The sequence below is a fragment of the Homo sapiens genome, chromosome 3 (assembly GCF_000001405.40).
Source record: "Homo sapiens chromosome 3, GRCh38.p14 Primary Assembly".
Taxonomy (NCBI): domain Eukaryota; kingdom Metazoa; phylum Chordata; class Mammalia; order Primates; family Hominidae; genus Homo; species Homo sapiens.
Genome location: NC_000003.12, coordinates 93,821,085 through 94,397,800, shown reverse-complemented (window position 1 = coordinate 94,397,800; position 576,716 = coordinate 93,821,085). Strand labels below are relative to the sequence as shown.

General features: G+C 37.6%; 5 protein-coding genes and 5 pseudogenes across 23 annotated transcripts, besides 8 other annotated features; 6 read left to right on the top strand and 4 right to left on the bottom strand.

Annotated features, from left to right (window-relative positions):
- Positions 62,816-65,627: an enhancer, noted in NCBI's record as "VISTA enhancer hs1462". NCBI's record gives its function as "enhancer in: limb[5/9]" and the evidence as "EXISTENCE:transgenic organism evidence [ECO:0001131][PMID:17130149]".
- Positions 265,969-334,740, bottom strand: NSUN3 (NOP2/Sun RNA methyltransferase 3). 2 transcript variants are annotated; one of them, NM_022072.5, is made up of 6 exons: positions 334,663-334,740; positions 333,255-333,364; positions 313,351-313,694; positions 303,507-303,661; positions 302,647-302,768; positions 265,969-271,590 (listed from the first exon to the last, which is right to left on the bottom strand). In NM_022072.5, the coding sequence occupies exons 1-6, from the start codon at positions 334,672-334,674 to the stop codon at positions 271,311-271,313; spliced, it is 1,023 nt and encodes a 340-aa protein (NP_071355.1). In that variant the 5' UTR covers positions 334,675-334,740; the 3' UTR covers positions 265,969-271,310. The 2 variants fall into 2 exon arrangements, with proteins under 2 accessions (NP_071355.1, XP_047304640.1); XM_047448684.1 differs by lacking the exon at positions 265,969-271,590 and adding an exon at positions 285,704-285,856.
- Positions 266,943-267,032: an enhancer, noted in NCBI's record as "active region_20125". NCBI's record gives its function as "activates an Ori minimal core promoter by ATAC-STARR-seq in GM12878 lymphoblastoid cells {active_cell/tissue: GM12878}" and the evidence as "EXISTENCE:reporter gene assay evidence [ECO:0000049][PMID:35858748]".
- RBBP4P2 (RBBP4 pseudogene 2) lies at positions 320,564-322,090 on the top strand (annotated as a pseudogene).
- Positions 334,481-339,879, top strand: DHFR2 (dihydrofolate reductase 2). 3 transcript variants are annotated; one of them, XM_011512537.4, is made up of 2 exons: positions 334,481-334,564; positions 336,195-339,879. In XM_011512537.4, the coding sequence occupies exon 2, from the start codon at positions 336,290-336,292 to the stop codon at positions 336,851-336,853; it is 564 nt and encodes a 187-aa protein (XP_011510839.1). In that variant the 5' UTR covers positions 334,481-334,564; positions 336,195-336,289; the 3' UTR covers positions 336,854-339,879. The 3 variants fall into 3 exon arrangements, with proteins under 3 accessions (XP_011510839.1, NP_001182572.1, NP_789785.1); NM_001195643.2 differs by lacking the exon at positions 334,481-334,564 and adding an exon at positions 334,885-334,932; NM_176815.5 differs by lacking the exon at positions 334,481-334,564 and adding an exon at positions 334,885-335,055.
- Positions 334,607-334,846: an enhancer, noted in NCBI's record as "active region_20124". NCBI's record gives its function as "activates an Ori minimal core promoter by ATAC-STARR-seq in GM12878 lymphoblastoid cells {active_cell/tissue: GM12878}" and the evidence as "EXISTENCE:reporter gene assay evidence [ECO:0000049][PMID:35858748]".
- Positions 342,123-417,646, bottom strand: ARL13B (ARF like GTPase 13B). Of its 14 annotated transcripts, XM_011512533.3 has the most exons (12): positions 417,319-417,646; positions 409,090-409,129; positions 401,857-401,927; positions 400,500-400,554; positions 393,893-394,142; positions 362,365-362,470; positions 361,047-361,249; positions 357,813-357,921; positions 354,561-354,786; positions 348,279-348,395; positions 346,909-346,977; positions 342,123-344,614 (listed from the first exon to the last, which is right to left on the bottom strand). In XM_011512533.3, exons 3-12 carry the CDS (start codon positions 401,893-401,895, stop codon positions 344,538-344,540), a joined length of 1,251 nt encoding a protein of 416 aa, XP_011510835.1. In that variant the 5' UTR covers positions 401,896-401,927; positions 409,090-409,129; positions 417,319-417,646; the 3' UTR covers positions 342,123-344,537. The 14 variants fall into 14 exon arrangements, 12 of the variants coding, with proteins under 12 accessions (XP_011510835.1, XP_011510837.1, XP_006713595.1 ...); XM_011512535.3 differs by lacking the exon at positions 400,500-400,554; XM_006713532.4 differs by lacking the exons at positions 400,500-400,554; positions 409,090-409,129 and adding an exon at positions 401,117-401,253.
- Positions 369,204-383,436, top strand: STX19 (syntaxin 19). Of its 2 annotated transcripts, XM_011512842.3 has the most exons (3): positions 369,204-369,434; positions 379,303-379,362; positions 382,519-383,436. In XM_011512842.3, exon 3 carries the CDS (start codon positions 382,532-382,534, stop codon positions 383,414-383,416), a length of 885 nt encoding a protein of 294 aa, XP_011511144.1. In that variant the 5' UTR covers positions 369,204-369,434; positions 379,303-379,362; positions 382,519-382,531; the 3' UTR covers positions 383,417-383,436. The 2 variants fall into 2 exon arrangements, with proteins under 2 accessions (XP_011511144.1, NP_001001850.1); NM_001001850.3 differs by lacking the exon at positions 379,303-379,362.
- On the top strand, positions 408,739-409,855 carry HMGN1P7 (high mobility group nucleosome binding domain 1 pseudogene 7; annotated as a pseudogene).
- Positions 417,479-417,608: an enhancer, noted in NCBI's record as "active region_20123". NCBI's record gives its function as "activates an Ori minimal core promoter by ATAC-STARR-seq in GM12878 lymphoblastoid cells {active_cell/tissue: GM12878}" and the evidence as "EXISTENCE:reporter gene assay evidence [ECO:0000049][PMID:35858748]".
- Positions 417,879-418,038: an enhancer, noted in NCBI's record as "active region_20122". NCBI's record gives its function as "activates an Ori minimal core promoter by ATAC-STARR-seq in GM12878 lymphoblastoid cells {active_cell/tissue: GM12878}" and the evidence as "EXISTENCE:reporter gene assay evidence [ECO:0000049][PMID:35858748]".
- RNU6-511P (RNA, U6 small nuclear 511, pseudogene) lies at positions 420,671-420,772 on the bottom strand (annotated as a pseudogene).
- Positions 423,905-524,750, top strand: PROS1 (protein S). Of its 2 annotated transcripts, NM_001314077.2 has the most exons (16): positions 423,905-424,127; positions 469,004-469,099; positions 470,394-470,551; positions 473,537-473,561; positions 487,096-487,182; positions 491,658-491,780; positions 491,886-492,017; positions 496,872-496,997; positions 499,232-499,353; positions 501,110-501,225; positions 504,679-504,868; positions 511,298-511,465; positions 512,905-513,073; positions 518,487-518,638; positions 520,610-520,835; positions 523,396-524,750. In NM_001314077.2, the coding sequence occupies exons 1-16, from the start codon at positions 424,052-424,054 to the stop codon at positions 523,554-523,556; spliced, it is 2,127 nt and encodes a 708-aa protein (NP_001301006.1). In that variant the 5' UTR covers positions 423,905-424,051; the 3' UTR covers positions 523,557-524,750. The 2 variants fall into 2 exon arrangements, with proteins under 2 accessions (NP_001301006.1, NP_000304.2); NM_000313.4 differs by lacking the exon at positions 469,004-469,099.
- Positions 425,962-426,256: a silencer, noted in NCBI's record as "tiled region #12381; K562 Repressive DNase matched - State 5:Enh". NCBI's record gives its function as "represses a minimal TATA promoter and a strong SV40 promoter by Sharpr-MPRA in K562 cells {active_cell/tissue: K562}" and the evidence as "EXISTENCE:reporter gene assay evidence [ECO:0000049][PMID:27701403]".
- On the top strand, positions 465,956-466,441 carry HSPE1P17 (heat shock protein family E (Hsp10) member 1 pseudogene 17; annotated as a pseudogene).
- Positions 490,646-491,146: an enhancer, noted in NCBI's record as "H3K4me1 hESC enhancer chr3:93625499-93625999 (GRCh37/hg19 assembly coordinates)". NCBI's record gives its function as "activates a minimal SCP1, AML or CMV promoter by ChIP-STARR-seq in primed H9 embryonic stem cells {active_cell/tissue: H9 hESC(primed)}" and the evidence as "EXISTENCE:reporter gene assay evidence [ECO:0000049][PMID:30033119]".
- Positions 491,147-491,647: an enhancer, noted in NCBI's record as "H3K4me1 hESC enhancer chr3:93624998-93625498 (GRCh37/hg19 assembly coordinates)". NCBI's record gives its function as "activates a minimal SCP1, AML or CMV promoter by ChIP-STARR-seq in primed H9 embryonic stem cells {active_cell/tissue: H9 hESC(primed)}" and the evidence as "EXISTENCE:reporter gene assay evidence [ECO:0000049][PMID:30033119]".
- RNU6-488P (RNA, U6 small nuclear 488, pseudogene) lies at positions 553,939-554,037 on the bottom strand (annotated as a pseudogene).

Below are 576,716 nucleotides of genomic sequence, written 5' to 3'. Positions count from 1 at the left end.
TTTGATTTCCCATGAATATTTTTATATTAAAGAGACAACAGTTTAATTTTTTAAAAGCTTTAAGCATATAGTTGTTTTCAAAAAATGTTTGTTGATTTATCACGCTGTGACTTTGTTTTAAAAAGTAATTGTATCAGTTAGCTCTGTCTGACATAACAAAATACCACAGACTGGGTGGCTGGCTGAAACCATAGATACTTATTTTTTATAGTTCTGGAAGCTGGAGTTCAAGATCGAAGTCTGGCAGGGTTGGTTTCTTGTGGTGATCTTCACATGGTGAAGACAGAAGGTGAATTCTCTGGTATCTCTTCTTTTAAAAATATATATATATAAATATAAATATATATACTTATATAAATATATAAATAATATATATATTTGTATAAATGTATGTGGTACAAGCATAATTTTGTTACATGCACAGACTGCACAGTGGGGAAGTCAGGGCTTTAAGAATATCAATCACCCAGATAATGGACATTGTACCTGTTAAATAATTTCTAATCATCCATCCCTCTCCTACTCCCTCATCCTTCTGGGTCTTCATTGTCCATTATCCCACACTCTACATCCACGTGTACACATTATTGAACTACCACACATAGGTGAGAAGATGAAGTGTTTTTTTTTTTTTTTATCTATGTCTGAGTTGTTTCACTTAAGATCATGGCCTCCAGTTCCATCCATATTGCTGCAAAAAACATAATTTTACTCCTTTTTATGACTAAATAGTATTCTCTTCTTGTAAGGATGCTAATTCTGTTTTATCAGGGCCCACCCTTATGAACTCATTTAACATTAATTACCTTCATAATTGTCTTCAAATACAGTCATATTGAGAGTTGAGCTTTCAGTATATGAATTTGGGGGTATGCAAACATTCAGTCCATAACAACAATGTTCCACCCAGCAGAGCCAAAGAGTCTCTGCCTTAGTGGGTTTAATATGACTTAGCTGACAGCCGGGAAGTTATCTCATAGACAATGGTCTAAACAGAAAGCTCTTGTACTTTCCTGGTAAGTCAAAAGAAGCACACACTACTTGCTAATAGTTAAGATTATAGGAACTTTTCTGCTCTGATTTGCAGTGCTAGTAAAACCATGCAGCACAGCCTCAAGAAAAATCCTTGTGTAGAAAAACCTATAAACAAATGATGCATGTTGAACATTTCAGTATATTAATTTTTTTCAGGCTATTCATGTTCCAGACTGGATTATCTTAGATATAGGTTCACAAAAATTATCTACAAAAGAAGCAAATCAAATAACGAATATTTTCTGAGCCTCTATTATGTGAAACTATTACCAGCCATTTAAAGAGGGCTCTTCTACAAGATCTATATGGCTATTTCCAATAGTTCGTAGCATCAATAAACACCATCCATCCAAAGCGTTGTGTAATGACCCTATTGTTGCACATGAGGCTTTCCCACAGAGCCCTTTATTGCTAATATAAAATGAAAGGGATGTTGCTGCAAGTAAAGAAATGGATCAAGCAGCAATATACACTACATACAAAAGAAATATAACTTCTCTTTCTAAAAATTTGCTTAAAACTTAAATAATTCATATTCTCTGCTTCTTTTTGCCAAAGTGAAAAGGAGCAAAAGCTAAGAAGCAATGATTTTTACTACATGATATTACCCACAGCTAGCTTCATGAGAAAAAAACATGGTTGTACTTTATCTGGGCTCAGGAGAAGTTTCTCTGGAGTACAAAAAGAACACCTGTTTCTTCAGTCCCAGTTCTACTATTAGCTAACAATATGACCTTGGGTTAGTCACTTGGCAGTTCCCTCTCTGAAGAACTTTGAGGAAGAAAAATGTCACCCACTTCTTTCAGATGTGGAATGCTACAATATGGTTTTCTAAATGTGTTTTTAGCCCACATAAGGTGCAATGACATTAGCTTATACAATTTACTACCCTGCAATATGGCCAAAAACATTGCAACAATTAGTCAAAAATTTTAATATAGGCTTGTAACTGTTGACTTGTTTCTCTTAAGAGAGAAAATAGAAAGAGTGTACAATAAGAGATGAAATTATTTTTCTCTCTGGCTTTATGTGAATAAGATCGAAGTTATTCAGTATGCCAGGTTCTCGATGTGCTGACTATCTCAAGAGACTGCCTGGACATTTTAATTGCCTTGGGTACACAAAGCCTGCTCAGCATGTGTTGTCAGAAAGTGCTACCCAAATGTTTTGGAGGCCCCAGGGTTTTCCTATACAAGCACAGTAGAAGTGCAAGCTCTAAGATTGAGTTTGTGTCAAAGATCCTATTTTCTCTCCTGTATATACCCAGCTCTAAGAATAAGCCTTTTGTAAATGTTTATTTGTCCCTTTTTGAAAAACCTAAAAACTGGAAAGTTGGTAATGTATTAAAATAGTATTCCATGAAACAAAATGTTTTTCCCCTAAGCCCCCAGATTTCTCACACGACACATTTTTCAAACTTATGATTCTCAGTGTTTGCTTTTCACTTTCTGAATGTTTCCTCTGGTAAGATATGGCATTTTGTCCTTGAGAAGTGAGTGCAAGTTACTATATTTTCCTTCTTGGCCATCTCATGAGACAGGCAGTGAAATGCCAAGAATAATGTAAACTGTACAGGAAAATACCATGACGTACTACACCTAGAAATATCTCAGCTTAATAGGTGTTGTGCCATTAACGGTGAATTTTATGGAGGTAAGGAGATGTAAATCTGTCATGTAGACAAAGATTTACAATAATATCCACTTCAGTAGATGATTTTCATCACAGTTAGGACCGTCAGGCAACTTGCGTGTTTTCTTGAGTCTCGTAAGTTATGAAGGCCTCCTCCTGTTAATCCAAGGTTGGGCTCTTGACCTTCCTGGGGGTTGATGCTGAAGATGTAGTTTGCAACTCTTCCCTTCCATTACCACTGATGTGATTTCAGTCAGTGAGGTGGAGTTTTAGCTAAGTAGCATTTATTGAAAACAATATTTGGAACAATTTGATTTAATAATAGTTTTCTACAAATAATGCATTTTTATGGTTGTAGTGTTATATATTTACAAGCAGTTCTAGACAGAGCCTTCATTTTCCAAAGATACACACAGTACATTACTGTGAGAAATAATTTAACTTGTATTTTTATACCTTTATTTCACAGTTGTGAGGGAAAATTGAATGACAATTTTGTTAGCTATTAATGTGAAGTCACTGGGAGGCAAACCATCTTTACAAGGAGCTATTCATAGACTTGGGAAATACCACTGTATTAGGAAAATAACAACTAAAAACAGGTATTCTCTTTTTATTTGTAATAAAGCAAAAAAAATTAACAGAAAAGGTACATATAGCCTTTTGTTTTAGCTCTTTTGGTTATACATTGTTAACTGAACATGCTAGATAAGAAAGAAAATAATTTTTAATATCATACTCCATTCCTTTCTACGTATTTGGATACTAGAAAATGTATGAGAAAAATAATTTGAGATATGATTATAACATATAATATGTATTAAATATGTATGCTAAAATAGTTTTAAGTGGGACTTCCAGCCCATTGTCTACATTGGAGTCCTAACTTTGTGCCTTTACAAAGGCTATTCATTAGACAATTTAATTTTAAAATTTAAGGTAAAACTACAGGATGTATTTGACACGCATGTGTGTATTCTAGATTATATATGAGGATGAATGAAATGGCAAACTGACAGTTACAGTCAGAGCTGCTGGACCTGGGATTAGGTGCTGTCTGGAGGACTTAAGCCTTACCAGTATCAGAGTTCTGAAGATTACTAGTTAACTGGTATTCTTCCAAAGGTAAAAACATTACTGACTTTCTTCCTAGCAAAAATCCATAGACAGAATCATAGAGTAAACTGAAATAAGCCAAAAAAGTGATTTTGCAGAGATAAATATCCCTGGATTATTTTCATTTTCTCTTCATTAAAGCTACAATACCAACCATGTTTGTAATTCATAGTTTTCTAGTAAATAAGGAAGGCAAGCAAACTGCAGTAGTGTGCTAAATAACACCCATGAATCCCAAAAGAGTATCATTTATGAAGACCAAAGGAGACTTGATGGAGCTTTGAGCAAGGAGACAGTTACAGAAGGCTGCAAACAGAAAGACAACCTTCCTCTTCAGCCCAGACACAGAGACATGGAGGCGGAAAGTGTCAGTCCTCTTTACCAGTCACTACTCAAGTGCTGTATTTTTGCTTTTAAAATTTATTATTTACAAGATGTAATATTATGGCCATAAAACATACTCATCTGTGCAAGATTCTAGATAAACACTCTCAGTGGTGGAAAGTTGGTTGAAGTGTTCCAAACACTAATACACACAGTACCATATACTAAACCAATTAAGATATTCAAAAGGCCACCACTAGATGACTGCAAATGCCAGCATAAAGGTCACAGTTTTTTCAAATATTTTTGCAATGTGTACTAAAATATTTAATCTCATTTAATTTTAATTGCTGAGTTTTATTAAACTTTATAATTCTTTCACAAATAATAAATTACACATTATTACTGAAGAAGATACAGTATTAAAAGGGATAATTAGCATCTCAAACTTCAGTTTTCACTATCCAGTCCAACCCATGAAGGAAAACGTGTTGTTCACATTTACCTGTAGGTTTTAATTCCAAATTTTGGAATTTGGCACTGAGCATTTTGGTCCCAGTATCTGTCACATATAAATTTGTTTCAGGACTTTTATGATGAACAGCAAAGAGCAGGTACAGGATGACAACATTTGCTTAGTACAGTAACCATTCTGATAATTTAGATTTATAATAAAAGTTAACTTATTCTGCTTTTACTCTGTGTATATAGTTTCTATTTTAACCACTAATTATTTAAATTACTATACATTCAATGATGAGAAAAAAATAAATGTTTATGGCATACATATGTATTAAATTCATTTCACACTTAAATAGAAATAAAAGTAGTACAAGGAGACACAGATATGTTCCAAATGTATAGTCCAACAAGAAGCACCAAGAGAAAAAGATGTGATGTTTAAATTACTAGAAAATGCAGTTTGCTATACAGTCTTTTAGAAATATAATAATATATTTGCATTTTAGACTTTTTGAAAAATTATGCTGTCAGGAAACCTATTTCACTCAGTCTAACCAAATAAATTGCCAATTCACTTAACCATAAAACTTCATCCCTTTTAAAAATCTATCATCAAGACATTTTGTGTTTTTTTTAAGCTTCCTCAGGTGTCTCCTCTCTGATCACCCTTCTAACAAAAGTGATCTTTGTTTCATAGCACTCTGTACTCGCCCTAATTATTAAACTCTATTGTTACTACTCATGTAATTACTTAGACCAGGGATCAGCAAACTACAACCATCAGGCCAATCCAATCCACTGCCAGTTTGTGTAAATAAAGTTTTATTGGAACACAATCATGTTTATTTATTTACATATTGTCTATCACTGCTTCCACACTACAATGGCAGAGTTAAATATTTGCAACAGAGAACTCATGGCCAGCAAAGCCTAAAATATTTACTCTCTAGCCATTTAAGGAAAACTTTGCTGACTCCTGACAATAGTTATAGAAACTTTCTTGACTGTCCATACCTCCTAGTAAAATATATTTTGTTCTTCCAACTTTTATTTTAGCTTAAGAAGGTACTTGTGCAGATTTCTTACATGAGTAAATTACGTGTCACTGAGGTTTGGTGTACAATTTCATCATCCAGGTATTGAGCATAGACCCAACAGGTGGTTTTTTAATCATCACCTTCCTCCCACCCACCATCCTCAAGTAAGTCCTGGTTTCTACTCTTCCCTTCTTTGTGTTCATGTGTACTCAATATTTTGCTCCCATTTATAAGCAAGAACACATAGTATTTGGTTTTGTGTTCCTGCATTAATTCACTTAGGATAACGGCCTCCAGTTGCATCCATCTTGCTGTAAAGCACATGATTTCATTCTTTTTTGTGGCTACATAGTATTCCGTGGTGTATACATACCAAATATTCTTTATCCAGTCCACCATTGGTTAGCATCTGGGTTGATTCCATGTCTTTGCTATTGTAAAAAAAGTACTACAATGAACATAAGTGCACATGTATCTTTCTAGTGGAATGATTCATATTTCTTTTGGTATGTACCCAAAAATGAGATTGCTGGGTTGAATGGTAGCTCTGTTTAAAGTTATTTGAGTAATCTCCAGACTGCTTTTTACACTGGCTGAACTAATTTACAGTCCCATAAGCAGTGTATAAGTGTTCCCTTTTCTCCACAGCCTTGCCAGGCACCTGTTGTTTTCTCACTTTTTAATAATGAACATTCTGACTGATCTGAGATGGTATGTCATTGTGGTTTTGATTTGCATTTCTCTAATGATTAGTGATGTTGGACATTTTTAATATGCTTGTTGCCTGTATGTATATCTTCTTTTGAGAATTGTCTGTTCATATCCTTTGCCCATTTTCCAATGGGGTTGTTTGGCTTTTGCTTGTTATTTAAATTCTGTATAGATTCTGCATACTAGACCTTTAGTGGATGCATAGTTTTCAAATATTTTCTCCCATTCTGTAGGCTGTTTTCTCCACTGCTAGTTTCTTTTGCTGCACAGAAGCTCTTTTGTCTAATCAGGTTCCACTTGTCAATTTTTGTTTTCATTGCAATTGCTTTTGGAGTCTTCATGAAATCTTTGCCAAAGCCTATGCCCAGAATGGTATTTCCTAGGTTTTCCTATAGGATTTTTATAGTTTTAGGTTTTATATTTAAGTCTTTAATCTGTCTTAAGTTGATTTTTGTATATGGTGAAAGGAAGGGGTCTAGTTTCAATCTTCTGCATATGCTAGCCAGTTATCCCAGCACCATTTGTCGAATAGAAAGCCTTGTTATTGTCAACTTTGTTGAAGAACAGATGGCTGTAGGTGTGTAGCTTAATTCCTGGGTTCTCTAACCCATTCCATTGGTCTATGTATCTATTTTTGTACTAGTACCAGGCTGGTTTTGTTACTGTAGCCTTCTAGTATAGTTTGAAGTCAGGTACTGTGATGGTTCTGGCTTTGTTCTTTTTGCTAAGGATTGCTTTGGCTATTCGGGCTCTTTTTTGGTTCCATATGAATTTTAGAATACCTTTTTCTAATCCTGTGAAAAATGACATTAGTATTTTGACAGGAATAACATTGATTCTGTAAATTTCTTTGGGCAGTATGACCATTTTAACAATCTTAATTCTTCCTGTCTATGAGCATGAAATGTTTTTCCATTTGTTTTGTCTCTGATTTCTTTCAGCAGTGTTTTCTAATCCTCATTGTAGAGATCTTTCACCTCCCTGGTTAGCTGTATTCCTAGGTATGTTACTCTTTTTCTCTTTTTGTGGCCATTATGAATGGGATAGCATTCTTGATTTGGCTCTCAGCTTGAATATTCTTTTTTTTTTTTTTTTTTTTTTTTTTTTGAGACGGAGTTTCGCTCTTTTGCCCAGGCTGGAGTGAAGTGGCATGATCTCAGCTCACTGCAACCTCTGCCCTCCAAGTTCAAGCAATTCTCCTGCCTCAGCCTTCCAAGTAGCTGGGATTATAGGTGCCCGCCACTACGCCTGGCTAATTTTTGTATTTTTAGTAGAGACGGGGTTTTACCATCTTGGCTATGCTGGTCTCGAACTCCTGACCTCAGGTGATCCACCTGCATCAGCCTCCCAAAGTGCTAGGATTACAGGCGTGAGCCACCGCTCCAGACCTGGACGTTCTTAGTGTATAGAAATGCTACTAATTTTTGTACATCGATTTTGTATCCTGAAACTTTATGGAAGCTGTTTATCGTTCTAGGAGGCTTTGGGCAGAGACTACGGTGTTTTCTAGGTATAGAATTATACCATCTGTGAAGAGAGATAATTTCACTTTTTCTTTTCCTGTTTAAATGCCTTTTATTTCTTTCTCTTGCCTGATTCCTCTGACTGGGACTTCCAGTACTATGTTGAACAGGAGTAGTGAAAGTGGGCATCCTTTTCTTGTTCTGGTTCTCAAGAAGAATGTTTCCAAAATTTGCTCACTGGGTGTGATGTTGGCTGTGGATTTTGTTATAGATGACTTATTATTTTGAGGTTCTTTTGATTCCTAGTTTTTTGAGGATTTTTAGCTGAAGGAATCTTGAATTTAGTCAAAAGCCTCTAACTGCATCGATTGAAATGTTCATGTGGCTTGTGTTTTTAGTTCCAAATCACATTTACTGATTTTGTATGTTGAACAAACCTTGCATCACAGGAATTACAGGAATAAAGCCTACTTGATCATGGTACATTAGCTTTTTGATGTGCTGCTGGATTTGATTTTCTAGTATTTTGTTGAGTATTGTTTTGCCTATATTTATCAGAGATACTGGCCTGATGTTTTTTGTTGTTGTTGTTGTGTCGCTGCCAAGTTTGGTGTTAGAATAATGCTGGTCTTACAGGATGAGTTGGAGAGGAGTTTTTTTGAAATGCATTCCATAGGATTGGTAGCAACTTTTATTTATTTATTTATCCTAGAATTTGTCTGTGAATGCGTGTGGCTCAGCGCTTTTACTGGTTGGTAGATATTTTTATTACTGCTTCAATTTCGGAACTCATTGTTAGTATGTTTGGGAATTTAATTTCTTTCTGCTTCAGTCTTGGGAGGTTGTATGTTTCTAGGAATTTATCTATTGTAGGTTTTCTAGCTTGTGTGCATAGAAGTGTTTGTAATAGTTTCAGTGAGTTTCTTGTATTTTTGTAGGACTGGAATAATTTTTTTGTAATTTTTCATTGTGTTTATTCAAATATTTTCCTTTTTTTCTTTTTCTTTTCTTTTTTTTGAGACAGAGTTTCACTCCCATCACCCATGCTGGAGTGCAATGGCATGATCTTGGCTCACTGCAACCTCCACCTCTTGGGTTCAAGCAATTCTTCTGCCTCAGCCTCCCAAGTAGCTGGGACACAAGCACATACCACCACATTCAGCTAACTTTTGTACTTTTTGTAGAGACAGGGTTTCACCATGTTGCTCAGTCTGGTCTAGAACTCCTGAGCTCAAGTGATCCACCCACCTCGCCTCCCAAAGTGCTGGGGTTACAGGTGTGAGCCACTGTACCCAACGTTTTTTTTCTTTATTAGTCTACCAATCTTATTTATTCTTTCAAAAAACAAATTTCTGATATTGTTAATATTTTGTATGGTTTTTTGTGTCTCAATTTTCATCAGTTCACCTCTGATTTTGGTTTGGTTTTGTCTTATGCTAGCTTTGGGGTTAGTTTGTCCTTATTTTTTTAGTTCCTTTAGGTGTGATGTTAAATTGTTAATTTGAGATCTTGCTTTTTGATGTGAGTTTTTAGCTTTATAAACTTTCCTCTTGACACTGCTTTAGCTCTGTCCCAGAGACTCTGGCATGTTGTATCTCTGTTTTCCTTCATTTCAAAGAATTTCTTGATTTCTGCCTTAATTTCATTATTTACCCAGAAGTCATTAAAGAGCAAGTTATTTAATTTCCACGTAATTGTATAGTTTTTAGAAATCTTCTTGGTATTGATTTCTATTTCCATTGCACTGTAGTCCAAGAGTGTGGTTGGTATGATTTGAGTTTTTTTTTAGTTTGTTGTGAATTGCTTTATTGCTAAGTATGTGTTTGATCTTAGAGTATATGCATGTGCAGATGAGGAAAATATATATTTTGTTGTTGGGTGGTGTTCTGTAGATGTCTGTTAGGTCCACTTTGTCAAGTGTTGAGTTTAGATTCTGAATATCTTTGTGAGTTTTCCGCCTTAATGATCTCTCTAATACTCTCCATATGGTGTTGAAGTCTACTGTGTGTGGTTATCTATTATTAGTGGTAGTAATATTGTGTGGCTATCTAAGTTTCTTCATAGGTCTCTAAGAACTTGTTTTATGAATTAAGTGCTTCAGTGTTGAGTGCATATGTATTTAACATAGGTAAGTCTTCTTGTTGGATTGAACCCTTTATTATTGTGTAAGGCCCTTCTTTGTCCTTTTTAATTATTGTTGGTTTAGTTTGTTTTGTCTGAAATTAGAATAGCAACCCTGGCTCTTTTTTCTCTGTTTGCTTAATAGACCTTTTTTATTCCTTAACTTTGAGCCTATGGGTCTCCTGAAGACAGCCTACAGGTGGATCTTGCTTCTTTATCCAACTTGCCACTCTGTGGCTTTTAATTGGGGCATTATCTGATTTACATTCAAGGTTAATATTGATATGTGAGGATTTTATCATGACATTGTGTTGTTGGCAGGTTGTAATGAAGACTTGATTGTATAGTTTCTTTATTATGTGAGTGGGCTATGAACTTAAGTATGTTTTTGTGGTGTCAGGTAATGTTTTTTTGTTTTCATGTTTAGCACTCCCTTAAGGACCTCTTGTAAGGCAGGGCTGCTGGTAATAATTTGCATTATCATTTTCTTATCTGAAAAAGATCTTTATTTCTCCTTTGCTTATGAAACTTAATTTGGCTGAATATGGAATTCTTGGTTAGAATTTCTTTTCTTTAAGGATGCTGAACATAGGTCCCCAATAACTTCTGGTCTGTAAGGTTTCTGCTGAAAAGTCCACTGTTAGTCTGATGGGGTTCCTTTTGTACATGACCTGCCCCTTCTCTCAAGCTGTCTTTAATATTTTTCCTTTCATGTTGACCTGGAAGAATCTGATGACTGTGTGTCTTGGATATGTTCATCTTTTATGTTATCTTAATGGGGTTCTCTGAATTTCCTGAACTTTCATGTCAACCACTCTAGCAAGTTTAGTGAAATTTTCATGGACAATATACTCAAATACATTTTTCAAGTTGCTTACTCTCTCTCTCTCTTTCTGGGACGCAAATGCATTATAGGTTTAGTCTCTTTACATAATACCATATTTCTTGGAGGTTTCCATCCTTTTTTAATTCTTTTCTCTTTATTTTTATCTGAGTTGATTAAATGAGCCAGTCTTCAAGTCCTGAAATTCTTTCCTCAGCTTGACCTATTCTACTGTTGATGCTTCTGATTGTATTAAGAAATTATTATTATTATTTTAGCAAGTTAGGATTTTCATTTCTTTTTATTATTATTATACTTTAAGTTCTAGGGTACATGTGCAGAACGTGCAGGTTTGCTACATAGGTATACACGTGACATGGTGGCTTGCTACACCCATCAACCCATCATATACATTAGGTATTTTTCCTAATGCTATCCCTCCCCTAGGCCCCACCCCCCGGCCAGAACCAGTGTGTGATGTTCCCTGCCCTGTGTCCATGTGTTCTCATGGATCAACATTGATCAACTCCCACTTATGAGTGAGAACATGCAGTGTTTGGTTTTCTGTTCCTGTGTTAGTTTGCTGAGAATGATGGTTTCCAGCTGCATACATGTCCCTGCAAAGGACATGAACTCTTCCATCTTTATGGCTGCATAGTATTCCATGGTGTATATGTGCCACATCTTCTTTATCCAGTCTATCATTGATGGACATTTGAGTTGGTTCCAAGTCTTTGCTACTGTGAACAGTGCCACAATAAACATACATGTGCATGTGTCTTTATAGTAGAATGATTTATAATTCTTTGGGTATATACCCAGTAATGGGATTGCTGGGTCAAATGGTATTTCTGGTTCTAGATCCTTGTGGAATCATGACACTGTCTTCCACTATGGTTGAACTAATTTACACTACCACCAACAGTGTAAAAGTGTTCCTATTTCTCCACAGCCTCTCCAACATCGGCTGTTTAGTGACTTTTTAATGATTGCCATTCTAACTGGTGTGAGATGGTATCTCATTGTGGTTTGGATTTGCATTGCTCTAATGACCAGTGATAATAAACATTTTGTCATGTGTTTGTTGGCTGCATAAATGGCTTATTTTGAGAAGTGTCTGTTCATATCCTTTGCCTACTTTTTGATGGGGTTATTTGTTTTTTTCTTGTAAATTTGTTTAAGTTCTTTGTAGATTCTGGATATTAGCCCTTTGTCAGATGGATAGATTGCAAAAATTTTCTCCCGTTCTATATGTTGCCTGTTCACTCTGATGGTAGTTTCTTTTGCTGTGCAGAAGCTCTTTAGTTTAATCAGACCCCATTTGTCAATTTTGGCTTTTGTTGCTATTGCTTTTGGTGTTTTAGTTATGAAGTCTTTGCCCATGCCTATGTCCTGAGTGCTTTGCCTAGGTTTCATCTAGAGATTTTATGATTTTAGGTCTTATGTTTAAGCCTTTAATCCATCTTCAGTTAATTTTTGTATAAGGTGTAAGGAAGGGATCCAGTTTCAGCTTTCTGCATATGGCTATCCAGTTTTCCCAACACCATTTATTAAATAAGGAATCCTTTCCCCATTGCTTGTTTCTGTCAGGTTTGTCAAAGATCAGATGGTTGTAGATGTGTGGTGTTATTTCTGAGGCCTCTGTTCTGTTCCATTGGTCTACATATCTGTTTTGGTACCAGTACCATGCTGTTTTGGTTACTGTAGCCTTGTAGTATAGATTGAAGTCAAGTAGCGTAATGTCTTCAGGTTTGTTCTTTTTGCTTAGGATTGTCTTGGCAATGCAGGCTCTTTTTTAGTTCCATATGAAATTTAAAGTATTTTTTTCCAATTCTGTGAAGAAAGTCAATGGTTGCTTGATGGGGATAGCATTGAATCTACAAATTACTTTGGGCAGTGTGACCATTTTCATGATATTGATTCTTCCTATCCATGAGCATGGAATGTTTTTCCATTTGTTTGTGTTGTCTCTTATTTCCTTGAGCAGTGGTTTGTAGTTTTCCTTGAAGAGGTCCTTCACATCCCTCGTGAGTTGTATTCCTAGATATTTTATTCTCTTATTAGCAATTGTGAATGAGAGTTCACTCATGATTTGGCTCTCTGTTTGTCTGTTATTGGTATATAGGAATGCTTGTGATTTTTGCACATTGATTTTGTATCCTGAGACTTAGCTGAAGTTGCCTATCAGCTTAAGGAGATTTGGGGCTGAAATGATAGGGTTTTCTAAATATACAATCATGTCATCTGCAAACAGAGACAATTTGACTTCCTCTTTTCCTAACTGAATACCCTTTATTTCTTTCTCCTACCTGATTGCCCTGGCCAGAACTTCCAACACTATGTTGAATAGGACTGGTAAGAGAGGACATCCTTGTCTTGTGCCAGTTTTCAAAGGGAATGCTTCCAGTTTTTGCCCATTCAGTATGATATTGGCTATGGGTTTGTCATAAATAGCTCTTACTATTTTTAGATACGTTTCACCAGTGTTTTGAGCTTATTGAGAGTGTTTAGCATGAAAGTCTGTTGAATTTTGTCAAAGGCCTTTTCCACATCTATTGAGATAATCATGTGGTTTTTTTCATTGGTTCTATTTATGTGATGGATTACATTTATTGATTTGCATATGTTGAACCAGCCTTGCATCCCAGGGATGAAGCTGACTTGATCATGGCGGATTATGAAATTCTTGCAGTGAGTTTTTCAGTTTCAGAAGATCAGTTTGGCACTTTCTTAAAAGGATTATTTTTGTCTTTCAGTTCTTGTATAATTTTACTGGATTTCTTAGATTCCTTGGATTGGGTTGCAACTTTCTCCTGAATCTTGATTATCTTTGTTGCCATCCAGATTCTGAATTCTATTTCTGTCATTTCAGCCATTTCAGTCTGGTTAGGAACAATTCTTGGGGAGCTATTGCAGTCATTTGGAGGTAAGAAGACACTCTAGCTTTTAGAGTTGAAGAGTTATTGTGCTGGTTCTTTCTTGTCTGTGTGAACTGATGTTCCTTTGGTGTTTCAAATTGCTGTCCTTTGGATAGGGCTTTTTGATTTTATATTATTTGGTGCTCTTGAGGATTTTACTATGTTATAAGGTTGAGTTTAGTTGATTGGCTTTATTTCTGGATAATTTCAGATCTCAACTCTGAAGGCTCAGCTCAATACTCCTGTGCTGTTGAGCTGAGCACTCTAACTCTGGGGACTAGGACTAGGCTCACAGTTTTTTTGTTTGTTTTTGGTTTGTTTTTTGTTTTTTTGTTTTTGTTTTTGTTTTGCCCCATAAGGTTAAGCATCTGCCATGCTGGAGGGGACAAGGTGTTCCCAGTCTGCTGGCAACAATACTGTGATGGGGGGCTGCTGGCAAACGCACTTCAGTGGGTGGCAGCAGAGCAGTTGGGGTCCCCATGCACACATGTGCAGCAGCAGTGGGACAGTGGTGGAGTTAGTGTGTGCATGTGTCAGCAAAGCAGCAGGAGGAGGCTGTGGGCAAGCATGCATCAATAAAGCAGTAGGGGGAAGCTGTGAGTGAGCACATGCCACAGAGAAGTTGGGGAAGGGCTGTGGGCAGGTGCATGAGGGAGGTAGCCTGCAAAAGCTCTCTGATAGGCAGGGTCTGCCAGCAAAAAGGCTATGGCAGTGGCTGCTGGCAAGTGACTCAACTGAGCAGCCAAGGCCATGCTGCAAGTTCTTGTGGCCCGGCAGACTCTGGGATAAGCCAGAAGACAGAGGGTTACTCAGATCAGATTGGCCTGTCCCACATGAAAAATACCTCTGTTTTGTCCAATTATGGTAGCCAAAAAAAAGGCTAAAGCCAACAAGAGAAGTATAGTGAGTCTTGGGGCTTGGGCACTTACGGCTATGATCTACTGCAGCCATTCCCTGTGCCAAACCCTCTGGGCTCCATGCAGGCTGGAGTTCTGTCTCTGCCAACTCTCTGTGCATTTCTCCCTGTCAACTCAAATGTCTATGGGGGTCATGGGGTCTCCTGCAGCTAGGATTCCAGAGGTCCATGATGAGAGTGGGCTACTCCACACCTCTTTCACTCATTCCTTCCCCAGAAACTGGCCAGGAGTGAGTCCTGATGCTCAGCAACTTTGTGGAGGGTTTCTAGCTTCCTCTCTTTTCAATGTGGGGTCTGTGTCCCCTCTCTACTCACTCTCAATGCCTTCTTTCCAAAGATCTGTTTGTATTGCACCAGTCTTCTTGATGGTCCGGTCCTTCCATGGGAGAAGCTCTTCCTTTCCATGTCTAGTCATTCATCTTGTCTCCAAATCTATATCATCAAGACATTTTGAAATGTTCATCTAATTAATGGCACTTAAAATATTTATATTGACAGGGACCTCAAGAAAACGTTTAACAGAGAAAATGCTTATAGATTATTCAAACATATAATACACAGTCCTAAATATTTTATTGGACTTATTTTGAGTCCATTGAAATACTTCTCTTTTGACTTAAGATGCTTGTATAAAACCATACTTCACCTATACATAATCCCAAGTACCCAGTGTTAAAAAGAAACAATTCACAGAGACATCAATAGAGGAAAAATGGATAAAAGAACCACATTGCATAAACTTTTCCTTGATCACTATTCTTTCAAACCATCAATTTATCTAGAGCAGGAAATACCACATAATTAGCAAGGCAACCAAAGCATATTTTGCTTATTGCCAGTAATGCCACTTCCAGTTATTAGTGGAAAACATCTAATCACCATTTATATTTCTCCCATCCCAACATATCCACAAAATCCCATTTATACCTTAAGGAACTAGTATAGTCTTCTATGCAACAATACTCATAAATTACAATTCTTGTACTGAATTTTAATTTTGAAATTTATTTTAACCAAAATAGCTCACTTGAACTTTAAATTGTCTAATAATTAAGTTCTCAAAACATGACTCTAAACAGTTCAGATATTATCTTCAGAAAACCTATACATCTTCTGTGATTTTATGCAATTGTATATATATGACATATGAATATTTTTTGTAAGAGGGTTTATCATTTTAATAGTATCAGAGTTTAAGAAGACCTAACAAATTACACTAGTATTCCATGTGTGCATATGTTCAGCAGTAACAGAGAGATACACAAGAGAGTCAGGTAAATTGACACTCCCAAATTATTACCGATAAAGTTGTCTGGAGAATGAGAAAGTTAGCAGTCACATGAGAATCAGAAGTCTAGGCTTTGAGACTGTGCAAAATGGTTCTCTGGAACTTGATTTCACTTATTGAAGGAGTAGATGGAAAAATTTCATCTAACAGTAAGGAGTAGAGGTAAGTAACACACTTTCCAGGGCTCTAGATGGAAAAGATTTATGATGAAGATGATAACAGTAAAAATATTAATGAAAAATCTCCTCTGGGTTTTTGCCATTATAAACCTACTCTCTCTAGGGTTTACCAACACCACAGTTGGTAAAAACTCAAAGTGACAAAAATAAAATGGTCTCAGATTCTTTACACGCCCTGGTGCCCAGCAGAAGAAAATGCAAATTCTCATTGAAAATATATTAACATAATATATTAATATAATGTAATTAATATAATACCTTCAATCTAGACCCCAAATGACTACATATTAAGTAGAGCTCACAATCAAAACTTACCAAGTACATAAGAGGCTACCATGTATAAAAGTCAGAAGAAACCATGAAAAACAGCTTTAGATTCCTCCAGTGACATCAGAAATTTTAAATATAAGATACAGAATGTAAAATAACCACCTATGGAATCTTTAAAGAATATTAATCTCCTCTGATTCTTCCACTCCTTTATGCCCCTCTTTTATCTAATAAAATTCATCACAGTATCTATAATGAGGTTCAGAGGCTGGCAAACTACAGCCTCATAAACTAAATCTGGCTGTGCCCATTTATCTACATATTGTCTATGACTTCATTAAAGTGACAGATATATATATACACACACATATATTTTTTTTAAATTTTGTTGTTGTTTTTTAGGCAGAGTCTCTCTCTGTCACCCAGGCTGAAATGCAGTGGCGCGACTTTGGCTCACTGCAACCTCCACCTCCTGGGCTCAAGCAATTCTCATGCCTCAGCTTCCCAAGTAGCTGGGATTACAGACATGCACTACCATGCCTAGCTAATTTTTGTATTTTTAGTAGAGATAGGGTTTCGCCCTTTTGCTCAGGCTGGTCTCAAACTCCTGGCCTTAAGTGATCCCCCCGCCTCGGCCTCCCAAAATGCTGGGATTACAGGCATGGGCCACTGCGCCCAGCCTGAAATGACAGATATGAGTAGATGTGACAAAGAATGCATTGTCCTCAAATCCTAAAATACTATTATCTGGCCCATTACAGGAAAAACAAAAGGCAAACTCTGGATTAAACAAATACTTAAAGAGAAGTAATAAAAATACCAAGAACAGAGAGATCCCCACATTTGATTATAAACCCCTCTATTATACCATACACCTCCAGAGAAATAATTCAAAGTGTAAAGTATCAAAGAAATCAAAACCTCCTAAAACCTTATAGAATGTGTTTTGTTAGACATGGGTATAGCAAGTTTTTACATTGACTCTGCAGTTGCCTTCAATTATTGCTAATTCTATTATTTTATTAAAAAGTAGATTATCTTTTCAAGAATTGTTTTAAAGTAAAAAATATGTTTCATACATTTACCTACATATTTACAATTACTGGCACTCTTCATTCCTTTGTATAAATCTGAGTTATCCATCTGGCATCATTTTCTTTTTCCCTGAGGAATCTCCTTTAACATTTCTTGTTGTGCCGGTCTTCAGGTAATAAAGTAGATAACATTTTGCTTGACTTAAAACGTTTTTATTTTGCTTTCATTTATTAAGGATATTTTCACTGGATATAGATTTTTAAATTGACAGTGTTTTGTTGGTCCCCTACCTGCACTGCCCAGTACTTTTTAAATGTTATTCTATTGCTTTCTGACTTGCATTGATTCTGATGAAAAGTTGATAATTCATTCTTGGTTTCAATGTCTTTTTCTTTTTTTTTTTTTAGATGAAGTCTCACTCTGCTGCCCAGGCTGGAGTGTAGTGGTGCCATCTCAACTCACTGCAACCTCCACCTCCCAGATTCAAGCGATTCTCCTTCCTGCCTCAGCCTCCCGAGTAGCTGAGTGAGACTACAGGCACCCACCACCATGCCCGGCCAATTTTTGTATCTTTAGTAGAGACGGGGTTTCACCATATTGGCCAGGCTGGTCTCGAACTCCTGACCTTGTGATCCACCCACCTCGGCCTCCCAAAGTTCTGGGATTACAGGCATGAGCCACGACGCCCAGCCTCGATGTCTTTAAGTGTTGAACTTTGTAGGTAGGCACTCAAATAACTTGTGGTTCAGCTTTATCATTCTGAGGCTTGTTTCTAACCTTTATTGGGACAAGTTTAGTATATCCTTTTACTCCAGATTTTATCACTATGAGTTAGGTTGACTCTTCAAGGATCTTTATTGAACACCCCATATGTTCATTTATGTGTTTCCAATCTGGCTGGTCAGAACTGGAACATCTCTCAGTCCTGTGTAAATCTGGGGAATATTCAAGTGGCAACTCCCAAGTAGTTTTTGCTTGGCCTCATACCATTTTACTTAGGCATTTCCAGATTAGTACAGATTAGCATTTTGCAATAGCATCAAGGAGAATCTTCTCCACATAGCTCCTTCCTCTCCAGCACTCTGCCCTGCAAATTCTCGTCGACTCAGTCATCTGAACTCCATCTCTATCTTCTCAACTCAGTAAATGCACTATATTCTGCTTGGCTCTCACAACCTCCACCCCCAACCACACACACACACACACACACACACACACACACACACACAGTACTTTCCAGAAAGTGCCTTCAGACGGAAAGATGGGGAAATCATAGAATTTGTCTTATTTTTCTTTTTTTTGGGTAACAGTAGTGTGCTGCTGTCTGTCCAATGTCTGAAACACCTGTTTTACATATTTTGTCTGGTTTTCTAGTTGTTTTTGGTGGAAAGTCAGTATGGTACAATTATTCAAACTCAGCCAGAAATAGAAGTTAGCAGGTTGTTTTAATTATAAAGATGGGCTTCCATACTCCATCCTTTCCTAGTTATGGAATGCTCCTAAAATCCTTCAGAACTCCTGGCACATCAGCCAGTGCTGATTAAGCTATCACACATGTTGTTGATATTAGGTATTTTAATTTTCAAATATTTGGGGGTTTCTTGTGTATTTTAATTTTCAAATATTTGGAGGATTCCTGGGTATTTTAATTTCCACATATTTGGAGGATTCCTAGTTATTTTATTTTTAATTATTTCCAATTTAATTCCACTGTCAACAAAGAAATTAATCTGTATTATTTTCTTCATTTAAAATACATTTAGACTTGGATAGTTTCTCCCTTTACAATTCATTGTAGTATTACTACAATGAATTAAAGTTAGTTAGTTACCCATTAACTTTGAGTATATTTCTAAAAGTACTTTGGGGGTGGATTATAACTTTATGCCATAAAAGCAAATTAGGGTTACATGTGAATGTAACCAAGGTAAACTGTAAAGATAATCATCTGTGATCCTTCACCTTAAAAATTCTATGATCTCTTCCTGGAAATAGAATGAAGGAATAATGTTGGCAAACCTGCTGTTACCATTTGCTTTATGGGTAGGCACAATATGCAAGCCAAAGAATTATTCGAGGGCAGGAGATGACTGAAAACAGCTATTAAATGTAGATACTACAAGCAGACCTAGAACATCTATTGTTTGAACAAATCTTATTCATCTTCACCTTCTTCAGTATAACGGTGGTTAACTGAAAATTCAGGATATATAGATCAGTTCTCCCAACCTTGATTGCATTTTAAAAATTCTGATGGCCGAGGCACACTTAGACCGATTAAATCATAATTTCTAAAGTGGGATTCAAGTGTCAGAATGAGTAACTGGGAAACTGCCTCATAGAAGGGTGTGACAGCTAACCAAGTGGTTTCAGAGAATCTGAACAGATTTGAAAGTGAAAGACCGGGAAAATAAACATAAGATTAAAAATGCATATTTAACTGCATGGACTGGAAGCCAGATCCCTCAGACTTCAGCCCTACAATTTACTATCTGCATTGTCTTGAACAAATTACTTAACTTCTCTGTGCCTCAACTTATGCAGCTATAAAATACAAACAATAACAGCATATCTGCCATGTAGGATTATTATAAAGATTAAATGACTCAATATATATAGAATGCTTAGAATAAGACCTGACACATAGTAGGCACTCGATAAATACTGGCTATATTTATGGTAATCATAGGCAGGAGGTGTTCTATCAGAATAACATCTTACCCAGTCCTAGGCTCTATCTAATATAGTCCCACCATGCCCATTCCATATATCTCATCTTCACTGTACCTTCCCTGAGAACATTTGTTTTCAAAGTGTGTTATCTGAACCAGCAGCATCAGCTTCAACTGAAACTTATTACAAATTTAAATCTTGGGACTCATCCCAGACCTACTGATTACAAACTCTGGGGCTGGGACCAACCAAACTGTTTTAACCAGCCCTCCACATAATGCTGATGCATAGTCAAGTTTTAAAACCACTGCCTTAGATTCCTAATTCAATAAATCTCTGCACTATGTGAGCAAGCAGTAGCCCTGACTATAGGAATTTTATCACCTTGAAAAATATGCATTTTTAATCTTATGTTTATTTTCCCGGTCTTTCACTTTCAAATCTGTTCAGATTCTCTGAAACCACTTGGTTAGCTGTCACACCCTTCTATGAGGCAGTTTCCCAGTTACTCATTCTGACACTTGAATCCCACTTTAGAAATTATGATTTAATCGGTCTAAGTGTGCCTCGGCCATCAGAATTTTTAAAATGCAATCAAGGTTGGGAGAACTGATCTATATATCCTTGTTCAGGCACAAGTGATTCTAAATTTCCTTTTTCCAGATCTTAACACAAGAACAGTATTTTCTAGCCTCCCTTGATGATTTAAATTATTTAGGTCCTTGGAAAAAATACAAATTCCAAGGCCTCATTTCAATCCCAGTAAATCAGAATTTTCAGAGAAAGCCCCAGGAAGCGGTATTTTTAACAAGTACCTCAGGTGATTCTTTTCATTATGGAAATGTAGAGAAGAGTGATACATAAAAAATAAATAAGTATGTGTGATTCTTGCCATGTTTTATTAAGGGACAAGAATACTGTCTAGATTAGTGCACTGAACCCAGAATTACACCTCTTAGTTTTCCATTATTTTTATCTTTTTCCATTAATTGTAATGTCCTAAACCAAAAAATTATTATAGTTAGAGTCTCAAGGGACCAAAGTATGTGACATGGTCTTATGTTTTAAAATGACAGTACAACTTTAGGGCAATTTTCAGAAAGAACAATACCTAAATTCCTTGCTGATCTTGAAAGACGATTACTTGCTTGCTCAGAGAGTAAACCAAGTTTACTATCTCATGTGAAAAACTGTCACTGATACTAATCTGAAAAAAATTTACATTAAAATGAGGTTTTATTTTAAATGAAATGAAACTTCATATAGAGATTATAATATCATTGGTTATATGATAATTAAATACCAATTAATTATTACAAAGCTAGCATTTGTGAAGTTAAATAATTATTTGGCAAGAAAGATTATGAAATCCAAATTAAAAACACTAAGAAACTTAATTTGTCAAAATTACCATAAAACTTGCACAATGTCTCTTTGGAATTAATGAGACAGAACTCTGTGTGGTAGTCACATTGCAGGGTAACTTTACGTATTTCTAATGTAATAAATGTGCTTTTATCAATTAAATACACAGCTTTTAGTATTTAGCTGGTAACAGCTATCTTGCTAAGTGACAAGAAATATATTCATTAGGTTATGTGATTTAATTTATTTATAAAATTTATTCTGCATGGTAGATGTTCAAAATAGCTGAACTCATTTCACCACATTTAGTACTCATTCAGAGAATGCAGCTCCTATGTTTCGCTTGAAACTTTAATCTTAATTGAGATCTTTTGGTTCAAGGAAAATGCATCTGTAGCCAGGCTTAAAGATCGTGGCTACCTGAGGAATATCAGAGATTTTCCCCTTGAATTATTCAGTAACTATGACTGTGTCAATCTGTACACAGTTTCAAAACAGGGAGGGTTTAAAACTGTCTATCTGTTCTAGCAGTCAAATACTAAAGCACAATGAATAGACCATAACAGCAATTTGTCAAAACTGCTTCATGCGGAATCCAAAGTATAAATGAATTACATATATGTAATATTGTTATGTGCTTTAAGTTTATTGATATATAATAGTTTCAATATTTGGGAGATACATGAAATATTTAATAAACGTCTATGTACAATATGTAATGGTCAAATCAGGGTAATTAAGATATCTATCACCTCAAACATTTACCTTTTTTATGTTCGAAATATTCCAATTATCCTTTTCTAGCTATTTTGAAATATGCAATAAATTATTATTAACTATATTTTCTCTACTGTACTTCAAATACTAGGACTTTAAATAGAATATTTTTGTTTGTTGTTGTTGTTGTTGTTGTTGTTGTTGTTGTTGTTGTTTGAGACAGGGTTTCTCTTCTGTTGCCCAAGGTTGTGCAATGGCATGATCTCAGCTCACTGCAACCTCCACCTTCCGGGCTCAAGTGATTCTCCTGCCTCAGCCTCCTGAGTAGCTGGGACCACAGGTGTATGGCAGTATGTCCAGCTAATTTTTTTTGTATTTTTTATAGAAACAGGGATTTGCTATGTTACCCAGGCTGGTCTTGAACTCCTGAGCTCAAGTGATCCACCTGCTTTGGCCTCCCAAAGTGCTGGAATTATTGATGTGAGCCACACCTGGCCTAAATAAAATTTTTTCAAACTAAAGATAAGAAATACAGGATAGCACTTTTTAACACGGGGCTGAAGGGCCCCTGGAATCATTGTGAAATCTGCCTCTCAAGGCTTAATTGCCAGTTCTGTTCCCATATTGTTTCCACCAAACTGCCTCAAGCCTTCCACCACCATCTTCCAAACTAATGCTCACCTTTCCATCCAAACTTACTGTTCTACCTCCTACTCTCCCTTCTCTAGTCAATGTAACAGCTAATCTAATTAACTACACAGCAGGAACTAAATCCTATGTGTTTACTGAAGTGGTGCTGCTCACATTCTAATGTGTATAGGAATTACCTGTGGATCTTGTCAAAATGCAAATTCTGATTCTATAGATGGTGTGAATCTGTGATTTTGCAGTTCTGTCATGCTCCTGGGAGACTCTAGAATTCTGCTTGTCCACAGTTTATACTGGAAATAGACAGAGGCTGCTATAGTTTGGTTTGTTTGACCCCTCAAATCTCATGTTGAAATTTGATTCCCAATGTTGGAGGTGGTGCAAAGGGGAGGTGTTTGGGTCTTGAAGGTGGGTCCCTCATGAATGGCTTGGTGCTGTTCTCATGGTAATTAGTAAGTGAATTCTCTCTGTAGCTCTATTAGTTCCTCAGTCCCTGTGAGATCTGGCTGTTAAAAAGTGCCTGATGTTTCCTCCAACCCCAGTTCTTTCTTGCTTCCTCTCTTGCCGTGTGATCTCTGCACACACCAACTCCCCTTCACCTTTTGCTGTGAGTGGAAACACACTAAATCCCAGAATGGAAGCAGATGCTGGTGCTATGCTTCTTGTACAACCTACAGAACCATGAGACAAATAAACCTCTTTTCTTATAAGTTTCTCTGTCTCAAGTATTCCTTTATAACAACACCAATGGACTAAGGCAGAGGCTAAAAGGTAGCTTTTTTCAAGTTAGAGTGATATCTTTCCCATCTGGTCCAAGGTCTCAGTGCTTCAGAAAAATGAAGATTGCTCCGCTTAATTCCAAACCTACTGAATTTGAATCTCTGAAGGCTGAGTCCAGGAATTTGTAATTTTAAAAGTCTCTATAGGTGATTCCTGTATACCCTAAAGCTAAATTACAGCTTCATCTTCAACCCCATTCCTAGGTCTTTATCTCATAGCTATGTTTTGAGAGTTACCTTCTATAGACAATATTCTCATCCAAAGGAGCAAACCAAATAGTGGAGGTAGTAAAATAAAATGACAAGTTAGGTAAGAAATAGTTTTGGAAGAGTAGGGCATTCAGTCAATGATATTATGTCTTTATTCTAAACAACAACAACAAAAAAAAAGTAACCCTTTTATTTTCTCTGATGTAGGGCACTTTAAATATTACATAAGCATTTCTTGCAAATAAAGTTCTCTTGTGCTGCCAGCAATGGTGAGAGTGTTTGCCAGAGTAGGTGAGTCTCTGAGTTATCTCAGTATTTCCAACTTGCCAATCTTCTCTTTCTGACATTGCTTCCATTTACCATTACTTGGCACCACATGGCAGATGCTAAGTCATTGCTGGTAATTACATGCTTCAGTAGAAACTTAGATCCAGCATGCTCAGGAGAGTGTAAAAGCTGTCATGAAAATTTAAAAATAGAATCTCAAGCATGTGGCCTCTCAAAAGATCTATATGCAGCTTTCAACATCAACATTTCAAAAGAAGTGAACATGCTCCAAACTGAGCAGGTTTCTTCTGAAAATGTAAAAATTAAATGTATCTAGGTTATTTTGTGCAAAATCACCAAAAAAGCCATAAATGAAATGACTTTTGAAAGAACCGCTGCTGAAAATACCCCCAAACATATATAGACTTCATTCAGCCTTTACTCTGCATTTACACTGCCACCCTTCTTCCCACAGGGAAGTCACTGACTAATATCAATTTTATTCACTTCCACAGCTTAGAAGTTTGCTGTTTTATAGATAGGTATGTTGAGTATACTGAGATATTTCTGAGGAAGTGATATGCTGAGTAGTATTTTTTGACATTACTTTGTGTTCTCCAGATGAACTCAATTTTAAGCATGGTATGTTTTGTTGCTCAAAGCAGAATCCAAGAGAAACTCAAGATTTCATAAATTCTATACAGAGTTATGCAATTTAAAACTTTGACATTTGTAGAAATGTGTAAGGATTCAAGTCAAATTTGGTTTATTCTAAATCACTCTGCCTAACCCTAGGGAAAAATCAAATAGAGAAAAAATTCTTTGATATCAGGGAAGAGAAATAGTCACTCTGTGTCTATATGAATACATATATAGTAAAAATGAAAGAACATAAGGGAGAGAAGGGTTAAAAGAGAAAAATAATTTAACTAAAATAGAACTCTGGTACATTGAAAACTAGAACAGCAAATTTTCTTAATATATTTGATCATAACTAAATACCTCTTTCACTCCTACTTATTTCAACTATATGCTTCATTTTATAAATGAAATGCTTTTTTTATTATCTGTCAAAAATAAAAATTCAATTTAGTTCTCACATACATGTGAAAAACTAGTAAATAGCATTGTAAGATGCAAAAGTAGGCAATGTGGAGAATGAAATTATAAATAAGAAACTTTACTCTTAAGATGATAGTCACAGTGTCGGGAGAGTACAAGGTCGTTAATAAGATAACCTTACAAATATGCATATTAATAATCAGGATATAAGTGATATAGAGGGGTAGAGAGTGCTAACAGGGCTCAGAGGAGTGACTTCATCAGGAAGGGGAGATCAAGGATTGCTTCCTGAATTAAATGCTTTGTGAATGGGACCCTGATCCTTGATGAATGGGACTCTGATGCTTGATTAATAGGACCCTGATATTTGTGTAAGATTTTGAAAGAATGAATTTGAAAATGAAGATCTAGCAGAAACTACAACAAAAAAGACAAAGGCTGAAAAAGAAAGAATGTGTTTGGCTGTATTGTGGATTTGAGTTCCTTTTGGGTTCATGGAAAGAAGAAGTTGAGATGTTGCTAATCACATGGTAGGAAGCCACATTGCAGAAGCACCTTAGTAAGCAGAGGACCCTTTTCATAAATCAACAATGGAAAATATTTTAATGCTTTGAAGTAAAATGCACAATTAATCTTTATATGTGGGGCATTTAATTGAAGAGAAGACTTGTTAAGATATTCCTATGAAGGGCTGTCTTGGAGAAAAAGACAAAGACAAAGCAAAGAAAGAATTAGATGTATAGATATTGAGGAGATAGAAATTACAGAGCTTGGTAATAGGTTACATGGAAAGTATACTAGAGAGATAAGCATGGGCTATCGTACAGGCAGCTCAAAACTGACTCTAGGGTTTACAATTTAAATGACTAAAAAAATAATATTTTTCCAAAAATGACACAAAATTGAAAAGTTATATACATAACTGTTTTTCATTTCAATTCAAATATAAAATGTTTTGTCTCAGATGATCACTTCCTCTGCTTTGCTCATCTAAATAATTGTTTTAATTATCTACTTTCTTTAGCTAACATATATGTAGTCTTTTTAAGTTAATATGGATGAATCAACTGTGAAGCACATACATAAACTGAACATAAAGATAACTCCTGTGCTGGCAGATCATGCCTGACTGGTGGAGAGGTCCAGTGAGGTAGCCCCTACTGGTGCGCACCAGACCACCCGCCCCCTCCCAGCACATGTCACTTTGCTGGTGATTGTCTGCACAGGTGGGTTTTGCTTACCTAGCCCAACAGTGCACACAAGTGAAGTCCACCCACACCTCCACTTCCGTGACCACCATTGCAGACTGAGCCTTGCTGGGCACAAAGCCAGCAAATTCTGACTTTTCCTAGTGACCTGCCCTTGCACTAACACTACATAGAGAATTGCAGATCCTCCCCCTCTTTCAGCAATCACTCCTGCTTGCAGGGAACAGAGAAGGCATCCAGACCTGAGCCAGCCAGCACCCAGCCCCTGAGCCAACACCATCTGTAGCATGACCATGTACAGTCTCCAGAAGGGGCTCCCTGCTCACCCCTCCACAGCTTCCTCACCTCTGCCACTGTGGTGAATGCTCACAGGAAGGCAGGCACCCCAGCACTCACTAGCACTCTGCCACAGCTGCAGTAACTTGGATATCCAGCACAGGGGATTCCAAACCTCAAGGAACCAGAGAACAAAGTTGGGGCCCAATACAAGTGCCCCAGAGTTAGAGCACACAGTCTAAGACTTTGTAGCTGAATGTTGGCCCCCTAAAATCTCCAAGAAATAAAGCCAGTGAGCTAAACCCACCTTATAGCAAAATCAAACCCTCAAGGTCATCAAATAGGATACAAGAAAAAAAAAAAAAACTTCCAAAGGTCAACAATCTCAAAGATTGAAAGTACATAAGCCCACAAAGATGAGAAAGAATCAGTGTAAGAACAATAAAAACTCAAAAAGCAGAGTTGCATCTTTCCTTCAAATGACTGCATCACCTCTCCAGCAAAGGTTATGAACCAAGCTAAGATGGCTGAAATGACAGAAATAGAATTCATAATATGCATAGGAACAAAAATTATTGAGCTACAGGAGTATGTTGAAGCCCAATGCAAGGAAGCTAAAAATCATGATAAAGCAATTCATGAGTTAACAGACAAAATAGTCAGTATAGAAAAGAATGTAACCAACCTGACAGAGCTGAAAAACACACGCAAGAATTTCATGATGCAATCACAAGTACTAAAAGCAGAATAGACCAAGAGAGGAAAAATCTCAGACCTTAAAGACTGGCTTTCTGAAATAAGACAGGCAGTCAAGAATAGAGAAAAAAGAAAAGGAATGAAAAAAATCTCCAGGAAACATGGGATTATGTAAAAAGACCAAATCTATGATTCACTGATGTCCCTGAAAGAGATGGGAAGAATGGAACCGACTTGGAAAACATATTTCAGGATATTATCCATGAGAACTTCCCCAAACTAGCTAGAGAGGCCAATATTCAAATTCGGGAAATGAAGTTAACCCCAGTAAGATACTTAACAAGAAGATTATCCCCAAGACACATAACCATTAGATTCTCCAATGTTAAAATGAAAGAAAAAATATTAAAGGCAGCTAGACAAAAAGGGCAGGTCACCTACAAAGGGAAGCCCATCAGACTAATAGCTGAAACCTTACAAACCAGAAGAGATTTGGGGCCAATATTCAACATTCTTAAAGAAAATAAATTCCAACCCAGAATTTCATATTCTTCCAAACCAAGCTCCACAAGCAAAGAAGAAATAAGATCCTTTTCAGACAAGCAAATGCTGAAGGAATTCATTATGACTAGACCTGCCTTACAAGGTCTGAAAGAAGCACTAAATATGGAAAGAACAACCATTACCAGCCATTACAAAAACACACTGAAGTACAAAGACCAGTGACACTAGAAAGCAACCACATAAACAAGTTTGCAAAATAACCAGCTAGCATCATGATGACAGGATCAAATTCACATGTATTAATACTAACCTTAAATGTAAATGAGCTAAATGCCCCAATTAAAAAATACAAAATGGCAAGCTGGATAAAGAACAAAGACCCAATTGCTAAGCTGTTTTCAATAGACCCATCTCACATGCAATGATACACATAGGCTCAAAATAAAGGGATAGAGGAAAATCACTAAGCATATGGAAAACAGAAAAATCAAGGCTTACAATCCTAGTTTCAGACAAAACAGACTTTAAACCGACAAAGATCAAAAAAGACAAAAAAGGGCATTACAGAATGGTAAATGGTTCAATTCAACAAGGAGATCTAACTATCCTAAATATGTATACACCCAACACAGAAGCACCAGATTTATAAAACAAGTTCTTAGAGACCTTCAAAGAGACTTAGACTCCCACACAATAATATTGGGAGACTTTAACACCCACTGACAATATTGGACAGATCATTGAGACAGGAAATTAATGAAGATATTCAGAATCTTAACTCAGAACTGGACCAAATGGACCTCATAGTTATCTACAGAACTTTCCACCCAATAAGAACAGAATACACATTCTTATCATCATCACATGGCACATACTCTAAAATTGATCACATAATAGAAAGTAAAACAAACATTCCTCAGAAAATGCAAAATAACTAAAATCATAACAATCTCTTGGAGCACAGCACAATCAAATTAGAAATCAAGACCAAGAAATTCACTCAAAACCCTGCAATCACATGAAAATTGAATAATCTGCTCCTGAATGACTTCTGGGTAAATAATGAAATTCAGGCAGAAATCAAGAAGTTCTTCAAAACGAATAAGGACAATGATACAACATACAAGAATCTCTGGGACACATCAAAGGCAGTAATAAGAACAAAATTTATAGCACTAAATGCCCACATCAAAAAGTTAGAAAGACTTCAAGTTAACAACCTAACCACGCAACTAAAAGAACTAGAGAAATAAGAGTAAACAGAACTAAAGAAAAAAACCACCTGATTCCTCAACAGATACAGATAAAAGTGTTCAATAAGAAACAAATCCCCACCCTAGCAGAAGACAAGAAATAACCAAACTCAGAGCTAAACTGAAGGAAATCAAGACACAAAAAACCATTCAAAAGATCAATGTATTCAGGAACTAATTTTTTTTGAAAAAATTAATAAAATAGATAGACTACTAGCTAGACTAATAAAAAGGAAGAGAGAGAAGATGCAAATAAACACAATCAGAAATGACAAGAAGAATGTTACCAGTGACCCCATATGAATACAAACAACCATCAGAGACTATTATGAACACCTCTATGCACATAAACTAGAAAATCTAGAAAAAATGGACAAATTTCTGGACATATGCACCCTCCCAAGACTAAACCAGGAAGAAACTGAATTCCTGAACAGACCAATAACAAGCTTTGAAATTGAGTCAGTAATAAATAGCCTACCAACCAAAAAAAGCCCAGGACCAGATGGGTTCACAGCTGAATTTTACCAGATGTACAAATAAGAATTGGTACCATTCCTGCTTAAACTATTTCAACAAATTGAGGAGGAGGTACTCTAGCTCATTCTATGAGTCCAGCGTCATCCTAATGCCAAAACCTGGCAGAGATACAACAGAACAAGAAAATTTTAGGCCAATATCCTTTATACACTTCAATGCAAAAATCCCTAACAAAATACCGGCAAACTGAATTCAGGAGCACATCAAAAAGCTTATCTACCTCAATCAAGTAGACTTTATTTCTGAGATGTAAGGTTGGTCCAACATATGCAAATTGATAAATGTGATTCAGTGCATAAACAGAACTAAAGACAAAATCACCTGATTACTCAATAGATGCAGATCAAAGCTTTCAATAATATTTAACATCCTTTCATATTAAAAACTCTCAATGAACTAGTTATTGAAGAAACATATCTCCAAATAATGAGAGCCATCTATGATAAACCCACAGCCAACATCATACTAAATGAACAAAAGCTGGACATTCCCCTTGAAAACTGGTGCAGGAGAAGGATACGCTATCTTAACCTTCCTATTTAACATAGCATTGAAAGTCCTGGCCCGTGCAATCAGGCAAGAAAAAAAAATAAAGGGCACCCAAATAGAAAGATAGGAAGTCAAACTATCCCTATTTGCAGATGATATGAACTTATATCTAGAAAACCCCATAGTCTCAGCCCAAAAGCTTCTTAAGCTGATAAGCAACTTCAGCAAAGTCTCAGGATAGAAAATCAGTGCAAAAATCACAGGCATTCCTATACATCAACAATAGACAAGCACAGAGCCAAATAATAAATAAACTGTCATTCACAATTACCACAAAGAGAATAAAATACCTAGGAATACAGCAAACAAGGGAAGTGAAGAACCTCTTCAAGGAGAACTGCAAACCATTGCTCGAGGAAATCAGAGAGGACACAAACAGAGAAAAATTTCATGCTCATGGATAGGAAGAATCAATATTGTGAAAATGGCCATATTGCCCAAAGTAATTTATAGATCCATTGCTATTCCTATTAAATTACCATTGAAATTCTTCACAGAATTAGAAAAAACTACTTTAAAATTCTTATGGAACCAAAAAACAAGCCCTAATAGCCACGGCAATCCTAAGCAAAAAGAGCAAAACTGGAGGCATCACACTACCAGACATGAAATCATACACAAGGCTACAGTAACAAAAACCACATGGTTCTGGTACAAAACAGACACATAGACCAATGGAAGAAAGTAAATAACCCAGAAATAAGGCCACACACCTTCAAATCTTCAACAGTCTTGATAAAAACAAGCAATGGGGAAAATATTCCCTATTTAAGAAATGGTGCTGGAAAAACTGGCTAGCCATATGCAGAAAATTGAAACTCGACGTCTTTCTTACACCTTATACAAAAATTAACTCAAGATGGATTAAAGACAAATATAAAACCCCAAACTATAAAAACCCTAGAAGAAAATATAGGCAATACCATTCAGGACATAGGCATGGGCAGACATTTCATGACGCAATTGCCAAAAACAATCACAACAAAAGCAAAAACTGACAAATGGGATCTAATTAAAATAAAGAGCTTCTGCACAGCAGAAGAAACCATCATCAGAGTGAACGGACAACCTACAGAATGAGAGAGAATTTTTTCAATCTATCCATCTAACACAAGTGTAATATCCAGAATCTACAAGGAATTTAAATAAATTTACAGGAATAAAACAAACAACTCCATTAAAAAGTGGGCAAATGATATTAACAGATACTTTTCAATAAAAGACATTTATGTAGCAAACAACATATTTTTAAAAAAGCTCAACATCACTGATGATTAGAGAAATGCAAATCAAAACTACAATAGGATACCATCTCATGTCAATCAGAATGATGATTATTAAAAAGTCAAGAAACAACAGATGCTGGCAGGACTATGGAGAAATGGGAACACTTTTACACTGTTGGTGGGAATGTAAATTAGATCAACCATTGTGGAAGACAGTGTGGCTATTCCTGAAAGACTTAGAACCAGTAATACCATTTGACCCAGCAATCTCATTACTGTGTATATACATACCCAAAGGAATATGAATCATTCCATTATAAAGAAACATATACGTGTATGTTTACTGCAGCACTATTCACAATAGCAAAGACATGGGATCAACCCAAATGTCCATCAACGATAGACTAGATAAAGAAAATGTGGTACATATATACCATGGAATACTATGCAGCCATAAAAAGGAACAAGATCAGGTCCTTTGCTGGGACATGGATGGAGCTGGAAGCCATTATCCTCAGCAAACTAATGCAGAAACAAAAGCAAACACCACATGTTCTCACTTATAAGTGGGACCTGAAAAATGAGAACTCATGGACACAGGGAAGGGAAAAACACACACCAAGGCCTTTCAGCATTGGGCGTTGGGGGAGGCAGAGCATCAGGATAAATAGCTAATCCATTCAGGGCTTAATACCTAGGTGAGGGGTTGATACGTGCAGCAAACCACCATGGCACACATTTACTTATGTAACAAGCCTGCATGTCCTGCACATGTATCCCAGAACTTCAAAATAAAATAAAATATGTTTATATTTGGAAAAAAAAAAACCCTTTGTACATGGCTATCTTTTCTTCCTGTGTTCTTAAAGGATATCTGTAATAAAGATTCTGATTCCATTTAAAATAAATAAATAAATGTTAAAATTAAATTTTAAAGACACCCCTAAGTGAAATAATTGGCTTTAAGAAATACAAGTAATGTTTTCCTTTATGGGAGGAAAAAAAATGAGGGATTCAAATTTTTTTCTTAGCCAAGAGTATTAGTTTTCCATTGCTATATAACAAATCATTACAAACATAGAGGTTCAGAATCATGCAAATGTATTATCTCACAGATTTGATGAATCTGGACACTGGTTAATTGCATCATCATCTCAGGGTCTAACCAAGTGAAATCAAAGTGTTGGCTGGGACTATGTTCTTATCTGAGACTCAGGGTCCTCTTTCAAGCTCACTGGTTATTGTCAAAATTCATTTCCTTGCAGCTATAAAACTGAGATTGCTGCTTTATTGCCGGCCGTCAGCCATGTATTGTTCTAGCCTCTAAAAGCCACCTACTGTTCCTTCCATAGCGCCCTCTCCACACAATGACAATTTGCTTCTTTAAGGCCAAGAAGAGAACATCACTGTTGCTTCAAATCCATCCAACATCAGGAAGACCTCAGTCTCTTCTAATGGCTTGACTGATTAGATCAAGCCTACCCAGGATAATTTTCATGTGATTATCTCAAAATCACCTTATTTGCAGGCTTAATTCTACCAGCAAAATTTCCTCACCTTTCTCATCTAATGGAACATAATCACAGGAGTGACATTCTTTCTATTATCACTCAAGAGGAGTGAATAATACAGGACGTGTACTCTAGGGTATGGGGGAATTTTGAGGGTCATATCAGAATTCTGCCTACCACATCAATAGAGAGAGTGTCCTGAATTTAAATGTTTTTCTTTTCATTCCTAAAGGGAGATTTGTTTACTATTCACTCAATATGTGGGTTCCATCTCTCAAAGAATAACAGAAAAAAGACAATTATTTAAACTCTCTTAGTCCATTTTGTGTTGCTATAACAAAATACCAGACACCAGGTAATTTATAAAAAAAGAAACTTAGTTGACTCATGGTCCTGGAGGCTAGGAGGTCGAAGATCAAGTGGCCATGTCTGATGAAGATCTTCTTGCTGCATCATCCCATGAAAGAAGGTAGAAGGGCACGTGAGAGGGAGAGAGCAAGAGATTACACTCGCAGTCTCAAACCCTTTTATAATTAGCATTAATCCATTCATGAGAGTGGAGACCTCATGGCCTAAACACCTCCCATTAGTCCACCTCCCAACACTGTTGCATTGAGGATTAAGTTTCCAACACATGGTTTTGGAGGGACACATTTAAACCATAGCACTGTCTATGACAACTCTCCCCACCTTCCTTGAAGAAATAGTCTTTGGGAACTTTTGCTTCAGATTGACACCAACTGCTGTCCCACTTTTGGGCAGTGCAGGCCTAGTGCTTGAGGCAGTACTTTTACCTTTCCCTAATGGTATGGTTTGTATAAGCTCACTTGCTTCTGAACGTTCTCAGAGCGTTCAGCACTATCACAGAAAAGAAACAACAAAGTGCTAGGGACTCTTTGCCCTTTAAATTCTGGATCTCTTCCTGAAACTAGCAGAGATCAATCAGGTGAAAGTTAACCTAGTCAGGCTAGAGTTATGAATCTATTTATAATATAAACTGCTTCTACTCAGTATCAGCTCTCAAAAGAAAATTCATTTTGCTTTTGGTAGCAGACACCTGTAATCCCAGCTACTAGGAAGGTTGAGGCAAGAGGATCATTTGAGGCCAGGAGTTCTAGACTAACCTGGGGAAATATATATTTTTTTCAATATTATGGCACAAATTAATTTCTACTGCTTTCATTTTTCCAGTATTGTACAAAATTAAACTATAATATGATTCAAATGCCCAAATGGAGAAATAATTCAATGAATGTGTCTTTTCTTGTATGCAATGTATACTGGAAATTATAATACTTACAAAAAAAGAAAAAATATAGTATCTTCCTCAGCAAATTTATAAGATAATCAGATTCAAAGACTATCTAAACACGGTAGAATACAGCACTACAATCAATTAACTGTGTCTTCCATGGGCATAGAAAAAAAATGGCCATAGAGGTGCAAACAAGATTAAGAAATATTTGCCATACATTTCCAAGAAAAAAAAAAATGTAGGATAAACTGGATTAGGGAGAAGAGTAGCAACTATCAGCTATTGAATTCCCACTTCATTATAGCCATTACAGTGGATATTCTATATAGATTATCACAGATCTTCACACCTACCTTGCAAGGTATCTATATCACCTTTTAGAAATCGTACAATAGGGAGAGACAGAAAGGTTAGTAAACTTACCCAGGGACACTGAAGGGAGTGAATGAGCTGCAATTTGTCCCCAAATTTAGCTGAGCCGAAAGCCAGATCATTTTCTCATATATCATATTGTCTCTGGTAGAAAGCAGTGTCAGTGAGAAGTCTGATGTCATATGTCTCCACAGCACTGGAGTAGCACTTGCTCAAGCAATGTTAGACTCTTCTGGTTGCTCAGTGACAAGTTTTTTTTTAAAAAAAGAGTCACAAAAACATAAATAATAATGTCCACTACCCTGCATGTTATGAGATTATGTCCTTTAAACTGGTTTATTTTCATAACAATTTTTAGTAACAGATTTTTTTGTATCTTATCCATAAAAAAATTTTCAGCACAAATCTCATGGCTGATTAAATTCTTGGATTTGGTCATTTCTTTTCTTCTAGTTACAAACAAACAAAAAACCCAGCTAATAATGCTCTACATACAGAGCAGAGTTCCTTAATTTCTCAGGCTGCTTCCTGTGTTTCAGCTTGCACAAATCTAAACCAGTCTTCCTGAAAAAATAAATCATTGTTTGAGTGGGAAAGAGTCATACTACTTCGGTAACATACATATGAGTATGGGGAACAATTCTGTAGCTTTTGTATTATTATATATTGATCTAATTGCTGTTTCCTCTAGTGTTTCTCTCCTTCCCCATTGAGAAGCCAAAGTGAGAGACTTGTGCTTGCATGTCCAGAGCTAGAAACATATTACGATAGCAGCCCTGCAAGGCAGTGCTGGGAACCAAACTGTGAAATTGTGTTTCCTCCAGCGGAGTGTGAACAGCACTATGTTCTTCTAGTTTCAAATGGATTAAACCACACAATCACAGCAAATAATCAGAAAATCCTGAACATTGATTTTGTGTGTGTGCGTTTATTTTAGCAGTGTTCAAGAGAAAACTAATCAGAGAGGAAAATTTATTAAAATAAACGTTTCCTTGGCTAAGCAATGTTTGAGCTAACATTTGCTTTTCATTGGTGTTTGACATGTATTTTGACTAGTCCTTTAATTTTTTATTTCCTGAAGAATGCATTTTGACAGAGAATATGAGGGAAGAAAGATCAGTGGAATGATAATAATAATGATTTTATAATAACTAGAAAACAGATTTAGACACATATCTACAGCAAATTTTACATTCCAAAGACCATATCTATATTGCATAGAAATCTTGTACAAATTGGTATTTAAAATAATACTAACATTTGAAGAAAGTATATGAGTAATTGGAATTAAAGTTGGTAAGATAATATTTAATATATATGTATAAATGTTCAACTCTGCCAGTTATCAAAAGAACACATTGAAATAAGAGTAATGTGGCTTTTTAAATGCGTAAAATAAGAATATTTGGTAATCAAGCAGACAGTGTCATATCTAACTAATAAAAGTGATGAAAAATAAACAATCACTAATGAAACAAAATGACAAAATTGGAAGATTCTTTTTGGAAAAATATTTTTTTCTTGTGTTTCAAGACATGCAAAATTATCATAGCCTTTGATCCAATTACCCTACTTTTGGTAGACACATAGATAAAGAAAATTATCCTACACAAGGAAAAGTTAATATACATGAAAATGTTTATTGCAGCATCTCTAAAGCCCTTAAAATTATGAGGATTATATAACAACCTAGAATACTACTTATAACACAAACTGAAAAAGAAACAATTATATCTGACTGCTAATTGTAACAATATAAAAATCATGCCTAGATAAGAATTTTATGGTGGAAAACTATGAAAGCAGTTTAATCTGTTACGTGTTAGACTGCAGATCATTTTAATATATTTTATTTTAATTTCAGTAAATGTTACACTTTTATTTGTCTAGCAAAAATAATTTCTTTAAAGCAAAAGTCTTTAGCAAGGAAACTAACAAGAGCACTGGTAGTCCTCCAATATCCATTCCCTCATTCTTCCATTTCAGCTGGGCACATGGCCACCAGAATAAAGATGACAATATCCAATCTCCTGCATAGCCAGGTGTGGGCATGTGACTAAACCCTGGCCAAATGGGCTATAAGTCAGAGTGCAATGTGGCAGCTTTCTAGATACCTCCCTTAAGAGGCAGCTGTCACATGATCATCTCCCTACTTCTATGTTCCTTCCTCCTGCTATGTAGGCTGTAGAAGCCAACTTGGACAAGGGCCACTTCCTAGAGTTGGCAAAGCAGTGTAACTGAAAGTAGTCTGGGATCCTTCCAGACAGCACTGAACAGAGGAGTCATACTCCCAGAGTGAGCAACAAACTTGTGGAAACCACTGTTTTTACTTTTCTCTTACTTGCAGAAGTAACTCAGCCTACTAAATGCAGAGGTATAACCCCAAATGCCAGTTAGTTGCAATCTTTAAGCCATAATCAGATTTTAAAAAATAGCTGAAATCAAGGAAGGGAAAACAATGTGAGGCCACTCTGGCACAAAAAGTTTGCCAAAATTGACCCTAGGGAAATGAAGTTACTTGACAAGATCTAGGCATGCTAGTACTACAATGTCAGGCATTCTCAGTGGGGGTCATATTGCCACAAACAGATAAAAATTGTTTGTTAGAGGATGAAAAAGCTGTAGATATTACAGAGGTTTGTAGCTCTTCAACAGACCACCATACATATAGGGACATTCAATATATCTGTGGTATTGACATTTTATTGGGAGCAAGTGCTAGTGTTTAGAACAAGGCTCTGAAAAATTTCCTTAGGTGAGTAATAATGAAAGAGAAAGAACGAAAGAAAGAAAAAGAAAGAAAAAGAAAGAAAGAAAGAAAGAAAGAAAGATACTTCTCTCAGAAACACTGCTCAATTTGAAATGTCCTCACCCGCCTGTTCTACCAAACATATCCTATGTATTCTTTTAGACTCTGTAGTTTCCCTAATTAACCACTACTTGTCACATTGTTTTATTAGTGATTATTTATTTTTATATCTTTCCCACTAGATTTTTTAGCTGATTATAAGAAAAAGATTATGGCTTTCAGTTCTGAATCCATAACACATTGCTTGGCATGTATTAACAGCACAAGAAATCTGAATGGCTGAATGAGAACCCCAGGGGCATTTTTTCTTTTAAGTCTTCATCTCTGGCAATTTCCACTTCTTAACAATGGACACAATTCTCCCTCTGCTTGAGTGGTGACACACTGAGACAACATGTGGCGATCTCACTTCATTGAGAACACATGGCCTTTCTCAAACAATACGTGGAATAAATTGTTAAAAGAACCCAGTTCACTGCAGTAACATCCTCCTCCTCCTTATTTTTATCAGTTTAGGTTTTCCTGTAAAAAAAATAATAACAAGTAAAAATATTTAACCTTCTTTATATTCATTAACACTTAGCATTTTCCTGTTTAGTTTCAAACACTAAGTTGACTTGACGTCTGAAATAGTTTCACAGTAGTGCAGAGTTTGATATTTGGAATTTACACAAACATTTCTGAAAAGACCACTGCTAAGAGAATCTTAGCTTTTCCAGTTTACAGGAAATATCACAAACATTAATTATGAACTGAAATCTGTTTACTAGTGGTTTGTTTTATCAGTGTGGCTCAACTGTGTAGAATAATTTAAACAATAGTTATTAAGCACCCACCTACTGCATGTGAAGTGTTGTGCAAGATCTATGGGAGATACAGAGGGAAAAGAAGTATAGTTCTTGTCTTCAAAATTTTTATATTCTATTTGAGAAACTATCATGCCAGGTAATATAGTTAAGTGTCATAAAGAATATACTATAGATGGCCAGGCGTGGTGATTCACGCCTGTAATCCCAGCACTTTGGGAGGCTGAGGTGGGTGGATCACAAGGTCAGGAGTTCAAGACCAGCCTGGTCCAAATGGTGAAACCCCCGTCTCTACTAAATATACAAAAATTAGCCAGGTGTGGTGGCAGGCGCCTGTAATCCCAGCCACTCGGGAGGCTGAGGCAGGAGAATCGCTTAAACCCAGGAGGTGGAGATTGCAGTGAGCCGATATCGTGCCACTGCACTCCAGCCTGGGTGACAGACTGAGACTCCATCTCAAAAAAAAAAAAAAGAATATACCTATAAATGTTTGGGAATTTGGAAAATAAAATTCATGCAAATGAGATTTGATGGATAGGTTGACTGTGAGATGTGTTCTGGTTTATAATAAAGGGAGATGTAACAGCAAGGTATTGCAAACAGTGAACAGCACAGAACCAAAAAAGCAAATAAAACTTTCCAAGGACAGTGAATGACCTACATTTGATTTGTATGCACCTTAAATCTGAGAAGCACTTATGTAGAGTATTTGTTGAAAAGTGAAAGAAAAAACAATGGCAATGTAGTTTGAAGCCATTTCCCACAAAATCTAGTACGTTTTGATGAAAACCTTTATAAGTCAGTAGGGACCATTGGAAGCCTTTGAGCATGTGATCTGAGGCTATGTTTTAAGCAGATTAACATCACATATGTTTACAGGGTAATTTGCTAAGACTTTCAAAAGCAGGGAAACCAACAGGTAACTCTTTCGGAAGTCTGTAAAGAGTTAATGAAGACATAAATGAAGATTTAAGAGAGCAATACAAGACTGAGGATAAATGAGAGAACATTTCAGTAGTAAAATCTGCCAAGATGAAAATTGTCTTAGTCCGTGCAGTCTGTTACGATAACATACCTTTGAGTAAGTAATTTGTAAACAACAGAAATCTATTGCTCACAGTTCTGGAGGCTGGGAAGTCCAGGATCAAGGTGTTGGCAGGTTTCATGTCTGGTGAGGGCCTGTTTCTCATAGATGGCACCTTCTATGTATCCTCACATGGTGGAAACCAGCTCCTCAGTTGTTTTTTTTTTTTTTCATAAGGGCACTAATCCCATTCGTAAGGAATCTACCCTCATGAAATAATCACCTCCCAAAGGCACCACCTCTTAATACCATCACCTTGGAGATTAGGTTTCAATATAGGAATTTTGGGGGAAATAAACATTCAGAACATAGAAACAATTCTTTGAAGATCAGGGATAAGGAATTGATATAGGAAAAAATTATTCTTGGTGTTGAGCCTGGAAAGAGAAGTAGCTGAGAGAAATGTGACATTACACAGAAAGAGAAGAATAAGGAGGGCAAGTGAATTGTAGGATGTTGAGCAGATAATGAGTCCCCATATGGCCATATTGAACTTGCTATACCAGCAAACATCAAAGTGAAGATATTTAACAGGCAGTATCAGTAGTTGGAAAAATGTTGAAGCTGAAAGTATAGTACTTGAAATCACGTAAACAGAGATGACTGTTGAAGTTGTGAAAATATTGGACAAAACAGAGTATGGGGATAGCAATTAAAAGAAACAAGGGAAAACACTTGGAGTTTGCTAAATTTAAGAGATAAAAGCAAAATAGGAGGGAACAAAGCGGACAGAACAAAAGTCCCACAGGATATTTGGGGAAAAACCATAGCAGCATATGCCATCAAGACAAGAAAAGTCAGCCGGACGCAGTGGCTCACGTCTGTAATCCCAGCACTTTGGGAGGCCGAGGCAGAAAGATCACCTGAGGTCAGGAGTTCAAGACCAGCCTGACCAACATGGAGAAACCCCGTCTCTACTAAAAATACAGAATTAGCCAGGTGTGGTTGCACATGCCTGTAATCCCAGCTACTCAGGAGGCTGAGGCAGGAGAATAGCTTGAACCTGGGAGGCAGAGGTTGTGGTGAGCTGAGATCACACCATTGTACTCCAGCCTGGGCAACAAGAGCGAAACTCAGTCTCAAAAAAGAAAAGAAAAGAAAAGTCCACTTTTCCAAGAAAGAATCTGTGAGCACAGCAAGGGTGCCAAGAGATCAGGAAGAAGGATGATATTTTCTTATGATTAAAATCAATTTTGGTAATCGAGTGCTCATTACTATTTTAATTAAAGCTCTCTCTAAACTCTGTTTTTCAAGGATTTCTAAGTACATACAATATGAGTAGTGCAAAGCAAACATGAGTGTATTATAGAATAAATATCAATGCAACAATATTGAAATATGTTTCCATTTATTTAGCATTATATCCATGCTTCTAGAAAACCAATTATGCAAACAGCAATATGTATTTTCTGCATACAACTTTAGAGGATTTGTATTGCTAACTTAGTCTTTTTGAAGCCATTAATAAACTAAGGAATTATTTTCATTGTTGTCACAAGAATCACAGTGTAAACTAATCCACAACCTGAGTAGAGTTACAAAAAATATCAGCTGTGAACTTGCTTTGGAACCTTGAAAAGTCCTAACTTCACTGATCTCCATTCTCTCTTCCTTCATATAAACTGTAGGTGCTGAATAAATCTCCAATGCACCTTCCTCACTTTCTACATTTTCTAATATATTCCTGAAATGCCTTTTAACTAATTAGCTTGTTTAATATATAATGCTGGATCTGATGAAAGGAATGAAAACAGGAAGATAAAAGAGAAGAATATGAAGAATATGAAGGCCTTCCATACACAGAAAGAAAGTTGTATTAGGTTCAAAATACTACATTGAAGAGAAGCTTCAGTTATATGATAAGAGACAGGAAATGTAATCTTGGATGCTCAGCCATGCTCTTTTGCTCCAGGGAGTGACAGATTAAAATAGCAAGGACTGTTGTTTTAAGAAAAATATTAGGCAAAAACTGAGCTCTTCTACCAGAGAATACCCCAAAGATTAAAAAGAGACTATCGGATCTCAGCCTCTGCTAAAAATTGGTATTTAATCCTTTTTAAAAAAATAAATACACACAGTTAGGTCCTTCAATATCCCCTTGCTCCTAAGAGGCTGGGGTAAATTCAACACTCAGGTACTTAGGAGTCACTTAAATGAATCTCTGCGAGGAAGAGGAATTGTCATCCAATCCCAGTGGCACCACGGCCATAATAAGAGACCTTGATATCAGGGGCTGCATTTTAGAAATCTCCCATCCCACAGCAGGTTACAAAATCCACTTTAAGTATATATCAAGGGGGCAATCTGCTGTTTATTCCCAAATGTGTTCAGTAATTTTCAGAAAAATATTAAACCAAAGCTGGATTTTTTTTTCTTAACTTCTACCTCTTAATAGCACAAGCAGATAAAGAGGCTAATTGGACCAGTTCATCAGAATAAATGTATAGCTGGTTAATCTTAGAGATTTTTTTAAATGCAGTATCTGTCCCATTCATAGGAAAATTTGAAAAAAGCTGATTTTCCTTAGTGACTGATAAATTATTTTTAGCAAATAAATGAGGCTAGATAAGATGATGTATTTTATTTAATTCCATATTCATTTTTTAAGTTTTTATTTTACCAGCTTTTGCACTATTTAAAATAGTGGAAAGTTTCATTAAGGTTTCATTAAAGGCATACAAACACAAACACTAAAGACTTAAAGAGAAATAATAAACGTGTGATATTCTGATATAATAAGAAACATATATATTGATCTCTCCCCCGCCCCAGGTCCTCAGATAAGAGCTCCTAAACCCTCGTGGATAAGGGCACTAGGAGGATCTTTTTGTTCTAATATTTAATCTTTAACTCAGTTCTTGAATGTGTGTGTGTCTGTGTGTGTGTGTGTGTGTGTGTGTGCATATGTGTGTAATATTTTCAATATGTGGTTAATTGAACCCAATTTGGAACCCACAAATACAGAGGGCCACCTGTCCTTAAAAAAACAGCAGGCATATGGAGGACTGCACTCTACTGATGGACATGTAGGCTAATAACTTTTCTGAAGGACAATTTGACAATTTGTGTCCAAATTGGTAAAAATATGTTTAACTAATAATTATACTTGACTAAAAAAAAACTATGGTTACAAAAAAAATTTTACTGCAAAAGGAGCTGTGGAAGCCATATACATAATAGAAAACAAATACATAAGACAACAAAGTAAATTTTGAATGAAAATAGCATGTTATTTAAATTATGAAACTGATATACTCATACACTAGACTATTATATAGTCATTGTAAATGTTGTAATGTCTGCTAAATGGATGCTAAAAGAGGGAAAATGTTCATGATACACTAATTTTTTTAAAAGATAAGAAGACAGTATGAGAGTCTTATTCCAGCATGTATGTATTTCATACATGCAGACTGACAGAGAAGAAAGTCCTGTTTGGTAAGCTATGAGAGAAGCTACCAGTTCACTTCACATTCTGGGTAAAAATCATTCATGCTGGAGCATATTTTATGGTATAAAATGCTGATATTCTAATTTTATATTTTTTAATTAGCTGAAATAACGTTCTACACAGATACTTCTCTTATCTACCATTTGGTCACCCAAGAGTACAGTTTATACAAGAAGGCAACATAAAGGCCTATTCTTTCTCGTTGCATACTATTTTTCAAGATATGTATTAATCCCTTTACATTTTCAAAAGTTGACTAATTAATTTTTACATCATTTTAAACTCATGAATTTAAACATACCGTATGGGTTTCACAACATTGTATCTCTTATTCTATTGACTTTCAAATTGTCCTACATTTGGTCAGCTGGAGATACTTCAAGATAGCACATAATTCTTTTTGACATTGTCCTAAGGAGTCTCTGTTAGCTGTCTTGTTACCCAGTGTAACAAGATTTTCCAAATTTATCCTGTACATTTCTACCCCTATACGTAGAATCAGCCATTTCTCCATGAAGCCCCTGGCATTTCAAGGCAATTTGGTCACCAGAAACATGCACTGTTCCTGGGTTAGTCATTGTTTCCAGCCACTTTCAGTGAGTATACTCAGTATATACATATAAATAATTAGCTTTAATTTTATATATAAATATATAATGTATAAATATATGCATATATTTATAACCACATTGATATTATGTAACCTCTTCTATATTATATTTGTATCTTTTCTCTTCCACACTATGAATCTTGGTTTTCAAATATAGAAAAGATACCCTTGCTTTATCTCACATTATACACAGAATGATCCTAGAATATTAATACTAACAAAGCTACCACCAGTAATAATTATTAGAGACAATTTTTTAAAATTTTACATAAGCTAATCCCTTCTTCCTTCTTCATTTCTAAGCTTTTACTCCAGATATATTTTCTCCTTTTTAACTTTTCTTTATTTCTAGTTTTATAAGTACATATTCTCATGACCATTCCACATGTAATGTCATGGTAGTCATCTGAAGTTTGCTCTCCAGCAGATTGCTCTGAGAAGGACTCACAAGAGCAATTTTCTCTGAATTCCTGTATATTTAAGAGTTTGTAACTGTTTTACTGATAATTTTGCTGCATATAAGTTTCTCATTTTATGATTTCTCTCCTTGATGTATTAAACATATCTCTTCATTCTTTTTCTGGCATGAAGCATTACTGCTGAAAATTATGAAGATAATATAGTTTTTCCCTATAAGTGATAACTTGTTTTACCCACTCAAAAGTTTATGTTTTTTTCTCTCAAGCTCAGGAGTTTCTCTAATATATCTTAACATTAGTCTTCCTGGGTTGATATTCTTGAGCATGTGAGTATATGATGTGTTCTTTCAATAAGTTTCAAATCTTTGTTTAACCCCATAAACTTTCTAGAATTACGGTTTTGAGTATTTCTTCTTTTTTCTGGCTTTAGTTTTCTTCTTCAGATAATTCTATTATTTGTGTTAAATATTTTTTGGTTTATCTTCAATGTTCCATTTTTTTCCTTCGGCTTTAATTTTTAACCTTTCTTTTTTCTTAAGACATTATTAACTATGTTTATTTTCTCTTTTTAATATGATTTTTTCTTATATCTAATTCTTTCTTGAGTTCTGTCACTTAATTTCTGATTTTTCCTAATTCTCATGTGTGTTATTCATTTATACTTTGTATCACATTTGAATGACGTTGAAGTTGCTTTGAAATAGCAGTTTATAATTTAGATCTGTTTTACAGGCATATCGTTATGGCATACTTTCATTGTCAGTACAGATGTTATTCTGCTCCTTATTCTCTTTGTATACTGGTAAGTTTTAATGGGATTTAACTTCAACACTTTTTTGTTGTTTATGTGAAACTGTATTCTTGAATTTTTAGAAGGGATCTTGGTTCAAATGACATTTTTTAACTGCACAGAGCTCCTTCTTCTAGTATTTCTGTGTAGCATTAAAATATATGCTTCTTACTGAGGTTTTCTGGTTGTTTCTTTCTCACTTTTACTGGGACACCATGTTTCCTTCCTTGCTATTGTCTCCGGCCTGATCAATTTTGATTTTATTCTTGGCAGTTTGGTACTCTATCTTGGAAGGTTGATCAGTTTCAAGAGTTTATAAAGTCTAGACAGCTCCAGCTCCTTACACCTTAGTGTAAGCCTTACATTCACTCATCATATAAATAGGTAAGAACTCTCCTCCTTTGTAGCTGTTGTTCTCTGACAGTTTCATGTTGGCTAATTTGGAAGTTTGTATTCTCAAGTCCTTTAGTCATTCGTTGCTTCCTTCTTGTTTTTTCTAATGAAGATATTGGTATAATGCAGAGTTTGTGGCTATTGGTGACATATTTCTATCTGCTTATATTTTGAGGCTTAAAAAAATACTTTGCTACCTAGTTTCATTATAAATATTAACTTCATGGATTTTTGATTTTTGTTTTCCAGCTGTCACTATATTCCTAGAATTTCCTAGGACATACTACTTTTCAATACAGATATAAGTACAGCTATAGCTACAGATGTAGCTACAGATGCAAAATAGAATTTCAGGTGTAGATAAAAATATGGATACAGCTACAGACATAGAAACAGACAGAAATGAACATGCATGGACAAAATGACTAGTAGAATAAGCATTGAAATATATATTATTGGGTAGAATTTTGAGTGATTTTTTTTGTTGTTGTTTTGATAATAGTGGTTTTTTTAAGGCACATAATAAAAACAAAAACCAAAGCTAGTACTTACAGATCTATGAGAATAACTTTCAACTGCTCAGGGACATGTGGCAATGGCCACTTTCAGGATTCCATCAGCATCTAAATCCCAGTCACATCAAATTCAATTATTTCCCTCAGTTCAACTAGTTGTACTTTTATTTTCCTTAGGGTAAAGAAAATAGTTCACTGTTTATTTCCTCCCAACCCTTTGGTTCTTGGTATAAATTCTATTTTGAGTGAGCATATTCAAGACCAACCTCTGCCATTCCATTACAAGCCTCTTATGTCTCAATAGTGTCTAGCTTTTACTATTTAAACATTCTCAGCTTTCAGACTAATATCTCAAATAGAATATTATAAAAGCCTACTTAGGAGCTATAAAGTCAAGAATTTGACTCTCTTTGGAGTTCTTTTTTGTTTTCTTTTTCATTTTGTTCCCCCCACTCCAGGGCAATAGATCTCACATTCATTTCCTAGTTTAATCATGAAGGCTGCAGAGTTAAAAGACAATTATCAAGAAGGAAGACCAAAGTAGATAGTATTTCAAAATGTTATCCATTTTTATTTCTATATATAAGTCATTTTCTCTGGATGATAGCATTATCCTTGTCTACAATGTTGACTATAACTCTCTTGTGAAAATTAGTTAATTAATTAGTTATTTATTAATGGTTAAAAAATGAACATTTGGTTATTATCAGACCTCTTCATAGTAAGAATCCCCATTACAGTATCTTTATACTTGTTGTCAATTAAATTTGGCTGTTTTTGCTCTGAAAGAGCAACTAAGAGAAGTAACAGTTACTGCTAAAATAAAGCTTGCATTTTAAGGTTCTCTCTTTTCTACTGATGTTTTGAAAGGAATTATACAGCATAAAATCCCCTGGAAAAAAAGTCCCTTTTTCCTCTTTGAGTTCTCCTGACAGCACCACGCTTGCCCCAATTTTCCTATAGGTTTAACCATGTAAGATTACTGATATGCATGATTAGATGGGTAATGGTAAGTGGATATTCTGTAATTCTCAGCTGAAGAGATAGCAAGTGCAATGACACTTTTTTTTCGGCAGTACTTCCCATCATGCCTCAAGGGCCACGTTACCCCAAGTTTTTCAGAAACTGAAATAGATGAGAAAAACTCCATCCTAATCTTGCTCTGAAATTAAGTTTCTATGAATGAGTTCTCTTCTTCATGGCCATCCTTTAGCAAGTTTAGTTTTTGATTGATTTAGCTAATGACTGATAATAAAAACCACAGTACATCAAATGCTACTCCTACCCAGCGGCGTGGTCTTTGAAGAAAGCTATCATGATAAAGTTGCTTTTTAAATGATCTGAATAGTTTATAGATAAAATGTATTTCCATATCATGGGAGAGAATAACAAGGTTAATAAAAAGATACTAGGCCCAAAATGGAGACACTCATGCTAAAGTTCCATATTACCTATCCAAGAACTAAATTGTTTATTTGTATGAATTTGACCTTCTGAGAAATTAGGAGAAAGATGAGAACCAAATCCCCAAACAGCGTAGTTTTCAAAGAAAAAATAATAGAAGATTTATAGCAACCAAAAAAATGGGATCAGTAAATCTGAGCAGGCAAAATAAGGAAGTCCTCTCGGCTTTAACCCATACAAGGAAAGTACCTGAGGGCAACCAATCCACTTTCCACCCTTTTCTGTTTGTTTGTTTGTTTGTTTGTTTGTTTTCTACTAAATCTGCCTTACAAAAGCCAATCCTTCTGCCACTCCTGGCAGAGCTGCTTCTACTTTGTGGACTGAAAAATACTGCCTGGTTCATGAATTGCTAATAAAAGCCAATTAGAGCTTTAAAACTCAATTTATTGAAATTTTGTTCTTTGACAATAATAATGCTTGTATTTGTATAGTAATCCACAATACTTTTACATACTTATTTCATTTGATTTTTAATTCTATATTTTACTAAATAAGTATTTACTGAATATCTATCACATGTCTGGCACTAAGTTGGTCATAATGGGTACACTCAAGTATAAGAAAAAATCCCCAACAGCCCAGTGGAGATGGAGGCAGTATCATTGCTGTTTAAAGAAGGGAGAAATAGTCTCAGAAAGATTAAGCAATTTTCCAAGGTCACTGATAAGTAAACTGATAGCTGAATCTAGCATTCTGTCAGTGAGAATATGATTTTGTATCACCCACTAATAACCTCCATTGGATCATTTACACTAATAAACTGTATGTGTATATTTATATTTTCCTTAGTCACCATAAAATAAAAAGTAACACTTCTGGCTACAGAAAAAAAAATCAGCTTTATTTTAACCAAATTTTCCTGCAGATTTGTGTCTCTAGCATAAAACATTTTACACCACAATCAAATGAACACAAAATCCAAATTCTAAACTGTCAACCTTTTTCTTTGTAGAGTTCAGATATTCTGGGATGCAAGATAGTTGAGGGAAGAGAGAATTTTATCCCTGAACTAGATTTGTTAAGCCAAAACACTTCTAGGGCTTATTACCTATTCAATGACTCACTAGCCTATCAGTCTACTGTAGAAATAAAAGCTGCATTTACTTTTCTTTCTTTAATCTCAACGTTCTTAATTGCCATATTGACAAAAAAGAAACAGTTGTTTACCTTCCAAATTCTCTGGAGCACCAGCCAAATTAATCCTTTTAAGCAGTGTTGCTTCAGCTCCAGAAACAAGTAGAATGCAAAGTAGCAAGAGGCTCCCTTAACAGGCAACAAACACAAGATGCCTAGACATTAACCTTCACTGGCAGACCCCTGAAGGCATTTACTTCTTACTTTGGAAACAGTCCTGAGGTTGGGGAGGGGCTGTATGCACAACTAGAGCTGGATGAAGGAGTAGGCCAGCTAGGCAACTCCCTATGGTGTCAATCTGCAAGGGAAAGCCTGGTAAATACTGTTGATTGCCTCCCCTTACGCCGTTTTCCCTTCTTTCTTGATAACAGGATCCCAGCTATGTTCTCAACTATAATTTGTTTGGTCCGAGTGATGAATCATGATCTGTTTGAACTGATGTTGCTATCTCATTTCCTTTGAAAGCTGCTTTTATTCCTAGCCTCCCTTGCCTCTACAGGTGGCTATTTGACGCCAATTCTGAAAAACACTGTGAAAGAAATAATATGTTAGAATAGTGCTGGCTGACACCACTCCTTCTTCCTTCTTGTTTCGGACACTGCTGTGATGCTGTGCCCACAACCCAGAGGTGGGAAGAAAGGCTCACTTCCAGAGGAAGTGAGACCTAAATATGGAGAAATGATCAGGTTAAAGAGGATGGTAAATAGGGCTCCAAGAAGAAAAAGTACGCTACATAAAAACCCAGGCAAGAAACAGCATGGAAACTTATAAAACATTTAATAAGACCATTATAAAGTATGAGGCTAGGAGTGGTAAGAAACAAATTAGAGAGATAATGATTATGTGTCCGGAATTTATTCCTTCTGGTAGGTTCTTGGTCTCTCTGACTTCAAGAATGAAGCCGCGGACCCTCGAGGTGACTCTTACAGCTCTTAAAGATGGTGTGTCCGGAGTTTGTTCTTTCAGATGTTCAGATATGTCCAGAGTTTCTTCCTTCTGGTGGGTTCCTGGTCTGGCTGACTTCAGGAGTGAAGCTGCAGACCTTTGTAGTGAGCGTTACAGCTCATAAAGGTGGAGCGTCAGGAGCTGTTTGTTCCTCCCTGTGGGTTGGTGGTCTCACTGACTTCAGGAATGAAGCTGCAGACCCTCGCAGTGAGTGTTGCAGCTCATAAAGGTAGTGCGGACCCAAAGAGTGAGCAGCAGCAAGATTTATTACAAAGAGCGAAAGAACAAAGCTTCCATAGTGCGGAAGGGGACCCAAGCGGGTTGCCGCTGCTGGCTCTGGTGGCCAGCTTTTAGTCCCCTATTTGGCCCCACCCACGTCCTGCTGATTGGTCCATTTTACAGAGAGCTGATTGGTCCATTTTACAGAGTGCTGATTGGTCCATTTTACAGAGGGTTGATTGGTGCGTTTACAATCCTTTAGCTAGACACAGAGCGCTGATTGGTTTATTTTTACAGAGTGCTGATTGGTGTATTTACAATCCTTTAGCTAGACACAGAGCACTGATTGGTGCATTTTTACAGAGTGCTGATTGGTGTGTTTACAATCCTTTAGCTAGACGCAAAAGTTCTCCAAGTCCCCACCCGATCCAGAAGCTCAGCTGGCTTCACCTCTCAGTTATGCAGGACACTCTGAGCCACAGTAAGGGATTTATATTTTAAACTAAAAGCAAACGAGAGCTATTGAAAGCTTATAATTAAGGTGACAGAATTAAATTAGCACCTTAGAAGAAGAATGCATGGTATAACCAAAAGGCAGTTTCAGTCACTCACCACTTGTTAACTCCATTAACAAGAGTGGCGTCTGGTATAAATTACTTTATTCCAAAGCTTAGCTTAGGGGAAGCAGTACAGGCTCCTGCCTTTAAGGGTACCACTTCATTTTGGGGGCAGAATGCAGCAGCTTTTAAAGGGGAACTTGGCATGAATGGCATGCAGGGGAGGAAGCAAGCAGATGCGGGGCCTATATGACTCACTTCAGTGCCTTATCTACCAGGTGGTCCAGCTGGCATCATCACAGGTAGTGCTAGGTTTTAAAGTGGCCATAATCTGAGATACTCTCCAGGTGGGATGGAGTACTGTCATGGGCATCCTTGAGGATGTAAATTGACTGCCATCAGCTGAGGCAATCTCCTGGGCAGAGAGAGTTTCAGTTCTGGAGCTTCTAAGTAAGCCCATAGTTAGGTAAGCTTGCCATGTAGCCAGTGTCTGGTGAAGGGAAAGTAAAGGTTATAATTGCATTTCTAAAGAGCTAAGTGGGAAGTGGAAAACAGGAGAGAACAAGGAAAGAGAGAAGAAATTAATTTAAAAAATAATTCACTCTCTTCCTCTTAGAAAAATGGGGGTACTCAGTTACAATGGGACTTTAATAGAGACAGGGGAAACATGAAAATTACAGTTATAATAATTTCAATGAGAGATGATGTGGGCCAGACTAAGGCTAGTGACAGTGGTACTATTGAGAATTGAGTGGAATGTGGATATTTAGAAGGCAGAATAAACAGGAGCTCATTAGTGAATGAATACAGTGGGAAAGAACAGAAATTGGGGTTACCTCCCAGTTTCTGGTTCTGGCAGCTGTCAGGTGCAATGCCAGTCACGGAAAGAGGAAAATCAGGAGGAAGAGTAGGCTCAAGGGGCTTTGAGGTATTTGTGAGTCCTCCAAGGGGAGATAAAAGTCTGAGAGTCAGGAATGAGATTGGAACTGACTCAAAATATAGAGACCAGAAGAAGTTCAATGCCCTTTTCAACAGCAGGGATAAATTTGGTGTGTCTGAAACAGATGTATGCAGGAACCCTGAAGTAGCTCATCATTTCAGGTAACAAGTCTCAAACTTTACTGTGCATAAGGCTCACTCAGAGAAAATTTGCTGCAAGGAATATTCTTGGGTTCCTCACTAAGAGACTTCACTTTAAGAGGCCTGCCCTCAGTCTGACAAAAAAATTGTGTTTATTTAAATAGGAATCCTGTTATGATTGTTATGCATGCAGAAGGCAAAGACAAAGACAGAGAAGAGCTCAAAGAGACAGGAAAAGAATGGAGAACACTGTCTAAGGAAGGAGTTTTTTTACTCTACTTACTTTTCCGAGAGTAGAGAAGACCAGCTGTGCCAAAATTAGGAGGAGCTATGCTAAATTTTACTTTAGTTCTTTAAGCAAGATTGGGAATATCATCAATTCAAAGAAGTCACCAAATAGAAGAGATACATGTTTCCTTGTTTGTTTTTCTGACATTTAGTTGCAATTCACTAGTTACTATTAAATATTTAAGCCCACTTTCTCAAATGTCCTATATATAGGATTTTTTTCTTGTAAATTGTTTTTAAGTTTTGTTGATAATACTTCAAAGTTATTTTTCTTTAATTATAAAAAATAACAATTATAAATATCAAAATGAAAGAAAAGTTGTGATTAATGTTACAGATAAGAAGCAACAAATTACATAATCCATTGTTGAGCAAAGGATATGTAATTGACCAAAGGACATGCAAAGTGGTTATTAAATAAGTTTTTTGTTTGTTTTTAGAATCCCATAATTGAGAATGTTAGGACAAATGGATCATACATTTTTATTTTAATAGGTATTGTCAGATTACTTTCCAAAAATGTTGTGGCGAGCCTTTCTGTTCTCACTAACAGGACATGAATTTCTCCATATACTTGGCACTCTTCAATCTTATCAGTTTTCTAATTTTTGCCAATATGATAGCCTAGAAAGTATTTCTTAATTGGTGCTTTAATTTTCATTTCCCTAATGATCAGAAAGATTTCTATATTTTTATTGGCAATATGTATTTTCTTTCAATAGATTTCCTCCTTATAATCATGGTTTTTTTAAATTTTATTTTATTTTAGGTTCTGGAATACATGTGCAGAATGTGCAGGTTTGTTACATAGGTAAACGTGTGCCATGGTGGTTTGCTGCACCTATCAACCCATCACCTAGGTATTAAGCCCCGCATGCATTAGCTATTTGTCCTGATGCTCTGCCTCCTCCCACCTGCCCAACAGGCCCTGATGTGTGTTGTTCCCCTTCTGTGCCTAAGTCCATGTGTTTTTATTGCTCAGTTCCCACTTATGAGTGAGAACATGCAGGGCTTGGTTTTATGTTCCTATGTTAGTTTGTTGAGGATGCTAGCTTCCAACTTCATCTATGTCCCTGCAAAGTGAGAGACAGGACTAGCTGGATTTCCTAGGCGACTGAGAATTCCTAAGCCTAGCTGGGGAAGGTGACCACACCCACCTTTAAACACAGGGCTTGTAACTCAGCTCACACCCGGCCAATCAGATAGTAAAGAGGGCTCATTAAAATAACAATTAGGCTAAAGGCATGAGGTAAAGAAATAGTCAATCATATATCGCCTGAGAGCACAGGGTAAGGGACAGTGATTGCGATATAAACCCCAGGCATTCAAGCCAGGGGTGGGCAACCCCATCCGGGTCCCCTCCCATTGTATGGGAGCTCTGTTCTCACTCTTAAATCTTGCAACTGCGCACTCTTCTGGTCCGTGTTTTTCTGGCTGGAGTTGAGCTTTCACTTACCGTCCACCACTGCTGTTCACTGCCATCACAGACCTGCTGCTGACTTCCACCGCTCCGGATCCGACAGGGTGTCTGCTGTGCTTCTGATCCAGTGAGGCACCCATCACAGTTCCTGATCACACTGAAGGCTCGCCATTGTTCCTGCAGGGCTAAGTGCCCAGGTTCGTCCTCATCGAGCTGAACTCTAGTCGCTGGGTTCCACAGTTCTCTTCCATGACCCACGGCTTCCAATAGAGCTATAACACTCACCGCATGGCCCAAGGTTCCATTCCTTGGAATCTGTGAGGCCAAGAACCCCAGGTGAGAGAACAAAAGGCTTGCTGCCGTCTTGGGAGCAGCCGCCACCACCTTGGGAGCTCTAAGAACAAAGATCCACCCGTAACAAAAGGACATGATCTCATTTCTTTTTATGGCTTCATAGTATTCCATGGTGTATATGTACCCGTTTTCTTTTTTCAGTCTATCCTTGTTGGGCATTTGGGTTGGTTCCAAGTCTTTGCTATTGTGAACAGCACTGCAGTAAATATCCGTGTGCGTGTATCTTTATAATAGAATGGTTTATAATTCTTTGGGTATATTCCCAGTAATGGGAATGCTGGGTCAAATGGTACTTCTGGTTCTAGATCCTTTAGGAATTTCTACACTGTCTTCCACAGTGGTTGAACTAATGTACGTTCCCACCAACAGTGTAAAAGCATTTCTACCTCTCCACAGTCTCACTAGCATATGTTGTTTTTCGGCTTTTTGATAATCGCTATTCTGACTGCTATGAGATGTTATCTCATTGTGGTTTGGATTTGCATTTTTCTAATGATCAGTGATGTTGAGCTTTTTTGTCGTGTTTGTTGGCCACATAAATACCTCGTTTTGAGAAGTGTTTGTTCATGTCCTTTGCCCACTTTTTTATGAGGTTGTTTTTTTTTCTTGTAAATTTGTTGAAGTTCCTTGTAAATTATTGATATTAGACCTTTGTCAGATGGGTAGATTGCAAAAATTTTCTCCCATTCTGTAGGTTGCCTGTTCACTCTGATGATAGTTTCTTTTGCTGTGCAGAAGCTCTTTAGTTTGATTAGATCCTGTTTATCAATTTTAGCTTTTGTTGCAATTGCTTTTGGTGATTTCATCATAAAGTCTTGCCCATGCATATTTCCCAAATGGTATTGCCTAGATTTGCTCTTAGGGTTTTTATGGTTTTGGGTTTTACATTTAAGTTTTATGGTTTTGGGTTTTACATTTAAGTTTTATGGTTTTGGGTTTTACATTTAAGTTTTATGGTTTTGGGTTTTAACATTTAAGTTGACTTAATTTTTATATAAGGTGTAAGTAAGGGGTCCACTTTCAGTTTTCTGAATATGGCTAGCTAGTTTTCCCAGCACCATTTAGGTTATTTAATGACTTTTGATAGAGAAAAAGATATACTTTAAATGTGTCTTTTGGTTATAAAACAAAAACATTATTCTTGTTATAAGGGAAAAATATCCAAGGCCATATAAGGATCACAAAATCAAAATCTATTCTCAATATACTCCCTATTCATGAGGTGAAATCCATGAACTAGAGCATTAACATTATATCATATGTCAAATGGGAAAAAAAGAAGAGTTATGAGGAAGATTATGAGACTTTCTACTTCAAAATAATTGAGAAAATGCATAGAATGTCATTGAGCAAATTTTTAAGAAACAAAACTTTCTGGTCTCTCTCTTGTGGCTTATGGAATGAAAAATTATGGGCAACAATGCATTAAAAATGTCAGAAAGGAGTTGTGGGAATATAGTCTATTTCTTTTGGAGATTAAATACATCAAGTATATATAAGTGCTAAATATAAATGACTGAAATCTGAAAGATAAAAGTAAAATCATAGAGCCCTCTTTGTGCAATTAAGCCAAATAATTTTAGCCTCTATGATTTTCATGCTGTAGCAAAGGAAGGAAGGGTGGGAGCAAGGCAGGAAGGGAGGGAAGGAAGGAGGGAGAGAGTGAAGGCATATTATTCTGCTAGATTGTCATATAGTCTAGAAGCTGTGCAATTGCTTTTTTTCCACTACAGAAAATCTAACTTATGAACCCAATTGTCTTTGAAAAAGACATTTTGCCAATTTTTCTTTCTATTTCATAGAGTAGCCAAGCCAATTTGTTGGCCACACTGTTCTGATTATTTTACCATGCTGTATAACTCTAGTAAGAAACAGATCTTAATGTCATTCAGTTTGATAATCAAATTGAGTACATTGTTCTTACATTCTACTTCCAGTTAGTGTTGCCATCATTTCTGAACGTCTCCAATAACAAATACCCCTTGGGCAGCTTTATTTTTAATGCCACCCCATGAGAAACTTCCATTATTTGGGTGAGAAACAGTAGTAGGTTATCATGACTTGACATCCACTGTATCATGACTCCAACAAAACAGGGTCATTCAGATCAGAATGACATTACAACAGCAATTGTACGGGTCTCTCCCTTGTTACAGTCATTATCTTTGGTCATTCAATTTAAATGCATCATTTAGTTTGACAGCAAATTGTATGACAGAATAAAAGAGACCTTAGGGGTGAAAAAAACATCCCTAAGTAAAACTGATTTAACATCAAATAACTTCAAGGTTAACTCTGCACAATCAGTTGCTACCTTGCCATGTCTCCTTTACCAAGAATAATGCTGTCATAGCGAAACTGGGCCATTTAACCTTGAGAGTTAGAGAAACAAAGGAATAGGCTACAAATGTCTTTAAAGATACATATATAGAAAACTCAGCAATTATAAAACAAAACAAAACCTAAATGGTTTGCAAAAAATGTACTTCAAACACAGAAAGTAGGGTCAAGTACTGGTTAAGATTTTAAACTTTTTCTTAAGAGCACAGGCTTTAAAGTTATACAAGCTTGTGCTTCAATCCTGGTTTTGTTGTTTACAAGTGATATAATTTTGAGGTGGGCGAATGATTAAATTCACTAGTACTACTACCCTCGCCTGTAATATTGAGATTGTAATATCTATTCACGGAGTTATTTGAGGGGATAGAGTAAAATAAAAAGCTCTACTTAACACTGAAAATAACAAATGAGGGAGGGTAGTTTTTATGTATGGTACAGTTGTTATTTAACTAATAAGAGAAATGACTGCCTCTAAATAATTTTAAAGTTTAAGTTGAAGATTAAATTTAAAGAATAGGTGATTACTTCCATATTCCTTCCCAGTTGTCTTATAAATCCAGATGTGTCTTCAATTAACATAAAAACATGGTTTTTTTATGTCATAGGTCAAGGTTAAATGGCCCAGTTTAGCTATGACATAAAAACATAACAACATATTTTTTTGTATTTCCACTTCCTCTCCTTTAAAATTGGAGTATGTAATGCAAATTCAAAAAATAAAGCAAAATAGCACATATATACATGTGCTTCCTTACAAATTGACCTATTGTGTTTGCATGAATCTACAGCTTAAATTCTGAAAGCATATAACTAAATATTATAGCTCCAGTTCTTCCATTAGGAATGTATCTCTTGCATTAATAAACCATTGTTTTCAAAATGTGAGACACAACACATCCATAACCATCAAACACTCATATTTCAATGTAAACAAATGAGGCATTTCCACTGTCTTGTGGAGAACAAGGGAGGACAGCCCAGAGTGACACAAGACATCGATAAAACAGTAAAACAGCCTGAGTGAGGTTGGTAGTTTAGCAAGCATGGAAATAGGGTTGCCAACAGATATGTAAGTAGAAAGAAAGTACATATATATATATATATATATATATATGTGTACTTTCTTTATATATATATACTTTATATATATATTCTTTATATATATTATTTATATATATAAAGAATATATATAAAGAATATATATAAAAGAATATATATAAAAAGAATATATCTATAAAGAATATATATATATAAAGAATATATATATATATTCTTTCTTATATTCTGTGTATGCTATATTACAGTTTTGCCTAGAGGTTTCATAAGCTTGGGCTGTAGTAAAATCTTTATGTGCTGAAACTTGATGTAAAATATTTTATTCACATAAGGTGTGAGTAAATCTGTGCTGTGTCTATTGAGGGCCAAGAGACGCCCACCACCTGAGATACCACGTAACTGAGGATGTCCCATTGAGCCATTTAGGAACATATGGCAGAATTGGCATCATCTGCAATTCCTTGCTAATCCTAATTTTTGTCTAATCTAGTTAAATTTAGTGGATTCAATAATTCAAGGGTCTCTTTGTGGTTAACTCACTCATTTTCAGGTTATAGCTCCGTTCTTCAGCTCTGTTTCTCCCTAGGCTCTGTTATAGCTCTGTTTCTCCCTAGGCTACTTTCTAACATGTTGTATTACAAGAGTGGGCAAACTTTTTCTATAAATACTCAGATACTATATTTTAGTCTTAATTGGCCATATAGTCTCTATTGCAACTATTCAATTCTGCCGTTGAAGCAGGAAAACAATCATAGGTAAGATGTAAAGATGTAAATGAATGGGTGTAGCTATGATTTAATGAAACTTTATTTATGGATACCTCATATATAGTTTGATTTTCACACAACATTCAAGTGTTACAAAATATTTTTATTGTTTTTCAATCATTTAAAAATGTAAAAAAAAAAAAAACCCACACATTTTAGCTTCCAAGACACACAAAAAGAGGCAGCAGGCACTATTCAGCTTGTGGACTGCAATTTGCTGACCCTTGGGTATATTGTGTTCTTGGTGTGGATATTTGAATGATCTCGGGACCTGCAAGAGGGAGACTCTGTAGCTTCAAGCTAATCTTTGGGTGTGTTAGCTGGTGATCATTCAGCCATTGTTAGCCGATTTATTGTGTGGTCATACCCTGTGATCCAAAATTTCTTAGCTTGGTCCATCCCCTTACCCTTCCAAGCCAATGCATCTTCCTCTCCGCTCCCTGCTTCTGCAGACCCTGAGTCTATGCCACACCTTCCATCTCATCTTTATTCTCAGGTTGTTCCCACCATACCAATGTCCTTAAACTAATGTCCATGTCCAATGTCCATGTACTCTGGAATTGAAAGAAACATGCAGTTGTAAATGAGATCTGCTCTCCATCAGACCAAACCAGTTGCTCTCTTAATTGTGCTGGTCTGCTGCTGCAGGTTGGCCAGACAAGCTCTGAACATCACTTTCCTACTGGAGAACCAAATGCTGAGCAAGGCTGCAGGCCCTCTGCCTTAGTTTTATATCTACATGTGCAAGGAACTTCCTCCTCACTCTGGGGCTTTGAAACATTAGAAGGTAGATTACAAATTCTATTACAGTATTCACCAACATCATATTCTCCTCTCTTCAGGAAGAACATTGTCATTTTCCCTTTCTTGATGCCAAAATTGTGGAAAGCTAACTGATAAGCAAATACTTTAGTAAGTATTAAAATTACTACACCCTTAATATATAGGGTGTAGTAACTTTCGGAGCTATAACCTGAAAATGACTGAGCTAATATATTGGGTTTTCATGGGCAGAAATAAGAAGGTTAAAAATTCTGGCGAAAAAGAACATTATAACCAAAGAAGAAAGTAAACATAAGATTGTCTACAGACACATTGCTTTCACTCAAAAGCATAATGCTTATTCTGTAATTTGGTTCAGAAACCATTCTAAGATTAAGAAACCATTTACAGTGAGGCAAAATAAACTTTATGCTAATTACTAACAGGACTTTTCACAGATAGCATTGTGTTTAGAAAGTGTATTTACTAGGAGAAAAGTACTTTATCTTGTACTCTGGGTTGAAAAATATTTTATACTTTTATTGTATGCAAACTTGTATTACAGAAGCAATTTAATAATGGATTTTTTTTCCATCTGCAGGATGATGGATGAGAAATACTAGATTTGGTACTGAAAAAGAATAGAATACATTCTAAACTTTTTGTTAATGAATAGTTTTATTTCATATGACCATAAATTATTAAATAAAACTAGAAAATAATCTGCTGATAGTTTAGTAAATACTCATTTACTTGCTCAATGACCATTCAACAAATATTTGTCGAGGACTTACCATATGTCAACCACTATTGTAGGACCAGATATAATACAGTGAACAAGACACTATCAAGCACCATACAGACAATAAGCAAAATAAATAAGTAAAATATATAACATGTAAATAAGTGACGTGTGCTAAAAAAAAAAAAAAAGAGAAATTATTAAACAGGAAAGAGCTCTGTGAAATGTGAACTTAGGTATTGAAATTTTAGATAGAATGGACAGAAAAGTCCTTACAAAAATATAACTTTGGGCTGGGTGTGGTGGCTCACACCTGTAATCCCAGCACTTTGGGAGGCTGAGGTGGGAGGATCACTTGAGCCAAGGAGTTTGAGACCAGCCTCGGCAACATAGTGACTCTGCCTCTACAAAAAAGAAAAAATTAGTCGGGCACACCTATAGCCCCACCTACTCAGAAGCTGAGGTTGGAGGATTGCTTGAGCTCAGCAGATCAAGGCTGCAGTGAACCTTGATCAAGCCACTGCACTTCAGCCTGGGTGACAGAGTGAGACCCTGTCACAAACAAACAAAACGAATAAACAAACAAACAAAAAAAAACCCATGAAACTTTGGAATAAAAATCAGAAGAAAGTGAGGGAAGTAAATATTAATAACCATGACAATATGATAGAGAAGAACATTCTATTGAATGTTCTTTGAGAGCAGCAAGTACAGAGCCCTTGTTTTGAGAGTATGTTGGATAGGCTGGGGAAACAGTAAGTAGACAGAGTTGCTGAGGTCCTCAGAGGAAGAAATGAGGATTGAGAGGTAACAGCAGGCCAGATCACATGCAGAGAGGTTATAGTGTGGATCTTGACTTTTACTCTGAGTTTTAAAGCTATGGAAATAGTTGTCCAGAGGAGAGACCTGATCTGATTACAATTTAAAAGGCTCACTCTGGCCACTGTGTTAATAACAGCCTTGTCTTAATCTCTCAGGCTGCTATAACAAAATATTTTTTACTATTCTGGTTGCTGGGAAGTTCAAGATCAAGTACACACCAGAAGATTCAGCTTCTAGTGAGGGCCCACTTTCTGGTTCATAGATGATCCCTCACATGGTGAAAGGGGCAAACAAGCTTTCTTGGATCTCTTTTATAAAGGCATTAATAAAAAGCAGATTCAGTCTTATGACCTAATCATCTACCAGAGGCCTCACTTACTAATACCATCACCTATGGGTAAGAATTTCAACATGCGAATGTTGGGGGAACATAAACATTGAGTCCATTGCAAGGCTATAGAAGCGCAATGGTAAAAACAGAGGTCAGATAGGAGGCAAGAGATGATGGCTTAGACCTGGGTGACAGCAGTAGATGTATTGAGAATGGTCAGATCCTGGATATAGTTAAAGGTTCAGCTGCTAGGTTTCCCTGAGGACTTGGATGTGAGGTCCAGGAGAAAATTAGTAGTCCAGGATGACAACAGGGATTTTGGCCTAAGATACTGGAAATAGAAAATTGTCATTTACTAATATGGGAAAAAAACTGATAAAGGCATTGGCTTTGGGGAGAATATAGAGCTCAAGTTTAAACATGTTAAGTTTTAAAAGCCTGTTAGACACCTAGATACAGTGGTCAAGTAGGCAGCTGGAGCTAAAGAGAGAAGTGTGGAGCAGATAGATGTGTATATAAATGTGTGAGTCTTTAGTGTACAGAAGAATTTTATAGCCTAATGATTGAATAAGACCAAGGAAGGAGATGTCAGCAAAGAGATTGAGTAGGATTAGACAAATAGAAGGAAAACTAGATGAATAGAGTGTTTTAGAAACCAAGTGAAGATAGTACTTCAAGAAGTAGTGACAACAGTTGTTGAAACTGGTTCTCTATGTGCTCAAGTCATGATGGCCTTATGGTTTGCTTCTCTATTATGCCTTCTTTGTATTAGCTGATGTTCATTGTAGTTGGTTATATCAGATGACTCATTGAATGAGTAAAAGTACTTGAGCACCAGGGCTAATAATAATATATGAATAAGGTGGTTACCAAGACAATTTACTAGTGGGAATGTTTTGGATTAAGCTATTCAATACAATTGAACAAATATATATTAAGTTCCTACTATTTTTAAGATGCCTGGAAATCAGAAAAAGAGAGGCAACCAATGTCCTATAGAAATTCACCATCTAAAAGGATTTATTAAAGCTGGCACACAAATAACTTAAATACAAATTGATAGGGTTTAAATGGCTCCTCCAAAACCAACACTGAACTTTAATTGCCATTGTGATGGTATTAATAGGTAAAACTTTTAGGGAGTGATTAGATCATGAAACCTCTGCCCTCATAAATGGATTAATGCCATTATCTCAGAAGTTTGCCCTCCTTTTCCTCTATCTGTCTCAAGTACTTTTGCCTCTCTAGCCCTTTCTCACCATGTGATATCTTTCATCATGTTATGAAACAGCAAGGAGGCCCTCACCAGATGCAGCCCCTTGATCTTGGACTTCCCAGTCCCAAAAACCATAAGCCAAATAAGTCTCTTTTATTTATAAATTACTGAGTGTGTGGTATTCTGTTATAGCAGCAGAAAATGGACTAAGACATAAACTGTAATGGGTATGAATGTCATTCCACAAAACTCAGGTGGGCAAAAAGTGTTAATTTGTTTGTTTTCCTATATCTTAAGTTAATTTTGTATTTTTGGTTCCCATTTGATCAAAATGAAATCTTAAGTCAAGATAATCACCTTTGTTCCAGGGGTTTTGTCATAAATCGAGGGTTCTTAGGTGATGCCTCAATATAAGGGAATGAGGAGATGGTATTTTTCCTTATTCAAGAGCTCCTCCTGCTGCATCCTCTGAGATAAACATGTTAGGACCTAACAGTTACTGACCTATGTAAGTTGGCTTCAAGTTTTCCCAAGAGTTCCTGTAGGAACTCTCCAGGTGTGGTGCACTCTCTGTCTCGGTTTCTCTCTCTCTCTCTCTCTCTCTCTCTGTCTCTGATGTTTTCAACATCTCAGAAGGAGAGAAAACAACCAGCTGCTTTCCATTGCTGCTGTAAGTTGTGAGAAATTCTGTGAGGCTGCTCTACGCTCTCTCATTTCAGACATGACACTGAAGCCTTCCTTTTGCTCTCACATGATACTGGGCACCAGGGGGAGGTCTGGTCTTGGGATTTTCTTGGTTATTCACTGGGAAGAAGAGAATGGATCTTGCTTTCAAATCTGGGATTTGTCTGTGCCTTTCCAGTTTTCAAGCAAGTATGGAGGGGCAGAGCATAGCAGCTCTACCATACATAAACGCTCTTACTTATCTTCTGATTACTTCTTTCTTCTCAGTCCAAGCAAATTTTATTGAGTCACTAGGGTTGGGAAATACTAATTCTCTCTGATCATGAGTTTTTCCAACTTGATTGTTTATTTTAACTTTAAGCTTTAGAAATTCCAAAGTCTTTCACCCAACTAGGAGTTTTAAAAGTCTTTTCAAATGGCCTTTCAAAAGTTGGGTTTTTTTTTTTCTCTCTCTCTCTGTTTCTGATTCTGGTCATATTTATTCCATGAAACATAAATGTGGAATATTTTAGCTACCTTCTCTAGAAGAAAGATTATAAAGAACTACAGTCCATATCTCAAAGTATTATCCTACTACATTTCTCCCACTGGCAAATACTTGCATTCTTTAACAAAAACCCTTATTCCAAAGCTCCCTCCATGCTAAAAAGGTGAAGATTTACTTGAATTTGTTTCTACAGAATCTTAACTCCTTCATGCAAACAGCCATGGGTACTGTCTTAGTCGGTCATGTGCTGTTATAACAAAATATCACAGACTGGTTAATTTACAATAAACAGAAATTTATTTCTCATAGTTCTGGAGCCTGAGAAGTCTAAGATCAAAGTACCAGCATCTGGTGAGGGACTTCTTGCTGTGTCATAACATAAGAGAAGGACAAAAGGAGGGTGAGAGATAGAAAAGGGGGACAAAATTATAGTTTTATAAAGAATCTACTTGCATAATAATGAGCCCACTTCCATAACAGCATGAATCCATTCTTTACGGTAGAGCCTTCATAGCCTAATCACCTTTTAAGAGTCCCATCATTTAATACTGTTACAATGGCAATTAAATTTCAACATGAGTTTGGAAGGAGACAAACATTCAAACCATAGCATCTATGGTTTTCGCCACACCCTACAAGGTTGTGTTATAAGCTTAGAAGTTAGGAGAAGTTTTCACCTCACTGTATTGCGTCTTCACTCACTGTCTCAGGTGTCTCTCCATTCTCAGAAACAACTTTATTTCCTTCCATCTACAGGAGCTGAGCCATGGGTATAGGTAGAGCTTCTCTATCCTCCTATCACCATAGTTACCTGAATCTAGCCCCTAAGAAACCTCGCACATTCCATTCTGGTACAATGATGGTTCTCAATTGTTTTTGTCTAAAGTCGTCAGTGATATAAACTGACTCCCTACTCAATCTCTACCCATGCCTTCTTTCTACCAGAGTTGCATCTAGCAACTGAACATCAGCTATCTGGCTCAAGAAAGAAAATAAATTATGTCTATTTCCTTAAAGAACCATAGTGTTTCCGTAACTTTTCGACTCTGGTTTCCTCCTGCAACTCCTCAAGACCACCTTAGTTTCCACCTAACCAGTGGTGAACAGGTTACAGATACAGTCCACCTGCAGATTGGTTTTCTTATAGGAAGGCAAAAAGAAGAAAATCGATGTGTGTGAAGCTTTTAAATACTCTCCTTAAAATGTCTCTCCTGAGTTCTACTCTTCCACAATTATTGAAGATTAAAGAGTTTCTATAATTCACTTGCAAAATTATTTGACATGTTGAAATAATTCAGTTAAAACTTTATTTCTATAGTTGGTATGCTAAGTTTTCAATTTCTTAGCTATTTTCTCTTTTACTAAAAAAAAAGAGCATGGTAGCAGAAAGTTAAACTGGAGTAAAATAGCTAAAATAATGTACTTTAAAATCTATTTTGTTTATGCTGAAAATGTCTTCTGAAAGGCCGTATTAATATTTACTTTATTTTATACGTCTAAATTTTTTTTAATTCTGGGGTTATGGAATTTGAAAATTGTTTGATTCTAATTAATCAGAATTTTCTTTTATTTAGTTCTGGAAACCCATAAAAAGTTATTAGCTGTCAGCAGCTTTAATGCCAGTTTATTAGAGGCCCTGATTCAGTGCCTGCTGATAGTTATTGTGAAGGCTGAAAGGTTAACAAGAATGGGCTGCTACCAACCGCCTTGCCAGGTGTTTTTCCCTGCAGTTAATGGACTTGAGCCAATTGAAATTATTACTCTAGAACAAGTTGCAGACACTCTTAATCTTCCCATAGAAACATTGCTAGGGGAAAAAAAATCTGGGATTTGTATTGTTGCTTTTCACCATTGTAAAATTTGGAACAATTAAAATAAACTATAGCTAATCTTCTATTTGTAAATGAAGGCTTGACAACTCTAAAAAGAAAGAAAGAAATCTTTAAAAATAATGTGCATGTGTAGCATGTTTCATTAAACTAATAACAGTCCCTTCAATGAAACAATGTGTTGTAAAACCTTTCCCAATTTTTCTTTTGAGGCATGGTGGTTAAGGGCTACATAAGTATTAACATGTCTAAGTTCTTTTAATTGCTGGGTTTATAAATCTGAACAGCTGTAATGAAATAATCAGAAACAACCAGATGGAATTGGAGCCAGTCACCATGGGTATTTGAGAAGTGCATACTGTTTGGGGAGACTGAATATGTACTGATCCAATCTAAAATGGAGCAGATGGCAAAGCAAACAGGTAAGCATTTGCTTTATCTTCCAGATATTGTGATTCACTGATTACCTCTATTTATTTTGGGAACTTTAGAACATCTGTAAAAATCAGATGAAAGACAAACAGAGGTGACTGCAAAATACTTGAATAACGTGTGGAATTTTAGAGCTTTCTCATTGTCAGATGAAGACAGAGGGATTCTCACCACTTGCCAATCTTTAGGAATCACATAGAATTTTAGGTAGAAACACATGAAATTAACTGCTTAACCACAGAAAATGCAAAGGAAGTAAATGCTTTAATTGCATAAAATCCAAAATTAGATAAGTGGGAACAAGAGAAAGAGGAATGGAAATGGACCAGATACAGTAGAAGTGGAAATTGGTCATGCCCAACCTAACATTGATGTGCTCATCTGGTGCCAACATCTTAGTTTCTAAATACCATTCTCCCCATAAAGGAACTTCAGTTCCTTGGAAAAATGGCTGAGGGCAAGAAAAATCGCTGATGATTTTAAATGTTCTTATAATGTCAGAAAACAAGAAGGTCCTCAATGATTAATGGGGACATAACAAAAAGGCATAAGGACAAGTTTGAAAGATCCAGCTGACCAAATTTGAGACTATTTGAGCATTAAAGAAAAAAAATCATAACATATTGCATTTTAAGTCAACTAAATATAGAGGGGGTAGCAGGAAAAAAAAAAAAAAAAACCTCAAAAAAAGTATGCCAGCTACTATAAGTGGAAGAAATGATACAATTAGAAAATAACTATTTTGCAAACAATCTCAGAATTGATTTAGGCAACAATCATCAAATATTACTTAAAAACATAGAGTAAAATGACCTCCACATTGTCAGCATTTCACCCAACAGATTATTATGAATTATGAAGGAAAAAAAGGGAAATTTTGCAATAGTGAGAACATCTTAGCCCAGGGATCAAAGTAAGCATCACCAATAATGGGACAAATTACCATTATGTACCTCCTGATATGATACAATGGGAAGCCACAATATCACCTTGCTGTCATGTTCCTGAACAAAATATTTAACCTGATGTGTTCCAAATTGTGGAACATTTTCCAGAACAGTTTACCTGAATTTGTCAAAACTGTCAAGATACGAAAGGCCAAACAAATTAACAAACAAAACAAAAGAGATGATTATAGATTAAAGGAAGCTAAGAACACATGATAACCAAAGGCAAATTGTGATCCCTGGTTAGATTCTAAAAAGTAAAAATATTAAAAACCACATTCACACAACTTATAGGGGAAACACATAAAACAATTGGAGAACTTTGAATAGAACTGTATGTTGAATAATATTATTAATGTTCAGTTTCTCAGATATGAAAACTAATGTTCCTGTGGAAGCATGATGCTGTTCTTATAAGGCATGTGCTGAAGCATTTAGGATAAAATAGCATGATGTCTGCAACTTACTTTCAAATGTTTTAGAAAACAAAAAGGCAGTGGGGCGGGGTGGGGGGAACATAACAGTAAGTCTGAAGGCCCTGTGGAGGCAGTTTGCATGGAATGTACCAGAACCTGCAAAATGACATGGCTGGTTGAAGTGGAATGAGGAAGAGAATTATGGAACCAGGGCTAGCTTTGGTGTATGTGGTGCCTTTGTTATATTTTTTAAAGGTTTGCCACAGGTGAGCATGGAATTGTGCAAAGAAGAAGGTATCTCTTCTCCAAGGGGCATTTGTGTGTTTGCCCTGTTGCCCTCAGTTTGGCACCTTCTACAGACATAAACTGCACATTCATATGCAATGATCCCCAGTAGAATGCCAAGGAAAAAAATAGGAAGAAAAAGTCAATTCAAACATATAACAGAGATGAGTCTCATCTGAGTGTTCACTGTCCAATGCTCTAGTAGGGAGAATAACATAAAGGTATGCACAGTAAACTGATCACTTGCAGTTAGTCTCTACTCAAACATTTTTCCCCATTGGACATTATCTACTACAGCTCTTTAGTTCAACGTGTTTGCCTACCAGTCTCTCAATGAGTATTAGCCTAAAATGCAAACATAATACTAAGTACTTTAAAAAGATATTACATTTCTAGTAAAATATTTAAAATATTATGAAATTAATGAGAATGATATTGGAGATTACTTGAATCACAAGAACAATCACTAACAAATTAGGAAATGGCCAAGTCTAGACATTTAATAGTTGAAGATGAGATGTCTTCAAGAGTAATAATGCTATTTGCAATTTTAAAAGGAATAATCTGAATATTGAGAGATTTAGAGAATGTTTAGGAAAATCGATGAATAGTTTTGCAAAGTTAAGAGGAAAATTATTTGAACTTTTTTTGTTCATTCTAATAGAGTATAGTCAAATATAAATTATATTAAATGTAAGAAAAAATAAACTTACTTTCACATCCAAAGACAACCAAATTTTTAATAGCATTTACTTATGAAATTTTGATCTTCTTTTAAATTGAATTAACTTTAATTAGCCTTTCTAAAATACCAATTATTATCCTATTGAACCCTCTATTCTCTTATTCTTGTTCATCAGACCTAATTCCACAATTCCAAACCAGATCAATTTAAGACTCCCCAGCATAGTCTCCTTCCAAAAGGATATGCTATTTCTCTTGCCCTCAAGGAACTTACAAATGGCAAATATATAAAGATTTACAGTAAAAATAGAACTTGGTTTATCTTGAACTTAGTATTATAAGAGAAGCACAAAGTATTAAGGGATTCAGAAGAAGAACAGATCATCTTTATTTGGAGTCATCAATCAGTACTTCATAAAGGAAGTTGCATCTTAGAAGAATAAGTAGGATTTCTACAAGCAGAGTTGAAGAACTGAAAATATAGCAAATATCCAGGAATCAATGTATAATCCATTTTGGTCTTGCATAACATACATATAGAAGAAGGTGGACTTAAGACTAAGAATAATATTGGGGCTAGAGCTTGGAAGCCTTGCATACCAAACCAAGGTGTTTGGAATTTAGACAATGAGAAACAGGTATGGTAATCAGTCTTGTATTCATTTTCTTCAAAGAATGTGATACTATATGCTAAAGTTTTGTAAATTCATTTTCTCCAAATCTCAAAGAGAAAGCAGTTTAATTTTTTACAGCTGTTATTTTCATTGATTACCCTAAAGGAAAAATATATATTCTCATTATTTGTAAAACCTGGGAGCACTGGTCCTAAATCCTTGTAAAAGACTCACTGTTGAATTGGGACCACGACCTGATTTCCTAAGGAAAAATTGCCATGACAGCAGGTTCTAAAGTTGTTCTTCCAGACAGCAAGCAGAGAAGACGACTGCCTCTTGGAGGAGTTATCCTGCTGCCCAGGTGAATGTTTGTTTCTGCTCAGTCAGCTCAGGGCTTTGATTCCATGCCCTTTAACTAGTTTATCTGTCAAGAGGACGTGAATGAAACCAAAGGTGGCACAAACACGTTTTTAATAGAAAAAAATAACATGGAACATGGATGATCCATGTACTAATAGGCAACAATGCAAATCATTAAAATTAGACTCCGTAGATAAGCAAATATCCGCATGGCAATGCTTTAATATAGTTGAAGACAATAAGGAAATACAATTATTCTAAATGACTCAAGCACGAGCACTTCCTCTGTATTTTATTATTGGTTCATTTCTTCATTCATCAAACATTTACTCGAGCACCAGCTAAGTAAAAGGCATTGCAATGAATTGAGAAGCAATGGCCATAATCACTCCCACTTTCTCATCAGAAAATTATTATAATTAAATGTCATTTGATAATTTTAAAATTAAAATTCTAAATTCTAGGTTAGCTGCACAATCTCTAGCATCATTATTATATATTGAGCCTCCGGACTCAGGTGAGTTTTCCACTTATAAGCTGTGCAATCCTGGACAAGTTATTTATCTCTCTGGGAATCATTTGTTCATCTATGAAATAAAAATAACAAGAGCACATATTCTATGAGGTTGCTGAGAGGATTAAGTAAAGTTAGGCTAATACTTTTTTTTTTTTTTTTTTTGAGATTGAGTCTTGCTCTGTCACCCAGGCTGGATTGCAGTGGCACGATCTCAGCTCACTGCAACCTCTGCTCCCCGGGTTCAAGCAATTCTCCTGCCTCAGCCTCCCAAGCAGCTGGGATTACAGATGCCTGCCACTGCGCCTGGCTAATTTTTGTAATTTTTTTTTTAGAAGAGATGGGGTTTCACCATCTTGGTCAGGCTGGTCTTGAACTCCTGACCTCGTGATCCACCTGCCTCAGCCTCCGAAGAAGGCTAATAAAATATTTAGAGTCTAGTACTTAACAATAATTCAATAAATGTTAATTATGACTACTATTTGTAATTATTATCATTAGACTAAAGAGTCCACACCATTATTGAAAATACTATTGTTAGAATCTCAGAATGGAGTTCTATATATTTGAATTATTCTGAAAAACACAAAGATTCAATATCTATGTGTTTGTCTTATAGTAACAAGGGAAAAAACTGTTAACATTGCAATGTAATGTCATGCATTTATAGCTTCAAGCTACAGAAAGGAATGGTTGTTAAATGAAGGGAACCAGAAGGACTCAAAATGCCTAATCACTTCCTCTTTGGGATTAGTGTTGCGTCAAGTGACTTTTCCTGATCATTAGAGGGGACAGTTCACCCATAAGGACTGACCAAATCAATAACAATCAGATCAATGGACAGACACCTTGAGATACAAGGTTATTCAGATGTTTAGGCTGGATACCTATGGCAGAGAATATATTTTGTAAACTCATCATAGTTGTGCTGGCAATAAAATCTCATTCTTTTTTTTGTTTTATTATTTTTTCCTTTGGAAGTTGTGGTCAGCTATTGTATGTGCTCTGTTTTCCTGTGTATTTGATGCCCTCAAGGCAAATGTTTTTAGTCTACACAGTGGAAGATGTTGAAACATTTCTTTGGGAAACCCTTTACAACTGCCCCTAAAGGAGTTTAGGACTTCAAAGAACCATTAAATAAAGTCAGTTTACAGGCTGGGCATAGTGGCTAATGCCTATAATCCTGGCACTTTGGGAGGCCAGGCAGGAGGATCCCTTGAGCCCAGGAGTACATGACCCAGCCTGGGCAACACAGGGAGACCCCATCTCTCCAAAAAAAAAAAAAATTATCCGGGTATGGTGGCATGTGCCTGTGGCCCTAGCTACTCAGGAGGCTGAGGTGGGAGGATGGCTTGAACCTGGGAGGTTGAGACTGCAGTGAGTTGTGATTGTGCCACTGACCTCCAGGCTAGGTGACAGAGTGAGAGCTTATCTCAAAATAAATAAATAAATAAATAAAGTCAATTTATACAGAAAAAAAAAACATCATTTTTATCCTTTCACCTCCAAAGAGTGACCAGTCTAAACATCCTGATAAGCACATACAACTATTACCACATCGTCAGCAAAGGCAATGTCTCACACTTGGCTTTTCTCATTTCTATATAGCCGCTAGTACTGGAATGTTCTAACACACCAAAGAGAATGATAAGTTTGACCTTTTGAGAAACATTGATGTTAAGGTGCTGGGGGTTTTTTGTGTGTTTTTATTCCTACTGTCTTATTTGTATTTAAAAAGCTCTAAATGAAAACTGTCATCAGAGTGAACAGGCAACTTACAGAATGGGAGAAAATTTTTGCAATCTATCCATCTGACAAAGGGCTAATATCCAGAATTTACAAAAAAATTTAAACAAATTTACAAGAAAAAAACAACCCCATCAAAAAGTGGGCAAAGGATATTAACAGACACTTCTCAAAAGAAGACATTTATATGGCCAACAAACATGAAAAAAAAGCTCATCAACACTGGTCATTAGAGAAATGCAAATCCAAACCACAATGAGATACCATCTCACACCAGTTAGAATGGGGATCATTAAAAAGCCAGGAAACAACAGATGCTGGAGAGGATGCAGAGAAATAGGAACTCTTTTACACTGTTGGTGGGAGTGTAAATTAGTTCAACCATAGTGGAAGACAGTGTGGCGATCCCTCAAGGATCTAGAACCAGAAATAACATTTGGCCCAGCAATCCCATTACTGGGTATATACCCAAAGAATTATAATCATTCTACTATAAAGACACATGGACACATATGTTTATTGCAGCACTCTTCACAATACCAAAGACTTGGAACCAACTCAAATGCCCATCAACGATAGACTGGATAAAGAAATTGTGGCACATATACACCATGGAATACTATGCAGCCATAAAAAAGGATGAGTTCATGTCTTTTGTAGGGACATGGATGAAGCTGGAAACCATCATTCTAAGCAAACTATCACAAGGACAGAAAACCAAACACGGCAAGTTCTCACTAGGTGGGAGTTGAACAATGAGAACACATGGACATAGGGTGGGGAACATCACACACCGAGGCCTGTCTTGGGGTGGGGGCAGGGGGGAGGGATAGCATTAGGAGAAATACCTAATGTAGATGACGGATTGATGGGTGCAGCAAACCACCATGGCACGTGTATACCTACGTAACAAACCTGCACGTTCTGCACATGTACCCCAGAACTTAAAGTATAATAAAAAAAAAAAAAATTAAATGAAGACTATATGACACTGTTTATAGGAGTAGAACAGGTTGTTTCATCACAACTTCCTCTGTTTAACTGTCTTTTTTAACCTCAAGGCTATTCCAGATCATCAGTAAGATAGAGTACCTATGCCAGACTTCCCTGGAATTAGGAACATCCATTTTTCTTCTCCTGAGACCATTTGCTTGGGACTTTATCCTGACATGTGTAGCAGTTAAGTGGGGAAACATCCAACTGGACATTTCCAACACCTACATGGTTATATTTTGTATACCTTTAGAATCATCATGTTAAGATGGCAGGTTAGACAAGACTCTCCTAAGTATAGATGAAAATGGAAAATTGTTTTCATTGTTGGGAACAAATTGCTTGGATTTAGACAAAACCTGGATACTAACTCCAGCCTTAAAGTTTTAGCTGAGTTACCTTGGACAATTTAGCCAACTTCTTTAGACTCCATTTATCCATCTATAAAATGGGGATATGAATACCTCACAGGATTGTTGTTGTAAGGATAAATGTGGCAATTTAATTCTAAATGTGTTAGCTTTGGTGATGCTTGATGTTTAGTAAGCATTCACTAACTGGTGGCTGTTATTCTACAGCTTTCTTCATTGTTTTATGTTTCAATTTAAACACAGACTTTCAAGTTGGTCAGACCTCTGTTCAAAGAATATTACGTATAAAATCTTTGTAAGAGGCTTCATCTTCCTGAATCTCATTTTATTTATTTTCTCAAAGGGTATTTTGGGGAATAAATAAAATAATGACCATAAAGTGCCTAACATACAGTGTTGAAGTTCATCGTTACTCTGCAAGTGGCAGTTTCTTTACCCATTTCCAGTAATATATACCCTAGCTTCTGTATAAATGTGGCCTAAATATAAGCATCAAACAAAATAATACTGTTGACTAGCCAAAATCCACTTACAACTCGCTCTCCATTTCCTGTCTACCCTAGAAAGCCACTTGGACAACATGGTGACCCTGGATCCAGCAAATGCTATATTCACATGTGTGTGCTGAGGTTTTCTAGAAATGCTTTTGCTTTTCCTGATAAAGGGACAGAAGAGGTTAACACCATTCCCTTCCTCCTTCTTCCTGCCTTGACTGAGGTCATAATTTCTGGACCTCCAATAACCATCTTGAGACCACGAGAGAAAGGGCAATAAAATTTCAGAGACAGCAACCTTGGCATGATTAAATAGATAAACCAATGCCAACAACTGCTTATTAAGTATTTTTTCTTAACCAAGGTAATAACTGTTTAGTTTGGAGAGTCAAATGTTGATACGATTTTCTGTTACTTTTTAAGTGGTGTACTCTGATAGATAGTAAACCTCCTGTCTATAAATTAGTCCCAAGAAACCAAAAGAAAATATAACCCATACTCGTGCTGATGATTTGAATTTGATTTTTGATTTTGCTCTATATGCTTCTGGCCAGATGCTTCCTTATTCTCTATTCTAATATCCCTAAGAATTAGAAAATAAAGTGACATGTGTAAGTAATCTTTTATTTAGTCATTCCACCTAACTCTTATACTTAATGAATTCTTTTGTTCCTATATACAAACATTCGAATGGGTGAAGCTAGATACATGTATTATAGATGACATTGAATCCTGGAATGACCCTTTGAGGTAGGTTCTATTACCATCTCCATTTTGCAGGTGAGAAAACAGAAGAATCAAGAGGACCAAATTTTCATAGTTTGTAAGAGGTGAACCCAGGCAATCTGGGTTCTACATCATATTCTTTGGGCCTCATGTTCTTTATCAGTAAAAGGAGATGGTTTAACTAGATGGCTTCTAAATTTTCTTTCACCTCGAATTTTATACTTCTTTCAGAATATTAACCCCCAAATTTCTGCTAGTTCTGCTGTCCCCACCCAGTACCATAATTACAATTCCCTTGAAGCACCATAAGTGGGAAACAGTTTAACATAGACTGGATTTGAAGAACATTGCCTTGGTTTCAATCCTGTCTTAGTCATTTTTACTACCTGTGTGACCATGGGAAAATTACTTAACTTCTGTAAGCCAAGTTCCCTCATTTGTGAAGTTGTGTACCATACCACATAGACAGTAATTTGATCTAAGGATTTCAAAAGATTATCCGTATAAAGCACTTAATGCACAGGGCTTAGTGTATAATTCTCAGCAAATGTTAGTTATCTTTTTGTTGTTATTGCTGTTATGTTTACCTCTGAAAACTTGATTTCCAGCAAGATGGTGAAGATTTTCCTGTGACCTTAAGTCTATTGTCCTGAGAAAACCTTCACTCACAAGTTTGGTAAATTTTATTAATCTGTATTTATGATATCACAGTATTAAGTCTTTTTCTTAATATGCATGTTCTTTCTTCCCAGAAATAAAAAAATTATAAATTTAACATCCACTTTTATTTTACTAGGCTTTTAGCGAAAGAAAAAATAGGATACTTTAGAAAGCAACTTTCTTTTGTCAACACCTACCAATGATCAGATCTTGATAACACGTATCTTACGGTAGTTAAGGAATTGATTAAAGTAATTACTGAGCCACTAAATATTATTTGTGGTTGCTGGAGGACACAGTCCCTCTGATAGTAGTAACTCATCACCTTTCTTTCTGAATGATTAAGGGCAATTCTAAAAGTAATAAGCTAATCATTTTGACCAGTGGATTTCCAATCATGTGTCTTAATTTTTTCCTCATGCTTATTCACATTCCTCTTTTAACTTTCATCAAATTATACATAAACACCCACCCACACACACACACACACACACACACACACACACACACGTGTTGAGTATCCCTAATCCAAAAATTTGATATCTGAAATGCTCCAAAATCCTGAACCTTTTGAGAGCTGACATGACATCACAAGTGGAAAATTCCATGCCTGATCTCATGTGAAGAGTTGCAGTCAAAATGCAGACACACAACAAAGTTTGTTCAGCGTCCCTAAGGGAGAAAAGACCATCCCAGCCCTCTTCATCTGTGATACATCTTTTTTGTGCATGCACAGATTCCCCTACACAAGCACACCCACAAAGGGTGATAAAATGGCACATGTGCAGGTGGGATGTGCCAACAGCAGCTTCCCCAGGGTACCCCAGATGAGGCCATAACCTACAGCAATACTCACAAAATAGAACACAAAATACTATGTTTCTTTGCTTGTTCGCTGTTCTGTGGTGTAAAAGTATTACTGAAAATTTCAAAAAGACCTGTAGATACCCCTATGGGTAACAGTGATAAGAAAAAGAGGAAGCACAGAAAGTCAAGCTGTTGGAGAAACTAGACACTGGTGTAAGTGTGAAACATATTACAGAAGAGCATAATGTCGGAATGACCAACCTAAATCACCTGAAGAAACAGAAGGATAAATTGCTGAAGTTCTGTGCTGAAGTTGATGAACAAAAGTTAATAAAAAGTAGAAAAACATCACATGAAGCTAAAAATGGAGATCCTGATTGTGTATTGAAAGAGTTGATCTATCAGCTTTGCAATGAACACAAGCCACTTAATGGTATGCTGACTATGAAACAGCAAACATCATGATGAACTGAAAATTGAAAGAAGCTGCGACTATTCAACAGTCTGGTTGTGGAAATTTTAAAAAGGACACGACATTAAATTTTTTAAGATTTGTGGTAATAATGCATCTGCTGATCATAGGGAAATTCAATTAAGAAATTCATTAATGGCCAGGCACGTTGGCTCATGCCTGTAATCCCAGCACTTTGGGAGGCCAAGGGTGGGTGGATCACGAGGTCAGGAGATCGTGACAGTGAGCCGAGATCGAGCCACTGCACTCCAGCCTGGGTGACAGAGCAAGACTCCCGTCTCAAATGAACAAACAAAAAGAAATTCATTAACGAGTTTGCCAAGGTCATCACTGACAAAAAGTTGATTCCAAAACCAGTCTACAATTCTGATTTAAAAAAATCAGTGCTTGGGCATTATTGCCCAAGAAAGACACTGATTAAAGCTAGAGGTATCCCTACAGGAATTAAGGATCCCGAGGACAGAATAACTGTACTGACGTGTGCTAATGCAGCAAGTACACATAAGTGTAAACTTGTAATAGGGAAACGCTGTGTCCTCACTGTTTCCAAGGAGTGAATTTCTTACAAGCCCATTACTATGCTAACAAAACAGCATGGATCACCAGAGACATCTTTTCTGATTGTTTTACAAATATTTTGTACCAGTGACTCCTGCTTCCTGCAGAGAAGCTGGACTGGGTGATGACTGCAAGATTTTGTTATTTCTTAACTCATCCCCCTTCTGAGATGCTCATCAAAAATAATGTTTATTCCATATACCTTCTCCTAAAAGTAACTTCATTAATTCAGCTATGTGACCAATGAAGAGTAAATACAAAAAGAGCATGCTAGCAGCAGTGAACAGAGGCAAAGGCGTGGGAGGTTTTCAAAAGGAGTTTTGAATGAAGAATGCGATATATGCTGCTGCCAGCACTTGGAATACAATCACTAAAGACACAGTTGTGCATGCCCAGCACAACCTCTGGCCTGCAACTATATTCATTGATGATGCTGAACAAGATGGTGACTTTGAAGGATTCTATAGGTTAAGTTAAAAAGCATAATGTGGTCTCTACTAAAAAATACAAAAAAATTAGCCGGGTGTGGTGGTGGGCGCCTGTAGTCCCAGCTACTCGGGAGGCTGAGGCAGGAGAATGGCGTGAACCCGGAAGGCAGAGCTTGCGGTGAGTCGAGATAGCGCCACTGCACTCTAGCCTTGGCGACAGAACGAGACTCCGTCTCAAAAAAAAAAACAAAAAAAAAACAAAAAAAAACCATAATGTGTGACCTCCTTACATACACACACAAAAAAGTCTACTTTCAGAGTCCATCAGTAAGCTGGAAGAAGTGAATCTTGAAGAAATTTTTAACATAGATATTGAGGCTCCCGTTGTTCATTCATTGACTAATGGTGAAATAGCCAAAATGGTTCCAAATCAAAGTGACCATAATAATAGTGATGATGAAGATAACATTGTTAACACTGCAAAAAATGTGCCTACAGACAACATGTTGAAAACGTATGATGGGCTTATTGAAAGACAAGAGCAATGTATATTCATAATACAACAAGAAATTATGTCCGTTTATAAAATCAAAGAGAGACTTCTAAGAAAAAACATTGTTAATGAGGTGAATGACTCTGAAGGAAACACTTACAAAGCCATCCAGCAGAATGCCTCCTTATGCCTAGAGGACCCCTTTCCTGGTCTCTTAACTTTTCTGATGTTTCTTCTCACTTAAAAAAATAAAATACAGTGTCTAGTAACCGTTTAATCAAATTGCAGCATCATACATGGAGACAGAAAGCCTGTTGTTGTTTGTTGTTGCTGTTGTTTCACAGCTGATACAAGTATTCTGGAGATGCTACTGTGTTGCTTAGTTGCCTTGAACATATTATTTTTTCATTGTATTAATGGTATGTCATATTTTTACCCTTATGTACTTATGTGTAAGTGTAAGGAAAGGATTGCTTAGCAGTCATATATAAATTCAGAGTCAGGAATGAGGGCGATTCCAAACAACCAGGTTGTTCACACAAGTGCCTTAGTACACCTTTGTTTTCTGATGGTTAGATGTAGGCAAACTTTGTTTTATGCACAAAATTATTTAAAATATTTTATATAATTACCTTCACACTATTTGTATAAGGTTTATATAAAACATAAATAAATTTTGTGTTTTGACTTGGGTCCCATCCACAAGATATCTCATTACGTACATAAAAATATTCCAAAATCTGAAAAAAACTCAAAATCTGAAACACTTCTGGTCCCAAGCATTTCAGATAAGGAATATTCAATCTTTCTGTGTATGTGTGTGTATGAAAAGATTGAGTATCCCTTTATATATATGAATATTGCAAAGTGTATACACACACACATATATACACTATATACATATATCTACTTTGCAATTTACATATATACACGGAGACTACTCACTCTTGTGTGTGTGGGCATACGCTTTGTTTTTAAGAAACGTTTTAAAAGCTCAAAGGCAAAAACAAACAATCTTGAATTATTATCACTGAAAACACACAAGAAGAAAATCACCAAATTGTTTAAAATCAATAAAATTATTTTTTATTTTCAAGGCTTTTGACTCACAACCTTCAGTCAAATGAGAGTGAGTACTACAAGGATGTTGCGTATTGGAAGTGGGATTTTAATCTCTGCTCTTTAAATCTCCCATTCAGAGTATTAATGGTTAGCTAATATTGAAATCCACAGAGTACAAAGTTGGGATTTATCTGGTTAACAAGAATGAGCTAATGGGCATTCACACCATGATCTCCAGCCTACAGAGGGTACCTACCACAGAGCTGTTCAAGGACACTAATGACCCTTTACCAAGGCATTTTTAAACGCCTAATTAAGAGAGTTTCTCTCTCCTTCTGGAAAGGTATGGTTAGAGAAGTATCTGAACAGTTTGCAATATTACATGAATTCAACACGGCTATCTCCCTGGACCTTTTAACTCCTTCTACATTATGCCATGGAAGTTGCAGTATTTCTACCTTATTGATGGTAGGCCACCAATGACTCACCTATAATTAGACAACCTAATTGATTAAATAGTTTGTAGGTGCATAAGCCAGCACATTAAATTCTGTGATCTTTTTGGGCGTATCAATCATTTTATCCAACATTGTCCAATCAAGCAATGTTTTTCATCCTCCTTGGTCTAACACCCATAGAATCCAATCTTATACATTATCCTGATTCCTGCTAACACAAACTGGGGTGGTCCTACAAACCTTTGGGCATACAACCTGTATTTTTCCAGAGTAGACCTTGAATGTCTCCATCTGTGCCATGTTGAGATCCAACTTCCATTATAGACATGAGAGCCATGAAGGATAGTGAAGGTGGGTAACAAAGAGAATTGGCATTTCTTTGTGAGACAATTCACACCAATAGCAGTCATTAAGTTTCATCTTGAATGAATTCTTATTCACTCAGCTGAGGTTGGGAGGTAAGATTCTTCTATGCCCCGGAGATTAAGCTTTGAATTGATACTGTAACTCTGCAACCCTTACAGTCAGATCCTAGGCGTGGTTTTCAGCCATATCTGTCATGTGACTACAGGAAATGAGAGGCTTCCTCAAAGATGCCCTTGAACATTTCTGATTTCCTCTTTGTGTTCTGGATTGTGTTTTCATTATCTAAAACTTGTCCCTTTTACCATGTATGATCTCTAGAGCCTATGGAAATAGCCAGGTGATCCACAATCATTATAATCAATATTGTTACTATAGAACCAAATGCCACAGCACTGGATTTTCCAGTCCCTCACCTTCTAACTGCTCTTTAGCCTGTGCCACACAAGTGAAAATTTGAGGAATTATAAAAACTCTCTAAGTTATGGGTTACTAGTGTCCTATCCCTACTTCTAAGAAGACTATCTATGTGCTCCTCAAATGTGTGGAGCTATTCAATTCAAGAAACAATTTCTTAGGTCACTCCTACCACCAGATACTTTATTAGTCAATTTCCTTGCAGAAAAGAGATTGCACATGCAATCTGGCTAATTTGTGAAAAGTTTAATAAAAGACTACTTAAGGAGAAGTGGACATGAAGTGCAAAGAAAAAATAAATGAAGATTTGGTAACTCCAGAGCTAGCAACAGCTGGAAACTATTATTGTTCCTGGGCCTAAAGGAGAGTGAGCAGTTTGAGAATGTGAAGTTACTAGTTGTCCACCCAAAAGAAGCTAGGGCAACCAACTGTAGAAAGAGAATTGAGTGGGTAATGCCCTGAAATCGCTCTACTCCTAGATTTCTGGATCAGCAGACACAAATCAAAATTGTTCATCATACATAGTCTTAGTAGGGAAAACATTTCCACTGAGGCCTTGTAGCCAAAAATTACAAGTTTAGACGTTATTCTAAATGTCATGCAAAACCACTTAAAGTTTTTAAGCTGGGAAATAACATTGGATTCAATTGATGATTTAAACATAATTCTCTGGCTGTTCTGCAGAAAATAGATTGGAAAGAGTCAAGAGAGAAAATGAGATGAATTTGGAGGTTACTACAATGGTTCAGATAAGAGATGATGTTGGCTTGCATTAGAAAGGTGGCAGCAGAGATGGATATAAAAGGTATGGATTGACGTACATTTTGGAAGTAAATTAGGAGGACTTAGTGGCAAATACAATATGGAAAATGTGGTGAAAAAAATATGTCAAATATGAATCCCAGTTTTCTGAACTCACTAACAAGCTACCACGTGGTATAATTTACTGAGATTTGTTCAGTATTAGGTAGCTGAGAATTAAGTTTGAGAAAAATCCCTGAAGGGAGAAGGAAAAGAAAAAATGTAGTGCATAAAGAGTCACACAAGCTGCACTGTTTTCTAGGAACAGAACACATTTTCTTATAGTCTCTTTCAGTATTTTGGACTCTAACTACAAATAGAAAAGTCAGCTTTATGGCTGTCTTCTGTCACTGGTAAATGGGAGCTTTCAGCAATATCTGCTCACCTCTTTGAGATAAATGGGATTAGTAACTGAAGGCAATAAAGTTATTTGTGACAAATGAATTGAATATTGATTTTATTCTATTTTCTTCTGGTAACTTTTTAAGAAATATTCATAAGAAGTGAGGTTTCAAGTCTAATCAATTAAAAATAACAACAGAATCAATGTATTGTTAAGTAACCCATTCCCAATATTTCCAGCTTCTGCATTTATTTGGCTTTAGTTTATATATCCTCCATTAGTCAAAATTTTATTAACTCTTTCCAGAATTGTGCACTCCACAGACACTCTAAGGGATGAAACGGAATCTAGTTTCAGTGTCTGCTTTATCCTCGTCCCAAACTATCTGAATAACTTATTAGCTTTCCTAATAGGGAGCTAGTCATACCTGCAATGAGAGAATCTTGAAAGAATTCTTGGGGGAGCTTTTTTCCTTTTTCATGCTAATAAAAGTAATTCATCCTGTCAGACTGGGCAGCATGGCAAAACCCTGTCTCTACAAAAAATACAAAAATAAGCCAAGCATAGTAGAGTGTTCCTATAGTCCCAGCTACTCAGGAGGCTGAGATGGGAGGATTGCTTGAACCCAGGAGGTCAGTGAGCTGTGACTGCACCACTGCACTCCATCCTAGGTGACAGAGGAAAACCCTGTTTCAAAAAAAAAAATTACATATCTCAAAAAAAAATCACACTGGGATATCAGAGGAGATTGGTGACCCTCAAGCCTCACAATCCAGCTACTTCCTATAGGGATTCCTTCCAGAACCCACAAGTAGGTAATTTTGTAGGGACTTTTGCAGGGCCTTTAGCGGAGAATCTGGGTGATTGTAATGCAACCTGGGGTGGGTCTTAGTTCAGGTTTACAATGGTTTCTCTCAGTGATACCCAGAAACAATGTGTAGAGTCTATTGTAGGCAGCTACGATAAGTTGCTACTGCCTAGAACTTCTTGGCAAAAAATGTTCATAAATTGGTATGTCCAGAAAAATACAAAACATAATAACTTTTTTGCTTCCTTGGAGGTTAGAAGGATATAGGACAGTTTAATTCTCTCTATTTAAAGTTTCAGTACTGAATAGTCCATGATGCTTTGACAGCTAACCCCACCAGAAGCCACCATCTGAGAATGGAGCTAAGGGCTTGTCCTTTAGAGGTGATGGTCAGGATTTTCTCATGTGATCTGAAATACTGGCAACCACTGAATAGACCAGGAATGGATGCCAGCCCCTAGAGACTGACCAATAAAGGCACTCTTTGTGGGATTTTTACTACTACATCAAATCAGAGCCTCTTTCAGAGTTTGTGAGACACAAACAGTAATTCAGACAATAAAGTAGACAAGTCACTGAGTCAGCTGTTGTTGGTAACAGCATAGAGATAGACAGAATCACAATAGATACGACAGAAAGCAATTAGTACAAAGCAGGACAGTCTTCTAGAGCTGCCTTTGGGACATTATAACTATTATTGTGGGTTGAAAAAGAATCTATTTATCCAGAATACTAGTTCTAAAACTGTAGAGCCTGGTTCCTGTTCTTTCTTACTTTCCAGTACATCTTTCCTATGATTTATTACTCAAAGTTTTCCAAGCACATCTGGATTTCTGACACGTAACTCCTTGACATAAATCCTCATTTTGAGAATTATTTTTGAAAACTTACCAACAAACGATCGCTTTTAATGTAGTAAATGGGCGCATTACCTTTGAAATAGAATGTCTTTAATTCAAATTACGACTTTTCTATTAACATGTGTGACTTTCACGAAGTTATTTAACCTCTCTGATCTTCAGGTTTCTTATCTGTAAACTGGAGATGAAGCCAGTGTCATAGTTGTAAAGTTTAAACAAAATGTTGCATTTATAGTATTTAACAAAAGATTGTCCATTAATTGTCCATTGTAGAATATAATATTGTAGAAAATTATATTTTCTAAAGATGCATAGGCTATATATACCTTCTAAAAATGACTAGAAAATGTATACTATAAAGTTTCATACCACATTGTCTTCTTATAGTTCTTATAGTTGGTATTCCTCTATCAAACAGCTGATTCTACTTCCCCTTGAAACTGAGTAAATTTTCGTAACTGCTTCAACCCAATGAATGTAATAGTGACACTACTTGACTTCTGTCAAGATCATAAAGACTAAAATGGAAGGGGCTTAATATAAAATAAAATAATAAAGATCATAAAAGACAATATGGCTTCTGCCAGCTTTTTACTTTCTTAAAACTCTCACGCTTTGAACCCAGCCACCATGTTGTGGGAAAGCTTAGGACACTTGGAGAGCCCACGTGTAGGTGTTGGCTGTGATCTAAATGTTTATGTTCCTCAAAAATATTTGTGATGAAATCTAATCTTCAGTGTGTTGGTATTAAGAGGTGGGGCATTTGGGACATGCCTAGGTTATGAGGGCAGAACCCATAATACAAAATGGGATTTGTTCCCTTATACAAGATGCCTGAAGGAGCTTTTTTACCCCTTCTGCCATGTTAGGACACAGCAACAGGTGCTGTCTATAAGGTGCTGCTTTTGACTAGTCACTTTCTGTCATATCCATTGTGATTCTGTCTACCTCTATGCTGTTACCAACCCACATCAGACTTTCCAGCCTCCAAAACTGTGAGCAATACATTTCCTTTTTTTTTTTTTTTTTCTGAGACGGAGTCTTGCTCTGTTGCCCAGGCTGGAGTGCAATGGCACCATCTCGACTGACTGCAACCTCCGCCTCCCAGGTTCAAGCGAGTCTCCCACCTCAGCCTCCCAAGTAGCTGGGATTACAGGCATGCACCACCACACCCGGCTAATTTTTGTGTTTTTAATAGAGTTGGGTTTTTGCCATGTTGGCCAGGCTGAACTCAAACTCCTGACCTCAGGTGATGTCTGAATAGTCAAAAATAGTGTTCCAGCTGAAAGTGCTAAGGCCTTAGTTACAGCCATCATTAACCACCAGTTTTGTGAGTGAATGAGACTTCAGATCATACCACCTCTCAGTCTTGGAGTCTTCCAGTTGAGACCCCAGACATTACAAAACAGAGAAAAGTCATCTATACTGTGCCCTTTCCAAATTCCTGATCCAGAGAATCCATAAACATAATAAATGGTTGTTTTATACCATTAAATACTGGAGTTATATATTGCACAGCATTGTAACCAGAATTTTTGATAAATGATAGGTCTTGTAATGTCAGAACTCCTCAGATATAATGGAATAATATTATAATTACCAACAACTTCATTATTAACATTATCATCATACTCATCACCATTATTAAAATGACAGTATTTCATAAGTGTCCTAAATATTTTCTCTTGGAAAATACAAAGTCAAGGGAAAAGCATTACTCAATTTATTCAAAGATTCTCTAAACTTAACTTTCCTGTAGTACATATTTCTTGAAATGAAGAATGCCTATAATGTTTATAATGTGTTCTTGCCACTGAAGGCCTGAGTCAGGGGAAACTTCCAGAAGTGTTTGACAAGCTGTATGTGTTTGTTTATTTTAATTATGCTGAACAATCAAGAGAATTGAAATAGAGTACTGTGAAGACAAGCATTTTTTTGCAAGTTCCCAAACAATGCATGTTTAATGTGCCCAACTTCTTATACTAGCTATAGGGAAAAAAATTACCTAAACAAGCCCTTTCAATAGGCACTTGATGCTTTTTTGATGGTAATTGGCAGCAAGATAATTTGCTCTTGTTTATTTCTAGTGAGTTTATACAATTGTTTTTAAAAAGTAAACTTTTCACTCTTAGTAGAACCTGTACACAATACTATGTCATATGTCACCAGGGAGTGACAGATGCTGGTAATGTGGTTGGCTGCCTGGCTGGTTCTCAGCAATTCCTTGGGTTAATGAGACTTTTATGGTTATGTTTTATTCTTCCATCTTCTACCCTCACTTATCTCTAATTTCCACCTTCCTTCTTGCTGAAACTTATAAAGGCAAAATACCTTTTGAAATATGTGAAATAGCCCTATGTCTTTGACGGCAAAGTGCCAGTGTCAAAAACGAAGGATAAAAAACAGCAGTAAAACTAGAAACTATGGGAGTTTCTTTATACCTTAAATTACCCAATATATGCAGTTCTTAGAAGTTAAATATAACTTGGACTTTGGTAAATTATATTTTAGATATACTATTAGGTTTTAAACTGAAAAAAATCTTGTTAAATCTCTATTTATTTTGTAAATGTAAATGTTCAAATATTATTAAGATAAATAGTGCCTAGACTTGAAAATATCATATACAAATTGAATTAGAGATGAATAAAAAGTCTTAATGCAAAAGATAAAATAAAAACCACAAAAGTATTATACTTCAATATAAAAATTATCAATCTGATTTTGATTTTTTAATCTAAAAAAATCAGAATTTTTTAAACTCTGCAACTGTGAAGAGATCTTTAAAAATGAATTTATAAATTTAGGTTCATAAGTATTTGAAACTTAGATCTCTAAAATATAATTTGAATTAATTTAAAAGACAAATGAAAAGTATAAAAATAACTGCAATATGTACCATAAATAATTTCATATATGCATACATGTAAATATACATATATTTGTAGAGAGAGACATAGAGCTCCTACAAATCAAACACAGTAATGAAAAAATGTGTCAAGATGTAAAAAGGCAATTCAATTAAATCAATAGCATAATTAAATTATGTAAAAATATATATATATCGCAAAATACACAAATAACAAATCAAAACAATGAGCTTTTAAAAATCTAACCAATTGTCAGTCACTGAAATGGGGAAACCAAAATACTCATACACAATATCATACATTGTTTTTAAAAGTGTAAGTGGGTACCACCATTTTGAAGGGCAATTTTGCAATATCTACCAAAAAATGGATGATGGTTCATATCATTTGACTCATCAGCTTCACTTAGGGAGTTCTATAAAACTGAGATATTCCCACAAGTGAGTGCAGGTGTATGCATAAGATATTCATTAGAAAAATGTAATAGAGAGAAATTAAAGAAATATCAACAACAGAAGATCAGTTAAACAGAGGTATACATATATATATGATATATATATATGTATATGTAGCCATTAGAAAATTAAAGTTGACCTGTACAAACAACTATGCTTAAATAGGATATAAGTAAAAATGCAAGTTACAAATTAGTATTTATACCATGATTTAATTTTTTACAAAGTAATATTAAAAAATTATAGAAAAGCTGAAAACTGCACTGTTTAAAAATGGTTTTCTCTAGGGATGAGACTATAGGAACTTTCTTTAATACTTATTTCTATAGTGATCAGACTTTTATATAATGAACATGTACTATTTCCTAATTAAAAATTTGAAAATGCAGCCCGGGCACGGTGGCTCACGCCTGTAATCCCAGAACTTTGGGAGGCCAAGGTGGGTGGATGACTTGAGGTCAGGAGTTCGAGACCAGCCTGGTCAACATGGTGAAATCCTGTCTCTACTAAAAACACAAAAACTAGCTGGGCGTGGTGGTGGGTGCCTGTAATCCCAGCTACTCGGGAGGCTGAGGCAGGAGAATCACTTTAACCTAGGAGGCAGAAGTTGCAGTGAGCCGAGATCACACCACTGTACCACTGTACTCCAGTGTGGGCGACAGAGCAAGACTCCATCTAAAAAAAAAAAAAAAAAAAATTGAAAGTGCAATAAATTGCAATAAGAAAGAAGTAAAACTTAACAGAAGACTCAATTTTATCTGTTTTTGTCCAACCTACAGAACAAATCCATTTAAAACTCCAAAGGCTCAACTAGCATTAAGGCTCACATGTAATAACCTTGTCACTGATAAGAACTTGTTATGTTAAGATTTAATCCATGTGTAATGTAAATATATGATCTTCAGCAGAACTCTGTCATGTACTTCATAACTATGAATATATAAGTGAAAGAAAAAACTAAAATAAAGATACATTTTGAAAGTGTGTTAAAAACAGTCTTTAATACAGATTCCATAGGCTCAGATTCTTGGCACTTAGAACAAATCTTTTCCTTGACAGCTCTAAAAATAAAAGGATTGACTAATCAAATTCACAACTTTTAAAAATTTAAATTACTTCAGAGGGAAGCTTTCTGAGCATATTTAAATAATTCATTTACAGATAAAGTAAATTTTAATGAAACAAGAACTTCAAAATTTTGTAAATGTACTCTGCATACATTCAGTACTTAAAACTTGCCTCTAGTTTGTCTGGCCTCCTTATCCAAAGTCAACTCTTGTTTGTTTGTGTTTTTTAAGAGCACTGGTCATTCAAACACTGCATCCAAAGGCAGATCCCGGTTTTATGTGGTTTATACAATTTAAAGAGCCCTCTCTAAGAATAAGAATAAAAAGGCACATGTCTATGAAAATGCATTCCTAGTGCCCCTCCCTGGAGCATCATTATCTTCATGGGACACCTGCTTCTCTCTGTCCCTTATTTTATAATCAAGGAAAACTAGTTTTCCTCTGCCTTGATTGTAGTTGTACCCTCTTTGAAGAATTAAGAATGCTTTCCTTTTCCAACAGAATTTAGTTTACTTTCCAGACTTTTCTTTTTCCCCAACAGAGGTTTCTTGGCCTTCTTTCAGCAGCCTACTGAACTCCTTTCCACTTTGTACTTTCAAGAACAAAGACAACAATTCACTTTTCCTCATAAAGATTTGTTCTTATGACTGCAGAGATTCCCTTCGTATCGCATCATCATTTTCTCCCAGTTTTATAAAATGAAGATCATAAGGGAAGAATAAATCAAATGTTTCTATTCATTCTTTCCCAAGGAGAAAAAAGTTCAGCTTTTTCTGAGATGATTACAAGGCGAGCAAATAGCCTTTCACTGTGTTAACATGTCAGGATCAAGAACTTTACTACCTTGTTAAAATACTGTTAGTAATCAGGATACAAAAATGGAACAGATTTATATTTCTTCTTGAATGGCTATAAATGGCAGTAGGCTATGCACAATAATTACTCAAATAATCTGAAACACAAAGGAGGGTATAAAATCAAGAGAATATAAAAACAAGTGCAACCAGATTACTGCTTGCAACTTGCCTTCAGACTCTAGCTGCAATATCATAAAAAAGGGAGATATAAACAACAAAGAATGGAAAGAAGTAAGAAAGGATTAGAAAAATACTGGCAAATATTGTTGATAATTCCTTTCATTTAAATACAAATTATGATTACATTTAAGCAAGAGAACCACATACAATACATTTTGAATACTCAAATCCATTAAAAATGAATATAAACTCTCTTTCTTTACCAAGCATTTTTTTTGTAAGACAGCTTTCATGGGAAGTCTGGCTACATATTTCCAATTACTTAGCATCTCACCTAGCAATAAGGAGATATACTCATTAATTTTAAATCGTTTATTCCAGACTAACAATGAGCTGGCATACTGTTTGTGCTGGAAAGGTTGACATGGAAAGAGCTTTATTCAATATTTGTTTTTATTATTATCTTCATACCGTCTTACTAAATAGATTACTTATGAATATGGTAATGAATAATTTGGACTCATAGTTTGCTTTGTTAAACAAAGCATCAGCATCTGCCTCAGGGGAATCTCTTACTTGAGTCTTAGCTTAAAACATTCCTGCCACTTGGTGTTAGACACTAAGTTACCTCCAAGCCCCTGAAATGAAACCTCATCCAAAGCTTTGTCATTTTCTTGAGAGACAAAGACGCAGCCTTCTGAGAAATCAACTGTAAACAGTTGATCAAATTATTGCTACCTTGTAATACTACATCATGATTCATGATCTTAGGGCTTATGTTTTGAAGATAACATCTGAACTGATGTGTCAGCCCAAATTCATAAAATCCAGAAGAAAAAACATAATGTGTACCATCTACTTCCTAGGAAAAAATAAATAACTAAAAATAGAAATAAGTACAGCCTCTGTCACTCTAAAAATGCACATGAAAGCCCAAATGCAGATCCCACAGCATATGCATGGGAGCCATTTGGGACCATATGATGCAAAGAGACAGCGACCTCTCCCTGGAGTAACCCAATAGGAATAATAAACTAATTACTTATTTCAAACCAGAGGCCACTGAACATTCCTTCTTATTTCTTTTCCTCTCATTCCTTCTCCCCCAAAGAGAAAACAATTTTTAACACAGACTTTGTGCATGCAATGTGCTAGCCGTTAGAATAGTGTAACAAAAGAATTGAAAGACAGTATCTCAAGTCTCCTAATTGGGTGGGAGGGGCAGTAAGGAGGAAAGAAACAGGTAAATAAGTAAACGAATAACTACCAGTTTTCTGCATCACTTTTCCTTTAATGTACAAATTATAATAGTGCAAGTCATTATCCAATCTGTGTCTATTCAATTTTGTTGTTTATGATGTTGAGGAATCCCAGTAAGTTCTGATGCACTTCACAGTTTATTTCTGACTGCCACCGTTTGTCTTTTAGAGTGACAACCTGCCCTGGCTTCTATCCTGTGAGGAACTCATGGGATTCTCTCTGAAACACTTAACTTTCTACAGCCTGTTCCCTAATTTTCTTCACCCCCAAGCATGGATAGAGGTAAAACTAAAGGGTCTAAGAAGGCGTGGATCATATCTGGGGGATTGAAACTTATTATAACCTCAGAACCTAACACAGTGCCTGGCATACAGGAGAGGCATTATAAATACCTGTCGAATGGATGAATGAACATTTGAAAGAATTCATAAGCAAACACATGAAATATAAGATTTTTTTCTTCTCTTCTCCCCCAAGTCCTAGGCCCCTTCCTCCATATATGGACAGTCAATATGACTTTTTAAAATTTCTACAATGATACCTTCAATGATAGAATGAAAAAAAAAACTTTATATTTTGTTTCAGAAAACTCTCAAACCATTTTTTCTATGTGTTCACACCACGACAACTACAATCAACACAGAAGAAGACTTCTGTGACCAAATGTGTGGGAGGTTTTCCCCACACACTAAGCAATGGACACCAGCTGGGTGGCCTCCAATTTAAGTCCATCACTGTCTACCGGGAGATAGGCCAGATACCACAGGTTGAGGTATTAGTCCCCATGGCCACCTGCCTACACACACACCAGTCACAAGTCCAGGCCTCCAGAACTTCTGACTAACCAGTTTCAAGTTGGAGTTCTCATAACCCCATCTTTGGGGTTTGATTTGCTGAAATGGCTCACATAACTCAGGGAAACACATCTATTGGTTTATTATAAAAGATATTGCAAAGGCTACAGATGAAGAGATGTGTAGGGCAAGGTATGGAGGGAGGGGGGCAGAACTTCCATACCCTCCCTGGGCACACCACCTTCCAGGAACCTCCTTGTGGTCAGCTATCTGGAAGCTTCCTGAACCCAGTCGTCACTGGTTTTTATGGAAGCTTCATGACATCAGCATTCCTTCCACCAGGGTATAGGGCAGGACCCTCTCTGGGTCTTAAAACCTTCAATCAGAAAGGTGGGGAAGATTTGATTCCTGCCTTGAGGCAGGTGAAAGGAGGATAGGAGAAGGTCAGAGAAATTCTATTTCCTGAGGCCTTCCCCTGAAACCTAACACACCCAACTTTATAACAAAAGACTGTAACAAGGGTTATGAGAGTTATGAACCAGGAACTGTGCATGAAAATCAGTATATATAACACCACATTTTCTTACATTATTCTAATATTAAACATCTCAGTGGCCTCATATCTGTACAATTCAAAAGGCTCTCCAAAGCAGTCCTTCTCAAAATTAAGAGAGCACTCTCCTCCCCTCCTTTTTCTGCCCAGGTAAGACATGAAAATTCCATACCTTTTACTTTTATATGTAATACTTTTCCTCATATCCCTCTCTTTTGCTCATTGTTTATACTCTTATTTATTTTTGAACCTATCTCTATAATCTCCATACTCTGTAACACAGTAAATTGCAAGATGAGGTCTAGGCAAAATTATCCTCTGGGCTTTGGGAGATAAGAATTGCACCAGGTCTACACTTATAAAATAAAGCAACAAAATTTGAGAATTGTTTGCTGTAAAAAAAAAAAAAAATCCACAGAAATATTATATACATCTGTATTTAGATATATCTTGGGGTAAAATGCAAAAATGACATAATCCTTCACTCCACTCTGAATCCACATGCCTTGTCATTGAATTTGCACCTTCTTCCATCAAGAATGGGACCAGCCAGATGTGGTGGCTCACGCCTGTAATCCCAGCAATTTGGGAGACCGAGGTGGGTGGATCATTTGAGGTCAGCAGTTTGAGACCAGCCTGGCCAACATGGTGAAACCCAGTCTCTACTAAAAATACAAAACAGTTAGCCTGTAATCCCAGCTACTCGGGAGGCTGAGTCAGGAGAGTCACTTGAACCCAGGAGATGGAGGTTGCAGTGAGCTGAGATCGCCTGGGCAACAGAGCAAGACAACAGAGCAAGACCTCAAAAAAAAAAAAAAAAAAAAAAAAGAATGGAACCAGTTTCTCCTCTTCTTGTATTTGTACCAGACTATGGATCTGCTTTGGCTAATAGCATGCAGCAGAAGTAATGATGTGTCAATTCCAAGCCTAGGCCTCAAGAAGTCTTGCATACTTCCTCAATTTCTCTTGGAATCCTAACCAGACACCATGGGAAAAAAAAAAAAAAAAAAAAAAACACTGGTAAGCTCATTGTAGAATGAGAAACCACCTGGAGCAGAAATGAGCCATAGCAGCAGAAGTTATCCTAGATGAGTCAGTCCCCAGATAAACCAGCAACTGATCACATACACATGCATGCACTCAGCTAAGACTAGAAGAACCTCCCTGCTGAGCCAACCCAAGTTGTTGACCTGCAAAAAAACCATAAGTAAATACTTTTTGTTTAAGACATTAATTTCAGGCTGGCTTGTTATGTAGCAAAAGCTAACAGACTCATGGAAGCTACCAATTGTCCACTTTCTTTAAGCAGTCTTGGATCTATTTCCTGTGAACTAAGGAAATGTATCTTTGTCAGCACTGGTCTCTTCCCTCAAGTCTGAATTGTCAGGAGGCCAAAAACTACAAGGCAGTGGCTAATAGACCTAGGTTGAGAGGACAAAATTTACAGTTTTCTTCTACTATCCTGAAACCTCAAATGTTACAAAGAAAACTATTAATAATGTCTTTGTAACATTGACAACTAATAATAATGAGTTCTGCCTGTACTAGAAGATTCTGGTTCTCCTTTCATTTGGGTTTTCATGGCCTGGAATTTCTTATTTTTTTTCTGTCAAGTCTCAACTGCTGTGGACCAAAACCCCACTGGGCAAAGCCAAGAGGGGTCTTGGAAGAAGCAGGAGGCTCTTTCCCAAGGGAAACGATGACAAATCTGGTTTCAACAGGGGCTTTGTGAAACATGGGTCAACTTGCTGACCGTGTCCCCAGCACCAAAGAAGTTTGGTTCAAAATAAGGAGAAAAAGACATTCTCCCGACTTTGGATAGGACAGACCAATGAGTAAGTCAAGGCCAATGCCTGGAAGCAGTGACAGAACAGGAGGCTGACACTGATGTCCCACTAAGGAGGCAAAGGCTCTGCAGAAAAGGTGGGCACCGTGGTGTTCAGCTGTGATAGAGTCTGTTAGTGAGCATGTGTAACGAACTTCCTGAGAACACCAAGAAATAACCAAAGGCAACAGTTGCAGAAGTTCAAAGACCTGGGGGTTTTGAGCAGTAAACCCTGAATAGAACAATTAAAATGCATAGGCTGGAGGTATGTTGTGAAATTTGCATGACTGTAAATATTATGACATGTTTCATTTGGTGAATTTCTCTCAAAATAATTTTAAATATTAACATAGTCTGGAAAATAGGCTGTGATGAGGTTTCTCATTTTCAAGATCAACAACCTGCCAGCAACAGTGAGAAAAAGAGTAATTTGTTGCCTCTTGAGGAAACATGAACTCTGTCTCCATTTCCTCTCAGCCACTGCAACCCCTCCCGGCTGCCCCTGTCAGTCTCACTAATAACACCACAGTCGGTAAAGTAAGCTGGTGTCCCCCACGGTGAATGCTTTCTTCAGTTTTTAATTGGACCACTGGCTAGCTCGTCAGTGCTCCTTTCGCGCTAAAGCAATGGCTGAGCAGTCCAAGACTCCCTCTTTTCACATTGCATGACGACTTGACACCCAACAGCAAGAAAGCAACCCTCACAGATGCCTAACAAATGCTCTCAACCTGAAAGAGACACGAGTGTTTTCAGTGGCCTCTGCAATCCGCTTGTCAAGTTAGAGGACGAGAAGCAGAAGAAAAGGAGAAAGCCTGCCAGAGCACAGTCCTCCCTACCCCCTTGTCAAAAGAATTATAACCACTCTGTTTGTTTACTAACAAAGATGTCAAAGTCCTTTTCAAGCCTAGGGTTTTACATACTGATCATATCAAAGAAAAAAGCAAAAGAAAAAAGACTGGGACTTTTTTCCACCTCCCCCCCGCCCCCCCGCCACCCCGCCCCAGCTTCTTTGTCAAACAGAATATCATCAAAGAACTCCCGGACTCTGGAAGATGAAGGCATTGCCGCCATGGCCTGAGGAGATTTTACTCTTTGTCAATAATCACACCTAAGAGATGTTCAGGGTCCGGTTGGGTGTGACATATGCCACTTTCAAAACAAATGCTCTTTTAAAAATACACAAATGTTGGCAGCTGAAAAGATTGGGGGTTTCTCTGCTTTTGCAATACACAATATTTTTCAACATTCTTTAACACTGGACTCCAGAGTGATTTAAAACACACTATGTTCACGGATTCCTTTGGCCAGTACTGAAACGCACAAATAAGACAGACATGCATGTATAGAAAGATTATTACAGTTTCCAATCAAGAAGTAGGATAGGTAAATTTAAATGTTGTCACAGTCAATGTGGTTGCAAATGCACAGAGGATTCCTGGATTGGTTTAAGATTCAGTTGACCTACACCTTTCAAAATTACCGAGTTCAAGGAGGGACAGGATAAAATGCGGATTCTCAGGCCCAGTGTAAATTAACATTCCCATGGATGGGTTATAGTTATCACTATTTTAAGCAAGTCCCCCAGAAGTGTCTTACTTAATAAGCCAGATGCAGTCTGCTGTATCTGCAACTGGGACTAGTGCCTAAGGATTCTTCAGATGCCAAGATGTTGTAATTAAGAGTTTCTTTCTGTTTGTTTGTTTTGCATTTTTAAAAATAAATTGCCTACATTTGCACGACCTACGTTAGCTGCAGAAAACAGCATCCTCGCCTTCTAGAAGCTTTATAGTAGACACCTCTAATGTACATGAAGACAAAGTAAAGCGCATTTGCCCACATGCAATAGTGAAACTCCCAGACACTGTAACTGAAAAGAATTGGCAGTTGGTAGTGGAAAAAAATGAACTGTGATTTTACTTTCCCTAGTGAGGGACTAATTCCCCCAAGAGTACTTAAGTGTCCTTTCCAAGGTAATGTGGAAATGTGCTTGACAGGCTTAGCCATTAAAAGGCCTGCAAGATATGATGGACAGAAGGACAGCAGGCTCACAGAAAGAGTCTCAAAAGGTGGACAAAGGGCGATAATCTCCAGAGAATACAGCAGTTCTTCCCTGTATGGGACATGAAGTGCTGCAGGGAAACATCCCACAGTGGAGCGAGATCTCAGGAAGGGTCAGAAGACTGAGATCCTGTGGCAATTCCCAGGGCAGCCTGAGGGAGTATTAGTGCCTCTACCCAATTTCTACCACCCTGTTAAGCTGCCCAAAGTGTTTTTAATAATAACAACATCCTTTAATATGAACAATTAGTATTTCTCTTTCTTTCAGAGTAATGAATTATCTTAAGAAAACTTTGCTATTTATATGGGTCTGTAACATAAAGGTAATTTTGAAAATATTTTTGCTGGGCACACAAACAAAGCTTCTTCATTCACCTGCCCACTGGCTAAATCCTCCCTAAGTAGGAATAATGGAGCAACTACTGCTTTTGTTCTGGTCCTGGCTTGGAAAAATTACTCATTCTTTTTGGAACTTTTTTTGCAATATTCAGGATTGGCCTATGTGATTTCTATGTTCATGTAGCTAAAATACTATATTTGTTACTATTCTCCAGCTATAAAATATTAGAAATATTAGAACACTGTTTTCATCATACCAAAACCCCAAATCATCTTGTGCTTTTCCTTAATTTGGCATGAGGCTCTGCTTGTTCTGATTTGATCTCTTGATACTTGCTAATCTTCTGATGGAGGAAAAAATTAATTCCATAAATGTCCCTCTGGTGATCAGGGGATCTTAGATGCTAAGCTTTATTTGTAGCAACTTCATTCTTAGCATGAGTCCTTTTCTCCCTTTGCACATACCACAGATTCCATCTCTGCGTCTGTGCCAGCTCCTGGCAAGCACTCACACCGCCCTCGCTCACTATGATCAAGTTAGAGTGTGTATCAAAATAAGCCCTAAACATTGTAAAGCCTAATAGAAAATTTAATCCATCTCTATTTTTATGAGTTCTGCTAATACTATAAATTTTGTTTTTAACTGATGGATGCCATCCTGTGGGGAAATTTGGTAATACTGAGCCATTGCTAACTTGCCTCTGGTCAGCTCTGATGCAATTAGCAGCAGGTAAATGTGCATTTTGCACTTCACAAGCCCTGAGATTGAGCTAAAATAAGCCCAAGATGGTCCCTACCAAAACCTCCAGCTCCCGTTAGTGATAGCTGCCTAAATCATTTATTGAAAGGCTGCTAGCAAACTCAATAAGGGAGCCAGTTTTGTTCCACGGATGATTATGTCTCCTGCTACACATATAAAACCTCGTTGTGTCTTCACAGCGTCCTCCTGAAAAGTCTGCGTGACTATTTCTTTCCTTCAAAAAGCAGAAAGAAAAAAAATGTGTGGTGTTATATCTCAGTGAGGTAAGAACTCAATTCTGCTTTATAACTGAGCTTACTGCCCACCTCACCAAATGAATCAACCTGATTAGCTGTCGAGTACAAACTGCTCTCGCCCACCACAGAGCAGTCACCTTTACACTTAACAGCACAGGAAAATTACAATTTCAAAAAAAAAAAAAAACATTTAGTCACTTACTTTAAAATAGCAAATCCAGTCATTGTCATGAATGTTGCTTAACACAATTTCATGCCCTCTCAGCCTTGCTGAGCAGCGTTTTTCTCCTCGCTGTCTTTGCACAGGGGAAGGTGAATGATTAAAGCTGGCAGCCTCACCACAGGCAGGTGACTGTAAGCTTCTAAAAGCACTGAAGAAGTCTGTGGTCCTAGAGATGCCACCAGAGGAAAATGGCAAGCTGGGAGTGGCCCTCGAGATTGGCCATATTTGTCCAGCAGTGTTCATTCACCCCAGGAGTAGGTGACATTAGGGCAAGAGAATTCTCTCCTCTATAGAGGTTCAATATTTGAGAAATAAACTGACAGCAGTTAGATTAACAGGAGAAAAGGCATATCAATACATTACATGCATGGGAGCAACTCAGGAGAGTAAGGACCCAATAACACAATGAGACTTCGAAGCTTATATGCCTTCTTCATAGGGGAAAGAGAAGTGGGAAATATAGGCGATTGTAGAGGAAGAATAAATGATTTTTAGGGGAGATGAATGGGCCCAAAGAACCAACCACAGCATGGGACAAAGTCTATGTGGGCTCTGGTGTGGCGTCAACTCTGCTTTTTCTTCCTGTGATATATGTCATCTTCCCTCCTGGTCGATGAGCTCTCTGGGAAAGGGATTCACAATTGAACTTCTGGAGGACCCAGCCTTTGACGTAGATAGAGCAACTTCACAGAGAGAGCCCTTTCCTACATGTGATGCTGCCCAGACGCTCTCAGTTTGAAGTACAAAGCAGCACATTTGGGGTTATTTTTCTGGGCCCCAACAGTAACTTATTATACATGAGAGGTACTCCCTTGTACTAAAGTAATTTGAATGTTTTTCCAATTTCCACTACTAGATTGTGAGCTCCTGCAAAGCAGGAAAAATCTTACACAGTGTTGAATCTTTAAAACATAATAATAATAAAAAATAACTGAACAGCGCCTTGTAAACATTAATTACAGTACTTAGAAACTTTAAAAGTAGTGGGGGAGCAGCTAAATAAAACCTGCTCCCACTTACTTAGGTAATAGTCCTTTTAAATTACCTAACTGCACCACAGAAAAATTATTATGCCAATTTTCAATCTTATCTGTTTCTCCCAATAACACAGAAAAATGAAAACCTTAGCTAGAATAATTGTAAACACCCAGCTTACCCAGCACACATGAGAGAGAAAATAGAAGACTGAGACAGAGTGTAACACATGATTGCAGCTAGACCACCAGTGTTTTACTACCTTATTTAAGCTTGGTATTATTAACATGTAGGGCTAGAAAATTCATTGTTATGGGTTATCCTGTGTATTGTATTATGTTGGTGCAACAGTAATTGTGGTTTTTGCCATTGAATGTAACGGTAAAAACCCCAATAACTTTTGCACCAACCTAATAGGTTACTTAGTAGCATCTCGGCCTCTACCCACTAAATGCCGGAAGCATCTTCCCCTACTTGTGACAACCAAAAAGGAGCTTCCTCCAGATACTGCCAAGTGTCCCCCCTAGGGCACAGTTGGCCATGTGTGAATCATTGATTGAAGTTAACTTCAGTACTTAGGATGAACTTCCCAAAAGAAACAAAACGTGCAATAGATTTTACCTAGCATATTTTTATGTCTGGGTCATATATTATTCAGCCAATCACTTAGAAACAGTAGTTAGAAACCTATCCTTAATGATTGGCTCTACAGTTGACTCTACAGCTAAAGCCATTGGGACCCAACACATTTCCCTAGAACAGTCATTCCCTAGATCTTTTTGAGTTTCACCCTGATTTTTGTGATGAAATTAAGAATGTAAAGCAGAGGACTGGTCTGACCCAAGATATTGGATCCTCAATATCACAACCTCTTAAGCCCATTAAACCATTCCTAAGAACTGGGGACAACCCTACTGAGCTCAGACCTCTGACTCACCAGGAAACTTGGATGGGATCGAGCTGCAGTGGGTGGCAATCATTAGATTGAATCAGGGCACTCAAAAACTGAGAGGCCTCTTCCCTTCAAGATTTTGAGGACCTCTGGATATTAAAAAAGTAAAAAATTACATATCAGGATAATAGAAAAAACATTAAGGCTGTTTATGTGATAAATAATAGAAAATTTAATTCAAACCTGATTTCAAAAGAGGGGAGAATTTTTTGTCATAAACATGAAAGTTCCTCAGCTACATCAGACCTCAGAATTGGCAGATCTATAATGATATTGTTGGAGTCAAAATAAAAATGTAGAGATGACTCTCTAAATTTTACATTTTATTTGGGAAGAAATAGTTGCAATTTGGACATACAGGCAGACCAGGTGGTCTTCAGTATGTCTGAAGTACAAAGAGAAGGTTGGGGAGTTTATACAAAAGAAGAATGTTATGTGTGGTGCTAAGAGAAGGTTCTTTTGCATTATTAAAGTTTTGGGGAGCTGGCAAGATCTGCTGGGTGGGTGATGGCAGCGGGCAAAACTAGTTCTAGAGTTGCAGCAAGTTATCTCAGCAGCTATTAGATCAAACTGGTCTAAGGTTACAACAGGTAGTTTCAGCAGCCAGACTTGCATAGCACTTGAGGAGAATTATATTTCTAGAGCAATGTTATGTACCTGAGTGCTATTTCTCCTGTTCCTTCCGATTGGGGTCAAACTTTCACATTTCTCTTCCCCTTTTTTTTTTTTTTCAGACAGTGTCTGGCTCTTTCACCCAGGCTGAAGTGCAGTGATACCATCACAGCTCACTGCAGCCTTGACCTCCTGAGCTCAAGTGGTCCTCCTGCCTCAGCCTCTTGAATACCTAGGACTACAGGTACATGCCTCCATGCCAGACTAATTTTTTATTTTTATTTTTTATAGAGACAGGGTCTTACTGTGTTCCCAGGCAGATCTCAGACTCCTAACCTCAAGAGATCTTCCTGCCTCAACCTCCCAAAATTCTGGGATTACAGGTGTGGGCCACTGTATTTGGCCCATTTCTCCCTTTTGTTCAAGATATTTCTTTGCAGATATCACTAATCAATTATTTTGCAATTAAGCTTAACTGTCCCTCCATGCCTAGATGGACCTGTCCCAGTTTTCTCTGTCCCACACCAGTGAAAAAGAATAGGGATCTATGTCAGAGACACAGGCCACGTTGAGTAACAAAAAAGCCAGACTGAAATATGTCCTCAGGAAAGGTCTTTTTGGAGTCTGGTATCAAGCTCTATCTTATCAGTCCCATAGGCATCAGCAATCATCTTCAGATATTGAGCTAACATTATCCTGTTAGAAGAGTTGGCTTTACAAAGATTAGACAGACAATAAGGACAAAGCTTTAAAAATCATAATACAAAAAAAATCAGCAACAGTATAATAAATCTGGTTTGAATAATAGTTCTAAACCATTATCTAACTTTGAAAGTAACCAACTAAATAGATCAAAAAGTCCAGAAGTATCTGGTGAAAATTGTTGAAGCCATTTTTTTTATCTTGTGTAATTGTGTTTCTACTTCATTAAGTTAGCTATTGCACAAACACTAGCTTAGCTAGTAAGTAATCTAGACCAATTCTGTTAGCTAATACTACTTTAGCAAGAAAATCTGGGGAAATTTGTTGGGTCACAATGACCTTAGCTCTAGAGTCAGCTCCAATTGTTAAGCATAGGTTTCCAACCATTGTTACTAAGTGACTGATACAAGGCAGAAAAGCTCTGGCAACTGAGACCCATCTGGCTGGATGTATGCCTTCTAGGAGGGTATCTCTGTTAATATTAAAGCATAAGGTAATAGGCGTCAACAGTGTTCAAAGTTTGTTAACTTAATTTGAATCCAGAAACATCCTAAACCGCATTGGCCTTTTCCTTTCCATTTATTGAGGTGTGATGTTGCCTATACATATGATTGATTACCATATCCCCCATAAATAAAAATGTATCCTATTGGGGCACAACAGGTAATCCCATGTAGAGTACCTTATGTACCAATAGTTATTCATAGGGAAGTGTCAGCAATATTTATTCAAGGTCTTACTATCATGTTATTACATTGTTGGAAACCATCAACAATTAAAGAATTTGTATCATAAATATTTTTACAAGTTTTTAAGTTCTGATTTTTATAATTTTTAAATCTATTTTCAAAGTATTTTCTACACATTGTCAGCTCTGTTAGGGTGAAACAGGGAATCTGAACATGTGAGTCTGAAAGTTTGACTTTATAAAAAGGGCCAGATGCACAACTTGAACAAACAGTTACATTAGTAACATGAGTGAAATCTGTTATGTGGCAAACTGAAAGATCGCTTGCATCATGAACAGATCAGAGTTTTGAGTGACAGATCCAACAGTTATGTTTCCACCTTTGGCATTAGACTAGAAAATGTGCACTAGGGCATTATCTTTCCAGGAAAATGTAGGCATGTAAGAAGAGACTGAAATTTTTTTTTAAATGGTATACTGACCTAGTCCACAGTCCACTACAGATATTATCTGCTTTATCTCATCGATGAAGGGAATTTAGTTTTAAATTCCCTGTTTGGGTGCTGGTTCAGTGAGAAGTAGAAATCTTTTAAAATGAGAGATGTGGATCCAGGAGTCAATGCCCTTTAGTTTGGCAGCACAGGGATTGGTGAGAAGGACTGGTTATGGGCCTTTCGGTGAGGCTGGAGAGAATTCTTATGTAGGTGTCTTTTCCAGTAAACCAAGTTGCCAGGCTGCAGATCATGATGTTTTAGGTCTTTGTTTCCTGAGACTGTGCTGTGGAAAGATGTTCTACCAAAGTATGATTGCCATTCATTACTTTAGTAATGCCTTTACAATATTGAAGTATATCTCCTTTCATTGAGTGTCAAAAGCAGAAGGAGCCAAGTGCATAAGATGGCCTGTGACAGTTGAAAAAGGTGAAAGTTTATGAGCCCCCCAAAAAAGTGGCCTTTAGATTTAATAATACCAAAGAAAGAACTTTAGGCCAAGTGAGGTGTAGAGTTTCCATAAATCTTTCCAACTGGGTTTGTAGAGTTCCATTTGTTCGTCCTACTAGGCCAGAACACTGAGGATAGTAGGCACAATGGAAATACTATGAAGTTGTCCAAACTGAACATACTTGTTTTATTACATGGCCAGGAAAATGGGATTCTCAATCACTTTTTATTTCAAGAGGAGTTCCCTGGGTGGGATAATTTGTTCTGGAGGAATTTTGGCCATACCTGAAGCACTGGGTTATCTACAGGAAAAAGCCTCTTCCCAATGGGAGAACATGCAAGCCATTACTAGCGCATATAAATATATACCCATGGGAAGAGGTAGTTGGGTGAAATCCATTTGCCAAACCTTGAAAGGCCCATTAGGTCAACTAAAATGTCCAGGATTGGTACATATGGGTTTTTCTAGATTAAACTTAGGGCAGGTGGTACAAGCCAAATAGGCATGTTTTGCAGCTTTTTAAATGTCACCCCACCAATATTGTTTTTTAAAAGAAATTAATTTGTTAATTGCCCAGTGAGTCAAATTATGTTCTTTGGTTAACAATGAATATTTTACTAAATTTGGGAAAACTAATTTGCTATCAAGTTCAAACCATAGTTCTTTTTTGTTATCAAACCAGCAACTATGATCTTTCCTTTTCAGCTTCTGGTGCCCATTTTGTGAGTCTTTGGTAATTATTTTTCAGTCATCTTTTGAGGGCTCTTTTAGTGGGGCCACAGTAGAGATTTGATTAAGCGAACCTTTAATAGCATCATTCTTTGCAGCATTATTAGCAAGGTTGTTTCTTCTAGCTTCCATAGAGTCTACCCTGGAATGTCTGGAGTTCTGGTAACAACCCAGGCAGCTGGTAGCTAGATGGTATTCAGGAAGTCCTGTACATAGAATCCTCCATTTTTAATTTGATCTCTTGTGGAAGTGAGGAAACCCCTTTGTTTCCAGAGCATTCCACAATCCTGAGCAACACCAAAGGCCTATCTGCTGTCTGTATATATATATATATACACACACACACACACACACACACACACATATATATACGTATATATACACATATATACGTATATATGGGGCAGCATATTAACAGCCTTGTACAATAAACCAAAAATCCCTTCTCTCGATAACACTCTCAGGAGAGTCAACAAGAACAATGTGGATCTGGGAGATATAATGATGAACCTTCATTATTTTATTTAACATTCCCAGAAAAAAAGCATCAGGCACTATTCTGCTTTCTCTGTGGGTTAGCTAAGTACCAAGACATTCAGAAACAATATCTCACTGTGCTTCCAATCAGAAGTGAAAGGAAGTAGATGACTCAATTAAATGTGTATGTGTAAAATATATATGTGTGTGTGTGTGTGTATATATATATACACACATTTATATACACATACACACACATGCATATGCACATTTTCTTTTAGCAAGGAGGCAAAGCTGAGCAAGAGCAAAAAGTTTGGTCTGTTGGGCAGAAGTAGCCATAGGTAAGGGGGCATCGTCAATGACTTCAAAGGAAGTAGTAACTACATAACCTGAGCAGTATTTACCACTGTTCTTTTTTAAATATCGTTCATCTGTAAACCATAATAGTTCAGAATTATCTAGTGGAGTTTCTTCTAAATCTTTCTGAGGAGTCAGAGAGTTTCCAATAGTCGTGTGGTAGGGGTTGGGGGTTCTCACCAAAAGAAGGGGGCAAAAGGGTAGCCGGGTTGAGATTATTACATTGAAAAAGAGTGGTGTGAGGAGAAGCTTGTAAAAGGAGTTCATAAGAGGGAAGGTGACTGGTAGAGAAATGCTAGGTGTGATGTGAATTTAGAAGAGATTCCTCAGTGTGGGGAACAAAAATGCTTAAGGGAGATTCCATGATAATTTCTTCAGTGGAAGTTAATTAATAGGGTGGTAGCTGGAATTGCTTACAAACAAGAGGGTAATTCTCAAGCTACTATTGGCTCTAGTAGCTGGCTGTAATCTCCAATGGGGTGGTGCTGAAATCTATGTTTCTGGGTTAGGATGTCCAAGGCATTTCCTTTCTATTCATAAACAAAAAGAGGAAAAGAAGCTGATAATTAGGGTGTCTAGGGCAAGAGTATTTAAAAGTCCTTCATTTAAGTTTAAAAAACCAGTAACTACATATTTTTTTCCATATAATGGTATCAGGTTTAGAGGTTTTTAAGTAGGACATGCAGGGATCAGACAGTCAAAGAGAAGTTTGGTATCCAGTTAATGGCAGTATCCCATCCAGTGAATCCAAAAAGCCCTCAAAGTTGTCATTTTATTTTGAGCTTACAGAATTGTAGAACACCTTGTAGTTGTTCAGGATCCAAATGCAGCTCTGCTTCTGAAATCAGATGACCCAGATATTTAACTTGGGACTTAACTAGTTGTAGTTTTTCTTTAGAAACCATATGACCTTTGGTGGCTAGGAGTTTTAATAAATGTACACTGTCTTCCTTGCAGTCTTGCCTATGAGGAAGAACAAACTAATGTAATAAAGACAAGTTTTAAGAAAAAGCCACATCTCCTAAATCAGCATTCAGAATTTGGGAGACGTAAAAAGGATTTTCAGTATATCCCTAAGGCATAACCACCCAGGTATATTACAGTTTTACCCAGGTGAAGGCAGATACGTATTGATGGCCTTAATCAACAAGAAGCTAAAGGAGGAACTGCAGAGTTTAATTACAGTGAAAAATTTACTATCAGTTGGTATTCATGTCAGCAAAGTGTGAAAATTTGGAACTATGGGATGATGGGGTATGATGATATTATTTATCTTGAACACATCTTCATCCTTGGCTGTTAGGTTTTCTTATTGGGAGAATGGGAGTATTACAGAGACTAGTACAAAGAATTATTAAACCTCGAGGCTTCTATTTTTCAGTTGTGGGTTTTATGCGTTGTCAGGCAAATTGACTGAAGAGATACTCTTCGATATTAGGCAAGGGGGTCAATTTGGATTTTTATTAGGAGTGTACTCTGCTGATGATATGGCCCATAAAGACACAGGTGTCTGTTCCAATAAGGAATTTTGGAAGGCAACAGAGATGTCTTTGGCACATGAGACAGCATAACAAATAACTGAGACATCATTGGTAGAGTCCTGTCAACTAGAGGCTAAAATAAGAGTCAATATAAACTTAATTTTATTTTGAGCCAAATTTGAGGATTGCAATCCAGAAATGCAGAATTAGCACAAACCAAGAATATGTCCTAGAGTGGGCTACATGAGCTCAAAATTTATACATTTTGTTATCTAAAAAATGAAAGAAGGGAGACAGTGAAGCAAAGGTGACATTCTTACAATTCTGATTAGTGCTCAGTGACCTTATATATAAGACAAAGCAAATAGGTGGTTAACATATACAGAGTAAAATGTTAACTAGTATATAGTTGTCTTAAGGTCTGGAGAGAGATACCTGATTTTATCCTGTCTTTGTGCTTTATCTGATAGGAAAGGTTGTAATTAGTACATGTCAGTTAAATATTTGACAGACCTCATCCTTGTGAGTGAGAGATTAACTTTAGTTTATAGGCCTAGTTTTTATTACTCATATGTCCAAACTGAAGCAATCTTGAGTCACTTTAAAAACATATTTTTTTTTAGGTTTTCCTTTTTTTGACAGTTCAGTGAACTATTGGGGTCATCAAATTCTAGAATTATTTCCCTCTTTTGGGAGAAGGAGATGCCGGCATGGTTTTTCTCTTTAAAAAATCTTATCCCAGTAAATGAGCTGGAGCAGACTCCACCAGCAAGAAAAGATGAGTATCCTGTAAAAATCCCAAGCAGAAAGTAATAGATTGGGACAGAAATGCTATCAATGGCTTATTAGAGACTGCCACCCTTTGGATGTTTTATTACTCTGAGGTAGGGGCAGATGGGGTTGAACTGATAGGGTTGTTCCTGTGTCTCTGAGAACAGTTAGAATCTTATTGCCAATCTGAAGAGTAATCTCCTCACAGTGATTAAGAGGGAGGATTGAAGAAAACACTGAGTCCTCACATCCCCTACATTGTGGGGGAGATAATGGAAGTTCTTTTGAAGGATGTCTAATTCATTTAAGCTTAGGATAGTTCTTATTCCAGTGGTTTGGCTATTTACAATAGTGACAGTTACCAGGAAATAGCCCTTGTGGATTCAAGTTGTACCATTTAGGGTCTCAATTATGGAGTTTTTGTTCGTCTGTTTTTTGTTTGTTTGTTTTGTTTTTGAGAAAGGGTCTCACTCTGTTACTCAGGTTGGAGGGCAGTGGTGCCATCATGGTTCACTGCAGCCTTGACCTCCCAGGCTCAGGTGATCCTCCAACCTCAGCTTCCCAGGTAGCTGGGCTACAGGCATGCACCACCACACCCTGTTGATTTTTGTATTTTTTTTGGTGGAGATGGGATTTTGCCATGTTCCCCAGACTGGTCTCAACCTGTTGGGCTCAAGTGATCCAACTGCCTTGGCCTCCCAAATTGCTGGGATTACAGACATGAGTCACTGCACTCAGCCCTCAATTGTTTTTTCTGGAAGCATTCATCTGTGTAGTTGGACATTTAAAATTTTAGTGGCTTTCTTTTTATTGGTATTGTCTAAGGTTTCAGGCCATTAATTTGCCAAATTAACAAGATTAGTAGTTGATATGGTCTCCTATTTTAGGCAGGCTCTTTTTATTAGTTGAGGAAGCTCTTATGAGAGACCATTAGCAAACACAGAATTAAAGGTGACTCTAGTGGAGTCAACATCCATGGGAAAACTAGGATTTTCTCTAAGTATAGCTTGGAACCTGATATAATAGTTGTGAACCTATTCTTTTGGCTATTGAGTACAAGCTTGAATTTTATTGCAGTCTGTGGCTTTGGGAAATGCTTTGACAATGGCCCCATGTAAATTTCTTGCAAGTTGCTGAGTCTGTTCCCAGTATTGCAGACCATATGCTGAGGAAGTAGGAACAGGTCTCACTAAATCCTTTTGGAGATGTTTACAATCTGCTTTTGCATTTGGTGATGGACCTGGCTTTCTACAAGCATACAAAGAAGTCAGTAAAGGCCAGAGAAGCCAAGCTCTTTTAAGCCTGAACTGTAATGTAAAATTCATGGAAAAATAATGGGAGTCTTCAGTAACTAGGAAATTCCTTGGCTATAGCATGAGGTTCAAATTTAGTCCAAGGGTCATAAGAAATCTAGGGAACCTCAGGATTGTTAGAGAGCCTGATCTTAAAGGAGCAAGTTTTCTAGGTTGAGACTGAAAAGCAGGAGATGGGGTGTTAGCACAGGAAGATGTATTAAAAAGGAAGAAAGTTTGGAAAGTGAAAGATTGAGAGGAGAGGCAGTAGATGGCACCTGAGAGACAGAAGGATTTTGAACTTTTAAAGTCTTTTTTTCTTCTTTTAATTTATTATTTGTCTTTGTTAATTAATATTTTGGAGCAAGAAAAATTTTGATTCCCAATTGCATTTAGATGCCTCAGTGTACCAATTAAGGTACACATTTCATTCAGATTGCTTAGTTTTAGAGCCTTTGCTTTCTAGTTTATTCCTGAGACAAACTAAATTAGAGAAGTCAAAATCCCCTCATCTGAACCTGGAGGTCGAAACCTCACAGCTGAGGTCAACACGAGGAAATAACCCTCCTCAACAAAAGATATCCCAGACAAGAGAGAGAAAGACGTCTCTTCAAACAGGGAGGAGAAAGACCTCTCTCAACCAAATCCCAAATAAAATGGAACTCAAACCAAATTCAGGAGCTCTGTCCAAGAAAGACTCATCAGGGGGAAAAGGGGCACTCAAAGATCTCCATTATAGGTAACTCACACCATAATCCCAAGGGCCAGTGATTCTCCTCAAGGTCAATCAGCTTTAGAGCCCACTTCTGACACCATGTATTTCAAAGTCAAAATTAAAATGTAGAGTTGAATCTCTAAACTTAACGTTTTATTTGGGAAGCAAGAATTGTAATTCAGGGCATGTATGTAGATTAGATGGTCTTTAGTATATCCTAAGAACAAAGAGAAAGTTGGGGGTTTTATAAAAAAGAAGAATGTTATGTGTGGTCTTGAGAAAAAATTCATTGGCATTAGTAAAGCTTTGGGGAGCTGGCAAGCTTCAATAGTGGGTGATATCAGTGGGCAGCATTAGTCCTAGAGTTGCAGCAAGTTATCTCAGCAGGAGCTATAGATAAAACTAGTCTCAGGTTACAATTGTGTATTTGGTCTCAGGTTTATTGTGGCTACAAAAATGAAATGTATTGACTATCAAGAAAACCAGAACCATTCTGTATTGAAGGTAGAGTGAATACATGAGAGATGAATAGAGCAAAAATAAAATCTGAGTAATATTTGCTGAACTCTGCAAGTTCAGCAGGTGGACCTGAAGAGAATTATATTTCTAGAGCAATGTTATGTATCTCAAGTGCTTTTTTCCCCTGGCTCCTTGACTCTGATTTAGCTGGGTATGACAAGAATGACCTAATTAGTATGATCAACTTTCACAGTATAATGGAGGGACCCAATTCTTCCTCTCTATCGTCATAAGGTTCATTCTTCTTATAGTATAAAGTCCACATTTCTTTGTTCAAATCTATTGAGAGAAGAAATATAACAGCTCTCCAAGAAAGAGTCCTGGAACTCAACCAAGTTAGACCACAGAAGTCACATCTATCCCTGAACCAGTGGTTGTGGCTACAAGAATGAAACATGCTGACTGTCAAGAAAACCAGAACCATTGTGTATTGAAGGCAGAGTGAACAGATGAGAGATGAATAGAGCCGAAAGAAAATCTGGGTAATATTTGGAAGTGGGAAGGCAGGAAATGAATTCCAGAAATGCTACTGAAACTATCTACAACTGTGGTTAGATTTTCAATATTTACCTTTAAAAATTACATATTTTAAGCAAAAATTATAATGCTACTATTTTGCTATTTGCCAGATACATATAGAATAGATATTTTAAAATACATATCAATAAATTAATAAACTAATTAAAAGACATATCAATAAACTGATATCTGTATCAATTCATAGTGTGTTATGTTGATGTGGTTTGGGAACAGCAAGTTTGAAATGTACAATGATCATCTTTCAATACACTATGTATGTATCTGCATGTTATTTTCGTATTTTAAGATTATAGGAAGTCTAAATTTGAGACCTTTTCTGAATGTAAAGCTCTGGCCAAATAACCTTACTAGGCAGCTCTCACCACCACAACCACCACCACTGTGACTATAGGCACAGTTTCCACTTCTTTGGGTCTTCTAGTTTTATTAGTAAGCTTTCAAAGATAGTCACTAAATTAGAAATAGGGTTCACATTCAAATGCTCAAATGAAATATAAATATTTCTGCCTAGAGTGTATTCAGGAAAGTAAACTCCCTGTTAGGGAGAATTACTTAACAATTTCCATGAAGGTGAGTACACACTGCAGTAAAGAGCTTTAGAGATTGGGAAAAGGCTAAAGTTAAGCGGAGCTCCCTGGAGGACTGTTAAAGCAGTTTATTTTAAATATGCTAAAATGTTAGGGTATTATCTTTCTAATGAGATGAGATCAAAGAAGCATCAACAAACAAAACTAAGAAAATAGATGCTGTTTCAGAGTTCAGAAGTTCAATAGCATATGCCTTTAGGATTCCTGCTGACTTTTGCTGGGGTTGTTAGAATGTTCATGATTTTCAGGAGAGCTTGGAGAGAAACCAATAAAGATTTCTAAGCATAAAGATACCCTCTAACTTCCACATGGACATGTTCCAAGAGTTCAGGTTGCAAGTTTATTAAAACTCAATTTGCATTTTTCTGAGACACAACCAGATAGCTAAAGTGGCAGAAACAAAGTTCTGTCCTGAGAATTTTGTGAACAATAAATGCCATGTTACAATACTCCTGTGAGAAAATGCATTCAGCATGTCAACTTGGAATGGCAGGGGCATATTTCCCATCAGAGTAGGAATACTTCGGTTTCAAGTCCCTGGGCCAGGAGCCTGAGCTCCAAAACAGAAGAAGATAAGATATGAGAATTAAAGGAAATTTAAAGTGAAAACTTATAAAACTCAGGGACGCCAACCAGGGAGTAGGAAGTATCCTCTCCTCACACCCCCATAACATCCTTTACCTCCATAGGCCTAGGCCAGTCCCAAACTGGAATTTGAGAAGTTTGCTTTCTACCTGACATTTTGTAATGTAATGCTTAACTCATTTTCATTCATTTTCTTTCATCATAAAATAAGCTCATCACCATTTTGAGATTTTATAAAGGGTTATATTTTAGGCAAAAGTTGAGAGTCTTTTGACTTTTTTAACCTTTTTAAAAATTTTGACCCATGTGTAGATCAATAAAACTACCATAAATTTAAACATACCAACTTTTTACAACATTTAAGGTAATAATTGACTGTAAGAAGCATCTTATAGCCTTATAGACAAGAGATGACTAATGAGTCTTCCAAAGGTGTTCAGCCCTTGAGAAGTAGTTTAAATCATAGGAGAATATAGATTAAGAATATATTACCTATTCTTGTTACTGGGTTTTAAGTAGTTAAAATTCTTTTGGTGTTACATAATTCAGAGCTGAAATAAAATTTCAAAATTGGGTATTTTGAAAGAAAATACATTGTTCTACCAAAAAGACACCTGTACTTGTATGTTTATTATAGCACTATTCACAATAGCAAAGACATGGATTCTACCTAGGTGCCCATCAGCAGTGGATTGGATAAAGAAAATATGAGATATATATCTCCTATAGAATACTATGCAGCCATAACAAAAGAACAAAATCATGTCCTCTGCAGCAACGTGAATGCAGCTGGAGGCCATTATGCTAAGCAAATTAATGCAGGAACAGAAAACCAAATACCATATATATTCTCACTTATAAGTAGGAGTTACAAACTGTATACTCAAGGACATAAAGATAGCAACAATAGACAGTGGGGACTACTAAAGCAGGGAGGATGGGGGGGTGTAAGAGTTGATAAACTAATAGGTACTATGCTCACTACCTGGATGATGGAATCATTTGTATTCCAAACCTCAGCAGCATGAAATATACCCATGTAACAAACCTGTACATGTACCCCCTGGATCAAAAATAAAAATTGAAATTATTAAAATAAATAAATGAATTAATTAATTAAATACGATTGGCCATTGGATGCAACTGCAAATTGAAACAAGCCCAGAACTGATTATGCTAGAGCAAGAGAGAAAATTTGCCAGTGGGGTGGAAGAAATCGCCAAATGAGACAAGAAATGACCATCAGGTAGAGAAGAAAAGCCAAAAACAAGGACAATCATGTTGTATAGAGAAAGAGGGGAAAAAAAGATGACTAAGAAAAACAGTTGTTTTACACAAATAAAGAAAAGGTGAGTACAAGAGAAGGTAATAATTCCTGTCTTTCCTTTTCTAAAATCAGAATGATATTTGGCAAGCAGTGTATGGATTTCAGGATTGTCAGGATGTAAGAACTCACTAACTTGGCTGTCACTCCTGGAATTAAGGGCAAAGGTGACTAGAATTATAGGAACATTAAGGATCATGCCAACATCATCATATATCCAATCCACTGTGAGCAGTGTTTTGGCTGGCCAATCTCAAAAATCTAGGCTTTGATGTCTTAGGGAAAGCAGTGATTACATACCAATCACTGAATTACTGTTATCAGTTGTTTCACATTAATAAGCATCAATGTTTTTTGAGAAAAGTGTTAATCTGCTGGTCTTATATTAAGGAAATTCTCCTCTAGAAAAAGGACACACACCAGGATTGACAGTCCCTGACACTAATCTCCTGGGAAAATCATGTAAGAGAAGACACTAATGCATGCATATGATACTCATCTAGTAAAGACCCCCTTTCTACTCTAAAAGTGCTCCCCAGATAAAGTGCATACTGATTATTTCAAGACAAAAAAAAAAGCTTGGCAAATTTTTTTACTCTGAAACAGCCAATTACCTTGAAATTTTTTGTAACATACAGAACTTTTTAATTAAGAACAACTGATTAAGCTGGCTTCCCATAGTCAACAAGAAAAGAGGTTAAATTGGGATGAGAAAGGGTATACAAGCATACCTTGGAGACATTGTGGGTTGGTTTCCAAACCCTGCAGTAAAGCAAATATCACAATAAAGCAAGTCACACAAACTTCTTGGTTTCTCAGTGCATATAAAATTATGCTTACATTATACTGTCCTCTATTAAGTATGCAATAGCATTATGTCTAAGAAGCAATGCACGTTCCTTAATTAAAAATACTTTATTGCTCAAAATTAGTAACAATCTTCTGAGTCTTCAGCAAGTCATAAGTCTTTTTGCTGGCCAAGTAGTCTTGCCTCAATGTTAATGGCTGAATGACAGATCAGTGGGGTGGTTGCCGAAGGTTGGGATGGCTGTGGCAATTTCTTAAAATAAGAGAACAATGAAGTTTGCCACATTCATTGACTCCCCCTTTCATGAAAAATTTCTCTGTAGCGTGTGATGCAGTTTGATAGCATTTTACTTACAGTAGAAGTTCTTTTAAGACTGGAGTTGATCCCCTCGAATGCTGCCACTGCTTTCTCGGTTACGTTTAAGTAATATTCTAAATCTTTTGTTGTTATTTCACCAATGTTCGAGGCATCTTCACCAGGAGTACATGCCATCTCAAGAAACCATTTTCTTTGCTTACTCATAAGAAATAATTTCTCATCCATTCAAGTTTTATTATGAGATTATAGCAATTCAGTCTCACCTTCAGGCTCTACTTTAATTCTCACACTTTCCACCACAGCTTCAGTTACTTCCTCATCTGAAGTCTTGAATCCCTCAAAGTCATCCATGAAGGTTGGAATCAACTTCTTCCAAACTCCTTTTAACGTTGATATTTTGACCTCCTTCCATGAATCACAAATGTTCTTATTGGAATCTAGAATGGTGAATCTTTTTCAGAAGCCTTTCAATGTACTTTTCCCAGATCCATCAGAGGAATCACTGTCTATGGCAGCTATAGCCTTAAACATTTATTTCTTAAATAATAATACTTAACAGTCAAAATTCCTCTTTAATCCATGACTGCAGAATGGATATTGAATTATACAGACATGAAAATAACATTAATCTTGTACATCTTTATCAGAGCTCTTGGGTGACAAGGTGTATTGTCAATGAACAGCAATATTTTGAAAGCAATCTTTTTTTCTAAGCAGTAGGTCTCAACCATGGGTTTCAAATACTCAGTTAACCATACTATAAACAGAAGTGCTGTCATCCAAGCTTTGTTTTTCCATTTGTACAGCACAAGCCAAGTAGATTTAGCATAATTCTTGAGGACCCTAGGATTTTCAGAATGGTAAATAAGCATTGGCTTCAACTTAAAGCCACCAGATGCATTAGCCCCCTGACAAGAGAATCAGCCTGCCCTTTGAAGCTTTAAAGCTAGGCATTGACTTTTTTTTCTAGTTATGATGGTCTAAGATGGGATCTTCTTCTAATGTAAGGCTATTTTGTCTACATTAAAAATCTGTTGTGTAGTGTAGACATCTTTATCAATTATCTAAGCTAGATTTCCGGAATAACTTGCTGCAGCTTCTACATCAGGATTTGCTGCATCATCTTGTACTTTTATATTATGGAGAAGGCTTCTTTCCTTCAACCTCATGCACCAACCTCTGCCAGCTTCAGACTTTTCTTCTGCAGCTTCCTCGCTTCTCTTAGTCTTCACAGAACCTCATAGAACATAAAGAGAGCTAAGGCTTTGCTCTGGATTAGGCTTTAGCTAAAGGGAATGTTATGGCTGGTGTGATCTTCCATCCAGACCACTCAAATGTCTCCATATAAATGATAAAGATGTTTTGCTTTCTTATTATTCATTTGTTCACTGGAGTAGCACTTTTAATTTCCTTCAAGAACTTTTCCTTTGCATTCACAGCCTGGCTAAATGTTTGTGGTACAAAAGGCCTGGCTCTTGGCCTATCTCAACTTTCAACATGCCTTCCTCACTAACCTTAATCATTTCTAGCTTTTGATTTCAAGGGAGATACCTGCAATTCTTCCTTTCACTTAAACACTGAGAGGCCATTGTAGCGTTATTAACTAGACTAATTTCAATATTGTGTGTCTCAGGAAATGGGAAGGCCTGAGGAGAGGTAGCGAGATGAGGGAACGACTGGCTGGTGAAGGAGTCAGGACACGCAGGCTATTTATCAATTAGGTTTGCAGTCTTCTTTGGGCACAATCTGTGGCACTTCAAAACAATTACAATAGTAACATCAAAGGTTGTTAATCACAGATCACCCTAATACACAAGATAATAATTTAAAAGTTTCAAATATTGCAAGAATTACCAAAATGTGACACTTACACAAAGTGAGCACATGCTGTTGCTTGATGCAGGGTTGCCACAAACCTTCCATTTGTAAGAAACACATTATCTGTGAAGCACAATAAAATGAGGTTTGCCTGTATATTTATCTTATTATCAGATAGAAACCACCAGATGGCACTGTGTTAGGTGTATCCTGGTAATTTTCATTATGCATTAGTGTGCTTGTGGTTGGACCTTAGGGAAAAGCAAGATGGCACTTTGTGTATCTCATAGGAAGTAATTAAACATGCCAGTAAAGCTTGCTCTATTGCTGAATTTGTGGCTATGATCACTTCTTTACTCTCTGCTACCCACTGTGTAGAAATACACCAACCACAACAGTCTGTGCTACTAACTACTTAACTAGAGAAGGAAAGAACCACTTTGGGTGAAAGGGAGTGTTTTGTGGTTGTTGGACTTCTGCACTGTGGGCTAATAGCAAGAAATGATCTCAGCCACAAATATAACAGCGACTTGGGTGTCTTGCAGTTTACTCAATAATGCTTAGTGTTTCATATTGTGTACCTTACAGACAATATTTCATTGATCCTGAAAAACATCTCAGTGAAATAAACAAGTGGAGATATTGCAATTATCTGTTACAGAGAAATTTTTACCACACAATAATTTCATAAGAACTCAAGTATTGACTAAACATAAATTCAGAAATATATCTCTAATATTTAACTATCTAGATTATGGCTTGTTAATTATTTGGGATGTAGGGCCTCTATGTGGAATTAAAAATCTATGCAGCACTATGATGTGTAGAGAATTACAGTGATTCAACATAGTACCTAAAGGCCTAACTAATTAGCTTTGTGACCTTGGGAAGGTCATATAATGTCTGAACCTAAACTACTTCATCATAAAATTAGTGGAGTTGAACTATATCTCCATCATATCTGCAGTGTAGTGAAGTGTTTGCATGTGTAGAGTTTACAGTCAGAAAGATTCCAGTTTGAATTCCTGCTCTGTCACTTAGCTGTATGAACTTGAATAACTTATTTAACTTCTTGAGCCTTAGTTTCAATATCTTTAAAATGAGGATCATAATGATACCTATTTTTTTACTTGCTTGATAAAATCGTGTGTGATTATAAACATAGAGTGCTCAGTATAGTGCCTGGTGCACACTAAGCATTCAATAAATATTAAGTATTATTACTTACAGATACAGACTTAACCTTGTACTTCTTTATTGGGCTTTATTTACCAGGTTGAACATGCTCTAGGATCTACAGCTGACTCAGGCTGTGCCAGCTCATCATTTGGTGCTACTTAGTTTTTAGTAAATGTAGTAAGTAATAGCTTGCTTTTTCAGCTCTATCTCTTCCGCTCTGTAGTGGGGATGAGCAGGTCTGGCCATAAAGTTAAGGCAAATATTTAAGAATGCAGGAAGGGTGATTTAATCAAAATCACAGCTGGTATGAATGTCAGAGCTTTATCGACTGTTCCAAAAAGTTTTTGGCTTGCAGTAATGTCCTTAGTCCAGGCTGCATCTTGCCAACCCAAGTAATATTTCAAAGGTTGATTTAGATTTGGCTGTTCAAAGCATAGATCACTACTCCAATCTTCCTAACATTTCCAGCCCACGGCCAAGATTCTACCATCCTTAAAAGTTATTGCCACAAACACAGCAATGATACACTGCGAAATTAAATGGGGAAGAAATTATCCACAAGGAAGTATATTTTAATTATTTCACCAAGTTTAGGTCAATCTAAGTGGATTTGGTAGTATTTCCTGATAGGATCTGTGTTTCGGCATTAGGAAAAGGATTCAAAAGTGGCCCACCATGGTCTAAATCATCTCTAAGAGTATAATATCCAGCATCTCTAATGTTCCCACTAAAATACATAAGAAGATTCCGTGAGAACAAATAATAAGAAACATAAAAACTTACAGCCGTTCCTTGAATCAGAAGCTAAGAATTTTTACTCTGCATCAGAGTAGGGGATAAAAATGAAAATAACTAGCCCTTAAAAATTCAGAGTGACAGACACACGTTCTAAAGATGGTCATTCCAACATATCCCATCCCCTGTGATCTTACAAAACTGACACTCCTTCATGAACATGGGCCTCCTTAGTTATGTACTATTAACAATATACAGAGGAAATCACTGTTGGACTTCCATGGCTAGGTTAGAAAAGTCAGTACTACTTCCACCTCTCTGTCTCTCTCTCTCTGTACCTTGCCCTTGGTACTCAGACACTGTATACAGGGAAACCCAAGCCACACAGTAAGTCCACTGTTAGGTTTTCTAGCCAACAATCCCAGCTAAGGTCTAAACCAGCAGCCAGGACTGCTGGCAATGTAACAGTAACTACTAGATGTGTAAATGAGGAGGACTTCTGATGATTCCAGCTCTCAGACTTTGAGATGCCCCAGCTGGTGCTGAGTGGAGCAGAAATGAGCTACCCAAATGCAACTTATCCAAATTGCAGATTTGTAAGGAAAATAAATGTTGTTGTTTTAAGCCACTAAATTTTGGGGTGTTTTGTTACACACCAATAGATAACCAAAAGACCCTGATACACATTTTTTCACATAAATGAAAGTGATCCTTTTGTTGTTAAATTGGAATTGGAAATATTGTGTTCTTCTCTCTCTGCTTGTCCCGCCATTCAGAAAAACAGTTCAACTGCAAAATTGGACTGTTCTTCCTTTATATGCACTTTTACTATCATTAGAGTTTAGCAGGATATTACCACTAAAAACAATATCATTCACTAATATTTACTGAGTGATTATGATTAAGCATGGTGTTAAGTATTTTGCCTATAATTTCTCATTTATTACCTTCAATAATTATGTAAAATATATAAGAGAAATTCCAAAAAGTTAAGAAATATTCAAAATTTCTCAGCTATAAGCAGAACACTATTTAAAACCAATATGTTGAACCACATGGAAATATACAACCATTCTCACAAACTCTTACATCAATGAGAAAATAAAAATTTCACTGGGAGCCCTTTGGAAAATAATAACAAAGACACCATAATAAGATAAAATAGTATGTCAAAATTTATGGGATGTGGCCACAGCTATACTCAGAGAACCAGAGTAAAATATATTCAGAATAAAACTAATAGGTTTACATGTTTTCACTATAAACAAACAAACAGAATAAAAACAAATGAACCAAGAATTCAATTCAGTAATTTATGAAATCAATATAAGGAAGCCAGAATGGATTACCAATACAAAGTGAAGCTTCAATCAAATAGAAAAGGTAGAGGTATCAAAACAAAACAAAACAAAATAAACCCAAGAGCACTGTCTTCATGAAAAAATAAAACTTGCAAATATTGAATGTAGTAGTCAGGGTAGGCTAACTGTTGCAGAAAAAAATAAATAAATTTTCAGTCACATAATAAAAACTGATTGGTTGCTTATGCCATAATCTAACAATATGGCGATGGGGTCAGGAGGGCTCTGCTTCATAAACTTGGCTTTTTCCATTTTATGTGGCCATCATCTTAAACATAGAAACTCCAAGGATGCCCTGAAAGAGGAAGGGAATAAATTAACGTTAATGGGTGATGTTCACCGACTAGACCTAGAAGCTGTGTAGAACACTTCTGCCCACGTTCCATTCACAAGAATCCAGTCACAACCTTATCTATCTCAAGTTGGCTAGGAAGTTTAGTCCACCAATATTCCTCAAAGGAAAAAGAAGTGGATTTGAAAGACACATATCATTGTCTCTGCCACATTACTCTTTTGTGGAGGAAATGTTCATTTCATTTTTCATCCCACATATGGAACACACTTATCCATACCCCAAGGAAAACTCTAAGTCACAAGCATTCACTGCAATCGGTTGAAAGGTCAAAAACTCCTGATGATATAAAGTCCTTTTTAACTTGCCTCATGTTGCTTCTCACGGTCTGGTGACTAATGAACCAGAAAGAGAAATTATCTGCCTCCCTCTAACACTGACTACATAATGGTGGAGCAGGAACAGTAAAACTGCAATAACCATACCCATTCAAAAAGGGGAAGAATGGAAAACACGAAATAGTTATTGGTACATAGCAATTCTAAAATCCTGTGGGACAGATATTACAAACCTGATTCTGTGCTTCAGAAAGGACATCATATATTCATCACTCCTTTGGTCCCTGGCCTTCTCAGTTGAGAGAGTTTGTTCTTCCATGCCAAAATTCTCCATTGGCACAATTAAAATAAATTTTTGGAAATTATGCCCTCTCTGGGGGCAGAAAAGCTTTGGGAACCCACTTTCTGCTCAATGAAGGCTGAAGTTCCAATAATTGTTTTAGGGTTTAGCAGGAGAGTTTTAGTCCCGGTTTACTACTTTTTTTAGGCTTCTAAATTATTTGTTTCCAATTAGTTTGATGTATAGCAAGCATACCCAAAGTCCTTTCATGGCCATAGTTCCCAAATCTAATTTATTTATTTTATTTTTTGTCAACAGATCATTCCAAAATTAATGGCTGTTTTCTTGAGGAGTCAGAATTCCTTGAGGAAACAGGCTTAACTAGAAAGGTTTTTAAAAATATATCTAAAATATTATTACAATTGTTATTATACATAATAATATGTTTGATAATGTTAAAATATTATTAAGCATTAACTTCTTCTGCTCACAAGCTTTCTCAGTCATATTTGGTATCAAATCTTATTTCTAGTTGTTTCAGAGCTAGAAACAATCAACTTTTCCAGCTCTTCAAAGACCAGTTCTCTAGATTCATCTATTCATATGCATCTTGCTTTCAAGTTGGTCAATTCCTTCCCAAAGCTAACTTTATCTTTAACAATCCCAATTAATATTAGCCAACATGTGTTAATAGTTTTATTCTTTCAGTTGACTCCCTTAGGCCTGTCAGATGAGCAGGCATATGGTCTGCCTCCCAGTATGGCAGGTTATAGCCTTACCAATTGTGTTGTCAGTGCATTATACAGACTGCTGTATTTCCAGCCTCCAGTATCTGTTTCCTTGAACTCTGACACCCAAATGCTAACTCACTCCCATGCATTTTAGATTTTTATTATAGCCACAGCCCACTTGTGAATACATTAAGGAAGACTAGCTGCTTTTGGGGAAAAAAAAAAAAACCTTTTCAGAGTCTCAGAGGCTTAGCATATCATAATCCAATGCAGATTGACAACAGGGTTTCTACTGCATGCAGTCGTTATGGAATGAAAAGAACCTTGTTACCATACGCAGTGGTTCATGCCTGTAATCCCAGCACTCTGGGAGGCCGAGGCAGGCGGATCATGAGATCAAGAGTTCGAGACCAGCCTGGACAACATGGTGAAACCCCATCTCTAATAAGAATACAAAAATTAGCCGGGCATGGTGGTGTGTGCCTGTAATCCCAGCTACTCAGGAGGCTGAGGCAGGAGAATCGCTTGAACCAGGGAGGCGGAGGTTGCAATAAGCCAAGATCACGTCACTCCACTCCAGCCTGGGCCACAGAGCAAGACTGCATCTTGGGGGAAAAAAAAGGAAAATAACTTTGTTTTAGTTTCACTCTCTTCAACGTATGTTTTCACAACCCATATAGCATCATTCAGCCTGGGTGGAGAGAGAGAGAAAGAGAGCATCTAGAGAATGCACATCCTGCTCTTAATTGCCTCAAAATGAATACGGCACCTAACTTTTCTTAAATTTTATCAGCTGGAACTAGACTTATGTACCAGTGGCTGCGTCACTGTTCTAGATGTGAAGACCTGGGAAGCATAGTTTAGTTGTGCACCCAGGTAGAGGAAATGGCTCTGGCCGATATTTCCCAGTTCAGTAGAGCCTTTGCGTCTGTTGTAGGCAAACTCTTAGAAAGAGTTTACAGCCTAGACAGGAAAGAAAAGATAAAGCAAGGAAATCCCTCTGCTCAAAATAGGATAGGGATTAATACCAGCAAAGAGATGCAAACATATACTTAATACTATGATCTGGCCTCCTGAGACAACTGGATTCAAGGCCTTGATACCTAGTGATAGAAACAGAAGATAAGGCAGGGTGTGGTGGCTCAAGCCTGTAATACCAGCACTTTGGAGGCCGAGGTGGGAGAATCATCTGAGGTCAGGAGTTTGAGACCAGCCTGACAAACACGGAGAAACCCTGTCTCTAGCAAAAATACAAAAATTAGCCAGGTGTGGTGGCGCATGCCTGTAAATCCAGCTACTTGGGAGGCTAGGAAGGAGAATCGCTTGAACCTGGGAGGCGCACATTGCAGTGAGCTGAGATTGTGCCATTGCACTCTAGCCTGGGCAACAAGAGTGAAAATGCGTCTCAAAAAAAAGAAAGAAACAGAAGATAAAATTGCTGCCTCCAGAAGAATGGAAATTAGGAAGAAGTTTCAAGTTCCAGAAAACTAGGTCACCACAGAGAAGACCGCAGTAATGTTTCACCTAGAGGCATGTAGACCTTTAAGTAGAGTCCTTTATTACCACTTTTCCATTCCACTTTTTTATCACTCCTAAAATCAAGACTGGCTCTAAAGTGTGAGGAGCAGTTGAACCTATATGTGAGGGTTAACCTGCCAAGTCTGGATGATGTAGAGACAGAAACCAAAGCACCACACTACTAAGCCTAAAGTAAAAAAATCAAAGTTAGAGGAAAGAAAATCCATGGAAGATGGAACGGGTACTAAAATTTCTCCAATTTATATTTTTGAGAATGTACTGATGCTGAAGACGCAAAGACGTGTAAGGAACATGATGTGATCCTCAAAGGACAACTTATACTCAAGAGCAAGGCAAAGACTAATTGAGGAGGCATTAGTCAACCCAGTAGAATTAGCCCACTTCATTTCCCCTTTGGATGTTCTCCTGAAAATAATTCATTAAAACCAAAGTCTCAGAAGTTTTGACAAGAACAGTCAAAGAGCATTAGATTGCCACATTTTAAAGGATACTAGCTTTTATCTGGGAGGAGAGGTAATATAATTTTTAATGCTTCGAATCCCCAGTTTCACTCTCTGTAGAATGGATATTTTTTTCTCATCTGAGCATCCAGGCTTTTTGCCATTATCACTTGTTCTACTAATTAGAAAAGAACATACATAAAAATAACAACTTCAAGTAAATGTATCTATTTTATTTAGTACTATATGAATGATATTAAATTCTCATATGCTGTGACTTGCAATAATCATGTAATTCATTCTGCATCAATAGTGATTTATTCTTTGAAGCTTTAATACGACTCATTTTGCCAGTAGTGTACTTACCTATTACTTAATGCTTTGCTGCTGCTGACCTCAGTAGGTTTTTTGGTAAAACTTCATACAGCCTTCATATAGGTCACAAAAATGCCAACGATGTTCATTATGGTCATTTTCCAAACCACCCAACAGAAAAATGTTTTCCCTCAACTCATTTGTATGTATGTTCCTTAATTAATGCTCCACCTTATGCCAGATTATAGTGAAATTCTTGTCACTTTACATGCAGCATGACATTTACACAGATACCTGCTGAATTTATCATGAGCAATGCACACAGAATTTGTATCATGTGCCTTGAAAGCAGACAAACCAGAAACCTAGACCCACATACCTGCAGAATGAAAAGCATTAGGGAAATTAGAAAAGTGAGAGTCCTTGTAAAAGTTGAAAATGTGCCTTCTTCATCATCCTCAAAGGCATCATGACTACAAATTGCTGTTAACAAATAGATCTTCCAAAACCATTGTACAATTTATGTTTTTAGGAGGAGATTGTATATATAAGAAATATTCCTTATCTGAAAGACAGATGAGTTTTTTAAAAAAGTCAAAAAAGGTATTTGAAAGACTCTTAAAGGCTTAAAAAATGGAGCCAAACATCCATCCATTATGGAGAAAGTCCTGCCTGGAGATGACGGGGATTGAAATGGTGCCATTTGACTGTTCGAGGCATAAACATGTCATTGGGAACATAAAAGAGTTCAGTGAACAGAATTCAAAATTTTTAGATCCAAACTAGTTTCTGGTATGGGAACAGTGAAGAACTTTCTGTTGTAAGGTTGACTTACATGAGGTGTACCTAATATAAGAATGTTCCAATAGCCCCATTTTATTTGATGTCTTAAGCACAGCAAGCACAATACTAACAGTGTTTAACGTAGCCTCTGAAGCTAGGCCATTTGGGCTTCCATCTCTGCTCTGCCCCTAAGTCACTGTGACACCTTAGGTAAATGTTCTAACCTTTATGTTACTTAAGTTTCCTCATTTAGGAAATTTAAATGAAGGGAGGGCTTACGATAATAATGACTTCATGGGTTTTTATGAAGATTAAATGAGTTAATACAGGTAAAGCAATTTAGAATAGTGCCTGGCTCATAATAACCATTCATTAAAAGTTGCTATTCCTAGTATTCCTAACTTACAAGGGAGATTACATTCCAAGTGACTCCCAAGGTGGCACAGATGCTTAACGACCACTATTGTCCCCTTAATTCCATTTCCTGTCTCTCTGTCAGTCCTCTCCCAAAACTTCCCACACAAACTTAATAAAAAAAATCTAGGTTTCAGCAACATCGTAATTTTTAATTCTATTTGTATTCAAACCGCCACTCGCTAGTCCTGTCCTGCAAGTAAATTGCAGTAATCTCCCAACTCACACATTTTTTTTCCAGCTTTCTTCTTCCTTTAGGGTCCTTCAAGCCCTAAAATGTTTGAAAACTTTTTTTAATTGAAATACAATCAATCAGGACTTGGACAGGGCTCCCAATCACATTTTTCCTGGATTTCCTCTAAGTAAGGGTCAGCACTTACTCAGAGAGGGGCTAAGCCTTTCAGGCTATAGCTGCATGAGCTATTTTTGTGGTCCAATCTTAATCACCAGATGACATTTTAGGGATTTAAACGCCAAACTCGACCGCTTTGCATTGCACGCAAACAAAACCAGGACAAGATGTTAATAGACCATTTGCCCTGAAAATATCTGACTCCAAAATGTCTGACTCTACAGATACCATACAGCTACAGACACAGTACATGTCATGCAAAAATGACTCTAAGACCTGGCTTTTGTCTTAGCTCTACCTCCAATCAGCTTCTTGTCAAATAAAAAAGTAGGAATAAGTGGTACATAAGTCTTTAAAGGTTAAGATTCTAGTACAATAGTTTTTTTTATTTTTTTAAATTATGTGTCTAATTTAAGACTCTCTATTGCCAGTTGGTGATCTCACTTACCTTTCTCAAATATTTTAAACATAATGATTTTCTCTAAGAAAGATATATATATATATATATATATATATATATATCTCCAAACAGGAATGAAATCGAAAATAATCGTCTAATAAAACATACTATTATGTACAATACTCATTAGCTGAGATTTTCACACAGAAATCTTTTTTTTTTTTTGATACAGAGTCTTGCTGTGTCGCCCAGGCTGGAGTGCAGTGGTGCAATCTCGGTTCACTACAACTTTCCACCTCCTGGGTTCAAGTGATCCCAGGAATCTTTAAAACACCAACCTAGATAAAAGAAAAAAATTAATTTTGCTGACAAAATTAGATCAATTCATCAGTTAGCTATGCAATGGATATATTTCATGCATGAGGGGATATCAGCTAAATGATCTTAAAGGTTTTCTCTGAAACAGGAGGCCTTGATAGATTTTTTAGAGAGAAAAAAGGCAAAGCAATTGTAAGGTGTTTAAAATTTGTTGTGTCTTTGTAACATGGATGAACTATTTGCTATTTATCACAATTATTAAGATGAAGTTATCAACCTTATGACAGTTTAACAACTATTCTCTTTACCTTTTAAAAAATGGCAGGCTCCTTTCACAAACTAGAGTTCCCTTTTGTGGGCAGTGTGTGCTGTATGTTACAACAACCAAACAACTGTATTTAAAATAACTTTTTAAGAAGCCCCTAGAATGGTATATGTTGCTAACTCTGTGCATATCCTTTTCTGCAATGATACAATATTGCTAGGATAAGTCCATTAAAACCACATTCAAAAGGAACTGAAAATAAGAAGATAATAAAAAGGAAGAATTTTCATAGTCTACATATATAGGAATGTCCTGCTGCAGTTTATATGCTGATGGCAAGAATGAGCAAAGGTACAGTAACATATGCCTTCTGACTCACTCCAGGAGGAAGAGAAAAATACAAATTACGGAGAACAAAACATGAGATAGCTAAATTCCCCATTAATATGTGTTAATATAGATTAAAGGAGAGATGATTAAACCTGGTAGAACTTGAGAACTAGATGAGATTAAAATATTCCAAATAAGTAATTCTTCTTTGCAAGCCCAGATATTTATAACGTACTTCTAAATATTTACAACCTTTGTGCTAGCAGAAAATAAAGATTTGTACTATCAAGTCCCAAGATCTATTTGAGTGCTATTTTTTTCTAAACCTGGTATAGACTAGGAAGTTAAGCATCCTTGCTAGGAATTGCTCTAATATCTTACCAAGGAAACAAAAAGGATTTACCCATGCTTGTAATGTTTGATATATTCTTAAATATTTTTTGAAAGAATTCTGAAATGATTATAGATTCAGTGATACAGCATTTGTGATGGGTGAAAAACAGGGTTCACAGAGAAATATCAAGACTTTTGTCATCCTTTCCTTGTAGGTAACAAAGCAGGGAATAAGTATGATGAATGCTGAGCAGTCACTTCTCAACATTATATTTAGTTATTTTCTGAATCAAATTTCAGAATTTTGGCTGGACGTGGTGGCTCAAGCCTGTAATCCCAGCACTTTGGGAGGTTGAGGCAGGTGGATCACCTAAGATCAGGAATTTGAGACCAGCCAAGCCAACACGGCAAAACCCTGTCTCTACTAAATACAAAAAATTAGCTGGGCGTGGTGGCGGGCGCCTATAATCCCAGATACAGGGGAGGCTGAGGCAGGAGAGTCACTTGAACCTGGGAAGCAGCAGTCGCAGTGAGCCGAGATTGCGCCACTGCACTCCGGCCCGGTGAGAGAGCAAGACTCTGTCTCAAAAAAAAAAAAAGTTTTAAATACCACATATTTTAATAGTCATACACACATACACTCACACTTTCTAAGCAATAGCACCTTAGAATACATTTCTACCTGGTCCCTCAAGCCTAGCCAAAAACCAAAAATCAAAAAAATGAAGAACAAAAGGAAGGAAGAAAGAAAACAGACTTGATAACATTTAAAAGAGAACCATGTGAAAACTTCTGTCAGATACTCCATGATTTCTACTTGAAAGTGGATGTCAGACTGCTGCAAAACCAATTCCTAAAAAGCTCACACCACAGAGTTGACATTTCATTCTTAATTGAGCTTTCAAGAAACAGAACATTTTCAGTCTGACTTCTATTTTATGCACTTATTTTTCCTCTGCATTTTTTAACACATCAAGATACACTGAAGTTAATGAGGTCAACGATATCAACGACTGTGATAAAACTACTAACCAGTTAGTGTTTAAACTAGAGAACGAATGTTTAAACTACATTTTCCATGTTCTCTTGACTACTAGAAATTGTCGGCCCGTGAGGATATTTCTTCTATGACTAGATTTTATGCCAGCTACTAAGTTATCTATAAAGATTCTGCCAGGTTTTCAAGTTTATATGATTAACCCTGCAATGCTGGGTAATGATTAGCAATATAGATCTTGAATTTATTTTTAATAAATTACAGGTTAGTGAGAGAAGTAAAGATTACATCCAGCCTTGTAGAATACTTGATTTCATTGATTAGATTATTGCCATAAAATGAGCCAGATTCTCTCACTGCATAAATCCATATATTTTTCTATAGCAACCAAGGGTACTGAGAATAATTTAATTGATAATTCTTTCCAAATATAATCTTTGTAGTACAGTCATGTGTCACATAATGACTTTTTGGTCAACAATGGACCACATGTATGACAGTGATCCCATATGATTATAATGGAACTGAAAAATTCGTATCACCTACTGATGTTGTAGCCATGCTAACATCACAGCACAATGCATTACTTATGTGTTTCTGGTGATACTGGTTTAAACAAATCTGGTGAACTGCCAGTCACATAAAAGTATAGCACATACAATTATGTACAGTACATTATACTTGAAATGATAATAAATGACTACATTACTGGTTTATATATTTACTATACTACACTTTTTATCTTTAAAAATAGGAAAAGACTTTTAGAGTAAGAGTATAGAGAAAGAAACCTATTTTGTACAGCTGTACAATGCATTCGTGTTTTAAGCTAAGTGTTATTACAAAAGAGCCAAAAGGTTAAAAACACTAAAAAATTTGTAAGGTAAGGCCAGACACGGTCACTCATGCCTGTAATCCCAGCACTTTAGGAGGCAGAGGCGGGAAGATTACGAGATCAGGAGATCAAGACCATTCTGGCCAACATGGTGAAACCTCGTCTCTACTAAAATAATACAAAAATTAGCTGAGTGTGGTGGCACACGCTTGTAGTCCCAGCTACTCAGGAGGCTGAGGCAGGAGAATTGCTTGAACCTGGGAGGCAGAGGTTGCAGTGAGTCAAGATTGCGCCACTGCACTCCAGCCTGGTGACAGAGCAAGACTCCATCTCAAAACAAAAAAAAAAAGTGTAAGGTAAAAAAGTTCCAGTAAGCAAAGGCTAATTTATTATTAAAGAAAAAAATCTAAATAAATTTAGTGTAGCCTAAATGTGCAGGGTTTATAAAGTCCACAGTAGTGTACAGGAATGTCCTCAGCCTTCATATTCACCCACTGACCCACCAAGAGCAACTTCCAATCCTACAAGCTCCATTTACGGTAAGTGCCCTATACAGGTGCACCATTCTTTATCTTGTATACTCTACTTTTGCTATACATTTCCTATGTTTAGATACCCAAATATTTGCCATTGTGTTATAATTTCCTAGAGAATTCAGTACAGTAACATACTGTACAGGTTCATAGCCTAGGAGCAATAGGCTATACCATATAGCCTAGGTGTGTAGTATGTTATACCATCTAAGTTTGTGTAAATACACTCTATGATGTTCATCGAATGACCAAATCACCTAATTGTGCATTTCTCAGAAGTATCTCCATCATTAGTGAAACAAGACTGTAGTTTAATAATTTTGATACTTGAAGTCATCACTAAACTCTTTCTTGTAAACCTCTTGTTCACTTTTTTTTTTTCTGATATCCCCCCTCCTTTCCTCACTCAATTTCCTTCTGTTTGAATGGTCTTCATAGGGTAAGGAAGACTCAAAATTGTGGTCTACAGGATGGAGAAAGCATGATGCTATGCATAGTTAAAGGCATCTGAAGGCTTCAGGATCAATGTTTCTCAGCCTCAGTCAGAGGCTTCAGAATTTCTATATGGAAACAGAGTAAGCAAGATGGTGGGAAAAGGGCAGTTGAAGACGGACTAGAGGATTTGCCTTAATGCTGTATTTATATAGCCATTAAATATGTATTTGGGCAGTCTTGAGGTTGATGTTTTAATTGACTCAACTGATAACTGATGGAGATTTCAGGACTCTCCATTGGTCAAAACCACTACTATTGACACCTCTACCACCCAACTCTGAGAATCATTTGTCACTGAAAATCTGTGACAGACATTGCCAAATGACAGAGTAAATGCATAGTAAAGTTAAGTGGCTGTTTTAGCAACAAATGAACAAAGCAGGACAGTGAATCAATGAAGTGGGACAATGATAATTACAACCGTAATTGGTGCTTCCATAGAAAAGTCCAGGATATAGTGAATATATAACAAGAAGGCTTAAGATAGACTAGGGAGTTAGGGAAGGACTTTGTAAGGAAATTAACACTTAAGCAGCTTTATTTGTGTATTCCACACATATGAACCAAATGCAAATAAATTTATTTGTTGATTGAACAAAAATTTCCCTAACTTCTAACATGTGGCAGGAACTCATCCGAGTGCTAGAGGTACAACAGTAAATGAAATAGACAAAATCCCTGCCTCCATGTAATTTAAATTCTGTACTAAAAGACAAAAAACTCACCAGTATGGTGTGGGGTTTGGTGCTCATCACTAAGGAAGCAAATAACTGAGATGAGTCAGATGCATTCTATGAATACTCTGCAGCAGTTAGAAGCAATAAACATGTTTTATTTAAACATGGATAGATTTCTTAAAACATGGTATTGAATAAAAAGAGTAAGATATAAACTAGGCTTTAAAACATAATACCATCAAAGAAAATTAAAAATAACTCCCACATAAAACAACACTATCTATATTACAAGGATTTAAACATATCCATCTCAAACAGATTAGAGTTGATTACTATGTGTCTTAGTCCATTTTATGCTACTATAATAGAATATCTGAGACTAATTTATAAAGGACAGATTTATTTCTTACATTTCTTACAGTTTTAGAGGCTTGAGAAGTTCAAGGTCAAAGGATCCACATCTGACAAAGGCCTTCTTGCAGAAAGTGAAGGGCAAGAGAGCAAGATAATGGCATTAACCCATTTGTAAAGACAGAGTTCTCATGACTTAATCACCTCTTAAAGGTCCCACCTCCCAACACTCTTGCACTGGGGATTAGGTTTCTATCACTAACTTTGGGGAACACATTCAATCCATAACACTTTGAGAGGAGGAGAATGAGAAAGAGAATCAAAGATGAGCCTGGGTGCAGCGGCTCATGCCCGTAATCCCACCAGTTTGGAGGTGAAGCTAGGCAAATCCCTTGAGCCCAGGAGTTCAAGACCAGCCTGGACAACATGGTGCAGCCCCATTTCTACAAAAAAATACAAAAATTAGCCAGGCTTAATGGTAAGTACCTGTAGTCCCAGCTGTTCGGGAGGCTGAGGTGGGAGGATCACTTGAGCCTGGGAGGCAGAGGTTGTTGCAGTGTGCCAAGACTGTGCCACTGCACTCCAGCCAGGGCAACAAAGCGAGAGCCTGTCTCAAAAAAAGAGAGACAGAATCAAAGATGAAGAGGGAAACAACAATAAAACCAAACAAAAGGTAGACTTTACAAAACCTGATAATAGGATGTCAAGGACTTAGGAATCTGATTACCTTTTTTGAATTCCGGGTCCCAAGAACAAAAGGAAAGGAAAGGCATCTTTTCCTATTTCACATCACATTTTCACTTTTGTTACTTAAAAATAAATATACATTTCAAATATTCAATAACATAATCACGTATTTTCAATTTTCCCTTTTTTTAAAAAAAGTGAGAAATTGGCCAAAAATTAAATTCAAAGCTACCATTGCATAGAGCAGGCCTTCCATGTTCCATGCAGATAGAATAGAGGGTTAAAAAATGAGTCCACTTCTTAGAGGTGGGCATTAACTATTTCCACAATTATGGTGCAAATTTATTGTGCAGACACCTCTTTCCGAAGTGACCTAAATAAATTATTGCCCTCTCATCTATGAAAGGTCCCAGTTACCAGTTACTCCCAAGGAGAAGAGAGACCTATTATCTAAATTGTTCAAAAACTATAGGCTGAGAGTCTTAATTACCTTTCTAATTCATAAAATTCAATTGTGTGGGTCTTTCCAAATAGAGATAAGTCTGTGTGTACGTATTATTGGAATGATTGCTCAGTATTTGTTGATCTTTTTATTGTGAACAGGAGTATAATTCAGGATATAGAGTTTTTAGCAGTGACATCTTAAAGTTGGGTCATTTTGAATTACTTTTCCTGGCTATCACTATTTTTTCTGGAGTTCATAGACTCAACTACAGGGATCTCCACAGCTTTGTAGAATTTGCACAACTCTTAACAAGAGATAGGGGAATCATTCTGCCCTTGATTGGTTGGAAGATTGGGATTCTTGTAACCTTCCTATAAATTAGAAGTAAATATATATTGCCTGTTAGCTAGTTCCTCATCCTCTTCTGTAGCATAAACTAATTAAAGATGCAGAAGATTAATGTTGTAAAAGGCTGATTCTGCCATGGAAAAATCCATTTCCTCTCATTTGATTTTATATTTAAAAGTCTTTAAATGATATAAAATAGTCTAACAAGATGTTCCCTTCCTTTTCCAGTGAGATCTAATCCTATGAGTTCTGAAATAAAGAAAGGGAAGCTAGCAGAAATGAAAACAAAAAGTCCCCAGGAAACTCATCTTAGAGCTATTCCAACCAGTTTTAGAAGCAGCTGTCCAAAATTAACAGTTCTCAATTTTTTTGGTTCCAGAGTCACTTCACATTCTTAATTATTGAAAACTAAAAGAGATTTTATTTATGTGGGGTATATCTCTTCAAAATTAAAAGTGAGAAGTTATTAAAATACCTGAATGCACAAACACACATTCCATTAGCTGTCTGAGTAATGATATCATCGCATACCATGTAGCCTCTGGAAATCTCTACTGTGGCCTGGTGTGAGAATGAGGGTGAAAAAGGCAACTAATGCTCTAATGTTGTTAGAATGATAATTTTGGTCTTGCGAACTCCCTGAAAGTGTTTTAAGGACCCCTAGGAGTCTACAGACCACTTTAAGATCCACTTTTCTGAATGAATGAATGCTAAAATATATTTCTATAAGATTATATAGCTTTCATATAAGAATGTGCTGAACCTCATTTTTCCCCGAAGTGATGGAGTCAGGCCAGAGAAAAGCCAGTGGTGAAATCTCAGGACACCCTGCTAGTGATGGTATTCAGTCCTTCCATGAAGACACGGAGCCCATTCCATTCTTCCACCATTAACCGCCTGCCAGAAGAGCCACCCGCTCTGATCTCCTCCCTTTCCGTTTCCCTTTCCCGTTTCGCCTTTTAAACCTACCTTTCATTTGGCCTATTCCCTCCCAGACTCCTTCCCAACTGAATACATATAATAAACTAATTGCCTTTAAATGTTCATGGATATATGAGAATAGTGTGTATTTACATTTTAAACTGAAAGCTATTAAAATGACCTTAAGGAATCAACCTCTAGTGATAAAAATTTCTGAGGCAAGAAATTGGTGGAAAATTTCACCTGGCAAGAAATTTCAGTTGTCAACAAATCACACCAATAGCAACCACCTATAGATAAAAGAACAACTCTAATTTGAAAGATGCTTTTACACTTTTAAATATCTACAAATCCAGCTCAATGCTTGACACATTGCAAGTCCTCATTAATGTCAAAGTGAGTTCCACTGAATTTACCATTAGTCTCTGCATAAAAACAGAAACATCTGAAAGCAGATGGAATTTCCTCAAGTTATTAAAATGCAATCTACTGTGTTTTCTATGCACAAAAATGCACTTCCAGTACATTTGCAAAGTTAAGGCAATTTCCAAAGGTCCTGAATTTTAGGACTTAGAGAAACAAATATATCTTCTTACTCAATTCTTCCTTTCTAAATTCCTTCTTTTTTTTCTTCCTTTTTTTTTCAACTAATAGTTACAGGGCACATACTGTTGTGCCAGTCACTATTCTCAATGGTTTGGACTTATGATTGAATAAATATCAATCAATATCCAGGCAGATTTCTCACCTGGGAGGTGCCTATTTTCTATAACACAATATCTGACAACATATTAAATAAGTAAACTATATGATATTCAAGTTGCTTTTTCCCTGTATGATGTTGATTAGAGATGGTCCAAAGCAGAATTTGTCGGAGACATGGAAGGTGGGGTGAAGCAGCAGTCATTAACTCTCTGAGGGTCGTCTTGGTTGGATGAGGTGAGACGCAGAAATGCAAGTGCTGATGGTTCCAGCTTGCTCTCCCTGCTCATATCGAGTTCACTTTCCCATCAGGTGGACCTGCTGGCCAGCAGCAAATCTGGGCCCACTAGAAGACACAGAGGCAGGTGCTTTTCATAGATTCTTATTTATTTAGGAGATGGAGTCTTGCTCTGTCGCTCAAGCTGTAGTGCGGTTGTGCTATCTCAGCTCATTGCAACCTGTGCCTCCCGGGTTCAAGCGATTCTCCTGCCTCAGCCTCCTGAGTAGCTGGGATTACAGGCACCTGTCTCCATGCCTGGCTAATTTTTTATATTTTTGGTAGAGACGGGGTTTCACCATGTTGGCCAAGCTGGTCTCGGACCCCTGACCTCAGGTGATCCACCCATCTCGGCCTCCCAAATTGCTGGGATTACAGGCGTGAGCCAACTCACCTGGCCACCTTTCATAGACTTCTATACATATCCCCTTTGTATACCCCACGGGATGTGCTGGCTCCCCAGGTTTCACAGCGAGTTTCAACATTTTCTGCACTAGATGGCATATGAAATCAAAAAAATAAAACATAAAACTAATGTTTTCCTGTTGTTGCAAATGCTTTTCCTGTTCTAAAGCCTGATGTAGGGAGAGAAGTGTGACATATTGTAATAAGCACATTTGAGGACCACACAATCTGCGTTCTAGTCCTGTTACTACCATGTAATAGTGCTACCCTACTGTAAGGGTTTTCACCTTTGGCAATGTTGACATTTTGGTCTGGGTAATTTATTGTTGTGGGGGCCGTGTGTGTTTAGCAGCATCCCTGACCTCTACCCACCAAATGCAAGTAGCACCCCCTTCTCCAGCTATGACAACCAGACATGTGTCCAAACACTGCAAATGTCTCCTGGAGGACAAAATCACCTACGGTTGAGAACCACTGTGTTCGCGAGACAGTCACTGTGTTCATGAGATGGTTCTGCTTTTCCTCTTTTGTAAAATGAAGAGATCATATCTCTGTCAAAATGTTGTTAATTAAATGAGATATTTATTGTTAATAAATATCTTCTACAGATATTTATTAATATTGACCAATTCATTTTTAACTAATGGGTTTTGCCTTTATGTAACCACTTGCTTGGGGTTTTTCTAACTCACCTAATCATAGGCACTAATTAAGCATTTTATCAAATACAGATAGTTACCATTTAATCTTTTTTTTTTTTCAACAAAGTAAGGTAAATATTCTTGGTCTGTGCCTATTTACCAGGAACAGAGGCACATTTCCCATTCAACTCAACAGTTATCTCTCTGATTGCAACACAATATTTGATTCAAAAATTCATATTCAGTTTTAGAAACACTCACAGGGTAGACAACTGCCACTACATTTGACAGTGCCTTTTACATTTCAGCAGCTTTCCCCCCCAATCTGCATTACAATTCAGTAGAGGATGATCTACTATAGCAAGAAATGGTCTGGACAAGCTTCTGATTAGCAGGAGGTTCCAAACAGCGGTGTCTCTGCCAGACAGATGTCAGCAGAATCCAACCTCCCAACCTTGTTGCAACTGTGCACAGGAGCTGCCTAACCATGGTGCTGTGACATGCCCATCATTGGTTAAGATTTCATACAAAGATGTTCAATAACAAATCCATTTTTTCAGAGGTCAATATGTATTGGCCCTTCCAAAACCACCCTGGCATCAATCCCAGGACATAATTTATTGCCTAATAAGCAAGCAAGCTTTTCAATGATTTGCTCTCCCCCAAATCCCATTCTTTATGATTTGGCTGTCCTGATGCCAACTCCCAGAAACCTGAGGCTAGGTGGGAAGGGGAGGGGGGTCCTTAAAGAGACCGTCAATGCTACATAAAAATTTGGAAAAAATGGAAGCACCTTTACCTGATTTGGTAGTTGTCACTGATTGATTCACACTGCATTCTTCTAACTCCTCTTTCCAGAAGTCTGAGTCTATGTTAGTATTATAGTTTCCTATCAACAGCTGTCCTTTCATTTTTCCTCCCCACTTTCATTTTGCCCAGAAATCCTCTATTTAATTCCACCCACATGCTCCAGTCTAGCCACCCTGGAGAAGTTTCTGAGTTAATCAGTAAGCTTTAGCTTTTCCTGGCTAAAGCAAAGGGGCAGCTCAGAATAAAAGTCATCTTTGGCCCTTTGCATTGGGGCTTCCACCTAATTGCCTTGCCCTGCCTTCTCTCTTTGCACATCTCTTACACACTTGCAAGAGGTGGAGTTCTTTCTCCAGCAGCTGTGTCTAGCTTATGGACTGCTCATTCCTCTTCCTGACACCCGCTTCTCACCAATACTTCAAGTTATCTTCCCTGGCAATGGTCCTTCACCCGACGTCATTGACAGTCTGGTGTTAGAACACTTGAGGTGTCAGGTAATGCTGAAGTAGACTACATTTGACAAGATAACGTAGCTTCAGAAATTTTGGGCAATTATGGGCCAAAATCATTGCGTACAAGGGAAAAATAACTCCTACATCAATGCAATTCATCCTTTTAAAAGTAAGCTGTTTTACTAGTATTTTCCTTCTAGCATTTTGTTAAGTTTAATAGCTTACTGAAGACCACAAGAGGAAGAAAGCTGGAGAATGTGGAAGAATTTCTAGCCTAATACATTGTTATTCACATTTTTTCTAAATAATCTAGTTCTGGAAAAGAGGATTTGTAAAAGGTAATGAGGGATTAGTATTGGTTCAACACTCTTTTCCCTCTTCCACCCGATCCCATGCTCTGCTTGAAATCACTGAATGGGGTATAATATCAACCTGTCAATACAATCAAGTTCAACCTATTACATTTAGGTTAAACCTGAATTTTCTTACAAGAGTACCAAGTCTAGAAGCTTTAGAAGATGAAACCAATGTCCTCATATGAGATTGAGAGAGTGCTGCGTGACACTAGTAAGATCATCTATGTCAATATATCTAGCAAAGTGTTTCTACAGCTATATCTGTACACAATTTTTGGATATTTGGCTTACTATAGAAGTTTGATAGAAAAAGAAGTATAAGGGTAAATGATGGAAGAACTGTTTTGATAATTAGCAGAGCAGAATGGAAAGGTAGAGACAGAAAAACTGTTATTTTCACTTTCTGCTTCTGGACACCAGAAAGAAAAAGAAAAATCACTGCCCATGGTAACCTCTGAGATGGCAATTTGAGACATTCCAAGTATTGAAATTCTAAAAGAAAGAGAGTATTACCAGGCCAATGCTAGAAGAATGATGAGAGATTGCTTGGGCAATGCCAAGGGGATGAAGTAGGCTGTGGGATAAGAGAGCACACAGACAGGGTGTCACTCATTAGCTTTGTAGGATAAACTTCTCTCCAGGCTCTGGCCCTCAGCCACGTCCCTTATTTTGTCAGGACATCAAGAGTAAATCCATCTTTCAGGGCTAAATTCTTATTAGCAAGTTTATAAAAGGAATTTGTAAATCCAGAATTGGATAACACGTTGGATAGCAATGTGTTTTTTATGCAAAGGATTTGAACCATAGCAATTTAGCTAACTTAGAACTACATTTCCCATAATTAACTTCCCAGTGGTCCAGGAGAGCCCTTTTGCATAAGTTTTGCAAGTTAGACTGAAGCAGTGGCCATATTGTTTTCATCCTCAGGCTGGTACAGGGGCACCAGGCACTCTACCAACCCATGCTCATTGACACCTCAGCTGACACTGGATTAACATGGGGCAACACCTAGCCCTGCAGCTGCTCCAACCTACCCTCAGTTGTCCTTCAGGTTCTCTGTCTTCTTGGCCCATGTGTGTGTTAAGCTCTATGACAAAGGGCATCAATTTCTCCTGCAGGCCACCAGCACCATTGAAGTTGGAGGCAGAGTGAGACCAGGGTTTCAATCCATCCTCTTGGACTGCAGCTTGAGCCAATGGGTTACAGTTTTCCTTTCTCTCCCCACTCCAAATCTGTCTTCTTTTCTTGAAAGTCCTGCAGACTTTAAGCTCCAGAAAAGATGCAAAGGCAACAGCCTTGCAGAGGCTGATTAACCATCTCCCATGATTGCATAAGGTACAATCTGTATAAAAAAATCTTAGTGGTTCTGCTTCTCTGATCCTACCCTGACTGTTAAAAGAAAAAAAAAAAAAAGCTAGTTAAAAGATAGCTAGTATGGGTCTCAAATTCTTCAAGCCCATGTGACAAGCATACTTCTCTGTAGACAGAACTAACTGAGAATGAAATAATAACCAGAAGTTTGCTTAAAAAACTTAGAAACAGAACCGAACATTAATTAAGTGAATGAAACATGTAATGTAAAATAGATGTCTTCATATAGCATCTTCTTGCCAGTTTACTGTAATCTAAGACTCTCTTCTCTGAACTATGTTAAGATAGACTTTTCCAAAGTGTGCCTCTATACCCTTTTCAATATGGCCAAGAGTGAATGACCAATGTCTGATTGATACTTTTTTCCTTTGATGCATTAATCATTCAATCATAGTTCAATCTACATTGTTTTTTGTTTTGTTTTGTTTTTGTTTTGGTCAGCATGAGATGACTTTGTGTATCTCTTTTCTCATGTCTTATAACCCAAATACTGACCAAAAAATACAGGAGATCACATTTCTTCCCCACAGTTGAGAAGCTTTACTTCATTTCTTAGGTTCTGCAAGTTAGAGATAAACTTAACTTCTCAAGCAATCTTTTTTATGAGGCAAATACCCTGTGGAGGCTAGCAGACTTTTTCATCTTAGTATGAATTAACTCCATCTGCTTGCTTTCTTCTTGCTGTGGTCAGCTGTGCTAAAAGAATCGGTTTTTTTAGCAGAGTGTTAGGAAGGCAGAAAAATTGTTTTAGAATGCAGGGATCTTTGAGGGAAGAGGAACCCAGTTGAATCATCACAGGAGAAAGTGGGCAGACTCATGCAGTCTAATGGTTCAGGGCTTCTGAGAAGCAGGAGAGGGAACATGCTCAGGATATGTTTTCTGACTCTAAATTCTGAAGTCATAAGTACTTCAGTAGATGATCTAGATTCTTCCATAGATTCTTTCAAGTCTCAGACCTTGATTGAGAAAATTAGATGGTGAGTTGTAGTTCAAAGGCTAAGTACATGAACAGCTCTCTCCCCAGTCAGACATCAATACCATCTTCATCTATGGTTCTCATTAGATGTCCTTTGAAAGGCTTTGACACATATGTGTGGCATCCGATATCTTGATAATTGCAAAATAATCAAGCTGCGAGCAGTAATTATTGACAATATAGAAGAATCATTGTATTTTTGCTGTTGTTGTTGTTAACTTGAATACAACCTCCAAATTAAGTGCCAAATGCAAGCCAAATGTGAAGTTCTTCTCTCTATCAGAACTCCAAATATTGGTGTTTATTTGATTCTTAAAAATAGTATTTTCAGCCTTAAAAAGAAAGCTTGGAATTATTGGAATAAAAATGAAGGAGTGTATATAACCGTATTTTATAAAATTTCACTTTCAAGCAAACTTTATGAGGCATTTTATTTTGTATAGAAACTTTGAAATAGCCTAAAGGCTTTCTTTGACCAGCTGCATATTCTATCTCTTAAATGTCTTCGGAGTGAAAAGATTCCCTCAGCAGAGGCACCTGCAGGATGTGCAACGATTCATTTTTACTCTGAATATCAGTTCTGTGGAAGCATCAGCTCTACTGGCTCATCATTTACATTCACAATGGACATCTGGAGCCAGAAAAATGAAACATTAGACTTGTTTGTGTTGTCAAATTAAAAGGGAAAAAGAGAATGGTTTAAAGTTCTGAGAGTCTCTGTAACATTTAATTATGCTTTCGACTGCAGTCCAATCAAAAATATGCTTTTGCAGGAAAATGGGCACCAAGAAAAAACATGCTTTGCTATTCAGATTGTTGCTAGGTCAACCTCTCAAATCACAAGCTTGGAGAAAAGCAGCCACCACAATGAGTATAGAGTCTTTCCTCTGAAGAAGCCGAACAGCTCCACCAATATCCTCAATAGGACTCTTTCCTTACATTCCCAGGGGATGACATTATTCATTTTTTTCCTGACTGAAGCACTGTGAAGCCAACGGCATTTAAGAAGTTAACTAGATCTGGAAGATTGTGTTGCCAATATATGTACCATCCAGCTCCCATAAGATAAATTCAAATCCAAAATATATGACTGGATACCTAGTTGATAGAGGAATGGTATACAGTGCAAAGAATAATATTTTGATGATATTCTTATGGAAATTTTTGTTTTAGAAATTTTTTACATAAGAATTTTAGTAATTTTCAAAATCACTGCTCAGAAAGAAAAGGGCTTTGCTGTTTTTAAAAAAAAAAAAAAGTGTGGTCAGGCCAAGTGTGGTGGCTCACACATATAATCACAGCACTTTGGGAGGCCAAGGTGGGAGGATCACATATGGCCAGGATTTTGAGCTCAGCCTGGGCAACATCGTGAGTCCCTGTCATTATCGTAAAAGAAAAAAAAAATGGGGGCATTATTAACAACTGCTGCTTTCTAATGACTCTTATACTGATTATTCCTGGTGAAATTGTTTCAGATATTGGGCTATTTCTAGCCTAATTCAATCTGATTCAAATTAATTTAATCATTTGCTGAAGGTCTGACAAGAAAAACTTCAATAGGCAGATGATGGCATTGGCGAAAAAAAAACTGTTTTTCTTTTCTATCTTATCCAGCCATTACATCAACATTTATTGAGCCTTTACTGTGTTTACTGCACCACATTAAATAACAGGGAAAATTCAAAATGGAGTTTACAACCTCACTAGAAAGAAGGAACACAATAAATGGAAACAAGAAGACAATGATTTCTAAAACTCATATTTCACAGGGAAGTTTTGTGCAAATTAGTGATATCCCTTTGTTAAACTTTCCTTCTCTACACACACACTGATCCAATGGGACAATTTAAAACATTGTACCTCTGAAAGAAAATCGTACTTGAAGAATAAAACAAACCCCTTAAAACTCAGATTTTCTAAAAAAATTGAAACAAATTAATAACTATGAAGTTGGATACCAAATTCCTAAGATGAGTATACTGTAAGAGAACATATGAACAGTATGCAAAACTTGTCATATTATGGTTACCACATGTTGTTTATATTCAAAGTATTCTTTAAAATACTAGTACTTTTGAATAAATTTGTTATTGTTCTGAGAGACTTTACTTATGAATTGACACTTACTTCTAAGTCATTTTAATATTACACTAGACCTCATTTTTTAAGAGTTTAGGATTGTTTGGTTTTGGTTTTCACATTTCTACAAACGTTATAATTCACGTCACCTGGTAATACCTCTGAGACGAACCATGTATTTTTATTTAGCAAACGACATGGGGTTGGCACAGTGTTCAGGCTTGAAAATCTGTTCCTCACTTATTCATATTTTTTAACATACTAACAGCAGCTAGTCCTTATTTTTTCTAATTCACAAAAGTATTTAGATTCTATTCTTAAAATTGCCTTTACTTAAGTTTTGTTCCCTGTACAAGATGGAGATATTAAAATAGCAGGCTGTCTTTACCTCACTAGGATATTGCTTGTGGTTAACCTGTTCATGCCTAAATGTCCAACATCAGTTTAAGGAACCCATCAAGTAATGGTCGTAGCAGGTATGGGAGGCTTCTCCTCTACTTTGAGCTCCCAGTTTCAGTACAGTTGCACATCCTGCCAAGCTAAGTGGTGATCAGACCACCCCAGCTTGATTTTCAGGCCACCCAGAAAATCCAAGCAGATGTTCTGTTAGAGAAACATGTTTGAGAGCCAAAATATATCATGAAAAACTATTGCTTTAATTCTTCCTGTAACCCTCAAGTGATTATATCATGAAGTGTAGATTGCATTTCTCTATATTTTTCATATAGCTTATCACTAGCAGGACAGCAGAAGCACCTATAAAACTGGAGCTTTCTCTTCTCTAGCTCAGAGTTTGGTTCTCAAACTTTTCCTACACAGCAGAAGAACTTGGAGGGCTTGCAGGGCTCCACCCCCGGAGTTTCTGATATGGGAGGTCTGGGTGGCACCTGAGAATTTGCATTTCTAATGTGTTTCCAGGTATTGCTGCTGCTGCTACCCCAGAAATCAGGCTTTGAGAACCACTGCTGGCCTCACGGCTTTTCTACTTATTCTAAGATTATACACATATACACAAAACACATTCTCCATACAAATATTAAAGGTATCCAGGCCAAACCATTAATCTCAGTTCAATATAAGAGCTCTCCAGTGTTCTCTCATTAAAGTCTGGTGCTGTGGTGGGCTGTCTGCCTTCTGAGAAGTGGGTGTTGCCAGGCTCTGCTCTTTCCTTCCACTCATGTCCTGCCCCACTTGCAAACTGTTCATGCATAGGCTACTAGCTGGAAATAAGATTAGAAAGTTCTTAATTGGCTGTTACCTGTCACTGACTTAAGCTGGCTTTGCGCACTCTAAGCCTGGCAAATGTGGAAAGCCAACTCTTTGTCCTGGGTAATTTTTTGGCTCCTTTTGGTGTCTCCCTCCACCCCAGCATCCCAACACTCTGAACCTGCCTGACCAAAGCCCCAGTGATCAGGGCAGTGTCCCTTCTTTGCCTGGTGGCTGTTCTCTAAGTCTCTGCTTCTCTGGAAGTCTACTCGCTCACAATTTCTCACCGTGGGAATGTGCTTACCCTCCCTGTGAGGCAGGATTGTCTTCTTGGTCACTTTGCAAGCCAGGGACCTCCAGCTGGTGATGCCCCACCTGGGCCTCACACGGCCACACTACCTATTGCAGAAGGTGACCCATCCAGGCCGAATCGGCTCATGCACTGCTTCCCAAGTTCTTGTCCTGCACCCAAGAAGAATGAGGATGCACTGACAATCAAAGAGTGAGCAAGGCAGGGAGTTTTATTGAGTGATTAAACAGCTTTCAGCAGAGAGGGGACTCAGGTATGGTCCTCCTACCCAAAGGCAGGAAAGTCCCCCTAATATGGCTGAGTCCAGGGCTTTTATAGGCTCAGAATGGGGAAGGGTCAGGTATTGGAAAAGGCAACATTTGATTGGTTAAAAGGCAGTATTCAGAAAGAATCAGTCAGGAAAGGGCAGTCAAACAGGAACAGAAGTTCTCACTCTGGGTCACGGAATTTCAGGAATCAGCAGTCTGGTCTTTCAGCCTTCAGGCTATTTTTGCCTCAAAGGTAGGATTTCACCAGGGACCCACTCCTGTTTGCCTAGGCATTTGGCTGCCTCCTGTTGTTATCACCTCAGGGTTCTCTAGGGCAGCCTTTGAAACAAACAGTTCCAGGCCAAGTCTCTCCTTCCAGACCTTGGCCCTGGAAAATGTTCATACATTTCTTGCCCCAGTGTCATTGGGATGTTTTTACTTCCCAAATCCAGCTGTCAGTGAGCACAAGCTCACTCTCTGCTCTGCTACAGACCACACTGACTACCCAGGCACCAGTGCAAACTATATCCCACCTGTAAAGTGTGGAGTCCTGATGATAAGTTAGCAACAATGAGGGAGGGGCCCCAGGTGGGGGAGAACAATTGTTCTGAGAGACAGTTAACCACAAACAATCTGCTTGCACAACACCCTGTTCCCAAATACCTCACTCTGCAGGTAGCCCCTCCAACATGATCCTACAAAACTTCCCTCCAGCCCCTGCCTCCTGGAGGACACCTCCTTCTCTGCTGTGCTGCCCATTTGCCCCCTTGCAATGTATTTTCTCTCCAATAAACTTGCTTTAACTCACTGCTGTTTCAGGAAATTCCTTTACCAACCATGACACCAGCCCCAATCAGTCACAACCACAACATAAAGAATGCATGTCAGGTTCTGGCTGGTTTGTGGTGCCGCCTCCTCACCAGGCCTTAAGCTGAGGGAACCACTACCATCTCTAGTCCTCCTTAGGAGTAATAAGATAGGAGAGGGCTCACAGCACAACTTTGTCCTAAAAGATCCTCTCCACAGAAGGAATCTTCCACATCCTTGTCCTCTTTCTTTGTTCCACTTCTTCCTTTCACTTGCTTCTCATGAGCTTAGAGCCTTCCTACATGCAATCATGCCTTTTGAATGTCTGCATTTTCTCTGGCATCTCACTAGGAATTTTCTATGTTTTTTCTCTCTGGGCGCCACAGCCAAAAATTTCAATATAAACATCCTATAACAATTAGAATCTTGCATCCTCTTGAACCAAACTAATTGCAATACCCAGCATCAAGGCTTTGTGTTCTCTAGACCACTCACTTATGCAAATGCCTTGTGAACAGTGTAGATTTTAGTGCATCTGTCGCCTGCACCTATGCATCACATGATGATAACCTCTTTCAGCCATTTCCCTTTTCCTACGTCTCTGTCAGCTTAGAAGGCCCCATCTCTTACCATTCTCCAACCACTGGGTTCAACATCTCTTTCCTCTCCCTCAATCCTCTGGATCCAAATCCCTCTCTCCATTATCATGAAGAGTAATTTTCTTCAGGCAACCTGAACTTGCTAGAAGACATCAAGTTCCTGGAGGTTCAGCTTCTTTCTAATAATTGTCTCTCAATAAAATTGAATAGAAGCCCGTACATGCTAATTAATTCTGCTCTTTATTGTTGTAATTACAATATCTCATATAGCCTTCAGGAAAAACACTGTGAATGGATTATTAGAAAAGATAATGTTATAGATGATGAAATTGGGGTGCAAGATCTTAAGCTACTTGGCCAACATCACAAAGTAGAGGAGTGGCTACATTTACTTTTTATGTTGTCGAGGTGAATTTTATTATAAAACAATAAAACTAATGTGATAGCCTGACCCGCAGCCTTTCTTCCAACTTCACCCAGGTGTGTCCTGACAGGCTAGTGTCAGAAAAAGAAATGGGCACAAGCAAATCAGCCTGGCCCAGGAACAGTGAAGACTTACTGTCAATCGATCAGAATTAACACTCCAAGGAGAAATGGCATTGCTTTTTAGCCAGTAGCTGCTGTCACCAAGAACTGTGCTGGCCACCATTTTAAAGGATTAGTTTCAAATTGCTTGTATTCCAAATTCCCACCAATTAACTCAGACTGACACAGGTTTGTGACATATTGAAACAAGAGGGGGCAGTCGTCCTCTCCTGTGGAGAAACAAGGAATTTACTTCTGAAGCTGCTATTAGCATTAACGGGAGTTGTGAATTTACCTTGTCTCATTTCAGTGGGAGGAGAGAGTTGGCTGATGAATGTAGATAAGATTGTTCTATTCAAAGGATTGTTTGCAATTTCTATTAGTAGCCATGGTTTATCTCCTTGTATGTCTCTATGAACCAAATTTTGCTCAAAAGTCTTCATGCTTTAGATTATCAGCCATATCAGGTAATGTCACCAATGATAAGTGCCTGCTGTTAAAATAAATGCTGTGTTCTGTTTTGCATCTCAACTTGTTTTTAATGCAGACTCCTAGGGACTGGGGCAACAGTGGGAATCCATTTATCGGCACAAAACAGCCTTTTGTTTACATAAGATCACTTGGTAATCATGCCGCCTGTGCACCAGAAGTCAAGAAAAATAATAAGTGTGGCTCAATCTGCAATGCTAAAACAAGGGGGCTGTCTTTTGACAATCAAGCACTATTTATGAGGATTAATGTGGCTTTTGATAAGCTGCCAAATGACCAGAGAGGCCACATTTAGAACAAGGCCCACTGAAGACCTTCTGGCCTCTTCATTTTCATAAAGACTCTTCACAGGGCATGTTGAGCAATTTCTCAGTAATTGGAAATAAAATGTACTAAAAGAAAGCATAGCTAAGTATTCTCCCTGAAAGCTCAAATAATCCCATTTATCGTATTCTTCATAGTGAAGAAATTATGTTCTGCAATCATAAAAGGTAAAGATATTGTCTCCTTTTTCCCCATAAACCCCACTGCCCCCACACTTTTTCTGAGATTTTAATATATGCACCTGGTATAAGAAGGCAATTTTTCATGTGACGTGGCTTCAGAAATGCTACAAAGCCCTGCAAACTCCAAAATTTTCTTTTCACCTGCTTGCCTGGATGAAATTGAATTAAAATAATATTTTCAAGCTAAGTGTTGAGAGACAGTCTTTCATGTATCTCTTATGCCTGTATACATCCTGCTGGGTGGGCCAGGAATGAAAGACCATGACTGCTCCTTACACTCGGCCTTTTATGAGGGCTGTGTTTCACTGAGCAACCTTGAGAAATGAGGTAACACCTCTCTCCAGACAAAAGGCAGGCTTGCTTACTACTTGCTATAAAAGTATTGAATTGCCCAAGTTATTGTTCCTCCGATGAGATGCGAACCCACTGCATGTGAGGCATCCATCTGTCCCCTAGCACATGGGACTTGAAGCAAGGAGAACTGATGCAAACATACTGATAGTCATGCTGCTTGCTGTGTCATAAGTATTAAAGTCTTTTGTCTCTGACAAAGGAGTCTCATGTCTTCTGCCAACATCCATGAAATACTAACAGGATAACTTATTAGCTTGTAAGAGAGTCAAATCAAATTCCAACCCTGGCACTAAGATGTATTATCTGTTCATGTTATAGATACCCAGAAAACCATTGGCAAAATAAGGAAAGAAAAATCTATTAGCATATTAGCACACGTTTCTTTATTGGATTTTCTCTCTTTTTCTTTCTTTTCTTCCTTCCTGTCTATTTCCTTCCTTCCTTTCTTATTTCCTTCCTTTCCATTTCTTTCTTTTCCTTTCTCTCTTCCACTCTCAATTCATGTGGTTCAGGTGGGTCAAACCTCTTTTCTTCTTAACTCTATAACTAGAAACATGGTCTAGTCTAGCTATTTGGAGCATTCCATCCTCCTGTGAACAGCAGTTGGTTCAAGCTCAAGCTAAGTAAATGAGACTCAATTTATTGAACACCAACCACAAATAGGGACTGTTCTAGCAGCTGCAAATATATTTGGAAGCAAAACAAACAAAAAAAAAGATTCTTTTTTGGAAGAGTTTATATACAAGTGGAATTTTTCTGTACTATCAGGAAAGAACTGCTGTCCTTGAGCTGTAGTTGATAAACTTGTTTGATATAAGACTAAAGTGGCAGTGGCCATCCTTGTCTCCTCACTGAAAAGTTCTATTTGATAATAAACTCACTCCAGAGGAAAGATGACAACATTGATCCCCTAATGACCCATTTGCATTTATTTTTTAAACTGACAAATAAAAATGTTATATATTTATGATGCATAACAGTTTTAAAATATGTATACATTGTGTTATGGCTAAATCGAGCTGATTAAAATATGTGTTACTTCACATGCTTAATCATATTTTGTGGTGAGAACACTTAAAATGTACTCTCTTGGTGATTTAGAAGTATATAATACATTATTATTAACTATAGTTACCATGTTGTACAATAGATCAATTGAACTTATTTCTCCTGTCCAGCTGAAATTTTGTCTTGATGCCCCATTTGAGCACTTCTATGTAACTATGCATGCCTGAAGCCAGGCTACCCCTGGATATTTCAGTCATGTAAGTAGGTGAATTTCATTTTTAAGTCAAGTCATTTCGAGCTGTGTTTTTGTCACTTAAAGCCAAGAGTCCTATTAATACTTGGGTTAGGTAAATTTGGATAATAGTGCATACTATACCAGAGAAGACTTGTGTCGATTAGGCTATTAGAGCCACAAGAAGCCCTGCTGGAAAAAAAAAAGAGAGAGAGAGAGAGACAAAGAGAGAAAAGTTTAATTTTAAGTTGGCATTTGTCATACTATTTCTTATTTGCTTTTTTCTTCCTTTTTTTTTTTTTTTTTTTGAGACGGAGTCTCACTCTGTCACCCAAGCTGGAGTGCAGTGGCATGATCTCTGCTCACTGCAACCTCCACCTCCCAGGTTCAAGTGATTCTCCTGCCTCAGCCTCCCGAGCAGCTGGGATTACAGGTGCACAACACCATGCCCAGCTAATTTTTGTATTTTTAGTAGAGACGGGGTTTCACCATGTTGGCCAGACTGGTCTCAAACTTCTGACCTCAAGAGATCCACCCACCTCAGCCTCCCAAAGTGCTGGGATTACAGGCGTGAGCCCCCGCACCTGGCCTATTTCTTTTTTCCCATGAACCTTTTCACCCTGTTTGTTTGTTTTAGTAACTCCTATAATTTCTTATAAAATCAATGTTCCACAAATCTTGCTAAAAAATGTTTGTATATTCTTTTCCCTACATGTTCATGTCAAACTCATGAATCAGAGAACCAAGCAGAATAAACAGAAAATGAGTGCACACATGAAAGCTTTCATCTACATAGCCTTTTACTTATTCCACAAGGATTTAATGGGAACTTACTATGTGTCAGACAGAGTAGAAGGCACTGAATACATAAACTCAGAAAGAAAATTCAAGCAGAGAGTATTACACAAAACCAGTGCCCTCCCCCTGACCATAGAAACACTCTATGTCGAAAAGTAATTCAGTGTTTCATTTCCATAAGGAAAGTTGATATTAAACTCTATCATACTAAGACCATATTAGAACATGGAAAAGTCCATTCATTTTCCTGATTTTTATTAAGAATTACAAAGTAAATTTCTCAGATTATATACAGTAGCAATCTCTCAGAAGACAGCTAGAATTGTTGAAATATCTAATATATATAAGACATGAGAATAATGTAATTTTTGGAATAGGAAACTTAATAATATCAGATTTACAACCCAATTTATAGTCCAAAGGGTTTCAATTTGATCAGGAAATAAAACCAAAGTCAGTAAACTGCTGTGTTAAATATTCCGAACAATGAATGAAAACTGCTTTGTAATGTGATAAGATGGAGGAACATATAAAAGAAGATATCTGTGGAGAATAATGTAATCTTGAAAGTCGGACTCACCGGGAAAGGAGTGATGTGAATCTATTCAACAAGTTTTGGGGGTGGCAGAGATTTGTAGTTTTTTTTTTGTTGTTGTTAGTTTGCTTGTTTCTAGCATTTGTGTAGTTCTATGCTAGATACTCTGGGAGACAGTTTTAAAAACAACAAATAATAATGCAGCATTCTACAATCATATTATTCAGTTTGCATAATCAGCCCGGAAGTTAGATATCATTTTTGACTTGCCCTCCAACTGCCCATGAAAAATCAGAAAACAGAAATAGATATGCAAGCTCTAAACATAAGAAATTGAAGAAGAGAAAGATAAATTAGAACAGAAGAGCTGTGGAAAACTTCTAAGAGAATCTCAAGACAAGAAATTCATCTAAACAAAGCTATGGGGGTCATTTTTGTTTTTATTTGCTTGTTTTTAAACTTCAGAGTGTTCATTGTGTCACCAATTTGGCTGAGGCAGAGGAGTAACATTGAGAAGTAGCTAAAGTGTGAGCAGAAAGGACAGGCTTAATGGTGACAGATGATGGAAAGAAAAGGGAAATATCTTTCTCATTTATTTCAGTAGGCATTTCTTGAATAACTACTATAGGCAAAACATTGTGGTAGCCTTTGTAAGTATATAAAGATTACTAATCTCTCAGATTTTTCACCAAGAAGTATCAATAAATCAGATACAGAACACAGTGCAGTGAAGGAAACATGTAGCAAGGATCATCTGACTGATACAATTAAGGGCTACTGGAGGCTCAACGTGGGGTGGATCCCCTTTGGTGGGAAGTTAGAAAAAGTAGGATATACTCTGAGTCTTGAGGAATGAAAAAACTTTGACAGGTAGAAAAGCACATGAGGAAAAAGAGATAAAATCTGATAATTCATTGCATAGAAAGAATGTAGAAGTTTGTCTCAAATGAGATAATGTATCTAAAATTGTTACCAAGAAGTGCGAGAATCTTCAGTTCTTAGTCTTACTTGCAGAATCCTGCCAAGTGACTGATGAAGCTAAATTAAAAAAGAGAATTTATTGAAAGAAAATAGGTAGTAGATTGTTTATAGAGAGAAAGAGTACACTCTGAAAGATGAGGAAGAGCAGGCTGAAAGGGAGTGAGCCAGCAGCAGCCTGAGAATTCTGCATTGGGTTTTTATGATGTCAGATTTTTCTTGAAGTTCTTGCCTTTGTCTTAAGTCTCCACTTTTTTCCTTTGTTTAGCTTTCCCAATCTTGCCTTAAGTCCTATCCTTTTGCCCTTCCTGGTTCCCTCCCAAGGCCTGTGGGACCCTCTCTTACTATTAGTTGGTGCACATGTGTGGGCCCAGTGTTGGATAGGAATTGCCCCTGGCATCTCTTAGGAATTTTCCCTTTACTCTCTTCTCCTTATCAGCAGGCAGCTCATTACATTCTAACAGGTTAAGTGCAGAGTGCATGACTTCAGGGCATCTTTACAGGTATTCCTTTCTGCTTAGATATTTCCCTTTCTCTCTGCTCATATCTAGTATGTAAGTTCGGGTGGTCTTTGGCATTTTGGTTTTTCCAGATCTCCCTTTTCTAAGGGGCTCTCCCTTTTTGTTTCTGTCTAGCTATCTGTCTACTGTAACTAAATCATTTTGAAAATGGCTAAACACAATACCACTGTAAAGGAGCATACGGAGGCCTGGATCAATGTACTTAATGCTTCTGAGCCTTGGTTCTTCGACTCTAAAACGGGAATAGTCATGCTTTCTCTGCCCTTTCCACATTACTTTTGTAGCAGTTCTGTAAGAAAACGTAACAACTTATTTTTTTAGCCATACATATCTTTAACAGCTTTATTGAGGTATAACTGATATGTAAAAAGCGGCATATATGTAATGTATACAATTCTATGAGTATAGACCCATGAAACTGTCGCCACAATGAAGGTAATAAGCATATGTATCACCTCCAAAAGTTTCCTCATGCTTCTTTGCTTTTGTTTTTATCTCATGGCAAGAACATTTAACGTGATATCTACCCTCTTAACAAGTTTTTTAAGTGCACAATACAGTTCATTTATCTGTAGAACTTATTCATCTTGCATAAATGAGACTTACACTCATTCAACCACAGCTTCCCTTTTCTCTTCTCCCCAGCCCCTTTCAACCACCCTTTCTGCTCTCTGCTTCTATGAACTTGATTAGTTTAGAGACCTCATATAACTGAAATCATGAAGTATTTTTTAGGCCAACTTATTTTTTAATTATTAATCTCTTTAAAATTGAAGTTTATCTATGACTCCCAAACCAAAACCAAACAAAAACTCCCATACCAAAACCAAAGTTGAGGTACGCCACTCAACTTAAACAAAGCTAAAATAAAAATAAAAGTATCGCATCCCAGAAAAATCAACAAAGCCAAATGTTGGATCTCAGAAAACAATACCCCAAAGTATCCTGCTGTGCTATGTTGAGCACTTTGAATTAAAAGAAATGGGAAGACCTCAGAAGCTGCCTCAGAACCAAGGACTTGTTAACCTTCTCTTCTTTCTCCCCTTCAAGCGCAGGAAGGGGTATTCTCTGGAATTTATTTATCTGAATAAGGAAACTTCTTTTCAAAAGAAATGCAATTATCTTAATCCCCTGCATAGAACTGTCGCTAAATAAACAGGAAGAATTAATCAGAAAAGAAGAGATTAAAAATCTCTACCACACCCAGGTAGACATTTTATCTCTTCTTCTGAGGGCAGCCCTGAGATATAACCTAAAAGACTTTATTTGTATAAGATAACCTTTGTTGATGACACAGTTCAGCCTCTCACCTTCCTGTAACTGGCTAGTCCCATTCAGTTTCCTAAAAGAATCATTTACAAACGACTGTCTGCTCTTTGAGCCTATTCATTTCCCCTGAAAATCGTTTACTATTCCTCACAATTCCCTGCATCCCCCATTTCCCTCTCCCCTATGAAGAGGGGTATCTAAGCCTCAACCATCTGGCCCTTCTTTGTGTCTCATATTTTGTATGACTCTCATGTTTATGAGTGTTAATACATGTGGATGCCTTTTCTCCTATTAATTTGTCTATTGTCAGTTCTTTTCAACAGACTCAAACCTTCAGAGGGGAGAAGTAAAATTTCTTTGCCCCTATACGAAAATCTTGTGACTAATGATGCAAATAAGAAAACCCAAAAAAGTAGACTTAAATCAGAAAAAAACAGAATCAAATCTGTGTATCCCACAGTCTGATCGCAATGCAGGTTTCTGCCATAGCCTCAGAGAAATCCTAATGTGTTTTGACATATTTATCTGTGGGACTCTGCCATTGCATTAGCATTCTTCAAATTATTTCTACATTTAAATTGATTTCAATTACATAGACATTTTCAAACATTAATATTCATTTGAGATATTTCTGATATCTTCTTGGTGTGCTAAACTTTTTTAGGCACTAGTTCATAATTAACCCACTCCACATGTAACTGCTGGAGAACAACCCTATGAAATTCTGATTAGTATAAGAGCCTTTTTGCATATGCTCAAATTTCCTAAATTATAAACATTTCATTGACAAAGAGCTCACCAAGACTGCACTTTCAAATTTCTCTCTTCCCCATTGTTTGAGAATAAGTAACTCGGGTGAGGAAGAAGCTAAAACAACTAAGAGATTCATTGGCTTGTTATGAGTTAGAAGGGGAGGAATTTGGTTCTGCGGAAGAGGTTAAAAGCAGAATAAAGAGCTCAGAGGGACATAAAAAGATAACTTGATCCCTTCTTGTGAATTTCCTGAAGGACTTAGTATGAATGGAATGGATTTCCCATGGAAACTTATTTTAAAAACTAATTGATTTGTGCAAACAGAGGCATGATGTACAATTTCAGGAGCCATGGGCAGAAGAAACCATGAACATTAAACTCAGAGAAATGAACAGCACTTGCAGGGAAGAGTCATGGAAGCAATGTCATCTAAATCTCAATGTGTAGAAAAACCCACAAACGTTATCTGAGACACATTAAAATTAAATGAAATTATAGACAAAATACTTGTCCCCTAGAAAGCATCTAAGAAACAACAGTTGCAGCTATTATATTATCTCATTTAGGCTTCACAGCTTATCTAAACTTGAATGCAACGAAAGGTTTGGGGCTCCATTCCCCATGTTAGGCTGGAATGCGAGGTAAGGCAACACTGCCCCCTGGTGGTCTGCTCTGTGTAAAGTCTTATTGGCGGAATTTGAAATAGTTACTCAGCTCCATTCCTGCTCTTGGTTGGGATCCAGGGATTGATGGGAGTGAATTTGAACTTGTGTTGCAATTGAAGTACTATCTTGTCTGAGGCCTGAAACTTCCCCAAAGTTGTATTAGAATAGAGAGAACGCCTGGAATCCAGAGAAAAACCTACTGTAAGTGAAGAGTGGTACAGATGGAGCAGCAGAGTGGGGAATTGCAGAGGAACTAGCAGTTCCAGGTGAAGATCCTGCTAGGGTTGATCATCCCTTAACTTTAACCTTCTAAAAGTTCTGTCCTCTGGAAAAGAGAAGGTGCAATATTAAGAGGTAGTCAGTATCACTAGCGATGTAACAGCTTTACAATTAAAATGTCAGCTGAAGATTTCCTGGCCAGTGGCTAGTTGAAGAGATTAGTAAGAGTCAATGGGGTATGGGAGGTTGACAGCAGCATGGCAGAGGTCTACGGGTGGCCTGGAGGTCAGCACAACAGAAGAGCTCAGCACCAGCACAGGCAGAGGCTGGGCAACTGGTCCTGCTAGTCCAACAAAAATAGGAGTAGAGAGATTGCTGCTCTGCAGGCAGAACTTTTCAGAATCACCCTCGTTTCTATCCAGCCACAGATCCCAGAGGGAATAGCGAAGGAGGTCTCAGGGAGAAATCTTCTGTTAAGGACTTGTCAGGGAACATATTCACTGGCCAAACTATTTACAGTTTATAACCATTTAATAGATGTGAAAACTGAGATTCAGAAGCTTGGTCAAGTTCACACAAGTAGCTTTTTTTCTAGCAGAAAGATTAGAACATAGATCTATGTGATACTGATTTCTCTTTTACTTATACTGACCTAGCTCCCTTTTATAAACAAACAAACAAAAAACAAACACACAAAAAAACGCTTGGGTCTTCAGAGACATCTATGCCTCTGCTCCTTCCAATTTTAAAGTTTTATTATTTCACTTTACACTTAATTACATAAGCTTCTTCTAATCTTTTTTCTAGAGTAGGTGGAAGATAAATACTACATAAAATAAATTATACTTCTATGGAAAAATATTGTACAAGTTCCAAACAACTGGCCTTTGCATGAGCCTTTATAAAATAACCTTTTAATGATTTGAGGTCAGAATCTATGTGGGCCAATCAGAGGATTGTTTCACAATCTACCAACAGGCTCCATTAAAATAATAAGAAATAAATCATACTTTAAACAGCTTTGAAAAGAATATTCTGAAAGGTTAAATTATCTGACCTTGATGGATATCTTTCAATATATAGTAATTTACAAATTTATGCATATGTCAAAGAGACTTGATGTGACAAAGTTATGTTCTTAGAATTATGCATTTTCTTCTTTCATAGACTTTTAGTCTAAACTTCCAGTGAGATGGAAATAAGCAGAATTGAAAATAATGGCTGAGTCACTAAGAAATTTGTTAGCATACTTAATGTTAAAGAGAGTTGTTTTTCATAACGGGTAGAGAAATTTAATCACCAAGCTTCCTTGGAGGGAAGGAGGCCAAAAACTGTTTTCTAGTGTTTTCATAGGATGAAAGTGTGGACAATAATAATTTAAAATTAGATAGACTGGGATACACTGAACCTCAGTTCTGGTTGCTATACTATTTAAATAGTGCCTACCACTACAACTCTGATTTCCAGATAAAATATCAAATGTTTTCTTTTTTCATTTATTTACAGAATTTGATTTTTTAAACCATATTTCATGGTCCTTTTGGAGAAGAAAAATTGTCCTCAAATAATTTACATTTGACTTTTGGATTTCCCCCACACTTCTTTGTGGAGGAGGACGCTTGATTCAGTGGAGCTCAACTTCCAGCCCACAACCATACCCCGAAAAGGAGCTTCCATTTGAAAGTTACCATGATCTCAGTGTAAGCAAACAGGCACTCAAAGCTTTGAGAGGAATGTATAACAATATATTTTTATGACTTGGTAAAGATGTCCCTCAAATACCCTTCTAGCAGATGAGCTTATTTATTAGTAGAAGATAAGTGCATTAGCAATTAGTATTTGATCACTCTAGTATTTCAAGCGGAAGGAGAATTAATACAAACAGTATTAATTCTTGCTTATCAAACTATCAGACATGCTGGAGGAATAGAGGTCCGGAAATACAGACTCTTGCTATCAGTGATGGCCATTACCTCTCAAACATTCAGAAATTTGCAGTAACCACAGGAAGACACTGACAACAATCAGAGCTGCCTCTAGCACTGAGGTGGATCATTCCCAGGGCCATATCTGGAAGCCCCTGCAAAATCCGACATCACTTGAAGCCCACATTTCTGATCACTACTGCCAAGAGGAGCAATAATGGATTTCCGCGTTTCTTTCACTTTCCAAATCTCATATCTTCTATGTGAAGCAAATTTCTGCCTTCCCCTCTATGTCAGAAACTAGAAGTTTTCAGGCAGCATCAAGTCTTCCAATCACTAAAGATTTTTGGCAGAAAAAGATTCTAGGATCCTCTAAGAAGCACTTATGGTTAAGGACCAGGGAATCTGAATTGATGACCCAGACTTGACTACAACTATCTAAGAGGTTATATGGTGAGGCTTAGTTCTCACACAACATGTAGCTGAAGTTGGATGCTCTTTCAAGCCAACTGGGTCACACTCTGGAAAGAACAGCTGAGCATATGAGCATGAACTAAAAAGATGCAATTCTAAGGGAAAACTTGGACCATCCTTCACTGAAGGAGTGAGATTAACCTCCACCTGTGCAAAGGAACCTGTACAAAGATCTGGACCAGCAAATTCGTAAATACTGCAGTGAACTCTGCCAAACAGATGTACAAAAGTGACACTGGGCAGCAGCTACAGAAACCATGGCAGTGGAAAAATAAGTCCCACTAGTGAATCAGTCAATTCTCTTTTTCTCTCCCGGTGAGGTCATCGTAAGCAAGATTTGCACCTTATACTATGTTATCCCCTGGAGCAGTTAAATAATTGGAAGAGAGAAAAGATTTAGAAGATACTGGATATCCTGCTATTTTTGAAAGTATAAAATTGAGTTGATTTTAGTTTTAAAATTGTTAAAGTTTCCAGATAAAAAATGGTAAATTGAAAGTATTTAAAGGGTTGTTGCTGTCTTCTGAAAGCCCAATAAACTGTATTTTTTTAATAAAGGCATAAACTCACATAGACAAACAGTGTTGGAAAAGAGACAAAAGCGACACAGCTTTGGAAGCTAGGAAGCAGCTGGATGAGTGGTAAATTACTTGGCAAATGTGAGAAAGCTGGATTCTCAGCCAGCGGTAGGAAAAGCTGAGCAGTTCCCTGATACATGTGACAGAAGCCCCCAGAGACTCATGATTTAGTAGACCGGGCACCTCTAGAAAAACTGGGGTGGGGAAATGATGACTAAAACAGCAGGATTCTTTGGAAGTCATTTTAAAAGAAAAAATTAGACCTTCTGGCTTCTCACCAACTTTATGAAGCCAGACAACTACTGTTGTCTCGTTCTGGCAGAAGACTAACTGCTTACTTAAAGAGAGTAAAACAGGTTTTTACCCACCGAAGGAGAGCCAGGCACAGTGGCAGGCAGAGGTGCCATAACACAACCAGGAGAAGTAATTCATATGCAAGTTGAGAGCCCCCAGGTTTCTTCCCCCACCTGACTCCCAGAATATCGGTTCTGAGGTCTACCCCCTCCAACCAGGACACAAAAACACCTCTCTTGGGCAAATCTGCAAATCCAAGAGAAAAGTTTTAAAAATGCTCTCTTAAAGGATTTTTCCAAGGAAACACACCAGTCAAATTACTCCGAAGCCCACTGTTCACAGACATCCCACATATGCACAAAGCTTCCAAAGATAATTTTTTTGTTGTACTCTTCTCAAATATGAATGGCTAGTAAAGACACTTGAGGCCAACCTCTAAACGATAGACAGTTGCCAGAGTAAATATCTAGAACAGAAACCTGAAGGAAAATAAATCTATACTGGAAGAAGAAAAGAAAATTTAAAGATAGAATTAATATTCTCAGAGGAAAAATGATATTGCATCAACAAATCAAGTAGTGATATTTGTATTAATTAAGGTAGTACTAATTGTTAGAAACAACTGGGCATTTCAGTGGCTTAACAACAGACGTATTTATTTCTCACCTGTGTAAAGTTCAGTTAGGACTGAAATGGGGTGGGTGCTCTGTTCCACATAGTTGTTCAGGGTCCCAGGTTTCCTCCATTGTATGACTTCTCCATCTCTTTTGTCCTTATAGTTCAATCTGTTCATCTGACAAACAATGAAAGGAATGGTAAAGGAGGCATACCTAGATCCTAATGCTTTGGTCTAGAAAAATATGTACACATTATTCCTGTTCAATTTCCACTTACAAGGCAAGGGGAGCTTGAAAATGTGCCCCCAAACTGAGTAGTCACTTTTCATCAGCAACTCTATTTTAACAACAACAACCAAAAAAAACCTATATATGTGCCACACTGTTGTAAAAAAGCATGTGCTGCACTTTTAAAAAAAGAAAGAAGAAAAAGACCATCCAGAGGAAAAAACAGCTCTTGGAAAATTTTAAAATATAATAGCAGTTATTAAATAATCAGTGTAAGAGCTGGAAGATAAAATTAATAAAACTTGGCAGAAAGTATAGCAAAAAGACAAAGGGATAGAAAATAGGACAGAGATAGAATAAAATTACAAGTACATCCATAGAGTTCAACATTCAGATAATAAGAGTTCCAGAAAGAAAAATACAAGGGGGAAAAAAAAAGAGAGAAAAATCAAATAAATAATTCAGAGCAAATTCAGAGAACTGAAAAATATGAGTTGCCAGATTAAAAGATTTCACCCAAGGTCTGACATAGTAGATAAAATAGACTTATACAAAGATACATTACATGATGTTTAAGATCACCGGGAACAACAAAACTTTAAAAGCTTTAAGGGCAAAAGATCCTATTTCATACAATGATCAAGAATTAGAATGACATTGGATTTCTCAACACTAAAAAGGAAGTCAGAAGAGAGGGGAGCATTGTGATCAGAATTACCAAGAGGCATTGTTACCAGCTTCAAATTCTAGACACAGCCAAACTAACAATTAAAAATGATGGTATAATTAAGAGTTTCAAACATGCAAAGCCTTGAAAAGTTTACCTCCCTGCAACCTTTTCGGGTTGCCGCTATAACTTGTGTTCCACCAAAATGAGGAATAAACTGAAAAAAAGGAAGCTAAAGGAGAAAATAGGATCCAGTCTGAAAGAGAAACAAAGAGAATCCTCAGGATAATGGAGAACAGAGATCTCAAGACAGGGATTGTGCATCAGGCCTAGAGATTGACCTATCTACATGGAAGCAGGGAGATGTTTCTTTCAAAAGGTGAAATTGATAGCACACCGCAAAACTGACATTATGTTGGGAAGCTATTCAAATAGTTGTGGGGAAAGTTGGAGATAAAATAGTAGTAGTAAGAGTAGCAGCAGCAGCACAGGTGGTGGTATTACAAAAGATATTGATTTGACATAACCCTGGCTAAAAAAAAAAAAAAGACTATGAAGGAAAAGAATAACATTAAAGAACATAAGAACATGTATGAAATATTAGCAATAGATTATTGAGTAGTCAGGTAAAATTTCAGATTTTGTAAAATATCTAGTTCTCTCATTAAATGAATAAATGGATTGTTTTAAATTTTCACATTGCATTTTGTCACACATTTAAGGAACACAGCCTCTTAGGAAAGCAGAAGACAGTTGGGTGTGGTGGCTCACACTTGTAATCCCAGCACTTTGGGAGGCTGAGGCAGGAGGATCACAAGGTCAGGAGTTTGAGACCAGCATGGCCAACATAGTGAAACCCCATCTCTACTAAAAATACAAGAAATTAGCTGGGTGTGGTGGTGTTCACCTGTAATCCCAGCTACTCGGGAGCCTGAGGCAGGAGAATAGTGTAAACCCAGGAGGCAGAGGTTGCAGTGAGCCAAGATCACCATGCCATTGCACTCCAGCCCTGGCGACAGTACAAGATGCCATCTCAAAAAAAAGAAAGAAAAAAAAAGAAAAAAAAAAGGAAAGTAGAAGACAGCCTATGTTGCTACTTTGCAGATCGACTCATATTTTCTTTCTAGGTGTGGCCTGTTTTACTTCCTCTTAATTGCTACCTTTCATATGCAGCATTGAATTAAAATCATTAAGTGGCTTCTGTAAAAATATTGGCAACGTTTTCAAATTTTTATTAAAATTTCGATCTTTTAAAGTTTTAAATTATGTCCTCCGAGGAAAGGTATTGGCAATCCTCTGTGAGTTTTCTGCAAAGTAAAATTAATCTTTAATAATTAAGAATAGGAAAGGCAACTTGGAACTCTGCAAAAGTAGGAGACTTACCTATCCATCTGGTGCAATTTGTGCCAGTTATACCAATTAGTACAAATTTAACACTTATGAGAAAATTTCTATAATAAGTAGAAAACGAAGCTATATTATCCTAACCTAGCTTGCTAAATTTCAGGAATCATCTCTGGTATTTGTACCATGCAGGGATTAGGAGAGAGGAAACTGTAACCCCTGTCTTCTTTAAGCCAGGGGTAGTTTTTGTTTTGTTTTGTTTTGTTTTCTTTTTTCTATCTTCTATACACTTCTTTCAATCTCTGTTAAAAGACACCAAAATATTCTTTCCTCTCCTTCCTGCACATTGCAAGTCTGGGTCAGATAAAGCAACAAAAGGCACTGGTTAAGGGGAAAGGTTTCACAGGGTTTCTCAAAGGCCAACCTGTGAATCATATGCCTAATAATTGCCCAGAATATTTGTTAAAAATGCAATTCCTGGGCCCTGCCACAGAACTACTGATTCAGAATCCCCATGATAGGTCTAAAAATACGATTTTAAAAAAATTCACAAGCATCCCATATGGTTCTTATGCAGCTGAAATTTGAAGACTCACTGACTTACGATGTGGGATTTGAAGATCAGAGCATTACAGGCATCTTAGTGCCACAAGTTCAAGCAAGGCAAGGGACTCTTGTTCTCAGAGGCAGACAATGGGAAGGATGTAAACCTTGAAGGTACAAGTTTGCTGGGGCTGATCATCAAGGAGATCAGACATCTCAAGACAAACAAGGTTCTTCTCATTTTCTGCTGAGGTAAAGGCTATGCATAGACATTCTTGGACCTGTAATGGTATTTTATTAGTTTTATGACTAATTTTATAAATTTTCATTTTACATGAAGCACACAGAAATATAGCAATATGAGAGGGTATGTTTTGTTGTCTTTAATGGTTCCTATAGGGCTGTCTATGCAAGAGAAATAACTCTGGCTTAAGCAAGATGGAAGTGTTATTTTCCTCTCACATAAGAGCTGATAAAGCAGCTATACTTCTTCCAGGACCTATGCCTCTTCCAGGTCTCTGCTGTACCATCTTGATAGTCTGGCTATGAACTTCAGCTTACATCATGGTTTCTGAAGCTCCAGTCATCATACTTTGTTACAGGAAACAGATAACAGCCAATGGCACAGATGTGCATATCAGCCAAGTCAGTCCCCTTTTGAAGGCCCCTTCCCAGGATCCGTATGTGATAATCTTTAGCTACATTTTAGCAGCCAGATAGTTTCTACTAGCTATGCAAAGAAATCGGTGAAATGTAGTTTTGGCTGAATGCATGGCAGTCTCCAACAAAGTTGGGGTTCCATTGACCCGAGAGAAAAAGAAAGTAGATATTAAATATGACTTAGAAGTTCAGATTCTGTCTTATACTTAATATTTGGCTGTGGAAAATTTATTCATCTTCCACAGGTCTCCATTTTCTCATATGTAAAATAGGAACTGACACTTTTCATGATTATTGTAATGTTTAAGAGATAGCATATGAAAAAGACTTGGTACACAGTAGAGACTTAGTAAATGAAACAATTTGCCAAAAAATACCTGTAACTTCTAAAATATATTTTTGCACTTATTGAATGCTGTTATAGGAAAGGTTAATTATCTAGTCACATGTAATACCATCAAATACTGGAACTACATCACACTGCCTTGCCAGTATAGCTAACTACTTCATTCCATTACTTCTATCTTACCCTCTGGGGAAGTACTGATTAAGAATTAACAGACTCTTACAAAGTTCATCAACTGCTAAAGAAAAATAAGTATCTAGGAATAATAGAAAAGGCAAATAATGAAGGGATCTACTCAGTATATGTAATAGATAATGCAAATCTATATAACTCTTTACTCTCCACAAAAACAATGCCCTCATTAGCCTAATAGACATTTTGTCTTAAACACATTCTACTTTGCTTCTTTAAAGCTTGCAAGAATCTTGGGAGGGAGCAAGGGAGGGAGGGAGGGAGGGAGACTGCAGAATCTAGGCAGGGCTCCTTACAAGAGCTCCTGAAGGAAGCACTAAACATGGAAAGGAACAACCAGTACCAGCCACTGCAAAAATATGCCAAATTGTAAAGACCATCAATGCTATGAAGAAACTGCATCAATTAACGGGCAAAATAACCAGCTAACATCATAATGACAGGATCAAATTCACACATAACAATATTAACCTTAAATGTAAATGGGCTAAATGCCCCAATTAAAAGGCACAGACTGGCAAATTGGATAAAGCATCAAGACCCATCAATGTGCTGTATTCAGGAGACCCATCTCATGTGCAGAGACACACATAGGCTCAAAATAAAGGGATGGAGGAAGATCTACCAAGCAAATGGAAAACAAAAAAAAAGCAGGGGTTGCAGTCTTAGTCTCTGATAAAATAGACTTTAAACCAACAAAGATCAAAAGAGACAAAGAAGGCCATTACATAATGGTAAAGGGATCAATTCAACAAGAAGAACTAATTATTCTTAAATATATATGCACCCAATACAGGAGCACCCAGATTCACAAAGCAAGTCCTTAGAGACCTAAAGAGAGACTTAGACTCCCACACAATAATAATGGGAGAATTTAACACCCCACTGTCAACATTAGACAGATCAACGAGACAGAAGGTTAACAAGGATATCCAGGACTTGAACTCAGCTCTGCACCAAGTGGACCCAATAGATATCTACAGAACTCTCCACCCCAAATCAACAGAATATACATTCCTCTCAGCACCACATCCACTTATTCTAAAATTGACCACATAATTGGAAGTAAAGCATTCCTCAGCAAATGTAGAAGAACAGAAATCACAACAAACTGTCTCTCAGACCACAGTGCAATCAAATTGGAACTCATGATTGCCAAATCATGAGTGAACTCCCATTCACAATTGCTTCAAAGAGAATAAAATACCTAGGAATCCAACTTACAAGGGATGTGAAGGACCTCTTCAAGGAGAACTACAAACCACTGCTCAAGGAAATAAAAGAGGATACAAACAAATGGAAGAACATTCCATGCTCATGGGTAGGAAGAATCAATATCGTGAAAATGGCCATACTGCCCAAGGTAATTTACAGATTCAATGCCATCCCCATCAAGCTACCAATGACTTTCTTCACAGAATTGGAAAAAACTACTTTAAAGTTCATATGGAACCAAAAAAGAGCCCGCATCACCAAGTCAATCCTAAGCCAAAAGAACAAAGCTGGAGGCATCACACTACCTGACTTCAAACTATACTACAAGGCTACAGTAACCAAAATAGCATGGTACTGGTACCAAAACAGAGATATAGATCAATGGAACAGAACAGAGCCCTCAGAAATAACGCCGCATATCTACAACTATCTGATCTTTGACAAACCTGAGAAAAACAAGAAATGGGGAAAGGATTCCCTATTTAATAAATGGTGCTGGGAAAACTGGCTAGCCATATGTAGAAAGCTGAAACTGGATCCCTTCCTTACACCATATACAAAAATCAATTCAAGATGGATTAAAGATTTAAACGTTAGACCTAAAACCATAAAAACCCTAGAAGAAAGCCTAGGCATTACCATTCAGGACATAGGCATGGGCAAGGACTTCATGTCCAAAACACCAAAAGCAATGGCAACCAAAGACAAAATTGACAAATGGGATCTAATTAAACTAAAGAGCTTCTGCACAGCAAAAGAAACTACCAGCAGAGTGAACAGGCAACCTACAAAATGGGAGAAAATTTTCGCAACCTACTCATCTCACAAAGGGCTAATATCCAGAATCTACAATGAACTCAAACAAATTTACAAGAAAAAAACAAAGAACCCCATCAAAAAGTGGGCGAAGGACATGAACAGACACTTCTCAAAAGAAGACATTTATGCAGCCAAAAAACACATGAAAAAATGCTCATCATCACTGGCCATCAGAGAAATGCAAATCAAAACCACAATGAGATACCATCTCACACCAGTTACAATGGCAATCATTAAAAAGTCAGGAAACAACAGGTGCTGGAGAGGATGTGGAGAAATAGGAACACTTTTACACTGTTGGTGGGACTGTAAACTAGTTCAACCATTGTGGAAGTCAGGGTGGCGATTCCTCAGGGATCTAGAACTAGAAATACCATTTGACCCAGCCATCCCATTACTGGGTATATACCCAAATGACTATAAATCATGCTGCTATAAAGACACATGCACACGTATGTTTATTGCGGCATTATTCACAATAGCAAAGACTTGGAACCAACCCAAATGTCCAACAATGATAGACTGGATTAAGAAAATGTGGCACATATACACCATGGAATACTATGCAGCCATAAAAAATGATGAGTTCATGTCCTTTGTAGGGACATGGATGAAATTGGAAATCATCATTCTCAGTAAACTATCGCAAGAACAAAAAACCAAACACCGCATATTCTCACTCATAGGTGGGAACGGAACAATGAGATCACATGGACACAGGAAGGGGAATATCAAACTCTGGGGACTGTGGTGGGGTGGGGGGAGGGGGGAGGGATAGCATTGGGAGATATATCTAATGCTAGATGACGAGTTAGTGGGTGCAGCGCACCAGCATGGCACATGTATACATATGTAACTAACCTGCACAATGTGCACATGTACCCTAAAACTTAAAGTATAATAAAAAAAAAAAAAAGAACTCATGAGTAAGAAACTCACTCAAAACTGCACAACTATCTGGAAACTGAACAACCTACTCCTGAATGACTACTGGGTAAATAAAGAAATGAAGGCAGAAATAAAGATGTTCTTTGAAACCAATAAGAACAAAGACACAATGCACCAGAATCTCTGGGACACATTTAAAGCAGTGTGTAGAGGGAAATTTATAGCACAAAATGCCCACAAGAGAAAGCAGAAAAGATCTAAAATTGATACCCTAACATCACAATTAAAAGAACTAGAGAAGCAAGAGCAAACAAATTCAAAAGCTAGCAGAAGGCAAGAATAACTAATATCAGAGCAGACCTGAAGGAGATAGAGAAACAAAAAAAAACCTTAAAAAAATCAATGAATCCAGGAGTGGGTTTTTTTGAAAAGATCAACAAAATTGATAGACAACTAGCAAGACTAATAAAGAAGAAAAGGGAGAAGAATCAAATAGATGCAATAAAAAATGATAAAGGGGATATCACCACCGAACCCACAGAAATACAAACTGCCATAAAAGAATACTATAAACACCTCTACGCAAATAAACTAGAAAATCTAGAAGAAATGGATAGATTCCTGGACACATACACCCTCCCAAGACTAAACCAGGAAGAAGTTGAATCTCTGAGTAGACCACAACAGGCTCTGAAATTCAGGAAATAATTAATAGCTTAACAACAAAAAAAGTTCAGGACCAGATGGATTCACAGCCAAATTCTACCAGAGGTACAAAGAGGAGGTGGTACCATTCTTTCTGAAACTATTCCAATCAATAGAAAAAGAGAGAATCCTCCCTAACTCTTTTTATGAGGCCAGCATCATCCTGATACCAGAGCCTGGCAGAGACACAACAAAAAATGAGAATTCAAGACCAATATCCCTGATGAACATTGATGCGAAAATCCTCAATAAAATACGGGCAAACTGAACCCAGCAGCACATCAAAAAGCTTATCCAGGCCAGGCACCTTGGGAGGCCAAGGCGGGCGGATCAAGAGGTCAAGAGATCGAGACCATCCTGGCTAACACGGTGAAACCCCATCTCTCGTAAAAATTAAAAAAATTAGCCAGGCGTGGTGGTGGGCACCTGTAGTCCCAGCTACTCGGGGAGGCTGAGGCAGGAGAATGGCATGAACCTGGGAGGCAGAGCTTGCAATGACCCGAGATCACACCACTGCTCTCCAGCCTGGGCAACAGAGCGAGACTCCGTCTCAAAAAATACACAAATAAATAAATAAATATAAAAATAAAATAAAAAGCTTATCCACCATAATCAAGTAAGCCTTATCCCTGGGATGCAAGTCTGGTTCAACATTTGCAAATCAATAAACGTAATCCATCATATAAACAGAACCAACGACAAAAACCACATGATTATCTCAATAGATGGAGAAAAGGCCTTCGACAAAGTTCAACAGCCCTTCATGCTAAAAACTCTCAATAAACTAGGTATTGAAGGAATGTATCTCAAAATAGTAAGAGCTATTTATGACAAGCCCACAGCCAATAACATACTGAATGGGCAAAAACTAGAAGCATACCCTTTGAGCCAGCACAAGACAAGGATGCCCTCTCACCACTCCTATTCAACATAGTGTTGGAAGTTCTGGCCACGGCAATCAAGCAAGAGAAAGAAATAAAGGGTATTCAATTAGGAAAAGAGGTAGTCAAATTGTCCCTGTTTGTAGATGACATGATTGTATATTTAGAAAACCCCATCGTCTCATCCCAAAATCTCCTTAAGCTGATAAGCAACTTCAGCAAAGTCTCAGGATACAAAATCAATGTGCAAAAATCACAAGCATTCCTATATACCAGTAACAGACAAATTGAGAGCCAAATCATGAGTGAACTCCCATTCACAATTGCTACAAAGAGAATAAAATACCTAGGAATAAAACTTACAAGAGATGTGAAGAACTTCTTCAAGGAGAACTATAAATCACTGCTCAACAAAATAAAAGAGGACACAAACAAATGGAAGAATATTCCATGCTCATGGATAGGAAGAATCAATATTGTGAAAATGGCCATACTGCCCAAGGTAATTTATAGATTCAATGCCATCCCCATCAAGCTGCCAATGACTTTCTTCACAGAATTGGAAAAAACTACTTTAAAGTTCATATGGAACCAAAAAAGAGCCCGCATAGCCGAGACAATCCTAAGCAAAATGAACAAAGCTGGAAGCATCACACCACCTGACTTCAAACTATACTACAAGGCTACAGTAACCAAAACAGCATGATACTGGTACCAAAACAGATATATAAACCAGTAGAACAGAACAGAAGCCTAAGAAATAACACCACACATCTACAACCATCTGATCTTAGACAAACCTGACAAAAACAAGAAGTGGGGAAAGGATTCCCTATTTAATAAATGGTGTTGGGAAAACTGGCTAGTCATATGCAGAAAGCTGAAACTGGATCCCTTCTTTACACCTTATACAAAAATTAATTCAAGATGGCTTAAAGACTTAAACTAAAGAGCTTCTGCACAGCAAAAGAAACTACCAACAGAGTGAACAGGCAACCTACAGAATGGGAGAAAATTTTCGCAATCTACCCATCTGACAAAGGGCTAATATCCAGAATCTACAAAGAACCTAAACAAATTTACAAGAAAAAAAAAGCCATCAAAAAGTGGGCAAATGATATGAACAGACACTTCTCAAAAGAAGACATTTATCCAGGCAGCAGACATATGAAAAATGCTCATTATCACTGGTCATCAGAGAAATGCATATCAAAACCACAATGAGATACCATCTCACGCCAGTTAGAATGGTGATCATTAAAAAGTCAGGAAACAACAGGTGCTGGAGAGGATGTGGAGAAATAGGAACGCTTTTACATTGTTGGTGGGAGTGTAAATTAGTTCTACCACTGTGGAAGACAGTGTGGCGATTCCTCAAGGATCTAGATCTGGAAATATCATTTGACCCAGCGATCCCATTACTGGGTATATACCCAAAGGATTATAAATCATGCTACTATAAAGACATATGCACACATACGTTTATTGCGGCACTATTCACAACAGCAAAGACTTGGAAACAACCCAAAAGTCCATAAAAGATAGACTGCATTTAGAAAATGTGGCACATATACACCATGGAATACTATGCAGCCATAAAAAAGGAGGAGTTCATGTCCTTTGTAGGGACATGGATGAAGCTGGAAACAATCATTCTCACCAAACTATCACAAGGACAGAAAACCAAACACCGTATGTTCTCACTCATAGGTAGGAATTGAACAATGAGAACACTTGGACACAGGGCAGGGAACATCACAACCCAGGGCCTCTCGAGGTGGGGGCGGGGGGCTGGGGGCTGGATAGCATTAGGAGAAATACCTAATGTAAATGTTGAGTTGATGGGTGCAGCAAATCAGCATGGCACCTGTATACCTATGTAACAAACCTGCACGTTGTGCACATGTACCCTAGAACTCAAAATAAAAAAAAAAAAAGAATCTAGGCAGGGCTATTCCACTATTGTTCACTTCTCTACTTGTTTTTTATCAGTTGAAATATATGACCACATGGTCCTCCCATCATAGTGTGTGTGCCCTTTTGCAATGTGATGGATCACTTTTCCCATCCAAAGTTGAAGTCTGTTTCCCTATCTGTTGAATCTGGGCCAGGCTTGGACTTGTTTTGACCGATAGAAGGTGACAGAAGTGACATAATGTAACTTACAAAACTAAGAAGGTCGCAATAGGCCTTACATACAACTCTGACTTCCTCTACTTGGAGCACTGCTTGGAGACAGCCAAGTTCTGGAGGCAAGCGTAGGCGCTCCAGAGAACAGCTAGCACCAACCGCCAGATGTGTAAGTTAGGCCATCTCAGACCTTCTAGCCCAGGAGACCCTCCAGCTGAATGTTGCTACATGAGTGAATGAATCCAGATGAAATCAGAAGAGAAGCCACCTAGACAACCTACCAAATGGTAAGAAATAATAACTCATTGTTATTGTAAGCCATTGAGCTTTGAAGAGATTTGTTGTATAGCAATATAAACTGATATAGTATTGTTTTGTGAAGAAGTACATTGAAGCTTTTATTTGCCTTACAGTAATCTCTGACCCTGTGAAAAGAAACACAATACAGTCCTATCACATAGCGGGCACTCAATAATGACCTTGTGAAATAATTAAATGAACGAGTCCTGAGTGAATTTCCTTTAACTCAATAAAGATCTATGGTTTACACTCTGCGGCATTAAACCTCCATCAGCATCAAGATCAGGGCGCCATCTATTGGACACTCAGATAATTTGCAGAGGCAAAGTAGAGATGACTTCAAGATCCCTTCTTTAATGTGAAACTTAACTCAGTAACAGTTCTGAATGAGCCATATGCTTGCCTTAAAGAAGAAACTCATTATATAGATAACCCTATTTTTTTCTCTTCTCTATTTTTTATAATAGAGCAGCTTCAACACACAATGGTTTCCACTCTGTTATTAGCTTTGTTTTGTTTTGTTTTTAGAGATGGAATCTCGCTCAGTCGCCCAGGCTGGGGTGCAGTGGCACCGTCTTGGCTCACTGCAACCTCCTCCTCCCGGGTTCAAGCAATTCTCTGCCTCAGCCTCCCAAGTAGCGGGGATTACAGGCACCCGCCACCATGCCTGGCTAATTTTTGTATTTTTAGTAGAGACGGGGTTTCACCATCTTGGCCAGGCTGGTCTTGAACTCCTGACCTCATGATCCACCCGCCTTGGTCTCCCAAAGTGCTGGGATTACAGGCATGAGCAACCACACCTGAACGTCATTAGCTTTTTAAATAGCTACCCCAAAACACAATTCACTTTTTGTGGATACAGACTCTCCAATATCTAATGGGATTATTTCTAAGCCTTCATATTTAAAAAATAAAATTTAGTCCTCTGGTACACATTCTGTATCTAGTTAATATCAGAAGTCTCCAGGCATTTATACAGCTCAAAAGTAGATGTTTAAGAAATACCTTATTGAGAATTATTTTAATTGCCCCAACGGAAGATCTATTAACTATCCTTTGAAATCTTTCCAGGCTGAAATCACACCTGTGTTCTGTGATGTATAACTTTTGTGCATCAATTGCCCGTGTGAGTGTTGGAATATGACCAAATTGTCTTCCTAGGAAAACCTTGGCCTTGTGCACAGAATCTCATCAGGCACACATCCGTGAGAGATCACATGACCTTCGCGTCAGATGTGTGTGCTGTGTGGAAAAGAAGATTCTCCTTTTCTTGCTAACTTGTATGTTGCAAATAGAGATCAGAGGCCCATGCAACATCACCTCCACAAGCCATTTGGTACCTTTTAATTGCCATTTTATACACCTGTTCCCGGCCTGAGCAAGCAGTCAGGAACCCCTTTAGGAAAACTGACTTTATCTGTGATTAGGGATCTCCTCTTCTAAGAACAGTTTGGGGTATTTTTTCTTTTTCCATGGTCATAGGCTTCTTGTGACAGAAGAATCTGTGTGGCAGGAGTTCCTCCTAAAACAGGAAAGGCTGTGGTTAGGGTACTTCGTAACACAGCAGTGCTCTGAACAGGTGATGTAGAATGGGCCGTGGTGATGTGGTCTTCATTAATGTTAAATGTCAGAAGAGATATCAATCAATTGTTGAAGCACATACAGAATTTGTGCACTTAAAGCTGTTACCAAAAAGGGTAAACCAAAATCTCTTCTGTATAATCCTTATCAAAAGCATATATGAGAGACAGATGGACTAATGCTTCTGAAGTATTGCCTAAAGGTTATGCCATGCATCAGTTCCACTAAATATTCTAAAATGTATCCCCAGATCAAGGTAGATCATGAGGGAAGGACACATATATTTCATCATTTTAACCATCCCAGAATTTCTTTCTTTCTGTTTTTTTTGTTTGTTTGTTTTGAGAGTCTTACTCTGTCGCCCATGAATGCAGTGGCACAATCATGACGCACTGCAGCCTTGACTTCCTAGGCTAAAGCAATCCTCCAGCCTCAGCCTCCCATGTAGCTGGGACTACAGGTGCACGCCACCGTGCCTGGCTATTTTTTTCTTTTGTTTTTTGTAGAGATGAGGTTTCACCATGTTGCCCAGGCTGGTCTCAAACTCCTGGGCTTTATCCTCCCACCTCAGCCTCCCAAAGTGTGATTACAGGCATGAGCCACCACACTCAGCCCAAAATTTCTTTTTGTTTATTCAGCTATCTTCCTGTCAGGACTTTCTGCCATGTCCTCCTAAATGGTCTCCCATATACATTTTCATACCCCTCTAATGCATTCTCCACACACTAATCAGTCTGCTTCTTGAAAAATGTACATCTTATCACACATCTCCCTGAAAGCCTTCCATGACTTCCTAATGGATTTATATTAAAGTTGAAATCCTTAACATTGTCCATAGGGTTATGCATGATCTCATCCCCATCTGCCTCTCCAGTTCCTTCCAAGGCCATTTGACCTCCTTCAGTAACCTGATGGAGTTATAAGGGAGCAGGTCCAGAAAATAATATTTCTCTTCCCTACACGTTCTGCCTGTTTAGGCAAAAGAGCAAGGTAAATGAGACAAAAAAAAAAAAAAAACTCTATCACATCTAAAGATTATACTACAGAATATAGCTTTTAAATAAAGGGAGTTTTTGAACTCCAGAATTAGATTTATCCACCTAGGTTCAGGCAGCACTGAACAACTCTCCTCCTGACCGTGGACATAGCCTCAGCTGCTAAGTTTAACTCATTGCATTCTGTCAGCAGTCAGCTGCAGTACCACAGGATCTCAACATTTCAGTGCCTTGACACACAAAGGTTTACTCTTTACTCGTATAATGTGTCCGTCACGAGTCAACTGGGATTCTGCTCCACATCCCCTTCTCTCTAGGAACCAGTCTGAAGGAGCAACAACCATCTCAAACCTGGCTCGGTGCTATTACAGAAAGATAAACGGGGTTTTGGAAAGTCTCTCTTTTTGGCAATCACGTGCTCTGCTCCAGAAGTGAATCACATCACTTTCAATCTCAATCCAGTGGCCAGAACTAATAAAATTGTCCCACCAGTAAATTAAACCTTTCATGTGCCCAGAGAATGGGATGTTGGAGAGCAAAAGTAATGACTATCTCCATGGCCTAGAGTAACTGTGAGGAGGTGCTCTTGGCAGGTATGTCATCATCCTAAAAGACATGTGAGTAGAAGGTAGACTACATATACCAAAATTTGCCACTAAGAGTTTCGTGGAGTAGAATAGGGCTTCTTTAAATGAAATCCTTTTTCATAGAAGTCAGATGAATAGGGAAAGGGTATTCCCCTTTGACAAGACCCATTGTGAAAATTTGATGTTTGGTTCAATTGAAATTAAACATTAAGCATAATTTGAGTTAGGTATTCATCTGAAATCATGGGCAGCCTCATGTGGAGAAATACACTGTATAGAGCTTGCCAAATATGTAGAAGACTTCCAATAGATAACTTAAGTGGGTTCTAGAAATTACAATGTGGTATTGGCAATCCTCAAAGAATAAAGAAAGAAAGTGGTTTTGCAAGCTAATTTTTACATAGCTTTTCCCATTGGGAAAGTTGGGATGACTAACAGTATGATATGCTTGTGTATCATGGTATTCATTTTCTTTGATAAGCTTTTTAAAAAATATATTAGGTACATACAGAAAAGCGTACAAACCGGGATTGAATAGCCTGATATACTTTCACAAAATGAACATATCTGGATAATCAGCACTCAGGTCAAAAATCAGAACATCGCTGTCACCTCAGAGGGCCCCTTGTGTTTTCTTTCAGTCACTACCACCAACACCAACCTACACACTATAGATGGTGATTATACTTTTGAGGAGGGGAGTGGGAATGGAAGCAGGGGGAAAGAAGAAATATCATGTTTTGCCATGTATTGTTGTAATTGTACACAAAAAGAAATGACTATATATTACCTTTGAAATAAAACAATGTTTTAAAGGTTGCAGCCATTTTAGACCCTCCTGTCTTGATCCAGCGATTTTCCCCTGGTAATCTTGTGTTATATCAGGTTGCACTCAGATTCAGTAATTAAGAGCATGGCTTCTGGAGTAATACAGAAAAGACTTGAAGTCACGTCTTACAAATCACAAGCAAGCCTGGGCCTTGGTCAAATTACTCAAACTCTTAAAGCCTAAGTTCTATCATCTATAAAATCATTATCATAATGATTAATTAATTAAGGATTAAATGAGATCGTCTTTGTAGAGTACTCAATATAGCACCTGAAACACACTAATGGCTCCATAAATTGTACCTGTTATTATTATGTAGGAGAAAAATGTCAGGTAACTGACTTTTGGATATCGAAGAATATATTCTATTTCAATCATTAAATTAAAATACAGTTATTTCAGCCGGGCATGGTGGCTCACACCTGTAATCCCAGCACTTTGGAAGGCCGAGGTGGCAGATCATCTGAGGTCAGGAGTTCAAGACCAGCTTGGCCAACATGGTGAAACCCTGTCTTTACTAAAAATACAAAAATTAGCCGGGCCTGGTGGTGGGTGCCTGTAATCCCAGCTAGTTGGGAGGCTGAGGCAGGAGAATCACTTGAACCTGGGAGGCAGAGGTTACAGTTAGCCAAGATCACGCCATTGCACTCCAGCATGGGTGAGAGAGCAACACTCCGCCTTTTCACTCTGAAGAGTTGAAGATAATAAGTGGTACTCACCATTCACAGAGTCTGAGAAACACAGAGCTAGCTAAAAGCATCTCAGAAATCATCAGATTCATTTGTTTATTACGCAAATGAATAAACTGAAACTAAGACAATCAATGATTTATTTATGCTCATGCCAAGAACCAGATTTCAATTTCTCTGACTTCCAGTCCAGCACTTTCTCCCACTATACCATGATCCATTCACTCAGCCATATCCTAACAGAGCTAACAGTTATCGAGTGTCTTATAAGTACATGCCAGTAAAATTCAGACCAAAATGCCTATCCCAGGAAAAGGTGAAAAAACACTTTCTATTAGATCAGACTGACTTATTTCCATTTATTCCATCAGCTTACTGGAAAGGATTGCAAAGAGATTACCTAAGTATTAGAAGATTGCTAATATGTGGTATTAAAAATTAATTCCATTTTTGAATATATTGAAAAACATGAGATCTTATCAGCCATCTGCTGCTGAGTCCTCTGTTGTCCTGGTTACTTATATTTATGCTAATGAAAAATCATTTCTCAGGCCTCCAAAACTCTTATTCTTCTCTATTCCTTGTACACACCCTATCCAGAGAAAGGGACTAAGACTGAAATTAGAGAGTTGCAAATTCAACTTTAGTGGACAAGTGTAAGAAGACAGATTTGTGACCTGAGGAAAAAAAGGTGCAGGTGTTCTAGAAAAATATCCTCAAGTATTGATGGCATTGGCTTGGAAGGGGAAACTTATGATTGCATTGAGAAAAGAAGTTTGGCCTTGTATTTGAATCCTGGTTTCTCTGAGTCAAATCCAACTGTTAATTCTGTAGCCTTGTGTCAGGCCCTTCCTTTGACTCGCCATTCATTGCCTTGTCCCTAGAGAGCCTTCCATAACTGATCTGTGACTCTGTCATATAATTTTCACAAACTACCAAAAGAGAGGATTTCGAATTGTTAAAAACATAAGGAAAGCTGTATTGTTTCACCATTCGACATACAGCACAGCTAAATCAGCTTCATAATTATAACTTTCATTGTTTTCTTTAAAGTCTTATTGACAAATCAGGGAAAACTTTTTCCTTTAAAAAATTTTAAGATTGAGAAGAGTACATTTCCTGTATTTTCTTTTAATAAATAGAAAGGAATGCTGAGATCAGCAAAGAGGGTGCATTAGAGATGCATACATTAGCAGATCAAAGAAATATAAATATTTAATACATAGGGATGAACACAAGGGAGTAGAAAACCAAATTTTTTTTCTTGACCACTACATGCATTTAATCAAATGGCCATATATTTTGTGTTCTTTCAACAGCATAACACATGGAGATAGCATCAATAATTCCAGTACCTAGTTTATTAATGGATCCTTTTTTCCTCAAACAGTATGTAAACAAAGAGCAGTTATGTGATAATCTTGTTGGTGTATTCTTGAGAATAGGTAATATCACCCTATCACCTTCTATAAAGCACTTCAAAGAGATGTATTCCCCGTGTATGCATTAATACACTGACTCTTAAAAGTGAAACATTATTGAAAACACACAAGAATCAATGTCAAAACAAACTTTGCTTTCCACTTTAGTAGTCTGGCTTGTTTGAAAGAATGACATTTTTTAAGTAATCTCATTCAACAAAGCATTAAAAACCTGGTGGTTAATGATTCTAAAGAATTCATTAACCTTGAACATAAAGTTCCCGTTTTTCTCTGTTTACATTCTTCACAGTGAACAGATACATTGAGTTATAAAATCCAAAGAAAAGTAGATTGAGAAATTCTGTCCAAAGTAATTTTAATAACTCATTATGAAATGCCGCATTCAGAAAACGTACATGAAACACAAATGAAGAGTTCGGTGTTTTATATTTATAAAGCAAATGGCTATATATCTACTACCCAGGTCAAGACACAGAACACTGCTGGCCCTGTAGATGTCCACATGAGTCTCTTCTTGAACATACCTTTCTCTATCAACAAGAAATAACCAGCACCATAACTTTTATTATAATATCTCTTTTTTCATACTATCATCACTTATATGATCCTCCCTAAAAATATAGTTTAGTTTTGTCCATTTTGATTAGAGTACATTATTTTGTGCCTTGCTTCTTTTTCAACATTATACTTTCATGTTTTATCCATGTAGCTGCATAGAGTTGTAATTTGCTCACTTGTTTACACACTGTGTGCAATTTCGTGATATAAATGTATAAAATGTATTTATTACTCTAACGTTGACAGATACATGGTTTTTTCCCAGTTTTTGGATATCAGAATCAATTCTGCTCAGAATATTCTTGCAATGTATCCTGGTACATATGTGCATAACTTTGCTTGAGCACTTATGGAATTCAGTAAGTGCTACAAATTGCATTGTGTTTTGTTGGTGCTGTTTTCCCAAGAGCCATTTTTAAAACATTTATCAGCTGCATTAAATATATCTTCTAATTCTGATATTTTGACATCTTGGGGCCTTGCTGACACTAGAAGAGATGACTTTTTCCAGGGTTCACTAATTCCTAGGGATAGAATGACTCACCTGGGACGATGTGTTTCATATAGAAACCAATCAATCCAAAGCACATACCTCACAACTTCCCCCTTTATCTAGCTCTTACACTATGGGCTATTACCTACCTACCCCAGGGCCAGGTACCAGACAATGGGACAACCCCTATTTCCCAGAACCTAACAAAAAGTATTCAAACTAGCCAATTCTAAATCTGCTTACCCCGCCACCCCATTACCTCCCACAAAAAGCACATAACAGGCTTTTGCACACGTTTTCTCTCATTCCCTTTGTCCCCTGATTGACCCTGCTGTTTCCGCATATGGCTCTGCATGGTGTGCTGTACCTCCTGTTTCTAGGGATCTGTGAGTATAACAATTTCTTCTTTCATGACAGTTATGTCATACATGTCTTACAACACCTGATTAACACACAGCCCAGGTACATTTTTAAACACTAACACATCTTTTTTTTTTCTTAATTTTTCTAACATATCTTTTATAGCCAGTAACTCTAACTATACCTTACCCACACAAATGTATTCTTATAGTCATCAAAAGGTCTCTCTGTGGCCAGGCACAGTGGCTCACGCCTGTAATCCTAGCACTTTGGGAGGGTGAGACGGGTAGGTCACCTGAGGTTAGGAGTTTCAGACCAGCCTGGCAACATGGTGAAATCCTGTCTCTACTAAAATACAAAAATTAGCCAGGCATGATAGTGGGTGCATGTAATCTCAGCTACTCAGGAGGTTGAGATGGGAGAACTGCTTGAACCCAGAAGACGGTGGCTGCAATGAGCCAAGATGGCACCCCTGCACTCTGGCCTGAGCAGCTAAGAGAGACTCCATCTCAAAAAATAAAAAATAAAAAAGTCTCTCTGTTCCTGCTTATTTGTCCTGTTGTTTAGAAATGATGAAGGTAGAGACTACATACACTTTTGACTATGCTTGAAATACAAGAAATAAGGTAACAAAGGGTAAAATCAGCATGAACCTCCACCAGACAAACTCACTGCCAGACTGTCCCCCGAGGAAGAATTCTCTGAGTTTAATTACCCAGCACAGACTCCGAAAAAGTCTACAAGAGAGTTTCTAATTTTGTTGCTGAGGACAAAAAAATCAATTATCCATGCACCCCTGTCTACCCACCTCTGTATGTCTCATTGTATGTGTCTCTGTGACATACAGAAATGGAGGGTCATATGATTAATCTCCCAGGGACTCAGGAAGTGGTTGTCTAGGGAAGAATTATTCAAGAGTGAGTAAAGCAGCAACTGCGAAGTTTGCTGTAAGCTTTGTAAGGGTGACACAGGTTTCACACATAAGGAAATCTATCCCAACATCTAGCTGCTATGAACTAGGATTGGAAAGCCTCACTCGGAACAAAAGAACCTGCTATATCTGGCATATAGGGGAAATCTCTATCATGAAGAATCTTGAGAGTGTGTTAAACGTGAATAAACTTATCTCTTAGGATAAAAGTTTTGAAGATATTGACTCAGTTTTATTATCCAGACAAATTCAGTATTGGAAACGGGAGAAAATCCAACCTGAGGCTGATAAGCAGTTATTATCCAAGAGAAAGATGAAAGAGAGGAAAGCAGAAACATAGAAAAGAGTGTGGCCGGGTTACTGGAGGAATTCAATTCACCAGAAAAGAAAGCGAAATGCTTGTAAATGAGGGGAAGGAGGACAAATTATTGCTGTATTCTTCTTCCAGTCTCTCACAGTGCTAATAAGAAAGACAACTCACTGATCTGAAAAAAAGCTGCAGGCAGCCAAGGAGGTCAAGGAGGAAAAAAGAAGGAGGTCTCTGAATAAGCAAATCATTTGGGAAGTTTCTAGACAAGAAAGCAACCCTTTCTTGATTGGGACATGTGCTTCTATTTTGGCTCCAAGACAGGAACACTGTAATAAAAGCCTGTCACTGTAAATTAGATTAGGACATTTGTTTACCCAATAATGTGCCAGAAACAGAAAAAACTGCATAGGCTGGGTAGAGAAGCACTTACTGCATTTAACCAAGTCTGAGCATGAACTTGGGACAGTTGTCAAAGAGGCAAAACAAGACAAATGCGAGGACATCAGAAGGGTAGTTAGGCACCCGCTGAATCACACGGGAAAATGACTAAAAACATTGTGGAGACAATGACTGTCTCTCTGGTGTGAGATCACAGACCCCAAGGTAATGAATTGAGTTTGCAAAAAAAGGGACAAGAACAGGTTCAAAAATAACATTCTCAAGCCTGCAGTGCAGTCTCCCAGCTGAAAGCTCCAGTGCTTCCTGTTGTTGCCAGGCACCATGGAGAAAGATCAAGGAGCAGGGAGAGGAAAATGGATGCTATGAGTAGCTGGGTGCCTCCGGGTGTAACAAAATAAAAATGTGAACACTGCATTTAATTTGGCTTTCCTTGTCAGCAAGGCAGCTGTTCTGGATAAACTAAGTCATGACCTTGAAGTTCTATGCTTTGTACCAATGATATTGAGAGTTGATGAGATTAAAACTCAATATTCAGAGATTTCAGAGCCTCCAAAATGATCATCTCCAATATATCATGTTATTTTCTGCCTCAGTACATTTACTTACTGTTTTTTCCTCCTTACTATACCTCTCATCTGCCCCTATTCAAAACCAACCTTCAAGATTCCACTCCCACTTCTTCCTTAAAGTTGTACCAATTTTCAACCTTTGCTGATATTTCCTAACTTTTAAATTCTTTCAGTTAGTATCATAGAAATTATCATCTAATTGTTTTCTATTTGTCCCATGTGTATTCATTGCCATTTGTCCTATTTTATAGGACTTTGAAGAAAGATGGAGAATCTTTCTCTCCTCTCCCTTTTAATTCCCAGACTATCTGGAATAGCATTAGGCACAAAGTAAGCCCTCACTAAAGAGTCATTTTTACAAGCTCCTAAATGATGTCTTAATCAACAACAATTTTTCTTTTTAAAATAAAATGGTAGAGTGGCCTGAAAATAAAACTTCACTCATTAAAACAAGTGTTAAGAGACTGGCTGGAAAAATTCAAAGTCTAATTATTAGTTTTCCTGACGTGGCACAGGCAAACATTAAAAATGTAACACAGTCCTAACATTAGAGTGCTGCTTGTATGTGGAATTAAGGTGTAAAGTCATTAAGGTGACTTTTATAGAATCAGAATGGTTTGGAGTCACTCCATGGTGCCATTGAGTATAGACATGTAACTGTGCCAGAGCCAATTTCTTCATTTGTAAAATGACTGCATTAATGGTAACCACCTCAGAAAGTTCATATTAGGATTAAATGAGAAAATATATTTTAAAAGTTAGTGTTTGGCACATAGTAAACACCCAATACATGTTAGCTAGTTGGAACTTTTACTCATATCTTGGCATTCCAATTATATCTATGGACACTCACAGATTCTAATCAACATCAAAGATATTGTGTTAAAATTCTAAGATTATTAACTCTCACATCTGACCTTAGAGTAGAAGAATCAATTCAATTAGGTTTATATTTGGAGTAAAATGTAAATTAAAACCAAAGAGCCTTAGTATGTCTCTTCATTGACATATAAAACAACTTCGTATTATTTACCACCCACCACAAGCATACAGAGATGATTCAAATAAAAAGTTTTGGGTGCATAGGATCAGTGAGACATTACACTAGGCAGCAGATGCATAGAAAGAGAGAAAGTATTGACATCATTTCTGAATTTTCAAATAATCTTGAAAGCCAGAAAATCAAAAGAGTTGTATACTGAATGCCTCAGTTTTCATTCAGTAAGCATTTTTCTCCAGATTGAGAAGGATAACAAGAAAATACAGGACTTGGCCAGTGAACTTCAGAAGACAATCAGGTTGTAAAGTCAAACAGTGAGTTAGACAATGTTTTTAAAAATATTTATTTTAGTACACAAAGAAGTACACAAATGCATGATATAAAAAGTAAGTTTGTGGCCAGGCGCGGTGGCTCACACCTGTAATCCCAGCACTTTGGGAGGCCGAGGTGGGCGGATCATGAGGTCAGAAGATCGAGACCATCCTGGCTAACACAGTGAAACCCCGTCTTTACTAAAAACTACAAAAAAAAGTTAGCCAGGCATGATGGCAGGTGCCTGTAGTCCCAGCTACTTGGGAGGCTGAGGCAGGAGAATGGCATCAACCTGGGAGGCGGAGCTTGCAGTGAGCCAAGATTGCACCACTGCACTCTCCAGCCTGGGCGACAGAGCGAGACTCCGTCTCAAAAAAAAAAAAGTAAGTTTGTGTGAACTGTCAAAGAAGATTGAGGCAATAGCAGTGGTGTGCTCATTTAAAAACTGGTTCTGGTCAGGGAGGAAGGACTGATTTTTTTATTGTTTGCCAATTGCTATTGTGCAAATATTCCCACCATGGCTGATTTCAAGGTACTAATGAGATGTCACTGAATACAGAGTTGGGGAAAGATGTGGATACTCGATTCAGGATCCAGCACACCAATGTCAGAATTTAAGGAGAAACTTGAAGGACTGACTGAATTGGAGATAACATTAGAGAGCTGAGAAAATTCCAGATGGAGACAATAGCTGGAATAAAGCCTCTGAGTAAAGATTAAGTACAGAATATAATGGAGATTGTGTGAAGTCAATCTGATTAGAGTACAGTACACATGTTAAGAAATGGTAAATTTGAAAAAGTAGCTTCAGACAAGATTTTAGCAATTTCAAGCAAAGTAGACTAAAGGGTCATTTGGTAGCAACTGAGGATTCATTAAAGATTTCTAAGGAGAAGCTGAACTCATGAAATTAATTCTTTAAGGGGAGTGATTGATCTGTTGTATGTTGTCTGTATCAGAAGTAGGAAAAAAACAGAGCCCTGGAGACCTGTTGCAAGATGAGGAGCACCAGGTCATAGTGGTGGCATTGAGGATGAAAATGTCACTGCTTTTTATTCCCATAGTTTGGTGAGTGAAAGGGAGTGGTGTCCAGCAGCTTTTCTACTCCTGTAGTTCAGCAAGTGGGAAAGGGTGTTACAAGCCCTTTTGTTCATCAGCCAGAAAGGAGCAGCACCCAGTGGCTTTTTTCACTCCTGTAATTCAGTGAGAGAGAATGTTATAGCTCTTTTCACTCCCACCATTTGGCAGGTTTTGGGTTTTGGTCCTGCAACCAAGAGGAATGAGGTTTGCAGACACTTTAGAGTAAGCAAGGCAGAGTAGAATTTTATTGATCAACAGAAAAGCTCTTGACAATGAGAGGGGACCTGAAGTGGGTAGCCATCTCTGAAGCTGAGTCTGGGGTTTTTATGGGCTTTGAATGGAGGATTATGTGCTGATTGGTCCATGGGTGGCCTTGGAAAAAGCACCATTTGATGGTTAAAAGACATCATCCAGAAGGAACCAACTGAGAGAGAGTGGGTAAGATGGGGATAGTTCTCACTCCAGTTTTAGACTCTATCTGGAATTGGCAGTTCAGTCCACAGGTTGAAGGTCAAGCCTTACTGGGGAATCACCTTTGTCTGCCTGGAATTTGTCTGTCTACTTTCACTATCTAAAAGGCAAGAGAGTTGGAAGCAACATTGTGTGAAAAAAGGTTGATAAAATTGGAAGACTTGTTAGATGTGAAGGAAGAAGAAAAGAGAATAACTAAAACTTTCACATCTGGCCTTAAGAGTAGAAGAATCATCTCATTGAATGACAGGAGAAGCAACTGAGCAGAAGCTATTTTATGGGGCAGCCAATAGCTTCAACTTTAGAGATGTTCACTTTAAAAAAAAAAAAAGATGTTCACTTTAAATACCAGTACTGTTTCTCTGCTCCCTTCAGAATTCCACAGGCCACACAGATACCTGGTTGCCTCTCTATCTGTTATTCCCTGTCATTCTCAAAGCCCAAACCCAATATCAGAGTTCTCTCCAATTAAACAACAGAGCAGAGATTTTAAACTCTTTTTCTTCTTGGAATCATCATATCCCTCCTATTTCTCCCTCCACCCCATCTACTTACTCTCTTTCTATCCAGTTCTGAGGATTTTTCTTTTACAGTAAATGCTCTTACTTTTAAATAATTTCTTCTCCCATAGTACATTCCTATACATTTTAGTACTATGTAGTATAGAGTAAATTTAGTATATTCTTATGCTAAAATAATTTGTATTTTAAATACTTCACTTTAGATAAACTGGTATTTTTATTATTCCATCCATTCTCTTAAAATATCCCATGAGATAAGTGAGGGTAGCTATAATTAACCTCATTCTGTAAGTGGAGAAGTCATAAGAGATAATTCATATAATCAAGTAACTGATTCAGAGGCAATCACTGATTTAGGATTTCCTTCTCAATATCCTACCCAATAAACAAAATACTGCTTTTTACCTCTAAATTTCTTTAAAAGAAAGATGCCACACAAATTCATTTTTGTTGTCTATGGTAATTCTAATTGCATTTCAAAGCAATACAAGGTAAAAGCTAAACTAGAATAAAGAATAAATGCCTCATAATCAAAATTCCATTGCCTTTTCCAAACTTGGCTTGTTTTCTAGGATTATCTATAACAACTAGAAAGTGAAGACCACTAAACAAAATTCTGAAGAAGATAGTCCTAAATGCTTTTTTATTTTCTGTGCCATAATTTACTACTCAAATAACAAAAATTAGAAACCAAGTACTTAGATTTCATTACCGTCTTTAGCCTGGACATCAAAACCTTATAACTTTCAGTATATCTTTGTAAACAATAGGATGTATTTAAATACAAACAATTAGAAGTAAAGAGGGAAACAATGCAAGGCAGTTTCAGATCCAAAAGGTGCTTACTCTGTAAGAGTCTCAAACTGTAGTCTCCTCACGTCTCAGATCCTTAGCAAAAGACATGCAATCAAGCCTCTATTCTGAGCTGAATGCTTCTAACTTATTAATTCTAACAGACAAGATAAGGGGAAAGAAAACCTCTCAAGCATGTAAATTTCATTGTTTCAATGTATAAGTAGTTTTAACCCTGAAGGGTAGCTCGCCAACCACTGAGGAACTCTTGAATGCTGAATGATGTTCTTCAATTCCTCCTTTTGAATTCAACATAATTATTTTGTATATGAACGATTCCTGAAAACACTGGCTTTGAAACTTAGACCAGTTTTTTCTAATATTGGGAAACAGGCCTCTAAGAAGCAGTAGGGTTACAAGGTCTGAAGCAATAGGGATATAAACATGTTGAATGTAGACTGAGTGAATAATAGTCTCGTATTTATAGAATGAGGTTGATTAGAGCCTACCCTCACTTATCTGATAGTATTTTTTAGGATAATGGGTGAAATTATAAATATTCCTGCATAATTCATATGTCAATTTTCTAATTATGTATTTTCCAATCAATGGACTTAAAAATGTAATTATTACCTCTTTGGCATTTTCAAAATATTTTGCTACTATGCAAGGGTTTCTTACTTAAAAAAAAGGTAAGGTCCATTACTTAAATTTTAGGGTGGGAAATATATTGCACTCCTGGTGGGATTATTATTTAATGTTTTGTGATATTTTCATTTTATATTTGAGAAAATATTTTTAGTCAGTAAGCAAACATGGGAACCACGTATAATAAAACATGTAAAATGTAGAAGGGGAAAGGTTATTATAAAGTTTCCTCAATTTTGGCTGTTACTGTGAACTATCTTTAGAAAATGTTCCATCTGAAAAATGTGAACATAGCTACTTTATACTCTCCTTATTCATGGAAGTATTTTCAACATTTTTAATTTTCATAATAATAGTGAGGTAATATCTGTAAAATGCTTTGAACTCCTTGGAGAAAGGGACTATGTAAATGCAAAACATCATGATTATTACTCTGCAATAAATTCCAGCTAACATAGTAGGTAATTAAGGGACAGAGCTGAGGAGTAATTAAAAGTAATTGATATCTCACCATCCTTGCAAGGTGCTGTTTTGGCTGTTCATCAATGCCTTCAAAGTAGTGTCAAGTACAAAAAATAAATAAGTAATTGTTAGATGAAAGCAGAAACCTGTCAAATCCCTTTTTTCCAACCAGCACATTCTGATATACAGTCTCTAAAAGGATTCTCAGTAATTCACAAATTCTGTTATTAATAGAGAACAAATAAGAGGTTACAGAGTCCATAATAGCATCTAAGGTCTTTATACTTTTCACATGAGGGAGGATTCATGGAAAATAATCTCAATACTTACTGCTTGTTTTAGGGGATGCAAATATAAAGTAAGTTGTTTAGCATTCAAAAACACATATTGCTTAATTGCATGAAGAATATGAGGCTGAAAAATTTGTTAGCACTGAAATATCATAGAGATTCCTTTTGCCTCCTTCATTTCCAGCTGAAGTCTCACTGTCTGCTCCTTAAACCTTGAGCAGGTCATAGTCATCCCCACTGGCCTGAGTTTGTTCATTTCTCTACTCAGAATGCCCTGCCCATTTTTCTCTCCTCACTCAAATCTTGTCCATCACTCAAGGCCTGCTTTCCTATGACTTCACTTTTCAAAGAGAATTCAGAAGTGTCGTCCTAGGACCATATTTAGAATTTCTTACTCCAAAACTATAGTAATTCCTAAGCACCCCAGCCACACAATAACAGACCATCCACATATTTAGAAAATATTTTCTGATCAAGGTTATAGCATGTTTTCTGGAATAAGAAACCAACAGGAAATTTGGAAATCTTTTGGTTTTCTTTCAGACTTTTATGATGTTAGGTCATTAGTAGTCCATATGCAGTCATGTTGGGGTAAGGCAGCAGATGGGCAAAATTGACCAGGGTCAATAATTTTGCATGCAGGAAGAGTCTCCTAGATTGCTTTAACCTAGTGGTAAAACCAGGTCTATAATAAATAGCACAAAACAATATTTTGTCTGCCCTGATGCTACATCTCCAGAGTGGAGTCAGAATTTTCTCCAACTACTTTTAGCCTATAGATAATGCCTGCCCATTTCTAACAACACAGGTTTTTTTTTAATACTAACCCTTTCACTTTCTCCCTTCCTTGTGATAACTCCCTGTGAGAGCTACTTCTGAAATTTATCATATCACTGAAGCCACCACTTCCACTGAGACAGCCTCCTGCCTAAGGTACCACTGCCACCGGTTATGATGCCTAGCAGAGGCTGCCTAAGTCTTCAAATATGTCTAGACAAGTCAGAATCTTAGGAATTTAGTTAATGTCCAAGTTGAGATTCCCACATGATGGTCAGCAAATGTAGATATAAAGAAATAAGTAACGTCCATTTACAGGACTTGCTATGCCAGGTTTAATGACAATACATCCTTATTTCAGGTGGTCCTTAACAATAATCTGGTGGAGGATATGAAGACATGCAAAAATTAAGTAATTTTTCCAAGTTCACATTATTTCAAAACCAGAAGTACCATTCAGGTCTGTGTCATTTCAAAGCGCTTTTTCCTTGCACACAATTATATGGTCTGGCATTCAAAAGGCATCAAGTCCACTAAGAGTGCTAAAAATGTGAGCACTGGGTGAGATCTGGCTATTTGCTCTCTGAACTGTTTTACTATCAGTTGAGTATGAGAATTTTGTACTTACCCACAGTGATTATAATCAAGAAGCTTCTAGAAACTATAGGTGAATGAATCTGACCTTCAGAGAACCTGGGACAGAAAAGACAGAATTTTCTCCCAAATGTGAATAGAAAGGATAACATAAAAGAAAGTCAGCATGGTGCTCCAGTCTTCTGGAGGACACTTACAGGTCAGTAATTTTATTTCAATGGCTACTGTAGGTAGATATAGGTCTCTCTGCTACTGAGAAACAGTTGCCTTTCTCACTTAACAGCATCCCTCAAGTTGAAGCGCCGTGAGTAACACAACAAATGCATGTCGTCAATCAGACATTGGCTTGCTATTTTCCATGAACTTGACATATCCCTGCTTTCCCATATGCCTTGCCTCCTCCTGCTACACGTTGCCTTCCCACTCTCCTTCCTCCTCTTCATTTGTCACCTTCTGTTCCCTCCCCTGCTTCTTCTGTTTTCAATTTAGTGATGTTGAATGTTTTAAGTGTGAAATAATATGCATTAAACTGAGGCTCTTCAGGAGGACAATGGAAATATATGCACCAACCCTCTGTGTGTGTGTCTATGCATGATTATAACATATTGATCCATAGAAATAATATTCGCAATAATATAGTATGGGACCTGAAATAAATGTGAGATGGGTGAGTTAAGGTGTTAATAAAAACATAAAGTATGTCTCAGGGCACTCTGTCCTTCTTTGGACCTTGATATCCACTGCTATCTATGTATCACTATGAAAGCACTGGCAGATACAAGAAGCTCTGATACCTATTTTGCAGAGTAGTGTAAAGGTCTGCATGACTCTGAATGTTCTGAATATATCAACATGACAACATAGCATCTACTTGGCTATCAGTAAGGGTGATGATAAATTAGAGCATTACACATTTCTCCTATGTTAAAGAACCTCAGAACACTATATAGCTGGCAACCAAATTTACAGAGATCTCAAACACAACAATAAATAATGTCCTTTGTACATTTAATCCTTAAAGACTAGTGATCTCTGAGACAGAGTTCATAGTACAGTGATAATTGGACTAACTCAAGTCTCCCCAAAACAAAGGTATAGATGTGGGCATGGTTGGGATTTCTGTTGCCATCCTTAGCACAAGGTGAGAGGTATCGAATGAGGAAGATAAGATAGTGATGACATTTTTCCAGGCAGATCAGTTCTGGGCCCGCATGACACAAAGGCACATGTTGAGGCATTGCAAAAGGCCTCAGCCACCTGGGAATTTTGGGGTAGGGGTGAAGCTGGATGTGATCTCTCTTTTTTAAAAAAATTTTACTCTTGATTCTCCCAAACATTTAATGGAATACTAGTACATAGTAGCTCTTACATAAAATTTTCATTACTTAAAATTCTCTTGCACTCAGAAACTCACAGGAGCCTCTCAATTTCTTTGCCATCACTTCATACATACCCTCCTGGGCCCACCTTTGTGATACCTTTGGTTTTGTGTCCTCTGCTCTCCACAGTGCCATACTATACATTCTGAAGGGCCCGCCATGTGGCCTCCAGGAGAGTGAAATTCTTTTTTCACCTTTTAATGTTTTTCTTAGGCTCTAGTGGGTTTACATATGTTCCATTTTCTTCTCAAAGAGTTGGGGTGGTTGTGGGTAGAGTATTCTCTGTAATGGTGAGCTAGGTTTTTCAGATCAATGTCCCCAGAGAAAACAAACAAAAAATTTTCATTTGTTTCTCATCTCTCGGGGATCACAGTCCTTAGTTGCTTAGTGTCATTGTCTTGAATGTCATTTCTTCTTGTATTTGGTCCAGTTTTATAGTTGTTTAATGTGGGAGGGTGTTATGTTTTGAGTGTGTCCCCTCCAAAATCCAAGTTTTGCCAATATGATAGAGGCAGAGCCTTTCAGAGGTGATTAGACTATGAGGGCTGCTCTCTCATTAATGGAATTGGGCTCTTTTTAAAGAGACTTCATGTAGTATTCGGCAAGGTTGCTAAATTGCTCTTCTGCACTTCTGCCATGTGAGGATGCAGCAAGAAGGCCCTCATCAGACACCAGATGTCAGTGACTTCCAAGCCTTCAAAACCGTAAGAAATAAATTCTTGTTCTTTGTAAATTACCCAGTCTAAGATATTTTGTTGTAGCAGCACAAACAGACTAAGACAGGGGTAAATCAGGTCTCTGTTACTTCATCTTGACTGGAAGCAGAAGTTGTCTTCATGATGCAAGAAACCCAGAGCAATCAACTTGACCATAGCAGACTAGCTTTCATAGCCTTCTCAACTTGCTGTCAACTTTAAGTGGAGAAACTTTCCTTACTAGTGTATTGTAAAGATACAACTCAGGAACAGCCCGATGGAAGAGATACATAGGACAAGTTATGGGGGATGCTGGGGGAACTGAATTTCCATGTGCTCTCTGGGTATGCCACCCTCTGAATAGATCAATATGTTCACTAACCAGGAAGTTACTGCTGGATTTGATCTTGTTTGGCTTCCAAGGGAAGCTGGGACATCCAAACACTCAAGATAAAGAATGCATAGGCAGAAAATAAGAAAAGCACAAGGAAAAACATTTCTTCCTGAAAGAATAAGAGGAAGATAGCAACATTTTGAAGGATTCCCCAAGCCTTTTCATGTTACTTAATAGCAGGAATAGTAGTGGAGACAGGCTTAGCAAGAAATAACTGCAAGTCAGTGTGATCAATGCTATAATAGAGATATGTAAGAAAACTGCCATGGTGGAAGGAGAGAGAGTCCCTTCTTTGACTTTGAGATGTAAAGATTTTAAAGAAGGTATCAGAGGAGAAGTTATGTGAGGGAAAATGTTAAATCATGAGTTGGAATTGGATAGAACGATGGGGCAGAAACTTCAAATGGTAAAAAAAAAAAAAAAAAAAGCATACATAGACAAAGAGGGCGTTTAGGAAATATGAAAGCCAGCCACAAGTAGAAAAGGGCATGCCATGGGGAGTGCTCAGAATAGAGTTTTGAAATGTACAACAGAGTTACATCCTGAAGTGTTTTGTAAGCAAATCCATACAGTTTAAATCTGGAACAATGTTAAGCAGAAGTGTGACATAATCAGATTTTTATTTTTAAAAGATAAGTCAGAAAACAGTATAAATCATGAATCAAAGGTGGTACTGAGATTTCTGGATAACAAATGAAGCTACCAAATAGCTACTGAGGAGTCAAGGCAAGAGATCATAATAATCTTATTAATCATCGTAATCTATACTGCGTGTATAGATGGAAAGAAAAGATAGATTGAAGAGAAATTGAGGAGATGGAGATCTCAGGTAGTCATATTGGATATAGAGGGTTAGAGAGAGAGAAGAGACAACAGGAAATTAATATTTTTCTGCTTAAGGGACACAGTAGATGGTGATGCTATCAATCAAGGCAGAAAATATGTCCCAAATGTCTATTGTTTCCATAGTCTTCCATGTGATAGGAGCAGATCCTCATCTTCTACCTCAAAGCTTTTGTTTTTTAAAATGTACCCACAAACTAGTAAGTCAGCTAGAGTCATTATGTTGTGCCTATCATGTACCTTCTCTCTGGCTTAGGCTCCCTTTCAACTACATCTGCTTCCCACAGTGCAACTTGGAAAAACTGCCTCATCTACCATGAGAACATGCTTTGTCAATGACCATATCAAAGATGCTATACCTGAATGATCCTAAGGCTTCCGTATTTACAAGCTTCATAATGCCACTGAGTTTTACGCCAATGCAGAGGACAGATGGGCATGTACACTATAATTTCTCCCCCATCAGAATTTATGCTATGTAAATGCAGAAATTTTTATCTATTTCACTTACTGTAATTTTTTTTTTATATCCATGCAAAGATTCTTTGTTTGACCAAACTTTAGTCGGGCTACTGAATCTTCTCCTAGGCCCATCTTTGTACTTCCTTGTGAAATGTAGTTTTAACAAGACTTCTACTAAGTCACTTTAGTAAGAATCCCCCATCCTTGATACCTAATTACTCTCAATATCCGATCACAATTTCTCACTCCCTACTCTTGATAGCTCAACAACCTGGCCTGCATTCAGCAGGAATCCTGTTAGGCCATTTCAACCAGAATTGCCTAAGACAATATCTCCTTTTAGTAATTTTTCATCCACAAACCACCGTGTTCCTTGGCTATAATTCCCACTTGTCCCACTTGTATTCACAATGAAACCCAGTTCAATACTGAGGTCTCTTTTCCCCTACTGCAATAGTCCTGAATAAAATTAGTCTTGCTTTCACAACTGTTGTTGCATTGCCCTCTCTTGCCATTCCAACTTCTGTGACAAGATGTCGCAGCATAAAGGCCCTCACCAGATATCAATGCCATGCTCTTCCACTTCCCAGCCTCCAGAACCATGAGCCAAATACATTTCTATTCTTATAATTTATGCAATCTATTATAATCTGTGATAGCAGCATCTTTTCTTTTGGATATATACTCAGTAATGAGATTGCTGGGTTGAATGTTAGTTCCCTTTTGAGTTCTTTGAGTAATCTCCAAACTGCTTTCCACAGTGACTGAACTAATTTACATTCCCATCAACAGTGTATAAGTGTTCCCTCTTCTCCATAGCCTCACTAGCAACTGGTTTTGTTTTTTGGTTTGTTTTTTTTTTTGACTTTTTAATAATAGCCATTCTGATTGGTATGAGATGGCATCACACTGTGGTTCTGATATGCATTTCTCTGATGATTAGTGATGGTAAGCATTTTTTCATGTTTGTTGGCCACTCGCATATCTTCTTTTGATAAGTGTTTGTTCATATCTTCTGCCCACTTCTTAATGGAGTTATTTGTGGGGATTTTTTTGTTTAAACGTTTGAGTTTCTTAAAGATTGTGAATATTAGACCTTTGTTGTATGCATAGTTAATGAATATTTTCCCCTGTTCTGTAGGTTGCCTGTTGACTCTGTTAATTATTTTGTTGTACAGAAGCTCTTTAGCTTAATTAGATCACACTTGGCAATTTTGTTTTTGTTGCAGTTGCTTTTAAAGACTTAGTCATAAATTCTTTCTCAAGGCCGATGACTAGAATGATGTTTCCTAAGTTTTCTTCTAGAATTTTTACACTTTGAAGTCTTACATTTAAATATTTAGTTCTTCATGAGTTAATTTTGTATATGGTTAAGGGTAGGTGTTCAGTTTCATTTGCCCAGTAATGTTTATTGAATAGGGAGTCTTTCCCCATTTCTTATTTTTGTCAATTTTGTCAAAGATCAGATGGCTGTAGGTGTGTGACTTTACTTCTGTGTTCTCTATTTTGTTCCATTGGTCTATGTGTCTGTTTTTGTACCAGTACCATGCTGCTTTGGTTACTGTAGGCTTACAGTATAGTTTAAAGCCAGGTAATGTGATACCTTCAGCTTTGTTCTTTTTTCTAAGGATTGCTTTGGCTATTCAGGATCTTTATGGCTCCATATGAAATTGAGAATACCTTTTTCTAATTCTGTGAAAAATGACATTGATAGCTTGATAGGAATAGCACTGAATCTGTAGATTGCTTTGGGCAGTATGGCCATATTAACAATATTGGTTCTTCCAATGCATGAGCATGGAATGTTTTTCCATGTGTTTATATCATCTATGATTTATTTCAGCAGTGTTCTATAGTTCTTCTTGTAGAGATCTTTCACCTTCTTGGTTAGATGTATTCCTAGGTATTTTATTTTTCATGGCTATCATAAACAAGATTGCACTCTTGATTTGGCTCTCAGCTTGAACATTATTGGCATATAGAAATGCTACTAATTTTTGTACACTGATTTTGTCTTCTGAAACCTTATTAAAATTATTTATCAGTTCCAGGAGCCTTCTGGTGGAGTTTTTAGGTTTTTAGATTTCTAGGTATAGAATCATATTGACCGCTAAGAGAGATAGTGTGACTTATTTCTTTTTCTTTCCTGATTTTTCTAGCTAGGACTTCCAGTACTATATTGAATAGGAGCAGTGAGAGTGGGCATCCATGTCCTATTCCACTTCTCAAGGGGTTTGTCATAGATAGCTCTTATTATTTTGAAATATGTTCCTCCAGTGCCTACTTTGTTGAAGATTTTTATTATGAAGGGATGTTAGATTTTACTGAAAGTTTTTTTCCACATCTATTGAGATGATCATATGGTTTTTGTTTTAAATTCTTTTTATGTGATGAATCACACTTATTGATTTGTGTATGTTGAACTAACCTTGGATCCCAGGAATTAAGCCTACTTGATCATGGTGAATTAACTTTTTGACATGCAGCTGGATTCTATTTGCTAGGATTTTGTGGAGGATTTTTACATCTGTGTTAATCAGGGATATTGGTCGGTAGTTTTCTTTTTTCGTTGTGTTTTTGCCAAGTTTTAGTATCAGGGTGATGCTGGTTTCATAGAATGAATTAGGGAGGAGTCCCTCCACATCAGTTTTTTGGAATAGTTTCAGTAGAATTGGTACCAGCTTTTCTTCATATGTCTGGTAGAATTTGGCTGCAAATCCATCCACTCTGGGGATTTTTTTGGTTAGTATGTATAATAGTCTGTTCTTACATTGCTATAAATAAATACCTGAGACTGGATAATTTACACAGAAAGAAGGTTTAACTAGCTAATGGTTCTGCAGGCTGTATTGGAAGCATGATGTTGGCATCTGCTCGGCTACTGGAGAGGCCTCAGAAAACTTACAATCATGGTGGAAAGTGAAGAGGGAATAGGCTTATCACATGGCCAGAGCAGGAGCAAGAGAGAGAGAGGGAAGAAGTGTTAAACACTTTTAAAGGAAAATATCTCATGAGAACTCACTCACAATCATAAGGACAGTACCAAGGGGGATGGTGCTTAACCATTCCTGAGAAATCCACCCCCTTGATCCAATCAATTTCCACCCAGACCCATCTCAATATTTGTGATTACATTTCAATATGAGATTGGGGTGGGAACAGGCATCCACACTATATCATTCCACTCCCGTCCCTTCCCAATCTCATGTCCTTCTCACATTTCAAATTACAATCATGCCTTCCCAATAATCTTCCAAAGTTTTAAGTAATTCCAGCATTAATACTAAAGTCCAACGTTCAAAGTCTCATCTGAAACAAAGGCAAGTCCGTTCTACCTATAAGCCTGTAAAGCCAAAAACAAGCTAGTTACTTCCAAGATACAAAGGGGGTACAAGCATTGGGTAAAATGTCCCATTCCAAAAGGGAGAAATTGAGCAAAAGAAAGAGACTACAGACCCCACACAAGTCCCAAATTCAGTAGGGCAGTCATTAAATCTTAAAGCTCCAAACTAATTTCCTTTGACTCCATCTCCCACATCCTGGGCACACTGATGAAAGGAAAAATAATTCTAATCAGTGCAGCTAAATTAGTTCTTGGCCTTAAATCAAAATATTAACAAATCATTTTATTTAAAACATATTTATTTAGGTTTTCTATGGTCTGAATGTTTGTCCCCTCCAAACCTCAGTTGAAATTTGATCACCCAAAGTTGAAGATGGAGCCTAAAGAGCAGCATGTGAGTCATAGAGACAAATCCTTCATGAATGGATTAATGCTCTCCCTCAGGAGTGATTTCTTACTCTGTTATTAATAGTTCTCATGAGAGCTGGTTGTTAAAAATTGCTTGGATTCCTATGTTCTTCGCAGAACTATTCACCATAGCAAAGACATGGAATCAACCTAGGAGCCTATCAATAGTGGATTGGATAAAGAAAATATGGTACATATACACCATGGAATACAACTCGGCATAAGAAAAGAATAAAATCATGTTATTTGCAACTAGAGGTCTTTATCCTAAGTAAATTAATGCAGAAACAGAAAACCAAATATCACATGTTCTCACTTACAAGTGGGGGCTAATCATTGGGTACGCATGGACATAAAGATAGCAACAATAGACATTGGGGGCTACTAGAGTTGGGAGGAAAAGAGGGGGCCATGTTTTGAAAAACTGTTGGGCACTCTGCTGGCTACCTGGGTGACAGGATCATTCATATCCCGAACCTCAGCTCCATGCAATATACCTATGTAGCAAACTTGTACATTTACCCCGTGAATCTAAAATAAAAGTTGAAAATTGTTTAAGTGCCTGGAAGTTCCTCTATCCCCTTGCTGCTTCTCTCTCACCACGTGATCTTTGCACACACTGGCTCTCCTTCATCTTCCACCATGAGTGGAAGAAGCCTGAGGCCCTCACCAGATGCAGGTGCCCAATTTTAACTTTCCAGCTGTTATAATCATGAGCCAAATAAAACCTTTTTCTTTATAAATTATTTAGCCTCAGGTATTCCTTTATAGCAACACCAAAGGGACTAAGGTAGGTTAAACCAAAATTATAAGATAAATATACTTATTTTAAGATTGTCATTCCATATATTATAAAACTTTTTGACTAAGTAACTACTGGTCCCAACAATCTTGGATAAAATGTCTTATACCCTAGGACCATCACTCTGGTTTCATCTTTCACTCTCAAAACGGGATTCAAAATCAGTTCAAAGGAACTGATGAGAGACAAATGTCCTTTTCTCCTTCCTGTTTTACTTTTTTTTCCTTTTCAGCCTTTCCCCTCATCCCAAATTTAATTCTCTTCTTCCAATTACAAAGAAAAATTGTTGAATATGATTTTAAATATTTACGTGAGATGTTCAGGGGGAGGAGAAATAAAGGTCAACATTTTTAAGCAACAGTGAGCCACAAATGCTTTTTTTTTTTTTTTTTTTTTTTTCAGAAAAAAGTAAATAATGGAGAAGTGAAAAGCTAAGGAGGAACTGGTAATCTGAAAGTTGGTTTGAGATTAAAGATGTTACATTGCAAGACTTGCCCTCTTCATATCTATCCTTCATAGAGAAACCTGGTCATGTGACTCCTCAGCTTAACTTCTCTCTACCTAAAGACATATGGCCTATTGACATCCTGCATTCTCTCATTCCTATTATTTCTTCAGTCTTTTCATCTGCTGTTCCCTGCCATCTGCTTTACTCTCTAGGAATACCAGCTGACATTTTTTTTACACACACACTACACTGTGTCTTCCTGCAAAACCTCTGCTCATGCTGTTTCTTCTGCCCTGATTACCTCTTCTAACCCAACTTTATCCCCTCGCTTCCTCTAGCTAATGCCTAATTCTTACTCATTTCTTAAGCCCAGTGCAAACATGACTTTTTCCACAAAGCTGTCCTGGGATTCTCCCCCACTGTCTAATGAGTTAGATATACTTGAGCCTATTAATAATCAGTATTGCTTTTCTCCAACCACAGAAACCCAATTCAAATGAGCTTAGAAGAACAAAGTAAATCTGTTACTCAAAAACAAATGGGAAGAGCGCCCACTGAAGTCCATTTTACTGTGAAATCTGCATTATTACACTTAATGCATTATCTGTTTATATTTCTAGCTATTGTAATCTATATTCCTGAAATTATTCACCTTGAGATTTTCCAATGCCAATCACAATTCCCAGTGCAGTAGAAATACATTGTTGTTGAATACAGAAAATTATTAAATGTTGGTTGGAAGTTCAGGAAAGTGATATCTAGTGGGAGTATATTATACATAGGATATCTTGTTTATAAGTATATACAAGGAACTTAGAGAACAGAATTTCAGAACAAAAAAATGATAAAATCTTTGAAGAAAAATTATAACTCTAGCTTTCTATTTCAAACTTGGAGAAAAAGTGGGATACCTTTCCACTGAGCTGAAAGGGCAGGAGGTAAGGTCAATGACAATAAATGTGGGATCAGAGGTGAGGAGATGAATTGAAAGAACTCATGCCTTCTGGTATTTCTTTTCTCACTAAGATAGCAGACAATGTCATCCGCTTCACAGAGAGAAGACAGTTGTATTTACAACTGAGATAGGAGGACTGAGAAAAGTTGTAACTTGAAAAAATTCTGGGAAAAATGGAAAGAGTTTCTTCTGAGGGACAAAAAAAAGGAAGTAGTGGGATAATTTAATTATCACTTTGCCACAGGCCTAATGCCTCACAATATAGCCAATAAAACATGGGCCAGAACATTCTGTGAATTCACCTAGTAAGTTAGCTGTTTTTAAAAAGCAGTCCCTTCCATTCATGTCTATACTCATATCTGTATTTTTATCTGCTTTAACTTTCTTTTACTCCTTCTATGAATATGCTTAAATCTTACTCATCCCCAAAATGATTTTTCCTTTCCCCATGACTTAGTCCACTTTCTGTTGCTCATAACAAAATACCTGAAACAGAGTAATTTATAAAGAAAAGGAATTTATTTCTTGCAGTTATGGAGGCTGAGAAGTCCAAGGTTGAGGGGTTGCATTTGGTGAGGGCCTTCTTGCTGTTGGTGACTTTGCAGTCCTGAGGCAGCACAGGACACCTCATGGCAAGGGGGCTGAGTATGCTAGTTCAAGTCTCTCTTCCTCCAAAGTAACTAATGCCACTCTCATGATAACCTGTTAAACCACTGACCCACTAATTTATTAATCCATGAGTGGATTAATCATGAGAGTTCTGGTTTCATGACCCAATCATTTCTTAAAGTCCCCACTTTTCAATATTGCCACTTTGGGGATGAAGTTTCAACACGAGTTTTAAGGAGAACAAACATTCAAACCATAGCACCATATAACTATAGTATTTTCTCCCTCTTTTCATCCCCAGAATTTTTAAGAGTATCAACTACTCACTCTTTTATTTTCCTTACTTTCCATTCACTGCCTCATTCACCATTTCTGAATTTGGCTCTAATGCTACTTTGGCAAAGGGCACTCTATTACCTAGTTACAAAGAACCAGAGCCTTTTTTTCACAATCTTCCTTCTTTCTGGCATTTCTAAAAGCTTTTGGGCCCATTGGCAATCCCCTCTTTTTGAAACATTCTCATTCTCTGGCTTTGGACATAGCAATCAGAATCATCATACAAAATGAGACACTATAGTGGTACAATGCAAAGACTCTGACTTGATCCCCAGCCAGGCAGCTTCCTCACTGACTGGTGTTGGAGAAGTCATCTGACACCCACAGCTCAGTTTATGTAGCTGTAAAACAGATATAATAGACATAATACTCACTTGGCAGTATTGCCTTCAGAGCTCAATCTTTTAATATTTAAGAAATATTGAACACCTTCTCTGTACCAGGCACTCTCTTGGGTGCTTGAGATACCTTAGTGGGGAAAAAGAAAAGATAAAAATGTATGCGTCATTGCACTGGAAAAGGGAGAAAGATAATAAATATATAAATGGTATAGAATATTAGAGGAAGACAATGATAAAGAAAAGTATAAACCAAGGAGAGGGGATTAGAAGTGTCCCAGTGATGGAACAGATTGCAATTTTAAATAGAATGGCCAGGGTAAGCCTCATTAAGAAAATGACACTTGAGCAAAAATTTTTAGAAATGGAGGGAGTTAATCATTTGGAAATTTGAGAAAAGTATATTTCTGGCAGAAGAAATGAACTGAAAGACCAGTGTGTCTACAGTCACATATAGGATGAAGACAGCAGTAATAGATGAGTCAGAGTTGTAAAAAAGAGAGGAGTGTGCTCTTATAGGCCATTGTGAGGATTTCCCCTTTTAGTTTAAGTGAAATCAAAAGCCTTTAAAAGGTGTTGAGCAAAAAAATAACATAATCGCCAATGTTAATTAACAGGACCACTCTGGCTGATTTGTAGAGAATAGACTACACGGGATAAGGCATAAGCTAGAGACTAGGGTGCTGTGGCAACAGTCCTTGTGAAGGATGCTGGTGGTACGTATCAGAGAGATGGTGGCAAATTGTGGTGAGATTGGTGAGAAGTAGTTGGATTGCAGAGAGATTTTGGAGGTAGAAATGGAAGTATTTTCCTATTGAGTTGACTGTGAGAGCAAGAGAATAGAATGGATCATCGCAAGGTTTTGGCCAATGCCACAGGAAAGACAAAGTTGCCATTTTCTATAATGGTGATGACTGAGAGAGGTAATGAATATCATATCATAAAATCTGTATAGTAAAATATTCTGCTGTTTTGTGAATTTGCCTCTTTCATTCTAAGATTTGAGGTAATCTTTCCCTTTCTTATCATATAGTATTGCAGCATTCTTGAGGTAATTTCATATAATTCCATTTGTTTTTATTTTTATAGCCATTTTGTTTAGATAGGCCAACAAGATTTTATTATTCCCCATGTAACAGATGAGCTGACTAAGGCTTAGAAAAGCTATGAGATTAACCTAAGCCTCCAGTGTGAATACAATGGATTGTACACTGGAACACAGTATTTTGCCTCTTTGCTTGACATATTTTAAACCATATAATGCTTTCCAAGAATCAGGACAGTGCAGGATAATTTCAAGACAATGTAGTCCAAAACCTTATCATTATGCCTGAAGCAACTAACAGAGAATCTAAATAACCTTCTCTGGATCAGTCTGTTTTGTTTTTCAAATCTAGAAAAAGACTTCATATTGACCCTCTATTTTGGCACAGTAAATGACTTCTGTACTGTATTTTTTAATCAGAAAATTGCCCACTGAGGTAGAAAGAAAACCAGGAGAAAGCAATGTTCCAGAAGCTAGATGATGAAAGTCTATGAGAAAGGAACAACCTACTGCACCAAGAAGGAGGAGGCTGAGAAGTGGCCATTGCTTTTAGCGACATGACCATCACTGAGGACCTGGACAAGAACAGTTTAAGAGGAGAGGTAGGGGCAAAACCCTGACTGGGGAGCTTTAAAGATGAAGAGTGGAGAAAACTTGGAGGCAGCACGGAGTTTCTAGTAAACTGGAGCAGAAAAATGGAGCGAAGAGAAAGAGTAGGGTTTTTTTTCTTTTTTTTTTAAGATGGGGTGGGGAAGAAGAAGGTTTGTGTATAAATGGGAACAGACCAGTAAAGAGGAAATACATGGTGATGTGAGAGACGAAAGTAAGTATCATGGCAGTAATGCCCTTGAGTGAGCAAGAGGGATAAAATTTAGTGCCCAAGGGGAGGGACTGACATTGGAATAGAAATGTGTGTAGTTATTCTTCACAGGTGATAAAATTAAGCATGCAGGTCTAAAGCCTGGTCAGCAGGTAAGGGAGAAGTCTGGAAGTTATCTCTGGAGTGTTCTGAGTGTTCTGTGGAGTAGCAAACAGGTCATATGCAGAAAGTGAGGACGAAGGAGGATAAGATGGAAGAGAGGGAGAGAAAAAAGGTGTAACCCAGTCATGGAAAAGATTGAAAGAGTGAAATCCAGGGAAGAACAGCGCCATTTCCAGGTAAATGTATTTATTTACTTATTTTTAAATTTAATCAAAATGTATTTATTTACTTTTTAAATTGATAAATAAAAGTTGAATATATTTATTCTGTACAACATTTTGTTTTGAAATAGGTATACATTGTGGAATGGCTCAAGCGAGCTAATTAACATGCACATTACCACATTTAGTTATTTCTTTGTGTGGTGAGAACACATAAAATCCACTCTCAGCAATTTTCAAGAACAGAATACATTGTTATTAACTATGATTATCATGTTGTACAATAGATCTATTGAACTTATTCTTCCTATCTAACTAAAATTTTGTTATCATTTGACCAACATATCTCCAACCTCCTTCCCCCAGCCTGTGGTAACCATAAGTTTATTCTCTATTTACATGAGTTCAACTTTTTCTACACTCCACATGTGAATGAGATCCCTTGGTATCTGTCTCTCTATCTGACGCATGTCACTTAACATAATGTCCTCCAGGTTCATCTGTGTTGTTGCAAATGATAACATTTTCTTCCTTTTTAAGTAAATAGTGCTCTATTGTGTCTACATATCACATTTTCTTTATCAATTTATCTATTAATGGACCTTTAGGTTGATTCCTTATCTTGGCTATTGTGAATAATGCTGCAATGAATATGGGAGTGCAAGTATCGCTTTAACATAGTGATTTCATATTCTTTGGACATAGTGGGATTGCTGGGTCATAAGGCAGTTCTATTGTTAATTTTTTGAAGAGATTCCTTACTGTTTTCCATAATGGCTGCACTAATTTATATTCCCACTAACAATGTACAAGGGTTCCCTCTTCTCCATATTGTCTGCAACACTTTCTTTTGTCATTTTGATAATAGGTATTTTCACAGGTGCAAGGTGATAGATATCTCATTATGGTTTTAATTTGCAGTTTCTGATGATTGGCAATTTTGAGCGTTTTTTCAAATATCTGATGGCCAAAGCTCTAGGAGTCAAAATAGCATAGCACTGGCATAAAAATTGACCCATAGAGAAATGAAGCTGACTAGAGAGCACACAAATAAATCCATGCATTTTTGGTCAATTGATTTTGACAAAGGTGCCAAGAACACAAAAGGGAAAAGATGGTTTCTTCAATAAATGGTGTTGGGACAACTGGATATTCACAAGTAGAAGACTGAAATTAGACCCTTATCTCACACCATATGCAAAAATGAACTCAAAATGGATTGAAGGGCCTGCTGCTGCAGGCTCCATGAGACAGCTGAAAAGTTGTGAGTGTTCAAAGTGTGAAAGATAGAACATCTGCCCCCAAACGCACATCCTCACTGGGAAACCTGAAGGATCTAATTATGGGAGAGGATTTGACCTTACTGGGAGTGGAGATGAATTTAGAGAGCTGGGAAAAATATAGGGGTAGAGGAAGCAGCAGGAAGAGCCCTGTGGGCACTCTTGTTCCCCAGTGAAGCTATTTCTGACTTTGTCTCACAAGGGTCCTTGGGGAGGGCTCCTAGTGGAATTAGGGAAAGACCACAGGGAGAAAGAAACTTCCAGCTGAACTTTGTAACAATTTCAACCAAAGCAAAGTTTCCTGGACCAAATCTCGGGGAGGAGGTGATCTGGGATTGCAGATAGGAACACAAAAGCCATAGCAGGCAGACAGGAACAAAACCTGAAAGTCCTGCTTGTTTTTTTAGCAAGAAGGCTTGTAGCCTGGGCCAAGATCTTAGCCTTCTCACCAGCTGCCTGGAGATAAACTTGGTGCTACTGGGGGGATATGGTGGGAGTGAGACTGACCTTGCTGACTGCATGGGAATTGGTGAGGCCTGTCCCTGCTGATTTTCTCCAACTACCCTGGCAACCTGTATGATGCAGCAGAGGCAACTCTAATCCCCCCTGGGAATGTAACTCCATCAGCCTGAGAACCACACCTCCCATCCCCCAAAGAGGCCACAACAAGTCCCCTTACGGCCAGCTTGTATCCAGCTTGTATCCTCCCTAGACCACTGTAACTGATGCTCTCTTGAAAGTGCCACCTCCTGCCTGGAAGCCAACCAACACTAGGCCAGTGCACTAAACAAAACCACAACCAAAGACCTTCTCAGAGTCCACTTCACTCCCCTGCTACCTCTACCGGAGCAAGTGCTGATACCCACAGCTGAGAGTCCTAAAGACGAAACACATCACAGGACCCTTTGCAGACATTCCCTAGTACCAGCCCAGAGGCTGGTAGCTCAGCTGGGTGGCTAGACAAAGAAAAGAAATAACAATCACTGCAGTTTTTCTCTCAGAAAGCCCCATCCTTAAGGGAAGCGGGGAGAACAGCATATCAAGGGAGCACCGCATGAGACAAAAGAATCTGAACAACAGCCCTTGAGCCCTAAATCTTCCCTCTGACATAGTCTACTCAAATGAGAAGAAACTAAAAAAAAAAAAAAAAAAAAAAAAATCCCAAATCTGATAATATAACAAAACAAGTTTCTTTAATATCCCCCAAAGATCACACTAGCTAACCAGCAATGGATCCAAACCAAGAAGAAATATCTTAATTGCCAGAAAAAGAATTCAGAAAGTCAATTATTAAGCTAATCAAGGAGGCACCACAGAAAGGTGAATGTCAACTTAAAGAAATCAAAAATATGTTATAGGATATGGATGGAAAAAACTCCAGAGAAATAATAGCATAAATAAAAAACAATCACAACTTCTGGAAATGAAGGACACACTTAGAGAAATGCAAAATACACTGCAAAGTCTCAACAATAGAGTTTAACAAGCAGAAGAAATAACTTGAGAGCTTGAAGACAAGGCTTTCAAATTAACCCAGTCTGACAGAGACAAAGAAAAAAGAATTTTAAGAAAATGAACAAAGCCTCCTAGAAGTTTTGGATTATGTTAAATGACCAAACCCAAGAATAATTGGTGTTCTCAAGGAAGAAGAGAAATCTAAAAGTTTGAAAAACTTATTTGAGGGAAAAATTGAGGAAAATCTGGCCTTGTTAGAGATCTAGACATCCAAATACAAGAAGCTCAAAGAACACTCAGAAAATTCATTGCAAAAACATTACCACCTAGTCACATAGTCATCAGGTTATCCAAAGTCAAGATGAAGGAAAGAATCTTAAGAGTTATAAGGCAAAAACATTAGGTAACTTATAAAGGAAAACCTGTCAGATTAACAGCAGATTTCTCAGTAGAAACCCTCCAAGACAGAAGGAGTAAGGGACCTATATTTAGCCTCCTCAACAAAACAATTATCAGCCAAGAATTTTGTATCCAGTGAAACTAGGCTGCCTAAATGAAGGAAAGATACAGGCTTTTTCAGACAAACAAAAGCTGAGAGAATTTGCCACCATCAAGCCAGTACTACAAGATCTGCTAAAAGGACCTCTAAATCTTGAAACAAGCCCTCAAAATACACCAAAATAGAACATCCTTAAAGCATAAATCTCACAGGACCTATAAAACAGTAACACAGTGAAAAATAAAACAAAGTATTCAGGCAACAACCAACACAATGGATAGAATAATACCTCGCATCAATACTAAAGTTGAATGTAAATGGCCTAAATGCTCCACTTAGAAGATACAAAATGGCAGAGTAGATAACAATTCACCAACCAAGTATCTGCTGTCTTCAAGAGATTCACCTGACAAATAAGGTCTCACATACAATTAACATAAAGGGTTGATATTTCATGAAAATGGACACCAAAAAGAAGCAGGAGTAGCTACTCTTATATATTAGACAGAACAGACTTTAAAGTAACAAGAGTTAAAAAAGGCAAAGAGGGACATTATATAATGATAAAAGGACTAATCCAACAGGAAAATATCACAATTCTAAATATATATGCACCTAACACTGGAGCTCCCAAATTTATAAACCAATTACTACTAGACCTAAGAAATGAGATAGACAGCAACTCAATAATAGTGGGGGATTTCAATAACCCACTGACAGCACTAGAGAGGTCATAAAGAGAGAAAAATCAACAAAAAACAATGGATTTCAACTATACCCTAGAACAAATGCACTTAACAGATATTTACAGAACATTTTACCCAACAACTGCAGAATATACATTCTGTTCATCAGCACATGGAACATTCTCCAAGATAGACCATATCATAGGCCACAAAACAAATCTCAATACATTTAAGAAAATTAAAATTATATCAAGTACTCTCTCAGATCACAGTGGAATAAAACTGGAAATCAACTGAAAAGGAACCCCCAAAACCATGCAAATACATGGAAATTAAATAATCTTCTCCTGAGTAATCCTTGGGTCAACAATGAAATCAACTTAAAAATTAAATAATTATCTGAACTGAACAATAATAGTGACAAAACCGATCAAAACCTCTCAGGTACAGCAAAAGCAGTGCTAAGAGGAAAGTTAATAGCATTACATGCCTGCATCAAAAAGTCTGAAAGAGCACAAATGACAATCTAACGTTACACCTCAAGGAACTAGAGAAACAAGACAAACCAAACCCAAATGCAGCAGAAGAAAAGCAATAACAAAGATCAGAGCAGAACTAAATAAAAGCAAAACAAAAAAATACAAAAGATAAGTGAAACAAAAAGCTAGTTCTTTGAAAAGTTAAACAAAACTGATAGACAATTAGTGAGAATAACCAAAAAAGAAGACAGAACATCCAAATAAGCTCAGTTAGAAATGTAATGGGAGATATTACAACCAATACCACAGAAATACAAAAGATCATTCAAGGCTACTATGAACACCTTTATGCACACAAACTAGAAAACCTAGAGGAGATGGATACATTCCTGAAATATACAACCCTCCTAGATAAAATCAGAAAGAAATAGAAACTCTGAAAATACCAGTATCAAGCAGCAAGATTAAAATGGTAATTTTAAAATTGCCAAGAAAAAAAAAAGTCCAGAGCCATATGGATTCACAGCTGAATTCTATCAGACATTCAAAGAAAAATTGGTACTAATCCTGTTGACACTATTTCAAGAGGCAGAGAAAGAGGGAATCCTCCCTAAATCATTCTATGAAGCCAGTTTCACCCTAATACCAAAACCAGGATAGAACATAACAAAAAAAAGAAAACTACAGGCCAATATCCCTGATGAACACAGATGCAAAACTCCTCAACAAAATGCTAGCTAACCAAATCCAATAGCTTACCAAAAAAATTATCCACCATGATCAAGTGGGTTTCATACCAGGAATGCACAGATGTCATACCAGGAATGCAGAGATGTTTTAACATATGCAAGTGAATAAATGTGATACACCACATAAACAGAATTAATAACAAAAATCACATGGTCATCTCAATAGATGCAGAAAAAGCATTTGACAAAATACGGCATCCCTTTATGATTAAAACCCTTGGCAAATCAGCATAGGAGGGACATACCTTAAGGTAATAAAAGACATCTATGTCAATCCCACAGCCAACATTATATTGAACAGGGAAGAGTTGAAAGCATTCCCCCCGAGAACTGGAACAAGACAAGAATGTCCACTTTCACCACTTTTATTCAACATAGTACTGGAGGTCCTAGCCAGAGCAATCAGACAAGAGAAGGAAATAAAGGACATTTAAATTGGTAAAGAGGAAGTCAAACTGTCGCTGTTCCAATGATATAATCATATACCTAGAAAAACCTAAAGACTCATCCAAAAAGCTCCTGTAACTGATAAATGAATTCAATAAAGTTTCAAGATACAAAATTAACATATACAAATCAATATCTCTCCTATGTATCAACAGCAACCAAGCTGAGAATCAAATCAAGAACTCAACCTCTTTTACAATAGCTGCAAAAAAAAACCAAAATACTTATGAATATACCTAACCAAGGAGGTGAAAGACAAGCAAAACTACAAAACACAGCTGAAAGAAATCATAGATGACACACACAAATGAAAACACATTCCATGCTCTTGGTTGGGTAGAATCAATATTGTGAAAATGACCATATTGACCAAAAGCCATCTACACATTCAGTGCAATTCCCATCAAAGCACCATAATCACTCTTCAAAGAACTAGCAAAAACCATCCTAAAATTCAGATGGAACCAAAAAAGAACCCACATAGCCAAAGCACAAGACTAAACAAAAAGAACAAATCTGGAGGCATCACATTACCTGACTTCAAACTATACTATAAGGCCATAGTCACCAAAACAGCATGGTACTGATATAAAAATAGGCACATAGACCAATGGGACAGAATAGAGAACCCCGAAGTAAACCCAAATACTCACAGCCAACTGATCTTCAACAAAGCAAACAAAAACATGAAGTGGGAAAAGGACATTCTATTTAACAAATGGTGCTGGGATAATTTGTAAGCCACATGTAGAAGAATAAACTGGATCCTCATCTTTCACCTTATACAAAAACCAACTCAAGATGGGTCTAGGACTTAAATATAAGACCTGAAACTATAAAAATCCTGGAAGATAACATCAGAAAGACCCTTCTAGACATTGGCTTAAGCAAAGACTTCATGATCAAAAACCCAAAAACAAATGAAACAAAAACAAAGATAAATAGATGATGGGACTTAATTTAACTAAAAAGCTTCTGCACAGCAAAAGAAACAATCAGAAGAGTAAACAGACAAGCCACAGAGTGGGAGAAAATCTTCACAATCTGTACATCTATATATCTGAAAAAGGACTAATATCCAGAACCTAAAAGAAACTCAAACAATTCAGCAAGAAAAAATAAATCTCATCAAAAAGTGGGCTAAGGACATGAATAGACAATTCTCAATAGAAGATCTACAAATGGCCAACAAATGTATGAAAAAATGCTCAACATCACTAATGATCAGGGAAATGCAAATCAAAATCATGGTGCAATACCACCTTACTCCTGAAAGAATGGCCATAATAAAAAAAAATTTTTAAATAACAGATGGTGTGGATGTGGTGAAGGGGAACACTTTCACACTGCTGGTGGGAATGTAAAATAGTACAACCACTATTGAAAACAGTATGAAAATTCCTTAAAGAACTAAAAGTAGATCTACCATTGATGCAGCAATCCCACTACTGGGTATCTATCCAGAAGAAAAGCAGTGATTATATGAAAAAGACACTTGCACATGCATGTTTACAGCAGCACAATTCACAACTGTAAAAATATGGAATTAGCCCAAATGTTCATCAATCAATAAGTGGATAAAGAAAATGTGGTTCATATATACTATGGAATACTACGCAGCCATAAAAAGGAATGAGATAATGGCATCCACAGCAACTTGGATGGAGTTGGAGACTATTATTCTAAGTGAAGTAACTCAGGAATGGAAAACCAAACATCATATGTTCTCGCTCATAAGTGGGAGCTAAGCTATGAGGCTGCAAAGGCATAAGAATAATACAGTGGACTTTGGGGACTCAGAGGAAAGGGTGGAAGGTGGATGAGGGATAAAAGACTACACATTGGGTCAAGTGTACACTGCTCAGGTGATGGATGCATCAAAGCCTCAGACATCACCACTAAAGAACTTATCCATGTAACCAAACACCACCTGTTCCTGTAAAACTATTGAAATATAATAAAATGAAATAAAAAAAAGGATCAAAGACTTACAACTTGAAACTGTACTGTATAATTACTAAAAAAAAAAACATAAGGGAAAACCTCCATGATATTGGTCTGGGCAATGATTTCTTGAATATGAACCCCAAAGTACAGGCAACAAAAGCAAAAATAGTAAAATAGAATGGCATCAAACTAAAAAGCTTCACAGCCAAGGAACCAATCAACAAAGTGAAGAGACAACCTACACTATGCAAGAATGTATTTACAAACCATATGTCTGGTAAGGAATTAATATTCAAAATGTAAAAGAAACTCAAATAATAGTAAGAAAACAACCCAATTAAAAAAGAGACAAAGGATCTGAATACACATTTTTCAAAAGAAGACATACAAAAAAACAGGGTAAACTTAGAATTGCCTGGTCCATGGCCATGGGAGCATCCACAGCCCTATGTGAGTACCCCAGTGTGGTCTGCTGAGGCAGGGTTCTCTGCATGCTCAACAACTGGTAGCTATTATTATTGTATTATTCAAAAGCCCTCTCTCCCTTACTAGAGGTATTACAGAATGCTGAATTATTACCTGAAAATTGCTCAACATATTTTTAGGCAAAAATTTAAGAATTTCCTCTTTAAAGTAATTATTTGGCATTTCTACAATCATTTATATTTGCAAATTGCTCCACAGTCATGCTCATTATGTATGTTTCACCACATCTTTGACTCACAAATAGAATAAAATCAAGTTAAGTAAGTCAGAGAAGGCTCAATGCCTTCTTCAGTAAGTAACCTGGCAGCAGGGAACAGATAGGAATTATCCATTCCGGATTCAACAGTTTACAGCAGTATTTCCTCAAAGTATATTCTGTGGACCACTAATCCCAATAAATACTTCATGGGTCAAGAGTTCTATAGTCAAATAAGTGTAGGAACTTTACATAGCATATCCCACTCTTAAAGTTTTGCAATATGCATTGGCATCTTTGAGAAGCCTCGTGTTAAAGACACTTGTTTAACTTTATTTACTCTTGCATTTCTAAGCCTTATTTGACCACAAAAAATTCTTTTTCAAATGGAGCTTACCTTTATGGGCATGTAGCAGTCATAGATAGAGTCAGTTCTCATAGCCATTTATCCCTTCTTCATTTTTACAATAAATCCCATTTTAGCTGGGTACATTGCCATTCAGCCAAAAAGTTTTCTTGCCCAGATCCCCTTGCTGCTACATCTGGTCAAGTAACTAAGTTCTGACCAATGAGATGTAAGTGGACATAATGTGTGTGGCAACTTAGAAATACCCTTAAAGGCAAGGAGCATTCCTATCTTTCAGTTGCCCCCTTCCTCCTTTCAGCTGATCAGAATGCAGTGTTGGCTACAGCCTCAGAAGTTGAACCAGGAGGAGGGGCTCACTAAAGACAAGAAAGTTGCAAGACAGCAGGACCCAGACTCCTTATTGTGGGCCACCACACCAGTCAAATAGGGCCAAGCTCTAGACTTCTTTATGTGAGAGAGAAATAATCTTCAATCTTGTGTATGTAATTGTGATTTTTTTTTTCTGTTACTCAAGGCTGAGTCAAACCTCAATTAACAAGGTTTGAGTCAAACCTCAATTAACAAACCTACCATTATCTCATAGAGCTAATGTTTTTCAGAGGACTCTTTGAGAAGTGCTGGTCTAAATTCAGCTACTAAAACACTATGCCTCTTTTCCCACAACAAGTGCAGTTTTGTCTGAATCCAAACATATGTAATCTCCACTTATGTCGGATTTACATTTAATTCCAAATATTCTCAAACAAAAGGCAGCAAGTAACTTGGAAGAACACTGGCTTATGTCGAAAAATGAACATTCAAGTCCTTACTCTGCCTCTTGAACTTAGAGAAGTGTTCTAAAATCTCTGTGCCTCAGTTTACCTAAACACAGAGTAAGAATAGTATATTCACTAATTCACATAGTTGATACGATGGCTACATAAAATATAGGCCCCCAAAATCCTAAAAATTATGTAGTATACTATACAAAATATTTTACTGTTATTATTATTTTGCTGTTGTGGCTCAGAACGTGGTATCCCAAAATACGACATCTTAGCATGAATAGAAACATCACTCTCTGACCTTCCCCTGCATTTATTCTCTGAGGCCATGTAGCTAGGTCATTCTTGCATTGCTATACAGACATCCACAGCCCTGTGTGAGTACCCCAGTGTGCTCTGCTGAAGGCAGAGACTGGGTAATTTATAAAGAACAGAGGTTTAATTGGCCCATGGTTTTGCAGGCTTTACAGGAAGCATGGTGCTGGCATCTGCTTGGCTTTTGATGAGGCCTCAGGAAGCTTTCAATCATGGCAGAAGACAAAGGGGAATTTAGCAGCAACTCACACGGTGAAAACAGAAGCAAGAGAGAGAGTGGGGGAGAGGGGTACCACACACTTTTAAACAACCAGGTCTTGTGAGAACTCACTATAGTGAGGACAGGACCAAACCATGAGAGATCCACCCCCATACCCAGATACCTCCCACCAGGACCCACCTTCAACACTGGGAATTACAACTTAACAGGAGATTTGGCAGGGACACTAGACCACAAAAAGAATGCTTCGCTTCTTCCCTAAAGATCCTCACATGACAGGCATTGTGCCCCATACCAAGAGGAAAGGTATAAAGACAGAGGCACAGAAATGAATCTTAACAAACAGGCCTTGCTAAGTTCCCCCAGTTTATTACCATTAGATCATACCCTTTTTGTCCAATCTTACTTCTACATGACTGGCTATTCTTAACTGAACCTCAGCAGCAAAATACAGTTTTCCCTGGGTCTTTGGCTCTTCATTTTTGAAGGCTCCCATGTCACATAAAACTTTGGGTAAATAGATGTGCTATGCTTTTCTCTTGTTAATCTGTCTTTTGTTTTGGCCATAAACTTTGTCATGGTGAAGGAAAAGATACTGTTTTATCTTCCCTACACCAGCATATCAGCAAGAGCTCTTGTCCCAAACCTACCAACATGTAGATGTGTGTTCTTGAGCTTTCTCACATCATTTCTATAGGTGTCACTTCTCTATGGACAGGTAGGAGCAGCGAGACTTCTTGATCCCATTCCAATGTAAATTCTAAGTGCAAATGGCATTCTTAGAATCTTGTCCCAGCTTCTCAGGAGGCTGAGGTGGGAGGATTGCTTGAGCTTAGGAGGTCAAGGCTGCAGTGAGCTGTGTTCACATGACTGCCCTCCAGCCTGGGTGACAGAGTAAGAGCAAGACTGTCTCAGAAAAAAACAACAACCAAAAACAAACAAGACTAGAATGCAGCCTTTTGGGAGCTCATTAAGTCTATGTCTCTACATTAAGGCATTAAGGTGAGATCACACCTCACCCATCCTAAAATTCTAAATGTATTAATTTATAAATTCATTAGTTCATAAAGACCTTGAGAGAAAAAAATTCTAAAACCTCATCTTCAAGAGCATAGCTCAGGGTTTAACAGTCTTCACTATAAAAACATTGCTGCTTAGAATTAAATTTAAAAGGCCGGGCGCGGTGGCTGACGCCTGTAATCCCAGCACTTTGGGAGGCCGAGGCGGGCGGATCACGAGGTCAGGAGATCGAGACCATTCCGGCTAAAACGGTGAAACCCCGTCTCTACTAAAAATACAAAAAATTAGCCGGGCGTAGTGGTGGGCGCCTGTAGTCCCAGCTACTTGGGAGGCTGAGGCAGGAGAATGGCGTGAACCCGGGAGGCGGAGCTTGCAGTGAGCCGAGATCCCGCCACTGCACTCCAGCCTGGGCGACAGAGCGAGACTCCGTCTCAAAAAAAAAAAAAAAAAAAAAAAAAAAAGAATTAAATTTAAAAATTTTACCCTAATTTAAGTCTCATGCTCTCTTGTGCATACTTTGATAGCAAAAATTTGGTACCCTTTGCTCAATATTCACCCTTTATGTGTGTGTAGATATTTCCTAAAACAACCTTCTGAATATTGTGTCTGTAACTCACATTTGCCATGGCAATTGTTATTTCTATATTTTTAAAAAATCATATGAGATATCCACCTCACTAATGAGGACTTTCATGAATATAATAAAAGTACTTAACTGCTAAATTTATGGATGTTAAGAAATCTGTTTATAAGGAAAAGAGATTGAGTAACAAATTTACAAATCAAAACATGCTTTAAAGCTAAAATTGTCATTTCTAAACTAAGTAGCTAGAAAAATAAGACTATTAGTTAAAATAGGTGCATACATTATTCAAATGATACAGCTAACATTTTAAGCTTAATATAAATGAAAAGCAAATGCCTAATTGACAGTAATTTATTCTGGTCATTATACAACTAGAATAGGGCAAGCTAGTTTTGTATGTCATCATTCGAAGACAGAGTGTTCCAACATCCTTTACAAAATTAAAATAATGCATAATATTAATTTTGTTTGTTTTCAGTTTCTAGGACATGTCTGACATATACTACTGGATATGTTCAGTCTCAATTTGCTATTTTTATTGTAAATCCTGATGAAGGGTGCTAGCATTGCATTCAACAAGATTCATCAAGTGATTAATTTTCTGGAAGCAATATGAAATTAACCTAGTAAAATGGAGTTACTTAAAAACACTAATTAGATGTCTGTGTTTGCTTTTCAACCATGATCCCTATGCACTATTTAACTGCATAATCTACAGAGCTGGTAATCTCCATTTGTCTCTATTGACAAACTTACCTTTATGAAGTCTGAACTGCAAGGAAAGTAGTTGAAGTTAAAAGTAAGAACAAAATGGGCCATATAAAAACAGTGCCACTTTGGTAACCATTAAAGGTCAATTTTCATATGAAAATATATTGTGGAGAATAAGAATGAGTTTTCTTACTGTTAGAGAAAGGAATTACAAAAAAAGAATGAAAGAAAGTTAGAATAAAACCTGTGGTGGTGAACCGGAATCTGAGGTAACTATATCAGTTTTTAATATAAATATCAGTGGATATAAAAATAAATACAGACGGCCGGGCGCAGTGGCTCACACCTATAATCCAGCACTTTGGGAGGCTGAGGCGGGTGGATCATGAGGTCAGGAGATCGAGACCATCCTGGCTAACATGGTGAAACCCCGTCTCTACTAAAAATACAAAAAATTAGCTGGGCGTGATGGCTGGTGCCTGTAGTCCCAGCTACTCAGGAGGCTGAGGCAAGGGAATGGCCTGAACCCTGGAGGCGGAGCTTGCAGTGAGCCGAGATCACGCCACTACACTCCAGCCTCCGCAACAGAGTGAGACTCCGTCTCAAAAAACAAAATAAAATAAAATAAAATAAAATAAAAATAAATACAGATATGTATATATGCATAGGTTAGTTTACATACACATATTTCCTACCTCTGTCCACTGAGAGAGCCTAGGAGCAAAGCTTTTTCAGCAGTAATGAGAATACCCAGGCCTTCATTTCTTAATATCATCCTTCAGTAAAAGGAACCAGAGTTCTTGAAGGAATGCTGGATTCCAGGTCTGAGGCAGAGAAGGTGTAAGACCATCCTGGAATATCTTGTGGTGTTAGAAATAAAGAAAATGCTAAAAATTGATGGGAGCACATTGAAGAACAACTTAAAGAAACTCAATGACCAAATCAAGGTCAATTTGAGAACCAAAATAAACAAAGACACATTAGATTAAAACCCATAGTCCATAGTGATATAAATGATTGAATAAATTTAAAAATGAGTGACAAGGATAAGATTTTGCTAGCATCAAATTCTAATTAATAAATGTAGAAAGAATGGTGAAAGTAGAAAATCACCATTAGGGCAAAAATAGTACCTATTACAGGTAAGAGTCACAGATGAATGCTAAAATTAGTATTAAGGTAGGAGAAGAAGCAGAGTATTTGCCTGGCTTTAAACTATCTCCTCACCAGATACTTACTAATAACAAAAGAAAAAATAATAACTTTACAGTGGAGAAACCTAGCAGACACCACCTTAACCAAGGTATAAACGTTAAAATTTTGTAATAAGACATAATGTACTAACACATATCAACATCCTGTATGCTCTGACGTGATGCTCTGAGAAGGTCCCAATATTACTACCATGGAATTCTTGCCAAAAATGCATAGCTTGAATTTAATCATGGGAAAACGTCAGACAAATTCAAATTCAGTGACATTCTACAGAATAACTGGTCTATGCTCTTCAAAATGTCAAAATCATAAAAGACAAACAAAAACAGAGGAATTGTAATAGATTGGAGAAGACAAACTATAACACTTAAGGCAAGATAGGGTTATGGATTGAATCTTGGATTAGAAAATGGGTATTGGTGGTACAACTGGCAAAATTCAAATAAAGTCTCTAGATCAGTTAATAGTATTATTGTGTCCAGGGTCATTTCTTGATGTCATTAATTTTACTGTGGTTATGCAAGATGTTAATATTAGGAGAAGTTAGGTGAATGGTATATAAGAGTTTTCTGTGTTATATTTTAAAACTTTTGGTAAGTGTAAGATGATTTCAAATTTAAAATATTTCATCTTCACCCCCATTTTCATGAATTTCAATTGAAAACACTTAATCTTTGTGTTGAGGTTGTCTATTGCTATGAAATATACCACTTCAGAGATAGTGGCTTAAAGCAACAGTCTATTATTATTATGTCTCATGTTTCTAGGGATTGAATTTGAAATCATAGGAACAGCACAAATTGCTTTTTTTTTTTTTTTGAGATGGAGTATTGCTCTGTCACCCAGGCTGGAGTGTAGTGGCATGATCTTGGCTCACTGCAAACTCTGCCTCCTGGATTCAAGTGATTCTCCTGCCTCAGCCTCCCGTGTAGCTGGGATTAAAGCCACCTACTACCACACCCGGCTAATCTGTGTATTTTTAGTAGAGACGGGGTTTCATCATGTTGGCCAGGCTGGTCTTAAACACCTGGCCTCAAGTGACCCACCCACCTTGGCATCTCAAAGTGCTGGAATTACAGGCAAATTGCACAAATTTGATAACAGATGAAATGAAACAATTTCTTGCAGACACAACATGCCAAAACTCACACAAGAGGAAATGGACAATGTGAGTAGGCTTATATCTATAAAGGAAATTGAACCAATAGTTAATAATCTTCCAACACAGATAGCACCTGGCCCAGATGTGTTCACTGTTGAATTCTACCAACATTTAAGAAAGAAATGATACCAATTCTCTATCATCTTTCAGAAAATAGAAACAAAGGAAATAATTAATTCCATGGGGCCAGCATCATCATAACACCAAAACCAGACAAGATTTTACAAGAAAATAAAACTACAGAACAATATATCTCATAAACATAGATGCAGAGATAATAAATAAAATATTATAAAATCAAACCAACAAGGTATAAAAGGAATTATATATCACAACCAAGTGAGATTTATCCAAGATTTGAAAGGCTGGTTTAACATTTGAAATAAATCTATGTAATCCATCACATCATCAGGCTAAAGAGGAAAACTCACATGATATATCAATAGACACAGACACCAATTCATAAAAAAACAATCTCTCAGCAAGCTAGGAATAGAGTTGAACTTCCTCAACTTGATCAAAAAACATCAACAAAAAAACCCATTGCTAACACATCTTATAGTAAGAAACTTGAGGCTCTCTCACTAAGAACAGGAACAAGGCAAGGATATCCCTTGTCATTACTGCTTTTCAGCATCATACTGGAAGTCCTAGTAAATGCAATAAGGTAAGAAAGAGAAATAAAAAGTATACAGATGAGGAAGGAAGAAAAACAACTATCTGTTCACAGATGACATGACCATCTATGCAGAAAATCTGAAAGAATCAACAAAAAATTCCTGGAACTAACAAGCAATTATAACAAGGTTGCAGGATACAAGGTTAATGTACAAAAGTCAATCACTTTCCTAATACCAACAATGAACAAGTGGAATTTGAAATTAAAAGGACATTTACATTACATTACATTAGCATTCATTTACATTAGCACCCCCAAGAATGAAATACTTAGGTATAAATCTAACAAAATATGTTCAAGAACTATATGAGGAAAATACAAAAGTAATGAAAGCTATCAAAAAAGAACTAAATAAATGGGGAGATATTCCATGTTTATGGATAGAAAGACTCAATGTTGTCAGGATGTCAGTTCTTCCCAACTTGGTCTATAGATTCAACACAATCCCAGTCAAAATTCCAGCAAGTTATTTTGTGAGGGGCAAAAGCTGATTCTAAAGTTTATAAGGGAGGTAAAAGGCTCAAAATAGCCAGCTCATTATTAAAGGAGAGAAAAAAAGTCTGAGTACTGATGCCACCTGACTTCAAGACTTACTATAAAGCTATAATAATCAAGACACTGTGAACTGTCCAAAAAATAGAAAAATAACTCTATGAAATAGAACAGAGACCCTGGAAATAGACACACATAAATATAATTAACTGATCTTTGACAAACAGAGCAAAGATGGTCTTTTCAACAAATGGTGCTCATACCGCTGGACAACAATCATGCAATAAATAAGGATAAATCCAGACACAAACCTCACACCCTTCATGTAAATTAACTCAAAATGGATCATAGACCTAAATGTAAAACACAAAGCTATAAAACTCTTAGAAGATAACATATAAAAAAAAACTTGATGGCCTTGGCTATGGCAATGACTTTTTAGAGACAATACCAAATGCATAGTTCGCGAAAGGAGTTGATAAACCGGACTTCACTAAAATTGAAAATTTATACTCCGCATGACATGGTATCAAAAAAAATGAGAAGACAAGCCATAGCCTGGGAGAAAATATTTGCAAAAGATACATCTGATAAAAGATTATTATCTAAAATATACAAAGAACTCTTAAAACTCAACAATAAGAAAATGAACAACTTTATTTAAAAAATGAGCAAAAGACCTGAACAGACACCTTCCCAAAGAAGACATACAGATGGTGAGCAAGCATATGAAAAGATGTTCGACATCATATATCTTCAGAAAACTGAAAATTAAAACAACAGCAAATGGCCAAAATTCAAAACATTGAAAACACCAAATGCTGGTGAAGATGTGAAGCAGTAGATATGCTCATTCATTGCTGGTGAGAATGTGAAATGGTACAGCTACTTTGTAAGACTGTTTGGCAATTTCTCACAAAAGTAAATATTCCCTAACCATATAACCCAGCAATCACACTCCTTGATATCCCTGTTATTTACCCAAATGAATGGAAAACTTACATCCTCACAAAAACCTGCACATAGATGTTTACAGAAACTTTAGTCATAATTGCTAAAACTTGAAAGCAACCAAGCTTCCCTTCAGTAGATGAATGGATACATTCATCTGTATCCATTCATCTGTAACTGTGGTACATCCAGACAATGGAATATTATTCAGTGCTTAGAAGAAATGAATTATCAAGTCACGAAAAGACATGAAGGAATAGAAGAAACTTAAATGCACATTACTAAGTGAAAGAAGCCAACCTGGATAGGCTGCATACTGTCTGATTTCAACTATCGTAGGTTATGGAAAATACAGAACTATGGAGACAGTAAAAAGATCAGTGGCTTCCAGAGCTGAGGGAAAGGAGGGATGAAAAAGGATTTTCAAGGCAGTGAAATTATTCTATATAATACTACAAAGGTGGCTACATGTCACTATGCATTTGTCAAAACCCATAGAATGTACAACACCAAGAGTGAACCCTAATGTACACTTTGAACTTCGAATAATAATGAAGAGTCAAGCAGGTTCGTCAGCTGTAGTACATGTAGCACCATGGTACAGGATGTCAACATTAGGGGAAGTTGTGAGTTTGTGGAAATTGATATATATGGGAACTTTGTACTTTCTGCTCCATTCTGCTGTGAACCTAAAACTGCTCTAAAAAGATTAAGTTTGTTAATTTTTAAAAAACTTTTTTTATATTAAAATGATCAGTTTGGCATTTGCTGGAAATACTTATCAAGCAAAACACAGGAAGTGCCAATCACAAAAGAAAAGATTGACAATTCCTAATGCATTAAAATTAGAAACTTCTGTCAATAAGAGATACCATAAACAATTTTTTTAAAAGCTACAGTCTGGGAAAAGATATTTATAACTCATAAATGTACAGAACAACTCTAAAAAAAACCAAGCAAGCCAATAGAAAAGTAGTAAAGGAAATGAAGAGGCAATTCACAAAGGGGACCCTAAGTGACCCATAGAAATTAAAGAAATGCATAACCTCAGTAGCAATCAGGAGAATGTAAATTTAAACCTAAGATATTATTTCACATCCATCAAGTCAGCAGACATTTTTAGAAGCCTGAAATTACTAATATTTGGTGTGGATGTGAAGAAATACAGAATTTCTATACAGTGATAGGAGGATAAATTACTCTCTACCACTTTAGAGAGTAATTTAGCAATATCTTGTGAAGATAAAAATATTCAGTCCTAGAAAAACTTTATCCCACATGAACAAAAAGGTATATATATATAAAATGTTTGCTACAACATTATTTGTAACCTAAATGTCCATCAGCAGGAAATGATTAACTATGTTTTGATATATTTGTTCAATGAAACACAATACAACAATTAAAATAAGTGAACTAAAATTACATGTATTATCATGGACCAATTTCAAAACCATAGAGTGGTGTGAAAATAGTGAATAATGGGATGGTATGTGTAGTGCAATAGTATTTATGTAAAGCTAGAAAAGATGCAGATCAGTTCTACATGTTTTTTATAGATACACACAGTTTTAGAGTGTAAAAACTTGCAAGGGAGTGATAAAAACGAATTTGGGCCTCTCTCAGTTATTGTATCAGAGGAAGGTACACAGAGTAGCTTCAACTTTTTGTAAAATGTTATTCTATTTTAAAAATTGTAAAGCAAGTAGAACAAAATGGTTATATTTTATATAATATTCTCCTAAATTTTCTGTGCTTTGGAAATATTTCTTAGTTATGGATAAATATGATAAATTCAAACAATTTAAAAGTTCACTGTCTTATTAGTACTTATTCCTAGCATTGGCAGGACAATCTTCCTGAATTTCATTGCTGTAATAGGAGAAATTCTTTAATAACCTAATAACTTTGACCACAAGAAATGAAAATAGAACTAAAATCAGGACATGAATTTGTAAGAAAAATCCATAGCCGTGAATCCCCTAAATCATGAAAATGAAAGAACACCTCAAGGCATCATCTTTCACTGCTCAGTAAGAGATGAAAACTGACAGAAATTGAGTACTCTGAACATGATATTTTGTTTGGCTCTCTTACTCCAACTAGTTATTAGACAAAATTTCACTCAGGAAACAAAAAGCCAAATCATGCAGAGATGCCATCTGAAAGTGTATGAGTCACTATAGCAAATGGAAGGCTAGTCTTTCATCCTGAATTGGGAAGTTAAAAAATCAAACCTAGGTGAGGGCCTAAGTGAACATGCAATAATTTTTCATCTTGTGTTTGATTTTAGAAGTTCTCTGCAGACGTGGCAATGATAGGTCAAACAATTTTGTCTCTAGACCATCCTTGCTTTGAAATGCCATCAAGGAAAAATCAGGTATATTCCAGAGAAATGCATTTTTAAAAGATTGTCAAACCCTTTGATTAGCTTCTCTATTGCTTCTATACCTATACTGTTTTCTTCTCATAGATTGGTTTTTAGATATGCCAATGCTGAACAAGCTTCATGCATCTTTATGCTGGAATGAAAAGGTGCGAAGGCAACAATGTCCTCAAATGCTGTCTTCTCAACATGCACAGCCCCACTCCCTAGAGAGTAAAGCCTAAGGAAGGACAAGGTTTTTTGCATTCCCCAAATTTTGCAAAATTTTATCCAAATAATATTTGTCTTTACATTTCACCAAAGCACTAAAAAGTCAGCATCATTATCAACTTTAAATACTAGGCATAAAAGAAAAAAAAAATCTAAACTACTAACCTCTTTACTCCTTTAAAATTTGGCCCTTACTTATGGAGGCCTTCCATTGCTGTGTAATGGCTCTCAGGTAGAATCTAGTGAAATCCCAGGCATCCAGATAAAAATGTAGAGTTTCATGAAAATCTAACAATTGCATTTTTCAATCATGGAAAATGTTATGTATTAGGGATGACTTCTAGATAAGTAATTTATTTTTAGTTTCTATATCTGATGTTCTTTGACCTTTACCTACATCACAGATACCTTTTTGCAACGGGAAAATGAATAACATGGCAGAGAGCAAGTTATTAACTACTCAGGAGATTATGAGCAGTTAATTTTCCCAATGACTCATTTCTTGAGAATTCTATTATGATCTGAAAGTATGACAACATTCATGGGAAAAAAATGAGAAGCCCTTATATTTGAAACAATGGAGCATCTATGGGGTATTATCTTATATTGTTGGCTATTTTATGGATTTCATCAGAAGATGGGGTGAAAAGCCTGTGCATTGCTGATGCTTTGAGTACTTGAGTCCTTTCCCATTCTCTTGAGCCTCTCACAGCAACCCTCAATGATGGACTAAGGAAATGCAATTCTTCTCCCCATACCCTCTACTTAATGCTGCCTTCTGTCTCAGTCACATTCCTTAAGGACAAATAACTTCTCATTGCATTCATCTTCTTTTCTTATGCTTAGCAGACTGTCTGGTATACAGTGGGGCTCAATAAATATGAAAGAAATAAATTCTCCACATTTCACAGACGTGGAAGCTGAGGCTGAGAGAGGTAGAGAGACTTGTCCAAGGTGGAAAGGCAAATCCCGAGCCTCGTGACTTTGGCAGTCCACTTGGCCTTGCCCATGTTGAGATGGAGGGCCACTAACTCCAGACTCTCCTGTTAGGCAGCTTGCAATGAAAACTACAAATTTCTCATGTTCTTCAAAAGGAAGATGGCCCAAAGAGAGTGAAACCTAATTAAGAGGATATAATGTGATAAAATATTCATTTACTGATAGTGATAACATCCTGCTCAAGACAACTAGTGATGACATTTCTGACTGCTACCTTACTTCTCAAAGCTGCTAAAAAGGGTAATTTTCTGCTCCTACATGATTTAAATCCCTTGAGATCCATTCACAGTTAATGTAATCTAAGAATGAAAAATGAACGTTCTTTCCCACCATGTGTACCTTGAAGCATTTGCTCCTCAGCAGGATTATATAACAGACACCTTTCAAGTGATTCCGTGTTAATTAAGAGAAAGCAACTTTAGTTGTGATTATGGATATTTAAACCAGGTATGATTTCCTGGCTCTGTTTAGTCAAATCTCCCCAGGTCCCGTTCCATATAACAGCTCTGTTTGGTCTGGTCTAGGTAGATTGGGTGTACATTCCTCTTTATTGTGTCACAGCAAGCTTCCAATAGAATGTTGTTAGGGTAATTTCACACAACGGCTGGGCAGGTGTGTTCTGCATAGGAGAAACGGTTTTTCATCTTTGCGAATGCAATGAGTTTTTCATTCTGAATTCATGTAAAGCCTCAAATGAGGTTACGATGGTAAACATCACAGGAGAAAAAGTTAACAATGACGTCACGGTTCTCAAAATATATTGGCTTTTTTCACCAAATTATTTATGGAGGAAACTTGTTCTGTGCTTTACTTCTGTGGCTTGCTGTCAGGAGAGGGAGTTAGAGTAGAAGAGTGTGATTATTTTTACTAATGATCTTTTTTAATCATTATTTTTTACTGTTTATCAATGAAATGCATGGAGGAAGTAGAATAAAGTCTCATTTCATATTTAATATATTTAATATTGTTTGAATTTTCAGTGTGTGCTACCTTAGTAATTTTACATATTAATGAAATTTTTAAATGATGGACATCTTCCCAAATATGCTTATTTTTACACAATGCTCATTTTTTAAAACTCTGACAATAACAAAATGTAGCAAATAGCAAGAAATATATATATATATAAAGCAACCACATTACCCAGTGAGAGACGTCAACTGAGAACATTCATATACATATATTTATTCAAATTAAATTTGAAAAATATGTTTAACATGGATAATATAGTTTTGTTATATATTTCCTTCTCTTAATAATATATAACAATTATTTTTCCACATAAATGTATGAGTGTCTACAGCATTATTTTTAATGTCTTCAAAATATTCAAATAATGAGCATGTTTTAAATATTTGTTAACCAATCCCTAAATAACATATATTTAGTTTGCCTCCAAATATTATAATATTTCTCAATATTATAGATAATGCTACATAAGAATTTATATGCTTCTCCGATTAATTAGTTAGGATAAGGATGTTGAAGATACACAGATTTTAGGGCTCTTATTACATATCAGACTACCTTGCAAAAATTTTAACTAATAGTTATTCCTACCCACTGTATAGTAAAGATATCACCAATTTATTATTTACAATGGGTATCTTATCTATCATAAAAACAAAATAAAAAATTATTTTTAAAATTTTCATTAATGAAAACAAGCTAGAGAAGCAAGAACATTAATACCAACAGCATCCTTGTTCAAATTCCTTTCCTTGGGAGAAAGGAAGGAAGGAGCTACAATTTGTTAGGTACCTATCCTTGGCCTAAAAGGAAGAAGCTAAAGCTAAATTAATGCAAGCAGAGTTTATTTGGGCCAAGCTTGAGAACTGCAACTGGAAAGCAGAGATTTAAGTTGCCCTGAATATACACTCTGATTAGCAGCAGTTACAAATGGATTCTTAAAAGTAAAATAAGGGAAACAGGGAGTAGGCTGACACAAAGTTGTATATCAGAAATTCCGACAGGTTTACAGAAATAACATTGATCAGTGATTGGCTATACGTTGTTAAGCTATAGGTGTGGGTTATAGTGTCTGGTGTGGCATTATTAGGGTAATGTATAACTACTTGTGACAATAGCAAGCAATTTTAAGAGATGAATACATAGCTCAAAGGGGGAAGTAGAAAATAATTGCTGTCTCATTCGACTGTCTCTCTGGGCTTGATCATTAAAGAGACGGGCATTCTTCGGATAAAATTCTTTTATTTTCTCACTGTAATGGACCAGTCACCAAGAAAAGTGCTTGATATGAGGCATTTCATTCAGTCTTCGATAACAACCCTGGGGAAATAGACACATATTATTATTCCTATGTTACAGATAAGGCAGTCAAGATTCACAAAGGTTGAGTATCTTGAGCAAGGTTACCTAGATAACCTTGAGATGTGAAGGCAGATTTGTCTGACACTATATTTAGGTTTGATATTCACCAAATTTCCAACTATTTACAATGTTAGCAACACATGATCTTGCTGAGTTCAATATAATTCAAGGCACTCCTGGTCTTAGATCTGGAAGAAATATCTGGTTCAATATTTACATCTTTTATAGGGAAACACGTAAAGCAAATAGGGAGGAAATGAGAATATTAGTTTGAAATATTTTCACAAAACTTTCAACTCAGGGATTATTTATATTCTGTACAACTCAACGTTTCAACAATAGAACTTTTAAAATGGGCTTAAGGAAAAGATATTTTCAGCTACACACTTTTGCCTTAAATTAAAATTTAAAAAAAAAGACAAGTTTAACTTACTAATGAGTATGTACCCTGAGAAATAAATGGCAGATAAAAAATAAAAAGGCAAAATGAGAACTAAGAAGGCAACGACGTACATCAGGGAATACGCACTTAAGAACAATAGTGACAACTTCTAATGCATAACTCACATCCCACACGCCCATATGAAAGGCACAATCTTGAGTAATAAACGTAGCTGTAATATCTGTTCTCATACTTGGTGTTAATGAAAGTGGAGCTGCAGGAGAGAAATGCACATGTTTTCTGTTAGCAATACACGGGTAACTTCACCTGTTCCAACTTTTTACATTCCTTTTGTTGACTACATGTTTATAGAGTTTTTCATATTGGAATTTAATCATAAAGTCATCATTTTAAAAAGACAATTACACCCTATTTTACTCAGTGTCGTATCATGTTAAACTGTATAGCTTTAGTTAAGTTTCCTGTATAAATGATTACTCCTTAATATGGCATTTTAAAGAAGTGGAGCAACACAAAGATTCTGAACATTTTTTCTAGCCTTTTCCCCCATAGTAAGGCAGCACAAGCTAAAATTCCCAAATTTTAACTCAGCTGATTATGAAATCTCGTATTTCTCTTTATTTTAATGTTATATTTCGCACTTTTCTTCCAACAACGCAACCTGCTTTTGAAATATGTGCAGTGCCCCATATACACCATGGAATATTATGCAGCCATAAAAAACGGATGAGTTCCTGTCCTTTGCAGGGACATGGATGAAGCTAGAAACCATCATTCTAAGCAAACTATCACAAGTACAAAAAACCAAACACCGCAAGTTCTCATTAGGTGGGAGTTGAGCAGTGAGAACACATGGACACAGGGTGGGGAACATCACACACTGAGGCCTGTCTTGGGGTGGGAGGAGGGGGGAAGGATAGCATTAGGAGAAATACCTAATGTAAATGACGAGTTAATGGGTGCAGCAAACCAACATGGCACATGTATACCTATGTAACAAACCTGCACGTTGTGCACGTGTACCCTAGAACTTAAAAGTATATATACATATATATATATACACATATATATACACACACACACACACACATATATATATACATGTATATATATGTGTGTGTGTGTGTATATATATATATATCTCAAAAGAGGGCTGGGCGTGGTGGCTCATGCCTGTAATCCCAGCACTTTGGGAGGCTGAGGCAGGGAGATCATTAGGTCAGGAGATCGACACCATCCTGGCTAACACAGTAAAACCCCGTCTCTACTAAAAATATAAAAAATTAGCCGGGAGTGGTGGCGGGCGCCTATAGTCCCAGCTACTCGGGAGGCTGAGGCAGGAGAATGGCATGAAGCCGGGAGGCGGAGCTTGCAGTGAGCCCAGATGGCGCCACAGCACTCCAGCCTGGGCGGACAGAGCAAGACTCGGTCTAAAAAAAGAAAAAAAAAAACAAAAAACAAAAAAAAAAACCAGAATGTAATATGTTCAGTGCCCTAGTACCTGTAGGAAACTGGATGCTAATCTTGTTTTTTATTTCACAACTTAAATTTACAAAATCACAAAACTAAAATCAGAAGACAGGGAAACTAGGAAAATCCTAGCTGGCTTAAGCTTGGGAGAGAGAAAACTTTTTTCTTTTTCTGTTTGCAAATATACACCCAAAGAGAAAAATTTAGGAGTGGGAGTGATGCTGGCATTCCCGTCTAATCTGATAGATATTTGAAAAACTAACCTTTAGTCTAATTTATCTATGCTGTGGGAAATCAGTTTTAACCATGTGTTGACAAAAGGCATCTCCCAGAATCCCGATATTGATGCACGTAGGGTGATTATCTTTAATCTGAGACTGAGTTAAAAAAGTCTTCCTTCCCCCACCTCAAACACACACACACTCAAAAGGGTACTGACTTCCTAATAGAAAAATCTCCAGAATGCCCCCAAGGCATTCATCCTGTGTTAAGGCAGCGCTAATCTCAATTGAAGCACTTCTGATATAAAATCAAGTGTTTCAATCCCTTAAATCTCCCTAAATAAACAAATACATGAATAGTATGGTATTGTTTTTACCGAAGAGTTTGAGGAGTTTTAGATTTGGCAATATTCCGACTTCCCTGCAGATATAAGACACTGGCATTCATCATGCACACTATTAAGAGAAAAAAAAGTTTTATTATACTATATCTGATTAATCTCAATTAAAAAGCCACAGATAAGTTTTGTTTCACGTTATTAGTATTGGCCAGAAAGCATCCTTCAATTCTCTTGGACATATTGGGAACATAGCCTCACTCAGCTCCCTTGCCCTGGCCTCTGCAGAAGCAATGTTTCAAAGAATAAGAATTCTGTCATTAGAAGAGCAACATGTGAGAGACAAAAGACGCCCAAGCTCTCATGGGCAGACAGCGTTCATTAGACTCTGAGAGCTGAGGTCTCTCACCAACTCAATTTAGGCAACTTTTATTTACTTAACACTTAGAAAAACTATAAAGAAAGAATAGATAGCCTTCAGGCTATTCCTAAATTACCTCAGGAGTAACACAACTCTTCTTTCCTGCTGGGTAGGGTATCCACTTACTTCTCCACAGAGGGGTTCCATTTTCTACTTCACTTTTTTGACAGCAGCATGGCTCTCCTCCTACTGAGAGTCAGGCCTGGGGGGCATTTTCAATTAGAGCAGAAGGAAGCTTCTTAACAGTCTTTTCATATCTTGATCCAAATGCCCTAATGCCCTGAGTGGGATAACACATAGATTGTAAACTGATGTTCCTACAAAATCCATATATGCATCCTTGCTGCATAACTAAAATATAGGACTGCTACATTGAAAATCACAGAGAAGGGACATTTAAAATCATTTAGTTGACCTCCAGACCATAAAACCTCTACCTGTGAGCCAGACCTGACATTAACCTTCAAAACTCAGGTTAACTCTTTGTTGTTGTTGTTGTTGTTGTTGTTGAGATGGAGTTTTACTCTTGTGGCCCAGACTGGAGTGCAATGGTGTGATCTTGGCTCACCACAACCTCCATCTCCCGGGTTCAAGCGATTCTCCTGCCTCAGCCTCCCGAGTAGCTGGGATGACAGGCAAGCGCCACCACACCCGGCTAATTTTGTATTTTTTTAGTAGAGACGGGGTTTCTCCAAGTTGGTCAGGCTGGTCTCAAACTCCTGACCTCAGGTGACCTGCCTGACTCAGCCTCCCCAAAGTGCTGGGACTACAGGTGTGAGTCATCACGCCCGGCCTTATTAAGTCTTAAAAAGGGAAAGGAACAGAGGGGAAGACTCACGGGCTTGCAGACTGGGGAAGGGAAGGAGACCCAAAGTTTACATCTCTGTGAATAGTTGTAACCTCTTGTTAGTAAGAAGTATTTGAAGTACTTTAAAGTTTACATTTAATGTTTTACATGTTTTAGAAAAGATCATTTCAAAGTGTCTCCAGTTTATGTATATTAATGAACAAATATGAAGAGCAAACACACAATGCTTACATAGTACTAGACACTCTAAATGCTTTATATATATTAAACTTCCTTAATCCCCACGACAACCCTATAAAGAGGTACTATTGCTATCATCATTATTTACAGGTTAGGGAACTGAGAGGTTCGTTAACTTTCCCAAGGTCACACAGCTAGTAAGTATTACGGCTGGGTTCATTTCCAGGAATTCTGGCTCCAGAATTCATGCTGTCAACTCCCATACGATACAACCTCTTTGAGTTTTGGAAGATAATTAAATTTTATTTTTCTTTTAAACGTCATACAAAGGCATCAACTGGATTTATTCTCAGGCAATATACCTAATCCCTTCCTCCTCCTCCAAGTTCCGTGAGTAGGTTTATTTTAAAGGTGTGCACATTTAAGTTTTTATATTCTCAGAGATTATTTTGTAAATAGCATAAAATTCTTTGGAATTCCCAGATACATGCAAATAAAATTTGCAACTGATATTTGATGCTTTAGCAAGCTGTGCCACAGTCATTTTTAATACTACAAAAGATAAGTTTCAATAGCGAAATGATTGGTTTATTTATTTATTCAATTATTCACAATATGTAGAGCATGAGATCTTTTGGGTTAATTTTACAGATGAAAAATTTCATAGAAAGTGGAGAAATGAACAGATGGCATAATTCCAGGAAAAGCCAGGAAACTTAGTAGTTTTCTGCATAGTAATTTAAAGTAAAATTCACATCAAAACCAAAGCATATGACTAGTTGAAGCAGGCAATCTGTTGTCTGGGTTAGAGTTTACAGAAAAAAGCATAAATATCACCAATAAATGTATCATCTCTGACTCCAGAGATGTTCCTACACCCTCTAATTGGTGCCATTCTGTACTAATCAATACATTACAAGCACCTAATAGGCACTTCTGCAAATCCTGGAGAAACAACTCACACCACCAAAAGCACGGTAGCCCTGAATATTCATACCGAAGTGCAAATGTTAATTCATGCATTGCTTGCGTTAAACTGGTCTAATTATCTACTGAAGGAATCTATTAAAGGCATGCTGTCAATCCTACAGATTGGGTTCAGCAAAGTGAAACTGAATTGCGTGCCTTTTCAGCTAATTGCAAAATTCTGCCTGACATGCTTTAAGAATGATCAAAAAAAGTACACACAGCCAGCACACAGCTCCCAATGAACATTGCTGCTTCTCCTCTTGTCAATCAAGGGAATACAGGACACAATGATAGGAAGAGAAGCACAGCCTAGGAGACGGGTGTCCTTTCATTACATCTCATATGGTCTCATGAGGAATGTGGCATGCTGCAAACCATCTGTTTTTTTTTTTTTAATCTCAAGCTGCATATACCTGGGTTTTCATTGCATAGTTTGAAACAAGAACCAATAACTTTTAAACCTTAACGATATTTCTCAATGGCTATGTTTAGTATTCCTATCCATTTAGGGGGATAAAAAAGTCTGTTTATAGAATTCTTTTTCCCATTTGTCTCTAACATTACAATAAAAAATAAAAGTAAGATCCTTCCCCTACGGCCACCCTCACTTTCTCTAGCTTCGTTGCATCACAGGTTTCAACTAGCTTCTCCCACATTCAGATAATGCTGAGTAAACCTTGTTAGGAGGACAGAGGAACTGCTTTACAACAGACCCTCTCTATTATTTTCCAACATATTTTGTGGGGTGTGGCTGCTGTGCGGTCAAATCAGATCATCTTTTCTTCTGCCTGGAAAATGTTCAGTATCATATTGCCTTGGACAGTCAGATTTCTCACACACTTTTAATATATTCACACCTATATTCAAAACAGATACAAAAACTCAAGTTCAAAATAGTAACCCTGAGCCATCAAATAGCTGATTTAGCATTTGCATGCTATTTTAGAAGGCAGGCAGAATTTTATCAGATTTTATAAAGATTATTCTCAATAATGAATAAGGGATTGATGATTAAGTTATTTGGGAAATTCACCATATAACGATCCACATCCTATTTCTCTTTGTCTCACATTATGTGTCCAAAATATCACCCAGTCTGAGTAAGTTTACCTTCGAAATCTATCCAGATTCTATTCACTTGCTACCACCTCAACTGCTACAGCCTAGTTCAAGGTATCATCATCTCTTGCCTATAGCATTGCAATAACATAAACATTTGGATCTCTGCTTTCACCTTCGCCCTCCACACGGTATAAGAGGGGGTAGTCTTATACCCCCTCCACACACAGAAGCTATAGCGTAAAGATAACATAATGAAGTAAAAAAAAATCAAAGTGAAATAAGGCAGTCTTGAAAAGACAGATACCATATAATTCTACTCATATGAGGTATCTAAAATTGTCAAACTCATAGAAACAGAAAGTAGAATGATGGTTGCCAGGGGTGAGGGTAGGAGTGGGGAGAAGCGGGGAGTGGTCCCATGAGTCTACAGTTTCAGTTTTGCAAGATGAAAAGTGCTAGAGAGCTGTAGCACAGCAATGTGCATATAGTTGACACTACTGAATTGTACACTTACAAATGATTATGATGGTAAAAAAGGTCTTTTTAATGTCAGATCTTATCTTTTTTTCTGCTCAAAACCCTCTAATGACTTCACATATTACTCAGTAACATTCTGAACCTTTTCCTTGGCCCACAGGGCTAAGCAAGAATGCCCCCCAGTCTCCTCCATAGGGTCTGCACCAACCCCCACACCTACCTATGGAAACTCATCTCCTCTGTACTCGCTCTTCATTCATCTCTCTAGCCAAACTGGTTTTCCCTCCTCTTCCTGAAAACATCAAGCACATACCTTTCAAAGTACACTCCTCCAGAGTTCCAGCTCTCTAAAATTACACCGGATTTACTGCTCATTCTAGCATTCATCAGCACCTGATCAATAGTCTATTTATTTCTTTTCTGTCTCCCCCAATTAAAAATATAAACTCCAACAGATCAAAAAATTTGTTTTGTTCACTGCCCTGTCCCCAATGCTTGGGATAGTGCCTGGGGACATTGTAGATGCTCAATATTTATTAACTGAATGAATGAACAAATGGCATGAATGAACGTGAGTATGGATAGCTGAACTATAAAAGAAAATACATTGTATTACTTAGTCTTATTTTATTTTACTTATTTTTTTATTTTATGTTATGCTTTTTTTTTCCTTTTTTTGAGACAGAGTCTCACTCTGTCTTTCAGGCTGGACTGCATTGGTGCAATCTTGGCTCACTGCAACCTCTACCTCCTGGGATCAAGCGATTCTCCCCACCTCAGCCTCCTGAGTAGCTGAGATTACAGGTGCCCATCACCACGCCCAGCTAATTTTTGTATTTTTAGTAGAGACAGGGTTTCACCATGTTGACCAGGCTGGTCTCAAACTCCTAAACTCAAGTGATCCGCCTGCCTCGGCCTCCCAAAATACTGAGATTACAGACATGAGCCACTGTGCCTCATTACTTATTTTAGATCTTTACTCCAATTCTGGACACAATTTCCTAAGGATGTTCAGCTTAACTCAAATTTATCTCACTGAAGTGGAAATATTATTTATAGGGTCTAGGAAATATATTAATGTATGAAGTATAAAAAGCAATTTTGTCAGCTGGGCGTGGTGGCTCACGCCTGTAATCACAGCACTTTGAGAAGCCGAAGAGAGCAGATCAAGAGGTCAAGAGATCGAGACCATCCTGGCCAAAATGGTGAAACCCCATCTCTACTAAAAATACAAAAATTAGCCGGCCGTGGTGGCGGGCGCCTGTAGTCCCAGCTACTCAGGAGGCTGAGGCAGGAGAATTGCTTGAACTCAGGAGGCGGAGGTTGCAGTGAGCCAAGGTCATGCCACTGCACTCCAGCCTAGCGATAGAGAGAGACTCCGTCTCAAAAAAAGAAAAAAGTAATTTTGTCTAGTTTTTGATATTGTATATTTTTTCATTTTTCTGAGGTCACAGTGTACACAAAGGATCTCATGTGATATGAGCAGCACTGCTTAACAAAGCTGTCCTGTAGCAGAAATATTTAGTGGTTTCATTTCTGCCAGTGGATGACACACTGTGAGGTAGTCATAAATTATAGGCTGATTAAAAAAACACACACACATTTAAATTTGTGTGTTGTCTAAAGTTAAGCTTATTAACTTCAGCCTGCATTCCTGACTGCTGATATGAATTGGTGCCAAGAGGCCTGTAAGGATGGAGAGAAAAAACAGTAAGAGAGTAAATGAAGAGAGAAACATAGTTAAGAAAACTGGAACAAAAGGTAGAAACAAAAGAACACAAAATCTGTAGCTGGGAGGTAAATCAAAGCATTTATAATTATAATGAAAAAATGCAGAAATGCAATATCAGAAGTTAAATAAGGTCATTCATAAGAGAATATCCATAGCATATTTCCAACCTACTGTGGAGTAAAATTCATGAATAATATTAAAGGTATTTACATGATCCACTTTTCTCCTGAATAGTGTTTGCCTAAGGTAATAAGATCTGGATTGCTTAAGCAAAATAAAAATTTGGGGTTATAAGACCGAAACCTGACTGCCCATGTTATATTAAAAAGAAGAATAACTTTTATGAATACAATAGTTTACATCAATATTATCATTTTATTCCACTAATGTTATAGATTATTGTGATTGAATTCATACCCTGTAATAATTATGTTATCCATGATAAAGATACTACTCTCCTTTTTCAGTATACATTGGTGTTGGTTTCATTTAAAACAAAGTCTTAAAATTCAAATTTAATTTAAATACTTTTAGTTTTCCTTTGTAACTAGCATATGAGAAAATACAGTATCTCCAAAAGAAATTAGAATATTCTTTAATGAGCTAAAATCTAACTAAAAATTATTCCTCTCTCCAATTTTTCTGAAGTCACTTTTTTAAAACATACATCTATCTCATTCCCTTCCAACTCTTAAAAGTTGACAGAAATACATTTGCAAATGTAAAAAGCAAATACCCTTAGCTAAGAAGCTTTCCTCTTTCTTTTCCTTTTGTAAAAATATCATTCTCTCTGTGCATATATTTATATAAAACATCCTTGGCGAAAAATGAGAAAAAGCTCCTTTAATAGTATCAGAGTTTCCTAGCAGTTAAGTGTCTCACAAATTATATGAGTGAGGACAGGTTGTCTTTATAATTCAGTTATTTTACAAGGAACTTATCTCCAGATAGTTAGGCACTTCTGGAAGTAATTTACATGCTTTTGTGTAAAGGCTTATTTAACCCTTTATTCACATCATTATCTTGGCTCAACTAAGGAAAATGTTTGATGAGTGATAGGTTTTGTGTTTCTGTAGCGTAGGACAGATCTCTGGCTCCTCTGCTTCTGTTCATGATTGGTTTGCATTGTTTTGTTTTTGTTGCTTGTGGCCAGCATTTTAACTATCTGAAGAAATCAATCCTTATCTCTTTCCACAAGGCACCAGATGACTGTTAGCAGGTCACATAAATTTAATGTGTTTCAGATCTTTACCCCATCAAATAGGGAAGTATATTAGCAACCTAAATAATATTGGGAAAGTATGTTGAAAGCGTGTTTTCATGTTCTTGTTAAGGCAAACAGATGGGAAGGGACATTTAAACATGACACTCCATGTGCTTTTAATTGCAGGTTCATATCATTGATTCTATCAATATTTTGAGAGATTACTTGGTGCAATGCACTCTGTGCCATGGCAGATAAAGAAATGAATGAGATATGTACTTTTTCTTCAAGGAGCTTACAAAAATCTAAGGGTTTGCATTGTAGTTTTATGTATCACAGTAAGTTATAAAACACAAACAGAAGTCAGATAATTGTGTAAAATGACTGGCAAGCAAAATCTCTGTAGCAGCATTCTATCAGTAATTGAGGCTATGAAGAAGGAACTTGTGGTAGATCGATTGCCAAAATGTCCCCAATTCCTCACTTTCTATTCATGTCCCTTGCAATGTGACCAGCTCCTCCCTTACCACTGGTAGAATCCATTATTTCCCCCTTAAATCCAGACTAGCCTGGTAACTTGCTTTGGTCAACAGAAAGCACCAGAGGAGTTAATTTGCCAGTTCTGAGCTCAGGTCTCAAGAGGCTTTGATCTCTTCTGTTCTTTCCCTTGGAATCCACCACCAGTATGTGAACAAGCCCAGGCAGATGGTGAGATATGTCTGGTCCAATTATCTCTATCACCCCAACTAGCAACCAGCACACAGCAAGAAATGAGTAAACTTATTCTAGGCCAGGCAGCTTCTAGTTGATATGTCAGATTTCTACAGATGCATGAGTGAGCCCAGCTGAGATGAGCTGAGCATGGTCTGGATTAGTAGAACTGTCCAGCAGATTCATAGGCTCATATAAATAATATAAGCTTATTCATTTGAGCCACAGAGCTTTAGATGGTTTTATACAGTATAACCATCCATTTGTAATAGATAACTGACCTAGGAAAGTGGACATAGCACTTGCAAACGTATGACTTTGTCTACTAGCCATATATGATCGCATCTATACAATTTGAGCTACTGTATATACATTTCAATGTAAAAAATAAATTCCGTGAACAGAAATGTAATAAAAAAATCATTTGCAACAACATGGATAAATGGAGGATGTTATATTAAGTAAAATAAGCCAGACACAAAAAGACAAATACTGTATGATCTCATTTACATGTGGAATCTAAAAAAGTCAAACTCATAGACACATAGAGGAGAATGGTGGTTGACAAGGGGGTGGTAGTAGGGAAATAGGGACATTTTGATCAAAGCATACAAATGTTCAGTTATAAGATGAACAAGCTCTGGGGATCTAACATACAGCATGGGGGGAATGTAAGTTTCATAAGAACATGGATGTTTTTTTCTATATTGTTTGCTGGTATGGTCCAAGCACCAAGAAAAACGGCTGGCACAGAGTGGGTGCTCCAAAAAATGTGTTGAAAAAACAAGTGCATTTAACTAAAAATTTTTTTTAATTTCTGAATGTTGAGTTAAAGCCTCAGAAAATGCATGTGAGTGGACACTAAGGAAGTTTGTGGATACCAAGAGGAAATTAGAAGGCTATAGTGATACTTGATGTATACTGTGATGAGATCTTAAACTGGGGCTGAGATAGCAAGAGAAGAAGAAGGACAGGCCATTTTTGACCACATTCAGTGGGCTAAGCTTTCCCCCAAAATGTGTATAATAACCCATTATCTAGAATTCCCTCATCTTTCCCTTTCAAAATATTAACAAAAATGTAATAGAGTTTCTAATTTCAAGCATTCACAGTCTAGTGATGGAAACATACCAGCAAATTCCTCTTTGTAGTAGCAGCCAATGTGGCAGTGCTATGATGAGGGTTAAATACAGAAAGGAAAAAGAAATGAAGCAGAGAAGTTTTTCTGGAAAAAGATGATCCAGCACTGAAACCAAAAGAAATACTCAGATAAAGGATCAGGAGAAAGATGTGTCAAGGAGGAGAAGCAGTAACACAAAGACCCTGAGACAAGAGAGAGCATGGAAAGTTCTAGGAAATGCAAATAATTCAGTATGGCTAGAGCAAAGCTTCTGAGGAGACATGAGGCAAGAGGAAAAAGCAGGAATTCACCCATAAAGGAAATTGTATACCTTGATAAAAGGTTAGGTTCATTGTTAAGCTATGAAGAACCACTGAGGGGTTTTAAGCAAGGCAGTGATATAATGAGGTTTAGAGTTTAGAAAGATTCTCCCAAATGTACCATGATCGCTGAATGGAGAGAAGAAAGAATGATGTCAAGGAGAACATTATTTAACCACTACCATGGTCCTAGTGAGAAATGTGGATGCTTGAACTAATGTAGTAGCGCTGGGGATGTATATAAATAGACGTGATATTTTGGAAAGAAAGTAAGAGAAAGTGAGAAATGGATAGGTAAAATTGTGACTTTGGCAACTAGTAGTTAGAGGTGCCACACGTAAACTAAAGGATGCAGCAGGGGTGGCAGGCTGGAGAAAAGATATATTCACTCTTTGACATGCTGTGTTTGAGATCATTTGAACACTGAGGTTAAGATGTGCAAAGATAAGACTTCAACTGATGTAGCATTTTATCTAGTCCAGCATCCAACATGGTACCTGACCAAGAGTAAGTATTCAATAATTCATTTGTGAATGAATGAACAAAAGAAGTTCAGAAAAGAGGATCTGAACGTCAATCTAGAAAAAGGGAGAATCTACCTGGGAGAATTCATGCTGTAGGAGTGAATGAGATCAGTTCTGCTCAAAGTATGGCCTGTAGGCAATGCTGGTCCTCAAACTGTCACCTGTCCTCAATGAGATAAGTGCAGGTATTCAAAGTAAGCATTTGAAAACTTTCATAACAATTTACAGGGTAACTTTATGTCTGTTTTATCTGATATAAGGAAATCAGACTTATATTTTGTAAGCTCTTGATTTCTTTTTTTATGTCATAATTCAGTAACTCCTTTTTGTTTTTCACTTTTACAAAGTTTGGGTCTGCAATAGATTAGATATATTAAAAGCAAACAATAACAACAGTGAAAATCCTGGTCCATGACCACAGGTTGTTTAAGCACTGAGTTAGGCCATATTAGGAAAATGTTTATGGCAACTCCTCTTTGAGCCAGCCTCACCTCCTACTCTTCCTTCTTGTCTGTTTTTCCAAATTCAATGTTATTCTCTCCCTAGGGTCCCAAGAGTAAACTAAAGCACCTTTTGTGCATGTTTGTGTTTATTTAATTTAGCTCCAAAATCATTCCTATAGCATGAGTAAAAGGCACTTCTTTCCCTTGCCTGAGTCCTCTACAAAGAACAATGTGGCTGGCAAAATTCTAAGATACCCTTGGTGATATGCCTGTATATCTCTTGAGAGTGGGCAGGACCTATGACTTGCCTCCAGCCAGTGGAATATGGTAAGCGTGATTGAATGTCACTTTCTTGATTCATATAGATAATAGATTAATAGATAGAGAGATAGATATAGATCTCCTAGAAGATTCACTCTCACACTAGCCTTTAAGAAGGAAGCCACTATTAGTTCTAAAGCTAAAAAGCAATAAAAAAATTCTATGAACAACCTGTGGGAGCTGAGAAGTGGATCCTTTCCCAGTGGAGCATTCAGATGAGACCTCACACACAGCCAACATCTTCAGTGCAGCCTTATGCAACCTCAAGCAGAGGATTCAGTTAAGCCATGCCTGGACACCTGGCCCAGAAAAAAAAATGAGATAATAGTTTTTTTTAAGCTGCTAAATTTGTGGTAATTTGTTATGCAACATAGAACACTAATATAATTGTCAAATTATATTATTGAATTGATTGAATTTAGATGAAGAGGAGCTTAGTGAAATGGAGCATTGGTAGTGCTATTTCTATAATACAAGACATGAGGAAAAGAGAAAACTTATGAGGACAATGAAATTTTCTCGGGATACAGTGTATTTGAGGCATTGAAACTAATAGAACATTTTAATAACTTACAATTAAAATTTAGAAAAAAGACACAACTTTGTTGTCAAATATTTGAGTCACTTATTATAAATGAAATATCAAATAACAGAAGAACATAGAGATGTTGAAAAGAAAACCCACAAAAGAGCAGAGGAGTCATGAAAATGTCTTGGGAATGAGGGAAAAATTATGAAAAAGGAAAGTAACAAACAAGTCAAATGCTTAAGAGACGTCAAAAAGAGCAAGAACTATAAAAGATCATTATATTTCATAAGAAAATGAAAAATGGTCCCTGAGGCCTTTTGAGAGAGTAGCTTCAATAGAGTATGAAGCATCAAAATCAATACTGTAAGAAGTTAAAGAAAGAATGGATGGTGAAAATTTGTAGATATTGAATATGGACAAATACAACAATTTTTGGAAGATAAAGGAGAAATGTCTAATGTAAGCTGGGGGAGGCAGAGTGCGGAGTCAAAGAATGTATAGTTCAACATTGTGGAAGTGAAGGGTACAATAGAGAGAAAAGAGACTAATGATGCTGGGAAGAGAGAGGTGATTAAGGTATGACATCTGGGGCTCAAGTGGAAGCATTAGCCCTAGAGAAAGATGCTTTTTATTCATCGATTGTTAAAAAAAAAAAAAAAAAAGACAAAAGGACATGTAGAGGAGAGTAGGTTAAGAAAAATAGCTTATAGTCTCCAACTTCATGATAAAGAAGGGAAACTATCCACCTCATAATGAGAGGGAAGGATGGGACCAGGACTTGGAAGTGAATGAAGGTTTTGAACAGCTCTTGTGCAGACTGTGTTAGAGGATCAACGAGAGATTAATGAAAGGATTAAGAAGCAATTAAAGTCAGGCAGCGTGAATTGGTGGTAGGCCAAGTCTGCCGAGTTTTGCTTGAAATCTACTACTGATGCTGGGCAGCAGCTAGAAGAGAGGCTGGATTGATGGCGATCAGCGGCTCATAGAAAGCATAACATGCATCACTGATGATGAGACTTGCACATACTACTTGATTCAAAACGGACAGCCAGAAGATGGAGATTTTAAAAAGCAGATGGCAAAAGTACTTTTAGGCAGCTATGACATTGGTAAATGTTAAAATTTAACCACTAGAAAACAGAAAATACCCTAAAGTGTTTTAATCACGACTTCTTTTAACATTGTTCTTAATAGTCCAGCAAACTGCCTTTTTATTCCCCAGTTCCTCATATTTGATTTTAAAACACTTATAAGGAATTGTCATTTTCTTAAGACAGTTTAAGCAGAAGCAGTATGATCTGCTAGGAAGCTGTATGTAGAGCTTAACATCCTGGTTCTGTAATTTACTAGTTGTATTTAGAAAGTTATTTTATCTCTCTTTGCCTTAGGTTCCTCATTCTAAGTGTGATAATAATCTCTAACTCCCAGTGTAGATGTGATAATTAAATAATTTATGTGACAATGCTTGGTATCAATGGCAACTATACTGGATATTTACATAATGTTATTTATTTTTTTTTCAGAGAAACAATGTAATTCCATATATTATTACGTTGTTGCCTAGAACAAGCCTGTAAAAAATACTAAGAAAAATTGGAAAACATAGAAAAGTAGAAAAGGAAAAAATAAAGTGATCAAGAATCTATCATTCATTAAAAACCTATAATATATTGTTATATTATACAATTATGTAGCTAGAGAGAGGATTTTCAGGCCATAAATTCAATCCCTGCATTTTACAAATGAGAAAACTGAGACCCAGAGAATACTGCTGGCTTTGCTAAGAGCACCTAGCCTATTAGCTGTAGAAATCAGGGCTGAAATGAGGTCTTCTATCTTCAATACTTTTTTCCCACTGTGATGAGAGAGGTAAAAACACTGCACTGCCAACACCAGCATTTATTAGATCCATATACATACAGGGCACTCACTACTCTGGTTGCATAATCGTTGTTATAATTTCACACCTATTAAGAAACCAGTCAAAAGTATACACGTAGAACAGCAAAAAGACAACCTTTCTAAATAAAATGGGAAAAAATACCTTACAGGTATGCCTGTGGCATAAACTGTACAAAATTCATTTCTTCCAGTATCATCTTTTGCAAAAGTACATTTTTGCAAGAGAAAAACATCAGTTTTTTAACTATCCTTGGTATCAAGGAAAGTATGATTGCTGTAAGTCATCTGCTTAGTAAGCTCTAAAACTCAGTCCCTAGGGCTCTTGTGCTTTATCAACAGGTCTAAAGAATGTACATCCATCCTTTGAAAATTCAAGAAAATATATTTTTGCAGATTGTTAAAGCTCTCAAGACTAGTCTGCCAACTCTACACTTAGTCTGCAGTGTGGGAAGTCTCTGACTAGCTTTTCGATGTGAACGAGAAGAAAGAAACAAGGAGATATAGAGCGACCTCAAAATGATATTCCATGGAGGTCAATTTTGAGTTCAATTTTTATATGGTAATTTAGCAAAGAAATAACTGCTGCATATTCTTTTGGAATGACTTAGACACTAGCCCCCCAGATTCTATCTGCACAATTAACAAAAAGAATTTGTAAAAAGAATACCTTTGCCTGATTCTTTTAAAACAAGAAGTTGAAGATCAATTGGACAGTGCAACAAGTATTGTCTAGGTCACCAACCTGGGGGTATCCCTCCAGGTCAAAGTATATTTATGAAGCGTGTTAAACATTCACAGTGAAGACAGAGAAAACTCTGGTCAGTGTAAGATAATTTTCATTTGGTTTAATAAACCCTTATTATCTCCCTAATGTGTGCCAGTTACTTTAAGTACTTCAGGATTCAAAACTAAACAAGTCCTGGGCCCTGCCATTGAGAATTCTTTAGTCATCTGAGAGAAGAAAATACAGAAACAGATAATTTCAATATGTTAAATTAGAAAGATAATGAGGGTTCCAGTTTTAGCACACAAGAAAGGGAGGGTGGGCAGCACTTAGCCTCATCTCCCGTTCGCGAATCCTGAAGAAGACAACTGATATCCTGGATACTGGAGAGGGTGACTAAAGTGCTAGCGAGGTAGTGAAGATGAGAAAGGCATGCAGGCATCAACGAAGACTAAGGTATTAACCCATATGGTGTGTTCTGAGAACCACAAGCTGTTGGGTACTGCTAAATAATAACATTCAAAGCGGTGTAGGAAGAGATAAGGGTTAAGAAGTACTTAAGGCCAGTTATTGGAGAGACTCATGTACTATGCAGAAAAGCTAATGAACTTGAGCTTGATTCTGTGGGTCATGAACTACTCATCAAAGTAAGAGTGTGTGGTAGAAAGTTCACTCTAGGCAGGGTGTGGGGTGGGCTTAAAAGGTACGAGGCTAGAAGGAAGGGACCAGCTGGAAGGGTCCAGATGAGCTATGGTGAGGATCTGACACAGGGCAGTGACTGTGAGCATGAAGGAGTTAATACATGAGAGAATGGCTGAAGAGATAAGCTTAGAGGGAATCGTCTTATGTTAGAGGAGGAGAGAAAAGAGTCAAGTCCAGGATGATGCCATGGTTTCTGGCATACATGTCTTCATGTCACTACCTATGGATAGGAAGATAAGAAAGAGCAGGAAAAGGGGAAAGAAAATGAGTTCAGTTTGGAACATATTGAATGTAAGGTGTGTGCAAAATACCCAAGCTAAATGGTCTGGCAGATAGAGGTCATATGCGACTGAGGTTCTGGAGTTTCTCCTGATCACCATCTGCTTTCTGCTCTGGTAGCATGTGGCAACACCTCTTGGCTGGCCGCCTGCCCCAGGAAGAACTAACCCAGCAAATGCAGGCAGAAGCATATTCCCTTTGCACTTGGGATATGTTATCTCGTGGGAAGTTTCTTCCATCTTGGGCAGAAAGCTCAGCTCTAGATAGGGACCAAGAGAATCCAACAGGTCTGTGTTGCAGATATAAAAACTGTGGTACCTCACAGAAGCACCACTCAGCCAGGTATTTTTCTGTCTCCCTCTTCTTACTGATCATGTGGGACAATCTCAGGTATCAAGTCACTGATGCAGCTGATGATACCCCCATGCCCTCAATCCAAGAACATCTTTCAGCCTCTGCCATTTTTCTGTCTCCCTTCTCATAGCAGAGCCCCTTCCAGTGAATCTGAATTACTCAAAACCACATTCGTATTCAATGTGCATCTCCCCAAAACCCATCTTTCTTTCCCTTTGCTTCATGCCAGACACTTCCCCTTCCCACCTTTATGGCACTCACTGCGCCAGATCAGTCTGCTGGTTTGGTCTCTTGTTTCACATACAGCATAAAGGATTCTAGAAATAGGTTTTATTTAGAACAGGTTTTATTGTTCTCCTCCTGTCTTCCTGACTTTGCAGCCCACTTTCTATACTCAAAGATGTTTTATTTGTGGTAGTGTGACAGAGTGAACCTAGATTCTAATTCCAGTCCTGTCACTTAAATGGGCAAGCCATATAAACTGAGACAGTTTTTGTTTTTGTTTTTGTTTTTTGAGACGGAGTCTGGCACTCTCGCCCAGGCTGGAGTGCAGTGGCACGATCTCGGCTCACTGCAAGCTCCGCCTCCCGGGTTCATGCCATTCTCCTGCCTCAGCCTCCCGAATAGCTGGGACTACAGGCGCCCACCACCATGCCTGGCTAATTTTTTGTGTTTGTAGTAGAGACGGGGTTTCACCATGTTAGCCAGGAATGTCTCGATCTCCTGACCTCGTGATCCGCCCACCTCGGCCTCCCAAAGTGCTGGGTTTACAGGCGTGAGCCACCATGCCCGGCCCTAACTGAGACTTAGTTTCTTAATCTATAAAACAGAGATAAAAATATTTTCTTTTCAGGATTGTCGTGAAAAGTAAATAAGGAAGCATGCTAAAGTGCCTGGCCGGGGATAGGCAGCCAATAAATATTATTTCCCTTCTTGCCCACTCTTCCGAATTCTCTCTCTCATGTCTTTCCACTAGTTTATTTCGTTCTTGTTTTTCTGCTTTCCTATTTTCTAGACTTTTACTTCCCATATCCAGTTTTCTAGCTTCCTTTCCCTCCCCTTAGTAACTCCTCTTTGATTTCATAATCCTACTCAGAGATGGGATAGAACCATGGAGAGAAACGCAGATTGTAAAACGTGCACTTAATAATACCACGGTTTTCTTCTCATATCTCAAATTCTTTTTAAAAATAAAGTCTCTGGAGCAGGGCACATCTTTTCTTGATTTATTTCTATAGCGAAGTAGCCATTGAGTAGGTACTTCGTAAGCTGTTCTAAATCATTGCTGATGTGTATCTCAGTCAGTTAAATTAAGTGAGGCTTCCTTTTCTCAATTTTCTGTGTTGCTCCTCTTTTTCTCATACTATTGAAACAGAGGTCTTCTGCTTATTAGTACCTGTGTCTCTCACCCTGGTGTCCAAAGATGGCTTCTGTGTAACAAAAGGTTTCAGGTTCCTTTTTGCATTCATTAATATCAAGCCTGTGGCTGTGCAGCTCACCCCAGAAATTAAATTACGTGGATTCATAAGATCTCTGGTCTCATAAGTTGTTTGTTGTTTCTTTAACCATGCTTGAAATGAAAGGAGATATATTTTATGCCATTTAATTAAAGTGTTAAGGAAGTGGCAGTCTCCCCCACAGGCAAAACTCTTTCTGCAAACTCAGAGTACTGTGTTGCATCACCAGTTAAGACACTTTCAGCTTCAATTAACAGAAACTTGACTAAAAATGGCTTAAAACTTTTATTTCACATTATATAAAATCCAGAGGGAGCACTCATCTGTGGTTAATTCAGCAGGTCAGCCATGTCATTAAGGACCCAGGTGCTAATGTACCATCTCCAGCATGTCAGCAATCTATTCCTCATGGTTGCAAATGTTTTCACAGGGCTAGGCATCATTTGCAAACAGGACTGTGCTTAGCTAAAAACAGGAACTTCCCTCCTGTGTATTCCCTTGGATTAGTGAGGACACCTTTCCCAGGAGCACACTAGCAGAATTCCTCTAGCAGCCACTAATCAGGATTGGATCACATGACCATGGGAACCAATCGTTGGCAAGGAGGTGAGGCACCATGCTTGACTTAGACTTATTCTGACTCAGAACAATCATGACTCACCCCGCTAGGGCAAGACAGGAACTCATTAGTGAACACGTAGCTCTGTGGAGGCACCTGAACAAAACCTGGGCTGTATCAGTAAGATAAAAAGGAGAGAAATGGCTGTTGGGATGGCAACCAACAATGTCTTGCTAGAGTCCTAGCAAATATTGATAAATACAATGCCCTGCCTAGTGCTGGGACCAGCACCAAGATTATGGCAGCTGGGGCACAAAGCTTTACCTTCTCTTTGCTATGCATTTTTCCATAGTCAAATGCCTCTAAAGAGGGAATTTACTATACTATCATGTTCCTTCCTCATAACAGAAGAGATACATTTTAGAATTAAACCACTAGGTTATTTGGACACAATATCTGTGTAAGGTTTGGGATGCTTGAGGCAACTTTTCTGGGATCTCAGTGAGAGAATTTAAGTCATACTGAGAGATGCTGGGCAAAGTTTGGGAAGGAATTTTGTATTTAAGGAAACTGCCTTCAGAGCACAACGATATCTTCATAAACTTGGAGGCAATATCACTGGAAAGACATGGATCAGGAGAATAAAGAGAGTGATATTGTAAGCAGTTAGTCTTTGCTGCAGAACAAACCATCGCACAACATAAAGGCTTAAAACAACAGACATTTACTATTACTCTGGAGCTTGAGCAACAGTTGGGAGGTTCTACTGATTTGATGCAGGTTCAGCTGATGTCTATTGGGCTCACTCTTTGTGTGGCTTGGCCAGGAGCTGCATGGTTTAGGATGCTCTCACAGTAACAGGCTATATGCCCCCTATCACCCAGATGGCAAACCCTGACTTGCCCATGTAAGGTTTCCCAGGTTTCAAGAAGAACAGGGAAGCAAGAACCAAAATGCAAGGGTTTTTTAAGGCCCTGCTTGTGTCATGTTTGTTCATGTCCCACTGGCCAAAGCAAATCACATAGCCAATAAAGAATCAATGTGTATGAGCAGGGGTGGAAGGGGTGGGCACTAATAATGCAGAAAAAGAAGGTGTGTGTGTGCATGTGTGTGCATACATATTTATGGTCACTTTTGCCATGTAACACAGGAAGGGGGCTCTTGTTTGGGAGCAACTGCAAGGTACCTACAGAAGGATTCCAGAAACTGTTGGGAGGCTTACTATAGACGGGGATGAACCAAAGGGAAATTGTTATGGAAAGAAAAAATTGTGTCACTCAGAGTAGTTGTTTCCAAAAAGGAATAAAATAAAAGCTATCATAGTAGCAAATACTGGCAGTGTCCATCCAAATACTGCCTAGTGAAGAGGACAACCGGAAAATCTAAGCAGATCTTGTGTCTAGGTATCTCCACCTATGGAGATAAAGGAATTCATTTATTTGAAGCATGTAAGCAACCACCTTTGCTTACTTTCTTTCTTGTAAAGAACTCCCCATGCTCTAGCTTCATATGAATTTGATCTGCAGAATGAACCATGAAGTAAAGATAATATGAAGACGACTTGTGTTTGATATTTATATGTCTCATTGAGAATTAATACATTAGGATTCTGGTTTATATACTTCACTATTGTATGAGAATTTAACAATACCTGAGACTTTCTTTACAAAACAAATCACAAATATTGTCATATCACATTGTGACATAATATATTATTTACAAAATATTTATATTTATCACTATTTCCCTAGATCCTGTTACTTACAGGGTTAATAAAGAAGCATATATTACCATAGCACACATTGTTTATAACTTTATAACTGTATTTTAACTTCATAAACAATCACTGGCAAGTGCATTTTATGCCTTTAAAAAATTATCCTGAGAAGAGATGTTCAGACTTCATAAGACTATGAAGGGGAAAATGGCTTCAAAAAGGTTACAACTTTGAGTAACAATGAATCAGCCTCACCTAACAAAAGCAATGGTAAGCATTAATGGATTTGCAAGGTTAAGAAACAGATCCTAAACAAAGCAAAATCACCAAAGATATGCCGTTCTTTGTACTGTACTATCACATACATGCTCTACCATAGATAGTGAACTAGAAGTGCTGGTGATGATTATTAAAGTAAGGATGTTGGACTGGGAAATCTCTAAAGGCCATTTCAACCTAGCATTCTACAATTTTATAAATCTCCATCGTAACCTCAAGCCCTGGACATAGTTATCCCATAACTAAATGGAGAAATATATATTCAGCTTTCTAAAGCAAGATCTCAAACTACTACCCATAGGTCCACTGACTGTTTTTGTCCTGCTCATGAGCTAAGAATGTTTTTTCTACTTTTATTTATTTATTTTTTTTTGAGATGGAGTCTCACTGTCACCCAGGCTGGAGTGCAGCAGTGGCACGATCTCAGCTCACTGCAACTTCCACCTACCAGGTTCAAGTGATTCTTGTGCCTCAGCCCCCTGAGTAGCTGGGATTATAGATGTGTGCCAGCATGCTTGGCTACCTTTTGTATTTTTAGTAGAGATGGTTTTTCACCATGTTGGCGAGGCTGGTCTCGAACTCCTGACTTTAGGTGACCCACCCCCGCCTCGGCCTCCCAAAGTGCTGGGATTACAGGCATGAGCCATCACACCCGGCCTGTTTTCTACATTTTTAAGTAGTGGAAAAAGTCAGAAGACAAGGTTTTGTGACACATCAACATTACATGAAACTCAATATAAATGCCCATAAATTGCATTCTATTGCAGCATAGCCACACCCATTCAGTTACCTGTGACTATAGCTGCTTTACTGTCAGAACTGAGTAGAGGCAACAGAGACCATGCATCATGCAAAGCCTAAAATATTAACTATTTGGTACTTTACAGAAAAATGTTGCCAGCACTGTTCTGTAGGAAGAAAATTGAGTATCTGATCCACTGCTTCTCCATTCCTTTTAATGTCTGATTCTCTTACTAAATGTTCCTTCCCAGATTAACGAGAACTAAAATAACTTACTCTCTTCCCCACCTCTACTGGAGAGATTTTACTGTGTGTTCCACTTCACAAGTTGCATGTCAGGCAAATCATGCATATAATTCACACTTTAAATGAGTTAATTATTTAAGTGTTCAATCTTTTAGTCGGTCTATCAGCCTGCATTACAAGGAAGAAATGAATAAACATGAGGGCATTTCATACTCCACCCCCCATCATTCATTAGAAACGTTTCAGAGCCTCATTAGTCAGGAGCTTAAGCAGCCTTTATAGTAGGCTGATAAGATGCCAGACGTTACTTTCCAAACTACATGAGTCTCACCTAAATGGAGGGAGTGAAATTTCTATCAACTCAGTAGAAATTAACTGTGACTCAGCCTCTCATTGCCTTTCTCTAGCTCTTCAGGAAAATCTAATTCCATCTCTGTGATTTATTTAAATTGCTGGAAAAAAAACAGTTAAGCAAATAAAGCACTTGGATGCATAAAATGACGTGTCAGTTGCATGCCACGGAGTGCTTTCTATTCTATCACCAGGAAATAAAAGAATAAGGAAAAATGGGCAGTCTTTAAAAGGATTTTGCATCAGACACTGCACACTCCACCCCTCTCCTGGCTCCTAAAAGCCTGGGGTGTTGTACTTTTTTTTCTTTTTATGGCATTAAGATAGCAAACATATTCTCCTGCTTTGAATCCACTTTCCAAAACATGCTGTTGCTGTTGCACCAGCCGCACCTCTTGAATGACTCATATTGCAAGGCACACGATGTCCACAAGTCTTATCTGCCTATGGGTCTCCCTCCATTCTCACAGTGCATGTGTTGTAAGCGTGCGGTGGGCAGTGACTTTGAGAAAAGTCCCCTGGGTCCTGAAGCTTTGGGTGGCATTTATCATAATGCATTTTTATGGTGCCTCTTGTAGTTTTTCTGGTCACATCTGGTTGTTGTGTTCATTTGGGACTTACTGAAAAGAGCATTGTACTCGGAAAAAGGAAAAATCACTTGAGAAGGGTAATGAGAAAGGGTTTTGTGCTTCCATTTTTTTCATAAAATGCCAAGATCTGTCAGTTAAATAAAATGAGTGTCTTTTGAATGCTTGTAGTTTTTGCACTTACTCTTAATGTTATAAATCCCATGAGTTTGGCTGAAGTGCCCAGCGCCAGCGTGGCATCTGTTAGTGGAGGCCGAACAGGTTAATTTGTAGGCTCCCGATAGCTGCTTTGAGTTCCAAGGGTTGAGAGTGTATGCCTATTGGGGAGAAATGTTTATTTTGGCAGCAGGGGGAAAGGACAGAGAATTTGGGCCAATATGAACAGAAAAACATAGTGGAGGCTTGTGCTGCTGCTGAAATTAAAGCCTGTCCACCTCCTATGAAATGGTAGCTCTTGGCAATGAAGTACTGCCAATGGAAAATAATGAGCTCTCTCATTAAAAAGTAATAGTTTGTAAAGTAAAATTTCAAAGCATAATTAAGGACCTTGTAAAAAGTGCTGGGAAAATGGTAGCCTAAATGTCAGTTTTGGGAGTTATACGAGTTTATATATGGCTAGGAATATTTGCTGGCAAGGTTTGAAGGCTCACTAAAACTTCAAACTATTTTTTCTTTATAATTGTGTTTTCCTACTTTCTTTATCACCTATTGTTGATCACGTTCCTCTTGAATTTATGCACTAGTACATTTTAATTAAAACTTTAAGAAATACATAGATTAAGTCATGTAAAAACTATCAAAATATGCTTTTGTGAAAGCCAATCACTGCAAGCCTTAGGATGGAGTGATTTCGTTTCCAATACAAAATTTTGATCACATGGTCACTCAGTGGGATAGCGTATTTGAAATCAGGATTGCTCCAGAAAATCTAGGGTGGTTGGCTACTATAATGAGAAGTTAGATATAATATTGTAAATGCCTTTATTCTCAGATAGTACAGTAAGCCATGGTAGCTACTGTTTGTATGCCTAATATGCAAGCATCCTTTTCTCCTTTTCTGCTGACAAATACTGCCTAATCCCCTATCCTCTGCCAAAAGAATGACCAAGGTTTGGTCATGGGAGCAGACCATCCCATTTTGGCTTCTATGCTTGGTTCACTGGTAGTTAAGTGATCAACCAGGGCCCAACAGAGCACTTTCCTTGGATTGCAATATGAACACTGAAAGGAAAGGGCTAGCTCCCTTTTCTTTGGAGATGCTAAGCTAGTATCCTACAGGATGGGGTGGACACCAGCTATCTTGCCTGCTGGTAGAAGAAAGCTTGAAAGCAATAGGGGGGATTGAGGTTAACACAAAATGAGAGGAAGAGCTGATGGGCAGTGGAGAGAAAGCAATCTGAAGATACCATTTGTGTCCTGGATCTGGTCATATCTGGTGCCATTTGCTCTTCTTCTCTACAAGGCAGTGGATCAATAGAGGCTAGTGTTTTTCTTAGGCTAGTTCGAGTCAAGTTTCTGTCTCATATAACTTAAAAAGATCTGACAGTCTGTCAATAGGCAAGACAGTTTCTCATAAAAAGTGCAAGGTATAACTATAATGAGAAAGTTATTGAAACTGTATTTAATCAATTCTATAGCAACTATATACCAAGAGATAATATAATTTTCTTTTTCCTAGTTAAAATAAAGAGGATATTGAGCAGGAAGAAAGGTATGATTAATGATATCTATCTTCAGAATAGAAATACCATAGAATAATGTTAGGGGTAGACCACCCCAGAGAGTCTACAGAATTCATATAAAATGAGGAGTTTAGAACTATAAGCCAGACAATAGCTAGCATATTTAGTTGGGTTTTTGGAATTTAGGGCTTTTGTAATTTCCCAATATTTAGTATTTCAGCACCCCACAGATATTTCTTCTCATTGATTTTTTAAAATCCTTTAACATTTTCCAGTCAACATCATGTATACAAAAACCAAGGATACATACATAAAAGCAAAGCAGTATCTAGGGCTGGGTAACTAAAATTCAGAGAAAGAAAACTTTCTAAATAATGATTTTAAGGTTGTTGTTCAATCTTAAAACTTGGTGTATATATACATGCTGACAGCACAGGCACTTCCTCAGCAGCATAGACCATAACTGAGCCTAGTTAGCAAGACAAATTAGTCAAAAAAAGGAAGCTGCCAGATGGTGTACATTGTCAATAATGCCCATCTGTGAATTATGAAGTTGATTTGCGGGTGCATTTGGTGCTTCTTTTCTTGGACAGCAAAGTAGCTGGTAACATCTTTGTAGAGGTGCCTGGGTATGCTAGTGACTTCATAGGTAACTTTAATTTCTTCCCAGCCTGAGATTTTGAAGAAAAGTTACTTCTGGCCCAAAAAGATCTTGTACTGCACTAAAGGAGCAAAATGTGACATCAGTTCTTGGGCGTTATAGAGAATTGCTCTCCTCTTTCAAAAATCAGAAAAATCATAAAATAAGAAGGACTTTAGAGCATTAAACGGCAACCTGGACAAGGAGATTGATATGCAGAGTCACCCAAAGGGGCCAATCTTCTAGAGAAAAAAGAAATTTGGGTCCAGCCAGGAAGCAAAGAGAAAGGAGAGGCATAGGGCTCTCAGCTTTGGCAGAACCCAACTTTGGCAGTGAGCAAAAAAGAGGGAGACTTCCACACTTAACAGGTTTCAAGCATTCTTAGTTCCACCGGTAAGGTTACGCCTAAGGTGGAAATGGCATATGGAAGTTCTAGGCAACAGATTTTGAATCTCCAGGTAGTTATGTAGATGTTTCAGGCTACCTTATTCTGACACCTTTAGGTAGCTTGATTGTGCCTCTTATTCTGATTCAATACTCAACAAGCATACTTTTGACTCCAAAGCTGGTCAATCCATACTGTAGAATTTTCTAATTATTTGAATGTCATGTATTTTTACACACATGATAGTAATTTCAAAATTAACCAATAAAGTATACATGGATTATTATTGTCTTTTCATGTATTAAGTTAAACCTTATGAATTGATAATATTTGACGATTTTTTGATCTACAAAACAGTACATTCATTGCTTGGCTGCCTTAAGAAAATGAATAACACAGGCTTCAAGGATTTTTGTCCATATGTCACTTAGTTTTTGTTGCAAGCTAATAAACTGGTATTCCAATGTCTACCTCAGAATCACTTGCCTTTTAGTTAGAGTAATACAATAAAACTTCCACAGAATCAGGGAAAGTCAGAGACAGAAGAAGCCAGATAACAAATAGTCCAATTCTATAATTTTACAAAAGAGTAAACTGAAGGCTAGGCTAGTTAAGCAGCTCATTGAAAGATTCAGAGTTTGTTGAACTCAGAAGGAGGACTGGGGAACTTTGCTTCCGGAAGAGTGCTCTTGCCACTGTATTGATCGAATAAACTATGTATCCAGAAATGGCTAAGAGGAGGGGTGGGAGGCGGGGAACAAAAAAAAGACTGTAAGGGAAACTAAGTCCTGTTCCAGCTCTCCCTTAAACTTTTAACAGTTTATACTTTTGTTATTATAAGCACTAGACAAGGCACTATACAATTTTTTTTTTTTTTTTTTTTTTTGAGAGGGAGTCTTGCTCTGTCGCCCAGGCGGGAGTGCAGTGGTGCGATCTCGGCTCTCTGCAAGCTCCGCCTTCCGGGTTCACGCCATTCTCCTGCCTCAGCCTCCCGAGTAGCTGGGACTACAGGCGCCTGCCGCTACGCCCGGCTAATTTTTTGTATTTTCAGTAGAGACGGGGTTTCACCGTGTTAGCCAGGAAGGTCTCGATCTCCTGACCTCATGATCCGCCTGCCTCGGCCTCCCAAAGTGCTGGGATTACAGGCTTGAGCCACTGCGCCCGGCCTATACTATTAAAAATATATATGATAGTAGTTATAATGTTAAATATATTTATTGTTAAAAATTTGCAAAATGTGGCTGGGCGCGGTGGCTCACGCCTGTAATCCCAGCACTTTGGGAGGCTGAAGTGGGTGGATCACTTGAGGTCAGGAGTTCAAGACCAGCCTGGCAACATGGTGAAACCCCGTCTCTACTAAAAAACATACAAAAATCAGCCAGGCGTGGTGGTGGGCGCCTGTAATCCCAGCTACTCGGGAGGCTGAAGCAGGAGAATCGCTTGAACCCAGGAGGCAGAGGTTGCAGTGAGCCGAGATCAGGCCACTGCACTCCAGCCTGGGCGACAGAGGGAGACTCCGTCTCAAAAAAAAAAATTGCAAAATGCACAAATGTATGCAAAACAGTGAATATTACCTATAATTCATACAAAAAAATCAATACTGATATTTGACAAATTTCTTTTCAGATTTTTTTTTTTTTTTGAGACAGAGTCTCGCTCTGTCACCAGGCTGGAGTCCAGCAGGGCGATCTCGGCTTACTGCAACCTCCGGCTCACTGCAACCTCCGGCTCACTGCAACCTCCGCCTCCCAGGTCCAAGCCATTCTGCTGCCTCAGCCTCCCGAGTAGCTGGGATTACAGGTGTGCACCACCACGCCCAGCTAATTTTTGTATTTTTAGTAGAGACGGGGTTTCACCATGTTGGCCAGGATGGTCTCCATCTCTTAACCTTGTGATCCGCCCACCTCGGCCTCCCTAAATGCTGGGATTACAGGCATAAGCCACCGTTTCTAAGCGTACATTTGTGTTTTATTCTCTCCCCAGTAGCTTAACAGTACTCTTCGAAGAGAAGACAGAATCCAGAGGGATGAAGAACACAGAAGAAAGCCATTCTCTGCTTTTACTAATCATGTGATCTTGGATAATTAATTCACATCTCTTCCACTCATGAGGTCAAAATAGATCCTCCTTCTTCTCAAAGTTAGTGAGGATTTAATGACATTACTATTTAGAAATGCTTAGAATAGTACCTGGAATATAAGTGCTATATAAATGTTTATAAAATAAACAAATAGGTGCTTAATAAATATTTATATAATAAATGAATATATATGTATATACATAATTATAAGCTATAATACTGAATATAGACTTTATACTTTGCTTGGTTCATTGAGTATTACATTGCTAGCATTTTCCTATGTTAATCAAATAAATCAGGCCAGGCACAGCAGCTCACACCTGTAATCCCAGCACTTTGGGAGGCTGAGATGGGAGGATTGCTTGAGGCCTAGAGTTTGAGACCAGCCTGGTCAACATAGCAAAACCCTGTCTCTACCAAAAAATTAAAAAATAGCTGGATATGGTGGTGCATACCTGTAGTCCTAGCTACTCCGAAGGCTGAAGTTGGAGAATCACCTGAGCCCAGGAATTTCAGGCTATCGTGAGCTATGACCATGCTACTGTACTCCAGTCTCGGGGACAGAATGAGATCCTGTCTCAAAAAAAAAAAAAAAAAGGAGAAGAAGAAGAAGAAAAACTCCTATTTCATCAATTGTTCATTTTCTACTGAATCATTCTTATCAATGTCCATACTGCTATTTCCTTCCAGATATCTGTATAGCTAATGTCCTCACCAAGTCTTTGATCGTGTGACCTCCTCAAAGAGCCCTACCCTGGCCACTCTGCAGCTGACAACCCCAACCCTCATTACTTTGCTCTGCTTTTTTATTTTCCTCCATAGCACTTATCACCTTCTAACATACTGCATTGTATCATTATTTGTGATATTTATATTTACATTCATCCTTCCTACTGGACTGTAACCTCTGTAACAGCAAGAAAATTATTTTTTTTCTTTGATGTACCCCAACCTCCTAGAAGATTACCTGTTACAGAGTAGATACTCAGAAAATATTTGCTAAAGGGAAAAGCTTTCCTCCTCTTATTTTTCACTATTATAAATAATTTTGTGATGACTATTTCTGTAAGTAAAGTTCTCTTACAAACACCTATTTATTTCTTTTATACCTCTTGAAGTGAAATTGTTGGGTCAAATGATGTGAACATCTTTAAATTTCCTACTATTTATTGTCAAATAGTTTTCCAGTTCTCCCCTATCCAATCCAATTCACAAATTGTGGGGAGGAGAGACGATATAGCAACCAGCCTTCTCTGTGCTTCTGCTGCCCTGGCCATCATTGAGACAAACCCTTCCCCCAGGAATAAGAACTTGCCAGTTTGATTGACCCAAGTCCTGGACATTGATAGGGCAAAACATATTAGTGAATGAGGTGAATGTGCATTAAAAGATAATGCATCCGTGTGCATTCCCTCTCAAGTAGTTTTCTGTATTTGAACACCACCCATACCTGCAAACGCACACCTCTTGAAGCAGCTAATTATCTCCTTATTTTTTCCTTTGATTCAGCCTATTTTTTTCCTATGCATAGGTTCTAGGTCTATATTCTGAAAATGTGATTAAAAATGTGAACCTGAATACACAGAGCTCATTAAATATTTGAATATGCTTCTCATGTGACATAGATTTCAAATACTCTGCTATCTTAAATTCTGTTATCTGAACATAGCTTCATTTGTTTCTATTCCTTTAAAATTTTGCTATTTAGAATATAATGCAATATTCTAGCAAATGTCTGAGCAGAGTATGGCTATCACCCTCCTCTAGATAGCATTCTTGTGTTAATGCCCATTAGCTTTATTGGCTGCCACAACACCCTGTTGGTGTATTAAATTTCCTGTTGAATACATCTCCCATTTGGCTATTTGCGCTGACACCTAATCTTCGGTTCTCTATACTGGTGTCCTTCTTTTTCGAATTTAGGTTCAAGGTCTTATATAGTGCTAGTGACCATGGAAAATAGTCTATTATATACCCTATAACAACCATTTGTTCATCTCTAGATAGTTTTCCTACCTCCATTGTAATTTCATGATTATAAGAAGAATTATTCAGAAAGAAAATGAGATATGGTATATTTTATGTGAGGTACATGCCATACACAATCAGCAAGGGATTTTTCAGCATTTTCTGTAGCAAAATTCTAAGCCAATTTTAAAGGATGCTGACTGTGGAAAACTGACACAGGAAATAAGTCAGCAAAAGAATTTAAAACACAAAGGACAATGGGAGTATTGAGCACAAAAATGGCAAATAAGGTGGCTTATAAATTTGGGGAAATTAAGCTGTTATCTTTAAGCATGCATCGGTTAGATTTTAATTTTGCACCTGTTTTGCAGACAGAAGTTTTGTGTCTAATTCTCATGTAAACATTTTAAGCAATCAGAACATATATCTACATTGCTTTCATGGAGTACTGCTGGAAGAATTACTTTAATTACATTTAATCCTATTTAGGACTGATTGAGAGGCATTCTAACACAATAGGAGAGTGGAAGTGGATAAAGTTCAGGTCAGGGATTTACCAAGTTTTTATGGATTTCTTCTGTTCTGTCCTCCTTTATGGGATATAGCCATTTTGTAGATAAAATATAAAGTAGCAAACCCAGGAAAATAGGGGAAAGACACTATTGGTCACCTACTTTTGAAGAAATGTGCCCTCTTTGAAGGCTAGACTTGGTGAAGAATTTGTGAAATGACAAAGATTTTTTTTTTTAACCTTTTTTTTTTTTTTTTTAGAGAGAAAGGATCTCTCTCTCTCTGTTGCCCAGGCTGGAGTACAGTGGCACTAATATGGCTCACTGCAGTCTTAACCTCCGGGGCTCAAGTGATCCTGGCACACCAGCCTCCCAAGCAGCTGGGACTACAAGTGCATGCCACATACCCAACTAATTTTTTTATTTTTTGTAGAGATGGGATTTTGCTATGTTGCTTAGGCTGGTCTCAAACTTCTAGGCTCAAGTGAACCTCCCATCTCAGCCTCCCAAAGCCCTGAGATTACAGGTGTGAGCCACTGTGCCTAGCGGTCTCTCTCTTTTCTTGCAATGCCATCACATCAGGAACTAGCTACCTTACTAGCTAGTTAATTAAAAACTTAGCATGAGCCATGGATTTTTATTAAAGAAAACCTGTGCATTTATCTTATGGGACTTGGAGAAGCTTTCGATAATTCCTGAAAATCAAAGTACCTATGTGCTCGCATGTTGTACCTGAAAAGGGACATTATTGAAAGTGATTTGTGGTTGCCAGGTTTCTCAGGTACCATGCTGACATTCTGCCAGAAGCAGCCTTATACTCCAAAGATTATACTCTACTCAAAATAGCATAGTCATTAAAAATGAATTCTGTGATCAAATTCTCTCTCTTCCACTCCCTGGAAGTGTAAACTAACACCTTTGACCCTCCACTTTCTCATCTGTATAATGAGGATATAACTACTGCTGTAGTTTGAATGTGCCCGCTAAAGCCATGTGTCCTGACTTAATCCTCAATGCCATAGTATCGAGAAGTGAACTTTTAGGAGGTGATTAGTTCATAAGGGCTCTGCCATAATAAATGGACTAATGCCATTATAATGGGAGTGGGTTAGTTATCTTGGGAGTGGGCTCGTGATAAAAGGATAAGTTTGGCCCCTTTCCTCTCTGTCCTGCATGCTCACTTGCTCTTTCACCTTCTGCTATGGAATGATGCAGCACAAAGACCCTTTCCAGACGCCAGCACCAAGTTTTTGGACTTCCCAGTCTTCAGAAACATAAGCCAAATGAATTTGTGTTCATTATAAATTATGAAGTTTCAGCTATTCTATTATGGCAGCACAAAATGGGCTAAGACAATTCAGATGTTTGCTTTAAGAATGAAATCATATACTTGTTTGTACATGAAGGCACTCAAGAAGTGCAGTGATGATTACATTAGTTATCTACTGCTATGTAACAGTTACATCAAAACTTAATAGCTTAAAACAACAATGATCTTTTATTAGCTCACAATTCCTATGTGTCAGGACTTTGGGAGCAGTTTAGCTGGATGTTTCTGGCTCAGTTTCTCACGAGACTACAGACAAAATGTTGGCTAGGGTTTCAGTCATCTAAGTCTTGACAAGGGCTAGAAAATCCACTTCCAAAATGGCTCATTCATAGGAACTTTGGCAGAAGGCCTTAGTTCCTTGCTCCTTGGACCTCTCCAGAGGACTGTTTTATTGTCCTCAGGGCATGAAACCTGGTTTCCCTAAAGGAAATAATCTAAGAGAGAAAGGCTGAAGCTGTAATATTTTTTATGACCTAGCCTTAGAAATTACACATAATCATCTCTTATTGGTTACACACATCATCCCTATTCAATACGGGAGAGGACTACACGCTTGTGTAAAGACCATTGGCAAAGACCATTGGAAACCATCTAGCAGACTAGTTAACATGATGATGATAACTGTGATGATGATAATAAGGAGGAGGAGGATGAAGGCACAGACCACAGGAGATCAAGAGCTTACCGGAGTTCAGAGAAAATATGTGATGTTACCTTTGCTTTAGTGTACAGAAGAAAGAAGCTGGATACTCAATGTGAAACTTTAATAATTCTAAAGAACACCAAGAAAGTTTCTGAATGAACTGTTCTCTGGAAGAGCAATATAACTTACCAGTTCCCATGTTCCTAAAACATAATATATTCTAAACTCATTCAACAAATGTTTGATATGTCCTGTGAATTATTGTGTTTGCTTGGGATGCATCAGTGAATAAAATGAAGATCTCTGTCCCAATGGAGCTTGCGTTATAGTGGAGCAAGAGGCAATAAAAAAGAATAAGTTGCATGATATGCTAATGATACATTAAAAAAATAGAAGATGTACAGTGTAAAGGGGATCTAGAAATGTTGGTATGGCATATGGGGTTGGTTAAAGGACTAAATATTTGTTGAATGGATGAATGAACAAGTCATAGGCCTGCCTCTGGAGTCTCTGGGAAACAGAACTTCAAAAGTTGTATGTTCACCAATGAGAAAAAAAAATAGCTTAAAACATGAATTGAAAGCAGTAGCTTAGAAAACCTAGAACACATTGGCTCTAAGAGGTTCTGGGCCTCAGAACACCAGTGAGAGTAGCTGTTAGACTAGACACATTAGGAACCGCACACAAATACACAGTACTGGACACTGCATGTGACCAGGATTATCCAGGACAACAGGTTTACTATGAATAATGCTCAGCCAAGGGAAAGTGTGGTAGACTCAGATTCAGAAGAGTCTACCTACCTGAACGCCAGTGATTTCTAGACCATACAGTAACCCTTCATGACAGTATCACCATCTCCATTCCACAAAAGAGTAAACAAGTATTCAGAAGCCAAATGATTTACTAAGCATTTGAATCGTTTCAAAGACATTGTTCTTTCCGTATGGCATATCTCTTCTTCCAAGATCTTCTTGAACATGTGATGGGAGAAAAATAGCATTGGTAAAATATCTAAATGCACAAAAGCATGATTTGTGATTTTTACATGTGGGACTCAAGAAGGGACCACAAACTTAAATTTTGTAAGTATTGTATGGTATGTAGTGTTTGTGCAGATCTCCTCTTCACAACTTGAAACAAGATTTCTTATGCTTCACGAGTTGCAATGTGAAATATGACTCAGAACCGTTGTTCTCTCCTGAGGGGTCTGTATATATAACGAAAATGACAAGAAGAAACAGAACACAGAGATTACGCTGTAGATGTGGAACTTCAATATTTTCCTTCCTGGATTGGTGGGAAGGTGGGGATTATACTCTTCAAGACACCCCGCACTCAACATGGCAGCAGTAGCTACGAATTTGGATCAAATGATTCTCACTTAATCAGCTCTCTTGAGAAGTAAGCAGAATAAAACCTATCCTGAATTCCTTATTGCAAAATTTTATGTGAGATTGTACTCATGACTATTACTTAGTAAAGGTAGACTAGAAAATGTACCATACTTATTTTTGACACACAAATAGCTTGACTGCTAAAATAACATGCCAGTGAGAAAGAGACAGGAAGAAAGCAAATATACATTTCCAAAGAAAGCTAGTGGTAGTTAGACCAATTTTTCTACTTGCAAAAGTTATAGACCTCTCTTTGTAACAATAGAAAAGAGAGAGAAACAGAGAAAACAGCTAAAGAAATCTTGCTCAAAATGAATGGCTTAGAATACCTATCACAACACAAAGAGACAGCTCTCATCTCCTAGAATAGTTTGGAGACTTCCTGTGTGATCCAGTAGAGGAGTGCCTAGCCTAGTTTTGAACATGAACACATATGTCCTTGCTACCCAATATTAAGTAAGTGCATATGACATATTAAATGTATGCCAATGGCTTAAAAGTAAAAGAGGCTGGGCACAGGGGCTCACGCCTATAATCCCAGCACTTTGGGAGGCCGAGGCGGGCGGATCATGAGGTCAGGAGATCAAGACCATCCTGGCTAACAACGTGAAACCCCATCTCTACTAAACAAAATACAAGAAATTAGCCGGGGGTGGTGGCGGGCACCTGTAGTCCCAGCTACTCGGGAGGCTGAGGCAGGAGAATGGCGTGAACTCAGGAAGTGGAGCTTGCAGTGAGCCAAGGTAGTGCCACTGCACTCCAGCCTGGGTGACAGAGCAAGACTCCATCTCAAAAAAAAAAAAAAAAAAAGTCAAAGAAGCCAGTTTGGCTTGCCAAATAAATACAATTTCAACCTCATCTTGCTCTTTGTCAAAAAATGATGTATTCCTATACATAAATCATAAGCCCACTAAGCACAGCCTCATAATTTGACACCAATCTTTTCTCTTGATAGTCATTACTCAGGTTATCATCTTTGAAAGAGAATGGTGACATTTTTGCTTAAAAAAGAACTCATTTTAATTTTAATTTCTACCCACCGTGCATTTTAAATGAGGCAATGCAAGCTGTGGAATGCTTGCATCTGCCCCTATCAAGCCCAGGAAGCCAGTCCAGGGAAAGGAAGGCGGAAAAAGGGAAACACCTGTCAAGGACCTGAGAGCCCAGGGGTGCACAAGGTAGGCAGAGAGGCCTCCGCTGATCAACACTTTTTGACAGATGTCACATCACTGTTGCCATCTCTCTTTTGCCAACTTTTAGCTCTTATCATATTCAAGAATTTAATTCTCAACTTTGAGAGGAAAAAAAGAACAGAGACAATGTTTATTCCCCATACTCTTAGCTCTGGTTTGCCAAGCTGATTTCTGAATATGTAAATACTTTTCTCATGGAGACGCAAAAGACTGTCTTCTTGGTCTTGTTAAAGAGAGAAATTAAGCCAGAATGTTCTCAGGGTAGGCTGGCAGGGAAGCCAGGGAGGTATATTTCCACTCGTGTCGCTGTTTAAGTTAATTTAGCCAGAAATCCTGATAAAATCACTAGGTGTACTTTGTGATTGCTGCTCTAGAAATACGGCTATACCTAGTTGGGGGAGAGGAGTGAATAAAGGGCTTTAAGGAAAAACTGACTGTTCCACTGTTGACAACACTTTTGTCTCAAGGTAACTCACCAGTGAGGCAGCCTGCCAGCATAATACATGACTCCTGAGCAGCATGGGAATTGCTTAGCTGTACCGAGCTGACGGTGAGCCACTTAGGAGTCATTAGGCCTTTGAGGCATTCTAATCTGGCAGTGCTGGAAATTTGTGACATTAGATGCTAAATAGTTGACAGCACATCACACTCAGGAAAGAGAAAAATATATTATTATAATACAGGGTGAAATATATGATTACCGCTTTGCAAATTTCCTGAAATAAGGCATACTTGTGTAGTACATGTGGAAAAGTGCTAAGTATTGATAAGCCACTTTCTACAGGGCCCTTCCAAATAAGGCTGGAATTTCTGGTACATCTTTTTGCCCTCTAGGATGCATTTCAAACAAAATAAAAAGCCCCAAAAGCAACTGACTGAGCAGCAAGAAACATATAATCAGAATATTAGAGGGCCAGGGTCAACACATTCCCCTACCACCTCCGTGACCTCTTTTCCAAGTCTCAAGTCTTTAGTAAGGGTCACTGGCATCCAAATAAGTAAAACTTGTTAGCAATAATTCTGAGAGATAATCCAAGTGTTTTCCCTTTGATTGAGGGTAATCCAAGTGTTTTCCCTTTGATTGAGGTTACTGTTGTGTTTGCAAATATGCTGAGGGCTATTTCTGTTAGACATGAGTCGGAAAAGCAAGCACAAGCTAACTATGTCAGGAGATTGAGCCAAATACCTTATCTTCCCACTGTTTCTCAAGGAGGCTTACTGAACGTTCCACTAATTCATTCATTTATTCACCTATTTGTTCATTCAACAAGCATTTATTGAACATATACTATGTTGTTGACATCATTTTAGGGTTCCAGACATACAAAGATAAGATAAAATTCCTGCCTCTAAGGAGTTTACTATCCTGTAGAGATCTGCTTGAGCTGTTAAGATTCTGCAAGTTATAAAGATTAGGACTAAGAGAGGCAGGGCACGGTGGCTCATGCCTGTAATCCCAGCACTTTGGGAGGCTGAGGCAGGTGGATCACCTGAGGTCTGGAGTTCGAGACCAGCCTGACCAACATGGAGAAACCCCGTCTCTACTAAAAATACAAAATTAGCCAGGTGTGGAGGCACATGCCTGTAATCCCAGCTACTCAGGAGGCCGAGGCAGGAGAATTGCTTGAACCCGGGAGGCAGAAGTTGTGGTGAGCCGAGATAGCGCCATTGCACTCCAGCCTGGGAAACAAGAGCAAAACTCCATCTCAAAAAAAAAAAAAAAAAAGACTAAGAGAAATTAAACTACTGAAAGAGTTTCTGGACAGAATCATGGATATTGATACAAAGGAACATTTTATTGGGTTCACTGAAAGTTATAATATATGGATGTGTAAAGTTTTCAATTCCTCATAAAATCCCAATGGTGTGAGAGGCATACTAGTATAAAGAAAAGGCTTTTTAATAAGACTTTTTATTCTTAAACTGGTGGAGGAGTATTTTGTTTCTGTACTAAGGGGGGCTGCAGTAATACCTAAAGGTGTCATTCAAACAGAACCCTTAGATGAGCGCACTGCTTTGATGCCTAGTACAGAGAAGAAAAAGCACGTAATTGGGAATGTCAATATTCATGTTCTAGTCTTAACTCTGCCATGAACTCATTATGTGACTGTTACCAGAATCTTAACCACTTTGGAGGCATCAGCCTTCTTAACTACAAACAAGAGGGATAGAATATATGATTAGATTTAGCTATAAGTTTTGTGATTCTTTGACTCTTGTGTTCTTGAATCAACCAGGAACGAGTATACTCAAGAAGTAATGAAATCCAGTTAGACTGCTATGGTTCCCCGCTTAAGTCCTCTGTTCTTACCTCTCTGATACCATCTCATTACCATTGAGCATCCAAAATTAACAAATCCAATCTGTTTGCTGCTATGATTGTTCTCCTTTTCTCTGACCTCTCTGTAGCACTTGATTCTAGTAATCGACTGCTCCTTCTTAAAGTTAGTTCTTTCCTTGGCAAGTATGGCACTCTCCTGCTTCTTTTCCATCTCAACCTATTCTTACAGACTCAGCTTCAACCCTACTAAACACCGGCTTTTTGATAGCTTAGCCAGAGCTTTTTGTTACATGCGGTGCATACATACACCTTGTTTCAATAATCCCCTTACAGCTTTCTTCCCATTGCCTTCCCCTTGTCTTTCTAGGAGACTTCATTCCTACTCATGACTTGAAATTTCACTTCTATGTGTATCCTGCTTATTTGCTTGAAAATCCAATCAGGTATCACCAATCACCTAGAAAATAGTTTCACTTCTGTGCTCTCATTACCTCAAACTCAACATATCTCTCATCAACTATTTGTCTCCTCAAAGTAGTTGTCTCTATTTTCCTTTTTCAATCAACAGTAATACGATCCATCACCTTTTATCCAAAACTCTCAAGCTGGATGTAATTTGAAATTAGATGTTTTCAAATATCAGAAGAGTAACATGTTATATATACCATATGTTTTTAACACTCCCAAGAGAATCTCAGTCAGCATCCAAATTTGTCCCTTTGATTGAGCTACTGTCATACCGACAAATATGCCAAGGAATTGAGACAGATAAATAGGCAAATATAGGTCAGGAGGTTAAACCAAATATCTTTTCATAAATATGCTAATATTTGGAGAGCAAAACATATGGTTATTTAGACAGTAAACAAAGGTTCTCAGTCAGTTTGGGTAAGATTTTACTACCAAAAGACTCCAGGTCAGATCACTGCATGTGTTATCAAAAAACAAAACAAAACAAAACAACACAGCAAAAAAACCCAACCAAACAAAGAAGCAAAAGACTTTCAGAATTGTTTGGATCTCAGGATTGTGAATTAATATTAATGATGAAAATAACAATATTAAAATAACAATTATTTATTGGAAATTAAACATTCAAGTACCATGTTAGACATTTTATGTACATAACAATAATAATAGAGACATGCTTACTATAAAATACTCTTATTTTCCTCATTTTGCATACGGGAAAACTGTAAATTGCAACCATCATTTATAAATTATCCAGGCTGGAAATGCAGAGTCATTTTTGGTTCCTCTCTCTTCCTTTCCTCCATATCTAATTAGTCTTCAAATCCTGTTAATTCTTCCTTTCTATCAATCTCTCCTTTTGGAGTCCCACTGCTATCATGTGACCTAACTCAGATCCTATGAACCGCTCTCAGACTCTTGATACTCTACAGCCAAAACCAATAGTCTTCCTCCTCCTATTCAAACTTTCCCAAACTATTACTCTTCTTAAAACAGTATATTTACTATGTATTCATTCATCTTTTCACAATTACTTACTCAATATCTACTCTATGTGGAATTCCTCTTTTGAAAAAGCTTCAATGGGTTATTACTGCCTTTTGGATTAAGCCCACACTCCTTGGATTCATATTTGAGGCTCCAAATAATATCTGCACTTTCAACTTTATCTCTTCCTATTCACTTAGTTGAACTCTGGACTCCAGCCACTGCACCATTAATACGTTACATTGTGTGTGCTTCCATGTTTCTGCTCAAGCCACTCCACCCTCCTATTATATCCTCTTCCTTTCTCTTTATCTGGTGATACCTTGCCCATTTCTGTAGACTTAGCTGTGCTCTCCTACTTCCTTTAGCCATCCTTGACCTCTCCTCTCCGATTTATAATTATGACTCCATCCACTATTCATTTGTCTTATAATTATATACTGCCTTCTAGTGCTATTTAACTTTTCACATTTGTGTGAAATGTGAAAATATGTCTTACGTTTGCAACCAAATTGAAGATTCATTGAAGACAGAGATAATTTCATATTTCTCTGTACTCCTTTCATAGTTGAATATAACTCATAAAACTGAAAGTTGTAACATATTTTATGTTTCAACCACTTGTGACAGGAGGAATGAGAGAACCAATGTCTTCCTAACTCTGTAACTATTCAAACATTTTTCTCTCCTTATCAGTTATCTCAAAGTCTCCTAGATCATGATAATAATAAGAAAAACAATATAGTAGAGTTATCTGTAGAAACAATATAGAGGGCAAATAGTGCATTGATATAGTTTGGATGTTTGTCCCCTCCAAATCTCATGTAGAAATGTGACTCTCAGTGTTGGAGGGGGGCCTAGTGGGTGGCATTTCGGTCATGAGAACACATCCCTCATGAATAATTTGGTGCCCTCCCCACAGTAATGGGTAAACTCTTGCTCTATAGTTACAAATCCAATGGTCAAAAAGAGCCCGGCACCTCCTCTCCCTCTTACTTCCTTTCTCACCATGTGATGCCTGCTCCTGTTTGCCTTCCCTCATGACTGAAATCTTCCTGAGGCCTCACCAGAAGCTGGTGCCATACTTCTTGTACAGCCTGCAGAATCATAAGCCAAATAAACCTCTTTTCTTTGTAAATTATCCAGCCTCAGGTATTCCTTTATAGCAATATGAAATAGACTAACACACGTATAATCAAAATTACCTTTGAAAACCTCTTAGGAAAGTGCTATAGTAGAGACCATTGGCTGTCAATAAGTCCAACACACCTAGTTTCTCTTCTAATCTTAGAAAAAAAATGTTTTTCCAACTTAGCACCTGATTATATAGTTAAGAGCTATGCTATATAAATAATATGTGTATGTAAATAATAGAATCATAGAGTGGCAAGATGCTTACAGTAACGAAGACGTACAGGGAGGGAACATCAGCTAAAAATCTCTCATCTGTTATTCAAAGAAAGATTGTTCTTGGCATACCTGATTCAGGTGAGCACTTAAAAGGACTGGGGGTCTTTCCTGAAGGAAGAAATTAAGAGATTCCTAGAGTGAGAGGCTTATGCATGGGGCCATGTGACAAGGACTTGCGAGTGGTCTCTAGTTGTCGAGAGTGGTTCCTAGTATGAACGCTGAACCTCAGTCATGTACCTGCAAAGAAATTAATTTTGCCAAAAATTTGAGGGAGCTTGGAAAGAGATCTTTTTCCAGGAAAGCTTCTAGATAGGGGCATACCCAATTTACATCTTGATTTTAGCCTTCTGGGATCCTCAGCAGAGAACCCAACTAAAATATTCTGAACTGTTGACTCATGGGAACTGTAAGATAATACATTTGTATTCTTTTTAATTGATAAGTTTTGTAATTTGTGATGCAGCAATAGAAAATCTAATACATCATCTGCTTTCTATATATCAGGTGCTATACTAAACACTTTACATTTATGATCTTTTTTAAATTTTTTAAATTGACATATAATAATTATATGTAATTATGGGGTACATAGTAATGTTTCAACACATACAATGTGTAGTGATCAGATCAGAATGATTAGCATGGCCATCATTTCAAACATTTATCATTTCTTTATTTTGGGAACATTCAATATTCTGTCTTCTAGATATTTAAAAATATATATTATTGTTAACTATAGTCATCCTATGGTGCTATAAAACACTAGAACTTGGGCCTTCAGGATCTTTTAGTTAACTTTATTGTAGAGCTTAGGGACATGAGCTTTTAAGACATTACATGATTTGCCCACGTTTGCATAACTAGGAAGTAACAGAGACAAAAGTGTATACCCAGACTTACTAATAAAGTCCATTTTCTTAACCACGTCTGATGGGGCAGTTGACCATTCTACTCTAGCCTTACTGCCTCAGTTAATGTTCTGAATATCAAACTCTCTCTGTGCTTTCATCAATCTCTGTTTGAATTTTTACTCCTTTCTACTGAGAACTTTCTTCCTTTTTTGATATTCAAAGGAACCTGTTAAATTAATGTATTTCATTAAACATTTATGAAACACGCAGTATAAGAAAGCAGGGAATGAAGAGCTAGGGGAACTCAAAGATTCATAAAACAGCTCCTGACCCTCAAAGTTCTTATATACTAGTGGGAAAACAAACTCATACACAAATATCACAAATAAGTAAGCCTAGCCTAAGGATTCCAAAAGAAAACACTCTGTGAATTCATCTGACAAAGGGGCTTCTGCAGAGAAGATGCAAAGACAAATTTGTACGACTATTTTCTATGAAACCGTATTAATGGGAGTTTCTGAGTTCCACAAGATTAAAAGCTAACAAAACCCTCAGTAAAAAAATAATAACAATAGAAAGAAAAAAAGGGAGAAAAAGAAACCCTCAACTAATTGTAATGTCTACTTCTAAAATTTATGAGAATAGCAATAGCTTTATTTATTGTCTGCTTACTATGGGCTAAGCAATGTGCTAGTACCTAAAGGTATTACCTCATTTAGATCTCACAAAATGACTATGATATAGGTATTATGATTGTTCTTTTCATTGTTGTTATTCTAATTTTACTGATGAGGAAACTAAGATATAAAGAGGTTAAGTAACTTGCCTAACATCACACAGCTAGAGAGTGGCATAGAATTCAAACTCAGGCAGACTGACTCTGGTACATACACCCTTAGCCGGTATATCTTCTACAACATAATCATTTTTTAAAGAGGGAGGATAATGAAAGAATAAAAGCCATGTGGAGAATGGGGTAGGTGAAGGGAGATAAACAGAGATAAGTGCTGTATGTGGTCATAGAATTTAGCTGTGTTTGTCAGCACACAAAGGAAAATGGAAAATAATATAATTAATATAGGCCAAGTAATCTGAAAACATTCACTGAAATCTAGGAGAAATTAATAATTACAGGCCTACACGGGGTAGGGCTGGAGGGGAAGGCAGCAGGGAGGCTTTGAATGACATGGCATATAACACCTTATATAGGATTTTTTTTTAATGTGCTAAAATCAACACTTACTTAAACCAAGAATAAATTAGTAAAATGAATTTTTGTAAAGACACATGGAAATGAATTTACATTGTCTATTTATGTACCTTTTTACTTAACTGGATGCAAAAGGGAATGGCTAGTTATAAGTGGTTTTCAAATTGCAGATTCCAAATCATTAATGGGTCATGAAATCAATTAAGTGGGGGTCAAGGTCAATTAAGTGGGATAATATATATGTCCATGTATATATGTATGCGTGTAATACATAACAAGTTTAAGGATAAATACTGTGTAATAAAACTTTCTGTGTGTCTATGGGCTTACCTTTGTATGTCATCTTATAAACATTATTCAAATTCCCTAAAAAGTCTGAAAGCCACTGCCTTAGCTTTGACTATTCATCTTGCCTATCAGTTATCTCAGCTGGGCTCTTGCCAAAAGCTCCATTAAGTATAATATCAGACTGAAGTCATTAGACAGTGCTTGTAATGTATTTTGATTTGTTGATTAAAAGGAGACCTTCATGCTTTAGATTTCAGGCAGAGTAGAAAGGAAGTCGTTTTGTAATTAAGAAGGTTTTTATTTGCACTGAAAGGGGGAGTATCTCATTTTTGCAGAAGGGAACTGCAAGAAAGTGTGCAGGATGAAAAAAAAGCAAAAAAGAAAAAAAAAGCATTTCATCTCTCTCTCTCTCTCTCTCTCTCTCTCTCTCTCTCTCTCTCTCTTTTTTTTCCCTTGAGACTGGGTCTCATGCTATGTTGCCTACCAGGCTAGTCTGAAAACTCCGGAGCTCAAGCAATCCTCCTGTCTCAATCCAAGTAGCTGGGATTAAAGGCATGAGACTCCTGCCTGGCTTCAAAAGCATTTATCACGAAGCATGAGATCTATTTGATCTCTTCAAATGCATGAGTGCCTCCCTCACTCTTCTCTTAGGGTGACCATGTGGGCTGGACTGTCCTGGTCACTTAGTTGTCCTGGTGTAATTATTAATAGCTTGCTTTTCTACTCTCAAAAATGTCTTAGTTGGATGATAAATTACATGGTCCCCTTTTCATGGCAAGGAACAAATGTCCCTGCCCTGGAAAGATATATTTGTAGGGAAGGGCTGTACCAAAAATATTCTGTCCTTTTATTTAAATTATGACTTCCCTGTGCTTCTCTTTCTCCTGGCAAATCTTCTAAGACATACTTATCAGAGGAGATTCCATGTTTTCCAACTTAGCAGGATCAATAAAGACCACAGCACCGTTTCTCAAATTGAAGCTCAAGGACTTGGGGATTCTCAGATGACTCTCTGCTAACTGAGCTCCCAGGGAGAATGTGGGTAATTTTATATTTCATATTGAAGCTATTCCGAATTTTTAAAGATATAATGTAAGTATACTCTGTATCATCTGGATGGTCACTATGAGATTCTAGTGCTTAAGAAGGTGTTTATGGGCCGGGCGCGGTGGCTTATGCCTGTAATCCCAGGACTTTGGGAGGCCGAGACGGGCGGATCACGAGGTCAGGAGATCGAGACCATCCTGGTTAACACGCTGAAACCCCGTCTCTACTAAAAATACAAAAAATTAGCCGGGGGTGGTGGTGGGCACCTATGGTCCCAGCTACTCGGGAGGCTGAGGCAGGAGAATGGCGTGAACCTGGGAGGCGGAGCTTGCAGTGAGCCGAGATCGCGCCACTGCGCTCCAGCTTGGGGGACAGAGCAAGACTCAGTCTCAAAAAAAAAAAAAAAAAAAAAAAAGGTGTTTCTGTTATTATCAAGTTAACCCCAAGCAGTACTATTTTAATATTTGTGAAATAACTTGAAAACACCAAAGCTGTTTTTAAATATAAATTCTGTATTTAAGGAAGGTTGGAGAGAAAACAGCATCATAAGGCACTACAAAAAATCAAAGTTTTTTGGTAATTCAAACAGAGAAAATTGGTGGAAGAATTGAAAAATCATGTGATGTACAATAGCTAGGACACACTGAACACTAAAATCCTACACCTTAATGGTAAGTATCATGCTTTGATTTCATGAGGCAATATAGTTTTAACAGAACAGCATCATCTGAGGTATTAAATTAATGCTATTTATTTTCATTTTATTTTCCAATTGTTAACAACGTTTTAGAGCTTCGTGGATTTTAAAGTTGTATAAAACTATATGTATACAGAATTTTTTACACTGTGATGTTTGTTCATTTTAAAATAAATATTTTAATAAAGCACTGGGGCCCTAGAGAATATTTTTGCTCTTTTATTATACGTGGTACTTACATTACCAAAGTTTGAGATGCATAAGAGTGAAAAACATCAAGCTTGGAAACAGACTGGTCTGCTGTGAAAGAGAAACAGAAACAACCGCGCTTTCTGGAATGTTGGCTTAATAGAAATGCCAGTTTAGCAAAATGAACGTATTGCCAAGAATGTGAACATAGCTGGTTGTACTCTTCAACGAGGCTCTTTCACCTGTTTCTCCTTTGTAATTCCCATCGCCTCCTCATGCTTTATTTACTCCTGTATTTATCACTCCTCTTAGACCTATTTTGGTTCTCCACTATTTTTTTTCTTTCTCCCTTGACTTTTGTGTACAGTATTAATCCTTTGCCTCAGCTGCAGTTACAGGTCAGAAGACTTTTAGAAAGAGAAGAGACACGATCAAATAAAACACCAGTCATGTAAGTGCCTGGAATATAGTAATGGCTCAAAGTATATTCACTTTTCTTAGAGATAACCTATTTTTACTTAAAAAATCAGGCAGCCAAAGTTTAGAAAGTTTTAGGCCTATTTAATGTCACAAATTCAGTTAAAGGCAGAAGTAGTTCCAGATCACACTAATTTTTCACATTAAAAAAAACACTCTGGGCTAACTGATAAGATTATGAAGATTAAGATTTTTCTATAGTTTCTGTGCTACCTCAATAATCTATTTTTTGACTGTCCTTGATGTGAAGTACAACTTCTTTTTCTATTTTAAGATATTTTCATTTGCTGTTCTGTCCTTGGATATTCCTTGTAGGTTTGAAGCTTCCTCCAGAAGACAATTATGGATTTATCCATTGACATTCCAACCTTATTACTGAGCCTATTTCATTTTGAAATTTTCCCACACTGTATGTATGCTTCAGCATGCCCGTAATGTAGTGGATTCTCTATTTAATTTACATCTCTCAGTTCAATGCCCAAGGTTTTGAAAGTGGTTTGACTATTTCTTCAATTCACTGTGGAAAAAATAAGTATTGCAGCCAAAAATACAGATATATTGTTAACAGATAGAAGTATGAAAACAAAAAGACTGTATTTTCAAATATCTCGTTCACTGCAAAAATATCATCAGGTGCCGTAGCACAATTAGCAAATTACTTAAAGGGTATCCTAACCAACGAGCTGGAGTTGAGACACTTTAACCATTGTGATAATTAGGTTTCCTCAATAGGATTACTCAAATTTCTATGAAAAAAGTAAAAGAGAATGTAACTTGTGTGTGTGTAAAAGAGAGAGAGAGAGGAAAAAAAGAGAGAGAGAGAGAGAGATCCAGCTTTCAAAGCAAGATGGCCTAGTAGATAATATGCTAAGGGCTCAGACTTCATCGTGTAAAGTGGGAGTCACTGACAAATTTTAATCACAATAATGACATGACAGAATTTTGTTGTATGAAGAGCACTTTGGCAGCAATAGACAGTGTAGATTGTGAGGTATGAGGCAGCAGGTAAGAAGATGAGTTTGGAAGAAAATTCAATAGCTCAGTGATCTTAACTAAGGAAATGTCAATGGTATTAAGAGAAAATAATAAAAAAGACAGGTCTTGGTTATTATCTAGAGGTGAGAGTGAGGAAGAGGAAAGAGAAAAATGGAACATTACTTCCAAGTTTCTAACTTAGAATGCCGGCTGGCTAGTGGTGTTTCTAAATAAACTGAGGAGAAGAGGAGTATGAGTCAAGAAAGTTAGAGTCAAGGACATTCACTCTGATAGCCACAATTTTCTCAAGCAACAAGGAGGCAGGGGCATCATCTAAAGAAAATAGGAGAGGGTTTATGTGGGAGAGACGTAGAGAATAGTCAAAGTTTCGAAAAGTCACTAATGAAAACGGAAAAGAAAGCCGGCCAAGGAATAGTCAAAGTTTTTGAGCAGTGTAAAAATCTTAGGTGAGGCCGGGTGCGGTGGCTCACGCCTGTAATCCGGCACTTTGGGAGGCCGACGCGGGTGGATCACGAGGTCAGGAGATCGAGACCATCCTGGCTAACACGGTGAAACCCCGTCTCTACTAAAAATACAACAAATTAGCCAGGCATGGTGGCAGTCGCCTGTAGTCCCAGCTACTCGGGAGGCTGAGGCAGGAGAATGACGTGAACTCGGGAGGCGGAGCTTGCAGTGAGCCGAGATGGCGCCACTGCACTCCAGCCTGGGCGAAAGAGCGAGACACTGCCTCAAACAAACAAACAAAAAACAAACAAAACAAACAAAAAAACTTAGGTGAGCATGAATTTGTGGTAAAATAAATCTGCACAGTTGTGTGAATTTGTAGTGACGTCAATCTGCACTGTCCACTGTATGATTTTCTTCTTTTTCAAACAATGCTCAGCGATGTAGGATCTATCAGTAGAGGCATGGTCTATGGACTGATACAGAATTGCAAGTTTCAGTATCAAGTGCGATGGGAATGTAAGACAATGACGGAGATGAGAGTTCTGTGTTGTAAGTTGTAAGGCATTAACCTTAGGGTCCAGGATGAATAAAGAAAGGAAACCAGAAGGGAAAAGGATAGTCTTTAACAGAATTAAGGTTTAAAAACTACAGGTATCAAGAAAACTGGATTGCAGTTTAATAAAAATGAGAGAATAATAAAGCTGGAAGAACAAGAGGTACTGAGATTAAATATTAGTAGGTGGAGAAATTCTAGATCTGTGTTGTTCAATATGGTAGCCAAGAGCTACATGTGACTATTTACATTTACATTAATTAAAATGTAAATTCTTCTTCAGGGCTAGGCACTGTGGCTCATGCCTGTAATCCCAGCACTTGGGGATACCAAGGTGCGTGGATCACTTGAGGTCAGGAGTTCCAGACCAGCCTGGCCAACATGGTGAAACTCGGTCTCTACTAAAAATACAAAAATTAGCTGGGTATGGTGGCAGGCACCTGTACTCTCAGCTTCTCGGGAGGCTGAGGCAGAAGAACCTCTTGAACCTGGGAGGCAGAGGTCGCAGTGAGCTGAGATCTCACCACCGCACTCCAGACAGGGCAACAGAGCGAGACCCCGTCTCAAACAAGTAAACAAAAAAATTGTTCTTCAGTCACGCTGGACTGCAGTGGCACATTTTCGGCTCACTGCAACCTCTGCCTCTCAGGTTCAGGCAATCCTCCCAGCTCAGCCTCCCAAGTAGCTGGGACTAGAGGCACGTGCCACCACTCCTAGCTAATTTTCACTATATATACACACACACACGTATTATTATTATTTTTTTTTTGAGAGATGGGGTTTTGCCATGTTGCCCAGGCTGATCCTGAACTCCTGGGCTCAAACGATCTGCCCACCTCAGCCTCCCAAAGTGTTGGGATTACAGGTGTGAACCATTTCACCCAGCCACACTAGCCACATTTTAAGTGATCAGTAGACACATATGGCTGGTACTGTCCGTGTCTAATAGAGCAGATAAAACAATGCAGAAAGATCCATTGGAGAGTGTGACTCTAGACAATGCCAGGTTCTAGGAAATGCTCAGGAGTGTGAGTTACTGAATGAAGAACATGGAGACAAAAGCTGTTGGAGAAGAGGCAATCAAGGAGCCAGGAGGGTAGGATATTGGATAGGTTTTCCACAGACATGATGAATTCAGCCAGGATGGTGGCAAAAGTTCTGATGGGGAAGACATGAACTAGACACCCTAGTCCTCAGTGGATGTATTAATAGAAGGTGTGATCAGATAGACGAACACCTACGCTTTGTTTGGAGTAGTAATGTGCTTCCTGGTGATGCATCCTGAACCCTTCATGCCTTACCAGTGTCCCTTGCTCTTGAAACATGCCTGCCTGACTCAATCTAGGCTCTGTCACAGATACCACTTAAACTTCTTCTGGTTCAAAAATCACCTCTTCTAAAATTATATCAAATTGCTTCTGCCAACTCAATACTGTTGGATGGAAGAAGAATCTATTGAATTAATTTTATATGGCCAAGTTGACTAGGTAGCTGAAAATAATGCATCAATGGGCAGAGGTACAGCTCCATATAGAAGATTTACAGAGATTATCTTTACTATCACAAAGCAGTCTTTTAAGGAAGAAAGAACATAGGTAGTTTGATTTGTGTATGTCTGCTGTTTATAAACACATTTGCTATAATATAGGACTTACCCTGAAATTTTTATAATCAATTTAAGAGGAATGAATATCATGTGAAAATGTGGTATAACTAGTTATGTTGGCTATTAATGGCTAAAAATATCACACAAAACAATTTCCAGTGGCATCAGAGCTAGTTGTCACCATCATAACCTCCCTTCCTTTTGAGTTGGCAGCCATAAGCTATGAGCCCACAGTAATCCTTCCCTAGTAACATTAATTCACAAGTCAACAGAAGTTCTCCCGAGTTCTCTATCCCCTGCCCCTCACCCTAGCAATTACTGTTAATACCTTAATGAAGAAAGGTTTACCATTTTGAAAACGTTGTTAACACTTTGTTTGGATAATATGTAACTTAATAATTGTAAGCTGATATAAGCTCTGTCCCTCTCCTTTCCTTTTTGCCATTGCCAATCTCTCTGAACTTTGTCCATTCATGTTAATATCTGCAATTCTATTTCCACTGGCTTTTAAGAACTAAGAAGGAGCTGGATGCTATGCTTCTGTGTTTTATTTTTCAATGAACTATACATTTTTAGTTCTGCTAGGCTGTATAGTTATTTGTGTGTAATAGACTATTCCATAGCAATATGCAGTGGAAAATTCCTTTTGACAAGCCATAGCAAGCTTAATTGAGTCATGACATATACCATTAAACAGCTTCCAGTGGGGCAAACATCCTCTTCCTAAGGTAGCATATGCTTTCCCTGGGTTTCAACATGACAATATGTCCTCACACGACTAAGGAAATGACTCTTTTCATTTGTGAAAAGTTTCAGAAAGGTATGGAGTTAATCTTTGAGTTAACAAATTAAACTTTAAAGAGACATAAGCTCTACCACACTTTCTTCCTCCTTAGATTTAGTATAACCCATTTTTTAAAAAGCTTCGCACTGAATTACAGATCAATTTTAAAATGTCTTCTTTATTGTTTAGTCATTCCCTAATGAGAATCCCACATCTATTATTTTAAAATTTTTATTTTATTTTTATTATCACACAATAACATTAATAGAAACTATTCTGTCAAGATAGTATTTCTGGTTCTCTCCCATTGACTTTGCCTGAAGCCACTCCAAATTCTGACATTACTCTTAATGTTTTCAGGACAGATGGTATTAGAGCTTTCAGCAAAAGTAGTAGATTATCAGCATATATTAGTTAACTTGTGAATCTCCATCTGAATATTCTTCAGATACCCATGGGATCTGTGTGATTTTCTAGCTTCAATGTCAGCCTGAAGAGTAACATCAGAAATGGGCATCATCCTTACTTCCCTCCCCAGTGCAGCAATAAGGCAGGGAAAGGGAGATTGTAAACCATTGATTTAAACCATATAAATGGATTGAAAATAAATTGTGCTATCTGCTTTATTTGTCCCCAAAGCCAAATTTACCTAACACATAATACAAGTAGTCTCATTCAATTGCATCAAAGGACTTTTTGGCATCTAATAAAATTATTGCTATTGGTTCTAATTTTCTCTTTGTATTCCAGATGAGTTGCATTCATCTATGCAGATTATCTGATGCTTATCTCCCAGGCATAAAGGCTTCTTGGATAAGGGTCTATTAGATTTGTGATTATTTGGTCACATAGCCAGGTGTGCAGGTAGCTATTATTTTCTACCTACCCACATTGTATGAAAGAATATTTTTCACAATACTGCTAAGGAAGTAATATGAAATCTTGAGTATAAGGTTATAGGAATATACATAATAAGATAAAGAACTGCAGGACACCTTGATTTCCAACCACAGATAATATCTGATGCTTAAAAAAATTCAGTACAAACCATTTAAATGCATTACATTTATTCAGTCTATTTCTGAAAGTAGTGGCTGTTCAGCGTGTGGACGGCAGGGAGAAGTTAATGTGTTGGTAAGCAACCTAAATTTTTATAAAGCTATTTTGAAAGTAACTCAGTGTCACAGAAAGTAATATCAATTACTCTTTGCTTTACAATTGACACTGCAAGTCTGCTCCAAATTTCCATTCTTCAGCTCAGCATCTGCAAAGAAAAGGAAGGCAGAGAATACCCTCCACTGGAGATTTCTGGGTATCAAAATCACAAGACACACTTCTTTACAATATGGCCTGAAACAGTTCAAAGGTTGTTGTTTTTTTCCCAAGTATTGATTAATCCTTTCATCCCCTGGGAATAGGGTATGACACAAAAGGAGGAAACTGAACAATGGAAAATAGGGGTAAAGTCAGTTAATAATCTTGAGGGTTCAAACAACCTACACTCTGTGAGACAGCATAGTGTTGGGAAAAGGGCCTGGACCTCGGAGCCAGTTTTGATCGCGGCTCTACCCTTTAACTATGAAATATTAAGTAAAATGATTTATAATTAGCCAAAGAGAAGGTGAGGGAAAACATGCATCCTTTTTTACAACTAATAATATATGAGGCCGAGCACAATGGCTCACACCTGTAATCCCAATACTTTGGGAGGCTGAAGTGGGAGGATCACTTGAGGCCAGGGGTTTGAAACCAGCCTGGTGAGGTCACATCTCTACAATAATAATAATAATAATAATTTAAAAATTAGCCAGGCATGGTATTGTGGGCCTGTAGTCCAGGCTACTTAGGAGGCTGAGGCGAAAAGATAACTTGAACCCAGGAAGTCGAGGCTGCAGTGAGCCATGATGACACCACTGCACTCTAGCTGGGTTGGGGACAGTGGGAGGAACTAAATTCCATTTGATTCAAAGTGAAAAAAAAAGGGTTGAATGAAAATGAAACTTTGCTGGCTTTGCAGGACTGGCCTGGCACCTGACCAGGAAAGGTTAAAAAAGGTCAAACAAGGCTCCCACTGTGTGGCTAGGAAGAGGTTTCTGGAGAAATGGATTTGGAGGATTTATCTGGTAATTCTCAATCATTCAGCTGTGGCCAAACTGAAAGCCTGTGAGCTGTACCCCTGACACCCAGAGTGTGGAAGCCCCAGAGGCCGAAGTCCCTTGGAACATTCACGTTCTCCCCTGGGATGGGGATGAGGAGGCCATGCAGAAAGACATGTTCTGAGAAACCAGTGATCTAAGAAAATAACATGTTACAAGACCATGTTTTTTCTAGTTTTAGAACATTTTATATAACTCATAAGTGTTTGTATAAAAATTCACGCAAAGTTGCTAGAGAGCATACAATTTCCAAAAATGTCCTGGGTTTTTGTTATTTTCAGTTTTCTAAGGATGCACTCCAATCAATGGAAAAATGCAGACATTATGCAAGATTTCATTATCTTTGGTAAAAGTATTCTCATTATTTTGTCTCTTCACAGTATTAACTCTGATATCCACTTTGTGCAGGGTCTGCTATTACTAGGATGTCATAAAAATGTTAAAGCTGGATCTACAAGAGGCAAGTATTTCCAAACAGCAGTAATAGCTCCTTGGCCCCCACCCCCACTTCATATATCTATACAGTCTGTCTATACATTGGCTGAACCCTTTACTTACCAGTGTAGCCTTGGCAAACTATAAACAGAACTGAGCTTTGGTTTTCTCATTCACAAAAGGGGGTTATAATACTTATTCCTGAGTTTGTTTTAAGCATCAATAAAGACAACATACACAGTGGGTGTGGTGGCTCACGCCTGTAATCCCAGCACTTTGGGAGGCTGAGGCAGGTGGATGACAAGGTCAGGAGTTCAAGATCAACCTGGCCAAGATGGTGGAACCCCATCTTTACTAAAAATACAAAAAAAATTAGCCAAGCATGGTGGCGGGTGCCTGTGATCTCAGTTACTTGGGAGGCTGAGGCAGAAAACTGCTTGAACCCGGGAGGCAGAGGTTGCAGTGAGCTGAGATCATGCCACTGCACGCCATCCAGCCTGGGCGACAGAGCAAGACTCTGTCTCAAAAAAAAAAAAAAAAAAAAAAAAAGACAACATATATAAACAATTTATAGAATATTCAATGCTCAATATTACCTATTTCATTATAATTATGGTTTATCTTCTCATTAAAAAATAATTTCAGCTTTTTAGATTCAGGGGATACATGAACAGGTGTGTTACATGGGTATACTGGATGATGCTGAGGTTTGGGGTACAGACGATCCCGTCACCCAGGTAGTGAGTGCAGTACCCAATAGGTAGTTTTTCAGCCTACATCCCCCTCCTCCCCTCCCCACTCTAGTAGTCACCAGTGTCTATTGTTCCTTTATGTCCATGTGTACTCGATATTTAGCTCCCATTTGTAAGTGAGAATATGTATTTAGTTTTCTGTTCCTGAATTTGCTTAGGATAAAAGCATCCAGCTGCATCCATGTTGTTGCAAAAGACATTATTTCATTCTTTTTTATCACTGTGTAATATTACACGAGGTATATGTACCACATTTCCTTTATTCAATCAACTGCTGATGGGCGGTTAGGTTGATTCCGTATCTTTACTATTGTAAATATTACTGTGATGAACACACAAGCGTTTATGTCTTTTTTTGTAGGACAATTTATTTTCCTGTGGGTATATACCCACTAATGGGATTGCTAGCTCAAATGGCAATTCTGTTATAAAGTTCTTTGAGAAATCTCCAAACTGCTTTCCATAGAGGCTGAAGTAATTTACATTTCCACCAACAGTTCATAAGCAGTTCCTTTTCTCCACAGCCTCATCAGCGTCTGTTATTTTTTATTTTATTGACTTTTTAATAATAGCCATTCTGACTGGTGTAAAATATTATCTCAGTGTGGTTTTGATTTGCATTTCTCTGATGATTAGTGATGAAGAGCACTTTTTCATATGTTTGTTGGCCATGTGAATGTCTTCTTTTGAGAAATGTCTGTTCATGTCCTTTGCTCAGTTTTTAATAGGGTTATTTGTTTTTTGCTTGCTGATTTAAGTTCCTTATAGATTCTGGATATTAGACCTTTGGCAGATGCATAATTTGCAAATATTTCTCCCATCCTGTAAGTTGTCTGCTACTCTGTTGATAGTTTAGTTTGCTGTGCAGAAGCTCTTCAGTTTAATTAGGTCCCGCTTGTCAATTTCTGCTTTTGGGGCAATTGCTTTTAATAAAATTATATATATATATATATATACACACACACACACACACACACACACACACGTGCATCCATTTTTCAGTAATCATAGGAAAGTAAATTCAATAGCATACCAAGTATTCAGATTAAGCTTCATCGCATTATACTGGGAAAATACCGACATTTAACAAAGTACAGTGTGCAGATTTACTCTGTGATTAACCTACATAAAAGAAACCTATTTTTAAAACCTATAGTGTCTGAAGATAAAAAAAACAAACTAATAATGATAACTTAAAAAAGAAAACATCTTTTCCACCATCATTATTCTTCTGTATTTACCCATATACTTGATTTGGTCCAACAGTTCTAGCGTTACTTTATTTTTATTTAATTACTATTATTATTATTTTTTTGCTACGGGGTTTCACTCTTGTCGCCCAGGCTGGAGTGCAATGGCGAGATCTTGGCTAACTGCAACCTCTGCCTCCTGGGTTCAAGTGATTCTCCTGCCTCAGCCTCCTAAGTAGCTGGGATTGCTGGTGCCAGCCACCATGCCTGTCTAATTTTTTTGCATTTTTAGTAGAGTCGGGGTTTTACCATGTTGGGCAGGCTAGTCTCGAACTTCTGACCTCAGGAGATGCCCCCTGCCTCGGCCTGACAAAGTGCTGGGATTACAGGCATAAGCCACCGTGCCTGGACTTTAGCTTTACTTTAAACATATCAATTGGACATAAAGGAAAACAAATGATTAACAGACTGAAGGTACAGAAAAAAAAATTCTTCCTAAGACTTCCTGATGATATAAACCGGGTTACATATGCTTGCAAAACAAAAAATATTAATAAGCAAATAGTCTCTAGTTTAAAGGCACAGAACATAATGAACAATTCAAAAGTATTCAGCTTTAGCAGAATTTTGTATTTCTATAATCAGATAAAGTTGTTTTTTTTTAAAGGCTATTTTCCAAAGAGATGCTATTTTTTGAGATGTGCTGCATAATTTTTCTTAATAGTTGGAAAAATATGTTTGTACTCTAAGTGAAGTAATTTCTGGAGAAAAAGTGTGATGCTGACTGAAGCTAAAACCCTAAGTACATAAGAAGAAATGTATACAGTATTCCCAGGATTTATGTAAACATGGAGAGCCACTTAGTAAATGGCACTGGGTTCTGGTAATCACACAGTCCACTCTCATTAGGCATCTCCCTCTTGTGCATTAATATGTGGCATCATATTCTCAGAGAACATTTTATAACAAAGTGAAATAAAAAGCCCCTCCAGATTGTGAATGTAAGATAATCAGATTCTGTAGTGCTCATTATGACTGCAATTATGTAACAAAACTCTCCAAATATAGTTCAGTGATTGCAGTTATTAATCATTCCGGTTTTGTCTCAAGTACTTGCTTTATAGCCTGCTGGATAGACTCCATAATTCTATAAGCTGAATGTCGAAAGTCAAACATGTGCATGTGAATCTGCTGTTCTAAAGGCCTTTCAATATAATTTACCCTTTCAATTTGTATTTGTGAATGCAAAAAAAGTGGGGGAAATAAAGCTGGTGTCAGTAGAGTCACTGACCTTTGCAGTAAACATAATATAGTCTTTAACAGAAAACAACATTGCAAATAAAAAAACTATTTTGCCAGAACTAGAAATAGTGCTGCTTAAAAAGTTAGTCTCAGAATACCAATCAGTTCTGAGACAATCAGTTACAAAAGTTGGGGGGAAAAAAAAACCTTGAACAAATTTGTACATTTGATAAGCGGGAAAATGGTCGGAGCGCTGGAAAATGTGAATTTTTGAAGGTTCAAAGCACTATCATAGAAAGAATACAGAACTAAACACGTTATGCATAAAACCACATATTCTAATTAATTTAACTATAAAATGCCAAGCAAAGACAGCAGATTTATAATATAGAACAAACACCATCTGCACCACCTTAAATCATTGTTACAGATATATTTCTAGGAAAAAAATACACCTGAACAATTCTCAAGCCTAGATTCTAAGATGCTAAAGTATTAACTAAATAGGATTCCAAACAGACCCAGAGAAAGTTACTGCATAATTATTTAAATATTAACATGTACTGAGTTCAGAAATATAAATATAATAACACATAAACACAGTTTACAAATTCATGTCACCATTTTCCTGTGCTCCATGATTTCTTCAATTTGGCTACATACATTGGGCCCCAGGCTTTGCCCTTATCTGGAATCACTAAGAGCCCACATTCCTGGCCAGTGGGAGCAAATGTGAAGTCGTGGGAGCAAGTCCTTGCTATTCCTTTAATGTCCATAGGCATGATGTTACCGTGGGAGTTTAAAATTTCACTGATCACATCTTGATTTTCTGCCTTGGAAAGCGTGCATGTAGAGTATACAAGTATCCCTCCAGGACGTAAGGCCTTAATTGCAGACCTGTGTGCAATCAGAAAAATGCAAAAGATTAGTTAAGTATATTAAAAAGAAACCAGGGGGTCTGACAGCAAAGATTACGTACTTAAAACTAACCTTACTCTGACTTAGACTGCAATTACTTTGGATGTTTTCTAGTCTTTTTTTTTTTTTTGAGACAGAGTCTAACTTTGTCACCCAGGCTGGAGTGCAGTGATGCCATCTCGGCTCACTGCGATGACTGCCTCCCAGGTTCAAGTAATTCTCCTGCCTCAGCCTCCCAAGTAGCTGGGATTACAGGCGGCCTCCACCATGCCCAGCTAATTTTTGTATTTTTAGTAGAGACGGGGTTTCACCAAGTTGGTCAGGCTGGTCTTGAACTCCTGATCTCAAGTGATCGCCTGCTTTAGCCTCCCAAAGTGTTGGGATTACAGGCGTGAGCCACTGTGCCCAATCTCTGATCTTACACCTATTTCTTTCTAACTTATCCTTGAAGACTTGGAAAATGATAATCAGACCAATCAACATGGAAAAGATAGAGTAAGTTAGACTGGTTGATTGCTATTCAAAAAGTAGGAAAATAGGGGTAGAGAACAGAATAATGAGTTTGTCTTTAAATCGATGGGAGTAAAAATAAAAACAAAGCATACATATGAAAGCATACATAAGAAGTCATTGATTCCATACTTCCAATATTGCAATTTGGGCAACCAGGTAAAAAGTTGGAAGGTTTTTATCTAAGAAAATTGAATAAACTATTTGTGAAGACTTCTAAGGCAGCCACTATGGGTTTTAGACCCCAAATCAAAGATCTCTGCATTCTACCATGAAGAGAGCCTCCAGAGTAACAGTCAGCTCTTCAGAAAGTTGTATCACCAGATAAAAGGTCTCGTCCTTAAAATACACCTCTAGTACTTTTATTGTCTCATTATTAAATAAAAATGTATAACCAAGGATTGCTAGATAATTAAAGATCAGAAATGCTTAAGCAATATGTAAGAGAAAGAACAAAATAAACAATAATGACACAGGAAGAAACAGAAAATTCAGGGAACAAAAGAGAAATATGATCTATTAAATGCAGACAGATCAGCAAAGATACAATATCCATAACAGAATGCCATGAAAAAGGATCAAGAAGAGAGTTCTTAGAAACTAAATATATGGTTACCAAAATAAAGAATATTCTGTAGAAGTATTTGGAAGTTAAGGTTGAAGAAATCTCTCCACAAAAAGTACAACAGTAACAGACTGACTGAAAATGAGACAAGGTGGATCAATTACATAGGTTCAAAATCCAATTAATAGGAGTACTAGAAAGATAAGACACTCATTATTATTTATTGAGCCTCTATTATATGCTGAGCATTGTTCTAGGTGGTAAGTATATCTCAACAGACAGAACAACAACAAAAAAATCTTTCACCTCATGAAGCTTACATTCTAGCTGGGGGACATAGAATATAACAAATTAAATATGTTTTGAATTAAACTGTGTCCCTGCAAAATTCCTTTGTTGAAGTCCTAACCCATAGTGCCTTAGAAGGTGACTGTATTTACAGACAGGGTCCATAAAGAAGTAATTAAGTTAAAAGTAGTTCATTAAAGTGGGCCCTAATGGAATATGACTGGGATCCTTCAAGAAGAGGACATTTGGTCACAGAATTACAGGGGAGGACCATATAAAGAAGACGCAGGGAGAAGACAGCTATCTACCAGCCATGAAGAAGGACCTCAGACAAAACAAATCTTGCTGATGCCTTCATCTCAAACTTCTGGCATCCAAAACTGTGATTAAATAAACTTCTAGGCAGGTGCGGTGGCTCACGCCTGTAATCCTAGCACTTTGGGAGACCGAGGCAGATGGATCACCTGAGGTCAGGAGTTCGAGACCAGCATGGACCACATGGGGAAACCAGCCAGGTGCGGTGGTGGATGCCTGTAATCCCAGCTACTTGGGACGATGAGGTAGGAGAATCACTTGAACCCAGGAGGCAGAGGTTACAGTGAGCCAAGATCACACCACTTCACTCCAGCCTGGGTGAAAGAGTGAGACTCCATCTCAAAAAAAAAAAAAAAAAAAAAAGAAATAAAATAATAAAATAGAAAATAAACTTCTATTGTTTAAGCCACACAGTCTTGTTATTTTGTTATGGCAACTCTAGCAAACTAATATAAATATATACACACATACATAAACATACACATATACAAAGATAAACATATATACATATACACATATACATACATACATATATGTACAGGTTTGCACATTTTTTTATTTAGTATGCAATTTAGTGATAGATAACTATGAAGAAAATAAAAGCAGGATAAAAGGATTAGGAGTGCTTGGATGAGAGGGATTATAATTTTAAATGGGACAGTTAGAACAGTTTGCCATTTCAGAAAGTGACATTTGAACAAAGTTCTGAGGAGGTAAGGGAGTGAGCCAAGCAGATATCTGAGAGAAGAGCATTCCATACCAAAGGAATAGCCAGTGACAAGACCTTGAGGCATGTTCAAGGAAAGCGGAGGTCAGTGTGGCTGGAGCAAGGTGAGCCAGGGGTGGTAATCTGAGACGAGGTGACAGAGTTAAGAGGAGGGGGTGGAGAGGGTCTTGATGAAAACTGTCAAAACTTCACCCTTATAATGAATAAAAAACACCCACACTTAGATCCATCATTGTTAAATTTTTGAACTTCAAGAACAAAGAGGTGTTTAATGCCTCCAAAGAGAAAAACAGGTCACCTATTACGAGCCCAGGAATCAGACTGGTATCAGTGGAGAAATACATTCCAAATCCTAGGAAAAAGCAATTTAAAGTGAATTCTATTTGCAGCCAACTCATAAAATAAATATGTAGCAAGAATCCAGAAACTTGCAGATATCTCATGACTCCGAAATTTTAATTCTAGTAAAATGAGGAAATAAAGCAAGAAAGAGGAAAAATGTAATTCAGAAAAGAGTGCATGCAACATAGAAGAGCAGTGAAAGGAGTGAAGCCTCAGAGTGAGAGCTGCGTGGGAGGCCTGGAAGGCAACTACTGCAGTCTGGAAAAAGAGGGAGCTCTCCAGAAGGAAGGGAGAAGGGAGAGAAGTAAAAGAGATGAAATGACTGAAAACTGAGAAAAACTTGAAGATTTGGTATACATAATTGGGAGGGAAAGGGAGAGATCAACTTGTCTCATCTATCTGATTCTAGAAAAAATGTTTCAGTGGTATTCTGCTCATGAGATTGAACCAAGAGACAAGGAATTTTAATTCTAACATATTATTCCATTATGCAGTGGACAATATTTATAGAATTAAACAATATACACCACTTATGGGTCTTCAATGTTCAGAATTACTCCAAAGACCAAACTTACTATTGTTACAGAACAGATTTTAAGGTCTCAGAAAGAATATGATCAACCTTGACAACATGAAAGTACAGCTGTAAGATACTGGGAAGTAGAAGGGAGAGAGAAATGGAAGGCAGGGTGGGCGTGTAAGTGTTCTTATTTTATAAAAATAAAAGGCAAAAGACATTTGCCTCTAATTATTTTTTTAAAAGAATAAAGATAAATGAAGAAAAAAAGACAAAAAAGGTGTGATGTGTATTTAAGAGAACTTTCCCCCACTAATAGAATAAGAAATGTAGGTCTAAGTGTATGGTACTAAGTTTCAGAGCCGACAGAGAGAAACTGAGTACAGTGTGAGATTGCAGGGTGCAGGGTAGTGTGATGAGGGAAGGGTGGTGTAAGTGACATAAATCCTTGGGATAGGGCAGTAGTTAATGTCTAATTTTTTGACAATTTTAGAAAATGAATAAACGTATTATTTAGAGATTTGGGGGTGACCTGAAGAATGAATTAGGAACCAAAATCATTAGAAGCAATTGCCTCTGAGGACTAAGACTGGAGGAAGAGAGGAAGAGTTGCAGGGGAGCAATCCTTTTCACTAGGAGCTCATTTGTAGTTTAATTTTTTACCCATCTGATTTATTTCTGTAATACAAATTAAAGGGGAGATTTGACAAAAGAATAAATATCAGAGCTTTTGCCATGGAGGTCACTTAAATTGTTTTTTTTTTTTTTTTTTTTAGGTGGGGGGATGAGTCTTGCTCTTGTTGCCAAGACTGGAGTGCAGTGGTGCAATCCTGGCTCACTGCAACCTCCACCTCTCCAGTTCAAGCAATTCTCCTGCCTCAGCCTCCTGAGTAGCTGGGATTACAGGCACCTGCCACCACGCCTGGCTAATTTTTGTACTTTTAGTAGAGACGGGGTTTCACCATGTTGGCCAGGCTGGTCTCAAACTCCTGACCTCAGGTGATCCGCCCGCCTTGGCCTCCCAAAGTGCTGGGACTACAGGCATGAGCCACCACGCCTGGCCAGTTATATGTATTTTTAAAAATTTTGACTGTTAAGGGATAACCTCTCTAGAAAAGGTATTCCCTGAGGTTCCAGATAACTAAAATTTTATGGTATCCAGGATTTCTATACATCTCATGTATTCATTTATTGATTAAAGAGATATTTTGGGGGTTCCTACCACTGAGGGTCTTCTCATACTTCGGTGTTTGTTGTTAGTCTCTAAAAAAACTTTTTCTATGTTTCCTCTCCTCACTATTCACTGCCCTCTAAATATTCCCCATGGAAACAAAAAAGGCTCCTATCTAGATGCTGGAGATGTGAACTGCTAAAGGGATAATAAATATCCTGCGGTAGGAAGAATGAAAACCCCTCAAAGATGTCCACATCCTAATCCCCAGAACCTGTAAGCAAGCCATTTTACATGGGAAAAGGCTATGTGCAGATGTGACTAAATTAAGGATCCTGCAATGGGGAGATTATCCTGGATTATCCGAGTGGGCCTGATGTAATCACAAAGGTCCTTTATCATTGAAAGAGGGAGGCAGAGAGTTGGTGAAGATGTGATGATGGAAGCCTGGGTTGAACTGACAGGATTGCTGGCCTAGGGCAAAGAGCTCAGGTATGTGAGCTGCTTCTGAAGGCTGGAAAAGGTAAGCAAACAGATTTTCCCTTAGCACCTCCAGGAGGAACACATCTCTGCCAGCATCTTGATATTAGTCCCACAGGGCTCATTTTGGACTTCTGACCTCCAGAAGCGCAAAGGTAACAAATCTGTGCTATTTAAAGCCACTAAATTTGTGGCAAATTGTTAACAGCAGCAATAGGAAACAACTAATACACATCTAATGATGGCGTTTTTTGTTTTCTCTTTTTTTGTTTTTACAGCAACACACTAAGGTAAAGGCCAATTTGCTAAGTAAAGTTGTAACTACATTCATTTTGGATCATTTTCTACTAACTATAGCAATAGGTATAAGACTTTCTTTAAAAATGTTAGATTATTAAAATGGTATAGCCACTATGGAAAACAATATGACGGCTCCTCAGAAACTTAAAAATCAAGTTATTATGTGCTCCAGCAATTCCACTTCTGGTCATATTCCCCAAACAATTGAAAGCAGGGTCTTAAAGAGATATTTGTACCCATGTTCATAGTAGCATTATTCACAATGGCCAAAAGATAGAAGCAACCCAAGTGTCCATCAGTGGATGAACTGCCAAGCAAAATGTGTAGACAGATACATAGATATGATGAAATATTATTCAGCATCAAGAAGGAAGAAAACTCTGACAGATGCTATAACATGGATTAACCCTGAGAACATTATGCTAAGTGAAATAAGCCAGTCACAAAAAAGAAATATCACATGATTCCACTTATATGAGGCATCTAGAATAGTCAAATTCATAGAGACAGAAAGTAGAATGGTGGTTGCCAGGGGCTAAGAAGTGAAGGGAATGAAGAGTTAGTGCTTAATGGATATCGACTTTCAGTTTTGAAAGATGAAAAGAGTTCTGGAGATTGGTAGTACAACAATGTGAATGTACTTAACACTATTGAACTGTACACTTAAAAATGGTTAAGATAGCAAATTTTATGTTATGTATTTTTAAACAATTAAAAATAGAGAAATACACAATAAAAATGTTAGATTATTGTGGATATAGGCAATATTTGAATTCAGATACTTCCAACCTCCCATGAAAATGACTATTTTGGTCTTAGTTCCACAATTAGCAAAGCCAATGCTTAATCAAGTAAGTATGATTCTTTTTCATTAAAGCTGTACAAAAGTACATAGAAGCCTCATAATTTACAAACAATATGTTCCTGGCTTAATGCAAATTTAAATTAATTTCTATAATGTTGCCAATGTTGGCTGATTCTTCTGCTTACCTTTCATTTCGACATTCATAATTTATCTTTCTAAAATTAGGCAGGTATAACTTAACTGCCCACATTAATTTCTAAATGAGAAAATTGTATGTGGTAACACAAAGCCTTTTTAAAACAAATTGGGTTAATCTCAAAACCATAAGGCAAATGTTAGGGATTCCTGTCAAATGGTCTTGCTGTTTTGCTACTGCTGCATGTTGTTTAAATATCATTTTAATCCTTTTGCTTTCAGTAGTTATGTATTTTAAAACTATCAGAAATTTGTATTCAAAGATAAAGGAAGGCAGGCAATTTGTAAAAACTCACTCCTAGGGTTTATAGCTAAGATTTTTCTACTCTGAGAATTATCTTATGCTATAGATCAGAGGACCCCAATCCCTGGGCCTACAGACCAGTACCAGTCTGTGACCTATTAGGAACCCAGCTGCACAGCAGGAGTTGAGTGGTGGGTGAGCAGGCATTACCACCTGAGCTCCGGAATCTAACTAATGCCTGATGATCTGAGGTGGAACAGTTTAATCCTGAAACCATCTCCCTGTCCCCCTCCCCCAGAGCCATAAATGCCATTTTTCTTACGAACTGAACCAGACCATGTTGTGGCCTCCCACTGCTTTTGCAGAAAGTATAAAACTATCTCTATAATTACAATTTATCATTACACACTATAGTTTCTGTTAAGGCAAGAACATACAACAACTCTATAATCAGACAAGTTCAATGATTTAAAAACCAGTATTTCTGGTCTTTGTTTTCCAATCAAAATTAAAAGATGTATTTTACAATATACTAAGCAAAAATTAGCACACTACTAAAATCTAAGTACCTAAATATACAGGGCCCTGTCCATTACAATAATGTCTGGGATAAATCATCTGCTTCCATAACAATTTATACACATTTTGAAGTAGTGTACAAGAAACAAGAAATTATTATCACAGGTTTCATCCAAATCACAAACAGAGGACTGTATATGTATTTTTACAACAGTTAGATGGCAGGATGTGAGAAGGGTTGTTTGGGGGAGCAAAATGATTCACTCAAAACAAAAGAAAGATATTGCTTAATAGGTCTTAACAAGCCCACTAAGAAATTTTAAATTCTGGAGGTGGCAAAACATTTAGAGATTAGAAAGACTTGAATAATACTAATAAACTTTGGCAAAGCTGTGGTACTGACCACATAAAAAGACAAGTCAGGATTAGAGAACGAAGAAGAAAAAAAAAGACAGGTTGGGTTCTCTATGCTTGTGTAAATGTCTGTGCCATTTAGTTATTTATTATTTTTTTTTTTAAATAAGAGGAAGGAAAACTAAACAGCCAGCCAAGCAACATCCATTTCTGCATAATAGTATAGTATCCTCTATTAACCTGTCCAAATGAGCTATGGCCCCTTGGCTCCTGAATGATCCTGTGTCATGGTTTAACAAGATCCTGAGTAATGTCGTATTTGTGCTAACCACTAACTATAATGCATGAAATTATCACTAACCAAGCTGTATTAAGACTGGTATTATTCATCATTGAATTCTAATGATAACAGTAAACTTTCTAATCATACTTAAAAGTAGAAGTCAGAAAAATGTCATGACTAACAACAGTAGAAGCAAAAGTATTATTTGATCAGATTAAGTACAATGCTAACCTAATACTCTAAAATGGAAACTAGTAAACATTATCTTGGGTTTTACATATTCTTTAATATAAAATGCCCAATTATAATGCAAAGCTAGGGAAGTACTTTTTAAAAAATTGATATATCATAATTGTAGATAATCTGAAGGTATATGTTTTATTTTGATACATGTTTACAATGTAGAATGATCAAATCGGGTAATTAGGAAATCCATCACCACAAACAATTATCTTTTCTTTATCTTGGGAGCATTACAATTCTTCTCTTCTAGCTACTTTGAAATATACAATAAATTATTGTTAACTACAATTTCCTTCCTGTACCATCAAATCCTAGAATTTATACCTTCTATCTAACTGTATTTTTGTACCCATTAAACAACTTCTCTTCATTGGAGGAAGTACTTCTAAAGGAAGCAGAATTGCGACATAATATAATCCCTCTATCATTTCTCCGAAACACACATATTCCCTTCAGAAGCCTCCTATAAAAGTGCTGATCAGGTTTAAACCCTACTTGAAATATGAGGTAAGATTCTCTCTCACAACACTGCTGTAGGAAACAAAGTTGATCTTGATTAATTTTATAGCATATAATACAATGGCCTACTGCATAATGAAGGTAAGAAAAAAAGAAAAAATATATAGTAGAAAATGATTTTACCCCAAGTACTCCTAAAAGAGAAAGAAAGATGCCCTTCTTGCCATGGAATGTATACCAGATAACCTGTTACTATATGGCAGATATCAGGTATACAACTTTCCCCAAATCTTTGCTTGTCTTTCAGTGTATCATGGAACAGGCTGAAATGCATTTTGTGTTTGAACCACCTAGTTAATGAAGCTGCTAAAAACAAAACAATACACAGTTTTTAAAAAGAAACCATTAAATAGAATATAATGTTAAATTTCCCTCATTTGCAAACAGAAAATCCTCAATAGATTTTTGACAGTTCACAGAATACAACCAAGTGGTACTTCAGGTCTATCTCATACTCTGTCGTGAAATCCAAAAAGCTCTGTAACCTACAGGTTTTTAAAAATTAAGTTGTGAGGCCGGGCGTGGTGACTCACGTCTGTAATCCCAGCACTTTGGGAGGCCAAAGGGGACAGATCACTTGTGGTCAGGAGTTCAAGACCAGCCTGGCCAACATGGTGAAAACTCGTCTCTACCAAAAATATGAGAAATTAGCCGAGTGTGGTGGCGTGCGCCTATAACCCCAGCCACTGGGGAGGCTAAGACAGGAGAATCACTTGAACCCAGGAGGTGGAGGTTGCAGTGAGCCGAGATCATACCACTGCACTCCAGCATAGATGATAGAGCGAGATTCTGTCTCCCAAAAAAAAAAAAAAAAAAAAAAAAAAAAAGTTGTGGCAGATTCACTTGGCTTAAAAATCTGACCTAAACTCATGTAAGGCTATTTATGGCCAAGACTTATCTCATGTGGTATAACTATTCATATGTCTTGCTGAAAAAATGTTTATATGTTTGATTATGGAGTATTGTTCCAGACCCTCCTGTAGAAAGGAGGTTAGACCATGTATTAAGTATGTACTATATTAACTCTTTAACAAATCCAAACAAATTCTGAATTCTGAAACACATCTGCCATTAAATAAGATTTTCTCCTTGTATTTTAGATCCAAATGAATTATACTGTAAAACTATATACAATATCTTCTGTAAATATCTGCATGTATGATAAAACTAGTTAGTATGATAAAACTAGTTAACCACATAGTTAGTTATCCAATAAAAGCTTAATTTAATTATTGTTGCAAGTAAATCATTTAAATGTTAACTTTTAAAAGCATCAGATAGGCAAATCTACTGATAAGCAGTCTATATGCAGGATTCCACAAGAGTTTTCTAAGGAAAACTGGATTGTTTTGTGGTTTCAATACACCAAGGATTCCTTCTCTCACTCCCTCAAAAAATGTTTTGATCTGCGTGTCTGTATTTTAAAGAAATTCTGTAAAATCAATAATAAACGTATTTTTTAAAGGCATTCATTTTGTCTTTCCCAAAGTTTAATGCTTTGCCTTCAAGGATGAAGTTCTCCATCCTTGAAAGGTCTGCTTAGAGGGAAATAGAATCATGCCTCAAAAGCCTTTTAAGAAACTGGCTTAAAACAAGGTGAGAATGTGTTGCTTCTCTAGCACAAGACAGACCACCTTAACATTCCCAGACTAATCTACACAGGCTTCCAACTAAAGGATAGTAAGAAAGGAAAATAAAAGAAAAATTATTACTTGACTTAAATACCTTAAAGAAAAACATGTATTATCTTAATTATAGCATAAGTTCAATGATCTTGAAAAACTAAAATAAAACAAAACAAAACCTAAAATGTCTTAAAACACTGACAGTTATAAAAGTTCCAAAGGAAGGTGTTTCAAAACATAACCAAAATTTAAACCACGATGCAGGATGTCCTATTTTTCCCTTGGCAAATATCTGCGTTTCAAACACAGAATGTTATTTTTATAAATAGCTATTAAAACATCCTAACACTTTTTTAAAAATATAAATTCTCTTTCTCGGATCTATTCTTTTGGTGCTTGATTAGAAAATTTGGCATTCTGATGGGAGGGTCAGTGTTAATTAGATCACTGTATTCAACTGTTTTCTGCATTTAAAAAGGGCTGAGCAGAAAAGAATAATCAGCACAGCAACAGTGCCATCTTTTGACCGAAACGAGAGTGATTTTCCCTCTTTCATTAATTCCTCATGACTTATCACCAGAAGATAAACAAATTCTTTTTATGTCATCGCTAAAACAAGTTTGAAGTCACAATCGCTGTCTCGCCTACAATTTCTGGTACAGAAGTAAAAGAATCATACATGTCTGTGCTCTTGAAAAATTAAGATTACAGCCCCAATATACTATGATTAATATATTTATTCCTCATCTTTATTCATGTCCCTTCCTTCGCCATTAGAGTATCAAGGCAATAGTACCCTTCCGTTGGAAGCAAATATAAGTAAAGGATGCCACAATATTAGCAAGTTTTTCCTTCTCAGAAACTCTAGCATTATACATTTTTTAAAACCAAGTAAGACTGTAGAAATTTAAAAAATTTAAAATAAGCATAGGAACATCGATCCTGCAGTTGGTCCATTGTAACCATTTAATACTCAATTAATATTTCAGAAAGCCTATATGAGACTACCTTATAAAGCTATCTGCAACTTATGTAGAAAAGAAAAACAGTTATATAATTAATAATGTGAAAAATGTATGAAAACTACAGTCTTTTTATCTCACTGCCCAAATGACAGCTTAAGTCCAAAACCAAAAAGGTAAGTTGCTTCCAGAGAACACTGGACACATGTACATATTCCTCCATGAGGAAATTCTTACACTTTCTTTAAACTAGAATAGAGCAGCAAGAAAAAAAAAAGAAAGAAACCATGTCCTTTGCAGCAACATGGATGCAGCTGGAAACCATTATCCTAAGTGAATTAATGTAGGGACAGAAAACCAAGTATCACATGTTCTCAATTATAAATGGGAGCTAAACATTGTGTACTCACGGACATAAAGATGGCAGTAATAGACACTGGGAACTACTAGAAGGGAGAGGGCAGAAGGGGGGTAAGGGTGGAAAAACTATTTGGTGCTATGCTTACTACCCGGATGATGGGATCAATCGTATCCCAAACCTCGGCATCACGCAACACATCCGTGTAACAAACCTGCACATGTACCCCCGAATCTAAAATACAATAAATTATTTAAAAAAATAAGTAAACAAAATAGAAAGAATCTTCCTGAATAAAAGAGAACAGAATGTGGATTTGGTCCAGAAATCAAACAAGATGCTCACTCCTATGTTAACTGAGTGTAGGACATGTGATCAGCTTAATTAATACTACCTTATGTTTACTTGGTGCTCTAGTTAAAGAGCACTTCACAGACAGAGTCTTAATAAAACCTTATGAGGTGAGATGTACAAGGTAAATAGTCTGACAAGATTTATCAAATCGAAGGTCACAAAAAGACTCTGATTTGCCTGAAGTGACACAGCTAATTAAAGCAGCACGAAGACTGCCACTCAAATCTAGTACCGGAAAGAGGACCTCAAGCTTTTACCTCAAGCTATGTGCCCTGAAGCAAATACTATGACTGCTAAAATAAGTTTGGAATTTGAGGCAATGAGACACAGGACACCACATGCATTCATTCTAACATCCCAATTGTCTCAAATACCCATTGAAGGTAAAAAATAACTATATACCTCCAGGCACTTTTAACATAAAGAAAGTAGAATTAATAGGTCTTAAGCAATGACCTGAGAATCTTACCTAGCAGTCCTTTTATAGAGCATACAACCTCCACCTATTAAAGTGCTGCTGTACAGCATTATGATGAGGTGAATGAAAGCACATACTTCACACTGAGACATAATTTGAAACTTTTCATCACAGATTGGCATTTAAATGATAGTTGTGTACAATTTTAACATATTAGACTCAATGTAGAAACTCAAAAGTAGTTAGTCCTTCATTAAAATTCCAAATAATTTGGAATAACTTGGTAGTTATTCCAAGTAACTTGGTAATTCATTTAACAATACTTTGTTTGTATAACTCTAAAAGGTAGATAAAAATACTGTTTTCCTCAGAAGCTTGACTCAGCAAGAAAATAAGTAGACAAACAGCCTGTATTAAAAAGCCTATTTTCAGCCTTCATTTACCTGATTCTGCCATTAATCCTCAACTTCATGAAACTTTCTTCTGATGTGGCTTCCTGGAAGCTATTTTTTCTTTGTTCATCTTCTATTTCTCTGAAGTCCCCCTTTAGCCTCCGCCTCCCCATCTGCCTTTCCTCTTTTTCATATCCCTTAAATATCAGTCTGCCCTAGAACTTTATCCTTCATTTCCTTTTTTACCTGACGTTAAGTGTGTTATATGTTACCTCATTCAATCTTTCAATTAAGTTCTGAGGCATGAATTATTATTCTTACTTTGCAGATGAGAAAACTAAGGCAAGACAGTTATTTGTACAAAATTTCTCTGGAAATGTCCAAACCAGGATTAAAATCCAGGCAATATAGTTCTATAGCTCATACTTTTAATGGCAGTTATCCCCTGCCATTCATTACGTAAGGGCTATGTCAACTACTTCTTGATTATTGTAAAATCTTTCAAACTGGCTTTCTTGCTTAAGAGTTTGGTTATTCTTGGGCCGGGTGCGGTGGCTCACACCTGTAATCCCAGCACTTTGGGAGGCTGAGGTGGGCGGATCATGAGGTCAGGAGATTGAGACCATCCTGGCTAACACAGTGAAACCCTGTCTCTACTAAAAATACAAAAAATTAGCCGGGCATGGTGGCGGGTCCCTGTAGTCCCAGCTACTTGGGAGGCTGAGGCAGGAGAATGGCATGAACCCGGGAGGCAGAACTTGCAGTGAGCCGAGATTGTGCCACTGCACTCCAGCCCGGGCCACAGAGCAAGACTCCGTCTCAAAAAAAAAAGAGTTTTGTTATTCTCTTCACATCTTCCAGCATTACCTGATCAAGGAATTTCCAACTTGTAGCAGACACCTCTAGTTACTCTTCAGTATCTGTTCTCATTTCCTTCCATAGTAATGGGATTTTTAATTGGGCACAGCCAAGGCTAATTTCCTAAACTGCCTTGTAATAACCATAACCATATGACTACGTCTGATCCATGAGATGTGAGTGGAAGTAATGTTGAATTATGCTTTGACTCCTTCCTACTAGTTGCAATGCAGATTAAACAGCAAGAACTGGGATAGCCACCCTGGATTGTGAGGTTGAAGATTAGGCCTGGATCCCTGATGATTCTGGAGTCTGGCCATCTACTGATTACCTAGACAACTCTGGGAAGCCTACTCAGATTCTTATTTAAGTCCCTATTATTTTGAGTCTCTTTCTCTCTCCGTTATATTAGAAGAAAAACTGTCTTAACTAATACTGAATTTGGTACCACGTGGAGTTGTTGTAGCAGAATCTAAGTGAAGAACTGCCTTAATAAACAAGTAACAGAGGGCAAGGTCACAAACACTACAGGTTAGAAAGCCAGTATGATGGCTAGATAATTTATGTTCAACTTGGCTGAACCATGATATTCAGATATTTGGTCAAGTATTATTCTGGGTGTGTCTGTGAGGGTGTTTTTAGATGACAGTAACATCTGAATTGTTAGACTGAGTAAAGCAGATGGCCCTCCATAATGTGGGTGGGCTTCAGTCAGTTGAAGAACTGAATAGAACAAAAGACTGACCTCCCTGGAACAAGATGGAATTCTCCAGCAGATGGCCTTTGCACTTGACCTGCGATGTTGACTCTTCCCTGGGTCTCCAGGCTCTAGCACATCCAGCAAATTTGGGACTTAGCCTTCATAGCTGTATAAGCCAGTTCCTTAAATCTCTCTCTCTCTCTCGATAGAAAGACAGGCAGACAGTGGTCCCATGAGATTATAATGCAGCTGAAAAATTCCTATCATCTAGTATTTACTATACTTTTTATCATTATTTAAGCAGGTCCTCCTTCTTAAAAAAAAAAAAGGTAACTGTAAAACAGCTTCAGACAGATCCTACAGGAGGTTACCAGAAGAAGGTACTGTTATCATAGATGACAGTTCCACACATGCCACTTCCCCTGAAGACCTTCCAGTGGGATAAGACATGGAGGTGGAAGACAGTGATATTGATGATCTTGACCCTGTGCAGGCCTAGGCTAAAGTATGTGTTTGCATCTTAGTTTTTAACAAAAAAGTTTAACAACAACAACAACAAAAAATTAAATTTAAAAATAGAAAAAAACTTATAGAATAAGGATATAAAGAAAGAAAATATTTTTGTACAGCTGTACAATGTTTGTTTTAAGCTTAGTATTAGAAATGTCAAAAAGTTATTAAAAACTTTAAAACTTTATAAAGTAAAAAAGTTACAGTAAGCTAAGGTTAATTTATTACAGAAGAAAGAAAAATATTATTTTATAAATTTAGTGTAGCCTAAGTGTACAGAGTTTATAAACGCTACAGTAGTGTACAGGAATATCCTAGGCCTTCACATTCACTCACCACTCACTCACTGACTCACCCAGAGCAACTTCCAGTCCTGCAAGCTCCCTTCATGGCAAGCTCCTTATACAGGTGTACAATTTTTTTATCTTTTATAGCATATTTTTACTGTACCTTTTCCATTTTGGTATGTTTAGATACACAAATACCACTGTGTTACAACTGCCTACAGTATTCAGTACAGTAACTTGTTGTACAGGTTTATAGCCTAGGAGCAACAGGCTATACCATATAGCCTAGGTGTGTAGTAGTAGGCTGTATCATCTAGGTTTATGTAATCATCTATGTTTGTACTATGATGGCTTCCCAAGGTTGTCCAGGTAATTAGTAGATGGCCAGACTCCAGAATCATCAGGGATCCAGGCCCAATCTTCAACCTCACAATCCAGGGTGGTTATCCCAGTTCTTGCTGTTTAATCTGCATTGCAACTAGTAGGAAGGAGTCAAAGCAGATATACACACACACACACACACACACACACATATATGTATATATGTGCATACATATATATGTGTGTGTATATATATATGCGTGTGTGTGTGTGTGTGTGTGTGTGTGTGTGTATACATGTATATCTCCACTCTTTTTCTCTGGAGAACTCTAATATAGTCAGTGATTCTTACTGTGCCATGCCAAAACATTTAATAAAATCATTGTTTATGATATCGTGGAAGAGAGACTATATACTAACAACATTTACATAACTCTAGGATAACTAGAAGAAAATTGTAACATGTTAGTGTATGTTAATGAGAGAAAGCTCAGGAAAGATCTGAGGGATTTGGATGCTGAGATGGAAGAACACAGCTCTGCTCAGGAATGCTCTCTGTGTGTTGAAATCCAAGCCTACTGAGAATTCAGCAATTTGGGCCTCACAGGGTTGAAAAGATTTTGTAACCCAAAGTTATCACTGATAACTTCCTATCACTGAAAGTTATCACTGATAACTTCCTATCACTGAAAGTTATCACTGATAACTTCCTATCAATGAAAGTTATCACTGATAACTTCCTATCACTGAAAGTTATCACTGATAACTTCCTATCACTGAAAGTTATCACTGATAACTTTCTATCACTGAAAGTTATCTCTAAGGAGGCAGCTCTTCCAGGAATAATACAGTGGCCTCAAGCCTTATTCATGCACTTCTAAGTAAATGTTCTTGTCCAGACAATGGGAGTTAAGCCAAAAGCAAAAATACCACTTTTACACCTGACCCAATAAAAAGGAGCAAACTTTTGAGACACACACTATGAATAAACTTCAAAAATACTATGCTGAGAGAAAAATTCCAGATAAAAGAGTACATGCTATTTCATTACCTTTTTAAGTTTGAGAACAGGCAAAACTAATCTATGGTAAAAAGAAATCAGAAAAATAACTGCTTTTGATGAAGGGAACAATGAATTCTGAAGGCGTACTCAGAATCTTTCTGGGGTAATAAAATGTCATATATCTTGGTAACTTTGCTATGTAATCGTCAAAAACTCCTTGAGCTTAGTGTACACATATATTGTTACACATCCAGTGGCTCAACATGTAGGTAAGGGCAGCAACTGTGCCCACAGCTCCTCCAGGAATCACAGGACCTTCCTTCAGCTCTTCCAAATTCTGGACCAGGTTCCTGTGCAGGTCCATGGTGGAATCCACCAACTTTTCTGCAGATCGCTCACATCATCAAACCGGATGTGCAGAGAAGAGACGTGTTTCATCTTTTGTCTTCGTGGATTCTAGTGTGTCTTTTACTCCCCGCTAACCTCACGTGCTAACTGCCAGCCCTGCTCACTTAAAGCCTACCACCAGAAGCAGTGACGCAATAAAACAGACTACTTAAACAGCTCCCTTAATTAAATAATATCTAATTCCAATAATAAATCTCTTATATCATTTGTGGAGATTTTACTCTGACCAAACTCCGATACATAGCTAGCAATACTTCTGCCCCTTCAAAGCAAGATAGACACTCTTGTGTAATTAACTACCAAATCAAGGAATTAAAATTATTTGCCTCTTCTTTCTAGATGCTCAGAAAGTTCTAATGCTTACACAAATTGCCACAAAAATCATAAAATTTCCTTTTAACTAGGTGAATGAGCTTGTAGTCACTTAGAAAAAAAGTGAATAAAAATGGTCTCTTCACCTAGACCCACTTCAGAGCTCAGTCTTTGAAACTTTCATTGATTCTCCATGGAATTTCTCCCTATTCTGTTTTTCCCAAGGAATAAATTTTTAGCTGCTTGAAAACAGGGTTTGTGTTGCATTCATTTTGTATTTTTTACATACAGCACAACCGGAAACTATATTTTTATAACATATTTATTAAATAAATGAATGGGCTGGGTGCAGTGGCTCACGCCAGTAATCCCAGCACTTTGGGAGGCCGAGTTGGGTGAATCACCTGAGGTCAGGAGTTCGAGACCAGCCTGACCAACATGGTGAAACCCCGTCTCTACTAAATACAAAAAATTAGCCAGGTGTTGTGGTGGGTGCCTATAATCTCAGCTACTTGGGAGGCTGAGGCAGGAGAATTGATGGAACCCGGGAGGCCTCCGCCTTAGTGAGCAGCAAGCTGAGATTGTGCCATTGCACTCCAGCCTGGGCAACAGAGCAAGACTGTGTCTCAAAAAAATAAAATAAAAAGGCCAGGCGCGGTGGCTCACACCTGTAATCCCAGCACTTTGGGAAGCTGAGGTGGGTGGATCACAAGGTCAAGAGATCAAGACCATCCTGGCCCAAATGGTGAAACCCCCATCTCTACTAAAAGTACAAAAACAGCTGGGCATGGTGGCGTGCGCCTGTAGTCCCAGCTACTCGGGAGGCTGAGGCAGGAGAATCACTTGAACCTGAAAGGCGGAGGTTGCAGTGAGCCAAGATCGTGCCACTGCACTCCAGCCTGGCAACAGAGCAAGACTCCGTCTCAAAATAAAATAAAACAAACAAACAAAAAACAAATAAATGCTACCTTTATTAAGAGGCAGGTCAGGAAGAGAATTTTCAGTGTAAAACAAAGAAAATATATTTAATTGAAACTAACAAAAATTCTGAATAGAGTTCTGCACATGTATCACAGAACTTAAAGTATAATAATAAAAAAAAGTAAACGTGGTGAAATGTAAAACAGTTGATGAATCTCTATAAAGAGCACACAGGAGCTCCTTGTACTATTCTTACATTTTTTTCTAAGTTTAAAATTATATCAAAATAAAAATTTTATCAAAAAAAATTCTGAGTAGAGAATAGTTGAAGCAACCTCTAACTTTTATGTTATAGAACAAATGGAAATGATAGAGGCCAGAGGCTTTATCTGAAAAAAAAAAAAAAAAAGGAAAAAAAAAAGCTTTTGCTAACAAGTAATTTATAAAAATGAGAATGGTTTTTCTTCCTGCCAACTGGGTCGTAAATAATAAATTCCTACAGAAAGTAAAATAGCCTGTTAATGAGGGCAGCTACTTAGCAATTGTGGTCTCATTTCTGATTGAGTAGAACAGTTTGGTAACCTTTTTAAAGTAAACTTGACTTTACGGAACATGGCCACTGTTTTAAAATTGAGATATGGTGTCCCCAAAATACCATTAAGACATTTAAAAATGTCAGTTGTCCCTTACACTGCCTTTCTAGTAACAAAAGGGAAACCTAACAGAGTTTGGGAGAGTGGGGCAGGAGACAGTAGACTGTCTGATTTAAAGAAAATTAATCTAGTAAAAAAAAAATTAGCCGGGCATGGTGGCTCACACCTATAATCCCAGCACTTTCAGAGGCCAAGGCAAGAGGATTACTTGAGTACAGGAGTTTGAGACCAGCCTGGGTAACATAGAGAGACCCCTGTTTCTACAAAAAATAAAAAATTAGCCAGGTGTGGTGGCACATGCTGTGGTCCCAGCTACTCAGAAAGCTGAGACAAGAGGATCACTTGGGCCCAGGAGGTCAAGGCGGCATGATCACACCACTGCACTCCTGGACGACAGAGTGAGACTCCACCTCAAAACAAACAACAACAACAAAAACAAAACAACAACAACAAAACATATATATGCCTAATTTGATACAGCAATAGAAATATTTTAATTAGGCCAGGCACAGTGATTCATGCCCGTAATCCCAGAACTTTGGGAGGCCAAGGCAGGCGGATCGCTTGAGCCCAGGAGTTTGAGACCAGCCTGAGCAACATGGCAAAACCTCATTTCTACAAAAAATACAATTAGCTGGTGTATACCTATTGTTCAAACTACTTGGGAGGCTGAGGTGGGAGGACTGCTTGAGCGTGGGAGGTGGCGGTTGCAGTGAGCTGAGATTGTGCCAGTGCACCTGTCTCAAGAAAAAAAAAAAAGTTTTAATTGCTACAATATAATTTAACAAATGGTAAAACCACATCTTTAACCATTTCTTTTCTTCCCTGAAGCATTTTGGGAATTTTTTCTTCATTTACTTTTCCTTTCCATTTCATTTTTTTTAATACTACATTGTTGACTTCTAGTATTCCTTTCCAGTATTTCTGTTTTTGTTCCTTTTCAGCAGTTCCCATTTCTTTCATTTTTCCACTGCCTGTTTCTCATCATTTCACCCTGTTTCTATCAGTTTACTATTTCTGCTGGCAAACAGCAGTCTGGGCAAGAAAGCAAATACAAAAAAAACCCCGACCACTATTATACACTACGACCAAAGAAAACATTAAGGTGAAAAGTTGAAGCTCATGTACAATCTATCAAATAGATGCAGATTTAAAATTAAGTTTCAGGGTACTATAAGAATCTAAAACACAGACATTTCTAGGTTGATAGTTACCTAATGCCGTCATCAGTTTTAAAAGTATTATTTTACAAGCCTGAGGGTAGCCTTCACTGTGCTCACAGTTAAGTAATCAAATTTCTAGATATCACACTGTTTATTATCAAAAGACTTCTGTAAATTCAAGATAAAGAAACATGACCAAGCTTGCCGTTTTCAGAGATACCATACCCAGCGGCTATTCTTTTGTCAGAAACAAAAACAAATGCTGATAATTATCTTCTTTCCACTGACAGTAAGTTTTTACCTTGAAGAAGCAATATTTCTTATAAAGAATATTTCTTTATATTTATATTCAATATTTCTTATAAAGTACTAGTACAACAGAGTAATGACATTAGATTTTTGAAATAGATTATAAATGACAAATTTTAACATATTTATTATTGGTTTCCATTTGGAGACTTCACATTTACTACCTCTTCTTAACAGTTCATTGCCTCATTAATATGAGTATGGAACAGTAGGGATTAAAACTGCTCCACTAAAATTGAACATAAGGATCTCATTTTGTGTTGCTTAGGTGAGCAAAGAGTGACAACAAACCCACATTAGGCCTGCCTAACTTCAAGGTAGGGTCTTTGACCTATCAACCATTGCCTCTTAACTCATACAAATGAAAAAAAAAAAAGAAAAGCCTTCAAGAAAACCACCAGAATTGACCTGATTTTGTCCCATGGCAAATGTGCTTATGAATGGAGATTGCTTATAGTTGATTTTAATGATTTAAAAGGGTTTATTCAAACCGTGTGTGTGTGTGTGTGTATGTGTGTGTGTTAAGAAGAAACTTTCTTCAAGTGAAATTCTACATGCTTAACCGGAAAAAAGATACCCTGCCTCTAGCTAGATTTGGTGTGCCAGACTAAGGGGGTCTCCGGTTCATCCCTATCTATTCCTTCAAGACAGCTCCTCAAGCGATTCCACAGAAACCCTACATCTTTACAGAGCAGAGTTTGAACGCCAATGTCCTAAATAAATCTTTGGAGGAAAAAAAATGACCATCTTTTCCTAAAGAAGTCATTTGACTCCTGCAGTAGCCAGACTAAAAAAGAAATAAAAGCCTACAAAATTTACTAAAGGCATTTTAGTGACTCCATTTAGGTCGATGGCATGGTAAGTTCAAATTCCTGTAGTGAGTGGCAGAATGAGGCCAAATGCCAGGAAAATCTTGCTGACAGAAGAAGAAAGAGTCACAGGGACTCTTAACGGATAGGCTGGATCGTGGTTTTTCAGCCCAAGGTTCAATCCTTTGGATCATAAAAGTCGTTGTTCCCACAGAAAGAAGATTCGGGGGAGGCAAAAAGAACACAGAGCACCAAGAGATAACTAAGAATGCTCAAGTGACAAAGACGCACCTTTTCCCAAAATAGCCAGGTCATCCTCTGCTGCACGCAATGGTCACTCTTTAGAAATCTTGAAAAGTCAGTTCAAATTTTTTAAACTAGAAGAATTTATGTGCTCCCATGTTTCAAATACTTAAATATACTTATTATACTTATTGGCTCAGTTTTGTTTTGTAAAATATCCATTAAAAGCTTTTCAAATTATTAAGAAAAAAAGATGTTAAACTCTTGTTAACATCCGTGGTATTTTACAAATTGAATAAACTATGGTGAGTTAATGAAACGCTTAAAGTATCATCTTATTTTGAAGACTGCTTTCTTCTAACATTAATCCATTGATAATCATTGCTCATCTGGAAAAATTCCATAACTTCCTAATTATTTATTCTCAATTGCTTTCTTCTATGTTTGCTCTCTTGTGTCTACCCTCTATGTGTAATAATCTTTCTAAAATAAATGTAATTATTTGATTTCATTATTAGAAATACTTCAGTAGCTCTCCACTGTATATATAACTGTTGTGCTAAATTATGGAATAAGCTATCCCCTCATCCTCTTAATCATGTTTCCATGCCAAGCATGTAAGGGGCAAGGCTTTTATTTTCTGTCTAATAGCTGGTTGGAAGAGTTGATTGAATCCCAAGATTTAGACGTGGGACTGGAATAAAAAGCTTGCAACTGGGACTCAGGTCCAAATCATGCCCCTCAATTCAGCCTCATCACAGAGGCCTGGTTGGGGTTCAGGAGTGAGCTAACATAAAAGATCAAATTGTCAAATCAGATTCACACAGACCAGAGACCTTATCCACTATCAAGCTTTACTATTTAATAATAATTTTAAGTATACAGGCAATCAAGTGGCACAAGAGAAGCAGAGAAAGGTCTGGGACAGCTGATGTAGCTCCCCAGGTCTTGCTACCAGTATTGGGTATGGGCTTTCTAACTCAGAATAGATGAATTCTCTAAATCATGTTCACAGGTCGCCTCACACAATGGGGAGCATTTAGGTTATGTCACAACATACCTTATGAAGTTGATACGTGGTATCTCTAGGAAGCCATGCCCCATAAATCTATATAGATGCTAGTTTGTATTTACCATAGGCAATCCTAACCAGGAACATTCTGCTTAAAGCATGCCATAAATAAGAACTATCCTCTTAGCAAAACTCATTAGTCTATTTACCAAGGAGGCCAATTATCTACATGTTTATGAGAAGATTTAATTGGGTCACCTGCCTTCTTTCTTTCCTTAGGAGTATCCCCCTGGAAATCAAAACAGAAATGGATCACAGGCCAGCTGCTATAACTCCTTCCCAAAGAGTTACCAGGCTCTTGCCTGGAACTTTAAAAAGTTGATCTTTTAATCTCCTTTAGGATACATTTTTGTACTATTTCTTGCATTAATCAGATCGTGTAAGGAAAGGAGAGTTTTAGATATTCCTAACTACCTGAATAAATGAAGGAATGGCATGTTTTCAAAGACTATTGAATAATTGAAATGTTCATGATAAACTAAGTGGAAAAAGATATCAATTGTATATCATTATGATTCCTATTACTCTACATACTATAGCAGCCAAGGGTAATAAATAAATAAATTACTCTACATAGTATATATATATAAATTACTCTACATACTATAGCAGCCAAGGGTAATAAATAAATCAATAAATATATGTATCTTAGCTCCAGTATATTATACTCTATTGTATATTATTATACTATTGTATAATAATATTGTGTATTAAACAAATCTCTTTAGTTTAAATATTTACCTGTTGCTTATTTTGTACTCCATTGTTAACAAGAATAAAGTTAGGCATCCTTCCCTCTATTCCCCCAGCACCCTAACTGTTCTCTCTATTATAGGTCTTACCACATTTTACGATAACTGGCCTGAGGACCTTGAGAACAAGAATCATTTCCATATTTTAAAATCTGCAATGCTTAGCTAAGTTCCCAGTACAAAGTAGGTAATGTTAGGCCAGGCATGGTGGCTCATGCCTGCAATCCCAGCACTTTGGGAGGCCAAGGAAGGTGGGTTACCTGAGGTTGGGAGTTTGAAACCAGCCAGGCCAACATGGTAAAACCCCATCTCTGCTAAAAATACAAAAAGTAGCCAGGTATGGTGGCAGACACCTGTAATCCCAGCTACTCGAGAGGCTGAGGCATGAGAATTGCTTGAATCCAGGAGGCGGAGGTTGCAGTGAGCTGAGATCATGCCACTGCACTCCAGCCTGGGCAACAGAGTGAGACTCTCTCTCAAAATAAATAAATAAATAAATAAATAAATTTTAAAAAGTAGATAATGTAAATAAATTAATAAATGCTGATAACATCTTATTTTCAAGATTGTATTCATATTGTCAATATATATTTGACACATTTTTTATGAAAGAAAATATAATAGTTACAAATTATAGCTTTGGATGGCTCCTCAATCTTTTATCATTTCATTGAATGTGTAATACTTTGATCAGTAAACTCTTGTTAAAAAGAAGTGTGTACTTTCTGCAAACAAATTGCACATTTTAAATTTCATAACCTCTGACTACTGCCACCTAAACTTAAAGAAAAAAGAAACAAGATGAAGAATACAGAGGAGAAAGAACAGAAAGAGGAAGAAAATAATTATTAGTAGTAATTGTAGTAGTTAATAGTAGTTTGCTTTTGTTTTCTGGATTCCAAACATATGACTAAGCATACGATGACAGTATGCGACATGAACTGAATTATTAAAACTTTAAAAAGAAAACATATACATAGCTGAAGCAGTGGTGGAAATCTTCCATTCTGATAGCCCCATATATTCAAATATTATTTTTCCAATATAAACACATCAATTTTTTGGTCACTGTGTTGATGAATGATGAAGGCCATGCTGCACAGTCAACTAGGTATTCCTTATCTTAGCTCCAGTGCATCAGAGAATAGATGTTAGTGTTTTTTTTTTTTTTTTTTTTTTTAACGTTTCTTTCAAAACACAATTCTTGCTGTCAGAGTGCCACTTTTTAAGGATTGTTATCTGGATGATTTATACAAATTTTCAAAACGTTACCGAATAATCTAAGCTTCCTTTTTCAATGAGCTCACAAATTGGATTTTACTTGTCAAGTAGTGAGAAAAGAAAACCAGAAGGGGTCAGTATTTTAAATGTGATTCATTTTCTCCTAGGAAACGAATGACATGATACATTACTGCAATAAGTTACCTTTATTTTTGTTATAAATCATATTCTTCAGTTAGTGCTTTCCCACCTAAAAATCATGTAAACTTCTCTTATACAAATATCATAGTCACTTTCTAAAGACTACATGTATTTCATTTTCAGTATATTTTCCCACTTTATTTTTCGTAATACATTTAAATACAAATGAGGCAAAAGAATTTGATTATATAGTATGAACAACATAGCATGTAACAGGAATGACTGGCTCAAAAATTATTTTGAGAAATGATAATAAAGGCATACTTTTAAGTGGCATTCCATTCATAGAACTGCTTTATGTTCAATTATTCCTTTTATCCTTGCCCCTCATTCTCATCTCCTGAAAATAGCTTTGGGACAGATGTGTGAGAAAATTTTATGTAACTTTTATCTTTGTGTTCTGTAAATTCAATAGAAAATTCTAATTCTTCTACCTCTATATGGATAAATCAAAGAGTCTTTAAGTATACAAAGAACTCATATTGTTTTGAGATCTTTCTCCTGTCATCATTGTGCCTTCCAATAAGTTTTTCATGTTAAAAAAAACCAGAAAACTAGTTACATTACTATTTTTATCATTATATATACTGTTATATGTACATTAATTTTAAAAAATTTTAAGGAGTATTACATATCTACTAACAGTTTAAAAAAAAAATTTAACATCAGTGCTGGGCACAGTGGCTCGTGCTTATGGTCTCAGCACTTGGGAGGCCAAAGAGTCAGGATCACTTGGAGCCAGGAGTTCGAGACCAGCCTGGGGAATACAGTGAGACACTGTCTCTAGAAAAGAATTTAAAAATTAGGCAAGTGTGGTAGCATGCATCTGTAGTATCAGCTGTTCAGGAGGCTTAGGTGAGAGGATCACTTGAGCCCAGGAGATTGAGGCTGCAGTGAGTTATGATCGCACCACTGCTGCGCTTTAGCCTGGGAGACAGAGCAAGACCCTCTCTCTAAAATATTTTTTTAAATAAAAATAAAAAAAAAATTAACATAAAAAAACTTTTATCAAATAAGACATTAATTTTCATAAAAATGTGCCAGATTAGTATCGAGTTATAGAGTATATGGTTATAGGACACTGTCTTTCCAAAAGTTGAAATTCTGAACACTGTGTAGACTGCTTATGTAACATAAATATTTCTCATAAAGTGACTGCATGCCTTCACGCAGTCATAAAGGGCATAAATACCTTTTTAAAAACTGAAAAATAATAATTGTAAATATTTATGGAGTATAATGTGATATCTTGGTCTATGTATACATTGTAGAAAGAGTCAATCTAGTTAATTAGCATATCTATCACCCCACCAACTTATCATTCTTTTGTGGTAAGAATACTACAAATCTATTCTTTTAGCAATTTTGAAATATACATAATTAACTGTGGTCACCACATAGTGCGACAGATCATTATAACTTATTCCTTCAGTCTAACCGAGAGTTAGACTTTGATCGATGTCTTACCTTTCCCCATCCTTCCCTTCACCCTCAGCCTCCAGTAACCACCTTTATATGCTATTTCTATGAGATCAACTCTTAGATTCCACACGGAAGTGAGATCATATGGTATCTATCTTTCTGTTTCTGGCTTATTTCACTTAACATAATGCCCTACTGTCCCACCTATGTTGTAGTAAATAACAGAATGTCCTTGCTTTTAAAGGCTGTGTAAGTTCTCACGTGTATAAAGTATCTTTGAGCACCATATCTGTCAACAGACAATGTACATACAAGTCTAGCCTTTGGAAAATAGTACAATCAGAAAGTTTCCCTTATTTACCTCTTCACTATCTTTTCCACTCCTTTTCTCACTTCTGAGTGCCATCTTCTGCTCAAAATATGGGGCCAGACAATATTTGTTTATCTGCATTCCAATTGCTCTTTGTAAATGAAAATAAGGATCTGCAATCAATCCTTCATATGAATGAAACTCATACACATTAATGTTTTTACTCTCTTGCATGCCTGCATTTTAAAACCTTTTATTTCATATTGTGAAATAAAAGGATTGCCTTTTGTTAACGAAAGGTAATGCAATAACTAGCTAGCTGAGGAAAGATTGGAAGACAGGCAAGAGGAAATTCTAGGTAGTGAGATAGTGATAAAATAGAGCTATTCCTGATGATAAAAGTGCTATAGTCTTTTTTTTTTTTCATTTTTTGAAGTCAAGGGCAGGAGATAAGAGAGAGATTGTGTCTGGTATCATCATTTTTTTTCCCCTTATCTTTTTAACCCCAAGACTTGTAGATGTCAGGACTCCGATCATTTTCTCTGCCTATAGCTTGGATATCTTAATCTCTCCCCTTTGTCATCATAATCATATAGCCAAGGGACTAGGAATTTTGGCTGCTTCAAGTCATTCCAAAACCTCTCAGGCAGGCCAGGAAGCAGAGGCAGGGAATGTAGAGCAGCTGCTGAAGGAAAAGAATGGGAGATGGCTGGTGCAACAGCCTTTCCCAATCTCATATGATTACATGAAAACCTACATTCAATGTGATGTCAGTTTTGTGCCCTGCCAATTTGCTACTGAAGTGATGTGCTACTAAAACCATTCCTTTAGGGAAGTAAGATGATGGAAGAGAGGAGTGGCCACTACAGAAGAGCCTTAGTTGCTGGGACATAAGAAGGTGCCTATCTGGGGTTTATGCATGTGAATGATTTTTGCAATGATGATTGAAATGCTATACGATATTAAGAAAAGCTTATTAAATGATTTAAAAAAAACTAAACTCTATAGCCATGTTTTGGCTATGTAAAAGCAATACTAATAAAAATAAATTATGGGAATTGCTTTACATTTATGCCTAATCACCATGCAGCATAATCATTACATCATTATTTTTGTCAGATTAACTGTGCTATCAATTTAATTACAGCTATAAATTCTAAATACTCAACCCGTGTAATATACTGTTTTTAAACAATTACTTAGTCTTTTCTACATGCCAGACACCAAATTATATGGTAGGAATAAAAATAATAAAACAATCCCTGCTCCCATGGGGCTTACAGTCTTGTCAAAAAGAGAGGCACGTACTAGATAATTGAGTAGCAGAGGAACTGACAATAAATGTATCTTTAAGTGAAGGTAAGGACATGAGGACAATATCCACCCCACTCCTAGGAAGTCAGGCAAGGCTTCAGTAAGGAGACGTCAGAGCTGATTCCCGAAGAATCAGTAGAGTTTGCCAGGAGAAAGGGAAGTGTAAATTAGAATAACTCTCAAGGAAAAGGAACAGGAAATGCACTGGCCTCAGAAATGAGACACTGTGTGGACTGTTGAGAAACTGCATGGTTGCAACAAAATGAGTAGGAGTCCTGAGACAATGAGGTTGCTGAAGTAAGAAGGGGCCAGGTCAAAAGAGGACTTGAGTATTACACTAACAGTATGAAGTATTGCAGCTCTTTTAGAATTCGTCTAGCAAATCCTGGTTTTCACTGGAAAATCCCCAAATTAAAAAAACAAACAAACAAACAAAAAGAGTGTGAAATTTTGCTGGTAATGGGGAACCACTGTAGGATTTCCAGAAGGATAATTGACACGAGATTTTCATTTCGGATGTGTCACTCTGGCTTCACTGTGGAGAATCAAGCAGTATGGCTCACAACTGGAGATATGTAGGACAGTTAGAGGCCAGTTAAAATCATTTAGGTGACAATACTGGTGGCTTAGGTTAGGCTATTCAGGATGGAGAGAGTTGGGTGAACTTGAGACACATGTAATAGGTACAACTGAGACGTCTTAGTGATTGATTGAATATATGAGAAAAAGGAAAGTTGAAGATGGGTGTCTGACTTAGGCAAATATATGGTGGCGTGGCATTTACTAAAATCGAGAAGAGAGGGGGAAGAGGCAGGTTGGTGGAATTTCTAGTCTGATTTTTTGTTTTGTCGATTTGGTGAAGATTCTCCTAAGAGAATTAGAAATTATGATTTTTATCTTAATTATTTGAGTTTTAAGTTTCTGGAGATCTCGGATCGGTAATTGAATATGTAGGTCTGAGGCTAAGGAGAAAGATCTAAGCTTAGATTCATATTTGAGAGATAGTCTAAGCTCATGTATTGGGAGATATCAGTTGAAGCCATCAGATAGAGAAAAGGATCAATATCAGTAGGCTAAAGAAACCCAAAATTTGTGGGATGAGCTGATGAGGAGCGAGTTAAATAATATATGAAGAAGGCATAACTGAGAAGTAGGGAGAACCAGGAAAGCCTCTGATCACAAATGTCAAGGGAAGAGAATATTTTAAGAGGGAGCAAGCAGTAAACAAAGTCCAGTGCAGCAGGGAGTATAAACTGGTATAGCCTTTTTGGAGAACAATTCAACACAGCTATTAAAGTATTTGATCCTCAGTTCTACTTCTCAATATTTATTTAATCAAGAAAAATGCTAGCAGACCTGTCGGATGAGACAAATTAAAGAATGGTTTATAAAAGTAAACAAACAAACAAACAATGTAAATATCCAGAAATAGAGGATTAAAGGATTAAAAAGGAATACAATAGATCCTCTTGAATGTTTCACGTAAGTTAAAGAGAACAAAGTAGATCTACATGGAAAAGACTTAAGAAATATTTGGTTAAAAAAAAAAAAGACCATGTAACAGAAGAATATACATATCATGATAAAAGTTATTTTAAAATGTATTTCACTACATGCAGATACTAATCCAACAGTTAACTCTGAGAAGAAAGCTGATATTTGGTTGGGCATGTGGCCAACAGGGCCTTTTGCTTCATTTGTATTATTTGATTTATTTTTTTACAATGAAAATGGTTTCATGTGTTACCTGTATAATTAAAAATGTTTTAAAAATTCTAAAAATTTTAAAAATTAATAGTTCTTTAATAAGAATAGGTTTGGAAGAATAAAGGAAACAGACGATAAAATATAATTAATTGAGACAAAATGGGAGGAAAAACAGTAGACAGAATATATCACAGAAAACCTGGTAATAGAAAGAAAAGGAAGTCAGAGGCAGATCTGTCAGGAGACAGAGAAGAAAAATAATATTCTCAGAAAGCCTGTTTGCTTACTTATGGTTTTAAAAAATGTAGATTACAATGTTAATAAGCCATCACAAGATTTGGTATCTGTTACAGGTGTAAGGAATAACAATGGCAAGGCTGGTGTAGCAGGAATAATTAAGAAACTGAGGCTGGGGGATGCTGCCTCATGCCTGTAATACCAGCAGTTTGGGAGGCCAAGGCGGGCAGATCACTTGAGGTCAGGAGTTCGAGACCAGCCTGGTCAACATGGTGAAACCCCCGTCTCTACTAAAAATACAAAAATTAGCCAGGCATGGTTGTGGGCACCTATAATCCCAGCCACTTGGGGGGCTGAGGCATGAGAATCGCTTGAACCCAGGAGGTAGATGTTGGAGTGAGCGGGGATCACACCACTGCACTACAGTCTGGGTGACAGAGTAAGACTCTATCTCAAAAAACAAACAAACAAACACACAAAAAAACAAAGAAGCCAAATCAAAACAGCTTAGGTGAGAAAAATGATTTAGAGAAGGGTCTAGGTCATCTCAAAGCTAATAACCCAAAGGCTAAAAGGGAACGGTGGTATAAAGTTTTCAAAATATCTTAGTGTTACATGAAAGGTGGACATCAGAAGTATACAAACAAATAGTCTAACTGCTGAAATGTTCAGAAAAGCCTTCTGATAAGTACTACCAAGAATCACCATAATCAGCTGAGACGTAATCTGATACAAGGCTATGTATTAGTATTGGTTATAATATTTAGGTAATGGTATATGTTTATTGTTGTGTATCAGTCAGAAGTTGGAAATGCATACTGTCATTCACTGTCTTTCTACGTGCAAGAGGTAATGAGTGATTAAGGCACCATTTAATTGTATTTTAAATATTATAGATAATTTTGCTTTAGTGGCCAGGCGTGGTGGCTCACGCCTGTAATCCCAGCACTTTGTGAGGCCAAGGTGGGCAGATTACGAGGTCAGGAGTTCAAGACCAGCCTGACCAACACAGTGAAATCCTATCTCTACTAAAAATACAAAAAAAAAAAAAAAAAAATTAGCTAGGCTTGGTGGCGCACACCTGTAATCCTAACTACTCAGGAGGCTGAGGCAGGAGAATAGCTTGAACTTGGGAGGTGGACGTTGCAGTGAGCCGAGATTGCACCACTGCACTCCAGCCTGGGCGACAGAGTGAGACTCTGTCTCAAAAACAAACAAACAAACAAACAAAAAAATTTGGTTTAGCATTAAACAAGAGAATTACATGGGAGTAGGGCATATGTCAAAATCGCTGTTGGAACCCGAACAATAATGTTTCAAAATGGCTGTGTTCTTAATGAAACCAAATGTTCAGTGGCCAGGTCCTTCTGGAAAATTCTCAGAGGGGAGATAAGCGCTAACAACCAGCTACAACTTGCTAGGGGCTGATTCATCCAGAACAATAACAAAACATGCATCCTGATTCAAAGCTATTCCTAAGGGGCTGCTCAGATTCTGGTAAAAGAAACAGGGCTATGAACCCCCAGGGTTGGGTCCCAGTGAGCAAACAACTTTGAACTACAGTAAAATTGCCTATGCCCTTTAAAAGACAATGCACAGCAATACTACACATCACTGGGGGTGGAGGGAGGGGCGGTGAGCATTACAGTATGAGCGATAAAGGGGAAGAAGTTGGGAATTTTTTGAGTGTAGCCTTTGGAGGAATAATCATTGACACCTACACAGCAAGCCCTCCACTGGGGGCCTGACATGTTCTATTATGCCTGTGTAAATTACATCAGACACCAAAATACACTTTTGTATTAACAGTCCTTACCTTAACAGCTCTATCTGTAGAAGAGGCAAATTCCTCCTTTGACTTATCCTACAGGATGCCTTCTGAGAGTCAGAAGAAAACAACCAGCTTCGATCATTTGAACACGGAGCATCCACTAACACCTAGAGAAAAAAAAGACAAGTGATGCAAATATGCACTGACAATCTATTCTCAGGCACGAAGTAGATAGAGAAGTTCTCTAAAACATGGTAAACAAATAGGAAATAAGTAAAAACATTTCTTTTTTAACTGAAAATACACCACAGTAGGTTTTTCCTTATGACATTTCCTCACTAACACTTTTCAGAAAAACTTACCATGTACTTTCAGTGTTTGTTTTTGGGGGCTTAGGATGGGAGAATTAAAGTTTACTAGGTCTACTAATGCTATTTGATATCCTTGACAACCACAGCAAAAATTTTTACAAAAGTTACTCATTGTAATCAGACATTAATAATATTTCTGAATTCTCAGCACTTATTTCTAAGAACTAATATTTCAACTTCAGCTTACTGAAATAACCTCTTTTTCTTCAACTGTCATACTCTGATATGAAATGTTACTGAATTAAAGCAATACAGTACTGACCCAAATAATATCCGATCTTTTCCTGAGTATCTTTGAGTTACCTGCCAATATAAAACATTCTATAATCCTCAATCCCAATGTTACTGCTTCCTTTGAACCATGCTGACCATCAAATGAAAACTGCTTCCATGTTCACTTTATCAAAATTTTCCAGGGTACTGAGAAACTGTATCAGGCTATGTCTGAGAACAGATGGAAAATAACAACCACAAAGCAACATAATAGTGGTATTACTGGGCGTCCATCAGTTTGTCACAATGTAATAAAAGTACCTTGTCAAACATTTCAGGCTGGGCATCTCCCATTTTTCTGCCATCCAATTCAGACACTTTAATTACATTTATCAAAGGCTGTGGGATGAAAGATTCCAACGTCTGCCTTAGCCACCTCAATCTCAGACTATCATATTCATTACAATGAAGATAACCTAAATAAAAAGGATTAAAAAGTTTCAAATGAAGGCAATGGAACTGTTAAATTTCTACTTTTCAGCAAATAAATTTCAGAAAGAAATTAACTCATCATAATTATGCAGAAATAGGGCTCAGAGGTAAACATTATTATTTTCTTATGCTTTAAAAACAGAAATAAGGTATATGTGTATGTATATATAGATGCACATACCTACTACATAAAACATTTACAACAGTCATGCCTACACAGTCTCTCAGAAGCTCTCAGCATTTGCTCCACCAAGTTTAATTTTATTAGAGGTAAAACCTATAAAAAATTATAAATTCCTAAAGATATGTTATACAACCAATACCTCAGACATGGCTCTCACTCTAAAGAACTAACGCTTAAGAGTAAACACAGGTGGTAATTCAGGTGCAAGAAGATGAAACTCACATTGCGGCAGACGCAGGAACTGTCCTGGCTTAAAAGCTTCCTGTCCCACAGGAACCATTATTCCTTTTAAAAACTCCACAGGCTTTCAGTGTCTCCACAGGGACATGCCCAGTTATAAGAATCACTGCACTCAGAAGACCCAAAGCATGGCACCTCTATCAGGTCTCTAGGGGTTATTTATTCTTTCTCCCAGCCCACATGCAGTTTACCAATCAGGGTCATCTTTATCATAAGCAATCTTGCCTAGATCATAGTGACAATCTCTGTCAGGTTACCAAGGCAACAATACTAGAGAACTAACTGAACATTACAGTTTAACGTAGAAGGGAAAAAACATTGTAAAGCCTTTGCTCAAATACATACATACATACATATACACATACATATATGTATATGTATGTGTATATGTATTTTAACAACTCCACAGGCTTTCAGTGTCTCCACAGGGACATGCCCAGTTACATATTTTTTTTTTTCTGATTGTCATTCCACTGTTAAAAAGTAAAAAAAAAAACTTTTAGTGACTTCCCATCATCCACTGAGTAAAGTTCAAATGCAGAGTCCTTAAATCAAGGTCCATAATAGCCAGACCTCAGGACAATGTTTCCATTTTAATCTCCCACTATTTCCCCAGTATACTCTGTGCTCTACCAAACTTGATGGACTACTCCATTTCCCAAACATACTCAGTACTTCTCTTATTTATCTCACATGAGAGGTGTTTCTGTGTATGGCTTACCTTCTCTACTACGAGGGCTCCATATTTCTTTTCTTTTTTTTTTTTTTTTTTTTTTTTTTGAGATGCAGTCTCGCTCTGTTGCCCAGGCTGAAGTTCAGTGGCATGATCTCGGCTCACTGCAACCTCTGACTCCCAGGTTCAAGCGATTCTCCTGCCTCAGCCTCCCAAGTAGGTGGGATTACAGGTGTGCGTCACCACGTCTGGCTAATTTTTGTATTTTTAAATTTTTGTATTTTTAGTAGAGACGGGGTTTCGCCATGTTGGCCAGGCTGGTCTGGAACTCCTGACCTCAGGTGACCTACCTACCTCGGTCTCCCATCGTGCTGGGATTACAGACATGAGCCACCGTGCCAGGCCCAGGGCTCCATATTTCTATAGGGAAGACACTCAGGAGATGGCATCAATTTTGTTGAGAAGAGGAGTAGAAAATCATCTTAAAGCACATCTGTACAGCTAGTTTTCATGTTTATTTTGGGTGTCTTTTGGAGGACTCACTAATGGAACTTAAATAGGTGTCTAAAAGCCCTCGTCTTAGCTTGAGATCACTAGAAAACAATGTAAGACAGAAGTTCATGGTATGGACAGGGTGCAATTCTAAGGAAGCAAAAGTGAGAGAAAAAAGGAAGTAAATCATGGAAGTAGCATGATAGATACAGGAGGATTTGTAATCAAGCTGCCTAGAGCTTTGGTCAGTCTCTCAGGGCAACTCTACAGTTTGAAATTACAGAGCCTTCTCAGGAACTGGAGGTTAGTGGAGGAAGGAGGAAGAACAATCTGCTGGCTGCTTTTTGTCTCTTTCTCTCATTGGTTAAAGTCCACAACAAGAGCTGGTAACTTCTACCAACTTTGGGGTTGTGTACCTGACCCCTTCAGGCAACTGCTAAAAAAAACCAGACAGTACCCAAGGCCAGGTATTGCAAGCATACAGGTGAGGTGATCTCTGCTTGTCACCTGGCACTCATTGGGAGGCTCTTCAATTTGTGGCAGTGGTAGCATTAGCAGAAGATAACTGCATGAATGGCATGAGCCTTTGCTAGGGTTTCTCCAGTCTCTGGAAACAATTCAAGTGGCTCCAGCCACGAGGTGAGGGATGGGAGTAAAGATGAAGCCAAACATATCTGTAGTGATGCATAAGCTGGGTCCACAAGATAACCCCCAAAGTCACCCCTGCCATTGTTCACCACTGCCTATCAAATACTAAGGGCCTCAGAGAAAAGAGGTCTTACTCACCTTTCATTCAACTTTCCTCTTTTTCTAGTTTAAATGTTTTACATTCTATTTTGACTTTTCTAGTGGTAACCCAAAAGACTTTTAACATGCACGTGTTAAGAAAAATCTAAGCTAAGTCAATTTTCACCAACTTTCCTAAAAGATACAAGAATCTCGTAACACTCTTGCTTTAGATGCTACTGTTATTGTATATCTGGGTTTTCTTTTGACTTACATTTTTGGACACCACAAAACATTATCATGGTCTTATATAGCCAATGATGGTTAGGCACTCCCCACATAATATCCCACCTTTGCTATTCATTTTTTTTCTAACTCCTATCTTCCATCTTGGATGGCTTTCTTTTTTCCTGAAGCATATCCTTCAGAATTGTTGGTGAAAAACTCTTAATCTCTCTCTCTCTTTCTCTATTTTGCTTTTGCTCTTCAGGAGCATTATTGACTGAATATATTTCTGGATTGATAGTCATCTTTTATATTCCTTTGAACTCTCGTTCTCAAGAGTCAACCCTCTGTCCATCGTTCCTTTGAAAGTAAGCTCTCCATTCTTTCTGGTTGCTATTAAGGTCTTCTCTTTATTTTCAGTGTTCTGCAACTTCACTGTAATGATTTCGAAGCATACTTTCTGAGGAGGCAAGAATTGAAGTTGCTGCAGACCCATATGGATTTACCTCCCACTAACACTTTTAGTACACAGGACAGTATCATTATTCCAATTATAATATTGAGAGGAACACGGCATCAAAGTTGAAGACAGGCAGTTTTCCTTGCAGTTATTTGGAGAGGACAATTTCTTCCTGGTTTACCTTATATGGTGGGTATAGCACTTTGAATCCCAGCTTGATGTAAGTGAATCTTCTATTAGATGCTCTACTTGGGTAGGCTCTGGCTTTGTTTTTTATTCCTTCACTCTCATGAAGCAATAAAAAACATGTAAGTTTTTCATGTTAAGAAAATGTTCTTAGGTCAAAAGCCAGCTTCAGTACGTAATTTACCTTCAAGGTTCCCACTGTCTCTTAGGTTTTGGCCACTAAGTATTTAAAGATAATTGATGCATTTAAAAATTTTTGTTTAATATTATATCCTACATTTTTAGTTATTTTCTTAAGGGGGGTTGGTTAGGGTACCCAGTCTGTCACACCGCAGGAAACAGAAGTCTTCATCATTTCTATATCCCTTACCTCTATACACATACCATCCAATACCTTGCATTTAGTATGTGCATATTAAATGTAGATGACTTGATTGAAGCATGGCATTATAATAATGAATATTTAAATTATTACGACTGAAGATCAGGGCAGCTTTTCATTAAATTATATATAGTCTGAGTCAAGATTCTCAAGTCAGCATTTTAAAATAGCTTCCAGCAGAATTATTGCTTACACGTAGACTTTATTTGAAATGGTCTTAGGTTGGTTAAACTTTTTAAAAATATGAAATATAAAGTGTCACAATGCAAGTTTCATATATATACTAACACTTACTACATTGAGACAATTTTGTGCTTAAATTGTCAAAAACAACCAAATCTTAATTTTTTTTTTCATCTTAACAGGAAAAGGGGCATATTTAACAAATTCCTGAGGATTTAGCATTTGTACATGGCAATCTTTGGTCCAAAGAAAGAAACTGAAATTGGTAGTTTCATTCATTCATTTATTTTAGTAGACCTAACTTAAAAACAATAATCTTGCCTTCTTTCCAGTTTTTCCAATTATTTGGAGCCATAAGCTATAATTTATGATCATTTTCTATGTTCCTCTCAATATTATAATTGGAATAATGATACTGTCCTATGTACTAAAAGTGTTAGTGGGAGGTAAATCCATATGGGTCTGCAGCAACTTCAATTCTTGCCTCCTCAGAAGAAAGAATTAGACTGAGGGGCATAAGGCAGAAAAAGAGACCAAGCCAAGTTTAAGACCAAGAGTGGAAGTTTATTCAAAAGCTTTAGAGCAAGAAAGAAAGGACAGTTCACTTGGAAGAGACCCAAGCGAGTACTCTGGAGGTCAAGTGCCCCATTTAACCTTAATCCTATGACTTTATACACTGGCCCACTTCCGGTGTCTTGCACCCCTCTTCCTTCATTCTTCCTTAAGGGTGAGCTCCCCACATGCACAGTGCCCTCCTTACACTTGGAAGGTGAGCACGCACAGTGTGTTTAGAAACTTGTATGCATGCTCACCTGAGGCTTTCTTCCCTTTTCAGTGGAATGCCCCCAGAAGGTCACACTCTGCCATTTTGTCTCTTTATGCACATGCTTGAGCTCACTTGCCTAATTCCTGAGATTTTATTGGAAGCTGATTACCAATTTCAAATGTTTTTATCTGTTTGGGAAATTGCCTCTCCCTGGTGCCTGTGATGAATTATCACTTTAGTGTGACAACTGTGGAGCATCAGGAAATTGCCTCTCCCTGGCACTGGCTGCCAATTATCATTTTTAGAGAGGCAGTGTGATAACAGCTAAGTCATCGCCTGATGATTGCCTGACATTCCTGGTAGGTGGGGGTTAGCCCTCTCCTGCCCCACTCATGCCTGATTACCTGTAAAAAAAAGTGCTGCAAAGGATAATGGTAAGTTTCTTTAAACTTACCTGGAAGCAATGTTACAAATTCACAAAAGAACAAAATGGCAATGATTAATTTGTTAAAATGTTGTTGACATTAGATTAAAATTCACTTGAGAGTACAACCACTTTCAGATTCTGGTTTATTAAGGACTTGTTATGGACTAGGCCAGTGCTATTTGCTGCAGACACAAAGATAAATAATAATCTGGGCCAGGCGTGGGGGCTCATGCCTGTAATCCCAGCACTTTGGGAGGCCGAGGCCGGTGGATCGCCTGAGGTCAGGAGCTCGAGACCAGCCTGGCCAACGTGGTGAAACCCCATTTCTACTAAAGATACAAAAATTAGGTATGGTGGCATGTGCCTATAATCCCAGCTACTCGGGAGGTTGAGGCATGAGAATTGCTTGAACCAAGGAGGCAGAGACTGCAGTGACCCAAGATCACACCACTGCACCCCAGCCTAGGCGACAGAGAGAGACTCTATGTCTAAAAAAAAAAAAAAAAAAAGGATCTGTCCCTATGCTCCAGGACACTAACGGAGGATGCTACAGAAGTCAGCATTTGTGTATTACTGAGAGACCCTAGAATAGTCAATAGCACAACTACAACAATGAAAACTTGAGTTCAGATCCCAGCTCTGCCAGTTACCTTAGGCAATTTGGTACTTCTCCTTGTCTCAGATAACTCTTTAAAATGGGAATAATAATACCCAACTCACAGAGCTGGAGAGTTAAATAATGGTCATCAGTGATAGTCACAGTTCCTCAGAGCCCTAGGATTTTAGAAAGATTTATATATGAGGATATAACAAAAGTTGTTGGGAGAAAGTGAGAGAAAGAAAAAATAAATAAAAAACAAGATGTTGGAAGCAGAGACTACTAAAAAAAGTTTGAAAAGCAGAGGTTTAAGCAATGTGATTAACACAATCCTTAGCACATACAAAGTGTTACAAAATGGTTATTATTTTCATTCCCACAAAGAAGATGAACCTAATGCAGGGAGTTCAGAGAAGGCATTCCAGGAAAATTAAATCCTGAAGTATAATCTGAAGGATGAAAAGGAGCAGGGGAAGAGAAAGGAAAAAGAGACACCTGTAGAATGTGCAAAAAGGACTAGAGATGAAGAAGCAGGAAGGAGAGCAAAAGCAATTAAACCAAGAAAGGAGTCTTTTCAGTCTTCTCTACTAACCAGATATCAAAAAGTTATCACTATTGGGCTCAGTGGCTCACATCTGTAATCCCAGCATTTTGGGAGGTCAAGGCAGGCAGACTGCTTGAGCCCAGGAGTTCGAGGCCAGCCTGGGCAACATAGTGAAACCCCATCTCTACAAAAAATACAAAAATTAGCCAGGTTTGGTGGCATGTGCCCAGTCCCAGCTACCTGGGAGACCGAGGAGGGAGGATGACTTGAACCCAGGAAGTCAAGGCTGCAGTGAGCCAAGATCGCACCACTGCACTCCAGCCTGAGCAACAGAGCAAGACCTTGTCTCAAAAAACCAAAAAAGTTATCACTGACATCAAAGAGATTTTCATGCCTAGAGGGACATAGCCTTCAGCCAGAAAGTTGACTAAGACAATCTACCAAGCTGGGTCATCCTTAGTTAATATGCTAATGTTTTCCCATTTAGAATCCATATTGTTTGCTCTTTTTCTGCCAAGACCAGGACATTAAAAAGGCTATGTTGACAACAACCATGGTGAGTCCATCAATGTGGTAACAGGTGAGAGCAGCTGAACCAACAGAAAGTAGACTCTTTTTTTTAAATCATCCTAAAACATAAGCTTTGTAATCATTCAAAGCCATGAGCCTCTTGGCCCAGAATAAAGGTCAGTACTGATCTAAAGAAATTTGGTGTACAAATGCACATTTAGTGCAGCCATCATTTTACATTTTGCTTATAAAAGCTTTGATTAGTATTGCTTCTACATTCCAAATTCAAGCACTGTAGCTAACCTAACTTGGGCTTTAAGCATCAGCATGAAGACATCTGTACTTCTTAGTAAATCATTATCATTAGTCCTACTTAGATGAAAAGCTACTTTACTTGGAACACTGCCTGTAGTTCATTGCCCTTGATATAAGAACAGGAAGATTCTTCTCAACTTCAAACTGCTAGAATATATCAGTTTGCCTTTGGGTTCCTAATCAAATCAACTTTGCTACTATAAATGTGTAAAATATTTATAGCCTACTAATGAGGATAATTTAGAATTAAAATGCCCTCTCTTCAAAATGGTAACCAAATTTGACATTTCCCTTTCATCCTTTATAATACTAAAATTCCATATCCTGAATTAATTAGTATAAGCCTTTTAACTTATAAAAACAATGTCAAAGGACATAGAGTAGAAGTAAAAATAAGTGCTCCTTATAACATACAATTCCACAAAACTTCAGCTCAAATTATAAAAATAACGAGGTAAACTTGTAAAATAACATTTTTGCTGTGATTTCTTATTTTAAAATACAGCAAGCTTCAATAGCTGAGTTTTAACCAGAACTCTAAAACATTGGGCATATTTCCTCCTAAATATACAGTTAACTGATATATTTGTACCAATGCCTAGTACAACTGGATTCACGTTTCTCATAAAAGAATTTTAAATCTATTTCAACAGGGAATGCTCTCATATAAAAGTATAAAAGCAGTCTTCAAACTGGAACATACATGCCTTGGGGATACACACCAATGTTCTAAGGGACAGGAAGGCTTGGACAGTTTCAAAAGAATCCATTTTCAGATCATCAACTTCCTAAAGGAGGAGAACACTTCCAGTGGGGCATCTCCTTTCACAAGGTCCTTCACCAACTTTACAAATGACAAGCAAGCTTCCCACACATCTAGAATCTTATTATGGTAGAATGTGCCAGGGTATCGAAACCTCCAGAACATCAAACAAGGGCAGTTCAACACATCAGTGTTTTGGCTGAGGAAGTGAATAAGTCAGCCAGGCACAGTGGCTCACAGCACTTAGGGAGGCCCAGGTGGGCAGATCACTTGAGGTCAAGAGTTTGAGACCAGCCTGGCCAACATGGTGAAACCCCATCTCTATTAAAAATATAAAAATTAGCCAGGTATGGTGGTGGGCACCTGTAATCCCAGCTACTCGGGAGGCTGAGGCGGGAGAATCACTCGAACCTGGGAGGCAGAGGTTGGAGTGAGCTGATATCACGCCACTGCACTGCAGCCTGGGAGACACAGCGAGACTCCATCTCAAAAAAAAAAAAAAAGGCAACACTGCCTTTTGTAATTGAGATGGTGTCACGTCATTTGCTTTCAACAAAATTAAAAATGGACTTAAAGAGTGCTTACCTAATAGATCTTTAAAATAATGCTTGATGAAAGATCTGTATGTGATCTGAGGCTACAAATCAGGAGTGTGAAGAAACAGTAAAACAACTGTAACACAATTTTCTCTGGGACAGGATCTCACTCTGTTTCCCAGGCTGAAGTGGAGTGGTGCAATCTCAGCTCACTGTAATCTCTGCCTCCCAGGCTCAAGCAATCCTCCTACCTTAGCCTCCCGAGTAGCTGGGACTACAGACATGCACCACCATACCCAGGTAATTTTTTGAATCTTTTTGTACAGACAGGGTTTTCCCATGTTGCCCAGACTGGTCTAGAACTCCTGAGCTCAAGCGATCCGCCTGCCTTGGCTTCCCAAAGTGCTGGGATTACAGGCACGAGCCACCGCGCCCAGCCAACATTTCCATCTTCTTATCTGTGTGAACAGCACTGGCATCTATAAAAACAGAACCATCACACAAAAAACAGACAGAATTGATGCTGAACTCTGCCTCTTCTAGTAGTAGGTAATATTTATTCGGGGAAGCCTGTATCAGTTTTTTAAAAAAAGAATTAGCTTTAAAAGAAAAATTATTAAGAAAAAAATTGTAAATTTTGTAAATATTGTAAAAATTGTAAATGTTGACTTGTTACTTTTAACAAATATTTGTAAACCTGTGTATCACTTTGGTTCTAATAATAATATTAATGAAAAAGTCACTTGAAAAGACTTTTTGGATTGTCCAATACTATACCCTCTTCTCACATGTGGCTATGAACACCTGAAATGTGGCTAGTCTCAACTGAAATGTGATGTAACTGTAACGTAACCAATTTTAAAGACCTGTAAAAAAAAGAGAGAATGTAAAATATCTCATTATTTCTATTTTGATTACATATTGAAACAATATTTTGAATGTATTGGTTCAATGTATTATTCAAATTAATTTCACCTGCTTCTACTTTTTAAAATGGAACTACTTAAATATTTAAGGGTATATATATACTTCACATTATATTTCTACTGGAAAGAATTGCCTTGGAACCTTATAGTCTATTGACATCAAAAATTATTTTAAATGTATATGTTTTTGTTGCAGAAAAGTATGACAGGGATATCTACATAAGACTCTCAAGTATAAAGGTAAACAATAAAAAATACCTATCAGGCTTATCAGCATTCATATTATCTGACAGATTTGTATTTGCGAAATGTTGAAGTTTTGTTCCCAATCACCTGCTAGAATTAAATTGCTGAAAAAAATGTTATTTATACTGACTTCCTCAGCAAAAATTTCCATTCTTCTCCATAGCATCTCAGTTTTCAGGCTTCCTGAGTTTGCAAACTCAGTCTTACGTTTCTCCCCATATATACTTTCAGAATTCTCTATAACATACAGATATTAAAAAGTTGTCAAATACTGAAAGGAAAGCACACTACCTGGACAAGCACACTGCAGCAGAGCTATTGATTTCCCTCCAGGAGCAGCACAGAGATCCAGAACCTTCTCCCCATCCCTTAATTCCAGAGCCAACACTGGGAGAAGAGAAGCAGCATTTAGGAGATAATATTTTTTCAGGTTTCCAATTTGGTGTCTTTCTGAAGGGATTCGGCCCGGAGTTCTGCTAAGGTAACACTTCACTGATTTAGGATAGTTGGGTAAAGATCCCTGAGAGAGTGTGTGATAGCCCTTCAAATGTAAATCCTTTTCCAGTTCAAAAGGATAATTGAATCGGTTAAGCAGGACAGCATATTGCCAGCATGATGGAGATGTTAGTATCTCCCTAGAAATAGAAAAAGAGAAAATAAGAGAATATTAATATGATACATACCAATACAATTTTATATTACGAATCAGGTGAATGTGGTCCTAGTTTTACACTTCACTTACCTGTGATTTTAAGAGACAGGATCAGTATTCCTGACTCTTCCTTTTGCCTCATGAGCCTCTGACAGGACTGAATCCAGCATTGTTATGATCCTGTCTTTATTTTAAAAACTGGTATTTCGTTCACTGTGGCTTTTCAAAAACTAATTGTGATCACTGAAATATTACATTATTGAGGCAAGAGAATAGAGTCTGAAGACAAGGAACCTAAGGCCATTTCATACTGACTTCCGAGAACTAAATTGAAAGGAAAACCCTAACTTTCCATCATGCCTAAGTAACAAAAGAACCAGGCGCTACTCCCTTTGCAAACCCCCACATTTTCTGCATGGCAAATGGGAAATTGAAAGTACCTCTAATTTGTTGCTTTTTGCAACCAATCACACGCTTGCATAGAAGTGGAACTTTGTAACTTCACTTTAGTCTCTGGTTGCTGTCCATAACCAATCAGATATTTGCACAAGAGTGTAACCTTTGTAACTTCACTTCAGCCTCCGTTTGGTTGCTTTCCCCAACCAATCAGACTGATTGCGGGCCACCACATCATTTACATGAGGTAAGCACCAAGTGGCCAATGGAAAACCTCTAATGGGTGTTCGGACCCAAGAATATTCTGTATCTGGGGCCCTTGTGGCCATTCTCACACTGTGGAGTGTACTTTCAGTTTCAATAAATCTCTTCTGTTGTGGCATTCTTTCCTTGCTTTGCTGTGTGTTTTATCAGATTCTTTGTTCAAAACTCCAAGAACCTGGACAACTTGCAGTCAAGACCCTCTACTGTTAACATTATGATTACTGAGGTTTTTGAGGCTTAAATTCTGCACCAGAGAGGTATGCCTCAGCTTACACTCAGCTTAGTCCCTCCCTGCAGTACATCTTGGAAAAAAAAAAAAAAAAAGGCAGCCTGCCTTTAAATACCTCTAAGTCTGTCAAAATGAACCCATCACTCTTTGCACAAGGAAGTGTTTTTCTTAGAGACAATATTCAATTTCCTAGAGACTATTAATATTAGAGGGAAAAGTATTATCATAAAAGGGTGTTAGAGGGAATGAGTGTTTTCTTCTGATGAAGATAAAAGGTATGGAAAACTAACTACAGTGAACTCTACAGTAATGGAGTTAATGAGGCGATGAGTGGCTCAGATGATAAAAAACCAAGGATGATTTAAAAACCACTTATGGATTGATGGTGCAGGCTTTCCCCCAGCAGCTTTACCCTGTTAAATTTGCATTCGGTCCAAGAGTTCCATCTCTTAACAATCACAAACTCATATCAACTGACAGGTGATCCAGCAGGAAATATTTAATTTATTTACTAGCCGACCTTTCTAGCTGAGTTATTTGGGAGCCTCATTAACTATGGTCAATTAAATAAATTCCAGCTGCTACACACCCTGGAGTTGCCTATGTGAGGAATGGGTGGATTGAAATGTAACACCTGCGACTGGAAGCGTGCCATGTGAATTTCAATTTAGGGCTAATACGTGAAACTGCTTTCTCCTTTCACTGCCTCTTACTATGGATGGTGAGTCACAGGAGCCTGGCGTATCTGTTTCAGCTATTTTGGAGGATGACAACCTCTTTCCTTAAGAAAGAGGTTCGCAAACTTAAGTGTGCATCAAGGGTCTGTAAAACAGACTGCAGGGACCTAGCCAGAGTTTCTGATTCAGTAGGTCTGAAAGAGAGCCTGAAATTCGTAGCTCTAGCAAGTTTTCAGGTGATGCTGATGCTGCTGATCCCCAGGACCACACTTTGGGGGAGACTGCTTTAAAACTGATCCCAAAGGGAAATCTGCAAACGCCACTATTATAAGTCTTACGGCAGTTCATCCTAATCTTACCTCCAAACAGGCTGAAAAATCTATCCAGTGTTGAGTCATGTGTAATAAAAAAATGATCGGAAACACAGTTATACAGAAGGAGCGGCTTGGCTTGCATCATGTGCCTACCCATCAGCTAAAAAGGAGTAGAACACTTTCAATTAGTTAACATCAGACAGGACAAATCTCTATTCGTTCTTCTTTTTTTCTTCAGAATTTTCAAAGCTATCTTGAATGTTTATTCTTTCAGATGAACTTTGGAATAAAAGTTCAGTTAAACATAATTTATACAATATTTGTGTATGTAGACAGGTAGAGATATAGTAACCTTGCCTAGGATTATATTAAATGCTTTAAACTTGGAGATATTTCACATCTTTATTGCAGTCAATTTTTCCAATCCTGATCACAATATGTTTCTCCATTTATTCACATTTTCTTTCCTATCTCTTAGAAAGGTTAAATCCTGCATGTTTCCTTTTAAGCTTATTGTTTAAGAGGATTATTAATTCAGGAACAACATTAGCTTTTGTATATTATCCAATATGTTAAATCTTGAAGGATGAGAAGAAATTATCTGTAGGAAGAAATGAGAAAGGAAGTTTCAGGACAAAGCCAATACCACATGTACAAGCACACAGGAATGAGAAAGAACAGTGCATTTTAAAAATTAGTAGTCTGATGTGGATCATGGCAGAAGATTACCAAGTATAATATGATAAGGTTTTTGAATTTTAACTTCTAAGTGATGAGAAGCCATTAAAAAACTTTAGGGGGAGAGAGCCCCAATCAGATTTAAAGACATGTACTGAGGATTTTTGGCAAGATGGCCCAATAGGAACAGCTCCGGTCTGCAGCTCCCAGCAAGATCAACGCAGAAGGTGGGTGATTTCTGCATTTCCAACTGAGGGACCCGGTTCATCTCATTGGGACTGGTTGGACAGTAGGTGCAGCCCACAGAGGGCGAGCTGAAGCAGGGTGGGGCATCGCCTCATCAGGGAAGTGCAAGGGGTTGGGGAATTTTCTCCCCTACCCAAGGGAAGCCATGAGGGACTGAGCCTAAGGAACCATGCACTCCAGCCCAGATACCACGCTTTCCCCATGGTCTATGCAACCTGCAGGCCAGGAGATTCCCTTCGGTGCCTACCCCACCAGGGCCCTGGGTTTCAAGCACAAAATTGGGTGGCTCTTTAGGCAGACACCGAACTAGCTGCAGGAGTTTTCTTTTCCATACCCCAGTGGCGCCTGAAGCACCAGCGAGACAGAACAGTTCACTCCCCTGGAAAGGGGTGCTGAAGCCAGGAAGCCAAGTGGTCTTGCTCAGCAGGTCCCACCCCCATGGAGCCCAGCAAACTAAGATCCACTGGCTTGAAATTCTCACTGCCAGCACAGCAGCAGTCTCAGATCAACCTGGGATGCTGGAGCTTGGTGGAGGGAGGGGCGTCCGCCATTACTGAGGCTTGAGTAGGTGGTTTTACCCTCACAGTGTAAACAAAGCCATCAGGAAGTTTGAACTGGGCGGAGCCCACTGCAGCTCACCAAGGCTGCTGTGGCCAGACTGTCAGATTTTTCCTCTCTGGGCAGGGCATCTCTGAAAAAAAGGCAGCAGCTTCAGTAAGGGACTTATAGATAAAACCCCCTCTCCCTGGGACAGAGCACCTGGGGAAAGGGGCGGCTGTGGGCACAGCTTCAGCCGACTTAAACGTCCCTGCCTGATGGCTCTGAAGAGAGCAGCGGACCTCCCAGCACAGTGTCTGAGCTCTGCTAAGGGTCAGACTGCCTCCTCAAGTGGGTATCTGACCGCTGTGTATCCTGACTGGGACACACCTCCCAGTAGGGGCTGACAGACACCTCATACAGGAGAGCTCTGGCTGACATCTGGCAAGTGCCCCTCTGGGACAAAACAGGACAGAACACGCAACAATCTTTGCTGTTCTGCAGCCTCCGCTGGTGATACCCAGGCAAACAAGGTCTGGAGTGGACCTCCAGCAAACTCCAGCAGACCTGCAGCAGAGGGGCCCAACTGTTAGAAGGAAAACTAACAAACAGAAAGGAATAGCACATCCACTCAAAGACCCCACCAGCCAAAGGTCACCAACATCAAAGACCAAAGGGGATATATCCACAAAGATGGGGAGAAACCAGTGCAAAAAGGCTGAAAATTCCAAAAACCAGAATGCCTCTTCTCCTCCAAAGGATCACAACTCCTCGCCGGCAAGGGAACAAAACTGGATGGAGAATGAGTTTGACAAACTGACAGAAGTAGGCTTCAGAAGGTGGGTTATAACAAACTCTTCCAAGCTAAAGGAGCATATTCTAACCCAATGCAAGGAAGCTAAGAACCTTGAAAAAAGTTTAGACAAATTGCTAACTAGAATAACCAGTTTAGAGAAGAACATAAATGACCTGATGGAGCTGAAAAACACAGCACGAGAACTTCGTGAAGCATACACAAGTATCAATAGCTGAATCGATCAAGCAGAAGAAAAGATATGAGAGACTGAAGATCAATTTAATGAAATAAAGTGAGAAGACAAGTTTAGAGAAAAAAGAGTAAAAAGGAATGAACGAAGCCTCCAAGAAATATGGGACTATGTGAAAAGACCAAATCTACATTTGATTGGTGTACCTGAAAGTGACAGGGAGAATGAAACAAGTTGGAAAACAGTCTTCAAGCTATCATCCAGGAGAACTTCCCCAACCTAGCAAGGCAGGCCAAAATTCAAATTGAGGAAATACAGAGACCACCACAAAGATACTCCTCGAGAAGAGCAAACCCAAGGCACATAATTGTCAGATTACCAAGGTTGAAATGAAGGAAAAAATGTTAAGGGCAGCCAGAGAGAAAGGTTGGGTCACCCACAAAGGGAAGCGCATCAGACTAACAGTGGATCTCTCGGCAGAAATTGTACAAGCCAGAAGAGAGTGGGGGCCAATATTCAACATTCTTAAAGAAAAGAATTCTCAACCCAGAGCTTCATATCCAGCCAAAGTAAGCTTCATAAGCGAAGGAGAAATAAAATCCTTTACAGGCAAGTAAATGCTGAGAGATTTTGTTACCACCAGGCCTGCCTTACAAGAGCTCCTGAAGGAAGCACTAAACATGGAGAGGAACAACCAGTACCAGCCACTGCAAAAACATACCAAATTGTAAAGACCATCGACACTATGAAGAAACTGCATCAACTAACGGACAAAATAAACAGCTAGCATCATAGTGACAGGATCAAATTCACACATAACGATATTACCTTTAAACAGGCTAAATGCACCAATTAAAAGACACAGACTGGCAAATTGGATAAAGAGTCAAGACCCAGCAGTGTGCTGTATTCAGGAGACCCATCTCGCATGCAGAGACACACATAGGTTCAAAATAAAGGGATGGAGGAATATTTGCCAAGCAAATGGAAAGCAAAAATAAGCAGGAGTTCCAATCCTAATCTCTGATAAAACAGACTTTAAACCAACAAAGATCAAAATAGACAAGGGCACTACATAATGGTAAAGGGATCAATGCAACAAGAAGAGCTAACTATCCTAAATATATATGCACCCAACACAGGAGCATCCAGATTCATGAAGCAAGTTCTTAGAGACCTACAAAGAGACTTAGACTCCCACACAATAATAGTGGGAGACTTTAACACCCCGCTGTCAATATTAGACAGATCAATGAGACAGAAAATTAACAAGGATATTCAGGACTTGAACTCAGCTCTGGACCAAGCAGACCTAATAGACATCTACAGAACTCTCCACCCAAAATCAACAGAATATACATTATTCTCAGCATCTCATCACACTTATTCTAAAACTGACCACATAATTGGAAGTAAACTCCTCAGCAAATGTAAAAGAATGGAAATCATAACAAACAGTCTCTCAGAACACAGTGAAATCAAATTAGAACTCAGGATTAAGAAACTCACTCAAAACCGCACAACTACACAGAAACTGAACAACCTGCTCCTGAATGACTACTGGGTAAATAATGAAATGCAGGCAGAAATAAAGATGTTCTTTGAAACCAATGAGAACAAAGACACAACATACCAGAATCTCTGGGACCCATTTAAAGCAGTGTGTAAAGGGAGATTTACAGCACTAAATGCTCACAAGAGAAAGCAGGAAAGATCTAAAATTGACAACCTAACATCAAAATTAAAAGAACTAGAGAAGCAACAGCAAACAAATTCAAAAGCTAGCAGAAGACAAGAAATAACTAAGATCAGAGCAGAACTGAAGGTGATAGAGACATGAAAATCCCTTCAAAAAAATCAATGAATCCAGGAGCTGGTTTTTTGAAAAGATCAACAAAATAGATAGACTGCTAGCCAGACTAATAAAGAAGAAAAGAGAGAAGAATCAAATAGACGCAATAAAAAATAATATAGGGGATATCACCAGTGATCCCACAGAAATACAAACTACCATCAGAGAATACTATAAACACCTCTATGCAAATGAAATAGAAAATCTAGAAGAAATGAATAAATTCCTGGACACATACAACCTCCCAAGTCTAAACCAGGAAGAAGTCGAATCCCTGAATAGACCAATAACAAGTTCTGAAATTGAGGCAGTAATTAATAGCCTACCAACCAAAAAAAGTCCAGGACCAGATGAATTCACAGCCGAATTCTACCAAACGTACAAAGAGGAGCTAGTGCCATTCCTTCTGAAACTATTCCAAACAATAGAAAAAGAGGGAATCCTCCCTAACTCATTTTATGAGGCCAGCATAATCTTGACACAAAAACCTGGCAGAGACACAACAAAAAAAATTAAATTTCAGGCCAATATCCCTGATGAACATCAATGCAAAAATCCTCAAAAAAATACTGGCAAACCAAATCCAGTAGCACATCAATAAGCTTATCCACCACGATGTCAACTTCATACCTGGGATGCAAGACTGGTTCAACATATGCAAATCAATCCGGCCTGCAGCCTCCCTGCCCCTCCTGCAACACCCGACTCCAGTATTCCCCTGGCTCGCCTGGCCTCCATGACTGACAAGGAAGCAGCCTTTGATGACGCAGTGGAAGAATGAGTGATCCATAAGGAGTACAAAATATGGAAAAAGAACACCCCTTTTCTTTATGATTTGGTGATGACGCAGGCTCTGGAGTGGCCCAGCCTAACTGCCCAGTGGCTTCCAGGTGTAACCAGACCAGAAGGGAAAGATTTCAGCATTCATCGACTTGTCCTGGGTACACACACACATTGGATGAACAAAAACATCTTGTTATAGCCAGTGTGCAACTCCCTAATGATGATGCTCATTTTGATGCATCACACTACGACAGTGAGAAAGGAGAATTTGGAGGTTTTGGTTCAGTTAGTGGAAAAATTGAAATAGAAATCAAGATCAACCATGAAGGAGAAGTAAACAGGGCCCGTTATATGCCCCAGAATCCTTGTATTATCACAACAAAGACTCCTTCCAGTGATGTTCTTATCTTGGACTATACAAAACATCCTAAACCAGATCTTTCTGGAGACTGCAACTCAGACTTGCGTCTCCATGGACATCAGAAAAAAGGCTATGGGCTTTCTTGGCCAAATCTCAGTGGGCACTTACTTAGTGCTTCAGATGATCACACCATCTACCCGTGGGACATCAGTGCTGTTCCAAAGGAGGGAAATGTGGTGGATGCAAAGACCATCTTTACAGGGCATACAGTAGTAGTAGAAGATGTTTCCTGGCATCTGTTCCATAAGTCTCTGTTTGGGTCAGTTGCTGATCATCAGAAACTTATGATTTGGGATACTTGTTCAAACAATACTTCCAAACCAAGCCACTCAGTTGACGCTCACACTGCTGAAGTGAACTGCCTTTCAATCCTTATAGTGAGTTCATTCTTGCCACAGGATCAGCTGACAAGACTGTTGCCTTGTGGGATCTGAGAAATCTGAAACTTATGTTGCATTCCTCTGAGTCACATGGATGAAATATTCCAGGTTCAGTAGTCACCTCACAGTGAGACTATTTTGGCTTCCAGTGGTACTGATCGCAGACTGAATGTCTAGGATTTAAGTAAAATTGGAGAGGAACAATCCCCAGAAGATGCAGAAGACGGGTCACCAGAGTTGTTGTTTATTCATGGTGGTCACACTGCCAAGATATCTGATTTCTCCTGGAATCCCAATGAACCTTGGGTGATTTGTTCTGTATCAGAAGACAATATCATGCAAGTGTGGCAAATGGCAGAGAACATTTATAATGATGAAGACCCTGAAGGAATATGGATCCAGAAGGACAAGGGTCCTAGATACGTCTTTACTTCTTGTGATTTTAGACTCCCCTTTTTTTCTTCTCAACCCTGAGAGTGATTTAACACTGGTTATGAGACAGACTTTGTTCAGGTATCCCTCTATATAATAGGTACCACCAATAATGCTATTAGCCCAAACAGTGGGTGTTTTCTAAATATTATTGGGGGGGGGGGCTTGATTCAGCAAAGCCACAGACTTACGTTGAAATTTTCTTCAGGAATTTTCTAGTAACAAACCCTGGTCTAAAGTAGCTACAGAAATGAAAATATCATGTGTGATTATTTTTCTTCTTATGCTATATCGCCAAGTTTTTCAGACTCATTTAAGTAAAGGCTAGAGTGAGTAAGGAATAGAGCCAAATGAGGTAGGTGTCTGAGCCATGAAGTATAAATACAGAAAGATGTCACTTTTATTCAGGAAATAGGGAAGATTCAAGTCATATAGATTCCTACCTGAAAATCCTGACACCTGACTTTCCAGGATGCACATTTACATAAGTAGACCAGTTTCTTCTTGGTTTGTTCAGTTAAGTCAAAACTACATGTTCCTCTTTCCCCATATATTTTTGCTCATTAGTGTATTTCTTGAGCTGTTTTCATGTTGTTTCTTTCCTGTCTGTGAAATGGTGTGGCTTTTTTTTGTTTGTTTGTTTGTTTGCTTTTAACTTGAGACCACCAAGTTGTAAAGATGTATGTTTTTACCTGACAGTTATACCACAGGTAGACTGTCAAATTGAGAAGACTGAATCAATAACTTGTATTTGTTTTAAAAATTAAATTAATCCTTGAAAAAAAATAAAAGTAATCCATCACATAAACAGACCCAATGACAAAAACCACATGATTATCTCAATAGATGCAGAAAAGACCTTGACAAATTTCAACACCCCTTTATGCTAAAAACTCTCAATAAACTAGGTATCGATGGATCATATCTCAAAATAATAAGAGCTATTTATGACAAACTCACAGCCAATAGCATACTGAATGGGCAAAAACTGGAAGCATTCCTTCTGAAAACCAGCACAAGACAAGAATGCCCTCTCTCACTACTCCTATTCAACACAGTATTGGAATTTCTAGCCAGGGCAATCAGGCACGAGAAGGAAATAAAGGGTATTCAAATAGGAAGAGAGGAAGTCAAATTGTCTCTGTTTGCAGATGACATGATTGTATATTTAGAAAGCCCCATCGTCTCAGCCCAAAATCTCCTTAAGCTAATAAGCAACTTCAGCAAAATCTCAAGGAACAAAATCAATGTGCAAAAATCACAAGCATTCCTATATACCAATAACAGACAAACAGACAGCCAAATCATGAGTGAACTCCCATCCACAATTGCTACTAAGAGAATAAAATACCTGGGAATACAACTTACAAGGGATGTGAAGGACCTCTTCAAGGAGAACTACAAACCACTGCTCGAGGAAATAAGAGAGGACACAAACAAATGGAAAATACTTCCATGCTCATGGATAAGAAGAATCAATACAGTGAAAATGGCCATACTGCCCAGAGTAACTTATAGATTCAATGCTATCCCCATCCAGCTACCATTGACTTTCTTCACAGAATTGGAAAAACAAAATACTTTAAACTTCATATGGAATCAAAAAAGAACCCACATAGCCAAGACAATCCTAAGGAAAAAGAACAAAGCTGGAGGCATCATGCTACCTGACTTCAAACTATACTACAAGGCTACAGTAACCAAAACGGCATGGAACTGGTACCAAAACAGATATATACAACCAATGGAACAGAACAGAGCCCTCAGAAATAATACCACACATCTACAACTATCTGATCTTTGGCAAACCTGACAAAAACAAGAAATGGGGAAAGGATTCCCTATTTAATAAATGGTGCTGGGAAAACTGGCTAGCCATATGCAGAAAACTGAAACTGGACCCCTTCCTTACACCTTATATGAAAATTAGCTGAAGATGGATTAAAGACTTAAACATAAGACCTAAAACCATAAAAATCCTAGAAGAAAACCTAGGCAATACCATTCAGGACATAGGCATGGGCAAAGACTTCATGTCTAAAACACCAAAAGCAACGGCAGCAAAAGCCAAAATTGACAAATGGGATCTAATTAAACGAAAGAGCTTCTGCACAGTAAAAGAAACTACCATCAGAGTGAACAGGCAACCTACAGAATGGGAGAAAATTTTTGCAATCTATCCAACTGACAAAGGGCTAATATCCAGAATCTACAAAGAATTTAAACAAATTTACGAGAAAAAAACAACCTCATCAAAAAGTGAGCAAAGGATATGAACAGACACTTCTCAAAAGAAGACATTTATGCAGCCAACAAACATATGAAAAAATGCTCATCATCACTGGTCATTAGAGAAATACAAATCAAAACCACAATGAAATACCATCTCACACCAGTTAGAATCATGATCATTAAAAAGTCAGGAAACAACAGATGCTGGAGAGGATGTGGAGAAACAGGAACACTTTTACACTGTTGGTGGGAGTGTAAATTAGTTCAACCATTGTGGAAGACAGTGTGGCGATTGGTCAAGGATCTAGAACTAGAAATACCATTTGACCCAGCAATCCCATTACTGGGTATATACCCAAAGGATTATAAATCCTTCTACTATAAGGACACATGCACACATATGTTTATTGCAGCACTATTCACAAGAGCAAAGACTTGTTACAAACCCAAATGTCCATCAATGATAGACTGGATAAAGAAAATGTGTCACATATACCCCATGAAATACTATGCAGCCATATAAAAGGATGAGTTCACGTCCTTCGCGGGGACATGGATGAAGCTGGAAACCATCATTCTCAGCAAACTATCACAGAACAGAAAATTAAACACTGCATGTTCTCACTCATCAGTGGGAGGTGAACAATGAGAACACATGGACACAGGGAGGGGAACATCACACATCAGGGCCTGTCGGGTGGTGAGGGGCTGGGGGACAGATAGCATTAGGAGAAATACCTAATGTAGGTGATGGGTTGATGGGTGCAGCAAACCACCATGGCATGGGTATACCTATGTAAGAAAACTGCACATTCTGCACATGTACCTCAGAACTTAAAGTATAATAATAAAAAAAAAAGAGAAGAACTTATTGCAGACTGAGGCAGAACTCTTCAGAAATTACTCTATCTCATTCTTTAGTGACTAGACAAAATAAGGCCTAAATAGAACAAACGAAATTTTTGATCTTTCATGATCTACACCCAACCCTACTGAACTATACAGATTTCTTCTAACAAGTTTCTTTAAAATTTACTGATCTCCACATGCCCGGCCCCCAACCTCCCTGAATAACCTTTCCTCTCTCACCTATCTGTTCTCAACTTAGGGAGTTTTCTCTCTCCAACGAAGTCTTTCCACTTACCACCCGGTTCACATCCTCCACCATACTCTGATATCATTATTAATAAATGTTACTGACTGGATGTGTACAATGTTCATTTTGCATGTTTATATCATAGAACCATCACAACAACCTTGAGAGAGGCAGCTCTTACTCCTATTTTAGAGGTTAACTGAGGCTTTTAGAGATTTTGGCAACTTACCTGAGGTCACATTGCTAGTACGCAGAAGTATCTGATTCAAAATCAGACTGACTTTAAAGTCTAACAGAAGTGATTCCCAACGTGTGAGACCCTGGTACTACAGCACAGAGCTACAAAAGGGGGCAAGAAAGAGAATTTTACCCCAACCCTCACTTAGTGCAAGTGGCCATGACCTCCCTGAAACCCTCTTCTGTCTAACAATGAAATCAGCTTGCCACATCCTGCCTATAGAAGCAGCTGCAACAGACCAACTCTTGAAGGGACTGCTAAGGCTGCTCAGGCTGGTGCTTCCTAGCCCTGAGAAAGCAAAGCTGTGTATTAATATGATTCTTACAGTTCCCCTTGCACACACCTGCCACTGACCTCCATTCTCCTCCCCACAACACACACACATACAACCCCTCCTGTGCCTGCACTGGGTGGGTTGCTAACCTGGGGCTGGAGGGAAAGTGGCTTCCGAATCCAAAGCTTTTATGGATGGGCAAGTAGCTTAGCAGGCAGTAGAGGGAATGTATGTTAGATGACTCTAGAAAACAGCGGCCAGGTGCCACACTCCAGGCCTTTTCCCAAGATTCACAGTTAGTCTGAAGCGGCTCCATTTACTGGTCTTCCAGGTGAGAAGAAGTGCAAGTACCTCAGTAGCCAGCAGAACTGGAGACATACAAGGTCAGTGACCTGCAAATTTGCTAGTGCACCACTGATATCATTTTGAAAAAAAACACATTTTAAGTTGACATTAAAATCTCACCATATGTTTAAAGGATGCAATTTCCAGCATACTGTAAAAATTGACATTTTAAAATACAAATTATACTGCCTTTAGTATGTGCCCAGTGGAAACTAAATATCATAATGATTTTGATACCCATCATCATCCATTTAAAAATTCATAGACTGACTCATCTTTAACAGGTGGAAATTTTATGCTGCTCGTTTTCCTCTTTTATTTACATTCTACTTCATATAACTTCATCTTAATATATTTTCATGCTTGAAATCTTTTTATCACCCTATCATGCTTCTCTAGCCCCCACATATACACATGTGTATGTACTAAATTTGTTTTTCCTGTGGTCTTAAATCTCTAAGTGTTAAAATGGTAACTTCTGGATTCAGGGATCAATAATATTATTAGTACAAAACCGATCAAAACAACTTATAAAAGTAAAAATTGGTAAGAAATGGATACTTAATGAAATGAGCTTTTGTTTCCATATATCCATAAATGAATATTACTTCTTACTATAATAAAATCAGTCAGGATTCAACATCATTTTTATGCCTATTTTGTGTTTTTTATAAAAGCTGAGAAAAACCTTCAGTTAAATAAGTGGATGAGAATTAAATATATTTTGTTATAGCAATGTTTCTTACTTTGAATTCTTTTGGAGTTATATCCCCAAATCACTTAGCAACCTATCATCAAAAATGTCTTAAATGAATTGATAGCTGACATCTCAATCAAGGCTCCTTTACTTTTGTTGAAAGCAAAACTTGGAAACCACCTGACTTGTCAGAGAATCTGTTAGTCATTTGCTTTCTCACACTGACACTCCAATAGTTTCTGGCATATGGAGGTTTTGAATACCTGGAGGAACATAGCATAGAAGCCAGAATGGTGCAAGTGTGCCTTTCTTTTTGTGAAAAGGGTGAAGGGAAATTGGAGAAAGGCAGGTTGGGAAAGGAGAATATGTGCCCCCTTATGTACAGAGGGGCAGAGTAATTTTCTGAAAGAGAATACATGAAAGTTGAGGATGTGAAAACTGACTGCGGTCACTTGCCTGAGCCTACATACCCCCTTGAAAAGTCTTTCTATTTCTCACTCATTGTTGCTCCTCCCTCCAACATGCTAAGTCTGTTTTGTCTTCTTTTTTTTAGAGACAAGGTCTCACTCTGTCACCCAGGCTGGCGTACAGCTGTGCGATCATGGCTCAGTGAAGCCTCGACCTCCTGGACTCAAGCGATCCTCCTACCTCAGTCTCCCAAGTAGTTGCGCCTACAGGCACGCACCACCACACCCAGCTAATTGCTTATTTTTTCTAGAGATGAGGTCTTGCTATATTGCCCATGCTGGTCTTGAACTCTTGTCCTCAAGCAATCTTCCCGCCCTCAAGCAAATCTCCTGCCTTGGCCTCCCAAAGTGCTGGAATTACAGGTGTGAGCCATCGTATATTATCTTCTTGTCAACATTCATTCATTCTCTAAAAATACACCGTCTGTCAACTATAGGCTAGGCACATCTATTTACTGATAATGATATAAAATAAGCTTAAATTCCTAAGAAACAAAAGAAAAATAAATTCCTAAGAAACAAAAGAAAAATTCCTAAGAAACAAAAGAAAAATATTAAAACTGACCAAAAAAAAATTAAGTAAAACTAGACAGATGGTACACAAGAATAACTGAATTTTGAGAAACAGTTAATGAAGCTAAACTAATATATCACACTGTGTGTCACCCTGCCTGCTTACCCATTTCCCTAACTCATTTATATGGGAGCCTTGACTTATTTTTCTCCTTGGCTAAGTGCCTGGGGCCTAAATCCTGGAGTAAATGAATAAAATTGGAGTTCTGATTCAAGGCTCTCTGAACTACTTACTATTTTAACAAAATTAAAGCATTAAAAAATTAAAAGCTAGTTAAGTTAAAATTTTGCAAAACTGTATAATGTATCATTTCGATAATGTTTATTATTTGATAGTATAATTTTCATTCAACTTTTCTGTGACTTTATTCTTTTTTCCTACTACTCTACTCTCCACCCTACCTTCCGTCCTAGTGACGAAGATGAAAAATATCATTTAATCTAGAAATTGTTAAACACAATTAATATAACCCTGTAGATTACAGAACCTATTTAAATTTCCATAGCTAAAAAAGAGAAATTCCTTGATTTAGTGCTATTATTATCCACTAGAGGGTGCTCATTCAACTCTTTTAAAAGTTAGAAATGAAAAACAAATCAATTTATGGAAATGCACCAAAGTATGTTTTTGAGTCATTTTATTTTTACTCCTCAGAGATGCTAACGAAGAGCTGATGGCTTCCTATTCTATTTTGGCAATGGATCTTCCTTGTATCTCACAGAAGGGCAATTTATGTCCAGATTTGTTATTCACTGTACCTCAGATAGGAAATCCTTTGCGTTTCTGGTGGAACATCAAAAGGCTAAAAATCCTGAACATAAGAGTCCTTCATACTACGGGATCTGAGCATACATTTGGAAGGATGCAACTCTGGACCCTTCACAGCAGCACAGATGGTATAGGAAAAGGCGTGGACTTTTAAGTCACAGGACTGAATTTGCCACAACTACAAGATACCTATCAATTGTTCTAACCTCTGACTTTAAAGTGTCTAAAAGTTACTTCTTCACAGAGATTTGCACAGATTAAGGCTGAAAATGTGTGTAAAGCCAACATATAGGACAATATAGAAATCTAGATACTGGTTCATTTCTCTCTTTCTTAACCACCTCAGTCTACATCCTTCACAGATTATGGTAATATTATCAGGTTGTGTGTGTGTATGTGTGTGTGTGTGTGTGTGTGTATTTTTTTTTCCTCTCTGTATGTGAACTCTCGGTCAGTGAGGAGAGTGTCCAAAAAAAAAAAGATGTTGCAGACAGTTCAGACTTATATGGTCTGTTTGTTTTGCTTTCTATAAAGTACATGTAAAATTTCCACAGTTAATAAATATTTCTAATTAATGCTTATATTAATCATACATTTATTAAGTATCCATTAATTATCCAATTAATCATACATGTATTTGAGGGCAGGATATATACAGTCCATTTTTGTATTCTCAGTGCTTAGCACAATGCCTAGTACACAAACACTGACAAAACTGGGAATAAGCAGAAGACTTGCCCAAGTCTCAAGGTATTGGTTCTTCAAAACCCTCCCTTGTCAGGAAAAAGATAAGCAAGTTAGTAAATTATGACGATAAAACCTTGAAAGAATCACAATAGCTCTATCAACAAAATGCAATGGATACACGAAGGGCAAAACTAATTTTGCCAAGGGACATACAGAAGGCTTGATGAAGTGGTTAATCATAGTAACAAAAATAATGCTAATGCATATGAAGTCCTTACTATACGTCAAACAACATTCCATTCACATTGTATATACACAAATTCATTTTATCTTCCCAAATGATTATATGAAATAGATACTATTTTTTCCCCATTTTACAGACGAGGACAATGGAGCACAGAGATATTAACTCACCTAGGTCATATGCTACAAGATGCAGAGGTGGGATTTGAACCCACACTACTGCACAGAGGGAGAAGGGAAAAAGGCATTCCTAGCAGAAGAACAGCATAGCCAGTCCCAAAGGCATGAAGGAGCCTGCCCAGAAAGATAAGATTTTTAGTCCAAACATAATACTGCAGACTTCTGGGGAGCAAAGGTTTGTACTCAAGGTGTGACACAATGGAATTTGGTAGCACCGAGAAACAGCATGACAGAGTGGGTACAACAAACTCTCAAGGCTCTTCAAAGTGTTAGATGTGTATACTTGGGCAAGTTAAAGTGTGAGATGTGTATACTTGGGCAAGTTACTTAACCTCTGTGTGCCTCAGCTTTCCTATATATAAATGGAAATAACTATTTCAGAGGGTTGTACATAGGATTGTTATTATTCATAAAGTGATTACAACATTGACTGGTACATAGTGCCATAAAAGTGGTTGCTAAAATAAGCAAACAGGTAAGTACTAAACATGGCTGTTGCAATATGCCAGATAAGAGATTGGGAAGGTCTAAGTGAATGGCAGCAGTAGAGAATTTTTTTAAAAAGATCCAAATTAAAAGGGGGCAGGGTAGTTGAGTCTCAAAGACAACTCTCACTTCTGACACCAATTACAAGTTCAGGGATTCCAAGGATGACTCTCAGGTTTGATTATTCACTGGGACACAACCGAACTCACTGAAAGCTGTTATAATCACAGTTATAGTCACAGTTTATTATAATGAAAGCATACAGATTAAAAACAATCACAGGAAGAGACTCATAGTGCAGAATTCACAACAATTCAAAGCATGAAGCTTCCAGCTGTCCTCTCCAACGGAATCATCAACGAGGTCAACTTTTGCTGGCAGTAATGTATGACAGTATGCACAAGAGTATTGCCAACCAGGGACACTCACCAAAGCCTTGGTATCCACTTTTTATTGGGGCTTGGTCACGTATATATGATTGACTGTCCATACAGCTTTTAGTCACAAGCCCTTCTGGATGTTGAGTTGACACCTGTGGTCCCCAGGCCTCAACATAAATCACATCGTTAGATTATCAGGTGTGACCTCAACACCCAGGTAAACAAAGACACACTTATCAGGAAGCACATTCCAAGGGCTTAGAGATCGCCTCCCAGGAGCTGAGGGCAGTTGCCAGACCTATTTTTATATAAGGTTCATTTTTTACTACAAAGGTAGTGAAGGTATAGAGAAGAAAGGAGGAAACCAGACTGATGGTGATACACTTAATTGAGATAAAATATGCAGGTAGCAAAGGCAACATAAGTTTGAAAGGGAAAAATAATAATACACTTTTGAGTTTGCCAAGTAACTGAAGTTGCTAAAAAACAGAAGTATGGGACTAAATCTTAGGAAGAACCTCACAGCTTGAGATGACAGCATACTGATAAAAGTCATGCCATGAATGGGCTTACCTGAGGAGAACATGGAGGCAACAAATAGAGCAAGAATTGAACCAGGGTAAACTCCAATTTTAAAGGGCTGCTCAGAGGATGACTAGACAAGAAAGGTTACTAAAAAAGAGCAAAACTAAATACTAAATCTTCCTCACTACTACAGGAAACTAAAAATATTGAATAAATTACTTTCTAAATAGGCCAAAAAAAGAGCACTTGACTTTCCCTGGAAGTAGACTCTACAAGTACATTATGTCTTGCAAACAAGCAGTTAAAACACAAAATATTTCATTCTGTTCTTATTTCCCCATACCATCTTCCATGCTCAGACTACTTCCTAAGCTGAGAAACCTTTATTTTGCCTATGGCAAATTTAGTGTGTGTTTATGCAAAACTTAAATTACCACAAAAACCCCACAATAGGGTAAATGAAGCAGAAGGCACAGCTAATTAAATGGATTTGAGGTTCATTGCTCATTTTGCTCAGGGTCAAATAATAGTATATGACTTTCTGAGTACACTAAGTAGAAAAATAAGTCATTATAGGATATGAGTAGCCAGACTGCTACAAAGTCTACAGAAAAAAAAAAAGCCTCTTGAAATCTTTTTTTTTTTTAAATCACATCCCAGATATGAGACAGTACAGAACAAGGATGAGCTGTGGGAGTTATTGAGTCAGACAACCCAGGCACAAGCCTCAGCTCTGCCACTTATTAGCTGAGTGAACTTGGGCAAATTACTTAAACTCTTAACGGGTTTGTTCTGAGGATCATGTAAGTCAGTATTGTCTGGCATATAGTAAACATGCAATAAGTGTTTGGTTATTTGGATACTCTATTTGAGTACCTTTGTATACTGAAAACCTCATAAATTTATTACATACTTTATTATTCAGTTCTTCATCTCTGTGACAGAAAATACCCATTTGAAAATCTACTTTTGAAATAAAACCCACGAGTATAAACGGTTTGCATATTACAGCATTTACCAATTTCTATAACAGCTTAATTGTCCTAAAATTATCTCAGAATCACCTCAGACTTTGTGATCTTTATTAGCCAAAACTTAATTTGTTTTAGAAAATGCTCAGAACTGCCCTTTGTAAAGGAGAAATGCTTAAGAGTTGATCCAAGAAAAAAATGGACAAGCCAACCATCTGAAAAATTAGTCTGGACCAAGTTCCAGATAATATCTGTAGCCATGCAACTTTTTTTCCTCATGCAACATGTAGTGGGCTTTTGCCCTAACTTCATGAACAGTGCACCTTCTTCCCTCAACCTAGGAGGCCTAGTTCTTTTTGTCAAAGTAACTCCTCTAAGTCACCAAGACCCAGCTTCCCTTCAGGCCTTTGCTGGCACCCTCAGGCTTTGTTAGATACTTGGATCACAGTATTTACAAATTAGTTTATATAGTTGTAACCACACCCATCTCCTCACTTCTCCCATTAACACTAACTAGACGGCATGTAAACTGGACATGCAGACTGTCTTGCTCTGTATTCCAGAGAGGGTTATATAGTGTATCAGGCACTCAATGTCAAGAACCCATACAGTAATCCATACATTAACATCATCTTACCAAACAGACAAATCACATTTCTCCCACTTCCATGCATTAAACATTCCTTATTTTTATATTTAAATAATTTTGTGTGTATATGCACGTGTTCAAAATATACCCAGCCATCGACATAGGAAAGAAATATGATTACCAAATAAAGTGTACCTTTGGCTGAGATAAAGCAGTGCTGGCTTTAAAGATTTGTTGTATTATCTTCTAAATTTCAGAAATCAGTCAAATATTCCAAATTTTATGTTTTTTTCTTTTACAGTATAATTAATTTTGTCAAACTAGTGGGCATTCCTATTTCAAGGATCAAAGTAATTGCTCAAAGCAAAGGCGTAACAATTTGTGCTTACCATCCCGACAAAGTTTTATTTCCCCTTTCCAACATGCTATGATTCATTCTATTTCTTCTTAGTTGTTCCTTTCTATAGCTTCAGTAGGAAAAGGCAACCAGATTTAGATTCCTTTGCCTTTTAACCTCACAGCATCCCTCCCACAAAAAGGAGGACTACATATTGTACTTTGTTCCATCATAAAGCATCGAGATGAATTATACTAACCTTACTGTATTCCAGGCATCTCCGAGTTCTTTGGAATACTGTTTTTCAAAATGATCCAACACAACTTTGCAAATCTGTTTTGCAAGCTTCCCCTCTGATTTTGCTTTCAGCTATGACGATAAGAAAAAGTTGCTGACACACAGTGATATTACAAATTTACTGAACGTCAACATTAGCAAGGTCTTTTTTTAAGACAAGAACACTTTTTTTGGATAATTACTAGTTCTTGAAATGGAAGCAATACCTTACATGTACCAAAACTGTACATTATCTAATTATGAAAAAGCAAGGTTTTTCCAAATAATTATTTTCCAAATGTGAAGCAAAGGTTAAAACAGAATCTACTGGGGCTGAAGAAACTGTCAAAAGGAACAAAATTAATTTTAAAAAGTCACTGTAGGGGCTAGGCAGGTGGCTCACACCTGTAATCCCAGCACTGTGGGAGGCAGAGGCGGGAGGATCACATGAGGTCTGGAGTTCAAGACCAGGTTGGCCAACACGGGAAACCCGTCTCTACTAAAAATACAAAAATTAGCCGAGAGTAGTGGTGGGCGCCTGTAACCCCACCTACTCAGGGGGCTGAGGTGGGAGAATCGCTTGAACTCAGGAGGTGGAGGTTGCAGTGAGCCGAGATCGCGCCACTGTACTCCAGCTGGCTCATGCTTTGCAGGGACGAGGCGAGAGGATCATTTCCCAGTTCAAGACCAGACTGGAAAACATATCAAGGACGTGTCTCTACAAAAAGTAAAAAAAAAAAAAAAATTAGCCAGGCGTAGTGGCCTGCTCCTGTAGTCCTAGCTACTAGGGAGGCTGAGGCTGGAGGATCGCTTGAACCCAGGAGTTCAAGGTTACAGTGAGCTATGATGGAGCAGCTGCATTCCAGATTGGGTGACAGAGCAAGAACTTGTATCTAAACAAAACTAAAAAGTCACCGGGGATGCTGACATCAAGAAAAATTGGTGAAAGGTATTTGAGAACTCTGTACTATCTTTGCAACGTTATTTTAAAGTGAAAAGTTAATTTAGGGAGAAAAGTCACTCCAATTTCATCGTGAACTTCCTTGCAATTGTTTCATTTATTCATCCAAGAAACGTGTATTCAATGCCTACTATGTAACAGACACTGTTCTAAGCTCCCGGGATACCGCTGTGACACAGAAAACAAATCTCAGCCCTCCAAGAGCTGGAGGGAGTGGGTACTAGAAGTCTGCGAGCTGGACGGAAGGGACTCAGCATTACAGCACTCAGCATTATTTCAGGGCTTGACAGTAAAGCCAAAGAAACGCTGATCTCGCGAGGGGACGAACAAAGGTGATGTTCCCCCATCCCAGCACCCTCCCTCGCCACCTCGGCCGCGTCCAGAAGCGTCTCATTCAGATAGAGGTACCCAGCCGGGCCCCAGGTCTCACCTGGGTCAGCATTGTCCCGCTGAGAGCTTTCAAACAACAGGTGTACGCGAATCAGTATCAAAAAGCCTCCAGGGAACTGAAAAAAACAGTCTGACTTCCGGGATTCGCGGGCATCCACTTTCATTCTCACGTTTCCTCTTCAATTTCTCGCGAGATACTGATTTGCTCGCGCTATAGAATTCTTGTCGAAGAGGCTTAGCTCCCGCGGGAGATTTCGTGCGCAGTTACTTCCGGTAGCTGGTAAAGGCTGATACTTCCCAGGACGCGGAGGTAACGGGCCAGGGCCAAAGCGACTTTCGCTACTTGGATTGGTCGGCGTAGCTTTGGGCGGCCGGACCTTAGAAAGTCACACATCTGCGCGCCTGTGCGGCCCCTGCTTCTGCGGATGCTGAGGTGGGAGGATCGCTTGGGCAGAAGTTTGAGGTTGCAGTGACCCGTGATCGCGCCACTGCACTGCAGCGTGGGCGACAGAGCGAGGCTTTGTCTCAAAAATAAATAAAAAGTCGCATATTGTGCTGAACAGTGTGTATATGCATGGGGCTCAATAAAGGAATGAGTTTTGGGGTTATGTTGTATGATGACTGATTTAAAATATTCTCAAAGCGAAGCTAGTTACTGACTTAATCTACCAAATCTAGTGACCCCTGTTAACCTAGACATTCAGTACCCAAGGATAAAAGGGTGGAATATAATGAAAAAGAAATTAAGTCATGCTTTTCCCCAGACCTGGCCCATGGGGATAATCTCTCCTTTTAATGGAGAGTGTTAAACTGAAGTAGGCATGTAAAGCGGTTACAACAGTGATTAGGAAACAGTAAATGCCCAAATGTTAGCTGCTATTATTTTCACTATTGTGATCATTGTGATTTTTGTCGCGTTGATACCAAATGCGTGAAGACCAAAAGGACCCTCCACTCTAGCCTCCCCAATTCACCTTTACAAGGGAGCAATGTTTAATGGTTCTCCAAGGAAGATGTTTATTACACCTATTTTGACACGAATAGAAGTTTATTTGCTCTTTTGGTGTCATGCTTCAGTAACTATCATTTGTAGCAGCAATCAGCAATTAGAAAAAACCGGTTTGATATGGTCCCTGATAGTTAATAATCATCATTTTGAGTTGTTCCTTGATGCTCATATCAATATACGTACATGCTATAGGTACAAGTCTTATATTCATGTAAAAACATGTCTTTCCTTCTAATCTGATTTGAAGCTTAATATATTTATTTATTTAAACAAGTTTCCAAGTCACCTAAAAAATGCATCTTATTAGAATTTAGATTTGGTACAAAAGACTATGATAATCAGGAATGAAATGATGCCATCTCTTGGATGCCGTCTGTTTAATGTTTGTGGAAAAGTCGGTCTAACCTTTCAGCCTCTGTATTTTTTATAATTTTATAAATTTATATTTTATAAATATTTTATAAATTTATACTTTATAAATATATTTTATATAATTTATTTTTCTATGTTCATTCCAGAATGTTGCAATTAATTAATACAGTGGTATTGTATTTGCAATGTAGGCACGTAAAAAAATTTGAAGAAGGGAATTTCGCGGCATTCTTGGCCTGGCTTCCTGGCGTAGCCAGCAAGTTCGGAGGTGTTAACCGCTGCTGTCATGTTTCTTTTGCTAAACTGCATCGTCGCTGTGTCCCAAAACATGGGCATCGGCAAGAACGGGGACCTGCCCAGGCCGCCGCTCAGGAATGAATTCAGGTATTTCCAGAGAATGACCACAACTTCTTCAGTAGAGGGTAAACAGAATCTGGTGATTATGGGTAGGAAGACCTGGTTCTCCATTCCTGAGAAGAATCGACCTTTAAAGGATAGAATTAATTTAGTTCTCAGCAGAGAACTCAAGGAACCTCCACAAGGAGCTCATTTTCTTGCCAGAAGTTTGGATGATGCCTTAAAACTTACTGAACGACCAGAATTAGCAAATAAAGTAGACATGATTTGGATAGTTGGTGGCAGTTCTGTTTATAAGGAAGCCATGAATCACCTAGGCCATCTTAAACTATTTGTGACAAGGATCATGCAGGACTTTGAAAGTGACACGTTTTTTTCAGAAATTGACTTGGAGAAATATAAACTTCTGCCTGAATACCCAGGTGTTCTCTCTGATGTCCAGGAGGGGAAACACATCAAGTACAAATTTGAAGTATGTGAGAAGGATGATTAATATGAAGGTGTTTTCTGGTTTAAGTTGTTCCCCCTCCCTCTGAGAAAAGTATGCATTTTTACATTAGAAAAGGGACTTTTGTTGACTTCAGATCTATGGATAATTATTTCTAAGCAACGTGTTTTTATTCCTCACTAATCTTGGCTATATCAGATACCATTTATGAAACATTCTTGCTATAACTGTCTCTCCAAGACCCCGACTGAGTCCCCAGCACCTGCTACAGTGAGCTGCCATTCCACACCCATCACATGTGGCACTCTTGCCACTCCTTGACATTGTCAGGCTTTTCTAATGTTGGTAGTATTTATTAAAGATGAAGATGCACATACCCTTCAGCTGAGCAGTTTCACTAGTAGGAAATACCAAAAGCTTCGTACATGTATATCCAGAGGTTTGTAGACAAATGTTGCAGCCTTTTTTGTAACAGTGAAAAACTGAAAACAACCTGGAAGTCCAGTGATGGGAAAATGAATATATTTCTGTCTTAGATTGGGGAACCCAAAGCAGATTCCAAGACTGAAATTTAAGTGAAAGCAGTTTATTTGCTAGGTCATACCAGAAGTCATCAATCGAAGTATGGAGAAATGGAACTGAGAAGGTAAAAACCAGTTCAAAATCAGTGAGGAGGTTCTCAATGGTAACGAGCTCCATACTGCTGAGATACAGGGAAACGGAGGGGAGAAAGCTAGAGTATTTAACCCCCACTCCTTGGTTGTCAGCTCCCTGTCCTGTGTGTGGGCAGAACGTACTCCACCTACTCAATAGCAAGTTCCAGGTGTTTGCTGAAAGAAGCTGCTGTAATGTACGGGAACGGTGAATGCCAAACACTTAAAGCAATTCCATGTTTAAGTATGTAAACTCTTCATACTTTTTTTTTTTTTTCTTTTTAAGACAGAATTTCACTCTTGTTGCCCAGGCGGAGTGCAATGGAACAACCTTGGCTCACGGCAACTTCAGCCTTCCCAGGTTCAAGCAATTCTCCTGCCTCAGGCTCCTGGGTGGCTGGGACTACAGGCGCGTGCCACCACGCCAGGCTAATTTTGTATTTTTGGTGGGGACATTCCATGTTGGTCAGGCTAGTCTCGAACTCCTGACCTCAGGTGATCCTCCTGCCTCGGCCTTCAGGGGTGCTGGGATTACAGGCATCAGCCACTGCACTTGGCAGATCTTCATTCTTTTAGTAAAAAGTATAAAGCCACACATGGTTTATTTGAAATATTTTATAATTTAAAAAAGTACAGAAGCAGGAAAACCAATTCTAGGTTCAAGTGAGGGATGATGGTAGTTTGAACCAAAGGATTGCATGTGGTAAGAAATTGTGATTTAAGATATATTTTAAAGTTGGAAGTAGCAGGATATTCTGATGGAGTTTGACTTTGGTTTTGGGCCCACTGAGTTTGAGATGCCTTTGAGAAATGAAAGAAGTAGAGAGAGAATTAAAAACTGGCCAGGAGTGGTGGCTCACGCCTGTGGTCCCAGCACTTTGGGGGGCTGAGGTGGGTGGATCACCTGAGACCAGCTTGGGCAACATGGTGGAGCCCTGTCTCTACAGAAGATACAAAAATTGGCTGGGCATTGTGGCACACACCTGTAGTCTCGTCTACTCACGGGGCTGAGATGGAGGATTCAATTGAGCCCATGAGTTCAAGGCTGCAGTGAGTCGTGATTTTGCCACTGCACTCCTGCCTGGGTGACAGAAGAGACCCTGTCTCAAAAAAGAATCTGAAAACAACGGAACCATGCCTTCAGAATTCTATAAAGTTATTTTCAACTGATAAATCTATATTCAGGCAAAGAATCAAGGGTGAAGGTAAAATAATACATTTTTAGACAAGCAAAGACTCAGGGGTTACATGTACCCTTTCTTGGGAAGCTATCGGAGAAAATACTCCAGCAAAATGAAGGCGTACACAAACCAGAGAATGACGTGGATCCAGCAAATAGTATCCAACACAGGCAATATTCCAGCTATGGAGCTAGCTTTAAAAAGAAACAGTAAAAATACTAATAGATTAGCTGGGTGGGATGGCCCATGCTTGTAGTCCCAGCTACTCAGGAGGCTAAGCAAAAGGATGGCTTGAGCCCAAGAGTTCAGAGCAGCCTGGCCACCATAGTGAGATCCCTTCTCTTAAAAATAATAGGTTATTGCCAGATTTGGGGCATTTGGAAAGAAGTGCATTGAAGATAAAGCAAAAGTAAAAAAAAAAAAAAACAAAAAAAAACAAGGGGGAAGGGTTGGTTAGGCAATAATTAATTCTAGGGCAGGAAGAAGTACAGGATAGGAAGTAAGAGCATCATACGCTGTTTTTCTCAACAATGGGCAATATGTACATAGTCATAATGATGTGGTGACTGACTGCTTAGCCCCTAAATCTGGTAACTACTTTGGGACAATATGGGGGGAAAAGTGAAGATAGTGATGGTGTAAGAGCTAAATCCTCATCTGTCATATCAAGAAATCACTATATAATGTATAACATAATCAAGAAATGACTAAGTAGTTATGTGAAGAAAAGAATGGAACATTGCTAGAAGAGTTAGAAGTCATTGCTCCAGAGAATTAGGAGGGATGGGGCAGGGGACTGTTAGGATGCATTATAAACTGAAGAGGCTTTTAAAGATTACATGTATTAATATATGTATTCACTTGAAAAACTAAAAAAATAGTAATTTTTTAAAACCCATGGAGGTAACTACCAGAAGGAAAAACTAAGAGAATGAAAAGTGCTTTCCTCTGGAAAGAACAAGTCGCAGGACTGTTTTCATTGTAAGACTTTTGGAGCCATTTGATTTTACTTAACCATTTTCATATATTTCTTTAATAAAAATAATTCTATCTTAATAAAAAGTTACACTCATTCATTAAAAAAAGAATTTTAAGACTGTAATAAGAATCATAGTTTATTTCTGTTAGAGAAAGGCAATGTGTTATACTTGGAAAGAGGTCATATTAATTTTATCACATTTTTGGGACTCAGCATCTTTATATTTTCTGATTTTAAATAAACAACTTTGCTTATGAATTTTGTCTGAATCTCTAATAATCTCCTTATAATGCCTAGTTAATTATGCCCTTAGTTTGGGTAGGTTTTCAAATCTTATTAGTTATTTCTTTTTTAGATTACCGCTCATGTCCACTTATCTATAGGTGTCTTAGTATCATTTTATTTATATTTGAGATAACCATGTCAGATGTTAAAACACTTTCTCAATTTTTCTTATAACCATTTGACTTTAAGTGTGAAGGTATTTTAAAATTTTTTTTGTGCATTGTAAATTGAGTTTATTGATTCCACTGCTTTCAGGCTTATACATTTTTTCCCCGAGTGAAGCCACTTCTGTTTCTCCCCTTACCTTTTCATAGTTTGATCTTTTATGTTTAACCTCTTAATCTATCTAGAATCAATATATGTGTATCATGAGAATGTTAATGGATTTTACTCCCCATCCGCACCCCAAATAGCTACCAAAGAACAAACAATTCTACATTGAGTTTTAGGAATAAAAACTGTTAGCAGCAAACTTGAATTAAACCACTGCAGACATAAGACATTGAGCTGACACAAATAACATAAATCACATTAGTTTGTTTTTTGTGCTTTTTTTAATGTTAGCGTTAAAGAACCAAGCAGCTTAATAAGGACGTACCTCTAGGCAGGAAACAAATTTTTACATATCTAAGCAATTTTATTATAAGGTCAGTTGGTCTTAAGAAGTATTTCAGAGTAATTTATGGAATAACTCCTAAACTATGTTTTATGAATTTTCATATTTATATAAAATGTGTCAAAACCCTTCATGTTCATATAGAGGTTTATGTTGTCAAAAAGGTAAGGAGACGCTTTGTAGTAAAACAATATGACATCAAGAGAGCCCTGAGCTCCTTAAAATATATGGCAGAAAAACAACAGGAAAACACAACAGGAAACCTGTGATCAATGCTACAGAACACAGCATAGTTATAGGCAATCTTAGGCTTAAACGTCAGGTGAGATTCTCATTTTACTAAATTTCAGGGCTCCAATGTGGTCTGTACAAACTCCAGCAGACAATCCACTGTGTCTAGGAAGTAAATATAATGACTTTTATTTTTATTAAGCTTTATGTAGTCTTTTAAAATTTCTTTTTTTAGGGAAGTGTATTTAAAATGTACATAGTGCAGTAGAACAAGTATGTTAACTGTTATGGGCTGAAATTTGTCCCCCCAAAATTCACGTTGATGCCTTAACCCCCAGTACCTCAGAATGTGACTATATTTGGAGATGGGCCTTTACAAAGTTAAGTTATAAGAAGTCATAAAAAGAGGAAAATCGAACACACAGAGACAGTGGGGGTGGGTGGAGAAAAAAGGCCACGTGGGGACACAAGACAGTGTCTATCTATCAGGCAAGGAGGGGCCTCAGGAGAAAGCAAACCCACCAACTTGCTCTCAGACTACCAGTCCCCAGAACTGAGAAAATAAATTTCTGTTGTTTAAGCAACTTGTCTGTGATACTTTGTTATGGCCACCCTAGCAAACTAATACAATAACATAAACATCAATGTATATTAAAAATGTTTTCTGATAGAAGATATTATAATAAAAACTTGGAAACCACTGATCCACTTACCTAGGTTGTAAATGATTTCCTCATCCGCACACAGAAGGAACTTACAAGTTAAGCCCTCAACAAGCAAATGAACTTTTTTCCTATTTTCCATTTAATTATAAGCTGATCTCTTTCATTAAAGGAAGTTAATTTCTGGCTTTCTTTTTTTCCCCCCTCAAAAAACAGGTATCTATTATTCTGTTTCTGTAAAGATAAAGGATTATTGCTATTTTGATAACCTATGCCATGCTTAATTGAAAATTTTAAAATATTTGAATTTGTTCTTTGGATCAGTTGGAATATACTTCCTGATAAATTAATAAACCATTATTAGCAGAATCTCAGTTGCAAAGCATATTCCACTTAGCAAAAAAATTTACTAAGTAAAGCCAAGGATGATAAAGTTTATAAGCTACAGCTTTATATGTATAAACAATTTAGCTTGTGAATAGCTTTTGCTACCTAGAAGCATTTGATTTCTTTAGTTGTATTCTGCAGGTGAACTGCTCCACGATGTTCACAGGTTTTACATATTAAGGGAATTGTAGTCTTAATCTGGCATTTATAAAAGCACTTAATTTTAAACTTGCAGAAAACATGGTACTTAAATAATTTATACAATATTATAAATTTGCCTCCCTCACTACAAAAGTAAGCCAAACTACATTTCTTTCTAGTGTTGTTTCTATGCATAGTTTTATATTTGAAGTCAGTTACATACAATATCATGTATACTACGTAATATGCATTTTACACATAAAGGCACACAAGAGCCTCTTTTAAATACATAAAAACATATCTGTTGACCAACAGCTTTAACGCAAGACAGACATCAAATCCTCTAACATCATATGGTGAAATGCTATTTGTAGCTGCATTTAAAATCACAAATTCTTTCCCACATACATAAAAACTTGCAGAGAGAAAAAAGTTTTGTGTGTAAAGTATCAAAAAAATGCATTATTTTAATCTACTGATTTAAACTGTTTTTCAATAATCATATTTTAAAATCTTTACCTATTTTATTACCCAAAGGAAATCATTTAAATCTACCAATTGAAAAGAGAAACAGAATATTGATATAAATTATTTTTATTGTGTGAAAATGTCAAAATTCAGAATTAAGAATAAAAGTATAACATATAACAAAATAGGCATTTAATTGTTAAAATACACCTGGATTTACAAAACATTTTTTAAAATGTTTTTAAAATGCTTAAGGAATAAAAATTAATTTTTGAGAGAGCTATATAAAATGTGAATTCTATATTATATTTAATTTCAAAATCATTTATTTTTATTAAATGAAGCCAGTAGCTACACTATAGTAAACAGATAGAAAACACAAATTTTAAAAACACGTATACTCCCAAACGAGATAAATATTAAAAAGATAGCAAAAGTATGAGTTTAGTTTTAAAATTAAGTAAATGTTACAAAAAGCTATGCAATTTTCCCTCTAAAATCCTTTTCAAAGTTTACATTGTCTTTTCGTATTGCTTTTCATCACATTTCAGCCACCTCTCAAATTTAGGTTGTTACGAATTTTAGATCTGAAATCAAATGCTTTTACCTCACTCAGTGTGGTTGCTAAGTCCCATGTACAAACTCCAAGAATATATACAGTGCTGACTAGAGTACAGGTGACCTGATTATTAAAGTTCAGTGAGTTAAAAAATGTGAATAAAATCTGATGTTCTGAAGTACAATTTTTAAAGTAAATAATTATATTAAACGACATAAAATGTACTTAATGTTATCAGATACTAGCACATGTCTGTTGTGTCAGTACAAGTTACCAAAAGCACCAATCTTAACAAGGTGGTATAAAAATCATTCTGTTTATACTATTTTCATTGGATATAAAGGTTTGTTTTCAATTAAATGTAACATTATGAATCTATTATTAAAAATATACATCTAGAAGTTAGTCTAAATGCCAAATACAGAATCTTATGGATGCCATTCTTAAGTGCAAGAGAAGTGCTATCATTTTAAATTAAGAAATTATTTTGGAATTATTTATTTATAAAAGTAATTTTGGGCCAACATTTTTATTCTCATTACTTTAGTACACAAGCTGTTTCCCAGTTGTAAAACAGAAGTCTCTGGACCTGCAGTAGGTTTTCCAGTTTTTCTGCCTTTAATTTCATAGTTTAATTTCAAGGCATGAAAGAATTAGAATCACCTAAAAGAGTCACTGCAGCTTCTGATGGAACAAGGGAGTATAGGGAGCACCTTGATCTCTGAAAGTGTCTAACCTTTAAAATAGGACTTTACTGAGACTTTTAATAGTATCTCACAGAATGTATTTTGATTAATTTAAAAAACATTTAGGTACAAAAGGTATTTCCAGTCTCATTGAGTACTGTTTTCAAATCATGTAATTGTTAGAATAAAGATCTGAGAATCTACTACTTCGAAAATATATTATTTTTAAATTAGGTCAAATTACGATGTACACTTAAAGAACAACGCTATTACAAAACATACCTCAAGCCATATAAATATATCCTGTTTGTATAGTTCATGTCTGAAAGTAAATCAACTCTATTTTCCAGATATAATTTAAACAAATCATCTATAAAAAAGGTGTATAATCAATATCACAGTAATTAAAATTTTTAAAGATTTAAAAAAATATAAAAATAGTTTTAAAATTTTGGTTATAAATTCCTAGAAGTCCCCCTTCTATGTGCATATATCTTACAAAAAATATTTAATATCTAGAAATATAGGCTATTGAACAAATAGTAAAGAAAGTGCTGAGTCCATTGGCTCTTTTTGTAAAGTTTTCCTTCAGAAGTATGCTCATGAGTGGGGATGTATAAACCAGAGTCAACAGTAAATCTTGCTAATTTGGTCCAAATGCTGATTTCATGTACTGGTCATTGTGCTTCTTTTATTTTTTTAACCATGAAAAACACAAATAAGTAATTATCAAGTCAGGTCCTTGAGTATTAATCTTCTCACTAAAATTATTATGGTTATCTTGCCCCAGTCATCAATTTACAAGATGTTTCTTCTTCTGAGAAAGAAGAATGTCCCAGTTCACCTTGCTGATATTAAGAGAACTCCTCCATACGTCTTGTTTATGAGATCACATCATGAGCATCACTGTTAGGTCGCTGTGGCACAGCCAGGGGAGGCAGTGGCTTCCTATAGAAATCTAAGAAAAGAAAGAAAACCAAATGCACAAAACAGTTATGGTACATCAAGATTTTTGACACAGTTCATTATTTTTTAGACTTTAGACATTTTAGACATTTCCAAAGAGATAAACTTACAGAATCTTGACATGCCTCTCTAAAAGATTTCCTTCTCTCTCGTGCATTTTAAATCTTAAGAGATGGCACCAACATTCCATCCTGTTGAGCCAAATTATACTCTATTCCTTTTGCCTTCAATCCACACATGCATTAATCACATATTACTTATTATAATGGTTAAAATATTCCTTCCTTATGTTATACTCTCCAATCCAATTTCCATTCCTTACTTCTTACTTTGACTACTGCAATAGCCCCCAAATTTGGATTCTTACCCCAAATATAGCCACTATCAAGTTTGTACTTTACATTGCAACAAAAAATGTTTTTCTAAGCACCAAATATAATAGCATTTTCCCTTTTAAAAATAAAAGCATTTCTTTAAAAGTTATAGCAAGTTAAGACATCTTACCACATATATGAAGCCTTCACAATCTGGCCCTAAGCCATAACTCCACTTTCAACACTCTCTGTAATTTTATATTTTCTCTTTCTTACCCACTCAATGCACATAAACCTAATCTCCTGTCACTGGCAACTTCATGTTATTCTCCAACTAAACAATATTCTTTCCTAACTCTCTATCTTGAAATAGTCTGTTTCTTCTGCTTACTGACTCTTCTCATTCTTTGAAGACCTCGTTCTAATGCCACTTTCCCTAACTGCCCATGTACACAGTACTCCTACTGTGCACAGTACTCCAACTGTACACCATAGAACTCATTGTCATATATTCTACAGTAAGCTGAAGAATTGTCCTCTCTGTATAGTAGAATCCTCACAAAGGCAGAATGTACATCTTATTCATCTTGTTATTACCAATGTTTTAACAAACAAAATACTTGTATGTTAAATGAGTTCAACAGAAAAAATATGTCATATGAAAAATTGGTATTTTTTCTTCATATGTATGTGTGTACATATAAATATACACAGTAACATTAGTTTTCTAACAACATAGTGAATATTTATATTGACAATGTATTCTAACGTACACAAGTTCACTAAGAGTTGTGTAATAAAGAAATAAATCTACTGTAGTCAATATAAACATCACGATGTCAAGTCAGTAAACTAAACAGAGAGATGAGATTTCACTGAAAATACCACTTCAGTAATTCTGATGGAGTCTAAGGACAAACTTTTCTGTCTTTAAAAAAAAAAAAATTCATGAATTTTCACTAACGATTATCAAGAAATATTTCAATACTGACCTAAATAGAATTCTGGGGGAAAAAAGCAAATAGCACATTTATATTTAAGTACCTTTTAAACAAAAATATTTAAACTGGTTTGATATAATTTCAAATTATATGGTAATGCTTTTCTAAAGAGTAAACTTCTGAGTTTTTTCCTAGTAAGTGAAACCAAGTTCTAGACTAGGTAAACACAGAGCTGTCCAAAAAGGAATTGGATGTTCTTAACAAACAAGTTTATTGAACTACATTTATCTATAATTCTTTTGCATTCTAGAAATATTTTACTGAAGGGACCTAGACTGATGGTCTGTAATCAGAACTTCTCCTTGTTTTATAAGGCAGTTCTCTACTTCTCCTAAATATCCTTCCTCTAGTTTTTGCATCCTAGAATTCTAATGCCATAAACTATCTAGACTATAGCGTATGTTATATTCAAAGAAAACTGTTCTCTTAATTCAATAAAAATGTTAGTAACTTTCTACTTAGTCGAACTTTATTAGGTTTACTGATTTGATCTCTGATTTTATAAACTGTGTTGATCTTTACTTCACTTTAATGTTCAGCAGCTGGTTGTCTTATTAGGAGTAGAGAGAAAAAATTATGTGCCATTATCATTGAGTATATTGAGCATATACAGGAAACTACAGCTTTTAACACTTAAGTTATAAATTCTAATGTCTCATAGTTAAATTATTTTAAAACATTTCCTTTTTATTATAACTCCTTGTATAAATATATCATGGATAATAAACACAAGCTATGATTCTTTTTACCTCTGTATTCTAAGGTAAACACCAAATTAAATGATATAGATGTAAAGCATACTTAAGAATAAAAAATTAAATAAAATGAAAAAAGACGTATAATGAAAAAGGATAGCTGTGGATTTGACAAGCTTCTAAAACTAAAACATAAGTTTGTTGAAATTATAAGGCTAAAGAAAAGTGAATGTGACATGTACAGATGATATCTGAAAACCAATCCTTTTGCATTACCATTATGATGTGTTTCACCAAGAGGCTCAAGTTTTGGAAGTCTAGTGACTTTAGGGGTTCCCCAGCCAACTAAAGAAAAAGAAAAACATTTAAAAAACACTGTTAAACAAGGTTTCTTTAGGTCTGTTGAGAGGATCCCTCCCTGGAAAGGAAGCATATGTAACATTCAATGTCAATTCAAATATATTGAATGACAGTATGGAAAGCCAGAAACCCATTTTAAATGGCTTCTATATTTTAAAATGTAATTATAGGCTGCTAACATCTGCTTTAACTTTTCAGTAGCTTTTAATAAAAACTATAAGCACCTTCACCACTATCAAAAACAAACTCATGCTATCATTCTAACTCTAGGCAGAAACTAAATATTTTCTTAATAAATGGAATACTGGAAATGAGTCTATAAGAGATTCTTAAAATGTTACCAAATAATTTCTAAAGCCTTGTAGCAGGGCTATAAGGGCACTATACACATATTTATCTAGTCATTACATATTTACTGACCACCTATAGTAGGTGAGGTGCTAAGCTTAGTGCTGAAAAGTTACTCAAAATTATTGTGCAAGTTAAGTCCCAGTGTTTTATATGCATTACTCCATTTAATCCTCGTAACAACTTAGGACATGGGTATGTATATTGAAAATGTATTAGAAAAAATTAATACATCTTGGTTTCAAACATTAACTTTCAGGATGAAAGGTCCAATTTTTTTTTTTTTTTTTTTTTCCCGAGATGGAGTCTCACCCTGTCACCCAGGCTGGAGTGCAATGGAGTGATCTTGGCTCACTGCAACTTCTCCATCCCAGGTTCAAGCGATTCTCCTGCCCCAGCCTCCTGAGTAGCTGGGATTACAGGCATGTGCTACTACGCCCAGCTAATTTTTTTTTTTTTTTTTTGTATCTTTAGTAGAGACGGGGTTTCACCAAGTTGGCCAGGTTGATCTCGAACTCTTCACCTGGTTATCTGCCCGCCTCGGCCTCACAAAGTGCTGGGATTACAGGTGTCAGCCACCATGCCGAGCCGGTTCAATGTTTTAAAAACTCATGTTAGCCATCCATCGTGAAACTTAAATTAACATGTGGGTACTGATATTTCAAATAGAACTTGAACATATTCTAGGAAATACTGGGTAAAATTTTCTTAATAGTTTTTACTTATTTTTTTCTTTATAAAACATTTTTTTATTCAAAAAAGCAATGGACATTTGTGTTAGCAAATTTTGTCCAAATCAGAGTAAAAGATTCTTCTTCACAAGTATACAAGATAATGAATATACAGAATAAAAATGACAAGATTCCTTTTTTCTTTTTTTTTTTCTCTGTTGTTTAAAGCAATATTTCTAAATTCAGTATCAGTATCAATTTACTCACCAGGAGGAGGGGGTGGGGGTGGCGTTGGACTCTCAGGAGCACAGTCATCTATATTAAGTGGTTCTACCCGGTGGTTCCTTTTCATTCTTAGTTTCTTAGTTTTCTTTTTACCATTAGCTACAAGAATATAAACATGAAACTTCATGTCTTTATGAAAAAGTGCACTTTTATAATAGAAAACAAAGAATACAACAAGAATACTGATATTATTAACAAAAAACATCTTGACTATTTAACTTTGGAAATTGTTACAATAACCAAATGTGTACTTGCATTTACTAAGAATATATTTTTTAAGTGATGGCTTATTGAATGAATGAATGAGCAATGAATATGATAAAAAGAGCCAAAATTCTATATTTTAATTTCTGAGAGGTTTTTCAGAATACAAAAAAATGTCATATGACACAAATATAATTGTCTAATTGCAAGAGTTTCCATGAACTTCATAATAATCTGGGAAAAGAAGCTATTCATTATTGTGTCACTCAGTATATTTGATTTTTCTCAGTGGGATATGTAGAATGATTCCAGGTATAAATAGCCCAAATATAATCCTTTGAAATGTGACATAAAAGGCCCTAAACAAATCTAAACATGTTACTTATTTAAAATAACCCCTACAAGGCTATGCATGGCAGCTCACACCTGTAATCTCAGCACTCTGGGAGGCTGAAGTAGGAGGAATGCATGAGCCCAGGAGTTAAGAGAATGGTCTGGGCAACATAAGGAGACCTCATCTCTATGGGGGAAAAAAAAAACCCCAGCATGGCTTTGTTTTCATGTGCCTGTAGTCCCAACTATTCAGGAGGCTGAGGCAGAAGGATCACTTGAGCCCTGGAGTTCAAGGCTGCAGTGAGTGTGATTGTGACACTGCCATCCAGCTTTGGTGACAGAGTGAGAATCTATCTCAGAAAAAAAAAAATCAAATAAATAAGTAAATAAACAAATAAAATAACTCCTAAAGAAGGTAGGCCCAATACAATACAAACACGTAACCAAAATCGCATTAGAACTAGCAGAATTGAATGTGTTCTTTCTTTTAAAAATTATTTACATATTTTAACTTAAACACATATAAACACTTTAAGGAAATCTATGTTAATGTATAAATTTTAGTAAGGTAAATTAGGATGACATAGTAGTTAACTAAATTTAGAACATCAATGTTACTGCAATTTTTTTTCCTCACTCTCTGCCCAGGCTGGAGTGCAGTGGTGCGATCTTGGCTCACTGCAATCTCCACCTCCCAGGTTCAAGTGATTCTTGTGTCTCAGGCTCCAGAGTAGCTGGGATTGCAGGCATGTGCCACTATATGCTGCTAATTTTTGTATTTTTTTGTAGAGATGGGCTTTTGCCATGTTGCACAGACTGGTTTTGAACTCCTGACCAAGTGATCTGCACTCCTTGGCTTCCCAAAGTGCTGGGATTACAGATGTGAGCCACCCTGCCCAGCCAATGTAACTGCAATATTTCAAAATTGCCGTGTGTGTGTGTGTGTGTGTGTGTGTGTGTGTGTGTGTCTATGCAATGTACTTTCTAAATGGGAATTATCTGTAACATAAAATATATACAATATCTGTGAAGCCTAAAAAGCAATAAAAAATACAATCACACTTAGAAACAAATTATTATTCTAAATAAATTAGTGTTGTTTGAAACATTTCACTTCATATAAAAACAAATAGGTCTTTGTACAATTAAAGTGGTAAGCCTAACAACTGGAAGAATAGATCCACAAGATGTGGAAGAATACAACCACCAAATGGTACTTTAGGGTAGGCATTAGTTCAGGGTCACGTTAAAGCACAGGATGTGGATCAGATGATCTGGACTGGGGTCTCAGCTTACACAGACAGATATATGATCTTAAGTTACTCAACCTCTTCAAGTCCCTGGTTTCTTCATTTATATAATGGAATACTATACCCTGGGATTGCTATGTTAAATAACAAAATATTATGTTGAATAATATAGTGCATACAAAGGCATCTTTTAAAGTATAAAATATAATGTTAGTTATTATTATAGTTACATGATTTACTACCTGAGATCTCCCTGTGCTATATTTTCAAATCATTTGCCAAAATCATTTTGTTCTTTAACAAGCAGTAGAGAACTATTCAAAAACTTAGCGACCACTGTAATAGGTCTACTTCCTTTTTAACTCTGCTGACAGTTACATGGGTAATATATGACTGCCCTAACTTCCCAACTGACAAAAAGTATAACTTTCAAATTAATATTTTCATCCAGCAAAATATCCATGTTAGCTAATCTGTATCTCAGGAATTGAAATCTTATTTTCATAAGCCCTGTGATACTATAAAAATTTCTTATAAATAACAAAGCCATATTCATAACTAAAAATGTCAAGGAAGCAACAATTATAGGGCGCATCTCATGTGGCTGACACTACTAGGAGTAGAGTTATTTTCTAAGTAACCCTAAAAATCTTGTGAATAAAGACAATATTTATTTGCATTTTAGAGATGAAGAAACTAAGACTAAAGAATGTTACATAACTTAACGTATATCTAGTAGATAAGAGAGTCAAGATTCTATCCCAAGTTGTGTGATTCCAAATGCAGGCTATATCCCTACGATACCAAAAATCATGAACATTCTGTTATATAACATAGCCAGTTAGAAAAAGAAAAGCAATTATAAGTTGAAGATTTTTTATGATATTAAAATAAGAGAAAAATGGCTATTTGACAAGACATTTTAAAAATGTTGTACCAATAAAGTTTGCAACCTACAGCAATAGCCAGTCAATAAAGGAAATGATGCTGATGTAGCATTTATGAGCCTTAAAAAACAAACAAAAAACCTTAAGATGTTAAATTTATTCCAAGGATTCTTTTTTTTTGTTGTACATGAATGTTCATATCAGGTTTATTTGTAATAGCCAAAACAGTATACACCTGAATGCCCACCAACAAGTGACTAGATAAGCAAAGTACGGTACATGGATATGATGGACTACCTCAGAGCAATAAAAAAGAATGGACTATTGATACATGCTACAACATGGATGATTCTCAAAGGAATGACGTTGAGTTCAGAAAGCAAGACAAAAAAGTACATTCTATATGATTCCATTAATATAAAGGAATATATTATATTCAAGGAATAGTATATAAATATAAAGGAATATTTTATATTCAAGGAATATAAATGAATATAAATGATATAAAGCAGATCAGTGATTGCCAGGAGATGAGGTGGAGAAGTAGAGAGGGGAGGAAAGAAGGGATTACTAAAGGACATGAAGAAACTTTTGGGGATAATGTTTATGTTCACTATTTTGATTGGGCTGATGGTTTTACATATGTATACATATATCAAAATGTATCAATCTTTATACTATAAATATGTGCAGTTTGTTGTAAGTCAATTATACCTCAATGAAACTCATTAAAATTACCATATTTTGGGGATCTATTTCTAGAATCTCTATTGTGTTTTATTGATCTCTGTGTCTATCCTCTAGTCAATACTATACTGTTATGATCACTGTGGTTTTATTTTATAGTATGTCTTTTTTTTTTCTTTTTTTTTTTTTTTTTGTGATGGAGTCTTGCTCTGTTGCCCAGGCTGGAGTGCAGTGGCACCATCTCGGCTCACTGCAAGCTCTGCCTCCCAGGTTCACGCCATTTTCCTGCCTCAGCCTCCTGAGTAGCTGGGACCACAGGCGCCCACCACCACGCCTGGCTAATTTTTTGGATTTTTAGTAGAGACGGGGTCTCTACTGTGGTCTCGATCTCCTGTCCTCGTGATCCTCCCGCCTCAGCCTCCCAAAGTGTCGGGATTACAGGTATGAGCCACTGTGCCCGGCCACTACTTTATAGTATGTCTTAAATTGGGTAGTATGAGTCTTTAACCTTGATCTTTCTTCAAAATTGTTTTGGGTATTCCAGTCCTTTACTTTTACATATATTTTATAATGAACTTGCCTATATCTACAAAGACTCATGCTGGGATTTGTTTGGAATTGCCTTAAATCTACAGATCAGTTGGGGGCTCTGGCATTTTAACTCTTTTTTTTCTTTCTTTCTTTTTTTTTTTTTTTAGTATTTATTGATCATTCTTGGGTGTTTCTCGGAGAGGGGGATGTGGCACGGTCATAGGATAATAGTGGAGAGAAGGTCAGCAGATAAACACGTGAACAAAGGTCTCTGGTTTTCCTAGGCAGAGCTCCCTGCAGCCTTCCGCAGTGTTTGTGTCCCTGGGTACTTCAGACTAGGGAGTGGTGACGACTCTTAATGAGCATGCTGCCTTCAAGCATCTGTTTAACAAAGCACATCTTGCACCGCCCTTAATCCATTTAACCCTGAGTTGACACAGCACGTTTCAGAGAGCACAGGGTTGGGGGTAAGGTTATAGATTAACAGCATCCCAAGGCAGAAGAATTTTTCTTAGTACAGAACAAAATGGAGTCTTCTATGTCTACTTCTTTCTACACAGACACAGTAACCATCTGATCTCTCTTTCTTTTCCCCACATTTCCCCCTTTTCTTTTCGACAAAACCGCCATCGTCATCATGGCCCGTTCTTGATGGTCACTGTCTCTTCGGAGCTGTTGGGTACACCTCCCAGATGCGGCGGCGGGCAGAGGCGCTCCTCACCTCCCCGACGAGGGGCGGGCAGGCAGAGACGCTCCTCACTTCCCAGACGGGGCGGCCGGGCAGAGGCGCTCCCCACTTCCCAGACGGCGCGGCCGGGCAGAGGCGCTCCTCACTTCCCATTCGGGGCGGCCGGGCAGAGGCGCTCCTCACCTCCCAGACGATGGGTGGCCGGGCAGAGGCGCTCCTCACTTCCCAGACGATGGGCAGCCGGGCAGAGGCACTCCTCACCTACCCGATGGGGCAGCCGGGCAGAGGCGCTCCCCACTTCCCAGACAGGGTGGCGGCCGGGCAGAGACGCTCCTCACCTCCCAGATGCGGTGGCGGCCAGGCAGAGGCGCTCCTCACCTCCCAGATGGAGCGGCCAGGCAGAAGCGCTCCTCACTTCCCAGACGGGGCAGCCAGGCAGAGGCGCTCCCCACTTCCCAGACGGGGTGGCCGGGCAGAGGCGCTCCTCACTTCCCATTCAGGGCAGCCGGGCAGAGGCACTCCCCACTTCCTAGATGGGGTGGCGGCTGGGCAGAGACGCTCCTCACATCCCAGACGGGGTGGCGGCCGGGCAGAGGCGCTCCTCACCTCCCAGACGGGGCGGCCGGGCAGAGGCGCTCCTCACTTCCCAGACAGGGCGGCCGGCCAGGGGCGCTCCTCACATCCCAGATGATGGGCGGCCAGGCAGAGACACTCCTCACTTCCTAGACAGGGTGGCAGCCAGGCAGAGGCGCTCCACACTTCCCAGATGGGGCAGCCGGGCAGAGGGGCTCCTCACATCCCAGACGATGGGCGGCCAGGCAGAGACGCTGCTCACTTCCTAGACGGGGTGGCGGGCAGGCAGAGGCTGTAATCTTAGCACTTTGGGAGGCCAAGGCAGGCGGCTGGGAGGTGGAGGTTGTAGCGAGCCGAGATCACGCCACTGCACTCCAGCCTGAGCAACATTGAGCGTTGAGTGAGCGAGACTCCGTCTGCAATCCCAGCACCTCGGGAGGCCGAGGTGGGCGGATCACCCAAGGCCAGGAGCTGGAGACCAGATCGGTCAACATGGCGAAACCCCATCTCCACCAAAAATACAAAAACCAGTCAGGAGTGGCGGCGCGTGCCTGGAATCCCAGGCACTCGGCAGGCTAAGGCAGGAGAATCACAGGAGCCCGAGGCAGGGAGGTTGCAGTGAGCCGAGATCATGGCAGTACAGTCCAGGCTCGGCAAGAGAGGGAGACTGTAGAAAGAAAGAAAGAAAGAAAGGGGAGGGGGGAGGGAAGGAGAGGGAGGGGGAGGGGAGGAGGGGGAGGGGGAGAGGGGGAGGGGGAGGGAGAGAGGGGAAGAGGGAGAGGGGAAGAGGGAGGGGGGAGGGGGAGGAGGGGGAGGGCTATTCCAAGGATTCTTGAGAGCTATGCTGTATCCCAAATTTATGAAAATAAAAATGGAATTTTCTGCTGAAATCCTTATAAGTTACAAAGGACCACATTTTAAGTCATGGAAAAACAGGTTAGGAACAAACTGAATAATAAAAGACCTTGAGAAAATCATGGTAAATATGGCATTTGAAGACAGAAAAATATTGAAGTACTCGTTTGTAAAAACAAACATAAAAAATGAGATGAAGTATAAGTTTTATTTATATATACATAAGATAATTACTTTAAATAACTAGATTTATTACCTGATTCCAATGATGGCCGGTCTGTCTCATCTTCATTCTTTAACTGCTGTGTTAATGCCTCCTTATAATTTTCTACTAGTCCAAATTCATTATTTTTTTGGCCATTGTGATTAACCTGGCCTTGTGTCTCTATTTGCTCATGCTCCATTTTATGTTTCAGGTGGCAGCCATCACTGTCTTTCTCCATTTTTTGGTTTTTTTTCTCTCTTTCAAGTTTTCCTTCATTCTAACAAAAAATAAAATACATTATCTTTACTATGATGGTTTTATCTAAGATAGTTTTAAGGGAGAGGAAATCAAATACCTTAACAGGATTCTGTAACTTCAAGGACACTGTGAGACTTCTATTTTAAAAATGATTTCATGAATACATCATTAAAAGATGCTAAATGTCAAACATTCAGTAAAACAGAAAGTATAACAAAAGCAAACAAATATTACCAGTAATTCCACAATCTAGAGATGACTACTATTCATCTGTATTATTCCGTATATAATCTGTTCAGTATATAATCACTAAGAGATGATTTTCTCTGCCAACCCCCACACATACATACCTATATCATGTACAGACATACATCACCCAGAAACATACATAAATATATGTATCTATATATACTTATGTATTTGTTGTTTAAACAAAAAAGAATTGAAGTTTTTATTGAAGAATATACATTTCTTTCCATGCCAATGAATATATAAAGTGCTCAGAACAGTGCCTTACACATAGTAAATGCTACATAAATGTTAGATACAATTATTTTCATCAATTATTATTTTGAATGTTTATAGCATACCAATTCTGTATCAATGAACAAAGTATTTCCAATTTTTCACTATTTTAAAAAACAGAATCATCCTAATAGCTTTTTTTTAATTTTTTTAGATTAAATTGCTAACAGTAGAACTGTTGAGTCAGTGGGTAGGCAAATTTAAAAATGTCACATATAGTCACAAACTTCCCTTCAGAAAAAATGAATCAATGAACCTCAGGCAAAGGGTTGGGAGAGTGATTTTTTTCTACATCATATTCAATACCACATATCATGATTGACCTTTTACATCTCTGCCGTATTAATACATATTTTTATTTAACTTAGTGTTATTTTCATTTGAGTTTAAGTTAAAATTTTTATTGCCAGCAAAAATGAACTATTATTGAATTATTTTATTTTATTTTTTTTGAGATGGAGTCTCGCTCTGTCGCCCAGGCTGGAGTGCAGTGGCACGATCTCGGCTCACTGCAACCTCCACCCCTCCAGGTTTAAGCAATTCTCTGCCTCAGCCTCCGGAGTAGCTGGGATTATAGGTTCGTGCCACGCCTGGCTAATTTTTTGTATTTTTAGCAGAGACAGGGTTTCACCGTCTTGGCCAGGCTGGTCTTGAACTCCAACCACCTCGGCCTCCCAAAGTGCTGGGATTACAGGCGTGAGCCACCGTGCCTGGCCACTTATTGACATTTTTAATTTTTTTTTAGGAAACTGCCTTTGGTAACCCAATGCCCACTTTTCTATTAGATTCTCATTATTTTCATAGTAATTTGTAAGAGTTCTTTTGTGCATACGTGTCACTAGGACTAGTCACAGAGTCACATAAGACTATGTGTTCTATTTCTCACTAGAGTTTACTTCTTTTCATTTTTGCTTTTTAACTTTGTAGAATAGCTCTTTAAAAATTGGGTAGTATAAGATCTATCCACCTTTTTCCTTTATGATTTGTGGCTTGCTTGTCCTGCTTTGAAATTTTTTCCTCCTCCAAGCACATATAAAGACTTATCTATATTATCTACTAGTAACTTGAAGACTTTCACTTTTTAAAACGTATTTAAGTTTTTGATACTTTTGGAATTTAACTGGGTATACAATATTCAATAATTTTCCTTTTTCTAAATGGTTATTAAGTTGTTCTATTATTTTTTTCTCTCAGATTTGAAATGTTATCTTTATCTTGTACTAAAATGCTCATACATAAATAGGTTTATTAATATTCGTTCCATTGATCTGTCTGTCTCTTCTGGAACCAATACCTTCCAATATCTCACCATTTTAATTATCTGCAGTAATAATAAAAAAAAATGTTAGGTGCTTCTGTACCAAGAAACATGCTAAAAAAGTTTTGTGGGGAAAAAAAGAGAAAATCTGTATGGTTAAAAAAAAAAAACTATAGCTAATTTGCTTTTATTTCTTTACTGGCCATCTTCTTGAAATTGTAGTTTCAAAGCGTTAAGTGTACTTTCCCCATGCCACTTATTAATTTGGGAACTTTCTATATGTGATATATACTATGTCGTACACCACTATTATTCACTTCTATACATTGTGGGAAATACGGTGCTGGGAGAAGCACTAGAGCCTTCTACACAATTTATACCCATGGTACTATAAAATAATTAGCCATTATTTATAAAGCAAGCCTTATTATACACAGAGAATAATTGTTGTTTCAAAGTAAAAAGTACAACTTGACCTCTTCTCTCTCAATATTTTTAAAAGAACATAAAACAAAACTTGACAAATATAATATCTGATAGAATGGAGACAAAAAAAAAAAAAAACCTTCCAGGTAGGACCAGGAAGTCAGCCTAAGGTTTAGGAAGCAATGCCTCAGAAGAGGCATCGCTGCTGCCAGCCATAAAAGCAGAGCCAATGCAAACTCTGGACATGAGCAGAAAATGAAAACAAAAACACAGACGCGCACACACACAACCCCTTAACGTCTTCATAATTAAAATCTACAAATTAATGTTGGTAAAATTTCTGATTTAAAATGGAAATAAATGATATTCAGATATAGGAGAATTTATTGCAGTTTCAAACATCCTTAAGTATCCTGGAAAAATAGAAAATTGTTTATGTACCCTAATGCATTCTAAGTAAATATTGCAGATGGACAGTAACAGCAATACAGAAACACAGAAAATGTAAATAAGAGTAAATATGTTATTACTATATGAAATAAATGACAGAATAGATTTGTCAACACAGCAACTATAATAATTGCTACAGTCAAATTTATTTATTGTCATTTAATTCTGAAGTCATATTCCCCCTTTCACACTAGATTCAAAGGTAATTTAAGAGTAAGAAAAAGCAGTAAACCTTTAATCAGTCTCTCATGTTTAATTTCTTATAGAAATAATCTCTCAGAAGAAACACATCTGTTTCCCTGCCTCCTTTCCCAACTTTCCACCTTCTTTTCCAAGTTCCAACTTATAACTTAAGATACAAAAATTACATTTGCCATCATTCATACCTCAATGATTACAGATGCTATTGGCTGGAAAGGATTCGTTGGTTCTGGGTCCAACTCAGCCAGACCACTGGTTCCATCGAGTTCAGCCTGCTCCTGTTCATTTTGTTTTCTATCGTTTGAGGAAAAATAATTGAAATTTCCTTTGAGAAAGTGCTGAACCATGTTAAAGAAAACTGCAATAGGTATAAGGCTATTACATGTAGTAATTTAAACATCTGGACATGGTTTTGAATTACTGAGAGCATTTCAAAAATCCTTATGCAGGTAAGAGGCTGCTTCCTCCCATGTAAAGACTAATCATTTCAATTAAAAAAATGCTGATAAAAATGACATTTCCTATGAGTGACTTCTTAATATCAACAGTGCAATTATTCTTCCATGTGCCAAGGGTATTACTGATCAACTTATTAATTACCCTCCAAAATCAATGCTGTCCTCTTTACTGGTGTTAACAAATAGTAATTATTCTTTTTTTTTTTTTTTTTTTTTGAGTCGGAGTCTTGCATTCTCGCCCAGGCTGGAGTGCATTGGCACCATCTCGGCTCACTGCAAGCTCCACCTCCCGGGTTCACGCCATTCTCCTGCCTCAGCCTCCTGAGTAGCTGGGACTACAGGCGCCCGCCACCAGGCCTGGCTAATTTTTTGTATTTTTAGTAGAGACGGGGTTTCACCCTATTAGCCAGGATGGTCTCGATCTCCTGACCCTGTGATCTGCCTGCCTCTGCCTCCCAAAGTGCTGGGATTACAGGTGTGAGCCACCGCGCCCAGCCAAATAGTAATTATTCTTATTAATTCTTTTCTTAAGGGCTAAGTCTTCTCTTACAAAACTAGGAAAACATTCCTTCAACTCAACCTATGTTTTTATTTCTGCATAAACATGTTTCTTGTTTAGTATAAAAGAATAAAAGACTAGAATATCTACAGATTGATTCTATAGAAGTATATGACAGAGTAGTAATATAAAATATTTTATCAAGTTGTGTATCATATTTGAACTAGATAATAACTTCCATAATAGTGTTCAGTGGCTATAAAAATAAGTTACCATATGTATCATTCAGATTAAATAAGTATTTCCATATTAGTTACCACTGAACATTTACTATCTCTGTGATTTATAGTAATGTTGTTCCATACATGATGAGTAATGTTATTAAGATGAGCAGCCGGCCGGGTGCGGTGGCTCACGCCTGTAATCCCAGCATTTTGGGAGGCCGAGGCGGGTGGATCACGAGGTCAGGAGTTTGAGACCAGCCTAATCAACATGGTGAAACCCTGTCTCTACTGAAAATACAAAATTAGCCGGGTGTGGTGGTGCATGCCTGTTATCCCCATTACTCGGGAGGCTGAGGCAGGAGAATCGCTTGAACCTGGGAGACGGAGGTTGCAGTGCGCCGAGACTGCGCCATTGCACTCCAGCCTGGGCAACAAGAGCAAAATTCCACCTCAAAAAAAAAAAAAAAAAAAAAAAAAGAGCAGCCAGAGACCAAAAAAAAAAAAAAGAAAGAAACACAAGTATTGTGGATCTTTAACTGGACTGTAAGTATGGTATAGCAATGTAAATGTTCATTACCATAATATTTACTAGCTGTGTTCTAGATGGAAATACATATCCTTTTATTATGAACCTAGGAAGCCAAGATTTGGAGATTTGCAATTTACTACTTCTGTGACTTTGGACCTGGATCTTTTGAGCCTTAGCTTTCCCACAAATGTGAATAAAAATAACCACTTCATAGAGCTGTATCAAGGGTCAGATAAAGTAATATATGTGAGAACACTCTGTGAATTAACTTTCTCATAGGATAGTCATTGTTATTAATTTTATTTATTAGTAAGCAACTTCAGGAATACAGTATTAATATATTATTTTTACTTGGCATGTTTTACTGTTTTTCAAAAACACTAGAAATGACTATCTGAACCAATTAGATTGGATTTAGTGAAGTAAAAAGCTTGTTTTTAATCACCCGTCTCCGAATGTCAATTTGCTTTTAATTATGGAGTATTGGCTCAACAGAAGAGGTCTCCTCAAGAGGAGAGGTCTCAGACCACAACTGGCATGGATAAAGAGAAAGAAAGAAAGGGTAAGGAGTATTGGAAAAGCCTGCCATAACATGATCTAGAATATCATTATGGAAAAGGCAAAAACATTTAAAAAGTTACTAACATTAGATTTCTTTTATCCAACTCAATTTTTTTGTTGCTTCTGTTTTTATTTTCTTAGTGGAGGAAAAGGAGTTTTCACATAATTATGGCCATATATTTAATTTTTATAAATATTATATATAAAAGGTATACTTAACATGCATGATTGGTTGTACTGAGCTTTATATGATAAAAATACATACTAAGAAAAAAACAAATATTCTCACAGGAACTAAAACCTTGTATCAACAGCTGCCAAAATCATTCACTCTAATCTGTCTTTTATATAAAGAGATCCCTAGATGAAAGGCACGCTCATATTATTGAGCACTTGGGGATAGAGAGTCATTTCTATAAATATTTCTTTAAGTCCTATTGATGAATTAAATGAAAAATACCAGTTATCAGAGGATTTCCTTCACGGTATAAGGAAGTACCTCATAATGGGTCACCAAGGGTAGTGAGTTCTTGCTCACTGGGCTACAACTATGTTAAACTACATAAAAGGCCAGATGGAAGGCAACTATGGATCAGATTTTGCTTGAGTTGAATGATTCTCTAGCAGCTCACCTTCTATCCTTGCTGAAACTAAAAAGGTTCCTCAGTCTCAACGTTATTGACATATTAAGCCTGATAATTCTTTGTTGTGGGAGACTGTCCTGTGTGTCATAGGATGTTTAGCTGCATCCCTGGCCTCTACCCAATAGATTCCAAGTAGTACTCCACTCCTTCCCCTAGTGGTGAAAACTAAAAATGTCTCCAGACACTGCCAAATGTTAAAAACTACCCTGTGCATTGAGAACCACTGCACTAAGGTACCCACAAGCAATCAGAGACAAAAATTTAAAACTCTGGAAGACAATGGCTACGTAAGGAGTAAATTTAACTATTATACAACCACCAGAAAAATTAGGAATCTACCACCCAAACTTGTACAGAAAAAGATCCACAGAAATACAAAATTTACCTAGTGTCTTCCTTCACACAGAAAGAAGAAACTGAACAGATAAAACTAACAACTGATTCATAAAATTGTTATGTTTTTGATCCTTCAAATGCACTGTGGTACAAAATTAATCTACTTACCTTTCTTCTCGTAATTTTCGCACTCGTTCAGCTCTTTCTTGTTTCTCTTGTTCCTCAAGAGCACGCTGCTCTGTTGTCTCTTTTTGGATGCGTTCATTTAAGGCATCAAAGTCTCTTGCAATAACATGTAGCAGCCAATAAAGGCCTTTTTTAATGGACTTGTCAATTTTCTTTCCATACCCCGAGATTGCTGAACATGGTTCCTAAAACAGAAATTTATTTGACTAAAAGATTAAAAGGTCTCCACACAAATCTATTCATAAACCATTAAGTATAATTAATGGCAAATCAAAATTAAGCCATTTAAGTTAATAATATGAAGCATCTGCTTATTTAACTTCCAAAACATAGCACTGCAATGATTAACATCAGTATATAGAACTTAAAATATTTTACAGATAACATCTGTACACTATGTAAGATATTATAAAGAAGAGGGTGACAGTGCCACTTATAATATTAGAAGAAAAAATTTAACTACCATAAAAAGACATCTCTATTGATTAAAAATGCCAGGAAGTTTTAATTCCTTATACTACAATATACAGCAGTAAACATCCATAAGATTGACAGCCTAATGTTTTTTGAAACCAAAATAAATTATTAAATCCACTGTTCATCTTCCTTAAGACTGTATGACATCTCTCCTGATATGATTTATCTTTTCTTTTTTTGTTTTTTAGAGGCAGTGTCTCATTCTGTTGGCCAGGCTGGAGTGCAGTGGCTGAATTAGAACTCACTGCAGCCTCAGCCTCCCAGGGTCCAGTGGTCTTCCCACCTCAGCCCCCTCAAGCAGCTGGGACTACAGGAACACACTACCACACCCAGCTAGTTTTTGTATTTTTTGTAGAGCTAGGGTCTCACTATGTTGCCCAGGTTGGTCTCAAACTCCTGGGCTCAAGCAATCTGCCCCCTTCAACCTCCCAAAGTGCTGGGATTACAGGCATGAGCTACCATGCCCAGCAAAATAATTTTTCAAAATTCATTATGAATCTCTCATATGTTTAAATTTTGTATTTACACTTTTCTTTCCCATTTTACAAATTTCATGCCATGATGTGTTGGCTATGTTAAAACGCAAATGTGAAGCTCCTTGAAATCATGGAAAGATAGTTCATGGAAATAACAATGAAATAGACAACAAATATTATGGTATTAAGTTATATCAACAGAAAAATGGGAATGTGATTTCATAGGTTACAAAAAATTCTTTGAAAACATTGCCTTTTAATTGCTATCACTTTTATAAAAACCAAGTTATACTGAACCTATTTGAAAGGACAAAAAATTAAAATTAAAAAAAAAAAAAAAACCTTACTATCTGACACAGGCACTTGTGCTCATTGACCAATTTTTCCAGAGATAGACATTCAATGACATCAGCTTCTCCTAAAGCTCCTTCTTTATCTTGTTTATTTGCCAACCTGAAAGATAATTAAAGTACTTTTATACAGCATATATATAATTGGATGGAAACTTAAAGATATTTTGACCACATTCTTTTTTTTTTTTTTTTTTGAGACTGAGTCTTGCTCTGTTTCCCAGGCTGGAGTACAGTGGTGCAATCTCAGCTCACTGCAACCTCCGCCTCCCAGGTTCAAGTGATTCTCCTGCCTCAGCCTCCAGAGTAGCTGGGACTACAGTTGTGTGCCACCACGCGAGGCTAATTTTTTGTATTTTCAGTAGAGACTGGGTTTCGCCATGTTGGCCAGGCTGGTCTTGAACTCCTGACCTCAAGTGATCTGTCAGTCTCAGCCTCTCAAAGTGCTGGGATTACAGATATCATCCACCATGCCTGGCCTGACCACATTCTTTGATTCCCAAGTTTTAAATGTACTGATTACAGAACACACTAGTATCTTAAAATGTTGTAGCATCAATTTTGTCATTTTTCCCTTATTATTGCTAAAATAGTTTTTAAGTACTGGCCTATAAAAGGAAAATCAAATAAAGTGTCAAGAAAACATAAACAAGAGATCAATATGCCAACAAAACAGAAAAAGCTACAAAACAGAAAAATAAGAGGACTAATTTCCACAGGTCACATCCATAAATTATATTCTTATCTTCTTAAAATACAAACTGTAATGTTTTAAATGCCCAAATATTCATTCTGAACTTTTAATATTTGAGCTCATCTACAATTCTAATGTGTGAATGTGTCCACATAAATGTGCAATTTACTGAAGACCCAAGGCCACTTCTAATATACTTGGCAAAGCACTGGGAATTAAAAAAAAAAAAAAAATTGTACTCAATTAGAGACAAACTGGACACCAACAAAATGGAAAACCAATATATTCTACAGAAAAACAGGATTTACCACAATTTACCACTATTTAATTATATAACATAGATTTAAAAGTTTAATAAAATACTGCCTTGCTCAAAGTTTGACAGACTCTTTAGGTTAAAAAAAAAATTAAGTACATAGACTAAGAAATCTAACGAACCCTTCCCACCTATCTTTAAAAATTATCAAAACTGTGTCATTCTTGCTTATCTATATACCTTCTTTTTTTTTGTATTTCCCAAGTTACCATTAAAATCTACATACCTTCTATTTTGCTGCCTGAATCACATTACTTCACCCAGATATTAAAAAATCATTACCATGATACCACTATCACACCTAACAAAATTAACAGTAAGTCTTCAATATTACTCAATTTACTCAATATTCTCCAATATCATTTTACAAGTGTTATGTTTAAATTCAGGTCCAATATACGTTACTTATCACTTAACTCTTTTTGAATCTATATTATACCTGCCCTCCCCACTACCACCCCCATGACTCTTTTCCTCCCATGACATTTGTAATTTTTCTTTAGAATTCCCATGTTTGGGATTTGGCTAATATCTTCCTTATAAACTTATTTAACATACCTATCCTATATTTCCCGTATCTGGTGGTAAGAAGCTGGATGAGTTTCAGATGAAATCTTTTTGGCAAGCATACTTCGTAGGTGGTGCTTGTATTTAGGGAGGCATATAATATCACTTTTATATAATGTCCTATTTTGGTGGTATAAAATTAACTAATGGATTTACATTTAGCCTGATCCATCCAAAATAAAGTTCCTCATTAATCTTTCACTTAATGATTTTAGCAGCCATTGATGACCTTTACTTAATTCTATTATTTTACCAAAGTTTATGAAACAGTAACTTTATAGTTCCATATTCCTTCTGCATTTACTAGCAGGATTCTTGCTAAAAATAAGCTTTCACCAACTACTTGGTGCCTCTTAAAATTCACAAAGTCAAGATAAATGTTTGATCCTTTGCCTTTATTTCCTGATTTTCAAAATAATGAATTAATGGCGTAGCAACCTCCGAAGGTGATCAGGTTGATTTAAAAAAAAAAAATCCTATAAATTTAAGGATTATGAGTGCAGTTTTGTGATGTAAATGTATTGCATAGTGGTGATATATTGCATAGTGGTGAGGTCTGGGCTTTCAGTGTAACCATAAGCTTAATAATGTGCATTGTAGGTATTAATTTCTCATCTCTAACTCCCCTTCCACCCTCCCACCTGTCCAAGTCTCCAATGTCTATTAATCCACACTCCATGTCAATGTGTACACATTATTTAACTTCCACTTGTGAGAACACGCTAGATTTGACTGTTTCTGAATTATTTCACTTTAAAAAATGACCTCCAGCTCCATCCACGTTGCTGGAAAAAACATGCTTTTTTAAATAGTTGAATAGCATTCCATTTTATGTATGTATATACAAAACACACACACAAACATTTTCTTTCATCATCCATTGAAGGACATTTAGGTTGACTCCCTACCTTTGCTACTGTGAATAATGCTGTGATAAACATCTTGAGTTCAGATATCTTTTCTTGTATAATGATTTCTTTTCCTTTGGATAGGTACCCAGTAGTGAGGTTGCTAGACTGAATGGTAGTTCTTTTTTTAGGTCTTTAAGAAATCTCCATACTGGCCGGGCACGGTGGCTTACGCCTGTAATCCCAGCACTTTGGGAGGCCGAGGCGGGCGGATCACAAGGTCAGGAGATCGAGACCATCCTGGCTAACACGGTGAAACCCCATCTCTACTAAAAATACAAAAAACTAGCCGGGCGTGGTGGCAGGCGCCTGTAGTCCCAGCTACTCGGGAGGCTGAGGCAGGAGAAGGGCATGAACCCGGGAGGCAGAGCTTGCAGTGAGCCGAGATCGCGCCACTACACTTCAGCCTGGGCAACACAGCGAGACTCCGTCTCAAAAGAAAAAAAAAAAAGAAATCTCCATACTGTTTTCCATAGTGATTGTACTAATTTACATTCCAAGAGTGTATAAACATTCCTTTTGCTACACAATCTCGCAGACATCTGCTATGTTTTAACTTTTCAGTAACAGCTAAAAATTCTGACTGGTGTGAGATGGTATTTCATTGTGGTTTTAATCTGCATTTCTCTGATTAGGCATATTGAGCATTTTTTTCATATGCTTGTTGGCCATCTGTATGTCTTCTTTTGAAAAATGACTATTCATGTCTTTTGCACATTTTTAATGGGGTTGTTTTTTGTTGTTGATTTCCTTGTAAGTTTTGGTTATTAGTCTCCTATAGGATAAAGAGGTCGCAAATATTTTCCCTCATTCTGCAGGCTGTTTGCTCCATTGATTACTTCTTTTGCTGTGCAGAAGTTTTTACTTAATAATTAAGTCCCATTTGTCTATTTCTGGTTTTGTTGCTTTTGCTTTTGAGGTCTTAGTCATGAATTATTTGCCTAGACCAATGTCCAGAAGAGTTTCATCAGTTTTCTTCCAGTATTTTTCAGGTCTTACATTAAGTCTTTAATGCACCCTGAGTTAATTTTTGTATATGGTGAGAGACAGGGTTCCAGTTTCATTCTTCTGCATATGGCAATTGAATTTTCCTAGCATCGCTGTACCCATCATCTGGGTTCTCTATTCTTTTCCATTGATCTATTCATCTATTTCTATACCAGTACCATGCTACTTTGGTTACAATAACCTTGTAGTATAATTTAAGGTCAGATAATATGATGCCTCCAGCTTTGTTCTTTTTGCTTAGGACTGCTTTGGCTATTCAGGCTTTTTGGTACTTTTTCTTATTTTGAGAGGCATCATTATGAACTTATGGATTTAAAAATGTATTTGATGTGTTTCAATTTGTTGCAGTTATTGCTCTTTTTAAGGCTCAAAGGTACCCATTTTGAGGCAGCAGGAGTCCCCTTCAGGTTGGCTCTTGGACCCTTTTGGTACAACTCCAACAGTCTTTGATAGCTTCTTTATGTTCTACTATGAAACAAGGTTCCAGACTTGCAATCATCCATTTCCCCAAGAAGCCTTGATCTTTTCAGTGGAAAATGGCATTTTAAAGACTAAAACCTAGGAGTTATAGATAAACATTTGCTATTGACTTACTACTGCTTCTAGGCCCTTTCAGTGCACAAAGCTAGGAAATAGTTTTATTCTAGAAAAAAAAAAAATCTAACCATGTATTCGTGTTGATTTTTTCATTTCAAATCAACTACCAAGTTTTACTTAGCTTCTTAAATCTTGTTTTTGTTTATTTCTTTGAGACAGGGTCTCACTCTGTTGCCCAGGCTTAAGTGCAGAGGTGTGACAACAGCTCACTACAGCCTCTACCTCCCAGGCTTGAGCCATCCTCCCACCTCAGCCTCTCAAGTAGCTGGGACTACAGGCGCATACCACTATGCCCAGCTAGTGTTCGAACGTTCTTTTTTTAAAAAATTATTTTAGCAGAGATGGGGTTTCACTATGTTCCCCAGGCTGGTCTCAAACTCCTAGGCTCAATCCTCCTGCCTCAGCCTCCTAAAGTACTGGATTACAGGCATGAGCCACTGTGCCCAGCCTTAGATCTTATTTGTATCTCTTTTTACTTATGCTGAAAACTACAGTTTCTAATGACATTATTTGTTTTATCCAACTATATATAGGAATTTTAACATAATAATATCAATATGATTACTAAATATTAAGACTACTAAGTGCAGGTTAACATATCTTTGTGGTTACGTATCTTTGTCTCTACGCTATATCCCACTAGAGATGCAGAGTCAATAATACTGTTTTAAAATTACTTAAAATAGTACTTCTCTGTGTGGTTTTGCCATCACCTAGATATATACCTAGGTTCATTTCTTTCTAGGTGCTTTTGCATTTTAGAGATCGTTTGTGTATTTGTTTTAAGATTTAATTTCTAAAATATTTATATCGGCTGGACGTGGTGGCTCACACCTGTAATCTCAGCACTCTGGGAGGCCAATGTGGGTGGATCATTTGTCAGGGGTTCAAGACCAGCTTTGCCAACATGGTGAAACCCTGTCTTTACTAAAAAAAAAAAAAAAAAAAAATGAGCCAGGCGTGGTGGCGTGCACCTGTAATACCAGCTACTCGGGAGGCTGAGGCATGAGAATCGCTTGAACCCAGGAGGCAGAGGTTGCAGTGAGCCGAGATCGCGCCACTGCACTCCAGGCTGGGTGACAGAGTGAGACCCTGTCTCAAAAAATAAAAATAAAAAAATATTTATATGGTTCTAAATTCAGAACTATAAAAACAAGGTACAATCAGAAAGGAACTATTTGCTATCTCTCTGCCTTTTCCTTCCCTTCCCTTATAGGTAACCATTTTCATTCGTGTTTAGTTCATCCTCCCATTATTTCTTTTTGAAAATATAAACAAGCGTATGGAGAAAATGGTATTTCAAGGACCATAATTTGGGCACTGTGAATATTCAATGCTATTGACTGGTTTATGTATTTGTGTATATATACAATATTTATATCTACCCTTCCTTTCTTCCTAAAACTTAGCATATTATATATATTCTTCTGCAGCATGCTTGTTTTAACTGAACAGTAAATTTTGAAGTACCCTGAAGCAGTATAATAAAATCTTCACTATTTTCTATAATTGCAAAATGCTCCCCTTTGAATGTTCCATCATTTATTCAGCCAGTTCTACGCTGAAGGACTTTTGTGTTTCCAGTGTTTTGTTTTTACAAAGAGTGCTATAAAAAGTAGGTGTGTAAAGGAGTCATTTCTTATTTTGAGTACAGATTCCAGGAAGTAGAACTGTTAAAACAAAGAATAAATATAAATGTGATTGGCCGGGCATGGTGGTTCACATCTGTAATCCCAGAACTTTGGGAGGCTGAGGCAGGTGGATCACCTGAGGTCAGGAGTTCGAGACCAGCCTGGCAAACATGGTGAAACCCCATTTCTACAAAAAAATTAGCTGGGCGTGGTGGCAGGCAACTGTAATCCCAGCTACTTATGGGGCTCAGGCAGCAGAATTGCTTGAACCCGGGAGACGGAGGTTGCAGTGAGCCAAGATCGTGCCACTGCACTCCAGCCTGGGCTACAAGAGCAAGACTCCTTCTCAAAAAAAAAAAAAAATAAAAAAAAAATAAATATATATATATATATATATATATATATATATATGATTTTGATAGATACAGCAATTTCCTTCTTCTTGCCCTCAAATAGTAACAAGTCAGGTAGAAAAAATGGGTCTGAAATTTGGTAGTACAAGAGAAATTTTCATTTTTAATTCTTCCTATAAACATTTCCCTCTGGTATAAATTAATTTTGAGTTGTTATATTGACAAAATAAATGATTTAACATATATTGCTGGATAACTTTAGTTCTATATAAAATTTATTTTAAAATAAAAACAGCAGGCATAATAAAAAGTAAAAAAAATTAAAAGTAACGTGGGATGAATGGTTTACAGACATGAGCTCTTTCCTGGATGTTCTCCTTCTGAAATTCTATGATTTTGTGAGCTAAGCTCTTTTGGGATTTCCTAAAATAGGACAGATTTCAACCATTTTAAAGTAAATGGAACAAAAAAAGCTTTTACACCAAGCTTCTTTTCATTCCTATTTAATTCCATATTTTTAGTAAGTTTTGATATCTATAGAAAAGAAAGTAACCTTTGTTTAAATACAAACCCATTTTCTTGGAATAATATATTACATATACAATGTAGGACTAAATTTGCAGATCCAGTGCCAAATACTCTACGTAGGCAGTTTAACGAGGACTTCCTGTTACCGACTAGCTCCAATGAAAATGATCTTCCTTTAATCTAAAGAATAGGCGTCTAACAGGCAGAACCAGATTCTCCAGGTGTGAAGTAAGCAATCTATTTTCACTTGCTATTAACAGCAAACGTACAACTTTATCTCTTATTTGACTTCATTATTTGGCTTTCAAATTAACAACATGAAAACTATACAGAAATTAGTCTGTGCCCTATAAGACAGAGATTTAGATAATTTGTTCAAAACATGAGATGATATTCAGATATTCTCTCAAAGGCAGGACTCCAACACCGCAGGTGGAAAACCAACAAAAGGAAGAAAACAGAAAGGTAAATAATGACTCTTTTCTGTACTTTTTAATATGAGGTATCCATAGACTGACATCTGGTTACACTGTTACATTTAAAAATCACTCAACAAATAATGAGGGTTACTTGTTTTGCTCAGATTTGGACCGGGGTACCAGTAGCTGATTTGTTCACATATATTACTGACATGCTGACTGGGATCTGGGTATAAAGCTCTTGAAAATAGACTACGATAATAAAAATCAACTTTAGAGGAAAGAAAAAATTTTTAAGTCTTTTAAAAAGTAAGCTCTCATTTAAAAAATACTAGAAAGTCAGATGTAAAAACAGATCTAAAATTATTTCTTTTATAGACAGACTATGAATGTGCTTACTTTAGAGAACATTTTTATATTTCACTCTGAAAAGCAGCTTATACCCAAATTTGACACATACGTATAACCTTAAAAATCTGAAATAATTTGCTATAATGGTCTTAATTGCTTCATTGTTGTTTACTAGAATCTTCTAAAATTGAAAAAATGAGAAAATAATCTTGTGAAAGGGCTACCAGAAAATATCGAAGTACTCACTAACCTTTATAATATTTCAACTAGTACATTAAAAATACTTGTTATACCATTTAACGTAAGTGTTAGCATTTAATTGATAGTTTGAAAAATTTAAATCAGCATCATTTAAATACAACATATGTAGATAGGTTAGATACTTTCAAAGTTATAATTGTTACTATGTTAGAATTTAATAAATATTCCATTTCAAATCAAAATAATAATGACTTTTATATGTATTTTAAAGGTGGACTTGAGAATTGGCCACGTAATACCTCGAACACATTATCTTCACAGCTATGCAGTTTTAAATGTAATATAAAAATCATTTTATGTATGTACAGCTTACTTGAATCAGATAAAAGTTCAAAAATTATACATCATATTTAAACAAAAATGATCTTAATGTTGTTATACAAGTTAATTCAATAAGTTATTTAGACTAAATAAAATGTAGAAAAAAGCATTGAAAGTTTACATTGCAAAAAAAGTCAGATACTTCAAAATTAGACAATATATGCAATTTGCAATTTTTTTTTAGTTTTTAGAAACTACTATTTGGCCCTCACTTTAGTAGCCAAAGAGGTTAATATATTACAATAAGATCCTCTGCTTTCACTTGCACTAGAAAAATGTGGCAAGTTGACTTCATATACAAAAGCAACAGAATATTCTGTTTTCTCTTGGGTAAAAACTGGTCATATTTCTTGAAATGTTTTATTTAATCATTACAGTAACTATGAAAAGAAATGGCCTACTTTAAAAAAATCTATAAATACACTAAGTATCTATCCCAGGGCATATTTCTAAAAGTACAAGGTAATTTTTACTCATGTTTCTGTTTCTAGGGATTTTCAGTGTCTGTAATAGGGCAGAGAACCTTTTATTTGAGTCGCACCAGTTTACTTTTCTATTTCCCAGAACAAGTTGTCCAAGTTGATTATCATACATACGAGTTAGTGTTCTTTCTTTTTTAAATATCATGTTTAAGCTCACAGATACAGTTCTTGCTAGTAAAATTCAAAACTGTATAGCAATGCTGCAAGTTAAACATAATAAAAGATGATTCATATTTGTATATAACTCTTCCAACATAATAAATTTAAGGTACATAACAGACTGCATAAAATAGTAATTTCATCAATTTCACCTAGTCTAAGCAATTAAATGATTTCACAACTATGAGCTTCATATTTTATGCTTATATGAATCCTGTCCTTGCATGTTTTAAATTCTAACATGCTTATTTGTCTCATTTTGCCTAACATTCTAATTCATGAAGATATAAGATCAATAAATTGGATAGTTATACATATAGTTATGAGTATGCAACTACTAGAAAATGTAATTTATATACAGCATATAAACATATTTGAGTACCTATCAAGTCAATTTCTACACAGATGAACAAGGATTTAGGGAAACATTCTCAATTATGTTAATTCTATAAAGATAAGCAACTGTGACTTTCAGTCAAAATGCACAGATACAGAAGTTACTCCCTCTTTCTCTAAACATACAGAATTTGATGTAATCGTAAGTTTAAAAAAGACAAATTTTAAAACAACATCACTAAATTTTAGAGTAAAAAAGCGAAGTTTTCTCCTGGCTCACACGGTGAAACCCCATCTCTACTAAAAATATAAAAAGTTAGTCGGGTGTGGTGGCGGGCGCCTGTAGTCCCAGCTACTCTGGAGGCTGAGGCAGGAGAATGGCGTGAACCCGGAAGGCGGAGCTTGCAGTGAGCCGAGATGGTGCCACTGCACTCCAGCCTGGGCGACAGAGAGAGACTCCGTCTCAAAAAAAAAAAAAAAAGAGAAGTTTTCAGGTGCCAGAAATGATGAGGAAACATACTTAAAGCCAAAGTGAAGAGTAGTAATTAAAGCTAATTACACTGGGCAAATACTTTACCTTAAAGCTGAGGTTTAGAGTTTGTTGCATTATAGGGAACTAAAACTGAGTTTCCTAGATGAAACAGTTAACTAGGAATAATACAACATAATCTGTATACAAAGACAGGAATAACTCTGTTGACTTGCCCAGGATTATAGCAGGAAGTGAGATATCCACTTAGGCTATAAAAATCACTAGAGAAAAATTAGGCCTACATAATACTACCTGGGCTACAAGGGGCAAACTCCATGGGGCGTTGGTAGTGACAATCAAAAAAATAGCCTCAATGTATCCATAATTGATCAGGACACTCAGAGCATTCTTGTATAACTCCCCAATGAAGCTAGGCTACTGACGAATTTCACTAAATACACTTGCCCACATTTAACAGAGTGGTCACCAGTCCGTGGCCACAGCAAACATAGGAATTTACTCCTAAGAAACTAGAAATAACCTAATAATGTAAAGGATCTTTCACATAAATATTCTCTAAATGTTCAAAAGAAATACAGGCATAGGATCCATAAACCAAGACAAACACAGTATAACCTTTATAGCTCACTTTAAACATCGTTTACATAATACGCATTGCCATGATGTATAACACTGAAAGGAAACCTGATTCTATTTCCATGTTTTGCCTTTAATATCAATAATGTATACAGATATTAAAAAAAGGATATTTTGTTTTTTGCTTGTAAATTCATTAAGATTAATAAAAAGGACATATTAATATATTTTAAAGGGCTCCTTAAAGTACCTTTTATTCAAATATAAAAGTGTGGTGCATGTTCAGGGAATGATATTACATGGATAAAAATCCAGGAAAAAAACAACCTTTATAGAGGTCAGACTCAAATATCCTGCTTTCCAAAATCAGTGGCAGTAAAATGCACCTTCTCAAAGGCACTTCACAGGAAAATTCACCTTCCCAGAGGCCTGTGTACACTGTGCTCCAATAGCAATTTGAAATAGTCTATTTCTTAAAAATTTTTAAACTATGATGCTTTAGAAAAAGGCTTTTGATTACTTTATTTCTAATTTTTTTAAAAAAGAGGCTGGGTGCACTAGCTCATGCCTATAATCCCAGCACTTTGGGAGGCGGAGGTGGGAAGATTGCTTGAGCCCAGGAGTTAGAGATCAGCCTGAGCAACACAGCAAGACCTCATCTTTACAAAAAATTTTAAAAAATCAGCCAAGCACAGTGGCATGCAACTGTAGTCCCAGCTACTCGGGAGGCTGAGGGAGAAGGATCACTTGAGCCTGGGAGGTAGAGGCTGCAGTGAGCCGCAATTGAGCCACTATACTCTAGCCTGGGTGATAGAGTGAGATCCTATCTCAAAAATAAAACAAAACAACACGCCCAAAAAAGGACAAAGATCTTTCCAGTCATAAAAACATTAGAGGGAGTTGTTTCAGGATTTGTTCCAAACCATGCAACCAAAGAGAAAGTTCAAGATGTTGTAGTTCTTGAGGAATGTGAAAATTAAAGATTGTTAAAAGCTACTGAACCATTGTATAAATATAGGACTTAATTTTTATGGATAGAAAATCAAAATCTGTTTTGTTTGATGCCACTTTCTCTTTCTCTCGCCTCTGAGCTTCTAACATTGTTACTCTTTCTTTTTCCCTATATTTACACGGGTGCAACCCAGTTTAAAAAATAATAATGTGGCAACTAGCACTTCAGCTATATATGCTGTATTTTTAAGAATTCATAGTCAAGGTGGAAGGATCCCTTGAGGCTAGGAGTTCAAGACCAGCCTGGACAAAAGAGCGAGATCCTTTCTCTATTAATTGATTAATTAATTAATTTTTAAAAAACAATTCATAGTGACAAGCTAGTACAAGAGAAGGAAACAGAAATTTGGTTAGATGACTATGAGTTGAAGCAGAAGAAAATATAAGAATATCAATCTCCATATAGTACCAAATATAAAATGCAATATTTCTTAGACTTTCTGTAAACATCAGTCTGTGAGATCCAAATTATTTTTCTTCTTTTATAGTGTAAAGTGATCAATTTGGTCTGATTATATTAAAGATCCTAATAAAGCTTCAAACAACAACATTATTTTAGATCCTATATGCTATATTATCTCCTGCTAAATTTTTTCTTTTAAATAGATATAGTATGTATATTAGTAACATAATACAGTATTTGATATAGATAAACATTATTTGTGTATATTTCACTAGGATAACCAATTTCTACTCAATAGACAATAGGGGAAAAAGAACAGATTTGCAATCAAGTAGATATGTCTAAACGTAGGATCTGCCACCTTTTAGTTGTGTGGCCTTAGGCAAGTCACTTTAAAATTCCCCTTATTTGGACGTTGCTTTTCTTGGACTGGACTGTTTCTTTAATTTTCTTAATGTCTGAAAGGCCATGAAAATAATACAAAGAAAATGGAGAAAATAAAGTTCTTAAAGAAATTATTTAAAAAAAAAGCAAGACCGTAAATACATGAGTTTCTAGGTTGAAAAGACCAACTATATGTTTACCAAATAAATGCATCAAGACCTACCCCAGATCACATTGTTGTGAAATTTCAGAACACCAGGAATATGAAAAAAAGGTCAAGAATTTCATGAAAGGAAATATAAAAACAGATCTACAAAATATCAGAAAACACAGGGCAGAATATTCAGAGGTAACAAAACTAGAAGATGTAGTAACAAAACTTTCAAAATTTTGAGGGAATATAATTTCCAACTGAAACTTATATCCACAGAAAATATAGTATTCAAGTATAGGACAGAATAAAAATATTTTCAGTAATGAAAATTATCATTGCATTTATGTTTTGAAAAGGAGCTATGGTACACTCCCAAATCAAGGAGATAAACCAAGAAAGGTGAGGAATTGGAAATCAAAAATAGAGAATATAAAAGAGGAAGAAAATTCTAACACAATCAGGTTACATTAGAGTTTCCAGGAAAGGAGCCTCAAAAGATGAATAAAATGAAATAAAAATATATATATTCTATATTTAAATATGTCAAGAGGATATGTTCAATTCACTTCAGTTTTAGAATGAATTAGTGATGTATGTACAAAATTAAGCAGGTGAAAAACTTTGGTAATTAATATTTTCTTAAAATTAAATGTTATATGTTTCTTGATCTATGTGGTAGTTACATGGATGTATTTACTTTGTGAAAAATCACCATAATATACATTTATGTTCTGGGGGACTTTCTGTATATATAAATATGTCAATAAGAAGTTTTCTTAAATATATTCATTTTCTATCTCTATCCATTGAAAAAACTTAGAAATAATTTAAAAAATTATTTGAGAAAGGAAATACAGCTACAGTACCTTAGGTGACTCACATATAAATAATATTTGGGTAGTCACAATAATGTAAACACAAAATATTGATTAACCAAAATTTGTGATATAACTGTATTAAAAGGGGGAAGGTGAGGGAAGAATGGGGGTGTGAGAGAAGATTAAATCCACATCTTCCATAGAAGAAATTCAATAAAATAACTAAAACCAAAAAAGCAGCCGGGTGCGGTGGCTCACACCTGTAATCCCAGCACTTTGGGAGGCTGAGGCGGGTGGATCACTTGAGGTTAGGAGTTCAAGACCAGCCTGGCCAACATGGTAAAACCCCATCTCTATTAAAAATACAAAAATTAGCTGTGCGTGGTGGCAGGCGCCTGTAATTCCAGCTACTCAGGAGGCTGAGGCAAGGAGAAATCACTTGAACCAGGGAGGAGGAGGTTGCAGTGAACTGAGATCACACCATTGCACTCCAGCCTGGGTGACAACAGCGAAACTCTGTCTCAAAAAAAATAAAATAAAATAAAACTGAAGAAGCAAAAATACCTACACATGCAAATTACCTAGAAACAGGAGTTTAGATGCAACATATAGCTAAGGAGCTGAAAATGACTGCCTTTATGACTGTCTTTAAGGAATGGAGAATTGGAAAGGGGATGTGGTACGGCAGGTAAGGGTCAGATATATATCTTTAGAAGCCTTGACATGACTTGACTTGTTAACCTGTGTACATGCATTATTAATTTGAGGGAAAAAATAACATTTTTAAAAAGCTTATTTAAAAAGCTTATGGCTATATTAAATGCGACATGGTATCTTCAACACTTTGGGGAATAATTTATTTTCAGCATCAATATAGTAATACTAGAAAGAGCTTATAGATTAGGGAGTCATAAATACCACTAAACCACAAAATGAACACTAGGAAGCTATACAAGATAAATTACTAAGCCAACCTACTTTAACATCAAATTTTCTCTATACTGAAAAGAAGACTAGTTCTTATCAGATGTATATAATAAAACATGGGTGATAATTCTGCTTTCACAAAGTTGCCACATGGTAAAAAGTTTCCACATTACTTCCCAATAGTTTTACATGTCTTTAAGTATCTATACCTGGATAAGCATCAAATATTTTATACAATATTTGGCCAGGCATGGTGGTTTGTACCTGTAATCCCAGCACTTTGGGAGGCTGAGGCGGGCAGATCACTTGAGGTCAGGAGTTCAAGATGAGCCTGGCCAACATGGTGAAACCTTGTCTCTACCAGAAATACAAAAATTATCTGGGCATGGTGATGGGCACCTGTAGTCTCAGGAACTCGGGAGGCTGACGCAGGAGAATCGCTTCGAACCCAGGAGGTGGAGATTGCAGTGAGCTGAGATCATGACACTGCACTCCAGCCTGGGTAACAGAGCGAGACCCTGTCTCAAAAAAAAAATTATATATATATATATATAATAATATTAAACACGAAAGACAAAAACAACTTTTTAACACCTAAAACTGGCAATTCTTTCTATAGTATCGTCTAATATTCCTCCTGACTAATCTTCCTTTCATAATTGTTCCAGGTTTAGTATCATTCATAGCTCATTTTTTTCCTTGGATCTTATAGAAACACTAGCTTTGGTTAGCTCTACTCTGAAGGTAGAGAAACTGTTCCTTGCCAGTAAAGTAGAATATAGACAATAAAAATATGCAGAGGAAGAGGCGTATGGAATCTCCTTCCAGCTTAGAAGTCCCCTATTTACATAAATTGTACTGACTGAACTTTTTTACCTTTACTATAGCAAATCAGTGGCAAAAACAAAAGATTACCGGCTATTTGAATTAAGTATTTAAAATAGGTGAAATAAATAGTAGAATGCTTTAAGTGCATTTCAGCAACAAAAACTTGCTCTTAAATGTTTCCCACCGGTACTTAAAATGCTCAGCAATATAGTCATGTGGCAATAAAGTAATACAGCAAATGTTTCCGAATAAACTTTTAATATCTATAAAACACCTTTTCCTGACACAAACAGATTTCAAGGTCTTATCCCTTGTGATCTGGCTCTTTTCCCAACCACTTAACTGACCTAATTGCCTCTTTTCAGAACTCACCCTAAATGATCTAACACCACTGAAAAACCTTCATAGCATAGTAAAGCTATGCTATGTCATAGTGAAGTTACTATGCTCTAGTATGCTATACTGTCGTATAAAGAGTTGAGTCCTTCAAACTATACTGCCAGAATCTGAATCTCAACTCTACCACTAGCTGACAACATGGTTCAATTACTAAAGCTGAGATCGTAATTTCATTATCTATAGAATAGAGATCATGACAATACTTGTTCTTATAAGAACATAAAACACACTTAGTGCCTGGCACATATTAAGAGCTCAAGTAAATCTAAGATATCAAGATCTCAACATAAGAACTCAAGTAAATATAAGACTCATCAAGGTGCTGGGAAAGAATAAAGACCCTCTACTTTCTCCTCTAAGTATTAACTCTATGAGGTACCAGAATGAATAAAAACCCTTGATCTCATGGAGTTAATACTGGGAGGAGAAAGTAGACAATTAAGTTAATATAAATAAGTAAAATACATGGTATGTTAAATAGTGAAAAATGCTAAGAAAAATAAAGCTGGGAAGGGTCAGAGAGTTGAAAGAAGGTATAGTTCAAAATAGGGTGACAAAGAACATCCTAACTCAGGAGTGACATTTCAGTAAGGACTGGGTTGGGGAAAAACGTCACATACTACATGGGAAAGAACACTTCAAATAGAAGAGAAGGCAAGTGCCAAGGCCCTAAAGCCAGATGGTGCCAGATTTGTGTGAGAACAGCAAGGACAGTGAGACTGAAGCAGAGAAAGGGAGAGTTGTAGGAGGTGAGGTCGGAGGGGTAACAGAAGGGGTGAAGTCATTGTGGAGCTTTGTAGGCTCTAGTTTTTCCTCTAAGAGATAATGCCAAAGGAGGATTTTAGGCACAGGAATGACATGGTCTGACCTACATTTTAACTCTGAATTCTGTGTTAAGAAAAGACCAGAGGTTTTGTGGTGGGGGCAGGATGGGGGGTAGTTGGTGCAAAAAGGAAACAAGGAGAACACTTAGGAGACTATCGTTAACAATCAAGATGAAAAATAACAGGGACTTGACCAGTTGCGGTGGCTCATGCCTGTAATCCCAGCACTTTGGGAAGCCAAGATGGGCGGATCATGAGGTCAAGAGTTCAAGACCAACCTGACCAATATGGTGAAACCCTATCTCTACTGAAAATACAAAAATTAGCCAGGCATGGTGGCATGTGCCTGTAGTCCCAGCTACTCGGGAGGCTGAGGCAGAAGAATCGATTGAACCTGGGAGATGGAGGGTGCAGTGAGCCAAGATTGTGCCACTGCACTCCAGCCTAGGCAACAGAGGGAGACTCTGTCTCAAAAATAAAAAATTAACAAAAATAACAGGGACTTGAACCAGGGAGATGGTAAGAGGTGGCTAGATCCAAATACATTTTGAAAGAGATGTTGACAAGATTTGCTGTGCTTGCATATGAAATGTAGAAAAAAAAAGTCAAGAATGACTTCCAGCCAGGCGCGGTGGCTCACAGCTGTAATCCCAGCACTTTGGGAGGCCGAAGAGGGCGGATCGCCTGAGATCAGGAGTTTGCGACCAGCCTGGCCAACATGGTGAAACCCTGTCGTTAATAAAAATACAAAAATTAGCTGGGCGTGGTGGCACATGCCTGTAGTCCCAGCCACTCGGGAGGCTGAGGCAGGAGAATTGCTTGAACCCGGACGGCGGAGGTTGCAGTGAGCCGAGACCACACCACTGCACTCCGGCCTAGGGGACAGAGTGAGACTCGGTCTCAAAAAACAAACAAAAAAAGACTTCTGAGTCTCTGGTCTGAGCAACTGGAAAAATAGAGTTGCCAGAAGAGAGATGGGGCAGTTTACGGGTTCACAGGAAGATTATGAGCTCATTTTGGATAGAGGCATTCAAATGCAGCTGTCAGGTAGGCAGTTTTTTAAGAGCAACCTAAACTGGAGATACAAATTTGGGTCATCAGCTTACAAACAGCATTTAATGCCATGAGACTAAAAAATGATGATGGATAAAAATGAGACTCAGTCTAAAATCTTCCAATATTTACAGGTGGGGGAGATAAGGAGTAGCCAGGAAAAAGAAAATAGTGATAAAGGAAGAGCCAAAAAGGTAAGAGAAAAAAAACAGGAGAAATACTTTTCTTCAAAGTGTCTCAAGAAATGATTGTGTTAAGTGCTGATGGGTTAAAATCATCAAGTCCTATTGCTTCTAGTTTCAAAAATATATCCTGATGGTTCCCATTTACTCCATCTCTATCATTAAAGTCTCTTCTGTGAACTACTCCCACCCCCTCCCCAGGAAACTATTCTCTATATAGAAAGCAACAACATCTTTTAAAAATATAAATCAGGGCCAGGCATGGTGGCTTATGCCTGTAATCTTAGCACTCTGGGAGGACAAGGCGAACAGATGGCTTGAGCCCAGGAGTTCAAGACCGGCCTGGACAACATAGGGACACCCCTGTATCAGTTTAAAATTTTTTTAAATTACATATCAAAATGAAAAAATATATACAAATCATGTCAATATCCTATTTATCTTTTAACTGTCTTCTACTGCACCTAGAATAAAATCTAAACTCCTTCCTTTGGCCCACAAGTCCTTTATGATGTGGTCCATGCCTACCTTTCTACTTCATTCTTCCCATGTTACTCCTCTCATTCCTTTCTATCTACATTCACTTTGTTCTTATGCAATAACTCTGTTCCTAAAACATATCAGTCTCATTCACTGCCTTGGCAACCCAACTCCTAGACCTACAATACACTCCCTCGGCTCTTCATCTGCCTGGCTTCTCAACATTCAGTCTCACATCTCAAATATCTGCTTAGAGACCCTGCCTGATTATTGTATCAAAACCTAAAATTATCCCGTTTATCTTTTAAATTGTATATTGTCCTTCTCACCCTAAATTATAAATTCCTCAAGGACAGAAAATGTTAAATATATATTACAGCATTTAAAACTTATATACATATAAGACTTCAATGACTATTTCACAAAATACCAGTCCTTTAAAACCAAAGGAATATTACCAGGACATTGGTTTAACCTTTTACCCAAAACAGGCATCATTTCTGTAACATGCCTGCCTGGAGTCATCATTCCAGAACATCTTGAAAATGTCCAGTGATGGCAAACTCAGCACCTCATGAAGCAGCTCATTTCATCTTGGGAAAGCAATATTTGTTTGAAAAGTCTTCTTTATATTGAATCAAACCTCTTTCCATGTAATTTCCACCCACTGCCCTTTGGAGTTATGCCAAGTAAGTCTAATCTCACTTGCATACACAGACCTTTGTTTAGAAGACAGCTGTATACACACCCTACATCTTCTCTTTTACAGGACAAATATTACCATTTATTTCAATGAGTCTCCATTTGGTATGGTTTTCCAATCTCATCCTTTCCATGCTAGTCTGGTAATTCCTAACTTAAGAACTTCCATCTCAAAATATGCTCAGAAGTTTATTGAGTTCCCCTTACCCTTGCAATTTGCTCTGAATAGCATAGAGTTGGCAGAGTTTAGTCTATCCATACATCAGACTATTATTTATAAAAGCATAGTGACTATTCTGATGGTTCTGACAGAAAGCTTAATTAGGCTGGGAGCGGTGGCTCACACCTGTAATCCCAGCACTTTGGGAGGCCAAGGTGGGCGGATCACGAGGTCAGGAGTTTGAGACCAGCCTGGCCAATATGGTGAAACCCTGTCTCTACCAAAAATACAAAAATTAGCCGGGCATGGTGGCAGGCACCTGTAATCCCAGCTACTCAGGAGGCTGAGGCAGGAGAATCACTTAAACCCGGGAGGCAGAAGTTGCAGTGAGCTGAGGTCGCACCACTGCATGCCAGCCGGGGCATCAGAGCAAGACTCCATCTCCAAAAAAAAAAAAAAGAAAGCTTAATTAATTAAAATCTCCAATACTTTCATAGACACTATTGTGAACCCAAGGGTCTTCTACTCTGTAGATACGAAAATATTTTTCTTATAGCTAGATGAAATATTTTAAATCTATTCCTGTTAAATATATTTTTGTTATTTTTAGTATAAAGTTCCACACTATTTTAATATTTGAATCCCTACCCTGTACTTCAACATACTAAAGATTCCTCCAAATTTTACACCATCTACACATTTGTTAAGTATGCCTCCTATGACAACATCCAGATTAATAGAAATATTTCCATAAACATATCAAACACTGAGTCCTACAGCATAACAGCATCACATTCAGAGACCTTTTTTTTCTGGTTGATATTAATATTATATGTGGTCCAATGAGCTATCTGTACTCCCTAACAGCCTCTTCTTATCTTCAAAAATGTCTTGAAAGACATTTCTAAAATCAAGTTGCTCTGTGATAATAGCATTTTACTGCTTTTTATTCCCTTCATTTTATATGTATGTATGTCATTTCATATATATCTATATCATTAAATATAAATTATGTACATCAATTTGATTCTTACAGATAACTACCAACACAGCATGTGATAAGTGTCAATATCATTATTACTCCTAAAATAAGATTGTATATAAATATATTCTCATGTTTATAAAAGTATCACCTAACACAAATTGATATAAATTTTGTTCTAAGACAGTCTGGATATCTTTGCAAAAGAATGCTAAGAATGAGAAATCAGCATAATCAAACCAATGTTTTCACATATATGCAACAGCTAGAAAAAACATTATGCCAAGTAATACGTTAATTCAGAGGCTTCGGAAAATTTAAAATAAATTCAATATTATCCATATAGCTTAACGTTCTCATATAAAATCTGTACTGTCACTACAATGGTTTTAACTGAATGATGCATATTTAGCAAAATGAGTATTTTTTAATATTACATTGGCCAAATTAACCGGAAACAGTATCTTTAGTAACAAGGGCATTTTTGGCATCTGAAGACTAATCCTATAGGTTGAAGGTATAGTCAAAAGCATTCTTTATTACAAAAAAAAACTATCATGTGACAAATATTTTTGACCAACTGTGTCTGCATCACTGCTTTCTCAGCTATTGCACACAACTAAATAGCACTCACATGCAAAGTAACTTACAAATTATTTTATATTTCTTTCCCTATTTAAATGGTTTTTATGAGGAAACTCATTGGTTTTTTCTAACTTTTTAACCTCATTTGAGAAAACTAGGAGAACTTTTGCTGGGATATAGACAGTTATGTGAAGTCAACTGCTACTGGGGAAAAATACCAAATTTCTACTTGTTCAACACAAAAATTTTTGCTTCTTAGGAGGAAAGGGAAGATGAAAGACCGACTTCAAGAACTAAAGCAGAGAACAAAGGAAATTGAACTCTCTAGAGACAGTCATGTATCAACTACAGAAACAGAGGAACAAGGGGTGTTTCTACAGCAAGCTGTTATTTATGAAAGAGAGCCTGTAGCTGAGAGACACCTACATGAAATCCAAAAACTACAGGAAAGTATTAACAATTTGGCAGATAATGTTCAAAAATTTGGGCAGCAACAGAAAAGTCTGGTGGCTTCAATGAGAAGGTTTAGTCTACTTAAGAGAGAGTCTACCATTACAAAGGAGATAAAAATTCAGGCAGAATACATCAACAGAAGTTTGAATGATTTAGTTAAAGAAGTTAAAAAGTCAGAGGTTGAAAATGGTCCATCTTCAGTGGTCACAAGGATACTTAAATCTCAGCATGCTGCAATGTTCCGCCATTTTCAGCAAATCATGTTTATATACAATGACACAATAGCAGCAAAGCAAGAGAAGTGCAAGACATTTATTTTACGTCAGCTTGAAGTTGCTGGAAAAGAGATGTCTGAAGAAGATGTAAATGATATGCTTCATCAAGGAAAATGGGAAGTTTTTAATGAAAGCTTACTTACAGAAATCAATATCACTAAAGCACAACTTTCAGAGATTGAACAGAGACACAAGGAACTTGTTAATTTGGAGAACCAAATAAAGGATTTAAGGGATCTTTTCATTCAGATATCTCTTTTAGTAGAGGAACAAGGAGAGAGCATCAACAATATTGAAATGACAGTGAATAGTACAAAAGAGTATGTTAACAATACTAAAGAGAAATTTGGACTAGCTGTAAAATACAAAAAAAGAAATCCTTGCAGAGTACTGTGTTGTTGGTGCTGTCCATGCTGTAGCTCAAAATAAAGAAGCTATTTTAAAACTTTTTCCAGCTTTACGGTAAAAGATAGCTTATATTTCAGTGTCTTGTATTGTTTTTCTCCATCTCATGGATCCACTCACATACCTTTCATCACTGTTAAGTTGTAATTTTCCCCTTTAACCCTAACCCACTAAAATTTCAGAAACTTCTGTAGCCAGTTACATAAAACACACTTTTATTTAATTAAAGTACAAAAAAATACAGTTACCATCAACTCACAAATTAACTATTGAAAATGAGATGCATAATCTTAGTCTTCTGGTCAGGTATCAAGCTCTATATTATACATTTCTCTCATGTGTTAAGTAGTAATGACTACCTAGGCAATCCATTTGGCTGACTGGAGAATATTTTAATAGTTAAGAATCATGCTACAATAAAGCTAAACCAAACTAGAACCTTTATCAAATCTTTTCTCTTTTGAGACAGAGTTTCACTCTGTCACCCAGGCTGGAGTGCAGTGGCATGATCCTGGCTCACTGCAATCTCCACCTCCCAGTTTCAAGCGATTCTTGTGCCTTAGCCTCCTGAGTAGCTGGGATTACAGGTGTGCACCACCACACTCGGTTAATTTTTGTATTTTTAGTAGAGGGGGTGGTTTTGCTATGTTGGCGAGGCTGGTCTCAAATTCCTGACCTCCAGTGATCCGCCCCCCTGGGCCTCCCAAAGTGTTGGAATTACAGGTGTGAGCCACCATGCCCAGCCCTTTATCAAATCTTTTATCCTCAGAAGGTAACTTAACTCAATGTCAACAGATCAGGGAAAACTCAACTATGTACTTGAAGAATCTAATTTGTAACTGGGAGCTGAATCTAGCTTAAGGAATAAGAAGATGAGTTAAGGTATTGCTTTCTTGAACTTGGGTCCATACAGGGCAATGTATTACAGACTGGCAGATAAAGTCAAATTAAAGGCAACTGTATTCTTGAATATTTTGCCATGACTTTAAGATAATGCTATACTATACTATAAGCTAGAGATACAGTCTAAATTCACACAACACGGGAATAGAGTTTTGCAACTCACATTCTAATGGAGAAAGCAGATAAATACAAATATTAGATAATGTTAAGTTCTGGGCAGAGACTTAAAAGGGCAATGAAATGAGACAGAGACTGTCAAGGGGTGCTTCTTTAGATTGGGTAGTCAGCGAAGACCTTTCTGAAAGGTGAAATTTACTTGAAGATCTGAATGAGTACAAGGGAGGGTATAATTCCAGGCATAGGAAACAAATAGTACAAAGACCCTGAGGAGGGTCTGACTAACTCTGTGCAAAGAAAAATAACAATCCAGCTGGGGCATAGTCAGAAAAGAGCAGTGAGATATGAGATGAGGTTAAGAAAGGTCAGCAAGGGCTAGATGTAAGGTTTTGTAAGCCATGGAAAGAAGTCTGAAGTTCACACAAGTGTAATCAACACAAGGATCTCAGATTTTTCTAGACCTAATAGTAATATTATATAATTTACACTTGAAAAAGATCATTCTATCTACCATATGAAGAATGGGTTAGAATGGATTTGGGAGAGGTGAGTAGAAGACAAGCACATAGGTATAGAAAACAATTAGAAAGTTAATGCAGTAGGAAGAAATGATGGTGGCTTGGACTAGGATGGAAGAGGAGGTGGTGATGGTGGCAGCAACAACAGTAATATCAAAGAGGAATAAAGTATTCGCAATGTCCTACTCATTGTTCCAATTATTTCAGAGTAGATAAAGTATGAAGTAGACACTATTTTTACAATTTTACCAATATGAACACTGAGGTGCAACAAAATTAACTAACCTGTTCCAGGTCACAGAAACTGCACATAGTGAATTGGGATATGAACCCAGGCAGTCTGACTCCAGAAACAGCTCTTAACCATTCTCTTACTACATACTATATAGTGGTGGTGGAAAAAGTTAGATTAACTTCTGATAGATTTAAAAGGTAGAATTACAGGATACAGATTAGATGATGATGCCATTTCCTGACATGGGAAAAGTCAGAGACGAAGGTTTCAGAATTGGCCATGAGAAGGAAATCAAAGATGCTATCTTGGTCCAGAGAATCTGAAATGACTATTAAAAGGTCCAAGTGGAGGTTTTAGGATATTAGCTATATCAGTAGGAGTGCTTGAGATATGTCAGGACCAGAAGTACAGATTTGGGTCATTTTAGTAAATAAATGCTATGTAAGGTGGTATGAAAAGTATGTGGATGTAAAAAACTGGAAGTGCAGATAAGGGCCTGGAGTATTTCAAAATTTAGACTCAAAGAAGAAGAGGAGTTAATAAAAGAAACTAACTGAAACTGTCAATGAGGTACAAGGAAAGCCAATGCAAAAGGAGAGTTTAAAGAAAGAAAAATGTGAAGAAACAGTCAACTTTAGGTAAAATAAGAGCAGTAAAATAACAATAGATTTGGCAGCACAAAGACAATTATTGACTTCAAGAAGAGCAGTTTCAAGGAATTATAGAAACAGAAGCACAAATGGAGTCTGCAGAGGAAAGAATGTGACATGAAGAAATACAGCAGCCACTACAGGCAATTCTTTCCAGAAGTTTGAATAAGGTACTATAAAAAGTAATCAATAGCTAGAGAGATATGTAGAGTGAAAGGATTCCACTATACTTCCAGGCAAGAAACATGAAAGCACATTCTGCTGACAGGAAAGATCCAGAGAGAGAAACTCCTCACATAAGAAAGGGAAGGGATACTATTATGTAAGAGCAGAAAGAAGTGGAGTATGAAGCACAAATGCAGAAGCTGGACTTGGGTAGAAAGAGAAACCCTTCTTCCATACTATAGAAGAAAAGGCAGGGTTTAGGAATAAAAGCAGACAGTTGAGTAAATGTGGTAGTGGAAAAAATGAGAATACTCTTGTGCGATGGTTTCTATTTCCTTAAAGAACTCAGGCAAAAACTGAAAGCACAGTGGGTTTAAGGGAGAACAGAATGAGAGGACAAGGAGGGAAACTGTCATTTTGAGAGAACAACAAACATTCTAAGAAAGATAAGAAGATAACCAGGCAGTTATGATAACTTTAATGTAAGATCAGCCATCACAGTCACGTATTACTAATCTATCGATGTTTAGCATTTGTGTGCTAGCACAGAATGTGTAGATGACTGGGTCTAAGCAAGACAGTGGCTTTTCCAGGTACGTATGATGAAGGAAAATATGTCAAGAGAGGTTGAGGTATTTGAAATGACTGAATTTGTATATGTAAAATATGTATTTCATAAACAATACAAAATAATTTTTAATTTATAAAATATCACAAAATTGAAGAGCTTTCTATGGTGTCAATTATCAAGCATCGCTAGAGAAAAAGATGTTTCACGTATCTCCGCTTCAAATATTTAAGAAACATTATTAAAAAAAGATAAACTTAAAAGATGATAAACTCCACAGCTGACTAGTGATAGACGTCTCTCTGTTGTTCCTTCTAAAATTTTTTCTACAGCCTTAGTGATACCTGTTTGTAATTGTTACTAAATTGTTTATCATGAAAACTGATAATATTAAGTACTATTTAATATTCATTAGTACAATTATATCCAGATGAATTTGTAAAATAGTTATTTTCTTTCAGCATTTTATATTAGAACATACTGCTTTTAAAGCAAGACTTAAGCACAAAAAAAATCATCACAAAGCAATGTATCAGAAACCGTTTTCATTGTTCTCTTTTCAAACCAATTAGTATCACCTTAATCTAAACAAAACAGATAACATGATAACTTAATTAGTTGTAGCATTTTGTGTATTTTATATACACACTTAATAGGCACTAAAAGTCATTATTTTTTCTTAAGATAATAACCTTAAAGGGAAAAAATTATTAAAAGAGGCGAAGGCAAAATATTGCAATACTGAAAGTATGCAATAATAAAAATAAAAATTACTATGAGCACTAAAGCTCATATTCATAACTACTAAACTGTGCCATTTTCTGTAATTACAAGCTTCATAGAGCTTGAATTCGTAAGATGAAATACTTTGAAACATTAGGTTCTCCTAATTCTTCTACACTTGGACACAGTATATTATCAATAATAATGATATTCACATCCACCATTGCATTTACAGAACACTAGTGAAACACTGTACTACAGGCTTGAGAGGCTTTAAATGCATTATTTGGAATTCACATAACATGACATATTATAATCCCTATTTACAAGTGCAGACATAAAAGCTTAGAAAGATTAAATAACCTACTTAGGGCCTTTCTGACTTAACACTTTCTCCTACACCAGTAGTTCTCAATTTTTGCTATAAATCAGAATGATCTGGAGAGCACGTATGGAAAAAAAGCCCAAAGTATATCTGGTCTCACCCTCAAAAATTTTGAAGGTCTAGGCTGATGCTGATGCAGGTGGTCCATGGACAATATCTTGCTACGTAGTAACACTGCCAAAGAGTTTTTTTCTGTTATTTTGTTTTTAACTAGATTGAAGTGATAGGGAAGGCAGGGATGGGGACCTCTGCAGGCTCCCAGTACTTAAATTACCTACAAAATCAATTGGCTGAGAATCTTTACTGTAAATTACAGCTGCTATGAAGCTGAATGTCATTAAGAGACAAAAGGAAACATTCAGTAAGGACATCTGGAGATGAGTCAACAGTATAAGTAAATGACATTAATGAAGATGACAGTGTGGTAACGCTCCACTGAAAGGAGAGAAATCTTAAGCCAATAGACCTTATAAATTCAATAAGTAGGGGTTTCAGAGGAAATTAGGGGACTCACCACTCTATCTAAGGATCAACTGATTATGTGACATAGGCAGACCGTAATTCCATATCTATAGGTCTCCAGCATTCTAAAACAGGACTCAGATTCTTCTATTATTTAAATGTTTAACATACTAAAAGTATGTTTGATTCAATTTCTGATAACTGTATTAGGATAACCATAACCTATTTAACTTCTCCTGGGCACTTACAATACGGAATATGACTAAAAGAAACTTGCAAACTAACATTTTGCTGTAATACTGCCTAGAAGGAAGGTGAGTCAAATAAGCATATAAAGGTTGGAAACAAACAAAAAAAATCTCATGTTGAAAAAGTAATAATTAATGTCTGGCTATTGTTTCTCCTAATATGGAAAATCACTGACAGGGTTTTTAATCTTTTTAGTCATAAACTTCTTTAGGATCTGCTCACAAGAAAAATGTACATACACTTGGGATTCTGTGTATGATTTCAGAAGGTCTTGGGAGACCACTCATGGTGCAAAGACCAGGGTCAAGAATATCTATCTATCTATCTATCTATCTATCTATCTATCTATCTATCTATCTTTACTGCTCCTTGAGGAGCAGGGCTACCCCATACGCAGTGTGCCCAGAGTAGCCAAGAAACTTTTTAATTGGAATGCTCATAACATCCAGTAAGATCAAATCAGAGATATCATGTTGTCTTCCCCAAGTGAAACTATACATATATCACTTTTGCTGTAATCATTCAATTTGTGAAGACTGGCCAAAAGTTAAGGTAGTTCATGTAACTCCACAGAAAAGCAGGCAGTGTGTAATGAGAAAAGTGGCACCTTCCAGTAGTTTGAGAATGCTAATACAAATAGAATTGTTACCCTAAAAGAAAATTTTAGCCTGTGCCTCTCCAGGATAACTTTGGTTAAAAGCATTAGGAGATTCAACTATAAAAAGAAGGGGTAATTTATTATCTCTCTGAGGCCAACTTTTAAGACTCCACGGGTACTAGCGAGAGGGGGTGTAGAAAGAGCATATGCTTTCTTATGACATCAGTGTAACCCTGGACTGCTGAAAATTTCAACAGATTAAGCTGTTTAAAATACCTCGCAGCTCAGTTTATTCCTCAGGTAATCAACAAATCATGCCTTGTACTATTAATGGAAAATGTCTATACTGGATGTTGAGCTTAAAATTTGGTATTACTGCTGGCACTATTTATAAAGTTGCAAAACCTGTTTACTTTTTCTCTTGGAAAGGCCTTCTTTGTCAAGACTACCTAGTTTGAAGGTTTTTTGTTTGTATTTTTAAAAAAATTTCTGAAGGGCCAGCTAGATTAATTAAGCTCTAAATAGTTAAGGGGGGTGGGGAGCAGGCAAGAGTAGATAACGTAATTCATACCTTACAGTACAGGCTAAAGTTAATTTCTAAATAGTTGATGTGAGAGAAAAAGGACTTTGTAGATTAACATGATTGCAAAGCATAATGTTTGCATGGCATTTATTTTTACTCTCTTTAAAAGGAATGCAAATCATTTTTAATTTTCTATTGAAATTGGTTCTGGTTCATGCCACTCTACATAGCTGAATACACAGAATTAGAATATTTTACAGTTACTTTTATTATAGAAGAGGCATTTAACTAAGCCCAAAGAAGTAAAGTGACTTATCAGGGTTATCAACAAATTCACAGTAGCTCTTAGAATCCAGGTTCCAGACTCTGTCTTCTCCCTAAACTTTTCACCACTTATTTCAGAAGAATTAAAATATTATGCTGATTAATAAATGCTATACAACTGCCAAAAAGAACTTCTGAGCTAATAAAACAAAGAAGCCTAGTGATATTCTGATTCTGACTTTTCAAGAAAAACCTCCAGTCTGTGACATCAAGTAAAATCTGGCTGATATGGTTTACCTCTGTGTCACCACCCAAATCTCATCTTGAATTGTACTCTCATAATTCTGTGTTGTGGGAGGGACCTGGTGGGAGATGATTTCAATCATGGGGGCAGTTTCCCCCATATTGTTGTCATGGTAGTGAATAAGTCACACGAGATCTGATGGTTTTATCAGGGGTTTCTGCTTCTGCATCTTCCTCATTTTCTCTTGCCACCACCATGTAAGAAGTGCCTTTTGCCTCCCACCATGATTCTGAGGCCTTCTCAGCCATGTGGAACTGTAAGTCCAATTAAACCTCTTTTTCTTCCCAGTCTTAGGTATGCCTTTATCAGCACCATGAAAACAGAATGAGACACTGGCCAAGGCCTTATTTGCCATCACAACATGCTGTCAGGCTTGTGTGTAGGAGCAAGTAGAGAAGAACTAAAGATTGTCACAACCTGCTACTGTGGTCATCCACTCTACTTCCCACAAATAACAATGAATTCAGGCTCTGTCAATTTGTAATTTTGTGATTATAGAAAAGTTTCTTAATCTTTAGGTTTATTTCCTTCTATTAAATGAAGCTTTTCAGAGGTCTTGTTTTCTGCTTGCTTGTTATTGGGGGTAGGAGGAGAAAGTTATCCAAGCATTAAAATGACTTCTAAGGCACTGTGCGTTACCTCAACTAGTTTAGGCTCAGATAAGGCGCGGGCAGAAGAAATTAGATGCTGTAAATATTTGGCATATGAGTGGTCCAGATGTCTGTGGGCACTAAGGAGGAAGCTGTGTGCAACAAAGAGAACTGCCACCTGACTCTAATACAGGTATCCCCTCCTGCTACCCTTCTACAGCCCCCATCCCCTAGCACTGAGCTTAGCACAGTTCTGCTGAACATCTTTTCTACTTATTATACAGCAGATCTGTCAGTGCCAGACCTATTATATGCCAGGCATTATTTCTAGTTGCAGAGGTTATGTTAGTTTAAAGAAAGAATTTCTTATCTGCATGGAACTATGAAAGGAACTTGAAGGACTTTAAGCTAAGAAGCAGTAAAATTATCAAAATTGTATTTTTAAAAGTCTCATATTCTTTACATATTCTTGTATTGTTTCACTGGTCATAACAAGCATGTACCAGTTTTGTAATCTGAAAAATATCAAATAAAGAAAAGAACTGCTGGCAGTGTAGAGGAGAGCTTGGGGGGCAGGCAAGACTGGCAGTTAGAGACTGGTTAAGGGACTGTTCCTATCAGCAACACAGGTGATTAGAGAAGAGGAATTGAAGGGAGGTAACACTAAAGGGAAATGGAGTAGTGAAGAGATTCAAACGATAGTAAGACAGTAACATCAATAAGAGAAATTAATTGCAAGTCAGAGAGAAAAAGGTAAACAGGAGAACTTTCAAATATGGGGCTTGGTCAGACATTCAAGAGGTGTTTATAAACATATCAAAAAAAAGAGTAGGATACAAAATTTTATTTATTTATTTTTGAAACAGAGTCTTGCTCTGTCGCCCAGGCTGGAGTGCAGTGGCGTGATCTTGGCTCACTGCAACCTCCACCTCCCAGGTTTCAAGCAATTCTCCTGCCTCAGCCTCCCGAGTAGCTGGGACTACAGGCGCGCATGCCCGGCTAATTTTTTATATTTTTAGTAGAGACAGAGTTTCACCATGTTAGCCAGGATGGTCTCGATCCTCCTGACCTCGTGATCTGCCCTCCTCGGCCTCCCAAAGTGCTGGGATTACAGGCGTGAGCCACCGTGCCCGGCTCAAAATTGTATTTATTATATGAATACTGTATACATTACTTGTCTCATAAATATACATGCATAGGAAATTCATCAAAATGCTAACGGTGGCTGGCCCTGGATGGTAAGTCAATCATGTTTTTAAACATTCTTTTCCACATATGCACAACTATTAAATATCAAAAAAAATATACAAAAAACCTTTCCCTCTATCTTTGAAATTTACTAAGAATGTGTACTTTTGTGTACATTTTGTATATTTTTGAATCACATTCCTTCCAAAAAGCAGTTTACCTTTAATAATAAAATTCTGATTGTAAAAATCCCATGAGAAAATCTGGTCAAATGGCAAACGATTCTATATTTCATAAACATATTACACTGTCCATAATTAATTCTTATATCTTTGTGAATTCTCACTAACTATGAGTTTATAATGGTGAAGCAATCACAGTAGTTCTGTATTTTCTTTTCTATTCAGGAAATTCACTAGCTGAGAGAGGTGACAGAATTGAAAGCAAATATTTTGCTGTTATTTGATTACTCAGTAATCACTGTAGTCACTTAACAACTGTATACCCCGACTTTGAGCCGTTTCCACAGATATCTGCATGACTGACTCCCTCATTTCAAATGTCAGTTTCTCAATAAGGCCTATTAGGATCATTCTAATTATAAGAGCAACAGACCCTTGTCATCACTACCACCATAGGCTTTCTGATATTCTTTTACTTGTTTGTTTTCAATACACTGATGATCTAATATATAATGTAACTTATTAATTATATTTAGTCTGTTATCTCACCCCCTAGAATGTAAGCTCCTGAGGTCTAACTTGGATTTTTGTTATTTTTATTCCCAAACACTTTCCCAACCCTTGGCAATGTTGTGATTATAGAAAAGATTCTATGCTTGGCAACAGTAGATGCTCACGTAAATATTTGTTGAATTAATGCATGTATTAATGAATAAATCCAGAAAAGAGTAAATGAAAAAAATTAAATGACTAGTTTTAAAAAAGCACATAATATTGTTTTACAAATAACCATCATTAATATTTTTTACTTTAGTCTAGAAATCACTGATTCCCTGCTTAAACATCTGTAAACACCAATTTAGCCTATGGGGTTCTGCAAAGTTCTCTCTTCATACATATCCCTGTTAAAAGTTCTCCTTTAGATTCAATAAAACATGAGAATTGCTTATACAAATCAAATAACTTCTCTAATTAAATATATAAAAATTTAAAAGTATCAACTTTAGCAATAAATTATATAATACAGTTTTAACTTTTGCAATCAGAGCTTCCAAACCACCTCATTTAAAAATGTTCATTTACTACTGAAGACCACTGAGAAACTCTACAATTTTTCATCTAACCACATGACAGGTTGATTTTTTTTTTTTTTAATCCTTAATAATGAACCACAAGAACAAGGGAAAAGGGACAAGACGGCAAGGGCAAATATTTAGTTTACTACAAGTTAAAGAGCAATTTAAACTACTTTCAGTTTGCTATGCCTCACGGTTATAGCACCATCTACTGTTTACCATGCATAAATGCTATGAGGGCTGGTAGTGCAAAAGTCCTTTGTCACTTCGTTTTTAAAAAATGTTCACCCACATGGACGAAATCATATAAGTGTATGCCTAATTTGATAACAATCACATGTCCAATATGGAAATGTAGATGTGAAAACTGAGAAATCAATGTGGTATTAGAAAAATAAACTGTTTACATAACTCTGAAATAATAACTCTTTAAGGAAAAAAGGACAAAAGCAAAATACAAGTTACTAAAAGAGAAAAAATTAAAAGATATTTTAGAACCTTGTTAATGGAGTATTTCAAAATGCAAAATTCTATAAAAAGTAAACTATCACATAAAACAATGAGTTTATATTTGAATATCGAAGAGATCCACTTTTAAGAATTCTATAGCCTTAGCCCTTTTCCCCTATAGACAGCACTATAACAAGGCCTCAGTAAATTAACAACTCCCAGTTAATTACATACATTTTAGTATACTAAAGCGTGACTATTTTAGCTTATTCACTAGTCTGTAACAGGTAAATTTCTTTAGTGGCCAATGCCATCGTCCCTACATTTACAATGATGCTAACATTACTTACACCAATATAGGCTTTCCCGATATCCTAGGATGTCTTAGCATTTCTGACATAGCCTCTTTTGTCTCTTCCATTCTCTCTTCATCACTGGAATCCACAACAAATATTACCCCATAGGATTCAGCATAGTAATTCTTCCAGATTCCCCGAATTCTTATTCCACCTCCCAAGTCAAAGATGGTGACTTCAAACTTTCCTTGTCTAAGGTTAATTTTTGAAAATCCAACAGTAGGAGCTACATCTTCAGGGTATTCTGTTACAAATGATACACAAAAAAAGAAAATCTTTAGACTTTAATTGACAACGTTAATTTTTCAACTAAAATTTTAGCACCCAAGTGAAATATTTAGCATTCACTGACACAATAAACATTATTTTGAAGCATACTGGTTTGGGGACAGGCCAGAATATCAAACTAGAAATTTTACTCCATGCAGATAGGAATCTTTCTTTCCCCTGATATAACACCCACACCTAGTATATAATAGGTACTTAGTAAGTATCTGTTGAATTAATAAATGAATAAACTCTTGCCTTTAAGGCTATTTACTGTCCAAGTTACAAACAATAAAAATGTCAACCTTTCAATACCATAGCCATCCCCAGGGACTATTAAAACATCTGTGGAGTTATAAAGAAAACCATGAACACTTAGAGAATAGAAGAGTTTAGAAGAATCAAAGAATGAGAGAAGCTATAAAGAATAAGGCCACTCTTTTTTAATTAGCTGAATTAAAGTTATATTTACAATAAAGAGACGTTTAAGGGCAGCTTGCAACAAAAAGTAGATTTCATTCTTTCTATAGGAACATATTTTGGATGTTCCAATAAATACATAATTGAATTTTTTTGGATTTCTATATACGAAAACATAAAGAAGATACAGGAGGTATATGAACTGCCAAGGAGTGATAATGACAATAAGAGCTTTAAAAGATACCTGAGGATCTTAAAAGACCTCATTGGAGAGATAGAATTTAGGCCTTAAAGCTGTATAGGATTTAAACAGGCAGAAGAGGAAGGGAAATGGCAAAGTAAAGGAATATGAACAAATTGAACATTGTGCCTACAGCAAATCCTTAAGATTAGGAATGCAAATAGAAGAGGGTTCTGAAGATAGAGAACAAGGAATTATTGAAAATATCTGGCAGACCAATGATATAATTAAGGTGACTGAAATAGTGCTTTATTAAAATTAATCTTGCAAAAGTCTCTAGACTGACTGGAAGTGACAGTAATAGCCTCTTTTCAGAGAGGCATGAAAATAAAGGAATAGAAAAGAGAACTCATGAAAGATTAATGGCATACTGACTCATGGCTACAGAGAAAAGTTCAAACTTTATATTTTTCTGTTCTATTTTTTCTTCATCACTGGAATCCACTATAAATATTATCCCACAGAAAACATTGTTCAGAGCTGCATGGTCAAAACAAAAGCCACAAGCCACACGAGGCTTTTTAAATTTAAATAAACTAAAATAAAATTTAAAATTCAGTTCTCAGTTGCATCAGTTACATTTCAAGTGTTCAAAAGCCATATGTGGTGGCTGGGTACAGTGGCTCAGGCCTGAAATCTCAGCACTTTGGTAGGCTGAGGCGGAAGGATCACCTGAGGCCAGGAATTTGAGACTAGTCTGGGTAACATCTAGAGTTTAAAAAAAAAAGTCACATGTGGCTAGTGGTCCACCCTACTGGACAGAGCCAATATAGAACATTTCCATCATTGCAGAAAGTTCTACTGAACAACACCGGTGTTTAGAGGGTCTTATTTCCACATTTAGCAAAACATTTGCTATTACAAAGATTAATTTGAAAGGCATTCACTAAACTTAGGTGTGACTGAGAAACAGACTTGCAACACACCAATCTCTTGGTAAGCACCTTAGTGAAGTTTACACAGCACCTGAGAAAGTTAAGAGCCACTACAAGTCATACTTTTGCTAATACTTTCATTACCTAGAAAAAGAAAAAGGTAAAGTTAGACATATAAGCAGAATGATTTTCCAGAAATAGGATTATACTAGGCATTTAAAAATGTGATCTAAGCTTAACCAGAAGTAGTTTGTGTGGATAAAATAGGCAGCTGTCTTTCAGTATGAATAGAGAGGAACCCCAGGCAATCATCAGTGAAAACAAATCAACTATGCTGAAGTAGGAATAAGGGAACTAACATGTATCAAACACCTCCTTGGTACCAGGACTTTGTTAGGCATCAAGGGTGCAAAGATGAGTAAGATATGATTGCTGTCCTCAAAGTACAATGTAATATAGAGAAGTGGAATATTAATAGGAATAACACAGAATTTGTATGTTCTTTAAAAAAAATAAGCTAGAGACGATAGTGTGTAGGAATTCAAGGGAAGGAAGGTGAAAAAGGGAGGGGCAAGTTATGGTCTAGAAAGGCTTTCAGAGAAGAAATAAAATCTTGAAATGAAGACTTCATTGTGAGTGAACACATAAAAGCTACATAATTGTAACAGAGAAGGGAGAACTATATTTTAGGCAGAGGGAGCAATTTAAGTACAGATAAAATGATGGCAATATGCCCAGTAAACCAATTCAGATTAAGGATTTTTTTTCAAGGTTATATAGCAGGCAGAGACAGGCCTCAAACAGAGGTCTTCAGGACTTCCAAAGCCTGTTTCTTTTGATATATGGAACACCTTCTATTCTTTCCTCTGGTTCCTATTCAGCATTTGTGTTTCACAACTTAAGACTAAATGTTCAGGTACAACTTTCCCCATAAATCCTTTTTTGATGATTCCTCCTACTTCTACTATCACCTTTACCTCTATCATAATATTCTGTCCTCTACTGATCTTCACAATAGCCTATACCTTCCCAACACATGGGACTATGTCTTTGTATCCTTAGCATTCAGCACAAAGTATATAGGGCTCAATACTACACCACCAAACCACTGAGATAACTGAAGCTCCTGTCCCATACATCCACCCTTTCTTTTTTCCTTTCATGTATTTATCCATCTATCCTCGTACATGTATTTAGGGCCCATTATAGATGATAAATCATACAAGAACCAGGAATACAAAGATACATGGTCTCCAATTGAGAATTTCAGTAGAGTATATGTGGTAAGACATCATCTCTAGAAAGTCCAAGATAAAATGCAAATATACAATCAATAAATTTTTGAGCATTTCTTATAAGCTAAGTACTATGCATGGTTCTAGAAATACAAAGATTAATAAAATCCATCTTCTGATCCCATAGAGCTCTTAGTCTATTGGGGAAATATATATATATACATATACACACACACACACACACATACACAAATAACTACATATGAAACATAAATATATATATGAGTAACTATAATTTTTTTGTTTTTTTTTTCCTCTTCACAAATCACAAATAACTACAATATAATGAAGACATGTTAATACCCAACAATGCTAGGGACCAGTCCACGCAAAGAATTTTCGCACCAAAAATAACAATAGTTCCCTATTAGGAAACACTATCTGATAGTCAAGAGAATCCTAGATTTTTTTTTACCTAGGCTCATGACTGCTTACAACAGACCATAATCCCCAACTACTACGGCAGCAAGGGGTGGCCATGAGGGGAGGCTAGCCAGTGATGTGTTGTTAAATATTTGGAGGAGAAGAACCCTGATACATGTATGGTATCTGCCAATTTCCACAGTATAAATACTTTGACCATGGCCAATTTCAAACTAACAATGTGAGGTACCTAAACATAGAGTTGGGAAGAGATATGCATAATCGGCTCTCACTAGTTGATATGAGCCAATATGAAAAGCAGGTCCAGAACACCACTGCTTCTAGTCATGATGTGAACTAAAATGATGCAGCAGCTTTTGGTTCAGCTCCTAAAGAAAAGGAGGATGGCCTCCCCTTACCCTTTACCTCTTCCTTCTAGCTGAAATGCACATTTTGTAGTGAACTACCTTCAACCATGTAGGTGAGGGAGAACACTGGGGATGGCAAAGCAAATAGAACAAAGAATTGAGGACTAACACGATGGAGCTGACAAACCAGTCCTAGACTACTTTTGCTTAGGCTGTTATGAGAAAGAAAGAAACATCTATCTTGTTGAACCACTGTTATCTTAGGTCTCTGTGAGAACAATTGAACCTGTGTCCAACTAATGCAATTACTGACAACCATGAAGAAGAGAAGTTTGATTTAAAGAAGTAAAGTTCCAGGAAGGGGTGTTACTTTTATATTAAGAAGCTATTGTGAAAAAAATTTAGAAAGAATGAATAAAACCTAGTATTTGAAAGCACAACAGGCAGACTATAGTCAATAATAATTTAATCGAACATTTAAAAACAACTGAAAGAGTAACGCAAAGAATAGATGTTCAGGGAATAGATACCCAATTTTTCATGACGAAATTATTATGCCTTGCATGCCTATACAAAAATCTCATGTACCTCGTAATATATACACCTACTATGTACTCACAAAATTAAAAATAAAAAAGGGAAAAAAAGCTATTGTGAATAAAAAAATTAGCTAGGCATTGTGGAGCACACCTCTAGTCTAGCTACTCTCGAGGCTGAGGCAGGAGGATAGCTTGAGCCCAGGAGTTTGAGATTACAGTGAGCTATGATCACGCCACCGAACTCCAGCCTAGATGACAAAGTGATACCCTGTCTCTAAAAAACCAAAAAAATATGACCAGGCTCAGTGGCTCATGCCTACTATCCCAACACTTCGGGAGGCCAAGGCAGGAGGATCACTTGAGGCCAGGAGTTCAAGACCATCCTGGGCAACATAGTGAGACTCACCTCTATAAAAAATTATAAATAAATAAATAAATAAATAAATAGAATATGAATTAGAAAAAAGCTACTGTGACATCATAGATAAAAGAAACTGAGGGTTTGGATTTAGCCAATGGCAACACAGTCAGAGGAGAGGTAGACACATCTGAAAAGAAACTAGCAGATAACTTTTTCTCAATTTCACACGGAAATAAAAAAAAAAAAAAGAAGGCTGAGAAGTCAGAAAAGAATCAGAAATAAGTAGAAAAGTAGGAGCCATGAGAGAGGTGTTTTAAGAAGACCTAGGCGCATGGCCTAAACAATTGTGACACCAAAATAAGCAAAATGCCTTTAGAGAATTTACAGCCTGAAGAAAAAAGATACACAAACAAAATGTAATTAAGTAGTGACCAAGTAGGTATCAGGAAGAGCAGGCCAAAAAAGTGGACATGATCAATTCTACTAAGTAAGGTAGTAATTGGGGCAGCTGGGAATTAAAAAGGACTTTATAAAAGAGGAGACTATACGACAAAAATACATCTTTAAACATCAGTAGATATTCTCTCTAGTTAGGTAAGTGAGAACAACACAAAAATATAAAGGAAAGAGAAGGCTTACATCTGGGAAGTTTCAAGTAGTTCTAAGAAATTATAGTCCTAAAAAAATTTCAAAGTAAGAAACTGAAGAGTAAATATGGGATGAAGGACAAAAAGAGAATGGGGAGTGGGGCTCGAAGTTGAAGGCAGCTTTGACATTAAGCATTTTCTAGACTCAGAAAAAGGAACTTATGAATATATGGAGGTGGAATACATAAGAGAAAGAAAGGAAAGAGGATGTTCTAAGTACACCCAGTATACATAACAAATTAGGTAATCTGATTAGCACATTCTAAGGTGCCTGCTCCCATGAATGTCAGGCTTTAGAGGAATGGATAAAAGAAGGTTAGAAGAAGGTGTCATGGCCTCCAGGTCAAATCTGGTTTGCCACTTGTTTTTGTATGGCCCACAAGCTAAGAATGTGTTTTACATTTTAAATGACTAAAAAAAATTAAAAGAAAAATATTTCCTAACACATGAAAATTATATTAAATTCAAATTTCAGTGCCGGAAATAAATTTTCAGTGGAGCTTGGCCATGCTCATTTGTATACGGATTGTCTTCTTTTTTTTTGAGACGGAGTCTCACTGTTGCCCAGACTGGAGTGCAGTGGCGCAATCCCAGCTCACTCAACCTCCATCTCCGGGGTTCAAGCAATTTTCCTGCCTCAGCCTCCTGAGTAGCTAGGATTACAGGTGTGTGCCACCACACCTAGCTAATTTTGGTATTTTTAGTAGAGATGGGGTTTCGCCATGTTGGCCAGCCTGGTCTCGAACTCCTGTCCTCAGGTGATCTGCCCACCTCGGCCTCCCAAAGTGCTGGGATTATTACAGGTGTGAGCCACCGTGCCCAGCATGTATGCAGATGGTCTATGGCTGCTTTCACACTACAGTATAAAAATTTTGTAGTTCAGAAGGAGACTGGATGACTGCAAGGTCTAAAATATTTACTACTCAGCTCTTTACAGAAAAAGTTTGCTGACCACTAGTTTAAATAATGATAGTGAGTGTCCTGTGAAGATATAACGTAGAAGATAGCATAGACATAGGCTTTAGAAAAAATCATAGACAATAACAGATAATTTACTTAACATTACAGAGTAGCATTTGAGGTGAGAAAATGTTTTTTTCCAACAGTGAGTTTTGCAACCTGTTAATTAATAAATGCCCTTCCACTATTTAGTAAGCATGATATCTTACTGCAATCATCAGTTTCCAGAAACAAATACATGTTATGCATTTCTCCCAATTCTTACCCTTTAGATCAGCAGCACCAGGGACCAGTTTTGCAGAAGACAATTTTTCCATGGACTGGAGGATAGAGGTGGTTTCAGGATGATTCAAGCACATTACATTTATTGTGCACTTTATTTCTATTATTATTACATTGTAATACATAATGAAATAATTATACAACTCACCATAATGTACAATCAGTGGGACCCCAAGCTTGTTTTCCTGCAACTAGATGGTCCCATCTGGGGGGGTGATGGGAGGCAGTGACAGATCATTAGGCATTAGATTCTCATAAGGAGCACATAACCTAGATCTCTTGCATGTGCAGTTCACATAGGGTTCATGGTCCTAAGAATCTAATGCCACCACTGATCTGACAGGGGGCAATGTTCAGGCAGTAATGTGAGTAATGGGGAGAGGATGTAAATACAGATGAAGCTTCGTTCACTGGCCTGCTGCTTACCTCCTGCTTTGTGGGCTGGTTCCTAAGAACCAGCCCACAGACAGATATTGGTCCACGGCCCCGGGGTTGGGGACTCACTTTAGATGCCTGACTGGTGATACATTCTAGGTGCCCAACAAAGTCACTAGCATAGATACTGCTATATTGTAGCACAAAGCATTAAATTAAGATTACCTGGCCGGGCTGGGCGTGGTGGCTCATGCCTGTAATCCCAGCACTCTTGGAGGCCAAGGCAGAAGAATAGCTTGAGGCTAGGCATTCCAGACCAGCTTGGGCAACATAGGGAGACCCCATCTCTACCAAAAAAAGACCTAATAAATTAAAAATTAAAAAAAAAAAAAGAAGACTAGCCAGCATTCAATGAGATACACTCAATGAGATGTAATATGTATGATATATATTCAATATTCAATGAGATGCAGTACGTATGATATAAAGCCGTTTAATGATATAGATTTAATTATAAAAATTACTTATATTGAAAAAAAGCATCAAGAGATTCAAAGAGAACTATGCTGGCTAACTATACCTCTCTTTCATCTAAGCATAGGCATGTGACTAACTTCTGGCCAGGAAAATGTAAGTAGAAGATGGGTATTCTTAAAAGCAGGGGCAGCTCATCTTTTTAAATTTTCCTTCCTATTGTCTAGAATACAGATACTATTCCCTCTTAGCAGATCAAAGGCATCAAGGAGCCTCTGCATCTCTGCATGTATTCAAATCTGAAACATAATAGTCTGGTCCCATTAAGACAGAGCCTATTCGCCACAAGAGTCACAAATATACTAAGAATATAAAGTAATGCAGTGCACAGTATCTGTACCAAATTAATAAGGAATAAAGCAACTTAACAAAATAAATAATTCAGAATAATTTAATAGAGTTCAGAAAGCACATAAATGTTTTCAGCTTACCTCCTTGGATTCCCTTTGCTGTTGCGGTTTTACCAGCATTATCAAGTCCCACCATCAAAAGAGTCACCTTTCTTAAAATAATAGAAATTTAAAAATCACTTTCTTTGTTAATTTAGTATTGAGGAAAAATAAATGCAAATTCATTAATTAAATCAACATTTAAGGAGCACCTATTAAGCACAAGAAAATCTGTTGGATGCTAGGGAGTACAATGATGAATAAAATATAGATTCAAAAGCAAATTCATGAAAAATACCTTTAAAGGATCATCCTTTTGTTCTCTAAGCAAATAAAGTAAAACTCTACAATAGATAATCCAAAGGACAGAGAATAAGGGAAAGAAGGAAGATGGAAAGGGAGGTAGGGAGACAATCTAACTCTGAGTTCTCTATCATGGCTAAAGACTCAATTTTCTAGTTTATTGAAAGCTAACAAATATCACCAATCTGTTTATCTTATGAAAGTACATAACTGTTTTTAAATATGTAGCATCTTACCAAATATAAATTTATATATAATAACATGATTATGAAGTGCTAACATTTTGAGAGAAGGATACTATAATTGTAAAGTTTAAAATATTTCTCATGATACAGCTAAACTCCACAGGGGGAAAAAAAAAACACCTAGTCAACTTAAAAACTGAAGAAACATAAGTCCAGATAAATTAAGTAATCTGGTCAAAGCTCACACAATGAATCAGTTACAGACTCAGAACCAGAACCTAATTCACCTAACTCGTAGGGATTTAAATGTGGGACAGGTATAAAGGAACAAACCTATTATACTGGTCCTAGTCCTGTTAACTTGGTGATTCTGTTTACCACTATATAGTCATTTCTTTTCTAGGTTGAACTCTGCACAATATAACAGGTGAGACAGTCCATTACCACCATGGATTTGGAAATGAAAACTGCCTTGGGAATACATAGAAAAAGAAGGCCACAGCTTAACACAGCTGCCATATTTAGACCATAGGGTATGGCCAATCTCCTATGGAGTATAGTTATTCCTCTTTAGTAATCATCCCATGGAGGGCTGAAAACAGAATTTAAATGGCCGTAAAGGGTGTCCTTTCATTTCTCTAGGCTTTGCTCTCTTGGATTTAGACTTGTAAATCCAAGAGATTTACAAAAAAAAAAAAATCAGGTGTACTTGAAGGGGCCATATAACAAAGACAGAAGACAGAGGTGAGAGTATGAGGCAGTCTAGCTATGGGTCACAAGCTGGGAAAGAACAAACTCAGTCTGGCAAAAGCCAAATTGATAATTTCTTAAATAAATAACCACTGACCATCTTCTATATACCAGACACCAGTGTTCTAGGTATTTGAGACACACTTGTTTATTACAGCAACCACTATCATAATAAAACAAACAAAAACAGATAAAGAAACTCTTCCTTATTAAGCTTACATTTTAGAGACAAAAGACAGACACTAATAATACGATAAATTATTATGTAAATTTTATAGTACATTATAAGGTGATTAGGTACTACGGGGAAAAAAACAGAGTAGAGCAGGGTACAAGGGATCAAGGTTGGGGGTGGGAGGTGGGGGCAGTTTTATATAGGGTGGTCAAGGCAGACCTTATTCAGAAGGTAAAATCTGAGGAAAGACTTGAAGGAGAGAGTGAGTCATGCATATATTCGGGGCAAGAGAGAACAGCTGCTGCAAAGACACTTAGGTACAGAAATGCAGGAAGGTCCAAGAATCAGCAAGGAAGCCACTGTGATGAAACCAAGTGAGAAAGGAGCAGAATAGGAAGACAGGAAGTCAGAGACACATCAGAGACCAGTTCATGTTAGACCATAGGCCATTGTGAGGATTCTGACTTCTACTATGAGTAAAACGAATTCCATGTTAATTTCCTCTGTTATCTAGAAGCCTTTATCTTTTCTAGATGTTTCAACCATCCCATACCTAGCATGGGAAATAAACAGAAGCTGTGTCTATACTTGACTCAGTGCAAGAATAAGGTAAATCACAATAAGCAGCACTCCAGGGCCCCATTCTCAATTGGCTGGTGGCGAAGCCAGTGGGAATGCCACAAAGACCCACAGCAGATTATAGATTTATGGAGAAGAGGTAGTGGGCAAGGTCTAGGAACCTCTATCCATCTGGAAATGTACCTGCTTTATCAACTATGAAAAATATGAATTTACTTCCTAAGGAAGCTGCAAGATACTAAGAATATAATTTTATTATTTTGTTTTAAGAATTCATAATTATGAATTAATTCATAGAACTATCAAATATCAAAGAACAAGATTTAAGTACAAAATAACTTCCAAAACAAAATATAGTAAATGACTATCCAGAGAAGATGGATAACGTAGCATTTAAAATGAGTAGCTTAGCAAAGCACGGAGGCACATCCCTGTAGTCCCAGCCACTCCGGAGGCTGAGACAGGAGGACTGCTTGAGCCTGGCAGGTCAAGGCTGTAGTGAGCCATGATTGTGTCACTGCACTGAAGCCTGGGCAACACAGTAAGACCCTGTCTCAAAAATAAAACAGGCCAAGTGTGGTGGCTCACGCCTGTAATCCCAGCACTTTGGGAGGCTGAGGTGGGCAGATCACTTTGAGCTCAGGAGTTCGAGACCAGCCTGAGAAACATGGCAAAACCCCACCTCTACTAAAAATACAAAAATTAGCTGGGCATGGTGGCACACACCTGTAATCCCAGCTACTCAGGAGGCTGAGGCTGGAGAATCGCTTGAACGCAGGAGGCAGAGGTTGCAATGAGCCGAGATCACGCCCCTGCACCCCAGTCTGGGCAACAGAGCAGGACTGTATCTCAAAAATAAAATAAAATAATAAATAAAATAAAACAAGCCAGGTCAGGCCTGGTGGTTCATTCCTGTAATCTCAGCACTTTGGGAGGCTGAGGAGGGCCGATCACTCGAGCTCAGGCGTTCGAGACTAGCCTGGACGACACGGTGAAATCCCATCACTACAAAAAAAAAAAAAAAAAATACAAAAATTAGCAGGCATGGCAGCGCACGCCTGTAGTCCCAGCTACCTGGGAGGCTGAGCTGCGAGAATCGATTGAACCTGGGAGGTAGAGGTTGTAGTGAGACAAGATCGTACCACTTGTACTCCAGCCTGGGCAACAGAGTGAGATGCTGTCTCAAAAAATAAAATAAAACACAATGATAAAATAAATATTTTAGATAATTCAAGTTACTAGAGATATAATGAATTGGACTAAAGTAATGCTAATATTAAAGCTAACTCAATTGTTCTTTATGTATACAATGCATTTCAAGATCTACAGTGCTTTAAACATTGCCATGAACGAAAGCGATTACTTTTGGGGAATAAATCTCTGTTTTCTACTAGTTTACATCATTTATTCCATAAATATTAAGCACCCATTACATAGTAGCAAACAAATATCCACAATTCTTAGGCCTCATAAACCTTAGAGCCTAGCAAGAAAAAAGGCACTGGAGAGGTAATTACAGTAACATGAGATAACTGTTATAAATTAGGGGAAGCAGTGGGCAGTCATAAGGATAGACAGCAGGCTACAGAGCCCACTCTGGAAGTCAGAGAAGACAATACCACAAATAAACAAACAAGCATCAACTGAGTCGGCAGTTCCTGGAAACATCACGAAAACTTTTCACATCCCTTATGAGTCAAAGTAAAAATTCCCTGATCCACCTTTTCATGAAAAATAACTCCTTGTTCTCTATTATATAGAGCACCTCACGTTTTTCTCCATTCTTGTCAAGATTTCAGTTTTTTAAAAAAACAAACATCTAAATACATATATACTATGCATTTTGAAACACTGTTCCTAAAGCCACCAAGAAAATTAGCTTTTACCTTAAGAGTCTGTCTTTATTTATAGGCTATTAGGCTCAAACAAACAAAAATGTCCTTCAAAGAAGAAAATCACTTTAGAGAATTATAATAGTGTTGAGACTGGCATAAAATAATTCTATTTCTATTTTCACTTTTACTACCTTTGCAACTAGTTAATGTTTAAGACTATGTCCTATTCTTGAAAAAAGGCTTTAATTAAATGTTTTAGGGAATTAAAGCATTACTGAATAAACATAACTAACAAGGAGTACAAATAAAAATCACAGCATGGATTACTGCAAAGCCTGATAACAAAGCATTAAATTTATACTTTCAGGATAGAATGCAATTAAAAGGTTAACATTCACCTAAAACTCAAACTTCTATAAAGAGGTTATAATTTATTTAACCAAGTTTATAATGTACACGTGGCTATAGCTTTTTAAAATATGATAAATTGGACGGACATGGTGGCTCACACCTGTAGTCCCAGCACTCTGCGGGGCTGAAGCAGGAGGATCACTTAAGCCCAAGACCAGCTTGGGCAACATAATGAGACTCTGTCTCCACAACAACTTTTTTAAAAAATTAGCTGGGAATGGTGATGTGTGCCTACAGTCCTGGCTACTCGGAAGGCTGAGGTGGGAGGATCACTTGAGCCCATTGAAGCTGCAGTGAGCCATGACTGCACCACTGCACTGAAGCCTGGGCAACAGAATGAGACCCTGTCATCCATTCATTAATTCATTCGTACATGCATGCACACATACATACAAAAATATGGTAAATTATTATTGGGAACAGTTTGGCTGTGGTGCTGTATGACAACAGAAAGATCAAAGATTGCCAATATCTTTTAGTTTGATGATTATTTGATCAAATACATTAGCCCTTCAAATTGAAAAAATAATATACAGTACTCTTAGGTTTACAGTGTCTATAAAAGTTGACACTAGCAATAAAATCAATCATTTAATCATTTGGTCAGATGGTAATACAATTAAAGTACGTTAAGCATTGTGGACACAAAAATGCCTCAGACATCTTTTCTGTCCTGAAGTGCTCAACCTCTAGTGACAGTGACTAAAACATAAATACAAATACATTCTGACACTATGAAAGTTTAAAATGTTTAGCTATATATGTAAGATGATAATGGGATACCAAACAAGGGGACTTTATCCAGCCCAAAGTTAGGGCAGAAGGTCAGAGAAGCTTCTTAAGGTAATGCCTAACCTAAGTTCTTAAAGTGAGAAGTTAGTCAAGCAAGGGAAAGGTAAAAACAGAAGGAAGATGAAGGGATTCCAGACTGAGAACACTGCACGAGAAAATACCAATCACATTATGAGTTGATAAACAAGGGGTTAAGAGCATATCTCAGCATAGCAGCCTTAAGCAAAAGAAGAACATAGTCACAACTCAATACAACAATGTAGTGAGTCTAAAGGGAACTTGATATACTTCTACTTAAGGAACCAGTAAATGAGCATCCCTAGTCCAAAAATCTGGAATCTGAAATGCTCCAAAATCCTAAACTTTTTAAGCACCAACATGACACCACGGTGGAAAATTCCACACGTGACCTCATGTGACAGGCTGCAATCAAAACTTTGTTATATGCACAAAATTATTTAAAATATTTTATAAAATTACCTTCAGGCTATTGTATATACAACATAAATGAAATTCGTGTTTAGGCTTGGAGGCCATTCCCAAGATACTTCACTATATATATATATGCAAATATTCCAAAATCAAAAAAAAATTAAAAATTTGAGAAATTTTAGGTCCCAAGCATTTCAGCTAAGAGATACTCAAACTGGGCCAGGCACGGTGGCTCATGCCTGTAATCTCAGCACTTTGGGATGCCAACGCAGGTGGATCACTTGAGGTCAGGAATTTGAGACCAGCCTGGCCCACATGGTGAAACTCCATCTCTACTAAAAATACAAAAAAAATTAGCCAGGCTTGGTGGCGCCCACCTGCAATCCCAGCTACTCAGAAGGCTGAGACAGGAGAATCACTTGAACCCAGGAGGTGGAGGTTGCCGTGAGCTGAGATCGTGCCATTGCACTCCAGCCTGGGCGACAGAGGGAGACTTCGTCTCAAACAAAACAAAACAAAACAAAACAAAAAAAAGAGATACTCAAACTGTATTATCAAATAATTAATGATGTAACCTTTCCAGAAGTTGAAAGTGAGCCGCTTACTCCTAATATTATAGTCATCCCTGGGTCTTTGATTACTAGAAAGGCTGAGATACAAAGGACTCTGTAGTATTATAAGATTTACAGTATGTTATACTAGTAATAAGTAACATAAGAGGTATTATGGGTACTCTGAAATGTAGCCACAAATTTGGTGTTAGAGACCTGAGTTCAAGTGCCAGATTTGCCATTTCTAAGCTATATGGCACATTACTTTTCAGAATTTCATGAATGAAATAGGATAATAACAATAGCTACTCTAAAGGGATATAATGAAAATTAAATAAGGTTTCAATGAGCTGGGATCATGCCACTGCAGTCTAGCCTGGGTTGACAGCATGAGGCTGTTTAAAAAAAAAAAAAAAAATTAACCATAGCATTTTTCTGCTTAAAATCCTTATAGAGAATCAAGTCTCAATTTGGCAGCCCCCACTTCTGCCACTCCCAGGAAGCCTGCCATGCCGAGGATTCCTTCCATGCCGAGTACTCCTTCAGCCCTTCACAACCATCCCCGGCTACTTTTTATACAGGCTCCTCTACCAGAACTTCTCTTTATCAGCTCTGTAGTGCCTGTATCAAATGTGTTGGGCACACAGTAGGCTTCTTTACTGAAAGAAACAACAAACATTTTCTGAACCCCATTTGCTGAGTAAATACTAAGTAAAATTAAAATACATAACTTTAGATTGAGAAAGTACTATAATGAAGCTAATTTATATAAATCTTCACATCAAAATAGTTCATATTAAAGAATGTAATTATATCCATATATATCAAATTGGCTGAAGTTTTCTGAAAAAGCTTACATGCTCATGGTTTCAAGGTACTAATTAACAGAAAGACTTTCAAAACTGAAATAGGGGTCTCAGCAGCTCGGGCAGCGGGAGGAGTGCCAGTAGCCAGGCAGCCCAGCTTCGCGAAGGCTCTCAGCTCCGTGGCCCACAGGTGCCCAGCAAGTGCCCCTCCTGCCGCCAAGATGCCCAAGAGGAAGGTCAGTTCAGCCGAAGGGGTGGCGAAGCAAGAGCCCAAGAGGAGATCTGCGCACTTGTCAGCTAAACCTGCTCCTGCAAAAGTGGAAATGAAGCCAAAGAGGCATCAGGAAAGGCTAAATCTTCAGATTAAAAAAAAAAAAAAAATGCAAACAAATGGGAAAAGGGGAGCATAGGGAAAACAGGCCAAAGTGGCTAACCAAGAAACTAAATAAGATTTACCTGCAGAAAACGAAGAAACTAAAACCGAGGAGACTCCAACCTTTGATGAAGCAGGAGAGAAAGAAGCCAAGTCTGATTAATATCATATACCATGTCTTATCAGTAGTCCCTGTCTCCCTTCTTGTACAATCCAGGGTATTTTTATCAACTGCTTTGTAAGTGCAAGTCTTTTAGTAGCTCTAGAAACATTTTAAGTAGCAGGAACTCCCACCTCATTCCATTGTTAAGTTTTTTCTGAGGTGAAATAATTCTCTGGTTGTTTATTTTTTGGTGAAACCAGAGAATAGTATGGGATATTGAATTACAGGAAGTTTTGACTGTCTTGGATGTCAGCTTAACATTCCACAGATGGGGGCTTAGTTTTTATATACTGTAATACAAAATATACTAAATGGCAATACAGAGTCAGAATCCTGCATTTAATGTCTTGAACATTTTAAATTACTTCTATTGCCATGTTTTTTTTTTTTTTTCACAGAATTGTTTCCTAAAGAAAACCACTCCTTGATCATGGCTCTCCCTGTCAGAACTGTGTACACTATAACATCTTTGGTCACAGAAGTCCTGATTTCCTAATAACTGTGTTAATGTGCTGTGAAAGATTGAAAATTTGGGTATATAGTGTACATGCTATTAAACTGTGAATTGGTAGAACGTGTACAGCTTATCAAACACTTGTAGATACTGGCTCTTGATAATCCTCTTAAGAAAAATTTGCCTCCAAATGTTAAGTTGGAATGTCACTATAATAACTATTTAAAAAAGAGGCCGGGTGCAGTGGTTCACACCTATAATCACAGCACTTTGGGTGGCCAAGGTGGGAGAATTACTTGAGCCCAGGAGATTGAGACATGCCTGGTCAACATGGTGAGACCTTGTCTCTACAAATTAAAAAAAAAAATTAGCCAGGCATCGTGGCATGCACCTCCCAGTTACTTGGGAGGCTGAAGTGGGAGGATCGGTTGAGCCCGGGCAGTCAAGGCTGCAGTGAGCCGTGATCACTCCTCTGCACTCCAGCCTAGGCAATAGAGAGAGACCGTTTCAGAAAAAGGAATTACAATAGAGGTTTTCTAGATTTTTGGTATGTATGTTAAGAATTGTGTACAATTTGAAATGTCTGTATACTTATTCTCAACACGACAAATAAAATCTCCATTACAAAAGAAAAAACTGAAATAATTCTTAGTAAAAACAAAAAAAAATCAAAGGTAGAGATTAAGGGATCCAAAGGTCTGTTTTACATCACTTTAGCTATCTGCCGAAACAAGTGAAGACTTCCATACTCCAGAAGCTAATAATTAATATTGTTCAAGTCAACACAATGTATATAATAGATCTCCTAAGTGAGAATATGAGAATATCTTATCTCAGAATTCCTTTTTATATAACGGATATACAAATTAATATATCAGAAATACTGGTCAGGCACAATGGCTTATGCCTGTAATCCCAGTACTTTGGGAGGCCAAGACAGGAGGACTGTTTGAGCCCAGGAGTTTGAGACCAACCTGGGCAATATGGTGAGATCCTGTCTCTATTTAAAAAAAAAAAAAATCAGAAATATAAGCATCATGGCATTAGGGAGGATTGAACTTAGAAAACATTTAAATTCTGAATCTTTCCTGAATGACATTATCACAATCATTTGAACACCTACAAGTCTAAACTTCCTCATCTTTTAACTAAGGAAGACAATACTTTCAATATGATAATTAGATAAAAGCTATTCCTTTTTTTTTAGAGACGGAGTCTCATTCTGTCACCCAGGCTGGAGTGTGCAGTGGCGAGATCTCCACTCACTGCAACCTCTGCCTCCTGGGTGCAAGCAATTCTCCTGCCTCAGCCTCCCAAGTAGCTGGGATTACAGGAGTCTGCCACCATGCCTGGCTAATTTTTTGTATTTTTAGTAGAGACAGGGTTTCACTATGTTGGCCAGGCTCATCTCGAACTCCTGACCTCAACTGATCCATCCACCACGGCCACCCAAAGTGCAGGGATTACAGGTGCGAGCCATCATGCCTGGCCCATAAAAGCTGTTTCTAACTTCAAAAATATTATGCAAGTCAAAGAAAACATTTCGCTAAAAACACTAAAATCAAAGTTTGACACATCGGAACTCTATTATCTACAGTATTTAAAACTACATGAAGCAAATTCTAAATTTTAACATAAACATAAATTCTAAAAGTAACAAATACATATACAAAAAAAGACTTTAGAACAAGGTTTTATGATACATATGTGAGAATTTTAAAAAATCACTATACGACAAATTGATAGAAAGAAAAAAATGTATCGAAAAAACAGTGTGATTTTATTGCAGTACACTATTTTCTGACATTTCAATTCAGATCTAGAACCCCATATTACAGCAAAATCATTATCTAAATTTACTGAGTATGAATAAATAGTGAGAAGGCCAAGCTTGGGTTTATAGCCTGCTTTTAAGCCCTGATCAAGTCAAATTCTTAGTGTCCATTTTTTCATCTCTAAAATATAAGGGGGTAAAATAAGAATGTCTCTAGGTCCTTTTCTATATTAAAATTCTAAAATTCTTACTATGCATAATCAAGAAGAACTAGGGGGATAAAAAGAGATGTAAAATATTCCAGTTCAGCATACAGCACAATAGATAATCCTTGCTAATCTGTACATACAGCTTAATTGGAAAATTAAGAACTCAGCAATTTCTATAAATGGTCTAGATTTACAGTTATATTTATTTAGGCCAAGAATGATGGTATTAGGGAGCTAAGTATTCCCTCAGTGAAAAAGTTCATAGCAAAGAGGACAAAACAGACCACTAGAAACATTGTGTACTGTATCTTATTTTAGACTTGGCCACAGCAAACAATTTACTAATAAATTTGAAGTAAAGCTTTGATAGGTTGTATTTGTGATGCTGAAAAAACACAGATGGACAAGAAATCAGTTCCAATTAAAGGTTAACTCTGTGGAAGAATGGTGGGAGATGAATAGGGGGCAGGAAGTTTCAAGGATTTGTTACCTACTTATTAAAATAAAATTGAAATATGATGACTAAAGATTAATATTTATAAAACCTGGCAGGCATATGGTACTTATTATATCTTTCTTTTTGGTTAAATAACAGTAAAAACATTTTTGTTAGTTATGTATGCATAATATATAAGAAGTTATATAACATGTATATTTTCATATAAACAAAGAATTTTGTTGCCAAAATTTGTATGCAAAATTTGTTGCATGAATTTCTTCAAGACCCAGGTAAAATTACACCCCTTCTAAAATCCTCTTTCCTGATTCTCATTAAAAATCTTAAAAATCATATTTCAACTCTTGCATATTCGATCATTATATTTTACATGCACTATTTCATCACCTAGATGCTATGTTATAAATAACAGGAGCTCAAAATCTGTAGATGAGAATGTGTAAGGGTTAGAATCTGCTATAAGGCCCAGAGATTTACTGAGCATCATAGCTTCACAGACCTTGTGTCCTGTACTCAGGATGAAGGCTGCTCCCTATAAGCTAAATAGATTGCAATAGATTAACAGTTTTTAATGTTAAAAATGAAAATATAAAACTACAAGAAAAAAGTATATGTGAATGTAATCTTGTAATGCTGATGAACTTTCTAAACATTACACTGAAACAGTAATATATTTGAATTTAAAATTTTTATTTAGTCTTATTGATTGATTGATTGATTGATTGATTGAGACAGGGTTTCACTTTGTCACCCAGGCTAGGCTGCAGTGGGGCAACCTGGGCTTACTGCAGCCTCCACCTCTTGGGCTCAAGCGATCCTCCTGCCTCAGCCCCCCAAGTAGCTCGGACTACAGGCACATGCCACTACTTCTGGCTAATTTTTTAAAACATTTTTGTACGGATGGGGTCTCACTATATTGCCCAGGCTGATCTCAAACTCCTAGGCTCAAGCGATCTTCCCAAGTGCTAGGATTACAGGTGTGAGCCACCACACCCAGCCTGAATTCAAACATTTTAAATGTTTATATTTAAAAAGCACAAAAAGTTGAAAATATAACAAATGGAAAGAAAATACTTGCAATATTATACAACTGATCCTTGAACAACACACGTTTGAACTGCACAGTTCTACTTACACACAAATTTGTTTTTAATGAAAGTTACACGTGTGCCTTCCTCTCCTGCCTCCTCTGCCTCCCCAGCCTCCATTTCCACCTCTTCTGCCTCTGAAACCTTCCTGAGACAGTAAGACCAACCCCTCTTCCTCTTTCTCCTCAGCCTACTCAATGGGAAGAAGATGAGGATGGAGACTTTTATGATGATCCACTTCCACTTAATAAATAGTCAATGTATTTTTTTCTTCTTTTTAATTTTTTTTTTTTTAGACAAGAGTCTTGCTCTGTCGCCCAGGCTGGAGTGCAGTGGCATGATCTCAGCTCACTGCAACCTCTGTCTCCCAGGTTCAAGTGATTCTCCTGCCTCAGCCTCCCAAGTAGCTGGTATTGCAGGTGCCCACCACCACACCCAGCTAATTTCTGTATTTTTAGTAGAGACAGGGTTTCGCCATGTTGGCCAGGCTGGTCTTGAACTTTTGACCTCAAGTGATCTGCCCACCTCAGCCTCCCAAAGTGCTGGGACTACAGGCGTGAGCCACCGTGCTCCGCCCCTTATGACTTTCTTAACATTTCCTTTCCTCTAACTTTAAGAATACAATAAATTATACATATAACATAAAAAATATGTGGTAACTGACTATTCATGTTATCAGTAAGGCTTCTAGTCAACAGGAGGCTATTAGTAATTAAGTTTTTTGGAAGTCAAAAGTTATATGTGGATTTCTGTCTGTGCTGGCAAGGCAGGGTTCAGTGCTCCTAAACCCTGCGTTGTTCAAGTGTCAATTGTACTACAGAGAAACAGTAGCTACGACAAACACTTAAAATTTCTTTTTAAAAATTCATTAAGAAAACACACCTGCCCCAATAGAAAAAACACAACAGTAATCAATGGACAACTGCTGAGAGAAACAAAAATGCGCAAGGAAAAAAAGTTAATCTTCCTAGTAATAAAAACAAAACAAAACAAAAAAAACCCCAGAAACTCAAAGCAGAAAGCAGGTTCCCCTATAATGTGAAGGAGATGAAAAACCGATGACTCTTGATTTTCTCAGTGAAAAAGGCACTCCAACGTACTGTTGGTAGGAGTAGAAACTGTGTTTTCTCTTTTTTAATCCTTTCTGAGGAGCAATTTGGTAACATATTTTTAAAAGATAAACTTAGGAACAATAAAATTTCAAGAGTTTATTTCCACATTCATTGATTCATGAATGGAGCCGTACCAAACTGAACCAAAATTCATGAATGGGGCCATACCAAACCCCAAATAAGTGGGGTTCAGTACTCCACTAAGGGGGATGAAGCGTTAAACTTTTATAAGATCTTGACTGCTGACCTAGACTGGTGCCTTAACACTTGATCTCTGACTCCTGCCTTGTCCTTATCACACAAATCTAATCCCTGATTCCAATGTCTGGAATAATATGCTCACTAGGAAAGGATCTAAGTGAGGAGAGGTGAACAAATACAATGGGTACTGGGGTACAGAATGTATTAAACAAATCTGCAAAGTAATCTCAAATATAGTATATTAATAACCATCATCATCTCTTTTACAAATTCACTCCTCACATTTCATCTTCATAAAATATAAACATGAAGAGGAATCTTAATAAGAAATTCTACAGAAAACAAATATATACATAATAATCAAACAGGCAATTTCTGTTGAAAAAATAGAGAACACCATAAAAGCACAAAATTTTGTTTTTAAAATTAGCTTGCTCACCTCTCATTTATTCCAGTAAAATAAATGGAACTACTTGCTAATGTTATTTACTTCAGGATGATTATTACTAAGAAAAATCGAACTACATACAATATTTGGCAAATATTTATTCAGCCACTATTATAAATCAGGCATTGAACAAGGGGACTTAGAAGACAGGGGTAATCCAACTTGTGTTCAAATTCTTTGACAGTTATCCAAATTGAGATGTTTACCTATGTCCTTTATATTAGGCTATGATCCAGAGCAGTAAGATCCAACAGAAATGTTAACATAAGCAACATATACATTGAAATTCTCTAGTAATCTCATTTTTTAAAAAGTAAAAAAAAGTTAATTCTAATATATTATTTAACCTAGCATATGCAAAAGTTATCATTTCAACATGTAATCATACTTTTAAAAGACTGATAAGATGCTGACTTTTTTGCATAATAAATCTTTTTTCAAAGCCCACTATGTATTAAACATACACTTACAGCATCTTAATTCAGACTAGCCACATTTCAAGTGCTCAACAGCCACGTGTAGCTCGTTGTTACCCTACTGGACAGGACAAATCTAGATGGTGCTTATTAAAGAAGAAAATACACTCTGGGTTATGCAGCTAAATTTTAATAATGCTTTATTAAGAAAATTCAATTATCTGTTCTACTTGGAAATCAATACATTCTCCTTTCTCTGAACTCTTCTCTTTAAACAAATCATTCCAGAGAGTATATATACAAAAGCTGCTAAGAAAAGGAAAGACTAAGAATGATGAATTAAATTGAACACTCCTTCTTCGAATTACACGTTTTCACTGTTTCTCGTTAAAAGAACGTAAGTTATATACATGCCTTCACAGAAACCAAATACATTTCTTAAAAGCAGACACGGAGGAAAATGAGGGGTCAACTATTATGAATGACCCTCAAGTCTTAGTAGATACTGTGAAATTAGACCAGAATATAATTAAAGCAAATAAATCAGAATCTATGCACCTAAAACAACTCTTTGACTTTTTTCTTTTTTTTTTTTTTTTTTTTTTTTGAGACAGGGTTGCACTGTGTCACTCAGGGAGTGCAGCGATATCGGCTCACTGCAACCTCCGCCTCCCAGGCTCAAGTGATCCTACTGATTCAGCCTCCGAAGTAGCTTGGACTACAGGCGTGCGTCACCGTGCCCGTTTATTTTATTGTAGAAACGGGGTTTCGCCATATTGACCAGGCTGGTCTCGAACTCCAGGGCTCCAAAGATCGGCCAGCTTCGGCCTCCCAAAGTGCTGGGATTACAGGCGTGAGCCACCACACCCAGCCCATCTTTGACTTACAGAGTTGATCTTACTACTTATATTTAAAACATTCAAATTCAGTTAGGAGCTAATAATGGGGAAGAATCTCTAGTTTCATTTAAAGTTACTTTTTTTCCAATCTAGACATGTATTTTCTGTTATAATGTGTAAGTGTAGCTTTTCAGATTCATTCTTTAAAGGATAGTTCATTCTCATGGCAAATATACTTAAAATGTTAACAATTTAAAAAAAAAAACAACTTTGCTTTATCTTACCCTTGGCCCAATTCCAGACTAGAACTATGTGAAGTCAACATTATTTGTGTAACAAACACAAGATCTCTTTATAGGTTAGGCCTCAGTTTCAAAAGCATCAATTTCACTGATTATTTCCTAAGACAGTGCCTGGCACAAGGTATTGTCTTAATAAATATTTTTTGAATGAATGAATATCAAGTAACAGGTACTAATTATTAATACTTCCAGCATTTCAAAATGAAATGTTAAAAAGTGGACCCTTTCAATTAAAAGGTTTTACTAGAGACCGTATAAAAATTGGAAGCTACATTACAGTTAAGAAAACACTATCACTTGTTCTCATTGAATACAATATTTCTAAAGCAGAGTATTATCACTCTCATTTAATATTTAAGAAAGGTGGGGCCAAAATGGTTGAGTCATGTAATTATTAAGTAGTGGAGCCAGATTTCAAGCCCACGTCCTCAAATACAACTGTGTGGAGGTGTGACTTGGAATGGAATGTGCGGATATTATGAAAACTATATTCCATGTCCCCCTCTTTTTAAAAGAATTTCCATTACAAAAGCTTCAGAGGAAAAACACACAATGGATAGTTTTCAATTCCACACACACACACACACACACACACACACACACACTTTTTAACAAATTCAAACCTATTTAAAATATAACAACGGTAAGCATTGTCAATCGCAACAGAAAGTCGACCAGACAACAAGGCTACATCCTCCAATCTCTCCCTCCCGGGACACCCTGGGAATGAAAGCATCCCTTGCGGCCTGGGATAGACTCGTCCAGGCGCGGGGAAAAGGCGGCGCCTCGCCCCTGGGGCGCAGCCATCTCCAACCCCTAGGACGGCCAGGACAGCTGGCTCCAGCCTACCTGACAGGCTCCCGCCACCGCTTGAACCAGCCGCAGCAACTGGCCATCAGACTGAACATCCCGGGTCGCTCCTCCCACCACTTCCCATCCGAGCCCGGAGCGGACACCGGCACCCCGCTCTTCCCCGGGGGCCTCCGGCACTCCGAGACGCCCCTAAAGTGGATAAGTCGGGAGGAAAAGCCGGGAGGGAAGTGAAGGCGGCCGGCCCGAGCACTAAGCCTTGCTAACCGCGTGGGTCCGCGACGACTGCCCTCTTAGCCAAGGAACAACCTGACCAAAGACGCAGATACACCGTAGCCGAGTTAGCGGGACCCGGCTAAAGAAAAGCCCCGCGTCGACGTGCTGACGTTACTTCGAGGCGCGGAAGGCGTTCCCCAGGCAACGCCCGTACTGCGCTCGCCCAATCATCGGTTGAGGTCCTGAGGTAGAGGCCTCTGAGTGGCTGAAGAGTCCTGGCTACCCGCCCCTGCGCGAGACTAGGAAAAGAGAAAGGGGAGTACTCTATAAGAAGGAGGCGGAGCTCGAGGTAGCTCGTTCTCGTAACTAGGCAACCGGAGCGTCCGGAGATAAGCTGGAGGATCCGGGACAAATCTCCAGCAAGGCCTATCTTTATACCTACATAAAATGTGTTGCCAATCCACGGTGCTGTTCCTTTCCTTTCTCCAGTGTCCCCAACTGAGATTCAGAGATCTCAGGTCTTGTGCATGGGTTTTTCTTTTTCTTTCTTTCTTTTTTCTTGTTTTTTGTTTGTTTGTTTTTTGCTCAGGGATGGGGACCCTCTAGAATTCTGGCCGACTTAGGCAGCATGACTACAGGAACAATACACTGGGGCAATTCTTGTAAGTTAAAGACAAGGGGGAAATTCGCTTGCTAAATTTTCTCAGTAGTTCAGATGAGAGTGAAGCCTTAATCTCTAAAACGTTTATTACTGTTACATATGTGAAACGGAATTGTATGATATTTGTTGTAGGGGGGATTGTGATTACAAAAGAAAAATGCATTTCTTGTAGAAAATGTGAAAAATACTAAAAAGAAACAAGATGAAGAAAATGAGATCTCACAGGAGCTCTCAAAGATAACCATTTGGGGCCGGGCGCGGTGGCTCACGCCTGTAATCCCAGCACTTTGTGAGGCCGAGGCGGGCGGATCACGAGGCCAGGTGATCTAGACCATCCTGGCTAACATGGTGAAACCCCGTCTCTAGTAAAAATACAAAAAAAAAAAAACAAAAAAAAACAAAAACGGGTGTGGTGGCACGCGCCTGTAGTCCCAGCTACGCTGGAGACTGAGGCAGGGGAATTGCTTGAACCCGGGAGGCGGAGGTTGCAGTGAGCCGAGATCGCGCCACTGCACTCCAGTCTGGGCAACAGAGCAAGACTCCGTCTCAAAAATAAATAAATAACCATTTTGATGTATGTTTGTTTCAGGATTTTTAGGTACATAAATTGCTGGCTATTTGGTATCTGCAAGATGAAGATTGTTATCTCTTGACTGTTTTGTAATAGTTTATTTTTTAAAGAGGTATGTAATATTTGCATTTCTTTTATATACTTTGGAGAAAAAGAAATGACAAGGACATTCCTGTAGGGAAAAAATTATGCACAATATGTAGGGATCTGTGTGTCCATTCATTTTCTACTTAAATAAATATTTTCAAATCCTGATGAAAGGATAGAAGGCACTGAGAATCCCAGTGTATTCGCGGGGAATATAATGATTTGAGACTAAGATACATATAGGTTTTAAATTAGTCTCTGTCCTTTACTAAATCATGTAACTTTTTTTGGTTTTGTTTTGTTTTGTTTGAGACAGAGTCTCCCTCTATCACCCAGGTTGGAGTACAGTGGCATGATCTCGATTCACTGCAACCTCCGCTTCCTGGGGTCAAGTGATCCTCCTTCCTCAGTCTCCCAAGTAGCTGGGACTAGAGACGTGCACCATCACGCCCAGCTGATTTTTGTATTTTTTGTAGAGACAGGGTTTCATCATGTTGCCCAGGCTGGTCTCAAACTCCTGGCCTCAAATGATCCGCCTGCCTCGGCCTCCCAAAAGTGCTGGGATTATAGACATGAGCCATGGCACCCAGCCTCATGTAATTTTAATTCAAATTTATATACATCTCATACAGCTTGCTATCTCCAAAATACTGTGCCTTATGGGGAACAAAGGGGGTGATACCTTTTCTTCTCATCATAACAGTCACAGCCAACACTCATATAACAAAAAGAATAGCAAGAGAAAAGCATAACAAATTTATTTAATCCAAGTTTTATGTGACATGGGAACCTTGCAAATGGAGATGCAAAGATGCAGGGAAGACTACCCATTTTTATACTTGGGTTCGATGAAGAATGAAAAACCCTGAAGAACTCTCATTGGTCAAAAAGGATATGACCTAATGAGAGCAGACTGTGTGGAGAAACTCAGCAAGGCCTGTCTGTTCAGATTCCTCTTGACCTGATTGTTCAGCATTCCTTCTTCCAGGGTATGGGGTAGGACCCTTTCTAGAATGGGAGTCTTAAGACGTACTATCAAACAATGCAAGTCAAAGAATTTATTTATGGGCAGGTCTTTCATGGAAAGGAAGAAGGTTAGAGTAATATTTTGGGGTTTGTGGCTGGCTTTGGGGAAAGGGGGTTGTGGTTTCTATAACTGCACCTGGAGAAAGAGGAATTATAGTTTCTATGGCTTGCATAGTGGGAGAATGAGGGGCAAGAGACGAGGAACAGAAGGTTAGAGACAGAAACTTTGCTTCTGAGGCCTTTATTCTGGGATATTTTCTTCTAAGCTCCAACAACCCTATCTATAACATGGAAATTAAAATACCTACTTTTCCAGGTTGCTAAGGTGATGAAATGAGAGAAATGAAGCTCAAGTGTAATTTCTGATAAATAATAGATAGCAAATTTTAAAGTTGGTGTCACCTGTCCCATAAACACTTATGGTATGTGTCCTCCTACCTCCAAATATCCATGGTGGGAGACAGGAGAGCAGGGCAGGATAAGACTGCAATGCTCCATTAACTCCAAGCCAATTTAGGACTGTTTCTGCTGACTCTACTTTCATGACTCACTTTCTTAAACTAGTGTCTTGCAAACCCTAAAGTTATATTGTTTGTATTCACTCTTTGATCCATTTACTATGATTGGGCTTCTGTCCCATCTAACTACTGAAAGCATATTTTTTGATATAACTTATATCTTCCTAATTACCAAATCGGTTTTCTTTTCTATTATTTAATATATATATAATATAGTTAACTTTTCTAAAACTGTTTCCTGCCTTGGTCTTTCACAGTTATGCACTGCACTACCCTACCCTGGTTCTCTTCTTCTTTGTTTTTTTAACTTATTATGGACCGCTTCATGAATTTGCATGTCATCCTTGTTCAGGGGCCATGCTAATCTTCTCTGTATCATTCCAATTGTTGTATATGTGCTGATGAAGTGAGCACAACCCCTGGTTCTCTTCTGATCTCCCAGGCCATTCCTCCTCTGGATTTCTATATGTAACTTCTAAGATATGACCTTACCCCTCTGCTTTTCTTTTTTAAAACATGTTGTCTTGATGGAATTTGATTATTATTTCTGTGACTGAAGGATCTCATGATGTGTATGTTTCTTGAGCATTTTTAGAACTATATTCAAGACTGTTTTTTCACAAATATATACTCAACACCAGTTTTGCAGTAAATCCTCATTTATCTTCATCCAGAGGTTCTTAGAAACTATAATTTTAAACAAAATAACATACAATAAAACCAATTTTACCACAGACAAATTGATATAAATCAATTAAGTTCCTGTGGCACATTTCTGGTCACAAAAACATCACCAAACTTCAAAATAAAGATGGAACCACTAGTAATAGTAAACATTGAAATAAATGTGAGCTATACATTAAGAAAGATGAATAACAACAAGTAAGATAATTATTTGTCCACTTATTCCAGTTCAGGATCATAGGTGGCATCTCAGGGTAAAAGGTGAGAACTAGCCCTTGACAGGACACCATTCCATCACAGGGTGCTCTCATACATGCCCACACTCACTTAGACTGGGACAGTTTAAACACACCAATTCACCTAACATCCACATCTTTCAGATGTGGGAGGAAAATGGAGTACCTGGAGAAAACCCATGCAGACGTGGGGAGAACATGCAAACTCCATACACACAGTGGCCTGGGCCAGTAGTTGATTTTATTTTTCTCAGCCATGTCATAATGAAACAATACTATTAAAGCATCTGCTCTACTTCATGCCTTCCCCATTTCTGCTAGTGATAACATTACCGAGCATTCCTGGTGCCAACATGCAGTCCCTTAGCAAAGCTGACTCTTAGTTTTTGAATATCTTAAGTGGTTTGGTAGCCATAAGTGCTGCTCACCATGTCTAGTTCTCTTTCCTTACAGGCACATGAAATAACAGTTATTCCCACCCTCTTCAAGTCAGGCATACCTCGTGCCTTGCTTTGTCTAATGAAATGTAAGTGGTATGTCACTTCTTGGTAAAAGTATTTAAGAGCTGGGGCACAATTCTCAATGTTCTCTCTTCTCTTGCAATGGTAATTGTAGAAGACTATGTTGACTTTGAGGGATTGTAAAATCAAAGCAGCATGAATTGCTGAGTTCACACATGGAAGATAGTTACTTGGAAAGTCATGCAGACTTGTAGTAGACTTCCAATGAGCAAGAAATAAACACTTCTTATCTAAAACACTGTAATTTTCTGGCTTTTTAGTGTGTAATCTGGTTTATTCTGAATGATGAAAAGAGTCATGCTGCTATGATTCTAGTTAACACTGTCATTTCAGGATAATTGTTGATATTTTGGCATAAATATTCCCAGGCACACACTGTTGACTTAAATAGAATGAAACGTTTATGTACCAGTCACTGTTTTAAGCACTAGTAATATAGTTGTGAACAAAACCTTTAAAAATTCCTGCTCTCATGAATCTTACATTTTACTGGTGAAGACAGATGAAGAAGTGGATAAGTAGACACTATGTTGGTAGAAGATGATATGGAGAAGTGTAACACTGGAAAAATGATGGGATTAAGATTATGAATGAGACTAGATTAAGAGTTAAATTTTGGACAGGTTTTAATTGTATATTAAGGTCTGTATCAAAACCAAACTTTGGCTAAATGAGATTACCAAGTGTCAATTCATATTGAGCTAAAGCCAGATATCACTTTCACAAAGTTAACTTCTGAGATTAATTAAAAACCCAGAATTTTATTGAAAGATGTATTGTCAAATTGTATATTAATAGATTCCAGATGGTTTTACAAAGTTTGACGTTACAGTGTAGGACACATAAATTTTCAGTGTTGACAATTATTACTGGCAATGTGATGCAAATTTGTGGTATTAAAAAGATATTCAGGCCAGGAGAAGTGGCTCACACCTGTAATCCCAAAGCTTTGGGAGGCCAAGGCAAGAGGATCACTTGAGGTCAGGAGTTCCAGACCAGTCTGGGCAACACAGCGATACCATCTCTACCAAAAAAAAAAAAAAAAAAAAAAAACAAATTAAAAAATTAGCCTGGCATAGTGGTGTGTGACTGTAGTCCTAGGTACTCAGGAGACTGAGGCAGGAGGATTGCTTGAGCTCAGAAGTTCGAGGCTGCAGTGAGCTATGATTGCACCACTGCACTCCAGTCTGGGCAACCTAGTGAGACCCTGTCTCGGATAAATAAATAAATAAATAAATAAGGCTAGGTGTGGTGGCTCACACCTGTAATCCCAGCACTTTGGGAGACCGAGGCAGGCAGATCACTCACGATCAGGAGTTCAGAACCAGCCTGGCCAACATGGTGAAACCCTGTCTCTACTAAAAATACAAAAAAACTAGCCAGGCATGGTGTCAGGCGCCTGTAATCCCACCTACTCAGGAGGCTGAGACAGGAGAATCACTTGAACCCGGGAGGTGGAGGTTGCAGTGAGCCGAAATTGCGCCACTGTTCTCCAGCCTGGGCGACAGAGTGAGACTCTGTCTCAAAAAAAAAAAAAATTTTTTTAAATTAATAAATAGGTAGATGTATAGATAGATATTCACTTTCAACTGAAGTCTTTATCGGAGCAAGATTTTTTTTAAGGTAGATTATTCTAATATTCCCTTCTTTTCTTCATGTTCTTTACATTATTTTTATGCCTGTATGGCATACAAGACCGAAAAAACATGTGGATGATCAAAATGACCCCATTTGCTTTTACTATCACCATAGTTCTTCCTAAAGTCCTCATTGACTTCCAGGTTTTGGTTAATATCTTCAGGGACAACTCAGTGTCTCACTGTTTCTGCTTCTGAACCTAGGGATCCTGTCCTCTTGAACCCTGGAAGTTGTCTTGACCAGTCAGAGAACTGCGTTCCCCACCCCTTCCCCTTTGGAAACGTCACACTGTGGAGGAAAAGCAGCAACTAGGGAGCTGGTGAAGAAGGATGTCTCAGCAGTGTTTACTAGGCCTCCAACACTAGAGCCCATCCCCCAGCTCCGAAAAGCTTCCTGGAAATGTCCTTGTTATCACTTCCCCTCTCGGGCTGGGCGCTGGGAGCGGGCGGTCTCCTCCGCCCCCGGCTGTTCCGCCGAGGCTCGCTGGGTCGCTGGCGCCGCCGCGCAGCACGGCTCAGACCGAGGCGCACAGGCTCGCAGCTCCGCGGCGCCTAGCGCTCCGGTCCCCGCCGCGACGCGCCACCGTCCCTGCCGGCGCCTCCGCGCGCTTCGAAATGAGGGTCCTGGGTGGGCGCTGCGGGGCGCTGCTGGCGTGTCTCCTCCTAGTGCTTCCCGTCTCAGAGGCAAACTGTGAGTAATCAATAGCGTCTCTTCTCCCTTCCCCAGCATTGTCGACTGAACTGCGTGCCCTGGTTGGTAGGATTTTCTTCTCTAGAGCTGCAGCCTCCTAGAAAGTTTCCAGTAAGTACCGACAGACACCCAGCGGATGGAAACAGCCGTGGATAGAGCAGGCAGTGCAATGGTGGGGCAGGATCACTATTTGCACAGTTGCGAGAATGTATTGCCTACAGGACAGATCTAAGAACCTAGATGACACTAAGTATCAATGGAGGGATGAGAACACCTGCCCATTTCCCTTCAAAGCTGAAGTTCCCAGTCAGAGAACTAGGATGAGCAGATTCTAGCTTATGAGTAGGGAAGAAAAGGTAACACACTGTGTCTTCCCTTTGTCCAAGCGCCTGCCCCCAACCTGCACCCGTCTCCTGAAACCTGCCTCCCTTTTGCAATTTCTGGACTTTGAGCTTGGTTTGCTTGTCTCACATTAACGAAATGTTTTAGGATGACTGAGGGTTTGTATAGCAGTAGATATATGTCACTTTCTAACCCTGAAATCAAAAGGACTGTTAAATACTGTATTCTATTTCTCAGATCGTTTGTACTGAGGATTTTTTAACACTGCATGCCACTGATCTGAGGTGGTGGCATGAATTCTTTATCTTTGTGTTTCAGGTTCTTTATGTCCTTATGCCCGGATTCAAGACAGGATATTGAGTTTTCTCTGAAAAATATATAAGGAATACCAAGGCAATTAGTACATTTTAGTGGTCAGTTAATTTGTTTTCTAAAGTTGTAAGTGTGTTTATTGAATAAAAACGCCTTTTTGTTTGTTTGTTTGAGGGTGAGTCTCGCTCTGCTGCCCAGGCTGGACTGCAGTGGCTGGATCTCCGCTCAATGCAACCTCCGCCCCCCGGCTTCAAGTGATACTCATGCCTCAGCCTCCCGAGCAGCTGGGATTACAGGTGCCTGCTTCGACACCCGGCTATTTTTTTTTTTTTTTTGTATTTTTACTAGAGACGGGGTTTCACCATGTTGGCCAGGCTGGTCTCGAGCTCCTGACCTCCGGTGATCCATCCGCCTTGGCCTCCCAAAGTGCTGGGATTACAGGCGTGAGCCACCGCACCTGGCCAAAAATGACTTCTTGTTCTATGTTTTATTTTCAGGGATTGGAACAGGAGTGAGAACTCTGAATTACAAATAACTTTTAGGAGTCTAGAGCTCCAAAGTAAACTTTTTGAAGATGGAAATTTCTAGAAAATTATATATCAATTTGCTAACATTCCACTAGTTTCTATTAGTTAGTCATCAGGATGAATGCAGTACTTTAAAAATCTAACTTGGGACTAAAACATTATTTTTTGATCTTACATTAAACAGCTACAATTGCAAAACTTCAGCATTCAAACCCCTATCATTCAGCCAATTTGTAACTACATGCGCTTATTACCTAAATAGTTCATTAGGACAATTAAATATTTGCTTCATAGCTAGTGTTTTGGAGAGGAGAAAGGCAAAGTAGCTTGCCACACTTAACTCCTTGTCATCATAGAAATTTGCTAGGCTTTTTCTCTTTGTAGAGATTGTTACATTTTGACTGAATCTAGGCAGAGGTAAAAATTATATGGGTTTGTGTATGTGTATTATATATAAACATATGGGGAATTACACTTGTTATATATAACACTGATAGAGCAGATAAATTAATTCTTCAAGTATATCACATAAAGAATAGTTGGCCCCATAATGCTTTCAGTTAAAAGTTTTTGATTGCTTAATTGGATTAAAAGTCATCTGTGGTTTACTTATGAGGAAATTTGGATATAGATGTGATGTTTTTAATCCATATGATTTGATTTTACTTTATTTTTATTTATTTACTTTTTTGAGACGGTCTAGTTCTGTCACTAAGGCTGGAGTGCAGTGGCATGATCATAGCTCATGGCAACCTCCCCCTCCCGAGCTCATGGGATCCTCCCAGATCAGCACCTATCTAGCACCGCACCCAGCTAATTTATGTGTGTGTGTGTGTGTGTGTGTGTGTGTGTGTGTGTGTGTGTGGTTTTTATTTTGTTTTGTTTTTTTGGTAGAGTTGGTGTTTTGCCATATTGCCTAGGCTGGTCTTGAACTCCAGGGTTCAAGCGGCCTGCCTACTTTGGCTGCCCAAAGTGCTGGGATTACAGGTGTGAGCCACTGTGCCCAGCCTCCATATGATTTTAAATCTGAGATATAATTAGAGCTGTAAATATTTTATTTGTAATTCATTGTGTAGTTCTTTATTTAGAATTATTTATTTATTTATTTATTTATTTATTTATTTATTTATTTATTTAGAGATGGAGTCTTGCTCTGTTGCCCAGGCTGGAGTGCAGGAGTGCAGTGGCGTGATCCCAGCTCACTGCAACCTCTGCCTCCTGGGTTCAAGTGATCCCCCCACCTCAGCCTCCCAAGTAGCTGGTATTGCACCAGCTGGCATGCACCACCATACCCGGCTAATTTTTGTATTTTTAGTAGAGACAGGGTTTCACTATGTTGGCCAGGCTGGTCTTGAACTCCTGACCTCCAGTGATCTGCCCACCTCAGCCTCCCAAAGTGCTGGGATTACAGGAGTGAGCCACCTTATCCAGCCTATAATTCATTGTTTAGGCCATAGAAAGCTAAGGACGATTAAAAAAATATTTTTGTGATTAAAAAAAATCTTGCCCAGACCGGAGTGCAGTGGCTATTCACAGGCACTATTATAGGGCACTACAGCTTTGAACTCCTGGCCTCAAGGAATCCTCCCATCAGCCTTCTGAGTGTCTGGGACTGTAGGTATGCACCACCATGGCTGGCTTATAGTTGTGATTTAAAGAAAAACATTTACAAATCATAGCTTTATTTTAGAAAGAGTTATTAGAAATAATCTAATTCAACTTATTTGTTTTAAAAATAAAAAAAGAAATTGTTCAGAGATATTAACTAATTTTCCAGAATACATATATATACATACATATATGTATGAGAGAGAGAGATGAGAATCTCTATATTTAACATATATACTGTCACCCGGTCATAGCCGCTCATGCCTGTAATCCCAGCACTTTGGGAGGCTGAGGAGGAAGGATCGCGTGAAGCCAGGAGTTCAAGACCAGCCTGGGCAGCATAGTGGGACCCCGTCTTTACAAAAGAAATTAAAAAAAAAAATTAGCCGGATGTGTTGGTACACACTTGTAGGCCCAGCTACTCAGGGGTCTAAGGTGGGAAGATCACTTGAGCCCAGGAGGTTGAGGCTGCAGTGAGCATGATTATGCCACTGCACTCCAGCCTGGGTGATAGAGCGAGATCCTGTCTCCAAAAATAATAAAAATAAAATAGATACTGTCTACATATTTTAATCATTTCCCACTTAAGGCATGTGGTGAGGAAATAGGAGAAAGAGGATGTCCCTTTGGCTGTGCTAATTTGGCCTTATCTAGACTGCCACCCTGGGCCAGTGCAGGCTACTCTAGACACTACTGACTCATATTTTCCTCCTCTTTTGTACCCTCTTCTTTCTTTCTCTAACTATTCCTTTTACTAGTTATGAAGGCTTATCTTTTCTTAAATTATCTTTACTAAAAAGTCCAAAATGTTGCACTGATGGAGAGATTTTATCAAGGTTAGGTTACAGTTGGAGTTTGTGCTGGAAGAGTTAGAAACAATTTCTAATATACAGTAATACAACATCAAACCCTATGCCACATTCTCTTACTATTAATTCTGTGCTAAGAAACAATAGACCTTTTCTGTTCATCAAGTTTATATTTTTGCAGCTTGAGCGATCTATATACATACTTAAACCTTCAAAATATTATGCCTGATAATACAGTATTCTTTGCCTATAAGCAACAGTAATGAACTATTGCTAACTAAAGGAAAGAAAAAAGGAAAAGAAAAAAGAGAGGAAGGAAGGAAGGAGCAGTTAAATAATTTATTGGAAGGCTACTGAATGGCTAGCTGAACAGCCAGGCCTACAGAAGCCAGGCCTACAGAAGGAATGCGAACATTTAGGTGACCTATACAGTGGGAACTCATGTGACAGTACTTGAGGAGCTGCCAATCAGATGACTCAATTCTGTCTTCCAGTCCTATGTGTCTCTGTGAACAGCTCAAATTCCTAGGAGGCCCTGATCATTTTGGCTTAGCCTGGCACTGGAGTCCTGTGATCGACAGCTCACTAGAATTGCACAGAGTGCCGGAAGAACAGTTCCCACAAAAGAATGGATGCTGGGAAGGACACAGAAATAAGAAAAGTCTACATATTCTAATTATTGGCTGTCTAACAAATACACTTGCCCTTCTTTCCATACACACCATTTGAAAATATTTATCTGATATAATGCAAATAACTACTGCACAGAGAAAGAACCCTCTCCTCAATTGGTTCCAGGCACCACATTCAGAGAGGAAGGCTTGAGGCTTCCATTTCCTAGGTATCATCAAGTGATGGCCATGATTCCTGTATTTCTGTGCTATGCTTTATGGATAAAATGATACATTATAGTGTACCAACACATCTTATATGCAAAAAAAAAAAAAAAAAAAGAAAACAAAAGCAAAAACAAAAAAAACAGGCAAGGGAATACAGGTAATGGTTTTAGGGCTTGCCTTTCTCTCCCTTGGTTACAAGCATGAGCTGGTATTTATGACTCTTTCCCTACCCATTTCATAGCTCTCTTGCCCTCAGGATGCAAGTGCCTCATGTTTGTGTTTGCTCAATAAGATGAACCATAGCATATTCAGGAAGAATCCGAGCCCTTATTGTCCCTACCTGTGGGTGGTCCATCCATTGTTTCTTTTCCTATTTCTCCTGTGGACAGTAGTCATCCTGGAGGGGCTTCACACCTAACCCTGATTAGTATGTGGCAACAACACTATTTTGCCTGGATTATTGTCTTCCTTCTAACATAATCCTCTGATTTTTATTTCTTTATTTTTTTTCAGCAGGTAAAGAGCTTCAAATGGCAACACAGCAGTCTGAGCTTATAATTCAGTGGAAAATATGTTAGATCCCCTAGTGAATGCATTCCTTGGAAACCATTCTTGGTTTCCAAATTTGTAGGTGAGCCGAATGCAGTTGTGAGGACGGAATGTAAAAAATTTGAGATTAGGTAACTGTATTAGTCCCCTAGGACTGCCATAATAAAGTACCACAAAGTAGGTGGTTTAAACAACAGAAAGTTGTGGTCTCACAATTTTGAAGTCTAGAAGTCCAAAATCAAGGTATCAGGAAGGTTGGTTTCTTCTGAGGGCTGTGAGGGGAGAATATGTTTCATGCTTTCTCCTAGCTCCTGGTAACCTCAGATGTTCCTTGGCTTTGGGGTGGCATTATTCCTGTGTCTTCACATCGTTTTCCCTCTGTACATGTCTGTCTCTGTGCCCACATTTCCCCTTTTTATAAGGACACCAGACTCACTGGATTAAGGCCTACCCTAATGACCTCATCTTAATTTGATCATCTGCAAAGACCCTATTTCCAAATAAGGTCATATTTACAGGTACTAGGGAATTACAACTTCAGCATCTTTTGGGGTCAGCCATAGCAGTCATTAAACATCATATCATGACAAGTACTTCTTTCCTTTTTCCCTTTATTCTGGATCTGTGTATTTTGGCTTTAGTAAAATAGTGCTGTATTTTATTTTATTTTAAGCCAGTCAAATTTGCCAGTTGGAGGTTGTGTATCAACTTAATGATACTAATATTAACAAGTTCTGATAACCCACTACTATTGGACCAGCCTACAATCTTTTATTTATTTATTTATTTATTTTTTGAGACAGGGCCTCATTCTGTTGCATGGGCTGGAGGAGTGCAGTAGCACAATCATGTCTCACTGCAGCCTCGACCTGCCAGGTTCAAGGGATCCTTCCACCTCAGCCTCCCAAGTAACTAGGACTATAGGTGCATGCCATTACACCAACTAATGTTCTTTTTGATTTTTAGTAGAGATGAGATCTTGCTATGTTTCCCAGGCTGATCTTAAACTCCTGGACTCAAGGGATTCTCTGGCCTCAGCTTCCCAAAGTGCTGGGATTACAGGTGTGAGCCACTATGCCTAGATAGCACTATATTTTAATGATTGCTGGTACAGAGAACATACCATATTTTTTAAAACCATATTTTGAAAGATAGTGTTGTGTCTTACAGTGAGTGAGCCCTCTATAATTGGTGAGTTCATCATTCCATAAGGTTAGCTCCTTCCAGATATTAGGATATACACTAAGGCCAAGGAAAACTATAATCCTTCCACTGATTTGTTTTAATTGTGGTGTTAAATCCTTAGAGGTAGTGTTGTGTGGCTTAGCATAAAGCATTGAATAAGTCTACCAATAGTTGTGCTGACAGAAAAATTAAATCCCAATAAGTGTCTCTACCTATGCTGCTCCTCCATGATGGAAGAGCCCTTCTTAATCAACAATCTACCGGATAATCTGATTGAACTATGTGATATGTTCAACTTTTAGCAGCTCGAGGAATAGCAATCCTGCAGAAAAATTTGGTGTTTTTACTTTTATAAGGAGAGTCTGGGTGGGCCTTAGTGAAGGAAAGTTCATGTGGCAGATCCAGTGTGGCCAATGTGTAGCCTCCATCCTTGCCACTGTGGCTTCCTTTTTAAATAAATATTGGATAAACATTAGACTGGGGGCAACCCGAAAGCCATATGTGGCCTATAAACTTCTGTGTTTGGCCCTTATACGTTTCAAAAATTGGAACATTTCATGTCAACATTTGGTTTTATGGCTTCTCTTGAGAAACAATGAAGGAACATCTGACAACACTGGCGCACATCCCAACATGGTAAGATTCAGCTGAAGCTGATTGTGAGCTGCCTTCTTCTTTTTTTTTTTTTTTTTTGGAACAGAGTCTTGCTCTGTCGCCCTGCCTCAGCCTCCTGAGTGGCTGGGACTACAGGCATGTTGCCACCACGCCCAGCTAATTTTTGTATTTTTAGTAGAGATGGGGTTCCACCATGTTGGCCAGGCTGGTGTTGAACTCCTGACATTGTGATCCACCCGCCTTGGCCTCCCAAAGTGCTGGGATTACAGGTGTGGTGATCTGCCTTCTTTAGATAGAATGTGCCCGCTGCAGTTTGCTACAATGCTGAGCATCTCCCATTGTCTTTAACCAAATTATCTTCCTTTGTTTATGCTGCCTACTGGACACTTAGAATTTTTAGTTTGTGGTCCTTGCACTAGATAGTCTTGAGAGGAAACATAACTGATGGTCATTAAGTAGGTCATTCTGCCATCATTATTACTAATAACTTCTCTGGTGTGGTGCTGTCTTGTGAATGTTCACCTGGAACACAAACATTCTCATCTCTGGGACAATTCTTGCTTGAACTTCGTCCCTAAGCCTGTGATCTACCTCTTTACAAGTCACTGAACCTCTGGAAAGACCATTTGCAACCATCTCAGGCAATTTCTCATTGTAGGCAAAGTGAACAATGAGAAATGCCACTTATATGTCTGCCCATAGTGAGGGTTTTGCTTCTCCAGTGCCTCTCAGGACCACCCCTGAGAGAGGTTAGTTTGTTAGTTTTTGGCTGTAGCTTTATAGGAGGTATACATCTGGCTCATATTGGTATACCACAGAGAGGCGTCTGTTGATATGGTTAGGATGTTTTGTCCCCTCCATATCTCATGTTGAAAAGTGACTTCTGGCCAGGCGCAGTGGCTCATGCCTGTAATCTCAAGTCTTTAGCACTTTGGGAGGCCGAGGCAGGTGGATCACTTGAGGTCAGGAGTTTGGGATCAGTCTGGCCAACATGATGAAACCCTGTCTTTACTAAACATACAAAAATTAGCCAGATGTGGTGGTGCCCACCTGTAATTCCAGCTACTCAGGAGGCTGAGGCAGGAGAATCGCTGGGACCTGGGAGGTGAAGGCTGCAGTGAATCGAGATCATGCCACTGCACTCCAGCCTTGGTGACAGAATGAGACTCTATAAAAAATAAAAATAGAAAAGAAAAGAAAAGTATCAGGTTGTTACCGGGGGGTCCTTGCTCACAGAGCTCCCAAGATGGTGGTGAGCTGCTTCCAAGATGGTGGCAGGCAGCTTCCAAGGTGGTGGCAAGCCTAGTGTTCTCTGACCTGGGGTTCTTGGCCTCATGGATTCCAAGGAATGTAATCTTCGGCCATGCAGTGAGTGTTATAGCTCTATTAGAAGCCTTGGGTCACAGAAGAGAACCGTAGAACCCAGTGACTAGTGTTCAGCTCGATTAGGACAAACCCGGGCACTTAGCCATGCAGGAACAATGGCAAGCCTTTAGCCAGATCAGGAGCGGCAATGGGCGCCTCGCTGGATCAGGAGCACAGCGGACACCCTTCCGGATCCGGAGGGATGGGAGTCAGCAGCGGGTCTGCGACGGCGGCAAACAGCAGTTGTGGACGGCGAGCAAAAGCTCAGCTTGAGCCGTAACAAACACAGACCAGAAGAGGGCAGTTGCAAGATTTAATATTGTGAAATAGAGTGAAAACAGAGCTCCCATACAAAGGGAGGGGACCCAAAGGGGGTTGCCATTGCCGGCTCGAATGCCTGGGTTTTTATCCCGATCCTTGTCCCTCCCGCTGTGCTCTCAGGCAATAGTTGATTGACTATTTCTTTACCTCCTGTTTTTGCCTAATTCGCATTTTAGTGAGCTCTCTGATTGGTCGGGTGTGAGCTAAGTTGCAAGCCCCTTGTTTAAAGGTGGATGTAGTCACCTTCCCAGCTAGGCTTAGGGATTCTTAGTTGGCCTAGGAAATCCGAACCTGCCCTCAATATTTCAACATAGGTTCTTTCTATTTTCCATAAGTGTTGGCTGGCTGAGAAATAAAGAGAAAGAGTACAAAGAGAGGAATTTTACAGCTGCACCTCCGGGGGTGACGCCACGTATCTGTAGGACTGTGATGCCCACCTGACCCTCAAAACCAGCAGGTTTTTATTAAGGATTTCAGAAGGGGAGTGGGTGTAAGAACAGGGAGCAGGTCACAAAGATCACATGCTTCAAAGGGCAAAAGGGAGAACAAAGATCACAAGGCAAAGGGCAAAAGCAGAATTACTGATAAGGGTCTTTGTTCCGTGGTGCACATATTGTCTTGATAAACATCTTAAACAACAGAAAATAGGGTTCGAGAGCAGAGAACCAGTCTGACCTCAAATTTACCAGGGTGAGGTTTTTTCCCCACCCTAGTAAGCCTGAGGGTACTGCAGGAGACCAGGGTGTATCTCAGTCCTTATCTCAACCGCATAGGACAGACGTTCCCAGAGTGGCCGTTTATAAGCGGCCCCCCAGGAATGAATTCCTTTCACAGGGCCTTAATATTAATATTCCTTGCTAGGAAAAGAATTTAGCAATGTTCTCCTACTTGCTCATCCATTTATAGGCTCTCTGCAAGAAGAAAAATATGGCTGTTTTTGCCCAACCCCGCAGGGAGTAAGACCTTATGGTTGTCTTCCCTTGTTCCCTAAAATCACTGTTATTCTGTTCTTTTTCAAGGTGCACTGATTTCATATTGTTCAAACACACGTTTTACAATCAATTTGTACAGTTAACACAATTATCATAGTGGCCCTGAGGTGATGTACATCCTCAGCTTAGGAAGATAACAGGATTAAGAGATTAAAGTAAGACAAGCATAAGAAATTATAAAAGTATTAATTTGGGAACTGATAAATGTCCATATTAAAATGAAATCTTCACAATTCATGTTCCTCTGCTGTGGCTCCAGCCGGTCCCTCCATTCAGGGTCCCTGACTTCCTGCAACAGAAAAGAAAGAAAAGGAAAGGGAACGGAAGGGGAGGGGAGGGAAGGCACCTCCATTGTAGGAGGTGGTGCCTGGTGGGAGGTGTTTTGGTCATGGGGGTAGGTCCCTTATGAATAACTTAGCACCAGCCCCTAGGTGATGAGTGACTTCTCATATGAGATTCACAGAGGTTCACGTGAGATCTGGTTGTTTAAAGTCTGGGACCTCTCCTTCTAGCTCGCGCTCCCATTCTGGCCATGTGATCCACTGCTCCCCTTTTGCCTTCTACCATGATTGGAAGCTTCCTGAGGCCCTCACCAGGAGTAGATGCTGGCACCATGCTTCTTGTACAGCCTGCAGAATGGTGATCCTATTAAACTCCTTTTCTTTATAAATTATCCACCCTCAAGTATTCCTTTGTAGTGATGCAGACAGATTAACACATCTGTAAGCCAGAGATTAGTTGGTCATAGATCTCTTCTTATGAGACCAATGAGGGGGTTTGAGGGTGAGGAGGAAGTCAAGAGAGTGACCAACCTGTGTTGGCAACTAAGTTATGCCTTTAGGCTCATCTTATTTATAACAGTTGAGCATGGTTTATGCTATCACAACTACATAGCTCAATGGAAAAGACAGCATCCCGCTTATGATGAGCTGTTTACATCTCATGGTCACCAGGTGTCAGATAGTCAGATTTTCAGACTCCACTTAAGTCCCAAAAAACAAACAAACAACAAAAAACCCAAGAGCAGTTTCTCAAAAGAAAACGAATTGCTTGCTGAAGGAAATGAGACTTGCACAAATCGTGGAGATCTCTACTGAAATTTCTCTTCTGGAACTTGCTGCAGCTTCTGAAGAGGACCTTGCTCTTCAGAAAATTTGAGCACAATTGGATCTGATGGATCATTGGCTAGGCCAAGTGACAGACCACTTGATTTGAACTTTGAACTAGCTGGAGAGCATTCTCTTACTATGGTTCCCATCTATATTTGGCAGCCTTTCGACTCCTGTGGTAAATAGATCATAGTAGAAAACCTTAAAATGGAATATGCCTCAAAAATAAGACATCTACCAAAATTTATTCTTCTACCTTAGTGATGGACACTCAGGTACATAACAACTTCTCTCACTTCTGCAGGAATGTTCCAACATGACCAAACTCTTGCTGAAGAGTCCACTGAGAGTCCACTGCTCTCAGTCCTAGGGAAGGAATGAAAGCTTTGGGTTTGAGTCTGATTAGGCCTATAGTTAGATGGTTTTAGGACAGAATTCTGCTTATCAGCTGACTTGCATAAGCCTCAATTCCAACCAGCATACCTTAATCAGCATACATTAGGTCTTAGACATTTTGCTTCCTCAAAGCCCACTATCTAATAATCACTAAAGGTTTTTGGGATGTTTCTCTTCAGTGTAGTTATTCAGGTAAGATACTTTAGTTTGGAGAAACTGGGAGAAAAGCTTATAGTATGAAACTGTAACAGAAGGATACTTCCTTAAGGGCCTCTCTCCTCTCCTTCACTCAAGAGGTTCTGGATCAGTCAGATAACTCAAAATTGGTGATTAAGGAGAGGCAGTGATTTATTTTTATTGTGGTTGAAGTACAGCCTCTATTTGCTAGTATAGGGAGTTTGTGCATGAAACAGTGAAGAAATCGGTGGGTTGTCTATTCATCTCAATCTCGTGAGATCTCTGCTTGTTAATCCTTTCTCCAAAATGTGATCACTACACACACCCCAGTTTTTGTTCAGGTGAGTAAGAGCTGCTAACTAAGCTCAGCCACCCCTGTTTCTTCCCATTCCACTTGAAATCTGGGGGCTCATTTCCATTGCTGTCCCTCCCACCAGCATGTTTGATCTAGGGAGAACTGCCAGTAAAATGCTTATTAAAAATTCCAGTGGTTTCTCCAATAATCGTTTTTCACAGGATCAGTGAAAATGTAGTCTTCTCTTCTATATTGGGGGAGAGTGGGGATGATTGAGGAGGAGAGAATAGGTAGGGGTGACGTAAAAAATTCAAGCCAGAATTTCTGTCTCCTAGTCTTTTTGAATTCTTTCTGTTACATTATGCCAAGGAATGTCTGGCTTTTCAATGTTATTTGGTGTGTGCCAAGATTGGTCTAGGATGGCATTAGCCAACCAAGCCAACTGTTAGAACGGAAGCTGGCAGCCCTAGCTAGCAAATGGAATGAAAGCAGCAATATTACCACATTCAGCCTGATTAAAAATTATGCTATCTCTTTTTGTATTCATTTTCTATTGCTTTGTAACACATTACCAAAAATTTAACAGCTTAGGAAAACACAATTTATTATCTCACAGTTGCATAGGTCAAAAGTCCAGGCACAAATCCAGTTAAGTTGCTCAGAATCTCACAAGGCTAAAATCAATGGGTTGGTCATGGTTGAGATCTCATTTGAAGCTTGAAGTCCACTTCCAGGCTTCCTGATTGTTGGGAGAATTCAGTTCCTCACAAGTGTAGGATTGAGGCCCTCAGCTCCTGAGACCTCTCACCATTCCCGCCATGTGGCCCTCACCATAACATGGCAATTTGCTTCTATAAAATCAATTTTAAAAGCATCAGCTGCTGCTTTTTGTCTCCTATCACTGTTTCTGCAATCTGAATTTGGCATGCAAAGCTCAAAATCTAGGGGATTCCAGCCTTATCTCTTCCTACAACTGACCTTTCCCTGCTTCTCCTCTCAAAATGGACCATTCTCTGTCCCTTCTCCCCTATGGCCTTTTCACATGCTGGTCCTTCTGTTTGAAAGACAATTCCTCTTTGTCATCCTCCCAGTCATGCCAGGTGATCTATCCAAAGACTATTCAAGTTTTAACATACTTTATGATTTTGTTTCCCTTTTTTAGAATCATGAATTGAACTATCATAAAGCTTTGCAGGGTCTTAATTTTTCCATTTAAAGGATAATTTAGAAAAGTGTTTTTTTTTTCTCAATAGCTAGTCTCTAATATTTAAAAAACCGCCTTTGTTTTTTTTTCTTTTGCCCTTTTGTTTTATTGGTTATTTTATTCAAGGAATAAACCTGAACAACTCTATTTTATCTATGTGTTTTTACTTTTATTAGAGCCCTCTGATTTTTATTATTAACAAAGAAACAAGCACATTATTGAATAACCTCTGTTACAGGTATTAGTTTAAATGTTTCATACCTTTATATTAGTTAAGATAAGATGGTCTATGAAGTGATAACACATTAATCCTCAAATCTCCAAATTGATTTTCAAATTTCTAAATCTTGATGGCTTGGCAAAATAAGAGATTATTTCTTAACCATATAAAGTTCAGTGTGGTTTGCATAAATCTCTTTCATCTTTAGTTATACCATCTGGAACACATAGCATCCAAAGTTCCTGCAAAAAAAAAAAAAAAAAAAAAAAAAAAAAAGAGCAATGGAGGTGGTGTACTTGTTTTTAACTGCCTCAGCTTAAAAGTGACAAACGCAGCCAGACGCGGTGGCTCACGGCTGTAATCCCAGCACTTTGGGAGGCCGAGGCGGGCGGATCTCAGGGTCAGGAGATTGAGACCATCCTAGCTAACACAGTGAAACTCATCTCTACTAAAAATACAAAAAAATTAGCTGGGCATGGTGGTGGGCACCTGTAGTCCCAGCTACTCAGGAGGCTGAGGCAGGAGAATGGCGTGAACCCAGGAGGCTGAGCTTGCAGTGAGCTAAGATCGTGCCACTGCACTCCAGCCTGGGCGACAGAGCGAGACTCCATCTCCAAAAAAAAAAAAAAAAAGTGACAAACGCACTTCTGCTTATAGTTCAAATAGTTAAAACTCAATGAAGCACATGGAATATTTCTTCGGCACTATGTCTGTTAGAAACATTTTCTCTTAAGGTTGAAATTAATGTATTTTCCTCTAAGAGAAGTATAAATACTTATTGCCTATTTAACCTTTGGTAATATATATTACAAAGTGTGTGGTTGTTTTAATTATCTGAATAAACTTTGTGATAGAGGGAGGGCATAATTTACTATGCCTGCTAACACACCAGCTGGTAGTTACTTAGTATTATTACACTGAGTTGGCTATTAATGTAGCAGAACGAAAAAATATGGTAACAGCTGATATTGAAATTACTCCTATGGTGAGAACTGTTGTTACATTAGAAATTACCTTGAAAAGAAGCTTGAGTTTTGGAAAGTGAAGTCCCTGAAACATGGTCTATAACTTTGCTATTCCAGTATGGTCCGTGGAACATCAGCATCAGGTTTACCTGGGGACTTAACTAAAAATGAAATATATCTGGCCCTACCCTGGATGTACTCATCCAGAATATGCATTTAAACAAGACTTTCAGGTAATTTCTATCCACATTTAAAGTTTGAGACAATCTAGTTTTTAATGAGATAGAGAAGATAGATAAGTGAACAAATTTTTGCAGAATGGCCAGAGGTGGCAATTAGGGCAAGAGAAGAGGAAATGTCAGAGAAGGGAGAAAGAAAGCTGAGCACCATGGCAAGAGAATGCAGCTTGTGGAGAAGGTCTCCAGTGAGAAATTACTAGATGTGAGGTGGGTAAAGACTTTTAGGAATGGGCATTTCTTTTTTCTTTCTTTTATTATTTTTAAATTCCTTTTTTTGGTTGTTGTTATTTTGAGAAAGAGTCTTGCTCTGTCCCCCAGGTTGGAGTGCAGTGGTGTGATCACAGCTCATCGCAGCCTCGACCTTCTGGGCTCAAGCAATCCTCCTGCCTCAGCTCCTGAATAGCTGTGACTACAGGCTTGAGCTACCATGCCCAGCTAATTTTGGCCATGTTGCCTAGGCTGGTCTCCAACTCCTGAGCTCAACGGATCCTTCTACCTCAGCCTCCCAAAGTGCTGAGATTACAGATGTGAGCCACTGCACCCAGTAAAAGTGGCATTTCTAAGTTTCAACTTTAAATTACAAAAGTTGCTTAAATATAAACAACTGAACCCTGAATTCCTCTGCCTCTAGTGTTTTCAAAAAGTGTCAATTTTCACATCTAAATTGATTACGTACTCCATTAGTCTGTTTTCATGCTGCTGATAAAGACGTACCCGAGTCTGGGCAGTTTACCAAAGAAAGAGGTATAACTGGACTTTCAGTTCCATGTGGCTGGGGAAGCCTCACAATCACAGTGGAAGGCAAGGAAGAGCAAGTCCCATCTTATATGAATGGCAGCAGGCAAAGAGAGAATGAGGAAGACGCAAAAGCAGAAACCCCTGATAAAACCATCAGACTTCATGAGACTTATTCACCACCATGAGAACAGTATGGGGGAAACCACCCCAGTGATTCAATTTTCTCCCACCAGTTGCCTCCCACAACATGTGGCAATTATGGGAGTTCAATTAAAGATGAGATTTGGATGGGGACACAGAGCCAAACCATATCAAGTACAAAGAAAAGAGTCTCATAAGATGCAAGTGAGGAAGAGGTTAGTGAAAGCTAATCTACAAAACCAACAGTGACTATCCACAAGAATGAAGGAATGCAGAGGTTTTGACAGATGTTGGAATTTTATCAAATGTAGGATTGGGTTTCATATCATTATTCAGTGAATCAAAAAGGGCAGGATGATGTTTGACATTAGCAAGACCTAAACTATCTTTACATTATTAAGCTTTGATTGAGATTAACATTGCATTAATCTAAAAGAAAACAACCTTTGCGATGAAAAAAAGTCTTGACCCTTGTTCTGTTAGATGACACAAATTCTTTTTACCTAAATATTCCTGTTTTATTAGGTTTTATTTTACATATATCTTACAAAAACATATAAGTAAAAATAATAATTTAGGGGGGTTGGGTGATAATTCAATATTTTTATTTTATTTTATTTTATTATTATTATTTTTTTGAGATGGATTCTTGCTCTGTTGCCCAGGCTGGAGTGCAGTGGCATGATCTCGGCTCACTGCAACCTCCGCTTCCTGGGTTCAAGTGATTCTCCTGCCTCAGCCTCCTGAGTAGCTGGGACTACAGGCATGCACCACTGTGCCCAGCTAAGTTCTGTATTTTTTTAGAGACAGGGTTTCACCATGTTGGCCAGGCTGGTCTCGAACTCCTGATCCAGGTGATCCACCCGCCTCAGCCTCCAGCAGAACTGTGAGCCAATTAAGCCTCTTTTTAAAATAAATTGCCCAGTCTTAGGTATTTCTTCGTAGCAATGTGAGAATGGCCTAATACAATAAGTGATTTGAGCATCCTTGGATTTTTATATCTGCCGGGGTCCTGGAGCCAATCCCCCAAGAATACTAAAGGACAACCATGTTTATAGGGTACAATGTAGTGTTTTGATATTTTTATACATTGTGAAACGATCAAATCGTGCAAATTAGCATATCCATCACTTCAAATATTTATCATTTCTTTGTGTTGAGAACATATGAAGTCCTCTTTTAGTTGTTTTGAAACATACAATCCATTATTAACCTTGGAATTTAGACCTTTGGGTCTCATTGTATAACTTTCCCTGGCTTACACTGCTAGCTGTAAGCCAGTGATTCTCTAATATTTTAAAACTATTCAAGAAAGCCATGTTTAATGCAATCTAATTTGAAAATACAGATATGCAATAAAAAATGCATCTGTAGTACCACTGACCAGAGACCAATGTAACATTTTGCTCTATGTTCTTCTAAGCTTTTGTCCACACATATATATTCTTAGAAATGAAAATACATGGAATTGTGCTCTATATAATTTTTGTAACTTGATGTTTCATATCATAAAACTATGATGATTGTTTTTGTATCAGTAAGTTAAAGTCTATATCACCCTTTAAAATAGATACATAATTTTCCTTTATATGTGCTTATTATAATATATTTAACCAAAACTATATTTTCGGACTTTTAGATTATTTCCAATGTTTTGCTTATATCAATTATATTGTAATGAACATATTCATATATAGTTCTTCATATATATATATTCATGTTTATTTCCTCAGGTTAATTTTCTAGAAATAGAATTGTTAGCTGAATGTCTATATAGTGTGCCTATTTTGAAGGTTTGGGATACATATTGTTAAATTTCCTCCTGGGAACGTGCTTTTGAAGGTAGATTTAAAGGGTGTCTTGTTCCTCTCATCTTTGCCAAAGTTGGACATTAACTTCATTTTAAATCTTTGTTAATGCAAGCATAGTAAAGATTTTTTAGTGAGGTAGAGGGAGTGGATGGAGTGGATGTATTAGTTTGATGTGAGACTTGCCCAAAATGCTTTAAAAAACTTGGCAAATACTGGAATCTCTGGATCACAAAGTGAGGGTAAGAAGACCACAAAATTCAGTCACAAATGTTAATGTACCCTTGTGTATCCACTATCTTGTGAGGCTTGAAAGAATTCTGATAACGTGTGTGTGTGTGTGTGTGTGTGTGTTTGTGTGTGTGTGTGTGTGTGTGTGTGTGTAGAGAGAGAGAGAGAGAGAGACAGAGAGAGAGAGAGACAGAGAGAGAATCAGTCTGTTGCCCAGGCTGGAATGCAGTGGCATGATCTCAGCTTACTGCAGCCTCAGCCTCCCAGGCTTAGGCAATCCTCCTACCTCAGCCTCTTGAGTAGCTGGGACTACAGGCATGAGCCATCATGCTGAGATAAATGTTTATGTTTATTTCTTTTTTTCTTTGAAAATACACAATTTAATAGTAAAATTGCTGCACCTTATAAAATTCTTGAGAACCAAAGATGAGTTAAATTATTATTCTTTCTAGAGTATAACCAAAAGTTTCCCATAAAAATTAGCAAAATTGAAAGATACCAATAAAAGATACTACTATCCTACCGCTGTATATTTGTAGATACCTTTGAATAGCATTATGAAAATTATTAAAATAAGTGCTTCTGAATCTTCATTTCACTGAGACCATTTATTTACTATCATGGATGGAAACTTTCTTCTGATTATAATTCAGTCTATTTACATTAAAGCAAAACCATGGGAATTGATCTTTTTAAATCTTCTGTTATATAGTCAGGATAGAGTCAAATAGTAAACCAAGTGTTCAATATATGGTCAGTTCTGTTAAGCAAATTCTGCCCATTGTGCATATTCATCAGTGTAAAATTGAATATCTGTAGATATAGCCAACTTAAAATATATATTTTGATTGTCAGACTAGATGATTATCTTTCGTCCTCCATCTGAACTGTTCAATACTCCAAATTAAAATAATGGTAATGACAATTGCCTGCAGAATTTTCTTTGCCTTTCTTTTTTTTTTTTATACTTTAAGTTCTAGGGTACATGTACACAACGTGCAGGTTTGTTACATATGTATACATGTGCCATGTTGGTGTGCTGCACCCATTAACTCATCATTTACATCAGGCATATCTCCTAATGCTATCCATCCCCCCTCCCCCCATCCCATGACAGGCCGTCCTGTGTTATGTTCTCCATCCCGTGTCCAACTGTTCTCATTGTTCAATTCCCACCTATGAGTGAGAACATGCAGTGTTTGGTTTTCTGTCCTTGCAATAGTTTGCTGAGAATGATGGTTTCCAGCTTCATCCATGTCCCTGCAAAGGATATGAACTCATCCTTTTTTATGACTGCATAGTATTCCATGGTGTATATGTGCCACATTTTCTTAATCCAGTCTATCATTGATGGGCATTTGTGTTGGTTCCAAGTCTTTGCTATTGTGAATAGTGCCGCAATAAACATCTGTAGGCATGTGTCTTTATAGCAGCATGATTTATAATCCTTTGGGTATATACCCAGTAAGGGGATGGCTGGGTCAATTGGTATTTCTAGTTCTAGATCCTTGAGGAATTGCCACACTGTCTTCCACAATGGTTGAACTAGTTTACAGTCCCACCAACGGTGTAAAAGTGTTCCTATTTCTCCACATCCTCTCCAGCACCTGTTGTTTCCTGACTTTTTAATGGTTGCCATTCTAACTGGTGAGAGATGGTATCTCATTGTGGTTTTGATTTGCATTTCTCTGATGGCCAGTGATGATGAGCATTTTTCATGTGTCTGTTGGCTGCATAAATGTCTTCTTTTGAGAAGTTTCTGTTCATATCCTTTGCCCACTTTTTGATGGGGTTGTTTGATTTTTTCTTGTAAATTTGTTGAAGTTCTTTGTAGATTCTGGATATTAGCCCTTTGTCAGATGGGTAGATTGTAAAAATTTTCTCCCATCCTGTAGGTTGCCTGTTCACTCTGATGGTAGTTTCTTTTGCTGTGCAGAAGCCCTTTAGTTTAATTAGATCCCATTTGTCAATTTTGGCTTTTGTTGCCATTGCTTTTGGTACTTTAGTCATGAAGTCCTTGACCATGCCTATGTCCTGAATGCTATTGCCTAGGTTATCTTCTAGGGTTTTTATGGTTTTAGGTCTAACATTTAAGTCTTTAATCCACCTTGAATTAATTTTTGTATAAGGTGTAAGGAAGGGATCCAGTTTCAGCTTTCTACATATGGCTAGCCAGCTTTCCCGGCACTATTTATTAAATAGGGAATCCTTTCCCCATTTCTTGTTTTTGTCAGGTTTGTCAAAGATCAGGTGGTTGTAGATGTGTGGTATTATTTCTAAGGGTTCTGTTCTGTTCCATTGGTCTATATCTCTGTTTTGGTACCAGTACCATGCTGTTTTGGTTACTGTAGCCTTTTAATATAGTTTGAAGTGAGGTAGCAAGATGCCTCCAGCTTTGTTCTTTTGTCTTAGGATTGTCTTGGCAATGCGGGCTCTTTTTTGGTTCCATATAAACTTCAAAGTAGTTTCTTCCAGTTCTGTGAAGAAAGTCATCGGTAGCTTGATGGGGATGGCATTGAATCCATAAATTACCTTGGGCAGTATGGCCATTTTCGTGATATTGATTCTTCCTACCCATGAGCATGGAATGTTCTTCCATTTTTTTGTGTGTCCTCTTTTATTTCGTTGAGCAGGGGTTTGTATTTCTCCTTGAAGAGCTCCTTCACATCCCTTGTAAGTTGGATTCCCAGGTATTTTATTCTCTTTGAAGCAATTGTGAATGGGAGTTCACTCATGATTTGGCTCTCTGTCTGTTATTGGTATATAGAAATGCTTGTGATTTTTGCATATTGATTTTGTATCCTGAGACTTTGCTGAAGTTGCTTATCAGCTTAAGGAGATTTTGGGCTGAGACGAGGGAGTTTTCTAAATATACAGTCATGTCATCTGCAAACAGGGGCAATTGGACTTCCTCTTTTCCTAATTGAATACAATTTATTTCTTTCTCCTGCCTGATTGCCCTGGCCAGAACTTCCAACCCTATTTTGAATACAAGTGGTGAGAGAGGGCATCCCGGTCTTGTGCCAATTTTCAAAGGGAATGCTTCCATTTTTGCCCATTCAGTATGATACTGGCTGTGGGTTTGTCATAAATAGCTCTTATTATTTTGAGATACATCCCATCAATACCTAGTTTATTGAGAGTTTTTAGCATGAAGAGCTGTTGAATTTTGCTGAAGGCCTTTTCTGCATCTATTGATATAATCGTGGTTTTTGTCTTTGGTTCTGTTTATATGCTGGATTACATTTATTGATTTGTGTATGTTGAACCAGCCTTGCTTTCCAGGGATGAAGCCAACTTGATCGGGGTGGATAAGCTTTTTGATGTGCTGCTGGATTCGGTTTGCCAGTATTTTATTGAGGATTTTTGCATCAATGTTCATCAGGGATATTGGTCTACAATTCTCTTTTTTTGTTGTTGTGTCTCTGCCAGGCTTTGGTATCAGGATGATGCTGGCCTCATAAAATGAGTTAGGGAGGATTTCCTCTTTTTCTATTGATTGGAATAGTTCCAGAAGGAATGGTAACAACTCTTTTTATGTCTGGTAGAATTCAGCTGTGAATCCGTCTGGTTCTGGTCTTTTTTTGGTTGGTAGGCTATTCATTATTGCCTCAATTTCAGAGCCTGTTATTGATCTATTAAGGGATTCAACTTCTTCCTGATGTAGTCTTGGGAGGGTGTATGTGTCTAGCAATGTATCCATTTCTTCTAGATTTTCTGGTTGATTTGCATTGAGGTGTTTATAGTTTTCTCTGATGGTAGTTAGTACTTCTGTGGGATTGGTGGTGATATCTCCTTTATCATTTTTTATTGTGTCTATTTGATTCTTCTCTCTTTTCTTCTTTATTAGTCTCACTAGTGGTCTAACAATTTTGTTGATCTTTTCAAAAAGCCAGCTCTTGGATTCACTGATTTTTTGAAGGGTTTTTTGTGTCTCTATCTCCTTCAGTTCTGCTCTGATCTTAGTTATTTCTTGCCTTCTGCTAGCTTTTGAATGTGTTTGCTCTTGCTTTTCTAGTTCTTTTAGTTGTGCTGTTAGGGTGTCAATTTTAGATCTTTCCTGCTTTCTTTTGTGAGCCTTTAGTTCTATAAATTTCCCTCTACACACTGCTTTAAATGTGTCCCAGAGATTCTGGTACGTTGTGTCTTTGTTCTCATTGGTTTCAAAGAACATCTTTATTTCTGCCTTCATTTTGTTATGTACCCAGTAGTCATTCAGGAGCAGGTTGTTCAGTTTCCATGTAGTTGAGTGGTTTTGAGTGAGTTTCTTAATCCTGAGTTCTAGTTTGATTGCACTGTGGTCTGAGAGACAGTTTGTTATAATTTCTGTTCTTTTAGATTTGCTGAGGAGTGCTTTTCTTCCAACTATGTGGTCAATTTTGGAATAAGTGTGATGTGGTGCTGAGAAGAATGTATATCCTGTTGATTTGGGGTGGAGAGTTCTGTGGATGTCTATTAGGTCCTCTTGGTGCAGAGCTGAGTTCAATTCCTGGATATCCTTGTTAACTTTTTGTCTCATTGATCTAATGTTGACAGTGGGGTGTTAAAGTCTCCCATTATTATTGTGTGGGAGTCTAAGTCTCTTTCTAGGTCTCTAAGGACTTGCTTTGTGAATCTGGGTGCTCCTGTATTGGGTGCATATATATTTAGGGTTGTTAGCTCTTCTTGTTGAATTGATCCCTTTACCATTATGTAATGGACTTCTTTGTCTCTTTTGATCTTTGTTGGTTAAAAGTCTGTTTTATCAGAGACTAGGATTGCAACCCCTGCTTTTTTTTGTTTCCCATTTGCTTGGTAGCTCTTCCTCCATCCCTTTATTTTGAGCCTATGTGTGTCTGTGCACATGAGATTGGTCTCCTGAATACAGCACACTGATGGGTCTTAACTCTTTATCCAATTTGCCAGTCTATGTCTTTTAATTGGAGCATTTAGCCCATTTGCATTTAAGGTTAATATTGTTATGTTTCATTATGATGTTAACTGTTTATTTTGCTCGTTAGCTGATGCAGTTTCTTCCTAGCATCGATGGTGTTTACGATTTGGCATGTTTTTGCAGTGGCTGGTACTGGTTGTTCCTTTCCATGTGTAATGCTTCCCTCAGGAGCTCTTGTAAGGCAGGATTGGTGGTGACAAAATCTCTCAGCATTTACTTGCCTGTAAAGGATTTTATTTCTCCTTCACTTATGAAGCTTCGTTTGGCTGGATATAAAATTTTGGGTTGAAAATTCTTTTCTTTAAGAATGTTGAATATTGGCCCCTACTCTCTTCTGGCTTGTAGATTTTCTGCCGAGAGATCTGCTATTAGTCTGATGGGATTCCCTTTGTGGGTAACCTCACGTTTCTCTCTGGCTGCCCTTAATATTTTTTCCTTCATTTCAACTTTGGTGAATCTGACAGTTATGTTTCTTGGAGTTGCTCTTCTCGAGGAGTGTCTTTCTGGCATTCTCTGTATTTCCTGAATTTGAATGTTGGCCTGCCTTGCTAGGTTGGGGAATTTCTCCTGGATAATATCCTGAAGAATGTTTTCCCACTTGGTTGCATTCTCCCCTTCACTTTCAGGTACACCAATCAGACATAGATTTGGCCTTTTCACATAGTCCCATATTTCTTGGAGGCTTTCTTCATTTATTTTTACTCTTTTTTCTCTAAACTTCTCTTCTCACTTCATTTCATTCATTTGATCCATTAGGTCATTTAAGCTCTTCTCTATGCTGTTTATTCCTGTTAGCCATTCATCTAATCTTTTTTCAAGGTTTTTAGCTTCTTTGCAATGGATTCGCACATCCTCCTTTAACTTGGAGAAGTTTGTTGTTACTGATCGTCTGAAGCCTTCTCTCAACTCATCAAAGTCATTGTCCATCCAGCTTTATTCTGTTGCCAGTGAGGGGCTGCATTCCTTTGGAGGAGAAGAGGAGCTCTGATTTTTAGAATTTTCAGGTTTTCTGCTCTGGTTTCTCCCGATCTTTGTGGTTTTATCTACCTTTGGTCTTTAATGATGGTGATGTACAGAAGGGATTTTGGTGTGAATGTCTTTTCTGTTTGTTAGTTTTCCTTCTAACAGTCAGGAACCTCAGCTGCAGGTCTGTTGGGCTTTGATGGATGTCCACTCCAGGCCCTATTTTCCTGGGTATCACCAGTGGAGGCTGCAGAACAGCAAATATTGCAGAACGGCAAATGTCGCTGCCTCACCCTTCCTCTGGAAGCTTCGTCTCAGAGGGACACCTGGCTGTATGAGGTGTCAGTCGGCCACTACTGGGAGATGTCTCCCAGTTAAGCTACTTGGGGGTCAGGGACCCACTTGAGGAGGCAGTCTGTCGGTTCTCAGATATCAAACTCCGTGCTGGGAGAACCACTACTCTCTTGAAAGCTGTCAGACAGGGATGCTTAAGTATGCAGAAGTTTCTGCTGCCTTTTGTTCAGCTAAGCCCTGCCCCTAGAGGTGGAGTCTACAGAGACAGGCAGGCCTCCTTGATCTGCCATGGGCTCCACCCAGTTCGAGCTTCCTGGCTGCTTTGTTTACCTACTCAAGCCTCAGCAATGGCAGACGCGCTTCCCCCCAGCCTTGCTTCTGGCTTGCAATTTGATCTCAGACTGCTGTGCTAGCAGTGAGCAAAGCTCTATGGGCGTGGGACCCTCCGAGCCATGGGCGGGATATAATCTCCTGGTGTGCCATTTGATAAGACCATTGGAAAAGCGCAGTATTAGGGTGTGAGTGTCCCTATTTTCCAGGTACTGTCTGTCATGGCTTCCCCTGGCTAGGAAAGGGAATTCCCCGACCCCTTGCACTTCCCGGGTGAGGCAATGCCCCCCCTGCTTTGGCTCACACTCTGTGGGCTGCACCCACTGTCCAACAAGTCCCAGTGACATGAACCCGGTACCTCAGTTGGAAATGCAGAAATCACCCATCTTCTGTGTTGCTCATGCTGGGAGCTGTAGACTGAAGCTGTTCCTATTTGGCCATCTTGGAACTCCTTTCTCGTTTCTTTCAACTTCTTAAAATACCCTTATTAGTCTTTTTTTCCCTCTTTTATGAAATGCCTAATTATGTTGTTAGTTTATTTTTTTAGTAGAGCTTTTTTTCTTATAGATTTGTATATTTTCTGTATATATTAAAAGTATTAAATTTCTTTCATGTAAGTGGCATCTTTTTTCCTACTTTGCACCTTGATTTTTACTAGTACAGATTGTGTTTTTGGATGCAGACATTTTTGCTATTTATGAGCCAAATCTGTTTTTGTATTTTTCTTTTCAATTTTGTCTTTAGTGTGGTATAAAGGAATGTCTCTCCCATCCCAATAATGTATCAATATAGTAAAATCCTGCCAAATGTGGTAAGTGGGGTACGAAATACTCAATTTTATAAAAGTAGGTGACATTGATTGTGAGTTTATAAAAATGACAGAAGTGAACCTATGTAGCTAACTGTCCAGGTTTCGGGTCTGGCTTCAATATATTAAGGTTCCTATTGTGGTGTGGCACTGCCTAATATTGTCTGCTTAGCTTAAATGTTGATGAGAATGATTCTTGGTCCTGGCCCTTACTGAGACTTTAAGGACAGCAGCGATGTATTCTAGGAATCTCCTGCTTAGTGAGTGCCTGTTTCTCCAGAGCAATTTAGAGACATTGGTCCATGAGAATCCTGGAGCCTGATAAACACATGTTCCATGAACTGTTATTCTGTTACTGTGCCATGCTTGCAATGTTTTTATTTCTCTGGCACATTTTTAATATCTGAAAAATGTAACTAACAACCAGATACTTGCTACCAGATATTTTCATAAAATCAGGAACATGGAAGAAATGAATAAGAGAAATGTATAGAGCAAATAACCTCAAAGGAAATAGAAGTAATTGAAGTCATGGAAGGTATCTTTTAAAAATTGTAACTAATATACTAAATAAAATAAATGTGAGCAGATCTGGCACGCATAAAACAAAAATAGGCTGCTATGGAAAAGGAAAATTAGAGAACTAAAATATAATCTTTAGACTTAAAAAGTTATTTTCATTTATATTCTGTTTCTAAACATTATTGTTTATTGTTCTAAATAGTCTTTATAAACAACATAAAATTCTAAAAAACAACAGTTTGTGCTTTTGAGTGAAATTACATCATATGTTTATTGGCTGCATAAAAGAGACTTAGACTCCCACACAATAATAATGGGAGACTTTAACACCCCATTGTCAACATTAGACAGATCAGCGAGACAGAAAGTTAACAAGGATATCCAGGAATTGAACTGAGCTCTGCACCAAGCAGACCTAATAGACATCTACAGAACTCTCCACCCCAAATCAACAGAATATACATTCTTCTCAGCACCACATTGCACTTATAACTTCTTATTTCAATCATACTTTAGTTCTCAATTTTTTTCTTTTCATTGCAGCCTACTTTTTTTTTTTATGGATGGCAGAGCCTCTCAAATTTGTTTAGGATATTAGCTACAGATTTTAAAATGTTTTCTTCTGTGTCTTCAATTACCTCTATTTTCTTTTGGGTCATTCTTGTTTATTTCTTCCATGCTATTAACTGTATGCAAATATCTGGCGATCTTTGATTGTTAGTTTATATGTTTTGAAGAAAGTCCTAAGTAAGCTGGGTAAACTAGGTAGTTGGCATGGGTTCTTTTGCTTTTGTTTACATCTGTTTCCCCAACAGGACTTTCTCTTAATTCAGAAAATTGTTATCAGTCCTATAACTGGGCACATGTATCAATAACCAGGCTTCTATTTAGGTGCCTATGTGAAAATTGTGCAAGGGCAATGCCAAGGTAAGGGGGGAGAGTATTTATCTTTGAAAATAACTCTTTCTAGGCTGGGTGTGGTGGCTCACACCTGTAATTCCAGCAACTTTGAGAGGCCGAGGCGGGCAGATCACGAGATCAGGAGATTGAGACAATCCTGGCTAACACGGTGAAACCCCATCTCTACTAAAAATACAAAAAAATTAGCCGGGTGTGGTGGCAGGCGCCTGTAGTCCCAGCTACTCTGGAGGCTGAGGCAGGAGAATGGTGTGAACCTGGGCGGTGGAGCTTGCAGTGAGCCGAGATCACGCCACTGCACTCCAGCCTGAGCGACAGAGCGAGACTGTCTCAGAAAAAAAAAAGAAAATAACTCTTTCTAGTTGCTTTATCGGCTTTCTCCCAAACTTTAAGTGAGATGAAATTTGGAGTGACTGGAAGTCCTGCTCTTTGTCATCCCAGATCCACAGAGGGAACCTTCCCTCATGATGTTATCCCTATCTTTAGGGAGCAGTTTTTAGGTTTTATTTTAAGGGCTAGAATCCTGGTTTCTGAGCTTCTGCAAACAGAAGAGGGAGAGAGGGAGACTTAAACTGTTTTGTTATTCTGAATGGAGTTGTATAGTTAATGTGATGCTTATTCTCAGCATCTGTTGATTCCAGATCCTTGAGAAATTGCCACACTGTCTTCCACAATGGTTGATCTAGTTCACAGTCCCACCAACAGAGTAAAAGTGTTCCTTCCTATTTCTCCACATCCTCTCCAGCACTGTTGTTTCCTGACTTTGTAATGATTGCCATTCTAACTGGTGTGAGATGGTATCTCATCGTGGTTTTGATTTGCATTTCGCTGATGGCCAGTGATGATGAGCATTTTGTCATGTGTCTGTTGGCTGCATAAATGTCTTCTTTTGAGAAGTTTCTGTTCGTAACCTTTGCCCACTTTTTGATAGAGCTGTTTGATTTTTTCTTGTAAATTTGCTTAAGTTCTTTGTAGATTCTGGATATTAGCCCTTTGTCAGATGGGTAGATTGTAAAAATTTTCTCCCATCCTGTAGGTTGCCTGTTCACTCTGATGATAGTTTTTTTTTTTTTTTTTTTTCTGTGCAGAAGCTCTTTAGTTTAATTAGATCCCATTTGTCAATTTTGGCTTTTGTTGCCACTGCTTTTGATGTTTTAGATATGAAGTTCTTGCCCATGCCTGTGGCCTGAATGGTATTCCTTAGGTTTTCTTCTAGGGTTTTTATGGTTTTAGGTCTAACATTTAAGTCTTTAATCCATCTTGAATTAAATTTTGTATAAGGTGTAAGGAAGGGATCCAGTTTCAGCTTTCTACATATGAGTAGCCAGTTTTCCCAGCACCATTTTTTAAATAGGGAATCCTTTCCCCATTTCTTGTTTTTGTCAGGTTTGTCAAAGATCAGGTGGTTGTAGATGTGTGGTATTATTTCTAAGGTTTCTGTTCTGTTCCATTGGTCTATATCTCTGTTTTGGTACCAGTACCATGCTGTTTTGGTTACTGTAGCCTTTTAATATAGTTTGAAGTCATGTAGCATGATGCCTCTAGCTTTGTTCTTTTGTCTTAGGATTGTCTTGGCAATGCGGGCTCTTTTTTGGTTCCATATAAACTTCAAAATAGTTTCTTCTGATTCTGTGAAGAAAGTCATTGGTAGCTTGATGGGGATGGCATTGAATCCATAAATTACCTTGGGCAGTATGGCCATTTTCGTGATATTGATTCTTCCTACCCATGAGCATGGAATGTTCTTCCATTTGTTTGTATCCTCTTTTATTTCATTGAGGAGTGGTGTGTAGTTCTCCTTGAAGAGGTCCTTCACATCTCTTGTAAGTTGGATTCCTAGGTATTTTATTCTCTTTGAAGCAATTGTGAATGGCGGTTCACTCATGATTTGGCTCTCTGTCTGTTATTGGTATATAGAAATGCTTGTGATTTTTGCATATTGATTTTGTATCCTGAGACTTTGCTGAAGTTGCTTATCAGCTTAAGGAGATTTTGGGCTGAGACGAGGGAGTTTTCTAAATATACAGTCATGTCATCTGCACACAGGGACAATTTGACTTCCTCTTTTCCTACTTGAATGCCCTTTATTTCCTTCTCCTGCCCAATTGCCCAGGCCAGAACTTCCAACACTATTTTGAATAGGAGTGGTGAGAGAGGGCATCCCTGTTTTATGCCAGTTTTCAAAGGGAGTGCTTCCATTTTTGCCCATTCAGTATGATATTGGCTGTGGGTTTGTCATAAATAGCTCTTATTATTTTGAGATACGTCCCATCAATACCTAGCTTATTGAGAGTTTTTAGCATGAAGAGCTGTTGAATTTTGCTGAAGGCCTTTTCTGCATCTATTGAGATAATCATGTGGTTTTTGTCTTTAGTTCTGTTCATATGATGGATTAGATTTATTGATTTACATATGTTGAACCAGCCTTCCATTCCAGGGATGAACCCCACTTGATCATGGTGGATAGCTTTTTGATGTGCTGCTGGATTCGGTTTGCCAGTATTTTATTGAGGATTTCTGCATCAATGTTCATCAGGGATATTGGTCTACAATTCTCTTTTTTTTGTTGTTGTGTCTCTGCCAGGCTTTGGTATCAGGATGATGCTGGCCTCATAAAATGAGTTAGGGAGGATTCCCTCTTTTTCTATTGATTGGAATAGTTTCAGAAGGAATGGTACCAGTTCCTGTTTGTATCTCTGGTAGAATTCATCTGTGAATCCGTCTGGTCCTGGACTTTTTTTTATTGGTAGGCTCTTAACTATTGTCTTAATTTCCAAGCTTGTTATTCTTCTATTCAGAGATTCAACTTCTTCTTGGGAGGGTGCATGTGTCCCAGAATTTATCCATTTCTTCTAGATTTTCTACTTTATTTGCATAGAGGTGTTCATAGTATTCTCTGATGGTAGTTTGTATTTCTGTGGGATCGGTGGTGTTATCCCCTTTATCATTTTTTATTGCGTCTATTTGATTCTTCTCTCTTTTCTTCTTTATTAGTCTTGCAATCTTCTTTATTATTCTATCAATTTTGTTGACCTTTTCAAAAAACCAGCTCCTAGATTCATTGATTTTTTTGAAGGGTTTTTTGTGTCTCTATCTCCTTCAGTTCTGCTCTGATCTTAGTTATTTCTTGCCTTCTGCTAGCTTTTGAATGTGTTTGCTCTTGCTTCTCTAGTTCTTTTAATTGTGATGTTAGGGTGTCAATTTTAGATCTTTCCTGCTTTCTCTTGTGGGCATTTAGTGCTATAAATTTCCCTCCAATATACTGCTTTAAATGTGTCCCAGAGATTCTGGTATGTTGTGTCTTTGTTCTCATTGGTTTCAAAGAACATCTTTATTTCTGCCTTCATTTCGTTATGTACCCAGTAGTCATTCAGGAGCAGGTTGTTCAGTTTCCATGTAGTTGAGTGGTTTTGAGTGAGTTTCTTAATCCTGAGTTCTAGTTTGATTGCATTGTGGTCTGAGAGACAGTTTGTTATAATTTCTGTTCTTTTAGATTTGCTGAGGAGTGCTTTTCTTCCAACTATGTGGTCATTGATGTGGTGCTGAGAAGAATGTATATTTTGTTGATTTTTCTCAAGTCAGTTTTCTTGGTCTTTTTCATGTTACTAATAGCTGTTTTCTTCCATATTTCTGATGATTTTTTCGTTGTGTTTTCATATATAAACAGCAAAACTGGGTTAGTTTTAGGTGGCAGGTGTAGTTTTCTTCTGCTGTTTTATGTATTTATCTGGTTTCGTGTTAGTCTTTCTTCTAAATGGGAGAGTTATCAGTTAGTTCTCTGTACATTTATTATTTTCTTGTATACATATGCAATGAATGTTTATTGGGCCCAGTCTGATTATTTTACTGTCACACTCATCTGTGTGAAGTGACTACCAAACAGGCTTTGTGTGAGCAATAAAGCTTTTTAATCACCTAGGTGCAGGCAGGCTGAGTTCAAAAAGAGAGTCAGTGAAGGAAGATAGGTGTGGGGCCATTTTATAGGATTTGGGTAGGTAGTGGAAAATTACAGTCAAAAGGGTTGTTCTCTGGCGGACAGGGGCAGGGGTCACAAGGTGCTCAATGGGGGAGCTTCTGAGCCAGGGGAAGTAATTTCACAAGGTAAAGTCATCAGTTAAGGCAGGAACAGGCCATTTTCACTTCTTTGGTGATTCTTCACTTGCTTCAGGCCATCTGATTCTATATGTGCAGGTCACAGGGGATATGATGGCTTAGCTTGGGCTCAGAGGCCTGACATTCCTGTCTTCTTATATTAATAAGAAAAATAACATAAACTAATGTTGAAGTGTTAGAGCAGCAAAAATTTTGGGGGGGTGGTATGGAGAGATAATGGTCAATGTTTCTCAGGGCAGCTTCGAGTGGGATTAGGGGCAATGTGGGAGCCTAGAGTGGGAGAGATTTAGCTGAAGGAAGATTTTGTGGTAAGGGGTGATATTGTGGGGTTGTTAGAAGTGACATTGGTTGTATAGAATGGTTGGTGATGGCCTGGATACAGTTTTGTATGAATTGAGAAACTAGACAGAAGACACAAGGAGAAAGAGGAAAACAGGTATTAAAGGACTAAGAATTGGGAGGACCCAGGACATCCAATTAGAGAGTGTCCAAGGGGTTCAGTGTAATTACTTGCTTGGTTGGTGAGTTTTTGGGCTCTATCCTTGACAGAGTCCTCCTTTTTAAGTTGGAGGCTGAGCTTGGTGAGGTGTGCTTTTAAAAGATCATTAGTCCGTTCTATCTTTCCTAAAGATTGAGGTTGGTAAGGGGTATGAAGGTTCTACTGAATACCAAGAGACTGAGAAACTGCTTGGGTGATTTGACTAATAAAGGCCGGTCCGTTATTGGACTGTATAGAGGTGGGAAGCCCAAACTGAAGAATTATGTCTGACAGAAGGGAAGAAATGACCGCAGTGGACTTCTCAGACCCTGAGGGAAAGGCCTTTACCCATCCAGTGAAAGTGTCTACCCAGACCAAGAGGTATTTCAGTTTCCTGACTCATGGCATGTGAGTAAAGTCAATTTGCCAGTCCTGGGCAGGGGCAAATCCCTGAGCCTGATGTGTAGGGAAGGGAGGGGGCCTGAGTAATCCCTGAGGAGTAGTAGAAGAGCAGATGGAACACTGAGAAGTGATTTCCTTGAGGATAGATTTCCATGATGGAAAGCAAATGAGAGGTTCTAAGAGGCGGGCTAGTGGCTTGTAACCTAAATGGAAGAGGTTTTGAAATGACGACAGAATAGAATGGGCCTGTGAGGCTGGAAGGAGATATTTTCCTTGGTCCAAGAACCATTTGCCTTGTGTGGGAAGAGATTGATAGGTGAACGTTTCAGTGGGGGAATAGGTGGGAGTGACCAGTGAGAAAGAGAAAAACTGGCACTGAAGGACAGAAGTTGGAACACTAGCTGCTTCTTTAGCTACCTTATCAGCCTAAGCACTGTCCTGAGCGATGGGATCTGATGCCTTTTGATGGCCCTTGCAGTATATGACTCCAGCTTCCTTTGGAAGTAAAGCAGCCTTGAGAAGAGTTTTCATTAAAGAGGCATTAATGATGGAGGACCTTTGCATAGTGAGGCAACCTCTTTCTGCCCATATAACAGCATGGTAGTGCAGGATATGGACGGAATATTCAGAGTCAGTATAAATACTGATGTGTAGTCCCTTTGCAAGAGTGAGGGCTCTAGTTAAGGCAATGAGTTCGGCTTGCGGAGAGGGAGTGGAGGGGGGCAGAGCGGTAGCCTCAATGATAGATGTGGAAGATACTATAGCATAGCCTGCCTTTGCTGGTGAGTGGTGATTTGGCCTGGTGGAACTGCCATCGATAAACCAAGTGTGATCAGGGTGAGGAACAGGAAAGAAGGAAATATGGGGAAATGGAATGAATGTCAAGTGGATCAGAGAGATACAGTCATGGGGGTCAAGTGTGGTATTCAGAATAATGTGGGAGGCTGGATTGAAGTCCAGGCCAGGAACAATAGTAATTGTGGGAGACTCAACAAAGGGTGAGTATAGCTGAAGGAGCCGGGTAGCAGAAAGCATACGCACCAGGTGTGAGGAAGAAAATAGATTTTGGAAGTTATGAGAATTGTAGAGAGTGTGTTGAGAATAGTTTGTGATTTTGAGGGCCTCTAAAAGTGTTATGGCAGTAGCAGCTGCCGCACGGAGGCATGATGGCCAGCCTAAAACAGTAAGGTCAAGTTGTTTGGACAAAAAGGCTACAAGGTGTGGTCCTGGTCCTTGTGTAAGAATTCCAACTGCACAGCCCTGCACTTTGGCTGTGTGTAATGAAAAGGGTTGGGATGAGTCAGGGAGAGCTAGTGTGGGAGCAGTCTCTAAAGCTGTCTTCAAGGAACGGAAAGAGGAGTGGGCAAAGGATTTAGGATCTATGGGGTCAGCTAAATTTCCTTTTGTGAGTTTATGTGATGGTTTTGTTAGGATGGCAAAAGCAGGTATCCAAAGGTGAAAGTATCCAATCATGCCCAGGAAGGAAAGGAGCTGTTGTTTTGTAGAAGGGGTTGGGGTCTGAGAGATCAGTTGGTCATGATCAGCAGGGAGAGCACGTGGGTTTTCATGAAGAACTATGCCAAGTTAGGTAATGGATGGAGAAGAAATTTGAGCTTTGGAAGGAGATACTTGATATCCCATGGAGAATAAATGTTGAAGGAGCAGGAGGGTGTCTTTTTGAGAAGATTCAAAGGCAGGGCTACAAAGTAGGTCATCAACATATTGAATAAGGTGAGAAGTGGAGGAGTGGAAAGAAAGTAAATCATGAGAAAGAGCTTGGCTGAAGTAATGAGGGCTGTCCCTGAAGCCTTGCAGCAGTACAGCCCAGGTAATTTGCAGGGACTGATGGGTGTCAGGGTAAAGGCAAAGAGAGGCTGGGATGAGGGGTGCAGTGGAATAGTGAAAAAACCATCGTTAAGATCAAGAATGGAATAGTGAGTTGTGGAGGAAGGTATTGAGGGCAAAAGAGTGTACGGGTTGGGCACCAGAGGGTGGATAGGCAAAACAGTTTGGTTGATAAGGCGCAGATCTTGAACTAACCTGTAAGACTTGTCTGGTTTTTGAATAGGTAAAATGGGGGAATTGTAAGGAGAGTTTATAAGTTTTAGAAGCCCATGCTGTAGCAGGTGAGTGATAACAGGCTTTAATCCCCTTAAAGCCTGTTGTGGGATAGGATACTGGTGTTGAGCAAGGTAATGGTGATTAGGGTTTAATGGGATAGTAATGGACATGTGATCAGTTGCCAGGGAGGTAGTAGAAGTAGGGGGATATGAGAGGAAGATGTGAAGGAGGCTTTGGGTTGGGAAGAAGGGTGGCATCAGGGAAGCAGATAATTTGCTTAAGATGTGTCAGTCTAATAAGGGAGCTGGGAAGGTGGGGATAACTAAAAAGGAGTGCATAAAAGAATATTGTCCAAGTTGGCATCAGAGTTGGGGAGTTTTAAGAGATTTAGAAGCCCAGACGTCAGTACCCACAACAGTTATGGAGGCAAGGGAAACACGCCCTTGAAAAGAAGGTAATGTGGAGTGGGTAGCCTCCATATTGATTAAGAAGGTGACAGATGTACCTCTCAATGTAAGAGTTACCCAAAGCATATGTGATGGTCCAGGAGGCTTCCAGGAGACTTCCGAGGCAATCGGGCAGTGTCAGTCTTCAGCCGCTAAGCTGAGAAAATCTGGGAAGGCGTCAATCCGAGAGCCTTGGGCCAGAGTTCCAGGGGCTCTGGGAGTGACTGATGGGTGAGTTGGACTGTCCGATTTCCAGTGGGGTTCTGCACAGATGGGACATGGCTTAGGAGGTATCCCGGGCTGCGGGCATTCCTTGGCCCAGTGGCCAGATTTCCGGCACTTGAAGCAAGATCCTGGGGGAGGAGGTCCTGAAAGAATGCCTGACCACTGTGGCTTAGGCGTTTTGAAGTTCTTGTGTGCTGGAGATGTGGCTGGGGTTTCTCTCACAGTGGAGGCAAGGAATTGCAACTCAGAAATATGTTGCTACTTGGCCGCCTCTAACTCTATTATTGTATGCCTTGAAGGTGAAGTTAGTTAAGTCCTGTTGTGGGGTTTGAGGGCCGGAATCTAATTTTTGGAGCTTTTTCTAATGTCGGGAGCGGATTGGGTAATAAAATGCTTATTGAGAATAAGACGGCTTTCTGACCTTTTAGGGTCTAGGGTGGTAAAGGGTCTCAAGTTTGCTGCTAAACAAGCCATAAACTGGGCTGGATTTTTACATTTGATGAAAAAGAGCCTAAACACTAACTGCTTTGGGAGAGGTCAGATAAAGAAAAGGAGCATTAACCTTGACTATGCCTTTAGCTCCAGCCACCTCTTTAAGAGGAAATTGTTGGGCAGGTGGGGGAGGGCTAGTCTCAGAATGAAACTGTAAGCCAGAGCAGGTGTAAGGAAGGGAGGTGATAGAAGGATTATAGTGTCGGGGAGTGGAGGCCGAGGAAGAATTGGAGCCTGATTCAGCCTGGCGGGGAGCAAACTGAGGAGGAGCACTCTGGGGAAGAGGGGAGAGATCAGATTGGTTGGTAGAAAAGGAAGATTGAAAAGACTCAGTGACGCTTGGGGTTGGGACTGAGGGGACGGGCGAGAGGGAAAGAAGGAAGATTTGGGATGAGTTGCATTAGGAACAGAGACTAGGGAGGGACTGATGTGTAAAAGAATGCCTGGACGTCAGGCACCTCAGACCATTTGCTCATTTTATGACAAGAACTATCTAGATCATGTAGGATGGAGAAATTGAAAGTGGATTTTCTGGCTATTTGGAACAATTGTCGAGTTTGTATTGGGGTCAAGTGGCATTGCAGAAGAAAACAAGGTGTTTAGGTTTTAGATCAGGTGTGAGTTGAAGAGATTTTAAGTTTTTGAGAACACAAGCTAAGGGAGAAGAAGGGGGAATAGAGGGTGGAAGGTTGCCCATAGTGAAGGAGGCAAGCCCAGAGAAAAGAGAGGGTAGAGACATGGAGAAGGGGGGTGGTGAGCAGCCCTGGGCTGCAGTGTGGGTGAGCAGCCAAAGCAGGCATTCCCACCATTGACATGCCACCAAGTGAATGTGGGTGAATGAAGGCAGGCATCCCCATGGTGATCAGGCAACAATGGAGTGTGGGTGAATAATCAGGCAGGCGTCCCCACAGTGATTAAACACCAAGGGAAGGCTGTCTTCCCAAGTCCGTGACCAGCACCAGAGTTTTGGGTCCACGGATGAAATGTGTCTCCTTTGTCTCTACTAGAGAGGAAAAAAAACTGGAATTGGAAGGACAGGGAGATTGAAGGATAGCGAGAGAGGGAGATTGAAGGGTAGCAAGAGAGGCTGGAGAAGAGAGTGAAAAGACCGCTTAACCGATTTGAAATTGGTGAGATGTTCCTTGGGCTGGTTGGTCTGAGGACCTGAGGTCGTGGGTGGATCTCCTCACGGAGTGAGGACGAGGACAGGGGACAAGTCTCTGGAAGGAGTCCTCCTGTCCCAGGTCTTTGGCACCAAATGTCATGTGCGTCCGTGTGAAGAGACCACCAAACAGGCTTTGTGTGAGCAATAAAGCTTTTTAATCACCTGGGTGCCAGCGGGCTGAGTCCAAAAAGAGAGTCAGCAAAGGGAGATAGGGGTGGGGCCGTTTTATAGGATTTGGGTAGGTAGTGGAAAATTACAGTCAAAGGGGTTGTTCTCTGGTGGCAGGGGCGGGGGTTACAAGGTGCTCAATGGGGGAGCTGCTGAGCCAGGAGAAGGAATTTCACAAGGTAATGTCATCAGTTAAGGCAGGAACCAGCCATTTTCACTTCTTTTGTGATCCTTCACTTGCTTCAGGCCATCTGGATCTATATGTGCAGGTCACAGGGGATATGATGGGTTAGCTTGGGCTCAGAGGCCTGACAATTACTTCATGTACATTGGGATGGGGAAACTATTGGTGTGTCATTGGGAGATTTTCAAATTAATCCCTCTGCTTCTAGTTGCCTTCTCCCACCCTCCTGCTAAAGCTGTGTTAAAGTCTTTCTGAGGCCTCTTTAGGCAAAAGGGTTCTTCCTTTCATTGTAGGCGTCTTTAGGCAAAAGTGTTCTTATTTCCATTATAACTCTGAGTGTGTATATTGGATCTGAGGGAAGAGAGAGACCCTCTCATATTGTTTTATATTGTTTTATACTAAGTACCTGTTTCAAGAAAAAAACAAGGAAGTGAAACCAAAGACAGGCAGCCCAGCGCCAGGCCCAAAACTGGGCCTGGGCCTGCCTGGCCTAAACCTAGTGGTTAAAAATCAACTCAGGCTGAGCATGGTGACTCACGCCTGTAATCCCAGTACTTTGGGAGGCTGAGGTGGGCGGATCACGAGGTCAGGAGATCAAGACCATCCTGGTGAACATGGTGAAACCCTGTCTCTACTAAAAATACAAAAAATTAGCCAGGTGAGGTGGCGGGTACCTGTAGTCCCAGCTACTCGGGAGGCTGAGGCAGGAGAATGGCATGAACCCAGGAGGCGGAGCTTGCAGTGAGCAGAGATCATGCCACTGCACTCCAGCCTGGGCGACAGAGTGAGACTCCATCTCAAAAAAAAAAAAAAAAATCAACTCATGACTTAGAAACCAATGTTATCCATAGATTCCCGGCATTGTGTAAAAGAACACTGTGAAACTCCCTGCTCTGTTCTGTTTCAATCTGACCACTGGTGCATGCAGCCCCTGTCACGTACTGCCTGCTTGCTCAAATCAATCACGACCCTTTCATGTGAAATCTTTAGTCTTGTGAGCCCTTAAAAGGGACAGAAACTGTACACTCAGGGAGCTCGGATTTTAAGGCAGTAGCTTGCTGATGCTCCCAGCTGAATAAAGCCCTTCCTTCTACAACTCGGTGTCTGAGAGGTTTTGTCTGTGGCTCGTCCTGCTACGGATCAACTCTTCCTGTCCCTTGTTTATTCACCAACAGGTTCTCATCAGCTTTCCAGCTTGGAGAATTTGATGAAATCACTTATTTAATAATGACCCCTACCATGCTGTCAATTTGTATATTTTTTAAACAAAAAACATGTTTTTAAAAATTCTCTTACTCCTTAAAATTTTTAAACATTTATCTTAATATCATTTTTATGTGGTCCTAGAGGGAGAAGCCATAAATACTCTCTGCCATCATTAACCATAAGCATCACTTTGTATGCCTTTACAGAGCAGCTAGAAATAGTCCATGACTAACTTGCCTTGTGTATTAGTCTGCTCAGGCTGCTACAACAAAACAACACAGAGTTCATGGCTTAAACCATAGAAATTTATTTTCTTGCAGTTCTGGAGTCTAGAAAGTCCAATATTAAGTTCAGTTAACTCAGTTTCTGGTGCAGGCTTTTTTCCTGGCTTCCAAATGGCTGCCTTCTCGCTGGCTACTCAGATGGCCTTTCTTTGGTGTGTGCACAGGGGATAGAGAAAGCACAACAGAGCTATAGAGAACTCCCCTGAGTCCCTTCTTATAAGGACACTAATCCTTTATTATTATTATTGCTTTTATATTTATTTATTTATATAATTTCAACTTTCTATTTTAGATTCAGGGGATACATGTGCAGGTTTGTTACATGGGCATATTACGTGGTGCTCAGATTTGGGGCAAAATGATCCTGTCACCCAAATAGTGAGCATAGCAAACAACAGTTAGTTTTTCAACTCTTTTCCCTCTCTTCCCCCTTTAATAGTCATCAGAGTCTATTATTGCCATTTTTTGGTTCACTAATCTTAGGGGGTCACATTATGACCCCATCTAGTCTTAATTACTTCCTTAAAGGACCTGTCTCCAAATATAGCCACACTGGGTGTTAGGGCTTCAACATATGAATTTGGAGCGGGGAAGGGGTGTGGGGGGGAGATGGGGACACATTCAGTCCATAACACCTTGCCAAGTACAATGAAAATGCTTATTTTATCATTTTACTTACTATGAAAAAAAAAACAGTAGTTTTTTCATTTTGTCTGTGGCTGACTTTTTTTTTTTTTTTAATGTGGACTTGAGTTTCTATGTTAACTGCCTCTTTCCTTTCTGCTTGTTTTATTTTTATTTTTTTCCTTGATTCCTTAGCCCAATGATATTCTCTCCTTTCCTTAATGAGTTATTGTTTTATTTCACTGTTATTTAGACTGTGTCTTAAAGCCTTTTGGTTATTTGACAGAGGGTTCTGAGATGCTGGTAGAAACCATTGAATTAGAAAGACTCACTTGACGATATACCAATATTCCAAGTAATCTCACTTGCAAATAAGCACTTTAAAAAATAAATTATATCCTAAGAGTCAAAGGAATGCCATTGATATCTGAAATCCTTCTAAGCCTCTAAGCACAGTTTCAGACTTGCTTATTTCAGGGATCTAGGGGCTATTGCAAGTAGGGCGATATTGCAAAATTAGGAGAATTATTTTACTGTTGCCTTTTTAAGTGTCCAGGAACACTTTGCCTGTTGCTTTTCCAAACATAAGTACAGACCCAGGCCACAGAACTAATATATTGATGTAATTGTAACAAAATAAGTCAAATAGAACAAAAACAAAACATTTTCTGTGCAGTAACTTCTTGGTGCATGATGTCAAAATCAAATGATGTTTTGGGGTCCTAGTGGGTAGGAGATAAAAAAGACAATGAAAGCTGAGTGTGGGACTATCTTGCTGCATGTCATGAAAAAGACCTCCTGTTGTAGCATTAGGAAACATAACCAGTTTGCAATCTAGTAGTCAGGAGAAAAAAAATAGAGTTGTAGAAAATTCCTTCTTTATCCTTGCCAACATCTGAGCTCTTGAATCCCTTCAATGAAGCATCTTCATTGATCACTGACCAAGAACAAACAATTCAAATAAAAGAAATGGCCAGTGTAACTTTTTTTCTGGGTAATAAAGCCGTGTATTCTATCATTCGAGTAAAGATATTTGCTGTTTGGAGGGAATAACTAACGTGTACTGCTTTCTCTGTCTAGTTAATCAAAGGTTTTAATCTGTGGAAACAACGCCAGAGTGACTTTTTTTTTTTTTCCTAGAAAGGGGCTGTAAATTGAAGTTATAATTAAATCTTGGTGTAAGGAGAGGTCCGTTTCACTTCTGTTGTTGTTAAACAGTTCAGGCATTGCTCCTGTACTCATTCAATGATCTGTTCCAGAATGGAGGGTCAATGGTCACATTTTTTTTTTAATTCCACCAGTGGCTTTTCTACTTCTAAATAAATGCCAGCCTACACTCCCCTATCCTTAATGTTTTAGAACTCGCCTTTATATGTGTAACATTTCATTCACAGATTACTTCTTCTTTTTCTCTCCCTGGATTTAAATCTTTATCCACACCTATCTCTTAATGATCTTTGACTCTAGTAAAGTATTTCTCATCAGTCAGTATTTGTTCAGTCCTTCAAAAAGACCTAGATACAGTTCATTACAGAATGTTCTTTAACCCATTCCAACCCTTAACACAATATGAGAAGAAATCGTTGCATAGCAGCATAATCCTCAATGTGATACAAAATATAAAATCTAGAGAAAAGCAAGGATAATAGTTGGTGAATCCCTACATAAAAACCCATCTTTGAGTTTTCCTTAATCCTGGCAACCTTCACATTTTTTCAATTGCTTCTTTCCTCCAGTTGGAAATTTTCTGTGGTAGAAATCTTTATGAAAAATAACTGAAGTATTTTATAGTTAATGTAATTATTTTAAATACATTTTTGAATATACAGCCATTTTTACCATTATTATTATTATTTTTTTACCATTATTAACTAGCCTTTTTTTTTTTAATGTGATGGCGTCTTGCTCTGTCACCCAGGCTGGAGTGCAGTGGCGCAATCTCTGCTCACTCCAGCCTCCGCCTCCTGGGTTCAAGTGATTCTCCTGCCTCAGCCTCCTGAGTAACTGGGATTAGAGGTGCCCACCACCACTCCTGGTTAAATTTTTTTTTTTTTTTTTTTTTGAGACAGAGTCTCTTTCTGTCGCCCAGGCTGGAGTGCAGCAGCACGATCTCAGCTCACTGCACCCTCCGCCTCCTGGGTTCAAGTGATTCTTCTGCCTCAGCCTCCTGAGTAGCTGGGGTTACAAGCACGCACCACCGTGCCCAGCTAATTTTTGTATTTTTAGTAGAGACGGGGTTTCACCATATTGGCCAGGCTGATCTCAAACTCCTGACCTCGTGATCTGTCCTGGCTAAATTTTGTATTTTTAGTAGAGATTGCATTTCACCATGTTGGCCAGGCTAGTCTCGAACTGCTGACTTCAAGTGATCAGCTCACCTCGGCCTCCCAGAGTGTTGGGATTACAGGTGTGGGCCACCACGCCAGCCCATTATTAATTAATTTTTTAAATAATATATGCAATTCTTTTTTCTCAGGCTTTTTTTTTCTTTTTTTTTGAGGCAAGGTCTTGTGCTTTCACCCAGGCTGGAGTGCAGTGACACATTCGGGGCTCCCTGTACCTCAACCTTCTGGGCTCAAGCGATCCTTCAGCCTCAGCCTCTCAAGTAGCTGGGATTCCAGGTGTGCGCCACCATGCCCAGCTACTTTTTAAATTTTTTGTAGAGATGGTGTTTCCCTATGATGCCCAGGCTGGTTTCAAACTCTTGGGTTTAAGGGATCCTCCCACCTCAGCCTCCCAATGTGTTGGGATTACATGTGCGAGCCACAGTACCCAGCCTCAGTCTTGGTTTAAACAAAATATACTGTTTCATCAATTGAGACTTGTGAAGCACAGTTATGTCTCAAAGTATCAACTGGTGGTTCTCTATATTTGTAAAGTGAAAGCCATTTTCCTTCACCTCATCCAACACTGAAGCCCACACAAAGATAAAAATACTTGGCCAACCCAAGTGCTAGCCAAAGACTCTCTTCTCAGAAACATTCTTTCAAGGGCAATTTTTCATTTATGAGATGCCAAATAAGAAGAGCCTAGGGAAAAGAGAGATGGAAAGCAGAACTAAAAGAGAGATGAGCTTTTGGAGGGAAGAATGTGAGAACCATCTTTGCAAAAAAACAAGGGAGCAAAATGGAAGAGCTTCAGAGGATAAGCTATCCTAAAACCTGGATGCTCCTCCATCTGCCACCTCATCCTTAACCTGACTGATCAGTTTTGGACAACCTGCAGACCTTTGGTCCTGCCCTCCTTGAACAGAGGGTGGCATTAGCAGAGGGAGTGCTAGCATCACTGTCATTACAGGGGCTCTTATGAAACCAATAACAATAAATTATTTTTTGGAGGTAAGTCAATCAAATTTACACTCAAAAAACAAAGACTTACCCCCCACATGAAGAGAACATATGAAGGCTGTGAATACAATTTCAAAGAGAATTCCAGTTCATGTTTGCACAATGGTTTTATTATTGTCATAATTGTTCCACCTGCTTTGGTCATTATTTTGAAGGAGTGACTCAGATAAGTTAAAAAAATCAAGTTGACTCAGTTGTACTTCTTATCTTGAAAGACTCATAAACTCCACATTATAACCTAAAATTTTGAATCTGAATGTAACACTTTTCAAGCAACATAGTTGGGTTTTAACAAGGACTTTCTTGAGATACTTCTTAATATAAAGAAGTGAAACAAATGAGTAAGGGACAGTGTGCTAATACAAAAAGAGGACAGGGTTTGGATGCTGGTTGTCTGTGTTCTCAGCTGTGGGAACTTGCTAAAATTAACTCAACTTTAAATTTTAGCTTATTCATATATAAAACGGAAAATTTTAATCTACTTAGAACAGTTATGATTCAGATTAAAGGAGATAATGTAAAACAGCATTTATGTGCTCATATGTCATGGTTATTATGGTAAATAATGGAACTTTTAGATATTGCTGCATGTCAGCAGGGTGAATATTTTTGGGCAGAAGAACTTTGAGCCAATTGCTGAAAGCACTTCAAACCCCATGCTTGTCTCATCCAACAGTCCTGTAGTTTTAATTTGGGTTCATGATGTCATGCCTGTATCTTTCTGGCAAGAAGCAGTAGACTGCTTCAAAAGCCATTCTCTTAGATGGATGGGTTTATTTTGTAAAGGACAGCTAATTATTTAAGATAGTGACCTTATCCACTGCACAACCACATAATTTCTTTTACAAAAATTAAAGTCAGCTCATGGCAGTTGTGCAAGAGCAGAGTATGAGCTGTGGCAGCGGGAGTCATGGGAGACCAAACACGTAGAAAGTTTCTTCTGCTCTTTGACCGAGTGTTCTTTGGCTGAAAGTGGTGCAGCCAAAACCGTAACCAAAGAAGGCATTATGCTTCCAGAAAAGTCTCAGGAAAAGTATTGCAAGCAACAGTAGTAGCTGTCCGATTGGGCCCTAAAGGAAAGGGATTCAAGCAGTCAGTGTGAAAGCTGGAGATAAAGTACTTCTCTCAGAATATGGAGGCACCAAAGTAATTCTAGACCACAAGCATTATTTTTTTATTTAGAGATGGTGACATTCTTGGAAAGTAGGTAGACTGAAATAATTCACTGTTGAAATGGCATCAACATGAAGCTGCCCATTCCACTGAAGTTCTAAAATCGTACATCATATGTTAATTACTATGTCTTTTATTATAAAGTAATTATATCTAAACTAATGACATCAGTGTCTCTATAATTTAGTTTCACTGTATTGATAAACACATTTCCAAATAAAAATATGTAAATGAAAAAAGTTAAATCAGGTACATCATGGACATTTGAGTAGCAGAATACACTCAAGAAAAGAGCACTGGGCTAAGGGGATGGGTATATTTGAATTCCATTAGCACAACTCGTAGCAAATCATGTCACCTCTCTCAGCTTCAATTTCTTCAATAGGAAAATAGGGATGATAATTCTGTCTGATAGTTTATTTCAGCATGTGAAAATCAAATGAAATAATTAATTCGTGCTTTGAACATTGTTATGTATCATACCAATGTAAAGCATTGTTGGGCTGAACTAGATGAAATCCAAATTTAGTGCAAATATATTTAGACAAAATTTTTTGTTGTTGTTAGCTTAATTTTCCTGTAGGACAGAAGCATAACAGTTTTTGTTTTTTTAATATTCCTCTCAACAATTGAGACAATAAAACTTCCTGATTTTTGAAAAGCAGCAGACAATAAACAATGGATTGCAGGTCTGAGAGTTGGGATGCCTATGATCTAGCTGTAGTTTTGTTGTTTATTCACTTTACAATTATGGAAAAATATGTTGCATGCTTTTTACCTGAGTTTCATCATCTCTTAAATAATAAAGGTGGTTATGTTTACTTTTATAAACTTAAGTGGACATTCCCAAGAACTCAAAAACCTTGGCTATTCTGGGTGATTTAGACCTTTGCTTTCACAAGCATGAATACAGTATGTGTTATTACACCTGCTTTGTACCCTTTAGTTGGGGCCCATACGGGGAAAGAGATGTTCTTAAAAATCACTATCAAACTCCTAATTCCAAAAGTTAATATTGTGTAAGGAAAAAATGCCAAGAAGTGAATATATATGGAGCTTTATTTCCTAAGTGCATTTAACCTTGATTTTTAAAATTGAATCAGTGTATTCACCCTTCAATGAAAGTGTTATTGTTTTCCCCAGAAAGAATCACATAGTTGCTGTAAAGTTCAAAAAGTCCAAATTTTTTGCTGTATTTATTACAAACTAGCATGCGTAAAACTACTTAAAATAAATGAGATAATTGCCCACGTCAGGCTCTTTCACTGTTGACAGGACTGTCATTGATAAGTCAATAACACACTTGGCAGATAGCATGATCACAGAGTACCATCTTTTATATACGTTCTGCCTTGACTTAATCTCTATTTTAATGAGCATGATAAACATGTCAAGAGATAGGGTTACAAATCTAACCCAAACAATTTATTTATTTATCCATTACATTTAAACCTCTGCTTTGGCAAGTCAGAGAAATAAAGTAATATTACTTCACTCTTGAAAGATTTTTTTAGTTACTTAACTGATAAATATAGTAACTGTTGATAAATCTTTTTGCTTTTTTCTTTCTTCTATTGTCAACTTTTGAGTATTTATTGCTTATTGTTTACCAGGTAATAAGAGACAAGAAAAGGGAAAGAAATTCAGACATTTATATTACTTGTTTATCTTCTTAGTGAAAGAACCATTTGTGGTTAAGATCAGGAAAAAAGTTACTTGCAGATTTTATTTATGTTTTTTACATTTTTCATTAAAAAGCTGTATTAACATGCTAAAATAATAAACCAAAACTCGACACTCTCCATACTTTTCTCCAAATATAATTGTTGTATTAGCAGTTTGTCTTTCCAAACTCTTTTCTGTGTATTTTTCCACATGATATTTACATATATACTACTTTAGCTGATTTGTAGAGAATTATGCTATGAGTGTGGCATTTTACAACTTGCATTTTAACTTACTGTATCTTTGAGATCTCCAGTACAAGAGTATCTTCCTTTTAGCAACTGCATATTATTCCACAGTACGGGTTTATTATAGCTTTTATTTCCATTCCCCTCTTTTTTTTTTAAGTCAGGGTCTTGCTCTGTCACCCACACTGGAGTGCAGTGGTGTGATCATAGCTGACTATAGCCTTGACCCCCCACAGGCTCAAGTGATCCTCCTGCCTCAGCCTCCTGACTAGCTGGGACTACAGGTGTGCACCACTACACCTGGACAATTGTTAAAATTTTTTGGAGATGTGGGGTCTCTCTTTGTCATCCAGGCTGGTCTTGAACTCCTTGGCTCAAGTGATCCTCCTGCCTTGGCCTCCCAAAGTGCTGGGATTACAGGCATGAGCCACCGTGCCTGATCCTGTGCCCCTCTTGATAGATATTTAAGTCATTTTTAATTTTTTGATCTCACAAACAGTCTTTCAATAAACAATTCTATTTTTTCCAGCACATGGGCATATATGTAGGACATACTTAGAATCAGAGTTGTTGAGATGACGAGTATATGTGCTTTAAATTTTACCAAAATACCTTCAAATAAAACCTGCCAGTTTATGCTCCACTACCAGTGTACAAGAATGCATGTTTTCCCTTACTCTCACCAATAATTGATATTATCATTCTTTTAAAGTTTTGCCAGTCTAATATGCAAAAATATAATTTTTAAAATAGTTTGATTTGAACACTTTATAATGTTTATTTCCCGTTTATTCTCTGTAGTGATGGTTTATATGATTGTTTATATTGTTTTCTTTATAGTTTGTTTATATTTTAGAAATGATTTTATATACAACCGTGCATGCATTTCTGTATTGGTCGGCTTATCTGGATGCAATTTTTTCTATTCTATATGCTGTAAGTATTTTCCTCCAGTCTGTTGCTTGATATTGAACTTTGTTATGTTATTTTTATTGTTGCTGTTCAACAACAATCTCCACAGAGATCACAAAGGTTTTTCATTAAAATTGAGAAAGTTTATTACTCTTGCTTTAAAGATGGTATGGCTTTTTTTTTTTTTTTTTTGAGACAGAGTCTTGCTCTATTGCCCAGGCTGGAGTGCAGTGGCAGGATCTCAGCTCACTGTAACCTCTGGCTCCCTGGTTCAAATGATTCTCGTGTCTCAGTTTCCCAAATAGCTGGGATTACAGGCATGTTCCACCAGGCCTGGCTAAGACTATGGCTTTTGACATAGGCATTTCATCATGTTTTTTCTTTTTTTTCAGATTTTTTTTTTTAGAATGAGGGTCTTACTGGCTGGAGTGAAGTGGTATGATCACAGCTCACTGTAACCTTGAATTCCTGCACTCAAGTGGCACTCCCGCCTTAGCCTCCCAGGTAGCAAGGACTATAAGTGCATACCACCATGAACAATTAATATTTTTTATGTGGTGGCGCATTCTAGTAATCCCAGCTACTCAGGAGGCTGATGCAGGAGAATCACTTGAATCTGGCAGGCAGAGGTTGCAGTGAGCCGAGATCATGCCACTGCACTCCAGCCTGGGCGACAGAGCGAGACTCCGTCTCAAAAAAAAAAAAAAAAAAAAATATATATATATATATATACACACACACACATATATATACACACATATATATATACACAAGTATATATATATACATATATATATACACATATATATATACACACACACACACATATATATATATATACACATACACACATATATATATATATATATATATATGTTTGTTTTTTGTAGAAATGGGGTCTCACTATTTTGCCCAGGCTGGGTTTGAACCACCTGGGTTCAGGTGGACCTCCCACATCAGCCTCCCAAAGTGCTGGGATTACGAAGGTGAGCCACCACACCTGGCCTCAGCATGTTTTCTCTGATGTAGTCATAATAAAGGAAGTATTGAATATTATCTGGTGTGTTTAACCTCAAGTATAAACCTGAATAATTTGTGTAGACCATCATACAAGGGCTGCAGCTGCACACCAAACCCGCTCTCTGAATTGTTAACCAACGTGCTTCTGTATCTGCATTTTTTTCTTAGTTCGATCATACTGATTTTAAATGTCATACAATTCATAGGCAGAAAATGATTTTAACTCTTATTGTTTAATAAAACAATATATTTTACATGGAAAAATGATTAATTCATATAAACTGATTGTTTCCTTCAGTTTTGTCAAAGCAACAGGCTTCACAAGTCCTGGTTAGGAAGCGTCGTGCAAATTCTTTACTTGAAGAAACCAAACAGGGTAATCTTGAAAGAGAATGCATCGAAGAACTGTGCAATAAAGAAGAAGCCAGGGAGGTCTTTGAAAATGACCCGGAAACGGTAAGCATTTATGGAAACTATCAAGTTCACACATCTAGACATACAACTACAGACTGAACATTTCCAGCCTGTACTTCCTTCTGTTCCATCTTAAAGTCAATAATTCTGTGTATCACCTTCCACACATAACCACTTCCATTTCAGGAGGAAGTACCTTCAAAGGAAAGTGGGCTTGTTAGGCAGACATGATCACCAATAACAGCTTGTTCTGACTAAACTATAGTTCAGTTACACCTCATTATCAGCAAATAGTATTGACCTCATGGTTTGTAAATATTTTCTTCTAACCAGAATTTGATAGTGTTAGGGGGAGGGGAGAGGAAGTACCTTTAAAGGAAAATGGGCTTTTTAGGCAGACATGATCACCAATAACAGCTTGTTCTGACTAAACTATAGTTCAGTTACACTTCATTATCAGCAAATAGTATTGACCTCATGGTTTGCAAATATTTTCTTCTAACCAGAATTTGATAGTGTTAGAGGGAGGGGAAAGGATGTCTGAAGTATTAACGTGTGTGTGTGTGCGTGTGCGCGCGCACGCATGCATGCTAGTTTGGATTATTATTACAATGCTTCATTAAATTTCTCCATTGGCATTTATTTTTATTTTTATTTTTTGAAACAAAGTCTCTTTCTGTTGCCCAGGCTAGAGTGCAGTGGTGCAATCTCTGCTCACTGTAGCCCCCACTTCCCGGGTTCAAGAGATTCTCATGCCTCAGCCACCTGAGTAGGTGGGATTAGAGGCGTATGCCACCATGCCTGGCTAATTTTTGTATTTTTAGTAGAGACGGGGTTTTGCCATGTTGGCCAGGCAAGTCTCAAACTCCTGGGCTTAAGCAATCCACCTGCCTTGGCCTCCTAAAGTGCTGAGATTACAGGCATGAGCCACTGCGCCCGGCCCACTGTTACTTTACATGAAAGATTTTAAGTCACAATTGTAGGTATCATCTAATATTGAAATTTTAAATAGATTTTAAATAGATCTCAAAGTAGAGAGATCAGTGTAATACATTTCATTATAAAAACTCCCCCACCCCTTTAATAATAATCAACACTCTGCCATTCTTGTTTTACCTATTTTTTTCCCCATCCATTCTAATTTTTGTTTTGTTATTCTGGAATATTGTAAGGCATGCCTGTCTGCCCAAGATACCATATTAGTACATCACTCATTAATATTGAGTGTGTATTTCTAACACAATGGATACATTCTATCAGCTTAGCCTCTAAGCAGCAAAAGCCCAGTGAGGGAGAAGACCTTGATGTGGAGGAGGAAAGATAGTGAGGAAGGAAAACTCATTCATGTGCTTCCTCCCTTCCACTAATTCTAGCATTGGTCTCATTGACAGAAGAGAAAAAAATGACAGAAAGAGCAAGACAGAAAGGGGAGAAATGAAAAAAAAAGTTACTTTTTTTTTTTTTTTTTTTAGACAGGGTCTTGCTCTGTTGCCCAGGCTAGAGTGCAGTGGCATGATCATGGTTCACTGCAGCCCTGACCCCCCCGCTCAGGCAATCCTCCCGTCTCAGCCTCCTGTGTCGCTGAGACTACAGGTGTGCAGCCCCACACCTGGCTAATTTTGGTATTTTTTGTCGAGAGGGCGTTTTGCCATGTTGCCCAGTCTGGGCTCGAGCAATCTGCCCACCTTAGTCTCCCAAAGTGCTAGGATTACACGTGTGACCACAGTGATCCCTCTGCCCCACCCCCACCAAACATTTGTTACTGTGTTACAATTCTCATGATTACAGGTGTGATCATTTTCGACCCTACCCAACCACTCCCTGTCCACATCCCTAATACCACAGTCCACATTTCCAGTCCCCACAGTACTACTTATGCCTCAACATCTCTAATATATTCCTTTGACGGTCGCAATATCACCTTTGAATCCCATTATCTATTGTGTAGGTTTATATGAGAGGAGGAAAGAATGAGGCCTTTGACTCAGTTCTGGATGAGCTTATGTTCTGTACTTACTAAGTGGTAACATTGAATATGTCTTTGTGTAGAAATTCTGGTTTCTCATGAGGTATTCTTGTGCTGTTAATGGTACACATTAGATATATTATGGCTTAAGAATGCTTTTGTGGACTAGCCTGAGAACCTTACTATCAGAAATTTTTAACATTTTTCTCTTTTTAAGAAAGCACATTCTTTACTCCAAATTGACTGATTTACAGACAAACTTTTGGTACACAACCAATTTATAGGTAAGGTACTACATGTACATAAGATGTATAAGATAAATGTCTACTTTAATTCACTTCAAAGTATGTCACTGTTAGCTGGGCACCTTGGCTCACACCTGTAATTCCAGCACTTTGGGAGGCCAAGGTGGGAGGATCGCTTGAGCCCAGGAGTTTGAGGCCTAGGCAACATAGTGAGACCCCATCTCTACAAAAAAATAATTAACAACAAAAAACCAGCTGTGCATGGTGGCATGTACCTGTAGTTCCAGCTACTTGGGGGGCTGAGATGGGAGGATTACTTGAGCCCAGGAGGGTAAGGCTGCAGTGAGTCATGGTCATACCACTGCACTCTAGCATGGGTGACACAGAGAAACCTCGTCTCAAAAAAAAAAAAAAAAAGAGAGTACGTTACTGTGATTCAACATTGAATCTGGTGTAGGTGACCATTATGACATAAAATGTGTCAAATGGTTATCTAATCATTATGGAAAAATTAAAGGATGTACAAAAAAGGGCATGTATGATTATATTTACCATCCTAAATAGAGCTTGTTTTTAGATTAGAAGCTTTTGAAACATGATTAATTGATCAATATTTCTTTAAGCCTAAGTATCTTACTGGCTTAATTTTATTGTTTTCTCTTGGTATATTTTACTATATAAAAATTATAATGTGAAAATGATGGTTATATGTAACTTATTTGCATCTTTAATATAAAAACACATTATAAAATTAAGTTTTAACTCTATAATGAAATTTAGGTTTGCTAAGATATGTTTTCTTTTTCTTCTTTCTAGGATTATTTTTATCCAAAATACTTAGGTAAGTTCAAAACATCTCAATTATATAATCTTAGAAATGGAAGGGAACTTAGATATGTTCCTGTCTAACTCTCCACCTATCTATTCCATCCAATGTAATTTCATTATCCTTGGGAGTGAGGTTTCATTTTATATGCAATTTTGCTGTCTTTATATTTAACACATGTTGAGAAATTTGGAACGGTTCTTTAATTACCATGTGACATTTTAAATTTTAGTGTTTTTCTTTCTCATGTCTTTCTCATGAAGCTCTTGGGCTGATGCTCAGTTATATTGAGGTGCTAGACATAGTCTATGAGCATATGCGTTTTCATGGGTTAACTGTTTTTTTTTTTTTGTGAGGCAGCGCCTTGCTGTGTCACCCAGGCTGGAGTGCTGTGGCCTGCTCTCAGCTCACTGCAACTTCTGTCTCCCTGGTTCAAGTGATTCTCAAGTGCCTCAGCCTCCCGAGTAGCTGGGATTACAGGCATGTGCCACCACACCCAGCTAATTTTTGTATTTTTAGTAGAGACAGGGTTTCGCCATGTTGGCCAGGGTAGTCTTGAACTCCTGGGCTCAAGTGTCCACTCTCCTCAGCCTCCCAAAGTGCTAGGATTACAGGCATGACCCACCCTGCCCAGCCTTAGCTGCTGTATTTTAAAAGGGCAGTGGGATATGGATATATCCATGAAAAAGATGTTTTCTTTTGTAAAGTTACATGCAAGAATTTGTACTATTAAAGTGTAGAAAAGATAGTATATCAAGACTATTTCAGCTTTTTAATTTTAGATAGAAATGTAAATATTTTATAATAAAAATAGACAATATTTGGCTGTTAAATATTATGTGTACATTAAAAAAACAGTGTTAACTCTTGCTTCTTAGGGCCATGTAATGAGGCTGCATTTTTGCACGCACAATACTGTAGAGGATACATTCCTTTGATCAGAGTACATTTGGATAAAGATAAATACCATGCTAATACAGCATTATGTGTTCTGGGGAAGTTCCTTAGATAAAATATTTTTCATAATTTTATCCTTGTATCTCTCTTAACTTCCGCTTTTCTGGCCCTGCCCAACTCTTCTCTTTGCCTATCTCATTTGGCAACATGGTAAAAAAAACCAAAGTATAAAATAAAACAAACTAAAACAAAAACACAAGATGTGGGATCCAGGCTCAGACCTAAAAATTTTTAACTGTTTCAGATTAAACAAGTTGTTTAGCTTTCCAGCTTCTGTAGTTTTAAGTGTGCACTGTAACTATATTTTCTAACTTCAGAGCTTTTAAATCACCAAATATGTCAACGTACATAAATAACTTAATGTGTCAAAATTTCTTCAGATGTATTCTTGTTTAATCAACCCATCATGTGAAACAAAAATATACTTTTTATTATGATTTTTTTTAATTTAAATTTCATATTTTGGTCTTTATTTGTATATAGGCATGTGTGGTGAATTCCACTGTTAAAAACAATTTTTAAAAATGTCCTGCCTAAGTTACACTTTTTTTGTTATTTGATGTGTATATTCTATAGGCCAATGGCTCTAATTTGAAAAGCAAAACAAAACAGTCCTTTCTCTGGTAAATCTAACAGTAGTTTTACTAACTACAACAGCTCATACAGGAAGGTCCCTGTAGTGAGATAAGGTCACCAAAGAAATTAAAAAATTGTAACCCATATATTTGGGGCAATATTTAGACTTCGTTTTCAGGGGCTGATAAAGCACTTCAATTGGCCTACATATTCCATGTACTATCTTGAAAACATGCGATTTGGAAATAAGTACTCTGGGTTTCATTATAGTTTTTAAATTGTGTTCTTCTCTTTTGTAAGAAGTGGAATAAATAACTACCATTTCCATAGGCCTAGTATCACCTAATAGAGTGAGTGTTTCTAGTAAAGAGAGAGAAACTTCCTGGGAAGAATGGTGAACTCTGAGCCTAAATATAAACATTAGAAATCATTTTTTGATGTGAGCTGGCAAAAAATAAAATAAGGAAAAAACCTGAAAAATAAAAAAAAGAAATTATTTTTAGTTTCTAAGATAAGTTGGTGAATTACCTCAGAATGCTGACTCCCTCCCTTCAAATCTTCTCTAAAGAAACAATAAGATTCCAAGCACTAATAATAACAAAATAAAATGACAAAAAGAAGTTTAAGAAATGCCTGGGTAGGCGAAAAGCTGGCCTGACCTGCTGGTATGTGTGGTGGGGGATTGGGTTCTAACTGACAAGGCAGTAGTGACAAAACAGATTTGATAATTTAAAAAATGACATGAACTTTCCAATTGAGAAAACAAACACAAAAAATACAATAGAGCAAACCCCAAGTAACAAGAAGTTTTAAAATAACAAAAACAGAGATAGAAATAAGTGGAATAGAAAAACAAAAGTGAGCATTAACAAAAGCACATTCTCATTCTTTGAAAAGGTTAGTAAGTGAGACTGACATCTGGCAGGAATAATCAAGGAAAAACAAAAAAGAGAAAGAGGAAATGCCAATACATAGAGTACAAGATAGAAAGGGAAAATATTCTAAACTCAACACAGATTAAAAATATTATCATAAAATATTACAAACAGCTATATTAAATACACTTGGAAACCTAAATAAAATGGATGTGTTCCTAGAAAAACATAAAATATCTGTAATTTCACAGGAAGCAATAGAGAACTTAGTTATACAAACGAGTATTAAACAAGTTAAAACCGCAGCCAAAGCCCTCTTCTTCCTATTTCTCCCGAAACCCAGATCCAGATGGTTTTACAAATGAACTCTTCCAAATTTTAAGAAATTGTTAATGTTTCCCTTATTAAGATATTGTCCTTAAAAAATGAGCTTATTCTAAGAGGCTTATGTAATCTTGACTCCAAAATCAAATAAAGACATTTAGTAAACTCATTTTAAAATTTAAGTGAGGGAATAAAAGAAAAGAAAAATAGCATTCCTTTTGATTTTGAATTAATTCTAAATAAAATGATATTCAGTCCGATCTTAAGTGTGTTAAAAATAATATCATGATCAAGTAGAATTATTCCAGAAATTTAAAGGTGAGTTAACATCAGGAAATCAGCTGGGTGCAGTGGCTTATGCCCGTAATCCCAGCCACTCAAGAGGCTGAAGTGCGAGGATCACTTGAGGCCAGGAGTTTGATACCAGCCTGGATAACATAGTAAGACCCCACCACTAAAAGTATATTATTACCTCAGTTCATACAGAAAAAGCAGTTGATAGAGATCACTACTTAGTTATGATAAAAGTTTTTGTCAAACTAAGAATATAAGAAAAGTTTCTGAGCTTGATAAAGGTTAAATCTAGAATAACCATATAATTAATCTTCCAAATTTTCACACTTCAGTTCAGGATTAATAATGCATAAGGTAATGTCAGCTAGAACAAGAATAAGATAGGGTTGTTTTGAGCAAATTAGCATGAGAAAGGAGGGAGGGAGGGAGAGATGGAAAGAGAAAGAGAGAGAAAAGAAAAAGAAAGTGAACAAAATCTGCAGTAAACATTATACCTAATGAATAAAATTTAGGTATAGTTTCTTTATGGTTGAGAACAAAAAGAAAAGTACTGGAGGTTACATTCAATGCAATAAGAAAAGAAAAATAGGGATTGTATAGATCATAAGCTATAGTATATTCCTGTCATTACTTTTAATAGATATAATACTGGAAAAAAATAGAATCCATAGACAAAATATAGGAACACATAAGGTATTTAGATAATTCTATGACTCTCCTATAAAAATCCATAGTAGTTCTTTATGCAAGCAGTAGTCTAGTAGAAATTAAAAAGATGATAGCATTCACAATAGCAGCAAATCCCATAACATATCTAGAAATATCTTAAGAACACATAAAAACCCTATGGAGAAAATGTTAATACTCAAATTGAAGACTTAGAAAATGAATTAAAACCATGGAAAGATATTTCATGATCTTGAATTGAGTGATACTATACAGTGATCAGTTCTCCTCAAATTGATTTTATTTTATTTTATTATATTTTATATTTTTAGAGATGGGGTCTCACTATGTTGCCCACACTGGTCTCAAACTCCTGGGCTCAAGCAGTCCTCCTGCCAGGGCTTCCCAAAGTGCTGGGGTTATAGGTGTGAGGTACTATGTGTGGCCATCCTCAAATTTATATGTTCAGAGCAATCTTGTTTAAAAAAATATTTTTGAGAAACTCAGTAAACTCATTTTAAAATTTAACTGAGGAACTAAAAGTCCACACATGTCTAAAATACAAAAGAGAGAAATATCTTATCAAATATTAATAATATAAAGCTATAGAAATAAAACTATATGGTATTTTCAGAACATGAAACTGAACAGAAAGTTCAGAGAAAGGCTCATATCTATGACAACCTAATATTTGATAAAGATGATACTGTAAGTCACTGTGGATTATTTAAAGATGGTATTGCGAAGAATGGCCAGCTATTAGCAGACAAATAAACATGGGTTTCTAATTACCACCAAGTGTAAAGGTGAATTCTAGATGGAATAAAGACAAAAATGTTAAAATAAAACCATGAAATTAAAGAAACAATATGGGAGAATATCTTTGTGACTGATGACATGGGGGAAAATTTTAAATTCACAAGCTGTAAGGTGAAATAATAAATTGGATTATAACAAAATTAAGAATTTATCTTACAAGAGAGACATGAATAGTAAGATTAAGAGACAAATGACAGATCTGTCTCTGTCAAATAAATATCAAAAATATAAATATCAAGAGGTGATATTTATAAATGTTTATTTTTTTTCAAATCCGCAGGAAAAACAAATAAGGATCAATAGAAAAATGGTAAAAAAAAAAAATAGGGAAAATTTTCAAAGAAGAAAACTTTCAGATTTGGAAAATGACATGAAAATATGCTGCCTCTCCTTAGAAATCAGAAAAATAATGAGATATTACTTTACTACCTATTAGTCTGCCAAAAATTAGAAAGCAAGGATGTAGAAATCCTTATACTCCACTGGTGAGAATGCACCTCTGAGAGCCATTAAGTACATTCCTATTTAATGATCACACAATTCCACCACTGGGTATCTATTCCAAAGAAATTGTTATGCAGGTACTAAGGAGACATGCATGAGGATGTACTTTCCGCCTTCTTGTAGAGGTAGAAAGTTGGAGGTAATTTGAGTGTCTTATCATGGGTAGAGAGAATTATAAAGTGGTGGTTGCATACTGTGGTGTAACACTTAGTGGTTAGTAGCAATGAATTATATGTAGCAGCATGGATTGATCATAAAAATCAAGTTCTGAGAAAAAAATTAGAGGATGTGATATATAACACAAAACCATTTACACACGTGAAAAAAAACATGGAAATGAAATTGTAAATATATATTTTCAAGAACACTTACAAATTTTAAAAATACACATAACCACTGGGCATGATGTCTCATGCCTGTAATTCCAACACTTTGGGAGGCTGAGGAGGATGATTCACTTGAGGTTAGGAGTTCGAGACCAGCCTGACCAGCATGATGAAACCCCATCTCTTGTAAAAATATAAAGATTAGCCAGGAAGGAAGGAGTGGTGGCGAGGCCTGTAATCCCAGCTGTGTCCAGAATTGGTGGGTTCTTGGTCTCACTGACTTCAAGAATGAAGCCGCCGACCCTCGCGGTGAGTGTTACAGTTCTTAAAGGCGGCGTATCAGGAGTTTGTTCCTTCTGATGTTCGGAGTTTCTTCCTTCTGCTGGGTTTGTGGTCTCGCTGGCTCAGGAGTGAAGCTTCGGACCTTCGTGGTGAGTGTTACAGCTCATAAAGGCAGTGTGGACCCAAAGAGTGAGCAGCAGCAAGATTTATTGCAAAGAGTGAAAGAACAAAGCTTCCACAGTGTGGAAGGGGACCCAGTGGGTTGCCACTGCTGGCTCGGGCAGCCTGCTTTTATTCTCTTATCTGGCCCCACCCACATCCTGCTGATTGATAGAGCGAGTGGTCTGTTTTGACAGGGCGCTGATTGGTGCGTTTACAATCCCTGAGCTAGACACAAAGTTTCTCCACGTCCCCACCAGATTAGCTAGATACAGAGTGTCAATTGGTGTATTCACAAACCCTGAGCTAGACACAGGGTGCTGATTGGTGTGTTTACAAACCTTGAGCTAGATACAGAGTGCGGATTGGTGCGTTTACAATCCCTGAGCTAGACATAAAGGTTCTCCAAGGCCCCACCAGACTCAGGAGCGCAGCTGGCTTAACCCAGTGGATCCTGCACTGGGGCTGCAGGTGGAGCTGCCTGCCAGTCCCAAGCCGTGTGCCCGCACTCCTCAGCCCTTGGGTGGTCAATGGGACTGGGCGCCCTGGAGCAGGGGGTGGGGCTCATCAAGGAGGCTTCATGGCACAGGAGCCCACAGAGGCGGGGGAGGCTCAGGCATGGTGGGCTGCAGGTCCCGAACCCTGCCCTGCAGGGAGGCAGCTAAGGCCTGGCGAGAAATCAAGCGCAGCGCCAGTGGGCCAGCACTGCTGGGGGACCTAGTACACCCTCCACAGCTGCTGGCCCGGGTGCTAAGCCCCTCATTGCCCCTGCTGGCAGGGCCGGCCGGCTGCTCCGAGTGCCGGCCCGCCAAGCCCACGCCCACCAGGAACTCCAGCTGTTCCCCCTCGCGCCTTTCCCTCCACACCTCCCTGCAAGCTGAGGGAGCCAGCTCTGGGCTTGGCCAGCCCAGAAAGGGGCTCCCACAGTGCAGTGGTGGGCTGAAGGGCTCCTCAAGTGCCGCCAAAGTGGGAGCCCAGGCAGAAAAGGTGCCCAGAGCAGCGAGGGCTGCAAGGGCTGCCAGCACGCTGTCACCTCTCACAGCTACTGGGGAGGCTGAGGGACAAGAATCACTTGAACCCAGGAGGTGGAGGTTGCGGTGAGCCAAGATCGTGCCACTGCACTCCAGCCTGGGCGACAGAGACTCTGTCTCAAAGAAAAAAACAAAGAAACAAAAAACAAAACAAAACAAACAAACAAAAAAACAAAAACCACATAACCCATTAGAATGACTGCCTAAAGGGTGAATGAAAGTGGAAATGGAGGAAATGGAGACAGAAAGGAATATGTATGTATTTTTTGAAAGCAAGTAATGGGATTTTCAAACACCAGCGATCATAATATACTGTCAAAGGGGCGGGGTATGAATAACTCAGCCTTGTGCTCCTCCAGTCAAAACAAGCAAACATTCAGCCTTTTATGTGATGCGTCTTCTGTGACTTAAAGACAGAGGGGTATAAAGTAGTTTCTTAGAGAAATAAAAAATTTACCTGACTCTTGATCCATTATAATTCCAGTACAACCTTTGTCTAGGAGTCAGTGGCTGTTTGAACTATTTTTTAGAATTGACAAATCAAGATAGCTAGGATAGTGGTGCCTATAGAAAGCGGCAAAAGGAAACCAGTTTGATTGTTAATAAAACTAATAGTGAAAAATATAAGTAAAGGTACATGTAGCAAGATCTTTTCCTAAGAGGTCATGCCTTGACCACCAGAACCTCTCTTGAAAGGGTCTGTTTCTTAGCCTTTCTCTCCTGTGGTCCTAATTTCTGTTTTTAATCCCTTTTCTTGTGGGAGCTTCCGCATCAGTTTACAGAAGCAGAGACAATCTCCCTCCAACTTTCACCTTCCTGTTTACCCTCCTCAATTTTTACTATTCCTGTTGTGTGGTAAGAAAGAGAAGTGGGAATATGAGGGTTCTGTATTACACTGCTTTGGAGTAGCAAAGCAAATGGCTCTTCACACTGTAATTCTGAACACACTTTTCCATGAAATTATTATCATGAATATTAATGTAGGCTTCTATATAATGTGCCTTATGTGTTTAAGCTAATGTAGTCTGGCCTGGGGTTCTAAACTCATATGAAACATTTCACTTGGGTCTCCAGCCTCAGAGCTTTCAAATTTTGGCTGTATTCACTGTAAAATTTGCCAGAGATGCGAAATGAAGCTTTCTCAAAAACGATGATTCTAATGAAGTCTTCACACAAGAATAAATGAAGTCTGAAAGTAGATGATTCAAGAAGAAGGACAAATGAACCAAAGATAAGACTACTCGAGACCTAAAACTACTTAGGTTTTACTGGGGCTGAGTTTGGCTCCCTTCCCCTCTCTATCTCTTGTACCCTTTTGCCTTACTACCTTCTGTCATGGGATGATGCTGTAATAAGGCCTTTACCAGATGATTAGCACCTTAATATTGGACTTCCCAGCCTCCAGAACTGTAAAAAATAATTTTTTTCTTTATAAATTACTGAGTCTGTGGTATTCTGTTATAGCAATACAAAAAGGCCTAAGACGAAACATTGGTGCCAGACATTGGGTTGCTGCTATAACAAATACCTGAAAATATGGAAGCAGTTTTGGAACTGGGTAATGGCTAAAGGCTGGAAGAATCTGGAGGAGCAGGCTAGGAAGAGCCTAGATTGCTGTGAATGGAGCATTGAGGATGATTCTGGTGAGGGGTCAAAAAAAAAGAAGACATGCAGGAAAAGAATGTAACTTCTTAGAGATTACTTAAGTGTCATGATTAGATTGTTGGTAGAAATATGAATGCTAAAGCCCATTCTGATGAGATCCTAGATGGAAATGAGAAACAAAGCACTGGAAACTAGAGTAAAGACCAACATTGTTACAAGGTAGCAAAGAAATTGGCTGAATTATCTCCATGCCTGAGGGCTGTAGGGAAGGCTGAATTTAAGAGATAAGTACTAGGATAGCAGAGATTTCTAAGCAAAATATTGAAGGAACTGTGTGGCTGCATTAATTTATTTATCTATTTATTTATTTAGAGACAGAGTCTTGCTTTGTCATCCAGGCTGGAGTGCAGTGGTGTGATCTTGGCTCACTGCAGCCTCTGCCTCCCAGGTTCAAGCAGTTCTTGTACCTCAGCCTCCCAAGTAGCTAGGATTACAGGTGTGTGCCACCACACCTGGATAATTTTTGTATTTTTAGTAGAGACAGCATTTTGCCATGTTTGCCAGGCAGCCTCAAACTCCTTACCTTAAGTGATCTGCATGCCTCAGCCTCCCAAAGAGCTGGGATTACAGGTATGAGCTACCGTGCCCAGCCTTTGTGGCTACTTTTAACTGCATACAGTAATATATGAGAAAAAGAGAAATGATTTAAAGCTTGGATTTACAATTAAAAGGGAATCAGGGCAAAAATATTTGGGAAATTCGCAGCCTGGTCATATAAAGAGTGAAAAGGTCTTTAGGAGAGCAAACCAAGGGTGTGTCCCAAGTTACCATTTCCCAAAGAGACTACCATGAATAGAAAGGAGCCAGGGGCTCTTTAGTCTGAGTGAAGTAACTCAGGAATGGAAAACCAAACATTGTATGTTCACAGTCATAAGTGGGAGCTAAACTATGAGGATGCAAAGGTTTAAGAATAATACAATGGACTTTGGGGACTTCGGAGAACTGGTGGAGGTGGGGTGAAAGATAAAAGACTACATATTGGGTACAGTGTACACTGCTTGGGTAATGGATGAACCAAAATCTCAGGAATCACTATTAAAGAACTTACTTATACATGTAACCAAACACCACCTATTCCCCCCAAAACCTGTTGAAATTAAAATAAATAAATAAATAAAAGGAGCCAGGTGCTGTTTTTCAAAACAATGGGCGAAAGACCTCAAAGACATTTGAGAGATTTTTGAAGCTGCCTCTCCCATCACTGGCCCAGAGCAAGACCTTGATGCAGTTTCCAGAGGGGCACCTGCAGGACCACCACTGCTCTGCACGACCTAGGGACTCTGCTGCTTGAATTTCAGCACAGTGTCCCTTGGCCATCCCATCCATGGCTCAAGTGGGCCTAGGTGCATCTCAACCCACCACTCTGGAATGTACATACCTCATAAGCCTTGGTGGCATTCATGTGGTGTAAATTTTGCAGGTGCACAGAATGCAAGAGCTGTGGGGTCAAGGTGGCCTCCACCTAGATTTCAAAGGTTATTATGGGCAGCCTGGGGGTGTCCAGGCAAAGACTTGTTACAGCAGCAGAGCCACTATAGTGAGCCCCCACCAGGGCAATGCCTAGTGGAGCCATGGGAGTTGGGAAGCCCCGAGAGCCCAGAACTATAGGGCTACCAGTATGCAACTTCTGTCTGGGAGAGCTGCTGGCACAAGACTCCAACCTGTGAGAGCCGCAGCATGGCCTACGCCCAGCAAAGCCATAGGGATGGGCTGGCCAAGACCTTGAGGGCTCAGCCCCTACCCCTGTGTGCTCAGAAGTCAGGACATAGAGTCAAGGAAAACTATATTAGAGCTTTAACATTTTATGTTGTTTTTCTTAATGGGTTTTGGACTTCCTTAGGACCAGTTACTGTTCTTACCTGTTTTTCCTTTTTGTAATGGAAACGTCTATCATGCTTATCTCATTGCATTTTGGAAACTCATAGCTGGTGGGAATTGCCTTAGGGTGAATCATGCCTTGAGTCTCACCCATATCTGATTTAGATGAGACTTTGGACTTTGGACTTTTGAGTTGGTGCTAGTATGAGTTAATACATTGGGGCTTATATTAGTCTGTTTTCACTCTATTATAAAGACATACCCAAGACTGGATAATTTATAAAGAAAAGAGGTTTAATTGACTTATAGTTCAGCATGGCTGAGGAGGCCTTGGGAAACTTAGAATCATGGCGGAAGGCAAAGGGAAAGCGTATTAGTTCATTTTCATGTTGCTAATAAAGACATACCTGAGACTGGGTAATTTATAATGTAAAAGAGGTTTAATTGACTCACAGTTCCACATGGCTGGAAAGGCCTCATAGTCAAGGCAGAAGGTGAATGGGGAGCAAAGTTACTTCTTACCTGGTGGCAGGCAAGAGAGCTTGTGCAGGGGACCTCCCATTTATAAAACCATCAGATCTTGTGAGATTTACTCACTACCATGAGCACAGTATCGGGGAAATTGCCCCCATGATTCAATTATCTCCACCTGGCCCTGCCCTTGACACATGGGGATTATTACAATTCAAAATGAGATTTGGGTTGGGACACAGCCAAACTATATCAGGAAGCAAGGCATCTTCTTCACAAGGCAGCAGGAAGGAGAACGAATGCAGAAGGAACTACCAAACACTTAGTAATAATCAGATCTCATGAGAACTCACTCACTATCATGAGAACAGCATGGGGAAAATCGCCCCCCTGATTCAATTACCTCCACCTGGTCTGTCCCTTGACACATGGGGATTGTGGAGGATTAGAATTCAAGATGAGATTTTTCGGTGGGGACACAGCTAAACCATATCAGGACTACTGAGATGGAATGAACGTATTTTGCACATGAGAAGGACATGAATTTTGGGGGCTGGAGCAAATACTAGGCTTTGAATGTGACCCTCAAAAAGTATGTGCTGGAAACTTAATTCCCAATGGAACAGTGTTGGGAGGTGGGGCCTAATGGGAGGTGTTTAGGTCATTAAGGCTCCACCATCATGAATAGCCTAACACCAATTATAAAAGGGCTTGAGGCTGCAAATTCAGCGTCTTGCTCTTTCGCCCTCTTTTGCCATCTGCTGTGGGATGGTGTAGCAAGAGGGCCTTCATGAGACACTAAAGCACCTTGATATCAGACTTCCCAGCCTCCAGAACTGGGAGAAGTAAATTTCTTTCTTTAATAAATTAGCCCGTCTGTGGTATTTTGTTATAGCAACACAAAGTGGACTCAGATAGGGGCTCCAGAAACACCCCCACAATGTGTAAGGTAAGACTTATTTGGGAAAATATTCTATCTCACCATGGTAGGCTGAATAATGACCTCCTTCCTCCACCCTGCCTGCCCCTCCCCGCCCCAGACATATCTATGTCCTAATCCTTAGAACTTGTGACTGTTACCTTATATGGCAAATGGAGACTTTGCAGATGTGATGAAAGATCTTTCCATGGAGACATTATCCTGGGATATCTGAGAGGACCCGATAAAACCATAAGGGTCCTTATAACAGGATGGCAGGAGATTAGAGTCAGTAGTAGATATGGAGTCAGATATGGAATGATAAAGCAAGAACTGGTAGACATACAAGGATGAGGCCATGAGCCCAGGAATGCAGATGACCTCTAGAAGCTGGAAAAGGCAAGGAAAGGGATTCTTCCTTGAAGTCTCCAGAAGGAATGGATCCCTGCTAGCCCTTTTGGTTTTGGACTCTCGGCACTGTAAAACAATAAATTTTTATTATTTAAAGCTACTAAATTTGTGGTAATTTGTCATAGCAGCCATAGGTAACTTAAACACATACTGACTTCAAATGAATCTTTTAATCTGTCTGTGATACACTGTATTTTTCCAAAGATGGTTTAAAAATGTCTTCCATTCCACATACCCTTCTACAGTGTCATTTTGCTGTGTCCTCATCAAGAGGTAGAATAAATCCCCCACCCACACCCTACCCTTTGAATCTGGGTGGACCCTGGGACCCCTTTGATCAACAGAATATGATAGAAGTTATACAGTGTCCCATAACTGCCATGGCAGTTTGCTTTCTCTGTCTTAGAAGCTAGCTGTCATGAAAGAAGTGCCACTTTAAGACCAGCATGCTAAGAGAAACACCCACGTGGAGAACTTTGAAGCATGATCTATCATATGGAAAGAGAGATGCCAAAGAACTTCCAAGATGCTCCATCTTGGAAGCAGTCCCCTGCCCCAGCCATCCTGGTTGACTCCATTGGCAGCAGAGACAAACAACCCAACCAAACTCTGCAAATATTTGACCCGCAAATCATGAGAAAAATACAATGATTACTTAAGCTACTAATTTTGGGGGTGGTTTGTTCCTTGGCAAAAGCTAAGTAAAACACCATCTTTTTTATAGTAAGCTGGTGACTGTCTGAACAATGAAGTAATACATATGGTGTCTTTAGTGCCTCTTAAGAAATATATTTTTGGCACTAAGTAACTCCTAGTTACGTTAAAGTCACAAAGTATTTCATCTTTACAATTCCAGCTGTTATTTCTTAGTTTCCTAGCAATATCTACCAGGTTGCTATATCTGATTTCACAGGGTTGTAGTGAAGAATGAAGGGAATGAAGTAAACCTGATTTGTAATATAGAAGCATTATACAAATATTACTGTATTAATCTCAGGGCAACATGAGAAGAATTGGAAGTAGCCTATAGCAAGTAGAAACACGAACTGATTCTATTGACTTAATTACATATACTTTATAAATCAGACTCTGGTCAGTAGATTTGAGGGCAACATCTTGTTTCTGCTGTGGAATTAAAAACATAGACTTATATGACAATAAATTTCTATGCTAAATCAAGGTTTTTTTCACTTCTGACTTTAAGGTTCTTCTCCAGAGAGAAGAAGCTGTCACAGACTTATTTTTTATGTTTCTGTATCTGTTGCCATCTTGCTTGTAGATTTTTAATTTTTCAGAAAGGTAGATGGAAACATTTAGTGTTGCATTTTGAAGACTGAATCTTGTGAATCTACAGGAGCATAAATGTCCTACCTCTTGGGACAGTTCCTACCATGAATTCAGATCAAGTATGTGTGTCTACTCTAAGAAGATTATGTTTGTTTTTATTTTCAGTTTGTCTTCGCTCTTTTCAAACTGGGTTATTCACTGCTGCACGTCAGTCAACTAATGCTTATCCTGACCTAAGAAGCTGTGTCAATGGTAAGCACTTCTACCATCAATTGAAAAAACAAAACAAAAACTCTGTAGGTAAAGTACACCCATGGTAATATAAACTAACGTTTAAAAATTGAGAAATGATCCTTTGATGGGTTGTATGCCCAGCAAGGAAGTATTTTCAAACTGCATTTCTAATACTTGTTTATAGTTGTAAATGCTCCTGTATTACTCAAAATGAATTTTTTTGCCTAATGTTTAAACTGAACAGTGTTCTCTGTTCCTAAAGGTTATCAGCTTCAGAATTTTTATTCCCAACAGCTTTATTTTGGCTGTTGTTGCATAATCATGTAGTGTGACTAAATGTTACAGTAGATTAATAGCTCAAAGTAGAGCCATGTTTATTCTTCTAACTTTTTGGCACTGATAATATAAACATGGAAAATGTTATGTGAATCAAATTAGCTTTCTTGCTCTGAAGTTCACAAGGGGCCTAATGATAATTCTGGTACATTATTTTTGACTCTTTTTTGGTAAATTGGTAAATTAGTAAAAGCAAATGGTGCAATCACAGGATATAAATTGTGATGTTTGTTCAGAGAATATTTTACATCCAGGATTGAAATTCTCTAGATATTCTTTTAACTGTGTTTTTCTCTAATTTAAAGTGCTTGTAATTACACAGGGAGTACAGTTTGTCTGAATACGTATATTTAATGATTTAATTCATGCTTTATCTTTTCTTAAAATTTACGAAAGAACAGAATAATAATAATTTTGATAAAAATTTTCTATTATTTTCTATGATTTTAAACTAATACCTAATGTATTGCCACATTTCAAAAAAAACGATCCTATGAAGACTTTTTTAAAAAATTATGGAATTAATTAGGCGTTAGCTAGGTTGGTTATTTATTTATTTAACAACAAAAATTTTCTTTGGCTAACATATGCAAAGAGATAGAAATATAGGCAGTATTGGGAGTATTGGAAGTATTGGAAGGATGGGAAGAACATGTACAGTTGACTGGGAAGTTTAGAGGCTGGTGTGGATATGTGCAGAAATCAAGGGACTATTGCAGTGTCTAAAGAGGGGACAGAAATTACAAATAAAAAACAAATGGCATGTCATTTGCCATATTGATAAAGTGCTTCGATATTTTAGGAAGAAAATAAACAAGGCACTATAATTGATCTTTACTTGTACGTTTTTTTTTTTTTTTTTTTTTTAGACAAGCTCTTGCTTTGTTGCCCAGGCTGGAGTGTAATGGTGCAATCATGGCTCACTGCAGCCTCAACCTCCTAGGTTCAAGCAATCCTCCTGCCTCAGCCGCCTGAGTAGCTGGAACTATAGGCACATATCATCACTCCTGGCTAATTTATTTTTTATAGAGATGGGGTCTTGGGTGTGTTCTCCAGGCTGGTCTCAGACTCCTGGCCTCAAGCAATCCTCCTACCTGGGCCTCCCAAAGTGCTAGGATTACAGGCATGAAACACCATTCCAGGCCCTACTTTGTACTTCTTAATATTGCTCTTTTTCTCTGGTAATATTCCTTATTCTAAAATCTATCTTATATTAATGTTGTCACTCTGGCTTTCTTTTGTTTAGTGTTTTTATGGTTTACTTTTCCATCCATTAACTTTGAACATACCAGTGTGTTTATATTTCAAGTGAGTTTCTTTTGGGTCAGTATACAAAATAATGGTTTTGAACATTGGAGAACAGGAAGCAGAACACTGTGACTCCTAAGGAAAAGAAAATAAGCTTACAGCTTATGTTGCTGGGTCCTGGATTTTCTTTGCTTCTTCCAAACAGTGTTTGATTTTGTTGTGGCATTTAGGTAACTTATGTGGAATACATTAAAAACAAATCTTTTGAGGTTTGATTTTAAGCTCTGTTAAGGCAATCTGGAGTAGCCGTTAGCTTAAAACTAATTTAGCCTCAATAATAAGTCCTTGTGAGGATTCCACCTGATGCCATTTGTACTGTGAAATATTTTAGGTCTGGGTAGTCTAAAACAAACTATCCCTATCCCTCTCTGAGCTCTGGAAATTTTCCTGTGCAAATCATCATTCAGCCAAAGACCCTACGGGATCTTTTTGCAGATCTCTGGAGACTCTTTCTCTTTTCCTCTATCTCTCTTTCTCTCTCTCTTTCCATACACACACATTTTTTCCCTCTCTCTGCCTTTATAGTACTCTGACCAGCAGAATTCTAATTTGATCTCCCCAAACTCCAATATTTGTTTTCTCAACCCAGGGAGACCACTGGGATCTGTTTGTGTTTCTTGCACTGTTGCATAGAAGCTATCTCCAGGCAGTAATGTGGTCCAATTGTAGGTCTCAGCTTGTTTATTTTCTTTTCCTTAGGAATTACGGTGTTCTCCTTCCTGTTCTCCAATATTTGAAAAACCATTATTTTACATAGTTAGACTGAAGTTCTACTTATTTAAGGCAGGAAGATAAATCTATTCCTTGTTACATCATCTTAGTCCAAATTGAAAATTTTAATTTCTTTTTCTTTTTTTTTGAGAGAGAGCCTGGCTCTATCACAGTGGCATGATCTCAGCTTACTGCAGCCTCTGCCTCCCAGGTTCAAGCAATTCTTGCACTTTAGACTCCTGAGTAGCTGGGACTACAGGCATGTGCCACCACGCCCCGCTAAGTTTTGTATTTTTCGTAAAGACAGGGTTTCACCTTGTTGCCTAGGCCTCAAGTGATCTGCCTGCCTGCCTTGGTCTCCCAAAGTGCTGGGATTACAGGTGTGAGCCATCACACCTAGCCTCTTTTTCTCTTAATGTTGAGAATAGTATTGTTCTGTCTACCTCATGGAATTGTTCTAAGGCTCAAATGAGGTAATATATTTGGAAAAATATCTAAATTACAGTTATGAAATACTGTATATACTTGCAATCCAGAAGTAGTGTTATGGGATCTTTGGGGTGTTGCTTTTCTGGCTGGAAACTTCTGTGGCTGGTGGTGCCTTTGCCTGAGTTCTTGTCCTGCATCCATGAAGAATGAGGTATGCAGAAAAGTGGAGGGTGAGCAAGATGAACAGGAACTTTACTGAGCATTAGAACAGCTCAGAGGAGACCCTCAGTGGGTAGCTCATCTCTGTAGGCAGGTTGTCCCATCAAGTGTTCAGCCCTCAGCAGAGAGGAGGGCTTGAAGCAGGTGGCTCCTCTCTGTAGCCAGGTCATCCCATTGTCTCTGCAGCTTTCAGTAGAGAGGAGGCCTAGAGTGGGTGGCTCCTGTCTGCAGCTGGTTGTCCCATCAGCAGCTCTCAGCAGAGGAGGGCCTGGAGACAGTGGTTCTTCTCTACAGACAGGTCATTCGATGTCTGCAGCTCCCAGTACATGGGAGGCCCTGGAGATGGTAGCTCCTTTCTGCAGCTGGTTGTCTGGATATCTGTTCTGCTCTGGCTGAGTCTGGGGTTTTTATGGTCTTCAGAGAGGGAAAGTGCATGCTGACTGGTCCATGGGCTGCCATGGGTGGGCCCAGGAAAAAGCACCCAGTGTTCCCCCATCAGTCAGCAGGACTGGTAGCCCAGCCCACAGGCCTCAGGCCTTCCCCAGCCTGAAGGTGGGACTTCACAGGGGACCTACCCTTTTCCACCTAGGAAGCTGTCTACCTCCTGCCACTGTTCATGGCACCCAGGCTGTTTGTGCCAAGGGGGTGCCTGCAGGCCAGCACTGAGCTGCCCTCAGCATGCCCCTCAGCTCCCTTCCCATGCTTGTTGGAGCCCAAAGACTGGAGGGGACAGGGTGCTGGCATGTTAGCGCTGCCCTGAGCTTATGCCCACCCAGCTAGGCTGCGACAACAGCTGGCTTCAGCTCCAACCTTGTTCCATGACCAGAGTGGGTGCCAGGAGAGAGGAGAGGTCAGGAAGCAAGAGCAGGCACTTCTGAGCCTGTGGTGGGCAGAATGGGCCTCCCCAGGCCCTCAAGAGTACAGAGATGCCCAGGTTTCCAGCCAGGCTTGGGCAGCTGCAGCTGCACTCAGGGGACTCTTGTCCCACCAGTTTGGAAGGAGTGGAGCTCCCCCTTGTCCTTGGCTTTTACCAGCTCCATGGCACGTGCAGCCCTGGCCATGCCTCTAAGATCAGAGTGGATGCCTGCTGCGGGGAGAAGCCTGGCAGCGGGAGCAGGCCCCCAAGAGCACAGAGACACCCGGGTCCGGAGCCACGACAGGAAAGCTGCAGCAGCATCCGGGGAGTGTGGGGCTCCTATCTGCTCTGTGGAGTGGGAGGCCCTGGCCCACATCCCCACTGCAGCTGGCGTCTTGGCAGCGGCCACTCTACATGGGCCACTGCTGCCATCTGTAGTTTATTTTTACAAAATAATTATAAAGATTTGCCTAATAGGCTCACTTTTTAATTTAGGAAAAGTATTATTTAAAGAAAGGAGTTGTGTGTTTTTTTTTCATTGGTTCTAGGCTTCAGGATTTTTATTATAGTACACACAATTTTATTTTTCCATGACATGAGATAAAAAAAATAAATAGATGTCTATTTCCTTCAGCCATTCCAGACCAGTGTAGTCCTCTGCCATGCAATGAAGATGGATATATGAGCTGCAAAGATGGAAAAGCTTCTTTTACTTGCACTTGTAAACCAGGTTGGCAAGGAGAAAAGTGTGAATTTGGTACGTATAATAACCCCCGCCCCCCAGCTCATCAGGATTGGTCTCCTGAAAAGTTCTCTGCAGGTTATATTACTTTAAAAATAATTTATTTTTTTCCTGTTTTAGACATAAATGAATGCAAAGATCCCTCAAATATAAATGGAGGTTGCAGTCAAATTTGTGATAATACACCTGGAAGTTACCACTGTTCCTGTAAAAATGGTTTTGTTATGCTTTCAAATAAGAAAGATTGTAAAGGTAAGAGCAGGATGGTAGAATTAAAACACATTTACTATGTGAGAATAATCCCAGTTAGAGAAATTTTACTAGCAAATTTTTGGAAAAATGATATGTAAGTGCTTATACTAACACATTTTTATCGACATTGAAGCCTTGTGATACTGTGGAACTGCTTTTTAGCTTTTGTTTGTTTTTGAGAGATAGGGTCTCACTCTGTCTCCCAGACTGGAGTAGAGTGGCTCCATCATGGCTCACTGTAGCCTTGACCTCCCGAGCTTAATTGATCCTCTGACTTCAGCCTCCCAAGTAGCTGGGACTACAAGTGCATGCCACCATGCCCAGCTAGTTTTGTTTTGTATTTTTTGTAGAGATGGGGTTAATCATGTTGCCCAAACTGATCTTGAACTCAAGTGAGCCTCCTGTCTCAGCCTCCCAAAGTGTTTGGTTTACAGATGGGAGCTCTCTGCCTGGCCTGCATTTTAGTTTACAGTACTGATAACACAATTTTTAAAAATTTTCTTATTGTATGTGCGTGTACACACTTGTGTGTATGTTTCAATAAGGAATTTCATTATAAAGTGATGTTTCAATGCAAGTCTTTGCATGCTACAAACTTTGCAAAATCATTGTTTATCCTGTTTTCAGACATTATATTTTTTATTCTCTTCTAGTAAGATACATAGCCATAGAAAGAAATCCACTGCAATAACCTCTTCCATTGTATTTTATTTTTCCTTTTCAGAAATACTTTTCTGATTTCCAACATCAGCCCTTCATCTGGCACCTCATTTCCTGTTGTGGTTTTGGGAAAGTAAAAGATCTAGTTTTCTTTCTCTTTATACCTTTAAGATCATATCATTGGTCATAACTCCTTTTTCTTCTTCAGACTTAAATATTCCCTGTTAGTTTAGCTTTCTAACAAGTCATTTTACTAGTGTATTTGTTTTGTTTTTCATTGTTTTCCTATCCCTAAATTTTGACTTTTTTTCTCTTTGTATACTGTCTTTCAGTTTGGCTGTGTTAATGCTATGACTAAATCTTCAAGTATTCATACCAGGTGTATGGATGACTAAAAATAAAATTTCCCACCTGGACTTAAAATTTGCCTTTAGAAACTGGATACAATATAATATCCAAGTTCTCTCCTCCAGTACTTTTTGTTTGCTTGTTTTGCTAAAATGTTAAAAAAAAAAGTAAGTTAAAATGTGAATTTCTTGTTCGACTCTTTATTTTATATATATTTTGGTAAAGCCCTAAATTGGATTCATGTTCAAATCATCCATCTCTTACTGAATAGCAGTGTTTAGTATGATAAAATGTACTATAATATTATTTAAACTGCAGTTAAATGACTCTAAAGTGAACTACATTAACAACAAATTCTTCTAAACAGTTATCCAATTTGTGATCATGTATCTTTCTTATCTGCCTATTTGAAGGTCTGTTTGAGTTTGGATTTTGAGACTACTTAGAATATATACCCAAAGGACTATAAATCATGCTGCTATAAAGACACATGCACACGTATGTTTATTGCGGCATTATTCACAATAGCAGAGACTTGGAACCAACCCAAATGTCCAACAATGATAGACTGGATTAAGAAAATGTGGCACATATACACCATGGAATACTAAGCAGCCATAAAAAATGATGAGTTCATGTCCTTTGTAGGGACATGGATGAAATTGGAAATCATCATTCTCAGTAAACTATCGCAAGAACAAAAAACCAAACACCGCATATTCTCACTCATAGGTGGGAATTGAACAATGAGATCACATGGACACAGGAAGGGGAATATCACACTCTGGGGACTGTTGTAGGGTGGGGGGAGGGGGAAGGGATAGCATTGGGAGATATACCTAATGCTAGATGACGAGTTAGTGGGTGCAGCGTGCCAGCATGGCACATGTATACATATGTAACTAACCTGCACAATGTGCACATGTACCCTAGAACTTAGAGTATAATTAAAAAAAAAAAGACTGTCATTAGGACATGAGTGATAGAAAAACCATCACAATGCTGGATACCATATGCATTTTGTAAACAAATAGTACCCATTCTTACTTCTACGCTTAAATACTTTAATAGTCTCTTTCTAAAGAATTTGTGTTTTTATTGTTTTTTTAAGATAGATAGGGTTTTGCTCTGTCACCTAGGCTGGAGTGCAGTGGAACGATCTCAACTCAATACAGCCTCAACCTCCTGGGAGATCCTCCCACCTCAGCCTCCCAAGTAGCTGGGACTACAGGTGTGCACCACCATGCCTGGCTAATGTTTGTAGCTTTTGTACAGAGACAGATGGAGTTTTGTCATACTGTCCAGGCTGGTCTCAAATTCTTGGGTTGAAGTGATCCATCCACTTCAACCTCACAAGGTCGTGGGATTACAGGCATGAGCCACCACACCTGGCCAAATTTGTGACTTTTTAAAAATTAAAAAGTATTTAATTCTTATCCACTCAGTTAATACACATATATATGTGTAAATGATTACAAAAGTGCTCTTATTAATAGGAATGTTCCTGATGACCACATCTGTTCTTATATTCATTTGCATTATTGTTTAGTCATGATATGTAAGTAATAACGTATAAAACAGATAGAAGAATATATAAAAAACTGTTACAGCCAGGCACTGTGGCTCATGCTTGTAATCCCAGCACTTTGGGAGGCCGAGGTGGGTGGATCAACAACAGGTCAGGAGATCGAGATCATCCTGGCTAACACGCTGAAACCCCGTCTCTACTAAAAATACAGAAAATTAACCAGGGTGGTGGCGGGTGCCTGTAGTCCCAGCTACTCCGGAGGCTGAGGCAGGAGAATAGCGTGAACCCGGGAGGCAGAGCTTGCAGTGAGCTGAGATCACAACAGATCTGTCTCAAAACAAACAAACAAACAAACAAACCAAAACCACAAAAAACACTATTACAATGAGACCTTTGCCAAGATGTAGAAATGGTTGGGATCCAGTTGCCAGTAACTGTCTAAAGATGAAAGAATAAAGCTTAACTTTTCTTTTCTTCTTCTTCTTCTTTTTTTTTTTTGAGACAGAGTCTCGCTATGATGCCCAGGCTGGAATGTAGTGTGAGCTCGGCTCACTGCAACCTCTGTTTCCCGGGTTCAAGTGATTCTCCTGCCTCAGCCTCCCGAGTAGCTGGGACTACAGACGCATGCCACCACGCCTGTCCAATTTTGTATTTTTTGGTAAAGACGGGGTTTTGCCATGTTGACCAGGCTGGTCTTGAACGCCTGAGCTCAAGTGATCTGCCCACCTTGGCCTTCCAAAGTGCTGGGATTACAGACATGGGCCACTGTGCCCAGCTGAAAGAATACAACCTTTCAGTCAGACATTAGATGTCAGTTTGGAGTCATAAAACCAATGTACTGTAACTTAAACTTGTATGATCTAAATAATTCCCTGCAATATGCCTCAAACCAAATACACTTATTGACATATTTTTACTGATTTTATTTTATTTTATTATTTATTTATTTAGTGACAGGGTCTCCCTCTGTTGCCCAGGATGGAGTGGAGTGGTGCAATCATAGTTCAAGGCACCCCAGCTTCTGGGTTCAAGTGATCCTCTTGCCTTATCCTCCTTAGTAACAAGAACACATGCCACCACTCCTGGCTAATTTTTTTCTCTTTTCCTTTTTTGTTTTTAATATGTAGAAGTGGGGTTCCACCATGTTGCTCAGGCTGGTCTCGAACACTTTGACCCCCAAAGTGCTAGGATTACAGCACTGCTGCTGTGCCCGGCCACTCCTGGCTAAATTAAGAAAAAAAACTTTGTAGAGACAGTGTCCCACTGTTGCTCAGGCTTACTTTATTTCAAAAACATAGAGTTTTTAGCTCTTTTTAAAAATCGGATATTTTACTTTGAATTAATTAAAGATTCACATGAAGTTGTAAGAAGTAATACAGAGAGATGCTATATACCCTTTACCCCATTTTCCCTTAGTGGTAAGAGTTTACAAAATGATAGTACAATTTCACACTCAAGACATTGACAATGATACAGTCAAAATATAGAAAAATTCCTACAAGGGAACTGGTTTTATTATTTTTGTGCAAGTTATTTTAAATAATATCCTAAATTTTGACTATTAATCTGGAAAAAAAGCTGTCAACTTTTAGAATAGAAAACATATTTTCTGTTCTGAATTTGTCTTTCTCCAGAGAGTACACAGAATAGTTCACTAATAATTCCGTCTCCATTGAACTATTTCTGTCACATGTTTTGTTTTCTTCACAGGTGCTCATCTAGTAACTAATTGCTAACAATATGTTATCTCCTTCTTCATTTGGCAATATAATATATGCATCTGAAATTTCTGGAATATTCATTTAGCACTAAATTCATATTGGATTAACTGCAGATTTATAAGTACTTAGAGACCTTAATCTTATTTTAAATTTGAATCACTATTGTCTACTTTAGACAACAATAGTAGTGTACTAATTAGATGTTTGTTCATTTCCAAAGAAACAAGATAGAAGAGATGAGCCTTCCCATGTACAAAAAATACTTGTGATAATATGGAGTGAATCTGTTTTCAAGACCTCCATTTATTTTCGCACCACAACCTGGCAGATAAGAAAATTTCTAAAGCTTTCTCCTTCTTAACATAACTAGAAAGGAACATGGCAAACATCAATCAAATTTCCCTCTGCATTTGTAGAAAGAAATCATATTTAGTGAGCTAACATATGATGATAGATTTAATGTTTTTTGGTCCAAAGGCCAATCTGTTATCTCATTACATATATTAAACAAGATCCAGGAAACACAAATCAAGGGTTCTTTGGTAGTGTCTGCTGGTATGGGAAAAATGTTTTTTAATATAGTGATTTTATTTATAGATGTGGATGAATGCTCTTTGAAGCCAAGCATTTGTGGCACAGCTGTGTGCAAGAACATCCCAGGAGATTTTGAATGTGAATGCCCCGAAGGCTACAGATATAATCTCAAATCAAAGTCTTGTGAAGGTAGGATGATGGTGGTATCATTACTGATGGTGGAGAGGGTGGGTGTGAACCCTGAACTGATATTTAAAAGCATTGGCTTTGTTTGACATCAACAGTCATATTTTCTTATCCCTAATATAGCTTGTTCAATTGGGTAATCATTGGCTTCCTTCCTTCCAGAGCAAGAGTATGTAAGGCATATGGTCTTTAAGTTTGGTGTTAGGCACGCCAGTTGGCCCTTTGAGCTACCTATGAATTGGAGACCTCCATGTGTGGTAAAAACAAGATAAACATATTTTCACATCATTTATATCATATTCAAAGATAAAGAGAATTTCACTTTGGAAGGAAAAACAGTAGATAGAAAAGAAAGACACAAGCTTAAAAATCATCTTATTGAGACAATGAGCATGGTTAAAACTTTAGTTTTTATTCCAAGCTTTTCAGTGATTTTTCTGTGCATATATAAATAAATCATTTATTCTAAAATAAAAAATGACACAGTTCTATTATCTCATGATAAAGAAATGATAACAATACTCTAGAAATTTAAGAAATACTGATCGGTAATGTCAGAGCCTGTGGGTTTGGGGCAACCCCTTAAAGGTGCTGTTACTTCATGTGACTGCAGTGGCGCTGCCCTGTGTGCATCAGGAAGCTTCAACATATTATAGTTGTTTGTTTGTAGGTTTGTTTATTATGATATACAGATTATCTCATACCTTCCTTTCGATTTTTTAAAATTTTAAAACAGATTTACTGCCATGGCTGGAACTAATCAACACTAATTTTTCTATTGTATCTGTATATATATATGTATGTATGTATATTCACACACATGTATAATGTACCTTTTAAAAAATAGATTTAGGGGCTACAAGTACAGTTTTAATGTACTCTTTTAACCATTTTTAAATGTACAGTTCAGTGGCATTAATTACATTCATGCCATTATGCAGCCATCACTGCTATTTCCAAAACTTTTTCATCAGCCCCAACAGAAACTCTTAAGCAGTAACCATTAAGCAGTGAGTTTTCTTTTATTAGTTACCTTGATGGCGGTAACCTCTAATCTTGTTTTCTGTCTCTATGAAGTTGCCTAAATCAATAATAATTTTACAATATATTTTTTAACTACGTATGCTGCTTTTGAGATTTTGATGTCCTATCATCTCCTTTTGCAATCACCAAAAATATTCCCCTGCCAGCCCCCGCAACACATTTCTCCTTTCTCACCATTGCAGATAGAAATTACCGTGGAAAACTCTAGATGTCTGCGGAATTATCATTAGCCAACTTCATCACTTGTATTGTAGTTTTATTTAATGAATGACATATTTTTTAAAAAGATTTATATATGACTCTTATCTATAACTTTAATAATATGCAATTTTAATACTAAGGATTATTAATTTTGGGAATCTATTTTAAATTATTTTATGAGAACATATTCAATAATAGCATTTATGAGCTTGTGGAGTTTTAAAGGTCATAGGGCATATCCAATGAAAATGTCAATGATCTTATATAACTCTGAGATAGATGTTTGCTTCAACATAATATTATAAATTTCCAAGAATGATTTTCTCAAAATATGGAGTAGGGACAGGGACCATATAGAAGATTTCATAATATGGGAGATTACATCACAGTGAGGTTTTTTAAAAAAAAAAAAACAGATATTTCCCTAAATTCACTGCCAACATTAATTATCGCATTATGAGTGTTCCAATGTTCTTGATATTGTCATTTAATTCCTGATTGTATCAACCTTCAGTTAAAGGGGTCTTTTCTTCCCTTCCCTTCCCTAACTTTCCTTTCCTTTACTTCCCCATCATGCTCTCCCTTCCTCTTTCCCTTCTCATTTCTTTTTTCTTTTTTTCAAAGCAATGAATTGTGAGGTAATCTCAATGAAATTCAAATGATCAGAAATGACAGTTAAGTTGAGATTCTCAATCTTTTTTTTCTTCAAATTCAAAATGAGAAATTTGGTAGAATTGTTATACTTTACTTAATCACTGAAAGTTATAAATTAATTTTTGTTTCAAATATGTAAATAAAAACTATACTTGTAACTCGTTTAAATTTCCATGTTCAGTATTATGTTTAAATGTAGTTTGATGTCATAGTATTTCTTTCCCTAAGGTTCGATTATCATTGATTATATCATACTACAATCATAATATTCCTCTGCCTATAAGATTGAACATTTAGGGGATATTAAAGTTTGTGTGCGTGTGTTTTTTTTACCTCAGATATAGATGAATGCTCTGAGAACATGTGTGCTCAGCTTTGTGTCAATTACCCTGGAGGTTACACTTGCTATTGTGATGGGAAGAAAGGATTCAAACTTGCCCAAGATCAGAAGAGTTGTGAGGTAAACATTTTACAATGCTTAACTTCTCACCTGTTTTCTAAAATGAGAGATCCTAGATACTTATTTTCACATAGCTAAGTCAGGAAAATACAGACGTTCTGCAATAATTGCTGTAGCTTTAAGCAGGTTATGAGTCATGATTATTTACTAATTATGGTCATGTAAGTCATAAACATTGGGGATAATTAGTGGCTGGGTTTAAAAAAAAGAGGGTAGAGTCACAGTTTAGAGAGTACTTATCTGTAGTCTGTACATTTATAAAATACAACTTGTATGTTTACTTAAGAAATCAAGAAAAGCTGAGTTTAATAGCCCTCATTGTGAAAAAAAATCTCTCATAGAAACTTCAGTGAAAACATTTTCCAGTGTCTACTTTTCTGGATTCCACTCTGACTAGTTTGATCATGCCTTAGGCGTTATAGGGTTTATAAAGTGCTCATAAAATTTCAGAGGGTACAAGTGCAGTTTTAATGTACCCTTTTAACCATTTCTAGGATTTAGTGGGGTTTAAGTATATCATAATTCAGAGAGGTTGATTTCTTAATCTGTGTCTCTCAAACTTGCTTTTAATTACTTAGATTTAATGCATAATTGACCCAGGAATTGAATATTGGGGGTAGGTGCTCATTTTTACTTCATTGAAATAAATGTCACCATCTGAGCTCTTTTTTTCCTGCATCTTTTTTTGACAAGTGAAGGTAAAATTATATATTATTATGAGGCAGACCATAAAAAATGCCTAAATAATGATTTAACTAAGTATACATACATACCTCTATAGCTGTTGCCAAAACAAAGCTGTATATGTCCAGAAAAATGTCACATTCAATAATATGCAACCTACTTGGTAATAAGCTAGTTGGCATTTGTTGTAATTTTGGTACGTTACTACTTAATTGAAATGCCATGCTGTGTGAACATCTATTTTGTAATTTAGTCCTTTATTATTTCTGTATTTGGTGTAGTTACATATCACCGTCTGCCTTGAAATAGATTTATTAAAGTTTTAAGGGGAAATAAAATGTTATTTCTGGGCCTATATTTAATATAGTGCTATGTACGTAATTCTCCTCAAAATATCCTCATATGTGTTCAATAATTTGTATGTTAAAAGCTTTTCATTTTAATGTTTGTTTTCACTCGTAGAAAAAAAATACTTGATACCATATGTGATGACTTTAAATAATGTTCTTGTAAATTCCTTGGAGACTATGAGATCTGAATTTATATTTATTTCCTTCATGTTTTCCAGTATTCCCTTTACTATCTAGATAGCACATTCTTGCTCAGAAAACTTTTGCTTAATAAATGAATGAGTGAATGAATGAGGTGCTGTTTATTGGTACATTAATTCTTACACCTATTTCTGACTTCAAATAAAAATAATTTTCAGACATAATTCATGGGAGATAATATACCTGACTGTTAATTAAAGAAATATATATTGGTTCTTGAAGAAAGAGTTTGTGTTTAGGACGAAAATTTGCAAAGGAAGTATTAAAGACAAAGATCGAAAGCCATGCACATTGAACGAGGCTTTAAAACACATGTATTCTTGGAGGTTATACTGATAGATAGACTATACAAGGAAATGGAAGATATGTATTTATTATTACCAAAAATATTCTTAATTATTTTAGTGTATTACAGATGATACATTAGTAACCAAACAAAAATGCATGACCTCACACAAACATTAAGCAATAACCTGTGCATTTTGATTTTCTTGTTGTTTATTTGGTTTCTTTTATTCCAGGTTGTTTCAGTGTGCCTTCCCTTGAACCTTGACACAAAGTATGAATTACTTTACTTGGCGGAGCAGTTTGCAGGGGTTGTTTTATATTTAAAATTTCGTTTGCCAGAAATCAGCAGGTGAGGAACCAATACCAATGATAATTTCTAGAGGTTAAGCAGATAAGGGCAGAAGAAAAGTGGCCGAAAAGGTTTGAAGTGTGTGAAATTGTATTACCTATCAGATAATGTAGTCATATTACCAATCAGATGACTTGGGGAAACCTAAAGTTAATTTACTCCTTCACACATGTAATTTTCATCCTAAAACCTTTTTGAGTCATTCTAGGCTGACTTTCCCCAATGAACATTTTACATTATTCCATATTATTCCTTTTGTAGAAAATGCATATTTACTAAGAAGCTGGGAAAGTAGATTTAATGTACTTGTGAAATTTCCATTATTCTTTACACATGTTATGAAAACCAGGTAATAAAAAATACTCAGTATTGCTTTTAGAATATCATTATATTCAAAATTATTAAGGAAAAAATTTAAACTTGCTTAAGTGGCATTTTAAAGACATATATTACATAATTTTAGTTGGCTGTCTAAATACTTTATCCATTATTATCGTACTTAGATTGAGTTCAGAAATGAAGTAAATGCTTATGTTTTTTAGTCATGATTCCACTTATTTTTATAGCAATGTTTATGATCCAATTTTTATTTTATTATATTTATTTATTTTTGAGACAGAGTCTTGCTTTGTTCCCCAGGCTGGAGTGCAGTGGCGCAATCTCGGCTCACTGCAACCTTCGCCTCCCAGGTCAAGCAATTCTCCTGCTTCAGCCTTCTGAGTAGCTAGGACTACAGGTGTGAGCTGCCACACCCAGCTAATTTTTGTATTTTTAGTAGAGACAGAGTTTTACCACGTTGCCCAGGGTTGTCTCAAACTCCTGACCTCAGGTGATCACCTCAGGTGATCTGCCATAATTGTACTTCAGTTATCAGATTTTCTCAGAAGCATACATTGCTGGAAGTAGAAGAAAGAAATTGGATTTTTTTTGGAATAATGAGAAGGCAAAATACTTGAGACAGATTATACAGTTCAAATTTTAAAATATTTTAATTAAATAAGCATGTATGTTTAGAACTTGATGTTAGATACATGAATGATTATTCATTAAATAATTCAACTAAATTCATAGACGTTATTAAAAACATTGAAAATTATTCTAAGATCAATAACTTACATAAATACTTAAGTAACAGTGCTCCTTCCACACTTTATTTCTGCCAATATGTGGTTTTTTCCTTTAACATCACAGAGCAACTAATATCTTCTAATGATAGAGATTGGAGAAAACTCTTCCCTGCTATGAGAATAATAATGAGAGAAAAATATTAGTTCTAGTAAATAACACTTTTAGGAATACAATTGATCCTCCAAATCCTTGAGTTCCTCATCTGTGGATTTAACCAACCTCGGGTAGATAATATTCAGAAAAAAACACAATGACAATACAATACAAAATAATACAAATGAGACACAATACAGTATGACAACTATTTACATACATTTGCATTGTATTGAGTATTATACATAATGTAGAGACGACTTAAAGTACGTGAGAGGATGTGCATAGGTTATATGCAAATACTATGCCATTCTATATAAGGGACTTGAGCATCTGTGGATATTGATACCATCCAGAGGTCCTGGAGCCAATCTCCAGGAGTTTGTTCATTTCTCACTGACGATTCATAGTAGTTTGATCTCTAACATGGGATCAGAATTGGACAAATTATTTTTTCCAGAATTTATTATTTATTTATTTTAAACTTTTCATTGAAATATAAAGTATGTACCGATATGTACACATTAGATTAAATGTATAGCTTGATGAATTTTTATAAACTGCCCCTTGTGTGATCAACACAAAGAATAGCTAGTGCTTTTATTTATTTTTGCAAATTTCTTGACGTCTGTTGCTCATGATCAAATACTTTCCCTCCGTAAATGTCAACAAATTCATTCTATTTTCCTGTTTACCATGCTTGTGAAAAAGAATGAATTGTTCCCCATTGTAATGAATCAATATGCTGCTGATATATTCCAGAAACAAAATATGCAGAACATGACCCTTTGAAACTATGATTTCAGCCTGATTTTACAAAGAAAAGGAAATTATCTCCATAATAGAATCAACTGCTGGAAGATCCTGAGCATACACAGATTTGGATTTTGGCAAGATAATATTGCTTCACATCAGCAAAATGCTCAGATAATTATGAAAGAGCATAGAAGTCCTTATTCCAAGCAAAATTGTTCTTTTTTTCATAATCTGAGTTCAGTAAATTCCTACTACATTGTTATCCATCCAACATACTTTACTCCACATTTTACCTCTTTTTAAATATTTCTTTGGAATTCTAAAGATGAAAACATTCATTTTGTCACCTTTTCTTTGTTCCATTTGAGGGAGATACGTGCCCCATTGCAAATGGTGCCTCTATTACTATTACTATTTTACTATATTGCGGTAAGAGTGTGGGATTCTGTCCTGCCTAATATAGCAATTATCTGAAGTCCAGACTCTTTAACTTAAATTGCCTTTATTTTAAGTTAGGTGACTAATAGTTATACACCTATTGTTCCTTTTCCCTGTTTGTCTTTCGTCAATCATGTGGATTTGCTAGTCCCTTGGAAACTTCAATGCTGATTCTCATTGAAGTGTTTTAAGGATACTGAATCAACACATGTTATTTTAAGTCCTGCATCCTAAGACTTTTCTCCCCTGTAATAGCTACATATATGTCTAGAGTCTTAATAGCAACAGATGTTGCCAGCACTCAGATACCCCCCAAACACATGGGTAGACTATGTCTTTTAAGTTTTCCTTCTGTGTATTCTACAACAGTGACTTATGCAACTGGAGTTTTAGGAAAGCTAATAGATATATTTTAAGTTTTTAAATTTTACCTTTCTTACCACACATGAAGGCTTAATGATGTCTGCAGTCATCCATGTGCCATCTTGTAGATCTCCACGAGTGATTCCTGACATGTGAAATTATAGGGAAAATATGCCTTTTGATGAATAAACCAACGATGAAATTGTAACACATTTTATGATCACTTATGGATACAGCAAAAACAAAAACAAACAAAAAAGAACAACAACAAAAAAAACTACCACTTCTTAATGTCAGATTATATAGTGTATAAAAGGCTCCAGGAGAGATATAGTATGCCTGATACTTATACCTGTGTATTAATTTCAGCATTTGGAAGGTGCTATCAAAATATATGTCAAAGAAAGATGACAAATTACCAAAGCATCTGTTCCCTGGGGAAAAGATTCCAAGAATAAGCAAGAAAATATAATAACTTAATTTTAAACGTACATGGAACCAGAGATAATACATGAGCAGTCTAATTCTGCCCTTCTCTTTTATTAATTCCAGAAAAAGAAATAAATAATTGACTCTTTGTCTGTGTTACTGTTTGTCAGTACAAGAAAAAAAGAATAATGCATTGAGCTTTCTGTATTTCTTACTCTTAAGGATCTCTCTTTGTCCATTGTTTAGATTTTCAGCAGAATTTGATTTCCGGACATATGATTCAGAAGGCGTGATACTGTACGCAGAATCTATCGATCACTCAGCGTGGCTCCTGATTGCACTTCGTGGTGGAAAGATTGAAGTTCAGCTTAAGAATGAACATACATCCAAAATCACAACTGGAGGTGATGTTATTAATAATGGTCTATGGAATATGGTACGTTTGCAGATTTCATCAATATCTTCCCACTTTGATGCAGTCTGTATAAAATCATAATTTATTTTTATAGTGATACCAAACCAAAATGGATTTGGAGTTATCTGATGCTATATGAGGTATATTCTACATACTGTAAATCCCTGAAGCATCCTGAGAAATAATATTCTCACTTAATATATTAGAATCATTGTTTTTAGTTATTTGCTTGAACTACTCTGTCTTTAACTTTTTACCTTTTTTAGTTGCTGTTTGGTGAACAGTGGTGTTAGGGACTATTAGGAGGCCTAACATTTTTTTTTTTTTTTGAGACAGAGTTTTGCTCTTGTTGCCCAGGCTGGAGTGCAGTGGCGTGATCTCAGCTCACTGCAACCTCCACCTCCCAGGTTCAAGTGATTCTCCTGTTTTGGCCTCTCGAGTAGCTGGGATTACAGGCATGCGCCACCATGCCCGGCTAATTTTGTGTTTTTAGTAGAGACGGGGTTTCTCCGTGTTGGTCCAGCTGGTCTCGAACTCCAGACCTCAGGTGATCCACTTGCCTTGGCCTCCCAAAGTCCTGGGATTACAGATGTGAGCCACCGCGGCTAGCATATTTTTTTTTTTTGAGACAGTCTCACTCTGTCTGCCCAGGCTGGAGTGCCGTGGCATGGTCTTGCCTCACTGCAACCTCCACCTACTAGGTTCAAGAGATTCTTGTGCCTCACCCTCCTGAGTAGCTGGGATTACAGGTGTGCAACAGCATACCTGGCTAATTTTTGTAATTTTAGTAGAGACAGGTTTTCACCATGTTGGCAAGGCTGGTCTCAAACTCCTGGGCTCAAGCTATTCACCCACTTCGGCCTCCCAAAGTGCTGGGATTACAAGAGTGAGCAACCACACCCGGCTGGCATAACAATTTATGCAAAGACAACACTGATCAAGGAAAACTCCTCAATTGCCAACAATATTTTTTAAAGTAAGGAGAAATAAACATAGTAACAAGTCTAAAAAGGTAATTCAAATTCAAATATAAGCAGATAGATAAGTAATCCTTAAAAAAAAATAGACACAGGGTCTTGCTATGTTGCCCAGGCTGGTCTTGAACTCAAGGAATCCTCCTCCCACTTTGGCTTCCCAAAGTGCTGGGATTACAGGCATGAGCCATTGTACCGGACCTAGTTGTCAGTTTTTGTGCAAATGATATACATTAGCAGGTACCAGTGTGCTTAGAAATCAGCATTTTAGGCTGGGCGCAGTGGCTCATGCCTGTAATCCCAGCTCTTTAGGAGGCCAAGGCAGGTGGATCACCTGAGATCAGGAGTTCGAGAGCAGCCTGACCAACATGGCGAAACCCCATCTCTATTAAAAATACAAAAATTAGTCAGGCTTGGTGGCGCACGCCTGCAATCCCAGCAGGAGAATCATTTAAACCCAGGAGGCGGAGGTTGCAGTGAGCCGAGATCACGCCACTGCACTCCAGCCTGGGTGACAAAGCAAGACTGTCTCAAAAATAAAAAGAAAGAAAGAAAGAAAAGAAATTAGCATTTTAATTTAATCCTACATATAGCCTTTAATCTAATGATCAAGAATAGCACTTTAATCAACTGGATTAAAGTGGGACTTTTCTGAAGGGATTACTGCTAGTTGATAGTGGGGAGAAGTCTTTTCTGAAGTATAGAGTCATTGCTGCCATCAGCAGAGGATAGCTGAGAGAAGATTGGCTTCACCTTAGAATGTGGTGCACAAAAGAGACATCTTTTATGCCTAGAGGAGCTGGCAAGAAGTTTGTGCTGATCTCAATTTATTTATTTATGTTATTTATTTATTTATCATCACTATTATTACTATTATTTTGAGACGGAGTCTTGCTCTGTCACCCAGGCTGGAGTGCAGTGATCTCTGCTCACTGCAACTTCTACCTCCTGGGTTCAGGTGATTCTCTTGTCTCAGCCTCTCGAGTAGCTGGGACTATCAGTGCCTGACACCATGCCCAGGTAGTTTTTGTATTTTTAGTAGAGACAGGTTTCACCATGTTGGCCAGGCTGGTCCTGAACTTCAGACCTCAGGTGATCAATTCTCCTCAGCCTCCCAAAGTGCAGGGATTACAGGTGTGAGCCACTGCACCCAGACAAGAAGTTTGTATTGAGAAGTCATGTGAGGTCATCACTAAATTATTTTGGTCCTTCATTTATGCAGACATGCACTCATTTATTCAGTAAGCTTTTAGTGAGTGCTTTTGATGCTAAGTTCCTGAGTTCAAGGCATTAGAACTATAGCATATCGGGGAAACCTGCCCCCAATATTTCATTGTAGGGTCTTTCTATTTTCCATAAGTGTCGGCTGGCTGAGAAATAAAGAGAAAGAGTACAAAGAGAGAAATTTTACAGCTGGGCCTCCAGGGGTGACATCACATATCGATAGGACTGTGATGCCCACCTGAGCCACAAAACCAGCAAGTTTTTATTAAGGATTTCAAAAGGGGAGAGGGTGTAAGAACAGGGAGTAGGTCACAAAGATCACATGCTTCAAAGTGCAAAAAGGAGACCAAAGATCACATGCTTCTGAGGAAACAGGACAAGGGCAAAATCAGAAACTACTGATAAAGAGTCCAACAAAGACCACAAGCCAAAGGGCAAAAGCAGAATTATTGATAAGGGTCTATGTTCAGCGGTGCACGTATTGTCTTGATAAACATCTTAAACAACAGAAAACAGGTTTTGAGAGCAGAGAACTGGTCTGACCTCAAATTTACCAGGGTGGGGTTTTTTCCCCACCCTAATAAGCCTGAGGGTACTGCAGGAGACCCGGGCGTATTTCAGTCCTTATCCCAACTGCATAAGACAGACACTGCCAGAGCGGCCATTTATAGACCTCCTCCCAGGAATGCATTCCTTCCCCAGGGTATTAATTATTAATATTCTTTGCTAGGAAAAGAATTTAGCAATATCTTCCCTACTTGCAGGTCCGTTTGTAGGCTCTCTGCAAGAAGAAAAATATGGCTCTATTTTGCCCGACCCTGCACGCAGTCAGACCTTATGGTTGTCTTCCCTTGTTCCCTAAAATCGCTGTTATTCTGTTCTTTTTCAAGGTGCACTGATTTCATATTGTTAAACACACATGTTTTACAATCAATTTGTACAGTTAACACAGTTGTGATCCTGAGGTGATGTAGATCCTCAGCTTATGAAGATAACAGGATTAAGAGATTAAAGTAAGACAGGTGTAAGAAATTATGAGTATTATTTGAAAACTAATAAATGTCCATGAAATCTTCACAATTTATGTTCCTCTGCTGTGGCTCCATCCAGTCCCTCCATTCGGGGTCCCTGACTTCCCGCAACAATAGCAAGAGATTTTCCTTGCTCTAGAGCTTAGTACCTCACAGATAAGTAGCTGATGCTTCTTTGGGAAATAATATAATGTAACATGAAATACATTACATTAGAGGTACAAACAAAGCACACTTGGGCAAACGTGGTGAATTTATAAATGATTACATCTTATCTTTGATTATGAGTCTAATATTAATAGGAATTTTAATTGTAAATGTATCATAATTCATTCAGCAAAATATTTATTGGCACTTCTATGTGCTAATCCTTATTCTAGGTGGTAAAGATACAACAGCAAATAAAAAAAAGTCAGTGCTCTTATGGAGCTTGCGTTCTAATGGTGAGACGCAAACAACAAATGCATGAAAAAATAAATATGCCAGATAGTTATTCATGTTATAAGGAAAAAGAAAAGCCAGACAAAGACATAGAGAGTAATGGTGGTTAGTATGCATATAGAATCAGGAAAGGCATCTCTGATGAGATTAGATCTGAGCTGAGACTTGAGAGCACATGTCATGAGAAATAAATGAGGGAATATAAAAAGATTCTGTACCATGTAAACAGCAAGTACAGAATTTCTTGGAATAGGATGTGTTTGGTATTTGAGGAATAACACAGAGTAGTGTAGCAGCAGGGGAGAGTAGTTAGAAAATGAGGTTAGAAACGTGGTCTAGAATAAGATCATCTAGGGCCTTGGAGGCCATGATGAGGATGTGGATTTTATGCTAAATTGAAAGGCCCTGGATGGTTTTGAGAAGGGACATGATCTAGTTTGCATTTTAAAAGATAATCCCAATCAGAAGCTAATGGCTTTGTGGAAACCAGAAGTGGAGAATGAGTGTATAACAGGATATGGGGATATGGAGTTAGGAGACTGTTGGAATAACCCAGCGGAGAGAAGATGACAGTTTGACTGGTGTGCTGATGGTAAGAGTGGTAAGAAGTGGTCAGATTCTGGATATATTTTTGAAGTTAAGCCTTCAATTAAAATTTTTGAATACTCAGCATAAAGAGGGGTTTTAAGGCCATGAAACTGTTTGTGTTGACCAGTGGTTCCAAACACTATCTCATCCAATGTCTGAAAATATATAATGCTCCTTTACTATTCTATAATGAAATGTATCAGTAATATAAACTACCTTCACATATACCCAATCAAAACCAAAATAATTCTGTCATTATTATATTAATATGGATAAATAAAAGGAAAGTAATTTATAAGAAAATAATATGTATTTCAATATATACGTAGTCAACTATAACTATAACACTTGTCAAAGCTTGCTTCTATGCATAAAGTAAAAGCTACAAATGAAGACTAATGCTGGGGTGTTAAATTAGCAACTCAAGTACCATTAAGGGCATACATGGTGTTGCCATTGGTAATATTAATTTTCCAAAGTGGTGGGAAGTTCCTGGTAAAGATATGAACAAAACAAATATCAATCTATCCTTAGTTGTCAAGATTATTACATTCTTGAAAAATGTAATGAATGCTAAAATAGTGCAGCAAATATTTTGTGTCTATGTATGCACAAACTCAGATGATTGTAAGCATGAATATTCCCTACATGAATACCTAGCAGTGATGTTCAAAAGATTTTAAGAATACTTGATATTTTATTATTAGTTCTGCATTACTTATTATTATTAATTCTGCATGACTAGCCTATGTACATAATGCAGATTGTCTATCATCTTGCAGTGCCAGCATGGCCCCTACTCATTGTGACAAATAAAAGTGTTCCTCACCTCCAAATTTTCCAAATGCCCTGGAGTGGAGTCATAGTGTCTCACTTAAAATACTTGCATGGCTACAGGAAAAAGGTCTGGGGCCTGAGCTGTGGGGAGGGGAGGATCCAGCAAAGGAGACTGAGAAGTAGTGGTTAGAGTGTAGAAAGAGAAGCAATCAGGGTCAAGTGTTGTAGGCTAAGTTAAGAAAGTCTGTAAAGGAGAGAATAGTTGTTCACATGCTGCTAATTGGCTATATTAAAGAAGGAGTGTTGACCAACTTTAAATTTGTGTAACTAAATTTATTTTATGTTGGAGGATAGTTTTTCCCTTCCTATCATGGTGTTTTAATATGCTTATTGTTTGGCTTATATTATTGGTTAGTGAGTGAAGAGTTTGCTCTTTGAGTGCTATAGTTTTACTTGAAGTGATTGCAGCAGTGGTTCTTCAAATTGCCTTTGTAGAAGGAATTTTTATTGTTGTTTACCCTTACTTGAAACCTTTTTTAAAAACCCAAACAACTCTCAAAATTGGAAAACTCCAATTTAATTTTATGTATTTTTTTCTTATTGCCTCAATCACTTTTGAATTTTAAAGAAAAAATAATTTGTGTGCAATTAACAGAATAGTGAACATATTGATTTTTCTTACTTTATATTAAGAACTTATGGGCCGGGCGCGGTGGCTCACGCCTGTAATCCCAGCACTTTGGGAGGCCAAGGCGGGTGGATCATGAGGTCAGGAGATCGAGACCATCCTGGCTAACAAGGTGAAACCCCGTCTCTACTAAAAATACAAAAAATTAGCCGGGCGCAGTGGCGGGCGCCTGTAGTCCCAGCTACTCGGGAGGCTGAGGCAGGAGAATGGCGTGAACCCGGGAAGCGGAGCTTGCAGTGAGCCGAGATTGCGCCACTGCAGTCCGCAGTCTGGCCTGGGCGACAGAGCGAGACTCCGTCTCAAAAAAAAAAAAAAAAAAAGAACTTATTTACACTATTGATTCCATGTGCGTATTATCAGACAATTGCAAAATAAGGCCACTTAAATTTTTCCTAAGATAGAATGGCTCACTTAATTGTTAATTTTCTAGCAGCCTGGAATTGAAAGATATATAACTGGATGTTTAAGCTTAACAGAATAGTATTTTTTTTAACTTTAAAATATGGTATGCTTTTAATTTTTGATCGTGCTGCCACCCTAAATGCCTTTTTATCACATTTATCATAATTTGACATTCCAAATGAGTTGTAACAAATTAATAATTACATTAAAATGATTACTTTACAGAAGTATTTTATTGGAATAATAACATAAGTTTTAGATCCCAGTATTTCAAATGACATGTAGTAATACTTGGTTATTTGGTAATTTTTCTTTTTAATTGTAGGTGTCTGTGGAAGAATTAGAACATAGTATTAGCATTAAAATAGCTAAAGAAGCTGTGATGGATATAAATAAACCTGGACCCCTTTTTAAGCCGGAAAATGGATTGCTGGAAACCAAAGTATACTTTGCAGGATTCCCTCGGAAAGTGGAAAGTGAACTCATTAAACCGGTAATGATCCAAGCTTGTATCATTCATCATGGATGAGTTCCTTTTGTCTGTAATAGATTTGAATATGTGTGTTTCTGAGAATCAATAGAAGTTGTTTTGTTAAGCATACTAAGTGTGACAACTTGAAATGATCATGGAAAAATAACATTAGTAACCCTTGAAATTATATTAATGAAATAAAAAAATGACGTAGTGGTTTTGTGCCCATTTAAATCCCCAGCATAAATCATGAAGTGGATTTCTAAAATTCTCAAGTTAACACTTGAGAATGTTAACACTAATGTTAACATTAGTAATGTAATGTTCAGTGTTAACATCATGATAATCCATACTCAGTTGTTAAACATATAAATTCATATATTTAAGTCCAAAATTACACCATTTTGTAAAAGCCAGTCAAAGGACTTTCTCAAGTCTATTTTTAGGACTTAAATGCAAGAGCTAAAGAATAGCACATAAGGTGAAATTTATTGTTAAATATTTACTATCTTACATCCGTCTTTCATTCTCTGGAAATTCGTAGTTACTTTAACTTTTAAAAGATTTCCATTATATGATATTAAGCTTGAATTAATTAACCCATGTTGACATGAGTATACCTGTTGTTTGAAACTGAGAAATTAATACACTTTAAAAGTAAAATAAATTATTCAAAAAGTATCAATCATTTATGAAACGGTTATTACATGTCTTGAGCCTGGCAGGATACTTGATGGAGGCTAAAGAATGCAAACACTTTTGTGTCTGAAGAGACTTAGAGTCTGATTGGCAAGACAAACCCATATTATAAATGCCACTAAAGAAAAACAAGGCCAGGCGTGGTGGTTCACACCTGTAATCCCAGCAATTTGGGAGGCCGAGGCGGGTGGATCACCTGAGGTCAGGAGTTCAAGACCAGCCTGGCCAATGTAGCAAAACCCCATCTCTACTAAAAGTACAAAAATTAGCCAGGCGTGGTGGTGGGCACCTGTAATCCCAGCTACTCAGGAGGCTGAGGCAGGAGAATCGCTTGAACCAGGGAGGCAGAGGTTGCAGTGAGCCAAGATCCTGCCACTGCACTCCAGCAAGACTCCATCTCAATCAAACAAACAAAGAAGATAAACAAGACAACTTAGAGCCCAGGGCCACAGCTAGAAGCAAATATAGAACTTGAAAGCAGAAAAGTTACCACTGGATGATGTAGGAGAGGCAGGTGGGGCTTGAAGTGTTAAAAACCATTAAGATCCCACTGAGGGCTTGTGATAGTATGAGCTTGCTTGTACTGAAAAAGACTGTCCATCTGAAGAATACTTTGAAAAGAAAAACTTAAATAAAATTCAAAATATTTTCAACTATTATCAAAGAAAGGATTTTTTTTCTCTTAATGAAAACCTATACTCATAATCGAGCCACTGTTTAAGTTTAAAATGCACTCCTTGACTTGTATTTTAATTTGTTAGATTAACCCTCGTCTAGATGGATGTATACGAAGCTGGAATTTGATGAAGCAAGGAGCTTCTGGAATAAAGGAAATTATTCAAGAAAAACAAAATAAGCATTGCCTGGTTACTGTGGAGAAGGGCTCCTACTATCCTGGTTCTGGAATTGCTCAATTTCACATAGATTATAGTAAGTGATTTTCCATTTATCTCTATTTTCTCATTAATGAGTAAATTTATTCATTAACAAACAGTAATAATTTATTTGTGAAACATTATTGAGTATCTACTGTGTGCCCACTCTAGTCTTATGCTTATTCATACTATTATATACCTTTTACAAAAATTTTTCAGTGTATTGGGAAAAATATAAAGGCATTTGAATGTGCTTGTGTTGTTATTTCAGGTTTATCAGTACATAGCCTGATTCCTTATGGGTAAATTCAATTGACCTATTTTAAAGTTCACTGATTTCTCACTTGTATGGAGTCTATCAATGAATGCATCAGAAAGATTCATCTTCATTTCTAGCATTTCTATTTGATGCTTTCTTAAAATTTCTACCTCCCTGTTGAAATTCCCTATCTGTTCACACTTGTCTAGTTTATGTACTGAGTTTTCAATGTATTCATCATAATTATTTTAAATTCCCTGTCTCGTAGTTCCAACTGTGTCATATCTGAGTCTCGTCATTTTGTTTGCTTTGTCCCTTGACCAAGTGTTGTTTTTCTTGCATCTTTGTGTACCATGTAATTTTTGGTTTAGATTTGGGCATCTTACGTATAACAGTAGAGACTGAGATAAAGAATATTTGTGTCTGGAAATGAGCACATTTCTTTTGCTAGGCTCTTAGTAATGGGATTGAATCAATCTAGTGAAAAGTTGAGCTTCTTAAGTTTTGTTGGTGCCAGGATTACCCTTAATGCACCACAGGTTTCAGATCTTTTATTTTGTTTTGTTTTGTTTTTGAGATGGAGTCTCACTTTGTCACCCAGGCTGGGGTGCAGTGATGCAATCTTGGCTCACTGCAACCTCTGCCACCTGGATTCAAGTGATTCTTCTGCCTCAGCCTCCTGAGTAGCTAGAACTACAGGCGCCCGCCACCACGCCCGGCTAATTTTTGTATTTTTGTGTTTTTGGCCAGGCTGGTTTTGAACTGCTGATCTCATGATCCACCCCCTTGGCCTCCCAAAGTGCTGGGATTACAGGTGTGAGCCACCGCACCCAGCCTCAGATTTTCAAAATACTACCTTCTGCTTAGAATAAGGGAATGGTTTGGTAGCTAGTTTTTCTTTTTCTTTTCTTTCTTTTTTTCTTTTTTTTTGAGACTGAGTCTCACTCTGTCACCCAGGCTGGAGCTCAGTGCCACAATCTCGGCTCACCGCAACCTCCACCTTGCAGGTTCAAGTGATTCTCATGCCTCAGCCTCCTGAGTAGCTGGAATTACAAGGGTGCGCCACCATGCCCTGCTAATTTTTGTATTTTTGACGAGGTTTTGCCATGTTGGCCAGGCTGGTTTCAAACTCCTGACTTCAGGTGATCTGCTTGCCTTAGCCTCTCTAAGTGCTGGGATTACAGGCTTGAGCCACCGTGCCTGGCCTAGAGAGTTTTTCATCATAGCAGCTCAGTTTTATGTATTCCCTCCATAATACGCCTCAAGAAAATGTCTCTCCCACTTGTGTCTCTCAAGTGTCTTGCCCACCCCTAGCAGAGTGCTCTTGTTACCTGACATTTGCTAACATGGCAGAGAAGATGCGGAGGTTGGGGAAGCATTCTATGTTGTTGTCGTACAAATTCAGTCTTAGGCAGGTGTTGTATCCCTGGGTCTCAGGAGTGTGGAATTTTCACTGTTCCTCTTCCCTGACTCTCATCAGTAGGGGAGATGTCTAGTGATCAGGACTCAATATGTTTTCTTGCTCCTTCTGCATGATAGATAGCTTTTTTTGTTTGTTCTTCCTAATCTGTAGTTGCAATGAGTCTTCATATGTGTCCTAATGACAAGGTTTGCTGCCTTTCTCCTGGCTTGAAAACTTGTGTTGTGTAGAGGAGACCGAGAAGGATCTAGATGGGGCTTTGTGGCTTCCCTGTAGCTGGTGCTGCTTTCAGGACCATATTAAGAGAGAGGCTTTTTCGGATCTCCTTCCCTGCACTCTGTTTTCTCTTGAGTGCATGGTAAGGTCTGTGGAGAAGAGCCTGTGAATGAGCATGAATTGTCTTTGTGTCTGTAATTTCTAGGGCTTCTAAACTCTTACGTCAGCCCCTACATGGAGTTCAGCAATTTGTTTAAATCTTTACCTAAATTATTTTTACCAAATTGCATGGCATTTCCTGTCTGCCCTGGATTAGAAAGTGTTCTCATTCTGGCTTTCCTTGGAAACACCTGTCTTTCTTTAGGTTTCTGGTTAGTTTGTTGCTCTGCGACCTCAGCTCTTTGATAGTTTCAAGAAAAGTCATGATTATGCAGATAATTTGGCTTTTGTTGTTGTAAGGGTGGGAGTGGTGCCCTTTCCACTTTTCTACAGCCTAAGTGGAGCAGGGAATCTTGCCATACTGACCCTAGGTTTTTAACCTTAGAAGTAATACTTCTGTGAACATCCTAAATCATACATCCTTCTACCTTTATGTGATTAATTCTATGGAAGAAAATTTTAGAATTAGGTTATCTCTATCAAAGGTTATGCAAATATATAATTATTAGAGGTTCAATTACATTCTTTTCCAAAAATCTTTTATCAATTAATATTTCTACCAACAGAATGAGAAAGTGTATGCTTTAGTTTTTTTCCAATCTGATAGTTCAAAAATTAAATTTTGTAGGTTTGAATATTAATATTATTTCTCTAATTTCTACTGAACTTGAATATCCTCCCATATGTTTATTAGCTATTTATAAATTCTAATTATTTTATTGAATTCTTTGTCTTTTTCTTTTTTAGTAGTTCATTATTTGAGCTACTAACACTTTGCATTATAAATTGTTAACACTAATGTGATATCTCTGCTTTAAGAAAAAAATTACATTTTAATTGTGTTTATTTGTAACCTAAAAAGGGCGAGGTAAGGTGGCTCACACTTATAATCCCAGCACTTTAGGAGGCTGAGGCGGGCAGATCCCAAAGAGCTAGAGCCCAAGAGTTCAAGACCAGCCTTGGCAACATGGTGAAACCCTATCTTCACAAAAAATACAAAAATTAGCCAAGCCTGATGGCATGCACCTGTAGTCCCAGCTACTCAGGAGGCTGAGGTGTGAGGATGGCTTGAGCCCAATATGTTGACACAGCAGAGAGCCAGGATCTTATCACTGCACTCCAGCCTGGATGACAGAGTGTGAGCATGTCTCACAAAAAAAAAAAAAAAAAAAGTGCTTACTACATTAAAATACATTTTTAAATTTTTATGTAATTAGGAGGTACAAGTGCAGATTTCTTACATGCATATATTGTGATATATTGTGTAGTGGTGAAATCTGGGCTTTTGGTGTACACATCACCCAAATAGTGAACATGATACCCAATTGGTAATTTTTCAACCCCTACCCTCCTCCCACCCTCCCATCTTTCGTAGTCTATATTTACTACATTTGTTTGTTTGTTTTTGAGACAGGGTCTCTCTCTGTCATCCAGGCTGGAGTGCAGTGGTGCAATCATGGCTCACTGTAACCTAGACCTTCTGGGCTCAAGCAATCCTCCTGCCTCAGCCTCCCAAGTAGCTAGGACTACAGCCACATGCCACCATGCCTTGCTAATTTTTATGTTTTGCAGAGACAGGGTCTTCCCGTGTTGCCCAGGTCAGTTTTCAAATTCCTTAACTCAAGTGATACTCCTGCCTCAGCCTCCCAGTGCTGGTGTTACAGGCATGAGCCACTGTGCCCAGCCTTTTTTACTGTATTTTTAAGGACAAATTTTACAAAAATGATTTCCCTTTTTCTAACACAAATTGATACAATGCCTAGTTCTGTTCTGCCTATGAAAGATTTTTTTAAAGTTATAAATGGGGTGAGGATTAAATTAGGATAAAACTAAATCCATGGTGATTTGGCCAAAGGAAAAAAATCCTGAAAAGGTAATGAAAATAAGAGTTATATTGTATCTAAAAAAATTACTTTAATAAGTAATTAATCATTTCATGGATAATTTGTAAGTGATCTACTTTGTAATTAATATTTAATGTTACATTTTAACTTCTATACATTCGTGTGTTCATTTTAGTTTGAGTTTAATATTCTGTGTTAAATTTACTTATTTCAAGATAAATGTTTAGGTGATAGAAATTCCAATTACCCTGATTTGAGCATTACACATTGTATGCATTTATCAAATGACATATGTACCCCAAAATATGTGCAATTATGATATATCAATTAAAAATTACTTATTTCACAATGATTACATATAAACATTCTTTTTTTTTTGGAGACAGAGTCTCACTCTTTTTCCCAGGCTGGAGTGCAGTGGCGTGATCTCAGCTCACTGCAACCTCTGCCTCCTGAGTTCAAGCGATTCTCCTGAATCAAGCCTCCCGAGTTGTAGCTGGGACTACAGGTATACACCACCATGCTCGGCTAATTTTTTGTATTTTTTTTTCAGTAGAGATGTTTCACCATGTTGCCCAGGCTGGTCTCGAACTCCTGAGCTCAGGCAATTCCAAAGTGCTAGGATTACAGGCATGTGCCACCGTACCCGGTCTATATATTTTTTTTCTTCTGGATGGGAGTTACAGGATTATAATGAAAAACAGTGACATTATATGTGGCTAAGTGGAAGAACATCTTGTCAAAGGAAAATGATTTTCCTTATTCACATTTACCCTTTCAAGGGCTCCGTGTGGTATTTGGGCTTTGCTGTATGTTACATCATATTAAATGAGGAAGACTTCATTCAGATTATGAACTAATATTTTTAGTAATCCAACTATTCTGGAAACATATTAATTCAACAAATATCTATTGAGTGAGTGCTGGGGAAAACAAAGCAATGATAGAGATATATACCTCCTAGAGCTTGCATGTTAGTGGGATAGACAATTAACCTAGTAATTAAGAAAGAGAATGTGAAGGATTATGACAAGAGATTCACAAAACAAGGGTTCCTATTCTGATTTCAAAACTAACTGCTGATGTCAGTGTATTTCTCTAGTATCGAACTATCCAACTCTCCTATGTATATAGATCATATTTATCCTTTGGAGTGATGATGGCAACTGTACCCAGATTTTCCCTAAATTATTACAGTAAATTTGTTGAATTTTCAAACGTGTGCTTGGAAATATGACCACTCTGAGATTTGAGCATTGGTGAATGTGCAAGGGAGAAGGAAGCACTGTTAAAGAGCAAACTGGGAAAATCCATGATAATCCTTAACACCACAATCCAGAATTCTCTTCTAGGAAGAACGGGAAGATGGTACTCCATTTGCATGTTTCTTGCCTGCATTACAAAAAAGTTTGTTTTGTTTTGCCTAGGTTATATAGATCATTGAGAAAGGGAATGGAAATAGTATTACACAAGATAGTTTTGAATATTACCTGGACTGTGTTAATAATAATTCCTTCTGATGCACTTTAGGAGTGCATTGATCATGCTTCTGTTTCATTATTTTAAATAGATAATGTATCCAGTGCTGAGGGTTGGCATGTAAATGTGACCTTGAATATTCGTCCATCCACGGGCACTGGTGTTATGCTTGCCTTGGTTTCTGGTAACAACACAGTGCCCTTTGCTGTGTCCTTGGTGGACTCCACCTCTGAAAAATCACAGGTAACTTAACTCTAAACCTATATAAGCCTTGTTTTTCTTTTCATTTTTTAAAATGTATACATAGCAGTATTTACCTCAAAGGACTATTTTGAAGATTAAATAAAGTAACTTATGTAAAGTGTTTGGCACAATCTCCAGCACATCATTAAGGACTCAAAAAATGTCTATTATTGTTACTTTTTTTCTGGCTTGTTTCCAAGGTCTGAATGAAGAAGTAAGGGGAGGGAGGAATGAAAAACCTACTGCATCTATACCTAAGATTAGGCAGACTCTCACACAGGCTGCTTGGAGCCATCCGAGTACATAGAGATCCACCCTTATTAAGAATACTTTATGTGTTGTGGGAATTAGTCTGTACTGTCAACATAGAAGTGAGTCTAATTACAGTGCACTGTCAGATATTCAGTGCTTAATTATAATGTTTTGTTCTTTCTTACACTCTTAATCTTTTCTCCCAAGAGTAAGTTAGGAAAAAAGAGAGAAAGTTAAAACTGGTCCACTTGGTTTCTTACTGGCAACTCTTATTTGAAATTAGGAGGAAGAACACGAAAAAGCCTTAGATGAAAGGAAATATGAGGGTTATCAGAAAATCTGTATTATTCAGACTTCTATTAGAGCATAGTCGTTCTGTCTATGTGTCATCCACAGTGCATTCTAACAAGTTACAGCAAGAAGCTGATGTTTATGCCAAGGCTGACTTGGATGCTTTCAGTAGATTTTAGAAAGAGACCTGTGGTTGAATAATGTCTATTGTAGTAAAACAAGTTATGCTGTTTGCAACTTAAAGTATGATTCAGGGAGGAGGATGGGAAGTTTCTGGTGGTTAACCATAAGTAACCTAAAAATATCCTGATGAGTTTTTTTTTGTTTTTGTTTTTGTTTTAATCTCCTGCCTTTAAGGAGCTTTCTACATTTGGATTTCAGGGGTTTTTTGTTTGCTAGTTTGTTTTTCTTTTTAAACAAAATGGAATTCTTATCTTAAACACTACATTCATGCAGTGGAGGAGGTTAACGCATGCCATGTCTTTGATATTTAATTTATCCTTTGAGTGTTTGCCTCCGTGGTTCTTTCTTTGCATGTCAGATTTCCTTCTCAAGGTCTATGCAATATTTCATAACATTATTCCAGATATCATTGATCATTTTGGAGCATTTTCTTTATTGACAATCTCTTTTAATGAGTTTAAGGATACGGACATGTACAACACAATAACAGATTTCCTCAAGTAACCTATATTTGCAAAGTTAGTCTTTTCACTTAAAATAGGTATCTTGGATTCCTAAATAAACATTTCTGATTATGTTTTTATCACTTTCCTCTATGCCATATAAGCTATATGAAGAGATCACACTCAACACATTGAGTAATTTAGGCATAACGGCAGTTTGAAAGGTTCAGCAGAATGAACACATTTTCTTTCTGTAGAATCTTCTGGTAAATGTTCTATAACGTGCTGGTGGCAATCCCTGGTTTTTCTTTCTCAGGGCCTCTTCATTTATTTTATCCCAAGTCTGTAGGATTGCTTGTGTGGCACAAAGAAACCTGTTAGTCCTGCTGGCATATGCTTACTAAAGCATTTTAAATTTCCCAAGTCTTTTCTCAACAAAGAGTGATTCAACTCCTTCCCTTTTCATATGTAAACTTGGAAATTAGGAAGGCTCATAAACAGAAAGATATAAGACACTCCTATAGGTTCCGGTTGTTTTACGGAATTTTCAGAAACCAGTATACATTTATATTTTAGCTAAACTTTGAGTTTGTAAAACTAATGTGTATTTTAAATTTTAGTCATAATTATTATAAATTAGTCTTATAATAATTAGTGATTTTTCCCTTAAATTTAGAGGCTCTATCATACATTTTCTTTCCTTATTGAAATTTAGTTTTTGACTTTCAAAAACTCAAAAGTCACTCTTAAGCAGCATTACTCTTACTCCTTGCTTATATTGAATCTTTGCTCTGCTCTTCAGGATATTCTGTTATCTGTTGAAAATACTGTAATATATCGGATACAGGCCCTAAGTCTATGTTCCGATCAACAATCTCATCTGGAATTTAGAGTCAACAGAAACAATCTGGAGTTGTCGACACCACTTAAAATAGAAACCATCTCCCATGAAGACCTTCAAAGACAACTTGCCGTCTTGGACAAAGCAATGAAAGCAAAAGTGGCCACATACCTGGGTGGCCTTCCAGGTATCTGCTTACTTTTTCTTCAGTTTTAAAAAGTATATTTTAATCAAACCGATAATATTTTAAATATATAATTATAGTAAAAAAGCATCAGAAGGGAACATAAAATCCAGTATTCATTATTCTTTTTCTAGGGGCTAGTACCGACATTTTATTGGCATATTTTTGTTTTGTTTTGTTTAGTTTAAAAATGTTGAACTAAGGCTGATCAAGTTTTGCTTCATTTGGCTATCCCAGCCAGAAAGGATATGTTATTTTATTTCATCATCACAATAGTCTTATAAGTTCAATATTTGTTCTAATTTACCCAATATTTATTCATCTATTATTCAGTTCATCTTATCATTTATCCAGCTTTTTTTTTTTTTTTTTTTTTTTTTGAGATGGAGTCTGGCTCTGTCGCCCAGGCTGGAGTGCAGTGGCACGATCTCGGCTCACTGCAAGCTCCGCCTCCTGGGTTCACGCCATTCTCCTGCCTCAACCTCCCGAGTAGCTGGGACTACAGGTGCCCGCCACCACACCCGGCTAATCTTTTTGTATTTTTAGTAGAGAGGGGGTTTCACCGTGTTAACCAGGATGGTCTTGATCTCCTGACCTTGCGATCCGCTCGCCTCGGCCTCCCAAAGTGCTGGGATTACAGGCGTGAGCAGTGACAATAGTTGTAGTATCTAACTACCATCAACTATTGCAAAACAAACAGTCTGGGCACTGTTTAACGTGCTTCAAATATATCCACTTGTTTAATTTTCAAAATAGTCCAGTGAGGTAAGTGCTATTATTATCCCCATTTTACAGATGAGGAAACTGAGGAAGCTGCAGGACCAGGGTGATAACAATGAAGATGATGGACAGTAAATAGATCGGAGATATGTGTTAGAAACAAAATTAATAGGATTTAATAACTGAAAGACAGGTATAAGGATGACTTTTAGGTATCTGGCATGAGCAGTTGCATGGATGGAGATTCCATTTACCAAGATGGGGAAAACTGGAGGAAAAACAGATTCATCTTTAACTGAATATTGGAAAATATGAAATTGGCACCAATATTTCACTTTAAATGGAAAATTAGAGGCAGAAAGTTATTTAGAAGCATTTTCAGATGACATTTGCAATTTATTCTCATGGGGAGAATTCTGAGTTTGATGTCTGGACCTCTGATAACCTTCAATATACTGCTTAAACTGCTCATGGTCTTGATTTCCCATATATGGAAATTGTATCTGGGGTTTTGGGAAATAGAAGTAAATAGGCTTTAAAAGCTATAGAAAGACAGACAGATAGATAGATGATAGATAGATAGATAGATAGATAGATAGATAGATAGATAGATAGATAGATAGAGGTAAGTAGTGAGCATGCCTAATTATTAGGGAGTAAAATTATAGTTTAAATGAATAAATTCTATATTGAAATCTACCTACTACCTTATCCACAAGTTAGTTGAATGCAATTTTAGGAAATCAAACCAACAAAGAGTTTAAAAGAAGTAGAATTATCAAAATTTCAGTGGTTTCGGGATTTTGGCAACAGCACTGAGGACTAACTTCAGGCAAAATGTCTTGAGAGAAAGAGTGGGGAAGATTTGAGAGGAGCTAAATATTGAGATATTAAGAGTATAAACTGTGAGATGGGTAAATTATTAATTACATGCAAAGTAGGCATGTAAAATTCCATGTGAAGTACTAAAACCCAAGAGAAATGAATGATTTTGAGTAATTTCTTTCCTCAAAATCGAATGAATTTGAGTAATTTCTTTTCTCAAAAAAGGAAAAGTGGCATAATCTATGATGTTTAGCCCAACTTGAAAGGGATTCTTAACAAATGCTATGAGCTCACAGTCATAGTAAAGTAGGAACTTTATTCACTGTGTTGGCAAGTTAGAAGTTGAAAATTTAAAGGTTTTTTTTTGGCATAAGGTACTGAAGATGAAGAATAAGGGCTAAAGAATATCCATTGTGAGTTAAGATTAATGGAGAGGAGAGGCCAAAAAAGAGGAAGGAAAATTGTTATTTTTAGGAACTCTAAATAGTACATGAAAGTGAATCCTGTATCATGACCTATTGTATGCTCAACAAAAAAATTGTTTCTTTGGAAAAATACAGAAATCTGCTTTTATTCCAACAATAATAAAAGAGATATATTGATCATGACATTTAAAAGAGATTCCCAAGTAGCTATAATTTGGAGTTAAGAAAATGATTTAACAATGCTTAAACTGTTGCTTAAGTTTAAAGAGAAAATAGTATGTTATTTGTATAATAAAAATAGAATATCACAAGAATATGCTTGTTTCTACTCTCCCTCAAATGTGTTTAAGTTTAAATGGAACTAATTGTGTTTATGAAATCTGAGGAACTCATGACATGCTGAATTCAATGAAGTACAGTAACATGTATATCGGCGTCACTTAACATGTATTTATGGAATAGAATTTCACTATTAACTTTTCCTTTAGGATTAGAATTTGGTTGGAAACAGGAAGTCTGAATGACTTCTCTCACTGTAAACAAACAAGATGCTAAAAGTCTTGGACTAATATTCTAATATTTTCCTTTTACAGATGTTCCATTCAGTGCCACACCAGTGAATGCCTTTTATAATGGCTGCATGGAAGTGAATATTAATGGTGTACAGTTGGATCTGGATGAAGCCATTTCTAAACATAATGATATTAGAGCTCACTCATGTCCATCAGTTTGGAAAAAGACAAAGAATTCTTAAGGCATCTTTTCTCTGCTTATAATACCTTTTCCTTGTGTGTAATTATACTTATGTTTCAATAACAGCTGAAGGGTTTTATTTACAATGTGCAGTCTTTGATTATTTTGTGGTCCTTTCCTGGGATTTTTAAAAGGTCCTTTGTCAAGGAAAAAAATTCTGTTGTGATATAAATCACAGTAAAGAAATTCTTACTTCTCTTGCTATCTAAGAATAGTGAAAAATAACAATTTTAAATTTGAATTTTTTTCCTACAAATGACAGTTTCAATTTTTGTTTGTAAAACTAAATTTTAATTTTATCATCATGAACTAGTGTCTAAATACCTATGTTTTTTTCAGAAAGCAAGGAAGTAAACTCAAACAAAAGTGCGTGTAATTAAATACTATTAATCATAGGCAGATACTATTTTGTTTATGTTTTTGTTTTTTTCCTGATGAAGGCAGAAGAGATGGTGGTCTATTAAATATGAATTGAATGGAGGGTCCTAATGCCTTATTTCAAAACAATTCCTCAGGGGGAACAGCTTTGGCTTCATCTTTCTCTTGTGTGGCTTCACATTTAAACCAGTATCTTTATTGAATTAGAAAACAAGTGGGACATATTTTCCTGAGAGCAGCACAGGAATCTTCTTCTTGGCAGCTGCAGTCTGTCAGGATGAGATATCAGATTAGGTTGGATAGGTGGGGAAATCTGAAGTGGGTACATTTTTTAAATTTTGCTGTGTGGGTCACACAAGGTCTACATTACAAAAGACAGAATTCAGGGATGGAAAGGAGAATGAACAAATGTGGGAGTTCATAGTTTTCCTTGAATCCAACTTTTAATTACCAGAGTAAGTTGCCAAAATGTGATTGTTGAAGTACAAAAGGAACTATGAAAACCAGAACAAATTTTAACAAAAGGACAACCACAGAGGGATATAGTGAATATCGTATCATTGTAATCAAAGAAGTAAGGAGGTAAGATTGCCACGTGCCTGCTGGTACTGTGATGCATTTCAAGTGGCAGTTTTATCACGTTTGAATCTACCATTCATAGCCAGATGTGTATCAGATGTTTCACTGACAGTTTTTAACAATAAATTCTTTTCACTGTATTTTATATCACTTATAATAAATCGGTGTATAATTTTAAAATGCATGTGAATATCTTTATTATATCAACTGTTTGAATAAAACAAAATTACATAATAGACATTTAACTCTTCATACAACGAAGTAGTTCTTCAGTTAAAAGACAGATAAAGCTCCAATATTTGAATAATATTTATGGTTGGGTGGTAGACTGGAGCTCAGAAGGTGAAGAGAAGCAAAAGTAACATGTATCTTTTGACACAAACCATAAATTGTCTTGCTAAATATAATTTGTTTCCCAATTGCCACCAGGTACTATGGGGGATGAATATCAGCAAGTGACTATTGATAATTACATTCATGTAAAAGAGCAAGGAAAAAGAAAAACAGAGAAAACATACATGAGAGAGGGAAAAAAAAGTGAAAGAAAGGGGCGGAGTTCCCTGCTTTTCATTTGATTATGCCACATACAGGTCAGATATAGGGATCAATTCTACCTTTCACATCAGGAGCAGAAACCTTCCCACATGCAATGATGCTCGTAGAGGCTCCAGAGACGCATTTATAAATTTCATCTACCTTTGAGATGTGCTCATACATGCCTAGAGAGAGGGTCTAGACCTATGGCTAAGAATCTTTGATTGATGTTTAGTTTTGAACTTTGCCAAGAAATATAGATTCCTACTTTTAAAGAGTTGGTAGAGAACAAGGCAAAGTGGATATTTGGTGCCATTTCAGCTTTGTATATAAGTAAAAAAAACTCCAAATAACAGGGCCATTACAGAGTCCCTTAGAATTCACCTTTTGAAAAAGCTTTCTTTTTTCTTTTTACTTTTTGAACATGTTATGTGAGATGGTAATAGAACTTAACCATTTGCAGCGGTCAGTGATGGATCAGTGAAAGCAATGGTTAATCTGTAAGAACAGGACTATTCACCTAATTTCTCCTGTCTGAAAGTATAATTCTAGTCTCAGTCCCTATATGCCAATACAATAAAGTATTTCCAATTTTCTTTTCATTCTAGAATTAAGGAACTGGTGGGATTACTGGAAAGAGGACTTTTTCATGTGAAAATTTTTCACAAAATAATTGCCTATTTATTTTTGCATTTCCCTGGACCTTTAGTTGCTATCATCGGTGGGAACTGAAATAATAAAGAAGATGAATATCTGAAATAATTTTTAGATTTCATCATGTTGGTATTAATATTGATTTGGGAGATGACACGGTCACTAGAGACTCAAAGGGCAAGTATGATCAATTTCTAATTCATTCATTCAGCAACAAATATTTATCAAGCACCTACTCTACTCTGTGCATGTGGAGTCAAAAGTAGTATGTCTGCGGGCTAAACCCAATGGAATAGGAAGTCACAATACTCAAGTTGGCCCTTGGTAGTCCTCAGGTTCCTGTTCCTTGGAGCTACGAAGCAGCTCTTTTCTGGTCATCCTAAGAAATTGAAGTGATAAAACTTTTGGTCGGCCGGGTGTGGTGGCTTACGCCTATAATCCCAGCACTTTGGGAGGCCCAGGCAGGCAGATCATCTGAGATCAGGAGTTCGAGACCATGGCCAGCATGGTGAAACCCCGTCTTTACTAAAAATACAAAAATTAGCTGGGTGTGGTGGCGGGTGCCTGTAATTCCAGCTAGTCGGGAGGCTGAGGCAGGAGAATCGCTTGAACCCGGGAGGTGGAGGTTGCAGTGAGCCAAAATTATGCCATTGCACTCCAGCCTGGGCAACAGGGTGAGACTGTCTCAAAAAAACAAACAAACAACAAAAAAAACTTTTGGTCAGTAGTTTGCTCCTTATGAAGAAGATTGTTTTGATGGTGGTCTTGCACACGAGTTTCTCGCTATAGCAAGCTTTGAGCTTTCAGAGAACTTATATTTGAAAACTGGATCTTCTATGGCAGAGACATTGCTTAGGGGTTCATCTAGTGCTGTCCAAGATAACCTCTGGCTATCTTGTATTTGTGTTTGCAGAATGCGAAGGTGGGGGCAGTTACCTGGGTCAGCATACATGGGTTTTGGGTACATATTATTAATAATATAAACAGTGCAAGGCCAGATTACGAGGTCAAACTGACAATGGAAAAAGATCTTAGCTTCAAGTTGTGAAGCTAAGAGTGTCAGAAATAGAGGGGAACTGAGTATGGGGAGGTTTGGAACAAGTTGAAAACCAGCGAGGTTGGAGGGTATTTCCTGATCTGCAGTCCATTACTCTGTAGTGCTTTGGACGTGCCATGGTGTAGCAGTTGTCTTACCTGTGGATAAGAATAGCATTTGGTGAATTTACAGACTCATTTCTGCTAATCTACTTGCCATAACAAGCCCTCCTCAAAGAGAATCCTATTTTCATGGGAAAGAAATTGTAAAGTAATACCTGCAATTTGCTGGTGATTGATTCTCTTTCCTGCTAACATTTCAAACTGAGAAATCTGGAATCTCATTCTGTAATTGGGGTGTCCCCACTTGATACATCAAATCCTTCCTCAAGTTGATTTGAAGAGAAGGGAGAACAGGCCAATATTTAACTGACATAGGAAGAATCTGGCATTATTTTCTGGAGGTCCCAAACAATAAATAGAAAAAAATTAATTTAAATAAAGCCAAATTGAACACTCGGGCTGACACTGGATCTTCTGAAGATGAGCATCTTCCTGAGCCAACTCAGCATGTACAGATGGCCACAGGGGACTAACAACTGGCTGTTCTGAAAAATAGGCACAGTCTTAGTCTGCCTCGTACATGTAGCTAGCCAAGTTGCAAAGCTGAGATTGCAAGGCAAGTTGCAAAAAGCCAGGATGTCTGGGTCAAGAGTGCACACCCAAATTTGAAACTACACTGTATCCATATTCTAACTAGTTATCTCAGCACTTAGTCAATGGTACATGGTTGGAATGAACAATTCCAACAAATCTAACAATTGGTTGGATAGAACTAATTCTGTCTCCAGTTCTACATATAACTGGTTGTGATATTAAATCTCAGTTGTTAATATTAATCACTTTAACATTTTGAAGATTAAGTATGATATTACTTAACTGAATTAAGCAAATGCTGACACTGACTCTGAACACTTAGATAATTAAAAGCGTGGGCTAGAAAGAATCCCAAGAAAACAATGGAGCAAATATCTTGGTACTGCCATTGATGTACTCAGTCCAGGGGAGAGCAGACACATGGACAAGTAATTAAAAAGTGAGCCTGAGTTTGGTAAAAACTGAAATGCAGAAATAAACATTTGCAGGGGGTTCTGGGAAGGAGAAATGGATTCTAAATGAAAGCTCAATGAGGTGCTATTTAATGAGGCCCAAAAAGACAGATAGATATGAATTTCTGTTCATTTCCCTGCATCCAAGTACTGTCTTTGTGACCATCCCCCACAATGCTTTTAGATTCTCTCTCTCACACAGATATCTTATTTCACTGAAGTCCTCAAAACTCTCCTTTCTTTTCCTATTGGTTATTGCATGAGGTGAAAATAATTAATCTTGGCTTTCAAGGGGTTTCATCATTAAACCAGTAGATCTAAACCCAGGCTTATTAGATTCATTGACCCCTTTGCAAACAACTAAATCAGAAGATTCTCATGGGAAACCAGGGTTACAAACCACAGATTCAGTCTCTGTGGGTAGCTCTCTAACCTCATGCACTCCTCCCCTTGCCTCTCCTGTCTTCTGTGCACATGTGAGGGGTGTGCATACACGATGCACACACACACATACACAGATAAGAACAGACATAAAGCCAAAGGATGAGTTAAAAAACAGGACATGAGGCTGGGCGAGGTGGCTCACGCCTGTAATCCCAGCACTTTGGGAGGCCGAGGTGGGCGGATCACGAGGTCAGGAGATTGAGACCATCCTGGCTAACACGGTGAAACCCCGTCTCTACTAAAAATACCAAAAAATTAGCCAGGCGTGGTGGTGGGCGTCTGTAGTCCCAGTTACTCGGGAGGCTGAGGCAGGAGAATGGCGTGAACCCGGGAGGGGGAGCTTGCAGTGAGCCGAGATCGCACCACTGCACTCCAGCCTGGGCGACAGAGTGAGACTCTGTCTCAAAAAGAAAAACAAACAAACAAACAAACAAAAAAAACAAAAAGCGAGACAGGAAAAAGAAGGATAGGGAGGTAGGGAGGAAGAACAGGTGTGTGTGTGTACAAAACCAGGAGGAGAGAAAAAGACAACAAAGAGAAGACATAAAACAAGAAAGGTAGGAAACAAATTCAGTGAAAGATTTGGTAAGATAAAAATTGAAAATGAGGGAAAGAAAAGTAAAGAATATAGAAAGATACTTGATGAGGAGGGTGAAGAGGAGATGGAGAAATAATAGAAAAATAAATATCTACTTTTTTTGTAAACAAATAGCAGTAGATAGCGACAAATTGATGCCACACCAGATAAGCATATAAGAAAGAGGAGAGGGACCAGGTGCAGTGGCTCCCGCCTGTAATCCCACTGTGGGAGGCTGAGGCCAGCAGATGGCTTGAGCCCAGGAGTCAGAGATCAGCCTAGACAACATGGCAAAACCCTGTCTCTACAAAAAAATAATAATAAAAAAAAACAACCCAAAAAGCTATCCATACCTGGTCGCCCATGCCTGTAGTCCCAGCTACTCAGGAGGCTGAGGTGGGAGGATCACTTGAGCCAGGTGAGGTTGAGGATGTGGTGAACCATGATTGTATCACTGCATTCCAGCCTGGGTGACAGAGTGAGACCCTGTCTCAAAAAAAACGAAAGAAAGGAAGGAAGGAAGGAAGGAAGGAAGGAAGGGAGGGAGGGAGGGAGGGAGGAAGGAAGGAAAAAAAGAAAAGAGAGAGGAGAGAAAATTGGTAGGGGAGAGGAGGTTTAACCAAACATATTAAAGGGGATAGGTGCAGTGGCTCACATCTGTAATCCCCAAATCTTGGGGGGCCAAGGTGGGAGGATTGCTTGAGGCCAGGAGTTCAAGACCAACCTGCGTAACAAAGGAAGTCCCCATATCTACAAATATAAAAATAAAAAATAAAAAAATGTTAGCCAGGCATAGTGGCATGTGTGCCTGTAGTCCCAGTTACTTGGGAGGCTGAGGAGAGAGGATGATTTGAGCCCAAGAGTACAAGCATGCATTGAGCTATGGTCACACCACTGCACTCCAGCTTGGACAACAGAGTGAGACCCTATCTCAAAAACAAACAATAAAAACCCCAAACATAAAAAAGGGAGACAGACATAAAGAACAAATATAAATGGAAAGAAAGAGGGAAAGATTTCCAGACTAAAGACAAGAAAGAGGCAGAGATTATAAAAAATATAATTCAGAGATTATGAGAGAGAGAAGAATGTGTCTGGAAAGAGGAAATAGGAACAAGTAGAAAATGATTTTAGAAAATGAAAAAAGCCAGAGAAAGAAAGAGATGATGAGCAAAGAGAAAGAGACAGAGGATAAATCACAAAGGAAGAGACAAGGAAATGGAAAGTGAGGCAGGAGGAAGAGGGTCCTCAGCTAGTTTATCCAAGGTGAGGATGCAACCTTGACTTGCTGTGGAAATGATGTTCCAGTGCCCTGGAGGGGGAGCTGTTGGCCAAGTAGCTGCTAGACAGCATACACCCCCAAATCATCTCTGACCTTCTTGGTCATCAAGAAATCCTCTGTAGGATGGTACAGGAATGATGACCTTGTGACATTCTGCCAGGAGTGGGGATTGTGGGGAGCTTGCAACCACTAATCTCTCTCTGCCTTATTCCTGACCTCTTTGGGGTTCAGTCAATTTACAACAAATGGAGCTGTCAGTTATTGCATTTGGGGAAGTGCAGAGTAAAAAGGACTCTTCTGAACATGTGATGAATTTCATGCTGAAAATGGAACTACGAAAACGTTTAAACTTACTGCTATACAATAAGCCCAAGCATCATCAGCTGTAACTGGCACACTAATGGTGAGCTAGAAATACAATGGGCAACACCTGGGATGTCATGAGAGAAAAATCCAGTAGGATGTCAATTTACTAGCTTATGAAGACTACTGAGTTAAAGGGAGTGGTATATTCATCCTATTACGTGAAGGAAGAAGCTTGCTTGGACTGCACTCGGTGGTAGAATCAATCATTGAGATAATGCTGTAGCTACCCTTGATACATGTTCAATACCTCCTTGGAGGAGTTTTTTTTTTTTTTTTTTATCAATTTCAAACATTCTTCTGACTTTGATATAACTCAAGAAATATGTAGAATAATTATTCTAAAAGTTTAAATATTTTTTTCTTTTTCTCTGCAAGTACCATTTTTTTTTTTTTATTTAAGATTTGGGATACATGTGCAGAATGTGCTGGTTTGTTACATAGGTATGCATGTGCCATGATGGTTTGCTGCACCCATCAACCCATCATCTAGGTTTTAAGCCCTGCATGCATTAGGTATTTGTCCTAATGCTATCCCTCTCCTTGCCTCCCACCACCCGACAGGCCCTGATATGTGATGTTCCCCTCCCTGTGTCCATGTGTTCTCATTGTTCAACTCCCACTTATGAGTGAGAATATGCGGTGCTTGGTTTTCTGTTCCTGTGTTAGTTTGCTGATTTTTAAAGAATCTGCTTAGAGGTCAGAACTTGGTGCTCTTGAAAACCTTTGACAAATGTATACCCAACTAAAAAGAGTAGCTTTCAAAGAAATTTTTATCTGTGCCAAGCCAATTTGAGTGAAACTCTCCTATTCCTGGTATCTATACTCTCCCCTCTGATGTTTCAAATAGATATTCTCCAGGAATGTCTTAGAAACCTAAGTATCTGCAGCTTTTAAGCACTCACTATTTTTTCTCTCATCAGCTCATTTCAGCTTCATGGATGCCATGAAGCATGGCATCCAATCCTAAGTCTTCCCTCCTTCCTGTCAGCCTTTATTTCTAGGAAGAAAAACTAAGCCTTAATGAACCTAATTACTAGAAAGATTCTGGTATAATAATGTAGACTTCTTGGGAGTCAGATTGTTCAACCCAGAGAAGAAATACCTGGATGCCTTCGGGGGCCATAAAACTAAACATGAAGACTTGTATCTTCTACCTCCCATGTGGAACTTTCCAAAATACCCAACAAAGAAAGAAAAATCAGTAAAATCATTCATCTTAAATCTCTCATTTGCATCATAATCATCACAGTCCTCCAGTTATTTCTAACACATAGAACCTGAGAACCTATTGGTATGGTAACTGTGGGGGTGTTGGGAAGGCAATGACCAATCCATTAATCCAACAACTATTTGTGGAACACACAAAATGTGCCAAACACTATGCTTTCTGGGCATTTGGGATAGATATAGATGAATGAACAAGACACAAATATCTATGTGCCTTTGTACAAATACGGTCATAAAGATGACTAACCTAGAAAGCAAATGTGTCTTCTATGATTCTTCTCATATCATGTTTTCAAAGATGCTAATTTAGTCTTTTATCTTAGTATCAAACTGACAGATTCCAGGTTACTTTTAATTGTTAATGTTCCATAAAAAATAAATAACTCTGTGAGTGTGGAATTTAGATAGAAATCTAATCAAGTGGACCAGTCACTGTCACTGGACAGTCATCTCTCAGGCTCTGTGTGACCATCTTCACTGATGCAGAGCTCACTATTAACCAAAGTCAGCTCATTTTCCCTTTGTTCACGGCATCAGTTTGGGACTTTCAAAAAGCAGATTCCAACAGAGATTAGACAGGTGTTAAGGACTGAATTGTGTCTCCCCAGAATTCATATGTTGAAATATTGAAGTCCTAAACTCCAAAGTGACTACATTTGGAGATAGGGCCTTTAAGGAAGTAAGTAAGGTTAAATGAGGTCATATGGGTTGGGCCAGAATTCAATATGACTGGTGTCATTTTATAAAGAGAGAGAGACACCAGGCATGCTCAGACACAGAGGAAAGGCCATGTGAGGACACAGTAAGAACATGACCATTTGTAAAGAAGGAGAGAGACATCAAGAGAAACCAAACCTGCTCATGCCTTGGTCTTAGATTTTCAGGCTCGAGAACTGCAAAAAATCCAATTGCCCCCTACTCTGTAATATTTCATTATGGCAGCCCTAGCAAACAAATAAAACAGGGAGAAACATCTGTGAAGGAAAAAGGAGGGTACAGGAATGGGTAGGAAGAATCTTCATGTAGCCATGTAAATTGGACACCTGTGAAGGAGAGAAGGAAGTAGGATGATAGGAAGTCTCAGATCTGAGTGCAGTTCTAAGAAGGTTTCAGCTATGTTGATGAGGAGTTCTTGAAAAAAGTTGCCCATCAGAAGGGTCCTGCATCAAGCAGGAAGGGCCTGGCATAAGTACCCTCACTGTGCTCAGTCATTAGTTGGGAAGCAGCCCGGTAGGTCCAGAGGAATAACAAGTGGTCTGTCAGTCAGCTCTATTTTGCAGAAGGTTCTCTTGGAGGTGGTCTGGGCAGAACCCCGTTCATGTCTGCTACAGTGAGCTCTGACTATTAGAAAGCAATCCTTTTCATGAAACCAAAAGCAGACTCTTCATATTCAACACTAAATACTCCTGTGTTACTGAGAGTCAATATAAATGAGCTTACAGCTCCCTTGGTTGCAAGTAGTAGAAACTCAATTTGAATTAGCTTAAGCAAAAGGAGAATTTTAGAAAAGGTATTTAGTTATCTTATGGAATTCTAGGGCTGAAAGAATATTCCTGGGGCTTGGATTTGCTGTAGTGAAATAAGGAAGTTCCTTCACTTTGTTTCTCATTACTGTTTCTCTTCAAGCAACTACATATTACTCTCTCAATACATGCTGGTTTCCTCAACTCTTCAGTTTACATTGTGGGGCATGCCTGCCAACCACTTCTGCATTTATATGTTCATGTTAGATACAGTTCAGACATGGCAGAGTAATAATCATTTCTAGGTTTCAGTCCCAGTTCCAGAATTCCGAGAGAAGTATTATTGCTTTAATCCAGTGTATTTGTTTATGGAAAGTGAAACACAAAGGTGGACTGTTGAGTAAAAAGAAATATTACAATATTGCTGAATACTCTGTATTGCTACTATTTGTGCTATTACTATTGTAATTTACCAATTTATAGGCTCCAAGAATAAATTTAAAAATAAAATTAACATTAAAAATGTGGTACATGTATATCATGGAATCCTACATAGCTGTAAAACATGATGAAATCATGTTCTTTGCAGCAACATGGATGCAGCTGGAGGCCATTATCCTAAGAGAATTAATGCAGAAACAGAAACCAAATACCAAATGTTCTCACTTATAAAAGGGAGCTAAACATTGGGTACACATAGACACAAAGATGGGAACAATAAACATTGGATATTCTAAGTGGGGAGAGAGGAAGGGTCCAAGTGCTGAAAAACTACCTATTGAGTTGTGTGCTTACTACTTGTGCAATGGGATCATTAGAAGTCCAAATCTTAGCATTATGAAATATATCCACATAACAAACCTGTCTTGTCTTAAACCAGACTTGAAAATGGTAACAGGCTGCTTTATTTGCCTCATTTCAATTTTGTGGGGAAGAAGAGAGACTGTACTTTCCTTTTGATCTAAAGTGGCTCAAATCTGTCCCTTTGTTTAACAGTGCCAGATTTAAGAAAAGAGTAATATTTTAAAATCTTAAAATGTGTTTTTATGCCGTATATTTCAGCATCACAATTTTCACCAGCACCATTAGAACATACGTTCAGATCAGTATGGTGTATGAACAGAAATGCTAATCCACTAAGCACTCATGTTAATGGTCATTTAACAAAAGAAATAGATTCTGAGTTGCTTGTAAATTATGTGAGGAGGAAGGTAAAGAACCTAGGAAATAATTAACTAGCATAATTCATTCAGATGTATTTCCTCTGAAAGCATTAAAATGTCATTATTGCTTCCTGAAAGAATTACTTTAAAGCACTGATATATTGTGGTTCTTTTATATGATTTTCAGAGAGCTGATTGTGTGGTTCAGAAAGTTAAAAAAAATACTAGAATCTCATATTCAATTTGGCCTTGATTTGTAGACTGTAGATTCATACAAATAAAAATTTAATTTTATGATCTATTCATTTAATGGTAGTTATATAATGCTTTTAAAATTTTTTTAATCCCTTTTATTAAAACAAATATAAGGCTTCTTTGGAGTGGGCAGAATGGGAGATATTAAATAAATCAAATGTTAAATAAGAAAAAATAGTTTTAATTAATAAAGCTGTGTTTCCAAAAGTAGCTTTTATCACCTTTACTATTACTTACATTTAATTTGACTGACTAGAAACTAGAAGGTGTCAGGCTATTAGACCTGAAAAAGTAGTGCCATGACCATGTTGAGGTAAAGTCAGGAAAAGTGTCATTCGAAATTATTCTGGGGATTTATATTATTCTGTATCCAGGGACTAAATTATTTAGCTCTATTAATTGTATAATAGAATATGTAAAGTATATTTTAGACTGAGAAAAGAAGCTCAAAATACTTCCTATAAGTGGTACAAGTTTACTAATTTGAATATATACTTTTTATTTGTGTTTTTTTAACAACTGCATTGGTTAATTTTAGGTGCCCAACTTAACTGGATTAAGGGATACCCAGATAGCTGGTAAAGGACTATTTGGAGGTCTATCTGTGAGGGTGTTTCTACAAGAGACTGGCATTTGAATCAATGACCTGAATAAGCAAGATCCATCCTCACCCAGTGTGAGCAGGCACCATCCAATAGGCTGATGTCTGGGATGAAACATAAAGGCAGAGGAAAGGCGAATTCCCTCTCACTTCTGGACCTGAGGAAATTTTCCTTTCCTGCCCTTGAACATCAGAACTCCAGGCTCTCCAGCCTTTGGACTCTGGGATCTGCACCAGCAGGTCCCAAGGTGCTCAGGCCTTCAGCCTTGGACTGACAGTTCCATCATTGCTTTCCCTGGTTCTGAGGCCTCCAGACTTGGACTGAGCCATGCTAGTGGCTTTCCAGGTTCTCCAGCTTGCAGATGGCCCACTGTGAGACTGACTTCCCAGCCTCTATAATTGCATGAGCCAATTCCACTAATAAATTCCCTCTTATCTCTCTCTCTATATATATATGTATGTATATGTATAAAATATCCTTTATATATTTATATATAAATAAATATAATACATATATATATATATCCCCTTTGGCTCTATCTCCCTAGAGAACCCTAATACAGCAACTTAGATTTTTAAAGTAGCATTTGGCATCCACCTTCTCTCCATGTATGCCTTTAGTTTAGCACATCAGTGGAACCCATAATTAGAGACAAATGTGAGATGTTGCTATGTTTCCTCCATTTTCCCTCATGCCAACATTTTTCCTCATCTGTAAAACTCTTCAGTTATAAGACTAAAAATAAATCCTCATTACTGACAAAAGGAGCTAGTCCTGTGGTAAAGCCCATTTTAAAAGCAGGCTACTTTTTTGGCCACTAATTGCTTTACTTTATATTCAAGCTCTCTGGGGGTTTCCAAGTTCCTTCATGATCTTTTTCCTACCTACTGTCCTCAGCCATCCACTTTATCAGGTCATTACTTTGTGGTTCTTCACAGGTACCATCTAATCCATTTGTCTTCATCATTTAGCTTTTGCTTATTATGATTTTTATTCAACTAAGACAACCTTCCCCAGCTTCCATTCAGACTTTTTCCAAATGGATCCATCCATTCTCCTTTTAGCATATTTCTATATAATTTCATGGATACTGTTTATTTATAACATGTCTCCCTCCATAGATTATAATTTTTATGAAAGGATGGGCATTGTCTGGACCCCGGTGCCTGGCACTTAGTAAGTGTTGAATAAATACATAATTTCTATCGTCTATAAGTACTTGCTTGACTTCCTTACTAACTAGGCTGTCAACATTTAAGTATAGCTGCTTCTGGACAATATCACTCCCTCATGAAATGCCAATGACTTCATGGATACTGAAAAAGTCATGGTTTATTAAAATCATGAGGTACCAGTGATGGCCAAAGGGAGAACAAGGAATAAGTAAAAAAGGATGAATCATGTGAATTTCAGTAAGCACTCTTTTAGCATGCTGAGATGAACTATAATATGCTTCACTATCGTGTCCTCTAGAAGGAGAATATTTCAACAATGAAATTTTTCAGAGCTGAGTGTTTATAGCAGAGCATTAACAGATGATAAAAGGAAATATAAAAGGCTTCTGTATTTGTGTTTCATCTATAAAGAAACCGGAATGAACTGCCCCTACTCAAGACCATAACAGAATGATTTAGGGTAAATGATATTGTACCCTAAAGAGATATTACCCTGTATGGAAGGTATTAACATGCAAAGATGCATCCTATTTTTCTTCTCATTATTGGGATTTCATGTCCCAGGCAAAACAGATGACTCCTATTACTGTAGAACATCCCACACCCACAAATCATGCCAGAACTGTCCCAAACGAAATCTTCAATTTTTATATCAATCTGGACATGTCATTATTTTTCAAATACTCTTACAAAAGAAGTGCTTCATCATTACTTTGACATCATTGAGAATAACTCATATGAAATCTATTCATCGCAAAGGAAAAAACACAATTATTTACATTTAACAGACCTGTTTTCTTCCTCTAGACTGAGAAGCCTAATATCTTCATAAAATAATTTTAGGTTTTCCGTTTATTTTAGATTCGGGGGAACATGTGCAGGCTTGTTACATGGGCATATTGCATGATGCTGAGGTTGGGGATACAAACGATCTTGTTACTGAGGTAGTGAGCATAGCACCCACTAGGTAGTTTTTCAGCCCACAGCCCCTCTCCTTCTTTCCCTGCTGTAGTAGGCCCCAGTGTCTATTGTTCCTATCTTTGTGTCCATGTGTACCCAATGTTTAGCTCCCACTTATAAGGGAGAACATATGGTATTTGGTTTCCTGTTCCTGTATTAGTTAATTTAGGATAATGGCTTCCAGCTGCATCCATGTTGCTGCAAAGGACATGATTTCATTCTTTTTAATGGATGCATAGCATTCCATGGTGTATTGTACCACATTTTCTTTATTCAGCTCACTATTGATGGGCATCTAGGTTGATTCTATGTCTTTGTTATTGTGAATAGTGAATTTATTGTGAATATTTTCTTCTTTCCTATTTTCTTGCACAAACCTTGATTGCATGCTTTTTAGTTTTTGCTCATTACCTTTTTTTAATTGAGATGAAATTCATATAATATATAATTGTAGTCATTTTAAAGTCATCTAATAGCATTTAGTGTGTTTACAATGTGCTCACCAATTCTTTTACTTCTCTCTGGTTGATTCCTTATGTTAGTGTTCTCCAGAGAAACAGAGCCAATAGGATATTTAGAGAGATATATAAAAGGGAATTTATTTTGAAAATTGGTTCACAGGATTGTGGATGCTGAGAATTCTCATGATATGCTGTCTGCAAAGAGGAAAACAAGGGAAGCCTGTGGTGTAATTCATTCATGTCTGAAGGCCTGAGAATCAGGGCAGCCCATGATGTAACTCCCACTCTGAGAACACAGGGGCACTGGTGTAAGTCCTGAAGTTTGAAGCCCAGAGTGCCTGAAGTTCTGATGTCCAAGGGTAGGAGAGGAAGGATTTCTCAGCTCCAGGAGACAGTCTGATCTTCCTCTGCTTTTTTGTTCTATTCAGGTCCACAATGGACTGGATGAGGCCAACCCACATTGGTGAGGGCACATCGTGTTGATTGGGTCTGCTGATTCAAATGTTTATCTCTTCTGGAAACATTTTCCCTCAGACACTTGCAGGAATCATGTTTTACCAGCTATCTGGGCACCCCTTAGTCCAGTCAAATTGACACAGAAAGCTAATCACGCTTCTTTTCCTGTGAATGTAACAAACTTTTATTGTCTCTTTATGCCTAAGCTCAATCCTGTGTCTTCCAGAACTCAGCAGATAAACTGATGTCTAAATTCCCTGAGAAAAACTGAAGCCTCACAATCTCTCCCTGTCTCCCTGTCAACCTAGCTTTTCACTCTCTTTCACCTCTTCTCTTTTCTCGCTCTCTTTTTTTTTTTTTTTTTTTTTTTTTTTTTTTTGAGACTGGGTCTTGCTCTGTCGCCAAGGCTAAAGTGCAGGGTGTGATCCTGGCTCACTCCAGCCTCCGCCCTCCAGACTCAAGCAATTCCTGTGCCTCAGCCTTCTGAGTAGCTAGGATTACAGGTGTGTGCCACCACACCCAGCTAATTTTTGTATTTTTAGCAGAGACAGGCTTTCACCGTGTTGGCCAGGCTGGCCTCAAACTCCTGACCTCAGTTGATCTGCCCGTCTCATTCTCCCAAAGTGCTGGGATTACAGGTGTGGGCTACCATTCTTGGCCCCTTCTTTATTGAAGAGGAAAAGCAATTTTTCTCCTGTCCAGAACAACCTTTCCTTTCTTCTCCCACTTCATTTTCTTAATTTTCTTGGCACCTTCCTTTCATTCCTAATGAGTTTTTTCTTCTGCCTGTTTTGCCTGGTCTACAAATTTATCCAAGATTTCTCCATTCTGAAAACAGCCTTTAGTCAATTCTTCTTATTTCTTTCCAGATACCTATTTTTCTCCTTCCCTTCATCACTGCTAACCTTCTCAAGAGTAATTAATATTCTCTGCCTCATTTAAAAAATATTTTATTTATTACTTAACCCTCCACCCAACTCAGCTCTTCCACTAAAATTGCTCTTGTAAAAGTCACCATTCACTTCCCGTTTGCTAAAGTGAAGGCCTCAGTTATAATTCTCATTGACCTTTTAACCAAATTTGACACATATTGACCAAAGCCTCCTATCTGATCTGAAATAGTCTTTGGTTGCTGTGCCCTGCCTCTCTCAGAATTCCTTTCCAGCCTCTCAGATTTTTGGGGGGTTGGGGTTGGGGGTAGAGCAACTCTGGGAAAATCATCCTTTAAATGTGAGTTTTTCCAAACTTCAACTTTGGCTTTCTGTTTACTTTATATACTTCCATGGCTAGTTTCGTAATCTTTCATTGCAGCTCCTATCTTCTGTTTTAGTTGCTTTGCAAACTGAAAAAGCACCATCGAAAGCATTGGGAAGTGAACTTGTATCTTTTGGGTATTAATATTTGGAACCATAACCTGATATTTTTCACCCCCAGCACAAACTTACTTTGAGGTCTTGAGTTTTATCTTAACTCAGGTAGATTTTATATTCTAATTGATATTATACCCACCATTGTTTAATTTTAAAAAGAACATGTTACTGTGTAACTAAGATATCAGTCGAGGTAGTTTGTCTTTGGGATTTTCTTTTTTTAAATCTCATCCCATATACTGTGGGTGTCTTCCTGTTGCTCCAGGAATTGGGGATTTGGTGTGTACATGGAATGGGTATAGTTTAACCTTTCCTTATTCACCTCTTATTTTCAGTTCCTGCTTCTAACACAGTTCACTTCATAGATTATTTTGCTGTCCTTTAGTACCATCCATTCTTGTCAGGATATTATCATTCCAGATGTGGAAAATGGACTCTTCAATTTTCCCAAACATAGCTGACACAATGAATTTGTAGGCATAGCAAACTGACTAAAGGTTTGATGGCAACTGAGTGGACCTTAATAAAGTAAGTACAAATTTATATTAGCCATTTCTGTTTATAAAATTTCTCTCTTATCACATCATGTGATCATTTTCCACTTGCCTCTGTCTCTTTGCTTCCTGAAGATTTTCTGCATCTACAATGAACAATAAGAACCACTTCCTTAACCTCTTCCTAGAAACTGAATTCTTTCAGCATGGAGTAGTGACAGGTTGACAGTCCTTCATCTGAAAATCCAAAATCTGAAATGCACCAAAACCTAAAACTTTTTGAGTGCCGACCTGATACCACAAGTGCAAAATGCTACACCTGAGCTCATGTGACAGGTGACAGGCAAAATGCTGTCAAAACTTAGTTCCATGCACAAAATTATTAAAAGTATTATATAAATTTACCTTCAGGCCTCGTGTATATAAACCATAAAAGTGCTTAGATTTGGATTCCATTCCCAAGATATCTCATTATATATATGCAAATATTACAAATTCTGAAAAATTTGAAATCTGTAACAATTCTGCTCCCAAGCATTTTGGATAAAGGATACTCAACCTGTACTTTGAATTTAGCTTTTAATCTGTTTTTATCACAAATGCTTGAAATTACTTACCATGGAGTAAAATGGATGATTCAAGAGGACGCTTCTTGTATCTCCTGAGATGTAGCATCGCCTCAGTGCACTGCTGAGTATACTCACTTTGAAGTGTGCCCTACATTTTGAGAGTTCAAATTCTTTGGAGATGACATCCAAAGATTTATCTCCGGTTCTGATTTCTGTAGTGTTTTTTTTTTGTTTGTTTTTTTGTTTTTTTGTTTTTTTTAAATCTGTACCTCTAGAGTATCCACAGTGCCTATCTGGGATTACAAAATTAACAAAGCCAGAAATTGTACTTTTTATTAATTCTGGCAAGTCTGTTTTTTCTGTTGTGTTCTCTATTTTAAATAAAAGGATTATCCTTCACTTGAGTATTTTCTCTAAAAACCTCGTGCATGTGTAACTTCATGCTTCCTTCTTCCCTTGCTTCTCTCATGTGTATACACACATATATATAAACGCACATATAATTCAGCCATCAAGTCTTGTAAATACTACTACTATATTATTTGGGAATTTGTTTCTTTTTCTGAATTACCACTGTAGACCCCTTGTTTTAGGCTCATATTCACTCTTAACCTGAATTATTGCATTTGTCTCTTAAATGTCTTTCTGCCTCAACTTTCTAATCACCTTGTCTTCATTCTCCTTTGTTGCCATTACGTACTTTTTGTAAACAAAGATTAAGTTGTTCTTGTACCTTAAAACCATCTTTGTGCGGCCAGGTGCAGTGGCTCATGCCTGTAATCCCAGCACTTTGGGAGGCCAAGGCAGGCGGATCAGAGGGTCAGGAGATCAAGACCCTCCTAGCTAACACGATGAAACCCCGTCTCTACTAAAAATACAAAAAATTAGCCGGGCATGGTGGCACGGGCCTGTAGTCCCAGCTACTCAGGAGGCTGAGGCAGGAGAATTGCACCCAGGAGGCGGAGCTTGCAGTGAGCCAAGATTGCATCACTGCACTCCAGCCTGGGCATCAGAGCGAGACTCCGTCTCAAAAAAACAAAACAAAAACAAAAAATACTGTCTTTGTTTTCTCACTGCCTAAAGGGGAAGTTCAACCTCATTTTATTTTTGTCTATGGGTTTTTTTTGTTTCTTTTTATATACAATTTCTTTTATGCCTTCTATAGTTCAGCTACTCTAGATGGCACTTATTTTTTGAACACATTTCTTTGTGAAAAGATACTATAGGCCAAACATTGTGATAAGTGCAGAGAATAAAAAATGTGCCCCAAATTTTCTGCTCCCAAAGAGCTTCACTTTTAAGACTCCTTTGGTTTGGTCACTGCTATGGTTTGAAGATTTGTCTCCTGCAAAACTCATGTTGAAACTTAATCCCCAATGTGGCAGGATTGCGAGGTGGAGCCTTTAAGAGGTGATTGGGTCATGAGGTTTTGCCCTCACAAATGGATGAACACATTCATGGATTAATGGATGAATGATTAATGCGTTATCATGGGAGTGAGACTGGTGGCTTTATAAGGAGAGGAAGAGAGGCCTCAGCCAGCACATTAACATGTTCAGCCCTCTTGCCATGCGATGCCCTGCATTGCCTTGAGAATTGGCATGGAGCCCCCACTGGCAAGAAGACTCTCATCAGATAGGAATGGCTCCTTGACCTTGGACTTTCCAGCTTTCAAGACTGTAAGAAATAAATTCCTTAAAAAATTAATTACCCAGTTTCAAGTAATCTGTTACAAGCAACAGAAAATGAACTAAAACACAAAATTGGTACTGATACATGGGGTGTTGCTGATAATGAATAACTGAAAATGTGGAAGAAGCTTTGGAATTGGGTAATGGGCAGAGGCTGAAAGAATTTGGAGGAGCCTAGATTCTGGGGAGAGCCTAGAAGACCAGGGAATGTTTGGAACTCCTTAGAAACTGGTTAAGTAGTGGTGATCAGAATGCTTATAGAATTATGAACAAAAAGGCCATTCTGATGAAGTTTCAGGTGAAACTGAGGAACAAGGTGTTGGAAATTGGGGTAAAATCCATCCTTGTTGTAAATTGGAAAAGAACTTGGCTGAACCAGGTTCATGCCTGAGGGCTTTGTGGAAGACCAAACTTGAGAGTCATTAACTAGCATATCTGGCAAAATAAATTTCTAAGCAAAGTATAGAAGGAGCTGCATGGTTACTTTTGGCTCCTTACACTGAAATTCAGGAGTAAAGGAAGGATTTAAAGATACAATTCATAGTTAAAAGAAAAACAGAGTGGGAAGATTTAGAAAATTGAGACAGGCCACATAAAGAGTCAAAAAGTGTGTTCAGGACAAGAGACAAAGAATGTAGCCCAGGGACCATTTGCTAAAGAGATTAGCATGGATAGGAGGGAGCCAGATGCTATTCCACAAGACAATGGAAGAAAGACCTCAAAGGCATTTCAGATATCTTTGAAACTGCTCCTTTCATAACAGGCTAAAAGGTCTAGGAAGGCAGAATGTTTTTTGGGTACAGGCCTGGAGTGCCCTCCATAGGCTCCTGCCCAGAGATCCCTTAGGTATATGCTCTCTATATTTCAGCACAGCACTCCTGTACCACCCAGCTGTGGCTCAGTTGACCCCAGGTGTGGCTTCACTAGGCACCACTCCAAAGGTACAAATCTTAATCCTCAGGGGCATTCACATGATGTTAATTCTTCAGGTCCACAGAATGCAAGAGCTGTGGAGGCATGACAGCTTCCACCTAATTTCAAAGAATGTATCAAACAGCCTGTGGGCCCACACAGAGACTTGTTGCAGGGGAGGAGTCACCATAGAGAACCCCATACTAGGGCAATGACTTGGGGGAGCTGTAGGAGTGAAATTACCACTGAGATCTTAGAACTGTAGAGCTACTAGGGTGCAACACCAGCCTGGAAGAGCTGAAGTGTGGGCTGAGCCATGGAAAGTCATGGAAGCAAGGCTGCCTGAGGACTTGTGGGTCCAACCCCTGTACCAGTATGCACAGAATGCTGGATATGGAGTCATGGGAGATTATTCTATAGCTTTATAATTTAATGTCTGAACTTTTGGTGCCCTCAGTCTTGTACTTGTCAGCCTCCATAACTGTAAGAAATACATTTCTTTTAAAAAATAGATTGCCTGGCTTCAAGTATTTTGTTATAAGTAACAGAAAACAAACTAATAAAGTTGTGCCGTTTTCTCTGCATAAAATATAATTCTCTCAGTTTTGCCCTGATAAACTTCTATTTGTTATTTAAGTACCCATTGAATACTACTTCTGTGAAGTCTTTCTTTTTTACTCTAGGAAGAATGAATTATTCTGTCAATATTCTGGCCAAATATTTTTATGCTCTTTTACATTTTTGTTGGTATTAGCTCCTAAATACTTCACAAAAATATTTATTTCTGACCATCTTCAACACTACTACTCTTGGCAAAGCCACTGACACCTTCCATCTTTACTGCTACAGTCTTTTTCTATCTGGTTGTTCTTTATCCTTATTTGCTTCTATCCATTCTCTTTACTGCAGCCAGAGTGATCTAGTTGCCACTCTCCAGCAAAATCTCTTCAGTGGCTTTCTTGGCTCTTAGATGAGGATTAGCATTCTTAATTTAGTATCCTACTCTCTGCCTGGCCTGGCCTACATTAGCAGCCTAATCTTATACTTTTTCCTTCCTTGTACTTTGCTCTCCATTCATTCTGGATGTTATTCAGTTTCTCAAACAGCCGTTCATGGGACTTTAGCATATGTTAATTTCTCACTCTAGAAACCCACAATTCCCCTTTTAATTTTATTTAGCTCACCCTGACTCTGTCATCAAATCTTAGCTGAATCATCGTTTGTTCAAGGAGGTCTTTGCTGCCCTCCATGATAGACTGAGCACCTCTGTTACACACTTACATAACACTACATTCCTTTCCTTCACAGACTTACCCATTTTAATGATTATTTGTATTATTCCTTTATAAATATCCATCTACTCTACAAAATCTTGTATACGATTAAAGCAGCCTTTTCTTTCACCTTGGATTCCAGTTCCCTGAAGAATGCACTCAATAAATATACCTTGAATGAATAGAATGTAATATATTATGTTATAGCAAGGTTGTAAGTGCCGTCCTTGAGGTCACGGCCCATGGATCTCTCATACTGATATGCTCAGAATCTAACACAGAGCCTGAGTTGCAATAAAACATTGAATTCAGGGGGGTCCATTCAAAGATGGCCGAATAGGAACAGCTCTGGTCTGCAGCACCCAGCGTGATCGATGGAGAAGACAGGTGATTTCTGCATTTCCAACTGAGGTACCTGGTTCATCTCATTGGGACTGGTTGGAGAGTGGGTGCAGCCCACCGAGGGTGAGCTGAAGCAGGGTGGGGTGTCGCCTAACCCAGGAAGTGCAAGGGGTTGGGGGATTTCCCTTTCCTAGCCAAGGGAAGCCATGACAGACTACCTGGAATACTGCGCTTTTCCAACTGTCTTAGCAAATGGCACACCAGGAGATTATATCTTGTGCTTGGCTCGGCTGGTCCCACACCCACGGAGCCTTGCTCACTGCTAGCTCAGCAGTCTGAGATTAACCTGTGAGGCAGCAGCCTGGCAGGGGAAGGGGTGTCCACCATTGCTGAGGCTTGAGTAGGTAAACAAAGCTGCCAGGAAGCTCGAACTGGGCGGAGCCCACTGCAGCTCACCAAGGCCTGCTGCCTCTGTAAACTCCACCTCTGGGGGCAGGGAATAGCTGAACAAAGGACCGCAGAAACTTCTGCAGGCTTAAACGTCCCTGTCTGACAGCTCTCAAGAGAGCAGTGTTTCTGCCAGCATGGTGTTTGAGCTCTGAGAACAGACAGACTGCCTCCTCAAGTGGGTCCCTGACCCCCGTGTAGCCTAACTGGGAGACACCTCCCAGTAGGGGCCAACTGACACCTCATACAGGTGGGTGCCCTTCTGGGATGAAGTTTCCAGAGGAAAGATCAGGCAGCAATACTTACTGTTCTACAATATTTGCTGTTCTTCAGGCTCCACTGGTGATACCGAGGCAAACAGCGTCTGGAGTGGACCTCCAGCAAACTCCAACAGACCTGCAGCTGAGGGACCTGACTGTTGTTAGAAGGAAAACTAACAACAGAAAGGAATAGCATCAACATCAACAAAAAGGACATCCACACCAAAACCCCATCTGTAGGTCACCAATATCAAAGACCAAAGTTAGATAAAACCACAAAGATGGGGAGAAACCAGAGCAGAAAAGCTGAAAATTCTAAAAACCACAGCACCTCTTCTCCTTTAAAGGGTTGCAGCTACTCGTCAGCAACAGAACAAAGCTGGATGGAGAATGACTTTGACAAGTTGAGAGAAGAAGGCTTCAGATGATCAGTAATAACAAACTTCTCTGAGCTAAAGGAGGATGTTTGAACCCATCACAAGCAAGCTAAAAACCTTGAAAAAAGATTAGACAAATAGCTAACTAGAATAAACAGTGTAGAGAAGACCTTAAATGACCTGATGGAGCTGAAAACAACTTCATGAGAACTATGTGATGCATGCACAAGCTTAATAGCTGATTCGATCAAGTGGAAGAAAGGGTATCAGTGATTGAAGATCAAATTAATGAAATAAAGCAAGAAGACAAGTTTAGAGAAAAAAGAGTAAAAAGAAACAAACAAAGCCTCCAACAAATATGGGACTATGTGAAAAGACCAAATTTACATTTGATTGGTTTACCTGAAAGTGACAGGGAGAATGGAACCAAGTTGGAAAATATACCTCAGGATATTATCCAGGAGACCTTCCCCAACCTAGAAGGCAGGCTAACATTCAAATTCAGGAAATAAAGAGTACACCACAAAGGTGCTCCTTCAGAACGGCAACCCCAAGACACATAATTGTCAGATTCACCAAGGTTGAAATGAAGGAAAAAATGTTAAGGCAGCCAGAGAGAAAGGTTGGGTTACCCACCAAGGGAAGCCCATCAGACTAACAGCGGATCTCTTTGCAGAAACCCTACAAGCCAGAAGAGAGTGGGGACCAATATTCAACATTCTTAAAGAAAATAATTTTCACCCCAGAATTTCATATCCAGCCAAACTAAGCTTCATAAGTGAAGGAGAAATAAAATCTTTTACAAATAAGCAAATGCTGAGAGATTTTGTCACCACCAAGCCTGCCTTACAAGAGCTCCTGAAGGAAGCACTAAACATGGAAGGAACAATCAGTACCAGCCATTGCAAAAACATGCCAAATTGTAAAGACCATCGATGGTAGGAAGAAAATGCATCAGCTAATGGAGAAAACAACCAGCTAATATCATAATGACAGGATCAAATTCACACATAACAATATTAACCTTAAATGTAAATGGCCTAAATGCCCCAATTAAAAGACACAGACTGGCAAATTGGATAAAGAGTCAAGACCCATCAGTGTGCTGATTTCAGGAGACTCATCTCATGTGCAAAGACACACGTAGGCTAAAAATAAAGGGATGGAGGAAGATCTACCAAGCAAACGGAAAGCCAAAAAAAAAAAAAAAAAAAAGCAGGAGTTGCAAACCTAGTCTCTGATAAAACAGACTTTAAACCAACAAAGATCAGAAGAGACCAAGATGGCCATTAAGTAATGGTAGAGGGATCAATTCAACAACAAGAGCTAACTATCCTAAATATATATGCACCCAATACAGGAGCACCCAGATTCATAAAGCAAGTCCTTAAGGACCTACAAAGAGACTTAGACTCCCACACAATCATAATGGGAGATGTTAACACCCCACTGTCAATATTAGACAGATCAACGAGACAGAAGGTTAATAAGGATATCCAGGACTTGTACTCAGCTCTGAACCAAGTGGACCTAATAGACATCTACAGAACTCTCCACTCCAAATCAACAGAGTATAAATTCTTCTTAGCACCACATTGCACTTATTCCAAAATTTACCACATAGTTGGAAGTAAAGCATTCCTCAGCAAATGTAAAAGAACAGAAATCACAACAAACTATCTCTCAGACCACAGTGCAATCAAATTAGAACTCAGGATTAAGAAATTCACTCAAAAACACACAGCTACATGGAAACTGAACAACCTGCTCCTGAATGACTACTGGGTAAACAACAAAATGAAGGCAGAAATAAAGATGTTCTTTGAAACCAATGAGAACAAAGACACAACATACCAGAATCTCTGGGACACATTTAAAGCAGTGTATAGAGGGAAATTTATAGCACTAAATGCCCACAAGAGAAAGCAGGAAAGATAAAAAATCGATACCCTAACATCACAATTAAAAGAACTAGAGAAGCAAGAGCAAACACATTCAAAAGTGAGCAGAAGGCAAGAAATAACAAAGACCAGAGCAGAACTGAAGGATATGGGGACACAAAAAACCCTTCAAAAAAGCAGTGAATTCAGGAGCTAGTTTTTTGAAAAGATCAACATAATTTATAGACTGCTAGCAAGACTAAAAAAGAAGAAAAGAGAGAAGAATCAAATAGATGCAATGAAAAATGATAAAGGGGATATCACCACCAATCCCACAGAAATAGAAACTACCATCAGAGAATACTATAAACACCTCTACGCAAATAAACTAGAAAATCTAGAAGAAATGGATAAATCCCTCGACACGTACACCCCCAACAAGACTAAATCAAGAAGAAGTTGAATCTCTGAATAGACCAATAATAGGCTCTGAAATTGAAGCAATAATTATTAGCCTAGCAACCAAAAAAAGTCCAGAACCAGATGGACTCAGAGCCAAATTCTACCATAGGTACCATTCCTTCTGAAACTATCCCAATCAATAGAAAAAGAGGGAATCCTTCCTAACTCATTTTATGAGGCCAGCATCATCCTGATACCAAAGCCTGGCAGAGACACAACAAAAAATGAGAATTTTAGACCAGCATCCCTGATGAACATCGATGTGAAAATCCTCAATAAAAATACTGGCAAACAAAATCCAGCAGCACATCAAAAAATTTATCCACCATGATCAAGTGGGCTTCATCCCTGGGATTCAAGGCTGGTTCAATGTATGCAAATCAATAAATGTAATCCATCACATAAACAGAACCAATGACAAAAACAACATGTTTATCTCAATAGATGCAGAAAAGGCCTTCAGCAAAATTCAGCAGCCCTTCATGCTAAAAACTCTCAATAAACCAGGTATCGATGGAATGTATCTCAAAATAATAGCAGCCAATTATGACAAACCCACAGCCAATATCATACTGAATGGGCAAAAACTGGAAGCATTCCCTTTGAAAACCAGCACAAGACAAGGATGCCTTCTGCCACCTCTTCTATTCAACATATTGTTGGAAGTTCTCGCCAGGGCAATCAGGCAAGATAAATAAATAAAGGATATTCAATTAGGAAAAGAGGAAGTCAAATTGTCCCTGTTTGCAGACGACATGATTGTATATTTAGAAAACCCCATTGTCTCAGCCCAAAATCTCTTTAAGCTGATAAGCAACTTCAGCAAAGTCTCAGGATACAAAATCAATGTGCAAAAATCACAAGCATTCTTATACACCAATAACAGACAAACAGAGAGCCAAATCATGAGTGAACTCCCATTCACAATTGCTTCAAAGAGAATAAAATACCTAGGAATCCAACTTACAAGGTATGTGAAGGACCTCCTCAAGGAGAACTACAAACCTCCGCTCATTGAAATAAAAGAGGACACAAACAAATGGAAGAACATTCCATGTTCATGGATAGGAAGAATCAATGTCGTGAAAATGGCCATACTGCCCAAGGTAATTTATAGATTCAATGCCATCCCCATCAAGGTACCAATGACTTTCTTCACAGAATTAGAAAAAACTACTTTAAAGTTCATATCAAACCAAAAAGGAACCACATTGCCAAGACAATCCGAAGCAAAAAGAACAAAGCTGGAAGCATCACACTACCTGACTTCAAACTATACTACAAGGCTACAGTAACCAAAACAGCATGGTCCTGGTACCAAAACAGAGATATAGATCAATGGAACAGAACCGAGGCCTCAGAAATAACACCACACAGCTACAACCATCTGATCTTTGACAAACCTGATGAAAACAAGAAATGGGCAAAGGAGTCCCTATTCAATAAATGGTGCTGGGAAAACTGGCTAGCCATATGTAGAAAGCTGAAACCAGATCCCTTCCTTACACCTTATACAAAAATTAGTTCAAGATTGATTAAAGACTTAAATGTTAGACCTAAAACCCTAAACACTGTAGAAGAAAACCTAGGCAATACCATTCAGGACATAGGCATGGGCAAGGACTTCATGTCTAAAACACCAAAAGCAATGACAACAAAAGCCAAAATTGACAAATGGGATCTAATTAAACTAAAGAGCTTCTGCACAGCAAATGAAACTCCCATCAGAGTGAACAGGTAACCTACAGAATGGGAGAAAATTTTTGCAATCTACCCATCTGACAAAGGGCTAATATCCAGAATCTACAAAGAACTTCAACAAATTTACAAGAAAAAAACAAACAACCCCATCAAAAAGTGGGCAAAGGATATGAACAGACACTTCTCAAAAAAAAGACATTTATGCAGCCAACAGACACATGATCAAATGCTCATCATCACTGGCCATCAGAGAAATGCAAATCAAAACCACAGTGAGATACCATCTCACATCAGTTAAAATGGCGATCATTAAAAAGTCAGGAAACAACAGATGCTGGAGAGAATGTGGAGTAATAGGAACACTTTTACACTGTTGGTGGGAGTGTAAATTAGTTCAACCATTGTGGAAGACAGTGTGGCGATTCCTCTAGGATCTAGAACCAGAAATACCGTTTGACTCAGTGATCCCATTACTGGGTATATACCCAAAGATTATAAATCATGCTGCTATAAAGACACATGCACACGTATGTTTATTGTGGCCCTATTCACAATAGCAAAGACTTGGAACCAACCCAAATGTCCATCAGTGATAGACTAGATTAAGAAAATGTGGCATATATACACCATAGAATACTATGAAGCCATAAAAAATGATGAATTCATGTCCTTTGTAGGGGTATGGATGAAGCTGGAAACCATCATTCTCAGCAAACTATCACAAGGACAGAAAAGCAAACACCACATGTTCTCACTCATAGGTGGGAACTGAACAATGAGAACACTTGGACAGTGTGGGGAACATCACACACGGGGGACTGTCGTGGGGTTGGGAGCTGGGGGAGGGATAGTATTGGGAGAAATACCTAATGCAAATGATGAGTTAATGAGCACAGCAAACCAACATGGCACATGTATACCTATGTAACAAACCTGCACGTTGTGCACATGTACCCTGGAACTTAAAATATAATAATAATAATAACAATAAAAAGAACAAAAACATCGAATTCCAGCATACTGAACTGAAATAGATTTTAATTAGGGAACACAATCATGAACGTATAGTCAGTGACAGATGCATGGTGTTTGGGAATTTGTGTATATGGTCCAAATTCACCAATTAAAGTAGAAATAATAACTTTGTGATATGGATCATAATTAAATTTTATATTATTTTCACTAATCTATATGATGTCTTAATTCATCTGAACAGTTTAAAATGTGTATTTTTTGTGATTTTCCATAAGGTAGTAATTTTTCTACTGTTTATTCTTAAGTAGTAATCTCTGATTCAAAGCTTCAATGAGACAGAGTCATTTTAATTTCTGTTTTTTGTCAAGGACAATCAAGAACTCTTCTCCACTTTATATGTGTGGCTTAAGTTATAACCAGGTAGGATTATTTTTAAATAAAATAATTACAATGGAGTGACAGGTCATTTGGTATATTCTGCTGTGTGTTGCCTAATTGCATTTAATTCATTGTAGAGACAAGAACGCTTAAGCTTGTTTGAAATTTATCACATGGATCCAGGTGAAGGCTCATAACTTCCTGCAGAGAACATTTCTGCACATTCTGAGAAACTAGACAGGGCATGACATGGGACAATGTGCACATGTGATATGTCCTTCACTCTTCATGAATCCCTTTCATTAGCACCATGGGCTTGATGGGAAGGAACTTCTCAGAGAGAAAGAAGTAAAGCTGAAGCAGCTGACGCAGTAGACCAAGCACTGGCTTAGAAACAGAGTTGTTCATTGACACACTGAGAGAAAGAGCTAACACAGATGACAGCTTAAGATGGTATAGCAGTGTGGAAATGACCTGGGCTCTGGTGACAAAGATCTAGTTTTCCCTTCCAGATGATTAGCTGTGAGTGAGCTATTATTCTTTAAGTTTCAGCTTTGGAATATTTAAAATAGGAATAATATCCACATCAAAGTATCAATGTGACATGTAAATGAGCTATGGCATGTAGAGATTTAAATACAGGGCTTGATATATAATAGGTATTAGGTAAAAAAGTTACCTTTTAAATAGTAATAATATTATATTTAATCATAATAGTAAAAACACTCTCTTAAATTATTTTAACCAGTAAAACTCCCAATGGCCAAGTTAACATTGTACTCCTCAATAAATGGTGTAATTGTTAATTATTTTTTAAAATGTCACATTCAGTTTAAACTCTTTCTATTCTCAAAGACAAATACACTCTTGGCTCAGGAAATGCCTCTGTGTCAGATAGGGTTTTTCTCACTTTTTTCTCCAAGGTCAAATAATAAGGCTCTCTTTGCAGATACTCCCTGTAGCCTGAACTTGGGTGGCTATGTACAATACCGAGTGCCATACCTTGAGCCAAACCATGCACCTTTTCTTTTAAAGGAGAAGGAAACTTCCGAAAGTGGTAGGACTTGGCAGTCATTTGTATACTGTATAATTCTACTAATTTTTATCAGTATCATTACACTTTCTATCAATAAAATGAGTCAACCATATTTACTTTTATTCCACACAAATGGGACTAGAAATAATCTGGCTTATCACTATAAAGAGTTTTGTAATCTTTAGAGTTATGTAGTAATCTTTCTTTTCTATTAAAGTTTATTGAAATACATTTCTTTTACATAAAACTTTATTTTCAAATTCTTAAAAAGGTTTTGAAAAGTTACTATATTAAATGAAAGGAAATCATGAATTGAAACAGAAGAGTTAGATTGAGAGCTCTGGTTAAGTGCCATAAAGCAGAGATGTGTGTGCAGAGACAAAAATAAAACAGACGTGAAGGAAGAAACAGAGCAGCCATGAGGCTCCAGTGGCCTGGAGAGACAGAGAGATGATTTGGTTTCAGTTCTTCAAGGGGGATTGGCTGCTCATATTGCTCTTTGTTTGTATGACATAATCTTTGTCTTAGGTTGGGTTCCCCAATCTAAGGAAACGCTAAACAAGGCATCTGAAAGATACTCTTGGCCGGGTGTGGTGGCTCACGCCTGTAATCCCAGCACTTTGGGAGGCCAAGGCGGGCCGATCACGAGGTCAGGAGATAGAGATCATCCTGGCTAACACGGTGAAACCCCGTCTCTACTAAAAATAAAAAAAAATTAGCCGGGCGTGGTGGCGGGCCCTGTGGTCCCAGCTACTCGGGAGGCTGAGGCAGGAGAATGGCGTGAACCCAGCAGGCAGAGCTTGCAGTGAGCCGAGATCACTCCACTGCACTCCAGCCTGGGTGACAGAGCGAAACTCCGTCTCAAAAAAAAAAAAAAAGAAAAAAAGAAAGTTACTCTTTGTGTTAGATCAGTTTCTTCAAAATAAGGAGATATTAGGCTAGGGATTCATATGCAAGTAATTTATTAAAGAAGTGTTCCGGGTTAAATTGCCAAGGGAATGAGGGAAGGAGGGGAGGGAAGCTAAGAAGCCAGGGTACCACTTCAAGTAGGGGTGATGCCAGTCTGATTCAGCAGGGAATTTTGGAATGTAAGTTACAAGGCACTGTTTGTCCTGACAAAGGCAAGGGAACTGGGCTTTCATACTCCCACACCAATGAGTCATTAGCTTGTGACCATCTTGGGAGGCATGGTAGTTGCAAATTCCAAGCATTTCCTGTTCTCTGCTTATGCTGGCAGAGATGCTTCACTAGCTCAAGGCCCTTCTTCAAAGAGGATGGCTGGAGTGGCATCCAGAACTGTGGCAGAATAAATTTTTTTTATGCCGCGAAGTTTGTGGTAATGTGTTACAGTCGCCATGGGAATCACACAGCGACCATGCCTTTTTATTAAAGAATCAGCAGGCAAAAAACTGCTTTCTCAAATTGCTCACAACTTTCTAAATGCTTCATCTCAAATTCTATACCAAATTCCATCATGATTTTTAGATCTTTTTTTAAATATTAATAAATTTTTAGAACGTGTCATCCTTGCACAGGGGCCACACTAATCTCTGTATCATTCTAATTTTAGTATATGCACTGCCAAGGCAAACACTAAATCATTCTTTGAGTAGCACTATACACTTATATCTACAGAATGCATACCCTTTTTTTGTGTAAACTATCTCAAATGAGTTTCTGTACTTGCAGTCAAAAGAATATTGACTAAGATTGCTTCCATTCTTCCTTCTCCCTAGAAAACAGACTTGTATTTATGAAGCTGACCAGTGCTCCTTCCTTGATGTTGCCTGTAGCTAGATCTTCTGGTTGTCCATCATATCTTCATGAGGGTTAAAAATTTAGGACACTTTCATTTGTAGCCCTATCATAAGCAACTTCCAAGACACTCGTGTTGAACCACATGTAATAATGGTGACTAAATTCAATTTTTCCCGGATTGGCAGGCAATTAAATAATGTGTAGACTGGTCTTAATCGTGGACCTATCTCTTTTCATTATTAAGTCTTTTAAGAGTGTCAAAATTTGGCTAGGCTTCTACCTGTTTTAATATGTCTATTTACTGAGTTTGTTTTGTTTTCCATAATAGAAACTCATAACCAAAAAAAGTGCATATCTAATCTTTAGATTGGATAATCTTCATTTCTACTCAATACATTTTTTCTTTCTTCATTAAAATATTTACTTATTAGTTCTTTTTCTCTCATATACAAATATCTTTCTTTCCTACTAAAGGTCATGAGAGAAAAGTTATTTTATATGACCATTATAAACTCATGAACATGCAGGAAGTCACTGTATTAAATGGAAGAAAGTTATAAAATTAGTGATAATTTAAGACCAAAATTTAGACTGATAGTTACGTTTAGGCTGATTTTATATTTGTTGATAACTTTTTATGTTTCATCTAATAAGAAATTTGTGGTGAGTGTTCAATAAAAAAGGGAAAGAAGGAAAGTAAATTAGGATTTTGTCTCATAAAATTTGTTGGTGTATTTAAATCTTACATGCTGAGATAATATTTTGAAAGGCATTTGGCATTTCTTGAAACAATACATAAAGATATGAGAGTTGAAATGATATTTCTCTCTCTAAAACTATCAGTTGAAGGTAGAAAATTCATTAGCTCATCTGATACTTTCTAAGGTGAAAGAAGTCATTAATAGAATTATGCTTCCCTGTAGTTCTTGCTATATTTAAATGTTGAAAAGGTTTTATTTCTGGAAAACAATTTAAGGGCTTTACAATATAAGAACTTTTGTATTTAAATCCAGAATTACTCTTTTATCAAATAGAGCTTTTGATTTTCATGTTCTGACTGGAAGAAAGATTTTAATTTATAAGATATGAATCCATTAAATAATTTCATCATGATTACGATTTGAATGATTACACCCACCCTCAGTATTAGAGATGATACTAAAAATTAAGTAGAAGGGAGTTGGACCTCATTTGATTTTGTACTCTTGAAGACAGATGAAATTATCTAAACGAGAAAAGTATGATCTTGTGCTGTGTGTTTAACGTTTCCAATTTAAATTGCTTTGACTTCCCCTGTATCTGCACTTATATTTGTCCATTTATGCACACAGCTTTTTTTAGTTGCATTAAAAAGGCACTACAGTTATAAAATATCATTTTAACTGTAACTTGTGATTTTGGAAAAAGTTATATAAATAACACAACTTCGAACTTTTGATAGATCTTCTATATGAAATATCCAGAATATTAAACAGGAAATAAATATTATTTGCTCCCTGTGGTTTTATCAGCTAGATTGACTTGGTTCTGACTTCAAACACACACTGCCTGGGTCCTCTGGTAAATAAAAGTGCTTGGGTTTACATCTATGGTATATTCCAGCTAACTCTTTTGCTAAGCTCTTTTTGGCAAGATGAAGGCTATCAGCATGAACCAAAACAAATAGCACAGTCTTTTTTTTTTTCCTTGACTTTTCATACCATTTCAAATAAGCTGATGTGTGCTGGATTGACCACACGATGGCAGTACATGAATGTCTTATAAATGAAAGCAAAGTAAAATGACTCTTCAGACTGCGCAATGACCGAAAGTATCCTCTTAAAACACGAATGTGGCCGGTCCCGGTGGCTCATGCCTGTAATCCCAGCAATTTGGGAGGCCGAAGCGGGCGGATCACGAGGCCGGGAGTTCGAAATCATCCTGGCCAACATGGTGAAACCCCCGTCTCTACTAAAAATACAAAAATTAGCGCCGAGTATGGTGGCGGGTGCTTGTAATCCGAGCTACTTGGGAGCCTGCGGCAGGAGAATTGCTTGAACTCAGGAGGAGGAGGTTTCCGTGAGCCTAGATCCTGCCACTGCACTCCAGCCTGGGTGACAGAGCAGGACTCCGTCTCGAAAAATAAATAAATAAATAAATAAATAAATAAACCCCACGAATGCGTCCCTATTCCATGGAACATCTTTCGTATTGAAAATATTGTCAATTTATGTCCTTAATATTGAGATTTTCCCTTTCACCACAGACTGATAGAATTGTTACTATTCAGTGAAAGCAGGTATATGTTAAAGACATTGCTTTGGCTTTATTTTAATTGAAAGAATGGCCAGGCTATATATAATTATATATTATAATATATATATATATTATATATAGCCAGGCTATATATAATTATATATTATAATCAGTAGGCATAAAGTAGCTATATAATATATATAGCCAGGCTATATATAATTATATATTATAATCAGTAGGCATAAAGTAGCATTAACCCCTCACTAACTTATACAGCTCTTGCAAAAATAATAATTTCTATAGTGTTTTTCCACTCATTATTAATGCTCAAGACATCCTTCAGAGGTTACTAATAAACTAAATAACTATTTTAATGATGAAAAATGTAACCTAGATATTAAAATTTCAAGACAAGTGGAAAATCATGGGAGTTATCTTTTAGAAGGGGACAGTTTTCAGGTCAGTGGTTATACTCCTATCAACCAAAGTGAAATAAAATCAATAGATAGGAGTATGCATATTTTAAAAGAGAAATGAGGCAACAGAAAGTAAATAAGATGTATTTGATTAGTTATAAAAGAGTTAAATCTTGTAATCTATACTGTACTCATGACATGTAGGGACAGAAAATATTTATTCTTATTATTTGTACATTTTTCATGGCACCTTATTTCTTTTTATTGTTGTGTTTTCAAGCAGCTTGTTCAAGTTTTCAAAAATGCTTCAGTTAGTTCTGCCTGTGACAGGTATTCATACTGTCCAAGAATTCATTCTATGGGGAAAATATTTCTACCAGTTTTTTGAGGTTTCCCTTTGAATAATAGAAATTCCAAATATCTATATAATCTAAGTACACCATCTTGCTCTTCTACATTACTTTTGCTTATCTTAAACATACCCAAGCCGAGTTGCATACCCTGTCTTCATTGTTTGACCCTACTTGACATTATGTGTTTCCTGAGCCTTTTTGGGAAAATCAGTTATTGAAACAAATTCCTGTAGTTACAAAAAAATCTTCTGGCATTTGAAAACTAAGCACAGAACTCCTAGTTGTCCTGTGGATGCTTCTGAGAATGGACTATCGATCTGTTTCCCTTTACTACCTTACTTGTATGCATAAACTATACCGTACGCAGAATCACAGAGCTTGTCTATTAAAATAAGGAAATGTTGTCTATTCTAATTTTATCTTTGGATTAGTCTGTTCTCTGTTTAGATTGCTCCCTTAAATCACTTGTGTGTGCAAAAGTAAAAGCTACAGAGAAAGGACTCATAGAAAATTTTACCCTTCCTCTTATCTCCTTTCTCTGCCTCATTCAACCTTTCATTTCCTTTTCTCTCTCCTCTCTTCTCCCTTTTTCTTAAATTGGAATTCTAGTTTCTCAAAGACAGATGAGAATTATAGGAAATACAGGAGGAAATGCACTATTATCAAATTACAACCTCAAGGGATACAGTAATAAACATCAATCTGAAGTTATTTGGGAATAGATTGCATGGTTATTATAGACACATGCAAACTGTATGTAAATAAACTTGTGACCCACTTACATATTGATCTTGGAAGTCATACCTCACTTCTTAAATGCTGCTTAGTCTGACTATCCTGAAATTTCTCTATCCTCAGCATGAAAGATTATCCCCATTAAAAGTAATATCAATATTTTCATTTCAATAGCTTTAAATATGGAGCCAAAATAAGCATATGTGAACTGTTGCTTCATCCTGTCATCCTCATCTATTTGGTCATGATAATTACACCACTATAACCAGCTTGAATTTTCTTTTAGTTCTAATTCTAAAATGATCCATGTTACTATGATGAATACGTGTTTTTATGGAGCTGGCTCCATTTCCTCATCCTTAGGATTGGGTGATTGTGTTTCCTCTCAGGATGAATTAGAGTAGTATATTTGAGATTATATTTCATTAGTTTTATTGCTGCTTGTTAAAGGTTTATTATCCTCTCTGTTTTATACTTCAGGCTGGCAACACTTGCCAGCAGTGCTAAGTGACTTGACATATATGAATCATAAGTTTGTGGCCAAAGAACATGCTGTCTGCAAATATAATGGTGACTTAGAAGTGATATTTTATAATGCTATTAAACATATGCATACACAAAACAGCTATCTAGAATTAAGGAACTTTATTTCAAACTTTCTCTCATATCAGTTCAAGTTTGCAGCATTTCCCATAAGTGGTATATAATATGCTTTAAATAGGAATTCATTCATTCGGAATGATTTCATTTATTTCATGTAAGTGTTATCTACTATGTAGTTGGAATTCAATAATGTCTTTAAAGCAATCTAGCACTTGGATAAAATCTGAAGCCACTTTGTGTTACTTAGGTTGATGTCTCTTTACTTAGCTGAATAAACAGTTAAGTAGATATAACGAAGAGTTGCACGTCACATAATTGAAGTAGTGCTAGACAGGTTGATGGCTGAACAGAAAGTATGTGTTCTACTATAGATACAATCCCCATTCCTCTGAACTCACTATCTTGTGTTGTACTCCCTAATACATTTATAGCAATCATTAAAACGTGTGCAATTATTATCATAGGGAACATTATTCAAATAAACTACCTGAAATTGGACTTTTTCTAAAGAGTAAATTTGTAAGCAAATCTTTGTTTTTCAAAAATGCAGTGTTTTAGTTTTCCAGTAAAGGGAATATTAGCTGCAACCTCTTCCAATAATGTAGTCTCTTGAAAAATGATTCATTTATGAATATTTATTAAAGTCCCATTATGTACCAAAGGATATCTTGAATTTTTTAAAAACACATTGTCATTTTCATATTATTAAACTTCACATAATTGAAACTAGTAAATGATAAGAAAATCTATGGTTAGCTTAATGTTCAATTAACAATAACCTAAAATTTATGGAACATTTTAGAAAAAAAGAAGTGTAATCTATATTTTTTTATTTTTTAAATTATTTTATTTTATTATTATTATACTTTAAGTTTTAGGGTACATGTGCACAACGTGCAGGTTTGTTACATATGTATACATGTGCCATGTTGGTGTGCTGCACCCATTAACTCGTCATTTAGCATTAGGTATATCTCCTAATGCTATCCCTCGCCGCTGCCACCACCCCACAACTGTCCCCAGAGTGTGGTGTTCCCCTTCCTGTGTCCATGTGTTCCCATTGTTCAATTCCCATCTATGAATGAGAACATGCAGTGTTTGGATTTGTGTCCTTGTGATAGTTTGCTGAGAATGATGGTTTCCAGTTTCATCCATGTCCCTACAAAGGACATGAACTCATCAATTTTTATGGCTGCACAGTATTCCATGGTGTATTTGTGCCACATTTTCTTAATCCAGTCTATCATTGTTGGACATTTGAGTTGGTTCCAAGTCTTTGCTATTGTGAATAGTGCCGCAATAAACATATGTGTGCATGTGTCTTTATAGCAGCATGATTTATAATCCTTTGGGTATATACCCAGTAATGGGATGGCTGGGTCAAATGGTATTTCTAGGTCTAGATCCCTGAGGAATTGCCACACCGACTTCCACCATGGTTGAACTAGTTTACACTCCCACCAACAGTGTAAAAGTGTTCCTATTTCTCCACATCCTCTCCAGCACCTGTTGTTTCCTGACTTTTTAATGATCACCATTTTAACTGGTGTGAGATGGTATCTCATTGTGGTTTTGATTTGCATTTCTCTGATGGCCAGTGATGATGAGCATTTTTTCCTGTGTTTTTTGGCTGCATAAATGTCTTCTTTTGAGAAGCGTCTGTTCATATCCTTTGCCCACTTTTTGATGGGGTCGTTTGTTTTTTTCTTGTAAATTTGTTTGAGTACATTGTAGATTCTGGATATTAGCCCTTTGTCAGATGAGTAGGTTGCAAAAATTTTCTCCCATTCTCTAGGTTGCCTGTTCACTCTGATGGTAGTTTCTTTTGCTGTGCAGAAACTCTTTAGTTTAATTAGATCCCATTTGTCAATTTTGGCTTTTGTTGCCATTGCTTTTGGTGTTTTAGACATGAAGTCCTTGCCCATGCCTATGTCCTGAATAGTATTGCCTAGGTTTTCTTCTAGGGTTTTTATGGTTTTAGGTCTAACATGTAAGTCTTTAATCCATCTTGAATTAATTTTTGTATAAGGTGTAAGGAAGGGATCCAGTTTCAGCTTTCTACTTATGGCTAGCCAGTTTTCCCAGCACCATTTATTAAATAGGGACTCCTTTGCCCATTTCTTGTTTTTGTCAGGTTTGTCAAAGACCAGATAGTTGTAGTTATGTGGCATTATTTCTGAGGGCTCTGTTCTGTTCCATTGATCTATATCTCTGTTTTGGTACCAGGACCATGCTATTTTGGTTACTGTAGCCTTGTAGTATAGTTTGAAGTCAGGTAGCATGATGCCTCCAGCTTTGTTCTTTCGGCTTAGGATTGACTTGGCAATTCGGACTCTTTTTTGGTTCCATATGAAATTTAAAGTAGTTATTTCCAATTCTGTGAAGAAAGTCATTGGTAGCTTGATGGGGATGGCAATGAATCTGTAAAATACCTTGGGCAGCATGGCCATTTTCATGATATTGATTCTTCCTACCCATGAGCATGGAATGTTCTTCCATTTGTTTGCATCCTCTTTTATTTCCTTGAGCAGTGGTTTGTAGTTCTCCTTGAAGAGGTCCTTCACATCCCTTGTAAGTTGGATTCCTAGGTATTTTATTCTCTTTGAAGCAATTGTGAATGAGAGCTCACTCATGATTTGACTCTCTGTTTGTCTGTTATTGGTGTATAAGAATGCTTGTGATTTTTGCACATTGATTTTGTATCCTGAGACTTTGCTGAAGTTGCTTATCAGCTTAAGGAGATTTTGGGCTGAGACGATAGGGTTTTCTAGATATACAACCATGTCATCTGCAAACAGGGACAATTTGACTTCCTCTTTTCCTAATTGAATGCCCTTTATTTCCTTCTCCTGCCTAATTGCCCTGGCCAGAACTTCCAACACTATGTTGAATAGGAGTGGTGAGAGAGGGCATCCCTGTCTTGTGCCAGTTTTCAAAGGGAATGCTTCCGGTGTTTGTCCATTCAGTGTGATATTGGCTGTGGGTTTGCCATAGATAGCTGTTATTATTTTGAGATACGTACCATCAATACCTAATTTATTGAGAGTTTTTATCATGAAGCGTTGTTGAATTTTGTCAGAGGCCTTTTCTGCATCTATTGAGATAATCATGTGGTTTTTGTCTTTGGTTCTGTTTATATGCCAGATTACATTTTTTGATTTGCATATATTGAACCAGCCTTGCATCCCCCCTGGGATGAAGCCCACTTGATCATGGTGGATAAGTTTTTGATGTGCTGCTGGATTCAGTTTGCCAGTATTTTATTAAGGATTTTTGCATCAATGTTCATCAAGGATATTGGTATATAATTCTCTTTTTTTGTCATGTCTCTGCCAGGCTTTGGTATCAGGATGATGCTGGCTTCATAAAATGAGTTAGGGAGGACTCCCTCTTTTTCTACTGATTGGGATAGTTTCAGAAGGAATGGTACCAGCTTCTCCTTGTACCTCTGGTAGAATTTGGCTGTGAATCCATCTGGTCCTGGACTTTTTTTGGTTGGTAAGCTATTAATTATTGCCTCAATTTCAGAGCCTGTTATTGGTCTATTCAGAGATTCAACTTCTTCCTGATTTAGTCTTGGGAAGATGTATGTGTCAAGGAATTTATCCATTTCTTCTAGATTTTCTAGTTTATTTGAGTAAAGGTGTTTATAGTATTCTCTGATGGTAGTTTGTATTTCTGTGGGATCGGTGGTGATATCCCCTTTGTCATTTTTTATTGCGTCTATTTGATTCTTCTCACTTTTCTTCTTTATTAGTCTTGCTAGTGGTCTATCAATTTTGTTGATCTTTTCAAAAAACCAGCTCCTGGATTCATTAATTTTTGGAAGGGTTTTTTTGTGTCTCCATTTCCTTCAGTTCTGCTCTGATCTTAGTTATTTCTTGCCTTCTGCTGGCTTTAAGAATGTGTTTCCTCTCGTTTCTCTAGTTCTTTTAATTGCGATGTTAGGGTGTCAATTTTAGATCTTTCATGCTTTCTCTTGTGCGCATTTAGTGCTGTAAATTTCCCTCTACACACTGCTTTGAATGTGTCCCAGAGATTCTGGTATGTTGTGTCTTTGTTCTCGTTGGTTTCAAAGAACATCTTTATTTCTGCCTTCATTTCGTTGTGTACCCAGTAGTCATTCAGGAGCAGGTTGTTCAGTTTCTTTATAATTGAGCAGTTTTGAGTGAGTTCCTTAATCCTGAGTTCTAGTTTGATTGCACTGTGGTCTGAGAGACAGTTTGTTACAATTTCTGTCCTTTTACATTTGCTGAGGAGTGCTTTACTTCCAGCTATGTGGTCAATTTTGGAATAGGTGTGATGTGGTGCTGAAAAGAATGTATATTCTTTTGATTTGGGGTGGAGAGTTCTGTAGATGTCTATTAGTTCCACTTGGTGCAGAGCTGAGTTCAATTCCTGGATATCCTTCTTAACTTTCTGTCTGGTGGATCTGCCTAATGTTGACAGTGGGGTGTTAAAGTCTCCCATTATTATTGTGTGGGAGTCTAAGTCTCTTTATAGGTCACTAAGGACTTGCTTTATCTGGGTGCTCCTATATTGGGTGCATACATATTTAGGATAGTTAGTTCTTCTTGTTGAATTGATCCCTTTACCATTATGTAATGGCCTTCTTTGTCTCTTTTGATCTTTGTTGGTTTAAAGTCTGTTTTATCATAGACCAGGATTGCAACCCCTGCCTTTTTTTGTTTTCCATTTGCTTGGTAGATCTTCCTCCATCCCTTTATTTTAAGCCTATATTTGTCTCTGCACATGAGATGGGTTTCCTGAAAACAGCACACTGATGGGTCTTGACTCTTTATCCAATTTGCCAGTCTGTGTCTTTTAATTGGAGCATTTAGCCCATTTACATTTAAGGTTAGTATTGTTATGTGTGAATTTGATCCTGTCATTATGATGTTAGCTGGTTATTTTGCTCGTTAGTTGATGTAGTTTCTTCCTAGCCTTGATGGTCTTTATAATTTGGTATGTTTTTGCAGTGGCTGGTACCAGTTTTTCCTTTCCATGTTTAGTGCTTTCTTCAGGAGCTCTTTTAGGGCAGGCCTGGAGGTGACAAAATCTCTCAGCATTTGTTTGTCTGTAAAGTATTTTATTTCTCCTTCACTTATGAAGCTTAGTTTGGCTGGATATGAAATTCTGGGTTGAAAATTCTTTTCTTTAAGAATGTTGAATATTGGCCCCAATTATCTTGTGGCTTGTAGAGTTTCTGTTGAGAGATCAGCTGTTAGTTTGATGGGCTTCCCTTTGTGGGTAACCCGACCTTTCTCTCTGGCTGCCCTTAACATTTTTTCCTTCATTTCAACTTTGGTGAATCTGACAATTATGTGTCTTGGAGTTGCTCTTCTTGAGGAATATCTTTGTGGCATTCTCTGTATTTCCTGAATTTGAATGTTGGCCTGCCTTGCTAGATTGGGGAAGTTCTCCTGGATAATATCCTGCAGAGTGTTTTCCAATTGGTTCCATTCTCCCCGTCACTTTCAGGTACACCAATCAGACATAGATTTGGTCTTTTCACATAGTCCCATATTTCTTGGAGGCTTTGTTTGTTTCTTTTTATTCTTTTTTCTCTAAACTTCTCTTCATGCTTCATTTCATTCATTTTGTCTTCCATCACTGATACCCTTTCTTCCAGTTGATTGCATTGGCTACTGAGGCTTGTGCATTCGTCATGTAGTTCTCATGCAGTTGTTTTCAGCTCCATCAGGTTCTTTAAGGACTTCTCTGCATTGGTTATTCTAGTTATCCATTCATCTAACTTTTTTTCAAAGTTTTTAACTTCTTTGAACTTCCTCCTTTAGCTTGGAGTAGTTTGATCTTCTGAAGCCTTGTTCTCTCAACTCATCAAAGTCATTCTCCGTCCAGCTTTGCTCCATTGCTGGTGAGGAGCTGCGTTCCTTTGGAGGAGGAGAGGTGCTCTGATTTTTAGAGTTTCCGGTTTTTCTGCTCTGTTTTTTCCCCATCTTTGTGGTTTTATCTACCTTTGGTCTTTGATGATGGTGACGTACAGATGGGTTTTTGGTGTGGATGTCCTTTCTGTTTGTTAGTTTTCCTTCTAACAGTCAGGACCCTCAGCTGCATGTCTGTTGGAGTTTGCTGGAGGTCCACTCCAGACCCCGTTTTCCTGGGTATCAGCAGGGGTGGCTGCAGAACAGTGGATATTGGTGACCCGCAAATACTGCTGCCTGATTGTTCCTTTGGAAGTTTTGCCTCAGATGAGTACCTGGCCGTGTGAGGTGTCAGTCTGCCCCTACTGGGGGTGGCTCCCCATTAGGCTACTCGGGGGTCAGGGACCCACTTGAGGAGGCAGTCTGCCAGTTCTCAGATCTCAAGTTGTGTGCTGGGAGAACCACTGCTCTCTTCAAAGCTGTCAGACAGGCAGTGTAATCTATATTTTTATAGGGTTGCCCTTTCTTGGTAGTATTCTAACACTTAATAAATTTTACAAATTTGTATTAATCGTGAAATCTAACTTCTCCTTATCCATTAAAAGCAAAACAGTACAAAAACACAGTTTGTGTGAGAAAAAGAGGTAATCTGGAAATGTCAGCTTATGCGTTCTTGAAGCAGACAGAATTTCATGCATGCCTTCTGAGTAGCAATGAAGGGGCCACAGACCCCTGAGCACCTGGCATTACACTGTGTCCCTGTCCCAGCATTTCTTCTAAGGGGCTGGGGAAGTACCAAAGAATTTGGCACATCCAACCTTAGAGAACTCTTGAGATCTCTGTGGTTTCACATAACTGTGGAGATTTTTATTCAGTTCCCTACTGATTCAAGAGCCCAAGGGATCCTAAAAAAGAATGATCCTGATACATCATAAGAATTCGAATTGTCTTTTAAAGAGCTTGGAGTTTCAGAACAAAATAAAACATAATGACAGTAAATTGTTTTGAAACTAAGCATTTACATGGGATGGGAACAAAAAAATTTAATGTGTACCCACTTGTCCCTTCTTTTCTGCTTGCCTCTAATTGCTAAGGAGAATTCTTTCCTTTCCTATATTACATTCATGCTAATTTGGGCCAATGAATAAAAACAACCTGAAAAGGAAAAAGTAGGGTATTTACTTTGGGAAAAGAGAAAAATAATGGGATTGAAGGAAAATAACAGAGGAAGGAAAGGCAAAAGCCCACATGGGGTGTTCGGGCTGAGTAGAGTGCTCAGTTGGGAGCTACGAGTAGCAGAGAGGGGGCCAGCCATGGTGGCTCATGCCTGTAATCCCAGCACTTTGGGAGGCTGAGGTGGGCAGATCACGAGGTCAGGAGATACAGACTATCCTGGCTAACACGGTGAAACCCCGTCTCCACTAAAAATACCAAAAAAAAAAAAAAAAATTAATTGGGCGTTGTGCTGAGCACCTGTAGTCCCATCTACTCAGGAGGCTGAGGCAAGAGAATGCCCTGAACCCGGGAGGCGGAGCTTGCAGTGAGCTGAGATGACACCTCTGCACTCCAGCCTGGGCGACAGAGCAAGACTCCTCTCAAAAAAAAAAAAAAGAGTATCAGAGAGGAAGTTGCTGCTACCCATGTGGGAAACAATGAGTTACAGAGAGTGCTATCATTTGAAATTCATGTTAAAATTTAATTGCCATTGTAACAGAATTAAGAGGTGGAAGCTTCTAGAAGAGATTATGGTGTGAGGGCTCCACTCTCATGGGTAGCATTAGGATGTGATGCCTCCATTGTCATGGGTGCCATTGGTGTCATTATAAAAGGGCGAGTTTGGCCCCATCTTGCTCTCTCTCACGGTCTAGAGTCTTCTAACTTTTGCCTTGTGAGGATTCATTCTTTTTTCCCTCTGGAGGATGCAGCATGAAAGACGCCATCTTGGAAGAAGAGAATGAGCTCATCAGACATGGAAACTGCCATTAACATAACTTAGATTTCTCAGATTTTCAGAACTGTGAGCCAATAAATTTCTATTTATAAATTATCCAGTCTGTGGCATTGTTTTTTAGCAGCACAAAACGGACTAAGGCAGGTGGAGAGAAAAGAATGTGAGATGATCTATGGTTTTTAAAGTATTTTTCCATTCTGTTGCCATTTTGAAAAGGACATGTTTAAATGATTTGAATGTCTTAATTACTTCTGGTTACTGTTTGTGTTTCTCTGACCACACAAGGCTGAGCTGAGCCTGAATCACATGGGCATGGTTTTTATCCACAATACTCTACATTTCTGAAAGATATCAGGTTGCCAAATGTAGGAAACTCTTACGATTTTGCTTATCTCTTGGTAGGGAGCTTGTATCAGGCCATTTTTTCAGGCAATGCAAAGACAGAAGTGTGATCATGCTCCTCTTCATTTTGAAGTTTTAGGCCTCTCATCTCTGGAGCAAAGTTTATGTTCTTGAATTACAAGACTCTTGAAAGAGAAAACCTTGTGGTGAGTGAGGGAAAATGAGCCTATAAGAAAAATCTTGGAAGGAGGCTTTGTTCAGTGCCACTGAGTTCAACTCCATTCCCTGGAGATGCTGAAATTGAGGAGGCCTAGGGTATTCTACCGAAACTTTCATTGAGACCATCCATTGCTCTGTGTTTTGTATTGAAAGAAGAGAGGCTATAGTCAAAACAATTAAGCATTTTAGCTATTGCGTTTTTCCCAGTAGCAGAAATGGTGGCAGTGATCTTCTGTCCTTATTCTCATGTTGATCAAGTTAAATACCATTCTTCATTTTCTTCTGGCTGTCAAAAGTAATAAAAAAATTCAACACATTCAAACTTAAACTTAGGCTTTTCCCTCCTGAGATTTCCCCTCCAACTTTTCTTACCTTTGGTCTCCTGGTCTCTCAGTTTTAGAACTTAGAAATAATCTTTTGTTTTCATCTTCACTCTTGTCCAATCTTTGATGATCCACAATTTCTGCTCTTATAATGTTTCTCAGACTCTGATGATTGGCAACAATATGATTTTACTCAAGGTGTTCCAAATGGAGAAGCCTGTCCCCTTCCTCTCTAATTCTTTTAAGAGCACAAGTTAGTCTCCTACCTTAAGGTAGTGTGTGCTCTTTATTCTAGTGCCCCAGCCTCTGTCCCATCCCATACATACTTGGCAATTATCTAGTGCTTGTGGGAATGATTGTGAAGTTTATTAAAATGCATTATTTTCATGTGCATCTGTCCTATATGTGTACTGAGTCCATAAACTATAAAAATTGCTATGTTTGCCTTCTTTTCTCAATGACAGTGTCTTGTGGTTGAGTATCCTTTTGAATGTATACATTTTAAAATGTTGGGTTTGTAAGAAGTTCTTGTCACTTGGTGAATTTAATCATAAGAAGCACATTTTCAGTGTATAATGCAAGGTAAGAGATGTGAATGACAGTTCAATGAACAAGAGGAGGGGAATACAGCCACACTTCTCAAGTACCCCTTGAAACAGAGAAAAGTAGACATGTATCCTAAATGGCTGGAGTATAGCTGGAAGCAGCTGTATTAAATATGTTTGATGTTCCTGTTTAATCATGAAAATTCTGGGGAATTATTCTTATTTCCATGGTATCAGTATTTATTTTAATATAAAAATAATCATTTAAATTATATACTAGTTTAACAACTTCTCTTCCCCTTTTGTGCCTCCAAAGTGTAACAAAATTGATACTCTAAAACTTGTCTGCGTAATGGTATTTCTCATCTTTTCAAAGGCATCTTTGAGATTTTAGAAACTTGTTGATAACAAGGCCAACACTAGGCAGAAAATGAACAGCACATTAAAGGCTATTAAACAAGTGAGAAACAGTTTCATACACAATTTCCAAATGGAGAGCTGTATGTATTTTCACTGACTGAAATTGTGAATATAGTAGCAGAGATTTAAAAATTGAAAGTGTTCATTAAACTCATAATAAATTATGTTTCATTTATCTGTTTTAATTGTGTTTAAATAAATTTACATATTCTACACAAACCATTTTGGTATATATCTCTAAAATACAAAATCTGAACTATTCTATTTAAAATTTAATTTGACCTCTAAAGAGATTTATGTGAACTTAAATGTTTGAATATGGTGCTTCTTAATCACTTTTTAAATAAAAAAACTTGTATTATAAGTTCAGGGTAGAATTATTAGAATATTAATATAAAAACTTGTTACAAATTATAAATACATATGGTGAAATGCTTTAATTTTATGCATTTAAATACTTACGTTTTGCATTTTAATTATGTATACTATTATTTATATCTAATCACATATATAATACCAATGTTATTATTATATGTAATTACTTATGCATGATACTTATAATAAAATGGCATATTTATAATATACATAATATTAACATTACATTATGTTTACAGTATCATTTGTTTTTTTAATTTAATTTTAATTATTATTATACTTTAAGTTTTAGGGTACATGTGCACAATTTGCAGGTTAGTTACATATGTATACATGTGCCATGCTGGTGTGTTGCACCCATTAACTCGTCATTTAGCATTAGGTATATCTCCTAAATCTGTTTGCATATTATTTTAGTTATGGCACAATTCCAAATAAAATAAAACATTACTGAAAAGTTAAATAAAATGAATACAAGAAAATAGACCATTAAAGACATCATTAATATTACCATCTTAGAAGTCACATGTTAAGGATCCATGTTATCTTAAGATGTATTGCAGTATTTTAAATGTGATTTTCATGTTTACTATAGACTAGCCCACAGCATTCTGGTAAAGTCTTTAAAAATTTTCTTATTTTGGTTAACACGTTAATTACCCCAATGTCTTCCTTCAAATTCTATGGAGTACACTTTCTATTTCTACATTTAAAGTTGTGTAAAAAATATATTTGATTATGAACTTTTCAGCTATAAAAATATGTTTAACTACATCTACTTGTAAGTAGTTCACTTTCCAGATTGCTATAATATTATTTGCATCTTTTCAGATGGACAGACTGATTCTGAGAGGGCATGTCTCATAATTTCAATTTCAATTTTGGAAAAGTGGGCAAAGATCAACTTTGATGCATCCTGAAGTCCCCTGTCTTGTTCTTCATATTAACTGCTTTCAGGCCATAGCCTGTTAAAATTCCTTTAATTCACGGGAACTGCTAGTTTTCTCAGGAGTATTTTCTGCAAGTGATCAATGCTTAAAGTCGTGCTTAGCAGCACTGGTGGCATTTCGGTCATAATTGATGGGATTGGGGGATATGGTATTATGGCAGTTACCTCCATAATCTGACCCTGTAGATAAATGCCTACTCTACTCACAATTTCAACCTTGCATTATTTTGTTTAGTAGAGTGCCTCTTTTGAATAAGGATTTGTAACAGCTATAATTTTTTTTTCTAGATATGTAAAATTTTCTTAAATCTAAAATCTGAAATATTTTGGGAATAACAATTTCATAATATTTTTTACTCTGTATGTGTTAGTTCTTGGTTCTCTTTCAGATTTACCTCTCTGAGACTGACAAACACTTGGCATTATAAGTAAATATTTTCTGAAGATTTATATTGCTTTTCTAAAATCAAAGTATTTAAATATATATGTATCTTATTTAAATATATTTATTTAAAATATATATAATTTAAATATCTTAGAAATGGAAATAAACAATTAGGTTAAAGGAATTCATCCTCCATCAGCCAATCAATAAACACTGAGCTCCGTTCAAGGCTAGTACTGTGCAGATTCCACAATTACTTTAGGACATAGTCCCTGTTCTAGTTGATCAAATGTTACAAGAAAACTTCAGAATGGCTGCAGGGCATTTTTCTTTCAACCTTTTCACAATAGCAAACAAAAAGCCTAATAAAAGAAAGAACTCTATTTTTAATCATTATTGTGTTTAAAAACATTATTATTATGCCTAAGAACCTGCTATACTGCATACTTGTAGTATCACTGAAAAAATCAGCCTTATTTCAGTGAATGTCAATTGTAAAGCTGAGAAAAATTAAAAAGCGCTTGGTGGGATCTACTGATTTGTGTTTTCTCAAAGCCTCCTCTTATATTAGTCTGTTTCTAACTTCAGTTGGGTAAAAGTGTAAAGTTTCTAACTACATATTGTAAAACTGATATGGTAAATATTCTATTTATTTTCTGGTAAATTGTATATTTCATTTTCCTCCCAAACTCAGTAACCTTATGATTTATGCTTTTTTCCCATATGAAGAAGTTGTTCTTGACCTTGGGTGCACGTTAGGATGACCTGGGGAACATTTAAAACACAGGGACTCACCAGCTGTCATAGAGGTTCTTACTTAATTGGATTAGGAGGAGCCCTGGCATCTGTACATAATAAAATCTCACAAGGCAATTTTAATATGCAATCAGGACTGAGAATCACCAGTGGTAGGGGAAGGGGTTTTATTTAAATTATGTGGAAAATCCCATCACTGGGAATATTAATACACCCTGTGTGCATAGTGACACAGCATATGTTTTGAAAAAGCTCTCCTACCAATTCTAAGCACTGCAAGCAACCCCAGTGTGAGGAAATAAGTTCTTAATGTGCTTGGTTGTATTGTCCATTTGCAGCTCTTTGGAAAAATCATGTTGGGAAGATGTTGGTTTATAAAGTTCCTTTACCATCAGTCAATGTCAGCGAATTATCTCTGCACCTCTTGACATATTAACACTTTAGTTTGATTAGTTATTAAATGTACAGCTTAGATGAAGAACCTTTGTAATCAGATTACAAGACAGATATGTTTTGATGAGGACAATGGGAAAACCTAGAAGGCTTAGGACAGTACTGGTGGCCTATCACCTATGGAGATGAGTTGCTGGGAAAAGGAAGTGTCAGCTTCATTAACTGTACCTAGAGTCAATCCTTCATCTCTTTTCATCAGTATCTCAAAATTTTACTTAGAAAACTGTTCCTGTTGGGTCACTAAATACACTAAAAACTTTGTCACTGACTATGGCCAAACTCAATCACTTTGGAGCATTCAGCTTTTCCTATTGTTTCTACCAACACCAATTAATCTTAACTTTTTCAATAGTAATTTATAATAACAAAGAGATTTGGAGAAGAAATGTTATTTCTTTTTTATATTGGATTCAACACTGTGTACAAATGAGGCTATGTGATGGCTAATTTTATGTGTTAACTTGGTCAGGTCCTGATGCCTAGATATTTGGTTAAACAGTATTCTGGATGTTGCTGTGAATGTGTTTTTTGGAAGAGATTAACATTTAAATTGGTAGACTCTGAGTAAAGCAGATTGCCCTCCATAGCGCATGTGGGTCTCATTCAATCAGTTGAAGACCTTCATAGAACAAAGACTGGCCTCTCAAGAAGGTATTCTGCCAGGAGACTGCCTTTGATCTTGAACTGCAGTTCTTCCAAGGGTCTCCAGACTGTGGCCTACCCTGCAAATTTTGGACTTACCAGGCCAGTAAAATCATGTGAACCAATTCCTTAAAATAAATCTGTCTCCTTTCTCTCTCTCTGTGTATATATATATTTTATACATATGTATAATATATACACCTATTATATAGATCTATCTATATATTATATAGATATAAAGAATATATAGAGATATAGATCTATATTCCTATATCTATAGAGAGATATAGGTCTATATTGATTTATCTATAAATAGATCTGTTTATCTATCTATGTAATCTACATATATTCTGTTGACTCTGTTTGTCTGGAGAGCCCTGACTAATACAGGCCATACTAAAGATATGGACAGTATGGTGGTTACTGTGGGCCCATCTGTCCCCACTTCTGTTCATCTGGACCAGTGATAAGAATATTCCATGGGAGCTTGTTAGAAATGGCAATCTTTGGGCTTTATCCTAGACCTGCTAATTCAGAAACTGTGGCTGTGGCTTGCAATCTTTGTTTTAACAAGTCCTCCCTGTAATTCCTAAGCACACTAAACACTAAGGACAACAGTTACTATGGTTTGAATATCTGTGTCTCTCCAAAATGTATATGTTGGAACTTAAACCCCAAAGAAGGTGGGGTCTTTGGTGGTGGTTAGATCCTGAGGAGGTCGACCTTCATACATGGGATTAATGCCCTTATAAAAGGGCTGAAGGAGACTATCTAGGCCCTCCTTTTGCCCCTCTGCCTTCCACCATGTGAGGACACAGCAACAAAGCACCATCTTGGAAGCAGAGAGCTAGCCTTCACCAGATACCCAATTTGCTAGTGTCTTGATATTGGACTTCCCAGACTCGAGAACTGTGAGAAACAAATTTCTGTTGTTTATAAAGAACCCAGTCTGTGGTATTTTCTTCTAGCAGTAGGAATGAACTGAGACAACAGTCATAGGTCATAGAGGACTTTGGAAATTAGCATAAACTACCCGCAATCTCACTCTGACTCTCTTTTCTAGAGGTAATCCATCTAGGTAAGAAGGGACATAGATCAATGGTTCTTAAGCTTGGCTGCACATTCAAAACATCAGAAGCTTTGAAAAACCCATGCCTGCATTGCAGCCTACACCAGTTATGAGTATTTCTAAAATGTGTCCAGGTGATGCCAATGTGCAGTCAATTTTAAGAATCAGTAGCATAGATAAATCAGATATGTTTGCCGTTGGGAATAGAAGAAACAGTTATAGCGTTAAATGATCAAAATATCCTCTGAGAAACTATAAATTATGAAATATAATAATCATAACTAGCATATATTTTAAGAGTTATACATATTAACTTATTTAATCTTAATAATAACCTTACACTTATCCTCCTTTAGCAATTGAGGCAAGAGAGATGCAGAAAGGTTAAGTTGGCCAAAGTGAAGGTGACAAAACAGGGACTGACTCAATCTCAGGTACTCTGCTCCAGACTTGTGCTCTTTGCTATTACCCACCACTACCTTGCAAATATTAGTTGATGTGGGTGAATGCATGCTTTTCCTGCAATTGACTCACAACTTGAAGAAAACTGGCATTTGCAATCATTGCTAATTTCCTATCAGTGATCTATGCAGGCATGAAAGGAGATTGCTAACCAAAAGGCCAGGACATAACTCACCACTCCTCAATCATTTAAACAAAAATAGAATCCTGGAAAATATCTCAAACTAGAAAAAAATCTGAATGATGAGAAAATTTTTTTGTGTTAAGCCCAGAGGACAAAAAATGAGCAGGCTCTGGTTGGTGACAAGGAACTATCTTCTCGATTCATGGTAATAGCCTGGCATGGCCTAGCTTCTTCATTAATGGAGCCATATGGTGTCATCAATGATGAATTTATGTGGGGAAAAACATACTCACAGTTTTGAAAATGTTTTAAATCAATTGTTGCATGCTGTCGTTCATGAATAGAGTGTGTGATGCAAAGGAAAATACTGCATTTGCTTTAAGTGCCTATTAAATTTTGGAATCTTTAAAATATGATATCCACTAAATCCACTTAATATTCAGCATGTTAATTAAGTTTGGCACTTTTTCTGTTTCATTTATCATTTTACACATAATTAAATTTGGAGTCTGGTCATAGCCATTGGGTACAGAATCATTTACAGATGTCTCTATGACAAGTTTTTAATTCAACTTGCCAGTATGAGGGTCTGATTTGGGGGAAGAAAACAAAACAAAATAAAAAAAAAAAAGGAACAGTTGAAGAACAACTACAGTGTGATAGCATTGTAGACTTCAAACATCAATCTGACTGAGATTCCGAATTAACATGATCTTAGTTTTACTTGAGTTTTCTATACAGCAATGATTGATTCTACAATATGGATTTGTCTTACACTTAATTGTGAGCCATTTGTGTTGCTGGGTGGTAAAAATTTGCTAAGTAATTCCCATCCTGTAAAAGAAAAACTCACAAACATACAGCTTGGTATATATCCTATCTAATGATTTAGTCTCAAACTCAGAAAAAAAAACCAACAACATTTTTTAAGTTTTGAGATGGCACTTGGTGCTTATTTACATTATGGGTTTTTGTAATTTACACTTTGAAACGTTCTTTAAGTGCCTTAGAATCCTTGGTTGACTATTTTGTTTTGTCCTTATAAAAGAGAGCCTCTGAAGAAATTGATTGGTTTACTTTAAAAATGTATCATTTCTTCAGTGTACATTAGGCAGACATAGAAATCTATTCTTGGCAATCACATCACAAGAATTCCTATGAAAACATCTATACTGGAGAAAAAGCTGGCCTATTATTTCCTGTTAACTGTAAAATTATTGGTTGCAGAATAAAGAATAGCACTGGTAATCTTTTCCTTAATCAAGCTCTTAACTTCACCTGCTGTTTATTTGCTGAGAAGCAGAAATCTAAGTTACTGCTTTTGTTCCAAACTCAGTGAAACAGTGTCTTTAAAGTATCAAATATAAAGAAAAAAATATAAAATTTCTCCCCAAATAATAGGAATCCAAGAAGGTACAATATGTACAAAGTAAATTCATTTTCCCAATTAATTTATCTGCAATCATTTGTTAAACCTAACATATTTTCTCTTAAATAGGAGCAAATAATAATGGACGCAGGCCATCTACTTATTTTCATTAGCCATTAATTTATCAATAAATTCACAGAACTTTATACATTAATAAAATGATTCTTTTTAAATTTAACTTTTAAAATTGACAAATAATAATTGTACATACTCATGTGGTACCTAGTGATGTTTCAATGCATATAATGTATAGTATTCAGATCAGGGTAATTAACATACCCATGTAAAACAGTTATTTGTTTGTGTTGAGAATGTTCAATATCCTCTTTCCAGCTATGTGAAATTATGTATTATTGTTAACTACAGTCATCTGACAATGGCATAGAGCAGGCGTCCCCAACCCCCAGGCCACAGACAGGTAGTGGTCCATGTCCTGTTAGGAACTGGGCTGCACAGCAGGAGGTGAGTGGCAGTTGAGTGAGCATTATCACTTGAGCTCTACCTCCTGTCAGATTAGTGGTGGCATTAGATTCTCATAGGAGAGAGAACCCTATTGTGAACCACGCATGCAAGGGATCTAGGTTGCATGCTCCTTATGAGACTCTAATGCCTGATGATCTGAGGTGGGCCAGTTTCATCCTGAAACCATCTCCCCAAGCAATCTGTGGAAAAATTGTCCTGTCCCTGGTGCCCAAAAGTTTGGGGACTGCTGGCATAGAGCATTGGAACTTATTCCTCCTATCTAGCTGTAATTTTGTATCCTTTAACAAATCTCTCCCTATCCTTTCCTTCCTCTACCCTTCCCAGCCTGTAGTATCTTCTGTTCTAGTTTTCACTTCTACAAAATCAACTTTTTTTTTTCAGCTTCCACATATTAGTGAGAACATGCAATGTTTAACTTTTTGTTCCTGGCTTATTTCACTTTTGTGTTTGTCGTTCTCTTTGTGTGCATGTTGCAGAAAGAAAGAGACATTGAAGGAGAGAGATAGTTTTAGTTCTTAATTTGGAGTAATTTAGACACACATATCTTTTCATAAGACAGATAATTGTTAAAATAGAATAGCACATGACTTACTATATTAGTCCATTCTCACACTGCTATGAAGAAATACCCAAGACTGCATAATTTATAAACAAAAGAGGTTTAATTGACTCTCAGTTCCACATGCCTGGGGAGGCATCAGGAAACTTACAATCATGGTGGAAGGCACCTCTTTACAGGGTGGCAGAAGGGAGAATGAGTGCCAAAAGAGGGGGGAAGTCCTTTTTAAACCTATCAGATCTTGTGAGAACTCACTCTCACTAGAACAGCATGTGGGAAAACACCCCCATGATTCCATTAACTCCATCTGCTCCCACCCTTGACACTTGGGGATTATTACAATTCAAGGTGAGATTTGATTGGAGACCCAGCCAAACCATATCACTTACCATTCTGTGTGGGGATGGATGTTGGCTTTGGAACCTTTTCATTTCTTTATCTTGATTACTATTTAGTAGAAACTGACACAAAATTAATGCTCCTGTAATGGTAACATTAATTTTACTGGTTAAGATAGAATTCTAGTTCTTATTAAAAGGAGATGCATATATATCATGAGGAATTGCTTTTGTTTTCTAAAAATAAAAGTTTTGCTAAGAAATTCCATCTCATATTTATGTCACTTTTACTTACTCTATGTCAGGAAGAAGGAAGAAGTCATTGCTGATATAGTTTAGTGCAATAATATCTGTATAAGCATACTGTAAACAGCAACACACTTTTTAAATTTGGGGCGCTATTTTGATTTTTTAAAAACACCCAAAACCCACAAATACCTCTGACAAAGCAAGTGACCCATTTG

Excerpts from the sequence above, each read along its gene's own strand:
- ARL13B (NM_001174150.2), bottom strand. The coding sequence starts at position 417,377 with ATGTTCAGTCTGATGGCCAGTTGCTGCGGCTGGTTCAAGCGGTGGCGG. Across the intron at positions 362,471-393,892 it reads TCGGGAAAGCCTATATTGGT|GTTGGCAAATAAACAAGATA; the intron begins GTAAGTAATGTT and ends ATTATCTTTCAG. Across the intron at positions 357,922-361,046 it reads CGAAAATTACGAGAAGAAAG|AAAACAAAATGAACAGGAGC; the intron begins GTAAGTAGATTA and ends CTCAAACGATAG.
- PROS1 (NM_001314077.2), top strand. The coding sequence starts at position 424,052 with ATGAGGGTCCTGGGTGGGCGCTGCGGGGCGCTGCTGGCGTGTCTCCTC. Across the intron at positions 511,466-512,904 it reads AAAGTGAACTCATTAAACCG|ATTAACCCTCGTCTAGATGG; the intron begins GTAATGATCCAA and ends TTAATTTGTTAG. Across the intron at positions 520,836-523,395 it reads ATACCTGGGTGGCCTTCCAG|ATGTTCCATTCAGTGCCACA; the intron begins GTATCTGCTTAC and ends TTCCTTTTACAG.
- NSUN3 (NM_022072.5), bottom strand. Across the intron at positions 313,695-333,254 it reads GATGCCTGGAATACAGTAAG|GGAGATACTAACATCTCCAT; the intron begins GTTAGTATAATT and ends TTCTATTTCTAG. Across the intron at positions 302,769-303,506 it reads AGCCTGAAATGTTTGACAAG|GTGTTAGTGGATGCTCCGTG; the intron begins GTACTTTTATTA and ends TTTTTTCTCTAG.
- DHFR2 (XM_011512537.4), top strand. The coding sequence starts at position 336,290 with ATGTTTCTTTTGCTAAACTGCATCGTCGCTGTGTCCCAAAACATGGGC.
- STX19 (NM_001001850.3), top strand. The coding sequence starts at position 382,532 with ATGAAAGACCGACTTCAAGAACTAAAGCAGAGAACAAAGGAAATTGAA.